Genomic DNA, 550757 nt, shown 5'->3' on the forward strand with positions numbered 1-550757 from the left:
AGAGCCATCTTTCCTAAGTTAGAATTCAGGCCTCTTTTATACTAAAAGGGGAGGGGGTGAAGTCCTGGTTCTGGTCAGACTCCAGAGGGAATGTTAATTTCTTCATTCCTGCAGCCATTCACAGATGGGCCTGGTCAGGATGTTTCCTGTGAGTTAAACAAAGGTATTCTAGCTTAAAGCTCACTGGGAGGCAGGGTTCCCAGAGATGGGCCATTATGTATAATTTAAGCTTATTGGCAATGTCCCTTTAGTGATTAACTTGTAATAGAATACAAAGGTTCTTCCGTATTAAAGTTCCCCACTGTCAATGATCCATTTCCACAATCCTGTGGTAAAAGGGAAAAAAATCTCCCTGGCTACTTCTTGCTGAACGTGGTCCGCGGGGCAGCAAAGGGGTGATTATGGGATGGAACTGATCAGCCTTGGATGGGGACTATTCCTTACAATCTTTAGTCAGTAGTACAATCCTCTTTCCTTGTTTATCAGCAACTACTTGAACCTGATGGAACCCCTTAGCACTGTGTGGTCCAATTTGTAATTGAACTTGGGGTTTTGGTTCCAGGTCCCAATACATATACTCAATTCCTGTGCTATTTACTTGGAAACAAATTGGCTGACTCTTCTCCAGCTGCAATGAAATTCCCATCTCCTTCAGTTGCATAGGCAGACTTGTTGGAGGCAAAGTCACGAGCAGAGGTTAGTAAAGAGCCCCAAGTTTTAACATCATTGGCAACCGTTAGGTCTCTTAGAGCATTTACAGATTCTCCTGCCTGAGCAGACACCTGGAATGGCGTACCATACAATATTCTCAATGGGGCTAAATTTGAGCCTGTTTCTAGGAGCCACCGATCGGTAGCAGGGCAACTGGTAAGGCCTTATCCCAAGCTAAATTAACCTCTTGACATAATCAATGTTTTTTAATGTACGACTCATTTTCTTGGTTTACCCTGTTGATTGTGGTCTCTAGGAGGAATGTAGTTTCAATGCCTTAATCTAAATCAGGGGATCATTTCCCTAAGGAGGGCTTTAACCATCAGAGACTTTCTGTCCAGGTGGGATATGCTTCCACCCATCCTGAAAAAGTGTCCACAGACACTAGCAGGTTATCTGAAACTTCTTGCAGCTCAAGGCATTTGAGTAAAGTCTATTTTCTGGTCCTTGATGGGGCAGGCTCCTCTGTGTTGAGTTCCCATCTGGGGAGGTCTGACAGCAGTCTTTGGGTTATTTTAGCACAAATCTCACGATTCTGAGTGACTCGCTGGATGGTCTTTTGTAGGTTGAGCCCCGTTATATATATTTTTGAATCCACTGTAAGGTGGCATCTCTCCCGTGATGGGCGCTATTATGAATGTGCTGCAGCAAAGTGTCAAAGAGCGCCTCAGGAATCGAAACAATTCCCTGTGCACTACATTTCCAGCCAGGCGAGGTGTGATGCCCAAGTGAAACCCCACTCTTTGGCTCTCTCTTTATCCTTTTCTACAAAGAATCTCGGCCCCAAAGAGGGATTGGACACTGTGGCATATATAAGAAACTATGTTTCAGGTGAGGTCCCCTAGTTAGCATTCTAGAGGTTGTAAGAATGATCAATATTGTTCCCCTACAGAGACTCCCGAGACCGGGATGGATTGAGATGTTTTCTCTGCCACCTTGGTGTTTATCACAGGGTGTGTTGCACCTGTATCTATCAGACAGTTAATCAGCTCATTTCCCCACCATAAATTTTACCCAGGGTTCTCATGGAGATACAGGATTTGGGCACCTCAAGTCCAGGGGAGCCCCTGGGCCTCCTCATTCATCAGTGTTCCTCTCTTCCTATGAGAGGCTCTCGTCTTGTTTTTCTTCTTCTGTTTTAGCCTAGGGCAATCTATTTTCCAATGTTCTTCCTGCTTACAGTAAGTGCATTGTTCCTTTCCCCCATGGCGGCTTCCCTCACTTAGGGTTACTCACCTTCAGGGAATCCAATGTCACTGCCAAAAAATGTGGCATATCGTTTTGCATCTTCTTTCTTCTGTCATTGTTCCCTGCTGTTGAACACTCTAAAATCAACATCCACCACCTGAGAAGGATTTATTCCAAATGCACCATCTAATTTTTGCACATTTCTCCTTGATATCTGAAGGGCTTTGCCCAAAAAGTATCAAATTTACTATCCCAGTATTTTCAGGGGCCTCGGGATCTGCATCATTATAATATCGCTAGGCGTGATAAATCCTTTCTAAAAATTCAGAGGGGTCTTCATTAGGTTTTTGCTCAATTTCTTGAATTTTGTTCGAACTCTTTTCCTTTGCTTCCCCTTTTAAAGCCCTGCCAAGTTGCACTAATGAGTAGTCTTCTAATAAGCACATTCCTCCCTCACTAGCGTCCCAATATGGTTCAGCTGTGGGTCCTGCTAAGTGGGCTTCAGGTGTACCATTTGAGTTTGTTACGTGGAGCTAGTATGCTTCTTCCCTGGCCGTATCAGTGACCATTCTCCTTTCATCTACTGTAAGCATCAGATTGAGAAGAATGTATGTCTGCCCGTGAAGGGTGATGGGTATCAAACATAGAAGTAAACAATTCTGTCATTTGGAAAGGATCCTCCCTATAACGAGGGTTGTGATCTCTCCAATTAAACAAGTCTGAGGTGGACAAAGGACTATACATCCATAGAAACCCAGCTGTCTCGCCTTTGCATTTAGGCCCCCTATGGGATAAAGGCATAAGGGAAATTGCCTGACCCAATCTGGGTGCCCTTTCGGGTCTTAGATGGTGATACTAGACCAGATCCCTGTTCCCCAGGAACTGACACAGGATTTTTTAATTGATCCCTATAAGGAAGGGGAGCCAGTCTGACCACTCTGGAGCCTCCATGTTGGGAACTGGGGCTGAATAGGAATGGGAGGGGGAGGAAAGGTGAAGATAATGGCATAACGACTGAAGCAGCTGGGACAGCCAGCTTGACTGTTCCCTTTTTCTTCCTGTACGATAGATTTTCCTCTGGGTTTCTTTCACTATAAGGTAACAACTGTCTGACTTTTTCCCACCCTGATATACTAGCATAAATGCTTGTGCATATGGAATCTCATCATTCCCCCTGCTCTTTCACAAAAGAATTCCAATTGCAAGATTGCATAGTAACTGAGTGAGGCATGCAGGAGCCATCACTCTTCTGATCCTAGCATATGTTGGGACCACACACTACTACGCTCGAATATCATCTCTTTCCTAGTCGTAGGCTCAACAACTATATTTGCTCATTTATTTAAGATATGCCCCAAAGGGCTTTCCTTAGGGACAGATGGAGTATTTCCCATATTTATAAGTTCAAGAACAACAAAGCACCAAAAGCACAAATTCCAGCACCAAAAGCACAAACATTCCACCATGAATAAACACAGAACAGAAGCAAACAAACCGGTTAACAAATCGGGTAAAAGTCCAGCAACTGTTTCCTCTCTCCAACAGCGTGCTATACTCAATAAGCCAGAACTAGCTTATTCCGGAGGAAAAAAGCCCCAAATGGAGGAAAAAGACTTTCTGGCTGTACATGCCAGAGTGACTTACCCTAGGGTACTGAGTCGGTCGGCTCCCAGACGTTGAGTCTTTGCTCCAACCGCCAAGTGCTGGGGCAGCCAATGTTACTTCGGGGAATTTGGAAGGGAAGATGCTCAAGACAAGTGGTCCCAGCAGTTGCTAGGGCCTTACCTGAAAATTCTCCAATTGGGGGCCAGCTAGCCACGAGCAGCAAGGCTCCTAGCTGGCTTCACCAAAATTTGTTACCGAGTCCAAGCTCATACTGCTCACTACATGACCTTCAGGCAAAGCATAGTGACTTCACTCAGAAAACCAGCAGACCAAGAAGACAGCAGACCAGCACCTTAAAGAGCTATCTCCCCGCGTTAGGGTTCAGGCTTCTTTTATACTAAAAGGGGAGGAAGTAAAGTCAAACACTTCCTGGTTCAGGTCAGCCTCCGTAGGGGCTGTGTTAATTTCTCCCTCCCTGCAGTCATTCACAGGTGGGCCTGGTCAGGATGTTTCCAGAGCTAAATGAAGGTATTTTAGCTTAATGCTCATTACCTGGGAAGCAGGGTTCCCAGAGATGGGCCATTATGTATAATTTAAGCTTAAAGGCAATATCCCTTTAGTGATTAACTTGTAATAGAATCTCAAACTCTAGTCTGTGGACCCTCTATAGTTTTACTAAGATTTACAAAAAATTTTCAGAACTTTGCATTCATCCAAGTTACCTATGGCTCTGAGTGCTGCCTTCCGCTGAATTTTCAAATTTTGTTTTACATTTCTGTCCCTGTGTTTCCCAATTATTCATCCTTCTCCTTAATTCTTCCATCCTTCAGAATGCTACTCAGCAGAGGAGGAGCATGTGTTGGTTTCCCGAAGTTTCAGGCATGTAATAGGGAAAGGCTGTGGTGGGAAGGTGGGATTAGTGTTGAGTTCATTTCAGCATCACATAGTAGAAAACGGAAAGCGTAAGACTGAATGTACCTTCTTATGAAGCCTCAATTCTATCAACTCAGCTACAGCTTCTTACTGAGGGGGACAGCCCTTTTCCTCTCCTGTCCTCTCCTCTTATCACTCATCTCCTGTCCCCATACTCAAATTCCCACTCATTAATAAATATTATTTTTTAAAGTAATTTTGTTGGAGTATAATTGATCTACAATGTTGTATTAGCTTCAGGCATAGAGCAAAGTGAATCAGTTATACATATACATATAACCACTCTTTTTTAGATTCTTTTCCCATATAGGTCATTACAGAGTATTGAGTAGAGTTCCCTGTGCTATACAGTAAGTTCTTATTAGTAATAAATATTAACTGTCACCAAGCACTAACTATGTACTTGGGGCTTTATATGTATTGTATCCATTTAATGCTCTCACAACCCTGTGAGGTAGGTATTATTACCCCCATTTTACAAGTGAGGGTATTGAGCAAGAGTATAGTAAAGAAATACATCTAGAAACTCTACATGTGAGAATATCTCTTCGTTGTTCCCATAAAATTCGGACAATACACTGGCCAAATGTAGAAATATTGTAGATATTACCCTAATATCATTCCTTCATTTTGCATAAAAGTCTGATGACAATTTGAATTTAAAATACTTCCAAATATCACAAAACTACTAATAAAAAATGGAAAATGAGATAGACATCAGATATGAAGAATTAATCAAGGAGTTTATAACTATCCTCCAGAAGAAAATAAAGCAAATTGATCGGAAAGAAAAATGTATTAGACTTGAACAAAAATTTTTTTAGGTTTAAAAAAGACTGAAGATAGTAGAATAAGCCATGTTCCAGAAGAAAATTAACAAGGGGACTACTAGGAAACATCCAGCCTGGAGACCATTCTCTACATGGGGGTGGGGAGATATTGAGTCCACACACTACTTTTTATTTTCAGTTACTTGATGAAGAGAATGGTGGCAAACAGAAGAGCTGGAGATAAAGGAAACAGGAAGTCCATAGTCAACTTTATAGCTACAAAAATAATCTACTGATTATTTTCTAAATTAAAAAAATAATTCATTAAAGAAAAGGCAAAAATGCAGTGGATCAGATATTCCACATGGAGGGATTTGGAACAAAAGGGGGCAATGTTCCTGAGCTATGCTGTTCCTTGTCCCAACCTCCTGCCCACAAACCCACAAGCACCTAAGTGGTTAAACAAAGCACCCAAACCATCAACATCCAGCTCCTACACCACTCATTTTTATTTATTTATATATATATATATTTTACCACTCATTTTGAAAGGGAAAGATTCAATCAGTGCACAGGTAAACAAAGATAGGAGTTAAGAAGGATCCAGCCATTACTACTCTTGGCAAAATCATACGTATGGATGGAACTGGCTCCATTCCAACAAGAAGAAACCAAAAATGATAAAAATCTGTGTGGAACCCACGCACCCATTCTACAAAGATATGTAATAACAAATTTAAAAAATGTAGATTGGCAACCACCTATTAAAAGTACTTTTTTGAAGAAAAAGAAAAGTTAATTTTTGACAGTACTAGTATCTTAAGGAAATTTCAAGGAACATGCATGCTATGAAAGCATCAGAGAATATGAGACAGAACAGTAAGAAGTAAAATGAAACCAGTACAGCTATGAAAAATTGAAGAGATAAACAAAATTCATTGCACTTTTGGTTCTTCTTTCAAACATGTCTTGCAGTAAAAGAACTGTAACAGTTAAAAACAGCTAAAGCCACCCCCATCCCTTTCTAATCCTACCCCCTAACATAATCACACTCTTTAATTTGGTGTGTTTCCCTTCTATGCATGATTTTATACCTTCACTATAAATGAATGTGATTATAAAGAGGGCATATTATTTTATGCTTTTGAAATTCACATGATCCAGATGATACTATATGCATTACTATTTTTTTTAATTTTTGAATTTTACTTTATTTATTTTTTATACAGCAGGTTCTTAATAGTTATCTATTTTATACATATTAGTGAGTACATGTCAATCCCAATCTCCCAATTCATCACACCACCACCACCACCACCCCTGTCACTTTCTCCCCTTGGTGTCCATACATTTGTTCTCTACATCTGTGTCTCTATTTCTGCCTTGCAAACTGGTTCATCTGTACCATTTTTCTAGATTCCACATATATGCATTAATATACGATATTTGTTTTTCTCTTTCTGACTTACTACACTCTGTAGGACAGTCTCTAGATCCATCCAAGTCTCTACAAATGACCCAATTTCATTCCTTTTTATGGCTGAGCAATTTGTATATATGTATTACATCTTCTTTATCCATTCGCCTGTCGATGTGCATTTAACTTGCTTCCATGACCTGGCTATTGTAAATAGTGCTGCAATGAACATTGGGGTGCATGTGTCTTTTTGAATTATGTTTTTCTCTGGGTATATATCCAGTAGTGGGATTGCTGGGTCATACGGTAATTCTATATTTAGTTTTTTAAGGAACCTCCATACTGTTCTCCATAGTGGCTGTACCAATTTACATTCCCACCAACAGTGCAAGAGGGATCCCTTTTCTCCACACCCTCTCCAGCATTTGTTGTTTGTAGATTTTTTGATGAAGCCCATTCTAACTGGTGTGAGGTGATACCTCAATGTAGTTTTGATTTGCATTTCTCTAATGATTAGTGATGTGGAGCAGCTTTTCATGTGCCTCGTGGCCATCTGTATGCCTTCTTTGGAGAGATATCTATTTAGGTCTTCTGCCCATTTTTTGATTGGGTTGTTTTTTTAATATTCAGCTGCATGAGCTATTTATATATTTTGGAGATGAATCCTTTGTCCGTTGATGCGTTTGCAAATATTTTCTCCCATTCTGAGGGTTGTCTTTTCGTCTTATTTATGGTTTCCTTTGCTGTGCAAAAAAAAGCTTTTAAGTTTCATTAGGTCCCATTTATTTTTGTTTTTATTTCCATTTCTCTAGGAGGTGGGTCAAAAAAGTTCTTGCTGTGATTTATGTCATAGAGTGTTCTGCCTGTGTTTGCCTCTAAGAGTTTTATTGTGTCTGGCCTTACATTTAGGTCTTTAATCCATTTTGAGTTTATTTTTCTGTATGGCGTTAGGAAGTGTTCTAATTTCATTCTTTTACATGTCGCTGTCCAGTTTTCCCAGCACCATTTATTGAAGAGGCTGTCTTTTCTCCACTGTATATTCTTGACTCCTTTATCAAAGATAAGGTGACCATATGTGTGTGGGTTTATCTCTGGGTTTTCTATCCTGTTCCATTGATCTATATTTCTGTTTTTGTGCCAGTACCATACAGTCTTGATTACTGTAGCTGTGTAGTATAGTCTGAAGTCCAAGAGCCTGATTCCTCCATCTCCGTTTTTCTTTCTCAAGATTGTTTTGGCTATTTGGGGTCTTTTGTGTTTCCATACAAATTGTGAAATTTTTTTGTTCTAGTTCTGTGAAAATTGCCATTGGAAGTTTGATAGGGATTGCATTGAATCTGTAGCTTGCTTTGGGTAGTAGAGTCATTTTCACAATATTGATTCTTCCAATCCAAGAACATGGTATGTCTCTCCATCTCTTTGTATCACCTTTAATTTCTTTCATCAGTATCTTATAGTTTTCTGCATACAGGTCTTTTGCCTCCTTAGATAGGTTTATTTCTAGGTATTTTATTCTTTTTCTTGCAGTGGTAATTGGGAGTATTTCCTTAATTTCTCTTTCAGATTTTTCATCGTTAGTGTATAGGAATGCAAGAGATTTCTGTGCATTTTCTGTATCCTGCTACTCTATCAAATTCATTGATTAGCTCTAGTAGTTTTCTGGTAACATCTTTAGGATTCTCTATGTAAAGTATCATGTCATCTGCAAACAGTGACAGCTTTACTTCTTCTTTTCCAATTTGGATTCCTTTTATTTCTTTTTCTTCTCTGATCACTGTGGCTAAAACTTCCAAAACTATGTTGAATAATACTGGTAAAAATGGGCAACCTTGTCTTGTTCCTGATCTTAGAGGAAATGGTTTCAGTTTTTCCCCATTGAGAACGATGTTGGCTGTGGTTTGTCATATATGGCGTTTATTATGTTGAGGAAAGTTCCCTCTATACCTACTTTCTGCAGGGTTTTTATCATAAATGGGTGTTGAATTTTGTCGAAAGCTTTCTCTGCATCTATTGAAATGATCATATGGTTTTTCTCCTTCAATTTGTTAATATGGTGTATCACGTTGATTGATTTGCGTATATTGAAGAATCCTTGCATTCCTGGAATAAACCCCACTTGATCATGGTGTATGATCCGTTTAATGTGCTGTTGGATTCTGTTCACTAGTATTTTGTTGAGGATTTTTGCATCTATGTTCATCAGTGATATTGGCCTTTAGTTTTCTTTCTTTGTGACATCCTTGTCTGGTTTTGGTATAATGGTGATGGTGGCCTCGTAGAATGAGTTTGGGAGTGTTCCTCTCTCTGCTATATTTTGGAAGATTTTGAGAAGGATAGGTGTTAGCTCTTCTCTAAATGTTTGAAAGAATTCGCCTGTGAAACCATCTGGGCCTGGGCTTTTGTTTGTTGGAAGATTTTTAATCACAGTTTCAATTTCAGTGCTTGTGATTGGTCTGTTCATATTTTCTATTTCTTCCTGATTCAGTCTTGGCATGTTGTGCATTTCTAAGAATTTGTCCATTTCTTCCAGGTTGTCCATTTTATTGGCATATAGTTACTTGTAGTAATCTCTCATGATCTTTTGTATTTCTGCAGTGTCAGTTGTTACTTCTCCTTTTTCATTTCTAATTCTATTGATTTGAGTCTTCTCCCTTTTTTTCTTGATGAGTCTGGCTAATGGTTTATCAATTTTGTTTATCTTCTCAAAGAACCAGCTTTTAGTTTTATTGATCTTTGCTATCGTTTCCTTCATTTCTTTTTCATTTATTTCTGATCTGATTTTTATGATTTCTTTCCTTCTGCTATCTTTGGGGTATTTTGTTTTTCTTTCTCTAATTGCTTTAGGTGCAAGGTTAGGTTGTTTATTCGAGATGTTTCCTGTTTCTTAAGGTAGGATTGTATTGCTATAAACCTCCTTCTTAGAACTGCTTTTGCTGCATCCCATAGGTTTTGGGTCGTCATGTCTCCATTGTCATTTGTTTCTAGGTATTTTTTTATTTCCTCTTTGATTTCTTCAGTGATCACTTCGTTATTAAGTAGTGTATTGTTTAGCCTCCATGTGTTTGTATTTTTTACAGATCTTTTCCTCTAATTGATATCTAGTCTCATAGCGTTGTGGTCGGAAAAGATACTTGATACAATATCAATTTTCATAAATTTACCAAGGCTTGATTTGTGACCCAAGATATGATCTATCCTGGAGAATGTTCCATGAGCACTTGAGAAAAATGTGTATTCTGTTGTTTTGGATGGAATGTCCTATAAATATCAATTAAGTCCATCTTGTTTAATGTATCATTTAAAGCTTGTGTTTCCTTATTTATTTTCATTTTAGATGATCTGTCCATTGGTGAAAGTGGGGTGTTAAAGTCCCCTACTATGAATGTGTTACTGTCGATTTTCCCTTTTATGGCTGTTAGTATTTACCTTATGTATTGAGGTGCTCCTATGTTGGGTGCATAAATATTTACAATTGTTATATCTTCTTCTTGGATCGATCCCTTGATCATTATGTCGTGTCCTTCTTTGTCTCTTCTAATAGTCTTTATTTTAAAGTCTATTTTGTCTGATATGAGAATTGCTACTCCAGCTTTCTTTTGGTTTCCATTTGCATGGAATATCTTTTTCCATCCCCTTACTTTCAGTCTGTATGTGTCTCTAGGTCTGAAGTGGGTCTCTTGTAGACAGCAAATATATGGGTCTTGTTTTTGTATCCATTCAGCCAATCTGTGTCTTTTGGTGGGAGCATTTAGTCCCTTTATATTTAAGGTAATTATCAATATGTATGTTCCTATTCCCATTTTCTTAATTGTTTTGAGTTCATTATTGTAGGTCTTTTCCTTCTCTTGTGTTTCTTGCCTAGAGAAGTTCCTTTAGCAGTTGTTGTAAAGCTGGTGTGGTTGTGCTGAACTCTCTCAGCTTTTGCTTGTCTGTAAAAGTTTTAATTTCTCCATCAAATCTGAATGAGATCCTTGCTGGGTAGAGTAATCTTGGTTGAAGGTTTTTCTCCTTCATCACTTTAAATATGTCCTGCCAGTCCCTTCTGGCTTGCAGAGTTTCTGCTGAAAGATCAGCTGTTAACCTTATGGGGATTCCCTTGTGTGTTATTTGTTGTTTTTCCCTTGCTGCTTTTAATATGTTTTCTTTGTATTTAATTTTTGACAGTTTGATTAGTATGTGTCTTGGCCTATTTCTCCTTGGATTTATCCTGTATGCGACTTTCTGTGCTTCCTGGACTTGATTAACTATTTCCTTTCCCATATTAGGGAAGCTTTCAACTATAATCTGTTCAAATATTTTCTCAGTCCCTTTCTTTTTCTCTTCTTCTTCTGGAACCCCTATAATTCGAATGTTGGTGCGTTTAATGTTGTCCCAGAGGTCTCTGAGACTGTCCTCAGTTCTTTTCATTCTTTTTGCTTTATTTGGCTCTGCAGTAGTTATTTCCACTATTTTATCTTCCAGGTCACTTATCTGTTCTTCTGCCTCAGTTATTCTGCTATTGATCCCCTCTAGAGTATTTTTAATTTCATTTATTGTGTTGTTCATCATTGTTTGTTTCATCTTTAGTTCTTCTAGGTCCTTGTTAAATGTTTCTTGCATTTTGTCTATTCTATTTCCACAATTTTGGATCATCTTTACTATCATTCTGAATTCTTTTTCAGGTAGGCTGCCTATTTCCTCTTCATTTGTTAGGTCTGGTGGGTTTTTATCTTGCTCCTTCATCTGCTGTGTGTTTTTCTGTCTTCTCATTTTGCTTATCTTACTGTGTTTGGGGTCTCCTTTTTGCAGGCTGCAGGTTCGTAGTTCCTGTTGTTTTTGGTGTCTGTCCCCAGTGCCTAAGGTTGGTTGAGTGGGTTGTGTAGGCTTCCTGGTGGAGGAGACTAGTGCCCGTGTTCTGGTGGATGAGGCTGGATCTTGTCTTTCTGGTGGGCAGGTCCACGTCTGGTGGTGTGTTTTGAGGTGTCTGTGGACTTATTATGATTTTAGGCAGCCTCTCTGCTAATGGGTGGGGTTGTGTTCCTGTCTTGCTAGTTGTTTGGCATAGGGTGTCCAGCACTGTAGCTTGCTGGTCATTGAGTGAAGCTGGGTGCTGGTGTTGAGATGGAGATCTCTGGGAGATTTTCGCCGTTTGATATTATGTGGAGCTGGGAGGTCTCTTGTGGACCAGTGTCCTGAAGTTGGCTCTCCCACCTCAGAGGCACAGCACTGACTCCTGGCTGCAGCACGAAGAGCCTTTCATCCACACGGCTCAGAATAAAAGGGAGAAAAAGTAGAAAGAAATAATTAGTAGAAGTAGAAAGAAAGAAAGAAAGAAGGGAGGGAGGGAGGGACAAAGGAAGGAAGGAAGGAAAAAAAGAAAGAAAGAAGATAAAGTAAAAAAAAATAAAGTAAGATAAAATATAATAAAGTTATTAAAATAAAAGATAATTATTAAGAGAAAAAAAAAAAACGGACGGATAGAACCCTAGGACAAATGGTGGAAGCAAAGCTATACAGACAAAATCTCACACAGAAGCATACACATACACACTCACGAAAAGAGGAAAAGGGGAAAAAAATCATAAATCTTGCTCTCAAAATCCACCTCCTCAATTTGGGATGATTCGTTGTCTATTCATGTATTCCACAGATGCAGGGTACATCAAGTTGATTGTGGAGCTTTAATCCGCTGCTCCTGAGGCTGCTGGGAGAGATTTCCCTTTCTCTTCTTTGTTCTCACAGCTCCCAGGGTCTGAGCTTTGGATTTCGCCCTGCCTCTTCGTGTAGGTCGCCGGAGGGCGTCTGTTCTCCTTTAACAGGACGGGGTTAAAGGAGCCGCTGATTCGGGGGCTCTGGCGCACTCAGGCCGGCGGGGAGGGAGGGGCACGGCGTGCGGGGCGGGCCTGCGGTGGCAGAGGCCTACGTGACGTTGCACGAGCCTGAGGCGCGCCGTGCGTTCTCCCGGAGGAGTCGACCCTGGATCCCGGCACCCTGGCAGTGGCGGGCTGCACAGGCTCCCCGGAAGGGAGGTGTGGAGAGGGACCTGTGCTCGCACACAGGCTTCTTGGTGGCGGCAGCAGCAGCCTTAGCGTCTCATGCCCGTCTCTGGGGTCCGCGCTTTTAGCCGCGGCTCGCGCCCGTCTCTGGAGCTCCTTTAAGCGGCGCTCTTAATCTGCTCTCCTCGCGCACCAGGAAACAAAGAGGGAAGAAAAAGTCTCTTGCCTCTTAGTCAGGTCCTGACTTTTCCCCGGACTCCCTCCCGGCTAGCCGTGGTGCACTAGCCCCCTACAGGCTGTGTTCGCGCCGCCAACCCCAGTCCTCTCCCTGCGCTCCGACCGAAGCCCGAGCCTCAGTTCCCAGCCCCGCCCGCCCCGGCGGGTGAGCAGACAAGCCTCTCGGCTGGTGAGTGCCGGTCAGCCCTGATCCTCTGTGCGGGAATCTCTCCGCTTTGCCCCCCTCACCCTTGTTGCTGTGCTCTCCTCAGCGGCTCCAAAGCTTTCCCCCTCCGCCACCCGCAGTCTCCGCCCGCGAAGGGGCTTCTGGTGTGTGGAAACATTTCCTCCTTCACAGCTCCCTCCCACTGGTGCAGGTCCCGTCCCTATCCTTTTGTCTCTGTTTATTCTTTTTTCTTTTGCTCTACCCAGGTACGTTGGGGGTTTCTTGCCTTTTGGGAGGTCTGAGGTCTTCTGCCAGCGTTCAGTAGGTGTTCTGTAGGAGTTGTTCCATGTGTAGATGTATTTCTGGTGTATCTGTGGGGAGGAAGGTGATCTCCGCGTCTTACTCTTCCGCCATCTTCCCGGAACCTCAAGAGATTCTTCTGTAGTAGTCTTTTATGATGCTTTGTATTTCTGCAGTGGCCATTGTAACTTCTCCTTTTTCATTTCTAATTTTATTGCTTTGAGTCCTCTCTCTCTTTTTCTTGATGAGTCTGGCTAAAGGTTTATCAATTTTGTTTATCTTCTCAAAGAACCAGCTTTTAGTTTTATTGATCTTTGCTATTGTTTTCTTTGTTTCTATTTCATTTATTTCTGCTCTGATCTTTATCATTCTACTAACTTCGGGTTTTGCTTGTTCTTCTTTCTCTAGTTCCTTTAGGTGTAAGGTTAGGTTGTTTATTTGAGATTTTTCTTGTTTCTTGAGGTAGGATTGTATTGCTATATACAATACAATCTTAGAACTGCTTTTGCTGCATCCCATAGGTTTTGGATCATTGTGTTTTCATTGTAATCTGTCTCTAGGTATTTTTTGATTTCCTCTTTGACTTCTTCAGTGATCTCTTGGTTATTAGTAACATATTGTTTAGCCTCCATGTGTTTGTGTTTTTTACTTTTGTTTTTTTTCCTGTAATTGATTTCTAATCCCATGCGTTATGGTTGGAAAAGATGTTTGATATGATGCTTGATATGATAATCACACTCTTTAATTTGGTGTGTTTCCTTTCTATGCATGATTGTATACCTTTACTATAAATGAATATGATTATAAATAGGGCATATTATTTTGTGCTTTTGAAATTCACATGATTCAGATGATACTATATGCATTACTATTGCAACTTGTTTTTCTTGAGTAGCTTTTTTAAAAATAATTAATTTGGCTGTGTCAGGTCTTCGTTGTGGCACGTGGGCTTCTCTCTAGCTGTTGCATGCGTGTTTTTCTCGTCTCTCGTTGTGGTGCGGGTTCCAGAGCTTGTGGGCTCTGTAGCTTACAGCATGGGGGCTCTCTAGTTGAGGCACATGAACTCAATAGTTGTGGTGCACGGGCTTAGTTGCTCCGAGGCATGTGGGATCTTAGTTCCCCTACCAGGGATCAAACCCACATCCCCTGCATTGGAAGGCGGATTCTTTACCACTGGACCATCAGGGAAGTCCTGCAACTTGTTTTTCTTTTTCAACTAAATATTACCCCTAAAAAGTTTTCCACGTTGATCTATTTCATCAGTTAAGCTGTTGTATAGCATTCCATTGTATAAATAAACCTCAATTCATCCATTCTCCTACAGACATTAAGATTTTCTTTATCTGGGCTTCCCTGGTGGCGCAGTGGTTGAGAGTCCGCCTGCCGATGCAGGGGACACGGGTTCGTGCCCCGGTCCGGGAAGATCCCACATGCCGCGGAGCGGCTAAGCCTGGGAGCCATGGCCGCTGAGCCTGCGCGTCCGGAGCCTGTGCTCCGCAACGGGAGAGGCCACAACAGCGAGAGGCCTGTGTACTGCAAAAAAAAAAAAAAAAAAAAAGATTTTCTTTATCTTTTGCTATTGTAAATGGTTATGGAATAAGTATCTGTTTATATGTTTCCTTAAGCACATATGGATGCAAGATTTTCTCTAGAGTAGACTTCTAAAAGAGTATCAAAACTATGCACATCTTCAACTCTACAAAGTATTATCTAATTTTCTCCAAATTATATTCTCATCAGAAGGTAAATAGTTCCAATTTCCTCCCATCCTTGCCTGATTTTTGTTGTAAACTTTCCAATATATAAATTTATTTCCACAGTTGAATATTTTGCTTTATTCTTACAATGTATTTCTTTCATGTTTTTTCCTTTTTTGCTTTCTATTAAATGGATTATACTTTACTGACTTTTGTGTCTCTATTGGTTAAGTCATATTACTGTTTATTAGTTATTACCCATAAAAATTAACATGCATACTTGATATCTAGAGATTGTCAATATTTATACCCTTGTTCTGAATAATAAAAGACTTTTCAATATTTTAACTCCACTGTCCATCCCTCTCATTTTATCAATTATTTCATTTAGTAATTCAATTCCACCTTATTTTTATCCCTCATCCCCTGTTAATATTTTACCATTTTTTCCCTTTTCCTTGCTTATTTAGATTTATTCACATTTACCAGTTTTGTTTTAATATAGGTTTAAAAAAATTATTGTCTTTTTTTTTTTTTTTTGGCTTATCATTGGTTCTTGAATTCTTCAATCTGGGTTCAGTTTTCTTCTTCTCCAAATATACCTTTGAGTAGTTCTTTCAGCAAGAGTTCTCATATATTGGACATATGTTGGACCTCTTTGTTATGCTCCATTTTCTTAAACCTTCTTGAATAATTCTTATCTCTTCTTTTGAGTTCTCCATTGTCTCTTTTTTTATTTTTTAACATCTTTATTGGAGTATAATTGCTTTACAATGGTGTGTCAGTTTCTGCTTTATAACAAAGTGAATCAGCTATACATATACATATATCCCCATATCTCCTCCCTCTTGCATCTCCCACCCTCCCTATCCCACCCCTCTAGGTGGTCACAAAGCACCAAGCTGATCCTCTTGTGCTGTGGGCTGCTTCCCACTAGCTATCTGTTTTACATTTGGTAGTGTATATATGTCCATGCCACTCTGTCACTTTGTCCCAGCTTACCTTTCTCCCTTCCCGTGTCCTCAAGTCCATTAGGGCAGGACAGGAATAAAGTCACCATTGTCTCTTTACTTTACTCTCTTCACTTAAATTCTACTCTTTAGTCTATACATAGAGCTTTGATTTTTAGTTATATTTTTAATTACTAGATGGTCTATTTGACTCTTTCATGCTCTTTTCCCCCCCACTGATTTTCTTCTTTCTTTAAGGTTTAATACTTTCTTTAATTTGTTTAATAATTATAATTTTATCCATTTAATCATTAAAAAATCTAAAGAATGTAAGGTGTTTATCTCCCTATTTATTGTTTCTGATGACTCTTGCTGTTGGTGAACTGTTTTCTCATATATTTTTAGGTTTATTTTTTATTATAAGCTTATCTTTAATTTTTCTTCCCTAGGGGAATTCTATATGGAAAAAATATGACTGTGTCCTCTAGAGCAGTTTTATATTTGCTTCTGTCTGATACCCCAGGTAAGTCATGAGCCTTGGACCAATTTTCATTATGATTACTATGTAAACAAAGAAACAAAAAATAAACTCACACCTAAAACATATACTAGGACTGGGTTTGGGTTTCAACCAGTTGGAGAGATGATCTTCATAAAGGGACTTTATTCTATTTCACATCTATCATTACCTGGAGGTTCAATTCTTGTCCTTACTGGGCATTTAAATCCCAGCTCCTTTTCATTACGAGGCCTAAAAGCCCATCCTCAGTGTTTTTGTGTCAACTTGACAGCTTACTGTGTTGGTTTTCCATTTTCTTTTTACTTCTGTTTCTCATGCATTTCCCTTTCTTTCTGATCAGACCAGTTTTGCCTTTAAACTTGTATTGTTGTTTGATATTATGTTCCATGTGATTGTACTTTCCGGTGTGGTTTGAAGTAGAGATCAGCAGTCAGAATTATCTACCCAATGAAAGTTCCAGAAGTTTGCTGGGACTGGTGCTTCTCCCAGTGGGAGAAACCCTATTCAAACTCTCACATAAATGGGGACCCCCAAGTTTTGCAGGTACTGATACCTAAACTTGGATTTGTATCCTGAAATCCTATAAGATCATGCATGCTTACATGAATAGTAACCATGACAACAGGAAGGGTGCTCTCTCCTGAAACACAGCCCCATAAGTTGTCCAGCTGGGCCTAACCCAACCATGCAGAAAATCATATAGAGGAAAAGAACTAATAGGTTTAAATGATTATATAATAGATGTTAAATATATATAGCAGAGAAAGAAGGTTCAAATAATGCATAATTGATAATAAATAGAACAAAAAATACTCAAAAATAGAATAGATGTAAAATTCCCACAAGTGAAATACTGAATATATTCGTGAAAATGGCTTATCCTGTATCCAAAAAATAAATAGACATTAACAAAGAATAGTTTATTTTACAGACTATTTTACATATACTCTGGGGTAAAATAAGCACGTAATTATGTTAATGTTATTTTTAACCAAAATATTTATCATAAGAGAAAATAGAGACTGAGATAAAGTACAAAATAAAAGAAGTCAAGAAAAATCTCTGATTTTAAATTTTGAATTGGAAATATCATTGTGAACTCATGATTTTTCTCCCTTAAATTTTTTTTCAAGTTTTGATCTCTGAAACAATGTATAATCAGTGGTTCTCAGTACTATTCTTCTCTAAAAAGAACCAAGGAATAGTTTGGGAAATGTACAGGAAGATCCTGGAACATCTTGTTGGCATCAAAGGCTAATGGGATCATGTCAAAAGCATATATAGCCAGCTTGATGGGCTCCCATGGCAAAAGATGTGACAGTTTGAGCACCGATGAGAGTAATGGTTGCAACTGTTTAAAACTCACTGGAAATATAAAAATCTATGAGTTATTAGTGATATTAAAAAAGAAATCAAACATAACTCATTGTACAATATTGGAGGTTGCTAGGGCACAAACTCACTCTGAAAATTGATAACGAAAGGAAGAGAACTGGAAGTGAGAGAATGGCATAGACTTATATACACTACCAAATGTAAAATAGATAGCTAGTGGGAAGCAGCCGCATAGCACAGGGAGATCAGCTCGGTGCTTTGTGACCACCTAGAGGGGTGGGATAGGGAGGGTGGGAGGGAGACGCAAGAGGGAGGAGATATGGGGATATATGTATATGTATAGCTGATTCACTTTGTTATAAAGCAGAAACTAACACACCACTGTAAAGCAATTATACTCCAATAGAGATGTTAATAAATAAATATAAAAGAAAGGAAGAGAACTGAGCCTGCCTTTGCAGTATGAACTGTGTTTCAGAGGAAGCAGATGTCTTCAGTGGATGAGGGCAAGCTTTTCTGTACACAAACTGCTTATAAATACAGAAGGAATTACAGAATTAGAAAAATCACCATTTTTCAACCTCTAAAGAATAACAATTTCAGATAATGGTCATCCATGAGCCATAAAACTATTGATGAAAAGTCATTGGAAACTTTTGCAATGAAGGGAACAGGCTGTCAGCACCTGAACCCTGAACTTTAGTATCTCTAAAAGTGAACCAAGGAATAGTTTGGATCTAAGGATCTAACCAGACTTTAGGTGCCTCCTGATAAAATGTAGTGTGAAACTACAGCACCATGCATGATGAAATTTGAACTTAAATATGGGCAAGCCTCTAGATCTAACTTCTAGTCTTCAGGAGATATAGGAGCTAGAGAAACAAATTTAATCATATCGGGAGAAAACAATCAGCAAAATTCAAAATGTGGAATGGAATCAGTTTCTTCAAACTTTAAAGTTTAAGAAACAGGGACTTCCTTGGTGGTGCAGTGGTTAAGAATCCGCCTGCCAATGCAGGGGACACGGGTTTGAGCCCTGGTCCCGGAAGATCCCACATGCCGCGGAGCAACAAAGCCCGTGCGCCACAACTACTGAACCTGTGCTCTAGAGCCCACGAGCCACAGCTACTAAAGCCTGCGCATCTAGAGCCCGTGCTCCGCAACAAGAAAAGCCACTGCAATGAGAAGCCTGCGCACCATGACCAAGAGTAGCCCCTGCTCACCACGCAGCAACGAAGACCCAACACAGCCAAAAAAATAAAATAAGTGAATAAACAAGTTCTTTAAAAAAAGAAACAAAATGAAGAGGGAATGTCTTATGGTAAGTTTTTTGAGAAACTTAAGCGGTATAAGAAAATATAAACAATGAACCTTATTTGAATCTTAGTTCAACCAAGCAACAGTAAAAACATATTTTTGACAACATGTAAATTTTGAGAGTTTCAATGTGGACTGAATATTATAATATTGAATACTATGATATGAAAAACTATTAACTAATGAATAGTACTAAGTAATAATAATTTAGTGACCTGTGGTCATGTAAGAAAATGTTATTTACTTATATTTTTTTGAAATTCACATTGAAATGTTTGGAGTGAAAGAACATGACATCTGGGATTTACTCTAGAACACTCTAGCCAAGAAAGCAGAGAGGAGGTAATAAAACAAGTTTGGTAGTGAGGGTGGTTGTTGAAGTTGGAGGGTAATTACACAGAGGTTCCTTGTACTCTATTTTTGTGTATTTCTGCAATTTTTCCTAATAAAAAGTAACAAAAGCGAATGATTTGACTCTCAGCAAAGCACCAACTTCAAAGAATAAAGACTAAAACTTCTCAAATATTTAAGCATATGAAGCTGGTCACCCTACAAAAGACTTTTCTTCTGAAATGTTAGATAGAAAGAAATCATGGAGAAATGTCTATAAAGTTGAAGAAAACCTAATGTCACTCATGAACACTTTATCTAACCAAGAATTTATTTACAGTTAAGGTAACAGTAACAGTAATTACAATTACTCAGGATTGTAATAGCCTAAAAATCGTATTTGAAAAAAGAATCCAGCCTACTTAAATATTAATCAAAATCAGGAATCCATGAATGGGGAATTCGTGATATTAAAGAGCTTGAGTGAAAAGCTTGAGTGCATTTTTTGAGTCATGGAATCATTCTAAATAATTGTGCTAATTATTTTTACGAAACATCGTACAATTTAAAAAATTAATGATAGAAAAAGCCTAATATTCTCTCATGTCCCCTTGTCTGTGTCCTTTACAGTCTTTATCAGAATTAGTAATTTAGAAATTTTTTTACAAGTTGATTTGTTTAAGTTTTGATTCCAAGCCTGAGTCTGTAAGCTGACTGAGAGGAGGTACCATATTGTTTTCTGTGTTTAATCTTCATCACAGACTGCACTCAGCATCTAACATATTGCCTTTCTCATAAGCGACATCTAAGAATTTTTTGAATAAATACTTAAATAATAATGTGCCATTATTCATGGGTTTCATTTTTTTTTTTTGTCCAGCACTTCAACTATAGCTTTGCAATTGAATGGATATTTAAGAATTATAGATTTTCATTTTTTTTTGTTCTACACAGATCTGTTTGCCACCTGACATGGGGATTTGGCAGATACAAATGTTCTAACTAGAAAGGGTATTAAAAGCCCAACACCTTCGTTCAGGCCCAGTGTTATGAAGGTGTTAGTGGTAGAGATGGGAATGGGCCCACACAATTATTGCTCCTTTGGGCCCTGCTGTGACGCATGTGGCAGTCACTGAGGACATTCTTGAAGTATTGGTACACAGGTTTGATATGGATCACAGATAACTATTCTGTAGAAAACGTTTAAAGACCTTAATTTAATGATTTTTTTTTGTTTTACAATATTCCTATCCAGGAGGCATTGCATATCTCAGTTTACTCATAGATACAATTATCGTTTCAAGTGGGTTCATCTCTAAGAAATTTTGCTTTAGTTTTTTCCCCAGTTTTTTGAGATAGAATTGACATGCAGCACCGTATAAGTTTAAGGTATACAGCATAATGATTTGACCTACCTATATTGTGAAATGATTACAATAGGTTTAGTTAACATCCATCATCTCGTAGAGATACAAAACAAAAGTAAAAGAAAAAAATGGTTTTTTTCCTTGTGATGAGAAGTCTTAGGATCTACTCTCTTATCATGTTTCATATACACCATACAGCAGGGTTAACTACAGTCAGTATGTTGTACATTATATCTCTAGTACTTATTTAACTCATAACTGGACGTTTGTACCCTTTGACCACCTTCATCCAATTCCCACTCCCATAACCCCCCATCTCCGATAAACACAAATCTAATCTCTTTCTCTATGAATTTGGTTTTTTCTTTCTTTAGATTCTACGTATAAGTGAGATCATACAGTATTTTTCTTTCTGTGTCTGATTTATTTCATTTAGTATAATGCCCCCAAGGTCCATCCACATTGTTGTAAACAGCAGCATTTCCTTCTTTTTATGGCTGAATAATATTCCATTGTACATGGTGTGTGTGTGTGTGTATGTATATATATATTTTCACATTTTCTTTATTTGTTCATCCATTGATGGACACTTAGGTTGTTTTCATATCTTGGTTATTATAAATTATGCTACAATGAACATGAGGATACAGGTATTTCTTCAATATCCTGTTTTCGTTTCCTTCAGATATATTCCCAGGAGTAAAAGTGCTGGATCATACAGTAGTTCTATTTTTAATTTTTGAGGAACCTCCATACTCTTCTCCATAGTGGCTGCACCAGTTTACAATCCCACCAACAGTGTAGGATGGTTCCCTTTTGTCCACATCCTCTCCAGCATCTGTTATCTCTTGTGTTTTAACGATATGATAGTCGGTCCTGACGTGACATCTCATTGTGGTTTTGATTTGCATTTCCCTTAAGATTAGCGATGTTGAGCACCTTTTCATGTACCTGTTAGCCATTCGTATATCTTCTTTGGAAAAGTGTCTATTCAGTTCCTTTGCCCATTTTAAATTGGATTATTCGTTTTTTTGCTATCGAGTTACAGTATTTTAATAACTATTATAAATGCAAAGATTCTCAAAAGACAACCTATGAGATGGGAAAATATTTGCAAATGATAGATCTAGTAAGGGGTTAGTATCCAAAATATATAAAGAACTCTGACAAAAAACAAATAAATATATAAAGTGCTTAGGACAGTACATGGTATATAGTAAATACTCTATTATGTCTGCCATTCTCAAACTTTTTAATCTTAGGACCTCTTGACACTATTATAAAATTGTTTAGTGCCCCCCAAAGCTTCTGGGTTATATTTATCAATATAACCCATATATGCTCATGGGTTATATTTATCAATATTTACTATATTAGAAATTAAAACCAAGAAATTTTTTAATAAAATATTTATTTACTTGGTTGCGCTGGGTCTTTTCAGTTGTGGCACGCAGCCTTTTCAGTTGTGTCAGGCGAACTCCCAGCTGTGGAATTCATGTGGGATCTAGTTCCCTAGCCAGGGATGGAACCCAGGCTCCCTGCATTGGGAGCGTGGAGTCTTTACCACTGTGCCACCATGGAAGTCCCTAAAACCAAGAAACTTTTAAAAAGGTTTATTTATGAAGTCATTTAAAATAACTACATGGTAACATCATTTTTAAATGAAAAATAACTACATTTTCCCACACGCAATTTGTGAGAAGAGCAGCATTGTTTTACATTTTTGCAATTCTTGGTTGTGTCTGGCTTAGTAGAAGATATTGATACTTGGAACCATACCTGCTTCTGCCTTCAATCTGCTATAAATCACACATCAGGAAGACTTGGGAAAATTTCGTCGTACTCTCCTCAGAAAATGAGAGTGAAAAAGGCAAATCTCATTTTATTATTATTTGAAAACGTTTTGACCTCATGGACCTCCTAAAAGGGTCTCAGGGACCCTCAAGAGTCCTCATACTGAATTACACCTTGAGGACCACCCCATGTTTTCTATTATTATTATTGTTATGGCTGTTGAGGATGATGATGATGGAGAAAACCAGGATAGACATGGATTTTCCAGAGTTAGAGCTGTGTGTCAAGTTCTCAATGCAACGGGTTCTATGCAGACACTCATTTAAAGGTGCTTGTCTTTGAAAGAGTGGAACCAGGTTTGGGTCAAAGTGCTGTGAACCTATTGATATTTGGAATAAATGGACAGTGGTATTTGGCTTTTTCAGGCATGTAGAGCTATAGCCATGAAATAAAGAGGAAAGAGTCCCCCTAGTGCACTGCTGCTGTAAGGAAACAGAGTGTGTGTTTGTACCACCACGGGAAATTTTCATGCGAAGTTATGTGTTAGCAGTGGGCTCAGACACCAAAACTGCAGGTAGTACAATGAAACCCAGGAGCATTTTAATGCCTTTTTTCAAGGATGTTCAGGCAGAAGAAATATATTCTGGAAGACCAAAGTGCATAGCTGTAACCAAAGCATTTCATGAAAGGGGAAAATGGAAATTAAGGGACATTTGCTCCCTCAGCTGGATTTTTCTGTTTTTATTGAGGATGGTCACCTGGTAAAAAAAGATGACGATGTTGAAGATCTGATAATACATTAGTATATTCACAGGCTATCCTTGCCCAGAGTCAACAGGGTGTTGAACTTCTCAGCTATTCATTTCAAAGGCAAAATCTTGTCATTGCCTCTCAGGGGAAAAATAATGCTCCCAAACTACGTTGTAAAAGAAAAGTAAATCACGGGTCCTCACAACCAATGGTGTCTGGCTCAGCATTGCCAAACCGCTCTGGATGCTGTAGCCCCTGGGTCTTGTTGTGTAGCAGTTTCTCTCCACTCCCCTGTTTTCTTTTTTAAAAATAATCATTCTGCTTTTGGTACTTTTCCTGTCCTCAATTTCCCCAGAAATATGAAAATAACAACAACAAAAGATCCCAGGGTACAGAGTAGTTATACTACTCAAGGACCCGTGGAAGTAAAATCCATCTAATGTTGGGAATGTTTAGGGAAAATGATCATGGTTGAAAAGACCATTCTAGAGAAATGATCTACAAAACTTTAAAGTGGAGGCAAATGTGATATTGAGGAGGGGGTGCAAATAGAGATGGCAGTGGATTTCATTTGGCTTATGGTGCCAAATGAAATTCCAGGAAAACTTGCCCTTGAAAAAGAAGGTAGGAAATGAACCAAAGGGGAGTGAACTACAGACTGTAGAAAGGGAAGTCCACGAGAAGTCTTGACTGTGTATTTCTACTCCCCCTGTGCTGTCTCTCGTCCACCTGTTATCCTGGTTCCTACATCAGCCTTGAAAATCATGCAGCAGCTACATGGTGAGCTATACTCTAGAGGATGCTCTGCCGTGATTCATAGTCTAGGAAGAAGGCTGAAGTCATGTGTCCATGTAAGAAGAAGAGGGGTTGGGAGATCTGGGGGAAAAAAATAAACTGGTGGAGGAATGGTGAGATTAGTCTTTTAGAGACCAGGAAACAAAGGAATAAAAAGTAGCAGAGAAATGATAAAACCGTAGCAAATGAAGAAACAAACAATTAGCTAGAGATAGAACAAGTGTTAACAGAGAGAAAAGGCAGGTAGTACAGAACTGAAGTAAACGTGCATGTTGTGATGGCGTCGGCCGAAATAGACTAAGTAGAAGTGGCTTCTTCTTGGTGACTTTTTGTTTGTTTGTTTTCTTTGCGGTACGCGGGCCTCTCACTGTTGTGGCCTCTCCCGTTGCGGAGCACAGGCTCCGGACGTGCAGGCTCAGCGGCCATGGCTCACAGGCCCAGCCACTCCGCGGCATGAGGGATCCTCCCGGACCGGGGCACGAACCCGTGTCCCGGTGAATCGGCAGGCAGACTCTCAACCACTGCGCCACCAGGGAAGCCCCTTGGTGACTTTTTGAATGTTTTCTTCTCACGGTTCTTGCGCTTTAGAGGCACCCAGCTATGTTATCTCTTCTCACTTCAAGCACTGCAGAGGATTTATTGAAAAACAGAGATGACCAATACCTCTACTTTATCTTGATTCCCTGTGCAGTATTTCTCTCTCAGTATCCTTAGGGTTTTAGTCATTAGGAAATTAAGGACATCTTGGGAAATAGAGCCAATATTTTATATTAACTATAAATGGAGTATAACCTTTGAAAATTGTGAATCACTCTGTTGTACATCTGGAACTTATATAATATTGTACAGCACCTATACTTCACTAAAAAAAAAAGAAATTAAGGACATCTCTATCTCATTTCCTGAGAAGTTGGGGACTGGGTCTGATCTGTGGTGACCTGTTGCTGTCTTATATACCAGATGGTCAGCTGTTGGGAAATGGCTGATCTGTGATGTCTAGCTGATGTCTAGTTGATCTGTGATGCAAGGAGGGGGTCTTAAAGGATTGGAAAAAAAGCATCATTTTCTGGAAATTGGGTGGGGAGAGGGGAAAGCACAAGAGATGATGGTAATGGTGACTATTTCACTTAAGGAATCTTCTTTCCTAAATTCTTTTGTGAACGTGGGAGTAAAAGTTAGTTGAAATATTTCCTGCCCTTCTCCATTTGTTTTCCATTGCTTTAATCTTAAAAGTGCCTGCCACTCACACTGACAGAGGACCAGATGGTTTTTCTCATGCTCTTCCCTTTGCCCTGAACAGAAAATACCGTCTGTTTGTATCACAAAATTCTTCCACCATCTTCACGGTGGTGAAGGATTCATCTTTCCTGGCTTCCTATTGTCTCTCCATATGGGAAAATAACTAACATATGCTGCATACCTACAGAGTATAACTCAATAAGCTCTCAGAAGACATTATCTCCTTACCTCCTCACAGTACCCTTGAGGAGTTACAAGAGGAGAAACTCACGACACAGAGAAGTGGCCACTTTCTGAAGACCGCACCCAGTCAGAGGTAAGGGCTGGAGGAGATCCTGACCCAAGCCTGTATGTTGTGGTACCTAAAAATGTAATCATCTTCCACCACATAGAATCAAACAATCCCCACAGATAAATTTTTTATGCATTTATTTTTTAAAAGCAATCTGTGCTGTATTTAAGTCATTTACATGTGTCTGTGTTTCCTACTAAATTATGAATCTTTGAATGTCAAGAAGCAGATCTTATTCAAGTCTCTATTACCCAGAGTAACCTACCAGGAGAGATTACTGTTGATGCTAAATAGGGGCTGTTAATTGAATAACTCAAAACTACCTTTGTGTTTTTATCTTTACATTCTTCCTGCCGTTGCCATGCTAGACCTGAACTTCAGTCCTTCCATTTTATTTGGGCAGGGTCTAGGGTCTCAACCAAATTTTACACCAAATATGCCTTAATTCATGTCATCTGGAGACTTATTGTGGGGAATCCTAAGAACAGTTCTGGTCATCAATTTTACCTTGGTTTCCTGGTAGGACAATTTTAATCTACCGGACAACCCAGAACCACCACCTCATTCCAAATCAGTCTAATGCAGGGGTCAAGAACCCGGATTTCCCCTCAGATGAACCTTCCCTGCTGCTACTTGGGCATGGGCGGGTTGCTTCATCCCTGAGATCCCTAGATTTTTCAGAAAAAGGGGGATAATCATTCTCACCCTGAGGATTGTAGTGAAAATAAATCGCAAACTACAATTATGATCCATACTGCCCTTCTCCAAGCTGGTTTTCCTCCTGATTCCCTAGTTCAGAAAATGGCATCACCCACTGTATGTTTCGTGCAATCCAGAAAGTCACCTGCTGTTCCTTCAAGTTCCACCACCCATCAGTCACCAAGTTCTGTGAATTTTATCTCTCAACTTGAAATCATCCAGTTCTGTGCAATACCATCACCACCCCCCTATAACTAATTGGTCTCCCCAAATCCACTTTTACTACCTCCGCCCCAGCCCTAACTTTCCACGCTATAGCCAGAGACATCTTTCAAAATTTAAGTGTGAGACACTGCTAAAGTATTCTCAGTGGCTTCACCATGCTCCTGGCTCAGGTAAAGAATCTTTGATACAACGGAAGAGACCCTATGTGCTCTGGTTTTCACCTCCAGCCTCTCTTTCCCTTCAAGTCTGTGCTCCACACAAGGCAGAAAGCTTTCCTAAGCTTTTCCAGTAAGCCACCCTCCTCCCCGCCTTTTGCACATTTCTTCTGCAGAGAATGTTTACTCCATCATGCCCTTGTCCTTTTCTTCCCTAACATGCTTCCAATTTTAGTTTATTTCAAGTTAATTGCTTAATTCCCCTTTGCTCAACCTACACACCCAAGACCAGGTCAATGCCTTTGATATAGGTTTTGCTTTCCTCCACCGCTCTCAGAATAATTAAAAATCTCACATTTCTGTGATTATTTGACAAGTATCTGTCCAAACACTAGAATGTAAAAACCCTCGAGGAACTATGTTTTGCCGAAACTCAAGCACTTAACACAGCACCTGGCACATAGTACAGGCTCCATAAATATTTATTGAATGAGTCTGTACTGTACAAATGGTAGCCTTTATTCTGAATGTCACCCAACTCAATGGTTTCATAGGAAAAGCTCCGTCTTTGGATTCCGAGCAGGTGTGAATCATGTCCCTGTTAATCTTGAAAAGTTATATATTTTTGGTAGGTCATCGTAAAATGGGAATGACTGTCCCCGCCTCACTGAGTTGTTAAGAGGCTTTCGTGAGGTAACATAATATCAAGCGCCTCAGGGCTCCCCTAGCGTCTATAGTAATTACGGTAATTAACACAGGCCAGAAGGTCATGTAAATAACCCTAGTGTAAGCAAACAATTGTCCCTACGTCAAGCCGGACCACCTGGAGCTTCAAATGGGGGGTCTTTGGCTTCATCTTGCAGCCTGCCCCCCTACCCCCCAAAACTGTCCAGGAAGCTTCGATCGCAGGGGGAGGTTGTGCCTGCAGGGAGGTGGCAGTGAGAGGATCCCCGCGCTTCGCTGCGGAGGTGAGGACGACAGCCCAGCCCCTCCTCCGCAACTTTCCCGGTCCCGCCGCGCTCCCTGTCTGCCTGTCTGTGTGTCTGTGTCTCCCTGTCCCAGGAAGGCGACGCCAGGAGCGCCCGCGCCCCACCTGCCCTCTGCGAGCCCTCAGGCTCTGGGCAACTTTGGCAGAGCCCTCCCGGGTCCCATGGCGACCCCGGCCCAGATTTCCGGCCTGGGGAGGCGGGGGGCTGTCCCCGCCTCCTCTTCCCCGGCCAGAGGTGGCGACCGTCGCGCCAGCAGCGTCCGAAATGGGGTGGCTGCAGAAACACCCGTGTGTGTCCGTGTCTCCAGGGGCAGGGACGGGGTGTCAGTGCTATCTGTTCATTTTAATCATGTCTAGGAGGACCTTTCCCGTCGTCAGTTCTCAGGAGGGCTACACAGTTGGTGCAGTTTCTTTTTTTGTTTGGGGATGCAGATTTAAGGGTGTGTGTGTGTGTGTGTGTGTGTGTGTCTATGTAAATCTTTATATTGTGGGGCAACTCTTAATGAGAAGTCGATGAGATTTCAATCCTTAGTTCTCTCCTCCTAAAGCTTTCTTTAAACATGTTGGAAATTGTTTTTCTTCTTTTCTCTTTTCTTACTTGAAGTTCCTTCTACTTAATTTTCAAGGGATGATACAATACAGTGTTATACATAAGAACATATATTCTGTATTAAACATTTCTCATCACTCCTCTACCTCTCAAGCTTAATGTTAGTTTTGAACCTTGAAAAAAATCCCCATTTTAATATCACAAAGTATTCCTCTGAATTCTTTTTGGAAAAGTTAGAGTACACCAACTGATGAACTTAAGTTTGAAAAGTGGACAAATGCAAACGTTAGTAACTCCACAAAGCCACCAAGTTAATGGATACTATTTATGGTTTTGGATTTTCAAAGAGCAGCTTTGCAGTATCTGTCAGGTTGTTTTGAAAATCAGGTTCTGATGTTAATCCTGAAAGGGTTAAATAACTTATACGTGATATTCATGTCACTCTTACAATAGCTGACTCATAATACATCAACAATCTATCCTAGGGTGTGTGGGATCAAATAGCTTAAATTAAATGAAAAAAAGTTGAAATATTTGTCATCACGTTGCATCAGTTTAGACGAGCTGCAAATAAATCATATCCGAACCTTTTAAACGATAAAAAGTTTACTGACTACTATTTACATACTTTGAATATTTTACATTTGTGTGGTCAACGCAGTTTACACAAATGATTGTGTATATCCGTTTCCAGTTAACAAATAGCAAGGTATCTGTGTTAGTCAATGGTGAACGTTTCATGCTTTTCCATAAAGGTGACATTACATAAACTGAAGAGATTACTGCATATTATCAAAAGGTCATTTAGAGAATCTGAAGATAAAATCATTAGGGACAGGTTAAGAGAAATAAGATAATGAATTATCATTGAAAAAAAATTACATGGTGGCATAGAAATCAAAGTCTCAATTAGTACATGAAATAGTTAATTTTATTTTTGTTTTAAACATAGGTTTCCAGAGCATTAAAAAAAAAAAAATCCTCTGAGGTTTGTTAAACCTTTAGTGGGAGATTACAGCCAATGTTTTGTCTTTGGTGAATAGCTGTTTGTCTCACTTTATTTACTTGGTATTGGATATTTGTCAATGTCATTTCATGTCTACAGAAAATTCTTACCCTCTGTGGAGGTAGTGAATGTGTGTGTGCACGTCTGCCGGAGGTCACATGACAGTTTCATCCTATTTTGTGGAGCAGCTTGACTTTTTTCCCCCCTTGCTTTTGGTGATGGTTGTGAGTGCAGAAGTTGATTGACAGATGCGTGCCAGAAACCCCCATTCTCCTTTTCAAAGACAACATATGATGGATTGCGATCTCTCAGCCCAGCAGGACACGGGGACCATGCGAGCTGTAATTGGTCAGGTATGGAGTCAGCCATTTCTCAACTCCCCTTTTTTCCACAAGGGTCTCACCATATGATTCACATAATTCATATTTACAGTACCATCTTTCTATCTGTATCTTCAGCTACCTGCCAGCGTAGCGCTGAAAGTGTGAAAGGGAAGAGGCACCCATTAAAATCTAGCTAGGAAAGCTCAGCTTCAAACTTCAATGCGATGCTTACAAGCCCAAACTAATACAACCACAAAAAAGAAACCCCAAAGAACAAATTTATTTATCATTTGGCCTGAATGTTTAAAAATATACGTTTTTTAGAATTTATTTTCTGTTGAGATTGTGATCTCTGGAAGAAAGTGTGAGAAGAGAATAAAGTATTATGTTTTCTAGGTAGTTAACAATTTTCTGTTCAGTGTTTTGATTTTGGCTATGTTCTGTCTCTCTCGCTCTCTCTCCCTTGCTCTATGGAAAATATAAATATAGAAATACACGTGCCTTTACTCCCAACCCAGATAATGTGTGATCGAGCCTGGTTAGATGTATGTAGTAGTGGTCTTGGCCGCTGCGGACGGGCAGGCTGCAAATTAAACACTGCCACAGTCTGAAAGGTCCAGGTGGTCTGCCCGCGCCTCCTAATGCAATCCACACAACAGCTTTAATAAACAGCTCTATTTAGTGCCTCCACCGTGTATCTAGGGAGGTGAACTGGTCTGGGGCTGCTGTGATGAAATGCCAGAAGAATATCTCTCAGAGGCCTCACAAGCTGATTTTTAGAGCTTTCCCGTTCTGTTCTGTCGTCTTTGTCTTCCAAATGGGTCAGTGAGTCTTGCTTTTTCTGTTTCTGTGCTTTCTGTGAAATCAGTAGTTTCAGTTTGTGTTTAAATGTTTGCGGCGTGAGCTAAATCAGAAGAGGAAAGGGTCATTGTATTTTCATTTGCCTTCCAATAACTGAAGGGATGAGAGGAATGAGCGTGCCCTGCTGCAAAGGAAGGGTGATTTTTCTGCCTGTGATGGGGGTGGGGTGAGGAAAAAGGGAATATATGTGGTTGCTTTCTGGTTTGCTTTTTTTTTTGTAATGTATTTTTGACCAAAATTTTTCTCAGTTATCTCTGCTTACTTAGGAACTGTTAACTCATAAATCAGAATATGCTTACGAATATTGATGAACTCCTAAAAGTTTTTTTTTTTCCTTTTTTTTCCCCACACTTTCCAATCAAGATAGGCTGGCAAGGTGATGACCTAAAATTTGTTTGCTGTATGTTAATAGCATGGATGGAAATATACCGTCAACAAAATTATAGCAAAGCACTTTAGGGGTCTGAAAGCACATGGTTTATTAATACCAGCATGCTTCATAATGTATTTTTAGATGGAAAATGTCAGATATATAATACAGTGTTTCCACAGGCTCATACTGTTTTAAAAGCTGTAGAAAGCTGCTTCTACAGAACAATATTTTTTAAAACTTTCAAGTTGGTTTTTGTGTTACAGACATATATAAAGTGAAGTCTCTGGGCATATATTTGTCAGGAAAAAAATATGTAAAGACTGATTTTATATACTGTTAGTACCCATTTCAATATAAGTATTCACTGATGAGCAAGCGTGTGAAATATAGCTAAAATAATTGTGCCATGTGGAATGAAATACATACCTGTGAAAATAGATAACTTCTTCATGTAGAAATAAAACTTGAGCTGTGATAACTGTCTTGGCCTGCTAAATAAAACTTTTCTTAGTTGGCAAGCATGTTCTCTCTTCTGTAGACCACAGTACAGCCTTAATACTGTGCAAAATTACTGTGTTTCGGTACCAAATAAGAAAAAGGATTTCCTTTCATACATGTTTCCTTTAGCTGGGAAAAGAAGCTTGGTTAAAAAAAACAGAAGAGATATTTCTAATTTGTTATTCAGTATTGTTTATTGGAAATAATTGCTCATGTATATACTTTTAAAAGGTTCAAGTAGATACTAAAAAAAAAAAAAGGAATTGGCATACATTTTATAAATACCAGACTTAAACTTCTAATTTGTCAGGATTTCATATTGGTTGCTATTATTACATCGCTCTGTATTTTGTGTGTACTTTAAGTGATTTTTAAAGGCTTTTAAGTGTGTCCAGGAACTATATATGTTAATTACTCGTTATGGATGCTTACTATACTTACTAAATAGTTGCATCAAAGTAGCCAGTTTTTTTCCTGAAGATTTCATTTCTCATAAATTATTTGTTAAAAAAAAAACCCAGATACTTATGTCGAGCTTGTAAATTATAAAAGCAGTTGTTCTGAAGGTTGTAAAATTTTCTGTACTAAAAATGTACAAAAACTATTTTGTACATTTTTAGTTCAGAAACTGAAACACTAATACTCCAAAGCAAAGAAAAGAGCATCCTGTCCCATATACATACCATTAAAGTCAGAAAACCTAATAGAACCCATATTTATAGATATAAAAAGAAAGATGACATCCAGATTTGAAATGATTTCCTTTTAACTGTTACAGCACAGCTAGGAATATTGGCTGAAACCACTACTTCTAACAATAAGGACAAGAAAGTGAAAATAATTTTCCTTGCTTTTCAGTCACTCATAACCAGAAAGGTGGTTTATTTTTCAGCTTTTGATTTCAATATCATCTTTTCCCTACTCAGCAGGTGTGAATCAGTCTCAGTTGATGATACAAATGTTTGTGTGTCTTCCTTCTCAAAATACATACTGGAATGATAATTATTTTTGTCCTTTTATTTTTTCTGGTCTGAGTTCCGTTCCTACATGGCTGTAAGTTGGAGGAGCAAATCACTAGTTTTCAGTGATATTTTCCATTCAGAATACTGAAAGATTCCCATGAAATAGGGTCTTCAGGTTTTTTTCATTCATCTCTGGGATTGCATATCTAGATGCTTCCACTGGAGGGGAAGAGGGGACTTCTCTGCATTGCTGGTCATGCATGATCCAGCTCAGGAGAGTGCAGTGGCTTCGTGGAAGAGAGAGAAGAGATGTTGTTGTACCTGCCTTTCCCCCAGGGCCTTCCCTTCCCCAAGTAAGCAATTAAGCAGTCTAGTACTTAAGAACAAACTCCCAGCTTGGTATCTCAAGATAAAGAAACTTGGTTCATTCATATAGTTTCTGGGAAATCAAACCAGATTTTTGATAGTCATCTGTAGCAAGCTTCCTAACCCTTGGAACCATAGGAGGGATTTTACCTTCAGATGATTTTCATATCAATTCAAATTAAATAGTTAAGCAGGTTCTGACCAGTGGGTCTGAATATCATTTTTAAAATGAAGACACATTTCCACCTCTCATGGTCATTCAGTGTTCACTGCATCTTTTTTGCAGACCTGAGCTGGTGGCCTGTGAGTGACAGCTTAGTTTATCGGTATTACAGACCTCTTGGTTTTTGTTTTTGATTTTTTTTCTCATCTCATGCAGACAGGTCATCGTGTCCAATCCTCCTTCTGGCACTGCTGTCCCAGAGGACCCTAGGCTAGCCTGCCATCTTTATGTGCAGGCCTGAGGGTCCGGGCTTGGCTGCGTGTTTCTATACACTGACTTCTGGAAATATGATAGGACAGAGAATATTAAATTAGTTGTTAATAAAAACAACAGATGAGGCAAATTAGATAAAAATATGTATCAGGCACATCTAAGAGTTTGCTGGGAATGGGAGAGACAGCTGGATAAGAGGGCTGTAGTGTGCACTCCCAGTGGACACAGCTGAAGTACTCAGAGAAGAGGGAAGAAACCGTATTTAACAGCATGGGAGGTGCAATCGAAAGCTGTTGCAATTTTCCTTACCAGTAAAATGGGTCTTTTTTTTTTTTCCAAGGTATATTTGGACAATTTAAAGTGTTTGAAAGTGGCACCTTAGAAAGTGAAGGCAGTTGTCTGAGACCATGCTCAGTGAGTGTGCTAAGACCTCAGAAGGGGAGTGAGTGTGGGTAACGGGGTGCATTTCGCTTAACAGTACCTCAGTGCATGTTTTTTCATGTGAAGATTCTAGAACACACAAATACTTGGTTGTTCTAGCATCAAAACAATTTTATATGTCGGTTTGTTTATACCCTCCCTTGTTCCAAAAAGTAATTTAATGATGCTTTAAGAACAATGTGCTTACCTAGAACATAGTCAAGCTGATGTGTGAAACGGAGGTGGCCTAGGGAGAGTGGACCCTGACGGTGTGTAAATTATACACTTGCAGATTGTTCTCAGTCCATGGAGACTGCTTTTCATGCCCTTTCTATAAAAATTAAACTTTGAGGCTAACCTAACCTTGTTTTATGCGTGCCAAGCATAACTCTCATATACTTTAAAGAGTCATTTTTTGTAGGTGTGAATGCCCACCTTTTTTTGAAATTGACCTATTTGCTTCAACAAATTTATATATTTTGGGGATGTGTCATTATTATTGTTTGGATTTAATTGAGAATACTTTTTTCAAGGTATTATTATAGGTAAATGGTCTACTAGAAAAATACAAATTAATTAAGGATTATTCTTTCTGCTGCTAGTATGCCTTTTGTAAGTACGGAACTCACCAAAATTGAATTTGTACTGTGTATTTCTAACTGACCTTAAACACTTCACTCATTATTCTACTTATACTTGGAGGAAAGTTGATGTTAGCTTTTTATATTCTATCAGATGAACTCAGTTTTTATTACCTTTAAAATAGGTTTAAATTGAAGTTTACTATGTTACTTGAGCAGGTGTTTAAATTGTAAAGCCAATTTTGTCCCTTAAAGTAAAATCTGTCAATACAGTAGTAATACTATACAATAATATTAATAATAATACTGAACAACCAGCACATGAAATCTGGTTTTGAAACTAAATTTTCTTTTCTATTTCTAAGGCCAATTAATGAAACTCTATATACTATTCAAGTATTATTTCTATGCTTAAGAATTTAAAGCTTTTGGTTTCATATATCTAGAATACGGAGAGAGGTTGCTGAAACATTTCAAATATGAATGCTTATGAAAGAAAGTTTGAATGTATATGTTTCCTATATGTAAAATCTATAGTACTTGTTCTGTAGGTCATTGAAAGAAGGTATTCCTTCCTTGACCATTTCTTTGCTATGTCAACTGCATTTAATCATACAGTTTAAAGCATCTTTCTCTTTTCAACTTTATTGTTGACCAAAATTACAATTTAACTAACATGTTCACAAATATTGAAAAACTCCACTTTTCAATCTCATTATGATATCATATAAGCTGATCCTTTTTTTTCTAATGCTTGATTGAGTAGAAAATAAAGTTGTGAAATAAAATGCAAATATAAAAGGATCAGACCTGAAGAAACAATGTGCAAGGAGGTAAATATTGACCTGAATTTGAATACTAAAAGAAAATCCAAATTACAAATCTTTTAAATAATTTTGTATTTTATAGCCAAACTTTTACTTGAGAGATAATAGCCGCTCTAAATATAATTTCAAGCCTGCCTTTATATTCTTTTTCCCCTTCCTTCCTTCTTTTTGCTTTTTTGGTAGGTGAAATGTGTGTCCAATAAAGTAAATTACTGAGTGAAGCCTTGTTCTGGGATCACATGTCAATTACTCTGTTGAATCATAATGTCTTGAGCTGATCCAAAGTTGTAATCAAAATTTATAGAAGGGGTTGTGAGAGATTGTCATTACATTTCAGTAAGGTTCATTTTTCTTTCTAGCTATTATTTTCTTGTTCTTCCTAGTTATACGATGTGAACCAATTTTGGTGAAAATTTATTAATTATTATTTGATAAATTCTTTCCTGGTTTGCCCTATGCTTGTATTGTTTTCTTTAGCCCAACTGTAAATGACCGTATTATTGTTATTTCAGGGCTACCACTTCTCCTAAATATAAAACCTTTGTATGTAAGTAGTAGCAAGATAATTGAAAACATCTCTGGTTGTTTATATTAAAGGCAACTCTGTAGATTTTAAGAACACTTTATTTTTCAAGGGGCTGGTTTCAGAAAATAGCTTTTTGTTTTATCACTAGCTTTAAAACTCCCGTGATATGAAGGACTCTTTTTTCCAAAGAGAGAGATTAGCTGTTGATACTTGGTACTGATTCTAGGTGAACTGTCACCCTATTCCCTTAGCAGCGTTTTTCTAACCAGAGAACAAGAAATAAAAATTGAGGATCAACAGAATATTCTAAATTTCACCTATGTTCAGCCCACCCCCTCCCCCAGGGGGGTGGATTATTCCAGTGGGAAGAGATACTCCTACAATTTCCAGCTCCCACCTCCTAAAGTCAAAGATGCAAATCAACGTGTTGACACCTTGAATGAAAAGAACATAGTTACTCAAACTCATTGCTCTGGTATTTTGCTCTCTTCCTTCAGTGTCATTTTTCCATCAGCCTTTCTTCTCTTTTCTACTGTAATCCAGAGTCAGTCAGATGAGTCATAAGTGAAAAGTGAATCCTCGTGGGCTGCCCAGGCAGCAAAGGGCACTGGAAAGAGAGACAAGACCTGGAGCAAAACAAAGCAAAACGCTAGTGGAAAATTCACCAACGCAGTTGCTTCTGTAGGTAGTGTTTTCAGTAAGGTATTCTGTAAGCATCTTTCATCTCGTCTAGCAATAGCAGAGCACATAAATAGGCAGTGAAACAATAGGACAGGACAAATAAACATTTAAAACAAAGCCAAAAGGAAAAAAAATTAGCTTCACAATGCTGGAACACGAATTTTAAAATTAAGAAACACTTTTTTTCTGGAGCTTTTTACAAGAGTGTAACCAGTGCTTGGGTGTTGTGAAATAGCAACCTTATTAATAATACACATGTTTCTGGTGGTTATTAGGATGCTGACTCTGCATATTTTATGACTGATTTCTTATGATTAATTGGAAACTATTTTAAGAAGTGAACATCGATCTCTAACACCTAAAAACTTAAAGAAACACGTATACTTAAAAAAATATTAAATACCTGTTACATGGTGTTTTTATTTTTATTTACTTAATAATTAAATCATTTATTTATTTATTTTTGGCAGCATTGGGTCTTTGCTGTGCCTGGGTTTCTCTAGTTGCAATGAGCAGGGGCTGTTCTTAGTTGCAGTGTGCGGGCTTCTCATTGCGGTGGCATCTCTTGTTGTGGAGCACAGGCTCTAGGCACGCGGGCTTCAGTAGTTGTGGCACTCAGGCTCAATAGTTGTGGCTTGAGGGCTCTAGAGCACAGACTCAGTAGTTGTGGCGCACAGGCTTAGTTGCTCCGTGGCCTGTGGAATCTTCCCTGATCAGGGTTTGAACCCGTGTCCCTTGCATTGGCAGGTGGATTCTTAACCACTCTGCCACCAGGGAAGCCCTATGTAGTGTTTTTAGCTTTGATCGGATGAACTCCGGTAAACTCGTCTTTGAAACAACAAAGTACTTTTTTAAAGTGCAGAATTTATACAGAGATTTTTTTTTTAATGAAAGAAACAATGAGCAGAGAGGTAAATATTGACCTGAATTTGAATACTAAAAGAAAATCCAAATTACAAATCTTTTAAATAATTTTGTATTTGTAGCCAAACTTTTACTTGAGAGATAATGTTGTTGAGAGTGAGAGGCAAATATTGTTTATTTTGAGAGTGAGAGGCAAAGATTGCACCAGCACAGAAGCATGGGCACCAGAAACCCTAATGGATATTGAGGATATATGAAAAGAAAGGTAGATATTTCTTAGATCTTCAGTGGTATTCATCCAAAACTGAAGGGCAGCATGGGTAAGAATGGAGCCAGGCACACAGTATCAGGCTATGGCAGGCCAAATTTGCTTCAGACAGAGCTAGTTAATTCTGTAAGCCTTAAATGATACTCAAAAACAAGGCTCTTTCAACCTTTTGGAGAAAAGGTTGAGAGTTGGGACAAATGTAAAATTCTGCTTAATGTGCACAAATAAAGCCAAGAACATCAGGCTCATTGCACTTCGAGTCAGCCCTGATGATTCATCATGATGGTCAGGGCAAACCGTGGTCTCTGGGTTGAAACAATCTTATCCTTTTTTAAAAAAAAAAACAGAATGTTCCAGCTTGGATCTTATATCCTTAGGGTTCCTATATTGAATTCTGAATCGGGAAACTTAATCTTGCAGCCAGATTTGACAAGATGTTGGCTGAGTGGTAGGCAGAAGTGATGATGGTGGGATGAAAGGCCCCAGGTCAGAATTTGGGAAAATAAAGAGATTTTGAGGAAATTTGGCTGTGATATAAGAACCCCCAGTTTGAAAATTTCTCACTACTCATATTAGCAGATGGTGTTTACGGGTCTGAAAAATAGATCACTGCTGTATTCATTTTCTCTGCTTCAAATCTTTCTTTAACGGGAGTTTTTACACATTCTTAGGTGTATTTCTTAGTGTATTTCTAATGTTGCTAATATAAAAGGTGTTTGTAGTAATAGTCAAAAGGTTTCTGGGAGCAATGAATAACATTATGGCTCAAATCTAAGACAGTCATACTTTGTTCCTGGCAAAATGTTAATACTTAATTTAGGAACTAAAGTTGTTTCTTTTTGGAAGACTTCATCCATTTGTAAACAAACCTATGTCTAGAATTCCAGAGACTAAGGAATTTAAAGTAAAAAGGAAAATGAGGCAATCTAATTAGTGAAAACACATACGCACATCCCTTAGCCATTTTAGGGATACTTGATGATTTAACCTCTAATAACCTAAAAATACTTTAACTCTCTGTTTTCAATTTTAATACATGAAAAATTATGGTTGGTGTTTAGTTAAAATACTCCTCCGCTCAACTAAGTTGTTCAAGACGATGGAAAAATACTTTGCAACTTCTAGAAATCAAGATCATGGTAGAAATTTGAATACATAGTTGATCAGTATACTGCAAAAAGATGATTATTGTAGTTATTTCCTTCCCAAAACAGGGGGTTTGGTGGTGTACTTCTATTTTATAGCTGCTTTCGACAAGTGCTGAAACATGTCAACTGGGATTGTTTTCTCTCCTTCTACCATGATTCATCATATAGAAATTAAACAGCTAGTTCAGGCAGAGAGTGAAGCATCCGAGTAAAACCTGCAGAACATGAATATAATTCTTTTTTTTGGACCAGAGAAAGGTTTATTGTAGGGCCAAGCAAGGAGAGCAGGAGGCTGTTGCTCAAAACACCTGAGCTCTATGAATACAATTTTTATATGCTTATGATAGAGGCCAGTTACAGAATGGAATCCAACAAGTCTTTTAAAATGTTTTATTCGACAAATTATAAAAGTCATGCGTGCTTATGACAAACAATTTCAACAACACAGGAAAGTATAAAGTGAAAGATAAAGTACCCCATCATTTTACTCCTCACAAATAATCATCATCAATAATTTCTTATGTATCCTTCCAGAAATTTTCTCTTCATGTGTAAGCATAGAAAATCTTTATACAACCCAAGTAGATCCATACCGTACAAAGAGTTTTGCAAACTAGTTTCAGATTTTAAAAACGTATATTTAACATGTCATATTACTACCAGTAGATCTGTACCCTTCTCTATAGTATTCCCTTTTATGGATACATTAATTTATTTAACTAGTTCTCTCTTTCTTTAATTTAAAAAATTTTTTAAATTGAAATATAGTTGATTTACAATGTTGTGTTAGTTTCAGGTGTACAACATGATTCAGTTTTATATATATACATATATATATGTATATATATTTTTTATTTACATTGTCTTCCATTATAGGTTATTGCAAGATATTGAGTATAGTTTCCTGGGCTATAGAGTAGGTCCTTGTTGGTTATCTATTTTAGGTACAGTAGTGTGTATATTTTAATTCCAAACTCCTAATTTTAACCAGTTCTCTTTTTTAAAAAAATTGAGCTATAATTGGCATTTAACATTATATTACTTTCAGGTATAGAACATAGGGATTCAAAATTTGTATATATTGTGAAATGATCACAATAGCTAACCAGTTACCTCTTGGTGAGCATCTAGATTTTCAAATATAATTTCGTCTCTGCAATGAGACTAACAGCACAGATGTTTCATTTCTCTTAGCATAAAAAAATTCCAGAATCTTCGAATGGGGTTTTGCCTTACCAAAAGAACTCTAAGTAGTAACTCCTAAAAGAAGGTGAGGTGTAATATTAAAAGTGAAGGATAGCTTATGCCACAAGAATAGATATTTATCACTTATATATTAAAAACTCAAACCGGGCTTCCCTGGTGGCACAGTGCTTGAGAATCTGCCTGCCAATGCAGGGGATACGGGTTCGAGCCCTGGTCTGGGAAGATCCCACATGCCGCGGAGCAACTGGGCCCGTGAGCCACAACTACTGAGCCTGCGCGTCTGGAGCCTGTGCTCCGCAACAAGAGAGGCGGTGACAGTGAGAGGCCCGCGCACCACGATGAAGAGTGGCCCCCGCTTGCCACAGCTAGAGGAAGCCCTCGCACAGAAACGAAGACCCAACACAACCAAAAATAAATAAATAAATTTATTTTAAAAAAACCAAAAATCTCAAACCAATTCAAATAACAATAAATATCACAATATTGTATTTAGGGACAAAGAAGTAAGAATAAGAGATAATAACATAAAGTGACTGTTCTCATTCAGATATACTGTGACTTTAAAACCTCTGTGTTTGTTCCAAGCTGAACAAAATGCATAACTTCTTTTCTTTCATGGGCCTCGATGCTATTTATTAAGATAATTGACAGAGATATATGCTTCCACTGCATTATTCAGTTAGTATACCTAGATTAGTGAAAAGGAGACCAAAGGAGATTCATGGTAATTAATGTCAGTTAAATTCCTGTTTTCTGTATTCCATATTGTCAGACCAATCCTTCAACCATGATTCGTAGGTTAAATAATGCAGTCAGGATAAGGGCTGAATCAAAACTAATCAGACACAGTGTTGAAATCAACTAATTTAGGGTTTTGGTAAAGTAGACAAAATATATGCTACTTAAATATTTAAGAGAATGTGAAAAGCTGTGTTTTACATTTCTTTTAGGATATGGCTCTTATTCATCTTAACCACATCATTTCACATGCAATATACTAAAAAGAGAAGTGGGAAATAACGAAATAGTGTTTGTATAAGAGATGGAAGTGTGGGTTGACTGTGATATCTTCCACTGCACAGATTCCCTGAACTGATTCTAGGAAACTCCCGATTGGGTGGGTATATGCTTCCTCCTTTTCTGTTCTTCCCTACAGATGCTGGGACAAGTAACCTGGATAGAAAATGATTGTGCTTCATTTATAGCCTTAAAAGTAGCTGACTCCCTCACGTGAAGCTCAAAGGAGGCTTTCAAGAACAAATTGCAGAGCAGCTCTCTGATATTAATACTTTCATTTGAAACCCACAACTCTGAGAAGTAGATCCAAGTCATCATTCCCATTTTATGGAAGTGAAAACTGCTCAGAGAGGTTATAGGTCTTATTTATAACCATATTGCTAGTAAGCAGAAGTGAGGTTTGAACCCAGATATTCTTTCTAGGGTTCACTGTTTTCCCTCTACACCAGTTCTTAACTCTGGCTGTCTTTTAGAATCACTTGAGGCAACCGTGAAAAAATTTACTGATATGCAGGACCAGTCCCCAGAAATTCTGATTCACTTTCCCTGGGTAGGATCTGAGTATTAGTTTTTTTTAAAAAAAAAAAAGCGTTACGGGTAATTCTAATGCAGTCCATCACAGTGCCTCTTAAATTGAATGAATGTTATTTTAAATGAAATGAGATAATGAAGATGAAACAGTGTTGACCCACCCTGCCCCCGACACGTACACACACAGAATCATAAAAACACAGGAGAAGAATGGAGGGAATTTAGTGTGGTATTTATTTCGTGTGTGTGTGTGTGTGTGTGTGTGTGTGTTTCAGTGGGAAGCTTGTAAGCTTTGTTGAATAGCCAAAAAAATGTTTGATAACATTTTTTTTTAATTTTTGAATTTTATTTAATATATTTTTTTATACAGCAGGTTCTTATTGGTCATCGATTTTATACACATCAGTGTATACATGTCAATCCCAATCGCCCAATTCATCCCACCACCGTCCCCACCCCACCATGGCTTTCCCCCCTTGGTGTCCATACCTTTGTTCTCTGATAACATTTTTCATCCAGAAAAGAACTAGATATTTAGTCATTTGAAAAATAACATCACTAGTAACAGCCTACCAATTAGTGAGTATTTACTAGGTGCCAGGAACTTTACAAGCGTGGTTGAATCCTCACAGCAACTCTGTGAGGTAGTTACTGCTATTGTTTCCATCTCACTCATTAGGTGACACAGGAGGTGGCAAAAGTTTGCATGGAGAGTAAGTGGCAAGGCTGGAATTTGCCCTAAGGATGTTGGAAGCCAGGGTGTGAATCCTTAAACATACACAGAATCACAGAATTGAACCGTGGCCCTAAATATTACCTGTGGAAAGTATGATTCTTAGTATTATGTCTTGATGAAGGCGTATTTTATCACAGAAATATCTGTTTCTCTCCTCTCCCCCCAACCCTTTTTCCTTCCCTCCTCCTCCCTTTCCTTCTTCCTTTTCCTCTCCCCTCACCTCTTTCCCTCTCTCTTCCTCCTTCTCCCCTTCTTCCTCCTCCTTTTTCTAAGAATCCATGACTCATTCACTTTCTATGTAAGAATTTTATGGTTGACATCATTACCTGTTAAAATTGGGTTCCACATGGCAGTCTGGAAAGTGATTCTTTTATAAAATGTAAAACAATAGAATAGTTTGTGGGTGGAAGGATGGAAGGGCAAGTTGGTGCTCTCTGGTAGGCTTCCATAAAAAGAGTTGCTCCTGACTAAACTAGCAGTCACACTGGCCTTGATTTCCCAGTGCTGCATAGCTATGCCTACAGACACAACAGACATCAGGGTGGCCAGTAGGCACTGCTCTGTGTATGTATGAGGAAAAAAGTTCCCACAGGTAGTTTCAGGGAAGATTTGAAAATGAGTTTATATTTTATAATATATATCTAATATACCTAATATATATAAATATAATATATATTAATATTATTTAAATGTATAAAATAGAAAACAAGTTTATATTTTATAATAGTCCTCACTATTTGATATTGGCCTCAGAAACTCTTTGTCTTTTATCTTTTAATGAATTAACATTCTATCATCTATCAATTTATCTATCTACCTATCTTTTTTTTTTTTTAATCTATCTTTAGTTAACATTCTTGCCTGGATTTGAAATCAAGGTGTAGAATTTGCAAGATGGGCTTGCTTTCTCTATTCATTCTTCATAAAAACTAAATTCCAGCCAAATGTGCATTGGCACTTCTAAACTAATTTTTATGAACTAATTATTGTCATTAGGGATTATAGTGGTGGGAAATCAGTGATTCTACTGAGGATCTTAACTCAAATTTTGGAAAACTTTTTAATAATATTGTGGCATTTCATCTATTTCAATTCCATTTTTGAATCTGAAGTAACTAACGGATATCTTTTATTCTGCTTAACTCTTTTCAATTAAATTTCTTCCTGTCAGTGGCATTTTCAACATTTTCAACCTTAGTGGGGCTGAAAAAGAGAAATCTCTCCCCACCTAGTAGTTGAAAATTTCACAAAACATTCATTCTGTTTACATTTGTGTGTTATGGATGTCGAACCTGTAGAGTTTACTCTCAAATATCTCTTTTAACTTTTACACAAAATTCAGTTATGTCAGAAATCATGGATAGATGATTAGGAAACAATATGATGATATGGGGAAATGAATCACCATGATCTTTCACAAAGTACTTATTGCTTTGGAATACCGGAAGTGAACATAACACTTGGTAAAGACGGTGTTTTTTGCCTGGAGCTTGCAACCCACTGTAGTATAATACATCTTCTATCTTGGCTTATCACCTTTTCCCCACCTACATTGTCTCCTCTCAATGACCACTGTGAATCAAAGGGAGGAGTGATGCTCATTGCTCAGACAGGTGAGCTGAGTCTTGATTACGTCTCCTGCAAGAGCCCAGCAGTGGGGGAGATTGGGCTGAGCCTGTTGAGAGGGAGTAAAAGTGAGGAGTATGCTAGAATTCAAGAAAGTAGACAGGAGTACGAGTCGAAGATTCTGTGCATGGAGATCTTTGAAGGTTTTCTCATCTATTCACATCTCTCTTCCTTTATTATTTCTTGATGGGTTTGTTTCTTTCCAGTTGGATCAAATCTTTATTAGGAACAGAGTTAAACTTTTTTTATTGAAGTATAGTTGATTTACAATGTTGTGTTAATTTCTGCTGTACAGCAAAGTGATTCAGTTATATACACACACACACACACACACACACACACACACTCTTTCTTTAAAATATTCTTTTCCATTATGGTTTATCGTAGGGTATTGAGTATAGTTCTCTGTGCTATACAGTAGGACCTTGTTGTTTATCCATTCTATATATAAAAGCTTACATCTGCCAATACCAACCTACCACTCCACCCCTCCCCCAACCCCCAACGCCTTGGCAACCGTAAGTCTGTTCTCTATATCCGTGAGTCTCTTTCTGTTCCATAGATAAGTTCATTTGTGTCATATTTTAGATTCCACATATAAGTGATATCATATGGTATTTGTCTTTCTCTTTCTGACTTCACTTAGTATGATAATCTCTAGTTTTATCCATGTTACTGCAAATGGCATTATTTTGTTCTTTTTTATGGCTGAGTAGTATTCCATTGTATATATGTACTACATCTTCTTTATCCATTCATCGGTTGATGGACATTTAGGTTGCTTCCATGTTTTGGGTATTGTGAATAGTGCTGCTATGAACATAGGGGTGCATGTATCTTTTTGAATTACGGTTTTGTCTGGATATATGCCCAGGAGTGGGATTGCTGGATCATGTGGTAATTCTATTTTTAGTTTTCTGAGGAACCTGCATACTGTTTTACATAGTGGCTGTACCAACTTACATTTCCACCAGCATTGTAGGAGGGTTCCCTTTTCTCCACACCCTCTCCAGCATTTGTTATTTGTGGAGATTTTAATGATGGCCATTCTGACTGGTGTGAGGTGGTACCTCATTGTAGTTTTGACTTGCATAGAAATAGAATTTTTAAGAAAACATGGAAGTTGTGGGATCATGATGCCTCTTGGTTGTTTGGTTAAAGTCAGCACATGAGTTTGCTAGCACATCATCACTAACACAGGGTCTCAAATTATGTTTATGAGCAAATGAGTGGAAAATACATCCCTGATCCCCTGGCCATTATTTCAGGTTAGGGAAAATTATATTAACTAAAAATAAATTGGTGCTTCATGCACTCAATTTAAAAATTCTATTAGGGTTTCAAGGGGCAATAAAGAAGATCCTTTATTCAATTCCTGAGTTTATTTTCACTTTATTACTTAAGAGCTCATGGAAAAATGTAGCTGTACATCTGTGGCTAGACAGGCTTGCTAATTTCTCATGTCCCTGCACTTTGATCTTGGGACAACATACCAAAGGAAAGTTTGGGTCTCATGAAGAGACTCATTTACCCAGGATTTCTGTTTCCTACTGGGAGTAGGGCAAAAAGGGAAAAAAACCAAATTCCTGTATGGAGGTGGAGGACCATGGATATCAGACTCTTGTCACTCACCAACGTGATACAGAATTGCTGCTCTCATAGGTGAGACATCCATTCCCATGAAAACACGAGGCCAGGGCATCAGAGCCCCCCTCCTTTTTCTGAGCAATTAAATTTGGCCTGTTTTTGCAGGAAATGGGTGATATTGATGTCTTATTGGAGCCATTATCAGACTGAGAATCCAAGCAAAGGGGTTTCAATAAAATAAGGTCCTGAACTTTTTGTATTTTCAATTTAGACTGGTGCAGAAGTGCTTCCCTTCCTTTCTTCTCTCTGTCTCTATCTCTTTCTTTCTCTTCTTTTTCCTTCCTTCCTTCCTCTTTTCCTTCCTTCCTCCCTTCTCCTCCCTTCTTACTTTTTGTGAAATTGGTACGTAATCATCTGAGAAGAGTTGAAGGGTTGAAAGCGTTGTTAGAGGACAAGACAGCTTGTTTTCTTCTCTCTCATCATCTTACTTTCTCCCCTTGTCTCCCGATTTTCCCAAACAATTCTTAAGTCTTTCTAGAGACACATCCTGGCATGTAGCAGGCACTCGGTAATTGCTTTGGAAAGGTTCCTTCATGACAGCTGTCACTCTTCTAATCTATATCTCGGGGGAGGATGCTTTTCTTAGTGGAGGCTTTGTTTTATTTTGTTCGCTCTCAAAATTCCGTATCTGGGATTTTTTGATGTTCTGCTACCAGTCGCATCTCAGAATATGTACATGAGGCTTGAAAATGATTATTTTCCATTTTCATATTGATGTCTACAAGGACAGGGGCTTCCTGAGCTGTAGTTTCTTATTCACTTTCCATATTTCATTTAATTGAAGCATCCACCGCTACGGTATCCAATGCTTATTTATAGCACATCTTTTTTTTTTTTTTTTTTGCGGTATGCGTTCCTCTCAGTGCCGTGGCCTCTCCCGTTGCGTAGCACAGGCTCCGGACGCGCAGGCTCAGTGGCCATGGCTCACGGGACCAGCCGCTCCGCGGCATGAGGGATCTTCCCGGACCGGTGCACGAACCCGTGTCCCCTGCATCGGCAGGCGGACTCTCAACCACTACGCCACCAGGGGAGCCCTATAGCACATCTTAATGTTGAATCTTAAAGCATGAAGGAGGGATACAAAAATTCCTTTCTTCAACAGTGGTTCTTGGGCATTTGTTGGGCAAATTTCTTGGCCCTGGGGATACAAGGTCCCAGCTGTTACGGCACCCACAGCAGGTATGGATACATGTGAGCATATATGATAAAGTCCTCCGTCTCTGCTGAAGTAAGAATTTCCTATAGTTATAGATGTTTTAGAGGAAAGAGGTCATCAAGTCCAACTGACCCAAGCCCCTTGTTATACTCAGAGAGGTGAAGTGATTTGACCAAGGTCAGTAGCCGAACCTGGGTGAGAGAGACCTCATACTCTGGGCATTGTGTCATCACTCTTAGGCCACCTCTGGTCCCTAAGCAGATATCTCGTTGGTTCAGAAAAATGTGCAAAACAGAGATTGTTCTTTGCAGAATTATCTTTATATCCTATTTTCTCTGACCATTTTTATAATAATTCTTTTCTCTTTCCCTTATTCCCTTTCCCTCCCCGCTTCTGCCAGCACTGTGCCCCTCACCCCTCCCTCATCCCAACAACAATCACATGAACAATGTATGCAGTAGCTATGCATTGCTTTACTCCTCATTCCGGTTAATAAATTACCCGTGACATCGCGTAGACCCTGAAACTTCCCGAGGTTAGGAGTGGGGGAAGGGAATCTTTTTCCATATTCTTTTTCAGGTACATTCTGGCTTGAACTGTCTCAAGTGATTAAGGTGTACCAGAGTGAATTTTAACAACTCAAGAAAAGGGGGTTGCAGCCAGCTCCCAATGGGAGAGGGAGTTTACGTAATATACAATATGTCTCATGTTTAAGAAACATACCTCTATCTAGACTTGGGTATATATTGATATTTATTGAGATTTCATGGGATACTTAGCAAGCCATTAGGAGATTGGAACATTTGTAAATAAGCATAGGCACACCCTATAAAATTATTATTTTTTAATACATCTTTATTGGAGTATAATTGCTTTACAGTGCTGTGTTAGTTTCTGTTGTACAACAAAGTGAATCAGCCATATATATACATATATCCCCATATCCCCTCCCTCTTGAGCCTCCCTCCCACCCTCCATATCCTACCCCTCTATGTCATCGCAAAGCACCGAGCTGATCTCCCTGTGCTATGCGGCTGCTTCCCACTAGCTATCTATTTTACATCTGGTAGTGTATATATGCATCCATGCCACTCTCGCACTTCGTCCCAGTTTACCCTTCCCCCTCCCTGTGGCCTCAAGTCCATTCTCTATGTCTGCATTTATTCCTCCCCTGACACTAGGTTCATCAGTACCATTTATTATTTTAGATTCCATGTATATGTGTTTGCATACAGTATTTGTTTTACACTTTCTGACTTACTTCACTCAGACCTAGGTCCATCCACCTCACTACAAATAACTTAATTTCATTTCTTTTTATGGCTCAGTAATATTCCATTGTATATATGTGCCACGTCTTCTTTATCTATTTATCTGTCGATGGACATTTAGGTTGGTTCCATGTCCTGGCTACTGTAAATAGTGCTGCAATGTAGACTTTTTGATGATGGACATTCTGACCGGTGTGAGGTGATACTTCATTTTAGTTTTGACTTGCATTTCTCTGACAATTAATGATATTGAGCATCTTGTCATGTGCTTTTTGGCCATCTGAATGTCTTCTTCAGAGAAATGTCTATTTAGATCTTCTGCCCATTGTTTTGATTGGGTTGTTTGGTTTGTGACATAGAGGTGCATGAGCTATTTGTATATTTTGGAGATTAATCCCTTGTCGGTCACTTCGTTTGCAAATATTTCTCCCATTCTTTGGGTTGTCTTTTCGTCTTGTTTATGGTTTCCTTTGCTGGGCAGGAGTTTTTTTTAATTAGTCCTGATTTGGGGGTAGATTCTAATAATGTTTCTACTTTACAGACTTCTCCTCATGTCATTTGAGGAATATTATGGAAAGTTTCTGCTCTTTGGCCACAGAGGAAGGAATTCCCCATCCGTGTAGATCCATAAGGTCCCAGTGGCTATATCTACTCATGAACTACTTGAGGCAGGGGCCATATTTTCCCACAGCCTCTAACACCACGCTTTACACATAGTAGGCACTCAATAAAGATTTGTCAAGTGTATGAATGCATAGGGTTTCCATAAAGGTGTGATCTAAGGCTGTTCAGGTGGTCCGTACTCCATTTTTATTGCCATTCCGAACTTACAGCTCCCATAGCAACAATAATTTGTACCCCTGGAGCATATGTAGTATTTAGTATTTCTGTATGTGGTGTCAACTTTCATGTCATAATACACTGTATAGGTAACTGGTTAAGTTACAGTTGTTTTGGGAACCACAAGCTTTCTCCTGTCTAAAACAAGCCCTTGCTAGCCATCCTAGTCTATGCAGAGGTAACATTCACTGTATGACCTTTTCCTGCCTAACTCCCTCCCCCGACCCCCAATTTGGTGACACATCCCGTCACAAGCTTACGTCCTGATTGTGATGACAGTTCTGTGCTTAATAGTCTTTTTGCTAGTTACACTATGACATTAATATTTCTAAAGGCCACTTTTATATTTGCTATTGTTTTGTCAGAGTGCTTTTGTATTATAGCTACACTTTGCAAAAGGGGATTGATTCAAGAGTTGGTGTGGCTATGTGAAATATTCCTATAGAGACAATGACATAGAACACAGACATTTCCTCATCCTGTCTCTTGAAACCAAAGAGGAAATGTAATGGCTTTGTTTTCCAAAAGTAGATCCTATAACTTTTTCTTTTCTGTGCATAATTATAGGTTTTTAAAATTGAAATATAGTTAATTTACAATGTTGTGTTAGTTTCAAGTGTACAGCAAAGTAATTCAGTTATACATACATATGTATGTGTGTGTGTGTGTGTGTGTGTGTGTGTATAGTCTTTTCAGATTGTTTTCCATTATAGGTTATTACAAGATATTGAATACAGTTCACTGTGCTCTACAGTAGGTCTTTTTTGCTTACCTATTTTATGTATAGTAGTGTGTATATGTTAATCCCAAACTCCTAATTTACCCCCCCATCCCCTTTGGTAACCACAAGTTTGTTTTCTATGTCTGTGAGTCTATTTCTGTTTTGTAAATACATTCATTTGTGTCTTTTTTTAAAGATCCTACACACAAGTGATATCATATGATATCTGTCTTTTTCTGTCTGATTTACTTCCCTTAATATGATAATCTCTAGGCATAATTACAGATTTATAAAGGGTGTGTCTTGACACTTAGAAAAATAACTAAACCTCATCTTAGCTCTTCCTGTAATTCACCTGTGAATAGAAAGCCAAGGAAAAGGGGCAGTGTGCCAGTGAGGGGGCAGTTAGGTGAAGTCCATGCTCTCTTCTCCAGGTCCCAGCGGCTCATTCTGGAGGATGGTGGACCACACTGTTAAGCAGATTGGTCTTGAGCCAGCAGATATTTCTGTTTGTGTTACTCGAAGTTTAGAGATCTGTGTGTTGTACTCTCTAAGGGAAAACCACAGCATATCTGTGTCTTTCTAAATTTAGAGCACCTTACTGTTAAGACTGATTTACTTATAAGGATTTTACCCTTTTGGTGATCACTTAAACAATTAGTGAAGCAAGTATGATGTTTCACTGATGTTTATTACATCTCAGTAACTCTCATCAGATTCCTCTCCACTGTATTTCTTTGGCTAAAGGTTCTCTTCATCCCTTTTAATCTCTCACCTTTTCCATGTCTCAAAACACGCGCACACACACACACACACACACACACACACACTCCTCCCTCCTCAACTTAACAACCAGTAGATCTTAATCTCCATCTTTTATATTTGGAGCCCTGGCCTCAAGACTGAATGCTTACGATCTTTGTTTCTTCCTTTGTAAGTCATAAATGGGTTCACTCAAACACATTTGTTGAAATGGAATAAAAATGCTCCTGAATTTTACTTATAGAATGTCTGGAAAAACCTGGAGGCATTTCCCACTCTTGTCTGTTGGTGTTTTCTTGGCCCCCGTGCACGGGGTCGCCTGGCCCAGTGTCTGGTCCATCCTTATCAACAAGTGACCTTTCCTTTCCATATATATGCTAACACCTCAGTCCTTCGCAAGTCAAAAACCACCTTTCCAGTGTTCTTTGTTCAAATAATCTAATAAATTAATTCATACCTAAGTGTTTGTGAATGACCGTGTAGTATTCATATTTTCAAGGGAGTTTCTTGACATTACAGTATATTAACCTTACGGATTAATTTAATGGTGAGAATTTCTTGTTGGGCAGGTGAGAGAGATGTTTCTGAGTGTATAGCTCACTCAACGTTTCAACCCATACCACTTAAAAGGCCACTTTCTTTGCCTTTATGTGATGTCTGTTCTTGATAGTGCCTGTAAGGTTTTAGACAGCTTGAAAATGACTTATTATGGGTATGACGGCACTACATTTCCATACTGAGACAAAATACACTAGAAAGATCATTTTGCATCACAGGCAATTTGTATGTGTGTTAGGTTATAGTTGAGGACGGGTGATTCTAATTGACTGATTAAATCATTTGCTTTTTACTGAGTGCCTGCCATGGGCTAGGCACTTTGTAATGTACTGAGAATAGAATGATGACCAAGAAAATTGTGGCCGTTGTCTGAACCTATATTGTAGTGTACATAAGGAAAGAGATGAAAAATAAGTAAAAGAAACAAAGAAAAATCCTAATTTGTGATAAATGCCAAGAAAGAAATAAAAAATATAGCTAAGAGGGTGAATTATGATTGAGGGTGGGAAACCTACTATAGATGGGGAAATGGGAGAAGGCCATATTTCAGCTAAGTCTTGAAGGTTGCGTGGTCAGCCTGTGGGGAATGGGGCTGGTGATGGGATGGGAGAGATGATGATGGTGGTGACGGTGAGGATTCTGATGCAGATGGTGGTGGTGGTGATGGAGGTGGTGGTGGTGAAGGTGATGGTGATGAAGATGGTGGTGGTGGTGGTGGTGGTGATCATTAACCACAATGAGGTTTAAAACTACTCTATGGTAAAAATAACAGAGCTATGTCAAACATAGTCTTCGACATTTTTTCTAAGAAGACCTGGAAATAATAAGTAGGATGATATTAAATAACTTGCTTAATCTTACCTTACTCCTGAAAATACATTTAGTAGCAAAGGAGCCAACAATACTTCTCTAGCGTATGTGTTTTCTTTTGCAGATAATGAATTCTAGAAAAAACAAAGTGACTGCTATTACTCTGTTCTTCTTTAGGCAAAATTCAGGAGTTTTTTAATATCGTACTGGTTTTATCTTGAGGTCAATGATTTACAGATATCAAGGAAAAATAACATTTTAGGGCAATAAACTGATTACTGACCTGCTGTTTTAGTAATTTATTGATTTGATCAGTTTCTTCGAAGCACTAAGCTTGTTTTTCTCTTCAGGTGGAGTTTCTGAATGTTTTCTGATGGTTAATGTCCTTCTTCCCTACCATCCTCTTCTCTCTTTTCCTTCTCTTTCCCCTCCTGCCAAAGCATCCTTATCACAGACGTATGAAGATTTCATTAAGGGTCAGGTATCAATGTTAAGTAATGAGCAGAGATAGTGTTTTAAGATTTTCTGAGTTGCTGTTAATTATATTCAGTCTTATTCATTATCTTTGGGAGAGCACTTGTGGAGAACCAACACAATTTAGTCATTTTTTTGGTTTCTGAATATGAAAGATTTAATGACATAGAAAGAAGGTCAGTTATTTTGTTAACTAGAAAAAGCAAGTTATAAAATATTATGTACTACATGCTTCAATTTTATAAATAATACAAAAGTATAAAATGCATATGTAAGTATTTCATTTATATATGCATATAAAAGCCGTCAAGGGTATACTAAGACATCTATCTCTTACTCGTGGGATATGTGGAGAAAATTTTATGTGTTTTCCTTTCCTAAGTTCTAAAATTTCAGCAATGAAAGGGATACTTTTGAAATAAAACACAGAACAATAGCTTGTTTTGGCCTTTGACCTGGTAATTCTAGTAAAATAACCAGAGATATGGGTGAACAAATTGTGTCCCTTTTGTTGCTTATATTAGCACTCACATATGAAAAGGAAAGATCTGATGTCTTAAAAGAAGGGAGTGGTTAAGCATACGAAGGTAGATCCATAAATCATGTGACATTAAAATTATGTTTTCAAAGAAGTTGAATGACACAGGTGTACGCTTACAATATAATGTGTAATGTTAAGTGAAAAAAATTCGCTTATGTAGTAAGATACTAATTATGTAAAAAAAAAAAAAAAAGGTATGTGTAGGAAAAAAAGACCATAAATAAATAACCGAACATTTAGCAGGGGTAATTTATAGCTTTGGAGAATCATGTTTCTTAGGCATTCCATTTAAAATGAGATATATAAATATTATTGTAATTAAAAAAAATCAGAACAAGATAACTCAGACAAGAATTCATTTAGATGTTTGGGTGAGACTAATTAGGCCTAGAAAATATTACCTTTCTCCATGTTCATCCAGTGGTGTAAGTAAACAATAGCAAATAATAGCCTTGAATTTCTTGGACATTTCTTATAGACTGTCTAAACTCTAGAGAAAGGCAAAGAAATCTCAAGTTTTAGGATTAAATTATTGGATTGTCTAAGCGGTTATAAGATTGGACATGTTATTGTTAATATGATTATTAGAGACATTATCAGCTCTTGTCAATTGATCAGGAGAGTCCAATCAGATTAATAAGCCACAGAAGGGTTTCCTAAAGCTTTTCTTGCATGCTGGACGTATGGAATAAGAATGGACTGTATTAACCTCAGAGTCCCTTTTAAGCTACAGGACAAACCCGGTATATGAACTGACCCAATGGCTCAGGCATCCCTGGACCTCTGGCTCAGGGAAAGAACACCTGTGGATTCGCAGTGCCCTGTGCAGAAGAGACCCTCAATAAACAAATGAATGATCAGAGGGCAACTAAAGCACATTTGATCCTGGCCATATCCCACTCCACAATTTTAACCAGAAAGCAAATACTTTATATATGATATTTACACAAAAGGTACCTATCTGCAGTAAAAAAAAGTCAAAACGGGAGGAGTAATTGTATAAATAGTAATAAAAAGATACTGAAAATTATGTCTGCCAATTATTATGCCCCTGCTATGTGTCAGGCCCTGCAAGAGCTGCTGGCATGTGACATCTTTAATCAGTGATTCCCGCCCCTATTTGCTCTGGGACTTGGCCTTCCCTGATGGTTATAACTGCACAAAGACACAATGACCAGGCTCTCAGTACATAGGGTGTCTAATACCCTTCTCACCCCCTGTCTGCCCATCGGTCTTGGTCTGCGTCCTGTTGGTGTTCCATCTCTGTCCGAGGCAGATGGCGTTCAAGGTGAGAGAAAGAACAAATCCTGTAAGGTAATTCTGTCACTCACCTCATTCTCATAATCTTCCCCGGGCTTCCTCCGTTGCTCACCCTGGTATTGATCGTGTCACAGGCTATAGCCGACCAAGGCAGGGGGCTTGAAAACCTTTCCTCGCCAGCCTCGCCCGTATGCCTGTTTCAGCTCCAAGAAGAAAAGCCTGCTGTGAAAACAATCAGTGCATTTGCTTTAGATCTAAGTGATTCCAGCTAGGTCGATGCTTCATGCTGATGTGTTGAAAACATTTAAAAAATTTCTCAGAGTTTGATTTTCACGGGAACATTGTGGCATGTGTCTGACCGTCTGCCTCTGTTATTTTTCACGGAGGCGGCTGAAAACTGCTTCCTGTCACTGTGTACAAAAGCAATACCGAAACCAAGGCTTTTGTCTGCGTGGGTATTTACCACGAGGGCTTTTTGGAAAAGGGAGGAACATGTGCAGGTTTGGTTGATAGTTGCCTGCTAGCTTGACCTACAGTGATAGGGTTTTGTTTTTGTTTGTTTCACTCCGGAAGTGAATATGATCCAACATTGACTGAGTCGAGATGTCAGAGAATGGACAACCCTCCGGTTTGGTTTTGAGTTTAGAGATTTTCTTTGTTTGGGCACAGACTTTCCCAAGGCCAATCATGTATAACAATACCAAGAGTGGCTTTTCTTCTAAAAGATCCATGAGGTCTCTGCAAGTGTAGGTTTATACCCAGAAACCATTGGAACTCTTCATCGCATCTTGGCATCAAGTGGCAAAACAGGCATATGAAGATTTCATTAAGGGTCTATCCTCATTAAGGAGCTATCCTCACCCAAATTAATACTTACTTAATATCTGTCGCCAGGACATTTATTAATTAAATTAACACTTTAATATAATCTATTAAATTTATTAATATATTATAATTATAGAACGTACAATCACAAATTTCCCCCTGAAAAATAAGCCCTAGAGGAAGGGAATGCTGCACCAGCATTTATGTGGTGGTGGGGGCATGATACAGGGTGGGGGGTCTAATGTAAACAAATGGAAGTCAGGGCATTTATAAATTTATTATACCTGATAACATTTCAAGACTCCCCATCCTCGTTATTTTTTTTAATAAATTTATTTATTTATTTATTTTTGGCTGCGTTGGGCCTTCGTTGCTGCGAGCGGGCTTTCTCTAGTTGCAGTGAGCGGGGGCCACTCTTCGTTGAGGTGCGCGGACTTCTCATTGTTGTGGCTTCTCTTGTTGCAGAGCATGGGCTCTAGGCGCGCGGGCTTCAGTAGCTGTGGCACGTGGGCTCAGTAGTTGTGGCTTGCGGGCTCTAGAGCGCAGGCTCAGAAATTGTGGCGCACGGACTTAGTTGCTCCGCGGCATGTGGGATCTTCCCGGGCCAGGGCTCGAACCCACGTCTCCTGCATTGGCAGGCGGATTCTTAACCACTGAACCACCAGGGAAGGCCCCCCCGCCCCCATGCTGGTTATTAATAGTAGAGCCCAGGGTTTGTTAAAAAGGAAACAAAAGTAATCTACAAGCCACACCTTCAAAATGACTTTTCCTTTTTTTGAGATGGAGTCAGAGGACTGCTATTCGGGTATTTTGTTTTTTCCATATTGTTCCTCGGGAGATCTGTGGCTGAGTTGGAACTAGAACTCAGCTGGTTAGCGTTTCACTAGTCCTAGTGTTTTCTAGGACTTCTGCCAAGTCCTAGAAAAACTGTGTGTGTCAGTTCAGCTGAGTTTTCTTTGCAATACCATCATTTAAATCAAATGTTGGGGTTTTCTTCTAGGCATGAACTCTCTGGGGTTGTGTTACCCTGTTTGCTGTTTACTGTCAAGATGCTGAGAGAATGTTCTTACAAAGATCCACGAGGAAGTGGCAAATAAGTGCTCCTCTTCAGGTATTTTGTTGCTTTTTCAGAATGCCTACCGATAGGAAAATTTCCACAAGACTATAAGCTCTGAGTTTGTTGTATGAAGTCTGAGGGAAAGCACTGTCATAGTCCCTTTAGTCAAATGACTCAGAGCCCCTTTGCTCTGATCTGTTGCTAACCAAAAGGTTAGATTTATTTTATGCCAGAAGTTTTCCTTAATTCATTACCTGTTCCCACCTCTGGTTAGTTCTGTATCCATATTATGGCTTATTTTGCTGAACATCTATATTGAATGCGTGTTGTCTGCACACGTCACTATTAGAGCTTATATTCAAAATACAACCTGCTTACAGATGACTCCTTATGGAATTTTTATTTGCTATTTTTATATCTAATTAAAAATATAAGAGACAGAGGGTGCGGCTTTTATGGGGAAAAATACTATGGGTCTTGGTGTATTACCTTACCCTTTTATTTTGATCTGTCTGTCTATCTGGGAAACCCAAAGTGTTTCCAGGGTGTGTAGTCAGTGATACTCATAGCTTCCTTATGAAGAAGGTGGGAAGGAAATTTCAAACTGAATGTACTCGTCTTGAAGGCATAAAAGACTTGTGTTCGAGGGGAACCTAGGACAGTGCTAATGGATCTGGGAACAGAATTTGTCTCCAGCTTTTTAATTTTCTTCTCTTTCTATCAGATACACGCTTCTCTAAAATGGGACAACTCTTCAGAATGTCTTGGTCTATAGAGCTTTAAGACCTTGGGGATAATATAAGCAAATGATTTAGCCATGACAAAGATATTTCGCAGTGTTCCAAAGCGTAAAGAAGGCAACATTTATGTAAAACCTTGTCCCTCTTCTTTCCAGTGGTAGCATTTGTTTAAAAACATTGAGAGAGTAGAGCTGCTGCAAGTCAACGAGTGGGGAAAATAAATCTAAAATGTCATCTTTCCAGCGTCATTTCATTCCTTTTAAAAATCACTCCTTGGGTGTGCTGTAGAACTATTTGTGCTTTAAATGTACTATCAAGAGCCCTATTTGTAAAGGATTTATGCACTTAATTTATGTATTCAGTTTGCCAAGTTACTTTGCCTCTAGATTTCCCCCCACCCCGCAGAGCAATGGGGAGTCTTTATGAGCTGCAGAAAGAAAAACTATAGGCTTATAATAAGCTTATACTGGCTCATGCATGGAGCTTAGCCTATATAGATTTTCCAGAAAATCAAATATGGATGTGACGGAAATATCTTTTCTTGCCATAGAAGTGACTCGTTATGGGACCGTTAACTGGGTATCTCTTGGGAGTGTCTTTAAGCAATTATTTGAAAGCCGAAGTTTACCAGGAGAACTTTCAGAGAAGCATAACCCAGTGGCGGCAGGTCAGTAAAGCTGCTTTAAATAAACATTTCCCCACAGGAGATTATTTCAGATGGGCCTGTGGAAATGGCAGGTGACATGGAGTTCTCTTCCAGCTAATTGGAAAAGCATGTTTTCATGAGAGTAGGTTCTATAACTATAAAAATTGAAGGTGAACATACTGAAGAAAATGAATAAAATTTGCTTTAAAGAAATAATAAAATTTTAGACATTGTTTAGCAACTTTTGACGTTAAAAAAAATGTTTCCTCTTTCCATGAGTAACGTGAAAACAACATTACTGAATAGTTTTAGGGGAAGTCTTAGGTGTAGGGCAAGTCTTAATTCCCCTGATGAATCCCATTAAGATATTGTGTTGAATCTTACGGCTTCAGACAAAATTGAATTGTAGGGTATTTGTACTTTGACAGTTTACTTTTATTCTGTTGTAACCTTCTACTTGTCACTATTGCTCAGTCCTGGAGAGGAAACTGCAGGCTTCTGGGTTCCTTTTCTTTTTTCCTGATTCTTTTCCTGGCCTCCTCTGAACTTCGAGGGTCATGTGGAACGTCCTCTCACAAACGTTGGAAAGCTCTTTTTCACAGTAGGCTATAAAAATATATCCCTGGTTTAATAAATGACAGGCCCTCCCTGGTTCTTAGTTTCCTTTTGGCAAAAGCTGAATTATTTCCACGAAGTTGTTGCTTTTTTCTTTCTAGTACTATTGACCCTTCTTTTCTGTTAGTGGAGTTCAAAAGCCTTTCGGCGAAAGGATGACATATGAGAATAAATTATTGTCTTTTCTTAGTGCTTCCCATTCAGATGACCACTGAGAATATTTACCTATTTACCTATGGATAAAAAAACAACAACACTGAATTTAAAAAAATCATATTAGTAATGGTGTCAAAATACTCTGTTTTGTTGACAGCAGAATTTTAAAGATACTTGGATGCCTAATCATGTTTTGTTCTTCAAATCTATTTTCTCCTTGTTTTTTTTTTTTAAAAAATATTACGATGACTCAATTATACCTGTAGGTCTGATTATATCCCTTTTCTCATGACATAAAGTGGAAAGAGATTACTTTCAGAAGTGGAAGTTGGTTTTAGGAAAAAGATTCATTTGCTTATTCATTTGTGTGTTCATTCCCTCATTTTATTCATTCATTTAGTTATTCACCAGTGAATCAACAGATATTTGTTCAGCTTTGTTAAATAGTAGGCATTTTGTTGAATGCTGAAGGTAAAGTACCAACATACACAGTTTCTTTTGAGGATTTCTTGCCCTCAAGGAGTTTATGGTTTATTGTAGAAAATATGTCAACAAATAATCACAGTGTAATGAGAATTGCCTTAATTCATCCAGCTAACAAATATTTCTTGAGTCCTTGCTGTAAGCCAAGCAGTCCCAGGAATTGGGATATGATGAGTATGATCCCGGTCTTCTGATAACTCAGTAGACCACATCTCTTACCACATACCCCCCGATCTCCACAGTGTAGCCACACTAGACGTTCTTGTAGTTCCTCGAACATGCCAAGCATGCTCTCAGCTCAGAGAACTTTCTGTTCTCTCTGGCTGGATGCCCTTCCCCCAAATAGTTGCATGACTCCTTCTTTTTATAGGACATTCAAATTTTTTACTACGCTTACACCTAGATATTGCATGCACGTGTGCTTGTGTGTGTGATTTGAATGGATTTTTTTTCAGAATTCTCTTATTAGTTCTCTTAATTTATTAGATAATTATCCTGGATTTTCTTTATATTATTTGTAAATTATCTAATTTGAGAAAATATTTTTTTAATTAATTTATTTATTTTTATTTTTGGCTGTGTTGGGTCTTCGTTTCTGTGCGAGGGCTTTCTCTAGTTGTGGCAAGCGGGGGCCACTCTTCATCGCGGTGCACGGGCCTCTCACTATCGTGGCCTCTCTTGTTGCAGAGCACAGGCTCCAGACGCGCAGGCTCAGTAGTTGTGGCTCACGGGCCTAGTTGCTCTGTGGCATGAGGGATCCTCCCAGACCAGGGCTCAAACCCGTGTCCCCTGCATTAGCAGGCAGATTCTCAACCACTGCACCACCAAAAAAATTGATAATTAGATAAATTTTCAAAAATTTATATTCTCTTTTTTACAGTAGTTATGCTTCTTATTTCTTTTTCATGTCTTGCTGCATTGTCTATTAATTGCATGGCAATGTAAGAAACTTGGGGTAATGGCAGGCATCTTTGTTTTGGTCCCAGCCTGTTGCAAGTCTTTGTGATTTGTAAATATAAAATCAGCCTAAACTCTTTCAGTTGCAAATGACAGAAACCCAAATCAAGCTGTTAAGCAAGCTGGCTAGCCTAACTAATTGCTAAGTCCAGGGATAGGACTGTCTTCAGGGAGAGGCAGACTTCTGAGTTTCAAATAATTCTATCAGAACTATGTCTGTGTCTCCGTCTCTCACCATTATTTTCCTTTGTATTTGTTTATTCTTAGAAATACCTTCTCCCTGAAGTAGGAGATATGGAATGATTCTGATTGGTCTTTCCAAGGTTACAAGCCCACATTTTACTTCAACTTCTGTGTGAGGTGGTAGGTTAACCATGCTTGAGGCAATGGCCTGAATTCACTTGGTCACAAAACATGACTTGAACTGCCATGTCAAATATTTACACATTTTTTTTCCTGCAGAAATGTGTGATGTTCCAGAATGTGCTGTGAATGTTACTTAATATATAGTCTAAGCATTGTATTTTCCTTAAAAAATCTCTAAAATTCTGAGTTCTGATTCATATCTTGCTCCAGTGAAATCATGCAGGGGATTGTGACCCCATATAATTAAATTTTCTATATTTATATGTAAGTTGAATCTAAAAATGGGGAACAATTCCACTATCTGAAATATACATTATAAAACAAAATAGTGTCTCATAGGTTAAGACATATAGTCTTATGTCTTAAAAGCAGTATCACTAAAAGAGGAAATACAATTAGTTTAAGTTGGAAGTGGGGAGGGAAATTTTACTTTTAAATATACTTTTAAAAATTTTATTATTTTATTTTGGGGGCTGCGTTGGGTCTTCATTGCTGTGCATGGGCTTTCTCTAGTTGCAGTGAGCGGGGGCTACTGTTCGTTGTGGTGCATGGGCTTCTCATTGTGGTGGCTTCTCGTTGCGGAGCACGGGCCCTAGGCGCGCAGGCTTCAGTAGTTGCGGCATGTGGGCTCAGTAGTTGTGGCACGTGGGCTCTAGGGCACAGGCTCAGTAGTTGCGGCGCACAGGCTTAGTTGCTGCACGGCATGTGGGATCTTCCTGGACCAGGGTTTGAACCCGTGACCCCTGCATTGGCAGGTGGATTCTTAACCACTGTGCCACCAGGGAAGTCCACTTTTAAATATTTTAATACACTTTTACCTTTTCATCAAGAAGGTTCACTTCCTTCACCAAGAAATTTATTATTTAGAATTCATTTGCTTCTTGGAAACACTCCTTTCAGAATTCCACGACTTCAAGTTCTGTTGCAGCCTGGTTTTCCAGATCCACTGTATGGCCAGCTTCTGGAATGTCCTTTCATTTTGCTGCCTTATTTGGTCTGTGGTTTCTTAAATCTCATATTCTCTTCACTCATGGATTCCATGTTTTGTGGGTGTTATTGCTGGAATATATTTTCAAGTAATTCTTCAAGAACAAATCTGTAGATGGTCATTTTGTGAGTCCCTTGCATCTCTGAAAATGACTATTTTTGTCTTTACTTTTGATTGATAGCTAGAATTCTAGGTTCAAAATAATTTTCACTCAGAATTTTTGAAGGCTTTGCCTCAATGTTTTTTGGCATCCAGCATTGCTTAAGAGATGTCTGAAACCAATTTGGTCCGTCTTCCTTTGAAGATAAATGTTGTAATCTCTGAAGTTTTTAAGGTCTTTAGAATCTTGGTGTTCTGAAATTTTACAGTAATGTACTTAGATTTTTTTTCCCCATTCTTTCTGCTCAGCATCAGATGGAATCTTTCAAAATGAAGACATATTCTTTTTGTTGGTGTGTTTAAGCCTTGGGTAATTTCATTTTTTTATTCCTTTGATAAATTGATCCTGTCCCTTTTTTAAGCTACCTGTTTCTGGAACTACTGCTCAGATATTTATCCTCCTGGATTGACTGTCTGTGTTGAAATATTTTACATTTTCTGTCTATTTGTCTTTTTTTTCTAGATTCTGGAAAGTTTCCTTGACTGTTTCATCTGGTATCCTATCAAGCTTTCAAGTGTCAAGAATTACGTTCTGAATGTTCACAAACCCTTGTTCCTTTTATCATTGTAACCTCTTCTTGTTTTATGCATAAAATAATTTGTCAAATCTCTCATATAACCAATTAAATTATTTTAAGATTCACTTTTCTTCCTTGAATTCTTTCTTTCCTCCAGTATCTGTAGACTGTTCTTTTAAAATTTTTTGGTTATTTGCTATGATTTTTCTCATGCATCTGACAATAGCTGGTTATCCATTTGTATTTATGAATGAAGGAGTAGGATAATGATGACCTATTGCTTTCGTGGCTTTCCTTTGCAGTTTACTTGTGTCAGACTTAGCTCTGTGACATGTGGAACTAGGAGCAGGTGAGCAGGGTGAATGTTGGCCTCCACTCTGAGGTTCCATCCCTCACTCTGGAAGTCAGTGCCTCCATTCTGAAAAGTGTTGGTGAGGATCAGAGGGGATTCCTCATTCAGGCCCTGATTAAATAATATCTTTTTATAAGTCTGTAAGATGAAATATTCAGAACAGTAAGAGAATGGGAGAAAAGATTTTAATCTAGTCAGGATACACAATTTTCTACTCAGGCTATTATTATATAACCATAAGATACCACCATGTTGTTTTCTCAGTCTACTCTTGATATGATTTCTTTCATTTCCAGAGTCTGTGCAGACGTGTTAGTTTCCACAATTACGGCATTGAGAATAAAGTATGGGCTAACTGCTATTTCTGCTTTGAGGAATTTGTTGAGATGGTCTTTATAGTCTCATTCACGCTCCTTTTCATTACTGTCCCATGAAAATTTGAAAAGAGTATGTATTTTACATCTGTAAGATACAATGTTCCTCTCTTACTCTTTCTCCTCAATAAATCAAACTCCTTAATTGTGTTATTCAAGGACTCACTATATTTCTTATCTACTTGATCTGTCACATTCTGAAAGAACTATGTATTATCTCCCTTAAGATTGCAGTTTCTGCCAATTTCTTATTGTATTTCTAAAAGTTCTTCATCTAATATATTTTGAGATTAGATTTTTTTCAATGCGTAAAGTTTCTTGACATATCTGTTTGGTAGAATGTACCTTTTATAAATATGAAATACCCCGTTTAATGCATTTTGCTTGAGCTATACTTCGATAGTAATATTGCCACCTGCTTTCCTTTTGTTTCCATTTGCTTATCATATCTTCAATGATTCTCAACCTTTCCTTACCATTTTATTTAAAATGCTCCTTTAAACAGCCTCTGGCTGGGTTTTGCCTTCATTTTTTAACCACGATTTTAGACATTGTTTCTAATATAGAAATTTAATTCATTCCATTTATTTTGTTAATTGATTTGTTTGGTGTTGGTCTTATTCTTACCTGGTACATTTTATGTTTTGTAGTTTTCTTTTCTTTCTCTTTTTCTTTTTTTTTTTTTTGCATTTTTCCTTGGAGTGATCAATTTTTTTTTTTTCTTTCCGGTTTGGAGGTTCTACATCTTATTTCTCTTTCACTAGCGGCTGCTATTATATTGTGAGAAATATATTTGACCAATTTTTTTTCCTAATGGCAAGATCTAAACTGTATTTGTAGCCTCTCTCCATAATCCCAGGATAAGATAAGAATTTTAGTATTCATTTACTCCACCACAGTTTGCCATATTTTATTGAAAGTATATGAAATTTTGGTTCCAGAATTTATTTTAAAAGTTTTATTTCTCCTTTCAAGAATCCTTTCTTCATAATTGATCTAAACTTCAAAACCATGTTTTTAATTTCTTAGGCTTAATACCTATTTTATTAGTTTTATTCCCCAAATATGTCCTGTATACTACAAATTCCCTTGATTCTGTTACATTTATGTTGATTCATATCTTCCTCCAATAATTTTTTTACAAAGGGCACATATATATCATATTATTTCAGTCCTCACATTAAAAAATGTAAAAATGATGATGTACATAAGAAGAGAATTCCAGGAAAATAGTTCATTTTGCTAAAGATTTCTTATTGCATTCTTAACATTTATTTGGAGACTCTTCTGTGAAAATATTTTGACTTATGTGTAAGGAAATGAGATACAAGAACAGTGTGTATATTTGTGTGTGTCTATGTATATACTGTTTTTGAGGAATGCCTGTCTGTAATTTTGACATATCCTTCCTGTTTTCTTGTGGTGCCGTTAGATGAAGGTGAAGGTAGATGATAAAATTTTAAGTTTTTTACTTGTATAAATAAAATTTGGCAACCATTAAAAAATGTTTATATTGGTACCTAAAGCCAATTTGGGCAACGCACAGTTCCAGCATTTTTTTCTTTCAAAGTAATCTTTCTCTCTCTTTCTTCTTTCTGTACATATTCAGTACCTTATCTTTATCCTCAGAATTCAGAAATTTGTCAGGATATGTCAAGAAATAGGCCCTTAAGAAATAATCCTGCCTTGCTCTTAAGAAGACGTTTGGATGTAAGGCTTGTGGCTTTCTTCAACTTGGGAGAAATTTCTTTTATTATATCTCTCATTAATGCTTGTCTTTCATTTTCTTTGTTCTCTTTCCTTTTATGATATCCTCTGTTTGTTTTTTTCTGTATTCTTTTCTCTGGCCTTCCAGTTTACTAATTTGTCTTTTTTTCTCCTTTGTCAATTGCTCATTTTTCATGCTTGGTTGCTTTTTTTTTTTCTGGATAAAATATTTTCTCAAATTTACTGAAATGACTTGAATATATAGGTATATTTAACATTCACTCTTTTCTGTAGGTGTTATTATTCTGATTGCTCACCAGGTTACACCCTTACCCCTCATTGTTTTTTACAGTAAAACACTCAAATGTGCATTTCTATCAGTTCTGATACACGTGTATAGATGTGTAACCACTACCCCAGCCAAGACATAGAAAGTTCCCTAGCTCCTCAGAGGCAACCGCTATTTTGATTTTCTCATCATAATTTATTTTTGCCTTTTCTAGATCTTATTATAAATAGAATCATTCAGTGTGTACTCTTTTATGTTTTGCTTCTTTCCCTCATAATGTCTATGAGATTCATTCATGTTTTTGAATGTATCAGTCTTCCTTTCGTTCTTCCTTCCTTCCTCCCTCCCACCTCCCTCCTTTGTTTCTTTCCTTGTTTCTTTTCTTCTCTCTTTCTTTTTTTTCTTTCCTTCCTTCCTTCCTTTCTCCCTCCCTCCCTTCCTTCCTTCCTTTCATTCTTTCTTTCTTTTTTTTTCTTTCTTTCTCTTATTTACTTTTTTCCTTTCATACTCCCTCCCTCCCTTCCTTTTTCTTTTTCTTTTTTTCCTTTTGTTCCCTGAAGGAGTATTCCACTGGATGATAAACCAACTTGTTTATCCATTCATCTTTTAGACATTTGGGTTGTTTCCAGTTCTGAGCTACTGTGATTAAGCTGCTGTGAACGTTCCTGTACAAGTCTTTGCACAGACACATGTTTTCGTTTCTTTTGGATAAATACTTAGGAGTGGAATTGCTAAGTGATAGGGTAGGTATCTGTTGGGCATCTTTTCATGTGCCTATTGATCATTTGTGTATCTGCTTTTTGGAAGTATTTGTTCAAGTCTTTTGCCTAGTTTCTAAGATTAATTTAAAAAATAATTGTTTTGCAGGAGTTCTAAAATGCATCATGTGTGCTAGCCTTTATCCAATACATATATTGTGAATTTTTTTTCAGTCTCTAGCTTGCCTTTTCATTTCTAAGCAAAGGCTTTTAAGAGCAGGAACTTAAAATTTTGATAAAGTCCAATTTGCCACGTTTTTCTTTGCAGGTTGGTGCTTTTTGTATCTTGTCTAAAATTCGTTGTCCCCCAGTGGACATTGGCAACTTCTGCAATGTCTGGAGACATTCTTGTTTGTCACAACTTGGGTGGGTGAGGGGCTGCTAGCATCTAGTGGGTAGAGACCAGGGATGCTGCTAAGCCTACTACAATGTACAATACAGCCCCCTCACAACATACAATTAGCCAGTCCCAAATATCAGTAGTGTCGAGGTTGAGAAATCCTGGTTTAAAGTGACACACAACGTCCAAATGAGTTTTCCTTTTTTCTTATTGGAGAGTTCTTCTTAGGAAGGTGTTCCCATCTAATTTATAAATTTATAAGGTCTTATATTCTCCTATATCTCACTAGAGCTACCACTTACTGAGAAGTTACTGTTATGCAGGCTCCGTTCTATGTACTGTATATATTGTCTCACTGAAGTCTGACAAGCAGGCATTCTCCCCACTTTACAGGTGGAGAATCTGAAACCAGGAAGGAAATAGGCCCAGTGGTTAAAGAGCCAAGATTTCTGTTTAGATCCGTGTGAGACTTTAGTCTAAGACTAAACATTCTTTTGTGTTTATTTTCATATAAAACAAATTACCAGTTAAATTGCTTATTTTACTTTACTATTAAAATAATACTGATATTCAAAAATAGATGTACTGTATTTGTACTGTGATGATAGAGCACTTCAGGTTGAAAGGTGGGGCAGTAAGGATATAGGTATTTTCATTTCCATTTTAGAGATTGACAAACTAAGAAACTGAAGCCAAGTGCCTCATCTGATACCCAGGAATGAATTTCAGCAATTGAGTGCACCTCCCTCTGTTTTTGTTTTCCATTTGACTGTCCAACTTTCTGATGATTGAAAGTAGTATTGAGCAGGTTTTGCTTATTAAGAAAAGACATAAGCAATTTCTCCTGACAGCATGGAAAACAATGTAAGTAAAGTACTTATGATGATGATAGTGTACTTCCAGAGTGCTTTGTGCAATCTGAATGAGTAATAGGGAATATATTTGTATGCTTGTGACCTTTGAGGCTTCTTTCAAAAACATTGGGTACCTTTGATATTACACTGCATATCTTTCTAGAAATCCTACCCATACTGGCATTGAGCAGGTGTTCTCTAAAAACACTCATTAGGCTTTCTGCCACCATCCAGTTGCACTGAGGTTCTATGATGCTTCTGTCATGTAAACTAAGAGTGTGGTACTGCAGAGCTCAAAACCCCGTTACCGACAAGACATTTTTTCGGCCTGTGCCCAAGCCTTAGGAACATTACGGTACATCCTCAGGGACGCCGAGGGGAGCAAGGAGGGACTCCCCCAACCCGACCCCGACCAAGTTCCTCCAAATTCAGTTAGAGCAGTTCCGGCAGCGCTGCTATTGTGATTTTTCACATTTTGGAAGTTTGATCTCCAGGGTTGTATGATTAAAGGTGCTTGGAAATTTTTGATCTGCAGGACAAAGTACAAACCTTTAACCCCACAGAAACGGCCCACCATGAGTTGCCTCTTTCCAAAGTTGCTAATCACATCTACTTCCCTTCCCTCTTAAACATACACCTCGTGCTCCATCCATAGAAACTTTGTACAGTTCTCTGAATTTTTCTGAATGTGCCTTATTATTTCATGCCTCCATCTATTGGTACATGTTTTGTTGTTTTGCTTTGAATTCTTTGACATTCTTTCCTACTTGGGGTGTGAAAAAGTTCAAATTTAAAAGATAACAGCAATTTGTATTTCAAATGGATAGACCCATTTATATTCCTAGAAGGCAATATTTAGAAGTCTCCATTGATCCACACCCTCTCCAATACTTGAGGTAATCAAATTTATTAATTTTTCCCAATCTAGGGGGAGTAAAATTGTATCTCATTGTTCTCTAATTGCATTTCCCTGAGTATTAATGAGGTTAAGTATCTTTTCATACTTTTTCATACTTTTATTTGCCGTTCTTATTTTATCTTCTGTGAAAAGTTCGTTCATGATTTTTGCAGATATTTTCTACTGTTTTTCCCATGTTGTAGATTCATTATGTATTCAGAATACCAATATTTTGTCTGTAATATGCATTCTAAAAACAGTCTCCCTATTTCTGCCTTACATTTTTACTTTATGGTGGCTTTAGATGGGCAAAGGTTTTAAATTTTGATGCAGAGGAGATGAATGTTGAAACTATTCTATGTTTGTTTCTTTTAGTGTTGTGCTGAAGAAAGCTTAAATCTCCTCAATGTTTTAAGAATATTCTCTTTCACGTTTTTCAAACAAGTTAAAATTTTGTTTTTCACATTTTAGTTTTCAGTCTACCTGGCATTAATTCTTTTGTTTGCTGAGAACAGGAATCCAATTTCATCTTTTCTCTATACAGATAGCCTGATGTCCCAGCAGTACCAAATACTCAGTCTCTTCCCCAGTTATCTGCAATGTCACCTCTGTCATAGATTAAAATTCTGTATATGTGAAGGTCTGTTTCTTGGCTTTTAATTCATTCACTACCATTCTGTCTTAATTACTAATGCTTCATAAAGGTCTTGATATCTGGTAGGGCAAGAACCTAAACCCTTGTTGAGATTTTAACTTGCATGTCTTTTTTGAAAAAAATTGGAGAGAATTAACATCTTTATGCCATAGAGTTTTGCAATCAATGATCATGGTATATCTCCTCATTTATATAGATTTTCTTTCTATAAAAGTTTACACCTATTTTTAGAAAATTTGTAAAGTACTCTTTGTGCAGATCTTGAGTATCTTTTTAGATTTATTACTAAATACCTTGTAGTTTTGTTGCTTTTCTTTTTAACAGAACTTTTTCAACTATTTGCAACCTTTTTAACTTAGATTTTCTAACTATAGTTGCTGATGTAAAGATCATAAATCAGTCACCTTTTCATAAATTAATCATTTTGTCTGCATTTATGATATTTTGTCATATTCTTTTGGGTTTTCTATGAAACAATTATATAATCAAAAAAATTTGTTTCCTTCTTTTCTATCTTTTATACCTTTGGTTTTATGTCCTATGACACTGGCTAAGATCTTGTCTCCAATATTTAATTAAAATAGTGGTAGTGAGAATGTTTGACTTGCTCTGCATTTTAAAGGGTGCTTGGCATTTCTCATGATTGAGAATAGTGGTTCCCATGAGTTTGTTATAGATATCCTTTAAAACAGTAAGGACATGCTCTTTTATTCCTAGCCTGCTAAAAATTTTATATTATATTTTATATCTATAGTGGAATTTTAATCATATGCTTCTTTTGAATACATTAAAACAATCATATAGTTGTTCACTTTAATCATTTAATATATTGAGTGTCCTTTATAGATTTCAAAATATTAAATCATCTTGCATTTCTCAGGTAAATGTGACTTGGTCATGATGTATTGTTTATATACATCACTAGATTCTGTTTGTGGATATGTTATAGATTTTTGCATCCTTTGTTCGTGAATGAAATTAGCCTGTAAATCTTTATTCTCCTATATCCTAGTCTAGTTCTGGTATTAAATTCTTGCTTTATAGACTGGGGAGTATTCCCTCCTTTTTTCTTCTCTGAAAGAGTTTTTAAAGATCAGATTGACTTTTTAAAATTTCATCTGTAGAATCATCTGAGACAATGTGTGTGTGCATGTGTGTATGTAGACTTAAAATTATGGATTCCGTTTATTTAATAATGATGGGAGATATTCATGCTTTTTATCTCTTCCTGAGTCTTTTGGGAAATTTTCTAGGAAATCGTCCATTTTTGACTAGGAATTTATATTCTTTGATATACATTTTTCATTGAATTCTCTCATCTTTTTAATATCTGTTTCATATGTAGTTATGTTTCCATTTTTATTCCTAATGTGGTTTACTTGTACATTCTCTTTTCTTGTCTAAATCATTCTTGATTGAGATCTGAGCGTTTATTAGCTTTTTCAAAGGAACAGTTTTTGCAGTTCTTCTCTATTTAATCTTTTTTTAATAGTTAACTAAACTTTCTTATCATGTTAGCTCCGTCCTTCTGCTTTCTTGAGCTCATTCTGTTATTTCTTTTCCCACTAACTATTGAGATGGATGTTTAGCTCGTTAATATTTGGTCTTTATTCTTTTCCAGTATGTGCATTTAAATCTATAACTTTCCCTAGAAGAACCACTTTCTCTGTATCCCACAAGTTTTACTATATGGTATATTCATCATAATTCAGGTGTAAGTATTTTAAATTTCCATTATGATTTCTTGAGTTATTTATTAGATTTTGTTAACATTGCCAAATATATGGAGATTTAAAAATATGTATGTTGATATTGACTTCTAAATTAATCATATTTTAGTGAGATGATGTGACATGCTTAAAGTTGATTCTTTGAAGTTTTTTGAGATTTACTTTATGACCTAGTTAGTTTGCATAACTGTTCCATGTTTTTGAGAAGAATATTTATTTTATTATTACTAGGTACAGAATTATAGACAGGTCCACTAGCTCATGTTTCATAATTATATTGTTCACACTTTCTGAATTTTTGTATGTTTTTTTCTAGCAAAAATAGAGATATATTAAAATCTCCCACTCTGGTGGTGGATTTTTTAAAATATCTCTGCAATCCTATGACTTCTCTCTAGATTTTTAAGTTATTTTGAGTACATACATATAAGTTTAATATTGTTTTAGTTTCCAGGTGAATCAACTATTTTATCACTGTCAAGGGTGACAGCAGGGAGACCAGTTAGGAAGCTATTGAAATAATCCTGGTGAGTGGTACTGGCCTGGGCTGGACTGGAAGGGCTGCAGTTGGTGACAAGTGGTTGGATTCTGGATATATTTTGATTTAGTGTTGGATTAGATGTGGGGTGTGGGAAAAAGGAGAGTCAAACACACCCCCAAACGTGACCTGAGCTGCTGGAAGGATGCAATTGCCATTTGCTGAGATGCGCATGCCTAGAGGAGGAGCAGCCTCTGGGGGTGAAAAGCAGCCATTCACTTCTGGACGAAAAGTTTAAGATACTGTTAGATGTTCAAGTGGAAATGCATGGAGGGAGTGGTTGGATGTTTGAGACTTAGGAATCAGGTCTAGGCTGGAATTTAGTCTTTGGCGATGTCAGCTTGTGGCGGGGCTTTAAAGCCAGGAGCTTGGGGAATGGGTCCGAAAGAGAGAGGATAGCTAGAGAAGAGAAAGCCGGGGGACTGGGCTCGAGGGTACGTCAGTGCTCAGAAGGTGGCAAATGAAGAGCCACCTGCAGAGACCATGGAGGCCTGGGAGGTAGAAGGGACATGTGACAAATGTCGTGTCCCGGAAACCAGGAGGGTTTTAAGGAAAAGGGAGTGATGGATTGTGTCAAAGGCTGCTAAAAGGCCAAGACATATGAGAGCTTAGAATTGACTACTGGATTTAGAAACGTGGCGGACCTGGTGTCCTTTAGTAGAGCAGTGTGTCGTAACCAGTCTTCCCTCCGTGGGTTGCTGAGAGGAGAGCCACATCAAGCCCTGGCCCGGTGGAAGCATAAGCATCCTGTAACAAGCGCCAGCTGTCGTTGTTCACTCGACTGCTGGGCTGCGGCTTCTACTTCACTTTGCAGGAAACCGCGGCCAAGAAGGACGCGTGGTGTTTCCACCCACCCATGTGGTGCTGCCTCAGAGACACAGGGCTTTCTAGGCGGGCAGACAGACGCCGCCCCTTATGCTCTCCCAGTGGCTTAATGCCCTGGGGCTGCTGTCCTCCAGGACTGAGGGCATGGCATTCCTCTGCTCTAGTACAGCAGCGCCTACTAGGCAGATGACAGGCAGGCACTGGGATTCAGTTAGGGGCTCTCTACTTCAAGTTGTCCTCGAGATAAGAGGAGAAGGACTTGGAAAGTGGGACAGGGGAAGATGCTGGTGCTGTTGTAGCAGAATTACAAATCTTCATCAAATATAAAACAGTATTGACCCTTCCCCCTTCCAATAATTGGTACTGGCAGAGGATGAATTGAGCTCTCGGAGTATGAAGAAGATGATGCCAGGGTAGAAGCTATGGAAGCAGAGAATATGAACTCAATCTATATATTACTGATATTCCTCAAGAAAGTTCTAGAATGTTCAGAAACAGTGAAGGAAATTGAGAAGCAGTGGCCAGTGAAGTAGGAGAGTCTGGCAAGGGCAGCATCCAAGTGACGTGTGTCCACAATCTCTGTTCTAAAAATCAGAAAATCTCTTTCCTGTGCTAAAGAAAGCCCCAAGTCTGCAGACCAAAGGGCTCATCAAGAAGCATTGTTTAATAGATTATCTATTTTTAAAAGTTAGAACTTCATCTCACGTTGTACACCAGGATAAATTTCAGATGGATTTAATAGTTAAATAGAAGAGAACATTATTTTAAAGAGTAGAATGAAAAAATAGGGGATTCTTATCTGCCACTAGTTTAGGAAGAAATCTTCCCAGGTATAAACAACTCTGGAAGAAGATGCAAGAATGAAAACCAAAAGGATTTGGCGAAATAAAAATGTGAAACTTCTATAGGTCAATAAATACTATAAACAAAATTCAAGGGGAAATGAAAAACAAAAGTATTTGCATATGGTGATCATTTCACAATATATATAAATATTGAGACATTATGTTGTACACCTGAAACTAATATAATGTTCTATGTCAGTCAGATCTCACTTAAAAACTTGCATAAATTTGAAAAGGATTGACACGATTCCTACAAAGAGTTCATAGAACTTGATGAGAGAAATGATACTACAGAGTAGACAATATTCAGAAAAATAATAAACCCATGAAATAAAAAATACAATGCAGAAGCATCTAAGTACACCCAAAATTTAAAGGAAGAAAATTAAACTTATGAAATGCTGTTCTTCATCTGAGAAACTTACAAAAATAAAACAATCTGTAAAGATGTTAAAGGAAAGAGTGTTGAAATGCAAGGTACTTAGACCTTTTTGGAAAACAATTTGACATCATTTGTTTTAGTCAAAACAATTTGACCAAAATCCTTAAGAGTATAACTTTCAGCAAGGTAGTTTTCATTATTAGAAACTCATATGATTATAGTGATGCAGAAAAAATATGTTGCAAAAAGATGCTCATAATCTCCTTAAACATTAAAATATTGTAAATAGTTTAAATATGCAGCCATAACACAGTGATTACCTTAAATATTACATAGCCATTATGGTACAATTGTTGAGGAATATTGAGTTTGGAAAATCTTCAGCTGAGTGAAATAGGATAGGAAATATACCATATGATACCAAATTTGTGTGTGTATGTATTAAAGAAATAGGTCAAGTAGTGTGACTGTGGAAAGTATACATTTTCTAATTCATATGTATATTTTCAAAATTATCTTCAGTAAGCATCTGCTTCTTTACATATTATATTATTATTTTCTTACATATCACATTACTATTAATACTTATAATAATATATATTTTAACACAAAGAGGACAGGAGACGAAAGAGAAAAAAGAAAACCAAGGAGTAATATTGCCAAGAGCTATAGAGCTCATCTAGGGCAATTTAGGGGGCAAACGACACTTGCTAAAGCTGATGCTTTTTCCATTCTTCTTAACTGTCTCCAGAAAGCAGAAAGCGTCGACTCTCCCCAAACTTTGGGGAAGTTGGCCCAGAGAGACCCACGGGATGATTTCCATTTTGCCTAAGGCAATTTGGACCACTGAGGTCATTTCCTCTGATCAAAATATTTCATAGCATAAAGCAAAGTGGACAGAAAGAGCTACTCGATTTACCAGAACCTTGATGCACCAGCTGCACATAAGAAAGTGAGTGAAATGGTCCCCTTTACATGACTGGCACCTTCTCTTGTTGGATAGGCACCTGCCAATCTGCACCACGCTCACCTCGTGATGGTGGCCAAGAAGTGATGCCCTTGGCCAGAACCCACGGTTATATTGATTTTAGAAAAATTATCCATAAGCCATTTTATTAAAAGCTTAGTAAAGTGTGGTTATTAGGATCTGCAAAATAAATTTTTGATACTAATAATACTTTCCGAATATAGACTGCAGGTTGGAACAATATCAGAGGAAACATTCCATTTTAAGGTTTCCCTGTGAATACGAGTATGTAACAAAACACCTACTCTATACCTCTAGCTATTAGTATTTTATTTACTTAGTGGCCCTTATTTCTCCTTTGAAAAGCGGTTGAATTTCCTCCCTCCTATCATTCAGCATCCTTAGAGTGGCCCTTGGCATTTAATAGGTAAGACTCCAGACTCCATGCTATCCACAAGCTTGGAGTTAGAGGAATTTGAGTTTTTGTATTTCAGTAGTTGGTGCCACTGAATCTGAATCAAAAAGGATGCTACTTATTGTTTCTAGATCCATGCTCTATTTTGGATGCTTGAGAGAAGACACATTTCCCCCAAATACTTAGAGATACCAAGAGCTCTTGTTTCATTTGCTACCCCACAGACTTCCCTTCCCCATATGGTTATCTAGTGGGCACTGGGTGATGACTTTATGTAGAAACTTTGACCTGGCGTCTTAGAACTCGTACGCCCTCTGTTCAGGTAACATTACAAAGGCCAGGTGGTGGGAGACAATATAATCATATGAGTCCTTCTTCTTCCAGAAGAAATTATAGTCCCTCTCTATTGTACCTGAATGAGTGTCCATGTAGTATTACTTAATGAATAAAAGAGGAAAAGAGGCATTTAATAAAACTCCGGTACAGCCCCCAGCCCTGAAAAGTTACTAGTAGATGTAATTCCTATAGCATATGTGTACATTCAATGCAATGAGATTTGTATACATTAATTACACCTGTCTGCCAATCCTCTCTCTCCTTTCTTTGCCCAAGGATGCTGTACGTGAACATAGTGCATCCCATGGAAAACCTTTTTATCCCCAAAGGTGCTATCCTGATGTTAATTCTGACATAAACTTGCGTGAAGAACAGAGAAATTCAGGTTTGAGCCTGCCACACTGAGAGTTTGCTTGGTTTTATCCGAGTATTATAGGACACAGGGAATTTAGCATGCTCTGAGGCCCCTGAAATACCTCACTACCACACAGGACATCTTTTTTTAATAACCACTTTTACACAGTGCAGGGGAAATCTCAGCCACACACAGCTCAGGATGCTGTAAGCAGAGAAACTCCTGGAACCCGTCGGTCCGTCCTAGGCTTGCTTTCTCATGACACACATCTGTCTAAATTCTTTAGTGAGGATTCTTGGCTCCAGAGTGGGAAGGAGCATGGACACCCCACTTGTGAAATAAACGGGGAATGTAGAAGTAGGGGGAGAGCTGTAGCCACACCAGTTCAGTGTCATAGAGCGTGTGTGATAAAATCAGTGTCTGAGGTTTCCTTGGTCTTTGCCTGGGGAGAGAAGGAGATATTCCTGGAAAAACGAGTAACACCCCAGGATTCGAAGCATATCACACCCCACGTATTTTTAGGCATTGAGAGAATACACATTTTATATTGGTGAACAGGTACCTAAAAACCGCACAGACATATTTGGGTGAGGAATTCCGAAAGTATATTGTGTGGCTACCCAGAGAACTGATGTGGTTAGAAGCATATATGTGTGTACAGCTATAATGACATTTCCTTGTATCACATCTATCAGGTTACAAGCAGCTTATAATTTTCGTTTTCTAGTCACAGCCAAACATTATAATGGCACAAACCATAAATCAACATTGACATAGAACACTGCTTAGCACATACAAATGTATGTGTGTTGCAGAGTGATCTGAGATTACAAAAATATATCAGAAGTCAAAAGGAGCTGGTGGAGAGATGCTATGTCTTTATTGAGATTGTTTGGAGGATCCTAATGTACTGTCACTGAAAGAATAATTTTTCCTTTACAATCTACTTAGCAAAGATTTATTGATCCTTCCCCCTTCATAGAGAATTACTGATCCATTTTAGAAAATCAGATTTTCACACCTTTCATGAGAATGTACCCAGCGTGGTTCTCAGGGGACCGCCGGGGAAGTTGACTTTGACACTCGGTCCCTTGAAACTTACACACCACAGCCAAGAGTCTCATCACTGATTTGTTGCACCAGGCCATAAAATACTTTCGTACATTTATAGAGAAATGATTGTACTGCAAGGACTTATCTTTCCATGCTCGTGGATGTATTCAGGGTACTGTTATTTGTGTAAATAGCATTTTTCAGATGTGGTACTTTTTCTTTTTCTTTTCTTCCCCTGTCTTCTCAGCTGTGATGTGATGAACAGTAAGGTAAGATAAAAGTTGTTGAAATTCATGCTGCAAAGCCATGAGATGCTGTAGAATTTCTCAGTGTGTGTGTTAATAACTTTCTTAGCGAGGTACACATCTGCTTGCCCCTCATTATGGGAGTATCCGTGGTAGCAAGGTAGCCTGCATGGTATATTGAAGTATGCATCATAATGAAGGTGATTTATTATAATTAAAACAGTGTGGAGAGGAGCTTTGTATCAGACATACCGTTTCACAGAAGAGCTTAATAAAGAGCATTATTATTAGTTATGGATTTGGGTGAAGGATGTTGTTTCCTGGGAGTTAATACGCGTATTAGTCAAAGTCTGAAGTTGCTCTTTCGAGTTGTTCTGGATTGGGAGGGAAGAAACCCTCATTAAACGAAGAATTTTCATACTGATGGGGAGGCTGGCGTGGATGCGTTTGCGTACAGGTAAGAGAGGGACGGGAGAGAAAGAGAGAGAGAGAAGAAAATGACATGCACCTGAACTGCTCTCGGTGAGTGCAGTTCTAGAATCCTTTATTATATATCTGTGGAGACAGTGGCATGGACCGTAAGTAGCTCCTGTCTCTTGATAAAATAATGCACATAAAGTCGGGGTCAGACTGGGTTCGCTCTGGGCTTTGATGCTGTGGAAGGTCACTAGGGGAATCGATGGGCCAAAATGAGCCCTGAGTTTCATGCAGTCAATGCGATTTTTCTATTAAAAGTGGACACTGCTAGGTGTAAGCCTCAAGCTTCCAACGTGGTTTGGCTTGGCTTTTTCAGATCAAGAGTAGATGGCAATGCAAAGAGATGGTTTGTTATCATAACTGAGGTGAGATGTTGAATGCAGTGCAGGAGAGGCTGTGTGCAAACACAGCTTTCAAGTTTGGTGCCCTGTTATTTGAGCAACCAGATTAGTAGCCACTTGACTGCTGCGGGGTTACCTTGTTCTCTGTTTATTTTGTGATGTTCAATGAGTCAAGAATTAAGGGGACCCTATAAAAATGTAAAACGAATTGTTACTAAAATCAGACTATTTCTAGATCTTTTCTACATTCTGTCTATCCACCCACCCACCCATCTATCTACTATCCATCCATAATCTATCTAGCATCATAGCCTATCTATCTATCTGTCATTACCATCCATAATCTTTGCTGATTGGAAAATAGAAGGATTCTCTAATGTATTTTTTCATCAATACCGTTTCTGAAATAAATTTTTTGAAAGTTTGGCCGAGCCAGATGTGAACAGAAGACTTTTTTTTTTTTTTTTTTTTTGCGGTACACGGGCCTCTCACTGTTGTGGCCTCTCCCGTTGCAGAGCACAGGCTCCGGACGCGCAGGCTCCGCGGCCATGGCTCACGGGCCCAGCCGCTCCGCGGCATGTGGGATCCTCCTGGACCGGGGCACGAACCCATGTCCTCTGCATTGGCCGTGATGCCACCAGGGAAGCCCCAGAAGACTTTTGATTGTCCGCAAATCTAGAAGACTTCTGATTTTGCATTGATTCGTCAAGCTCTCGGATTCTCTGCAGGGGCAAGCAGCTTCCCATTTAAAAGGACAAATTATAAATGCAGTTTTACCACCAGAACGAAAGTTCTGGAGCTGCTGAAGGATCTTTTATGGGTTTCTCTTCATCATGTCACATTGCCACTGTGATACGCTGTATGTCATTTAGGGAAACATTACAGAGGGAAGGCAGTGTCGTTTTCTTTTGAGGGAGAAGGTGCATGAGAAAAGAGTGGGATTTATAAAAATATTCTAAGTCTAGGAAGGACACCTCTTTTGCTCTCTCCTACAGGAGGACTGCAGTGACAAAGACAAGTTAAGTGGCACGTTCTGCATTTTACTTAGGGCGAAACTTTACTTCTTCCTGCAAATCAGGCTTCTAATCCACTGAGAGAAATGAGAGAAATGCCAGTCTCCCAGTTACCAAAGGGCCAGGAAGCTGGAGGAATTAAGGAAAATGAACTTTCTATCACATTGAAACACATTTGCCACTGAATGGCTACTTTATGTTTTTCCTTCCACTCTAAAAGATAACATTGCTGCCCGGATTTTAATTTAAACTTAATTTAATTTAAACTTCCGGAGTTTTAATTTAGTAAAAGAATGCGAGAGAGAAAATAGCTGAAACCACTGTTGACCCATGACAGACAGCCAAGTTCCCACTCCCTCACACAGGCCCTGGCCTCCTTCCACGTTCAGATAAACAGTTTTTACAAAGAGCTAATTGAGTATATTTGTAATAGTCCAGGTCAAGTACAAAGAGGTCTGAATTTACTTGCTGAAACTGGAAAAATGTCCCCAGGGAATAAGAGGTGACAAGAATAAGGGGAGAAGAGGTGTGCAGAGAACAAGTGAAGAATTTTGCCTGTAGGATGTTGTCACCGGGTATCTTCGGCTGGGGCGGTGTGCCTTTATGCCTGCAATTATGGGTCTTTGCGTGTAGGGCCCAAATGGAGTAATTAGGTTTTGCATTAGCATCCTTATCCCTCGAAAACCTTCTTTTAATGATCTCTAGAATTGGGTGCAGTAGGAATGATTAGAGTTCTTAGCCAAACCATTTTGAGTTTGTGTATTTAATTATCAGAATCCCAAAACAACTCAGAAAAATACTACTGAAAATGGCATTTTAGAGTGTGTTTCCAATGGCGCAGAACCTCAAATCTTAGGAATCTGCAATATGGACTTTGTAAATACCTGGAAGATATGGAAAGAATGATTTAATCATAATTAATTGTCATGAATGATGCTGTACTGTTCAAGTCTAGTCACTATGTTATTTTCTGAAGTGAGTCTTCAACATTTATTCTACATAATAGTAAATACAAAATCTGACTTATGGGCAGAATGATTTTTTTTCCCCCTTTGTTTTACCAGTGATTCTATAAGATGTGCCCATAAAAGTGAGAGGAAGGGGGGACTTCGAGATTTGTAGTGGTGATTCTTACTTTCCAGAATAAGTTTATTTGTGAAAATAATAGGCTACTTAAATTTTCTGTGCCATAGATTTTTAAAAAATCATATGTTGGGGACTTCCCTGGTGGTCCAGTGGTTAAGACTCCGTGCTTCCGGTGCAGGGGGTGTGGGTTCGATCCCTGACTGCGGAGCTAAGATCCCACATGCCACGTGGCACGGCCAAAAAAAAAAAAAAATCATGTTTTGTGTTCCAGGAAAACTTGGTAAATGTAAGAAAGAAAATATACTTTGCATATGAACTTACAATGTATGCCATTTTATATTTTGCAATATATTTTATGTTATTTATTATTCCACTTATATTTATTATTCCTTAAATTTATTATTTTATTTTTATTATTATATTTATTATTCCATTTAACTCATAGTGTCCTAGTATTTTAACTTATAGGGTCCATGGGAAAATGCAAGAGTACCCCTCATTGATTATGATTTTGAAATCCTTCTTGCATTATAGTCCTTCTTTGAAAATGAATTTGAGTGACTCAGTCACTGCTTAGAGACCCTGAGGCCTTTGGGAGAGGGTGAATTAAGACTGCCACTGAGATGCTTCTTCCTGCAAAATCACTTCCCTTCAGATGAGGATACTGGGATAATGGAAAAATCCTTAATCTCAAAAGCATCCCTGAATGTGCCACCCTGAAAATCAACCTCATTCATCCCTTTCCCCACCTTCATTTTTTTTCTTTTTTGAGATCTCAGAAAAATTGAGCACATAAATTAAAGTGTCCCTTTAGCCACCCTAACTTATGCAACCAGCATTTACTCAACAGAACACCGGGTTTCAGAGACCTTGACAACCACCACAGAGGTCATATTTTCACCCAGATGAACTGCTCATGAAGAATTATTTCAATGTCTTAGAACCAAACAGGCTTTTCTTTGATTTCAGAGACAAAGGCTCCCTTCTTTTCTGTCTTAATTTTTTTTTTTTGAAAAGATGTTTATTGTGGCTATTTCTGGGGAAAATCCCACTTTCCTGTTATGTTTGCGCATCTCTGGCAATATATCAGGTGAATAAAGAGGTATAGGCTCATATCCTGCACTTACATGATTTCTTTTTTCTCTGGTGGCACCCCTTCCCTGTTTCTAGTACCACAGACCAACAAGCCGTGTTATTTATCTTTCTCAAAAAATTGGTCTAGTTCTGGGGAAAGGTTTTGATTGATTATGCTCTCTGGAGAGATCCTTTGCCCCTCACCCTAATTGTTTAGAAGTACCATCAGCAGAGGTTAGGATATCTTTCTAGTTTTCTGAAGACCAAGAGTAAATAAAATATCTCTTCACCATGTACCACCCCAAATTAGAATAGGCAAAGAGGAAACGTGTAATAAGCAGTTTCCCATGAGTCTCCCATAATTCAAATATATAGTAGGTTTATGTTGATGGTCTTGCAGAGGGGGCCCTTCTTAGAATTGTTTGCTCTGCTGGGTAATCCATTGAAGGGACCAGTTGAATGAAAGTGTGTTGTCCACAGACCTGTGACAATAGAAACTGTAGCTAACTGAGCATTCAAAAATTAAGAAAGAAAGTGGCTTAGAAATGTTGGGGAGGAAGAAGTTTTCCTTTACCCTTCTAGGTTCTTCAGGATGGTCAAAGAATTAAACTGACATAAGACAGATTGACAGGAGAAAATCAAACAAAAGTTTCATAACATGTGTACAAGGGAGACACCCAGGAAAACTGAGCAACTCTCCAAAATGGCTGAAACTCATAACATCTTCAGCCAAAGGCAAAAGAGGATATTGGGGGTAGTGGTTTGGTACCTCAAATAGGAGGAAGGCAAGTGACATGGAGATGGAAAAGCAAATGTTTGGTAAACAAATGTTTGCTGGGTCACGCACAGACAATGGGACACAGAGAGGAATTTTAACAAATAGACTTTGCTAGGTTCTTCCCTGTCTAGAGACCTAGTTCATACTATAGTTACCTATGGTGATAGCTCCCTTCCTGGAACAGGTCCTCCATCTACATTCTTTAGGCAGTTAGGGGAAGGTCAAATATTCTTCCTGAGTCTTTGGGGCCTTGATTGTTTTCAGTTTAAAATAATCCATATGCCAAAGAGACATTTTGGCATGGCAAAGTTTGCTCATCAGTTCTGGAGTCCCTCTCTTCTGTAACATAAGATTGTTCCTTTCCCCTTGCAAGAACTGTCTGCAGGCCTTACCCTGTTCCACCAAGATGTAGGTACAATTCACATTTTTTTTTTTTTTTGCCACCTCCACTTCCTCCTTATACTATACTTTTCCTTCCTTCAGATCATCTGGTCCCTTTGGACACTGCAAAATTTGCATTTGTTTCAGGGGAAAATTAAGCTGACTATTTCTAAGGAATTTGAATACTCCTATGAAGGCCTCTAATTTTCACAGTATCTTTATTTTGCCAAGGGTAAATGTATTTGAATCCCCAAAGCCTTAAGTTAGTTTCAAAGAAGATAGTCAATAGCGAAGGCCCTACACAAAAAATTCGCATCTCTAAAATGTAGCCTTAAGGCAATTTGAGTCTTGGAGAAATGTCTTCCCATTTTTCAATACGGCTTGACTTTGTTATAACCTTGGAATTAAGTGCACTGTTTATTCTTTCTGGTAGATCCGTTTAAAAGCCTCTTTAGCAATGTTGCTAAACTCCTAAGAACATTGCCTTATTAACTATACTCACTTTTTTCCCCGTTACCTTAACTAACTTTCAGTTGTCTGTTTAAATTTTGACTGGCATAGAGTGGGCCCCACGAAAATACCACTGCTTAGGCTGACTTTAGTGATACCTTCCTGATTTGTCTTGGGCAAATGAGAGAACTTCTTCTTACCCCAGTCTCACCTTTTGTTGACAGAGACTGTTAGGTCACCATAGAGATATCAGAGGGGAAAATGTGGGTGCTCAATAAGGGTGGAAGACAAAACTCATAAAATGCTTTTAGTTCCTTGGGAAGAGGTAATATATAAATACACGGATTAAGGGCATAGATTCAAGCCAGTTTGAATTCACATAACTTTTGTTGGACAATCGTATCACAATATTGACTCAAGTCCAGATTAGGGCCTCTGGGGTGTCTCTTTCTCTGCTGATTTGCAGTTTATTGGTTCTGCAATTCCATTACTCTCTATCTGATTTCCTCAACATTTCCCTTGCTATTTTACTGTGGTCAGAAGTTCTGTTTGGGAATAGCAGGGTACTCTTGTATGGAATGCTGGCATCACATTTAAGTTCCTTGATTCTGGGACACTCACTTTGTTCTCTATAATTTATTACAAGAAGAAAAAGAATCGATAGTTGAGAAACCTTATTAGTTAATTTCCATTGAAATCTGACTTTTTTTTGGGTCCTGTCTGTCCTCGGATGTCTACATCTTTAATTTTGCGAAGTATAGATGAGCCCCTTTATGGATGCATCAACTAATTGCATTCACTTAAAGCAAAAACGAAGAGACTATTTTTTTTTCTTTATTCACACACAGTAGACATTCTCCATAATTGCAAAATGAAAAGAAAGGTACAGTAGCCATCCCAAGTAATCCTAATTAGTTCAATGGATATTTGAGCTCTATCAATTACTTAAATAACTTAGGGAGTGGGAGGTATGTGGGTAAAGAACCATCAGCATGTGGGTTGATAGTCCCAAGTAAAACAAATGGCTTGAAACCCAGATAATGTCCCAGACTCTGGCCTTGAGATACTTCTGACTATAGCACCTGGTGAAAGACATGTCTAAAAATTTTCATTTCTAGTTTTTGAGCAATGAGGGAAGGTTAGGTGACGGGTGAATTTGGAAATGAGACTGTGAAACCAGAAGTCTGATTGGAGCTGGACTAGGTGAAGTACCGGATTAGGTACAGAGCTCGATTCAATGACATCAAATCCCTGGTGAATGCACGTGTCTGGAATCCTGGGCTTCAAGCAGTTGTACTGAATCCCCTCACCTGCCTTTTATCAGCAGCTGTATTGACAGGATTTTCATTACTTCCTAAATATCTTCACTGGCTTGCTTTATTTTTCTTCTCAAACATTGATATGTATATATATATATAAACCACTGGTAGTGCTATCATGTTAGTCACCACCAATTTCATCATCTTTACCATTTATTAATGGTCCTACTTGCTCTCTAATACCCCTTTTCTTCCTGATACATCTGAGAAACCCTTCTTCTTCCCTTTGAACTCCTTTATCTGGAATTAACCCAGTCAGCTTCCACTGTCTTCTGTTTCTGTGGCAAGCATTACAGGGCCAAAAGTTTTCTTCTTGTAAAATAATGTATATGTAGTAATATATATGTATATATATGTAATTGTGTGTATATATGTATATAAATATAAAACATGTATAGAAGTGTGTATATGTATATATGTACACATGTATATATGTCTATATGTGTATGAATGCTATTAATAATGCTAAAAATGCATTAATGCTAAAAATGCTATTAATTTATTTGTTATATACATGTATGTGTATATGTACATACATGTATATAACAAATAAATTAATAGCATTTTTATCTCTACTACCATAAAAACCTATCTATGTTTTTAGTAAAGTTAAGAAATAAAATTTGGTGACTTGGTATTAGCCTGAATTGCATTTACTAAAATCTAGTCATCCTCTCTTTAAGATATATTTTGTAGTCCTACCTTTAATCAATAATTAATGCCACTTCTAAGATAATAAACAACATTATTTCCTCAGGAAATAATCAGAAATTGACTCAAAATTTATGTATAGTTTGCATTTACTCACAAAATGTAAACTTGTTTGAAAAATCCAAAAGCTAGGTTTTTCTAGGAAAAACAACTGGAAAAAAGAACATCAAAATATGTGGTTATCCTAATGTAGAAGAATTATGGGTATTTATATTTTCTCCTTTATTCTCTTTTATATTTTACAGTTTTTCTACAGTAAAAATGTATTAACTTTGTAATAAAATACTTAAACCTTGATTTAAGAAAACTAATAAAGCAATACATTTTCAATGGAACAAATCCAAACAATAAACCAAGGGCTCTGCTTTTTTATCCCACTGAAGCTCTTTTGTCCCACTGAGGCTCTGCTCCAGTTTCTGTTTACTTTTTCTGATATTTTTTTCTGTGCCTCTACGACCACACATAAATACATGCTTGCATACCTACATACATACTTTTTAAAAAAATGAAAATAGTCCCATATACTGGCCTGTGGAATTCTGTAAGCAGATTGTTAAGCTGTTGGTAGTTTGAATGCAGCTATGACAAGAGTGTTTACCTCATGGAAATCAGCAAACACGAATCAAAGCTTCTTTTTAAAATGAGAGCTGGTTTCCCAGCACACCACGGACCCATACTATGTATTTCATTCTGTAATTTCCTTTTTGCATAGTAATGCAGGCCATATTCCACGTCAGGACTTATAGCTCTTATCTGATTATTTTATGGTTGTGTGATCTATTGCATGGATGTAATGAGCTCTCTATTGATAAACTTTTGTGCTGTTTAAAATTTTTGATATCAAAAAAGAAATATCATGCTTATATCTCTTGATGTATTTGTGCAAGTAATTCTGTAGGACAGATTCCTAAAAGTGGACGTTCCTTGGTCATATAACACAAATTTAAAGTTTGACTATTTAAAGTTTGACTAAAGTTTGACTATTACTGGCAAATTGCTCTCCAAAAATCATTGCTCTAGTTTGCACATCAACCAATTCTTTATCTCTAGTCACTACTTGAGATTATCAGTCTTTTAAAATTTTCTAATTTGATAGGCAAAATAATTGGTACTTTGTTTAATTATCAGTGAAGCTAATCTTATTTTTATAAGTTTATTGTTCATATATATTTCTTCTTAGTCTTTTATTATTGATTTGTAAATGCTCTTTATATATTAAAGATACTACATTTTTGTTACATGTGTAGTAAATAGTTTCTCCCCGTCTATTATTTTCCTTTATCTTATTTAAGGCTTCTTTTGCCTTCTGGGAGTTAAAATCTTGCTTTATGACATCCAGGTTTCATGTAAGAATTATAAAGTGTTCTCTAATCTAAGGCTATGAAATTATTAGGTGATCCTTGGACTTTTTCCACATGCTTTCATGCTTTGGGTAGGTACTTCCATTCCTACCCAAAGATCCAAAGAGTGTTGAAATGATCTGTTCTCTGCTTCTTTACTTTTCTCCATGAGAGGAGGAATTGTTAATTTGATGGTAAGAATTATGAACACTTACTGGGCCAGATTTACAAATGTGTGGCCTGAGTGTTAAAAGTCATAGTTGCCTGTGGCACAGCCTCTTGGCTTCTTGGACATATGTGTTAAAGTATGGATAGAGGGTGGGCAGAAGAGGATGTGGGAGGAACAGAGAGAACAGTTGGTCTTCCTGCATTATTTTTATAGAAGTGCCTTTTCAATGCTTGTTAAGACTATGAAAATAAGACATTAGAGAAAGCAGAAGAAAATGGGCAATTAAAGTGTGAGTGGTCAAGTGGTGAGATACATAGAAAGTAAAATGAATGGAGATTTTAAAATGCTACTTCCTATTGTAGTATATATTCCTAGTGTTTATAGTTTTCTGGTCATGGGAGGAAACTGTACTTTTCTGTCTCTTTGAAGTTAGGAAGAGCCATTTAACAAGTTCTGTCCAGTGGATTGTGGGGAGAAGTGCTGTGTGGTACTGCCCAGCCAGAACATTCAGTTGAGGTTCCTAGGTCCTTAGCTGCAGTGGTCATGAAACCATGGTGTGTTGAGAAGCCACCTCTGTCAGCAGAGACTCTGAATAACTATGATGAGCAGAGCCCTCTTGTCAACCTATGTTTGACATATTGCATGAGCAAGAAAAAAAAATGCTATTTTAAAGTCCCTGAGATTTTGAAGTTGTTTGTTACTGCAGCCTAACCTAGCATATACTGACTGTCACATTCATCAACAAATGGTGTAGGCCCTACCCTTTAACTCATTCCCTTTAATAGCCTAACCTAGCCTATACTGACTGTCACATTCATCAGCAAATGGTGTAGACCCTACCCTTTAACTCATTCCCTTTAACATCAGCCTCTTTAGTGGGGCTTGCCTTGTATCATTTGTCTCCAAGTGGTAAATGGATCTTATCAGCACCTACTGGAGACCCAGTGAGATGCCTGCTCTTTCTTTATTTCAGCTTTTCAGTTCCATGTGGATGGCTAAGTCATGCTTTCAGTGCACACTGACCTGTTTTTAACTGGGGCAGAGGAAATAGAAATCTTTCATCTCAGACTCTCTCCTATGCTGCATCCTCCTATCAAAAGCCCTTTCGGGGTTTGGGGACACCTAGCAGGACATGAATAAAACTGGCATTTTCATCTGCATTGGGCAAGTGGTTCTTGAGTGTGTACGTGTTCTCTGTAGGTTGGAACCCCAAGGGGATAATGGAGAGTGTTAGATTTCCTAATATCCCACAGAAGACATTCTCCTTAATTTTATTCTTGTAGGAATTTATATTTATACCACAGAAGTAAAGTTTTAACAAGTTATATTTTGCATGTTCTTGTATTTACACATGACACATTTAATTTAGGAATGCAATCCTCAACTCCACCACCTTTAAGTGTAAAAACGGCAAGAAAATACATTGGGGAAAAAATGTAACTCTCGGAAATTTCACCGTCTGGCTTAGGAATGGACACCAATACTGCAAAGTAGCAAGGAGTATTTGCGAGAGCAATTTGTTTGACATTATTCTGCTGTCTATAAATATGTCCTATATGCAAGAAGACCAAGGAGGGTAACTCCCCTCTAATACTCACTTAGGGAAGAGAAGGACTGCTTTCCAAACCAAGGCGAGTGCTGTTGTGGTAATGGGGCGTCAAACAGGAAAAATTGTATGTGTTGTCAATGGCTACAATATAATTTTATTGATTTACAATGTTCAGAGTGAAGACATGATTTCTAGCTTATATAAGGTGTCACATTGGAGTAACTGCACACCAACTGGATTTTATGACCAGAAAAGAGCATGGTAATGCCCACACAGATTCCTCAGGCTGCCTTGCTTTTAGGGTTGTTCAGTAATCAGGGAGTTATTATTAGCAATGGTCCTGCTTGAATGCTCATGGAAGGCCCAGATGTTGTGTGGCTTGGGTTTGATTCTAGTATACATATTTGAACCATGCAAAAGAAAGCATCTTCAAGTTGCTTCCGTGGTTTAGTCAAGATCCATTCTGTCCTTTTGGTCTCCAACTGTCCAGATAGTCATGAACTTCTCCCCGTGATGTTCTCCATCATGCACTTTACGTATCTCAGGCTCCTGTACAAATATTTTGGGAAATACTGCTCCCTTTAAGCAGAGCACAGGAGTCTTGAGTGGTGTTGCTCTATGGAAGATTCTCGCACCACCTGCATCAAATCACCAGGTTGCTAGGCCCTGTCTCGGAGGTTCCAAAGCACAACCTCCAGGGGGTAGAGCCTTGAAAAGTGCATTTTGAACAAGCACCCTAGTGGATTCTGATGCACAGAATTCTGGGAACCTGGAAGTGAGGAAACACATACATCAACTATGACTCACATGAAATTTTTAAGGAATGCATGGGTTTTATTTTTATTTTCACTATCATTTTGTTTTACATTTGTGTCTTACCTTTATTCAGAGAAATTCAGAAATCCAGGTTCATATCAGCTTTCCAGATAATTTTCATGTTGCTTTGAGGCATGTCCCATTCAAGATTTGTTGTACATATGAATACATGCCCATATATTTATACTTATACAGGAATTACAGTATATTTTATGTAAAGATCTTGCTCGGAGCTCACCTGTGCTGTTCTTGATAATGAACTGCTTTGAGATATTTTGAGAAAATTGTATCTGGTGAAGAAGCCGACTGTAGCATTTTTATTTGAAATTAAAACATGTTAGTTTTTCTGATCCAAGTTTATAAAGTGATTCTAAAAATCTTGCCACCTCTGCTAGGAAATAACAAATATTTCCTGGAACTGACCACTACTGTGATGTGATTAAATTAGAAAGCCATTTCTGTTCTTACAAGTTGTTGTGGTCAAACACAGGATGTCATTTCTCACAGGCTAAAAATTGCTGACCGAGCCCGTGAATAAGTTGATAAATATGAACATTTTTCTGCAGAAAAAAAAAAATGTGCTTAAGGTAGCATTCAGAAGAAGAAAGAATATCTTTTCATATGATGTTTTATAAGAAGGCTGTGGGCTTCCCTGGTGGCGCAGTGGTTGAGAATCTGTCTGCTAATGCAGAGGACACGAGTTCGAGTCCTGGTCTGGGAAGATCCCACATGCTGCGGAGCAACTGGGCCCGTGTGCCACAACTGCTGAGCCTGCACATGTGGAGCTTGTGCTCCGCAACAAGAGAGGCCGCGGTAGTGAGAGGCCCACGTGCTGCAATGAAGAGTGGCCCCTGCTTGCCACAACTAGAGAAAGCCCTCGCACAGAAACCAAGACCCAACACAGCAAAAATAAATAAATTAATTAATAAACTCCTACCCCCAACATCTTCTAAAAAAAAAAGAAGGCTGTGATATTTTTGCAGTTGTGATTGGTTTAGTTGGAAAACATATCAACCGGTAATTGCTTTCAGTTCTCTTTGAAGGCATAAAAGGTGAATTCCTACTTGTGATCATGCCAGGGACATGGATTTGCCCCTTTCTGAGCTCTCACCAGGTGCAAATCTTACCTGATCTACTTTAAAACGCCTGTATAAAGACAGGCTGGTACAAGGGATATAGGGCCTTCTGTTAGTGATTACTCTGTGGACACATGCACCCCACCCCTTGCAATGACTTCTCTTGAAACCCTTTAAGGTTGACAATCCTATAGTTATGACTCTGGTACACCACTCTATCGGTTTCAATTCCTCAGAGGTAGCATCATGAATTCACAACCTATACCACATCTTGAGCTGAGAAATTGTCAGCACCTTGGTCAGCTCCAGGGCCCAGTGGGTGGAAGGCAGAGGAGGGCCTAGAATTCTCACTCTCCTAAACATAAACATAAACCAGCGGCAACACCAGCCCTTATTCATCCCAGGAGGCAGAAGGAGGAGTTTCCAGGGTAGGTTATAGCTCTTTCTACTCTCCTTGCCAAGATCGCAATTAGCAGGTTGTTATGAAATTTCCAAATATTTGTTTATTTGCCTTAAACCCCTCTCTCTTCTGACTTCCCTTTCATTATTATCTGCATTCTCATATTGGGATTAGGCTCTTTGGAGTGATGACCAGCTTCGATTAAAAAAAAAATCTTTATTGAGGCATAACTTACATACTGTACATTCATCCATTGTAAGTGTACATTTTGATAATTTCTAGTACCTTTGCAGAGTTGTAACTGTCACCACTCATCAGTCTGAGAACATTTCCATTACTCCAAAATGTTTCCTCATGTCAATTTGCATCCAGCATCTACTCCCACCCCTAACCTCAGACAACCACTGATCTGCTTTCTATTACTACAAATTTCCCTTTTCCAGATATTTTATCTTTTAGAATTTTAACTGCCACCGCATTTTACTTATCCATTCACGGTTGTTGGACGCTTGGATTGTTTCTAGCCTTTTGCTATTATGAAGAATGTTTCTGTGACCATTCACATACAAGTCTTTGGACATATATTTTCACTTTTCTTAGGTAGATTCCTAGGAGTGGAATTTCTGGGTTATATTGATATAGTTATGTTTCATGTTTTTAATATAAATTTATTTATTTTTGGCTGCACTGGGTCTTCATTGCTGCGAGCGGGCTTTCTCTAGTTGCGGCGAGCGTGGGCTACTCTTCATTGCAGTGCACGGGCTTCTCACTGCGGTGGCTTCTTTTGTTGCAGAGCACAGGCTCTAGGCACACGGGCTTCAGCAGTTGTGGTGCACAGGCTCAGTAGTTGGGGCTCGCGGGCTCTACAGCGCAGGCTCAGTAGTTGTGGTGTACGGGCTTGGTTGCTCTGTGGCATGTGGGATCTTCCCGGACCAGGGCTCGAACCCATGTCCCCTGCATTGGCAAGTGGATTCTTAACCACTGTGCCACCAGGGAAGTCCCAGTTATGTTTCGTTTTTAAGGAACCTGCCAAACAGTTTTCCAAAATGGCTGCCCCATTTTACTTTGTCACCAGCAGTGTGTGAAGGGTCCAGTTTCTCTAAATTCTTGCCAAAAATTGGTATTATAAGCCTTTAGTAGATGCACACTAAACTTGGCTAATGACTAAAGAAGTTGAACATCTTTTCATATGTTTTTTTAGCTATCTACACATCTCCTTTGGTGAAAGTATCTTTTACCCATTTTTAAATTGAGTTGTCTGTCATATTATTCAAATGAAGTATTGATTATATATTCTTCATGCAAGTACTTTGTTAGAAATATAACTTGCAAATATTTCTTCCCAGTTTATGGCTTTTTAATTTTTATTTATTTATTTTTAAATTGTTATTGGAGTATAGTTGATTTACAATGTTGTGTTAGTTTCAGCTGTACAGCAAGGTGAATCAGTTATACATGTACATATATCCACTCTTTCTTTAGATTGTTTTTTCGTATAAGCCATTACAGAGTATTGAGTAGAGTTCCCTGTGCTGTACAGTAGGTTCTTATTAGTTATCTACTTTATATATAGTAGTGTGTATATGTCAATCCCAATCTCTCAGTTTATCCCTCCCCCCCCACCTTATCCCCTGGTAACCATAAGTTTGTTGTTACATCTATGACTCTACTTCTCTTTTGTGAATAAGTTCATTTGTGAATAAAAGTATCCTTTTATTGGATTCCACATATAAGTGATATCCTATGATATTTGTGTTTCTGTGTCTGTATGACACAGAAGTGTCATGACTGAGTCTGTATGACTCAGTATGATAATCTCTAGTTCCATCCATGTTGCTGCAAATGGCATTATTTTGTTCTTTTTTATGGCTGAGTAATATTCCATTGTATATACGTACCACAATTTCTTTATGCATTCCTCTGTTGATGGACGTTTAGGTTGCTTCCATGTCCTGGCTATTGTAAATAGTGCTGCAATGAACACTGGGGTGCATGTGTCTTTTCTAATTATGGTTTTCTCTGAATATATGTCCAGGAGGGGGATTGCAGGATCATATGGTAGTTTTTCTTCCTCCTTTCTTTATTCACTGTTTCTCTGTCCCTTTTTCCCTACTTTTCTCTTTCTTTCTTAGATATATTTCACTATCTTTTTTAGATATTAAATGTGTATATATACACATTTGTTAACAGTAATACCCTTGTTTTCTCTCAGAAGATCATTGAGGTGAGGATGGATTACTTGAGATATAAAATGTTCTTTTTATGAACCCATGAAATGGATATTCATTTGTGCATTCACATATACATTGGTATGTATGATCTGCAAGCATATATTACAGGAAATTGCCCATTTTTTCCCTGTCCCTTTCCATTTGTTTTACCATTCTTCTGAGGGTATTAGAAACTTTTCAGCAGGCTGAAATGATCTGTAAATGGTTTTGAAATACTCCATGTCTCTGGTCTAAAAGAAATCAGCACTGACAAGTAAAACAAACAAAATGAAATAAAAAGAGTACATCCTTAAACATTTTAAAAAGTTTGTATTTCCTCCTATTCCAATCAAATCTACTACAAGGCACTTTTGGATATCTTACATCCAGATGTATGGCTGGTCAAATAAAGCCACTTGCAAATAATAGTAATTATTATTATTCTATTAATTACACAATTCTTTCTCCATTTTAAGAAACTTTTATATATTTTTTAAATATCTATTTATTTATTGAAAGAAAGATTCTTTAAATTCTATAGTGTATTACAATTTTCAAAAGTTTCATACAGGTGATTTCATATAATCCCATAATAACCCTTTTTTGTCCCCTACCCTTACGTTGCTCCTCCCCTCTTCCCTTCCCCCGCTGGTAACCACTAGTTTGTTCTCTATATCAGTGAGTCTGCTTCTCTTTTGCTTTATTCACTAGTTTGTTGTAATTTTTACATTCCACATATAAGTGATATCCTATAGTGTTTGTCTTTCTCTGTCTGTCTTATTTCAGTTAGTATAATGCCCTCCAAGTCCATCCACGTTGCTGCAGATGGCAAAATTTCATTCTTTTTTATGGCTCAGTAGTACTTCATTATATATATATCACATCTTCTTTATCCATTTGTCTGTCAATGCATACTTTTAGGTTGCTTCCATAACTTGGCAATTGTAAATAATGCTGTTATGAACATTGGGGTACATGTATCTTTTCAAATTTGTGTTTCTGGTTTTTTTGGATATATACCCAAGAGTGGAATTGCTGGGTCATATGGTAGTTCTAATTTTAGTTTTCTGAGAAATCTTCATACTGTGCTCCATGGTGACTGCACCAATTTATATTCCTACCAGCAATGTATGAGGGTTTCCTTTTCTCCATATCCTTGCCAACATTGGTTATTTGTGTTCTTTTGATGATAGCCAGTCTGACAAGTGTAAGGTGGTATATCATTGTAGTTTTTTTTTTTTTTTTTTTTCCGCTACGCGGGCCTCTCACTGCTGTGGCCCCTCCCGTTGCAGAGCACAGGCTCTGGACATGCAGGCTCAGCGGCCATGGCTCACGGGCCCAGCCGCTCCACGGCACGTGGGATCCTCCCGGACTGGGGCACGAACCCGCGCCCCCTGCATTGGCAGGCGGACTCTCAACCACTGCACCACCAGGGAAGCCCTCATTGTAGTTTTGATTCCCTGATGATTAGTGATGCTGAGCATCTTTTCACGTCCCTGTTGACCATCTGCATGTCCTCTTTGGAAAAATGTCTGTTCAGTTCTTCTGCCCATTTTTTAAATTTTTATATTTTTAACATCTTTATTGGAGTATAATTGCTTTACAATTAGTTTTTGCTTTATAACAAAGTGAATCAGCTATACATATACGTATATCCCCATAGCCCTTCCCTCTTACTTCTCCCTCCCACCCTCCCTATCCCACCCCTCTAGGTGGTCACAAAGCACCGAGCTGATCTTCCTGTGCTATGCGGCTGCTTCCCAATAGCTATCTATTTTACATTTGGTAGTGTATGTAAGTCCATGCCACTCTCTCACTTCATCCCAGCTTACACTTCCCCCTCCCTGTGTCCCCAAGTCCATTCTTGACATTTGCATCTTTATTCCTGTCCTGCCCCAGGACCTTCAGAACCTTTTTTTTTTTAGACTCCATGTATATGTGTTAGCATATGGTATTTGTTTTTCTCTTTCTGATTTACTTCACTCTGTATGACAGACTCTAGGTCCATCCACCTCACTACAAATAACTCAATTTTGTTTCTTTTTATGGCTGAGTAATATTCCATTGTATATATGTGCCACATCTTCTTTATCCATTCATCTGTTGATGGATACTTAGGTTGCTTCCATGTCCTGACAATTGTAAATAAAGCTGCAGTGAACATTGTGGTCCACGACTCTTTTTTTTTTTTGCGGTACGCAGGCCTCTTACTGTTGTGGCCCCTCCTGTTGCGGAGCACAGGCTCCGAACGCGCAGGCTCAGTGGCCATGGCTCATGGGACTAGCCACTCCACAGCATGTGGAGGGATCTTCCTGGACCGGGTCACGAACCCATGTCCCCTGCATCGGCAGGTGGACTCTCAACCACTGCGGCACCAGGGAAGCCCACGACTCTTTTTGAATTATGGTTTTCTAATGGTGTATGCCCTGTAGTGGGATTGCTGGGTCATATGGTAGTTCTGTTTTTTTTTTTCAGGAACCTCCATACTGTTCTCCATAGTGGTTGTATCAATTTACATTCCAACCAACAGTGCAAGAGGGTTCGCTTTTCTCCACACCCTCTCCAGCATTTATTGTTGGTAGATTTTTGATGCTGACCATTCTGACTGGTGTGAGGTGATACCTCATTGTAGTTTTGATTTGCATTTCTCTAGTGATTAATTATGTTGAGCATTCTTTCATGTGTTTGTTGGCAATCTGTATATCTTTGGAGAAATGTCTATTTAGGTCTTCTACCCATTTTTGGACTGGGTTTTTGGTTTTTTGATATTGAGCTGCATGAGCTGCTTGTATATTTTGGATATTAATCCTTTGTTAGTTGCTTCATTTGCAAATATTTTCTCCCATTCTGAGGGTTGTCTTTTCATCTTGTTTATGGTTTCCTTTGCTGTGCAAAAGCTTTGAAGTTTCATTAGGTCCCATTTGTTTATTTTTGTTTTATTTCCATTTCTCTAGGAGGTGGGTCAAAAAGGATCTTGCTTTTATATCATGGAGTATTCTGCCTATGTTTTCCTCTAAGAGTTTAATAGTGTCTGGCCTTACATTTAGGTCTTTAATCCATTTTGAGTTTTTTTCTGTGTATGGTGTTAGGGAGTGTTCTAATTTCATTCTTTTACCTGCAGCTGTCCAGTTTTCCTAGCACCACTTATTGAAGAGGCTGTCTTTTCTCCATTGTATATTCTTGCCTCTTTTGTCATAGATTAATTGAGTATTAGTGTGTGGGTTTATTTCTGGGCTCTCTATTCTGTTCCATTGATCTCTTTGTCTGTTTCTGTGCCAGTACCATACTGTTTTGCTATTTCCTGTTTTTTTTTTTTTTATTTCCTGTTTTGATGACTATAGCTTTGTAGTATAGTCTGAAGTCAGGGAGCATGATTCCTCAAGCTCCATTCTTCTTTCTCAAGATTGTTTTGGCTATTTGGGGTCTTTTGTGCTTCCACACAAATTTCGAAATTATTTGTTCTAGTTCTGAGAAAAATGCCACTGGTATTTTGAAACGGATTGCAGATGAAAAGATATACTGTGTTTTTGGAGTGGAAGAATTAATATTGTTAAAATGACCACAATACACAATTATTTATAAAAAGTTATAAAATTCATCATCAACTCTGACTCTCACACCAGTCAGGGAAGATGTAAGTGTTCTTATGTTACGGATAAGACAAATAAGCCACAGGAAGTTTAAGGAACCTACTCAAACCTACAGCACGTTGACAGCATTGAATAAATCGAGTAAATGGATATTAAATAGATTGAGTTTATCTTGGATCTATGATAACTTCAAAATACTGTGTTTTATTTAGTTTTCTGGGATTGAGAGTAGAATGTAAATATGAATTGATACAGGTGATGGTCGTTCAAGCATGGAGATAGAGTTGGAGAAGACAAATATTGAGAGGAAAGGGGAGTAATGGCTCAGGAAGGGCTACCCCGAGGAAGGATGTTGAAACAGGGACACAAAAGTTGAGTAGGAGGTATTTATTTCTAATGTTTAGTAATTTTCAGATGCTTATTTACTGAGTAGAGTTTGAAGATAAGTTAGTCTATCATCATGGAGACCTGGAATTACAAGGAACAGATTTAGATGATTCTAATATTTGCAAAGTCTTGGGGGAATAAGTTATCCTTTATCTTTTTTTTTTTTTTTTGCGGTACACGGGCCTCTCACTGTTGTGGCCTCTCCCGTTGTGGAGCACAGGCTCCGGATGCGCAGGCTCAGTGGCTATGGCTCTCGGGCCCAGCCGCTCCGCGGCATGTGGGATCTTCCCGGACCGGGGCACGAACCCGCGTCCCCTGCATCGGCAGGCGGACTCTCAACCACTGCGCCCCCAGGGAAGCCCCAAGTTATCCTTTAAATGATTAGATATGTATAGGGGTTTACTTGCTTATCAGTTTTGTATTGCAAATATTCATCAGCATTTTTATGTAGTTCAAATGGTGAAGGGAACATCTCCAAAAATTCAAATTGTGGGTGATTTATATTTGGGCAAGGAATTTTATTAATTTGAGTATTCATAGAAACTGACATTAGCCCAACTCCCAGAATCCTCATCTTTTAAAAAATTTATTTTTATGAAAACAATCTAGATTTTATGAAAATACAATGTTTAATTTCCCAAGAAGTTAAAACATAGTCTCAAAAACTTAGGAAAATAAAAATGTAAAAAATACATACCTTTTAGAAAGATGCTGTTACAGCAAATAAAGGTTCTTGGAATGCTTCTGAATAGTACCTTTTTAGTAAGCTAACAAAACAACATGGAAGTAATGAAACAGCATAATTATTACCATAATGACGTCTCAGAAAATATGCCACATCATCTTTAAGTGTTCACATAGTAACTCAATGATAACCTTCAAGAAGAATTTTAGAATATTATATTTAGAAATAATATAAATATTTTAATTAGGAAAGGAAAGGCATTGTTGAGATCTTTCAGTTAAGTTCTTAGATAAATGCACATATGCTTCTAAGAGATTCAAGAGAGAACAAAGAAAACATTCAAGGAAAAGGATTATTCAAAAGCTTCAAAAACTTGCATGCAATATTTTAAATGAGTGACCAGATCTCATTCATAAATGTAATATTTAAAACATGCTCAATTTCTGGAAACCACAATGAGATACTCTTTATACCTACTAGGATGGCTACAATAAAAAAAAAGTGGAAAATAACAAGTGCTAGAAAAGATGTGGAGAAGTTGGAACCCTCATACATTGCTGATGGGAATGTAAAAAATGTGCAGCTGCTGTGGAAAATAGTGGAAGCTCCTAAAAAATTTAAACATATAATCACCATATGATCCAGTAATTATACTCCTGAGTACATTTCCAAGAGAATTTTAAAACATATGTATATATAAAAAAAAAACTTGCCCACAAATGTTTATAATAGCATCATTCATAATAGCTAAAAAAGTGGAAACAACCCAGATACTCATCAATCTATATATCTATATAATGGAATGCTATTCAGCCATAAGAAGGAATGAAGTATTGATACCTGTTACAACATGGATGAACCTTGAAAACAGTGTGCTAAGTGAAAAAAGCCAGATACAAATGTCATATATTGTATGACTCCATTCATATGAGATGTCCAGAGTAGGTAAATCTATAGAAATAGAAAGAGTGTTAGTGGATTCTTAGGGGTGGGGAATGAGGAGATAAGGAGGTAGAGCTAAAGGATTTTTTTGAGGGATTGAAATGTTCTAAAATTTACTGTGGTGATGGTTGTACAACTCTATAAATACAATAAATATCACTGAATTGTATACTTTCAGAATGGTGAATTTTTGGTATGTGAATTATAGCTCAAATTTTTTAAAAAGAGAAAAGTAGTCCTCAATTTTCCACTAAAATATATGAAGGAATTGAATAACATGAAAATTTACAAAATCCCCAAGAAGAACTAATATCCACCTATTTATTTTCCAAATCTGAGAGGAATTTTTACTAACTTCAAGATGGAAGCAATTTGAATGAAAAATGCAGTTTGTGGTCCAGCAATGCTTTATAAGCCAGAAACAAAGTAGAAATTTGTCCCTTTGTATCTGTACAAAATAGAGTGGTGGTTCTCAAACTTTTGAACTCAGGACTTCATTACAGTGTTAAAAATTATTGAGGACTGCAAAGAGCTTTTATTTATATGCATAATATCTACTGATAATTATCAAATTAGAAATACAAATTGGGGAAAATTTGAATTATTACATACTATGGCATTTTAAAATAACAAACTCATATTTTTTGTTAAAAAACTATATTTTCTAAAATAAAATAATTTAGGAGTGATATTGTTTTACATTTTGACAAATTTCTTTAATAAAAATTTCATAGAAGACGGAGTCTAATGTCTACTTCGGCATTTATTCTATTGTGATATATGTTCCTTTGGTTGAAGTATATGAAGAAATCAACTGTCCAGATTTGTGATATGCAGATATGTGATAGGAGGGAGTATTTTAGTTGCCTTTTAGGATAGTTGTGGTTATTCTTTGACATTATACCACTCTGACAAGTGGTAGTTTTATAACATTTCATTGCAATGTAGAAGCAAAGAGCATATTAACATTTTTTTTTGTACTCACACTAAAATCCGTTGATCGGCCTAATCAAAATAGGATCAAATATATTGATTATGTCAATAAACATAAATGTTTTAAATTTCTCCATAAAATACAAACTGCAAGTTTGCATTAAAAAAATCGACGTCTTAGTAACAAGAGACATAACGTAAAACAAAATATTGTAAAAGTGTTAAAATCAAAGAAGCAATTGTTTATCTTTAAACAAAAACCCAAAGCAGAATTCAAGGTAAGAAAGGCTAAGTGAGAAAAAGGTCATTTATAATGATGGAAAATACAACTGACAACTAATTGAGACATTACACATCAAATACCAAATTTAAAATACATAAAGCAGAAACTCTTAGAAATTCAATGCAAAATTGATCAAAGTATAGAATTCTGAGAAATATCAATACAAGTCAATCAACTTTAGCTAGACCAAGGATTTACAAAGTAAATAATGACATAAATTTCTATTTTAATTGTGTTTGATTTATGTATCAGATTCTCATACAAACATAGAACATATTTTGTTTTTATGTATCCATAGAACATTTTGAAAAGCTGATCATAAACTTGACCACACACACAAAATTCTCTCAAAAAGAACTCAAAAATCACATTCTCTTTCATAATATATTAAAATTAAATATTAATAATAAAGACCTAATTTTTTAAACCTTCACTATATTTAAAACATCTCTAAAATAATTGCTGGGTCAAAAAACAAAACAAAATCACAAGATGAACTACTTATTAATTAATGAAAATATAAAGGATAAATATGAGGATTCACAGGATATATCAAACTTATAATCTTCAATTCTCTCATTATTTTTTAAAAGAATGCATGAATTAACTAAGCGTGAAAATTAAGTAACATAGACACATTGGGCAGAAAGATATACTAAAGATAAAAGAAGAAATCAAATAATTTTTTAAAAAGTTGACAAATATAAGAATTAGTTTTCTGAAGAAAAAAGCTAATAAAAAGATTTGATAAATCTAAAGAACAACATAAAATAGGAAAAACACAGCAACATGAATGAAAAGAAACTTAACAATGGCTGTGAAGGATATTCCTCAAAAAACTAAAACTAGAACTACCATATGATTCAGAAATTCCACTCCTGGGTTTATATTAGAAAGCAAAAACAAAAGCACTAATTCAAAAAGACCATGTACCCCAATGTTCATAGCAGCAATTATTTACAGTTGCCAAGATGTGGAAGCAAACTAAATGTCCATCAACAGATGAATGGATAAAGAAGATGTGAGATATATATATATATATATTTATATACCATAGTGCACTACACAGCCATTAAAAAGAATGAAATTTTGCCATTTAACAACATGGATGGACTTGGAAGGTATTATGCTTAGTGAAATAAGACAGAGAGAGAGAAACGAATACTGTGTGTTATTACTTATATGTAGAATTTTAAAAATAAACTACTGAATATAACAAAAAAATAAGCGGACTCTCAGAGAAAACAAATTAGTGGTTGCCAGTGTGGAGAGGGAAGGGGGAGGGGAGGGGGCAAGACAGGGGTAGGGGACTAATAAATAAATAAATAAGGGTATATTGTACAGCACAGGGAATATAGCCAATATTTTATAATAGCTATAAATGGAGTATACTCTTTAAAAATTGTGAATCATTATGTTGTACACCTGAAATTTATATAATACTGTAAATCAACAATATCTCAACACCAAAAAAGAAATTTGCTGAAGAAAAAACTGATAAAAGCATATTATGTACAATTCTATTCAAATATACTTCAAAATCTTGATAAGTATGAATTACCCAAATATCCGGGACATAAGCTGCCACAATTCCAAGAACGGGCCTCAAAGAAATGGGAACAAACAGACCCTGGAACTAAAGACTGTACTTAACCGAGATGCCGCTGGTCAGACCAGCGATGACCGATTTAAAGAAAACTGTCAGAGCTGACTGCTGTTTCTGCATATAGCCCCCTCTCTCCATCCATAAAAGCTATTGCCCACTGATTGTCAGTGGGAGGAGTCGGTCTTTGGACAAGAGTCTGCCTTCTTGTGCCCCCAGTTGCTGGCCTTGGAAATAAAGCAAACTTTCCACCAGTCTTCCCTCTTTATTAGCTTTTGAGCAGCGAGCAGCCCGACCTCCACTTTCAGTAACTGTTTTGGCGCCCAACGTGGGGCTGCGTTCTCGCGAGATCTGACTGCGTGGGGTTTTCTGGAGTGGAGCTACCGGCTGTGGTAACACGCCAAGATGGCTGCGATGAGTCAGCTGTTTGTGGCTAGGGGGCCTCGAGAGGAGGATTTTGGGGGATGTTCCTCGCAGCTGACAAAACCATTTGTTTTGGGAATCGTCCCTGTTTCTTCCCTGCTCGGCACTGGCTGCCAACGCACACTTTTCCTTGGTGGAACGGAAACATGCATCTGGACGAGCTGACAAGCTCCAAGACGGGGTAAGTTCACCGGTGTGCACTGGGCAGACTTCTCTTTTGAGTGCGAAGTGCTATTTGGGAATTTTTATTGGTTCTGACATGTGTCTGACCTCGAGGACTGTTTGTGTTGGGGAAATGTTTGTTTGGGACTCCATATCGATTTTTCTCTGGAAGGATTTGTGACAGTTCTGTCTTCTGGTGTGTGAGTGTACATTCCATTTGCGTGATTGGTATCTTTGTTTTTTGTAAAATGGGAAATTCAGGTTCAATTCATTGGAAATTTTTTTTTTTTTGCGGTACGCGGGCCTCTCACTGTTGCGGCCTCTCCCGTTGCGGAGCACCAGCTCCAGACGCGCAAGCTCAGCGGCCATGGCTCACGGGCCCAGCCGCTCCGCGGCACGTGGGATTCTCCCGGATCGGGGCACGAACCCGCGTCCCCTGCATCGGCAGGCGGACTCTCAACCACTGCGCCACCAGGGAAGCCCGGAAAAAATGTTTTTTAAATTTTTATTTTATATTGGAGTATAGTTGATTAACAATGTGTTAGTTTCGGGTGTACAACAAAGTGATTCAGTTACATACACGTACACGTATCTATTTTTTTTTCAAGTTCTTTTTCCATTTTAGTTATTACAGAGTATTGAGCAGAGTTCCCTGTGCTATGCAGTAGGTCCGTTTTGGTTATCTATTTTAAATATAGTAGTGTGTATATGTCAATCCCAACCTCCCTATCTATCCCTCCTGCCCACCCTTACCCCTGGTAACCAGAAGTTTGTTCTCTAAGTCTGTGAGTCTGTTTCCATTTTGTAAATAATTCATTTGTATTATTGTGTTTTAGATTCCACATATAAGCGATATCATATATTTGTCTTTCTCTGTCTGACCTACTTCACTTAGTATAATAATCTCCAGGTCCATCCATGTTGCTGCAAATGGCATTATTTCATTCTTTTTTATGGCTGAGTAGTCTTCCATTGTATTACAACAATATATATGAACCACATCTTCTTTATCCATTCATCAGTTGATGGACATTTAAGTTGCTTCCATGGCTTGGCTATTGTAAATAGTGCAGCTGTGAACATTGGGGTCCATGTATCTTTTTGAGTTAGAGTTTTCATCTTCTCTGGATATATGCCCAGGAGTAGGATTGCTGGATCATATGGTAACTCTATTTTTAGATTTTAAAGGAAACTCCATACTAAAAAACAGCCATTTCTGATAAAAAACGTCCTTAATGATTTGTGAGTTTCTTACATGATAAAGCTGATCTTTAAACCAACACCAAAATCCTACAAAAACACCAGAAGCATCAAGGCCTCATACCACTATTGTTATGCACTATTTTTCTTATAGTGTTATAAGATATGAAACAGCCATAAATATTACAAAAGAGGAGACATCTATTTTTATTTGTTAAAAATATGAATATATATGTACACTCCTAATAGAATTAACTGAAAACTCAATGGTTTTTCTAAATAAGAGCAATAACCATATATTACTTGATCTTAGAAAGGGAAATTGATTTTATTTACAGTAGGAACAAACCAAAAAATATTTGGAAATTTTAAAGCAAAAATGTCTGCAATAGATATAAAAATAACCACACATCACTGATAACAGTACAAGAAAATTTAAATAAATGAAGAAAAGGACCAAGTTTCCTGATGGTGACACAGAATGTTATAAAGATGACATTTATTTGTTTAATTTTAAAATTAGACAAAATGATTCTAAATTTCACTTGGAAAAAACAGCAGAGAATATGTAAGAAATTTTTTAAAAAGAGTAATGGAATATAAAAAGGATGTTTGCTCTATCATATATATTACATAATATAAAATACATATATAATTATATAAATATATGTTAATATAATTTATACCTATAAATTATATTTATAATAGTCAACATATATATTATATATAACATTTATACACTTAACACATATATATTGCATTATGTATGGTCACACATATATATGCTACAAAAACAGACCTTAGTTTCCATTAGAAATTAGTTTATGATTAAAAAAAAAGCATAATATGTCAATGGGTTATTTAACTACTTGTGCTCTAAAAATTGACTATTTGGGAAACTGTAAGATTTTCAGTTAATGCCATACACCCACATATATTCCAGATAGATTCTAGAATTACATTAGAAATAAAATCATAGAAAAAAACTGGAGACTATTTATGCCTTTTCATGGATGATTTCTCAATAAAAGCAATAGAACAAGACTTAAAGGAGAGGGTTGATAAATATGACTGGATAAGAATTTTTTAAATATATTTTTAACCAACATTAATAAAAATCAAAGGGATAACAAATTCTAAAAAAAAGAAATTCTAACTCTTACAATTTGTAATCAGGAAGACTCTGCCAAATTACGTTACTTAACTTCATTCCTTTCAATTTCATAATCCATGAAATGGGCATAATAACACTCTTGGTTGTTTAGAGGACTAGAAAGAAGGTCTGGTCTATTTCTAGCATAGCCAGCACTCAACACAATAAGTGTCAGCCATTGTTTTTAATAATTATTACTATTTCTATATATCTATACAAAGTTCAGTTAGAAAAATACTTAGATCCCCAGCAGAAAGACAGGCAAAGGATGTGAGTAATTTATGAAAGAAGAAACTTAATTAGCTAATAAAGTTGAAAATTTTAGCTTTGCTAATGAGATGCAAATTAAAACATTAATAAAATGCCAGTTTCTGTCTAATAAATCAGCAAAAAATTTAAATATAATATGAAAGAGAAGCTCTCTCAGACACTGAGAGCATAAATTTTCCACCAACTGACCTAGAAGGCAATTTGGCAATGGTCCATCCTCTTTTATTTGTAATTTCACTCCTGAGAATATGTTTAAAACTGTCAAAATTTTATTTTTGTGTGAATAATTGGACACATCTTAAATCAAAGGACAGCAGAGTTTTGTGATAACCCAGCTTTATCAATGAAACTAATTTTTACCAGGTACTCCTAATACGTGTAATTTATTTACTCGTTTTTTGGTTTTATACTGCTAAAAATCATACACAAAATAGAATTGAAAAAATTGAAATAAAAACAGAAATTCTAATACTTTCTTCCTGTACCTGAATGCACTGCCTTGCACTTCTCCTTGTGTGCATGTAGCCCATTTCAAAGACCACTGCCCAGAATGTTCTACAATTAGAAAAGAGTTCAGTAAGCCATGGCATCAGAGTAAATATTATTCAGCAGTTTGAAATCACAGTTTTAGATACTAATTCATTTGGAGAATATGGTTACAATATAATATAATAATGTCTGTGATGGCAAATATAGTGCTCAGCTGTCGTACCACGTGGTAGCTGGTAGTGCTTTTTAGGTCTCTAACAAATATTTATTAAATGAAAAGTGAATTATAAAAGAAGGATACTGGGGGGGAAGGGATAAATTAGGAGGTTGGGACTAGCATATACACACTGCTACATATAAAATAGATAACCAACAAGGACCTACTGTATAAGCACAGGGAACTATACTCAATTATTTTGTAATAACATATAAGGGAAAAGAATCTGAAAAAGAATATGTGTGTGTGTGTGTGTGTGTGTGTGTGTGTATAAAACTGAATTACTGTGCTGTACACCTGAAACTAACATGACATTGTATATATACTACACTTCAATTTAAAAAAATGCTTTGCTGAAAAAAATACTTTCTTGCTAAAAAATGATAACCATCAAAAAGAAAAGTGGAATACTAACTTGTATATGCAATGTGGATCTGTAAACATTAACAAAGGTAACAAAGATTGTATATAGACATACTACATGTATATATGTGTGTGTACACATATATACATGTATACACACATAGATATATAACTTTCAAAGATTTCTGCAATGAGTTCCATACTTCTAAAGTTCAAGATAGATATGGATTAAAAAAATAGAGCTTAAAATATAGTATGACTGTCAAAATGAATGATGATGTTGAAAGAATGAAAGATAAAATCTGAAATATAGAGAATATGAAATAAATATTTAGTTCAAGACCCCAAATTTTGTGACTCAGAGGACAGAATAAGAGGAAGTTATAAAGCAGTCTCTTACTTAAAAGTTATGAATCTGTGCATTGCTATGGCATGCTTTCTTCTGAAATGTTGAGAAAACTTGGTAACACTTTCCTTCTTATTCTTCAGTATATACCTTTAAGGTAAGGGTTCTCGTACTTTAGTGCTCATAAGAATTTTCTGAGGAACTTGTTACAAGTATGGATTTCTGAGCCCCTCCCTCTGAGATTGTGATTTGACAGGTTTGAGGAAGGAGCCCCTCCACCGCGTTTCCCCCACGTGGTTCTAATCCACAGGACTTGAGCATCGCAGTTAGAGGTTGTAGAGCGGGACCAAGCATTTGCCCTGAATCGTGCAGAACCTCGGGGACCTGACGCACTGCAGGTCAGAATGGATGATAATAGAGAGGTGGGGTAGGATTGAAGTGGAGACTTAGAAAGCACAAGCTTCTTGCCAGGGCCACCCTGGAAGCAAAGACTGCATTAAGAAAAAGGCTCTTAATGCCATTAACAGTTGAAAAGGGGGCTTTTTATCATGTGAAAGTAAGTCAAAAAGCCCAGAATGCAAGTGACCAAAAAGCAAGTGACCAAAGCAAGTGACCCAGAATGCAAGTGACCAAGTGTGTTAGAAGAGATGTGCTTTTACAGGTAGAGCAGAGGCTCCTTCCAAATTGATGCCCAGGTCGGTGCGGGGGGCAGGGGTTTGGGGGGGTTGGGGGAGGTGGAGGGGTGAGATTAATGCCCGGAGAGTCCTGTAGGTAATGTTTTTTGTACAGTCCTTAAGCCCCACTGGGATGTAACACATTTTATTTTAGCCGAAAGAAACATTCAAAGAATTTAAAGTGACTTTTCTAAAACTGCCTTGGGAGCTAGTCAGGTGTCAACAAGAATGGATTTCAGTGATGTTAGGGACCTTCCTCTTTTGGCGCGTGTGACCAGGCGGACTTTGGTAATAATTTAATTCATCCTGAGGAGCAAGAAGGAAGCAGTCAGGGCAGCTTCTGCAGAGACAGGTAGAGCTGAGAGATGATTCATTTAATTAATTTCTCAAAAGAGATTAAGTTGATTTAAAGGCTGTTGGGATAAGATAGCAAGCAAAACAATGTGGCTGCAGTTTGGGTTTTCATAAGATTCAAGCTACTGAAGTGTTTTCTGGTTCTGTAAAAATAATATCTTTTATGTGGTAGACATTTTGTAATCTTTTGTTTGTAATTTAAAATTTATCCAGAAAAAGGGACAGGAGGAAACCTTTAGAGGTGATGGAATGTGTTATTGTGGTGGTGGTTTCACATGTGTCTGTGTACATCCAAACTCACCAAATTGTATACATTAAGTATGTGCTAGTTTTTAATATCATTAAAACTAACTATACTATTGGTTTTGAGTATCAATTATATCTCAGTAAAGCTGTTAACAAATGTTTTGATCTCACGTCCGAACTACAATGTATTTCCCTCTGTGCTTCACTTTCCTCCCACAAAAGCAGCCTTTCGAAAGACAAGTCAGATCCTGTCTCATCTTGCTCAGAACCCTCTGTGGTTTCCTCTCCCAAGTCCCCACAATGGCCCAGAACCCCCCCTCCCTTGATCTTGCTGTTGGCCATTTCTCTGGCACCCAATTCTCTGGCCTCACCAACCACTGACCACTCATTCCCTCTCAGCCATCTCAGCCTCCTGGTCCCCTGAGGGCACTGAACAGGCTCCCAGGCCAGAGTTTTTTTCTCAGTGTCCCCTTGTGGTGCTCACATGCCCCTCACCTTGCTCACGGTGGCCTCTGCTCAAGGGTCCCTTATCTGTGCGACCTCTCTGATCATCTTATATGTGACACACCCACACTCTCCCCACACTTCACTCTGCTTTATTTCTGTTCATAGCCCTCAGCACCACCCAACATCATGATGGTTCCTTATTTATTGATTTGGCTATTGTCAGTCTCCCCAAGGTATTTCAGTTACAGGACTGCCTGCATTGACCTGTCTTACTCAATGATGTGTTCCCATCACCTTGAAGAGTGGGTAGCATGGCACCCAATACTCACTCAATACATATTTGTTGAATAAATAAATAACATTAAAAACCCTCCCAATATCAAAGTTAAATGAAGAGGAAAGAATCTCCAATAATCCGGTGCAACAACAAATCAAACTATTTTCCACTGGATTTAGAAAACTCGATTTTTAAAAATCTGTCATCATCGACTATCTATTTTTATATCAAAAACTCGGGAATGTGTTTCCTAGTTGATTTCAGTGCTAATTTGAATTTACTTTTCTGCTTGTTTTTAATCAAAAAATGATTTCCTCCTGATTTTTTAAACTAAGTACTCTGCAGGTTTGATTAGAGTTTTGCTTGACATGCTAAGGAAATGAGTGCCCACGGGTGGCCCCCTCAAGATCCAGAAGCCAAGGGCGAACCTTGCAGGCAGGGTATAAATCCCACAGAGATTCCCAGCAGGACCCATCTGTTAGTGGGCATGGAGGAAAGAAGAGACACGAACCCTTGTAGCTGAAGTAGTGAGAAAGGAGAATTCAGTGACAGTCCATTTCTCATTTATTTTGTACAGGAAACAGAAAACTTTCCAGGCACAATGCATGTGCATGGGGAGAAAGCGTGCAGACGCTCAGTGGAGTAGAATGAAAGAGGATTGTGTAATGAGGCTGCATTCCACCATGGATGTTTGAGCCTTCTTGGGGCCACTGGTACCTTAATGTCATTGGGATGGACCCAGTTACATAGATTCAGGATAAGTCAGCTGGCCTTTAGTTAAAATTGTGTATTTTTAATCTATGAAACATTTGTCTAAGCAAATTAATAGCAGAAGGGTGGGATGGGGATGGAGGCTTCTAAACCCACTGAAAAGAGCCAGTTGTTTGTAAAGACTTCTGCACATCTGTTTTCTGATGTTTTTTATGCGTGTGCCTTACTGATTTGTTAAAACAGGTCTGTTTTCCTCTTGACAACACATTACCCATTCTCATTACTGTAGGTGCTTGAGGATATTAAGGAAGCAATTCTTTAAAAATACTCCGTGACCAACAGTAGTAACTCAGGTGCTTCATCTGCTCCACTTGGTAGTGCAGCCCTTAAGTGCCAGTGATCCTGCGGATAGCTGTGTTGATACCTTATTTTAGTGTGAGTCAAAAGATAGCCTGTCATCAGTTGCAGATGAGGGTTAGAAAAGCCCAGTTAAAACGCCCTGAGTGGAGCAACATGTTTATTCATTAGCATCTGTAATGATATTAAAACAGTGTGTCAAAGAAAGGGTGTTATGTGCGTGTGTGTGCGCGCGCACGCGCGCGCATGCATGGTCCAAGTGGTTAGTATACATTGGCATTTTACAGAAAGGGAAGATAAAGGATGCCAGGAAAATGTTATATCTGTGACAGAAAGTATACAAGGCTCATAGAAGATGCCGAATACCATCCCTTTACTGATGTCTATAGATGGTGAAATTTTTGATGGTAGCAAGCGTTTCTGGATCCTTACATCCCCCATCGTCCCTTGAATAACACCTCGTACACGATGAACTGTCAGTAAATACCTGTTGAATTGCATCAGCTTTGTCCTAAATAGAACCGGATTCGGAGCCATCCCCAATCATGCAAATGAAAGAGAACATAAATAAATATTAATAAAAACTGGCCTTGCTTTAAAATTGCCCTTGTTTCAAAGGCTAGAGATTTAAAGAAATAGTCAGTTAAGTCTCTTTTTATGGTTGGGGTTAGAAACAAAATATTTTGAACAGAGGTTAATACGAGAGCTGAGGAGGGTCGGGAGAGTCCATAAAAAAAAAAAAAAAAAGGAAAAACCTCCCAGTTCCTGTATTTGTGAGAGCCCAAATCCCTAGGAATGAGAAGATTTAGCTAATCTTTCCAATCACATTCTCCCTCCCTCCCACCCCCGTCTTCTTGGAATTATGTTCTCTCTGCTGTCTTAAAAGCTCAGAAGCCTTTTGAATTGGAGCAGCATTCAAAGGACAGTCAAGGGTCACCCTTGGAATATTAAAGGAGAGTGGATTACAGGAGAGGGAGGAAAAAGGAGCAGCTGGGGCGAGGTGCAGCCCTGTGCAGACCCAAGGCAGAAAAGGAGAGGAAAACTCCTCAGGAGCTGGTGTTGGCCGAGAGAAACCTGCCCAGATTGCTAGGAAGGACAAGAAATAGCAAGGTAGCAACCCGTATTATTAGTCCAGCCCATGTTATTGTGTTTTGAGAGGAGAGGAAAGGAAAACACCTATTAGTGAAATCAATTAGACAATGGCCTTTTGAGCAGGGATAGAATGGCTTTTTTAGAGAACGTGGCTACGTGCTTGGAAGATTAAAAGCCAGATACTGTTATAATTCAGGGATACAACTCTACAGAACTTATAGCCCCCTGACCATTCTTAAAATAATAAGACCTTAGGATTTATAAAGCAAATTCCTTCTCAAAAGACATCAGAGTAACTTAGTTTTTAAAAATCTAACGAATTTTTGGTCTTCCATCATTTATAGATGTCAAGTCTTGTTTTGGTTTTTCAAATAAAATCAGTGAATATTTAGGGAGGGCTTATGATGTGCCAAACACCATCTTAATATTTGGAGTAGGCGGATGCAGTGACAGGCCCTTACTCCTCAGCAATGGTTACTGGGGAGGCGGGGGAGATGAAGAGGTGGATCAGGAATCCCTTTGAAAATCAGATGGCAAAATGCGCACAATGTTCACACTCTGTTAGGCGAGTGGCAGACCTAGAGCAGTATATACAGCGCTTATTACTGCTAGGCACTTGGCCTGTTCTAACCATTCTCTGTCAACTATTTAATCTGCAAAGCTATGCCACGAGGCATATACCATTATTACTCCCATTTCCTCTCAGGGAAATTGAGACTCAGGCCACAGTAAGGCCCTTGCCCCAGGCCCTTCAGTGAGTAGAAAGTGACACCACTGGTGAGGCTGGCCCCAGTTGGCCCACTGTGGACCAAAGGGAGGGCATCTCTCTGCAAATTAGACCAGACAGTCCCCGACACTTTACTGCTACCTGCCGGAAAATGTCTTAGTACAGTCATTATAAAAACGTGAACGGCGCTTTCTCTGGCTGTGCGTTGCCTAGCCATACTCAGCTGGAGAAAAGCTGGACCTGCCGAGTATGGAGGTTGTGGCATGCTCAGTGAGATGTGGACCCAACCTAGAAGGTACTGCTAAACCTTCAGGTTTCAAACTGGATGTTTAGGAATGTTAGTCTGTCAGCAGGGGGCAGAATGGATTTTTCTATTTATTTATGGAACTTTGAAACTATAAGGAACTACAAGGATCCTTTCTGAATAAAAGGTTTTTCTCCTCAACTGTCTGTCTTTTGCTATTCAGAGTGGAAGAATTGAATTAGATGTGTCCACATATTTAATGGATTATTCATTTAATTCATTTCTCGGAATATTTGCTTCCAAGAAAAATGATAGAATTAGAACATTTGTAATAAAATATTTCTAATGTGCTGTGTGTGTTTGATGATACTGCTCCTGAATGACCATGGGGTGCCTGGGAACGAGAGTGAATTGTGTAGGAGCAGCGTCAGAGGGAGAATCTTCTTGGTTGAACAGGAGGCATGGACAGAGCTGAGGCTGAGGCCCATGGTGGGCCGGCCATGGCCTCATCTGCAGCTACCTGAGTCCAGCACTGATGCCTTTGCTTGGTTGAGCTTATCCCCTGGACCAGACATAGCTTTGCTCTCATTCAACCTCCGTCCTAAGCAGAGAAAAAGGACTTTCCTTTTCCCTTCAGTGTTGCTATTAAATTCTTCCATTTTGTCTTATGGTAAAACAAAGTAACACAATCATGCAAAACCAAACTCACATTTCTGGAAGCAGAATATGGGTCAGTGTGTATGTGTGTGCGATGCCAGACAGGTAAGATAGCCAAGTGAGGCCTTAGTTTCATATTGTATAGTTTCAGACGTGATTAAACGTATGATTAAAATATTAAAAATGCCAACCAAGGACAATCCTTGCTTTAACCAACCTTCCTTCCTTCCTTCCTCCTTCTTCACAATCAATCAATCAAAACACATTTCTTGAGAGCCTTTTTTTGTATCACACACAATATTGGCGCCCAGTATTGGGGATTCTGAGACATGTCTGTCTGCAAAGGGCTCAAACATCTCAGCTGTAGAGTCTACTGCTTAAGTCTTTTGGAAAAGTAAGTGATTAACCAACCAAAAAACTGTCCTGATTTTACTGCATCTGTGATGCATGGCAAATATGTAACATGGGCGGACCTGTGAAACCCTTTCTTTAAGTACACTGAAGTCTCCATACAGAATTATCTATTTATCTATTTAATGTCTATATATGTACCTCTCTCTCTCTCCCTCTCTCTCTCTCTCTCTCTCTCTCTCTCTCTCTCTCTCTCTCAAGTACCTCTTAGAATTTTTAAGATGCTAGAAAGTACGTTTTTTAGGATAATGTAGGTTGTTTTTTCTTTGTAACTCCTTAGTAACTGTACATTCAAATCTCTAAATACAAGTCCATTTTAATCTGTGTTGTTTTCTGATTAAATTCTGATACCTATTTGAAGCCGTCAGATGATAAAGAATGTATGAATATAGGGTATATGTATGCAATGTCGATACTGCTGTATAACCCCATTACCAAAAGACCAGATCTAGATGAGCCTGGATTGAACTCCTATTGATGCTTTTTCACAAAGGCAGCAGGAAATTGAATTGATGGTGCTATTAGGTTGTCAATATCAGTGTCTCCCTTTCTTCCCAGATAAGTATATGTGAAGCATCACGCATACAGTCATTTTAACCTCTTGGGGGCAAAGGAGCTATAGAGGTACAAGGTGATGAGCTAGATGATGTGTGTCTATCTGTACACTAGATTCTTTGTAGAAGTCCAGAACTCACTGACTACTGTTTGATTGATTATGTTGTTATTTCATCTTATGTTTTGCTTATTTATTTGCTTGTTTGCGTTTAAATACAGCTGTGTCTGATGCTCTAATCTTTAATTGGAGTTGTCTGTAGACCATTAGCAGAGTTAAGAGGATGTGGCACTCATGGTGGGACTTGGAGAAAGATAGAAACTCTTTCTATAGCAAGTGACGGGAGAAGGAGATCGTATGCTTAACTGAAGTTCAACAAACCTCAACAAAAAGACAAGAGACTCTTAAACTGTGCCCATGTGTACAAAATGAAATACCATCCTCTGACACCAAAGCAAATCAGATATTTTGCAATCTTTTTCTTAATTAATTAATTTATTTACTTTTGGCTGTGTTGGGTCTTTGCTGCTGCGCATGGGCCTTCTCTAGTTGCAGTGAGTGGGGGCCACTCCTCGTTGTGGTGCGCGGACTTCTCATTGTGGTGGCCTCCCTTGTTGCAAAGCAGGGGCTCCAGGCGTGCAGGCTTTAGCAGTTGTGGCTCGTGGGCTCTAGAACGCAGACTCAGTAGTTGTGGCGCACGGGCTTAGGTGCTCCGCGGCATGTGGGATCTTCCCGGACCCGGGCTCGAACCCATGTCCCCTGCATCGGCAGGGGGACCCTTAACCCCTGCGCCACCAGGGAAGCCCAGATATTTTGCAATCTTTTTTTTTTTTTTTTCGGTACGCGGGCCTCTCACTGTCGTGGCCTCTCCCGTTGCGGAGCACAGGCTCCGGACGCGCAGGCTCAGCGGCCATGGCTCACAGGCCCAGCCGTTCCGCGGCATGTGGGATCCTCCCAGACTGGGGCACGAACCCGTCTCCCCCGCATTGGCAGACGGACTCTCAACCACTGCGCCACCAGGGAAGCCCTGCAATCTTATTTTATCCTTCCAAGATGGTTCTGGGCATTCATCTTAACTAACTATCCCCTAGATAAAATGTTGGGGATTGATGAAGGCAATAGTGTAAGTTGCCCAAGGCATCTTCTGAACAGGGGTTCTGGACTCTATTTCACTCTGTAAATGACCATGCCTGCTCCCTAAGACACCGTGGGTCATCACCCAGTGTAGTGGGTTATGTTTCAGTGGCCTAAGCCAGATTTTATTTGCACAATTACTGGGTTCTTTTTAGTGGTTGATGGCAGTCAGTAATGGTTCGAGATGGGGGAGACCTTGCTACATCCCCAAAGCCTTCCTACCTGCTTATAATGAAATCAAGCTCTGAGACCAAAAGCTGCCATACATAACATAGTTATTAAATATCCCCAAATATTATTATCCCCCAAATTATTAATCATCCCCAAATAGTTTGTTCAACCTGTTTGTATGCTTGATAAAGTCATAGCTGTTTGTCGTTTTGGGTGAACAGAGCACATCTGGTATGGAAGGTTCATTAAAGTAGGTGTGGCAAGATTCTAGAAGCAAGATGAGTTTCCCTCACGGTCAGCATTAGGCAACTAGAACTCTCTGACCCAAAGATTGGACATGGGACAGTTTGGGGGTCAAACCTTAGGCCACTAGCCCCAAGAACATAAGCAACAGGACTTTCTGGATTTTTAATATTCTCTGGTTCCACTCAAGGGTGGAGAACGTCTCCAAAATATTTTAGCCAATACATGTATCTTGAATATGACTAATTTAACCAAGTGAGAACTCATTTCTAACCTCCATTAATGCTGATCAACAATTTCACTCAAAATTAATATAAACTGTACTAATTAGCAAAATGTAGAGTGAGGGAGTGGGGACAGTGAACAGAGGTAGCTGTGGAATTTGTGGTGGCCAAGCCTGGAGTAGGGACTTGCTGATTAAACACCAGCCCTGGAGCATGAATACTGTTTAAGGCAGCTGACCGAGCCCAGGGTAGACCTCAGGGGTCTGAAAACCTTTTCTGTAAAGGGGCAGAGAGTTAAGTATTTTGGTCTTTGAAGGCCATAAGACAGAATATAGGCTGCCCTTAAGGAAGGGACATGACCTTGGAAAAGGCAGCTCCTGGGAAGGACTCAGGGGTGAGCCATCCTTAGCCAGCATTCCGGGCAGCTGGGAAATGAGTGCCTTGGTCCTAAAGCAGGGATCTAGGTAGCACATTGCAGCATCCACTATAGTGTACACTTCTGGTCCAATCTGAAGGCATGGAAAGAAAAACAACTCACAGTCCATTGGATGCCTTAATGAGGGAAGAGGTGTGGTGAAAATGGTCTCTGTGTGTAACACTTTCTACCTTTCAAAACATATTCACATGCAGTATCTGTACATGACCTCGCTCAGGTCTCATATTTTTCCCTTGAGATACGTAAAGCCATGTTGTACAGAATCCAAGAAGAAAGAGATGGTGATTCACCGCCAGTCATGCAGATGCTAAATCAGGGGATATCCATGAAGTCTCCTGAAGTTTCCTCAGTACTTCACTACTTCACTCTCGAAACCCAGCATTTATTTTGAGTTTTGAATGCCCTGCTTGATTTTCACAAATATTCATCTTCTTTATTTTGGGATGGGTTAAATAAAATGTTGGCCACGCTAACTAAAAGTGGAGAGACGAGAAAGAAAAAACAGTTGTGAGTACTGGGTTGAAGTAGGCAACCTAGGTTGGGATCAGCATGTTGCTGTGAAAATCTATTGTGGGATTATCAAGGGTATACGTTTGAGTTTTGTAATTAAATTTATTGTAATGCAATTTTTTGTCTGTTGAGTATTTGCTAAAAATGTGGGATTTCCAGCTTTTCTCAAAACAGTTTTTGTTTGCAGTCTAGGAAGTGACATTTAAAATAAAATTATCAGTGGTGGGTAAATTTATGGTGTTTTTAATGTCTTGTGATCTTCATTAATTTTCAGAATTTTCAACTATATTATACATATACATATAAAGAAAAATATGTACACATATAAAGAAAAACATAAAAATAAACTATGGTCTTATTTCCAAAAGTCAAATAGAATATCTTTTTAAAACTTATTGATAGAAGGAGGAAGTATTGCATAATACTTAGAAAAATTAGAAATTCTTTGTAAGTTTTGGGGGAAAACATTCTTTGGTACATTAAATTTCATATTGAGAACTAACTTCCTTAACCTTAATAATATTTGGTAATTGGTTAAAGAAAGAGAAAAATTGCTTTTTCTTTCCATGGCTAAGGTAACAGAATCCACACTTGAAGTTTCCTTTTCCCCAAACCCGCTAAGGTCAACTTTCTTCCTCTTCATTCATTTATGATTTTGATTTTTACTTCTCAGTGGGAGAAATTAAATACAAAATGTGATGCCGTCTTTGCATCTTAAATTGTCTGTAGGTAATTTGTTCTGCTGATTCCTAAATTGAAATGTAGCATTTTAGGGGTGGGGGGAGGGAAACCCAATATACTTTTTTTTCTTTATAATGGATATAATTTTTCTATCGAGTTCTAGAAATAGATCTGTTGAGTGCAACTTTGCCCTACTCTGGCGCTTTGTGACCAAATGAATTGTTCCCTTGGATTTTTGAAGCCTGCCTACCTGCCTATCTTATAAATATTTTCCTCAAAGCTGTTCTGATTGCCTGCTTCATAGTTGGTTTGTATGTACATAAAAATATGCTGGACTGAGTTCAAGCTCAGTTTAGAGGGGCGAGGGTATTTCCATCACGTGGCTGCCACCAGACACGGATGTTTTGCTGAGTTAATAATAATCTCCCTATCTTTAGTTTCCCTTACTATAAAATGAGAATGATTATGCTTACAAAAACTCTGTTGGTTAAATTATTGAAGGCCTTTAGCTGAATTATATCTTTGTTTATCTGGTATTATTTTTAACAGCCTGGTGAAAGCCCAAGTCAAATTCTTTCCTTTGCACAGTGCCCTATATCTGCTCTTCAAGTAAAGGTTTTACAACAGAAATACATGGGGACATCCTTATTTAAGAATTAAAGGGTATCAGAAATTAGCACACAAAGAGAGTATTTACAGTTAGTATATACTAAGCTGTGTATAACTGTATATGAATAAATGGTAAGGAATATTAATTAGGTAAAAGAATGTAAGAAGCACTGGACAGATATGTACTTGTTGAAGACGTCTAGCCTATTATTATAGAATAGTTAAAAATTAGAACTGTAATTTACGTTAGCTGTAATCTAAGCAGGCACAGTCTAAAATGTTTCAAGAAGCACGAGATCCGTTAGATAATATACTAAAGACTAAGGAAAAGGTCTTCCATGGTCAGATAATTGTGGGAAGTGCTACCTTAGGCAGAGTTGAATTGATTTCTTTCCTGGTAGACTTTTCTGCTGTGTTTTCCACGTGGGTATGATTACAAAAATCCTTTATTGTAGAATCTCTTTTAGGACAAGTGTTCTGTGGAATGCACTTTGGAAAATACTGTTTTATTTTGACCCTTTCATTTTCCAGATGAGAAAACCGTGGGTGAGAGTGGTTAAGTGATTGCTAAGATTATGTAGAGCGTGACACTGTCTGATGTCCTCTCTACCATTCCCTGTCACCCCATGGATTTTACCTAAGCAGCGTCAGACAGAGAGGTGTTTTTTTTCTAGAGTCTGAAGAGAAGAAGATAGTATACACAGCATACTGTGGGAATCGGTTATCCAGGGTTTAACACCCTTCCCAGTCCATAATTCAAGTTCTGGGAAACCCCATGGGTTACCTAGTCCATGAGCCTCGGTTATTTTCACGCAGTAGAGGGTGCTGTATAAAAAGCTGCTGATCCTTGGAAATGAAATCTACTGGGGTTCAAAATACAGCCTCACCACTTATTAGCTGTGGGGTAAATCACCTAACCTTTCTGAGTCTCAGTCCTTTTTCCCTAAAATGGGGTTAATACCTTGCATACTTTGAGTGACATTAAGTATATCTGAGGTGCCTATTTGGTAAAGGCATTCAATACATGCAATCTATTTTTATTTTTTAACAATGCACAAAGGAGGTTTAAATAATTGCTGTGTGGTCTGATGCTGACTGCAGTCCTTTCATTGTAGGACATGGTGAAAATTTTTGAGATTTTGCTAATGGAATCTACATCTCTTATTTCTTCTTTTTTTACTGTCTGGCTTCTTGGGTCTCTTATGACCCTTGTGAATTCCTGTATTGGCACATGCATCTCCTATTGCTTATACTTGACACTGTTCCATCTTGGACAAGTCCCTTTCTTCAGTCAGGGCCGATGAACAAACTGCAGAGAAGTCCCAACTTCTACTACTCTAGTTGTGACAATTTCAGATTTCCAAGTAAGAAGTCTTCACCCACTATTTTTTTGCCTGCACTAGCTCTTTCTGTTCCTATCTGCTGCTGCAGAAATCCTTGTACATGTGAAAGTTGTAGCTCTCTGACATTCCTGCAAGCACCCACGTCGGTGCACGTTGGAAATCCTTTCCTTACTCTGGGAGAAAGGATTTCACAGACTGACGTCACGTTTGGCAGGGAGAAAACAACTTCCAAGCCAAGTGCTGCTTGAAAGAGGTACGCCCACCCCAGTCGCTTATAAGACTGTGCTCAGGGGTTACTGCTTGTGACGCAGTTTCAAATGGACCCCCCAGTGGCTATAGCTGTGCTTAAAAGCTGTCTGCTCTCTGCCTCTCTGGGGCTTTGCTCTTTAACCATGTCATGCACATATATATGTGGCCTACAGCTGCATCATGGGAAAATGTAGAGCATTTTGTAGGATGAAAATCAGATGAGTACTTGGATGACAAACTCCTGAATTTTCAAAGCTCAGGTCACTGAGAGGCACTAGTTGGGAACCTAGCCGTGGATGAGGGTACCTAAAAGTAATTTAAAGAAGAAGAGCTAATGGGCAGTGAGTATACGCCATCTGCCAGTACATGCTTTGCACACATCAGCCAGACTGAACATCTTAAAAGATTTAAGTGCACTTGAACTTAGCAGCTGCATTTCAGCTCCTCTATGGGATTTGGGATTCAGTTTGACCATTCACAAATAAAGCAGGAATAGAATATCCTTTTCTTAAGTATGCCCAGGTACTCACTGATACATGCATAACCGTGTTTGGCTTATCACGAGGGTAGTGAATGTCATTGTAAACACAAGTCTACCATTAACACCATCTTCAGGAATGCTCCAATGAGCAGTGTGGCCACAGAGACTGGGTGTCTTAAAGGCATGAGTCACACCCGCTCCTTTAGATCAGAGAGATTGCGGACTCAACCTTTTATAAAGTAAAATAAATGCACTAGAATTTAAACCTGGTCCCTTTCCTTCATGTGAAGCTATGAGGTAAGGCAATGTTTCCTTTTCTACCTCACTCTGCTCTGCTTACCGAATCAGAAGACTCCAAACACGTGATCTTTCTTAGATACATAGGAAAGAAATTGGGGGAAATTTGGAGACTTTTGTGTCTCCTTTCCCCTCTGCCTGCCCCATTCTCCTCCCCCCAACCCCCCATTTTCAAGCGCTCCAAACCTCCACCTCCAAACACAGTAAATGAAATGCTAATCTATCACCAGCAAATTTAGGCTGACAATACTGTGAATCGACCGTATTGATGACATTGATTACATTTCAAATATTTACAGTGAGACAAGCCTAATTTATTCTCTAAAGAGTTCAAGGTAGGGCTCAACCGTTTCCGAGTGGGGGAGACAATGGAGAAATGTTTGTGGTTGCTATCTGCAATAATCTGATGCTGACAGAGAGTAGTATTTTATTTAGTAATTAACAGTGTAAAGGGGAGAGAAGCTGTCATGTTGGTTCTTAAGCTGGAGAATGTGATGAAAGATGATATCTGCGATCTCATCCTTTCTACTTGTTTAGGATTGTCAGGATGAGAAATGTCAGCATTATGAAAGCTCGGCTCTGCTCTTGATATGATAAAACCCTTCAAAAGCCAGTCTTCCTCCATCCCTCGTCCCCCTCCTTTCTTGCTCTCTCTGCACTTGCTTTTTATTTATCCTGTTTTGTTAGATGGCAGAAATATAATTCTTTTCTTTCTTCCTATTATAAGCCACCATTTTTGTTTTATTATATGTTTCACAACCCCTAATGCCCCACTGAAAATTACCTTGTTAAATGACAGTGTTTCAAAGCCATGAATCCTTTCCACCATTCCCTCAGAGGTTTGAAACAGTCAACAGACTGTAAAGAATAAATAATAAAAAAGTATTGATTATTTTGATGACTGTGAGATTCAATTAAGTATTAATTTTGCCCTCCAGTGGACCTATCAAGGTATTCAAAAGGGAGGATTTGGCTCAGCTAAATGCGTGCTGAGTGCTTCAGACTTAAATAGGGAGAAAATGTGTTTACCTACAGTATTTGAAGAAGAAGTGCATTGATGCACAGAGTCCAATATTTAAGTGCTGTGCAAATTAAGCCCTGGTGACAGTGACATTGTTTTCCGTGGTATGAGTATTGACTAAAGAAGTGAATTTGATGACAGCTTAAACTATTTGTATTGATTAACATTTTCATAGATTATCATGTGTCATATCAAATTCACTTTTCAGGCATGAATACATTAAAAAAAAAATAACCCCAGGCTTACCACAACCAATGTAATGATGGGACAAGACAGCATGCGGCCCTACCTGCCCCTGCGCTGGTCACCTGTCTCCTGCTCAGGAGCCATTTAAGCATGAACTTGGCAATAAATAGCTCCCAGAACACGCAAAAGGGGCACTTCCGGCTTTTCTCTCCCTTCTGCCTCTGATACCTGTGCCACCGCAATAGCATGCGTCTTAGTTTGCAAATGGAATAGAAGGCTGCCCTTGGAAAAATATTGCTGATCCTAAAATGCCCTCCTAACGAGCTGAAGATAAAGCAGATTTAAATTATTGGGGGTAAAGTTTGCCTTTTCGGAGGTGATCTTTGACTTCTTTTTCTTTAATGCTCTGGGCATAGGATGCTCTAGGTATCCGAATTATTGAACAGAGTTTGTAAGTATTTTTCCAATTCCTTTCAAAAACTGTAAACCAATTTTCATCTCTTTTATTGTTTGCTTTCAAATGTTCATTTGATTTGGGGTCAGCTGCAGTCCCAAATCTGGGACCAGCGAAGTCAACTTCTAAGGGTGCTGCTAGAATTTACATAAGAAATCTCTTTCATTCCATTGAAAGCCTTTGGACGACTCTTTTCTCCCTGTCTCTTTTTTCTGCTCTCGGGATAGGGTTTAATTGCTTCTCCCCCAGGGAGAGGGCTTCCTAAAATAGCCCTTGGGTCCTCCCTAGGGTGCTCCTTCCTTTTGAGTCTGTTGCCGAAGTACAAACCCCGCACTTTCTTTTTTTTTCCTCTCTCTTCTTGCATTCAAGACAGCACAAGGTGTAAAAACATTTGCACAAAAGCACATCCCACAATTAAAGCTGTGTTGGTTAGGTTGCTTTCAAAGAAGTTTTTTCTTTTCTCTCTCTCTCTCTCTCTTTTTTTCCTCAGAAGCCTCCTGCATCTTTCTCATGCTAGTTGAGCTTTAATAGGGTGGGGAGGAATGGAGAACTCGGATCTGTAATAGCTCTTCACTTGACTGCAGCCAGCAATAACAGCGGGAGCAGTCAGAGATAAGAGAGAGGGGAGAGAGGGAGAGTCTGTGTGTGGAAGAGAGAGAGAAGAGGAGAGGGAGACAGAGGACACGCACACACTCAAGCAGCCACTTTTTTTTTCCTCCCCTTCACTCTTTTCCCCCATCCTAGGATCCAATGATAGCTGGACAAGTCAGTAAGCCCTTGCTGTCAGTGCGGAGTGAGATGAATGCGGAGTTGGGAGGTGAGGACAAGGCTGCTACTTCAGACAGCGAGCTGAATGAGCCCCTGCTTGCGCCCGTGGGATCAAATGACAGCGAGGACACTCCCAGCAAGCTCTTCGGTAAGTCTGTCTAGGTCTTTCATTTCACTCCTACCATGATGTCCGGAAGAGCCATCCACGCCCTCACCCCCTCCTCTTTTTTTTTTTTTTTTTTCCTGTTGTTCATTCAATTTTCTTCTAAGTACCAAAGAGGACCTTGGCATCTTGGAGGGGCTGAACCACCCCAGCTGATGAAGCCAGCTGGCTGGGAGGGTGTCCTCCAAACTTTTCCCAACCAGGAACTTCCTCCTGCCCCTTTGCACTGGTCAGATATTGCTAGCGTCCCCGGGCTAGAGATCATGGGGGAAAAAAGAAGAGGAGAATCATCGTCAGGAAATCAGTTCCATTGTGAGAATTGGTTAACGTTTATTGAATAAATATCGACTCGGTTTCGGGTTGCTTCGCAGCCTTTTGTTAAGGGGAAGGAGAGTAAAGAGTTATTATCTGTAGTCAAAAGACCAGAGAGGGGAACTGAAAAATATCAATACCGGTCATTCTCTGCCAGGTAAACAAAGGTGGCTACGGGAAGGGCACAAAGACATAACATTTTGTGATCACAATTAGAATGAACATCTCTTCTTTTAAAAGGGTGATGAGGGAAGAAGATAGGTCCTTGGCATCCCTCGCCTCGGCCGCTCTCCTTTAACAGAGGTTTATAGCCTCATCCTAATGTAGAGGCAGCCCAGAACCTTTTTAGAAATCTTCGTTTCGTAAACAAAACAAGAACAAACAGAGTGCCACTCCAGCAAAGACATCTGTCATTCAAACAGATGACACTCTGTAAGCCAACTCAAGCAACTGTGATCTCTAATCAGAAAGGGGAGCAGGCTGTGTTGAGGCGCGTGACTGAGTGATGGATGGTGATAGATGTCTCTGCTGGGAAAGCACTTTATGGGATAGAGTGACATTAGGTTTTCAGAACAGTTGTTCCTGAAACACTTGCTTTTAATTATTTCCAAGTGTTTATATACTTCTGACACTAAATGTATATTATCTATACACATATATAATACATACTAACCTGTTCATACATATATATACTAACCTGATATATATATCTCAGAGATACATATGTATTGATCAGGCAGAGAACAGGTTAAAAGCTGTCAAGTGCCTGAACTGTAAAGAAACACAACATCATGGCATAGACTCCTTTATTAAGAAAGTCATTAATTCAGTTAAAAACATGAGCTTAAAAAATAACTATAGAAAAATGCAGCTTAGTTTGGCAACTCTAGGCCAGCTTCAACACAGGAGTGTTCCTCTGATTTTAAATACTCACTCAGTCAAACACTAGAGGAGTATTGCAGAGAAACTTTCTGTATCAAATTTTCTGTTGGTAAAATACTGTTTTGTAGTTAAGAGTATAGGAGATGCCAGTTTCAAGAAATTTTTTCATATGACCCTTTCTTGCAAAAGCGGCAATTCCACTTCCGACATAAATTTTCCATACCTAGGCATTAAGGTTTTAGTATTTTTACTTTAAAGAAATATTTTGTTGTAGTCTGAGTTTTTATCTGTGTAAGAAGAGTTATGTCCTGAAACACTCATTTCATTTCAAGGGGTTAGTGAGAGAAGGCAGATAAAACTGTAAATTGCAGGAAGGCAGAAGCCATGCTCCAGCCTCTTTGATGTTGAATATACTAATACTAAGCACTCTGACTTTTAAAAAGTAATCAATTGTGAATTCAACATAACTGAAGATAATGGATTATGTGTTCCTAAACTTTGCTTGCATTTTTTAAAAGTAAATGCTTTTTGTGGACTTTGACTTAAAACCTCAACTTGTTGTTGTTGGTTTTTTTTTTCAAAGAAACCAACAGAAGGGTAATTAATTTGGCTTCTCAACATTTGTTTAGATTTTCCAAGGTTGAAAATTGTCATAGATTTGTTATGTCACCTCTTACTGATTGGCATGTGTAGAGAAATAAGCTTAAAAAAATCCAAGGTTGGGGGCGGGTCAAAGAAATTTGAATTAAAAGTTCTTTGAAGATATATCTTAAGTGGAATCTTTACGGGGTAACCTAAGGAATCATAGTGTAGTTTAGAAATCTTAGCAGGTTTTAGAAGGTACTCATCTTTACTTTGGAATACTCACCTTCTGAGTTTGTGCGAGAGAATCCAGCAAAATCTACATCTTATATCTACTATTTCTTGTTTATTCACTTTTATTTGGTCTCTAGAGTGCTTTTTAAACACAATGTGAATATTTTCCAGTTTCCTATTAGGTTAAAAGAAATCAGTAGGTGAACAGTTTTGAAAACTTAAGAAAAAAAATTGGAGACAATTTGAGAAAGATAGAATAGAAAGCAGCCCAGAAGGATGCTTTTTTTTTTTTCTTTTTTGCAAAGTAAGCTGTGATTTTATTGTGACATTCTCATCGATGGAAAATTAACTGAATATTTATTCTGTCCATTTCATTTTACAGTAATCTTACCATTTATTATCTCATTGGTCTCTCAGGTTTCCTTAGCTACTGGTTCTATTATGCTCTCACCTTTTAATATTATTGGGACTTAGCATTAGGAACTCTAGTCTATGTAACTGGCTAAAACTTTCTAGTATAATTCTCAGAATTTTACTAGAAAGCAACTAGTTTACTACCAACTTTGGCAACACTTAATGGGTGGTAATTTAATGGATCATTATTTTACTTGACGTATGTTCAAGTTTTTTGTTTCCGTATATAGTTGTGATTATACTCTTCACTTGGTAATGAAGAACTATATTCTTCACGAATAACTGAGAGCGTCCAGGTTTATCTCTAAACAGTGCTTTTCTAACATACTCTCTCAAACCATCACTCTTCCAGCATATTCATTGTATTTTTGAAAACTGAGCTTCTGGAGTGAAAGGAGCAGATTAAGACAAATTTTTTTTGTATATCTTGGTCTGTTTACTTTTGTGGAGAGACATTTACCAGTGAGAGGAGACAAGAAGAGTTCCATTTTTTATTGTACACAAAATTTCAGTATAAATGGATTTCTTTGGAGTATAGTCCCCCTTTTGTGTCTTGTTGAAATTAGCAGTCCAGAGGACGTCTGTTTCTCTCACAGAATGGCACCTTCAGCCCAAAACTACAGGAGGAAGGCTAATACGGATGCCCTCTATGGATAAACAAAGGAAATTCCATTTGTTTATAAACAAATAAAAAGGAACCATTGGGCCTTTTTATGCTTCTCCTTAAATTGCACCTCTGCACTTTACAGCATCCAAAGGGAAACACACTCTGCAGAATGTTTCAGTGTTCTGAGCAGCTCAGAATAACAGAAGAAACCAGAAGCCATATGCCAGCCTAAAGAGAAAGTTCAGAAAAGGGCCCTTGTGTTTTATAAAGTAATTACATCAGAGGTAATGTTTTGCTTAACTTGAACAGCCATGGAAACTAAAGTACACTTAGGAGGGATGAATCCTCATTTCATTGAGAAATGTGTGGTTAGCTTGTTCTCTGTGATATCATTAAGTGGTACATTATTTATTCTTGTAAAGCCTGTGGAATAACTCTTCCTTTTTCAGTTCCTGACTGTATTATGCAAAGCTCTGAGCCGTAGGAAACAGTATGGAGGAGAGTAGACTTGCACGTCGGGAGGTATTATCAGAGAATCTGGTTCTGTGTCTCCCTGTGTTTCAGCTGCGTGGTCAGATGAGTGATACCATGCAGGGCTGGTCATTTAATATGTGATGAGTGATGTACATATCGGAAACCACTCTCAAAACTGGCCTTTGGCAAACAGTCTCAAAGGGATGAGGTTGCTGTGTTTCTCCAGTGACATTTATAGCACTCGTGTCAATGTGGTGCTTCAGTTTTAGTTATGCCCATCAAGAATTCAGTGTTCCACATTCAGTCAAGTTGGATGCTAAAATTCAAATGGTAGCATCAACAGCTTGGTGAGGAAAATGGCCCCGGAAAGGATAAAAATAATATATATCCCTAGAAAAAATATCTGTACTAAAGTTTTCCCATGCAGTCTCAGCAGAAGAAGTGAGATCGTATAAAACATGCACTAAATATTTTCTCTCATATATATTTGAAATTCCAAAGATGATTTATTAACAGTCCTCCTCCTGGGAATATTTTTATTGTTTCAAGTTGAACCTCATGATTGCTTTTCCTCAAGTCCCAACTACCTTGGGTGGCTGGGTTAGTTTCTTAGTGGTACCACACTGCACGGGAACTGGGCACACAGCTCTAAAGCCTTGAGCTGAGACATAAACAAACAAACAAAAAAACCGTTTATAAACCTTGTGCCTGAAATAAAAATTGGTGGTTGGTTTTCTCTTATGATATTGTGTTTCTCTGGGTTAAAAGAAATTGCATGCAATGATACCTGTGAGGGTGGGTATTTTCAACGTCACTTATCTGTGAACTATTGCAAAAGGGTTGAAAGTTGGGTCAGTGATTCTTAGCTAGAAAATGCAGTATCTGTAGGGTTTTTCTTTTCCTTCCCTTTCCGTTATCTTTCTCATAGAAACATGTATTAAAAGATTTTTTTTTTTTAAATTGCCATCCAGTTTGACTTGATTAGAATTTATGGCAGTGGAGTCGTTTCCAATGACAAAAGGATAAAGGACTAAATTGTCTGTCACCCCTTGAGGCAGTGGTCTCTGCAGGTCAGCGTGGAGGTCGTTGGTTGGGCGTTATAAGGACTGCACTCAGTGGTGAACCTGCCTCTTGCCTGTGCATAAGTGGAGGCCTTCATTATAGCATCACTCACTCTCTTTATTACTTTATTTAAACATCTTTCAATGCCTTGATATTTGTAATATTCTGATAAAATATGCTGGGGCCAAGTAATCAGTAATGGGGCTTAAGCCCAAGAGGGTTTTAGCTGGTAGTTGATGAGGAAAATTCCCTAGAGAAATAGATTTACTGAAAATATGAACCATGTTTCTGGATCTTTTAAAGTTTCAATGTTATAGCCATTGAAAATGCATACTATATTTTTCACTGAAGAGAGTGTGTTTTGTTAGAGAAACATTAAAACAGCATCTTTTAAAATCAACTAACTAATCCGAGTAATAGATTTGAGGCTAAACCAGTTATTTAAAAAAAAAAAAAAGAAAGAAACGAGTAGAAACCTGTATTTGTGTAAGTAAATGAGGTGCATGATAAGGTATTTGCCAAAAATCAATTATGGTTTCATACAAGCCCTTGTGGTGCTTCAAACAAGCCCTTGTGGTGCTGTTCTCTGACTACTGAGGGGGAAATGCACATTTAGAGACATTTCTTAACATTTAAGAAAATCTACTGCACCAAGGTATTTCTTTAAAAAGTCCAGTGTGTGTGTTTAGACAAATTTAGTGTCCCCCACTCCCAGAAAACATTGAGATACTGCACTGATAAATAAATCCACTTTAAATAGCATTAATGTGTAATCTTGGAAATAAAAGTAAATTCTTATCAGATGGCAGTGATGTTCAGACTTCACACCATGTTCGTTACATTGAGCTGTGTTCATTTCTATGGGGCACTTTGATGGAGGGAAGTGCACAATACACGATGTAAGATTCAGTGGGGACTTTCTCACTGCCTTCTTTTTTCCATCTCTTTGCCATGCCTGGGGTACTCAGGTTAGACCTCTGTATAGAGAAGAAAGTTCTATATTGCAGTGTCTGAGGATGCTACTACCTGGTAACACATTAGTGAATCAAAATGCTTATACAGATTTACACTTTTTCTTTCATTTTGATTGCTAGGATGCTTATATTTTGTTGTCCTTGTTGTTAAATGGTGCTGTAAAAAATCTGAAAGAAGACAAAGTATTAGAAATGACGCTACTCTGTACCATCATCCCTTAAAATGATCCCATTGTAGTCTTTTTATCATCTGGGATGTTTTAACTTAAAGGTTACGTGGCATCATAGTGTTTTTGTAGTTCGTCCGGCTCAGTTTATGTCATAATTAATAAATAGAGGTGCATTTCGGTTTCAAGCTCCCAAGGCTCAGCCCTTAAGTAGATTGCTTTCTTTCCCAATTACCTGATTTAATGATAGAGTGAGCATTATTCTTTTTCAAGAATTGACCAAATAAATATTTTCCCCCACTTCAAAAATGAGATGTTAAGTGACTGTTGGCAGTGGACTTTGCTGGTTATTAGGCAGTAAACAGATAATTTGTGAGAGAGCAGATATTTTCTTTGATTGGCGACCTTGCTGGTTTATGTTTGGGGATTAATAATACATCAGACATTCACACATTAAAAAGAAAGTAGATGTGAAGGAGGAGGGGTAGAGGATGCAGTTCTGCCATGAGGCTGCTCCAGATTATCCGGGCCTTCCCTGGGAACGGGGGTGGTCAGAGGCGCCGGCATGCTTGCCCAAATATGCACCTGGCTCCACTTCACATGCTTCTTGATTTTCTTATGCTAAAGAAAAAGATAGCAAAGTGTTTATACCAAACTGGCACCCTGTCAGGGGGCAATCTGTGTAAAGTTTCCTGCTGTCAGGTTAATAAATTTTTAAAAAATATCCAAAGGCAGAGGTAGCTAGAGAAAGCTCATAGTAACAGTTGCCATTCTCCAGCAGATGGGTGGATGGGTTTTCTCTTTAACAGCCAACGTGGCTCTGGAATTTTCTCATTTGTTGTCTTCCTAGGTTCTATACTTCACTGGTGTTTTTGTTCAGCTTTCCTTTTATTAAAGCCATTTCAGTCTTACTTTTTAAATGTTTTCCCTTTTAAATTTACAATATCTTTTCTTTGAAAAGGAAATAGGTGAGCATACTTTGTTTCGAGATGGTATTTTACAGTTGCACATATACCTTATGCTATGAGTCTGAATGAGGTTCTAAATCTGTCAACACTGGGCTTTTCTTTGGGAATAGCTTCACGTAATGTTTATATTAAAATTCATTCATAAAGGAGTATTTGGGCTTTGGCAATATGGGGGCTTCTGATGAGGTGTGTTTATTAAGCCTGTTGACCTGACTCAATATTTTAAATGTAAACTCCCACCTTCTGCTTCTTAAAGTCAGAAGAAAATGTATCTAAAAAAATGATACAAGTGAACTTATTTACAAAAGAGAAATAGACTCACAGACATAGAAAACAAATTTATGATCACCAAAGGGGATAGCGGGAGGTGGGGGGGAGATAAATTAGGAGCTTGGGATGAACATATACACACTACTATATATAAAGTAGATAAACAGCAAGGACCTACTGTAGAGCACAGGGAACTATACTCAATATCTTGTAATAACCTATAATGGAAAATAATCTGAAAAATAATATATATATGTACATACATATGTAACTGAATCACTTTGCTATACACTTGAAACTAATACAACATTGTAAATTAACTATACTCCAATAAAAAAAAATAACTGATATAAAAAAAAAGATAGTCCACCTGAAAAATAGTCAGATTTCATACAAATATGAAACAAGGGCACACTAGTTTGGTGACATCTCACTCTATGTTGTGGCAATATTGTGAGCTATGAAACATGGACTGTCTTTAGTGCGAACACAGAGGTCAGGAAAAAATAACACTGAACCGCTTTTGGTTGAAGAAAGTTTGTCATTCTCAGAGAAATGGAAATTAACTTTTTGGGTAAGTGTTCAGAAATCATTCTGAAAAACTACCTAGTCAAGGCACATAGCTGCTAACTAGCTGCTAACATTCCTTTTTAATTGTTAGTAACTGATACTTAAAAAAAAATCCTAGATGTTAGATGAATGTCTGTATTTCATCTGAGGATTTGAAAGAAAATCCGTGCTCCAACTTTTCTTAGTCAAAGAGCTTTTAAGGTCCTAGAGTGGCAAGAACAAACTGGTTTTTATTTTCATTGAAAACTTAGCTACCTGGAACAACATAACTAATACAGTCTGCGTCCCTTTTATTAGAGGACTGTACTGCCATCAAACCTATTTGAAAATATGAGAAAAATGATCAGATTACAATTAGAGAAACTAAGTAACATCATTACATAACTAAATACATTAGATATACTAAATTCTTAAGAGATTTGTCATGCTGAAGACCATTTGAAAATGGGATTCTGTAATGAAACCTGCATTCCTTAAGATGGTGAATAATTAAAATAAAACCTGTTAATTTATCCTGAGAATGAGGTAGAATATTAAGATATTTTTAGGACACTCATCATGTACCAATTATACCCGACATGAAGCAGTTCAACAATTTAATGAATGTATTTGTCCTGCTAGACATTGTTTGGTATTTGTAGTTTTCTGAGCATTTCTTCTTTTGCTGTGAAATAATCATATTTTCCAGATTGGTGTACTTTCCAAATATCTTATGTTATTTTCATTTCATCCTATTAATGAGGAAAAAAAAACAATTGTGATAAAAGTGTGTGAAAGCCAAGAAACCCATATTTAAAGATTAGTATTAATATAGTGTTTTAAAATAACAATGCACATTTTCCATTTTCTTATCATTTTCATACTTTATTTTTGTTTTCCTGTATTTTCTTTCTTAGGCACTGTGAATGCACAGTGAATAAATGTAGCACTACCCATGTAAAACATGTGTGTCTACTGTGTGTTCATATTTTCTCCTGTCTTCATGTGACACTTCAAATTGTCTTGCTAAATTTGTTGTATGAATGTATTTTCTCTATCATAAAATTAAAGAAGTCTAATTTATAATAATAAGCTTTTAGTTCACTCTATCCATACATCACTTAAATATACTTCTCCTCTGTATATTTTAAAAAATAGTTTCCAGATAAACGTAATAAAATTAATAGCTTGCCAATAAAGGACAACTAGTTATATTATAGTATTGCTTCAGGCATAGTTGGGCTTAATCCAAGTTCCAGTATCTTCTTTGAGGCTGCTATTCACTGAGCAGAGGAGACAACAGGATTTCTTAGATATTGTGCAGTTTAATTCAGTAAAGAGATTTGGGGTTTTCTGCACAGTTTGATTTATATGGAATAGATACACATTTTTAAAACATACAAAACTTGCCCATGCTAGAGAAGATGCTAAATTTTGGGAACTTAAATATTTGTCTACTTGTGGGATATGCATACATTACAATATAAACATTTCTTTTTCTTTTTTTAAGTAAAAGGCATTGGTGCAAGAGTTAGTAAGCGTAATTTTGGTTACACATTCCTGTAAGAATTCCATGTGCCTAAATATACATTTACATATACACATATCAAGATAGGATGGATGGTTGATATGATTAAAAAAAATCATTTTTGAAACATTTGCTGTTAAAATAGTGTGGTGTAATTAATCTCCTTTTGCAGTTCTTGATGGCCATATATGTGGTGATTTGTCTTTTACTATCAATATGGCAGGATTTATTTAGATAAATTTAGATAAATTAAAAATAATTATTATTATTAATAATAAATTAATTTAGATAAATTAACATCACTGTTAAGGTAGAAGAGGAGCTAAAGGATTAATTTGATTTAAAAATACAAACATTTGAAGCTACTTAAAAAGCATGAAAAATTATTATTGCAGAGTGGATTTTTGCCAAAACCAACTGAAGGTAGAAGAAAATAAAAAATCAAATAGAAAAACACATTTTCCTGTATTAAAAAATGTATAGACGCAGAAGTGGTCTGTGGGGTGAAATGCCCTTTTACAAACCTGCATTTTTTTCTTTAGTATATCTAATTTCTTTTAGCAAAATAGAAATATGTCCAAAAGGAAATACCCAGTTTTCAAAATGAGAAGCATGAAAGGAATATCAAATAAAGCTAACATTTTAATGGCTCCATTTAATTATATTTATATACTGCACTGTTATGTACGCATGGGTAAATATTCAGAATAGGGATCATCTTGATTATGTGGGAAAACTTTCGCACACTTTTGGGAAGAAACGCACATCATTGTTTTGGGTGTAGATTGGCTCATCTTATTCTGACTTCTAAAATTAAGGCAACTTTTATTTTTAAGAGATACCTAAGGAATTTTTCAAATTTTCAGGTATACTGGTCTATTTCTTTGCTTTAGTTTGGGATCTTTACTTCTCCTATTATATTCCACGCTCATACTAATTCCGTAACAATCCAATAGGAATCTGCAGGCAATCAGAAAAGTGTTAAAACTAAGCATCGCTTTAAAAGGGATTAATGTCTACAGCTGCCTGCTTAAAAAAACAAAAAACTGGTCAGATTGGAGATTGCTGATGGCATTGAGATGGTTGTACTAGCCTAGGATGGTAGCTACCCATCTTGGCATTTGTAATGTATCAATATGTTTTTATAATGATGCAATAATCTGAACCCTGTAACAGTTTATGGTCCTTCTGAGAATTCTTATGGATTCTTAGAGTGACAGAGGTCTGAGAAAAGATCTTGAAAGCTTTCACAAAATCTGGCTTGGTGACAGAAAGCTAGCATGAGTGTGATTTAGCTGCTAAGGAATCCTATTGACTGGGAACATCATTAAACTTTTAAGTTAAAACTAAACCCACAAGACAAATGGTAGATATGAAGGGTGAAGGGTACCCAGAAGGATGGCAGAAATGAAAAAGTGCTGAAGGGTCTGAGATAAAAGGCAAAATTCAGCAAGCTCAATGCTGATCTGCATATCCTACTTAGGAAAAGGATTTTTGTTTGTATACTGTTCTGAGTAGTGCCATGTGCCCTGGAAATTGGCATGAGTGCATTCTGGAATCTTATCAGACTTCGTGGTTGCTTTTTTAATTTTCCCTGGCTATTTTTAGTCCATGATAAATAAGGAACTTGAATTTTGAATCTAGGACCCGTGAGATATAAAACCAGAAGCAGCAGGAAATAACCATGACGAGTAACTTCACATCAGTATATGCCCACAGACACCAATCTACTTAACATTGGTAATACCGCTAATTTCTCTGGGCTTTTTAAAATACACTTCCACAGGAGCTCTCAAAACCCATAAAAGTGTGGCATGTAAAGTAAATTGTTTGTCACTTGCCGACGACCTGCCATATTTATTGTCAGGAGAAATGGACATTCGTTGGGAGAGCAGTTGTTAAAGGCCAAACAATTTTTAAAGATAGCAAAGATATGTGAGGGTTTTCCTTTTTCTAACAATGAGCCACCCCTTCAGACATCAAAAGACAAGATAATAAGACACTTCAAGCACAATTCAAGATTATATTCAACATCTAAAGGCTCATCTCTTGTCAGTTTGCATTTACTCTCTCAGGGATGTGATGCTTCTATCATCTTTCTGTCAAGAGGAGTCTGGCAGAAGAGGCGAGAGCTCTTATTTCACACACTTAGGGTTTTTTATCAAATAGCCCACACTCGTTCTGATTCAGCCAAAATGGGGGGATAATTTGAAGAAGGTCATGCACAAGCACAAAAACCTCATATTGATTTGTGAGATTAGAAGGCATTAAAATTGCACGTTTCTGTTAGTTGTCGAGATGTTTTGTCAGTTTATTTGGTAATACACTTTTGCAGCCTGGAAAAAAAAGATGACTTAAAATTTTCAAATAGATGGCTGAAAGCTAAAATTGTTTCCTTTAATGTGACCATATTTGAACATTTAACAAGTGAACGTAAAAATCATTTAATGCTTTTAGTTTAACAATATTTGAAATTAGCTTATATAATGAAATACTTCATGCAATGTAAAAGCAAAATAGCACAATTGTACCTGTCAGAGGAAAGAAATATATGTATGAAATCAGTTTTTAAACACTTTAAAAATTGATTTCGTATATTTAATATATAGGTAAAAGGTGATGACATTTTCAATATAAATGTAATTATGAGGTTAGTTTACAACGGTTATCAAATTTTTAACATTTTGTACTCTTTGAAATTACAGTGCCATTATATTTCTCATTTTATGCCATTCTTACTATATGTGCCCTTTTCCAGAGAGGGTACTAAAGAATAAATAAAGGAGTTTTAAAGTTATTATTATTATTCCCTGTCAAAATTCATCACATTTCCTCCTTAGCTCTCTGACAGTCACAAAGCCATACAAAGAAACATTCTAGTTTTATTTTTTCCTGGTGAGTGGGACAGGAGCAGGTCTATAGGAGTTAGAAGAACCAGCTTTTCCTCTCAAAATATAACAACTGATGAAAATAAAACCATGATATCCTGGGATCATTTCTATATTGGATCTTTGAAATTACTTTTCCTAGGAATATTCATCAACTCTATGTGTCTCCATTTCTTATGTTTCTCTTCTTTGCAGTAAGTGTTTTGAAGCTGACTTTCTTACTTTTGTGCTACTTTCACATATCAAAACAAAGGAGGTGTACCTATATACCATGTAATTACGGCATGGTGTAATAGAAATGAAATGCATAATTTGTCCTGTTTCTTACATGGGTCTTTTCTATATTATACAGTTTATGCATTTTACATTCAACTGAGTGAATTTATCCACTCAACAAATATTTGTGAGTATCTGTTTTGTGGCAGGAGCTGTCCTCTGAGGACTCAGTGGAGAATACATCAGACAGGATCAATCACCTAGTCTAGCTCACCACTCCAGGTTGGAAAAATGAACAAGACAGGGTTGCCCCACCCTCAAATAGCCCACAACCAACACTATACATTGACATTCTCTTTACTTCCTCATGTCCTAGGACTCTTCAGGAAATCTTAATCTTCAATGTCATGCATTTCAGAAGTTGTTTGTTGGTCATAGCCTAAACATTTAGAAAAACTATGATCTCCAAAAAGTGAGGAAGAAGAGAGGATTATGAAGTGATTTATGACAGATGACATTCATAAGGTTTTCATTAGTTTGGTGCTCGTGATGTAAAACACAAATGCAATTTTTTAGCAATTGTCTCTTAGTCATGTGCAAAGGGAACAAGAAGTGGATTTATCTTTTTCTCTCCTGCCTTTATTCTCCTTCCAAGATTCTTGTTTGTTTATCATACAATAAAATTTAGTAGGGCAAGCTCTGGAGTAGGCTGGTTGGATTTGAGCCTGGCTCTGCTACCTGTCAGCTGGCTGGGCAAGATACATGTTTAAGCCTCAGCTTCCCTGCCTCTAAGTGAGTTACTGATGGTACTTACTTCATAGCAAAGTCTTGAGGTTGAAATGAGGTGTAGAGCCTCATGTGTAGAGCCCTATTGAGTGCCTGGAATGTAACCAACACCTAACAAATACCAGCTGTACTTCACTTTATTAAGAGTTGAAAATGGGCTTCCCTGGTGGCGCAGTGGTTGAGAGTCCGCCTGCCGATGCAGGGGACACGGGTTCGTGCCCAGGTCCGGGAAGATCCCACATGCCGCGGAGCGGCTGGGCCCGTGAGCCATAGCTGCTGAACCTGTGCTCTGCAACGGGAGAGGCTGCACCAGTGAGAGGCCCCCCCCCCCAAAAAAAAAAGAGTTGAAAATGAACTTGCCATTTTTAGAAAGAATTTGATTAATTTTTAGCAACAGATATCAGAAAACCAACAACCAAAATTCTGAGGTATTTGGAATTAGCCATGCTTCTTCCTAAGGAAGCATCAGCATTCAGGGTTCTCTTGGCCAAAGAAAAATTCTGTGCATCTTTCCTCCTGATGACAACACCCCTTCCTTCTTCAGGAATATTAGTCACTGCTTACTCCCAAGTCCATTCAGGGCAGGATTCAGACTTATAAATAGATGACAAGCAGGTTCTAGACGGGGCAGTACTTCACGATCTTTGTCTTGGAGAGCCTGTGGGCAAAGTGGTGAGCAAGGATACAGTTCTGTATCTTACTCTTTTCTAAATTTGAAACGTTGGAGTGTGCAAGTCTTTCAAATCATAGAGATTTTAAAAATAATTTTGGCCGTGGGAAGTGATATGAAACCATATGTCTGTGGGCGACAGCAAATGCGTCTCTAACTTATGGTTCAGTCGGATACCTTGGTGGCGGGCTGCCTTTGGGTGGTGTCCCTCCGAGGTGGACAGCTGTCTCTCTGATGGAATTTGCTAGCTCTCCGACCAAGCACTTATTCCTTTCCACCTTGACCACATTGTTGCCAAAATGAGGAATGTAGCATTGGCCTCCAATTAAGTGCTCAGAGATCTTTCAGAGGATGATTCTGTGACCTCATCCAGGTGAGCTACACAAAATTTCAGAGAGAGAGAAACGTCCCGTTGAAATCACGTGAAGCTAGGGGAAGAAGCATACAGCAGAAGGATTGTAACCAGGGTTTGAATCACTGCTCTTGACCTACACACAGGGGTATGACTTCTTGTGCCTCTATTTCCTCTTCTGTAACATGAGAGTTAGAATAACAATCCAATAGGGTGTTAAAGGTTATAGAAAGGAAAGCAAGTAAGGTGCCTGCATGTGGGGGTGTTTAATAAATGTAATACCAAATGTATCTTTCCGATACACTAAGAAGTGACCCTGTAGAGAATGTGGATCAGATATTAATGATCAGATGAGGCAGGGATTTTGAATGATCAGATCTGCTTCCCTAATCTTTCTCCATAAAAGCCAGAACTCAACCTGGAAGTGGAGAGAATAATCTCTGCTCCAGAAATAAAGTGGATTCAATTAGGCGCTGTGTGTCTTCTCTGCCCTCGCGAGGAGCTCTTTTCTGCCTCAAAAGTAAAGCACTTCTCTCCAGGCGTTAGTTATATGTTAGTTATATGTTGGTGAGGTATTGGAACTTGGCTGCAAGTAGAAGTCCATGGTATCTTCATACCTTTGGGTATTTTTATAGCCAATGTTTAATTAGGATTTTCTAATCTTCAAGAATGAGCCCTTCATATTTTTTTAAAAAAGTAATAAACCAAAAATAAGTCTACAATCTCAAAAATCTTTCAGTGTAATACCTCTAAGAATTGAACATGCTGTGGATATTTGAGTAGACTAAATTGACATTTGAAGTCATATTTGTGGGGAAATGTGTTATTACCTTTATTAAGGATATTTAGAGAATTTTGACTGAGATTACTGAAACCTGCTTCCTTTTATAGATGCCACAGTAGTCAGGACCACCAGTGGAGCGCCTCTCTGTGTTTGTTGCTGTTGTTACTGTGGTAACCCCACATATTTTTAATTATATATTTTTCATGCCTTATGCATATTTATCAGAAATTATTGGCACTTCTAAAACCACGTCGTTAACATGTGTCAATTGATGTCGATAAATATACCATGATATTGAAAAATATAAAATCATGCTTTCAGATTGAATTAACGTACGTTTGTGTTCATATTAAGTAGAAGAGACAAACTCTCCTTGAAGCCAGTGGCACTGATCATCCCCTTCATATATAATGTGTCTATTCGACAGTTTTGACTTTCTTCTCTGAGTGTATAGGATATTCTGCCCCTTGCCTGTACCAACTTTTATTACCATGGCCTCTGTGGATTTCTTACTGGGTAAACAGATCTGTTTCCACTTGGTTGTGCCACTGGGTAATGGCAGCATGGAAAGGATACTGTTGGCGAAACTAATACAAGATTTGGCTCTATTGCGGGGTTTATATTGTACAGAGGGAATAAAACCCGCCTCTTCATGCCGTGCCAGGAGTTGGGTACAGATTTATTTATTGAGCATCTCATCCAGCGCTTATGTGCATCTCCCAGGCCATTCCCTTCTGGCCACCGCCCAGAAGATTCTTTCGTCAAGCACTGCCCTCTACAGCTGAATCTTCCAACTTTTCATCCTTTAATAAAAAGTTGCATTCTTAATCTGTCCTAACTAAAAGTCAGTGCTTAGGAGAAGAATTGCTTCTTCTGTGTAAGACTTGTTTTTTTTATACTGATTTCTCTGCCTGTATGTTCCATGGTGGTTCAGAAATCTTCCATTCCTCAAAATCCTCAAGACTTGAACAGTCTTACACACGCCTAGGAATTTGTAGTTTACCTTCTTGTTTAAATATTGAAATAAACTTGCTTATTATTAGGCTTTCTTTAAGGTGATCTGCCCCAAGAAAATGGCTATGCTTTTATGCTGCCCTCTGAAAGGACATCTTGCTTCTTGGTCTTCTTATCCTTCAGAGGTGCATTTTTTCCTATGAGTTATGAACCTTTTAGAGAAAAATCTATGGACTCTATATAGCAGCACATGTTAACTAATATCACTTCATTTCATTTGGGTTAAAGAGGCCAGGTGCAAATAACCATTTACTATCTTGATGTGTTCTCTAAGTTGCTTATAATGAACTCATTGAGGGGTTAATTTATACAAAAACATTTATTGTGTCCCAGTCTGCTGCCCACCCTTTTTTGTGGTCAAAAATATTTGGGCCAAGCTTCCTGCTTTCCCACATTACAATGAATCTTGCCTTCTCTTGCTTTCTGACTGTTCTCTCATTTTTTACCCCCTTTTGCATCCATTTCCAGTGTTCGCCTAGTATTATAATGACTTGTGCCTTTGTCTGCCTCCCATGTTGGGTAGTAAGCCCCCAGAGGACAGGTAATAGATCTTGCATATATGAAGTGCCAGATAAATGTTTTTTGAATCAAACTGCTTCTGAATTGGATGTTTCTGGACATCATCCACTCTTGGTAAATACTTCCTTGAATAGTAAGGGGAAATAAACTCTACCCACAGGAGTCTACTGTTCAACTAAAGTAAGAATGTGTGTGTGTGTGTGTGTGTGTGTGTGTATGTGTGTATTAACAAAAATGAATAGCAAAACAAAGGTAAAAAGTGTTCACGTATTCAACAAATATTTATTGAGCACCTTTGTGCTAAGTGTTGTACTAGGTGCTGAGAAAACAGTGATGAATTAGACATAATTGAATTTTTTTTTCATGGAGTTTACAGATGATAGGAAACTCAGATATTAAACAATGATGGCCCAGAAATTTAGTAATTTACCGTTGTGAGAAATGCTCTGCAAAAGTATTGTATGCTATAGGAATGAATAATAAGGGGATGTGACTTAGTTTGAAGGTTCAGGTGTGATGGTGGACATTGAGTGGACAGTATTTGGATATTACTTTGGCAAATTACACCTCTCCAATTGGATACAGTCTTGGTGGAACTATCAAACAAGATGTTCCATCTTCTCCTGGAGAAAGGAATTGTATGTGCCCCAAAGTAGACAGTCAGGTGCTCTCTCCTGGGAATATCACTCTTGAACTGAGTGACCCCAGGACTGAAAAACAGCTAGAGCACGTCTAGATGGTGGTGACCCCAGAGACTGTCCTTAGTTTTTAACACCTTGATTCCTGGAAGAGTCTTTGTTATCATCTTTTCAGAGATCTAGATCAATAGCTTTTTCCTTTGACCCTGTGAGCTACCTGCCTAGCCACAACAAGGACTTTTCTCTTCCTTTCTCTGTTTTGCGTAAGTAAGGACCTAGAGATTATCATACTAAGCGAAGTAAGCCAGGCAGAGAAAGACAGATATCATAATGATATCACTTATATGTGGACTCTAAAAAAATGGTACAAATGAACTTATCTGCAGAACAGAAATAGACTCACAGACATAGAAAACAAATTTATGGTTACCAAAGAGGAAAGAGGGGGAGGGAGAAATTAGGAGTTCGGGATTAAAATATACACATTACTATATATGGAGTAGATAACAACAAGGGCCTACTGTATAGCACAGGGAGCTGTACTCAATATCTTGTAATAACCTATAATGGAAAAGAATCTAAAAAAGATAATATGTGTACATATATTTTCTTTCTAAATATATATAAATCTTTATATATATATATATATATATAAATCACTTTGCTGAACTGAATCAATGAATCACTTTGCTGTACGCCTCAAACTAACACAACATTGTAAGTCAACTGTATTTCAATACAAATTTTAAAAAAGACTAAGTTCATGTTACCTGCAACTGAAGAACTCTTATTCTGGTTATGCTCATGATCTCCAGAGATGCATTTAGAGAAGACATTTTTCTAAAATTGATATCTCAGAGTTAGAACAGAGAAGCCATTCCTTGGGCAAACAGCATGGGCAAAGGAACAGAGTGAGAGAGTTTTGTTCAGCTGCAACTTTATAGGATGGGAGTAAAGAATTAGGTGTTCCTGGTAGAGGAAGGGGTAGGGCCAGGTGACCGTTCATCACAGATACTGAAATCTGCCCTCGGAATTAGCAAAGCTGGCAGATCTTGAGGGAAACTATGCAGGCTAACATTCTACAGCTGCCTTCCATTCCTCCTGCCTAGTCTGGGACCCAGTCAGAGCTCCCACCACCAGCCCTAAGTGTCTTCTACTAAAGTTTGATTTAAAGTACCACTGATTCTTTTTTTTTTTTAAACATCTTTATTGGAGTATAATTGCTTTACAATGGTATGTTAGTTTCTGCTTTATAACAAAGTGAATCAGCTATACATATACATATATCCCCATAGCCCCTCCCTCTTGCATCTGGCTCCCACCCTCCCTATCCCACCCCTCTAGGTGGTCACAAAGCACCGAGCTGATCTCCCTGTGCTATGAGGCTGCTTCCCACTAGCTATCTATTTGACATTTGGTAGTGTATAATATGTCCATGCCACTCTCTCACTTTGTCCCAGCTTACACTTCCCCCTCCCTGTGTCCTCAAGTCTATTCTCTACGTCTGTGTCTTTACTCCTATCCTGCCCCTAGGTTCTTCAGAACCTTTTTTTTTTTACATCACATATATATGTGTTAGCATATAGTATTTGTTTTTCTCTTTCTGACTTATTACTTCACTCTGTATGACAGACTCTAGGTCCATCCACCTCACTACAAGTAACTCAATTTTGTTTCATTTTATGGCTGAGTAATTTTCCATTGTATATATGTGCCACATCTTCTTTATCCATTCATCTGTTGATGGACATAAAGTACCACTGATTCTTAAAGTACACATACTCTAGTTACAGTGATACGGTTGTTCTCATTATCTATTGCTGCATTACAACCCACATCAAAACCTCATGGCTTAAACAGTAACATTTATTTTGCTCCCAGATCTTCGGTTCGGTAAGGGATTGGTAGAGGCAGTGCATTTCTCTTCCACATGGTTTCCACTGAGGCTGTTAAAAGGCTGGGGTTTGAAATCGTCTGAAGACTTGTTTTTTCACATGTCTGGTGGTTGATGCTGACTGTTGGCTGGGACCTTATCAGGGGTTGTTGACTGGAATACCTACGTGTTTCTCCATGTGACCTGGGCTCCATGTGACCTGGGCTTCCTCACAGTACGGTGGTTGAGTTCCAAGGGCAAGCAATGAAAGAGAGAGAGAGAGACACCGGGTGGAATCTGGCTTTCATAAACTAGAGTTTTCTAACCTGTCCTTGGAAGTCAACAGCATTACTTCCACCACTTTCTGTTCATTAAAATTGAGTCATTAAGGTTTTCTCATATTTAAGAAGAGGAGAATTAAGCTCTACTTTTTTGATAAGAAGAGTGTCAACAAATTGCGGACAAGTTAAAAAACCACCACAAAGGCAATATTATTTCTGCACATCTATTTCTTTCCTCTCTGATAAATTAAAATAAATAAATGCATTTTGGAGGCACTGTCCTCTTATTTAGTGAACAAATATTCCTAATGAATTAAAAGACCTTGTTTGAGGCAAGGTTAAACAGGGGGTAACTTAACCATTTAATGAGCATAGCTCAATATCTTCTAGATATTTGTGTGTTTATTCCTACTGAAACTTTTATCACTTTCATTTTTCTCATAGAGACTAAGAGGTTTAGTTTAGATTTTGGAAACTGGGTCTTTATAAACATGAAAAAAATAAAGGAAGTCTCATCTTAGGGTGTCAGGGGCAGATGGAAGATAGAATCTGGAAGACCACTATGTCCACACTTATGACAGACCATTGGTTATAGCAAGTGAAAATAGATTTCCCAAACCTAACATATTAAGTTCAATACATTTCTCTTTGGTAATAGCAGATAGAAATTTCAGTTACAGTAAACCATTTCTGAGCCTTTATGTGTACCCCTAGACATTCTAAAGAAGGATGAGCTGGTGAAAGAAAGTTGGTATGTTTGAAGTCATTTCATGTAACTGTTGTCATTTATAAGAAAATTGTCTGTACCACAATTTTCTAACCACATTTAAAAATTAAATAAATTCTACATTTGAGGGCTTTTACCTCAGTTTTTTCTGGTTATGTCTAGGATACTTCCTCTTCAAGCATCTTGAATTCTTATAAAAGTTGATTCCACATTTTCTACTGTCTCATAATTTCTATAAAAAAGGGTCATCAGAAGCAAGAATGAGTATTCTGTGCTTTAGACAGATGGAGCATAAGCTTCTTTCTGATTCTGTTGAGGAAATTGAGGGAGCAAGAAGCTACATTGAAGCTGTGGTTATTTTACATATGGACTCAGCAAATTAAAATGTGCACAACTACTGTATATTGTTTGAATGGTGGCCAGACCAAGAGGTTTTTAGTAACTGAAAAAGTCATGAGCTGAATTCCAAATTCTTTTCAGTATTATAAGAATTCTATCCCAGAATCTTGTTTTCCTTGGATCAATACCCTCCAGCCCTCCTTTCCCCCACGGAATACGTGAGGAGCCAAGATAGAACTCTGCTGCTTGCCAGCCTTTGCACACAGGGCTGTCAGTGAAGGCACCTGGATGGGAAGGGGGAGTAGGGTACCGTGGGAAAATGAGCTTGGTGCTTGTAACCATTCTCTGTAGGTTGTGGCATGTGGCGCAAATACGCAGTAGGAGATACTGGTCTACAGAACTCCTTACAAAAACACTTCCTTTAAATCCAGTTAAAAGAACTTAATGATAAAGTAGATTTCCAGGTGTGTCTACAAGCTAACCCTCTACTACTCCCAGGCTTTCTTTAGTAGTGGCAATGATGGCTGTATAAATTAGCATTTTCAAAGTATTTCTACTTGCAGAAATTCCAGGTAGGTATTTATCAGGATTTGATTCATAGACTCCAAGAAGTACAGCATTTATATGGTTATGAGCATTTTTTCTCCACTACTTAGAGCCTTACAGTGGCTTCCTATTGAACTCAGGTAAATTTCAAACTCCACTAACATGGCTTCCGTGTTCCAGAGGATATACCCCATGTTTACCTGCAGGTCATCTATAATAATGCTGAAATAAAACGCTGTTGTAGTCTGCTTTTTCCTTATTTAGCTTGTGTCTATGGGGACTATATATAGTAAACATTCTTCTATGCAAACAAACATTTTATTTGTGATTCTGTTTTATTATTTTGTATTTATTTATTTATTTACTTTTAAAATAAATTTATTTATTTTATTTATTTATTTTTGGCTGTGTTGGGTCTTCATTGCTGCGTGCAGGCTTTCTCTAGTTGTGGTGAGCAGAGGCTAGTTTTCATTGCAGTGTGCGGGATTCTCATTACAGTGGCTTCTCTTGTTGCAGAGCACAGGCTCTAGGCACGCGGACTTCAGTAAATGTGGCGCACGGGCTCAGTAGTTGTGGCTTGCGGGGTCTAGAGCGCAGGCTCAGTAGTTACAGCGCACGGGCTTAGTTGCTCCACGGCATGTGGGATCTTTCTGGAAAAGGGCTTGAACCCGTGTTCCCTGAATTGGCAGGTGGATTCTTAACCGCTGAGGCGCCAGGGAAGTCCCCTGTTTTATTTTTTAATTTTTAAATTTTTTGGCCGTGTCACACAGCATGTGGGATCTTATAGTTCCCTGACCAGGGATCGAACCTGCGCCCCCCGCATTGGAAGCATGGAGTCTTAACCACTGGACTGCCAGGGAAGTCCAACAAACATTTTTATAGCAACACCTTAAATGGCTTTGAGGTATTTTATCGTATGCGTGTGCCATCATCTGTTGCTGGACAGTTAGATAGATTTCAATCTTTTAAATTGAATACTTTTGTAGATAAGATTTTGTTTACACCTTTAATCATTTCCTTAGGATAAATTAATATTATTAATTTATTAAGTAGAATTACTAGACTAAGAGGTGTGCATATTTTAAGGCTCTCAGAAAGGATATACAAATTTTTATATCTATGAACAGTATTTGAGACTGTCCATTTTCTGATTCCTTAAATAAACCTGATTTTTATCTTTGATAATTTGAAAGGTGAGAAATGATATCTTTTTTACTTTACATTTCTTTGATAACTAATCCAGCTTAAATCTTCTTTTTGTTATTTTTGGTTATTGGTAATTCCTCTGTGAATTGCTTGGTCTTGACCACTACGGGCGAATCCATCATTTTTCTTATTGCTTTTTGTGAGCTCTTTATATAAAAAGACATCAGTATTAAATTTCCCATATTTATAAACTTCCATAGACTTTTCTAGACAGAGCAAATAAAACATGTTAAAAGTATGATGGGAAAATGTTTTCTTTTGAGTTGGCTGGTTATCTAAGGACCAACAATCGTTTATACATGGCAGAATAATATAGTAGCTGTTTTCATCAGGATCCTGGCAGGAAAGAGATGGCAGGGTCAAATTAGGTAAACTGGGGAAAGTTTAGTAATGGTACTACTTACAAAAGTTTGGATAGAATGTAGGGAAATACAAAGGATAGTAGACATGTACTCAGAAATGTACTTAGTAACACGTGCCCTGATCACTCTTGGGCCCTTGGACCTCCTCACCCTTGGACCAATACTCCATCCCTTTCCTGAAAGGGTAAAGTTACCCTGAAAGGGTGAAGGAAAGGACAGATAAAACAACCCTGAAAGAGAGTGTTATTTGGAAAGGACCACCTCTGTTGGGGGATGTAGCCGTTCCAGGACCCCACAAGGGAGGCAAGGTACTAAATATCCCAATTTTAGTCTCTTCCCTCCCTGCATTGACAACACCCAACTGGAAACCAGTCGGAAGGAAAGGTTTTGATGTAGTCCATATAGGGCAGCCTCTCAGAGTACCAAGCAAGATCAAAAGAGTAGAGTATAATCTGTAGGGACAGATGGTTTCAGCACAATGGAATATGACTGTGATTCTGGAACTGGTCTCAAGAAGGCTCAGTTCCCCAGCTTTGCCACTTAGCTGCTATGTAACATTTGTGACCCTCATCTGTAACATGAGGATCGCTGTAGTCCCCGCCTCAGGTGGTGATTGTGATAGTTGAAGGAGTTAAAGCACTTGGTATTATCTTGGCATGTAGCGTATACGTGGTTGAGGGTCTGAGGAACCTGAGATGTTTCCTTTGGTTGTTTTCTTTTCTTTCCCTTTTCCCCCTCCTTTAATAATCCCCACTTCTAGCCCAGCCTGGTTGCTGGTTGAGATTTGGCTGGGCGTCTGGAGTGTCAATCATCAGGGGCCAACCCTATTCGGTTCCTCAGCCAGCAGCTGGATAGCTCATGGCAGTGGGCGCCCACCATCCAGACAGAGCTGCATATCACCCTGTTGATCCTCTGACTACTGATCCAGGGGAAGCTCTGGGTGCCATGTCCCCAGATGTTTTATCATATTCTTCCAGCCTAGGCACTTTCCAGCTGTGGTACACTGAGGAAATCTTTCCCGGAGATGCTTTCACTTGCTTAGAGAAATTATGAAATAAAATAAATACATCCCCCCAAATGAATTTTTTTCTTATTCTCATAGTAACCATATGAGGTGAGTCTTTAGCAGCTATCCACAGACGTTTGTTTCAATGTTTGCTTTCTAGATAAAAATAAAACAAAATCATCAACCCCCCAAAATCTATAAGCGGAGAGGTTTGTGTATTGAATATTCATGAACACATAGAGTTGTATGTACTCCAGATCTTCTAGGCAGTAATTTGCAACAAAGTGTATCTTCTTTTGAAACATTAGTAGAAGAACTTCACAATCAAAACTAGAAGAAAATTTGAAGAATACAATTATATGCAAAAATTACTTCCTGGGAGCTTTTAGTTTTTTTGTGTGTTTGGTTTCCTGATTTTACTGTTGCTTATTACTTTCTGAATGAAGTGACAATAATTCTATATACAATTACTAGCATTTTAATACTCACTAAGAGGTGTGAAATTGCCACATTTATGTTTATTGGTGTTAATCCAGGGCATTAATAGCTGGCCTGATTTGGTATTGGAAAGGAATAAATTCTGCCTGATGAATATGAACAAAATGTGACCATGGATGTGATGAGACAGTCTCTCCATCTGCTCAGAAGCAACCTGAGTTCTTATGGATGAGCTTCCAATATTTTTAGAGGATTGGTAAAAAGAACTGTTAAGTTGGGTAGAGTATACTGTATTTTAATGACTTAGAATAAATATTAGACACATAGTTCTGGCACATCTGTTACACAGTAGGAAATGTAAATCATATAGGTGGCATTACTAATTAAGTTATTTTTAGCTTTAAAATTTAATAATGTTTCCAATTTGAGTCCAATGATTTCAGAACTCAGGAAGAAGTGTAGTAGATCAAGGTAGGCTTTGAAAAATTGAGTATCTGTCCAGATCGGTCTCTAGTGGTGTATTGAAGCCAGCTCATGCTGGCCTGTGAGAGACAACTGTTATATTTTCAGGAATTTTGTGAGCCAGTTGTTAAACAGCCACTGTTAAGAATTAAATTATATAATCCTATAAGTATATAAATTATACTAAAGAATAAAGATAATACATACTCAAAACTTATCACTTCCTAAATATGTTGCTACACTTTTTTTTTTTCTTTTTTTTTTTTTTTTGTGGTGCGCGGGCCTCTCACTGCTGTGGCCTCTCCCGTTGCGGAGCACAGGCTCCGGATGCGCAGGCTCAGCAGCCATGGCTCACGGGCCCAGCCGCTCCGCAGCATGTGGGATCTTCCCGGACCAGGGCACGAACCTGTGTCCCCTGCATCGGCAGGCGGACTCTCAACCACTGCACCACCAGGGAAGCCCTGCTACACTTTTAAAATTACGTTCTTGGGGTTATTTATATCTCTGCTTGGTGGAAATACTATATGATGATATAGTGTATCTTTTCCAAACTCTGCATTCAGTGACATCGTGTTGAAACTGGAGAGAGTATTTATACTGGAGAGAGTATTTATACCACTCAGCAAATGCTAAAAGTCAGGATTTCATTTATTGTCTTGTTGACTGTCTAGACTTGAGAAAGTGATTTTAAGTATAATGTAGATTAAACTTAAAAGTGTGTTGTCTCTATAGGTGTTATATTGTGAATAGTGCAAAGAAATGAAGAAATACTCTTCCAATATTCAAAAAATATTATATGATTCTACAAGGAAATCACTTATGTCATTGACAAACAGGTAAAGTTCCGACTTGCATCTTCATTATTTCACTTTCATCTTACTTGTTAACATAAATGAAAATATCAACCAACATTTAGTCAGCATGTTTGTCAATGGCATGAATGAGTTTTTGGTGAATCAGAGAGTACTGGAACATGTATTTGTAGTCTGATTTTGTAACACCATTTTTGGTAATGGAAACACAGTAGACTTTGTAAGAAATAGTAAATCACAGTTACAGGTTTACAGAATTTTGAATAAATAGTTTTGCATATTTTGTTCTACATATTTGTAAGCCGTGTTACAGTTCTTTCTATCTGTGTATAATAAATATATGTATGCATATATTTGCATACTTTTTTCTCCAGAGAGCTGGTCATTAAGCTTTTACTAGCACACAGTTGATTGGATATTATTAGTTCTAAAAACAAGTCTGAAAAACTCTGCATCTTGGTTCCCAACATATTAGCTTTAGGTGTGTGGGGACCCACAAAGAGGTTAAGAGGTTTTATGAAGAACCATCAGAAGCATCATGAAGACTTTTAGAAAGGATTACTGTAGAAGCATTTTGTATTCAATACCAATTTATTATTGTTTTTCTTAAGAAGCTGTTTATGAATTACTCGTAGTACTTAGATTTCTCTGGATAGTAAAATTAAAGTGAAATTATAGCAAGTTTAGACCAATATAGCCTTTCTACCCAATCATTTAGTGTTTTAGGTTAATGTTTCTCTGCACAAGGAAGTTAAGAAATATTAAAATCATGGATGTTACCTATTAGATTCCATAGCTGCATTATAGCCATATATACTTAAATAGATTAGATATAGGTACAGATTTAAACATAGATGTATAGGTATATGTAGATAGACCAAAATGACATACATGGTATGCTCTTAAAAGTGAAGAACATTCCGTTTTAGATGCCACCCTGTTTAGAAAGTGAAGGACCGCAGCATGTTCAGGTGAGAGTGCCCTGGAAGAGAAAAGGATTCACAATCACATCACACAAGGACTGAATAATGAAACAAAAGTCAACCTGCAGTAATGAAAACTTAGAAGGCCATGGGAGAGGCCTGCACATATCAGAAGGTTTTTATAAAAGGTTGGAGAAAGACTGGGCTTATTCTGGGTGGTTTCAGAAAGTTTAACAAATCCCAGTGGATTTGTAGGGAGGTGGATTTGGCACAGTGTAAGAATAATTACCTAATAACTAGAACTGTCCAAAATTAAAATGTGTCTCCTAAAGAGGTGGTGATGTCCTTCATTAGAAGTCCCCAAGCAGAGCTGAGAGTTGTTACAGATGGGATTCAGATGACCTTTGTGGTCACCTTTCCAATTCTGCAATTCTGTCAGTCACCTGACTTCTCATTTGTGTATTAAACCCAAAGCAGGAGCCAGTCCTTGCAACTGTGCTGGCTCATTTGAAAACTGGCTGAACATGTTGGTTCAGAAAGTTAAAAATTGAAATTAGTCTTTCAAATGTGATAGTTGAAATACACATGTGATCATATACGACTTTTAAGTAAATGAATTCCGGTAAAATCACACTGGAAAAAAATCCCTCTACAAAGACATATTCTCTATAACAAAAATGTTTCTGTGTATTGGGGCTAGTAAATAGCACATAAGCCTTGTCATCTATTAATAGTAGATGACATATTGTATGCTTATTTGATGTCCTATGCTTGATAACAGATTCCTTCTTTGCCCATTCATTTCTCAATACAGTTATTTTACAGCTAAAAAAAAATGGGCAGGGCAGAGAAGAAACATTCAAAAATAATGTTTAAACTGAGTTGCCACTGGTATTTCAAGCTATTTCAATAAGTATCCACATGGAATTGCATAGGGCATGAGAATTGAGTGGGTTTTTTTCTTCTACTTTTAAAATACATTATACCCTCCAGCGGCCAATTATCCCCCCAAATTAGTGTTTTACTTGAAAAAGTTCATAGATCAAATGAACAGAAATGAATCTTGACTGGCACTCTGGAATAATATTTGTCATGTAGCTATATAATAACTAGATATTGAAAGGATCTGTGTTGATTAGCAATGCTAATCAAAATTCTAAAGTTCCTCTTCCCCAGAGAAAAGATACTGCCATCTTAATCTATTATGGATTAGATGTTTATATTTTTAACCCCCTAATTAACTATTCTTGATATTTACAAGACAGTTGAAATTTTAAAATTTTGATTTTATTCTTACAGGGAAAAAAATTATTTCCAGGGATCAGAAAACTCACATGAATATCCTAGTTTTATCCTTGAGCCAGTTTGGGATATAAATTACAAAGAAACACAAGAAATAAAAAGAAACATGGGGAAAACTTTTGAAGTATATCATTGTCTTGAATTTAAATTCAGGAACGTGTCTCTTGGTACCCATTTTACGAAACTTATATCACCATGGTTTGCAAAACAAAGTAGAGAGAATGTGTGCTTGGTTTAGCTTAGATTTAATTTAATTTTTTAAGCATCGGGAATAGAAAAGAGACACAACTTTAAGTGAAATGAATAGGTAACATTTGCTAGAATTAAAAAAAGACACCACCAAATAATCTTTCCCTGGGCTAAGAGTTGCTGTCTCAGAGGTTCATGGCCGCATCAGCCCAGGCTACTCTTTGAGGCAGCCCATTAAGGGGAAAATTTAGCTCATGTTTTCTCCTCAATCAGAATAAAAAGGGAGGGGAGTATTCAAGGAGAGAATAGAAGATTTTTCTTAAAGTTATAGAAAGGAAACAAGAGCTTAAGTGAGTCAAGGTAAAATGACCTGGCTACTTCCCCAGTCAACTCACAAATGAGGTAGAAATTGAGGGCAAACTGGCTGAGATATTATTGCATCTCTCATCCTAGATTTGTTTCTTTTCATTGCAAATTTGCTATTCAGGGACTGGACCTCAGAAACAGTTCATCTCTACTTTCTATAACCTAAGAAAGTGCCTCATTTCAATAAAATCCACCCTAGATCAAAATCATCTGTGAAATAAGCTTATAATGGAGATTCACCAAAACACGTTTGCTTCCAACATGGTGCATTGTGGTTGGTCACAGGCTGACTGAAGGTGACCAAGTGTAGAGAATGGAGCACAAGCACCCATTATCAGGAAAAAAAATTCCAGGAAAATGCCCCTCTGGCTCAGTCCCCAGAATACTTTTGATATGTAGTGGTCAGTGGATTGTACGTCTTAAGAAAAAGTTTAATAAAACGCTAATTTGGGGTCCACCAGGATGCTAGACTATAAGTTCTACAGAAAATGCATGAATGCCTCAGTATGTAGGTAAACATATATTGAATATGGATGTGAAATCGCATAGAAAAATACCTAGATCTCTCCCTCCCTCCCTCCCTCCCTCTCTCTCTCTCTCTCTCTCTCTCTCTCTCTCTCTCTCACATACACACACACACACACACACACACACACACACACAAATAAACATTACAGAAGAAGTGATTGGGTGAAGCCAAATTTCTGTCACTTTTGTCATCATGAACAGCCAAGTGATGGTGATCGTGGCGGTGGTCATGATTATCATCTTTCATCTGATAGTAAAAATCTTATCCATCTTAGAGTGATTTAATTAAATAAGAGGTAAGCTCATTCATCTATTCTGAAGGGTTAGAATGAATATTTGACTGTAGGAATTTATCATGTACCCTTCATGGGTCAATGGATAGGTGAGTCTTAAAGCCTCTTTAGGTGGAGATTATTCTAATAGAAACTTCCTCCAGACCCCTGCCTTTCAAAGGCCCAAAGCAATATTCCGTATTTCTTAGAAGAAATAAGGTCAAATGTGGGGAAAGTGCAGGTAAACAGTATCATTCACATGGAAATCATCACCTCAAGTTACCGAAAAGGTGATTTTTCTTGGAAAAAAAAGGAGATAGAACTGATTTTGATGGTATTAAAGGCAAGGAATTTCATTAAAAAAAATGTTGTTGGCAAGATGCCGAATTACAGTTTTTATGCTATTAAAGTGAAGTTATTAAACCTTACAGCAAATGAAGATTATTGTCCTTGTTTAATAATAATTTTTTTGTGCCATGAATGCTCTGCTGCTAATTGGAGAAATTCCCAATGTATCTTAGCTGAAGAGGAATTTTAAATTTTATAGAAGATATGTAACAAATTACCTAAGTACTTATGTGAGTACATATGCAGATAGCTAGGTAGATAGACGTGTGTGTATTTGTGTTTGAGTTATATGCCTGTACTCCTTTGATTTACCCAGGTATAAATTATAGTGATTTAGGTGGCTAAAATACGTGACATATTAGTAGTTAAAATACATGTAATTAACAGTTTATGTTCCCTGTTGTGAAAAGAGAGAAGAGATACCCCCAGTATCAGGTAGACATGGAAAGCAAACCTTCAGGATTGTTGGCCTTACTCTTCATTCACAGACAAGAACTATGAGACCAGATTGGATCTCATGACTGTGCAGCCACTGAGGGGAAGCCAGACCCAACCGAGGTCTCCTGACTTTCTGTCCAGCATTCTTCAGATCTTAGTTATTATGTGGTGAGGTGTCAGGAGGTGTGATAAGAAACCCTATCTTTCTTCTTGATAAACTTCAACTTCTTTTCATCCTCTTATTAAATCTCAGCTTTCCTCAAAACCTTCAAAGCTTTTTCAATGTGCCTTCAATTTACATTTCTTTTCATTCCTCCTCTGCTCCTTGTTTTCCAATATTTGGGGCCCCAAAGAGGCAGCACCAGTTAGAAGTTTCTCCTTGCACCTCTGTAGAATCTGTTCCTCCACCTCCCACCGAGATTCCGCGTCTGTAACAGCCAGACCAGGGCTTGCTTAATCCACGTGGATATCTTAGAAGTGAGAGGAAAAACTTTTCTGTATTTACCGAGATGGAAATCAAGTTGTGTTTTGAGGACATGTAATTGTTGATCAACTTGAAGCTCCTTGAACTCAGGTGTCAGGCTTGTTTGTTTTCCACATGCCACCATTTTTTTTTTAAATTGAAGTATAGTTGCTTTACAATGTTGTGTTAGTTTCAGGTGTACAGCAAAGTGATTCAGTTATACATATATATATATTTTTTCAGATTCTTTTCCCTTATAGTTTATTACAAAATACTGAGTATAGTTCCCTGTGCTATACAGTAGGTTCTTGCTGGTTATCTATTTTACATGCAGTAGTGTGTTTATGTTAATCCCAAACTCCTAACTTATTCCTCCCCCACTTTTCCTCAGCAGTAACCATAAGTTAGTTTTCTAAGTCTGTGAGTCTGTTTCTGTTTTGTAAATAAGTTCGTTTGTACCATATTTTTAGATTCCACATAAAAGCTATAGCATATGATATTTATCTTTCTCTGTCTGGCTTACTTCACTAAGTATGATAATCTGTAGGTCCATCCATGTTGCTGCAAATGGCACTATTTCATTCTTTTTTATGGCTGAGTAATAGTCCATTGTATATATATACCACATCTTCAGATGCCACAATTTTTAACATGGAGAAGAATGAGAGCATGTGGCAAAAGTATTGAATAAATGAAGAAAGATCTCTTTTCTAAAAAGGTACCTTCTCTTTGTATAATGTAGGTATGTAGCTCTAGCAGTAGCTGTCCTTACCTGGATCATGGAAGCATTTATTTGATTATAGGCCAAATTCAACTCTGAGCACTTGTTCCCCTTGACACATGAGAAAGTAAGAGATTGTTCTGAGGTTAAGTAATTCGTTCACTGTCTTACAGTGAATTGGGGCACATCTACTCAGCAGATCTGCACCTGGGTATTATCTTTGGCACTGAGACACTCAGAGCTAGCTCTAGTTCAATGTGGGAAGCGAGTTATTATTATCATCATCGCTGTCATTTTATTTATTGAGCATTTATTGTTTACTGAGCATTTATGAGGTGCCAGGCACTTTGCTAAGCACTTTACATATATAACCTCATTTAATATCGTGACTCTTTGAAGTGGATGTCATCCCTGTTTTGCAGATGAGAAAATGAAGAGATGGGCTGTTTAATATTACACAACCCGTAAATGAGAACAGAACCTGCTGTGCGGTTAAATTCCAGAGGGCCATAACTGGTGCATCTCTTGCTGATATAATGGCCAGGAGGAATCAGAAACCCAAGCTAGGAAGGCTCAATGAGAACAAACTGTCAGGGCTGCCAAGGAAGCAAAAAGGCTATGCAAGCATCTAAAAAGATGGCAATGGCTGCTGCAAAGTTTCCCACAAAGGCAGCACCTAAGCAAAAGATTGTGAGGCCCGTGAAGATTTCTGCTTCCCAAGTTGGTGGAAAACACTAAGTTGGCAGATTGGATTTTTAAAATAAAGATCTGAGTATAACTAAAAAAACTGAAAACCAAAAAATGAAACAAAACAAACAAACAAAATCAATAAATGAGGAAAGTAGCATTTGAACCCAGGTCACTCTAGTCCCCAAAGCCCTTCTCTTAGCCACTAAACTGCTGATCTGAATAAGCACTCTAACTGGATGTTTGGTGCTTTTCACTCTCCACAGCCCTAAGCCCTTCTCTTCTTCCAGAATATCTTTACCTCTTCCCTCCAGTGTCAGGTACCTTGATAATCTCCCTCCAAATAAAAATCTTCAGATTTTTCATTTACACCCATATTTTTATATGACACCTCCTAAGAGTATTTGCACATCAAGGAGAAAAAGTCTTAGGCCAAAAAAAAAAAAAATTAACAACTAGAAATAGAATTTTAGGAAGGAGTTGTAGAGGTCCAGGGGTGAATTAGGCCCCATTCTGATTTCTCTGAAATGACATTATGCTGTGGTTACCTTCTTATTTGTATGTTGAACTTGAGAAAACTCCCTTTTTTGAAGTGAATTACCGCCAGGAGGCCCATATATTCAGTCACATATCAATTTTGTGCATTTTGAAAGATAGGCTTGTTTCAAGAGAATTCAGCAGTGTGTACCCAGAAAATTACTTAATAGCAAATAAACTATTGTTTCACTTGTTATATAATACATTCTTATGATAATAAATCTGTGTAGTTGCTGGAAGCTTGAGCTTGGGATGTGGAGCAGCAGAGAAATAAACATAAATGACTTACAAGGAAGGACAAACTTGAGTTACCAAATTATCCTCCCCAGGAAACCAAGTCCTAAATTGATACCCCCCAGGGGAGAGATTAAACAAACAAACAAACAAAAGCAAATAAAAACACCATAGCAGACTTTTGGTTAAACACAGGAGATTGAACACATGCATTTCTCTCTACTCACAACCCAAACACAATAATCATAACCACAGAGGAATTTTAAAAGGTATAAAGAGGAGCAGGGAAGAGATGGTCCTGAACAGGATATGTCAACAAGTTTTTAGAAGAGGGGAAATGGATGAGTAATAACTGATGTAACTGAATAGAGAGAGGTGAGCCCTTGCTGCCCGCAGGAGGGCAGCCAGTCCACACACCAGAGCTCCTGGTCCTCTCCGGAACTGGGGATACCTAGTCTCTCTGCACAGGTTGTGTCAGGGAAACAAGAGGATTGGTTGAAATCGTATAAAGAGCAGTTAGAGCTCCAAGACCTTTTCTGCATCCCCATTAGAAGCTGCATGATTCTCCCTGACCCAATGGAGACAGCACTCTCTGGGGAAACTGAAACAGAGAGGTTCCAGTGTCAGGGACACCCAGACCAGCAAGGGGGTAACCCAGAGGTCTGAAGACAAAGGCAAAGACTCAGTGCCTTTGCCGAGATGTACAGAAGTTGGACCCTCAATTCCCATTCCCTGCTCAGCCCCTAGAACACTGGTAGTTTGTCTTACCCGCTTATACCACCATCACCACCACCACATTCTCCCTCAAACAGAAAATTAGAGGAATCTTCTCTAGAGAAATGGTATGGTGCAGTGGAAGAGACCCACATTGAGTGTTCCTCAGCAAATGACTGATTCTCAAGCCTAATAAATCATAAGTCGATAAAATCCACCATTGCATAGAGGGTCCAATCAGAATTTTATTGCCCTACTTTTGAATAACTACTGATAGCCAAGGATTACCTACTATTTGAGGAAAACCTACAATATGAAAGACAGATAATAAAGAAATAGGCTTTGGAGGAGGAACTCTGGAAAAATAGAAGCAATGCACAGAATAAGATAAAACTTGAAGAAAAGAATAATCCCCTCAGCAACCTAAGATACTACAATTATGAAACAAGAGAAGGATGCTACAGAAAAAGGATATTCAGAGATCAAGAGAGAGCTCTTGGAAATTAACAAAAAAATAAGATAGCAGAAATAAAAAATTCAATAGAAGGTTTGGAAGAGATAATTGAAATCTATCAGTCATTTTCAGAAAAATACAGAGATTGAACATAGGATAGAAAAGTTGAAAATTAGAGGGTAGAACTAGGAAATTCACTATCTAACTAATAGGAGTAGTAGAAGAATGATGCAGAAAATGGAAGGGAGGAAATTATCAGAGAAATAGCACAAAACAATTTCCCATAAATGAAGGACATGAGCTTCTAGATAAAAAGATCAAAAAGCCCGCTGCATACCTTGAATATAAAAATGATAAAAGATCATGGAATTATGAAAATTTAGAACATTCTAAACATTTTCAGCAACAACAGAAGGGCACAATCAAAAATTGAGATGGTATTAATTTTCTCAATTTAACTTGAGAAGTTAGAAGACAATAGAGCAATGCTTAGAATTCTATGAGGTAAGTGATAGTTTTCATTCTCTCGTGTTCAACTTTTGAAAAATGCATCTCCCATACATTGCTTCTTGGGAAGTTAGTGGAGGATGTGCTCCATGAAAATGAAAGGATAAACCAAGAAAGAAGAACTGAGAGCCATAAGGGGCTGCAGCGTGGGAGAGAGGTGGAGGGAATTCCAGGAGGATGGTAAACAAGGCCTGGAGAACCGGGCAGTTCTGTTTGGAACAAGAGAATGCTGGGGTGTCCAGGGCTGTCCCTAGAGTTTAAATGCCTGTTAGATGCCTGATATGTTCAGCAGTGTTGAGGGCTTTTTACAGAGTTTGGGAGAGGAAAAAGTGATCCGCAGATAGAGAATTACTAAGTACCTAGTCAAGGCAGTGATTAATTATCAGAAAAGTTTTAAGAAATAATTAAACCTAATAATTGCACACTATCTCAATTATGAACAAGGACATAATAATATAATGTAAACATCAAAGACTGATTTATTCAAAGGCAGTGATGTCATTATTTTGGGAGGGAGGCAAAAAGAAGGATGGGGAGGGGAGGAGAGAAAACGGGAGAGAGAACTAAGTTCTCATGTTCTAAATGAGAAAGCTATAAATAATGGCTAAAATAGGAAAATCAAGAAATAGAATGGTGAGCATATTATTTAGAAATATGGGTGTGGAGGGGAACTAAGGAGTAAAGGAGGGGGCAGGATAAGCAGTTTTTCCTATAAGCTTTGTATTTCTTGACTTAAGAAAATCTGCTGGTATATTACTTTAGTAAAAATTAAAAATGAGTTTAAAAACCTGAAAATCTGATCTACAGAATAAGTACTCTTATTTAAGACCTAAAATAAACTAATGGTGGCTTTTGTTCCTTATGCTATAATTTCTCCATTTGGTAAAAATAAATGTCGTAAATGGTTCAAATACAAGGCAATGTGTTGAAACCAAGGGCTTGAAATTCATAAAAGAGGAAGGAGTCTGTGATGAATTGAAGATCTTAGATGAGGGGAGCAAAAGGCCCTTATTTGATGCTGTTTGAAATGGTGTGAAATAAAAGTTAAGGTGCTGCGTGGTAAGGAGAAATTATAAACCAGCACTTCTCTACAAGAGCTTGACAAGCATCTCACCATTTACTGACCAGAAGCCCATTAATTCCATGGATATGATAATATTTATCAAACAAATTCAGTACTATATGAAACTTCATATATCTGACTTTATAATGCCCTGTATACTTAAAATAATTAATTATAACACAGGAATAAGACCCCAGCCAATGCAACAGACCTCTATCTTTCATGAAAATTCATACTTTTAATAAAAAGCAACACAATATTACACATAATATATTTCTGACCATTATGTTAATCTGTTGAGCAATAAAATATTCTTCTTTTTTGTAGCTATTCATGATAGAAATAGATGGAGAGAAACCCAAATTTTCTAATTTATTGACTCAACTCAGCAAGGTGCCTTTTATATTAAAAATATTTCTATCCCATTCTTTCTATTTCATTTTTAAAATGTTGATTTTCATCCAGAGTCTTGAAATCAATCTACGTGGATTAATGACAGCATTTATTTTAAAAAATGGAATGAAATAGAATATTGCAGAACATTATGGAATGGAGTAGAGTATTTGTGACTCATATTTGAAAAACACTGCACAGTTTCATATTGCTTCCTTAATAGAAACCCTATCCCTTTTACTGTACTTTTCAAAAGCCTCATCCCCAGTAGAATCTGATACAGGAGTGCCAAGAGTGGTGAGGATTACATCAACTAGAGAAATTTTGCTCGACAGAATTTCTAGCCAACTTGCAAGATTCCTCTAGGCTACTTAGCTATTTTTTCAATCCCTTTAAAATGTTTTTTAACCATGATCCATAGTGAAAAAATGTCAGTATGCAAAGAATGTAAGTAAGGGCAGTTACTGTTCTGTAAAACTTTTGTTTCACTGATAGGTAAATAGGTAGGTAGGTAGATAGTTAGATAAACTTGGGCAAGTTACTTATCCTTTGTGAACCTCGATTTCCTCATTTGTTAAATGATAATATCGTCCTCATATGATTCTTCCCAGGATTAAATGTGATGATCCCTGTTATACATTTCCCAGTTCAGTTCATAGCAGAGAGAAAACCCTCAGTAGAGGCTGGCTCTCATTGTCAAAGGTTTTCTCTCACCCAGACTTGTCTGTCTCACCAGAATTCTTTGCTAAGTGGCCTAGTTAAGGCTGGTGATTTATAAATGATTTTCCCAACTGGTTAGGAAAGATTGGTCAATATTTCTCTATCAAAACATGTACTTCTCATTATTCTTCCTCATTCATTACCTTATATTGATAATATGTTTGCTGTTCTCTTATTTAGTTTATGCATTGGGCTAGTGTATCTTTGGTCAAAAGCTTGTACGTCTACCCAAGAGGAAAAGTTTAATGTGCATTAACTTAGCTTATATGGTGCCATATAGATACATATTTAACAGTCAGGTTTAGGTAGTGGTGGTGATCACTGATGATATCCTGAGGGTAAGTGATCTGATTCCATTCCCATTTTCCTGCCTAATTTGTAATGGAATCTTAAGCCTATCATTTGAGCCTTTTGGCAAATACCTGTTTTATGAAATGTGTATAGTACATATATTTTGCAGAAGGATCCTACACTCCCTGAAAGTTGTACTGCAACCTCCTTTTAAGTCACGAACTTCCCTTGTGTGTTTAGAATGTGGCTAATTTATACAATTCATAGGATTTGCAAGTACTGGAACTTGGGCACAGCACGAGGAGCAGCATGACCTAGTGGGAAAAGCGCGTGCCCTGGAGCAGGCAGAGCTCCACTCAGAAGCTAGCTCCGCCGCCCACACTGGGTCCTGGTGCAAGCTAACCTCTAAAGAGACTCAGTTTGCCTGGCACTTGAATGGGCACGTTCATAGTCCACTGTGTGAAAGTTTGTAAAGTATTTAGCACAAGGTCCCCTGCAGAATAAGCAGGCAAAGTAGCTTTAATGAGAGAGCTTGAAATGTACGTTAAACTGGGAGAGGGGAGGGAATCTAAGGAGGCAAAGAGATATTGCCTTTCCTGGAGGCTCTTTTGTTTTTTCTTTATTTTAAACTGACCACTTCTATCTCAACTTGCTTGCTGATTGGGGGTTCAGCTAGAAGCCTAAACTGGGGAGGTCATATATACAGATGCCTCTTAATGTTCCACCAGTACGAGCTGTGTGATCTGGGCAAGTTATATACTTAATTTCTCTAAGTTTCCCCACATGTAAATACTGAACCACGTTCAGTTATTGTGCAGATGAGAGCTGATGTGCATACATCAGCTGTCATGATGACAGACAAACATAGTAGGTCCTCAGTAAGTGCTAAAATTATGCAAATAGATTATCCGGACAATGGAAGCCATCGTTTGGTCGTGCTATATGTAACGTGCACTTGCTCTTTGTCAGCCTGCTTTCCTGTGACAGGGATACATGTTTCCCAGCCCCTGGGGACCACAACTGGATGGTTGGTTCCTTCGTCAGAGAAATAGGAAAATCCCAAACACAGACATAAGTTAATAACCAAGGAATCAAGTGTTCAGAAAGTTGGTAGGAAATAGAACACTTGTTTGATTAGATACTTGTGGGGGGAAAAAAAAAACAACAACCACCTTCAATTTTCTTTGCTTTGGACCTAAATTAAAACATCCCCTCCTAAAAAATGTAGTTCCTTCTGGTTAAGTGCAATTTTCTCAAATATTAGAAAATCAATTGCTTGTGAATTTGGGGGCATTTTCAAAACTTTTGTGGATTTTCCTTTATTGTCCTTTTTGGCTTGACCAGGATTTGAAATACAGTACCATTTCTATTATCTCTTGCTCATTTTCAAAATGTCCTGGGTATTTCTAAGGCATGTATTTTGATTGTACTGCCTCATAGCAATGACTGCTCAATTTCTTGGAGAGTTTTAGCATTCCTTGATGTTTATTTTAGTTTTTATTCTTTTTTAAAATTTATGGTATATATACTGACATTTCAACAACTTCACATATATCAAGAAGAAAAATCAAGTAACTTGTTTTAAAATCTGTAAATTAATAATAAGTATTTCTACACATACCTGTGATATAGATTACATTGCATCTATGCACACCCATGTGACTATACATGGGTAGGAAACCAAAAATGGTCTTCACCCCATATGACCTTACTCTGCCTTCATTTCCTCATCTATAGAGTAGGCTTTTCCTGACTTATGCTTGTGCACATCTGGTGCAGATTAATGAGTTAACATCTATGGCACGTTTTATCTGAACACTTCGGGTAATAAGGGCAGTGGAAAAGAACACTTCAATTCTTGGCTAGTTTGCTACGAAATTGAGTTTGCTAGTAAATTTTCACCAATACGGAAATTCTGTTTATCTTTGCACATTTTCAGAAATGAAAATGAAGATGTAGTGTTTGGTGATCAACAGCTCTACTTTTTATGAAATAACTAGTCTTGAAATAAATAAGAATAACTTCCCAGACAGTGTGAAGACTATTACTGTCATCATTCTGGTGACAACAGTACTAGCTTATGAGACATACTGGAGAGTATAATTCTCAAATGTTCTCCTACACAGTACTAGGGGCTCATTTCACAGAAGTAGATTAAAAATAAATAGCACTGGGCTTCCCTGGTGGCACAGTGGTTAAGAATCCACCTGCCAATGCAGGGGACACAGGTTCGAGACCTGGTCCGGAAAGATCCCACATGCCCCAGAGCAACTAAGCCCATGCGCCACAACTACTGAGGCTGTGCTCTAGAGCCCACGAGCCACAACTACTGAGCCCACGTGCCTAGAGCCTGTGCTCCGCAACAAGAGAAGCCACTGCAGTGAGAAGCCTGTGCACCACAATGAAGAGTAGCCCCTGCTCACCACAACTAGAGAAAGCCTGCACGCAGCAACGAAGACCCAATGCAGCCAAACATAAAAATAATAAATAAATTTTAAAAAAAATATAAAAAAAAGATATATAATAAATAAATAAATAAATAGAACTAACAACCACAATAACCAAAAAGCCCATTGATGACAACTGAGTCTTGTAGCAAAACCACTGCAAAGATGCAGTGGATACAAATCACGTGACTCGTAGAATAACTCAATAGTGGCCAAGATTCATCTAATAAGTTTTCCTGTCTCTCTCTGTAAAGCCAGATATATCTTCAGCAGTTGAATTTACATACATTTTGGTTGAAGTGATTGATAGAGGTATGGATACATCCTTAGGTTTCTGGTCAGGCTTAATTTTTCTTTTTGTCCCTTTATATTTTCTTTGTATGTGTATATGTGCATAGAAGAAAGCAAAGTTGAGATTGCCTATGGAAACACTGATTTACCAAAATAATCCAAGTTCGTGTGAAGCCCTTAATATTAAATGTCTATTAAAACGTCTATGTATTATATAACTCATATAATATTATATAATTTATATAATATTTATAGATCCTGGGCCCTTATATGAAAATACTTATCACAATTCTCATTTTTTCCTTTCCCTTTAATTGCACTTTAACTTCCATAGAAAATACTGTTTATTCACTTCACAAATGAAAAAAATACCATGCCTTTAGACTTGAAATCATGTCCCTACCTTGAAACTTAGGAAGCATATGCATGTGGGGTAGGCACTTTTGTATCTGTGGCAGTGTGTTAGCAGAAGGATTCCTATACAGTTGGAATTCAATGTTAGATGGTATTTTTAAAGCTGAAATTAGATTCTCTGCTTTGATTATTCCATTGTGGGTCCCTAGTTATATTTTAGTGTCCTTCACCCTTTCCTCCTTTATTATTTATAACCCATACTCTTTGAGCAATGACCAGTACTAATCTGTAACCTTCTGTCCTTCTCCCTGATTCGCTGCCTTTTTTGAAACTCCAAGATTGAAGCATATATTCTGAGACTTTCTGTTAAAAAATATATTACATTTTTTTTCATATTTCTGAGCCTGAAATGAGAGTCAGTCCTGTGTTTGCTTGTCTCATTCATTTTCAGCAGGCCAGCTTCAAAAGAGAGAGAGAAAGAAAGAGAGGAGGGTGAGAGAGAGAGAGGGAGAGAGAGAGAGGGGGAGAGAGAGAGCGCAAAAGTATAAAGAAGTCACACTTTTATATTCATTATGTTATAATATCTCTCACATGAACACAGAGATATACTTTTGCATACACGTTTGTTAAAACAATTCTTTGCTATCTTGATTGCTAGATTAATGCATTGGGTCTTCCTTGCTTCCATTGTCTCACTTTTTTTTCTCCATCCACAGTAGCTGGACCTAAATAATAATGAAAACGAAGAATAGCAATTCATTTGTACTTGGTGTGCACTAAAAAGAAGTGGGGCAGAAAGCAGCATTAGTGGCAAATTCCCTGAGGACCCAAGATTCCCACTGGTTCCAGTCTCCTGAATGGTGCCTGTCCCTCCCACGCAGCTAATGACTCAAATGGGATCCATTGCCACCGGGAGCTTTTAATTTCTTTACCTGGTTGAGGTCGCTCTGATGCGATGCAAAGTGACAGCTTCCATTTCAGTCTGGCTCATTATCAGCTCTTACACCAGACAGCCAGGACACACATCTTGATCTGCACGTTGGAACTAATCCTCTTCGCCGTATAAACTGAATTTGGCCTTGGCTAAGGTATGTGGTATAATGTCATGTGGGCGTGTGTACAAACCATGTCATAGCCAAAGAAAAGGAAAGTTGAGGTGAGGCATGGATGCCTTAGGACTCCCAAATGGAAAAACTTCTGTTTGGTTCAAATTCACCACTTAGAGGGCAAGAAAGCTTCTGAGGAAGGTCCAGCTGTGAGACAGTGAAGGCAAACTTAAGATGTGGATCTGGAAATGGATGCAAAGCTCCTAGGCTCTCTCTGGTGTCTACTCTTGACCGTCATATTTGGCCATGAGTGTGCAGACATTAAGTCAGATATTGGGTCAGTCCATGCCAGTTAGTATGTATCTTGAGTTTCTTTTACTTCTCGGAACGGTTGCATGAACTATGGCATGGTTCATGGATTTCTTCCAAGTTCAGTCTTTCTTTAGAAATAAAAGTTATCAAATCTGGCCTTAACTTTTCCTAAGCAGGCCTCAGCCAACAATTCGAACACAGTCCAAATTCTCAGTATTTTGATGATCTAGGCCCTGTCACTTGAAAGCTAACCCTCTCTAACGCTGCATATGAGAAAGCTGAAACCCTTTGTGTGTATAATCTTTCTTAAACTTACACAGAGATATGTACACATAGCTATTTATAATCTATACCAAGGTATACTTATCTGTAAGGTGCTTATTGGTGTTGAGTGTAGATCAGTGGGCTAAAGAAATAGATGAAAGACTAAAACATAGGTGAAATATGTTTCATATATGCTTTCCTAGCACTGTCCAGTAGAAATTAAATGTGAGCCACATATGTAATTTTAAATTTTCTAGTAAGCACACTTAAGAAGTAAAAAGAAACAGGTGAAATGAATTTTAATAATACGTTTTATTTAATCTAATATATATAAAATACTACCATTTCAACATGCACATTAAAATTATTTATGGGATAAGATTACAATTATTGGTATATTTTATAGTCTTCTTTTAGCCTTTGAAATCCAGTATGTCATTTACACTTAACAGCACGTTGCAGTCAGGCTTGGCAGATCTTAAGTGCCCAGTATCCACCTGTGGCTTATGGCTGCTCTAACAGGCAGCACAGCTTTAGACAGACATAGTGGCTCATGACAAGTTAGGGTTCCCTTTACCAAAATGTGGCTATTTGAGAAATAATACAGAGGGATTATCTTGGTCTGTTCTGACTGCTGTAACAAAATATCACAAACTAGTGGCTTTAAAAAAACTACAGATTCCACATATAAGTGATATCATACAGTATTTGTCTTTCTCTGTCTGACTTATTTCACTTAGCACAACGCCCTCCAAGGCCATCCATATTGCCGCAAATGGCCAAATTTCATTCTTTTTTATGGCTGAGTAGTGTTCCACTGTATATATGTACCACATCTTCTTTATCCGTTACTCTGCTGATGGACATTTAGGTTGTTTCCATGTCTTGGCTATCTTGAATAGTGCTGCTATGAACAAAGGGGTGTGTTTATTTTTTCAAATTAGCGTTTTTGTTGTCTTTGGATATATACCCAGGGGTGGAATTGCTGGGTCATATGGTAGTTCTGCTTTTAGTGTTTTGAGAAACCTCCATACTGTTTTCCACGGTGGCTGCGCCAGTTTACAATAAAATAGGGAATGTAACAATAAAGAAGCAGCGTGTAAGCCAGAAAGAGAGTTCTCACCAGACCTAACCATGCTGATACCCTGACCTCGGACTTTCAGCCTCCAGAACTATGAAAAAATAAACGTCTGTTGTTTGAAAAAAAAAAAAAAAAGAAGCAGCAGACTCACAGATACACAGAACAAATTAGTGGTTTCCAGTGGGGGTGGGTGTCGGGGGGGAGAATGGGAGGTGCAAACTATTGGGTGTGAGATAGTCTCAAGGATTGTACAACATATACAACATGGGGAATATAGCCAATATTTTGTAATAACTGAAAATGGAGTATAACCTTTAAAAATTGTGTAAATTTTTTTAAATTAAAAATAAAAAAGCCACCCAGAAATATTATTTCTCACAGTTCTTGGAAGTCCGAGATCAGGGTGCCAGCCTGATTGGGTTCAAGCCCTCTTTTGGGTTGCACAGACAAACTCTCAAGTGCGTCCTGGCATGGTGAAAGGGGTGAGAGAGCTTTGGAGGTCTTTTTTATGAGAACATTAATCACGTTAATGAGGACTCCACCCCCATGACCTAAGCACCTCCCAAATGCCCTGCCTCTTAATACCATCATATTAAGCATTAGGCTGTCAACATAAGACTTTTGGGGGGAAAACAAACATTCAGACCATAGCAGGGATCTTGATAGTATCTTGGTTTAGGCAAGCAATATTCAATCATTTATTGATGATTTTTATTTTCATTTTTTTTTCGTTCACTCAGTATCCAGGGCTTATCATGTACTAGGCATGTAAGGAATGGAAGACACTATCTTGTAGGGATGGGGATGTTGTATAAAAGTGTATAAAGTGTATAAAAGGAGGGCTTCCCTGGTGGCGCAGTAGTTAAGAGTCTGCCTGCCAATGCTGGGGACACGGGTTCAAGCCCTGGTCTGGGAAGATCCTACATACCATGGAGCAACTAAGCCCGTGCGCCACAACTACTGAGCCTGCGCTGTAGAGCCCGTGAGCCACAACTACTGAGCCCACGAGCCACAACTACTGAAGCCCCTGCGCCTAGAGCCTGTGCTCTGCAGCAAGAGAAGCCACCGCAATGAGAAGCCCATGCACCGCAACAAAGAGTAGCCCCCACTCACCACAACTAGAGAAAGCCCGCATGCAGCAAAGAAGACCCAACACAGTCAAAAATAAATAAATTAGAAAAACGAAAAACAAAAAATAGCTCAAAAGACAAGCCAAATGCATGCATGGGAGAGAGAACAAACTAGATAGTGGTTAATTAAATCCAAGACATCCCTACTGCAAGGGTTCCAAGTTACCTTTGTGAGCTGTTAACCAAACCTGGGAAATCTATTAAAAAAAAAAAAAAAAAGCGAAAAGGACAAACAAGGTCACTTCTATCATGGAGCTAACATTCCAGTGAAGGGTACAGGAAGAGAGAGAGAGAGACATATGAATAATCCATCAGATGAACAAAACAAAACACTGGCAAGAACTAGAGAGTGATGGGGTTGCCATGCTGGATTGGAGCAGCTACAAAGGTAAGGGGACATTTGAGCAGAGACCTAAATGAAGGGAGACCTTGAGTCCTGTGGTTCTCTGGGGAAAGACTGTCGCAGGGAGCAGCTGAAAAGGCCCTGCGGCAGGAGGATAAATTTCATGTGGTCCTGTAGGCCACTATAAGGACTCTGGCTTTAATTTAAAGTTTTGAGCCAAGGTATGACAAGATCTATCTGGATTCTCCATGGAGAAGAGACAGATTAGGCATTCTGTTTAAACAGCTTAGTATTATTTATGTGTGTAGACATTTATATTTGTATTTCTTTGTGTTGATCCACTTTTAGGCACATCATTGCTCCAAGATTAAATTCAATAGGTAGCAAAATGATGTTTCTGAATTCTACTCAAACAGTGCTATTATTAATCAAGGAACTAATGATGAGACCCGCCTCCCAAATATAGAGGAGCTGAATGCTGGACATAAATTGCATGTTAGGGCAGAGATCAGGCAGCTAAGCTGAACATAAGCAAAAAATGGATTACTACATATAAATGGGTTATGGTAGGTGTGTGTCTTAATTTGATGATTAGTAATGGGAAATATTCCTGCATAAGGGCTGTATGTTTGGACTTTTTGGTGTATAAATGTAGAATTCTAGTTGCCTGTCAGTCTTTACACAAAATTCTGATTATCAGCTGTGATGAATGTGCACAGGGTGTACTGATGGTAGTTTAGTCTTATTCAAAGTGTGTATCACTAGGAAACAAGAAAGAAAACCAAAGGCATCCAGTTGCTTGAATCTATGATCGCCATGTGTTCTCAGGCAGCCTGGCGGCCGGATATAAGCCATTTCTTATCTCCTATGAGAATAACAAGTTATTCCTGCTCTCTGATTTAAGTTTTCTGCAGAGTGAAAAAAGTACATTTACCTCTGAAAAGGAATTCAGCTGAAGTTCTATGGGAGTATATTGGACTCTAAGAACAAATCTCTTGCCAGCATCCTTATTTAGTAAAAGACTCTCTAAATGCAGTCGGGATGAAATCCAGGATCAGGGAAAGAGTGGTTATTGCTTTTGGAATATATCATGGTGAAAATAAACGTATCTGAAAAGACATGAATGCCCCTCAGGAGTTCAGACTGAATAAAAGGCTGGCGAAGGATTCAAACAGGAGACTCTATCTTGGTAACTGGTTATTTCTTAGGGTGGTCAGAAACATTGTTTTTAAGTTGCACCTGGTCATTATATCTGTGCTTTCTTGGGAGAATAGCTTTCTCCTTGGGAATCTCAAGATGCAGTAACACCAAAGAAGTCAGTTAGAATCCCAAGCTCCATGAGAGCAGAAATTGTGCTTATCTTGTTCAGTATTGCATTCTTACTGTCCAGAAGCGCACTTAGCCTACAATAGATACTCTATAAATACCAGTTATTTGAAATTTGACCAGAATGGACTTAAATATAAAATATTCTTTAGGAAAACCTTTAGAACTACAACCAATTCCCCTCCCCCACCCGCTTGATTTTAGTTTGACAATGGACTTATCATATAATTTGGTTGTGAAGTAACATATTCTTCGGCATTTAACCCTAATGGCTGTTTGTCAATTGTAATATCATACTCAAACTACTAACAAAATGTTTTTCATGTGTCCAGGTGGCTGATAGATTGTTGATAGATAGTCGAACTTCTGGCTTCTTACTTATTATTTTTTTAACATAATTTGAGGAATTTTTTCCATCAGATAACAGTTCAAGTTTAAGCATTATTATCATTATTTAAAATTTTTTCACAGCATAGACTAAATAAATATTGTTTAAAAAACTAAAGAAAGGTTGTGTGCATTTTAATGTCTTTTCCTTTCTGTAGGTTCTGCTTTATTAAATGAGAAAATTATATTTTATATCAGACAAAACAAAATGAAGGAAGGTCATCAAATTCAAGTAACTTCCCACCCCTGAAAGTCAGAGAAACACTGCAAATAGGAGACTTGCATTTTTCTTAAGAATTTTACTCTTTAGAAATAGCATGCCTGATTTAGACCCACAGAGGCCATCCTATTTGACTTGGCTGACAACATATGAAACTGCATCAGGGCTGTAAAAAATTCACGTGAGAGAAGTTATGTAGGTACAACCAACATGCTGAGCTGAGCACACTAGGGCTTGGAATTTTCCGATTGAAAGTGTTTCCTTATCTCCCTCCACAAAAGTAAAATGAAACTACATATAACAAATGAGGGAATCCTTCCTAGATTGTCTTTTAGAAAACTGTTCGCCAAATATATATAGAAAGGGCACCTCATCACAATGAAGTTTATTGCTCAGAAGAACAATAGAAACTATATATCTTTTTCAAATAGGAAGAAAATGATTTGTTTAAAAACGATCTATTCTGGACAACATCCTGAGATACGTCTGAAATTTTAAGATGCTAAGTCGGGTTTGGGTAGGATTGTCAGTCACCCCAAATGAGCAAGTGATACCTTAAAAGGTGCTGTTTAATTAAAAGCGCACACTTGGGATTTCCTTTCTGGGCGTTTGGGAGGCATCCAGGCTGTCAACCCTCCCACCTGCTGCCCTGCGAGCCGCCAACGCTGTCACCGCAGCTCGGATGCAGGTGAAGCTGGTACTGAACCACTTTCACAGTCCAGAAAGCATGACATTCCCTGTTACCAGTGGGAGGAAAGGCTAATTGAGAAGTGTGTATAAAGGCTGTAATGAGTAGCATTTACATGTATTGATTAGAAGTAGGGCCACCGTTTCTCATTTATCACCGCCGGCAGCTGTGAAGTTTTCCCCACGTCGATTGGCACGGCTCATATTCCCGCTCCTCTAGTTCTTTATTGCCTTTTTCTTCCCCTTCCCCTCCTGAACTAGAGTGCTGACCCACCAGCTGGAATGGCCTGGTAATTACTGCAGCTCCTCCACCAGCTGCCACAATTGCCAAACCGCTGGAGTGAAAAATTCCATCCCGCATTTCCGATTTTTTACATTACCATTGCATAATCATATTTGACGAATAATTAACCTGGGTTAATACTTCAGGGAGCCATTTGCAAGTAAATTGATAAGCTGAGTGCTGTAACGGCCCACAAGGGCTGGGAACCGGTGGTGGCATGCTGCCTCTGGGGCCTCGGAGCATCCAGGGGAGCGAGTATGCCTTCTGACCACCTAAACGGACCAGGCAGGTCAGCTTTTAAAAAGATTTCTTAACCGTGACTCAGTTGGATCAGAGGAGCAAAGGCTCTAATTCTAAGGTCACCTTGAATGCGTGGGATCTCCTCTTTCTTAAAGGGCTACTCTCATCATGCATATCCTGGAGGTGGAATGGATATTTTAAGTGCTATAAGCCCAGTTTGAGAAATTGACTAACTCAGGAGATTGTGAGTTAGTATTTAGGAAATCATCAACTTGATTTTGCTTTATCTTCTGATCTTTCATCTAAACAATGGAGAGGCTCCTTTCGCTGGCTGGAAGATGGTATGCTTCACCTTCATACGAGTGGCAGTCATTTTGGAAGTAAAAGAAAGATGTACTCGTATATCTCTCTAAGAGCATGGGTTAATATGTGACAGAGTGAATGCATGGGAGTAGTGAATAGTAACCGCATTTACAGATCAAAAATAATTGGACTGGCCATTTTGGAAAGCTCTTTGTAGGACTAAAGTCACAGAAGAACACCAAAGTCTAACCGTCTGAATTGAAATTTGTTCATAAGCCTGTATTTTGTGACCAACTGGGATACTGAATTTTTTTCAGTTGCCTAATTCTGCTACCTCTTGATTTCTTATCTCTTCGCTTGTTCATATTGGACCATGCTCTCTTTCAAGACTCATCAAGGGGGCAAGGGATAACCCTATGATATCAGAAATATTTGTGTCATGCAGGCTGGGCTTTGAGATGTGAGCTGTATTCTGAAAGTGGAATCGGTGTGTACAAGCCAGATGGAGAGTCAGCACTCAGCATTTGTCACCATGTGAGGCATTGCCAGGAAAAGCAGGTCCTTTCAGACTCAACTGTAGCACTAAGTAAAATCAATGGCCAAACAATCTAACACAATTGGTCACATATTGATAGAATTAAACACTGCTGTTAACGTGACTTGTCATTGATCTGACAAAAATGAAGTTCAGGGTAAAAGTAGCCTGAAGCCTTTCGACTCTGTGTTTATGCGGAAGGGCCAAGAGAAAGAAGAATGATTTTGCGCCATCTGCTTAAACTGTGATTTTTCTTTTTAATATATTGAATTTTCATTGTTTTCTTTTTTAAAATTAATTTAATTTATTTTTGGCTACGTTGGGTCTTCGTTGCTGAGTGTGGGCTTTCTCTAGTCGGGCGAGTGGGGGCTGCTCTTCGTTGCGTTGCGTGGGCTTCTCATTGCGGTGGCTCCTCTTGTTGTGGAGCACGGGCTCTAGGCACGTGGGCTTCAGTAGTTGTGGCTCACGGGCTCAGTAGTTGTGGCACATGGGTTCAGTAGTTGTGGCTCGCAGGCTCTAGAGCGCAGGCTCAGTAGTTGTGGCGCACAGGCTTAGTTGCTCCATGGCATGTGGGATCTTCCTGGAGCAGGGCTCGAACCTGTGTCCCTTGCCTTGGCAGGTAGGTTCTTGACCACTGCGCCACCAGGGAAGACCCTATACTGATTTTTGTTTTCTCCAGCCACTATACTTCACAATGGAATACGCTTTTAGTATCTCAATTTTTTCCATTGGTGGCATGGAAGGGGGGAATTAGAGGTAGCTCATTTAAAGTTCGGATTTGATGTTCCGCTCAAGGAATATCTTCTTGATGGTGTGTGAGATTACTTCTTTGACAGAAGTCCTGTAGGTTCCTATGGACAATGAGACAAATCGACCTGGTTCCTAAAACATCATATTCACTCTATTCCACATCTCTGCCTAGGAAAAGGAATCTTCTTTTCAAATACAAATTTCAGGAGGGTTTTCCATCCTTTTCACGCAGTCAAATCATATTGCAGACTGCTGTGGCTGGGAGAGCCAGCTGCGTCATTACTCGTGGTGCCTCTGAGCGCACTGGGGTCAGCTGTTTCTGGGCTGCACCTGCCACAAGATCACGCATGACTGATAAGAGACTGTCTCCATCAGAGAAAGTCAGCTGCTGCGTGTAGCCCGCGTGTGTGGTTTGAGCCACGAGCAGCCACATCGATTGCTGTGATTTCTGAAGTATTGTGTTGGATTGGCCAAAAAGTCCATTTGGGTTTTTCCGTGACATCTTACAGGGAAGAGGAAGCAGGGTTGTGTCAGTGCCTTGTCTCTGCAATGAATAAAGTCAAGAGATGGGATGCATTTGAAAGGAAGGATGTCTTTCCTTACTGTGTTTCATGATGATTGTGGGTGCACTGGTGAATATATTCAAGGATTTGACTATGAAATCTTTTTCTCCATTATGCAGCCTGTTTAGTTTCTTCGAAGTACTCTCACAGTCTAAAATTATCTTATGCATTTAATTGTTTTCCATTTTATTGTCTTCCCCAGTAGAATGTAGACTCCATGAGTACAGTAACATTGTTTGTCTTGTTCTAGGTAATGTCACCCTGATGCAAAGCCAGGGGCAGAGCAACAGCCTGTGGTTGGCAGATTATGCTGTGCACTGCACAGCTCCAGGGGGCACTGTTAACATAGACTACAGTATACAATCTGCATAAGCTCTACATGGTAGCCCTAAGGGGCTAGAACACAGGAGATAATCTCTTTGAAATGAATGAATGATTTTTTCTTATGTTACTGTGGACCTATGAAGTACCACTTTCTTTCTTGCTAAATAATGAATAGCTCTAAGGCAGTGGTTCTTTAGCATGCATGGGAATCATCTAGAAGGTTTTCTAAAAGACAAATTGCCAAGCCTCAGGCCCAGGGTCCCTGATTCAGCAGGTCTGGAGTGGGGCCCAAGAATTTGCATTTTAGTACTTTCCCAGCTGGTGCTAATGCTGCTGGTCCAGAACCACAGTTTGAGAACCACTGCTATGAGGCCCCCAGATTATGAGGATGCTAAAGGCGATGAGAGGTGATGCCAATGACAATTCCTCTTGCTCCTTCTTCATTCTATTTTTCATGTTGGAATTCCAGTGTTATTATCCCAAAGAACTGATCGAATCTAAGCTTTAACCCTGCTATCAACTTTTGGTGACCCCTTGTATCTGTAGCACAAAGTCCAAATGCTTTCACACAGCGCTTAAAGCCATCTGCCATTGTTGAGGGTCACCAACCCTTCTCCTCTACCCAACCCCAAACCCTGTGTGTGAGCTCCGGACACAGTAGAACCATGTATCTCAATGCTGGCTGTGCATCAGAATCACCCATGGAGCTCTCCCAAATACAGATGCCTGGACCCTGTTCCAGAGATTCTGATTCAGTAGGTCCCAGGTGTGCCCTGCCTTTGAACAAAGCTTCACAGATGATTCTGACATACAGTTGCACTAAACTACCAACCCATGGGATGTGGACAAGGCTGTAGTCAAAGGCCAGTTCATAATTTTATAACCTTTCATACTAAAAGAATGAATTAAAAAATGAAATAGGCAATCATCTCAAATTATGTTGAGAAGAATACATTTATAGGCTGACATAAAAATGAAGACAGAGAATTCAGTAAATTAGAAAACCTAAAAACAAATAGAAAGGAAAATGAAATCCAGGCAACAGATCTTGAAGAAACTAAGATACACAAGCCTCTGATAAATACATGAATAAATGTACCCCAAGAAATTTGAAAAGTGGATGAAATAGATGATTTTATGAGAAAGCAATTGCGGACATAGCTCAAGAACTTTTAAAAATACCAAATGTATTCTATTAGCTCAACAAATATTTATCAGGTACTTACTGTGTATCAGGCACTGTCATAGGCAGAGGGATAAAAAAATCCCAGCTCTTGTGGAGTTTGCTTTTTATGAACCCAAGCATCAAACTCCAGTAACCCATACATAGAGGGAAATAGACCAATTACATACATAAACAAAGATGAAGAAAGTTAAGTGAAAGACCAGGAAACTAAGTTCAACAGCACATTAAAAAGAATACTCATCTATACTCATTCCAGGATTGTAATGATAGTTTAATATTAGCAAATGCGTTAACATAATGCATCAAATAGTAAGTCCACTAATTTTAAGACTGTTGACCTCAGTAGATGCTGAATAGGTATTCAATAAAATTAAATATGTATTCCTGATAAAAATCCCTTGGAACACCAAGAATAGGAGTATATTTCCTTAACCTGATAAAGGGTATCTGAAGCCAGGAGCCAACATCATACTTCCTGTTGAGACAGAGGAGGGATTTCCATTTAAACTGAAGACAAGAGATGAATTCTTACTGTCACCATTGTTATTTATCATTGTCTGAAAGTTCAGGCAAATACAATAAACCATGAAAATAAGAATAACTATAGAAAGGGGAGATAAAATTATGATTATATGATGACAGCATGATAAGACACATCTAGGAAATCCAGGGCAACACCTAAATAATGTTTTGAATTATTAAGCAAGTTCATCAAGAGTGGATGGCAGGGGCTTCCCTGGTGGTGCAGTGGTTAAGAATCCACCTGCCAATGCAGGGGACATGGGTTCGAGCCCTGGTCTGGGAAGATCCCACATGCCGGGGAGCAACTAAGCCTGTGCACCACAACTACTGAGCCTGTGCTCTAGAGCCCGCGAGCCACAATTACTGAAGCCCACACGCCTAGAGTCTGTGCTTCGCAACAAGAGAAGCCACCTCAATGAGAAGCCCATGCACTGCAACGAAGAGTAGCCCACTGCAACTAAAAGAAAGGCCCCGCACAGCAACGAAGACCCAACGCAGCCAAAAATAAATAAATAAACTTATATATAAAAAAAGGAGTGGATGGCTGTAGGATAAATACACAAGAATCAATGACAGTTCTGTATAACAGCAATAAACATGTTAGAAGATACAGTGGCAACTAGAAACTGTTATCAAGGAACGTGTGACACCTATATGAAGAAAACCACAAAATTTTATTGAGCAATATAAAAGCAGATTTGAATAAATGGAAGTGCAGTTGCATTCTTGGATGGAAATACTGTAAAATAAAATGATCTTCCTTTTTCCCTAATTAACGGTTTTCATATAACTCCAATCAAAGTCTGTATGAGATTTTTCAGCTGGCCTGGCAAAACCTAAGTATAAAAAAAATTAAAATTTTAAAAACACAAAGAAACTTTTGAAAAGTAAATGATGGGGAGAGTGGAGTAGAACTTGCGCTACTAGATACTAAAATGTATTATAATGGTATGAACGCTGTGATAGCAAGGTACTGTCCTGAGAATTAAAGGTCAAGTCAAAGAACAGTTACAGATGCCTCTGAGACAGATTCTAGGATGTGTGAATGTTACAGCAGTGTGAATAGAACAGCATGTGCAAAAGTCCGGGGGTAGAAAGGATTGACACGTTGAAGAACTGAAGTCTAATGAGGCTGGGGTGTAAATAAGTTTAGTACACACTGGAACGAACTTTTTAAGAAAGCAATTTTCATATGCTTATAAAATATGCAATTTAAAATACAAGAATAGAGTCTTTGACCCAATGATTCTTCCTCAGAGAATCCCAGAAGTGAATAATAAAGGTGCAGATTAGTTATAAAAACGATTCCTTGCAACATTGTTAATAATAATATTGAAACTCAAAGTAACTTAAATGACTAGGAACAAGGAACATGTCAAATAAATTATGGCACTTCCATAAATTGGAGTGTTTGGAAACTGTTTAAAAACGTGATTTGAATGACCCAAATATATTAAGTGAAAAAGCAAGGTTCAAACTATACTCACTGTACAATCCCAACTTTATTCAATATGCACACGTGAAAAATATCATAAAAATATATTGTTAGCAGTGACTACTTTTGGCATGGTGGGCTTGTAGATTTTTTTAATAGTTATAAAAACTTTTAATTTTTCAGAATTTCCAGGTATCATAAAATAAGCACTAATAAACATAACATAAACACAAAACCCCTTATGTCATTTAACATCCAGCTCAACTATCACTTCTGTGAATTCTTTGCAGATTTCCTAGTCAGAATTAATCTTCCCTCTCCTGAGCTCTCTCATAAACTCCATGTGTCTCTTTGTAATCCTATATATAACACTTCTGGGTGAGTTAAATGTATGCATCTTGTCCATATAATTGATCTCCTCCATTTAATTCTAAGCTGCTTGGGCTTGCCCAACTTAACTAAAGATTTCCTGTGGGAATCATTATAAAACCCTGAAGAGAGGTGTCCACAGCCTATGGTCACATAAAGAGATGCTGCCACTGAAGTGGGGACCAAGGAACATGAGTGCAAAGTTTTGGCTGTCTTCGCAAATAGATGTCATCACATGTGTTACAGGAATTGAGGATCTGAAATATTCTGCTCTTATTTAGGTGCTGGTACTTTTCTTTTTTTTCAGATTTGATCCACTTGATTTATAATTTTTTCAGTTTTAATATTTTTTATTCAAGTATAGTTGATTTACAATGTTGTGTTAATTTCTGCTGTATATCAAAGTGATTAAGTTATATATATATATACACATTCTTTTTTTAAATATTCTTTTACACTGTGGTTTATCATAGCATCATAGGATATTGAATATAGTTCCCTGTGCTGTAGAGTAGGACATCGTTGTGTATCCATTCTCTATATAAAAGCTAACATCTGCTCACCCCAACCTCCCGCTCCATCCCTCCCCCAACCCCCTCCCCCTTGGCAGTAGGTAGTGGTACTTTTCTAGACACTTGTTGAATGTATAGTGTAATGTAGTAATTACAAACAAGACATCTAAACCTTGGGAATATTAACCCCTCTGCATCTCGGTTTCCTCACCTATATATAACATTTGGAGAGCAATGCACTTACTGGTGGGCGGTGGTGAAAATTAAATAAGATGATGCACGCTCACAGGCAAAACGCCTGACCCCACAATGAGTCCTTTACGTAACAAATACATCATCAGGAGAATTCTGTTATGTTCAGTAGTCTGACTGGAATGTCCCCCATCTTCCTCTTTCACTGCATAAAGTCACAGTTTGAGAGTCTTCCTCTCCTACCTCCTCAGGCTTCAACCCAGTAAACTATAATTTATCACCTGTCTGTAGGGGTAGCTATCATTCACTGCAGGGTCAGCTTTGTGGGCATGAACCCTGGGACTTCATGGGCATGATCCCACCTTGGTTTAATGCTCTACTATCACCGTCTTGAAATTTGTAATAATTTTGAATGAGGCCCCGTATTTTTGTTTTGCACCAGGCTCTGCAACTTTTGTAGGCAGCCCCGTTCGGTGAGCTCTCCCATCTTACGGATCCTCCAGTAGTCACTGAAAGGTTATGCTCGCCAGTGGACTGTCACAGTTCCTAGATTATTGAGGCTTTAGGGATATGTGACTTGTCTAACTTCCCTTATATATAATACGAGAAGCAGCCTTTGCTCAAGAGAGGCAGCGTCCTGGGAGACAGGGCTTAGGGGATCACTTCCGTGCTGATATACTGACGTTTTGCTGCTCATCTTAGGAATCCAGGCTTAGGGCTTCTCTGTTCCACTTGTGCTGTCTGCTACCTGAGTTATTTGTAAGAGTGACCACTACTCTTTGGCCATGAAAGCTAACTGCTGTCTGTTTTGCCTTATTTGTATGCATTACTGAAAGCGCATTGCTTCTGCTGTCGGTGGCACTGGCTGCTGTCTAGCCCTGATGCTGTTCTATGAGGTGCACCTGCTCTCATGCTCTTTCTTTCACCAGGAAAGGATTGAGAGCATGCACAAGCTGAACTGACCATTACTGCCAAATCTCACCTTTCTCAGGAACATTTCTAATTTAATGAGCAACAGAGTCTTCATAAAGCAAGTTGGTTGGGATTTCTGGTATCAGGAACCAGTGGGAGGGGTCTTGGGTGAAATGGATTTTCCCTCCCTCTCTGGGCAAAATCCATCCTGTTCTTAGGACTTTTCCAAATCCCAGCTCACACCTAGACATCTGGAACTTTCTTACAGTTTGGGATGTGGGATAAGAAAAGGCAGGGAAGCCCAAGCCTAAAGTGATTTATTTATTCTTCAAGATACTAGTGGCCTCATTTTACTGTGATCTTATCATATTCTTTATACATCTTAAACACAATTCCAGAGATCTTTAGTGTTATTTAGTTCTATCCTTAAAGTTTCTCACAGTCCTGAGTGTAGAATACTTCAAGCAAAAATTAATTACTATGGCCTTAAGTTCCCTGTCTCAATCTCACAATAAATTATCAATAATAATCATAATGAATATTTGTATTATTTTAAAAATATGTTTACAGAGGGAGCTTTGGGAATGCCATGAAAGAAGACTGAAAAAAATATACTTAAAATGTTGTCACACCAAACCAAATACCTTGCTGTCAATAAAATACCAAAGTATCTTCTGGCCTGTGGCTCAGCTGTTTACCCTTTTTCTGTGAAAAGCTAATAGTATGAGCTAAAGCATCAAGGCCAGCCCCGGTGGCTAGCAGCTTGACCTCTGCCTTGGCAGAGAGCTGGTGGTCTTCTCATGGGTCTCAGAACATTATATGACGAGCCAGGAGAAGGGAGTATTCATGTTGTTTGTCACATCTGTCGTCCTGTTGTGTTTATACCTTCTGTAGGGCAGGAAGAGGTGGGAATGAACTGCTGGGAATTTTTACAAGCTTGTAGATGTCCCTCTGCCTTTAGCTTCAAGTCTGTTTTTTAAAGGAAGAGAAAAAATTGACTTCACTTGTAACTAATGAAAAAGAAAAGGTAAGGACTGCTTTCTAGAAACCCATAAAAATATTACTTCCTAAAGTTCACACGATGAAATTAGAATTTCCTTGAAACTTCATATGCCCTTGATTTTGTTTCCTTATTGATGATTTTTGTTGAATTGTAAAACTCTTGGCTCTCAGAAATACAATGAGCCGTGTAGTCCTGGCCCTCAGAGGACTTTGGCTTTTTAGTCAAAGTCCTCAAAATTGATCATCTCTTTCTCCTTGTATAACCCCACCCACCCCCTCTTTCCTCTAAGTGAGCCTGTTTTTTGGTCTTTTTCAAGATGCCTTTATTCATTTACTTTTATATTTATTTATTTATTTTCTTTCTCTTCTTTTTTTTTTGACTGCGTGGGGTCTTAGTTGCAGCATGTGGGATCTTTTGTGCGGTGCACGGGGCTCTTTGTCGCAGTGTGTGGGCTTCTCTCTAGTTGTGGCACATGGGCTCCAGGGCACGTGGGCTCTGTAGTTGTCCTGCGTGGGCTCCAGGGCACGTGGGTTCTGTAGTTTGCAGCACACGGGCTCTCTAGTTGAGGTGCCCAAGCTCGGTAATTGTGGTGCGCAGGCTTAGTTGCCCCACAGCACGTGGGATCTTAGTTCCCCGACCAGGGATGGTACCTGCATCCCCTGCATTGGAAGGCAGAATCTTTATCACCGGATCACCAGGGAAGTCCCTAAGTTAGCCTGTTAAAGCTAATGAACGTTAACAGTTGTCCATGTCATCTTCTATATATCATATGCTTTTGTACACATTTTAAAGCATATGTAAGTACATTTAGATTTACAAGAACCTATATATATATACTTATTTATTTAATGAACATTTATTTAAAATAACAGTTCACTAAACAGATTTTTACTGCATTGTTATGTGTGTCCAGCACTGTTCTAGATGCTGGCAATAGAGCATTGAACAAAACAAATAAAAAACTCCTGCCCTCACTTAACATTCCAGTGGATTTTTTTTTTTTCCTGAAGGAAGTCTCAAGATCTGAAAAAGCTTTGGTTTAGAGAAGTAGTATGCTTTCAAACCAATTTAGGGAGCTCTCTTACTTTTGGTGGTCTCCAACTTGGACCTCACTGTGAGGAAGCTGAGAATCAGAAAAGAGCTGCCAAAGGGGACATGTGGACAAATGAAAGGAAACGACCATCTCAGTATGTGTACACTGTCCTCTTTGTGAGGGGTGGGAAGGCAAGGATGCAAGCTCACCTGCAAAGGATTTGGTCTAATTGAGGAGATGAAATGCTTATGTACAGCTTCTGGAGAACCGCTGAAGGAGCATGCAGAAAAGATTGGCTGAAGTCAGATGCGGCTCATCAGAGAAGGAAGGGAATAGCTGGGAGGGAAGGGTGGAGGGGAGATAAATTAGGAGTTCAGCATTAACAGATACACACTACTGTATATAAAATAGGTAAACAACAAGGACCTACTGTACAGCACGGGGAACTATACTCAATATCTTGTAATAACCTGTAAGGGAAAGGAATCTGAAAAAGAATATGTATACGTGTAACGGAATCACTGCTGTCCGCTGGAAACTAACACACTGTAAATTAACTATACCTCAATAAAATTTTTTTTTAATTAAAAAAACTCTGTTACAAACTTTGAAGATGAAAATTTTAAAAAGTAGTAAAAAGGAAGAGCATTATATGCACAAAAAATAACGAATTTTACCCAAACCATTTCTACTTTGTATAAGCAAGTTGCCTTGACTGAGCAGAGGTTGGCGTTTGGGGGATAAGAGCAGATGAAGGGGTGAGGGGGCCAGAGACTCTGCGGGACTGAGGGTTTTGTATTGGCCATTGAATCCCCAGGACCTAACTCAGGTTTGGGCCCTCAGATTATTGTTGAAATAGAGAGAGATGGGATAGAGGTTGGGGGGAAGGGAGGAACCATACTGAGGGTCTAGACTGTTAGGCTGAAGAGTTGCAACTTGAATTAATTCATTGTATGTGGAAGAATTATTGACCTACTACAGTTATCATGGCCTTTTTAAAGATTCACTGACGGATGGAAGGGTTCCTGAGAAATCTTCAAAAAATTCGAATTGAGGTTTTTGGACAAGCAGGCAAAAGATGTGGGCATGTTTAGGAAGTGTAAAATACAAGGGTTACCATTGCAAGCCCACAGCTCATAACATCAAAATAGTCCTTCCGGGCTTCCCTGGTGGCGCAGTGGTTGAGAGTCCGCCTGCCGATGCAGGGGACGTGGGTTCGTGCCCCGGTCCGGGAGGATCCCACATGCCGCGGAGCGGCTGGGCCCGTGAGCCATGGCCGCTGATGTGCGTCCGGAGCCTGTGCTCCGCGACAGGAGAGGCCACAACAGTGAGAGGCCCGCGTATGGCAAAAAAAAAAAAAAAAAAAAGTCCTTCCTTCTTATTTCCCTGGTTCCCTCTCTCCCTCCTTTCTGTCTTCAGACATTTATTAAGTAGCTGCTAGGTGCCAGGCACTGAGAACATGAAATTGAGCACAACTTGGCCTCTGCCTTTGAAGAATTTGCCCTCTTAACAAGAAAACTACTATACTCTCTTTGCTTCTGAATGAAGTCATAGGATAAATACATAAAACAGATCATTGTCAATAAGGAGTATCCAGATCTTATCATCATAGATGGGAAATTAAACTATTGGGCTGGAAATGTCTGCTCTTTTAAAAAGTTCCTCATATTACACCATGGATTATTTCTGAAAAACTGTAGACCAATCTCATCATTTCAAAAGAAAGTCATATTTCCTTTGATGATATGCATTATAATTTCTTCAGAGTTCTCCCTTAATTGTTGATGGTGTTAGAGGCAACTAGGGCTCCTGTCAGTTTCTTTTAGGGTTATTCCATTACCATTCATCCTCTCTCCACCCCCTAATTGTCATTGTAAGTAAATAAGTAGATTATTTGGGACCTTGTTGTTTGTAAGGTGTTGGAGTGTGAATAATTACTCCATCATTTCCGTATGGTCAGCCACCACCTCTGTGAATTTCTCTCAGGGTTGGTTGGTCTCTGTTTCTAATACCCATGGAAATTACCAACTATCTTTCTAAATACTCACTTTTTACATGGGAGAACTCAGGCAAAACTCTCATGTGGTGTTAATTGTGATGACAAGTCCCTTTAGAATTATCCAAGGCTATATTCTTCATCTGGGGTGTTATAGGCACATTGCAGGGGGGCACACCTTTGAAGATTTGGAGGGTTACCCTGGCCTCTCCTTCCCCGGGGGCTTCTCTGGCTGTCGCAGCCTCCTTCCTCCAGTGGAGGCAGGCATCCTGGACTGTTATTCACACACAGGCAAGATGTTGATGGCTTCTGTAATGAGGGCTTGATTCACATTGCAACATATTAGTTCACGTACGGTGGACATTCCCAGCCAGTTTGCCAGCTGTGCCTTCTTCAGAGTTCTCTCTCTGCTTACATATGATATTTCAGGGGAAAAGAAATAAGAAACGAGCCCATTGTTGGTACTCTATAATATCTTTCAAAAAATTTACAAAATATCAAAACAAATGTTTTATTCCCTCCCCAAGTTGATGGATCAGTATGTTCTTTGAGAAATCTGCGGTGAGACAACATATTAGACTTATATAAAAATACTGAGAACAATTATATTGTCATCTTAGATCGTACTTGGCATCAGTGGGTGTGACATATATGGGAGAGAGCGAGACCATATTACACAGTTTTGACTGGCATAGGTCATTTATTATAAGCAGTCGTGTGAAACCTACCCTAAGAGAGAGTAGTAAGTCTTTGGCACATTTGTTGGACCTATTTGTAAATGTGTAGAGTGGACGTTCCAGCCTTCCTGCTTCTACCTGGCAGTGGTTTTAAGAGGTCGTAACAAAAGTGGATCAACTTTGAAAAGGTCTGTCAAGTGTTTCATTAGCAGAGGGAGATGCAGCAGAGCTGGGGGGAGGAAGGGGCGTGGAGTGCTGCAAGTTCAAGTCATGAACTTTCTCCATGGAGGTGGCGGTGATGGGTTGGTAGAAATTACTTTATCCCTAACTTTCAATCAAAGCACAGGAAACTGAGATCCAGAGAAGTACAATGACTTGCCCGAGGTCACATAGCATGTTAATGGCAGAGCAAACTATCCCCAGGCAAGGGGTCTTGCCACCAGGCAACAACCAATTATTGGTTCACATCATTTAAAATACTTGTATAGGGACTTCCCTGTGGTCCAGTGGCTAAGACTCCGCACTCCCAATGCAGGGCGCCTGGGTTCAATCCCCGGTCGGGGAACTAGATCCCAAATGCTGCAACTAAGAGTTCATATGCCGCAATGAAGATCCCTCATGCTGCAACTAAGACACAGTGTGGCCAAAATAAAAAAATTAAAAAAAAAAAAATTTAGAAAAATACTTGTATAAAGAATTCAATAGCTTGAATATTTCTAAAATTATATAACATTATGTGAAAAAAAGGTTACAAAACACTAGATGCAAATGAGAGTTTAACTATGTAAATACATTTCCATATATTTTAAGTGTATTTGCATATACACACACAGAGAAATGCATGGAAGAATGTATATTAAAACATTATTTTATCTGAGTGGTGGGATTATGGACAGGTTTTATTAACTCCTTTATACATATTTATTTATATTTTTTGAATTTTCTACGATAAGAATGCATTTCTCTTTAAATTATTAAAAATATTTTAGGTTGTAAATATTCTCTCTGATAAAATTTTCAGGAAAACTGAGCACAGCATAATCAAGTAAATCCTGCTGCAAGCGCAGCACACATGTATATGTATAAAATTGTGGGAGACAATATGTGAGCTGTTTGGACCTGAGCATATAGAACACGAACATTCTGGAAAAATAGAAATTTAACCTATGGGTGAATAGAGGTTGCTTGTAAACTAATAAAGACAGAACAAGGGAACAGGTTTTCATTTGTAAAGGTTGATTTTATGAAACAGACTTGAAATGAGCGGGAAAGAGACCCAGACTGGGCTACCAGTGTCTCCACACTATTTAGTTCCCTCCAGTCCCTCGTTCTTCTCCTCCCACTGAAAAATGCTCCAGGGTGTTCGCATTTCTATTTTCCTCTCCATTCTTCACAGAGCAACTTAGATTGGTGAGGACTGAGTTTTGGGGGGAACTTGGGGTGCTCTGGAAATTATAGTGGGAAATAAACTCTCAAACCAGAGTACAGACAACTGAGGCTATAGCTTGTGTACAGTTGCCTAATCTGTACTTCATTTCAGGAAGACCCCCCTTAGCACAGGAGCTTCACATCCCTAGAAAAGCTAGAAATCTGTGCCCCACTCTCACTTTATCCAGCAAATCTCTCTCTCACACACACACACACATCAAATCTTCAGCAGCAGTTTTTAAATATTTCACATGTTTTCCAAAGGAGGCATTGCTTCTTCCCACCCAGACCCCACCTCCAAGCATGCCCTTTTTATTCACTTTCACCATACCATGAACCTGGGAAAGGTCCCTCAGCCATCGACAGAAAGGTTGGCACAGAACAGAGAGGAGTTTTCATCTTGACTAGGGTGTGGTCTGCCTCTTTGCCCACGGGCATTTCCTTCTGGACAGGTGGCTTCAAGGTCAGCTTGGATCCCTTTAAGAACTGAGAGGGTGAGACCAGGGCTCAGGCCTGGGGCATTTAGATTCAGATGCCGGTTCGCCTCCTGACTGTATCCTGATCTCTGACTGCCCTTTGTTCCCTACTCACTGGGTTCAGAGTTTCACTTTTTTCCTCTAAATCTCTGCCACAGCCACTTGCTTGTCACAGCTTCTATTTCTTTGATCAATCCTGGTCTTGGGTACCCGCCCCAAGAAGAGCGTTAACTATGATGATGATGATAATGATCACTTCCTGAGCGCTTTCTATGGACACAGCATGAATGCCGTTAGGGAATACCGCTGTCATCCCCGTTCATTTATGGAAGAGACAGATGAAGAGGTCAGGAACCTTGCGTATTTAGCATAGCTAGTGAAATGTGGCTGCAGCCTTCCAACCCTGCATCTGACTCCAGAGACTCCGCTTTATCAGGGTCATTGGTAGCCCTGAAAGGTGGGGTTAAGTAGTGACGAGGATGATGAAGATGCTGTGAGTGGTAACATCCAGGACTTTAGTCAGTGAAGAGTAGAAGGCATGGGAGGGTCTCCTTGGGAAGGGTGGAGGGCTAGTTTTTTGATGGTAGAGGCCCTTCAGCATATTTATTTGCGGAGGAGAAGTCACTAGTAGAGAAGCTGAGGCTCCAGGAGAGAGAGGATTGTTGATGAAGGGGGACCGTGAAGAAGCAGGGGAGAAGAAGTCTAGGAGGAATCAGACTCTCACAGAAGCATTCTTTTTTTTTAAAATAGTAAACTTATTTTTAACTTTTTTAATTGTGGTAAAATACATAACAAAATTTACCATTTAAACTATTTTTAAGTGTACAACTCAGTGGCATTAATTACATTTACATCATTGTGCAGCCATCACTACTGTCCATCTCACGGAGGTATTCTTGAGTGGGTGTTGTATATGTTGTGATGCATTTGCTTTGTTTGACCCATAACTGTTTCTCTCAGTCCCTCAGTCAAGTCATCACTTGTGCTTGCCATGTATTAATGATGGTGGAACCTCCATTAATTAGCCCATGTAAAATTTGCGTCTATATCCAGCCATATCCTTACCTGCAGGTAATTTTATGGCCAAATCTCATCAGAAGACCTTTGAAACAATATAGGAGGTCATTTATAGAATTGAGGGAAGATTCTTCATTCAGGAAAAAAAGGGCTTTTTCTGATAATGCAGTTTATTCTCTGGGGAATATGTGAAATTGACTTCCTGCTCCCTTTATGTTCCCAGAAATCTTCTGTCCTTTGGGAAGTGGGGAGCTCTACCCTCTGAGGTATTATGATCTCAAATACATGCTGAAGTGGCGTTGTTTTCTTTGCTATTAAGCATGGACTTTTTTTTTTGCATCTTCTAGAAGGCTCTTTTCCTGATGGAGGTCAGCAAGCTGCAAGGTCTAGCCATGATTGATCCAGCCCCATGTGGCATTTTACAAAGCTGAAATAACGATGGCCTGAACCACTGCACAGTAAAAGTGGTTTTATGTTTCCAGTGCCTGTCCTAAAGTAGTTTTAGAGGTTAGCATTAATCAATAAATCATTCTGATCACATGGATCGTCTCTGGAGGCCCATTAGCTGTGGTGATGACTTAGTCATCTCACCATCAGCTTCTTTAGACCAGAAGTCCTTGGGACCACGAGTTCAAATCCCTGTTGAGCTGATGGAGCTTTTCGCTCTTCAGAGGTAAATAAATTGAGCTTCACCTAGTTTGTTGTACAGAGATTTCTGTGATGCATCATCTGCTATCCGGTGGCAGTACAATATCTATGACCTCCCTTTTTTTTTTAAAAAAAAGGAGACAATGCCTGACCCTATCCTTGTATCCTTGTACCTTCTCTGTTCATCTAACTGTCAAATAAGGCATATTTGTGGCTTCTGAAATGGCTGGGTTCACTTGGTTCTTTAAAACAGAATGCCATGACAATAATGGCCTGTTGTTGATAATCTCACACCCTTAACGGTGCACAGATGCTGTGAGGGTTTGGGACCTTAACGGTGCACAGATGCTGTGAGGGTTTAGGACCTTAACGGTGCACGGATGCTGTGAGGGTTTAGGAGAGGGTTTCAAACCCGGTGGTTCCCAAACTACAGCAGAGGATTGGAGGCAGGAATTCATAAAGGATGGGACAGTTGTAAACCCTCTTGAAAGGCAGGAAACTGGCTTTCTACCACATTCTGCCATATGTAATCCCAGGGCAGTGCTGTAAATGATGAGGCAGAGATCCCACTGCCTGGCTGCTCCCTGTCGTGCCGTCACAGAGATTCCTGTATTTTTTTCTCCTGTGCCTTGTGACTGGTGAGGTTATCAGGATGAGAGTAACATTCAGGGTGCCTTAGCTTCCTTCTGTAGCCAGGAGGGCCCATGACAGAGGAAGAAGTGATTCACAGGCACAGAGACATTGTTCACACTGTGTATCTGTATGTGTATATGCATGCAATGTTAGAACATGCAGTGACTGTGAGTTTTAGTTGGGTACAATTATATCTAGCACTGGAGTCCAAAAGCCTCAGGAATATTCCCATAATTGAGATGCTTAGCATCCTTCAATAAAGTCCTAAACAGTCAGTACCTGATTAATCCTCCTTGATGAATCCCTGGGAAATCAACCAAGGGCCAATATTATCTTCTGGGCTTTGGATAGATAAGTGGCCCCCAGCTGGTCGTGAGGAACTGACCGTGGCCGTTGTTTACTTCACTGGCCTGGAAACGGCATGACAACAGTTCTACCCCCAAAGGCCCTGCCTGTCATCCTGGCTGCTGGGGAGAGATGTGAAGAAAGTGAGCCGGCTGCAGTTCTCTTTGGGGTCCAAACCTTGTCTCCCTTGTCCCTGTGCCAAGAGGTTTCCCATTCCTGTTGACACAGCCCCCCAGAAGTGATGGGTGGACAAGCAGTTAGGGGTACGAGCCCAAGAGCTCAAGTCTTTTCTGCAGTCAGGCTGGCTGAGGTTCCCAAGATCACTCAGTGATTTGCTGCCAGAGGGGAAATCAGTTCCTAGGTCCCCAGTCTCTGCATCCTGCTCTCCATCCATTAGACCATATCGCCTCTCCTGCCAGCGAGACACACTCAGGACACTTGAATTTCAGCGTTTGATTCTATGTCTATTTTTCAGCTATTTGCTACAACATTCTAGGAAAGGAAGGTTTAAATTTCCTACAATCCAAATCATTTTCTAGTTTACTTATAAGCGATTCTGAAACAGTTGACCCTGGAAAGCTGACAACTTGATAAAATGTATCTTTCAAATCAACCTAGTGCTGCCTTATATATAGTTAAATCATCCGAATCCAGGGTGCCGAGTTAAGAAACGGAGATCTTCTGTTCTCAGGCTGCCTGTCACTTTGGGTAAGAAAACACACAGAGTTATGCTCACTTACGCTTACTCAAGTGTGGTCTCTTGGGAAAGAAATAAGCACTGGCTTTTGGCAGGTTTATCTGCTTTTAGCCAATAAGAAATGGTTCCTGCAGTGATGTGCATTGGACAAAGGTGGTTTGGGGAGACTTAGTGTCAAAACCAGCAGCTAATACAATGTTGATGGAGAAAAGATTTTATATATATATTTATTATTGTTATTATTATTAAGGTTAGAGAGTTGAAGAGCAATCCTGAGCATTCAGCACCAATGATGGCACTTTCTGTTGCTTTAAAAAAATAGGTTTATCTGTATTTGCACTGATATGTCATCTGTTCATGAGACCACGCTGAGATGGATGTGTACCTGTACCAGTCAAGGCGCCCAGACATGGTGGCTTCTCTTATTTCACTACAACATGGTTGCATACTATCCTTTGGGGAATGCGGCGAGCCGCCTCCGACCAGCAGAATGACGAGTCGCCACACGCAAGATTCTTCTCGTATCACACTTTATTGGAGCACAGCTTGGTTAAAGAAAAGATGGAAGGAAGACACCGCAATCCTATAGCAGTCTGCTTATATAGGGATTAAGAACATGTGTCGCTCTGTGATTGGCTTTCGCCGATGGTGCGATTTGTGAGCCAGCATCGGATAGGTCGCTACTTTAAAACCTCATTAGTATACTTAGCGCAAGCGCAGTGGCCACAGGAAGGATGACTCAGCTTATTTCAGCTTCCTGCCGCGTAGCAGTTAGCTGACCGCGCCCTACAGGGGAAAAGGGGGCCAAGAGCATGAAAAAATTAAGAATAATTTCAAACATCTAAATTTATGAAATTCTGGATTCTGGATTTCAACAAAAGGGTTTTGATGCATTTCTAATTCAGGGTAAATCAGTGAAATGAAATCAGTGAGTCTTCATACCACCACTGTATATGATAATTATTTTAAAAAATTAATTAAAAGAATGGAACAGGTACAGTGATTAAGCAGATAGTCTTTTTTTTCCATTTCTTTACTGAAGTATAGTTACTGTGCATTATTATATGTTACAGGTGTACAATTCACAGTTTTTGAAGGTTTTATGCCATTTATAGTTATTATAAAATATTGGCTATATTCCCTGTGTTGTACAATAATATATCCTTGTAGCTTATTTTATTTATTTTTGGCTGCGTTGGGTCTTCATTGCTGAGCGCGGGCTTTCTCTAGTTGCTGTGAGCAGGGGCTACTCTTTGTTGCAGTGTGTAGGCTTCGGTGGCTTCTCTGTTGTGGAGCACGGGCTCTAGGTGCGCGGGCTTCAGTAGTTGTGCCTCGTGGGCTCTAGAGTGCAGGCTCAGTAGTTGTGGCTCACGGGCTTAGTTGCTCTGCGGCATGTGGGATCTTCCTGGACCAGGGCTCGAACCCATGTCCCCTGCATTGGCAGGTAGATTCTTAACCACTGCACCACCAGGGAAGCCCAACTTATTTTAAACCTAATAGTTTGTACCTATTAATCTCCAACCCCTCTGGTACCCCTCTCCCCTTCCCTCTCCCCACTGGTAACCACTAGTTTGCTGTTTATATCTGTGAGTCAAGAAGAAGTTCTTTAGATTTCAGTAGCTTCAATAAAATTGTGGTGTTACTTGTTCAGTTTCTTTCCTTTTAAGTTTTTATTAAAAGTTTATTGAGATATAATTTGGCTATCATATAGTTGACATGTGTAATGGCTTTTAGTATATTCACAGGTACATGCATCCATCACCACAATCAGTTCTAGAACATTTTTGTGTGATGTCCATTTTATTAAACAGTAAGAATGTAGCAATCAGTAGTTGAGGGCCTGAACATCCTGGCAGGAGACTGCTGTACCATGATTGGCCTTTGGGAAAAGATGCTGCACTTTGCACTTTTTTTTTTTAAACTTTTAATTTTATATTGGAGTATAGGTGATTAACAGTGTTGTGTTAGTTTCAGGTGTACAGCAAAGTGATTCAGTTATACATATACATGTATCTATTCTTTTTCAAATCAAAGATGATGCACTTTGACAAATGCATTCAGCCAGGTTGCTCAGAGGGCAAGAAACCAGACTGATACCCTTGCCACTCTGGTGGTAAGGATAAGTGAAAGCTAATTTAATATCCTGTGACACATAAAATGTTCACAAGTAAGTGGTAAGTACACATAAACATGAACAGTATCCATTAAGAATCTGGCTATTCTGTGCTGATAATTAGCTTCAAGAAATGAAAACAGATTGTTTGGATTTTGAGAAATACTGTTCGGGAACACAATGAATACAACATGTTATTTGCAGGTTCTCTAACCAAAGATTTCAAAGTAGAAACATTAACCCAGTGAAGTTGTTTAAAATAAGATTACAAAGCCTGTGTTTCCCACTCACCCCAAACTCACTCTTGCTCTACCTTCTGATCTGGTAACCCTGTAAGGCATGTAAGATAGTGGTTAGAGCATGGGCTTTGCAGCCTGGGTTTGCTTCCTGCTTCTGCAGTCCTTTCTGGCCTCGGTATATAAGGTCTCTTGGCCCTGGAATAATAACATCCATATAGGGTTTTTGTAGAATTAAATGAGTGAAGGTACATGCAGCTCTTCGCTTAGTTACTGGGGCAATAAGTGCTCACCTAACAGCACCTGTTACTGTTATGTGCTCTTCATGTGTCTGATCATTAAGATCCATAAGGGCAAGACTTATGTATGTCATGGTCTTCTCTAAAGAACTTTGCATATTGCTAATAGTTATATATTTTATTGAAATTAATTGGATTAGAAATTGCAGAAATTGACTCACAGACATAGAAAAATAAAACTTATGGTTCCCAAAGGGGAAAAGAGGGGGAGGGATAAATTTGGAGGCTGGAATTAACATATACACACTACTGTATGTGAAATAGATAACCAAGAAGGACCTACTGTATAGCACAGGGAACTCTACTCAATATTTTGTAATAACCTATAAGGGAAAAGAATCTGAAAAAGAATACATATATATATACATATATAAAACTGTTACATATATTATATATAGATTCAGATATATATATATATGACTGAATCACTGTGCTGTACACCTAAAATGAACACAACATTGTAAATCAACTATATTTCAATAAAAAATAAATTAAAATGGTTAAAGAAATTGCAACCTTGGGCAGAGCCATTTCCAAGTGTTGTTGGACCCTGAGTGAAATATGAATTCATGCCCTTCTTTTGTGTAGAGGTTCTGTGGGTGAGGCTGTGGCCTCCTGGCTGAGTTGAAATGAAAACACTGGGGAAGAGAATGCCTCTACTGAAATGGATGTGCTGAGGAGTGTCATGCTTCAAGGCACGGTAATCATTCCATCTGTTTACTACTAATCTAGGGAGAAGCAGAACAGTGGAGAAGCTGGCTCTGTTTCTATAGTGATCTCAGGGCACAGAAACAGGAAAATCGTTCAACATGCCCCATCCAATTGATGCTATATGATAATTCATGCTCCCAAGTTGTAGGACAGCTGGAATTTTATCCAACAGGTGGATCTGTTGGATAAAATGACTCCAGTGCATAGGTCCAAAAAACAAAGAACAAAAAAAACCCCAAGCAAACCCTACGTGAAGAGTCTTCTTCATACGTCAGAAGGTTGAACAGTGATTTTTCCTAGTTGACCAAGGCAGTACAGAGAATAACAAAGCAACCTCATACCCAAAGCAAGAAAGCAAGAGCAGATTGAAGATAAAGCATTTGGGAGTTTGAAGAGAACTGAGCAACTTTGGAAAGGAATGGTAATTCCAAACCAATATTTCTCTTGCATTTATTGATTTTTCTTTGAGGAGTTCAGTATTAAATATATATATATTTTTTTAGTTGTAAGATAGAGCAACTTTTTGTGAGAGGAAGGGGATGAAGAGGGTGAGATGGAAAGAACATTAAGTATCTCTTTCTGTATAGTCAGGACGCCTTGCTTTCCAAAGGTCTGTGAAAATGGCCAAAAAGTGGTTTTCACTTTCTTAAAGAGTATAATTTCCATTTAGAAAGCCTCAACTTGCAACTTGTAAACTCTGAAGTTGCAAATATCTTCAAAACACTTTGCTGGCAAATTTAAATCACATGTATTCTGTAGTGTTTGTTTCAAACTGGTTTTATGTTTCCTGTTATGCTTTAAATTTGAGGCACCCCCACGTTGTATCAGAGCATGAACTAAATAAAGGGCAAACATCCAGTTTTCTATTCCAGTTCTAATTCCGTGGTCTTAATCTTTGTCCCCTGAGCTTTCAGAAGGGAAGACGGGCTTGAGAGAAGGAAATACGTTTTGAAGGTTAACCTATTATTTAATAATTTCTAGCATGAAAATTTAATGTATATATTTAAGATAAAATGTGTAAATACAGTATGTGAAACACTATTTTATCCAACACTCAGATTAAACAATAAAACGCTATCCATAGTGGAAGCCCCTGAATATCCCTTCTTGAACAAAGTCCCCTCCCTACTTGCAAAATATAACAATGACCGATCCTGCGTTTGGCAAGTCACATTATTGTTTGCATTAAACAGCTGTTAGACGCTTTTACAAAACTACAAATGAAGTACACATTTTGGCTGATGGGAACACAGTGGCCTAAAGAAATGTCCACATATCTTGTTCTAAACCACCAAGTAAAATCCCAGTTATGAGCTTCTTGCCTGGCACAGGCATCAGCACACATAGTGGAGGGGCGTATATGCTGTGACTAAGATTACTGGGTTACGATATGATGGTGAAACATACATTTTGCAAAAGGCCATCTTAGTCTCAGACCCCTGTCAGACCATTTAGTTAGCTGAATGATCAGGAAATAATTGGTGAGTGTTCATTGACTTGAGGCTTTTCCATTATTCAGCAGTGATTTAGCAGTTTCACGTGATTTTTCCCCTTTAGCCTTGTCTGTAGTCTTCATCCCAGACACATAGTTTATATCCAGAACTGTGCTTTAGATTAATTGGGATTATACATAAAAAGTGTTGAGGAAATTGTACAGCGTGAGACACATGTCATTATAATTCCTGTGTTCCTGAGAAAGGAGCCAGAAATTTCAGAAGTACCAGGTGAAGGATAATGGGGAAAAAAATCTCAGTGGGCTTTGCAAATTAGTTATTATACATGAAGGACTTAGTCCTAGATTTTTTAAATTAAAGTATAGTTGATTTACAATGTTATGTTAGTTTCAGGTGTACAGCAAAGTGATTCAGTTATACACATATATGTACACACACATATATATATATATAAATCTATTCTTTTTCAGATTCTTTTCCCTTAGAGGTTATTACAAAATATTGAGTATAGTTCCCTGTGCTGTACAGTAGCACATTATCTATTTTATATATCGTATCTATTTTATATATAGTAGTGTGCATCCGCTAATCCCAAATTCCTACTTTATTCCTCCCCCCCTTCCCCCTTTGGTAAATTAATTTGTATAATTTTTTTTTTAGATTCCACATGTAAGCGATATTATATGGTATTTGTCAACTTAGTCCTAGATTTTTAGAACTTTATAGCTGGAAGGAGTCTTCAAGACAGTCTACCTCATCCCCTTTCTCTAAAGATGAGAAATTTAATAGAGAGTTAGATAACCTGCTCAAAATCATTCAGGACCCTTCAGGAAGATTCAGAACTGAAGCCAGCTCTCTGCACTCCTCACCCAAGGCTCTTCCCTCTTGCCTGCTTTCCTCTTCAGGAAAGGAAAACTGGGATGGATATCTAGATTTTAACTATGAACCATGTAGGTGCAAACACCTCTACCTGATGTCACAATAATGCTTTTGTGTCAACAGGCAGCACCAAACAGAGTAGCTTTCTTCATCAAAACTTTTTAAGGACCTCACCATTTACAAAGTAGAATTTTCTCTTTTTTTCCTGTTAAGAACTTTAAAGTTCTTATGTATCATTTTTATTTAATTACTTTTTTTATTGGAGCATAGTTGATTAACAATATTGTGTTAGTTTCAGGTGTACAGCAAAGTGATTCAGTTATACATATACATATATCTATTCTTTTTCAGATTCTTTTCCCATTTGGGTTATTACAGAATATTGAGCAGAGTTTCCTGTGCTATACAGTAGGTCCCTGTTGTTTATCCATTTTATGTATAGTAGTGTGTATCTGTTAATCCCAAACTCCTAATTTATCCCTCCCCCTGCCCTTTCCCCTTTGGTAACCATAAGTTTGTTTTCTATTTTCTTTTGTTTCTACTATAAAGAAAGTGGTCTCTCTCAGCCTCGTTACCACCAGATATGTCCTTAGAACTTCTTCGTATTTATTGTAATCTGTGAATATTGTGTTTTACAGCTCGTAAATTAGATGTAGAATTGAATACCCAGGCAGAGCACAGAGTGTTAAAAATGTTCAATTCCAGTGGGGGAACCAGGGAGCGGTTAAGGCTTGCTGCATATAATGTTCTTATTACATTAAGTACGATGTTATTGCACGAGATGCTTATTGTTAATGTCTGTGGGGAGGATCCGTTCCAAAGACTTCAATTTCAATAAACAGATTACGCAGTTCCACCATATACAGTTAGGGAGGTGGTAATGAAATGGTTATAAAGTCCCTTGTGAGTCTGTCATCCTTTTTTTAATTTTGTAAATAACATCAGAAGCATTCTAGAGGGAAGTGCTTATGCATTTATTTATTATTGATTTTTTAAAAAATACGTTTAACATTACTAGTTATTACAAATCTAGTCTTAGTGAGTGGAAGAAGATAAGCTGTTTCTACATTATTAAATGCTGAATGTATAGGGAATTATGAAGTGGTACCCTTCATATAAATATATTAAATACTAATGAACGATGATTGCCAGAAATTAATTTACAGCTACATTTACTTGACAAATGAAACCTTTTCACGGTTTTACCCTTTTGTTGCACGTCATGCATGTTTACAATGCATCCCTTTGGTGCATGGTTTCAATGACGATGAGTGATTCTATCCTACGGCCGAATCATGCACAACTGCTGAGAATAAGTTGGATTAAATGTGCATTCTTTCAACAGGCATCTAATTATTGGAGGGGTGACATCAATAAACTGCCAAAGTTTTGAGGTATCCCTAAACAGTTAACTGTTATTCCTTCTGGGGAGTATAATAAAGCAGTAAAAATATATGCTAAATGGCTAGCAGACAATTTATCTCCTTGGAGGAAAATGCTTAATACAGTAGATAAAAATTCAGCATGCCAGCCATCACCAAGGAAGCCCTACTTCAGGGGAGGGTTCGAAGCAGGCTGCCTGGATTCCATTTTTCCAACTTGGGCAAGTTGCATAACTTCTCTGAGCTTCATTATCTTCATCTGTAAAATGGGAGTAATAGTAATGTATTCCTCCTAGAGTGAAATGGAGGCTCAAGGAATAGTATATATTAAGTACTACTATATAAGCTGTGTTGCTCATGGTGCTTGACAATTGTTAGCTGTTTTTAAAAAGTGTTTTTCATTCATTCAGACATTCAGTGAGTAATTATTATATAGACCATTTGGCAGGACTGAGGGTAGAGTGATAAATAGTAGTCCTTGAGTTTCATGGATGTTGCCAAATTTCCGGGCCTGATTGAGGACTATCAGGGAGTTTAAATACCCTTCTCCAGTGCTCTTATAGGATGATGTTCTTGTAGGCATTCTTGTGTCTTTCACTGGCACTTTATAATTACCCAAAAATATAACAACTACTTTTTTCTTTCTCTGTTTCTTCCCCAATTCATCCTTCAAAACTCATCAAAGGAGTGGTATTGAACAGAAAACTCCTCAAAATCTAAGCACTGTAGAGCAACTGAATACAATTAACCCACTCAGAATTTGTTGTCCAGAGACTTACACTTTTATAGCCTTGGCCACCATCTTAAATTGCTCCATATTCTTTCTTGAGGGTTGAAATGAACATACCTTTCCATTTCATAAACACATAAGCATATTTAGCTCAACCTAGATCATTTCTGCATACCTACTCTGTGCATGGCCCCGCAAGAAAAAAATGTATAAAACATATATTAAAATGTATGTCAGAAGGCAGCTATGCTCGCCACTATACCAACTGATTCACTTTGCTGTACACCTGAAACTAACACAACATTGTAAATCAACTATATTCCAATAAAAAAGTAAAATAAAAATAAAATAGCCAAAGAATATGTTTAAAAAATGGGTGTTATATTAGGTACTGTAGTGTGGAAGAGGTAAGAGATAGATAGGTAGATAGGTAGATAGATGATAGATGATAGATAGATAGATAGAGAGGGAGAGAGAAAACAAGGCAAACTATGCTGTTTGTTATGAAGAGAAGTGAAACTGGGAGTTTAGCAATGAGTGAAAAAATGAGAAAGAGAGGGGAAGAAGAGGAAGAGGGGGGAAGGGAAGGGGAGAGGAGGGAAGAGAACCGAAAAGAATTTACATAAACTAGTCAGAAAGGGGAGTCCACCAGACAGACATGTCTTCTCAGAATCTTTGGATGGCGTAGGCAGTTTAAATGAGCCACCCCCCAACTCCTGAGATTCTGAGTAACACGAGAGGACCGCCATTCTATTTCAGTGTCTCTGATGGTGTGTACAGAAGTGGACTCAGGAAGGGAGAATGGGAAGTAGGAGTCAGGAGGCAATCAGGAGATGCAGAAGAGGACAGTGTCCCAGAAGTTGAGAGAGAGATTTTTCAAAAGAGGGCATGGCTGGAATACAGTAGGTGTTGTGGCTCCTAGCACATGGTAGGCACTGAATAAATGCCACTGATTAAAATCACTCATAAATTCTGTATGGAGCATCCAGTAAGATGCAGACTAAGAAAGGCAAGCAGATTTTATAATTTCAGTAAACCAGTGGTGGAAGGCTTATTTCAGAGCTTAGGTGAGAGTAGTTTAAGAGAAAAGTCACTCAAGCCTGTCTCTTACTTTTCTGTCTCACTATCACCCTCCTGTTTCCTTCTGCCTTAGAATCTCCGGTCTCTTGGTTTGCTCAGAAACCTTCATCAATTCCCCAGGTTCCTGTGCATCCATGACAAACTCCTCAGTTATCTACAAAAGAGGGCCAGTCTGTGTTCTCCCTCATGGGATGTTGCTTCTTTGTTTGTACCTTCATATTCATCTAAAACTGCACCTTCTGTCTTCCTCTTCTGGCTCTTTTCTCAAGCCCATCTTCATCTCCATTATTTGAAATCCTGCCTCTATTTTAAGCTCTATTTAAAAACCAGCATTTTGCTTGAAGACTTGACTGATTAATTCTTCAGAATTTGTTTCTTCCTCTTATTTGTCTCAGGGTTCTTAAAACACTTATAGTATTCTAACTTGGGTGATCATTGTAAACTTGTAAAATTCTCCCTGCTAGATTTAAGCCCCTTCAGTGTTGTAAGTACCCAGAGGGTAACTTTGGTCAGAGAATTGTTGAGTAAGAACATTACCTTTTCTGATGCCTCCTCTGGTACCTAAAACAGTGTCTTGCACATAGTAGCTGCTCATTAAACAGATGTTGAATTGACTTCATGGCAGTCACTGATATCTTTCTTTAACCCTTAAGTCTTCACCCCTTGTGCACAAAGTAGGAACACATTCTGATGAAAATTCTGGATTAGACTACCAGAACTGCTAGATCTTGGGAGAAGCAAATACTAAGGGATAAGTACTAGAGAGAAGATTCACCACATCTTAGTTATCTATTCTGGTCTCTCCCCTGTCCTAGTCACCATGTATTCCTAACTACAATCTCTTAGACTGTTTTATCTTTTTTCTTTTCTAAGATTTATCATCACAAATCTTTCTATGGGGAGATAGTTTAATACCTTACAATTAAGTAGTACTTTATCTTTTCAAAAGAACATCACCTGCATCTCATTGAAACTGATACGCTACTTGAGTCATCTCGGTCTGCCTTGAGTATATTTCTTTGTGCCAAGTTGGTCTCATTTCTGCAAAGGTCGGTAGAATCGTAGTAGTAGAATGTAGTATTTCCTCAGTTTTCAATCTGCCAAAGACAGCTGAATGACAGATATGTTGGTATAGGTATTAACCCTGCCAGGCAGATCCATATCGGTGTCTTTGTTTTATGGATGAGAAAATAGGAGCACAGAGAGGTCAAGTGATTTGCTCAAGGTAGCTGGCTTTAGAATGGCCTGTGTAGACTGATGTGGTATCTTTCAAGTTCTGAGAGCAAAGCCATGTGGGTATTGCTTGGCTCATGGCCCCATTGGTTGGTGACAGGTGCCTTGTCTTCCCACAGTTTCATGATGCAAAAGCAGTATCATGGAAATCAGGGAATATCAGGGGAAAAAATGCATGAAAAATAGGGGAAAGATAAATAGATCATGAATGACAGGAGATAGACTGCCCTGCCCCTGCTTCAGTCCATTTTGCTGTGATATTTAGGACCCAGGATTTTGGTGTCTTATGGATCATCATCCTGTGTGGTCTGCTGGTCATCTTCAACGTTCATTTAACCCTCATGGTGTAAGCATGCTGTCCTTGGATCAGAAAATAATGCACCTGACCCACCATTCATCATGACACAGGCTTTGGATGTCTTTTTCTATCTGTGGGGATGCGTTTCTACTGATCCATTTATACCTTTGCATCGAGTTTCCACGGTGACCAGGATGCATTTTTATAAGACACATGGTTAAGGCTTGGGGGTACAGTCTGAGGTTGTAATACATGAAGAAGCTAAGTGCACATCACAGTAGAGAAACTTGGTAAATGCAGCCATGTAATATTATGGAAAAATCATAAGGGGAGGAGGTCAGAAGTGTACAAGTAAGATTTTGCGAACAGCATTTAAAGTCCTTAGGATTTTTTTTTTCAGTTTTGATTTCCAGAAGCTCTTTCAAAGACTGAGACATGTTCACTAAGCAGGCTTTGTTCGTGCAACTTGAGAAGGTTTTATTACTGGTACCCCTCATTTTGTCCAAGATCAGGTAGTGTCCGTTTAGCAAGTCAGATAAATCCCTATGATGCAAGCCGCTATCACTCCTATGACACTGTGTTTCCCAAAGTGTGTCTCATGGGGTACCACTCCAGCAGGATGTGGTATAATGCAAAACTATAGCTCTGTGTCAAGCACGTTTGATGTAAACCAAGTTAAACAGTCTTGACATTCTCAGAGCCATCATGCCATTCTGCTGGTAAATTTCTAAGTCGGGGTGGGGGGAGGGTATTCAGTATTTCCCAAACTTTTCCATAAATAAAATACTTTTCCCTAGAACATACATGAAGATGTCTTGAAAAAGTAAGGTACTGGGTGAATGCTGTTATGGAGTCTGGGTTTTCCAGGCATCTGGGACATCATTTCATCATATCACTACAGGGAAGGTTGGGTCAGGAACAGAGTAGAGCCTAGTAATCGTGTGTCTCTCTACTGCTACCCACTTGCTCTGGAGGATCCATATGCCACTGTGCCAGCCCCTTGCTTAGCTTTTACACAATTGGCTTATGACCTTTTGCCAGTATGAGTTTAACTTATTTTCTCATCAGAGACAATTAAAAATGCAAAGCGTCAGAGAAGGTGTGACCAAATAGAATTTGAGCGAGATGAAGTGAGCACCAAGCCCCTGTCTGCCTCAGGAAATTGTCTGGGCAATTAATTAGATGATTTCTGAAGGGCTCCCAAGAATCATGTCTAAAAACCATCGGTACTGACTTAAAGGAGCTGCTTTGATTTCCCCTGTTTGAATGCAGTATGAAGCTGCCCTTTCGAGCCAACTGAAGTAATGGAGAAGTTTCTAGGGGAACGTGGTGGTGGTGGAAGCAGTAGCACAGAGAATGAGGCATCACACATGAGGCATTATCTGTAGTGGGAAGAGTTCTAGATGCAGATTCAGGGTCTAGTCCCCCTTTGACCCTTTACTTACCAGGGGACCATGGACAAGTCCCTTAAAACCTGTCTTGGCCTCACTTTCATCTTTTAACATATGATGGTTAAACCACTGATGGTTTTTTCACCATCTTTGCCTTCTCATATCCAGGCCTTTTCAAATGAAGTCATTTCTATAAAATGGATAAAAAGCATATATGCTAAGACTGAAGTGGGGCTTAGAGTTCCACTACTCTGCTGCCCTATCATTTCCCAAGGGAAGCCCTTAGTGCACCCACTGGAACCTCCAGTCAGGACTCTGTGGGCCAGGGTAGGGGCATCCTTTCTCCCTAAGGCCCATGTCATCCATCAGGCTCTGTGCCTGCTAAGTCCCGATGAGGGCTGAGTGCCGTGTCGGGTGGGAGGGGCATTTTGGGGGCACTCACTGCCCGAAGCTGCTGCTGGCCTCCAGGTTTGCATGGATACCGACCCAGAGCTCACAAAGAGGGTTATGTGTAGGTGTAGTTTTGTGTAGGGGAAGGGAGAGACAGGGCATGTTGGCCTTACAAAGGAGGCAAACAAAGATGAGAAGGAAAAGCTCGAGTCTACTCCTGAAGTTAAAGGTGTATTTCTACCAAGGATTTTGCGTCTGCCTGTTACAAAGAGATTCTGGTCCTACCGTGAGCCAGGTAAGGCTTTCCACCCTTATTGAGCTCAATTTCCAACTCTGCCTTAGGTACGGTCCCCCTCTTCCTTCTCGTTAATATTAATCACAGTGCCATCCATTATTTCTGTTTATTTAGGTCATCCTTGGCCTATTTATTTAAATTATGCAAAGAGTTTGTATTTCCTAACATTACACCTTCACTAGGATCAATTATTATGTCGCACTCCCCTGGGGGTTACAGCTCGCTCTGACTGGCAGCCCACTCAGTGTTTTTCCAGCCCAACTATAATCAAATGTACTTAATGAAAAGGCAGCCATGCTCCACCCCCCACCCCCAGGCCCTCAGAAAGTGGTGCCCCAGATGGGACTAACCCCTCCTTCACAGGTTAACCCTTTTAAGCCAGGCTTTGGCTGTGTGTTGGTTGTGTTTGATGGGATGAAAACTCATCGCACTTGAGGGCCCGAGGAGATTTTTGAGGTCATATAATCTACCCCATTCCATCCCATTCGTGTGAGAGAATGGAGAGAAGTGACTCGCCAAAGTAGGGGTGAGAATAATGATAATGCAAACAGTTATAAACCTTTGCAATATGCCAAGCACAGTCTAGACGCTGTATGTTATTGTGTTTAATTTCTGTGCACTACCAGGATGGAATTAGTAGCCTTATTCTGCAGATGAGAAAGTTAAGGGCCACAGAGCTTAGGTACGTTGCCTGAGTTTATAAGTGTGCGTCGTCAGTGACTGACTGGGTGGATCTGCCAGAACCCTCTGTTTGGCTCAGAGCATATCCCTCCCCTGCGGCCCCGCCCCTACCACCCTGGGCCCTTTCCATTGCCAGTAGCTGTCACACTCGGCCTTTCTGTTTTTTCCTGTTCCTGCCGCATTTCAGTATACTAGAGTTTTTGGTGGCTCGCCAATTTTAGAAAGGCCATTCCCATTAAAAAGTTTTAAAAAGGACAAAAAACCAAACCGCAAAGAAAACAACCTTCCTATGGTGATCACTCTGTTCCCCCAGTAACTTGTGTTGCTCTCTCACTAGAGCTGCCCTGTGCCCCAAGGGCGCTCTCTCTTCCAGAGGTATCGTTCTTGAACATTCTATTTGACAAGAATCCTGGTTTTACCTTTTATCTGCTGCCCCTTCCTCACAGCTATCCCATTTTACTTTAAATCTCTAAACTTCTCTGCTCAAAATTCTGTCTAACAGACATCATAGTAAATAGCTCTTCAGTTGTAGGACAAATAAGTGATACACATTCATCAACGTTCGGCAGCTCACCCTGCAAGGGTTCGCAGGGCACCCAGAGACCACAGCACACCTGTTGAGAACTGGGTATAGATTAAAGGCCAAGTTCCTGAACGCTGGTCGAGCAGTCTTTGTATTATATTTCTTGTGTGGCATTTTGTGTTATATATTTGTGCTGGAATCCACATACCTTACTAGTTTCACTTCTGTATCAGAAGCATTAATTCTTTTCTTCTTGTACCTCTAGCACTAAGACCATGCTCCTGCATTATTTATTTATTTTGAAAAGCCTTTTATTTATTAGTAACAGTATTTGTGAGCTAGCCACCAATGAAACAATTATGAAATTGCTTTTGGCTGTTTCAAAATTGTATTTCATTTCAATAAGTATTTATCAAGCACTTGAAATGTGTCCAGGACTATTCTAAGCATTATGGAAGAGAGCAAAGAAGTATAACACATGGTCTTAGGCCTCAAGGAACTTATAGTCTGCATGAAGTAAAATCTATTTTGGGATTGGGAGTTTGGGATTAGCAGATGCAAACTATTTTATGTATAGGATGGGTAAACAACAGGGTCCTACTGTATAGCGCAGGGAACTATATTCAACATCCTGTGATAAACCATAATGGAAAAGAATATGAAAAAGAATATATATATGTATAACTGACTCACTTTGCTGTACAGCAGAAATTAACACAACATTGTAAATCAACTATACTTCTATAAAATTTTTTCTTTTTAATCTATTCCCATGAAACAGTTTAACAAGCTGAATGCACAAATAATCATCATGGATATTAATTCTTCCCAGAGTTAAGAGAAAAAAAATCTGTGGGTTTCAGGGGCTTGAATTGGACCTCCAGTTGTGGGCTAGGTGATAACAAATTGAAGGAGGACATTCCAGGTCTGGAGATGGGAGGGACAGAGGCACAAAGCCACAGCTAGCCTATGCAGGTGACTCAGTAAGAAGAAATTGAAAAGACAGTGGTTAACTTCACTCTGCAACTCAAGCAGTCCTGGGAGGGGAGGGTCGCCTTGAAAGATGGGTCCAGAGCCAGGGGTAGGGGACTCAGAAACGACCTGGAAGATGTATAGTTTATCCTGAGGGTGTGAGGACCACTGAAGGGCTGTGAGCCCAGGAAAAGCTTAATGACAGTGATGCTTGATGGACATTAGTGAGAGGACAATGGGTAGGGGACACTGGAGCAAGGAGAGAGTAAAGCCAGCAGGAAGAGCAGTTAGAAGCTTATTACAGTCATTCAGACACGAGGCAATGAAAATCTGGAATAGTTGGTGACTGTGGGAATAGGATGTGAGGTAAGTTGCTAGAAGAGATCAAACAAAAGTTAATGATTACACTACTGTATATAAAATAAACAACAAGGACCTACTATATAGCACAGGGAACTATATGCAGTATCTTGTAATAACCTATAGTGGAAAAGAATATGAAAAAGAATACATATATATACACATATAAGTGAATCACTTTGCTGTACACCTGAAACATTGGAAATCAACTATACTTCAGTTTTTTTTAAAGTGCATGATTAGTTAGACATATGAGAAGAAGGGAATGAGTTGAAACTGACCTCAAGGTTTCAAACGCTGGTGTTGGTAGGGATTCTGTTTTGAGAGAGAAACCCAACATTTATCGAGAATCTGCTTTATAGACACTGTATCACATACTGTAATAAAAGCTTTACATGCATCGGTTTATTCATTCCACAGATTACCTTGAAAGTCAGATATAAATGCAGAACTTTCACTCTGCACACGAGGATTCTCAGATTCAAGGAGGTCTTGTAGCCAGTTCAAGTTCACTCAGCTGACAGAGCTGAGACACCAGCAAAGATGCCTCTAGCTCCAAAGCCCATACTCACCAATCTTTGCCATACTTACCATATTGGGTTACTATGAGATGACCCCCTCTTGCCAAATCCAATGGACCCTTCACCATCTTCTTGTTAGTTCTTGGACTCAGTAGGCTCTCTTGACCATTTTTCAATCCCAGCTCACCACATCCGTGTAAAATGTTGCAGCTTCTGCGTGATAACTCTTGGTCTGTGAAGACCAATCACATTCTCCAGAGAACCTCTTCCTATTCAATCCTTTCCTCCCACCAGAATGTCTTATGTCACCCTCTGCTCTCCTGCCATGTCTCTTTTGTATCTCCATATTGTACCTCACCACCCACCAGTACAAATATCTGTTTGTCTTTATCTTATCCAGGAGTCTATCATATCTCTTGATGTTTTCAATACCCAGCAAATTGTCAAACACAAGGTATTTCATCAATAGCAGTTGGGTTAATAAAAGAATAAATGAGCCTTGATGACAAGACCTAAGACATTTTCTAATTTTAGGTCTGATTTTCCAAACTAGTATTCTGCAGAAAACTTGGTTGTTCCCACAATTTAAAAAAACTTTGAAAGATGCTCTATACTATAACCCCTATAGATATTTACAGTACATTTTACATATTAAAGGTAGTTAGACATTCTCACCAAGTTAAACTTGACATAGAATTTCCCAAACTTATTTGATCGTGGAAACTTTATTTCCCCACTAAATTGTTGTTCCCAGGGAATTCATATTCTGTAAGACACTGATTGGGTAGCAGGTCTTTGGAGAAGGTGGACATGCTTGGGAAGAGGTACAGTGGGCTTCATTTTTGGTAGTGCCCACCATCAGCCTATTGTCTGTGAAAGCTGGATCATATCACACATGACTAGAAAAATCACACTCAAGGCAACCAGGACCTTGTCCCTACCCACTCCCATTCCTGGGCCCGCTGGAGCTTTTTCCTTACCCTATGATCCTTGTTGACTCTAACTGATCCTTGTTTATAACTGTGAACTGTTAAACCTACCTGTGGAATGTACTCTTGGAATGTTGGACTCACCCTAGGAATGCAGATGCCTCTTTTCAAGTGGATTTACTTCTTGGAGGATAAAGGAGACATTTCTTTGACCACTAGTGTCTCAACCTTGAGTGGGGTTTCCGTAGAGACTAATATTAGCTCAGTAAGTTTTATAGAGAGAGAGAAACTTATGATCTTGGGAAATTTTTGTGGTTTTGCTGTTAACTTATGAATAAGACATGTTCTTTGTAGCATATTCAAACCATATAGTATCTTACTTTACTGCCTCATTCCATTCTCCAGTAAACATTTTGAATAGTTTGGTTTAAATTCTTTAAGCCTTTCTGCGTATTCAAACGAACTTGATACATATGAAGGTAAAGAGATAAATAGATAATGTACAGTTGTTTTGTTATCTGATAGGCTCATCCTATGAGTATCATTTAGAACTTTTCTTTTTCTTTTTTTTTTTTTAACCCCACAAAACATGATGAACATATTTCTATGGCAGGGCTTACTTTTTAACATCTGCATAGTATCCTAGTATCTCATGTTACAGATGACCCATAATTTAAGTAGTCTCCTATTGATTGATTTATCTTTGGGTCATTTGTAAAATATTTACCTGTAAAGATAATGTCTCCATGAATAGCCTTCTGTGAAACATCTTTGTATTAGTGTGACTGTTACTATAGGAAGGACATCTAGAAATGGAATTGTATGTATGTTCATGTATGAACATCTTCTACTTTAATAGATACTACCAACTTTCCCTTCAAAATCACTGTACCATTGTACACACTTCTCCAATTACTACTGATGCTAAGCACTTCTTTCCCTTTGTTAGCTATTTGTATTCCTTTCATGAATTGTTTATTCATATTTTTTGGTCATTTTTCTATTCGATTATTTATCTTTTTATTGTTGATCTATAGGCAGTGTTATATTTTATGGATGTTAATGGCCTATTACATTTGTGGAAATATTTTATACCAATTCTTCATTGTCTTCAAAATTTATTTGTGCCTCAGGGAAGTTATATATTTTTATGTAGTCACACATGTTACCCTTTTTCTCTTGGCTTTTAGATTTTGTGTCATGCCAGTAAGGCTTTTTCTAACTCAGGCCTATAAAACTATTCTCATATTTTCATCTAGTACTTTCTCAATCTTATTATTTTTTAATAAATAGTTATTTAATCTATCTGAAATTTGTTTTTGTGGATGGCATGTGTTAGGAATTTTCAAGCTGAGGAGATACCACAGAAAACATATCTATGATTATAACACTATTAATTATATTTTATAAAAGATTTGTTAAAGTCTTAGTAAAAATAAAACTAGATATTTTGGCCAAGCATCAGTTATAAGCTATGTCTATTTTCTCCAGAGTCATAAAATGACAAAATGCTTCATATTTGGGTAGCATCTTAAAATTTTCCAAACGTTTTTGCATCTGCATTCTCTTTATCAGCATCATTACAACCTTGTGAGGGAGATAGAGCAGATGCTAATATCTGTTTTAAATAAATGACTTGTCTAAAGTCTCTAAGATAATTCATGGTTTTATTGATGCTACAAACCAGCTTCCTTTACTTCCCAGTACTCTTTCTACTATTATAACAATTATAACCTGTGCACCAGGCATTACTCTGCATTAGAAAAATATCTCAAGGCAGAAAGTCTTGCCTATAAAAAAAGTGAAAGACTTAAGAAATGTAGATTTGTTAAAACCAATGGTCACAAGCCCTTTCTCCCCATCTCTGGCCTAACATAAATGGTCGTGACTGAGTTACAAACCTGCTGGAAATGGGACTGAGGTGGGTGCCAGGTGCAGGCTTAACTGGAGAGGTGCAAATTGTGCCAGTGTAATTCCTAATACAAGACAGTGGAAAATTGCTAGCACAATTGAGAGTTGTTATCACAATAGAAAGGACTCTGAAGGAAAACCTGATGTGTCTCTCCTGCATCTCTTTTTGTCCCCACTGTCATTTATTTTCCAAGGGGATAAAATGAGATGACATTGGGAAGAAAACTACCACACCAGAGCCGGCAGTGATTGCTGCTTTGAATGCCGTGCAGCTGTGCCAGTGTGGCCAGATTGATCCATTTCAAAGCAATGGTCATTATATTGCGTTTTAGTCTGAAAATGCAGTGCTTTTCTGTTTCCCGAGTTGTCTGTTGGGATGGATGGCGTGATGCTCTACCTCAGTACGTTATTTTATGTTTAACAATCTTGCGTCGTGATATTAACTGAGGTATACGTTTCAATAGTGTCCCCAAAGAAAGTCTGGACTACGAAAAGAATGCAAGTTAGGGGAGAGAAAATTTGAACAGTAGGAAAGAGTTTTATTTTGGTCACATGTTCTTTAGATCAGTTGTTCTTTAGATCTGATTAGATCCAGCATCTAATTTTTACACCATTATCTTAATGCCCACTGATTTTTATTCTCAGATAAAATTCTGAGATGGACTGAAATCCTCTTTAATTTCTCTCCTTTATTACCTTGATTTTTAAAAGCCATGCTGCTTAGAGAATGCTTTGAGGGGAGAATTTTTGGGCTTATGAAGCATATGCATGAGCTGAGACATGGTCATAAAGTGTCAGAGCCCCCCCAAAAATGACCAAACAAACAACAACAAAAACCTGTCTGAACAGAATAGAGTTGACATGTCGTAGGTACATATCCATTGCGATGAGTGAAATGCTATCAAATCATACCATGTTTAGAACTTTTCATGGTGGAAGTATAACTTCTGTGTTCTTCTTGGGCCTATTCTAGGCAAATGGCCAGATTGTAACCAAATACACCTGGACCTTCCACCACACCCACCTGATACCTGACCTGTAATAGCACAGAGAACAGTGTCCAGCACCGTATAACAATTATTTGTTGAATAACTGGATAAATTAATGAAATAAAAGTGAATGCTCAGGACAGAATATTTGTTTTACAATTAAATTATTTTTTATAAAATGTTATGTCACATTCTGTAAATATAAAATTGAGTTAAGATAAAATATCCCTACTGGTTGTTATGATGTTTTTTGCTCAAGCTTTACATATTTCTGCCTCTTACTGTACTTTTAACTTTGCATATTGGCGAGTTGGATTAGTAAAGGAAAAAAATTAAATAAAACTTAAAAGATAGCCAAAATCTTTTGCAAACTACATACTGTATATGGACTGTAGTAATAATTTTATTAAAATAATTAGGTCTGTGTACTATGGATGAGTTCATATAGCCAGGAGAGCTAGAAATTTCCAATATCCTGGCTTTGAACAGCATACCCATGCAATTTCAATGTTGCAATATCCTTATATGTATTTAATCATAAACTAGGAATGATAGAAACAGAAGATATATTAAGACCTTCCTAATCTTCATTCACCTAATCCAAGACCCTACATATTCCCATAAAATGATTAACCATTTTAAATGACTTTTCAGCAAATCAGAATTGAAATGGAGTTCACATGTATCTTAGATGTATTTTATAATACATTTTATCCTATAAAATATTGCTATGAGTTGTTATTAAATTATTAACTAAAAATTAAACAAGTTTCCTTAGTCACATGTTTTAGTAGTTAAATTTAAAGACAGAATATCTGACTTTGGGCCCATTTTAATTTGGGAAACAGTCTGAAAATTATAAGATTTCTATTATTTAGATTTAGATTTTTCTTAGACATTTTTAGCAAGCATCTATCTTTCAGCATTTTTCTTCGTTCCAAAAAAAAAAAAAAAAGGAATAAGAAAGAAAAGGAGACTTGGATTAAAAAAAGATATTCAACTGTAAAAGAAAAATAATCCTTCAATTGGTTAATGGCTGTCCCTAATAGACTCCAACAAGAAATCCAAATTTCCGAGTATTTAGCCCTGGGACACCCATTATTGTTTCTTTTCATGCCGTCTTAGAAAGGAGGAGGTGATACCCTGTCCTTGGCCCTGTCTGAGGCAGCAGCCCCATCTGCCCAATTTTCTCTTTGAAGATGACTTCAGTCTTTTAACACATTCAAGTGTTAGAAACTTTTAAAGTCAGGAAGGACTTCTTATATCTAACTTTCTTTTTTTAAATTTTTCTTTTTTTTTTTTTACACCTTTATTGGAGTATAATTGCTTTACAATGGTGTGTTAGTTCTTCCTTCATGCTCAACAGTTTCATGATTGTTAATTTGCAATTGCTTTTTTGTTTGCTTGTTTATTTGTTTGTTTTCATTGGGAGTGGAGAAGGGAACCAGAAAGAATCTGGAAAAGTAAAGGTGATTGACTTCACGAAAGCATTGTTCTTATCAAAGAAATGCTTGCTCCTTGTAGAGAAACCAGAAAGGTGTAAAGAGATTGGTTTTTAAAAAGAAAAAATGGTCCCAAACCTCACTTTCTCCAAGAGATAGGCATTGTTAACGTTTTGGTGTACTGTCTTCTACTTTTTCTTTGCACGTATGTGTTCACGTATTTCAGATAATACTGGACATTAGATCAAAAACATTTTTCAGTATTATTGTAACCTTTGTAGAAGCAATATTTTTAATATTTTACTTAACATTCCATCTTGAGTATAGTCTATAATTCACATAACCATTCTCTACTGTTGGACATTCAGACCATTACCAGTTGTTTAGGAAACACTGTGTTAGATTTGAACTTCTACATCACTTTAATTCCTCGCTCACATAGCCATAAGCAGCTTACTCCATGGAATGTACTGGATTACTCTTTAGAACTTAATGTACTGAACATGATTCTTAACTAGGATATTATTATTTTCAAGACGTTTGACCCCAGGAAGCATAGGAAAATACTACTTGAGGATCAGTTGCTCCAGAACTCCCTTCCATGTTCCAGAAAATTGAAGATGAGAATTACCAAAGTCTTGTTCTTTCAAGTCTCTTCAAAGCTATAGAGAAATAGAAATATGATATGAGCCACAAATGCAAGCCACAGATATAATTTGAAATTTTCTAGTAGTCACATTAAAAAAGTAAAAAGAATGAAGAACCTAGGGGTAAGACAGGAATAAAGACACAGACTTACTAGAGAATGGACTTGAGGATATGGGTAGGGGGAAGGGTAAGCTGTGACAAAGCGAGAGAGAGGCATGGACACATATACACTACCAAACGTAAAATAGATAGCTAGTGGGAAGCAGCCGCATGGCACAGGGAGACCAGCTTGGTGCTTTGTGACCACCTAGAGAGGTGGGATAGGGAGGGTGGGAGGGAGGGAGATGCAAGAGGGAAGAGATATGGGAATATATGTATATGTATAACTGATTCACTTTGTTATAAAGCAGAAATTAACATACCATTGTAAAGCAATTATACTGCAATAAAGATGTAAAAAAAAAAAAGTAAAAAGAAACAGAGGAAATTAATTTTAATATTATACTTAATCCAGTATACCCCAAATATTATCATTTCAAAAACTTAAGTCAATTTAAAAAATTGAAGGGGATATTTTATGTATTTTCTCATATTAAGTGTTAGAAGTCTGGTTTGTATTTTATACTTAGAGCACACCTCTGTTCAGTCTAGCTACATTTCAAGAGAACTCAACAGTTACAGGTAGCTAGTGGCTACCATATTGGATGACACAACTGTAGAGAGATGTTTTAGGCCAGAGATAAGAAGGTAGATTCCATCTGGAGTTTGAGCTAGCTCTGTCTCTTATTACCTAACCTCAGGCAAATTACTTAATTTCTATGCTTCAATTTGCCTATCTGTAAAATGGGAATAATAATAGTAACTACTGGGTAGAGTTGATGGGAATTCATGAAGAAAGTACTCAACAAATGTTACATATAGCAGGGGTCCCCAACCCACACGCCCCCCACCACCACCGTGGAAAAATTTTCTTCCATGAAACCGGTCCCTGGTGCCAAAAAGGTTGGGGAACACTTCCATATAGGAATGCTGACAGAGTGTGCTAGTAATCCTACTCTAACTTAAATAAGTAGTTTCAGTATCCTATGATCTTGTCCTTTAATCTTATCACTGTCTTCCCTGAGAATGGATTATTTAGAAGATAATCACTGTTCTCATGCTCTGGGAAAGGCACTAGTACTTCACCCATAGTGTAGATGATCAAAGCAACGTGGAGTCATGTGTCTCTTTGCAGGGGAGCGTCGGCACCTCCTGAGAACTCAGGCTGAAGGGTCCTGTAACTTTCCATAAGCTTAAGCTCTCATAGCCTGATACCATCAAATATGAAATTCCTAGTTTTTCCTTCTACTAAGATTTTTAGCATTCTCAGATTAGAAAGTGTCTCACAATCAATTACACTTTCAATATAACATTTTTATTAAGAAGTTATTTCACTGATGCTATGTTTTAAAATCAATGATTTCTCTGAATAGGTGAATCTTATATGAATCTTATTCCCCTGTGAGAGTCTCTCTTCTATCATCTCCATTGAGTAAGAAGAGCTTATAGGGTTTTATCTTCTATGGTTAGATTACAAAAAGTAATTTTTATATTTTATTTTCAAAATCATATTTTATAAATACAGTAAAAATTATATTAAAATTATAATATTAAATATACTTTTAAAATTACCCATGCAGAAACTCTCTCAATGGAGAAGCATAGCCTACTGGGAAAGAATGTGTTGTTTTTAAATTAAACTTAATATGTTGCCATTTTGGTGTCTATAAACCTTGTGAGCTTGGTAAATGTGCGTCTGTCCAGGAAAAAAGCTCCTCCCCAGGAACCAGCAGAACAGTAGTATCCAAGTTCATTGCGGTGACCTCACCAATGGGGCTGCTGGGCAGGAAACCCTCTCGCCTCCTTTCTAGGGGCCTGACATCTACAGAGGTCCTTCTGGGCAGTGCACACACATTTGTGTCCTCCGTCTATGGCTCATTTCCCTTCTCTTCTTGGCTGTGGTAGAAAAAGGCCCTTTTCCAGATGTTTCTATCCCATTGGAGCATTCCTTTCTGTACCCAATGCAAACTGACCAAGTGTGTGTCTAGAGCTTGGCATTCTCAGCTGAGTTTTATTAGGGGAATAAAAACTGGCTTTTCATAATTAAAGAGCTATAGGGTCTGCTCTGAAGGTCTTCTGGAAACCTGAGTTTCTAGGGTTCTGCCTCCAGATATGTGGAGTTACAATTGCATTATGATAGTATGACTATATTCCACTTTATTACAGCATTACTGATCAGTGAAGAAAACCTCAGTCTCTGCTATTGTATCAAGACTGTCGTCTTAGGTGCCGTGGAACAATCCTGAAAAAGACCAGGAAGGGTGCTCTTTTTTCATCAGTGAGGTGGAATGGCGTAATGCATTGAGAATATGCATGTTGGTGCCACACTGCCTGGGTTTAAATCTCAGTTCTATCACTTTTACAAGATTGGGCATTGCTTTGGCTGTTTGTAAAATGTAGATCAGGGTGGAACTCTCCCCTCCCCTAGTTAGGGTTGTGGGGATTGGCAGAGTTAGTGTGACATATTTCGAGGAGAGTCTGGCGTCTGAAATATCCAACGTGAGTCTTTGCTCTTTTATTATTATCCATGGGACACAGAGGGACCACACATACACGCGCGTGCGTGCGCGCGCACACACACACACAAACACACACACACACGACCAACATCAGTAATTCTCAATTTCTGATACACGTAGAAACCACCTGGGCATCTTAAACCATAGATTGGGATCCGCTGGGTCCAGGAGGATCTGAGATTCTGTGGTTGGTACTGGCCTGTAGACCACACTTTCTGTATTAGGGGTCTAGAGCAGATGGAGAACTGTGTTTACAGGAAATATTACTAAGGGTGGAAATTGACATGGCCCCAATTAGAATCACTCCTTGTCTCTTGGACAGTTCCAGACCTGGTGGGGTGTGGGAATGATTCAGTACTGGCTCTGCCACTGCCATTGACCAGCTGCGTGTTTGATCACTTAGGACCTGCCACTTCAGTGCATTGTATTTCATTTTTCCCCATCTTCCAAATGGGGATAATAATCCTGCCTCTAGCTGCTTCACAGGATTGTTGTAAGGGTCAAATGAGAAAATGTATGTGAAAGCTCTTTGAAAAATTAAAAGTGCTACCCCATTGTAAAGGGATCAATAGTAGCAGAAGGAGGGGTGGGCTGGTGATGGGGAGGTCCCCAGAAGAGTAAATCCTGAGCTCTGGCTTGAAGGAGGGAACTAATGGAGGAAACGGCACAAAGGCAGCAGCAGCTAAGTCCAGCGCGTGCGCTCCTGTACAGGAGCCACAATAAGAACGTGCTTCCTCAGCCAGGGCTCTGTCCTGAGGAACTGATGAGACAGTAGCTTCAACGAACAGTCAGAGAAAAGGCATAAAAGGAAAGGTAAAATCTTTGCTCCATACTAGCTTTTTTGCTTTCGAATCCAGAGGACTTCAGACTTTTTGACCTTAATTTACAGTATAAAACCTGTTGCATAGTGGGACTCAGAATACACAGAAATATGATATGCAACTGAAACTAAAATTTCTTGAAATAATATTTGCCCTTAATGTGCGCCAAGCACTCTATTGCAGTCTTATTCTACTCTCTTCTATTACACTCTATATTTTTTTAACGCTGGTTGCAACTCACTAAACATTTCACATCCCACTAATGGACTACAACCCACAGTTTGAAAATCACTGATCTAACCTGTGCTGCACGTTTAAACACATAGTATACGGTACGTCACTTGCTATGTATTCCTCCATTCACTGAAATGCAGCCTCAGTCTCCATTATTCCAATGAAACTGCTCATACTAACATTTCTTCCTCCAGTAATATTTTAATTAGCTGGTATATGTTAACATATTAACAAGTCTAGTGGCTGTCTTTCTCTTATTCTCTTACTCAGTCCTTCTAAAGCCTTTGGAAGACAGCTATGCTCACCACTATACCAGCAACACACACCCCTCTAAAGCATTTGGGGTGACCAATTGTACTATCCTCCTACAAAATCTCTCCTTCCTTGGCCACTAGACAGTTTTGAACTCTGAGTTCTTAACTCACTCATTGAGTGTTTTCTCCTTAGTTAATTCCTGGCCTCCTCTTTTCTGCTGTAACTGTGAACCGTTGCTGCTGCCCAGAATTCTGTCTTTAAGTCATTGCTCTTCCAATGCACTTTTCCTGGGAGTTCATCCACTTTATGGTTTTAAATACCACCTGTTTGTTGATTGTTCCTGAGTCTGTGTCTCCACCTGCCCCCTCTTCCCTGAGCATCTGGCAGTACCAGCATCTCCACTGAAGTCCCAGAGGCACTTTAAATATACTATATCCAAACCGCAAGTTTTTACTACAGGAAAAATACAATGAGGAGAATCATGAGTTCTGTAACCTGGGTTAGCAGTAATTGACAGTATCCTCTAGACCAATAATTTTCACATTTTCTTAGCCCTGGTGATGCCAAGAGTTCTTGTAGACCACCTTCTCCTACAGCTTCCATTTGCTGAAGAGTGAATTTAAAAGTTGCCATTACTATTCATGATCCACAATGATGAATATAATTCCTTTTTTAAAACTTATTTTTATTGAAGAGTAGTTGATTTACAATGTTGTGCTAGTTTCAGGTGTACAGCAAAGTGATTCAGTTATACGTATGTATATATATATATTTTTTCAGATTCTTTGCCCTTATAGTTTATTGCAAAATATTGAGTATAGTTCCCTGTGCTATAGGTCCTTGTTGGTTACTATTTTATATATAATAGTGTGTATGTTTTAATCCTGAACTCCTAATTCAATTCCTTATTATTATTATACAAAAGATGCTATGCAAATCTGAATTATTATTTTGTGTTCCAAACCAAAGTATGAACATTACTATATTCTCAACATCAAACCACTAAGAATCCAGCATTCCACCTACCTGATGGAAAGTCCAGGATTCCCTGTCAATTCTCATAAATGCCAGGGGCCTCCTTTCCCAAGAGTCCCAGTTCTGCTCTGACAGAAAATAGAGGGACAGTTTCATCTATCTAGTCCATGGGAGAGGACAAACTGGTCCATGTGGATGGACCATTAAATCATGGACTTATTTGCACAGCAGTAGAACCATCATGAAGATTAGAGGCACTCAATCTATTAATTTTTCTTTTTCTCAATTTCGGTTATCTTTCCCCCCTCAGGTGTGGAAAATTTGGATCAATGCCAATTTGTTTAATTGGATTTTTTAAATAGGCACCAAAAAATATCAAACTGTTCTTTTAAGCTCTTTTAGTAAGCTCGGCCAAATCAATTAAGCAAATTGCTTTCAAAAATACCTACCAATTCCAAATAAACCTCTTCCCCACTTCAGAGATAGTATATGCTACGGATTATGCAGAGAAAAATTTTCCAGCTGAATTACCCACTTCTCAACACTGGGGATTTAAAAGGGAAATGCCGACACCATCTCAGCCATGGTGGTGAAGGGGTGCAGCTCTAATCCAGCAGGGCTGTTTTGACAGCGGTTAGGGAACCAAGGCAGTGCTGGCCTGGAGATGCTTACCACACCTCTGGTTGTGACCTGATTTGTTCATGCCTTTGGTGGGGCACTCAGGTTAAAAATATCTGCACCCTGACTTATAAAACAAGACATTTTTCTCTCCTCTTTAATTTCCTTAAAAAAATACACGTGAAATGTGAAACACCAACTGGGTGGAAGGTTTCATGGTTTTCTTTTCCCCATTGTTTGCCATTTCCCCTTTTGCCTACAATTTAAGAAACAGAAGCACAAGAGCTGTGCTTTCATGTGAGCAGTAATATGTAACCAGAACAAACAGAGGACATAGGAAAGGTGGAGAAAAGTTAGATATATAAGCAAGAAAAAGTGAGTTATTGATTTTATTGACTGGTCTGTTAACTTCTGACATTGCAATAAAGTCTTATTTATTTGTATACAGAAGACTCAATTACATAGATACATATCATTTTAACAACTGGGTTATTTACAGGAGAATTGCAGCTTCATAAATAATATAGACCTGGGATTTCTCAAGCTGATGTTTATCCATTGTTACCTAAGGAAGTGGTGATGGCTACGCATATCTAATATCCGTGCAGTCATTAGAACAGCATTGCAATTGGCTGGGGGAGAAGAAAGGAGGGGGGGGCAGGAACAAGAGGGAAATAAGGACAAGAGTCTCAGCCCAGCTAAAATATACAGTGAATAGTCCTGGGGTAATCAGATCCAGATAGAGCTGCTTAAGTCTCCTCCTTCCTGCCAGCGCAGAAAAGCTGTCAGTGGAGACCATTGCGTGAAGGGCTCCAGGTCTTTAAACTCCTGTTCATACGGTACAAGCCGTTAAGATGCAATTACAGATTTTGTTTTTTAAACATGAAGGGTATGTCTCAAAGGAAGTTTTATAAGAGTAGGGTCAATTACTCCCAAACATCTTCTCCTGATGGGGCAACTGGTGGAAATGGAGATGGACATCCTGGGGCTGCCCCTGGTCCTCCAGGGGTCCCTGCAGCCTTGTTCAGGGGGTCTCCTGAAACAACTCTTTGTTTAACTATTAGTTTAATGCATAGCCTCCCTGCTAGGCTATAAGCCCCAAAGGCCCAGGAACTGTATCTGGTCATTATTCAGTAAATATTTGTTGGGAATGAGTGAATTAATTAAGTAACGAGGAGAAGTGGGATGACATAGCACTATTTTTATGTGTCCCTAGCATCTTGTAAAATACCTGCCACCTAGCAAGAAGTTAATAATATCGTGAAGAGTCGTTGATCAAAGACTAGGGTTAGGATCCCAATTTTCAGATGAGGTGGCTAGAGCTCACATTTGCTATTGGATTTGGAACTCAGACTCTGATTTTAGGACTCAGAATCCCGCAAGAATAACTCCCCTACAGAGCAAGGACCTGATTTGTCCTGGAAGAAAGTGCAGATAAAGGGCAGCTGCAAGAAAGTACAAACATATTTGGCTACTGTGAATAATGCTGCAGTGAACATGGGAGTGTAGATTCTCTTTGAGATCCTGATTTTGCTTCCTTGGGGTACATACCCCGAAGTGAGGTTGCTGGATCGTATGGTAGTTCTATTTTTAATTTGAGGAACCTCCATAATGTTTTCCATAGCAGTTGCAGCATTTTACATTCCCATCAACAGTGGACGAGGGTTCCATTTTCTCTACATCTTTGCCAACATGTGTTGTCTTTTTTTTTTATTACTTTTTATTTTATAAATTGGAGTATATCGGATTAACAATGTTGTGATAGTTTCAGGTGCACAGCAGAGTGACTCAGACATACATATCCTAACAGGTGTGAGATGATATCTCATTGTCCACAATAGCCAAGATATGGAAACAACCTAAATGTCCATCCAGGGATGAATGCTTAAAGAAGATATGGTGTGTACATACAATGGAATACTATCCAAAAAGAAAGAAATCCTGCCATATGCGACATAGATGGACCTGGAGGACATTATGCTAAGTGATATAAGCCAGACACAGAAGGACAAACACTTCATGATTCCACTTATACAAAGTATCTAAAATGGTCAAACTCATAGAAACAGAGTCGATGGTGGTTGCCAGGAGTTGGGGATGGGGGAGGGGATTTTCTCCTCAGTGGGTAAAACGTTTCAGTTATTCAAGATGAATAAGTTCTATAGGTGCTACATTGTGCCTGTAGTCAACAATAACTTATTGTGTACTTAAAATTTTGTTGAGGGTAGATCTCATGTTAAGTGTTCTTACCACAATAAAGTAAAATAATATAAAATAAAATGAAATAAAACAGAATAAAATAGTAAAATTAATGAAATGAAATAAAATAGAAAATACAAACAGAATCCAGGCTGGGCTCTGAGCAATCGTTTGCTGTTCACTCACCCATAAGGGCTGTCACCATCTCCTTTTTTGCTGTTGTCCATCTGGTCCTTATTTTAAGAGTCCACCTATATATACATCTGTGCTTAGGATCCACTTAGGAGCTAAGCTCTTTTTTGGATTCACATTCAGGTGCGACCCAGCCCATGTATAGATTCTAAGGTATCAATTGCATCATTTTGGCCAAAGCCATGACTGCCAGACATTGCCCTGAAAATCATACCTTCTGCTTGGGAAGTATAATTTCTTTCATTCTTCTCTACCCTAGCTCACACTTGACTGCATGTGCTCCGTCCTGAGCTCTCTCTCCCCTAGGTCTGAGCTGTGAGCAGTGCCTGTCATCCTCCTGCCCACAGAGCCTTCACCAACCTCGAGGGGAGGTTGCTGTTGGATCCTGCGCCATCCTGTCTCTGTGTTCCTCTCCCAACACACCTGCGGGCTCTACCCTGCCCTCGAGGCACTGACGATGTTTGAGGCTAATGTTCAGCATCTTTGTCAGATCAAACAGCTGTGGCCACTGTTACCAGGCCTGCTGCCTGGAGCACTGCCCGCTCTGTGGACTGCAGCCCCGCTGGGCGACACACTTAGCAGTGTGGACCCCAGCATAGGGCTCTGTCTCCCTTGAAATATAATAGTAATAAGAAAGCTCGGGCTTCCCTGGTGGCGCAGTGGTTGAGAGTCCGCCTGCCGATGCAGGGGACACGAGTTCGTGCCCCGGTCCGGGAAGATCCCACATGCCGCGGAGCGGCTGGGCCCATGAGCCATGGCTGCTTAGCCTGCGCGTCCGGAGCCTGTGCTCCGCAACGGGAGAGGCCACAACAGTGAGAGGCCGGCGTACCGCAAAAAATTAAAAAAAAAAAAAAAGAAAGCTCACCTTCATTGAGTGTTTACTATGTGCCAGAAACTTTAATTATATGGATTAATGTACTTAATCCTCACTTTATGAGGGAAGTACCATTTTTATTTCAATTTTACAGATGATGAAACTGAGCAGAGAAAGATTAAGCCACTTGCTTGAGGTCCCACCTCTGGTGTGTGGTGGAGACAACGGGCAATCCAGCTGCAGAGTCTGTGCCCCTCCCCCAAAAGGCTCTGCAGCTCCCTTACTTCTCTCCCTGGGGCCAGCCAGACACTGACAGGTCTCGTGATGGAGGTGTCACCTTGCCCACCTACTCCACCCCAAGCCCTTACCACTCGCATCTGCAAACCCAGCTTTCTCTCAGAGAGGTAGAAGCCAAAGATTGGGGGGGGGGGGAGGTCTCCAGTATTTACAGGTCTCACTGCCATCAGTGTGTAGGATGAGAGACAGGACAGATTGGAGGTATGGCGACTGTGTCCATGGTCTGAGTGACAATGAGGGCAGCTGAAGCAGAGAAGGGGAAGTGGTCAGCAAGGCTGGAGTGCAAGATGTGGGATATGGTGTCTGGCTGTCCCTGGGGGTGAAGCAGAGGGACCAGGCAAAGAGATTTGCTTTTGGAGCAAGTTAGGAGGAACCTGAGCTTTTGAGAGGGGAGATGCTGAGTTTTTTTGGACTTATGGGAAATGTGCGGTTTAGAAACACTGGGCAAGAACTCAGAGTTTTTAGATGTGGCGATTTTGATTCAGTCGTCATCCTCCTTGTCCAGTCTTCCTGCATTTTTTCTTTCCTGTACCTGAATTCATTCGTGGATATTGGTGCACATGTCGGATTTTACAGGCTCCTCTAAAGGGCATCCTCTGTGGTCACATGCTTTCCTCTCTCCTTCTTTATCAAGATCACTTGTGATTGGTTAATCGTATGTCAATGTCATTTGTAATAATGCAGCGGTAATAACTCATAGTGACAACCAACTTTGTTGAGCATTTATTTTGTGCCGGGCACAATGCTGGGCTCTTTTCATTCGGTAATCTGTTTCCCTATCACAAGTATAATACAGGTGCCATGACTATCTCCATTTTACAGCTGAGGACACTTGAGATCAGAGAGGTCAAGTAATTTATCTAGAGTCACACAGATAGCACAGGTGAAGCAAAGATGAAAACGCAAGTCATTCTGACTCCAGGCTGTATTGTCGGAATATTACAGCCTGGCACACACCGGAGGCCTTGGTGTCGTCTTCCTGAACCCAGTTTCACAGACAAATCAGACAAGGCCAATCTGACCAGGATGGATCAGGACAAAACCAAGATCACCCCATAGCCCGTCTGAAGACAGACAAAACGAGAACATTGTCCAGACCACAAAATGACCAACTATTCACCCATCCTGGCTAATATGAGTGAATATTGCTCTTTTCCCAATTATGACTTTAACCCCACTCTCTCTTTCCTATCTTCTCACACAAGAACTATTAGAATATTCAATCATAACATAGCTCTGACTTCCAGATAGGGTCCAATGCAGAGCAATGCAGAGCACTTCTTCAAACCCTCTTCAGAGTCACTCAACACAAGCCCAAATCTATGTCATCTCTTCTTACTGTGATGCCCCATGGTTCCCCAGGGTGTGCATTCTCCCTCCTGTCAATGAGTCTATAAATCAAGTTCGACTACATGGTGGTCTTTGGCTGAAGCATGTAGATATATCTAAACACTCCTCATTCTACACATTCTTAGATTTGCAGACAGTCCATAGATTTGCTAACAGTGCAGCTTGGACCCCAAAACTTGACCACATGAGGGTTTGAATCCCAGCTCCTCTTCCTCCTCCTCCTTTAAAAAAAATCAGCTGTGGATGTATGTCTGTTACTTAAATTTTCTGACCTGAGTTCTAATATCATGGGGCTGGTACGAAGATGAAATCAGGTGACATATGTAGAATATTCTAGTCTGTAGCCAGACTGATGCTCTACAACTGTTAGTTTCTTTCCCCGATCCCTTTTTTTTTTTGCGGTACGTGGGCCTCTCACTGTTGTGGCCTCTCCCGTTGCGGAGCACAGGCTCCAGACGCGCAGGCTCAGCGGCCACGGCTCACAGGCCCAGCCGCTCCGCGGCATGTGGGATCTTCCCGGACCGGGGCACGAACTCGTGTCCCCTGCATCGGCAGGCGGACTCCCAACGACTGCACCACCAGGGAAGCCCTCCCCGATCCCTTCTTGATTGAATCTATTTCTTCTAAATAAGGCATTTTATCATATTCCAGTCATAAAAGTCTGACCCACCCAATCTTGAGGATATTTAGAGACTAAATGTAAAATTTCCAGTTTATGCTATTGCTTGTTCTCTGTGCCATAATTTATAGATATATAAAGGCCAATGAGTACTAAAGTATTTTATTCATTCTGAGATACACAGCTTTCCTCCTCATAATTTAATGTGACACCTTAAAGGGAAAATTTTAGGATAAAAATTGGGATGTGTCTTATAATCAGTGTCATGTCATGGTTTAATCAGCAACTTGTTTTCTTTCTTAGTGCAACATAAAATATTCGTGAATTTTACATCTGTAGCATCCTAGATTTGGTATATATTTTTAACTGACTGGACAGCGCTATTTCCACCATGTCACCTTTTCACTATTGAGTTAGCGGTTGGCTCTGTTTTCTACTTCAATGCGGACGTTACCGTTCTAAAGCCAAATGTAAACTCAAGAAGTAGATTTTTAAAGTATTTGGACTTAGAACCTTACCGTTATAATCTGAGTCCAAGTCATGTTTCGTAGGCATAATTTTTATAATGAGCTCTGACACAGATCCAAAAATAAGTTAATATAACAAATGGAAATTGCTATGCATTTGATCCTATCATATAATGGAGTTAAAATAATGATAAAAAAACAATCTGAACAAGTTCTGTGAAGCTTTTGTTCTATTTGACTTTAAGCGGAACAAAATCTTCTGAACAAGAGGACAACAAAATAATGCTTTGCTAAACGGATAAAAGAATATGACCTAAGTCTATTAGTGATAGAACACTCTATGAATGCACTCAAGTTAATAGCATCTTTTAGCAATAGATACTTTTTCAATTACAGTAATGCTAAGAAATAAATAGGCTAAGTGAGAGAAAAATGGTCAGAGACACATGAATTGGACTAGTTTGGCTGGTTGGTTTTTTATAACCAATTCTCGGCGGGGGTGGGGGGTGCGGAAATCTAACCAGCAATCTATTGATGGGTCATTAGTCTGAGTTTTTATATTCTAGATCTACTTAATCTTATTACAGATGCAGCGTTTCATTACCCCATCTCCAAAGAAGGTTTTGCAGCGCTTGGCATTTTGTACACAGTGAGTTTGTGACATCCTTTTCTTCCTGCACAATCTTGTGCTGTCATGCTGTCATAGAAGCTTCATTACTGTAACGGCTTGCTCACTAGGTGTGATGGTACAGTTTCATGCAATGTAATTCCTCTGGGGGTATTTCCTTCCTGTCCTTTGCCGAGTTCTAAGTGACCCCACTTTCACCAATCTTTAGTTGCATGCAAGAGTGATTGCAAATTCTACCCTTTCAGAGTATCTGTGTAGAAATGCAATTTTATTTCAACTTTAAGGGGTTTAAAATTTTTATCCCCCCTTTTTAAAGTGGCACTCTGGCTACTTTTGCAAAGAATGTGGCACTCTCAGGGTAAATAACTGAAATAGAGAGTCCAGACTCTTATCTTCATGGGCCCTCACCATGGAAAAGCAGAGATATGGGTATGGAAGGAGAAAGTGTCAGGAAAATCATCATATATCACAGAGCAAGGGTATTGGGCTACATTTGGCATCAGTTTTGCTGTGTTTTAAAAAGGATAAATATGCTTCCCTTTAAGAATGTAGGAACAGCACTTCCCACTGTGAACCTCTTCACTGGGAGTCCTCCCACCGGGTTGCACGGGGTGAGACATGCTCCAGGGTTATTACTGTGATTGAGAGTGTGCCTCTTGAACGTTTGCTTTTCCTACATTCTCACCTGCCCCCGCCTGACTTTTGTGAGAAAAGATGTAACAGTCCACTGCCAATGTCTGCTAAAAATTGGGCGTTTTAGGTGCATGTACACTTTAAATGCCACCCAGGGGAGGAAAGGAAGGAAGGGAGGGAGGGAGGGAGGAAAAGAGTTGTAAACTCAAAACCAGTGCTTTTCACACTTTACTGTGAGTATGAATCACCTGGGGATTTTCTTTCAATGCAGATTTTGGTTCCGTGGGTCTGAGACCCAGGTGAGCTGAGACCCGCAGGTCTGCCTTCCTAGCAGGGTCCCAAGTGGTGCTTATGCTGCTGGTCCAGAGATCACATGGAGACCCTAAACTAAATCCGGCTGTCATTCTGCTCTTTATGAGCATTATTTTAAAGGAGACCGGAGTGCTTACTTCTTAGGAACTGGTCAGGATATGGCTGGGGGAAAAGTAGGGCACAGGAGAAGCCTGTCTCCTCCCATCATGTTCCATTTTCCTTTTTCCATCACCCACCTCCCAGACCTGAAAACTAGAGGTCTCCGGAGCCAGGGTTCACTGGGTACAGAAGAAAATATCCCCAAAATACAATTTCTGTCATGGTGTGGGATTTATTGTGTTCTGTCTCCCTGGAACATTTCATTTGATACCTAGGGTAGTGTAAGTGTTGGAGTTGGATGGAATTTGGTTCAAATCCCAGTGCTGTTGTTCGTTAACTGTGTGACTGTCGGTGAGTTGTTTAAGCCATTTAAACATCAGTTTCCACAGCTGTAAAAGGAGAATGATAATCCTGATAACACAGGGCTTCTTTGGAGATTTAATGAGAAAATGTAGACAAAATACTAAACAAAGTGTCTGGCCCATAGTAAGCGTTTGGTGAATGCTTATAAAATATTTGAGCTGTGGAGCAGTCTAGCTGATGCAGATGTGGGCCTTCCATCAATCGTATAGCCTGGGATATAGTCACCTCTGTCACTAACTAGGTATGTGAGTAATAAAGCTTAGTATCCTGTATAAATGGACATAATAATCATAAACACCTTACAGGGTTTTTGTAAGGGTTGATAATATATGCAAAGTAATTAATGTATTACTTGGCACATAGAACTTTATATATAAAGAAAATTATACTGATGTCTCTACAAAAGGATAGGCAAAAGAGGAATTATTTATTCAAAAGAAGAAACATTTTAGGAGTGTTTGGTCAGATATTTCTTATGCCTGGAGGAGTGAAAGGGGAGGGCTGCTGTGATTCCTCAAATCCTACCAGGTTGACCAGAAGCTCCTGAATGCTCTGTGACAGACCAGTGTCCCTCTGCAGACACTGGGCAAAGGGAGAAGGAGAAAAAAAAAAGCAGACACTGGGCAAAGGGAGAAGGAGAAAAAAAAAGTCCGATGCAATGAGTTTTTCATTAGTCTGAATTGCTTCAGTTTAAAGGATTTTCCTTTAAACAGAGAACACATTCTTTGGTATGGGAGAAAGGCTTTAAAATACCTTTGTTGTAGGATCGTGAGAGAGCATGGCAGTTTAAAAAAATGTTTTTACTTGGCAAAATGAAATGCCGAGATCTTTCTATTCGCATGATCATTAACGGTCTTCTTTAACTGGACTGCCCTGTGAAGTCTCAAAGTCTGGGAAAGTTAACAGTCTGTGATGATCTAATCACCTGCTCTTCGCAGTCACCGCGGATCGAGGGCCACACGCTTTCTGCATTGAGGGTCTCCAAGATCTTGTACCGCGTATGTTATCAGAAGCGACTGCACCCAGAGGCCATCATTTCCAATTGAAATAATGATTTCTTCCATTGTGGCTCACGGTTAAATCATATTCTGAACGTCAAATCAGCAGCCTCCTTGCTGCTGAAAGGTTGTGCAGAGTTCAGACCTTTTGAAGGCATGTAGGTCTTGGAGAAGAGGGGAAACATACATCACTGTGGTTTCCAGCTGACTTCAGTCTAAGCCAGGAATTTGAGCTCATGTAACCACGATGCAGCGCTCTCTATTTCACCCTCACCTCCTTCTCAGACTTGGGGTCCAGGTATCTGCAGGCTCACCTTGCTTTATTGTGCTTCACTTTAACATGATTCACAGTTACTGCATTTTTTTTTCTTTTACAATTGAAGGTTTGTGGCTACCTTGTGTTATTAGATGATGGTTAGCATCTTTTAGAAGTATTTTAAAATTACGGTGTGTACACTTTTTTAGATGTAATGCTATTGCACACTTAATAGACTACAGTATAGTGTAAACATAACTTTTATAAGTACTGGGAAACCAAAAAATTTTTGTGACTCACTTTATTTGCTGTGTTGTGGTGGTCTGGAACTGGACCCACAGAGTCTCTGGGGTCTGCCTGCAATGGGGGCTGCTCAGCTAAGAACCTCAATAAACTGAAAACAGTTTAAAAACTCATAATGAGACTTTTGATGGTGCAGCTCTGTAGGTCTGGGGGGCCTCAAAGAGAGCCTTGCAGATATTAGATACAAACTCAAGTGTTGCTATAAGAGGCTGGAGGCTGGGCTATTGCAAAAAGAATCACAGTGACCTCTACCCTACAGCTTGTCACCCCTGTTACTATAACGAAGGTAAGAAAAAATGGACTAGTTCCCCTCCCTTCTGCCTCATCCTCCTACCCCAACACACACACACGCACACACACACACGCACACACACACACACACAATTTTAAAGCAGATTAGTTATCAGCTTTGACCATTTTTCAAGCGTATTTAAAGTCAGTTCTCAGTAATTCTTGCATGTTTTACCATGGGTAGGTAAATTGAGAGGACCTTAAAACTAGGTCCGTTATTCCACCGGAGAGTGTCTTGATCTCATCCCCTTGTTGTCAAACTTGGCAGCTGGTCAGGAGGGAAAAAAATCTGTGTTTATTGTTAGTGAAAGTGTAACATTGTTAGTAAATTAGGTCTACAACTGAAAGAAAAGACATCTTTTCTATGATTTTTCTTTTAAGGAATTTATGCCTTGTCTCCCCATTTTAGAGACAGGTAACTGAGAATGGATAGAAAACAAAACAAAATTTTATCTTACTTTTCCAGCAAATGTGGTCACTGATAATAACATGATGATTTGTAAGTTTGGTTTCTTGTTGGGGAAAACAAGCCATGTCTAAATTCGTCTATAGACATAAACACTCTTATCAGAATTTACACTGATTTGGAAGATGGCTCTCAAAGAGTTGTAGGTTTACGTGCACTTTTTAAAACTTGAGGACCCTTGATGAGAAGGTCCCTTGGGCAGGGCCTGCTTCATGGGCCATCAACCACTGCAGGTACACAGGGCTCGCCACCCAGCAGGGTCCCATGTTTGGAATTTAAGGCTCTGAGGTCACCATCTTGAGATTCTTAATAATTTATCTTTGAAATTGTGTTTTGTGGGTCAAGTCCAATGGGACGACAAGAGTGTGGGGTCAGAGGCAGGGAGGCTTGGAGCCTCTGGCGGTCCAGCCACTACCTCCCTACCTCTCAGGACAGGGCAATTCTCAGCCACCTGCTCTCTGCCCTGGGTGCCCCAGGACCCCCAGAAGCTGGAGTGCAGCTGTCACCTTCTCCCTTCTGCCCTTCTCAGTGTTCTAGACTCAGGTGCAGAGAGAGTCATAGGATCAGCATGCAACTCATCCCAACCAGGTGTCCAGCGCAGCCCAGCAAGGAGGCTGCAATCTCTTGAGTCCACCCATCTGCCGTGGATTAAGGCAGCAGCCCTGGGGAAGGGGGATATTGACTTCCCAGCCCCACGTTAGGGACTTGGACTTGCATTTGGCACTGAGCCCCATAAATTATGTAGCCAGCCCTCATGTAAATTTGAGCAAAGATGAAGCGTAGAATCAAGCTCCCTGCATGGGCATAAAAACACAGGGTCTACACGACCTTTGTGTCCAGGGGCCCGTAGCAGGGTCCTATCAGTAGGCTGACAGCAAGGACTTCATCCCTGGATGCAGTGCAGTGTTGAACGTGGCCCCTAGCAATGACCTTGTCAGAGGAAGTGTCCATTTCCTGGGAGAAGTGTGTTGATATTAGCAAAGCTTCTTAGATCAAGAAGGGCATTTTAAAAATGAGACAAATCATTTTCAGGTGGTTTAAAATCTGTTTCTAAATTGTTTCAGCACACTCTGATACACATCTCCAACATTTTAAGAACAACTTACCTAAACAACAACGTACATACATAATATATACGTACACACATATATGCATACATACACACACGCCAAGGCCCAGAGCTGACCTGCAGGAGATACAAAGTGAGTGAGAAAGAATCTTTGCCCTGAAAGAATTTATACTCTTGTAGACACAGCAGTGCTCAAGCATTGATGCGTACCCCAAAGCTCTCCACATGCCAACAGTGTGTCGTGGAATTTTGCTTAAGTATATTTGATGACTGTCTCTTTTTCATCTCTTTTCTGAGAGGAAGCATTTACAGAAATTGAGAACTTTATTGGCCTGGATATCGCAGGAGTTCAGCTCTGCTTTTATGAGATGGATGTGAAAACAAATGATAAAAAATTGTTGGAGGAAGACTGAAGGGAGATACAGGAAATTTTGAGAGAAAAAAACGTCTTTAAAGGTTTCCAGAGCACACATAGACTAAGTCTACATGGAGGGCTGAAGCAAATACTGAATAATTTTGGTAGATATTACAAAAACACCTTCAGATAATCAAGTCCAAATAAAGGATTTTCGGGGTTTCTTGTTCTGCTTTATCTAGATATCTCGAATCTCCCTTTGACTTTTAATGCTTATGTACAGCCTTTAAATAAAGATCAGCATTTAAAACCACCGAAGAAAAAATAAAATAAAATAAAACCACTGAGGACCTAGACCCCTCACTCAAAGATAACTGGATTTCCCTCCATCAAAGGCCAGATAAGTCACCTGCTAGAAGAATAAAGGAATCCATTCTTCCCATTAATGTCATCAGACACTTACTGTTCTACAGGCCTCAATGGGTGAGGTTACAAGTACTTGACAACAGAACTTGCAAAAATGCACAAACCCTAAGTTAATTAATGAATGTTTAATTTTCAAGTGTGGCTTATCTCTTTAGAGTCTCCAATTCCACCAGGGGTCTGTATAGTGTTCTGGACGTAAATACATGTGTGGCCCGTATCATAAAGAAATCTCAACGGGCAATAAAAAATGGCCGACAGTGGCAATGACTTTGAAAAGATTTTTATGGACACCTCTACTCCCTCCTTGGCATTTAGTAATCTTGAAGAAATTGAAAGAAAGGGAAGTTTAATTTAGAGGGGTCTTCTGCCCCACTTAGCTGGGTTCACATACCCAACATGAAATAATAATGCATTCAACTGTCCATCTTACAATAAGCAACCTCTGCCTCACCTCACTCCCCAGTGAAAACAGCAAACAGTGGGTAGGAAAGGTATAGATACCAGAAAAAGCTGAGGGATCCCTGTGACCTTCTTGTGACCGTTTGTGCTAATGCATAGTGGACAGAAACCCAAACTCTCCCTCTGAAGAATCGATTTGTTAAAAATGCATTGGTCGTTAATGAGGGAATCTCATGCACTGAATATTGGAGGATGGCCAATGGAACTGGTGTATTCTGATGAGCCATTCATATGTGCAAGTCTGTTTTCTCCTCAATCTGCCCCAGCCCTTATATCCTCTTTGCAAAGGCAATGGGGTAAGGATCCAGAAAGGAGTATGCCCTCTCAGGATTAAAAATGTCCTATTTGTTTCTTAAAATGACTTATTTGGAAGAGTCAACTCCAAAAAGACAGGTGTGGGCAAGGGGTAATGGTGGAGGGGGTCGCATTTAAAACTCTATCCTGGAGTGTACATCTGTTTCACTCTTAGAGTTGCTAAGAGGTACTGAGTCTTGTTTGCCTCAGTTAATCCAAAACTCTTATACAAAAATAAAATTGTTTTAATTTGCAAAGGAAAACTAACTTAGTATGAGGAATGCAGTGATGGTCATTCAGGAACTCTGACCTTGACTTGGTGGGGGGCAGGGTGCAACTTCAGAGGCTCCCCCAATCAGGAAGTTACTAAAGAGAGGAGCAGGGGCCTAGGGTATCACTGCCCCCACGCCGGCTACCTAGATAGTTCAGGCTCTCCAGAGCAGAGAGAGCCGCCAGCAGATTTGCAGATTTTGCATACAAGATCAACACTGGAAAGATGGTGTCGAATGAACCAATGCTCTGACAAGCAGGCATTTTAGCAATTAAAATTAAGTTTCATTGCAGTGTACCAGCTGAACTCCTAATCAGTCTTTCAGTGTCTCCAACATTTATGACTTATCCTTTCCTTAGCAGACTTCTATCAGGGGTCCCTGTGTTTACAGAAGTGACTTCTATTATATAGCTACTTTATTTTATTTTATTTATTTTAATTTCTTGGTCATCTTATTATTTACTTTTAAATTAAGCACTCAAAAATTAAAGCCCAGGGCTTCCCTGGTGGCGCAGTGGTTAAGAATCCGCCTGCCAATGCAGGGGACACGGGTTTGAGCCCTGGTCCAGGAAGATCCCACATGCTGTGGAGCAACTAAGCCCATGCACCACAACTACTGAGCCTGCACTCTAGAGCCCGTGAGCCACAACTCCTGAGCCCACGTGCCGCAACGAAGAGTAGCCCCTGCTCGCCACAACTAGAGAAAGCCCACACGTAGCAACGAAGACCCAACACAGCCAAAAATAAATAAATAAATAAATTTATTAAAAAAATTAAAACCCATTAATACATTTTGATAATGGAAAAAAACTGAATGAAGATCCAAAACTGTAAACGTTACAGAAGACTAATACATTTGCTTTTCAGCCAACAACATTCATTAATTGCTACTGATAAAGCGAGGAAAGAAATAAATGTAATGTAGCTATTTTAAATTTTTTAATGATCCCTTTTATTTATTTATTTTTGGCTGCATCGAGCAGCATTTGGAACTTCCCCGATAAGGAATTGAACCCGAGCCCCTGCAGTGGAAGCTCAGAGTCTTAACCACTGGGCCGCCAGGGAAGTCCTTACGATCCCTTTTAAAATCAGTTTTTACTCCTTGAAGTACCTGTGAATATTACAAAATAGATACATCTGACATAGATTGCTAAACTAGAAGGCCACCAGGATTATGATGGAAGAATGCTCCAGGTAGAGGAGCTTGGAGGGCCAAGGGAGTAATGCTGGCTGATGACCCATCTGCTGTCGTAAAACTAATTGTACATGGCATCCTCAGTGCAGAGGAGATTCATACTTGCCTGAGCAGCATGTAAGCCACTGTTTTCTCCCCATGGTCTTCTATCACCAGTGGAGTTTTATAAAACGTACACATGAGCCACCCTCTGGATGCTCTGAAAGTAGCCTCATGAGGGATGTGAACCTCTGTGTGTTCAGGAAGCTCCACAGACCATTCTGATTCATAGGCCTGGGTAAGAGCTGCTGGTCTAAGCTATGGTCTGGGTGAGAACTTGGGAGCAAATTGCCAGTATCTTTGTGCCATATTACCTGGTCATGCTACCGGGGACTAAAGGAAGGATTATCCATGCACATCTCACTTCAGAGGCTCTTTAAAGACCTGACCATTTAGTTCAGATCCAAACATTTATCAGATGGTACAGAGCACACAGTTAGGGTGGTGTGTGAGGAAACACGGACAACACACATCGGCATGGGCGTTTGTGTTGAGTTACTTGGGGCAGGTAAATATGATGGGCAAATCAAATAATGCTAAATATTGTATTAAATAAAATTAAATCTTTTTAACTAATGGTAGTCAAGAGAAAGAACACTTTTGTGACAAGCATGCACTGTTCCAAGACATTTACAAATATATGTGCTCATTTAATCCTCACCATAGCAACCCTATGAATGACATACAGTTATTTTCCCGGGTTTTTACAAGAGGAAGCTAGTGTATATATAAGTAAACTGGAAAACCAGCCCAAGTTCACCCAACTAGTTAAGGGGCAGGGCTAAATCTCAATGCAAGGAAAGTTTCAAATTTAAGAGTGCTTGCTTTTAACCTGTACACCAAGCTGCTTTTAATATCTAAATTGGAATAGATAACTAATAAGGACCTACTATATAGCACAGGGAACTCTACTCAGTACTCTGTAATGACTTATATGGGAAAAGAATCTAAAAAAGAGTGGATATATGTATATGTATAACTGATTCACTTTGCTGTACACCTGAAACTAACACAACATTGGAGTAAATCAACTATACTCCAATAAAAATTTTAAAAACAAAACAAAAAATCAGAATTACAGTCGAATTTGCTAAGAAGCTAATAATTTAGAGATAATTTCCAAAGTTTATGCTAATTAAGAGTAACTAGTGAAGTGGATGCCCATACCTATTTTAAAGGAATTATACCAGCTCCCAATTAAAAGCCCAACCTCTATTTCCATTGAGTGAATATTCAATCAACGTGAATGATGCCTACATTAAGAGCTGGGCATAAAGCAGTAAACCAGTGAACACAGGAGCTCACAGTTGCTGCCAGAAAAGCCTAGACTCTTAAATTCAGAACAGGCCACAGAGAGCTTTCTGGGCTTCCTTGATCTCCTTGATCTCCTAGCATATTTCCTAGGACCCTGATCAGGAGGAACCTGCCCAACCCACTTAAGTTCACATTTTCGTATCTGTGCCTGTACCTAACCTCAAATTCTCTGCTAACTTACGGCTGAGCGCTGCTTCAGAGCTCTCTGAAACTCTTAGCCAATGTCATTTATTCATTCTGATTACTGGATCCCCCTTCTGGCTCTGAGAAGGCCCCTGATTTGGGAGCCGCCTTATGACCCAGACAGATTAGTTTATGGTCTTACAAGGTTAAGTGTGATACATGTGTTTGGGGAAAATGGAGATGTGCATTAAGAAGAAACATCACTTTTTGATCCAGGCAGGAGAGCATACATAATCTCCTCTAGAGCCTGTGAAAGACTTCATTTTACACATGAAATTGTGTGGAATTGCCCTGGACTGCACTGAACATGGTTTTTGAGGATAACCAGCCTCAAAACAAGCTGCTGTGCACTGGTGAGAGCCTCCAGCAACAGAGAATAAAATGTAAGCAAATGTAATCTGTGTCAAGTTACAGGTAACAAAGACACAATCTTGTTGACACAGTGCCTGGATGGGACAGATCCCAAACATTACCATGATGTGTCATTAGGAACAGAATCAAAAAGTGAGCCTGGTATGCATGAAAGAAATATGAGACAGAAGGGCCTGGCATAGTATAGAAAAAGTTTTTGATTAAGATATATGTTTTTTAATTGTGTAAAAAGATTTTTCTTTCTCTGTGCATTGTCAAAGTTTTTCACAGTCAGACATAAAAATCCATGTCTGGCAAGCATAAAGAACAAACCAATTTTTTTAAAACATTTTCATAAACTAAACCAAAGCAGATTTTTAACCATTTGAGAATTTACGTTAATTGACCAAAAGATCACTTTGGGACCTGGTTAGCTCTATAAAAGTAAAACTCTTCTGAGAATTCTAAGGCAAAATAGGACTTGGGTCTGTAAGAACTGAAGTTGTGAGATTTACACTGCATAATGCAGCTCCCAGTTTAAAATGCCCTGCTACTCAAGCATGATAAATAAATCAAATATAAAAAATTTAGAAGAAAGGTCTCCTGCATGTTATGGGGAAATTGTGGGCATCTTATGATGGGCCATCTTACCCTTGTTATTAAATGACAGCGATCATTAAAATGCCAAACGTATTTTGACAGAATTCACTTTATAAAATGTCAGCAAGTCTGTGTTTTTATTAGTTTGTTCCAAATCAATTTAGAAATTTCAATAGAATGCTTGTAAGTATTCCCCAAGCAATGTCCATTCTTGACTTTCGGCACAAAAAAATATTACAAATTAATCAGATTTTCAGATTTCTGCATAATGGCTTTGCACATTTATTGCTTAATCCTATTATAAAATGCTGTTATGATTGACACGCGGCTGTGGAGATAGAAGTCAATTGAATAATATGTAGCAGTCAATTTTATTTGTAGCTTAATGTGCTGAAGTATTTTTCTCCACATTTCCATTATTTATAAGTCTGTCCCTTTGGAGAATATATAGAAGAATTTGTTTTAAATGAGCTAATAATACCTTCTTTAAAATTTATAAGTGTGACAGAATCATATCTTTTTTTTCTTGGTCATCCATGGCACGCCAGTAAACAAGGTTTGAATTGTCTTCCACTTGCTATTCATAGGACAAACATCAGGAAAGAGGATCTTGTTAAGGATGGCTTGGAATTAGATTTCAATCACCAAGAAAACAAAAGCTACCAACTAAGACCCCTCAAAGATGGCTGCTAGCTTTGTTTGCTTCTTATTTATTTATATATTTATTGTTACTGCCACTGTATCACCTTCTATGGTTTGTCCTGAAACAAAGCACATGAGCACACACAGAGAAACAATAATGTTTAAGAAAGTTTGAAAGGTCTGCTGTTTTGGTGGAATTTCATTTTTCACACTTTAGCATCCAACAGGATTCTAGCAAAGGAAGTACGTTATTGTCTATGCTCACCACAGGGGGGATCCCTGGGGGTAGTGTGGGGGTAAGTTAGCACCCAGGAAATTTGCTTAGGGAGATGCATGTGTTTTTTAGGACATAAGGAGCCACCAACAAGGACCTACCGTAGAGCACAGGGAACTCTACTCAGTATTTTGTAATAACCTATAAGGGAAAAAAATCTGAAAAAGAAAGTGTGTATATATATATATATGTATATATATATATATATATATATATATGTATGTATAACTGAATCATTGTGCTGTACACCTGAAACTAACATGACAATGTAAATCAACTATACTTCAATTTTTAACAAAAGAAAAGAAAAAGGCTTTGTTTTTAGGAAAACTCATCCATAGGATTCAGTACCTGAAGTGTGTATGGAGAAAGGGCTTAAGGGTACGAAGCCATATTAAGGGATAATATAGATGTGCTTGGTCATGTCTGAGATCGTGCTTTCTCTGGCTTTGGGAAATTAGATTAGCTGTTGCCCGCCTATGCATAAAGGATGCAGTTTCCCACACCGGGGCCATGTTGGCACACCCCCTGCAAACTGATGTATAATGCAAGCCTATTAGTGCGACTGATGATGGTGTCACTTTCTGTGCTGTCACAGCCTTCTCCCTCCTAGAATGACTTGGTCCATCCCGAACGTCCGTTAGCATAATGTATGCAGTTGACAAGTGATTTGAGCACTGGGGCTATTGGTAAAGCACTCTGGCATATCATCTGTGCCTTAATGCTATGTGACATCACAGGAAAATGGGGTCATGGGCAGTTCCCATTCTGGATCTTATATTAAGGGTGCGTTTCTCTTTTGAATTCCAGGGGCCAGAGGAAACCCGGCGCTGTCAGACCCAGGCACCCCTGAACAACAGCAGGCCAGTCAGACCCACCTCCCGTTCCCGGTTGGGCCACAGGTCAGTATCTCTCAACTGCTGCATGTAGGATGGTTTAACCATATAAATAACCAAATAAATAATAATGAGTTAAAACCAATTAACTCCAACAGAGCAAAGACGGTGATAATTTTTTGTATGGGAAACTATATGGCTACATTATTTATTAAATACCATCAAGAAAAAAAATGTTAGCAGAACTCTTCTCTCTTTTTATTTATTTACTTATTTTTTGCGGTACACGGGCCTCTCACTGCTGTGGCCTCTCCCGTTGCGGAGCACAGGCTCCAGACGTGCAGGCTCAGCGGCCATGGCTCATGGGCCCAGCCGCTCCGCGGCATGTGGGATCTTCCCGGACCTGGGCACGAACCTGTGTCCCCCGCATCGGCAGGCGGACTCTCAACCACTGCGCCACCAGGGAAGCCCCCTCTTCTCTCTTTTTAAAGGGAATGTTGATTTTAATAATTTGGAAACATTTTTTCTTCTTAAAACCCACTATAATTGTGCTTTTGGTTATCATGCAGTTTTCTGGAAAGTAAAACTTTAATGATTGGAGTGTGAAGAAAATTAAGTTATTTCAACCTTACTATAGCCGTTTTTGAAATACAAGATGTGATTTAATACAAAAAAGTTAATACAATTTTAATGCAAGTTCAGCTTATTGGGTTTGACAATACTGTACATCATATATAGCTCCTGCATTAATAAAGAAATAACATTCATTATTTTTTAAAGTCCTATATTTGTTTTTTGCAGCCTGGTATGGTTATATGGAGATGTACAACACAGTTGTAAAAGGCTGGGCTTTTTTTTTGTTTTTTTTAAACCTCTGTCATTTAGTGTGAAGTTCTCAGAGTTCACCCACTTTTATAGAAAAAGAAGCTGATCCTTGAGCCTTTCTCTCTCTTTGGTTGTCATTGTGATTCCAGGAAATTAATCACTTTCAGCACTTTAGGGCTCATCAGTTGCAGGCTTGAAAACGCAAGTTTAGAGCTTGAGTTGGTCTTGACTTTCTTGTTCCAGCCCCCGCCAAGTCTCCCTATGGCCTCAGATTCCAAAGTCCATCTCAGAGCACGAATGCCTCTGTGCTCCAGACAGAAAGCTTGGGTTGATGCCTGATCTCTTATGGAGACTTAGAGGGAGTTTGACTGGGCATCTCAGAAACCAGCTTCTGAAGGCCATGCCCTTTCTAATTTCATGCTCGTGACATTGTGTGTGTGTGTGTGTGTGTGTGTGTGTGAACATAGCAGGGGTGACAAACTCCAATGCCTCCAGGTTAGAAACATAGCACGACAGACCCAGACAGTGAGAAGCAGGGGACACTGGGACAAAGTGGACAGTGGATGCCCTGCTGTAAACCCATGAATTCAATTAAAAAAATGCTGCAGGCCCCACCATCCACATCTGTGGCCTGCATACAGTCTGAAGACTGCCCATTTGCCTTCCCTTTCATCATGGTACCACTACTGGCAGTGATATGATGCCAGCAATCTGAAGCTTATGACTCAGCCATCCCCCATTCTTCAAATAAAGCCACCCCCTTCTCCAAATCTGTTCTGTGTATTGAGAGGGAGTAAAACATGGGCTCTGGAGCAGCCTGGCTGGATCGGAATCCCCCCACCCCTCTGGATATGTGACTTTGGACAAGTAACTAACTCAGTATGTCATTGATAGGACATCGGAGTTCATACACATTAAAATAGTGCCTGGCTATTAAATATTGGGCTTTGTACTATACCTACACTGAGTTACCTCTTAGTTTATAGAATCATTCTGTGTTAAAAACAAAAAGTTGAAACTCCCCAATGAGAGTTTTTTATCGGCTCCTGTAGAAGAAAAATGGGCATGGGATTAGATCTTAAATGGCTCCTGCAGGGGTGCAATGAAAGTCCCGGATGAAGGATGCTAAGATCAGTGACCCTTTCAGTCATCTGGCCTGGTTGGACAAGGAATCCTTCCTACATCATCCTGAAGACCCCCACCTGAGCTCATACCTGAGCTCAGATATATCTAGTGCCCAGAAGTGCACACCTATGTGGCTGCCTTTCCATATCAAACAATGGCTACTGGATAGTGGATGTAAACATGTGTTTTTAATGTCATTTTAACAGGGCAAAGAATGTTAGTGTAATACCAAAAGACATTGTTTAAAGCTTTTCAAATTTATCCATATCAAATATTTCTGTTTTTTTATATTCCTTTTTAGATCTTGTCATTATACATATATAATTTTACCATTTAATAATGATTTGATCATCATCACTTGCTTAATTATTATCCAGTTAATTTTATATATTCTCATAAACATTTTCTATTTTTCTAGAGGTGTCAGAATGATCCATTTTAAAGACTACATAATATCTTACCAAGTTTAGTACTATCAATATAACAAACTGTTTTTCAACATTTATGTATTTTAAAATATAATGCATATTTTCATTCATTTATATTTTTTTAAAAAATGGTGTCTTCAGAAGCATACCCCAGGAGTATATTCTAAGTCAAAAGGGGATGAATATTTCTGTAGCCCTTGATAACGGACTCTGCTTTCCAAAAGGTTTATGCCAGTCCGCCTGTCCTAAATCCATATAATGGTGTCACTACAGACTTACCAGCATTGCATAAGTCTTTTGCATTATTTTTGCTAATTTAATAGATGAAAATAGTATTTCATTGCTCTTTTGAACCAATAAATTCCACTGATTCCAATGAGTTCTTTTTGGAAAAACAGAATAAATTAGCAGAGAGTTTCAAATATATAAGAGTAGGATCAAGTGAAAATCCATGGAAGAATAATATATGTGTAGGGTATTACTTTGAAAGGTATTTGAGCTTTCCAAACCAAATGAAATTTTCCAAAAAGATTAACGAAATACAATTTCAATTTTTTTCCTAGAAGTCAAGCTTTTTTTTCTGGACTAGAACATGTCTCTTTGCTACTTGTACAGGAACTTTCTGATCCAGCTTAAGTAGAAGAAGAATGCTCTAACAACGCATGTCTTGGTTCCACTGGAAAGTGAGCTGGGATTTTGTGTTTCCTTGCAGCCACTTCTGACGGCCCAGCAGTTAGCCTCTGCTGTCACCGGTGTGAGGCCGGGAGGCACGCCGGCTCTCAGCCAGCCTGTCCTCATCCCCTTCAGCATGGCCGGACAGCTAGGAGGGCAGCAAGGGCTGGTCCTCACACTGCCCACTGCGAATCTCACCAACATCCAAGGGCTGGTAGCAGCAGCTGCAGCTGGAGGCATTATGACTCTGCCACTGCAAACTCTACAAGGTAACCCACCGTGTCTCTGTGTCATGTAGGGCTCCATCCACTGGCCCGTGCTCTCTGAAGTGGACAAGTGCCCTGAATGTTGAATGTAGTTCAGAGCTGCTTCCACCATAAAGGCTATGAAAGGCTTATGTAGGAAGCAAAGTTTTCAAGGTGTCTGTGAACCCTGAGTTTGCTCAAGCCATGGGCTTTATCAGTCCTCATGTCTTAATATTGACTTGAAACCTTTCAGGTCTTCTGGAAGCATTTATGAGCAATCATTGCATGACACATCAAAAACTTAGATGTAAAATGATTGTGATGTTACTTGAGGACCTGAATTATAATCTCATGAGTTCTTCACTTTAGCCATCTGCAAAGAAAGGTTAGACATTGCTTGTTTGTGTGTGAAGTGTTTGGAACATTTCAAATACAAGGTATCATTTGGAATAATTATTATTTTTCTTACTAAGTATATTTTAGTTATAATTATTAAACAAAAGTTATGTTATTTGAGGTCATATTTTGTAATAAGAAAAATAGACATATATAGAGCTCTTATCTTATGTAATCATGGGCATATAATAAGAGTTGGACTCTACTCAGGAAGAGTAGTTCTCTTGATATCACGAAGGTTTTAACTTTTCTTTAAAAGATTTGGTAACACTGACTGATAGACTGATTACAAAAGACTGTCAGAGGAAGAACTATTATGATGGAGAAAGAGCTTGAATATGATGAGGGTGCCTAAAAAAAGGGAAGACAAATTTATTTTGGACTGGTCAAAGAGGTTGTTTTCTCCAGTGATATAAATGTTAGCAATTAAATTTTTTTTTTTTTTTTTTTTTACAGAGTGAGAGTTTGGTTGGGCAAGTTTTCATAATAACAATTTAAAGTACTTTTTTAGTTGGTCATAAGTCAGGGCTCCTTATAACCTATTAAAATGGTCAGAGTGTCAGTCCATAGATTAAGGAATAGACCAAGTAAGACCTGGTTAACTCTTGACCCAAACTTCTTTACACGCCCTATGTTTTAATATCCCACCCGTTGTTGCCACTTCTTGACTTTCACTTTAATGTTTAAAACAAAGTCTCTCTTATACCATTAAGTTGTGCCAAGAAACCTGCCATTCATAAATCATGCATGCCTGGGACACGCTAATGCACAAACTTTGCTAGTTTCAAATCTGAGAGTGCCTGGGAAGCCAGGATCTCAAGATTAAGCAAATAAGGCAGGAATAAACAAGGTGAAAGCAAAAGCAACAAAATGTAGGGAGAGGCTTTTTAATGTAGGTGGATGATGAAATCTTAATGAAGAAACGGGCGTTATCAAAATGCAGGCTTCCATTTGGAACATTTGCCCTTATGGGAATATTGAATGTTATAAATAAACATGAGCTCACAGAGCTCCTAGGTCATGAATTAGTCCTGCTTGGTTAAAGTGGATGCCAAAGACAGAGTCCAAAAGTCCAGGCTTGTTATCTCTTTATTAAGGTTTGGTGTTCTTAGGATTTTAGTACCTGATTATTTTTAAGGGTTCAATATGAGTGACTGGTCCAATGTGGACTTCCATCAAAATTTTCTCTCTTTTTTAAAAAAATATCAAATTTAATATTAGTTTATAGTTTGGAATTTGGTTCTTTTTGGCACCTTTGGTTTCAGAAAATGAATCCTAATATTGGTATCCTGAGTAAGTAGTTTCAGTGAGAGTACTAGCTCTTTTTAATCCCCTGGTGCTTCTCACACAATTTCCCTATTGGCCTCATCTTCAGAAGAGTATTGGAATTGATGGTCAAGCTCTTGTCTACTACACAAGCACAAGGGGCTATTTCTCCCTTTGTCTCCATCTTTGAAATTTCAATGATGCTGGAGGCAAGTCAGGAGGTCATTACGAAAACACCTCCCAGCTGCAAGTCAGTCAGTTATAGGAAAAGCTTCCTAGTTATTCTTAACCCTCAAGCTCTTCCTCCAAACACCTTTTTTCTTTGCTATCCTTATGAATGAATCCCAACTCCTAAATTACTGTTACGGTCCAGGAAATTTCTCCCTTCCAGTTTCCTTCAGCTTTTTGTTCCTTTCATATCTTCCCACATAAGTTCTTCACCACCCAGACCTCCTTAGTCCGAAAAGGGACCAGCCATCCTGGTTTGCCAGGGACTGGGGGTTTTCCTGGGGCCTGTAACTTTCACCGTTGAAACCAGCAAAGTCCCAGACAAACCGGAAAGAGATGGTCATCCTGCAAAAATTCCAAGGGCAATAAGGATGGGAATCAGCGAAACGTCTCATCTCTGCAAGGTGTCCAAGATCAGTGTCTGCCACCTGAAGGACAATGCTGATCCGTCATCTTTTTGGCCAGCAGACAACCCAAGGATGATCTCACCGCCTTTCAGAAACCTACTGTGGCCCTTAACAATCCCCTTGGCCACGCCTACAGCTTGTGTAGCTCCCCAGGTTATGTCATGGAAGGTAGTGGGACTCAGGATGGTGGGTGATGGCGGGTGGCCAGAAAGTCATCTGCAGGGGTCCTGATTGACTTTGAGACTGAGCCAGTCCTAGGAGTCCTTGAGTCTCACCCTTTTTCAAGGGTGGTGCTCCTGTAAATGGGTTATAATACCTGAGAAGGAGTCCTTACACAAATTTATACAACCGGCAGGGTAGAATGCTCTACCCGCTCCCCATGGCCTGCTTCTAGACAATGAAAATGGAACCTCGGTCCAAGGCTTTTAAGAATCTTTTAAAACAACCAGTAAGTCTGCCCACCTATATAATAGCTAGCCCACCTTCTCGCGTGATTTTACAAGACAGATTTGATTCGTCAGTGTGAGGGGGAGGGACTGAATGTTCAACACTTCTGAAGTAGGACCTGTTTCCATAGGAGGCACTTAGTTCTGGATGGTTCCCCTTTTCCTCATTGTGAAGCATTAAGATTTTATTCACGAAATAAGTCTGCCAACTGGAATTGTCTTTGATTATTCCCCAACTTTCCTGCCCAGTCCTTCAGCCTATGCATCCTTCTAGCTCAAAAGCCACAATTTTGCTAAGAACAAAAAAAAAAAATGGCATCAGTTTCTTAATGGCTTGGAATCCCAGGAATAAATTTTCAAGTATCTTCCTCTTTACTAAAGGGCTTGAGAGCCGGTTCATTTATGTTCCGTATCAAGTGACATGGAATAGCTCTCAGAGCCTCGGAGGCCGTGATCCCTGGATGTATTTTATTGAGCACTACTGACACGTTACACGAGAGCAGCTCCTTTCTGCTCAGGCAGCGGGGGTCCCATCTCAGTCTCCTTCTCTGTGCATGGTCCCCAGACCAGCGGCATCAGCATCTTATCAAGGCTCCGTGCCAGACACCCTGAACAGAAGGAGGCTCCTATGCACACTCAAGTTTAAGAAAGCCTGCTCCAAGGAGCTTTTTCAAAATTCATTTGGCCCTCCCCCACTATCTCCAGCAGCGTCCTCCAGACTCCCAACATCTGAGGGTCACCAGGAGCCATGTGACTGTGATAAGCACCGTCACTAATTCTCCTGATCTCCCTCACCACCCCAGGCCTCTAAATGATGATAATGACCAAAAGGAATAACTTATTTGAGAACGTGTCTGCTTCTGTCAGGACAAGTATATCCCCAACACCAAGAGGTATTCCCTTGCATAATTAAAACACAGGGAAGCCCTTGTTCTGAGATTTTATCCAGGAAAAACTTTGCATCCTGAAAAAGAGACCACATAGCCCTGCAGGAAACCTGTCTGCACAGCCTGGGGATTGTTTTCCCGTTTTCTTCAGATCCTTGAGAGAGAGAGACAGACAGACAGAGAGAGACAGAGAGAGACAGAGAGACAGAGAGAGAGATGTGCACTGCTGTCTCATCAATTATAGTGTCTTCTTGTAAGGAAACAGACAGGAGTGAGGAGTTAGAAATCTCACCAAATCCTAGAAACAGCCCTGCAGCCCAGCCTCAGGGAGCCTGGGACAGGTTTGGGGATTAGAGAGAGTCCAGCAGAGTCCAGCCAGTGAGCCCACAGGCTGCAGGCTGCATCATTGTCCCCTCTGAGCAGGCAGGCATCTATCCCTGCTCCCAGGTGGCTGATAACCTGTCTCCTCTCTTCCACGCCTCCTCCTGTGACTCTTCTCTACCAAGTTGGTTGACTTTCAGCTAACCCACAATTTTGGTTCACTCACGTTCCATTCTGTCTCCTTGGAGTCCATGCATCTTCCCAACTCGTGAACCTCTCAGGAACTCTCCATTGCTATCTCTCTCCATCATCTCTATCTTTACCCCTATCTCCACGTCTGTCTAAAATTCAAACTCCCCAAAACTCACATTCCTGTCAGGCTGAGCCTTTTCATTTTAGGCTGTCTACCTGGTCGGACTAGAGCTTGACTGCCCATGTTGAAGTCCAATCAGCTTTAATTTGGCCGGGGGGGCGCGGTGGGGCAGAGCCAGGATGACGTGGATCTCCTGTGGTCTGAATTTGGAGGTGCCAAAGCTGGAGTCTTGGTTCTGAATATTTTAAGGGAAATCTTTGGAAGTCCTGGCTGGGGTGCAAGCCTAGAAATGCTCTAAACTCAGATCTAAGACCTAGAAATAACCTACTCCTCAACACCCTGTGTCCTTACCCGAGGTAGGTGTAGTTTTTGTGTTCTCTCCTCTCTTACCTTTGCAAGCCCTTTCCCCTTCCAGGTAACTCCCACCATCACTACTCGGGGTCCCTCCGTTCCTGGGACCTTTGTCTGTCCTGTGCTCACAAGAATTTGGTTTCAGGTGCCTGTCAGTAAACCCATACCTGTAACATAAGATTTATTATGACCATAAACCTCAAAGAAAGAAAATGACTAAGGTTGCTCTGTCACATATTTTATAAACTCCCTTAAATCAGTGTCTCCCATTTTCCTTATTATTTGAAAACACAGATAGCTGTACTAAACGTGTAATTTGCAGTTGTCCTAGCGTGGGAACAAGATTGTTATTTGATGTGGCAAGATAAAATCCCCATTATGGAACTCATGCAAATGTGTTGGAGTTTTGGCCTTTTTTAGATGTAGGCAGAAAATGTAGATAAAAACAACTTCCACACAAGAGACAACAACAGCAAAGGGCTTAGTGGGGCAGCAGAGGTGTGTCAACTTCTAGGACAGAAGATTCAGGTTAGAGGCTTTTTCCCATAGCACAGGCCGAGATAACCCACTTATCACTGCGGGCAGTGTAAATGGCGAATATAAATGTGCTCTGTAGGAGATTTATATCAAAGTGTGAACATTCCAGTTAAGTCAAGCATAACATTTAAATTAATGACCAAAAATACATTAGAAAGTGCTGCTTACCCTGAACGTGGAAAAGCAATTAGGTTCAAGGCAAGTTGGAAAATCAAGGCCAAGGATGATTTTCCTGCCTTTAGCGGTGGCAGGAAACCTGGCCTGGTTTTCTCCGCCTCTCCAAATTAAAGTCTGTAGAGGTTGAAGTATGTAGGGATCGTTTTAGGGGTTAGGAATTTCATGTGCAAGAGACATTACAGTGCCTTTTTGTTTGTGGTGTTGTTGTTGATTTCATGGAGGTATCGTTTACATGCAATAAATATATGGATGTTAAGTGCACAATCCCATGGGTTTCAATAATTGTTTTCACCCATGCAAACTCCACCCACCACAATCAATACAGAAAACAGTTCATTATCCCCAAATGTTCCCTTGTGTCCCTTTGTAGTCAGTGTCCTCCTTCCAGCTAGGCAAGCCCTGATCTACTTTCTGTCATTATCAATTAGTTTTGTCTGTTCTAGAACTGCATATAAATCGGTTCACATGTATGTATTCTTTGGTGTCTGGCTTTTCATGCTCAGCATAATATTTTTGAGATTTATCCACGCTGTGGATTTCAGCAGTTTCTTTTCATTTCCCAGGATTGTTCCATCGTAAGAATGTGCCACAATTTGTCCATAGCCGTCCCCACATCCCAGGAGGCAGACATCGAGAAGTCCCCTCCCCTGGGGGGAGGGAGGGGTCCTCCAGTGGGCGTTTCTTGGAAAACACCCTTGGCCACGGTTCACCTTGGCCCTTGGCTACACCCCTGGGGAGATTCTCCTCTGTCCGTTATCTTTCTTGGCTACATTTGAAGAGAAAGTTGAGGAATATACCTTTCTTTGGGGGCTTCCTCAGTTCATGCACAGCTTATGGAAGCTTGGGGGCTGAAGGTTGCTTGAAGTTTCCAACAGTTAAAGATTTGTGGCTTCTTTGGGAATCTAGTTCCCTCAGAAACCATGAATGCTTCTGACCTTTCTGCTTCCAGTCAGTTCCATGTGCCAAAGTTTCTTCTAAGACATACATCTTCAGTCTAATTTATTTTACTTTCTCAGCCCCACACTTCCCTCTTCCAATTCAGTCAGCCTCTGTGAAGGCCCCGTGACCTCCTTGGTGTTCTTTAAACATACTTCTACCCAAGGGCCTTTGCACAGGCTGTTCTCTAGAAACTCTGTTCCCAGAAAGCATCAAACCTCACTCCCTCCTTGTGCCAGCCCCAATACTCCAGTTCCCCCCTCACCTGCTTTCCTTTATGTCCTTTGTTCATAATACTTATTACCTTCTGCATAACCTTAAAAATCTCAAAAATGGTTGAGTCTTGTTTTTCCTTGCTTTTTAAGCACTTTGTGTCATGCCTACTGTGGCATGCAGAGAGTGGACGCAGCATGGTGATGCTTGGCCCTGGGAGTCTAGAGGAGGTTATCTGCATATAATGTGCTTATAGTATGTATTGTTTGTGCCTGGCAAGCCCTGTAATAGGCATCTTTGTTTGGTTCATCGATGTGGTCCAAGAACTGGAGCAGTGCTGGCTCAATGTAGGTACTCAGTAATGAATGATGGATGGATGGATGAGTGAAGATACATGCACGCTAATGTTTATAGCATCACTGTTTACAATAGGCAAGACATGGAAGCAACCCAATCAACAGATGGTTGAATTAAGAAGAATATGTGTATACATACACACACACACACACACGCGCACACACACACACACACACACACTGGAATATTACTGAGCCAAAAGAAGAATGAAATAATGCCATTTGCAGCAACATGGATAGACCTAGAGAATATTATGCTTAGTGAAATAAGACAGGGAAAGATAAATATCATATGATGCCACTTATATGCAGAATCTAAAAAATAATACAAATAAATGTATATGCAAGACAGAAACAAATTCACAGATATTGAAAACAAACTTGTGGTTACCGAAGGGGACAGTGAACAGGGGAGGAACCAACTAGGGGTATGAGGTTAACAGATACAAACTGCTCTCTCTATAAAATAGATAAGCTGAGTAATGTTCCATTGCATATATGTGCCACATCTTCTTTATCCATTCATCTGTCAATGCACACTTAGGTTGCTTCCATGTCCTGGCTACTGTAAATAGAGCTGCAGTGAACATTGTGATACACAACTCTTTTTGAATTATGGTTTTCTCAGGGTATATGCCCAGTAGTGGGATTGCTGGGTAATGGAATATTACTCAGCCATAAAAAGAAACGAAATTGAGTTATTTGTAGTGAGGTGGATGGACCTAGAGTCTGTCATAGAGAGTGAAGTAAGTCAGAAAGAGAAAAACAAATACCATATGCTGACACATATATATGGAATCTAAAAAAAAACAAAAAAGGTCGTGAAGAACCTAGGGGCAAGACGGCAATAAAGACGCAGACCTACTAGAGAATGGACTTGAGGATACGGGGAGGGGGAAGGGTAAGCTGGGACAAGGTGAGAGAGTGGCATGGACATATATACACTACCAAATGTAAAACAGATAGCTAGTGGGAAGCAGCCGCATAGCACAGGGAGATCAGCTTGGTGCTCTGTGACCACCTAGAGGGGTGGGATAGGGAGGGTGGGAGGGAGGGAGACGCAAGAGGGAGGAGATGTGGGGATATATGTATATGTATAACTGATTCACTTTGTTATAAAGCAGAAAATAGCACACGATTGTAAAGCAATTATACTCCGATAAAGATGTTAAAAAAAATAAAAGTAAAATAAAATAGATAAGCAACAAGGGTATACTGTATAGCACAGGGGATTATAGCCATTATCTTATAATAGCCTGTAATGGAGTATAATTTGCAAAAATACTGAACCGCTATGCTGTATGACTGAAACTAATATAATATTGTAAGTCAACTATATTTTAATAAAAAAAATCAGTAGTTCATTGAGTGAAGAGAAGTACAGAGAACATTCAGTGTAGAGAAGAGGAATGAGGAACACGGATGCTACGGAATTCTGTGGTTGGTTTGGTTGTTGTTGAAGTGAAGATCAGAAGTCTGAGATGGTAAGAAATCAGACTGGAGGGTCTTGTATGCCTTTCCTGTGCACAGTGAGTACATATGCATTGTCTTTAGGTGCATTTGTCTCTAAGGCTTTGATATGTTAGAGACAAATGTTCCTAAAAACAATGCAGTTACACTACAGTATTTGCATGGTTACAGGTTTGTGTTTATTTAGCTGTGCCTGTGTGATTCCAAGGATTCAAAGCAGCTTGTAATGTAAGAAGCATGAAAGACAAAAGCTCTTTATTAGAAAAAGAAGAAACCTAGACAAATGTTTAAAACTAGAGGATAAATCAAAGGGGAGACCCATCACATGACGTAGTTTCCATTATCTGACAGTAAAAAGAATCACACCAGCTCAACTAGAAATGGGCTTATTTATTTTTGTTTTCGGTTTTTTACTAAGTTTATTCATTTACTCAAGAAATATCTATTGAGCTTTCATCGCATTCTAGGACATGATCTTGACTTGGGCTATAGCAGTAAACAAACCAGAGATTCCCTAAAGGCACTTCTGTGCTTGTGTGGGGAGTAAAGCAATGGAAGGATGAAGGATGTCAGGAGTGGGGACATGATGTGTTTATACAGGATCATCAATTTTGGTCCCCCCACTAGACAGAGCCCCAAAGGACGTGGGGCACTAAGCCGTAGAATGTCTGGGGGGAGCACGTCCCAGAGTGAATGCTAGGTGCTTAGAAAAGTTAATGATACAGGTTCTCAGTGAAGAAATGTCCGACAGCTTGATGGACAGGACGTTTATCTTTTAGCTTTCCCTCGGTTATGCTAGAGGAACAAACAGGCACAGAATCTCAGTGAGGGGCACGGAAGGTTTATTTTTTCTGTTTATTTCAGCATACATGGGGGCTGCAGGTGGGCAGTGGTTCTGCTGCACACCTTCGTTCTGGGATCCAGGCTGAAGGGGCAGCCCCTCCCTAGGACGGGGCTTTCTCATCACAACAGGAAGACAGACTAGCAGAACCACAGTGGCTCATAAAGTTTTGGTTCAGAAGTGGTACACTTCACTTCCCCTCACATCCTGTGAGCCAGGCGGGTCACCTGGTCAACCCCCTGCCAGTGTGAATAAAGATGCTCCTGAGGGGCGGGAGGAAGAGTGCGTAATGGAAACTGTACTACAAGGGGCTGTGGTGTCCAGCGGCCATCGCCTTAAAGATCCATTGCATAAGTATTTGACTTAGGTGACCTTTAAGATCCCAACACTGAGATTCTATATTAGATGAACCAATTAGGATAAATGGACCAGCTGTGTAGTAGCTTAGAACACAGCACGTTAACAGTGTCTTAAAGTAGTAGTATTCAAATGATAAATATAAAAGTAGACAGCAAATATATGGAACAATTGGAGATTATTTAATGTAGCAAATGAGCACATATAAAAGTACAACTCTATTTAATGTAGTGAATGAGCACATATAAAAGTACAACTCTATTGAGGTAACATTCAGGGAAAGGCAAAATTATAGGGACAGAAAGGAGATCAGTGGTGATCGGGGACAGGGGGTGGCAGGAGTTGTTGGTAAAGGAGCACAGGGATTTAGGGGCTGATGCAACCGTTCTCTAACTTGATCATGGTGGTGGGTACATGACTCTATGTGTTTGTCAAATTTGGACAACTGTAGACTAGAAAGGGTGAATTGCACAGTACATAAAATATACGTTGATTCTTTTCACAAGAAGAAGTAGGTGGATGCTGTGGTGCTTATGAAATACCAAGAAAATACTAATTTATTTTAAAACATTAAAAAATGTGTGTGGGCTTCCCTGGTGGCACAGTGGTTGAGAGTCCGCCTGCCGATGCAGGGGACACGGGTTCGTGCCCTGGTCCGGGAAGATCCCACATGCCGTGGAGTGGCTGGGCCCGTGAGCCATGGCCGCTGAGCCTGCGCGTCCAGAGCCTGTGCTCCGCAATGGGAGAGGCCACAAGAGTGAGAGGCCCGCGTACCGCAAAAAAAAAAAAAAAAAAAAAGTGTGTGAGTACAAAACTGCTAATGGAATGAAAACTAGAAAAAGCTTCATGAAAACGAGAGACTCCAGTTCTCCCAGTAAAGAAAGCATTAATGGCTCTGTTTCTCAGATGCAGAAGTTAACACTAAAATAATAAAGATTTAAAACATACACAATTTAATCCCAGTCATTTAAAAGAAACCCAAACATACACACCTCACAGAGAGAGGGGAAGAAAAATACTATAAAGTGCTACTGGTCGACTCTAGACAGTGAGAGATTATGGGTGATTGCTTTCTTTCTTAAAGTTTCTCTTGTAAATATTATTTCAAAATTAGAATGCTTTGAATTCATGAAGGTGCAAAGCTTTGAAGTCATACTCCAAACAGCACTCTTAGCATTGACAAGGTTAAGTCTCTGGATCTGTGGTCTTGACCTTCTGACCATCTTTTTTAAAAAGCATCTCTCAACTCAAAGTGGATTAATTCTCAAACTAAAAACAATACAACCACAGAGAAACTCTATGCATTCGTTATGTATGAGCAATATTTAATATTATGAGGTTGCCTTTAAACGTGTAGATCTTATTGATCAAAGGAGAAAGTGTGGGCCAGGAGTGGGTGGGGCATGGGAACGTGTACTAAGTATTCTGGTTTCCTTCCAGAAGGACAAAACAGTTAGGTGGCCACGTGCGCTACCTTTCCTTGTGATTTACTTTTGCGCTAGTCTAGCGATGCCCACACTCAGAAGAAAGTCGCATCCCCAGCAGCATGATGTACATGACAACAGAGGTCTAATACCACTCCCAGAATGAGCAGTGCAGTACCTGCCACAGACACGAGAAGAACGGGCTCTGCCTTTCAGTATGCAGTGATTTCTCAGCCTCTAGTTCGTGGCTTGCTGTCTCAAAGTCCAATATTCAAAATACCTAGAGCATAAATTCATATTTGCAGTGTTATTCAGAAGAGCCCCACATGACACACCATACAATAATACCAAATCCGCCATAAAGAAGTTATGAAAAGTTGTTGCAACATGTCTTACTTTGACAGTTTTTCAAACCTCCATATCTCCAAGGCTTCAGACTTTTTATTTAAAATACCTGAGGAGCTCGTTCTGTAGTACATTATCCTTGAAGCAGGCTTCACTGAGGCACTGGGGCATGGATTAAACTGGGAGCACATGAATGAGAAGTATGACTAATATAGTGTGTATTTAAGAGATACTGTCAGTGGAATAAAGCATTGTCAAAGGATAATGGTTTCCAGCTGCCACATAAATGTCAAAGCAAAGCCAAAGCATTTATTTTCAAAGCAAAAGGCAGGGAAGTAATGTGATCCCCAGTTTGCACGTAATAAGGATGTAAATCCATCAGGGTTCTTGATGGCATCTATCAATGTGTCTACACTAGGATGTGCAAACTGGATTAGATTCCAAGCCAGACTTTAGAGTGCTCTTCCAAGATGGCTGCCACTAGAATGGCGCAGATGCCTGAAAAAGGAAAAGACCACTTGAAATGCTTCTCAGTCTCCATTACCAAGGATGAGAGGGAACTGGGATTGTTTGTTCCAATTTCTTCTGGCACCAAAATAAAGAGGACTTCTGTATCTGAGGGAAGTGTGTGGTCCAGGAATGGGGAGGTATTGAAAATAGGGAAATGGGAGATGGTCTTCCATTCCCCTCTGCCCACTGTCTAGAGAATGGAGAGCTAGTGCTCTCAAAAAAAGTCCTGTCTTCTCTTACGTGTGTAATACGTTCAGGACAGATTCCCAGTGAGAGGGTACAGCTATTATTTCTCAGCTCCCTCTAGGGAAAAGCCAAACCTCATTTCCTCCCGTGAACCATGCACAAAGATTGATTGATCAATTTCACAAAGACTTACTAATTTACCAGGCACTGTGGTAAGCACTCTGGTCTAGTTAGGAAGGAGGCTATGGCAGTAATCCGGAAGAGGAAGGGTCCTGGTAGCAGTGATGAAGAGCAGAGGACTGATTTAGGCAACATTAACAAGATGGGTTTGGTAGGACTTGGGGATGCATTAAATGTGGAGGAATCTGAGGAAAGAGAGGAAGATTGTTAGTTGAGTTTGACGTGACTAGTTCAAGTTTCCTGTGGAAAATTTAAATGGAGATACCAGTAGCCAGTTGGAAATACATGGATCTAAAACTCAGAATGGGATTGGTGCTAGAGATCCTATGTAGAAACCATCAACAAATATGACCCAAGCCGGGAAGGGAAGAAATTTCTGGGGGAGAGGAGATTAGGGAAGGAGCACACTTCGAGCCATTGGAAGAGGAAGAAGGAAGAGTTCCCAGCATGTATGATTGTTCTGCTTCAGGTTTGGCTGGGGCTCCTGTAATTCTCCGTGTTCGGATCCTCTTTCATTGGACATAATCTACACATTCACGCTGGCGCTTTTGATTATTGTTTACCCCTAATATAGCCACAGTGCCACAAGGAGGAGCCAGAAAAATGTATCTGTCAGTTTGCTTTTTACCTTCTAAAGACATGCCAAGTTCCCATGTAGAAAGAAGCTATTTTAAGAGCTTGTACGTGAAAGCTTCAACAGTGTTTGCTCTTTGGCTGAAAAGTTAGTCAATTGATTTAAATCTATTATTTAAAAATGTAGCTGTAGCCTTAAAATCTCAAAGTGAGAATGTTGGAGTCTTTTTTCCTTCCTTTCTTCCTGTTAAGGCACTTTGGGTCATGCCTACTGTAACCACCACGCAGGACAATAGAAGCAGCATGTTGTGCTTAGCCCGGGTGCCAAAGAAGAGGACATCTGAGCTTGGGAAAAACTGTAGTTTAGAGAATGTAGTTTTAATTTTGGGAAATTAATCTTGGAAAATTTTGTCTGATTGTGAGCAAACTTAACCTCCAAAAACATTTTGTTTCCACGTTCACCTTTTCCTTTGGTTTAGTGTCACCTTCTCCCAAATAATATTAATCAACTATGCTCACCAAGTTTATAGCCCAAACTCAAAAAGCAAAGGAAAAAAAACAGAACTGGAGATGGATGCCATTTGTCACTAGGTTAGGATTAGCACGAATATGCAGGTCCGTTAACACACCTTTATGCATCTCTGTTCCTCTGTGTGCCATTATTTTAGAAATCCTTAGCAAAGCATATATATATTCAACATTTGACATAAGATAATTTGTGTTTGCTGTGTTTGGAAAATAATTCACATGGGAGAAAGTTGCATTAAATAAATAATAGAGATAAAATGTATACTTCCATATATTTCAAAGTTAATGTCACTAACTTACAATGGAATGGTAACATGAAGACACAGTGCTATAATTTGATTGATTTGTTTTGACAGCAGCCAAATAATTGAGAGTGAAAGGTGTCAGCACAGATGAAATATTGTATAAGCCATGTTCAGAAGGCAACCCCGGCAGCTGCAGCAACTGGAGTTTTATTTCCTTTGATTCTGAACTGGTACTCATCTCCAGTTTATTATGAAACCATGAAAGGTGCATGACTTCCCCAACTAGGGAGACTTTTATAGAGAGGCTAGAAATAGAAGTTTGTCAAGTAGTTGAACAATAGATGTAGACAAAAGGACAGAAGATGGTTGCAGCGTGCTGAGTTGAATGATAGCCGCTGTTCCCTTTCTTTTGCAAATTGCTGCTCTCCTGCATTTTACCTCATTGGGAAGTGATTCTGAGTCAGAGCAAATATTAGATCCCATTTCCCAGCTCTTTGACAGGAGATGGGTAAAAGACACCGGTGTGCTTAGCACCATTTCTGAGTCTGGTTAAGGGGCATTTACCCAACTGAAAATCCAAATGCCTGGCAAGAGTCAGATTTGAGGTGATTGGTGAATGTAGAAGCGAATGGTCAGGGGAGGATTAATTAGGAGAAAGGCTCTGTCTGTAGGTGATCCCTGAGCACAGTGATTAACAGAGAGTCATGAGTCACATGGGCCTGGTTTAATTCCACCTCTTCAGCTTGCTGGCTGTGTGATCTGACTTCTGAGATTTTCTTTTACTTGCTTACCTCCGATGTTTTATAGGGTTCTTTTAAGGATTAAATGTGATACTGTATGTAACATACCTAGGGTAGTGCATGATACTTAGTAAATGCAAAATGAATGAGAGCCACTTTTATTACTTAGAGCTGCAAAGTTCAATATGGTAGCCATGAGCCACATATGACTACTGGGCCTTTGAAACGTGGCTAGTCCAAATCGATATAAATTTGCTGTAAATGCAAAATCCACATAATTGCCAAGTATATCATTAATATTTTTATCTTGATAACATGTTGAAACTGATATTTTTTATATATTAGGGCAAATATAATATATTATTAGAATTAATTTCACCTGTTCCTTTTTACTTTATTAATGTGGATACTAGAACATTTTAAATTATATATATGTGTGGCTCACATTTGTAGCTCAAGTTATACTTCTTTTGGATTACACTAGCCTGGCCTGGAGTCTCTCTCTAAATCTCTATACATGTGGCATGGGTTAAAAGAAGTGTTCATTAAAAATAAAAATAATTAGCATATAATTAAATTTTGTACCCCCAGGCAGAAAATCACAAAGGATCCTCTTTGGTATCGAAAATTAGAGAGAACATATTTTGTAGATTCTTCGTTGTAGTTTAGGAACTGCTTAGGATTTTTATCTATATAGAGAGAAAAAGGATACAATTTTTATGAGCAACTTTCATTGATCAGAATCTAAAATTCTCTTTCCTTTTCAAAAATTATTATGCTTTGTACTTTGAAATATAGAAGTATATATTTTATATATATATATAATAAAGTGACCTAGGATTAACAGCTATTAACATTTTGTCACATTTGCTTAAGATCTTTTATCTTAAAAAAAATGGAACATTATAGAAACATTACAAATAATGCTAAGATCCTCTCCTCCTCTCTCCAGTCATTCCATGGCATTCTTTCCCTCCTAGAAGTAACCACTACCCATCCAATGCATTCATTTATAAATTTACTGCATATATATATACACATATACATACATGAAATACATAGTATTATTTTGAATGTATTAAAATTTTACATAATGGTAGCACACTCTAGATATATTTTATTATCTTGCCTTTTTCGTTCAGATTTTGCTTTTGAGATTTATCCATGTTGATACATGTAGATAGGGACATATTAGAATTTATTTCAATCATTTTATTTTGTGAGTTTTTTTTAAAACCATATTTTTCTCATTTCTTGCATTCTAATGGATTTATCACATTTTCTTTTTCTTTTTTTATTGACATATGATTGACTTGTAATATTATATTAGTTCCAGCTATACAACATAATGATTTGATATTTTTATACATTAGGAAGTAATCACCATGGTAAGTCTAGCTACCATCTGTCATCATATAAAGTTATTATAATATTATTGGCTGTATTGTGTTTGCTGTATATTACATCCCCATTATCGTGGGTTTTTTTTCCCCCACCTACTGGATTAGAAGTTTAAATATCCATTATTACTCTTTTAGTTGTTACCCACATATTTTAAACATCTGTTTGCCTTAAAGAACCAAATCAGTATTTTCATCTTTCTTCCTAAATGACAGTTGAAACTTTTTGATCATCTCCTACCTTCTATTTATTATTGCCCAGCATTAGTTATTCTTCATATTGTTGTGTTTACAAGCTCACTTAGCTTTCATTGCACTTGCAAATTTTTTCTTCTTTTACTCATCATTATGTCTTGTATCCCATTCCTTCCCTCCAGAGATTTCTGATGCTTTTAATGATTCTTTTGTCTTATTTTTATTATTTAGCTGGACTTAGCATTATAAGTTAACAGTTATTATTTTCAGTGAATGAAGAAATTATGTTCTGTGCTCTATTTTTGCTGTTAATGAATATATTGTCAGTTTAACTGTCATTCTTTCATAGATTAAATGTCTTTTTAAATTATGGTTGATGTTAAGAATTTTCTCTTTTTCTTTGGGATTCACCAATTTTACTATGAAAAACCTTGGTATGAATTTATTTTTATTTATCCTACTTGGAACTTGTGATTCCTGACATTTCAGTTGTTATTCATTCTCCCTGATTCTCTCAGTTCTCTGCTCCAGGAACTCCTACTACATGTACACTGTCTTCCATGTCTCTTAACCTCCTTCACATATTTTCTCTCTTTATATTTTGTGCTGCATTTGTGTGATTTCTTTAGATCTATCATCCAGTTTGCAAATTCTCTCTGCAATTATGTTTAATCTTATGTTTAACCGTAATTTTTTCATTTTAAAGTCTATATTTTTCACTTCTAGAAGATGTATTTGATTTTTTCCCTTATGGTTTCTTTTTTTTTTTTTTTTTAGTTCTCTTTAATCCCTTTAAATATGCTTATTTTATAATCTTCTTCAGACTGCCTTTAAGCTTAAGTGCCTGAGGAGCTAATTAATTATTGCTGTCTCTCTCTTCCTCACAGAAGAATATTTCCTTACGTCGTTAGTAATTTTTGTTTTTATTTTGAACTCACTTTAAGCAGAGAGTTTTTCTATGAAATCCTTTAAACTTTGGGTTTAATACCTGAATATTGCTAATAAGAGGCTTTGCACTTGCTTCTGCCAAATGCCCAATAGACTTCACGAATGATCTCTCTGCTAGGAAATAGCTGCACCAGGTACACAGAATAAATTTAGACTCTAAACTATGATATAATCAGACCAGGGTCTCAATTTCTCACATTTTTCCCTACCCAGAGCCTTTAACAGAAACAAACATCTTTGTTAATTCCCTGGGCTAGTGAATGGGGTTTGTCTCATCTCTTTTCAATGCTGGGGCAGCCCTTTCAGGGTGCTGGATTTTTATGAAGGACTCAGGTCAAACAGCTTTCCTTGCATGGGCCCAAGGTCTCAGATTCCCTCCCTGGGTTGGTGGCCAAACATCAGCCCCAGGTTGGCCAGGCCTGTACCCATGCCTGCTCTCCAGGGAACCAGGGGTCAGTTAGTGATCTCACTGTTCTTGATTTCTGATGCCCGAGAATTTTCCTTTCTGCCTGTATTTTTAAATGTTTGATATATTTTATCCATAATTTCTACATATTGGAGGCAGGAAGTTTGTCTATGTTATGTCAGTCTAATAATATTTTGCCATGAAAAGTCTCTTCCTTTTCCTTTTGTCAGTTTCTCTAGGTAGATCAAGTCTGGATAACTAATCCTTAGCAGATAGATAATTCCTAAAATTTCAAGCATTCAGTTGCATTTGGTAGTGATTTAAATCAATATTTTTCTGGAATTTTCAGAAATTTGCAAATATCCTTTGTGGAACTACTGAAAATTTTTAGTAAGAAAACAACAGGCTCATTACAAATATATCTAATATTGTGCTCTAACATTCCTTCTGGGATATTCTTGAGTAATAGGTATATCTGTGGTTCTTATTAAACAAACCAAATTCTGTGTAGATGCCCAAGGCTACTCAGCTAACCTTTGGTCTTGAAAATAAGTAAACAACAGGGATCACAAATAGGTTAAGGAATTTGTCAATTTCAGAAAAAAGCATACATGATATTTTTGAATTTTAATTAAAATAAAATTTAATTTATTAAATTTATAATTTATTAAGGATGTGGAAATTAATTCTAAATTAACTTCTTCATTTAAAAATTTAAAAAATATTTTTATTTTGAAATACTTAAACCATAAGAGAGGAGTACAGTGAATAACAAAAGAATACCTATGTTCCTACCCCAGTATTCCATCAAATTCTAACATTTTTCCCTTCTTGCTTTGTATTGTTTCTTAAACAAATATTGCAAATACATTTGAAGCACTTTTTGTAACACTCCAGATCCCATTCCCCTCCCTCATTTTTTTTTTGTCTTTTATTTATTATTGTAAAATATACCACTTTAATCCTTTTTTCAGTTTACAATTCAGTGGCATTAAATACATTCATATTGTTGTGCAATCATCACCACCATGATCTCTAGAAATTTTCATCTTTCACAATTGAAACTCTACACCTGTTAAACAATAGCTTCCCATTTACCCCTTCCCCCCCAGCCCCCAGCAACCACCATTATACTTTCTGTTTCTATGAATTTGACTACTCTAGTATTTCATTTAAGTGTAATTATATAGTATTTGTCCCTTTGTGACTGGTTTATTTCACTTTGCATAATGTCTTCAAGATTCATCCATGTTGTAACATTTGACAGAATTTCCTTCCTTTTTAAGACTAAATAATATTCTGTTGTATATATATATTCCACCTTCTGTTTATTCATTCATCTGTTGATAGACACGTGAGTTGCCTCCACCTTTTGACTACTGTTTAATAATGCTGCTATGAATATGAGTGTACAAATAATCTGTGTGCCCCTGGTCTCAATTATTTGGGGTATATACCCAGAAATGGTCTTGCTGGATCATATGGTAATTCTATGCTTATTTGCTTGAGGAGTTGCCATGCCACTTTTCATAACGACAGCACCATTTTACATTCCTACCAACAAAGCACAGGGTTCTAATGTTCTACATACTCTCCAATACTTGTTGTTTTCTGTTTTTGTTTCCTGTGTTTTGATAATAGCCATTCTAACAGGTGTGGTAGCTCATTGTGGTTGAAGGAACATTTTTGAGAGAACAATTAATTACCTAATGACTTTTCCTGATATTACTTAATCACATTTAGGTATAATTCCAAATTTTAAAATAACCCTAAGGAGAGTATACACTTTAGAAGTTGCCTAATTTATGCTTCATGTGCTTAAAATGGTAAATATTATAGTTACAGTATTTATATAATTGCAGTTGGATTTACATTTTCAGGTATATACAGACGTGTATATACACAGGTGAACACTAGCAATATTTACCAGGAAAGAAGTTTCTGTGATGCAAATGTTCTTTTGCTATTGTTAAATATTTCACTGGACAAAAAAAAAAATATTTACCTATAGATAAAATGAAAATTTTCCTTGAAGAAGATTTTCAAGTGGTGGCTTGCTCAGTGAAACATGCTGACTGTTGGAATTCAGTGGAGGTATTCTTTGAAGAGATTCAGGACTTAAGCAATAGTTCTCTTTTTCTTTATAGCATTTTTTTTTCCAATATTGAAATCTTCCCTACCTTTGAGTGCTATCTAAGCTCCTTCCTGAATCATAAGAATTTCTTCCATGCCAGGGTATTACTCCTGCTTTGAATGCCGTGAATGTTTCTACCATACTTGTGCTTTGGTCTGGTGGGGACTACTCTCTAATTAATTGGAGTATGATGTTTACTTTTCTAGTAAATGCTATGCTCTAGTTCTTGTTTTACTGTAGCCTAATTTTTTATCATTCAAGGCTTCAAGTTATATTTTTAAAAGTAAGTTCATCCTCTACGTTAGCATTTCTATCCAATCCTATATTCCTAATAGGTTTTCTAGACATTTCTGGTTCATTTTCATATGTAATTGTTTAAAGTGATAACTACAGTTAGCAGAGCTACACTTTACCAGCAAGGTTTTTTTGGTTTGTGTTTTGCATTTTCATAATATACAGTCTGCTCTATACTCTGGCAGAGAACAGAATGCAGGATAAGGTAGGCAGGTCGCCTCAAAGGAAAGAGCCGGTATACAAAAGCCCCTCAAAATCATAAAGTCGCTGATGCTCATAAAACTATATTGCACACTTTTTTCAGGAGATTAATGAGTGGGTCATAAAATAGCATTAACTTTTGGCCAAATTCCAGGCAGAAAGTTGTGTTTCCCAGGCAATGCTTTTCCAACTGGAAAAGACTTGCTCTGAGAATATTTGCAGTTCAAAAAACACTAATGCTATCACATTTCTTCACTTAAAAAGTAATGAGAGAATCAGTATCTATGGAAATGGCTAACGTATCCAGCCTTCTGCGGCTAAACACCCCATTTCATGGGGATGAAGATGAGGCGCTTGGGGCAGGATGCTATCAAGAGTACACGGGGTTCCTCTGGCCTCTTCCCAGCACACACATCTTAGAGCCACGGATAAGTGTCTTACCTGATCCCAACTAGCAACTTGAAAATATAATTTATGGGTTGTAAGACTGACAATCTTATGAAATGCAAACCAAAAATACAAAAAAATCACTGCTACTGGAAAAACAAGTAACAATTGATCAGCCCCCAGCATCTCTGTAATGACACATTGACTCCCATAGTGAGTACAGAAAAAGGACATGCCCAATCACCATCACAGCTTTTCAGAAATTCTGGGAGTCCCTCAGTAGATGCGACTGAGTCTGTAAGTGCAGTTTTCCCACTGAAACCTGGGACAGACTTCCATGCTGCTCGTTGCCTCCTGAATGTTCCAGAATATTATGTGATCATGTGATTTACGGATTTACAATCATCTGTCAACTGTATTTTAAAAGTGAGAACTAAGAGCCCTCTCACCTGAAATACTTCAATTGTGTTCACATAAAAATACCATTTATGAATTTAAAAAAACTTTAAACCACTTTGAATTTCACACGCTCTTGGAATACATTAGGTGTATTATCAAAGGTAAAAACCTATTCAATTTAGAATACCATTAAAATAATAAACTTTTAATTAAGGAGCTAAAGCTCCAAAAGGGACCTGTTTCATGATGATTTGGGGATCCATAATCTCCCAGCTCTCTTCCATATTATTGGTTTTTTTTAAATTATTTATTTATTTATTTTGGCTGCATTGGGTCTTCGTTGCTGTGCACGGGCTTTCTCTCTAGTTGTGGCGAGCGGGGGCTACTCTTCATTGTGGTGCACAGGCTTCTCATTGTGGTGGCTTTTCTTGTTGTGGAGCACGGGCTCTAGGCACGCAGACTTCAGTAGTTGTGGCTCGCAGGCTTAGTTGCTCCATGGCATGTGAGATCTTCCCGGACCAGGGCTCGAACCTGTGTCCCCTGCATTGGCAGGCAGATTCTTAACCACGGCACCACCACGGAAGTCCCCATATTATTGTTTTAATCAGGATATTTTACATTCTCAAAACAAAAGCAAAAGATGACCTTTTCGGTCTGAATATTTCTGAGAAAATCTCAGTGTATTGAGGTTGAATTCCTTCTTCTCGATCAAGGAGAAACCTGCATTCCCAAAGGGTGTTCCCATCAAGGCAGAATTTCCACATCCAAAACATTCACAGAACTATCAGGTATAAAAGAGACTTGATCCAACACTTGATCTATCATTATATTTTAAAAAACTAGACTGTATGCCCACATGCCTGTGTGCGGAATAGACGTGTGTGCCGGTGTGTGTTCTTTAACAAATGTGCTGTGCTTTTTGCTGGTGTAAAATGTGGCCATATTTGTTAATTTTGTCGTGACCTGTGCTTGACCACATGTGATTGCATGCCTTAAAATTACATCTGAATTTTAGGGGGGGAAATAGGATGTCCCAGGTCTCATGCCAGACTTTAATGTAAAATTAATTCCTTAAGAAAAGATTTTTAAAAACACAACAGTTTTCTAATGTACATTAAGAATCTGGGAGAAGTTCACTGAAGCATATGCCTTGAGCTTTCAGGAGCAATCTGGAGTCAGGCTTTTTAAATGAAAATTGATTTGTGATTTACATGGTCAGTGGAAAGAAAATTAACTTATAGAAGGTTGTAATGAAATATTAGACAAGTAAAAAAGTAGATGGTGATCTAGTGGAACTAAAAGTCCCATCTGGAAGAATTCTGTGACATTTTTACATTTATCTGTGTTCTGCATGAGTTGTAATGTTAGTGGTAATTTTATGGGACTGAACTGAAATGAAAAGGGTGTTATCTCAGATTGCCTACAATATAGGATTGTGTTCAGTGGAGAGTCCTGTATCCTTTTCTCCATTTTCCTATAATATGACTCATTGCACTTTTTTCAGCTACTGTTGTTGAATGCATTCAGCCTTTTACTTGAGGTTATTAAAGAAGAACATCAAACACTCACAAATGCAATCTAACCGCACATTTAAAAGCAACACTGCAGCTTCCCCTAGTTCTGCACTGTTTAGGTAATGTCCAAGAAAGAACCTTCAAAATGTATAAGAAAGAAGCAAGTGCATTGTATGTAAAGCTTTTACCTTAACCTGTTCTCTTTTTTTGTCTCAAAAATATGATTAACACCCCACCAAAACCTAGACTGTATTAGCAGAATGGAGATTTATATCTTTCTAGAAGTAGTAGGCCCTTCACAATTTGTCCATTTTCTCCCTTTTTATTCCCATTTTATAAAAGCAATCACGATTGTTTCTGTGGCCAGAGAAGTATGTTTGAGTAGAGAAAGATGAATACTCTTCTGTTTGATTAGGAATGTCCACCATAGTTCAGTATTAATTAACTGATGTGAACTTTAAAAGGGAGAAAGCGTAGTGGATTTAATTCCATGTGTCATTCCTTTTCCCTTTACATTTACTCTATTTGGCAGATGGTCATGGTTTTTGGAAAGTATACAGTATTGACTTACTGTACCTTAAACATTTGATATAATTTAAATAGTTTGACCCTGTGCTAAAGCATAAGCCATGAAATTATTTGCCTTAGAATTTCAAAATCCATTTTCTGTCTCTTTTCTTTTCTCTCGTTTTCTCTCTTCCTCTGTGAACCACAGCAGAATATAGGTAGAAATTCTGAAAAAATTCTAAAGATTAAGGTCTTTGGCTAATTTGATACTGGTACTATATTTCAACAAATCCACTAAATGTGGGAAATCTACTTTTAGGATTGGGAGTTTGGTTTGTCCTGTTTCATTTTAAATTATTTTCATCAAGTACTCTTCATTTGTGAAGTTTCTCACTTTTACGTTTCTTACGATTTTTTTCTCTAATAAGGAAATAGCTCATTATTTCAATAGATGCAAGTTGTATCATATTTATTTCAGCCAGAATGGTAACTTTTTATCCCTGTAACTACAGTGGTGGCTCTCAAGCAGCGGTGCCCATTAGAATCCCCTGGGAGCTTTGTAGAAAATATCAACTCCTAGGTCCCATCGCAGAGTTCTGATTCAGTGGATCCAGGGTACCTCCTGACATTGGTACATTTTAAAAACTCTCTGGTTGAGTTTAACGTGCAGCCAGAGTTGAGCCTACAGTTCTTGCAAGAACGGGCCATAGAGAACCTCCCTGTGGAGGTGCTGTACGGTAGGCATGGGGGAAGAGGTGGTGAGAACTGGAGGAGGTGCAGCTTGATTCACTCCTGCTTTATCAAGGGACACAGTGCCGCCTTCTCCTTCCTGTATGCAGTCCTTACATTCCAGAAGTCATTATTTGGCCCACAGCATTTGGATTTGTGCACTGGACCCAAATACACATACAACCAGAACGTAAGCGGATTCTGCACTGCTTATTTGATTGCGTCTTCAATTGTACGCTCAAAATACACTGTGGATCTGTTTGCTTGCTGTTGTTTGATGACTTAAATGGAAACTTCCAATTTAAAATGACATTGTAAAAAACTTGAACCTTACTCCTGAGAGCTAGCTGGCAGTGTCTGTCCTTGTAGGCAGAGGATGGCCCACTGCTTCCCTCGTTGAAGCTTGATTTTTCGTTGTTTCCTTCAGAGGGAAAGCAAACAGCACCCTCCTCTACCACCACCGTACCTGCTAACGTCAGAAGCCAAGACTGCAGCTGCGGGTGCTGACGTAGCACCGAAACAGCCATCTGACATCCATCCCTCCTGTCACTTCTGCGGCGTGTTCGGTTCATAACGTTTCTAGGGGAAAGGTCACGGATCCGTCACCAGCAGTGTTTGTGGCACTCAGAAAATAAAACGGGGTGGTTAATGATAGCCGGGGCAGCCCGAGTAATCACAGGATGCTGCCAAGGTCAATATTCGGAATTGGCTTTCCGTCCTGTCCATCCAAAACAATATACCACGGTAAATGTAATCAGTAAGTGGTTGCAAATGAATCTTTCAGGGACATCAGCATTACAGAAACAAGAGATGCAAGAAGAGATGCTAAGTGGATCTTTGGGTTTGTAATTGCAGCTCTGGGAATCGTTACCCTAATTAATAGCTGCTAAACCTGCACCCTTGCTCCGCAGGCACATGGGTGATTTCGAAATTGCTGCCTTGGGAATGTCTTCTGGGCTCCGCAAAAAGTGTCAGTGAGGTAAACGGACCCAGGGGACCAGGCTCAGACACTGGGAAGCCTCCTGGCCCCCATCTTTTCCTAACCACAAGAACATCCTTGGCGATCAGATAACTCTCTCCACAGACCACAAAGTGATGAGTGGTGACGGTGGAATAGGACGAGGAGATCCATTTTCAGCACTAAGTTCCTGTTTAGCCAAGAGAGCCTCAAATGTATGCTGCTCCCGATGGATTGATAGCTTTGGCAGGAAGACAGCAGCCCTCTTGACATTTGCCTGTGACTGTATAAAGAACTTGAGAGAGAGGATATAATAGGATAGCTTTTGTTTGTGTCTCCTCCAGCCCTACTTCAAGTTCACTATCTCTAAAAGATAAACTTGTCTGAAGGGTCAGGCTTAGGCAAAACTGAACAAGGCCAAGTTTGTTTCCCAGCCCTCAGTTTTCCTTTGCCCTCTTCACTGATGCTTACTCTCTCCCCTCCTCACTTGCCATCAACTGTCCAGGCCACTAGGACCCTCTGCCTCCTCTTCTAGCCCAAACCTCTTCTCAGTATAGGTCCCAATGAATTTGCACATTCTGAGGTATAATTTCCCAAGAATGCTTCCGGAAACATTTATAGGAAAGCAAAGGCACAGCCAGGTCTCAGTTAACTGGATTGGGGAATTACTTGGGAAGGGAGAAAAGAAATCTTCCACATTATAGCCTCATCCAGGAGCCTGATTGACTTCACTGAGGAGATACTTGTTACTGTGGAGCTGATTCATCATTGATTCATTGATTTATTCATTGTATAAGCTGATGCGTGCCTGATGCATGAAGAGCCACAGCTGATCGAAGTTTTCTCAGAAATGATCCAAATATGTTCACACAAAAGATGTATCCAAATCCACATTCTCCAAGCTTATGTGTTAGGGAAACAGGTGGGCGTTTTCTAATAGCAAGAAGCATCTCTATTTGCATTGTGATCTTTTCCTTAAACCAGCGGTCCCCAACCTTTTTGGCACCAGGGACCAGTTCCGTGGAAGACAGTTTTTCCCTGGTGGGGTGGGGGATGGTTCGGGCGGTAATGCGAGCGATGGGCAGCTGCAGACGAAGCTCTGCTAGCTCGCCCGCCCACTGCTCACCGCCTGCTGTGCGGCCCGGTTCCTAACAGGCCCTGGACTGGTACCAGTCCGTGGCCGGGGGATTGGGGACCCCTGCCTAAACAACCCGTGTGAGCTTGGACATCGTGAGGGAAGGGGAGATATTAACTCAAACATTTTGGGGATCTTGATGCCGGTATTCTGACTCAGATCAAGCTCGCATTTACTGAGTGTGTACTAAATGCTGTGCACTCAAAACTCATCTCATTTCACTCTCCCAAGCCCTCTGAACCAGGCATGATTCTCCTCACCGTACACACTAGTTAACTGAGGCACAAGTGCGATGCGGAGATTTTCCCTCAATAATACAAGGAGGAAGCAGCAGAGTCTGAGTTTGAACTTGAGCTTTCTGGCTGGGCTCCCTTGTTCCTTCCACTGTAAGGCTACAGTGATTTGGGGAGTCATGTTAACCTGCCTTTAGTTTGGAAGATTTTAAATGGCTCTCCTACAAGCTCTAGTTCAAGGTAGCATGGTTCGATTACGTAATTCTGATATTATGGTAGTAGGTGCTCAATAAAATGATGAATGGAATTGATTTACTAGAGGAACCTCATGCCTCTTAATATAGCACTTCTTCTTCCAACTGTAGTGGAAGAATTTGCAAGTAAATCCAGACAGGGAGAAAATCACCTGGGGTCCGAGAGAAGTATCAGAACTGATTCAAATAGTTTCTGACATTTTTAAAATAAATAAGCAAAGGAAGAATGTCAGTCAGTACTAATCAGTATAGTTAATGTGACTTATTTGTGTCTGGTGAGTATTATTGCTAAAATTTTTAAATTAGCATACAAACCTCCCCCAAATTGGTGTGTGTGCTAATGGGGTAAGAAGATTCCAGAACGAGGGTTATTTGGCAATATCTGGAGGCATTTTTAGTTGTGACAGCTGAGGGTGGTGATCTTACTGGTACTGAAGGGTAGAGGCCAGGGATGCTGCTAAACATCCTATAACGCACAGGACAGCTCCCACAGCAAAGAATTGTCGGGCCCCAAACATTAGTTGTGCTAAGATTGACAAACCCTGGAGAATTAATGTTAGGGGAAAAAATGACAAAGGGTAAAGAAACCTGATTGAATTTATAATCTCAAAGGGCAAGTGTGTTTTGGCTAGAAATTGCAACAAGAAACAAGTCTCAATATTGTTAGTTTGACTGAAAACTTATTTCAGTATCTTTCATAGTTTAACAGAATTAACCTCCTAAGAAATTTCAATCTGAGATGGAGTTGAATTCCTGGAAAACAGTAATGATAATAAGTAGCACTTTTTGACCACCTACTGTATGTTAGGCATTTACTTTATGCTTTATAAACATACAATCATCACAACTCTATGAAGTATGCATAATTATTATACCTTTTTATATATGATAAAGTTTTGGCTATAGGAAATTGAGTGGTGTGGCAGAGATATTTATTTCTGTGTTCGCTAAACCTCATTTCCCTTTCCTCCTGGACACACAAACCATATCTTCCATCCTCTCTTGCAGTTAAGTGAGGCTCTGTGACCAAGGGAATATGGGTGAAGTGAAGGAATACACTCTCAGGAGTGGCTCCTAAAAACCTCTCCCATGCAATCCCTTGCATGTTCATCTTTTCCCTCGACTGCTGGCCAGATACAGAGGATCCAGGGAGTGGCCTGGAGTCCTGAATGAGTGTGTGGAGCAGAGCCACCACTGCCCCTCACGGGATCTCAGTGTGAAAGAAAAAAAAACCTTTTTTGCTTTTAGCCACTAAGAAGTTGGGGGGTTTTTTCTTGGAGTAGTTGGTGTGCCCTGATTAATACAAGCAGCTTGTAAGTCACCTGGAATTTGAACCCAAGTCCCTGTTCATGTCTACTACATTATGCTATAAATAAATGATAATTAACCTGTTCAAAACAAGTATAAATTATTTTCAAGAAATAGATGTAAAAAGATTATAATTTTCTCTGTTTCTTCTGGATAGAAAAGTCAAAGTATACAATTATCGATTCTCATTATGAAGATTTTATAAATTGATCCAAACATGTCCCTGAAGTGGATATATATTCAATAATTTTAGAAGTAGCTGAAAGTATATGACTTTATGATTACCGTATGAATAGACACTATTCTTGACACGTTTTTCAGACGTGAACTAGGTGTCTACTAGCTGTCTACTTTCCAAGCACAAAACAGATAAATAGATTACAAAGATTGCAGAGAAAAAAAATGGAGAGAAGATAGAAAAGGGCTTTTAGACTAGAAGAACCAAGTGATGCTTACTCGTTCCTATTCCAAATCGAATTAAAATGTTGACTTTTGATGAATGGTTGAGGGCATCAACCAGGAAGACGATCATTGCATTTCCAAGCTGGGGAACAAAGGAGAGTGTCTCTAAGGAGACTATGACCCATAGTCACAAGATCGAGAACTCCTTGATAGAAAAGATCCAGTTTTAGAAGACTATGTATAGCTTCCTCCAGCATTTGTTAGGTATTCAAATACCTATTGAATGAATCCTAATAGTATTATATCAGTACAATGATAAGATCGAAACACAATGAACACGTAGTGAATTTGTTGGTAGATTTCCTTTCCCTTCTTGTTACCAAGGATTTCATTGAACTCAACATCTCAAGCAGATATTACTGCTGTGACTCTCATTCTATGTTGCCATGACATGCTAAGATCACAAGTAGTTATAGCTCATGCCATTTGCCTGAAATAAACATGCAATTCCCATAGCATTAATCTAAGGACTTGCCTATGAGGTGAAGTTTCGTGCTGTCTCAAGGACATCTACAAAATGTCTTGACTCTGTGTGTAATATTTTTATTCTTTTGGGAACTGTTTTTTGGTTTCTAAACTTTTAAGTTTATTGTCAATGACGTTTTAGCTTATTGTAGATCACATTATAGCTTACTGTATATTTAAGATGCTTTCTTATGTGCAATTTACTCATTAATTCATTTATTCATCATTTAACTACCTACCTACCCCATGCTGTGCTCAGGAGATACCTGTTATCCGGTACCTCAACCCTATAATACAGTATTCTAACAGGAGTCACAGAGAGCTTATAGTTTACTAGCAGACATATAAACAAGGAATTTACAGAATCATTTGATAGAATATGGACATAAAATGGCTACTAAAGAATTAATGGTCCTTACATGTATATGTATAACTGAGTCACTTTGCTGTACACTGGAAATTAACATATTATAAATTACACTTCAATTTAAAAAAAGAATTGATGGTCTTATTTGTCTTACCAAAAAATTACATATATTAAGTGATATCCAATCTGAATTTAGCATTTTATTTTTCTCAAAATTATCACTATCTTCATTAAGTTGCCAATAATGTAATTAATAATAATTTTAGGAAGCTATTACTGCAAAGTTTCTTGCACTGCTATTTGTTCTCATTCTCTAGGATTGTAGGAAGGGTCTATCCAAGAATGATCTTCCTCCCCCACCTCACTGCCCAGAGGAAGCATGTCCAAAGGGCTAGACAATGAGCTGGGTTCTAGAAAGCCAGGATGAGGACCTGGGTCTCTTCATCCTTTCCCGGGCTCCCCCAGCAGGGCCGCACTGCTAATGCCAATGACTGGGGGTCTGCAAACGCTAGCCATCCCCCAGAAGAAAGAGAGCAAGTGAGAGTCAGTCCACACAATATGGTTACATTACTAAACCTCCCAGTGAGTCATTTTCTCCTGCATACCAAATCTTTAAAAAAAAAACAAAACATAAAACCCAAGAACATTAATTATATCAATCCATCTGCTTAGTTGTCCTCCTCTTGTGTTTTCCAGGCTCCCGGATGTGAAATCATAGCATGTGGATATGTCCTCTGAGACTTTTCATTAAACAGTATTCAGCACAGAGAAAAGCAGTGTTAAATCTTTAACGTTCAGCTCCCCATATATATGTGGGCCTCCGGTCCCGCTTATTTTAGTATAAATTTGATGGAAACTACACTTTTAGTATATGCTAAGCATACGGCACCATGAGACCCCCACTCTCTGGTGGAGAGTAATTCCAGGAGATTGCAATTTCTCTGTTAGAAAAAATGCGTGTTCCCCTTTTAATGACAAATTGGCCCATTCAAATATTAAATAGGATGGCACTCTAAGGATTTCTTATGATTAAAATTAGATGATTGGGGAGTGTGAATGAAAATATTTGGTAGACCTCTGATTAGTGCTTGGGTGCTGTCAACATGGCCCCACTGAGCAACGTCCTCACTATATTCTAGTGAATAGCCCCCCATCCCAGAAAACACAGAATAAGCAGTGCCCCCTCGTGCTGTGCAATGCTGTGGCCTGAGTACTCTTGAGCCTTTGTCTCTATGGGTTCTGATGTGCAAAGGATTATTTCGATCAGTTATTGGATTTACTGATATTTTCTGGTGAATACAAAACGTAGCCACGTTGCTGGGTGTTCATTTCTGGAAAGGAGGCCGACAGTAAGGAAATGAGATCACATTGTTATCCTTTCGGAAACACTTTTCTTTGTGATTTTTGCTTATGTATTGGCTGCCTCAAAGGCAACCTCTCTAGTAGATGCAAAACATCTTTTGTCCCAATGATACCACTCACTCCGTTTTCACGTGAGCAAAACTACTACTTAATCGAGACTTACAAGAAATTTGATCTCTGCTAATGTCAGTTTTCTTGCCAATACATTGAATTTTCCATGCATGATTAATGCCATTGTTCCCGTCTACTTCTATTACACATAACATTTTTCTAGAAGTAAAACTATCCAGATAGGGCATCAGCCAACAAAATAACTTTGCTTTGCCAGACTGCTAACTGAATAGAAGCTGTCTTGTGCATAACTCCCTGGGCTTGGCTTTCTCACTGTGTTCAGAAGCCAGTTCTTTCATGCTCATCCAACAAAATGTCTGTCTTCCTACTTTTAATTCATGCATTTCTAATGCCTTGTAGAGCCCTACTCTGCTGTCCTTTTAAGGCTACACTCTCTACCACGAAGGTGCTGATTGTGGTTCCGCCTCGGACATTCTATGATTGCTACTTTTACCTTCCTAATTATTATTACACCATCTTTTCCTTCCTTCATTGGATAAATACCTGCTGCTCTCCTGCTCGCTTCTCTTAGCAGCTTACCTTTATCTGGCCCAGATCTGTAGCCACTCATTTTTATAAAAGAAAGAGGGAGCAACAGAAGCAGTACAGTAAATAGATGTATCTGGGCAGATCATTATTAAGAGAGCTCCCAAGTGTCAAGTACTGTGCTCAGAACTACCATCCACCATCTCATTTATACACATAATGATCTCGTAAAGTCATTATTATCATCTTCATTTCACTTATTCAAGGCCACACGGCTAGAAGTGGTGATGCTAAGATGAAAACCCAAAGCCTCTCTCTGCCTTAACCACTGTATCTCACTGCCCCTTCTTCCTGTTCCTGGGGCTTTCTTCCCCAGTAGTCAGAGTTCCAGCCTGTCTCCTCTGTGAGGTCCTTGGTGTTGACAAAACCTCGGTCAGATTTCATTTTATCCCTTTATTCCCCATGCATTGTCTCCACTGAGCGTTGTAACATACAGGGAGCCTTTTTTTAGAATAGCTGTCACCCGGGCCTACTGTAGTTTATACCTATTGACACTTGGATGCAGGTAAATTCACCCTTGCAAACTGTCACTTTCCACTGTCACCAGAAATAGCTAGTAAAGGGAAATCGTATGTATGGTGCCTATCAACAGAGGGCCTTGGTGTCCCCTGATGCAAACATATGTGGGGCAAATGAGCGTGTACATCTTGGACCACATAGATGTCCTGTTTCTGAGAAAGACCATCATTTGATGACTTTGAGAAAAACCGTAAGGGAGGATTAGCCCCTAAGATATGATCATTATTGAAATAAAATATTTGACAGGTGCATCTGCATTTTCAGAAACTTTCCTCTAGTAGATTTTTTATTCTGGTGTTCAGTAGCAAAATGTAATTGCGATTTTCTCCCAAGAAACTATGAATATAATATGTGTTGAAAAACAAACGACACTGACCATTTCCTTTTGAGTGCTCCAAGGTAAGAATCAGGGAAGCTTGGAATTTTCTTTAAATGGAAGAGATGTTAGAAATTATTTGTTCCCCACCTTCTATTTAGCAATTAAAGAAACTGAGGTGTACAAATATGAAAGGACTTGCTCAAGGTTAAATGTGGTGAAGTCTCCTCAAGAATATAACTAAAGTGTCTCTCTCTCAAATTAATATCACGGCAGTTCTGTATGTTTCTGGATGCTTTACTTTTCTCTGCTTCAGTGGTGCCTATGATAAAAACCATTTAGACATTCTGTAATCATGGAAACTTATTCCTGCCTCTGGAGTGTGCTTGCGTTTTTTTTCTCATCCTCGTGGTTCGAAACAGTTAAAGCATCAGCTCCAACCAATATGCAGTTGAATTTGAAATTTACTGTATGATGCTTCTGCTTTTCATTTTTTACCATTTCACACCTTGTCCGCATCTTCAGCAAGCTTGTAAGTTTCCAGTGCATCCATTTCTTGTGATGATATATTGTCCTGGTGGAAAATTTCATTTACTGGCTGTGCCCTTTGCTGAACCTGTTGCTAGTCAGGGAACATGATAAGCGTATAAGTAGCATGCTACTTCATTTATCATATATCGTTTTAGACACTCAAATATCTCATATACAATTCTGCATTCTGCGCAGAGGGGAGCTACCTGACTCACACACACATAGAAAGATCTTCAAATAAATTGTCCGTTTATGATATATAAATGTAGCCTCTTGATAAAAATTCATCATAGTTTATACTAAATCCGTAAGTACCTTTTATTATTTTTTTTATAACCCTGTTAACCACATGCTATCAAACCCTAGTAGAAAGGATCTGACTTTGGTGATTTGGTGTATAAGAGAACTGGAAGATATAAAAACGCTGTCTGTTTTCAATAATTGAATTACAGGGTGAAATAAATCAGGGTGTTGGGAATCTCAGCAGTGTTTCCAGTGGTGCCACCCTTCTCATCAGGGGAAGCCCTTTCACATTTCCTTCTGTTACCTTAAGTGAAAACTGCCATTCGTCAGAACCAACAATTTGAGAAGTTTGAATGAGGCTGGAGAGAGAAGATGGGCATCTGTGAAAAGAAAGCAAGAAAAACAAAGCTCGAAGCGTTCACCCTAGAAAGTCTTTTTTTTTTTTAAAGGGTTATTTTCCAAGGCTGCTTCAGGAGGTCAGGCCTACCTAATTTCAATAACTTTTCATGTATTGATTTCTGCTCTTCCCCTGCCTGTCATTACAGTCTTTTACTAGCACCCATGTTTTATGTGTAGCATAAAAAAATCTACATCCTGTCAGAATGGGGCCCTTGAAATTTTGAAAGTGAAGCTTGATTTACATTAAACACTGCTTAGACTAATTAGGCCCTTTCTCAAAGGAATTGTGAACATGAAATACAGCTAACAATTATGCAGTTGCTGTCTCCCTGTTCTTTAGAGTCTAGGAAGTACTTCAGCTGAATAGAACCCATGTGGACAGGCGAGGGTTATAGGCACATATATAAAGATACAAATACAGATCAAGGCCTAGGCTTTCTTGTTTCTATAGGACTGCTGTCCTTCAGAAACGATAGCGGGGGATGGGGAGGGAAAAATCAGGAGTTCGGGATTAATATCCACACATGTCTGTATATAAAACAGATTACCAACAAGGACCTGCTGTAGAGCACAGGGAACTCTACTCAATATCTTGTAATAACCTATAAGGGAAAGGAATCTGTAAAAAAATATATATATGTATGTATAACTAAATCACTTTGCTGTACACCTGAAACTAACACAACATTGTAAATCAACTATACTACAATTAAAAAATTTTTTTTAAAAAAGAGAAAAAGAAGAAACAACAGTGGTGCCTTGGTGTATCCCAGCAGCGAGCTCACTTACCTGCACATAAACATGGCCCAGGTGGGCCTGCCTTGCGGGAGATGCTCCTACAAAAAGGGAGATGCCTTTCAAATGAGAACTCACTTATTGTATTATAAAAAAGAATGTCCCTTTCTGGAACCTAGGATGAGGATGCAGGATTTAAATGTCACATCCCTTCTGGCCACCAAGAGAACACCTTGACTAGGTAATTGGCAACAAAACATTTGATTTTCTCCATTTCTCGTGTTGATAAGACTCTAGGCCTTGGTTCTTCCTGCTCTTTGGATCACAGAGTTTGTGCAGTGCTAATGAAGTCTGGATTTTCTCCACAGAAAACTGCACGCACCCCGGGACACAACAGAGGTTGGCTTATCGTTCACTGGGTACAGGTGCTCTGATGCTCACCCGTGGATCCCTGGTTGTGGCAGAATGAGCACCAGATTCAAATCACTAGCTATTAACCCGAGCAGGTAATTCAGCCTCTCAGAATTCAGTTTGAGCATCTGTAAAAAGAGGATGAAGATAGTACTCACTGAGCAGATTGTCATGGAGAAGGGGAAAAATAGTAAGTGAACGGGGACAAACTCTTCCAGGCGCACGGTAGCTGCTTAGTCAGTGTTGGTTTCCTTTTCTTTCTTCGACTAAGTTACCGGAAGCAATTGTCCACTGGAAAGCAGGACGGGGCCAGATCTGACTGGTCACCTGCTTTTCTAAATAAAATTATTGGAACACAGTCATACCCATTTGTTTACATTGTCTGTGGTTGCTTTTGTGCCACAATGGCAGAGTGGAGTAGCCGTCATAGAGATTATATGACTCTCAAAACCAAGATACTATCAGTTTCTTTACCGAAAAGGTCTGCCAACCCCTGCCCTAGACCCAGCAGTACAAGTCAAGGTCAAGGTCATTCACAGCCGATTCCCTTCATTCTGGTTGGAGCAATCTGTTGATCCCTATCGTGACCTTGCCCTGTTGGAGGTTGGATGTGGGATGACAGTCAGTGGCAATAAGGTCTGAGAGTGAAGACTGTAGTTCCAAACTGGAATCAACTCAAATGTCCATCCAGAGGTCAATGGATGAATCCAGAGAAAGCTACAGTTCAAAGAGATACATGTGCCCAAATGTTCATAACAACACTATTCACAATAGGCAAGACATGGAAACAAAGTAAATGTCCATCAGTAGATTAATGGATAAAGATGTGGTATGTGTATACAATGGAATACTGCTCAGCCATAAAAAGGAATGAAGTAATGCCATTTGCAGCAATGTGGATGGACCTAGAGATTATCATACTAAGCAAAGGAAGTAAACAAAGAGAAAGACAAATACACGTGGAATCTAAAATGTGACACAGATGAACTATCTGCAGAACAGAAACAGACTCAGACATAGAGAACAGACTTGTGGTTGCCAAGACTTGTGTGGAGGGGAGTCGGGGAGGCATGGAATGGGATTAGCTTGGGATTAGCAGATGCAAACTCTTACATATAGAATGGATAAACAACAGGTCCTACTGTATAGCACAGGGAACTATATTCAGTATCCTGTGATAAACCCTAATGGAAAAGAAATTTTAAAAGAATGTATATATATGTATAACTGAATCACTCTGCTGTGCCAGAAACTGGCACAACATTGTAAATCAGCTCTACTTCAATTTTTTAAAAAAGAGGAAAATGGATGAATACATCCTGGTACACTTGTACAGAGAAATAGGACACACCAGTGAGAAGAAACATGGATTCAACAAAGGAAGCTGGGAGTAGAACCTATACTACATGGCTGCATCTAAGTTCTAGAACATGCAAAATTGATTCATGGTGATAAATCAGAGTAGTGCAGGGGAGGGTGGTCCCTGGGAAGGGGTACAAAGGAAACCTTCTGAGCTGCTGGATATTCTATACCTTGATCACTTCGCTCAGGATGATAGTTACATATGTAAAAATTTGTTAAGAAGCATGTTTAAAATTAGTGCACTTTCTCTCCTTGGTATGTTATATCTGAAATGGCATGAGACTAGGGAGAGAGAGAAAGAGAATGGTCTGAGCTGTCAAGTTTTGAATCCTGATTCCATTACCAGCTAGTTTTGGGATTTGGGGCAGCTGTCTTTGTGGTGCCTTGGTCTCCTTAGTGGCAAAATGGCCAAATAGTTGCATAGGTCTAAATTTTCTTATCTACAATTCCAAAGTCCAGACATCTCTGAAAAACAAAAGTGTTTCCATAATTCATTTAGCAGCAGAACTGAGTGTAAATAACATCAGGATATTTCATGTTTTTATCCATCCCACTATAGGTTTTGCTGTAGAAATAGTAATGTGTTTGATTACAGGATGATGCTGTAGATTGTACTGGGTGTTATGTGAGGTATGGTGTATATTTTCCATATTAACTTTCTAAAATACAAAAAATTCTGAATTCACACACATCTGCCACAAGTGTTAAATGTTTCAAAAGAGATTGTGAACTTATGCCTGCCTCATGGAGTTTATGTTAATTAAATAAAGTAACACCTGAAGAGCCCTTAGAACAATGCCTGTCCCATGCAAACACTCAACAAAGATTAATATTATTATTTATTGCGGTCTCTGCTCCCATTCCAAGAAAGCTTGTGACTGTTGTTTTCCATTGGGGCCAGTTGACACCAATTGTGAAAAACCATCATGAGCCTGATCTCTGAGGACCCTAGTCTATAAACTTTCCCTTAAGAAAACTTTATGGAAAGAGGTGAAAAACTCACAGAGGGGCAAAGCCCGGAATTATCACCAGGAAAACTTCACAAATGGGCCTCTTTTTTTTTTTTTTGTATATACTGCAATTTTGTTTCAATCGCACAAACGAAGTTAGCATGTAGGAAATTTAAATAAAACCGTTTGGTAAAAATAGCAGAGAACCAAAAACTCTAAAAAGGAAGTACACCTAAATCATGAGAATTCAACATTCATTAGTGTTTCATCTTCAGTTTTGATTGACACTTGATACTTGCAAATTTTGAAACAAGATGACGATTCTGAAGCGATTTCTGCACCAGCACTAAGATTTGTGCATTCAGTTGGTTTGCAATTGACTTGTTAGCCATTTACATAGCGTATAGTACAGATTTGTCACAGGTCAGATCACCGTGTTGAAGGAAAGAACCTTCCTGTAATTAGGAAGGATCCCCTAAACTGCGCTCAGCTTAAGACATCCAATGTACAACAGCATGAAAACCATCATAATATTGTGGATCCAAGGAACATGGTTTTGATAAGGAAAATAACCTAAGCTTATGTTTCCCATTTTAATTACTGAAATCTCTAACAATGACAAAACTGTCACATAGGACAGTAAATGTATACAGTAATTCAATCAAACTTCTTGGAAAGAACACATTTAGCAATGTGGGATAATGCAGAATGACAGGAAATAAAACTTGATTCAACACTGGTTCTTTTTGTCATTTTACACAAACATGTTAATATTAGACGAAGGCACAAAACGTTTAGTGCATAAACCAGTTTCTTTTTTAAGATCTAGCATTTTTACCGTAGTCTTTTATCTTACTTTGGACCACTTGTATCCAGTACTCTATCCTACTATAGACTGTTTAACTTAATCAACAAAATCAAAAGTGATTTCTGACCAGATTTATGGGGGACTTAAACATTTATATCATCGAAGTGTTTGCATAACCAAAAGTATAATAATAAAGATGAAAATAACTCCTATCACAAATGGGACTCTTAAAAGAGGCTGTTTTCTACCACGTCTCCAAGTGGCTACTTCTTCCACTAAGACAGAAATTGCTAAGTGTCCTTGAAGAGGGCATGAGGGTTTCTCTGAAGGACCAGGAGAGGGGTTTTATCAAGTGCTGATTCTGCCTGAGTTTAAAAACTACACCATTTATAGTGTTCCTACTGGGTCATGTGGATTTGAAGCATTTCACTGAAAGGACTCCACCATCCCATCCCTGACATCTTTGTTTCTGCTTGGATTAAGGTGGCAGTGGGCTGGGAGTTTCTCTCAAATCAGAACAAGGGAAAGAAAATTAACCAAAGAAGCAAATTGCATAACAGATCCTCCAGAAGGATTTTTTAGTAGCTGGAAATCATCCAAAGAAGATGCTCCTGCTTTTGTGAAAAGACTCTGAGTACCAAATTCCAGTCCTCGCTTCTGCTTCTACTAGCTGGACAAGCTTGGATGCGACTCAGTCTCCTCATTTATAAACTGAAGGGATCTCGTAGATTTAAAGTTAATTACTAATATTCCTCCCAATTCTGTGAATTCTGATTGTCTTCATTTTAGAAGACTAGAAACCAGTTCTTATCAATCATTTCAAAATCCTACATATGACATGGCCTGAGGATCTACAGACATGACGAACTTTATATAAGAGCTATTTTTAAAAATGGCTGTTGGGAATTCCCTGGTGGTCCAGTGGTTAGGACTCAGTGCTTTCACAGCTGAGGGACCGGGTTCAATCCCTGGTCAGGGAACTAAGATCCCACAAGCCGTGCGGCACAGCCAAAAAAATGGCTTTGTTTTGTTTACTGTGGCATCCCAGTATCTAAGATACTGCCTGGCACAAAGCAGGTACTCAAAAAGTATTGCTGAATAAATGAGTGAATGATTATTTTAGTGATAGGTCTGATATTAAGGCAATGATAGTTTCTTTGATAAGTAAATACTAGTAAAGGTTATGTTATTTCATGATTCTTGCAAATCATGGTAGGATATTTTCAGGCATACAGAAAACCACAACTCAGCATGACTTACAAGGAAAAAGTCTGATCTCATATAACAAGAATTCAAGAGGTAGACGGGATTTTTTTTTAAATAAATTTATTTATTAATTTATTTTTGGCTGTGCTGGGTCTTCGTTGCTGCGCACGGGCTTTCTCTACTTGCGGCAAGCAGGGACTACTCTTCATTGTGGTGCACAGACTTCTTATTGCAGTGGCTTCTCTTGTTATGGAGCACGGATTCTAGGCTCGCAGGCTCAGTAGTTGTGGCTTGCGGGCTGTAGAGCGCAGGGTCAGTAGTTGTGGTGCACGGGCTTAGTTGCTCCGAGGCATGTGGGATCTTCCCAGAAGAGGGGTCGAACCCATAGGCAGGCAGATTCTTAACCGCTGCGCTACCAGGGAAACCCATAGACTGGATTTTTATTGGCTCATTCGGGGCTCAAAAGGGTCATCAAAGACCCGTGATTCTTCCGTGTTCTGTTCCACTGTCTTTGGCATGCTAGCTTTCTTCCAACTGTCTCACCTCTGGTTACAAAATAGCTGTCGCATTTCCAGGTGCCACCTTTTCCAGAAGATCCCAGCAGACTTCATCTTATTTCTTATTGGCCCAAATCAGGTCAGATATCCACCCTTAATCCATCACTGGCAAGACGGCCGATATTCATTCATGTCTTAGATAATTTAGGGGAGTTGGTTGAACCCTGTATACAATTCTGTCTAGGGTTCTCTTAGACAGAAGGAAGAACAGGAATAGATTTATGTGGTCAACCAGTAGTGATCGCCCCAGTGGTAAATATCTGTTTAGTAAATATCTGATCAATAATAAAAGAATAAGGTGGAACCTAGAAAAACAGTACAGATGAACTGGTTTACAGGGCAGAAATTGAGATATAGATGAAGAGAACAAACGTATGGACACCAAGGGGGGAAAGCGGTGGGGGGATAGTGGTGGTGGTGTGATGAATTGGGCGATTGGGATTGACATGTATACACTGATGTGTATAAAATTGATGACTAATAAAGACCTGCTGTATAAATAAATAAAATTCAATAATTCAAAAAATAAGTGAATGAATGGAGAAGTAAATGGCATCAAGATAAAAAGCCAAATGTTAAAATGCCAAATGAGTGGTCCAAAGCCTAAGTGCTAGGAGACCTCCTGGGGGACTGGTGTGGGCAGTAAGGGGCTGCTCTGGTGATGGCTTGTGGCCTGGACTTGGTTTGGTGAGGCTCAGGGCCTGGTGAGATCACTTCATTTGTGGGGACAGAATCACATCGAACATTGGATGAAGAGAGGGAGGGTCAATAGGGGACAGTAATTAAGGATCAATTTAGAAGAATAGATTTTATCACTCAGCTAATTGGCTAGACTTTATTCAGTTGATAATGGGAAGGATTTCTTTCTCAGTCAGGTTTACTGAGCTGTATGTACTTCACATAAAGTAAAATTCACCCTTTTTAGTATACGGTTCTGGGAGTTTTGACAGACACATACAATCTGTGTAACTACCACCCCAGGCAAGATAGAGAATAGTTAAGGAAAACTTTCCCTCATGTCACTTTGTAATTAACCTCTCCTTGACCTCCAGCCCCTGGCAGCCACCGATCTGTGGTCTGTTTGATAGTTTTGCCTTTTCCTGAAAGTCACATGTGGCCTTTTGAGTCTGGTTCCTTTCATTTAGCACTTACATCTAAGATTCCCACATGCTGTGTGTAGCAGTAGTTAGTTCCTTTCTACTTGAGTGGGGTTTCATTGTATGGATATACCACAGTTTGTTTATCCATTCACCAACTGAAAGATATTTGGATGGTTTCTTGGTTTTTTTGGCAATTATAAATAAAGCCACTGTAAATATTTGCATACAGCTATTTCTGTGAATATAAGTTTTCGTTTCTCTTAGGTAAATACTAGGAGTGGGGTTGCTGGATTGTATGGTAAATGTACGTTCCACTTTATAAGAAACTGCCTAACTGTTTTTAAAGTTGTTTTGCTACTTTACAATCCCACCAGCAGCATATGAATATTCTAGTTACTCCACATCCGCACTGACACTTGGAATTGACAATTTTTTCCTTTCTTTTCTTTTTTTAGTTTAGCCATTCTACTAACAGCTGTATAGGGGTGTCTTGTTTTGGCTTTAATTTTTCATTTCTCTAATAGCATCTCTCATAACAATGATGATGTTGAACTCTTTTCATCTTACTTATTTGCCTTCCATATTTCTTCTTTAGTAAAGTGTCTAATGAGAAAGGTTTTATTATTTTTTTTCTTTGGATCATAACATGGTAAAAGCAAAACTTTAGAAAGATGAATCTGAGTCTGGAAGGAGGGTATTGGTGATAAAGAAATCAGATGGGGGCTATTGCATAAGTCAAATCAGAGGTGATGAATGGGGCAATATATATACCTCTAACTAACTAGTATATTTGCCCCCATCAGTAGATACCAAACATTGAAAGCACTTTGCACTGTGGCTGCCAGTATAGTGAAAATAATGGTGACTACCATTTATGATGCACAGACACATGCAGGCACATGTGTACACCTTACAGGTGTGAACCATTTCATCTTCACACCACCATGGAATTCTAGTTCTCTCCCTTGTTTTACATCTGAGGATACTGAGGTACAGAGAGCAAAATCACTCACTTGAGATCGTACAGCCACTAAGTGGCTGCTGGGGGTTTTGAACCCAGGTCATCTGCCTCTGTACCCACTGCATGGTATTGCCCTCCAAGAAGCACCTCCATTCATGTTTGTTGAATTAACCGAATTAATAAACTGTCAGAAGTCACCAGTCATACCTATTTAGAATGAAAGCTGGTTGACAAAGACAACAACTATAACTCATCTCAGTGATGCACAACTTACATACCATATTGTTTGGACAGTGATAATGACAATATTCTTCCTTATTTATCCAACTGGATCTAGAGTGGTGGTCCCCAAATTTAGCAGACCTTAATAGGGTTCCTTATCATTTTCCTGTGATTCTGTCTCAAATCTGTCGTTCTGCTGATGGAAAGGAGAGACACTCCGCCTTACCTTCTACCCCCACCCACCCCACTTAGCTTGTGCATATTCGAGCCATTTCCTTATTTGGCCAGTTGCACGCCCTCTCCACACCATGCTCCAGTGGAAGACCAGCATCATTTTGGGGGACCATTTATGCCCCTCAAGTACATGGCAGCACCCACGCACCTTTGAAACCACTTCTACAGAGCCTGAAGGATGAGGGAAAACAAAAAACACAACAAACAGCCCTTTTATCCTTTCTCACTTCATGGCTCAGCTCTAGGACAGTTACTTCATTGAGTGCCCCAAGAAGAGATAAGAGGTGCTAATTGTCGTATCAATAATTTAGTCTAGGGACCAGGGCAATTTGTGCTACTAGATCAAAATGGACACATTTTTAGACATTTTATATCGTAAGAGTGCAAAAAGCCCAGTTTGTCAGGATAGTACGTTAAGCCCCAGAAATGAAGTCCCTAGAATCCATCTGATTTGTCTCTCAGTCAATCAGGAAATTGAGAGTTTGCTTTTTTTTACTGGGAACCTTCTTTGAAACAGGTATTTGATCCTGGGCTCTAGCAAAGATTCGTATATGGACAGTGATGGGGTGAGAGGTTATATAGAAGTGTCAGGCCTATTTTTGGTGCCAGAAAGTTTTCAGGCCATTGATAAAACATCAGTCTTCAACATCGTAACATGAGATGCTTGTTGATAAAGGAGACTCAAGGAAATTTTTAATCAAAAAGGCAGTAGCGTTTGATAAATTTCCATTAGTTGACTTAGTCTTTTCACAGTAATGTCCATTGTGAGATCAGAGATAGGTTGTGTCAATGGGGAAAATTTGGGTTACTATATTTCCAGAGACAATAGGACTACAAAGTGGAAAACAGAAATCCGCTTAAATACTAGATTTTTTAAAAACCCAATTTTGTGATGCGATATTATAGTAAGTCTCAACTATTATCATTAACTTTAGGTCGTGCAGTGTCTTTCTGAGGCATAGTCATATTTTGAATTGCTTCTAAAAAGACAGAAAACAACATTTTACCCGCAGTACATGTTTGGACTGCAGAAAATCCCACACTTCCACCTTTTGGTTAAGTGTGGAAAAGTGACAAGTACTACCCTACTCCCTGCCTACGTAGCCATGACAGATTTCATTCTCTGAGACTAAATTTCCTCATCTATAAAGTGGGCATAAGAATATTTAATATTGAGGATCATTGTGAGGATTAAGTACATTAATGTGTGTGAAATACCTGGAACAGGATAGTCACTAAATCATTGAACCCAAGGCTTTTTTACCACCTGCTACCACCCTTCAGAATTGTCTCATTGGATTAACGTTGGTCAGCCTTTAGGAACACAGTCAATGAAATCATGTTTTCGTTTCATCAGCAAGTATGTACTGAGTCCTCCCTATATCCCAGGCATTGAGGCTGGCACTAGGACTATAATAGGGGACCCAAAAGGCTTGGTTTCCCAAGGGACATCCTGCTGGGAGGGCAGTTATTTAGCCACAGAAGTACACAGACAGCACAGTACTTACCAGTAGCGTGAAGAAGGAAAACACTGTCAGGTCAGAGAAAACAAGGGAGAAGTAATTTAAATTGAAATGGTTCAGGTTGACCCCCCTCCTGAAAGTGCCATTTAAGGAACATTAATGGAAGGCAGTGTGATGAAGTGGCTAAGCCTGACTGCCTGGTATTGGGTCTCCACCCCAGCCCTAGCTATTTGACCTTGGAAAAGTTACTTAACCAGTGTGAGCTGTGGTTCCTTCATGTAAAATTGGGATGACAAAATAACCCGTCTCATGAAAATGAGGGGCTGGTTCTCTGAGAATGAGCTAATTCCTATATATGGCTTAATAAACATCAGTCATCACCACCACCACCATCATCAATAGTGTGGTTGCCAGCAGTAATAACAGTAGTAAGCTGAGACCAAAGAATCCCATGAATCAAGACACTCTTTTGCACTCAGTTTTTCCTTAACGATTTGTTCCACGGATATTTCTAGCCAAAAAGAGAGATAAAAAGTCATCTTTCTCCTCAGTTTTGAATACATTCTAGCTTACCTCAAATCCAGGGTGGGTTTTTTTTCAGCCAGTCCTCACTCCAGTTGGGGAACAAGCTAGAGAACAAACATTTACCTCGATGCCTCCTAGTAGCCCAAGCTCTGTGTTAGGTATTTTCTCTTAGAGTGCTACCGTTTATTCACAGCCGCTGTTGGTCCGGGATTATTATTTCTGCTGTACAGATGAGGAAGTGAAGGCTCAAAGCGACTCAGGAAGTTTGCTTAGTGTCACACAGCTAATAAATGGCAGCGGAGGATTTAGATCAAGGTTATCCAACCTCAAGTCCAATGCCCTTTCTACTCTAAGATAGTTACTGAGCATCAGTCTAATCATTGATGGACCAGATACTTATCAACACCTATTTAATGACCAGTCCCACTCCCTAAGAGACCAGGAAGGAATTTCAGAAATCACCCACTTCCCATAGGCTAGCATGTGCTTCAAGCAAAACCAAGAGGTTACAGACTTGCAAGTTCTTGGTCACTTGTGATACAGTATTCCAGGACATCTAGTAGGTGCCAACCCTGTCAGAGCCTGGAAGTCCTCTGCTGTTTTCTGAGCACCTCTAGAATCTTTTTATTTTCCATCACCATTTCTGGGTAGAGGTTAGGTCTTTTCTGGCAGTCTGGCATGGATCCTTTCTCAAGAGATTATAAGGTACATTTAATTCCTTGGTATATATCCCATGTGGAAGCCTCAGAGTACACCCATTATTAAAGATGAATTTAATGTGTTGATTCTGATAGACAGTAAATGTTCTCTTTTCCAAGACAAAAAGCACAGGGGTACTGCCACTCTGGGAGAAGTGGGTATATTGACTTATTAAGAGATATTTTTTATATTTCAAGCCAGAAAGATGCTTAACAGGCTGTGGGATTAAAATAGTATTTCTGGCCATGGAGCTCACTTTCAGACTAAGCATCAACAAGGGAAAAAAATATCTTCCCAATTAAAAAACAAAACAAAACTTAGGAAAGAATCCTTACCCAGGAGCTAAATAGAAAGGTATTTCAAAATGACAAAGCGTGTTCAGGAAAGCACCGAGGATGAAAGATCATCCATGCTGTTTCCCTTGCCTTTCCCGTCCTCAGCCCAACACAGAACTCCAGAGTGAGGACGCTTCTAGGATTGCCAGATGTCTGTCCCTCTCTACTGCGCCGTGGTGATCCAGCAGTCTTGGAAATCCTTTCTGCGTTGTGTTTTAAGCCCCAAAGGCCCTTCTCAATGTATGCATGGATAAAGTTCTTTGGTGGGTCATTTATGTGAAATGCATCCAGAGTTTATGCCACATCCACATTTTAAATCCTTATCACCAGAATAACCATGGTGCTCCCGGCAGTTTTCAGTACTCTGTTGTATATTTTTGGAACACAGACGAAAAGCCACCTTCATACCATTAATTTACAGTCTTAACTCACTTGCCTTGGCTGCCGAGGTGTGGTGGTGTGTCACATGGTGAAAGGGACAGGCTAGCTTTGTTAGTTACCACACGGGAGCTTTCCTATCCCCACTGAGTTGACTGCCTATCTTGCTGGAGGGTTTTCAGAGTTGGAAACAATAGCATTTCCCATCCTCCCTCGGGACAAGACCACATAAGCACAATTTTTCATGGCTCACCAACAAAGCGCTCTCTTCTGCTACGGTTTAACCTCCAGATCCCAGTTAGGATGAGTCATTTTGGTCCATGACTTTGATTTTCTACCTGGTTCCCTGTGCTAGTCTCTGAATTCCACCCGCCCACCCCTCTGGCATCTGGACCCCCATGTAGCTGTAAATTCTTCATTGCAACAGGGCTGAAGGAATAAGAGAAAAATCTTCTCCCTGTTGTTGCTGACTCCTTAACGTGCTGTCACAACATGTCTTTGAGTTCCTTTCCGACTGAATTAATTTCGAGGATTGTTTTTTTGCTTTATCATTAAATTCCAACTTGTAAGCCTTCCTGAGCCTCCACTTAACAGATGCCATTAGCATTTTAAACCAGGGATTGGACCAGGTCTCCTTCTCCATCTTCTGTATCACCCCTGGGGCGTACAATCTGCCAGCGGAACCACAGGTGCTGTGATGTGTCTCTTTCAAAACGTCTGGCACCCACTCCGTTTCCACGCTTTCTAAAATCACGTCTGGGGAAACTGAGAAGCTCCTTTTGAAGGATTACATTACAACTTTGATTTTTATTTATAAAACATAAAGGTCTAATATATATCAGTTAGGACATTTTGCTTCCAAAGTGCATTGTAGCAAAATAATTGGAAGGCAGTTGCGGTGTGAAATAGATGACAGCTTTACAGGACATAAAAAGCAGCTTTTTCTTTGTAATGGTGTAATTGCCTTAAACCCCACAATCATAATTGTTATCAAAAAATAATCCAAAGGAAAGGCTAATATAAGGTGAGCAGACTATTATAAGAGCTCTAATACACTCGATTCCTTGAACAGCAAATGCGGCTCTCAATCTCCCTGTGCTTTTAGTGTCAGTCAGAGAGCACTCAGTCATTTCTGTGCATCAAGCCCACAGTATTGATTTTTCCACTGACTGAAACAGCCATATAAGCATAAATTTTGCATGAGCCTTTCACTTTGTAGACTCTCCTTTGGTCAGATGACACATGATGTGAACATGAAGCCTATATAATAACAATGCATGGTCAACCTGCAGGCATTAAAGCGTGCGCTCTTGCAGCTCTGAAGGACAAAAGCTGGGGTGGGAAGAGTGCCACCTTGCCGCGCAGGGCCAGAGCAAACAAATATCATCTCCATCTTGGCAGTCCGAGTGCAATTGTATTTTCTACTTCCCTCCTGTATTTTCACATCTCCTTTCCTAAAAGCCCCCCGCAACACACACACACACACACACACACTCACTCACTCACTCACTCACTCACTCACTCACTCACAAGCCTCTGATCGTCTCCACCCACTCCAGGTAAGACTGGGCTCTATGGAGAGAGCCACTGGGATAGTCACTAAAACCGCTTCCTGCACCTCCCTCTGGTTTTCTCCACGTTGTTGAGTCGTGTTCCGTCCTTGATGGCATTTGTTTTGTGTCGGCCCTGGAGACTAAACAGTGTGTAACAACATTTGATAAGATCTGGGATCAGGCTGAAAAAAAAAAGCCTTATCTAAAGATGTGGCTCGTTGATACCCAGGGACAAGAAACACCAACCCTCCCTAATAGTCATATTCTATTTAACCCACCTTGGCCCTGTTGGAGATCTCCTTGTTCATTAATAGTTCTCTATCTCACGTTATCTCATTTTATGATTTAAAATGTTCCCTGTGAAGCGCAGTCATTATGTTAGGAGATTTTGCCCGTGGAAACAAGGGGCGAATATAATCCTACCCCTGCGTGTCTTATCCCAAGTGGTATAATAGTTCGTGTAACTCAGACCCAGCTACCCTGCCCAGTCACACGCACTTGGGCCATTTGATGTAACTAATTTATATTCCTATATGAAGAAGTCTCATGATTAAGTTGAATTGGCCTGGAGGGAAAATTATATACTAAAACTAAAAATTCCTGTTGGCCAGAGTCAACCCGAAAGAGGTACCATTTTCTTTTAAATAAAAATCATGGTGCAAACAGGAACTTGCACTAATGAATAATTGCAAATGCATTCACTTTTTCCCTTCATATAACCATTAGGAATAACAGTAGTAGCATTCACCTTGAAGCTTGCTAACCTGGAGGAAGAGAGTTGCTACACCTGGTAGAAACCACTCCAAACTTCCGTATCTTAGGAAGGATGTAAACCTCACATATCAGCAGCATTAGCTTATGGTGAGTGTAAGTGGGATCTGATTTATTTTTAAAGAGAAGCAGATTGCATTCACCTGGAATCTCTCCGTGGCTCATACGGAGATATTGACTCTATCATTTTTTAATTCTTTTGATATTTCCCCTTTCTGGAGGCGGCTGCCTGCTTTTTCTGTGACTGGCTTCATCAATGCTGCTCATTGTTTGAAAAGAGTTTTAAAAATTATTCTTTTTATTTCCAGTTGATGGCATCACAGGAGATATTTCTACTTAAAACCAAAGTTATTATAGTGAACAGTGTTCCCTGAAATGAGTTCTGGCCAAGGCAAATGAGCAAAGTGACACGTGTGAGTCTAAGCTTGTTCTCCAGGCAGGAGTGTGAGGGGAAGGCCTGGTTTGTTTGTTCTCATAGGAAAGGAAGTTCCATGGAGGAAATAGAGCAAACTCTTTTGCTAATGCTTTATTGGATGGCCTCTTCCCCTGCAAATTGGCTCAAATACCAATAGGTCAAAATAAGGATGTTTTCATGTTAAATAAAAAACAATAAAAATGAGACCCTGGCTCCTCAGCTCAGCTGAGCACCCGCTTCTGAAGCTCCTCCCTTAATTTAGGAAATTTAGGAAATGCGCTCTCAGCTCTGGGATCCTGGGAGATGTTATGCAAATACATGGGGCCCGGGGGGATGCGCTAAGATGGTGCCCCCCCAGGAACCAGAATCTGCTTACCAGACACCAGCACGAGGAGGAGGGCTCCTTCTTCTCTTTTTTCTTTATTTTTTTTTGTCCTTTCACTGCACACCCCCACCCCCCATGGCCCCCTAAAATTTGATTATACCCAAGGGGAAAAATAAATAGACTCAAAGACACGGAAGAGCTGATAGAGAGTTTGCAGTGGTCACGTCAGTGCCTGTTGCCTGGAATCCACCACCGCTGTGTCTAAAAATTGTTCCTATCCATTCAATGGCCTGTCTGAAATGTAATGGCCAGATCTACAGTCTTCCAGGCATGTGGCTGTCCTTGTACTTCCTCTCGTTCTCCTCCAGTCTCTGTGGAGAGATCAGCACATATGGGAAAGGAGGCCAGATGACTTGATGGCCAGAGTCTGTCCCATGAGCTCTGGGAGAATTTCTCATTATGGGGCAAATACCCCAATTGTGCTCCCCTTTACCTGATCCTCAGCCTGAATGTGAACCCAGCTCCACTGAGCCAGAGAGGACCCGAGGAGTTTAGGATTATCCTATAGACCAGTTGCAGAGTTTAGATCCATAGGTTGGTTGGTTGGTTGGTTGGTTTAAAGGTTTTTTTTGATGTGGACCATTTTTTAAAGTCTTAATTGAATTTGTTGCAACATTGCTTCTGTTTTATGTTTTGGTTTTTTGGCCCCGAGGCACGTGGGATCCCAGCTCCTTGACCAGGGATCAAACCCTCACCCCCTGCATTGGAAGGCAAAGTCCCAACCACTGGACCACCAGGGAAGTCCCTAGACCCATAGGCTTTATGGGCTCTCCACAGTCACAAGGAACAGACAGATACACACAGATGCACACAGACTTCCGAGCAGCTCCTGTGGGTATTTAGGAATGAGCATTATGGGATGCTAACAAAAAAGCTTCCCAGAACCTCTTTTGATCCCAGATCTGGCTGGATGTAGTATGGTGTGTGTGTGTGTGTGTGTGTGTGTGTGTGTGTGTGTGTGTGTGTGTGTGTGTGTGTGTGTGTGTGTGTGTGTGTGTGTGTGTTAGAGAGAAAAAGAGAGAGAAGGGGTGGGGGAGGAGGAGAAGACTATTGTTTACTAAGTGCCAGGCAGGGAGCTAGATATTTACAAGTGCTACCTGATTTAATCTTCATAACAGTCTTTCCAAGTAAGTAGCATTCTCTTTATTTAAAAATAAAGTTTTATGAAAAACAGATTTGGAGGAAGGGAGGAATTGACTTGGCAAGGTCTCTCGGCTGTTAAACGATGAATGACATACTTGGGGTTTGCATTTTGGCCTCTGTAACTTCAAAACTCATGCTCTTTTCACTCTATCATAGAGAAGCCCTCTTTGCTCTAGCAGCTGCCTCATGACACAAGCATTGGTGTTAACTTAGCAGAGAAATGAGGAAGGGGCTTGTCTGTGCAGGCTGAGCTGAGGGCGTGGTTGGTTAAGTCATCCCTGGTTTGAGTGTAAGTATTGCAGATTGTGGAAAAAAACTATTTACCAACAGCTTGAAATAGAGGCAATTTTACCAGTATGAAATGAAAAGCATTAACCCAAAGCATGTTTCACTGCCATGGAAATGGTTCTTACATCAGGTTATAGATGAGCTTCCTGTGTACTGAGGTTGGACACCTGTGTTTGAAGAAACATACAACCTCTGTTTTCATTCCTACTTGCTCAGAGTCTTTGCACTTGCTGTTCCCTTCCCTTGGAATGCTTTTCCCTCCATCGTCCACATGGTTCTCTTGCTTACTGCTTCTAAGCATCTTATCAGTGAAGCCTTCTTGAATCACCCTATAGAAAATAGCCCCCTCCAACTCCCTCCCTGGCACACGTTATGCACACTTGCTGCTGAATTTTAGCCGTGGCTCTAAAAACCATGTGACGAACCATGTATTTTCCCAAGTATTTGTCCATTTCCTGCCTCCCCCACGGAACGTAAACTCCAGCAGGGCAGTGCCTGTGGGTGCTCGCCGCTGGCCTCCCAGCCCCTGAGACACTGCCCCACTGTGGGCGCATCAACATCCCTACACAGAAGGGAGCCTAAATGGCTCTCTCCGTCTCCCCATCCAACAGAGGAGAGACCGCATCTAGAAGCAGAGACGCCCCTTCGATCCTAGAATGCTGCTCAGGACGAAGTCCCCGGTGTTTGAGCTCAACAGAAAGACCCTGTTAACGGGACCCTCGTACCCACTTGGAGAGGTGGTTTGGAGAATTTCCTACAAGATGCAAGATTCTAAACGTGTGGGTCGTCTTCTTCGCCTCAGGTAGAGGAGACCTGTGTGCTGACAGAGGCAGGAAGCAGGGCAGGTGCAGAGTTTGCCGACTGAGGTGCTGGGGAGCAGCTGGCTAACAGAGCTTCTGTTCTATAAAAGCACACAGTGGCTTGCGATAGACAAGCTTTACAGAATAACAGCAATATAGCCTTTATTTAATTTTGGTATTTCTGTATTTTTTTGCACGTTGCCTTTGGGCACAGTGCAGCTTTAATAAATAAACACACACCTTCTAATGAGAGAATGAAATTACAGAATTGCTACCAACCCCAGAACGGCCAGTCACTACTGCCCGTTGCCTAAATGAGAAGCATGTAATGTAGGTCACAGTGTTGGGAAACCAAGGACCCCAGGGTCATGCAGGGTAGAGGGAGACATAGAGGGAAGGAGGGGGGAGGCACAGAGATGCCTAAAGCAATCACCGAAAATGGGGCACTGCCAAGAAACCTCTATTTCCTTTCTCTTCTAAGTTTGTGATGAAGTTACTTAACTGTTCATTTTCTAGTATGCTTCGCATGGAGATAACCAAACGGTTATTTAGAGTTCTCTTAGAATTCACTCATTATCAAAATTCTGCCTCTCGATGGATGCATTCATCTCCATTGATTTGCTAAAATGTATCTTGCCTAGAATGTTAAGTACCTGACGGGGAGCTACATCGGGCTGCCGTGAGCCCTTTCAAAAGTCAGGACGTACTTCAGTGTCGTCAGAAAATTAGTGCAAGGGAAACGCTCATCAGCCTGTGCTTTCTTTGGCTGTTGCACATGCTACTCTGTGTCATAATTTTCTTCCCAACCCCTTCACAGAGGCTGCACATCTCCAGGGCAGGCAGTGGCTAATTTGTCTCTGGATTTGTGACCTCTGACCAAATATTTGCAAAAAAGATGAAAGACTAAATAATTTGAAAGCCAATGACAATGAGATTTGCTTCTTAGTTTTTTGCTAAACTATTTCCTAATACTCATCAAGCCACGATCTTCTTTGTACCCTTCCTTCAAAACAGAGGGCAGCTCTTGCATTACCAAAAGTTGTCACATGGGAGAATCAAGGTTTGTAAAATGAATGAGCTTCCATGCTAGTCTGGCTCTTTCAGTGTGAGAAACAGAGGCTCACTCGAGTTGCTTCAAGTCAGAGGGACTCTTTCACAAATATATTATAAGTATTCATGAGGATCTCTTGAGAATCTGCTGAACGGTTGGATCTCAGGGAGCCAGCTTTGAGAAGCCATCAGGAACCCATGTTGTGCTCCCAGTGGCTTATTCTCATAGCATCTCGGCTTCTCTCCATGCATCTGCCTCTTCCCCTCCCTCTACAAACTGTAGGACTCTGATTCTTCACAATTCTCCTACGCTTTTGGCTTCTACAGCCGTTTTGACCATCCTCCAGCTGGTTTCTGGCTCCTTTTTGTTACTTTGTTTTTTTAATCTAACATTTTGGGGTTTCTTTTGGTTTCTTAATTTTTATTTTATATTGGAGTATAGTTGATTTACAATGTTGTGTTAGTTTCAGGTGTGTAGGAAAGCGATTCAGTTACACACACACATGTATCTATTATTTTTCCAGATTTGGCTCCTTTTTGTAACTTTAGCTTCAATGCCCATGACTAAAGCTCTCTCAGTCCCTAATTCCACATTTCAAAGAGAAATATGATTGGCCCTGCTCATTTATTTGAGCCACAACACATACATCTTCTAAGAGATAATTAATTGTGAGCTAGAAAACCATGGAGGCTTCCTCAAGAAAGTGGGCTCAGCTCAGGGCCTTGGCAGGGACATAAGCTTTAAACATGGAACATTTCAAAATTTTGTAATTCTACTCTACCCGTTCATGTCATTTTGCAGCCCAAGAACAACTATACAGATTAATCTACAGAGGATGTATATAATATGGTAAATTTATAAAATGTCTAGACAATTTTGAGAGTGTGAACATATCATTTGATTAATAACTGAGTATACAAATAGAAAAGATGGTTTGAAACACTCCTAAAAAAATGAAACTTTGGTTTTAGAGAAATCATTACAACTTTTGAAAATTAACTTGGATTCTTTAAACAGAAGTACAAGTGGCATTCTCAATGATAAATATTTACTGTTGTTACAATTATTTCCACTGGGAATAATATTTTGGGAATCAGTAAGCCACAACTGCTAGATTGAAAAAAATCTTAAAAGGTTTAAATAAAAAAGCTAAATTATAAAAGTATACCTCCGGGCTTCCCTGGTGGCGCAGTGGTTGCGAGTCCACCTGCCGATGCAGGGGACACGGGTTCGTGCCCTGGTCCGGGAGGATCCCACGTGCCGTGGAGCAGCTGGGCCCGTGAGCCATGGCTGCTGAGCCTGTGCGTCCGGAGCCTGTGCTCCGCAACGGAAGAGGCCACAACAGTGAGAGGCCCGTGTACAGCAAAAAAAAAAAAAAAAAAAAAAAGTATACCTTCACAGAGTAGATGGGAATACACTCCACTAAATTATTAGGCATGCCTAACAGAAAGAAGACACTTTATTCCCATGTTATAATTCAGGACAAAGAAGCATACCTTTTTTTCATCTTTGTGTGTTGGGTGTCAAGCTCAGAACCTGACACATATTTGGTGGTCAGTAATGTTTGGGGAATAAATAGTAAATGAATCTGGTCTTAATATTTTGGGAAATGGAGCAGAATGTAAACTACTTTGGGAAGTAAAAAGGTTTTAGGTCAAGTTATTTAAAAATTAAACTAGCTAAATGCCTGGTTTGAATGAACCAATCACCAGATAAATCATTGTTAACCTGTAACTTGTCGAACTTTGAGATCATCTGATGTGCTGTTCTTTCCTGGTTCCAGTAATTTTCTTTTTCATTGTTTTCATCAGTGTGAGCTTATTATTTGCATATATCTACTTCTGTTTCATAAAGCACATGGCTTTGCACCTAGTAGGCCCTCAACAAGTACTTAGTACAGGAAGGATAGAATCTGATGGAGCAAAAGAGCAATGTGCTCAAAGGAAAACATGGATATTGAAATCCCCAAGAGAGGATGCCATAGGACAGAGGGCAAAAAGAGAGAGGTTACTTATTCTTTAGGGGGAAGGGGAGGAGTCAGGAAGACCAGAAGAGAATGTATGCCATATTAAACTCTCCGCATGGAGAGTAGGCAGAGTAATGCCCGCCCAAAGATGTCTATGTCCTAATATCCAGAACCTGTGAATATGTTATGTTACATGGAAAAGAGGAATCAAGGTTGCAGATAGGATTAAGATTGTTATTAATCTGCTGATTTTAACATGGGGAGGTTATCCTGGGTTATTGAATGGACCCAATCAAAATGGTCCTTGAAGAGGGAGGTGGAAAAGGAGTCAGTCAAAGAAGGAGATTTGATGACAGAAACAGGGCAAAGTGATGAGATGTAGGAAAGACAGACCAGCCATTGCTGGCCTTGAAGATGGAGGGAAGGGCCACGAGACAAGGAAGGTGGGGGTCCCTAGAAGCTGGAGAAGGCTAGAAAACAGAGTCTCCCCTAGGAGAGAAGGAGGAATGCCTCCAGAAGGAATGCATCTCTGCCCACACCTTCATTTTAGCCCAGTAATTTAAGACAGCAAATTCATGTTGTTTATACTGCTAAGTTTGTGGTAATTTGTTACAGCAGTGAATAGAAAACTAATAACACACCATGGGGGTCTATCAGGAAACGGCATATGTGTACTTAAAAGTTTACCAGCTTTCTTAGGTGGAACTCCCATCAGACCCTGTAGATGAAGGTTGTCACATCTGTTTGTTTCCACAAGCAAAGCTAAGCTCATCAGCCACATATATTTATATTTTGGGAAACTCAGCCTAGATAACAAAGGAGAATGGGTAGGGAAGGAGCAAGTGGAGATTCTCTGCTTTCTCCTGTCATGACTGACATACTTCCTAACACTTCAGGGAAAATGTATGTGCCTGGAGTCAAGAGTAGTTTAAGTTCTGAAAGACCCAGATCGTCTTAGCCATTGTAAAGCCTACTTAAAATTTCAAATATGCTTAGATATAATTTTCAACTTCTGAAAATCTTACACAGTGAAATTTTACATTCCTATTTGTGTTGGTTTTTCTTTTTCTGCTGCCCCTCTGAAAATCATTATGTGTTAATCCAGTAACGAAAACCATAATCAGCCTTCTTTAAACCATCTACACAGTGTCTCCACACAATTATGCACCCGCAGACCAGCCGTGGGAAGTGTGAAAGGCACAACGTTGGGCTCCATACATAACAATCAAGCTTTGAGAAAAGGCCTACTAGGAAATATAGAGTAAAACTACGAAGGGGAGAGAAATGGGCTTAAAATAGAGACTAAAACTGCAACCCTAAGCCTCAAACACCCAAAATGAAAAGATAATATTTACGCATCTGAATAAAAGTCACACGCAGCATCACAAATTCCACTCGGAAAAGACACGTTACTGAACCTTTGTGTGCCTAGAAGGCAGGGTGAGCACAGGGGGGCTTTATACGTGCTCTGCACCCCGACGCTTATTCTATTTCTGTTCTTTCCCACAGATATGCTTTCATGCGTATAAAAGCTTTCGGACACCTATAACTTCTATGCAAAGGCAACAAAAAATTCTTGAAAGAAAATATTAGTGCTTAATACTATCTACATCCACAGTCTTGAAACTAAATTATTAAGTTTTCCAGTGTATCCCCTTGTTTCCTACCGATGCCAGATTTGCTGGGGAGGAGAAATTTAATGTAAATTGAGACTAAACATAGGTAAAGACATCAAATATTTTTAGCTCTCATATCCTTGGGTAGGGGAATGAACTTTCAGATAATACCACGTAGATGGCTTGTTTATAATTGTAACTCACAATAGAAACAATAGTTCCATAGTTTTATTTTTTTCATTTGTCTCACAAAATAGAAAAAATACCCAGAGGCAACAACACTATACTGTAGTCTGAGGGATATGAAGGAGGCACGTCTGCCTTTTACTTTTTGAAGACATTTGCTGGGTGTAGATGAGAAAAATAGGAAGGAATATTAACGATGTCTGTATTCTGAAGCTTTGGGTTTTATCCAGCAGATTTACATATTGGTTTTACGTGGTGCTTCAAGTTCTGTCCTCATTAGTAGCTGGCATGAGCCCCAAGCTTTACATTTTAAGAATCTCATGCCTAAACCTCATATATAATAAATTCATCAGCCCATCTTTTTCCTGGTCGTTTCATTCCACAGAGACTCTTTGGGGACAGTCTGGAGTGCAGTAACACAGTTGTTGCTTGCTAGTTTCTTACTGGGCTCAAATTATGTTTAACAGCTCTTTGACACCAATAGTTACACACTGTTTTCTGGCTGCTTTGTGTATTTTTACTCTACATGATTAAAAAAAATAAATTTTAAAAAGTGAGGGAGGGGCCAGGATTTGTGATGTAAAGTGGTCCAGGTGGACAGAAAATCACAGTGGCAGCTATAAACCACCTTGCTCATTTCACATGACAAAGAATGTAAAACATAAATGGAAAGGAAGGAAGCCAAAAAGAAAGCAAGTGAATCATAGGGCATTTGTAACTGCTAGGAATGGGTAAACATATTACCCTTCTCTCAGTATAACATACTGTTCTGGGTGAATTGCACCTAATTTTTTTCTTATTATGCCATTTGAAGGACAAACTCATTCTTCACAGAAATTGCTTCAGGGCCTGAGGGCTCATGTAACTTGTTTAATCGTGATTGTTATTTGATAGCATTACCTGGTAATCACGCTATCACAAGTTGGATGGTTATCTTGCAGCCATGTTAAGCAGAGACCTGTAAAGACCACAGCTTGATAAAACAAACCAACCAACAGCTCTGCCTTCCTAACAATATAGGCCCTGAACTTCAGAGCAGCTGCTTTTTGTTTCCACTCTCACTGCTGTGCTGTCAGGAGAAAAAAAATGAAAGCAGTGGACAGCTTTTGAAGCCAATTCACTATTTATCCAGATGTAACCCTCGATGAGGTCGTTAGCCTGATTTGGGGTTGAGAAGCTTCCCGGCCCTTGGAAATAGACCATCCATCTAAAATGTGCACAAACCACCACTTGCCCTTGAGGAGAGAGAAAACAAAATGGCCTTTTAAGCCCCCAGGGAGGTGACAGGGTCGTTCAGATTGTGTGGGGAGGTCAAAGGCAAGGGGCCAGCGAGCCTGCAGGCAGGGAGGGGCCGGTGGAGTGCGGCAAGCTCCAAGCTCTTAGGGCCGAACTCCTCCTTGAGGACTTCCCAAGGGCAGTGTTGCTCTTCTGACGCCAGTAATGACCAGGGCCACGCAAGTAGCCGGGCCTTTATGGTCCCAATTTTCCCACGCGTCGAGAGCGGAAGGGGGGTTTGTAGAAGCCCATTGGAGCACTAATTTAGCTCCCACACATGCCTCTTGTTTCTCTGAATGACTCCTTTCTCTTCTCCAATCGCTGCTAACCATCCCTCCACCTAATCACCAACCCCTTCTCGCCTTTCCTGCCGTGGGTGTACTTGTGTATGCACTAGAAATGTCTGTCTCAAAGCCCTTCACCGTGCTGCTCCAGATTCTCTCTCTCGGTGTATCTCCTTTAACCCTCCAACAGCCTCCCCTAACCCTCAGGGAAATTTGTGGAGTGTTCGTTTCCGTTTCAGCCACGGGCCCACTCCCAGCTCCCAGCTTTGTTATAAACGATGCAGAATCCAGATGCCCAGGGCTTCCCCAGCTTGTGAGCGTAACTGCAGCCTCAGGACCTGTGGGATGCGTGTGGGGCTGGGAGCCTGTGTGCATGGGTGTGCGTGAAAATACAGACCCAGGAAGTCTGTCTCCTGCCTCTTTCTGCCAACAATAAAAGCTACCATGCCGACAATCCCAGGCAAAGGTTCTGGGCTCCTAATTCCACAGCCAAACAAGGCTCAACCAGTTTGTCTGTCCTGCAGGCATCTTGTCTTGTCTTTTGTTTTAGGCCACACCACGAGGCATGCAGGATCCTAGTTCCCCGACCAGGGATCATTGAATCTGTGCCCCCTGCAGTGGAAGCACGGATTCTCTCTGGATTGCCAGAGAGGTTCCCAGGCATCTCATCTTGATGGGAGGCTCTTCCTGCCTCACTAGCTCTTCTCGCATCAGCCAGGCATCTCCAAAACGTCAGCTTCCTCCCTAACACTTTCATCACTTTATTGTTAAAGTATTTACTTGAAATGATTACCTTTTAATACTCATCCAAGCCATAATATGTATTTCTCGATTTGCTTGGAACCAACTTCCCCTTTTTGGCTCTCTTGAAGAATTAGCTTTTCCTTTTTTTTTTTAATTGAAGAATGTTTGATTTACAATGTTATTACAGTAGGTCTCCTACATACAAACGAGTTCCGTTCCAAGAGCGCATCCATAAGTCCACTTTGTAAGTCCAACGAAGTTAGCCCAGGTACCCAACTAACACAATCGGCTGTATAGTACTGTACTGTGATAGGTTTATAATACTTTTCACACAAATGATACATAAAAAACAAACACAAAAAATAAAACATTTTAAATCTTACAGTACCTTGAAAAATACAGTAGTACAGTACAATAGCTGGCATCCAGGGGCTGGCATCAAGTGAGAAGAGTTACTGGGGGAGGGAAAGGAGGTGGGAGATGGTAGAGCTGAAGATCCTCAGCAATAGGAGATGGAGGGCGAGCCACAGTTTCACTCAAGCCTGACCTTGATGGAACGGAACGCATATTTGCCTCTTTGAAAGTTTGTAACTTGAAGGTTCGTATGTAGGGGACTTACTGTAGTTTCAAGTGTACGATATTTTTATAGATTATACTCCATTTAAGGTGTTTGTAAAATGTTAGCTGTATTTCCCTGTGCTGTAAAATATATGCTTGTAGCTGATTTATTTTATACGTAGTAGTTTGTACCCCTTAATCCTCTACTCCTATCTTGCCCCTCACCCCCTTCCCTCTCCACACTGGTAACCACAATTTTTTTCGTCACATCTGTGAGTCTGTGTCTGTTTTGTTATATTCATTCGTTTTCTTTTTTAGATTCCACATATAAGTCATAACATATGGTATTTGTCTCTCTCTGTCGGACTTATCTCACTAAGCATGATACTCTCTAGGTCCATTCACCACGATGCTGCAAATGGCAGAATTTTATTCTTTTTTATGACTGACTAGTATTTTAGTGTGTGTGTGTGTGTGTGTGTGTGTGTGTGTGTGTCTGTGTGTGTCTGTGTGTATGATATCTTTATCCATTCATCTGTTGATGGACACTTTGGTTGCTTCCATATCTTGGCAATTGTAAATAATGCTGCTATGAACCTAGGGATGCATGTACCTTTTCAAATTAATGTTTTCATTTTCTGCAGATACAGGAGTGGAGTTGCTGGATCGTAGGGTAGTCCTAGTTTTAGTTTCTCGAGGATCCTCCATACTGTTTTCCATAGTTGTTACACCAATGTACATTCCTATCAGTAGTATACCAGCGTTCCCTTTTCTCCACATCCTCACATTTGTTATTTGTAGACTTTTTGGTGATAGCCATTTTGACAGGTGTGAAGTGATATCTCATCATGGTTTTGGTTTGCGTTTCACTGATGATCAGCGATACTGAGCATTTTTTCGTGTACCTGTTGGCCATCTGAACATCTTTGTAAAAATGTATATTCAAATCTTTGGCCCATTTTTTAAATTTATTTATTTATTTATTTATGGCTGCATTTATGGCTTCGTTGCTATGTGTGGGCTTTCTCTCTAGTTGCAGTGACCAGGGGCTACTCTTCGTTGCGGCGTGCAGGCTTCTTGTTGCAGTGGCTTCTCTTGTTGTGGAGTATGGGGTCTAGGCACGCAGGCTTCAGTAGTTGTGGCACATGGGCTCAGTAGTTGTGGCACACAGGCTTAGTTGCTCCACGGCACGTGGGATCTTCCTGGACCAGGGATCAAACTTGTGTCCCCTGCATTGGCAGATGAATTCTTAACCACCGCGCCACCAGGGAAGTCCCCCTTCCTCCCATTTTTTAATCAGGTTGGGTTCTTTTTGATATTGCGTTGTATGAGGTGTCTATATATTTTGGATATTAACCCCTTACCAATCATATCATTTAAGAATTAGCTTTTTTGGACGTCACTCTTATAAGGCGTTGTGCTCATCGACTTGCTTGAAGTGTCTCACTGAATCTCCCCTACAGTCCTCAAGTAGGTACTGTTATTAACCCTGTTTTACATATGAGAAGACTTTGGCACAGCATATTTAATTTGTTCAAGACCACTCAGCTAGTAAATGGCAGAGACAGGATTTAAACTTGGGCCAGACCATACTACACTATGCTGTCACTTCCCAGCTAAGAAATTGCAAAATGGAGCTAGTCATCCCAAAGTTCCTCTTCATTTCTATAGATCTGTGATCTGTCTCAAACTCATTCAGGTAAATGAGTTTTTATTTTGTCATATTCAGGCAGATTGGCTTAACCAGGAAATTCACTAGTATTTATGTCTTTAAGAAGTCAGAGTAGATGTAAAAGAAATGAGACAGTAAATCTAAAACACATTCAACATTTTCTCTCGTCTTGATGTTAGGCTTCGTGGAAATTGGTAGGGGAGGGAAAGAGCTTGAAATGTGTTTTCTGCGTTGGCTGCCACCGGAAGTAGCTTAGAAGGATGGAGTAACACTGGAAAGAGGTTCTGGGACACCAGAAACTCACTCAACGGTATCAGTTTGGGGAGAACTCTAAAGGTTCAAAATATTTCACCTTAAATAAGTTTATAGCCAAATATGAACTTCATAAGTTGAAGACAGTGGCTCAGAACATTCCCATTTATGGTTGGAAAACAGGGTTGTTTTTAGGCCTCAGAGGGACATCAAGAGGAAGAGACCCAACTCCAGCAGTCAGGTTAGGGGAAAGGACAGCGTAACAGGACAGGAATGAGAGGCCCTTGAACTGTCCCAAGGCACTTGTGCCCACGGTCACAGCAACTGGAGACCCCAACAATCTCAAGTCTCAATAGATGCTTGTTTGGCCTCAATTTCAGACCCATTTTCTTTCCCCATGTGCCTCAATATTAGTAAAACTTCACTGATGGAATTCATGTTGGATCCTTGTTCAACTCTGCATCCTATAAATGCCAAACCCACACCCAGATGCTATACAGCTGCATAGAGCAATTTTTGTACTTTTAAAAAGAAATAAATAACTAGGTTTTATTTTAATACTTAAGAAAAGCATAATAATATACTGATCAACCCCATACTGGGAAAACTTTCAAGTTATCAGCCCAGAAATGTGTAGAATTCTCCTAACAGAACATGAACTTCTTTGCTTTTCAAGTCTTATAGTATGCATTTTATTTATAGCATAGTTGTAGTTATTTTTTTTCCAACCTACATGAATCATGGAGTCGGACTTTTATTTTAATGTAAAATGCATTGGAATCTATAACATATACTTAACAAAATTACCCAGTGCATTTTCTGTGAATAGTACCTAACTCTCTTCCCCTTCTCTTCTGTCAACAAGTGCTATTGCTCAGAAAATCACCATTTCTCTTCACTTTTATTTAAGTGAAAACAGCCAAGTTTCTATGGGCTTCATAAGGTAGAGTGCTCAGCTCACCTGATATGAAATCACGTTAAAGATGATTGTGGTCATTTGTTTCCTCTTGTTGTGAAACCACACGCTGTCCCCAGAAATTAAATCACAGTTTTAGAGGCCTCTTTTGTGTGCTTTTCATTATTATAAAGACATATATGCGCAGTTTGAGAATTCAAAAAAAATGCAGAAAAGTAGTAAAAAGAAAACTATGATACACCTCTAATTTGTCATGAGATTAAGGAAAATTTCATTTCCCTCTTTCTCTTTTCAATATTATTAACATTAAACATTTTGAAATCACTCAGGATCTTAAAATTCCATTAACAACTGGTAATGTTTTGGTGTTTTTCCTTCCCTAATCTTATAGATTGTGTCTGTATTTTTAAACATTTAAATCTCACTCTCTATAGTAGTCAGGGGTTTTTTAATTTAGCATCCTATTTTGAACGTATTCCTCAAGCTGTGCCTTTAGCTTTGAATTTAAGTGGATCTGTGTAGATCAGGGGATTCATGTATTTGTTTCATTGAGATACATATAGTTATACAATGTGGCTATCTCTTGGATACAATGTACGAATAAAGAAAAGTCAAAAGTGGAGATTCTGATATAATTGATATTGGCCTTTAAATTGGTGAAACTTACTATATACACATCCAATTACATGTGTGCGCACACGCGAGCATACACACACACATACACACAAACGAGTGCTGGTGCCTTAGCACTTGCTATTCCCTCTGCCTGGAAGTTTCTTCCTGTGCAACTTCCCATGGCTCACCCTTCACTGTACTCAGGTCAAGCTTCACCCCCTCAGAAAGGGGTGGAACTAAAAAAATCTCAGTCCATCTGGCAAAATAAAATAAAATAGTAAACTCCCCCACCTGCCACAGTGTCCCCTGCCTGGCTTCACATTCCTAATTGCCCTTATTGCAACTGGACAGGGCACTGCATACCATTGATTAATGCCTATCCCCCACCCCAATCACCACCACCCACACCTGAATGTAACCTCCACAAAGGCAGGGAGGGACTTTGTTTACTTCACCATTGTATCTCCGGTACATAGAATAGTGCCTGGCACATAGTAGGTCCTCAACAAGTGCTGGCGGGTAAAGACGTGCACAGGACCACTTCCTATCCTGCATGCCGCCCCTCAGTCTGGCATCTGGGACCAGTTTGCTGATTTTCTGCTCACTGGCAGGAAGGACTGCCTTGGGAGGTACTTCTGGACAGTCCCATGCTCTCTAGGAGATCAACACTGAAGTCCAGGCTGCTCAAGGGGCTGCAAGGAGTGCGGGCGCCGGAGCTGACTTCTGGGTCTGACTCCAGCTTGCCTACTTCCTAGCTTTGTGGCCGTGGGCAGCTCATCAGCCTCTCAGCTGCTGTGAGCAGTCACTGATTTAATATCCATGAGGCTCTTAGAATAAGTCCTGGCACAGAGTAAATGCTCTACTAGTGTCAGTTGTTATTAAAGGAAATCAGAGAGCCAGGAAGTACGAAGGCAGATGCATTTTCCCAGTGGACTTTGGCACCCAGCTTTTGTCATCACCTTCCCTCACTTTAGCCTGTCTCTTCCAGGAAAATGTCATTGGACTAGAGAGGGGGCTGACGTGTGTGTCCCCCTGGAGTGTCGGTAACAAATGGGAGACCAAGGCCTGGACGTGGGAAACTGGTCATTTTTCAAAGAGAATGAATTGCCTGGTTAGAAAATTCAACCTCTGTGTTATAATGAAAATCTGAGACTACCATTCTGATCCCAAGAGTGGGCTGTGGCCCACAAGCTTATTCCCTGAGTGTGTTGTTTTGGATGTGGTAAGGGTCCCACCTTGTGCCTAAACTGTGCTAAACTCTGTGATTCAGCCAAGTTTGGTCATGTATGGGGGACTGATGGGTGAGGTCATCAGTTATCTTTACCCATCTGGCTCCCCTGTAAGCCTATATCCTTGGTACCTACCTTAGGGCCTGTCAGATGCTTAGAGGTCAGTAAATGTTCAGTGGATGCGTAGATCAATAAATAATAATTCAGTAAATAATCTAGCTGTTCAGAGTGCTCAGGTATATGTATTTATGTGTATATATGTACATGTACGTGTGTATATACATACCCACATATACATATGTGTGTGAGCATATATATATATACACACACACACACACATATTCCCTATGTACCACAAAGAATTGTTCTAAAGAACAAAAGAAGGAGTCTAAATCTGATTGAAAACACTGCAAATGTCTCTACAACAAGAAAGCATTTACTCTTATCATCAGGTGCGTTCAGAGAAGCATTATTAGAGAAGCTTTTAGGCCTCGAGGCGAGCTTTGAAGGAAAGATAAAGTTTGGCCAGGTAGAGAAAGGCTGGCCTGGTGAAGTAAATGGAAAAGGTCAGAATGGAGACCTTACACAATTATTGATTTGCTATTTTATAGAAAAAAATAAAGCCTCCACCCACCTAGCCCAGTGAAAACCCTGGGACCCTCAGGTTCTGAGTATTTGCGATAGCAAGTCCAGCCCTGTGAGGTGTCACTGCCCTTCTACCCTGACTCCCTTCAAGGAGAAAATTAGGGTTCCACAAAATCTCAGACCCAAGGCTTTTCTTCATAACATCTAACCCATGTTGTTAATACTTAGTTTAGCAGTTTAGTTCATTTGAAAGTAAAGGGCATACATTTACACGTGTTTACATGTGCGTTCCAAGAGGAGCAGGCCATTTTAACTAAGTTATCCATATTACAGTTGAAATACTCCCCATTTTAGAACCTATTTTCAAGCTTAAAATAATAACTTATTTTAATCGGCAGTGTTTTTTCTTCGACTCGGTACTCCCAGAGCTGGGCTTTATGTGGTAAGGCTGGCAGGCGAGATTTCCATCTCACTTTGACTCCATTAAAATAAGCTTCTATAAACAGATTTCAATTACAACCAGTTTTAAGGATTTTAAAATGTAATCCAACAGTGCTGCTTAACTAAATGAATCCCAGGAAGTGATCTCCAGTGAATTAAGAGCCGTGTGCTGACGACTCACTGTGGGCCTGAGTTAATGACTGAAGAAGATCAAATTAATTACAAGCGTCTCCAAGGAGTTTCCAGGAAGAATCCTTCCCTTATCAGTTAAACTCTGTTTAAAGCTTCATGTTCAAAGTCTGTATGTCCTCTAATTGTTGAAATATCAAGTAATAACGGGGGGAGAAAGGCTGGTCTGCCGTCTCCTTCTAAGTGTGGGTTTTCAGATGTATCAAAGCATGTCACCCCACTGGGAAGGAAGAATCCCGGCGAAGACACTCTGATTCTCCAGGCCTTTTCATGGATGGGTATCCAGCTGGGTTTGTGTTTGACCCATCAGCTGAGTTCCCTTGGCAAAGATCCAGGGAAGACTTTAATGAAGTTTTTATAGTTAAAAAGTGTCCGAAAGATAACTTTAATTGGAGGCAGAGGATATCCTTGTGAGCAGGGTCAGAGAAAAGCCTGCGCTGGCCAGGAGGAAGCGTTCGAAGTCATCAGACATCATTTTGCACAGACCACAAGGATGTAGTAGGTCATCAGCCAGGAACTCTCGGGTGAGCTGATTGCCCCAGGAAATCACAGAGGGGCAGCCCTCAGGAGCTGCTCATCCACACTGTTTCTGGCCTTCAGGAGGTGTCCTCAACCCAGCTCTGGGTTTTGGCCCTTGCATTTTCCTGTGTAGTGATTTTGGAATGAAGAGTCCATCTTCTGAATACAAGCTGCCTTGTATTTTATTATTATCATGACCAAAGGTTATTTTGGTGGGTGCCAGAGCTGGAGTGCTTGTTTGAATAGCATAACCAGAGAGCAAAATGGCAGAAATATAGAAAACTAAAACACAGGCAGGTTGAAAATGAGAGGTAAATAACAGCGTTTGAGGAGGATGGGGGATAACAACGAGAACACAGGTGCGAAAATTATATTGTACCTGGAAGCAACCAAGACATCCTTCAGCAGGTCACTGGGTAAATAAACTGTGGTACATCAGATGATGGAATATTATTCAGCACTGAAAAGAAATGAGCTATCAAACCATGAAAAGACATAAAGGGAACTTAAATGCACATTACTAAGTGAAAGAAGCCAATCTGAAAGGCTACACACTGTGTGATTCTAACTAATGGCATTCTTGAAAAGGCTAAAGTATAAAAACAGTAAAAAGATTGGTAGTTGACAGGGGCTGGGGGGGGGGGAGGGATGAATAAGTGGAACACAGAGGGTTTTTAGGGCAGTGAGAATACTCTGTACAATACTATAATGGTGGATATATGTTATTATACATTTGTCCAAACCCATAGAAGGTACACCATCAAGAGTGAACTCTAACATAAACTATGAGGTTTGGGTGATGATGATGCGTCCATGTAGGTTCATCAGTTGTAACAAGTGTACCCCTCTGGTGGGGATGTTGGTAATGGGGGTGGCTACACATGCCTGGGGTATATGGGAGCAGGGGTGTATGGGAAATTCCTGTACCTGCTGCTGTGAACTTAAAACTGCTCTGAAAAATCAAGTCTAGTTTAAAAATTATATTGTAGAAAAAAACAAAGGGAGGTGGCCTCCTGGATTCCCCGTTCTTCAGATGTAAGCGTTATTTTCTGTAGTTTTCATGTCCTTCGAGGCACCCCTTACTTTCATTTGTTCATGAATTAATTCATTTATGTCTTTGATACATGTTTACTGAGTGCCTCTTTCAAACAAGGCATGAGCCCAGCCCTGGGGAGACAGCAAGGAGCCCCACATCTGTTGCCTGTCACCCCGTATCCTGCGAAGGTCCGATCTGTGACCAGCCTGACGCAGGGAGAATCCCAGTGACTTTGCATGATTTGGAAAAGGCATGCTTCTGTAATTTGCATGATTTAGAAAAGACATGCTTCTGTAACGTAATATCCCTAACGAGTACTGCCTTTGACTTTTCATAAAATTTTTAAAGTTTCATTGAGCTATATACAATTAACCATCAATAGAGGCTGCTGACACTAATTCCTCTTGTTGGTTTTTTTTTTTCAGTATTTAATTTATTCATATGATGCGGTTTACCCTGCCCAAGCCCTTTGTCCATCTGTCAGGTCTTTAAATAAGGTCACTAAAACACAGTTTGCTTGAACAGAAGTTTTTAGTGAGGTTGATCCTTCAGGGACATAACTACAGCAATGCTCGGATTCTCTTTAAAATATACGAATTCCAGAGAAACATTAGCTCTTGGTGACTTTCTCCATTTCAGCCTCTGAGCTAATATGCCCCGTTTTTATGTGTTGTCTGCATGGGGGGATGTGGCAACAGACTGTGAAAGTCACGGAGTCACGTGCCAGACGGACTGTGATTTTGTGACCCCTGTAAAGTCCATCAAAGATAATGGAAAGTAGATAACATAAAATCACAGGCTCGTTCTGCACCTGCCCAAGCTGGAATTTCAGTGCCGAGACACTAATTGGTGCCAATTTAGCTCTGCCTGATGGTATCTTTATGAGTGTTCGTACTTGCGGGACGATCATAGATGGGAGTCCATAAAATGCTGAGGCAAAAGGTGCGTGATGACTTCTAGTGGATGTTTTTAAGCAAAGAGATAGAACTGTTGTTAAGTTGCTCAAGCAGAAGTATCTACAGGGCACTCCAAATGGCTGTGTTTAAAAACAGCTCCTTTGTCGCCTCATATTTCATAGAATAATAGATGAGAGACAGAGAAGCTGATGTCCTACAACACAGGGGCCAGCCTTGCACAGTGAAGAGTCCCCCTGGCCCGGCACGACTCTCACCTCTCCTTCCAGACATTCACGTTCACGAGAAACCTTTTTATCATGATCCGAGCTGATAAACTTAAATCCATTTGACATCTAAATCCAAATACTTTCTGGTACAGAGTTAATACACATTGAATTTTCCAGGAATGCATCCACTTGATGTTGACATCAATGGAGGACTGAACTTGTTTGTTCAGAGTTGCCACCAAAAGTTTCAAACATTGCTGGTGGTATTTACATTGCTCATCTCACGCTCCTGGATCGTTCTAGTCATAGTGTAAATCTTCATGGGATTTTCCCTAGAGGCACAAAAATCAGACCGCTTCCCTTTGTCTTTAGTATAGTTTTTTTCCTTATAAATCAGCTTCCTTTTCTTTCTCCTTTATAGTTGAGAGAGTATATTGATTTTTTTTTTTTAAGAAATGTTTTGCAAAGGTATGTTATAGTGCTTCATTTCAGGTTACTAAAGGGATGTTATAAAATATTTGATATGAAGAAGTGGGTGTGAGTCTGATGCAATGGCCCAGTGCAAGGGAAGGAAGGACTAAAGTTCATGGTGTGCAACTTTCACAGTGAGCCATGCGTGGTCCTGGCCACCCCAGGGCACCTGGGTTATGTCATTTCCATGTGATGTTGACTTTTCCTGGAAGACTCCTCCCAGTATGGGAATACATATGCTTCAGGGATCCAGAGAGAGGCCTTGACCTTCCCGAGGTTCCTCCCTGGATACCTCCAGCGCCAAGACACAACCGTCCTGTGGCCCAGCCTGGCCAAGACAAGCCAGCATCCAGGGGCAAGCTGTCCCCTCTGATTCATCATGCATCCTCTCCCCCTTGACATGGTTCTCCTTTCTTCATCAGCTCCTTTTAACTCAGGTCACAGGATCTATCTCATACTCTAGAGAGTGAGGCAGGACTTGGTTACCTGGCACATCTTCTCCTTGGGGAGCCCCCTGAGCCTGTTGGAGAACAGCTGGCTCAAGCTTTCTGTCCAGTTCTTGGTGCAGACTTGCAGCTTGTGATGCTCTTTTTCATGTATTGTTTACATAGAAAAATGAGGCAAGAGAGGGTGAGAGTCATATAGTCATGGGCCATATTGATGATATTTTTGTTGCCATTGTAAAGTCCATCAAAGATAAAGGAAAGCAGATAAAATGACATCATACCACCCCATTCCAGGTTCACCAAAGCTGGACTCTCAATGTCAGGACAAAGTCAAGGTGAACTCTCTACATACTTTGAAAAACAGGAAGTAGGCTTATCGCTATTGTAGTTGAAACAGTAATCATTAAGAGAGGAACCACAACAGAGTAGGGGAGAGCACTTGGAATATTCCATGGCAGCCCCTGCTCATTTCTTCCTGTCTTTCCCTTCGGCGGTGGGGGGAGAAAGCAGCATTACAATGAAGAAAATGAGTAGCCCTGGCTTTAAATTCCAGTGAGGGGACCTTGGGCAAGTCATTTTCCCAAGTTGTGGTGTCCTTATATGTGACACATGATTAGCAGCTGCCTTTAACGGTCATTCAGAGGATGATGAGAGAGTATAGACACCTACAGCACCTTGCCAAGGTCCCATAGGGAGCATGTGGTAGAGATGGGACTTGAACCCAGGCAGTCTGACTTTAGAGATCCTACTTTTATCACATACGCTGTGTTGCCTCTAGGAAAGGTGTGTAGTAAGTGGTAGCTATCATTATTGGTACTGTTCTTTTCCTTCTCTTTCCTTCTCCTGTGGGGTGGAGGGAAGCAAAGTGCCGTAAGCCTTTGCAGGTAACGAATGAGGTGTCAGTGGGGCTTTTGCTTCCACAATCCACGCTGCCCAGATCTGAATCTTGTCATGGTAACAAACTAGGCTACGATGCTACATTCATCCATGCCAGTCGCTGGGAGGCTTGGCGGGTCACAGTGCTACTCAAACTTTATTTTCCTATCAGTTATCTTACATCCTCTAAAACATGGAAAAATAGAAAGACTTCTAGATCAGAGAGTCGACACACCAGTATTTTGTTCCCACCTAGTCACTCAACTTCATTCAGGTCAGCTAGTTACCTTTTCTAAGACTTGCTTTCTTCACCTGTAAAATGAGGCTGTTTTATTTCAATGGTCTCCGAGACCCCTTCCCTCTTGAGGATTGAAGGATGCTCTTTCAGAGTCCTGGGTCAAGCCTAGACCATCCCTGCTTTTGTACACCCATGAGCTAAGAATGGTTTTTAACATTTTTTAATGGTTGAAAAAAATCAAAAGATGAATCATCTTTCATGGCACATGAAAATGACATGAAATTCAAATTTGCATCCATAAATCGTTTTATTGGAAGTCAGCCTTGCTCATTCGTTTGCATATTAGATCTGGCTGGTTTTGTAGCCCATGACAGAGTGGAGGGGTTGCAACAGAGACCATATAGCCACAAAGTCTAAAACCTTTACTACCTGGCACTTTACTGAAAAAGTTTGCCGACCCTGGATCTCAGTGAACAACAGGAGGAAATGTTTCCAGGTTTGTCTTTGTTCTGCTTTTTTAGACAAAGGAAATCCAGGTCATGTCCTGTGTTCATTCAGTGAAACAAATAACCCTGATGACCAGGGAGCAGTTCCACAGCCAAGAAATTACAGAAAGCCCTGTGCTGGCAGCGTGCCCTCAGAAGTGGCCGTGGTGGCTGCGTGAGCGGTGGGGAGCGGCAGATTATCTCAGCAGCGGGAGCCTGTCGAAATGCCCCTCTCGTGGCTGCGGAAGCCTGCTTGATGTGCCACAACTTTCCATCAGTAACACGCCTAAACGCTCATTTTCAAACATTATCTCCATCAGGAGGGATAATTTGCTATAATGCAGGGGTAAGAAATCCAGGAGTAGTTCAGCCAGTCATTCGCTTTATTTTACTATTAAAAAAATAAATTAAAAATCCTGGAAATGGAAATGTTTTCAGGAAAACCAGTTTGCTGTGGAAGAAAAAAAAATCCGAGAGATTTGATTATTTCTGATCAGGTAGGAGGCTGGGATGATTTGGTCCATAAGGATATGAAGAGGATGAGGAACTGGTATTTGTGAGCGTGTGTGTGTGTGTGTGTGTGTGTGATTATTAGACCAGATTAAAAAAAAACTAGTGCTTCTGAAAAACATGTAGGTGGTAGACGTGGAGATAAATTTAAATATTATGATGACTACACAGATAATTTGGGGGAGGTCCAGAGATAACCCAGAGTTACAGGGAAGAAACTATTCCACGGTTAATTGAAATACAGTTGATTTACAATGTTGTGTTAGTTTCAGGTGTACAGCAAAGTGATTCAGTTATACATATATATAAATATCTATTCTTTTTCAGATTCTTTTCCATTATAGGTTATTACAAGATATTGAATATATTTCCCTGTGCTATACAGTAGGCCCTTGCTGGTTATCTATTTTATATAAAGTAGTTGCATGGATAAAGATGAGTCATAAATTCCAAATAGAAATTTATTAAGAACTAGTCAACTCATCATCCTCTCAGAGAGATACGGAGTCCAGGCTGGCTCCTACTTTACTTCCATCACAGCCAGCTGCTGGAGTCTTCCCAGCCAGTATCATTCAGGGCCAGGGGACCCTCTCTTGTGCTCCCATATCGCATGGAACACACTCTGTCCAGCACTTGTCAGATTGCATTGAATATCTCTGTTGATATGTCTTCCTTCCCTACCAATCTGGAAGCCCCTGGAAACCAGGGTTTTATCCTTCAGTCAATCCAAGGACTGCCCTCCAGGCCAGAGTCATAGTAGGGACCCAATAAATAAAATGTTTGCTGAACAAAGCCAAGTACCGATGGGGTAGTGGGGGAGGAGTTACTTTTTGTTGAGTTTGCATCTCTCTGAAAATAAATAAAGTATTACAGCACCAAACATTCTTTAAACCTAAATTTCAAGACTGAACTCCTCAAACATTGGTTCTGTGCACCTCAACAAAAAGTCAATTTGCTGTGTTTTACTTTTGGATTTATAATTTTTTGTTTTTAGAAAGATCTATTTTTAAGAAGAAAGGACAAGGCTTACCTAAAGTGATTTATTTAGTGGCAAAATATTTCTCCTTCACAAAATTCTTCCTTTCTAAAACAAGTAGGAGAGGAATTAGTGAGCACATAGATTACAGTACTGAACAAGCAGTTAATGCGACATTCTTCAAAGAACAAGCAGTGAGAAAGTTAGAGCCACTGACTTACTTCTGGAATTCCTTGACAATGAGGATGAAAGACGACTTACAGCAAATTATAAACATTTTAGGGAATGAAAGAATGGGAGATGCAACATGGGTGGACCTAGAGATTATCACACTAAATGAAGTAAGTCAGATGGAGAAAGACAAATATCATACAATATCACTCATATGTGGAATCTAGTTTTTTTAAAAAGATACAAATGAACTTATTTACAAAACAGAAACAGATTTACAGATATTGAAAACAGACTTATGGTTACCAAAGGGGAAACATGGGGTTGGGGAGGGATGAATCACGAGCTTGGGATGAACACACACACACTGCTATATATAAGATAGATAACCAACAAGGACCTACTGTATAGCACAGGGAACTCTACTCAACCTTCTGGGATAACCTATATGAGAAAAGAACCTAAAAAAGAATGAATATATGTATATGTATAACTGAAGCACTTTGCTGTACCCCTGAAACTAACACTACATTGTAAATCAACTATACTCCAGTAAAATTAAAATATTAAAAATTAAAATTAAAATATTAAAAGAAGAATGGGAGATGATGGAGAAAAGTATGAGAACATGGTAGTTTGTAAGATAATAACCAAGAAGCCTTAACAATTCCTCTATGATGCCTGACTAACCGAGGCAAGTCAGAGATAATAAGAAGAGGACAAAAAGGAGTCTTAAATCTTCCTTAAAGAAGAATTCGAAATAATTTATACAGATATGCCCCACCCTCCAGAAGGTGGAGCTTAATTCTGCCTTTTTGCCCACCCCACCCTCCAGTATGGGCTGGACTATGTGACTGGCTGCCATGGAACAGAGTATGAAAAGGGAAAAAGAGAACTTTATGGTGAACAAACCTGGCAAACCCTACCTTAACCAAGTGATGAAGGCTAGCATCCGCAGTAATGCCTGTAGATGTCATGAACCTCCAGATAGGATGTGATGACGAGGGCACTTCATCTCTGTGGAGTTCTCTCCCCAAACCCATAACTGTTGAATCAAGATAAAAACAGCAGGCAAAGCCAAATTGGGGGACAGTCTATGGGATACCTAGCCTGTACTCCTCAGAACTTTACAATCATGAAAAACATGGAAAGAATGAGAAACTTCACAGACCAGAGGAGTCTGGGGAGACATGACAGCTAAATGTAACATGGTACCCTGGACTGGATCCTGAAACAGAAAGACGACATCAGTGGAAAACCTAGTGAAAGCCAAAAAAGTCTAGAGTTTACTTAAAAAAGGAAAAAAAAGAAAAAGGAATGTCAGAATAAGCACTAACTGGTTCTCTTCTTCCTTTATCCCAGTGGATTACAACTTGTCAATGACTTTCTCAATATAACACTTCTGCTTCAGAAAAGTTAAAGGAAATTCCAGTTTTTTAAAGGTCTAAGGATCTAATGTGAAACATGGTGACTACAGTTGATAACACTCTATTGTATAATTGAAGTTTGCTAAGAAAGTAGAACTTAAAGGATCTCACCAAAAAAACAAAAGACGATGGGATGTGTTAATTAACTAGATGGGAGGAATTCTCTCACAATGTATACCAAAAAAAGAGGTCTAGGTTGGCAACAAAACTGTAGCGATAAACAATGAAAAAATATAAATGAGTAAAAGATGATATAGTTAAATCACTTTTTGGAAATTCATTTATAAGATGTAAAGAGTAAAGAAAAAAATAATGAAGAAAAATATGAATAATAACCATATGGATATGACAGCTTTGCATACCTACTCCCAACAAATTTAATTTGCTTAACATAAATAACAGTGGTATTCAGGAATTCGGCAGACCCCTCACTTCACCTTCAAACTACCTACCAGAATATTTATTGTTGCCCACTGGTGTTTAATTTATATAAAATTCTCTTTCAAAACATAGCTGGCAGCATGGTGCTTCTGGAGAAACTGTATTTCAGTTGGAAAAACAATAACTGAGATTTAAGAAACAGTACAATTTCAAGTAAACAAAGGTAGATAGGAAGGTCTTTGTTTTCCAATCCCCTAACTAATAGATCAGCACAATCAGAAAAACACATAGAATTGAGTCTCCAGGCACCAGTGCCCTGATTTCAGCCCTGGAGAAGTATAGAGTCTAGGATCTCAGAATCTTTGTCATCATCAGTTGAGCCAGAGAGACTCAGCGGAAAGGAAAAGATTGATGCACTGGTTGGATTTCCCTTCATAAACTTTTGACGGTGGGGAGGAGGGGAGGGGACCAATATAGTTGGGGGGAAATCTCCATAGGGAAGCTGTTGACATCACGCTGCCTTACAGGACAGGACAGGAGGACCATGGGTAAGGAACAGTTCCTCTAGGTCATGTGCAAGAGGAACTCTTGGAGAAGGGTGTTTCAGAAAAGCACATGAGGTAGGAACCTCTGGACACTTCAGCATTAGAGTGTGGTCAGACACTGCAAGTCAGCTCCATAATGTAGGTCCAGGAAGCACAAGCCAATGACATTGAGCTTGCTTATGGCCGCCTTCTGTGTGGTATTGGGGGGTGAGAGAGGCTTGCTCACCCCATTTTGCTCATTCTCCACAGAGGTCAAACAGGGTCCGCATGGCCCAGGTTGCAATATTCTTCAGTTCCATCTTTCATGGAGAGAAGTTAGTGGAGAACAGCTGAGCCCACATTCTCTGATGAGAATGTTTACAACTTTCCATATATAGGGCGATGCAGCGAACAAAGGCTGTTCAGGGGATTCCGATATTGGTTGCCAGATTTTCGTAAGTGTCGCTAGGTTGCAGGTAGCTCAATCTGGGCACCCACTTTGCACTTGTCTCACTCTGTTCCGGGTGCAGAATCCCCATGACTGCTTGAGGGCCCTTCTTTCTCATCACTGATCATCCTCTCTGCTTGTTCCCTGACTCAGGAAAATTTCTTCACTGTAGGGCACCATATCTATGCCCTTTCTTCACACCAGTATCCAGGGGTGGCTCTATAGGCACGAACGGTGTGCTAAGTGCCTGTCACCAAGTCAAGCATGTGACTCAGCTGAGAAGCACTTTTGTGCATGTCTTCCTGTGTGTTACCTTTCTTAGTCAAGGGATCACCACCCAAGTTCCTTCGTGCTAGAAGACTGTGTCTCAAACCTCCTTCTTCCTCATTACCAACCACTTCCAACTCATGAACCTCCACATTCTAGATTCTGTCTCTGAATTCACTTCCTGTTCCCAAACCCCATGCTCATAGCCTAAATCCCAAACCTCATTGCTTCTAACTGGGAATAGGGACCACCCAGCCTCCCAACTCCTTCCCACTGGCCCTAGTCTCTCCAAACTGCCTGGCATGACATACATAGCCACTCAGAATTGGACTCCAACCCCCTTTTCCAATCTTATCTCATGGCCCTTCGTACCACATGTCCTATATTCTAGTCATCCAGCATTTCTCTTCATCCCCAGCATCCTCTTTCTTCACATCACCTAGAATACACTCCCAGACCCACCAAGCAAATTCTGCTCCTGTTACAAGCCCAGCTCAGATGCCACGAGCCAAGCCTCCCAGGCACGCCAAGCAGCTTCTGCTGGAAGTTCCCTTGACACTCATATGACTTTTGTTCCAGTCCTTACCTTTCTGAGCTTCAGTTTCCACATCTTTAAAATAGAGAAAAACATAACATCTGTCCCATAGTTGTTATGTCCCATACCATAAATGGTTGTAGGAATGAAAGGAAATAACGTATTGGTTTCCTAGGGCTGCCATAACAAAGTACCACAAGCCAGGCAGGCAGGTTGATATTGTAGTCCATATATATATATATATATATATGATGATTTTAAGTTACTGACCTCTTAATTTCAAATGCATCTCAAATATCCTGCATTTGTACTCTCCTCCTGTCATGATTACTGGTTTTGGTATCATATTTGTGTGTGGATATTTCCTGCCTTTACTGTATGTTTGCCTTTACTGGTCAGCTTTTTCTATTTCATAATTTTCTTGTTTCTAGTTATGGCCTTTTCTTTTCCACCTAGAGAAGTTCCTTTAGCATTTGTTGTAAATCTGGTTTGGTGGTGCTGAAGTCTTTTACCTTTTGCTTTTCTGTAAAGCTTTTGATTTCTCCGTCAAAGCTGAGCAAGAGTCTTGCTGGGTAGAGTGTTCTTGGTTGTAGGTTTTTCCCTCTCATCACTTTAAATATGTAGTACCACTCCCTTCTGGCCTGCAGAACAAACCGGGTAGCTCAAAACAACAGAAATTCATTGTCTTACAGTTGTAGAGTCTAGAAGCCCAAAATCAAGTTGTTGGGACGGTGAGTTTTCCTTGCCTTTTCCTTATCTGCCTCTTCCTAGCTTTTGGTGGTTTGCTGGCAATCTTTGGCATCCTTTCCTTATAGATGCATCACCCAAATGCTCCCTCTTCACATGGCCATCTTCCCTCTATGTGCGTCCATGTCTGTGTTCAAATGTCCCCTTTTATTAGGACACCAGTCATATTGGATTAGGGTCCCCTCATGACCTCATTTTAACTTTACTTCTGTAAAGACATTATTTCCAAGTAAGGTCACATTCTGAGGTACTAATGGTTAGGATTTCAACATATCTTTTGAGGGGAACTTAATTCAACCCACGAGAAATAATAGATACAAAATATGGGTATGTGCTAAGCCTGTGCTTTCCCACAGTGTGTTCAGACGGCTCCTTCCCTCCACACTAAGGGAAAATCCCCGGATCCAGAACAGGCAACTAAATGTGCGTCTTTAATTAAAAAAAAAAAAAAAAAAAAGACAACTGGTGCTGCTTCAATTCCCTCCCTCGCCACCAAGTGTTTGTTCACAGCAGACCTTTAGGAACCCCAGAATCTGAAACTATGCCACTAAGTTATGATACCAGCCCCAAGATGAAAATTCATATGGACCGTTTCTCTGGAACTTTCCTTTCAATTGCTCCTGAAAATTGCTGAAGAGGCAATTACAGCCACGTGTTGGTAATGGAAATAATTATGACTACTTTCTGAAATTACATATTTGTTATATTTCTCATAGGTAATTTAAGGGGGCAGTGAAGTGGCATAGGTGGGTTCTTTCACTGAAATCTCACTCTAGATAACTGAACAACACAATGGAAGAAGAAAACTACGTAAGTGAGCATAAGATAATGCAACCAAGAGAAAGTGAGTTAACATGCCGATTGCTTTGGGATTTCACTAGAATCTCGTGTCTGAAGCACTGGGAAAGATCTGAGCTAAGACATCTTCTGCCTACTAAATGATCGTCAGATACCATCTTCAGTCCCCAAAATGCAGTGATCCTCACGAGCTGGCAGACACCAGTGATGTCCCAGAGAGGCACGATCTAGCTAGAATCCAGAGCACCCTGACACAAAATCTCTTAGGGTTGCACTAACAGACACTTCGCAGGATAAACACATCTTCCAAAGTGTTAGTATTTACCGATAGAAAATACCATGGAAATGAACAGAGGAGGCAAGACATATGAAAGCAGATTCACTTACAAAGCATGGCTTTTTCATTTTTAGTTTCGTGCGGTAACATACATAACACAAAATTTACCATTTTAACCACTTTTAAGTGTATAATTCAGTGGCACTAAGTACATTCGTACTTAGTTCCGTGTGGTAACATACATAAAATTTAGCATTTTAACCATTTTTAAGTGTATAATTCAGTGGCACTAACTACATTCACACTGGTATGCAACCATCACCACCATCCATCTCTAGAACTTTATCATGTTTCCCAGACTGAAACTCTGTACCCATTAATCACTAACTTCCCATCTCCCACTCCCCCCAGCCCTTGGCAACCGTCATTCTCTTTGTGTCTCTATGAGTCTGGCCTCTATGAATCTGATTACTCTGGGTACCTCATATAAATGCAGAGTTTGTCCTTTTATGTCTGGCTTATTTCACTGAGCATAGTGTCTCCAAGGTCCATCTATGTTATAACGTGTCAGAACTTCCTTCCTTTTTAAGGCTGAATAATATTCCATTATATGTATATATTACATTTTGTTTATCCATTTATGCATCAGTGGACACTTGGGTTGTTTCCAACTTTTGGCTCTTGTGCCAATCATGACCTTTAAAAATGTGGTACAGTTGATTTATAATATTCTGTTAGTTTCTGGGGTACAGCAAAGTAATTCAGTTTTATATATATTCTTTTTCCATTATGATTTATTACAGGATATTGAGTAGAGTTCCCTGTGCTATACAGTAGGACCTTGTTGTTTTGTATATTTTATATATAATAGTTTGTATCTGCTAATCCCAAACTCCTAATTTATTCCCTCCCTCACCCTCTTTCCCCTTTGGTAACCACAAGCCTGTTCTCTATGTCTGTGGGTCTGTTTCTGTTTCATAAATAAGTTCATTTGTATCATATTTTAGATTCCTCATATAAGTGATATCATATGGTATTTGTCTTTCTCTTTCTGACTTACTTCATTTAGTATGATAATCTCTAGGTCTATCCATGTTGCTATAAATGGCATTATCTCATTCTTTTCTATGGCTGAGTAATATTCCATTGTATATATGTACAACATCTTCTTTATCTATTCACCTGTCCATAGACATTTAAGTTGCTTCCATGTCTTGGCTATTGTAAACAATGCTGCTATGAACATAGAGGTGCATGTGTGTTTTTGAAATATAGTTTTGTCTGGATATATGCCCAGGAATGGGATTGCTGGATCATATGGTAGTTCTATTTTTAGTTTTCTAAGGAACCTCCATACTGTTTTCCACAGTGGCTGCAACAGTTTACATTCCCACCAACAGTGTAGGTGGGTTCCCTTTTCTGCACACCCTCTCCAGCACTTGTTATTTGTAGACTTTTTGATGATGGCCGTTCTGACTGGTGGAAGGTGATACCTCATTGTAGTTTTGCCAGTCATGACTTTTTAAGCTTACTTTTACTCATTCCCAAAACCCACGGATTTTGTCCACTGAACATGGCAGAAGAACACTGTTTCTGAATAGCTCAGCTAAAAGTTAACTCATTTTCCTCCCTAAATTCTGAAAAGTTTAGTACCTAATCCCTCTCAAAAGGTGAGGCATGCATTATTATTGCAGCTGTTGCAGATGAGGATACAAAAATTTAGATGTTGGGCTTCCCTGGTGGCGCAGTGGTTGAGAGTCCGCCTGCCAATGCAGGGGACACGGGTTCGTGCCCCGGTCCGGGAAGATCCCACATGCCGCGGAGCAGCTGGGCCCGTGAGCCATGGCCGCTGAGCCTGTGCATCCGGAGCCTGTGCTCCGCAACGGGAGAGGCCACAACAGTGAGAGGCCCGCGTACCGCAAAAAAAAAAAAAAAAAAAAAAATTTAGATGTTTAAATGACTTGCCCACACACATCTAGCAACTGATGGAACCAGGATGCAGATTCGTCTGTGTACCTCCACGTCTGAGCCTTTTCCCTACACCACCATCGAAGCCCTACCCATATTATCAAGATCGTACAGTCTCAAGAAGCCAGGCAACTTCTTTGTAAAAGAGACTTGGTAGTGAGATCAGTTTTCCCTACATGCACATGATTAAGATAGATCTTTAATTTGGGTGTTGGAGATCTCTTCAATTCCATGCAGGGCTGGTAGAACTCTGTATATATAAATGCGTATTTAACCCAAAGTCTTCACAGTGGGGAGCAAACTACCTGGGAAGGGATACAATCAAGCCTTTTGAGCTCTGGGCTTTCTGTGGGTTTTACAGCTGTGGAGGTAGCTAGTCACAAGAAAAAGAGACCTGGTGGAGTTTTAAAAGGCTACCACACTTACCCATATTTTCTCCAATGAATGTACTGTAGGAAATTTCTCCTGACAGGTTATTATGACTACTTTAACATACATATGACCAGCTCTCTGGAAAACAGTTCAAATTATAAATTGTTCATAAATATACTGACATGCTGGGCGACAGCACATGGTGGCGTTGAACATTTAATTTGATCTTTGTTCTTTAAAATAGTGATATTGCCTTCTGAGTGAGAGTAAGATACTATATCCTTTGCAGAAATACACATCTCTTTTTTGTGTGCTAGCTTTCAAATACTTTCCTGTTTGTGAAGGGCTCAACATTAAAATCATAACAGGTTTGGGTTTCTCCGTGCCACTCAAGGAATAAGAAATGGATTTTTTCCCCCTTAAGTTAAATTCAGTCAGGGTTGGTGAGAATATGATATTAGTCATTTTAGGGGCTCTCACCTCCTCCTCTGACCATATAAGATCCCTGGGGATGTGTAACCCTCAATACCTGGGTGACCTGGGTCCTTAATTGGGGATGTTCTCAGAAGCTGTTGCTTCTTGGCTAGGCTTGTGGGACCCATTCCAAATGAAGGCTGAGGGCTCAGTTCCTCTCTGCCAAGTTCACCCATGGGCACCTCCACGTAGCTCTTGAGCCCACAGTCCTTGGTGGGGGGCCCTCTCAAGGGATAACCTCCCATCTTACAGACGAGGAAACCCCACTGTTTTAGTGGCTTGCCTTCGTCATACAGAACATGGCAAAACCTGGATTTCTCTCCCAGATCTTGAATCAACAATTCTTTTGACTTTGTCACAGCTATTCTTGTTGGATTTTTCCTCCTTCAAGGTTTGTAACTGATCTTCGACCTCCTGTGATGTACCCCGTCACTTCAGATATCCTGTATCCCTCTGAAATCTCTGATGCTGTGGTTGGTTATGTGTATGATGCAGACACTGACAATGAGACAGTATATTTTTCCAGACTATCCCAGAAACCTACATGTGCAGCCACTATGTCCATCATACTTGTGTATTAGTCACCCATGGTTCTTTGACAAACTACAAACTATCAAAAAGGCCTTTCGAATATGAGATTTGTTCCCATAGCCAGTAGCAAAGGTTCAGGAATTCTTGCTTGGCAATATAGGCAGAGTTACCAACTTATTTCAAAAAATGAAATTTGGGCAGGACTCAATTGCTATGCAGTGTTTTAAAAATTTGAATGTCAAGTGTATGGATCCTAACATTTGCAAAACTAAAACACTCCCCTGTTAAGGAACTAAAGCCTTTTTTTTTTAAATCATGTGAGTTAGATTTTGAAAAATATATCTATTTTAATCGGCCATAGAGGAAGAAAATCTGAAATTATATAAAATGCGTTAATAGGACTGGCCCTTGTCTCCAACATGAGATGCACACATTTCTCAGGGCAATCCCAGGACTTCCATGTTTTCCCCTCTATATGGCGCCTCTGACCCTTCCCCCATCCAGAGCCCTCGTCTCCATCCAAGGAGCTAAACCTGGTTTCAGGAAGGCACGAGCTCTCAGCATTTATTCCCTGAGGGCAGGAAGCCTGTGGCTCCATATTCCCAGCACATGGCAGGTGTTGATTCTCATAAACATTGATTGATGGAGTGAATTAGTGAATGAATGAGTAAATAAGAGTCAATGAGTTTCTACTCCCACCAGCATTTAAACTTGAAGCTTCATCTCTACTTGTTGACTGTACAGCTCTTCTCCTTTTTAAGGAATTTGAATGCCCAGGGAATCCTTGAGAGAATTACCTTGGAATTGAGGAGTGAGGGTAAGGACCTCTGAAATCATGGTTTATACGGGCACACATCTATCCTACTTACCTACAAGATGGGTCTCTGTGCCGCATTACACCAGTTCAAAGACTCTAGAGCTGTTACCCAGGGCGAGGATTACCAAAGTCTTTCTGTAAGAGTATGGCTGGGGCACGTATGGGTTATAAGTAGAAAACATCCTGATTCAACAGTGAATGTAAAGTAATTTAATTATTTACAGTCTTTCTATTACATCCTTTCCTAATGTGATGGTTTTAGTACCATAGCATGCATTAATCTTACTATCAAATTACAAGATCAACAAGACCACCCAAAACACAGATGGTGTTATAACACCAACCACATGTTGTGTAAAACGGCATGTCTTTCCAGGAGCGTTCAAGTTTTTCTTCAAGACGGTCTTCTGGACTCTCTTTGAACACTCCTGGTGATGGGACTTTAGTACTTTGGACAGGTCAGATTGTTAGAAAGTTCTCCTTTATTTCCCTCTGACGTTGGCTTCCCTACAACTTTCACTCACCTGCCCTAACTCATTTGTTGACGTCTGCATTTCCCAGAGTGTGTCCTGAGGTAGCATTTTTTAAAGGGAGAAAAGGGTATTATGGTCAAATAAGAATGAAAATCCTAACTTCAAAGATATCAGAAGAGCCTGCTTCCTTGGGGACTTCTCAGAGCCTTGAGAAGACTAATGGATGCTGTGAATCTGAGCAGTGGGTACAAGGCAGTCCTGTGATCCCTGCATCACTTTTTTCTACAGAGCCTTTCTCAAGATTCATAGCCCAGCAAGCAATATTTGCAAATAGTTATCCAAATAAACATAAAATAAATCTACTTTTCCATCCACCTACAGCTCTCCAAATATCTGAAGAAAAGGACAACAAGCCATAAATCCAGGCTAAATATCCTAGTTCCCAAGTCCCAAGACTTTATTTTGATCCCAAATTTCACTTTCGTCCAGCTTGAAAATAGTGACCCGGATCATGCCCTAAACTAGAGATACACTACCTAAACATAATCCCTTTACTCAGGGGAACATCTTATAATATGTTAAGATAGCACTCACACTTCTCTTTTCTGCTCATTATTTCTCCCCATAATCCCTTCCACCTTGGCACCGCCCTCTGGCTGCCTCTGGTTGACAGGTCCCCTCATCCTAGCATCATCCTACACAGTCTATTATTCCCCAGGCCATCCAACCCCAGCACTGGAAACTATAAACAATAAAGCCCAGAGGGCTGGTGTGTCTTTGATTTAGATACCACTCCAGCCATTAAACCACCCACCACATGACCATTTTATAGCCATGTCAAATTTTGGGGTTATAGGGATTTCCCTCGTGGCACAGTGGTTAAGAATCCGCCTGCCAATGCAGGGGACATGAGTTCGATCCCTGGTCTAGGAAGATCCCACATACCGTGGAGCAGCTAAGCCCGTGTGCCACAACTACTGAGCCTGTGCTCTAGAGCCCGCAAGCCACGGCTACTGAGTCCACATGCCACAACTGCTGAAGCTCGCACGCCTAGAGCCTATGCTCTGCAACAAGAGAAGCCACCGCAATGAGAAGCCCATGCACCACAAGGAAGAGTAGCCCCCGCTTGCTGCAACTAGAGAAAGCCCACACGCAGCAACGAAGACCCAACGCAGCCAAAAATAAATAAATAAATTTATTTTTTAAAAGATCGTTGGGTTATAATCAACTAGAACCCTTTGGTTGGTTCCTATGCACTGCTATTAAGCTAAGTTTTTCTGGTCTTACATTTGTAGAGCTGTATCTTTTTACTAGAAATTACTGTATCAAATAAAACACCATCCAAAGTTAAAAAAATATATATGATTTAAGGAAAAGTATATTTTTTTACATACTATGTTAAGTTTATTTTAGATCTTTCTTTGTATATATGGGTTTTGAGGTTTTTTGATCCATTTCATAGTTTGGGTTGTCAGCTTCCTCTTTCATGTTGGTCTGTCTCCTCATGGGAGACCTGCCTGAATTGCTCTTCAAGACTCACTCGCACCCCCAGGGCTGCCCATCCCCCTCTCATCCCCTTTCAGAATCCAGATCTCACTCCCAGGATTCCTGTGGCTGCAGCCTGCTCACCTTCCACCTGGAGCATCTCCCTGGGGCCGGGTTCACAGCTTCAGGTTGCTTGGGCAGGTCTCTCCACCAAGCCGCTCCATCTAGAATTCTTTCCTCTGAACTTTTTGCTCTTATATTCCAGATGCTAAGCATGGCTGTGCCATATTCCTTTTAATCAGTATCTTCAAGCTTAACCTGGAGAATGGCTTTGCAAGAGTCATTTTTCGAGGACCAAACATACCATGCTGCAAACTCAACAGATGCTATATTCAAAGTTAATCATAATTTCTGGTAAACTGAAATTAGCCTAGAATTTCGCTAAAGGTTTTTGTGTGCTGTTATTATTTTTCCTCCCTAAGAAGGAGATTGTGTGTGGATCTTACACAGATCCAGCCCCGTCCTGTCCTTTCGGCCTCCTGAGATCCTCAGCAGGATTTTGTATAGTGACTGCAGATCTGTGATCATGAAATAGAAAGACAGTGAAGCTCATCAGACCATATTAGGACTTTAGTCACACAATCCAGTTGCCAACCAACAGGAATGAGCTGGGCTCAAGGAAATTACAGATAACTGTAGAGACAATTAGAAGATGAGTCCAAATAATGTCACTACTATAAAGCAAATTCTAACATAGATTTTATCAATTCACTTTGATCCGGGTTTCCATAACAATATTAGGCAAAGAGGTTAGAAAATAAAACAGCACAGGTTTACAAAATAAGGAATTCATCATTGCTCAGAGGTTTCAACTTTAAGCTGTTATCTAGCTATGTATAAAAATGTGTGATTCATGAGTTACCTCTCTTCGCTGATAACTCAGCATTTGGCGGATAGGCTTAAAAATTCACAAATGCATCCCCATCCAACTAATCATCATCTTCTTTCACTTTAGGAAAATTAAACATGAGCTAATTAAATGAGTCTTTTAGGGGTGAAGTTATTTGATAGCGTTAACCTACATTCGACCTGCTGTGGATGGCGTGTTAGACTCCCAGCAAAATCAATGCATTATGTTAGGTTTCTCATTATGTCGTTGTGACCAGCCATAATTATAAGAGGAAATTTTTTTCCCTTATATATGACACATCATTTTAGACGGCTTCCAGATATTACATCCCATTTTGGTTTCCTCTTTATGAGATGCAGAGATATTGCCATCATCCAGTTACATTGGCTCACAAGCTTTCCACCTGCTAAGATTTAATTACATTTGTGTTCCTTCAAACATTGATACCTTGCGTGTGTTTTCAAATCATCCTCACTCCAGGGACAATTTCCCCATGTGGCTGTGGAGAAAATGGCCTTTGAAATGGTGCTTTCTCTGGAGTGCTTGAGAAAGGAAAGGCAGCAGGAGAACCTCAGAAGATGAGGGCCACGCTTGAAGCACGCTTTCATTAATACTGGATGGCAGAAAAGGAGCCCAGTCCCAGATAATGAGGAAGGAGTTGCAATTTTTTTTAAAGCTATCTGGTGACAGGGAAAACTAAAATGACATTCAGCTGACGAATGAGCGGAGTTTGACCTAGCCTTTTGACCCTTGACAATCAATCTTACCTGCTACTTCATAAAGAATTATAGCTCTGCCACTCACATTTGACTCAGGATTTTTACTATTCCCTTTACCTTTTTTTTTTTGAATACATGGTTCAAGAAGATAAATGTTTATGTTGTCCGTAGCAGAGAGGAGGACATATGGGATACTCAGAAGGGGGAAAAACAACTGAGAAAGGGAGGAGAGAGCAACAACCAGACCAATAGCCATAAAACGGTTTATACATGCAATTCAGCATTGTCCGGGATGTTTTTTATGTGACTGACTGAAATAGCAACTGGAAATAACGGATGACCCCATCCACCCGGTCTAGATGTGAAACCCAGAAGAGTGGGGGTGAGATCCAAGCCCACCTCCCCTCTGCACCCCAGCTCCACCCGACCCCAGAGTCATCACATGAATTCTGATGAATCCATTCCCCTTCACAGGGCTCTGTTTACGGTGTGTGCTGGGAAGGGTTTCCGTGCCGTCATTGTAGGAAAGAAAAGGCTTTGGGTCCAGGCTATGAGCTGTGTTCATGATGTGTGAACGACACCAGTGCAAGCACTAAACAGCGTGTGCTCTGTCCACCTTGCGTAAATCAGCAGGGGTGGGGAGTATCTCACTGGGGAGGGAAAGGAGACACCTTAGGAATGAGAGATAAGGTCCTCCTTGGCATTGGAAGTGCTTTGTTTTTCTATATAAGCTGATGCAGTTTGTCTCAAGACACTCAAACCCAGGCTTGTCAGCAAAAGCCAACTTTATGGAGCTTGCCCGGTGCATAAGCTGCCCGTGGGGACTTCTTGCCTTTACAGAGTCGAGATGCTTTTTCATGGCTGTACTGGACACTTCAGCACAAACTCGGTCTCCTAGAAGCAGAATGCAATTTCTGACCATTTAATCCATCCTGGATCACTGGGAGCACAGAGCTGTTTTCCGCATCTGGCCTGAAATAAGAGAGCCAGGTTGGGGGCTGGGGAGATGGATGGAGTCTGGCAGAAGCTCTCAAAAACAAAACAGCCGAGTGGGCAGTATACAAATTGGCCCTTTCGGTAGCACGTCTCCAAACCTGAATCTCGGACTCCGGCTACCTCCTGTCTTACCAAAGACAGAAAGCACCCAGGCAAATAAGAACTCCGGTTGTGACGTGAAAAGCCACCAATCTGTCACTGACACCTTTCTCAGTAAACAGGGACTACCCTTTGCCCTTAGCTGCTGCCCAAACCTGGTCCCATGCCCGCCTCTCCCCAGCCACGACCATGCCAGGCGCGTACTTGTAGCCCCATCTTGCTGGTCAGCTGGCCTCCGAGGCATCGCCCTCCCTCTCCTTGGCCTGGACTTGGTTACTTCCAGAATCACCAGGCTGACAAGCTGTTTGTGAGGGGTTTCTGGGCTGTATGTTTGTAAAGAATCCCCCCTCAAAATAGGGCGAGCTCATTAATGGAGGAAGGGAGGTCAGGGCTCTGACAGTCCTGACGAGATGACAGAATTTATGAAGCACTGCGGTAGAGAGATGGAGTTATCTGCAGTCTCTTCATATAATAAGGCCACTGGGGGCCCGTCGATACGCCCCTTGAATTTGCGGTCCTTTCTTCCTTCCTTTTTTGTGGACCCACTCTTCCTTGGCCTCCCTTTCTGGTCCACATAAAACTGTGATTACTTTGGATGACGTCATAGCTGGGGTAAATGGGCCCACCTCCTCACAGGGGTGGGTGGGCTGCTCCCTGGGCTGTGTGTGAACCATGGTGACAAGGGAGAGTGGTGTGAGCCAAGTCCTTGGGTCAAACTTGGTGTAAAATCTAAATGTGGAATCAAATCGGCAGCATCTTAAGCCCAAGTTAAAATTTTCATCTTAAAATAAGAAACTTGTTGCAATTTCTTTTTTTTTCTTAATTTTTATTGGCGTATAGTTGATTTACAACGTTGTTAGTTTCAGGTGTACAGCAAAGTGAATCAGTTCTACATATACACATATCCACTCTTTTTTAGATTCTTTTCCCCTGTAGGCCATTACAGAGTACTGAGTAGAGTTCCCTGTGCTATACAGCAGGTTCTTGTTAGTTATCTATTTTATATATAGTAGTGTGTATATGTCAATCCCAATCTTCCAGTTTATCCCTCCCGCCTTACCCCCTGGTAACCATAAGTTCGTTTTCTACATCTGTAACTCTATTTCTGTTTTGTAGATAAGTTCTGGAATTTCTTTTTTTTTTTTTTTTTTTTGCGGTACGCGGGCCTCTCACTGTTGTGGCCTCTCCTGTTGCGGAGCACAGGCTCCGGATGCGCAGGCTCAGCGGCCATGGCTCACGGGCCCAGCCGCTCCGCGGCATGTGGGATCTTCCCTGACTGGGGCACGAACCCGTGTCCCCTGCATTGGCAGGTGGACTCTCAACCACTGCGCCACCAGGGAAGCCCAGGAAATTCTTTTTAAAGTCCAGTGTCCTTTTAAATCCAATGAATGGCGACATCCTTTTGTCATAACTCTGTGAGGTGGGGGTGCATTTTATTGTTGCTGGTATAGAATTGTCATGGCCTGAATAATCAGAGAAGACTTGATGGAGATGTACGGCTTGGGATAAATAAGAATGGAACGAAGGATTTGAAAAGCAAATGGGAAAAAGGAAAAAAGATAAGCCAAATCATTTTGGGTATTAAAATGAGGAGACAGTTTGCTAATAGAATTTATTACTTGTAAAAACTAGTAACAGGCTAAGTTGATTAGTAACAGGGAATAAAATATTGCCTGTTTTTAAATGTTAAGAATTAGGTCCAATGAGATCATTTCACTGTGAGGAAATCAAAAGTCTGTCCATAAACCCACTACCATGATGGAAGCGACTGTCTCTATTTTCAATCTGACTCAATATTACTTGTCAATCACAAGTACTCAAAGTCGGTTTTCCCAGCCAAATTATTAACAAGATGCATCGTGTATGATTTTTTTTTTTTCTTTTTTTTGTGGTACGTGGGCCTCTCACTGTTGTGGCCTCTCCCGGTGCGGAGCACAGGCTCCGGACACGCAGGCTCAGCGGCCATGGCTCACAGGCCCAGCCGCTCCGCGGCATGTGGGATCTTCCCGGACCAGGGCACGAACCCATGTCCCCTGCATCGGCAGGCGGACTCTCAACCACTGTGCCATCAGGGAAGTCCCACACTGTGTATGTTTTTTCCTGCTAACAGTACTTCACAATTCATTGGAGAAAGGGAAAAATAAAAGGAGTCATCTCAAATAAGAAAAACAACAATAAAGCACACTACTCTTTTCTCTGCCTTTCTAGACCCAAAGAGTTATGAAGTAGCAAGAGGTCCAATTCTGTCTGACTCCAGAACAAAGTTTATGTCAATTTGATTTACAGGAAAAAAAGTCCATCTTACCCTTGAATCTTAAGGACTAAACATGCTGGTTGTTTGACTATTTGCTATACCAGTGGGGTCCACCAGTTGCATCTTGATTCATTCCAGAGCTCAAGAAAGAGACCGGCTAATCTTGGAAAAGCCAGATTGCCAAGACACACGGGCAACTGATATTAATCCTGCCTGCTCAGCATGTGACAGTTGTATCATTTGACCTCCACCCGCTCCAGGCTGACTTGCATTTGACCCCAGTAAAGCTCTCTTGCTGGACACTTGCTGGACTGAGCCCATGACATGAGCACATTCCAGAGTCAGATCTGGGACTTGCATCAGTAAATGCTCCTCAGTGGGATCAGGGGTGGGTCCAGGGAAAGAGAGCCCTTTCAGTCTGGCAGGTGAGTCAGGGCCTTCCCCATCATGGATGCTGATAAAGGATGAACACTTCTCATCTGTGGCTCATTCTCATCTAGGATCAAAAGATTCCATTTCTGGGTTTGAATTCTTGTAGTCCTAAGCAATATTATTTTAAGAGCTTTCTTTTTCTTTTCTCCCAAAACACTTAGTCCAGACTGTCTTCTGCACAGTTCCAGGACAGTACACAGTTGCCAGATTCCTGAATTGAACACCTGGAGGGTATGTGTGATTGAGGTCTCTACGCAGCACAGGAAGTTCAGTCTCACTGCTTTCTTGGTACAAATAGGAAAATTGTGATGCAACAGTAAGAAATTGGGGAAGAAAAGTGGCTGCCCAAGCTTAATATTGAGATAGAGCAGTCTTGTGCATTATTGTTTTGATAAATATTAGGAAGGCTGTATCACTTAAAACGATCTCCAGTCTTTATGCCAGATTGTCTAAAACTCATCCCTTAGAAATTCCTTCCTTTATATAATTAAACACATTTTTTTTTTCTCCAAAACACGAGCAACTTGGGGCAGTTAACTCAGTTTCATTCCACATCAACAACTCTGTCCCAGACACTAGACTAGACCTGAGGGTGTTCAGAGGAATCCACAGATGGCATCTCAGGGTTATCAGCTCTCCAGACCTGGTGGAAACTAACTAGGGGCTAGTGGTGATGTTATCAGCCCTTCACACCTTAATGTGGATTAATTTATCACATGAATGTCTTCTTAATAGTTTAATGAGAACAAAGCCCATCATAGATTTAAGGAAGTTGGAACCTAGAGATATTAAGCTTACAATTTTCTGTTTAGTCATTCCAGAGTGCAGCCCCATTTTCCCATATAAATTCCTGCCAAGAATTCTCTGGATTTTTATCTTTTGTGGGAACGCAAGAAAGCAGAAGAGTTAGTTAAGACTCATTAATTATAAGAACTCTAAAATTAATCATGTTCTCTTTCTTTTCCAAAACTAACTTTTTAGATAAATTTATTTATTTATTTTTGGCTGCATTGGGTCTTCATTGCTGTGCGCGGGCTTCCTCTAGTTGCAGCGAGTGGGGGCTACTCTTTGTTGCAGTGCATGGGCTCTAGGCTCGTGGGCTTCAGTAGTTGTGGCTCGAGGGCTCCAGAGCGCAGGCTCAGTAGTTGTGGCGCACGGGCTTAGTTGCTCCGCGGCATGTGGGATCTTCCCAGACCAGGGCTCAAACCCGTGTCCCCTGCATTGGCAGGTGGATTCTTAACCACTGCGTCACCAGGGAAGCCCTCCAAAACTAACTGTAAATCTTAATTTTTGCCTCTCCTACAAAGCACCCTGGAGAGCCAGATCCCATGTTTAGTCACTTAAATAAGTGACCATCCTCTCTCCTTTCCCCTCCCCAAACCCAACCTGTTCTTCACATTGCAGCTACAGTGATCTTTTCAAAATGCAGATCTAAGCACGTGGCACCCCTATAGCTCTGGGAATAACATCTCAATCCTTAAACACAGTCCCCAAGGCCTCTTTCTCCAGTTTCACTTCCAACTGTGCCCACTCCCTCCTGCTCAGAGTCTTTGCAGGTGCTGTTCCCTCTGCCTGAACTGCCTTCCTCTCCATGTCATTGACCCAGACTTATCCTCAGGGTGGCTTGCCTTCCTGCCTGCACCACTCCCAGAAGAAGACAAGGTGTCATTTTGCATTCATATGTGTAATTACGGGGCTAATGTGTGTTTTGTCCTCTTGAAAGTCAGAGCCGCATAGCTCTGTGACAACAAGCTCTGTGCCTGGTTTTGTCCTCTGTCATTTCCCTGTGCCTGGTCAGTGTCTGGCAATGAATGAATGGAATAGATGAATTAATGAATGAATGAGTTCTACTGCTCAATAAAGTCTCAGTGAATCAATCTGACTGAAGGACATGACAGTATTTTTGCTTTTCCATTATGGTTTATTACAGGATATTGAATATAGTTCCCTGAGCTATACAGTAGACCCTTATTTTTTATCCATTTTATATATAATAGTTTGCATCTGCTAGTCCCAAACTCCCAATCCTTCCCTCCGCCCACCCACCTCCCCCTTGGCATCCAAAAGTCCGCTCTCTATGTCTGTGAGTCTATTTCTGTTTCATAGATAAGTTCATTTGTGTCAAATTTCAGATTCCACATATAAGTGATATCATATGGTATTTTTCTTTCTCTTTCTGACTGACTTCATTTAGTATGATAATCTCTAGGTTCATCCATATTGCTGCAGATGGCATTATTTCATTCTTTTTATGGCTGAGTAGTATTCCATTGTGTATATGTACCACATCTTCTTTATCCATTCATCCGTCGATGGACATTTAGGTTGTTTCCACGTCTTGGCTATTGTAAATAGTGCTGCTATGACATAGGGGTGCATGTACCTTTTTGAATTATAGTTTTGCCCAGATGTATGCCCAGGAGTGGGATTGCTGGGTCATATGGCAACTCTGTTTTTAGTTTTTCAGGGAACCTCCATGCTGTTTTCCATAGTGGCTGCACCAATTTACATTCCTACCAACAGTGCAAGAGGGGTTCCCTTTTCTCCACACCGTCTCCAGCATTTGTTATTTATAGACTTTTTAGTGATGGCCATTCTGACCAGTGTGAGGTGGTACCTCACTGTAGTTTTGATTTGTATTTCTCTAATAATTAACAATGACGAGCATCTTTTTATGGAAGGACACAAGAACTTTTAACACTGACATGCTCTGAAACCCTAAAACAGTATGTAAAACCTAGAGAGTTTTTAATTTTAAAATAATTTTGAGAGCCTAAGTCTGTTTCTACCTGGGAGAGAAATGAATTAAGCTAAAGAGAAATTAAGGAGAATTAATGATTCGAGTAAAATCTCTAATGAAAATCCTCTGTAAATTGTATTCTTTAATATTTGTGCTTACTTATTTTAATAGGGGTTTTTACACACACACACTTACACATTCACACTTTCTCACACACACACACACATACACATACACACACACATACACACACATTCTTTCTTTGGAATGAATGAAGTATGCCTTGTACTAACTCTGGAATTTTGCACCATGACACCAGAACCATCATCAGTTTCCTGTTGTCCTTTTACCTTCACTGTAAGTCAAAAAGTCACTTGAAATTCACATTTAACAAATGTTGCATGGGCCACATTATTATATGGAAAGAAAACGTTGGTTGAGTATATAGTTCTGCCTCAGATTGATCTATTGTCTGACTATCCCTAGAACCAGAAAGTTGGGGGTCCAGAAATCCATGGCTTTAACGTATATGATCATAGCCTGAATTCATTTGGGAGACCCCTGTGATACACGTTTCCCTCTCTGAATTCCACTCTTAAATATAAGTAGGTGTCCTGGCGGATGTTGCTACAGAATAGCCGCAAGGCTGGAGCAGTCCCATTTGTAACATGTCAACGGCAGTGTGGGCTGGGATCCAACACAGTCAAATTAAACTACCTCTCACCTACTTTCTGTGTCTGGCCTGTCAGTTACTTGCAGTTTTATTTTTCGTTGCTTACTTCACATATTTCTTTTCATCTTTTTTGAATAAACAGACAATCTTATCTGCCAACCCTTTTGGCTCCTGCTGTGTATTTCATCTATCTCATAAAGATCTGTTTGGGTTCACTTAGAGAGAGAGCCCAAATAATTAATAAACCCCATGCCCTGAATTGTGCCCACAGCACTGGTACTTCTGAAAGACACTGAAAATAAACAAAACAAAACCAGCCAGAAGTGTGTCAGTTTCACAGCAGGCCATGAAAACGACCCTCCCTGCCCAGCAGACAATTCCTAGTAAATAGGTAATGAGGAGCCGGGATTGTTTTCAGACTTCGTCCAGGCTTCATTCATAATTGAATGTTGAAATCTAGAAATTGTGAGAATTAAGTGCACTGGATTTAAGGGGCATCTGCTTAAAACCTAAATCACACTCAGAGGCTCCCCATCTCATTGGCATTTATGCTGTTTCTGCATGTGGGTCCTCGTTCAAACTCCGAAGGGCCTTGGCAGATGTCAAGGTCCTCCAGGCAGGAAAGACTCCGGTGAATTCGCAGCCCGGGGAAAGGTGCGGAGCAACAGCTTGATTAACTTAGCACGCAGGCATCTGCCCCAGGCAAGTTCCTTCAGGCCATGCCTTCTGCTGCCAGCCACTGTGATTTCATTCCCCAGCCAGCAGGTAAAGGCTCCATCTCAGCATCCTGCCCGCCTCTCCCTGCAGTCCCGAAGAGGCCTGCCTGACTTCAGACTGGAGAGCCAAAGCACTTGGACCCTCCGAATGCAATTCAAACAGGGAGGACCCCTGACCTAGAACATTCCCCAAAACTGATGCTCCTCAGTCACTGAGACCCTCAAACCAAGTGTAGAAAAGTACATCCTTCATTAAGAGGTTGTAAGGAAAAACGGATTTCCCTAGCGGTCCAGTGGTTGAGACTTCGCCTTCCAATGCAGGGGGTGCAGGTTCGACCCCTGGTCGGGGAGCTAAGATCCCACATGCCTCGTGGCCAAAAAAAAAAAAAAAAAAAAACCCAAAACATAAAACAGAAGCAATATTGTAACAAATTCAATAAAGACTTAAAAAATTGTCTACATCAAAAAAATTTTAAAAAATAAATAAATAAAAGGTCGTAAGGAAAAAGAAGAATAAATTTGATTTTGTAAAAGTTTAAGACTTCTACATGGCTCAGCAAAACATTGTAACACATAACCAGAAATAAAGTGGAGGCCAGAATTCAGTGAAGTGTGGAATGGAGGTGTCCCAAATAACAGGGGGCGTGCCAGGATTCCCCAAAGACCACGGAGGGAGCAGAAAGCTGGTAGAGGAGGGACAGGGACCTTAGACTGTGCTTCCAAGTGCCCAGTGCCACAGGAGCAAAGGAAAGTGCTTGGGGGAGGGACTCATGGCTCACAGGCACCCATGGCAGGTGACAAATGCTAGAGCCAGAGGACAGCCACCATCTTCGGCCCTCACTAAGCTTCTGTGTTGGTCTGCTCGGGCTGCTGTAACAGAGCACCACAGACTAAGTGGCTTACACAACAGAAATTTATTTTCTCACAGTTCTGGAGGCTGGAAGTCCAAGATCAAGGTGTTGGCAGGGTTGGTTCCTTCTGAGAGCCGTTTAGGGAGGGATCAGTTCTGGGCCTCTCTCCTCGTTTGTAGGTAGTCGTCTGCTTCCTGTGTCTTCATCTTTTCTCTATGTCTGTATCCAAGTTTCCTCTTCTTATAAGGACACCAGTCATGTTGGATTAGAGCCCACCCTAATGACTTCATTTTAACTGAATGTCCTCTTTAATGACCCTATCTCTAATTAAATTCACATTCTGAGGTGCAAGCAGAAGACTTCAACATGTGAATTTGGGGGGAGACACAGTTCAGGCCACAACAACCTTCTTATTGGAAAGTTTACCTTTCAGTCTTTTGAATAGTCATGTTCGTTGGAATGCTGTCTTTAATTGAAATTTTTTTAATTTTAATGCTATAGGGAAAAGTGTACCCCATTTGTTTCTTGATAAAATGCTGGAGAGTAATTTTGCTTTTTCTGTTCTCAAGAATTTTACGTTTCAGTCCTCTAGGATGGAAAAAGGCCATCTAGAAGTTCAGAAGTGTTTTTCAGTGTTATTTAGTAGTTTTTCCACTTCTCTTGGCCATCCTGTGAAATTAGAATTGACACGTCTCTAGAAGTTTCAGTTTTGTTTATTTCAGGGTCGTCCAGCACCATCAAGGGATGATGGGATTCTTTCCAGTGCCCCTTGTAAATCATGGCATCCAGAACTGAACACAATATTCCCCAGTAGGATCTGCCGGCCCCGCGTGCAGGGGATTTTACAGCTTTTGTTCCAGGCCATGTTCTTTGATTGATCACATGAGCTTTGGGCAGCCACATCATTCAGAAGCTGTTGCTCACTGTCATTCAGAACCTGGAAAGCTTTTCAATGTGTGTTGCGGTTACCCGTGGATCCTCAGTCTAGCACTTCTGCAGAGGCACACGTGTGCGTGTGCATGCCTGTGGGTGTGTGCATGTGCCTGTGTGTATGCAGTGTATATTTATGTGTACTCGTGTATTTTAAACTGCCACATAGATTGTTAGCTTTATCTTCGTGATATTTTATTTTGTCAGGTCTGTTTCATCATTCCAGCCTGTCAGGAACTCTTTGGACCCTCATTCTGTCAGTTATTGCCTTGGCAGTCATTCCCTCTATCCCTTAGTCCAGTAATGAAAATGTTAAACAGGAAAGGGCTAAGGACAGATCTTTGAGGCAGCACATCGGAGAGCTCAGTCTAGGTCGACACCACCCCATTAAAACGGCCTCTGCATTTGCTTGCTCAGTGGTTTATGAACTTTACGAAGCCATGTAGCCTACATTTTTCCAACTTATTCACACAGATATAAGAGCGACTTTGTTGACTATTCTGCCTAAATCCAAATAATAATGGTACTTTGTTTACAGCTTCTTCCAGATCTACAAAGCTAAGGTTTTTTGGAGAAAAGCAAAGAATTATTTCATTTAATTTGTTCATGGTTAACGTGTGCCAGCTTTCAGTTGTCAACACAGCTCCTTTTAAGCAGTTACAAATCATTTTTAAACATTAGCTGTGAGTTTTGCATGAGAATAACATGAGTTTCTCCAGTCGATAGTTTCCAAAAACCACCTTCTTTCCCCTTTTGAAAATGATCACGTTCTCTCAGTTTCACACTCCATTCTCCCATGCGAATTCAAAAGTTATGAGGCAAGTTTTGTCAAATAAGCTTTGAATTATTGTAACCTAAGGACTCACCAAGAAAGGGGATAGAAGGTTTTAGGGGAGATCTGCCCCACCAGGAATGAAGATCGAAACAGATGGACCCAATACCAAAAATACAGGCTTTTAGGGATGGTATTTATTTCTTCTTGTGGATTTTTTTTCTCTAGAGCCAAAATCTTGGGTAAAACAGTCATTTGAAGATTAGTACAGTGGAGAAGGAGAAACTAAGTATTCCAAGTTTGTACCCCTGAATTGAGTATTTAATCCACATCTTATCTTGATCCTGTCTCTTTCCTGCATGTTCAGTTGGTCCCAATGAAATTCTAAGTTCCTTGAGGTCAGGGGTGTGTCTGTTCTTTCCTTTGGAGCCTCCACCATGACTAGCTCAGCACAAGACTTACAGAATTGCAATACATACTCGTTGTCTGGACTTGAAAGAAACAATCAGTGAGCCAAGAAATTGGGGTAGAATCCAAATTATGTTTTTCATGACATGTGCACCTGCATCTTTCCTTCCTTTGTAGCTTCAGCATCCATCATAGAGCTGGTTACAGAAAGAGCATCATAAGTGCTTGCAGAACTGAACACAAAGTAGGCATTTAATTTTTTTGTTTGTTTGTTTTAGCATTGACATAATATACACTACCAAATGTAAAATAGATAGCTAGTGGGAAGCAGCTGCATCGCACAGGGAGGTCAGCTCGGTACTTTGTGACCACCTAGAGGGATGGGATAGGGAGGGTGGAAGGGAGACACAAGAGGCATTTAATATTGATTGAGTGATGCATGACTGTTGGAGATCAAGACCTGAGGACTGATCTAGTCCAGTGGGTCTCAAACTTGAACAGGCAGCAGAGTCACCTGCAGGGCTTGTTAGAAACAGATTGCTGGCTATTTACAATAGCCAGGTCATGGAAGCAACCTAAATGCCCGTTGACAGATGAATGGATAAAGAAGATGTGGTACATATATACAAAGGAATATTACTCAGCCATAAAAAGGAACGAAATTGGGTCATTTGTAGAGACATGGATGGACCTAGAGACTGCCATACTGAGTGAAGTAAGTCAGAAAGAAAAAAACAAATACCATATATTAACACATATATATGGAATCTAGAAAAATGGTACAGATGAACCGGGTTTGCAAGGCAGAAATAGAGACCCAGATGTAGAGAACAAATGTATGGAAACCAAGGGGGGAAAGTGGGGGGAGGGTGGTGGTGCTGGGATGAATTGGGAGATTGGGATTGACATATATACACTAATATGTATAAAATAGATAACTAATAAGAACCTGCTATATTAAAAAAATTAAATTTAAAAAATATTACCCTGTACAAATATTTTTAAAAAATAAAATAAACAATCAAAAAAAAAAAAAACCAGATTGCTGAGCTCCCCCAGGAGTTTTCTACAAGGTGGTCTAGGATGTGGCCTAAGAATGTGCATTTCTTACAAGTTCCTAAGTGATGCTGATGCTGCTGGATGGAGGGCCACACTGGGGGAACCGCTGCTCTTGCCAATGTGCTTGAAAAGGCAACAGTTGTTATAACTCAGTTAGTGCCTTTACTACTGATACTGCTTTTTGTTTTTGTTCCTCTGCTTAGGTATCTTATTTGGATGCATAGAAACACCTCGCATTCTGAGATTATAATGGTCTTTATCCTCTGTCTTTGTACAATTTTCTCTTTCTTGTGACTGTTGCAAGATGCAGAAAGATTTGATCTTGTGGACTGGATGGAGTGGGTGATACTCTGGAGGTACCAGGGACTGACTTCCCTTCCTTCAGTAAAACGTGGAAGCAAAACGCGGGTACCAACTTCGTCCTATACGGCCAGGTCCCATCAAGCTGCAGCTTTCGGAATGACCACGTGGTCTATATGTTCACAGAAAAGGAAAGGAGGGAGGAAGAGAGGAATGCACATAAGTCCTAAGAAATAATCTCATTAATTCCTCTTAGAGAAAAAAAGTAGTTAGGAAATATAATTCATGGAAGACCTAATTCAGATCTTTATTATTTCTTACCAAAAACGTTACACTCAACACTGCCCCTCTTCCTCTTCAATCCACTTCAAACTCTCCCAAACACGGTATCTGACTATTTCAGTAAACCACGGGCCTGATCATGTCACCCCTTTGCTCAGACACCGTTCAGCGATATTTATCTCATCTCACATGGGATTAGGCACTTCCAAAAATAAAAGCAAAGGAAAAAAATCCATAAGGAAAATCTTCAAAGATTCGATATATAAAAATGGAAAAGATCTTTGTATTAAAAAAAACCCCAAAATGAAACAGTGAATGACAACCTGAGGAAAACAAATGGTTATGACATATATGACAGAAGGAAGTGCCTGTAGTATATAAAGATTTTACAAATCAATAATAAAAGACTGGATACATTACAGGAAAAAATGGGCAAGGACACAAAAGAGAAAATGTACAAACTACAGAAATGGTCTTTGAAGAGCTTTAGAGAATTCAAATCAACATCTCTTGAACCAACATTTGGTTGGGTGTCTTGGACATCTGAACAAGCCAGTCACCTCAGTCATGTCACCATGATTAACTCTTAAATGAACTTCTCACTAGTCTCTATATGAGAAATACGTGGATCACATGATCTCCCCAAACTTCTGATCCCAAATTAGAGCCAGGATATTGAGTAAAACAAAGCCAATTAAAGACAGGAGCAAAGAAATCAAGGCACAATCTTCATCCCAATCCTGATGGAAACAGCCAATAAACAGGGTCCCCTGGCATAAGAAATTAAAAGCATCATATCAGGTTTAGGCAGAAGAGTCCCCTTCCAAAGATGACCATAAAACTCATGCTCCCCACAAGCTAAAAATAGACACAAGTTGTGTGCCTTTCTGTTTGGAAAGGAACCTCTAGGTTTGGGGTATTTTGAAGGAAATTCTAAATTCCTGGACAGTTTTACTGGAATTCAGTCAGGTACTTAGATTAGGTAGTGACCGCAGTTGTGAGCCTAGGGCTGAAATCCCTGAGACAATGATTACTATGGATGCCAGAGTGTGATAATAAATTCTAGAAAGTGGGATCATACAGGCCATCATTTAGTTGAAAGGTTCTCAGTCAAGTAAGGTATGTTAAAAGAGGCAAGATTTATACCTTCAGGCCAATCCTTGCCCAGCCAAGTTCATAATCTATCTTTTTTTTTAAAAAAAGAAACCTTTCTTCAACTATGTATAGTACACAAATTCACAAGTTAGCATGCTCAATTCCAAAAATCAATGAGTCTGTAAGCTAAAACAATAATAATTATCATTGTTGAACATTTAGTGCTGAGATAAGCTCTTTAGATACCTTATTTCACTTCATCTTCACAATAACTTTTTAAGAAGGTATTCTTCCCCTATTTTACTCTTGAAGAAGCTAATGCTTAATAAAATCAAATAACTTGCCCAAAGGCATACAATTACTAACAATAACATTACTAATCTTGCACTTCTTACTCTGGAATCAACAAAATGCCTATCTAGTTGTTTTCTAAAATGTGTTCAACTAAAAATGTGTTCAGCTTAAAAGTGCCTTTCTCATAACACTTACAAGTAACAGAAGTCAGAACGGCCCTCTGACTTTATACTGGGTTTATTCACATGGCACCAGTATAAATGAGCTGGTCACAAGTGTTCATGCCACAATCAGGATATTTGTACAGATGCGCGGGAAGGGTTTGTGGTTTTTATTAGCATTTATAGTCCTCAAGGTAGAAATTTTGAGAAGGTTTCTAGGTATCATCTTTACGTGTGGGGATGCCTGTAGAGGTTTTTTCTGCTGTGCAATTACAGTGAGAATATACAAGCTCAACCTGAAGGGGAAAGGCTGGCTTAAATTGGCAGTATTATACCTCTCAGAAAGTGTAAGATGGTAAACAGGACTTTGCTAATGTTCTTCAGTGTGCAAAGAATGTCCTGAAATGTGATACCTTGAATTGTCGTGTACGTGATTCCCATTGAATATTTGTAAAAGAAAATAGAAATGAGCTAAATTTACTCCTGGAAAGCTTCAATAGATAGTTTTCATTGTTAGAATAGTCAATTCTTTAACCACCCTGGAATATGACTCCGTTTCCTTTCCTTTAAGAAAAACCCTCATTACTGTTAATCTCTTTTTTATCTATCTATCTGTATCTTTTTAACTAACTATCTGTAGTTACTTAACTGTAGGGAGAAACATTACATTTGCAAATTTAGTCCGTAAAATCCTAGATACATGAACAACATTGAAAACCTCTGGGCCTCTAACAAATGGAAACCAAGTTCACAAATTAAGAGAATCCAACCCATTAAATCAACCAGAACTGCCAGGCTGTCAGTAGCCAATAAATGAGCATTGTTGAAAATAAAGTCATGCTTGCTTATAAAAGCAGCTATTACCGATGAGACTAAGACTTTGACCTTCGAGCAGGAGCGGCAGCATAAACCCACAAAGGAAATGATAGCTGTCGTCCATTGAGCATCTACCAGTATCCAGACACTGCAGCACCCACAGCACTGTATGCATTCGTTCTAACATCCTTTTGGGGGGACATCATTAAACTAGCAATTATGGATGAGGAAGCTGAGGTTCAGAGAAGTTAAGTAACATAGGGTCAGGGTTAGTTAGTAAGTATTAGAGACTTAAGCCCAGGTCTTCAAAACCCATGCTCCCCTTACATCAGTACAGAAGTGCCAGTTGAGACTGTTCTGTATGAGTCCCCTTTCTAGAACGTATTATTATACTCTGGCATCCGTTATAATCATTGCCTCAGGGTTTTCACTTCCAGCGTTACTTTGGGGGTCACTACCTAATCTGAATATTTAACTGAATTCATAAAAACAGGCCAGGAATTTAGAATTTTCTGCAGAATACCAAAAGCCTACGGGCTTCCTTTCCAAATAGAAAGGCATGCTATTTGGGTATACTCTCAGCGTGCATGGAGCATTGTTTTTTTATGTCAATCCTTGTGCCAGGGACTTCTGTCCAAATAAGAGTTGATGGTTTCTAGTTCCTGTGCCAGAGGGCCCTATTTATTGGTTGTTCCCATCAGAGCTGGGATTTAGATTGTTCCTGAACTTCTTTGTTCCTGTTTTGGTTTTTTGGGGGTTTTTTGGGTTTGTTTTTTTTTTGCGGTACGCGGGCCTCTCACTGTTGTGGCCTCTCCCGTTGTGGAGCACAGGCTCCGGACGCGCAGGCTCAGCGGCCATGGCTCACGGGCCCAGCTGCTCCGCGGCATGTGGGATCTTCCCGGACTGGGGCACGAACCCGTGTCCCCTGCATTGGCAGGTGGACTCTCAACCACTGCACCACCAGGGAAGCCCGTTCCTGTTTTTAATTGGCTTTGACATTAGAAACTTTCAGTTCTGATTTTGGGTCAGGATTTTGGAGGACCCATCAGAAGAGGTTCAGAAGGAGCAGCACAACTGAGGCCTTGGATTGTCCAGATGTCCCAGAGACCCACCAAGTAACGGTTCAGTACTGAGCCATTGGTGTTGATTTGAATTCTACGAAAGTCTCAGAAGACTACATCTGCAGTTACTATTATATATTTAAAATAATTGATAATTAGCCATGTCTTTAAAAAGAAAAAATATCTTTTTTCTAGGCCAATATTTAACAAATCAGAATATTCTTTCTTCAAGGGCAGGTCTCAGGTTGTAGAGCCTGAAGCTCTCTTTAAGAAAAAGTATATAAAATTAAGAATAGGAAGCTATGTATTAAAGTTAACATTTTTAGAATGGGGAAAGAAATCACAATACATTAGAAATAGGAAATTTGGAAAAAAACATAACTATCACAAATCCCCAAATATAATCTGTCATACTCTCTAATATCACGTACATGTTTGATTAATATTTTTTGATTGCCTCATCTGATGACAAGAGTTTTGTAATGTCAGTATCTATAGAGATTATTGAATGATGATGCAGTGCTTCCCTGTCATGGTTAATTAATCTTATTTTTAAAAAATTATTGATACTTTAGAAAAGTTTCTTATAGCATCATTTGTTATCGGTAAATTTTAGGACTGTTGTCCAATCTGAGAAAAGCCTCTATTCAGTTAGCTTTATTATTAGAGATTTGGAAGAATTTTTCACAAACTGGCTTCTAGCTTTGTACATTGCAATTGTTGCGTCTACCATCCACAAACCTCCAAGTGCCAGGTGCTATTGAACAAGTTCCTTGTCTGTGTATATCCATGTCACAAAGATAGGTGGTAAGAATATTGCTTTGAAGTTCTTCCCACACCAAGATATCTGGCAGTAACTTAACTCTTCATAGGAGGAACTGCAAACCACATAAAGACATCCCACTAAACCAATACTAAATACAGCCCCAACTCAACTTCCCCACGAATGCCTACAACCACTCCAAGTACCACCTGATGGAGGGAAGGTGATGGGGGAGGGACAGGGATCAGAGCGGAAAAATCAACAGACTAGCCAGTTGCAGTTAAAGTATCTCAGTAAAGCATGTCCTTGGGTGAACACAGTGCTAAGCTCTCCCCAGGGGTTTTGAAGGGACCTGTGCCATTGAGTCGCCTGGGGCTTAAGCTTCATTTGTGGTAAAAGGGAGATTTCCAGTATTTCTGTGTAGGAACAGCCTTGTAATTCCAGCTGTAATATCAAAACACTTTTCTCAGAAACAGTAAGAGTTTGGGTTCCCTTGCTTTGCTCCCATACCAGGCAGAAGAAGCAGAGCATCACCCAGCTCCAGATTGCTGGTGATGCCTCCCTAGGGCAGCCAAAAAGGGAGCAGCGGTTCTGCGCTGCCAGTCAGGGCTGAGGCATTGTGGGAAGTGGGCACCACGAGCCCAGATACCCTATCCCACCCCAGCAAACACAGCCCAGCTGCCCATCACTTCCTCCTTTCCTTACCCCTGTGAGCCCCAGGAGTGGATCCACCCATTTCCCTGTCCACCTCTCATCATTTCAGCCCAAGTTTTGTTGTTGTTTTTCTTTAATTTTAGTACAGTTGATTTTCAAAGTTGTGTTAGTTTCAGGTGTATAGCAAAGTGATTCAGTTTTATATATATATTCTTTTTCAGATTCTTTTCTAGTACAGGTTATTACAAGATATTAAATATAGTTCCGTGTGCTACACAGTAGGTCCTTGTTGTTTATCTATTTTATGTACAATAGTGTGTACCTGTTAATCCCAAACTCCTAATTTATCTCTCCCCCACTCCCTTCTCCTTAGGTAACCATAAGTTTGTTTTCTATGTCTGTGAGGCTGTTTCTGTTTTGTAAATAAGTTCATTTGTATCATTATTTTTTTAGATTCCACATATAGGTGATATCATATGATATTTGTCTCTTCTTTGTCTGACTTATTTCACTTAGTATGATCATCTCTAGGTCTATCCACGTTGCTGCAAATTTTCAGCCCAAGGTTTTGATAGCTGTTTTGGAAGCTGTCTCGCAGCTTCTCCCCTTGGGTTCAGTAGCTCAGACACACACCTATACACACACTACCTTTATGAGGGCTTTCTAAGAGGACCTTGCCGCTTGCAAGCAGCCTTGAAAAGGCCCCTTCCATGTCACCCACATCCTGTTTGGTTTTCCCCTATGTAGATAAATACAAGGTATTCCTGGGTATAGATAAGAACAAAGAAGGGGGAGAGACGCAGGATAAAGAGAGAATTGAAAAAGACTCAACTGCATTTCTGGAGAGACAGGACTTGGAGAGAGTTCCAAGGAGTTTTTTCTCGAAAAAACAGGACCCTCCATGAATGAGAAGATGGTGTCCACGCTCAGGAGGACCATGGTGGATGGACCAATCTTTGCTGCCTGTCCTCTCCCTTCCCTCCCCAGGCTGCTAGTCGCTAAATAACAGGGGAGGCGGGGGGATAGGGTGAGATGGAAAGTTCTTGGAAGAAATGAGGGGATGGAGATGGTGAAGGAAACCCAAAACAGCAGCCGTGGCCACTGGCTGAACCCAATCCCTGTGGCTGTCCGTAAAGAACACAGGCGAGAAGTAGATTACCTCTCTAGAGATAGTCTACACTTTTTAAAAAGAATTATCCTCAGGTTCACACACTGAAGGACATTGAAAGAAAACCACAGGGCTAGTATAATGTCAAGGTTAACATTTTAATTGCATAAAACAGCGAGAAAGCCTATGCTTGTCATTTTTACAAGGTTACCTTTCCTATGCAATAGAGGCTTTTATCCAACAACTATATATGAGTTGGTGACGTGACACAGAATATGACTTACATAAATGGAAGAGCTCACACTCTTTTTTTGCGCGTAGCTCCTCCAGAAGGCACCATCAAGTAGCAAAATGGTGGCCTTTTAAACCTTTCCTCACAGATAAGAAATGCACATATGTGTCATTTTGTAGTTTTGAATGCACAGGGCCTAATTCTCCTGTGGTATGTATGCCCCCTGCCAATGCCCAGAGCCCCATCGACTTCAAAGAGGGGTTTGCAGGTGGAATAGCAGATAAGCGGTGGAGAATTTAGCTCTTTTGGATGATGTGATCACATAACAAAAGACTGTTGTAACCCCATGAGAAGGCAGTGTTAAGGTTACTGTTGGAGCCTTAACTCTGAATTCTCTGAATCTAGGGCAATCCAGAGTACATAGCCCCACAGCGCAATACTTCACAGTGTTTTACAATGAGCAGAAAAAGAAAAAAAAAATCTTGTAAAAGGTGGGAAGCCTTTCAGATCCGTGCACTGGATCTTTTTCTTTCTTTCTTTCTTTTTTTTTGAAAAATAACTTTCCAAGGTTGAAAAGTAGCTCGAAGTAAGTTTCAACACATTACACACGCTTAGGAAAATAACAGCTTCATATATAAGGTGTGCAAGGGATAAGTGTCCTTACTGGTTGATACACAAATGTCTATCTATGTTTTCATCTCATGAGACTCAGGAACACAAAAGAGGTTGTCGTCCATAAGCACAGACTTATTCATAAAAGACCCTCATTCCCACAACCAGTCTTGAGATAGAAATCCAAATCCTCAAGTGTGGATGAAAAACATCTGTTAAAGCCTTAAATCTCAAAATGAAGATGCAGTCACCTTAAAACAGGACTGATTCTTTTAAAAATTAAGAGAACACAGCCGCTCGTTAGTTTATATGTGGCGATGCTGAAGGATAACGTTCAATGACTTGGGTACGGCACACTAATTTTGTTCTCCCAGCCAGGAGGAAGACAGAACTATTTGTGATCAGCCTGAGCTAAAACACGGATTTGGCTGGATGAAAGCAAAAGAGGAAACACATGAGTCAAGAGCCACCAGAGAGAGGGCCCTGGCGGAAGTCCCCTGCCCCACCGCAGACAGGGGCCCCTCCATCCCCTGCTTTTCCCATCTTCTAGGAGAGGAGTGAGGAGAGCTGCTTGGGAAGGGAGGATGATGGCAGGAAGCAGAGAGATAAACACCTGGTGTAACCTGCTTTGTTCCCAGTGAAAGGGACGTCATCCTGAATTGAGGAACAGTCAGGAGGGTCAGTCCCCAGGGAAGCAGGCTACATCCCTGTTTGGGTAGAGGCATCCTGGTTGTGCAGTTTTTAACAGTGTCTCAGGAAAGAAGGGCAGGCGTTCATGACCAAGTAGCTGTCCAAGGTTCCAGCTGCCCTCTCTCTTCCTCCTCCCTCCCCTCAGCCCACAGAGGAAGCTCGGAGGGACCTCTGGTAGGAACGAGAACGGTTGAGGAGAATCCACCTCACTCAGTAAAAGCTTGTAAAAGCTGGTTTACAGGATCCCACACCTGCTGCTTTCCCTGACCTTTCTAATCTGGTTCCCACGACCTTCCCTCTTGTCCCACCCACTCCAGCCTCACTTGCCTCCTTGCTGATCGGCAAATACATCAGCCGCATTGCTGGTCTTGCACCATGCCCTCTGCCTGGAGGGCTCTTCACCATGTGTCTGAATGTCTTCTTCCCTCACCTATTTGGTGAGGCCTTCCTCACTTCCCTATCTAAAATGTCCATATCCCCACACCCTCTTTTTCTCTCCTCTGCTTGATTTTTCTCCTTAGCAATTACCCCTGAACTCAGGTTACTGAACTCAGGTTCAGCTGCTCGTTGCTCAAGAATCCCATACTGAGAGGCAGGTGCTGGGTCAAAAGAAAGATAGCTTTATTGAGGAAGCCAGCAATCCTGGGGAGAAGATGGATTCGTGTCCCAAAGAACCAGCTCCCAACTCCCCAGGTTTTGCTCGGAGATTATATAAGGAAATGAGGAAGGGGCTTTGTGCTGAGGGGGGAACAGTCTTCTATTTTCAGAGTTGATTGTCTCCATCACGTGGTTCTAAGTAGCCGTCATGTCTCTCCTGTGATGAGAACATTATCTGAGCCATAAATCTCTGGTCAGCATACTCTGTCTACTTTGTTCATATATCTTGTTTCTTATCTGTTTCCCCCACTAGGATGTAAGTTCCCTAAGGACACAAATTGTTATCTGTTTTGTCTATTTCTTTATCCCTAGAACAGTGCCTGGAACATTAAGCATTCAGATATTTATGAATGAATAAATCCCCTGAGGTACAAATCCATCCCTTCCCATCCATCCCCTTAAAATTTTGGATTCAGAGTAAACACGGAAGGTGATGAGCAAGGTGTCTTGTTAGGACAATCTAATGAATACTTAGCCTTTGTGTTAATTGTGTTAGAAGGAATGTCAGAGAAATCTTGTATTGCTTCCATGGTACTGTTGCAGAAGTAGAATTTGGACACTTCCAGAGAGGTAGATCTTGCGTTTTCTAAGAAAATCACCTGACAGTCAGAATTAACAATGGAATTGGCCTCCTGATGAACCCTGAGGAGATTCCCTGGCAACAGAGACTGGGAAATAGGTGTTGGGTGTTTTCTGACCAGAGCCCTGTAGGAGAAGTTCCCACCACGTAAAGGAGTTTAGTCCAACTCTTTTAGGGAGATCTCCCTAGTCCCTCTCCGGCTCTGACATTTCGGGATGCTCTGCACGCATGGTACACACAGTTTCCATTGCTCCGTGGTGCGTGATGGTGTTTTGCAGACATTTACACTTGGGGACTGGAGCTCTACTCCTGACTGCAGGTCCCCCTGGCTGCTTCACCCAGCTCTTCCTGGCTGCGCTTTGAATCACAGCACTGCCAGTGGGCAGGATCCCAGCCAAGTAGGTTGCCTGGCGTTTCTTGAAGAGATTTACTGTTCAGCAGTAATTCCAACAGGAGAAATCTGTTTACTGTAATTGAGTAAGCAGGTCACCTCTTATTTCTTCTGAAAATCGTGACTTCATTAATACGACCTCCAGGCAATTTCTCCAAGCTAGACATAGGCTTTGGTTAAAGCAAGATTCTACCTTTCCCGGCAGTAAAGATAAAAGACCTTATAAGAATGAACTAAAGATTCTAGAGAGAGTTGAGTTAGTTCCAGGGATATCGGGAACATTCTTGCTGGGGATTCAGAAGGAAGAGCATGAAACAAAAGTTCTGCCTGTTTGCATTTCAGTTTTGTTGTTATCATTTTCCTAATAGTCATATTTTGTGTGGCTGTTCCTATTTCTGAATCCAGTTGTCAAAACGTGGGATTCATATTAACATATATCCCAACAGTCTAAACTTAAAACTCTTATTCCTATATAAAAAAAAACTTATTTGAACTGGAAAGTTGGATGCTAAATTAATCATGACTCTATTTTATAGGACAAATGAGCCCAACTGTAGCAAAGACATTAGAAAGATTTGAGGCTCTGCAAAAAAGAAAAGATTATTCCCAATAGTTCTTTAGAAATGCCCATGTTAAGCCCAAATGACGACAGCCTCCTGAGCTTTAGAGTAGGCAACTTTAAAAAAATCTTTGACCGTGGAACCATGACAGTGATAACCTTCCAAAAGATAGTCTGGATGAAGCTTCGGTGATAACATTAAAACGTAACCAAACCCCAAACCTTTGTGGTCTTAAGTAAAACATCTCCCTATGTTTCATCGCACTTCCGTGACTGAGATTTATGGTGCTCTCAGTGTGAGAATCCTGCTTTACAGACACAGAAAGGTTCATGTTCCCCATTCATTGCTGAGTGGGGGAGAGCTGTGTACAGGTTAGGACTTTTGAGACAGGCTCACTGTTCTATTCCTATAAACCATATGAAAGAATCTCCTTTCCATTAACGTAATGTTTCCATAATGATATACAATGTTAATTTTTCATAACGATGTACAATGTTAATTTTTCATAACGATATACAATGTTAATTTTTCATAACGATGTACAATGGTAATTTTCATAACGATGTACAATGTTAATTTTTCTGGCGGTTCATACAGACTCAGATCACTGCCAGAAGGACTTTCCTGGTGTGACTTGCGACTGGCCATTTGCACGGGTCCTTAAGCCATCTGTGCAAGTTAACCATGGGGGCTTTACAAGGGTTATAGGAGGTTGAGTGTGGCACATAGTAAGTCCTTGGTGAAAGATCAGTAAGCTTTTTTATTGTGTTAGTTGGTGTTTTCAGGCTGATTACTCAGTATTGTTGGGAAAATACATGCCCACTAGATCATGGACAGTTTCTGTTCTCCTCCTCTGGCAGGCAGCCTTCCTGTACCAATGGCCTTGCATCACAGCTCCTGGAGCAACACACACCTGCTTTTCTAGGGGAACACTTTCCCTCTAATCCTCTTTATGCCATTCCTCTTTCTTCGTCAAACTCCCAGGTTGGAGTCCAGGTTGGAGCCTCCACAGCAGGAAGAGTGGTGGGTTAGGGAGAAAGGAAAGAATGAACACTTTGGGTGGTCCTACATCATGGATGGCACTGAGCTAAGGGCTTTACATGCACTACAACATTTTAGTTTTGTAACATCCTCGTGGAGTCGCTCATTTTTCTTTTTTTAAAAATTTTTATTGGAGTATAGTTGATTTACAATGTTGTGTTAGTTTCAGGTGTACAGCAAAGTGAATCAGTTACATCTATACATACATTCACTCTTTTTTAGATTCTTTTCCCATATAGGCCATTACAGAGTATTGAGTTGAGTTCCCTGTGCTATACAGTAGGTCCTTATTAGTTATCTACTTTATATATAGTAGTGTGTTTATGTCAATCCCAATCTCCCAATTTATCCCTCCCCCCCTTTCCTCCTGGTAACCACAGGTGGTTGTTTGTTTGTAATATCTGTGACTCTATTTCTGTTTTTTAAATAAGTTCATTTGTGCCATTTTTTTAGATTCCACGTAGACAGAAGACCTAAGATTCGGGTAAACAATTTGCCCCAAATTAGTTATTTCATCCTTTTGCCACACTTGTCCTGTAAGGCAATCCTGCCAGTTAAGGTAGAAGTTGATTGAGAGCAGACTGAGGCAGTCCTCCTTGAATTCAAGTTCTGTTTAACCCTGTGTTCTAATAATAATAGTGGCAACAATGCAAGTAACAGCCATGAGAGTAGTAATTGTAGTAACATAAGGATGGTAGTAACACCAGTAATGATAGTAGTAGAAATATTAGAAGTAGTCTGTCTCTTGATCTACTGACAGGGTTCAATATTCAACTTTGTATCTTTTCAGTATTCCTCTTTTAGATGTTCAAACAGTATCAATCAGGTCCCTGAGTTTATGGATTCTAACTTCTTGTTGTCAGGGACCCTCTGGACACTAGTAGGAACACAGTGTTTTGATTTCCATTTTTTAACTCTAACAAAGCAACTGTGATCTTTTTTTTTTAAAGAAAATATGTATTTGTACAGTTCTTTTTTATTTATTTATTTGGGGCTGCATTGGGTCTTCGTTGCTGCATGCGGGCTTTCTCTAGTTGTGGCAAGTGGGGGCTTGTTACGGAGCACGGGCTCTAGGCGCGGCTTCAGTAGTTGTGGCGCGTGGGCTCAGTAGTTGTGGCACACGGGCTTAGTTGCTCCACGGCATGTGGGACCTTCCCGGACCAGGGCTCGAGCCTGTGTCCCCTGCATTGGCAGGCGGATTCATAACCACTGCGCCACCAGGGAAGTCCCGCGACTCTGATCTTATTCAGGGCTGCGTTTGACACTTACCCTCACCGATCCAGGGACTCACATAAGAAGATGTGACAACAAAAGGTTATGATGTCAGGTGCTGTGGCTGAGAAATACCTGAGAACAGAGCTTGCACCGAGGTCCCTTTGAGCTCCTGGCCAGTGCCTGCTGGTTGTGGTGTGAGTCATGCCACAATGGTGCAGGGAGAGTCAGGCATGGGGGTAAGAATGTGTGTGGAGGCACCAAACGGCCCCCGCCTCTTCAACGTTCTTTGTGTTCTTCTCCATGAAGACTTACAACTTGGGAGAAACTAAGTCAGTTTACACCCAGTACTCTGCATAAGGTGTCATCTGAAAGACTTTCACTTTCTGAGTCACCTTCCCACGTTTGGATCCACATACTTTCCAAGTATATATTTCTGACTGTCAGCAGTTTCCCCCATCCTACTGCTCCCCTTTGCTGGGGTTGAAGGAAAATGAAATGCTGTTGCCATTGACTTTCAGAGTAGAAACTGATTGTATTAACTGACCAGTAATCAAAGAGAAAACACTTAACTAACAGTGGCTTTGAGTCTTTTCAAATATCCGTTCTCTGTTTAAATTCTTTCACTTGGAAAGCGAGGAGCAAAACCAGAGGGCACATGCACAAGCACAGCCCAAGAGTATGAAAGCTTCCGGGTGACGTGGGATTGTCTCAATCTGAGTGGGACGCCTCTGAAATCCTCCCAAGGGAAAGACCAGGAGCTCACTTTCCTTCTCGGGATAAGCAAGCTGCTCTGTTCCAGAGCAGGAATTTCTCTTTCTCGAACCCCCCACTCTCCTCTACAGTAAGCCATCCTTTAGGCTGGAAGGAAGTAAATGTCACCAAGATGCTTTGCCCACCCTTGCATGCATTGGAGGGACGGTAGTTCCTGGAAGACCCCCCTAATTCAGAAGCATGGAAAAGTGACTCCCCATCAGCCAGAACTAGAAACTGACTGCCCATACGGCCGGTACTCGGTGATGGTTTGTAAAAAGCCAGCACACACCCAGAGAAAGCTGCAGTCCTTTCTAATGTGAATTTCTCCTTCTTTAATATTCCAGATTTGCTGGGGAGCAACACTGCCTGGAACACAGCAGGCACTCAGTAAATATGTGTGGTCTGAACAAATAAAGATGTATACACAGTTCAGTTTTTGTACCAATGACATTTTTCAGGTTTAATAATTTATGGTTGAAAGCAAAGAGATAATAATAAATTACCATGGGGATTTTTTTCACTTGCTTGTATTATCTTAGATAAAATAGTTCTTTAAAAAGAAAGTTCTGGAGGCCTAATTATTTTGGTCATTTAATCACATATTTACAAGGAAATTATTAGATGAGAACTGCCTTTAGAATTCGAAGCCAATAAAAGACTCCCCTTGGTATAAGTGGTTATTGGTTTAAGATAGATCCAAAATACACAGATAAGCCATCCTCCCTTCTCCTCTGTGTGCCCTTGAGCCAATCATCGAAGGTCTCTGGGTCTCATTTTCCTTATTTCTCAAGGGTGAGGTTGGGTTTCACGAGAGTTCGAGTTCCAAGGACCCTGCCAGCTCTGATTCTTATGCATTTGGCAGAATCCTGGCAGAAGAATCCTCAAGTTAGAAGTCACACTTTCACTGTGGGTGGTCCCTTAAGGACTTCACCCTTCATTTTTCCTTTCTCGTCAAACCCAACTCTCGCACCAGTAGGAACACCTTTCTTTCTTGCCACTTACAGTGGGTTTTCTCTCTCTTGTCTACACGAATCCTGTTGCTGTTCCATGGTTTGTGTATACCTCCAAAGAAATACATGCTCATGTGTGTCAATAATTTGTAGTCTATCTGCATATGCCACCAAACTTTTAAGATTTATGAGGGTAAGAAATATGCCTCCTTGTTTGTGGCATCATAGGCACCCAGCACAGTGCCTGGAACCCAGTAGAGACCAGACCTACTCAAGTACGGACCAGTTGCCTCCTGCATCAGAAGCAAGTTGAAAAGTTGCCCGTTCCTCAGCCCCCTGGATATCTGTGTCATCAAAATCTCTGGATGTGGAGCCCTGGAATCAGCATTTGAACAAGCATCCTTGGTGATCCCTCTGCACCCTGAAGTTTGACAGCCTCTGCAGTATACAGTCCATAAATATGTGTCAAATGCTGAATGAATATTTCCAAAGAAAGGGAAACTTGCCCTTTCCCCCAACAAAGGTTTTAGACTCACAAGGGCAACATCAAGGCAAAAAGACACAGGAAAAAAATACCCTGCACTTAAAGCAGTAATTACTAAGTATCGGCTGCAAAGTAACGTATATGTACTCTAAGGAAAAAGCAAATCCAGGCTCTGTCCCTCTAAGGTCAGTGTAACCAAACACTGAACAGGTGAGCCTTTGTTCAACTTTACTTTGATCCCACTGTCACTTTAAATTCGTTGACTCAGGCTGGCTCCTCCCCTGCTCCCAAATGACAGCTCAAGGAGATCCCACTGCTTCTGTGGTCGCTCTTAGGTGATACAGACACTGCACTTCAATTAAAAACAATGTACAAGGACTTCCCTGGTGGTCCAGTGGCTAAGGCTCTGCACTCCCAATGCAGGGGGCCTGGGTTCGATTCCTGGTCGGGGAACTAAGATCCCATATGCTGCAACTAGGAGTTTGCATGCCGCAACTAAGACCCGGCACAGCCAAATAAATACATAAATAAAAATATTAAAAACAAACAAACAATGCACAGATGAAGGTCATCGTCAAAACTGCAGCTTGGTTTGAAGTTTCAGTCCTCGGCACCTCCCACATCCTCTGTCTCAGCCAAATGGTGAGCAGAGAGCCTGCGTTTGGGAAACGGAGTCAAAATGTTCTCTCCCTTTGTTCCCACCTCAAGTTTCAGCTCCTCCTTCTCTGTCTTCATTTTCTGACCCCTTCAGAGGTGAGAAAAACGGGTACAGTCCAACTGGCACTCTGCCAGCTGGCTTCATGTTCATTGGACTGGGAGATACTTACAGTTGACTTTTTCTGAGGTTTTTTTGTAGTTTTTTGGAAACCTCCCAATCCTGGCCTCTTAATATAGATCCTTCGGTGCGAGCGATGTACTGCCTTTACAGTCTCTGTGCTCAGATCTGTTCAGCCCTCCATGGGGCTCCGTCAGGCAGGATCTAAGATGGTCCATGCCAGGGCTCTCTCATCCGGCCCCTAGGAAATCCTCACTCATACCAGAAGTCCCAGCCACCAGGTCCGCCATCTCTCATGAGCTTCCGCATTGGTGCAGCTAACCAGCCTGTCTCTCCCCTTTTGCATTTTCCAAGCAAACACCTGACGGAAGTCTGATGTGTCCCCTTACACAAGGGCATAAACAAGCCCCCTGTGTTGCTCCATGGAAACCCCTCCTTATCAACATTAGGTGAAGGGGAAAGAGCCCCTACTCCCTGGAGAGAGTGGGACTCACAGAACTCTAATAACTCTTTCCAAAAATGTGATTTAAAATTGTAAGCGTTTGTAACCTAGGTGAAGAATTAAGAGGTGTCCACTTAATTCTCAGACAGCCTCTTTAAAAATCTGCACCTTGGTTCAGGAATGCACTGCAGTGTCTGATACCTGCCACCATAGGATTACCTTAAGCCCCCTTAACGGAATGAGACGGCACTAGATATTTAAACATAACTTTAGTGGAAGCTCAGAGAGTAATCGAGCTCACTCAGAATGAATCTCCATGTGTCAGAGAGAGCCTTTGATTCTTTCCAACCGGGACGCCCAAAGCACAGCCAACAATAGTCAAGACCTTACTCAAGAGAATAAAAACCATCAAAGGGCCAGAGTTCCCTCAACCACCTGTGGCGCACCTTCCAATTTCCAAATCTCTGTCTGAGGACCTACCTCTCCGCATCAATGGACACCATCAAGGGCCCCGTATTTCAGAGAAAGCCAGTTGCCCTTCAGCCTGATCTGCAGCCTGATCCGCCAGCAGAAGTTCTGAGCCTTTGTAGGGAGGTATGGATAGGCTTTAGAGGGGTGTGAAATCCCCTTAAAAGTTACGTTAAATTTACAAATATAAATACGTCTCTTGGAAAAGGGTAGATATTTTTTATCAGATTCTCAAGGAGGTTCAAGATCAAAAAAAGCTTATCTCAGCCTTCAAATCTCAATGTGGTCTCAACACGGCATGCCTAACAGGTGTAAAAGAGATACATATATACCATAACCAGGTATTTTTTTGCACCTACTACATGCTAAGTGGGAGCAGAAGAGGCCACACAGAAAGATGAGCTGAGTTTTAAGAAAAGAATAGGGTCATGACAGAGAGGAATGAGGGGAAAGGCCATTTCAGGAAGTAGGACAAGCATGGACACAGGAAAGCCAGGCGTGTGTGGGAAATGATACACAGGCTGTCCGATGGGAACGCAGGGTACGCGTAGGAGAACGGTGGAGCCAATGCCAGAAAAGTGAGGGCTGAGGTGTGAATGGTTTTAACGTGAAGGGTAAGGACTTATTTTGGCGCCATAGAGAAATGGTGAAAATCATTAAGTAAGGAGAAATATTAACTTATCACACTGTATCATGATTGGGCATTTGCGTGTCTGTTTTCCCAGATAGAATATGAATGGACTTTGGGAAAGCAGAATCAGAGTCTAATTCATGTTTATACCTCCTGCACAACTCCCGGCCCATGGTAGGTGCTTAATAACTTATTAGAGAAAGGAGGGAAGATGGGTAGAGAGGAAGGAAGGGAAGAAAGTGGGGGAGGAAGAAAGGAGGAAGACGGGAGAGGGAGAAGGAAAGGCAGGTAGGGGAGGGCGGGGCTGGTCTTTAAAATAGATGAACAGAAAGAGAAAACACAAGACTGCTGCACTGGTCCAGGCAAGCAGCAATGAGAGCATTCATGAGGGGAGAGAGTAACATATTTATGAGATGCTTAGCTGCCATAAAATTCAAATTCCCATCTGTCTTTAAACAGCTTTTCTATAACCTGTTTAGGCTTTGTATTTAATGATTTAATTCATTGTAAGCAGAAAGGACCTGTAAGCGTTGTTTTACCAATACTGTTAGTGAATTTGTGCTCATTCCTCCTATGCTTTTGCCCAGTTTCCGGGGTGAACAGAGCACGCGTTTGCTGATGGCACGAGTAGAGGACAGCCGTGGAACTAGGAGATAGTAACTGACCCAGGGGCCCCCCACATCTGCATTGCGATTCTGCCCGCTCCCCTATCAAGGCAACGCTTGTTATGCCTGGCTGACTTTCACATCCTGCTAGCCCAGTCGTACTAAGAACCTGACCTTCAACTCAAACCCTCTTAATCCGTATGCTCTATGATGTTTCTCCCCAGACTGGGTAGAATTTGGATCAGCCTGTGTTGCGATGACATTTTTCACTCTTCTAAGATTATGATTTAATCTGTCCATCTCAGACCCACCTGAAGCTCTCTTCTGTTTTTCCAGATAACCTTTCAGGGCACGCTAAGCCTGTCATTTCCTCTTTGACCACATTTTATATACACGTATTTCATGTCGAATTTCCATAGCACACCTTCAAATCCTGAATCCTGAAATGTTAATTCGCTTCCTTTATGAACTTTCTAGTTCGTAAACAAAATTATTCTCCAGAATTTAGGATGTGGCTCCAGATGTGTCTGAGTGGCTACCTCTGCCTGTATAGCTATAAAAAAAGGAACATAGGAATTTGCCTTAATTTTTTATGTAAATGTATAACATTCTCCAAAGTTAATTGAAGATCATGCTCAGAAGTCACATAACTTACATGTAGTCGCCTAGAAACCCGAGCAGTGGATCTTTGTAACCTCGAGAATTCTGTCATTATATCTTTTTTTGTGAGCCAAGCCAGAGCAAGCATGTGACACAGGGTAAAAAGAATAAGATAAAATTAACAAGTGGCAAATCAAATTACAGTTCCTGCAATTATCATTTCTCAATTATTTAGTGAACATCTACTATATGCAGGTTGCTGAGAGAAGGCAGGAAGATTAAGGGGGAAAAAAAGAACTGACTAAAACCGGGTTCCCTTATGTAGGAAGGGACTTGGTAAAAGAGGCAATCAGGTGCACATTATTCATTGTAATACAGGGCACACCGTGAATGTCCCCTTATGGGAGTGCAGAGGACAGCAAGCCATCCTGGCTCCTGTGGGCACCAGCCCTACCTGGCAGGGCAGCTGCTACTCAGCTCTGGTTCCCATACAGGAACAAGAGTCGAGTGACCACACCTTCCAGATTATTTTTAAGAAAACTGGACAATGCATATTTTATGTAGACGCTCTGACTTTTTAATCTTGTCAACCAATTTGAACTTTTTAAAAGCTCTATTTCTGTATGTGTGGGAATGGGGCACCCCTGTCTTCATGTCCATGTACCACCAGCTTCTACCTCTGAACTAGAAGTGAGGGTTCTCAGAGGGAGTTAGAATGAGTCTAGAAAGGTGGGCTGGAGCCAGAGTCATTCTCCAATACGGGCTGAGCAGTATGATTTCATTCTCTGATGAATGGGAGCTATCATAATTCTCTTTTTAATTTTTTAATTAATGGTATAATCCCATCTATGTTTTAGAAAATTAACTCTGGTGGCGGAGGGGCACTTGACACGTGATTTGATAACATTTGTTGAATTAATGATTGAGAGAAAGAGGGAGCAGGGAAGGTAAGAGTTTAAGAGGCTGGTTAATAAGCTCTTTCAATGATCCAGACAAGGCATAATGAGGTGAAACTTAGGAAAATGAAAATGGCAAGAAAGTAATATATACAGAAACTATCTGGGAGGCAGAGCGATGCCTTTGTGGAGATCATTAACGCTATTCACTGAATTTTTCTGACTCTCCCCCTCTCCAGGACTTGATAGTACGGCACTTCCTGGCTCCCTCGTAGTTTAGGGGTGCCATGTAGCTAGTGCTGGCCATTGCGTTGTGAGAGAAAGTGATGGGATGACTTCTGAGTCAGAGCATTTAATTCCCACCCTAAAAAGCTCTCTATCCTTCTCACATCATAGGCAATGTCCAAGATAGTGACTGCCCCATCAGCTGGGTACCTAAGGTGACTACACTAAGCTAAGACCCCCTGCCAACTTATGATAGCCCGAAAAGAAAAAAAAATCTTTGTTGGGCTAAGCCAGTGAGATTTGGGGGCTGCTTGTTACCACAGTAAAACTATCCTATGCTGACTGACACATTTGTGTTTGCCTCTTTTGTCCAACTGCATTAATGAAGTAAAAAGAATGTCACTTTACTTCCCATAGCAAGATCAACCAGATGGGCAAAAATCCACGAGACCTTTGCAAAAGCATTTGTACCCATGTAGGTGATATGACCACGTTACATTCTAACACCACTGATATTCTAGCATCTATCGCTTTTTATGAAGTTTCCCAGGATTCTTTTTTTGAGGGCTCTTTTCTTCCAGTAGGGTTATCATTAATGTAATTAATTATTTCACTAAAACTCTTACATGCCTTTTCTCCTTTAATTTTTTACATGTGAAAGCCTAAAATAAAACTATGTGAATTGAATGACTAATTTGCACATCAATACAAAATAACCAAATTACCCGTGAAGTATATTAATGATCCAACTAAAGAATTCTACTTGTAGAGATGGAGAGAGAAAATAAGAATGAGAAAAGTAATAATATTTATGATGTAATGTGAGGAACTTTTAAATAGTAAACATTTTGCTACTCAATTAAAGTCAACTGTTACAGTTTTCTTTTCTATGAATCTGGAATAGAATTACAAATCTGGCAAGGGTATATTTTTGATGTCTGTGTCTCGAAATATAAATGTAGCTTAAGGAGAGTTTTATCATTTATTGTGCAGGCCACGAAAAGCTAGGATATGTATGGTCCTAGTATCATGTCTTGAGTTTAGATTTCTTCATCTGTAAAGTGAGGGGAGATATACGCTATTTCCTCTTCTCAAAAAATAAGCAAGAACCGATAAGGTAAGATCTATAAAGCTTTTGGCAACTCAGAAGTTGTCGTATAGGAACAAAATTGAATTGCCTGTTTATGGAGTTTAAAGTTCAGCCTAGATAAGGAAGATTTGTAATGATTGGGGGGAAATTAAAGAGAAGAGAACATAGTCAGATTCTTTAAAAGAAACATGCTGTACAGCCTAGCCTTCTAAAGGAATCAGCCACTGCATCTTTGTCACTTAACATTTTTAATCTGAACTGACAGATCACTGGAGAATAACTGTAGGGAATAATCCCCACACTGGCAGAGGGGATGGATTAAATCAACCATGAAAATAAGCACTGGCCCATGTGTCTATAGCCTAAAAGAAATTTGAGTGAACACAGTGCTGTGTTTAAACCAGGAGCAGTATCCATTGAACTGCCTGTAACATTTTCTCCTGCAAATGCCCATTTGAAGGGAAAGGCAAACACCAATGTTTTGAAAGCCAGGGTACATCTTACTTGCTCTGCTAACTTAAAAAAATTATATTATTTTATTAGCATAGGAATATAAAATAAGCATGTGTCTCCCTTTCCCCCCATATCATGGCTTCATTTTTAGTGAGTATGGCTTCACTTCTACCCTAAAAAATTTTAAATATCCCTGGGAAAACCATGCTCAATAAATGTTAGCTATAATTTTAAACCTTTTAACCTCCAGTGAAAAGGTGGATTGGTCTTCTGAGAAGAGATTATCAAAGATGTAAATAACTGTTTTTCACATTTAAGGAGGAAAAATAATGGGATTGAATGTTACATGAGCGCTTCTTTAAGTTGCTTTCTATTTCACCCAAATGCATTTTCTGTCATTAAACGAATATGGTATTAAGAAGGAAGGGTGGCATAGTCAGTGACATACTCTTAATCTCAGACCTCTAAAAACAAACAAACAAGCAAAACCCCCTTAATTATCCTGAACTGGAGAATTAGCAGAGCAGTGAGAACTGATACCCAAAGCCTTTGCTAAACTCCGTTTAGAAAAGGAAACCAGTTCTTACTGGAGAGTTAGGATTCTTTGATGAATAAATTTGGCCTCATCCGTTGAGCAAAAGGATTTCAAATCAAGAATGAATATTTCTGTATACAGTCTATGATCCCTGCAGGTTATGGAAAAATTAATCAAGCAAAATCAAGGAACAGAATCTAGAATTCTGGACTTTAGTTAAAATGCACACTCAAACCCTACAAGTTCTAATTTGATATGGTATTACCACCTGAAGAAGACTTGACAATCTGATGGCAATAGGCAGGAGGGGGTTATTTAAATCTTTTTTTCTGAAGGAAGATCTTATTTTTAAAAGTTTAGTATCGATGGAGCCGCATTTTCTTGGCTCATGCTATACGCTATTTGAGGAGAGAATATCCACGCCAGGTTCCTCAGAGCTAAAAATCCCTGACACTGATGCTTTTCTAGTGCTTGGGGAGGTTCTGCTAGGCCCCAGGTTGTCCTAGTTAGTCATAGAACGTTCCAGCTCTGGTTTCCCATCTTTGAATCTTTCAAGAACATTTTTTGTATTTCTTTCTCCTCTCCTACTAGACGATCTGAAACACTTGGCCTTCAGGGAATTTGCATTTTTTAAGAAATTCATATGCGTGTACCCTCCCAACACCTATTTACATTTTTAATCATCCAAAGATGTCTCTTATGCTCACCAGAAGTTTCTCTTTGGCACGAATTAACCAATTTCACCACACTGGATAAGCTTGGTTCTAGATTAATCCATGCAGCCTTAGTAAGGGTAAACTTAAGAATTTCATTAGGCTTATTTTATACTGAAGAGATCTCATTACTTCCTCCAGAGACCCTGATATATAACACATATATTGTGTGTGTGTGTGTGTATATATATATATAAATTATATGTGTATGTGTATATACATTAATATATGTGCATTGTGCATATATGTACATTGTATTTACGTATATTGTATGGATATATACATTGTATATATGTACTTATTCATATATATACATTGTACATATGTACGTTATGTGTACATATACATTGCATATATGGACATCATATATATGCATTGTACATATGTACATGGTATATATATGTGTACGTTATATATACACTGTGTGTATATATATATACATCGTATATATGTACATTGTGTATGTACATATATATGTGTGTAAAACACTTCTTCATCTATAAAATGGTCATGTATGACTACATCAGATAGAGACACCTTCAGGTTACTCCTAAGTGGATCCCTCTCAATATTAGTTCCACACACATGCATAAATTTAGGTCAAAGAAAAGCAAGATGATGGGGTTCCAAGGTCGCGTGAGTTTGGTCAGTGTTAGATGAAGAAATGTTAATCAGGTTTCTTTAATGCTGAAATTCGAAGTCATTAATATTCTGATGCTCATTATGGATTTCCAAAAGTAGGATACAACATGCCATGTCTCATAAATCATTTGACCATGGAACAGTTTTCTTTCATGGGACCTATCTGGGGACTAGCATCCTGTGAAATGGTCTCTGAGAACATGTCTCCGACCATCAGGAACAAATGTCTATTGTGGATTTTTCAAAAGAAGTTTCGTGCCTCAATTGGTGTTATCAACAAAGCCCAAGGTGAATTCAGTTCCATTTAAGGTCTAGATCTCAGTGTAAGGAACTCAAGAAACTCAGTCCAAATAGTGTCCTGGGATGGATCTGAATATCACAATATCTCAGCTAGACTCCTCTCCACCCTCAGGATTACTCCCCCAAGGCAATCACGTTGAACCATTTCTGGTTTCAGCCTTATAGGTTTACCTGCACATTTCTAAATACTTTCCATTTACCTCTGACTCGATTTATTAGTTTTATGTACCATCTGTTCATTTCTGCTATGGTGTATTTGGGTTTAGCTCACTTATGACATCTCCCACTTTCTCCTCCTCCCTCCTCCTAATAGAAGTATAGAGTTATTTTTTGTTAACTTTGTAACTTTAAATAGCATATTTAAATCTCCATTTGTTCTGTCAACTATAGAGGTGTCTCTTGATTCCCCACTCAGTGCTCTGGTCCTCACTACCCCTCCTCCCTCCCACCAACCTCTCACTTCTACCTTGTCAAGGATGATAGCATTTGTATTCTCATTAAATCCTTCCTACTTTGTTTACAGGTTGTTTCAAAAAATTGAAGTCTAGTAAACATTCTTAACTTTAATGTGGCTACCTAATTATTTCCTGCAGAGCCAAAATATGTGCTCTGATCAGATGTCCTTCCCAGTCTGGATTTTTGTGCCACTCAAAGAAAATACTCAAATAGACTATCCTTTCATACTCTACAAGTGCTCAAAATTATGCCACATTTTATGCACAATTGAGTCATGTTGTTTGTCTCGTCTTGTTTCTTATAAAACTATGCATTTCTTCTTCTATTGTTTGTTGGTTTTGCCTGAAGTGTCTTACTGCCCATCCCTTTTATGATGATGAGGAGGAGGATGATGAAAAGAATGGTAAACCTTCTGTAGAAAGTAGTTACCATCTTTCAGCTTCTTACTTTTCCTATAGCATTAAATCCATTCAGTGTTTCTTCTTGGAACTCAATGACTTCTTGTTCTAGTTTGGAACAGATGCTTCATTTCTAGATTGTGGCTTTCCCAGGCAGCTTTTGTTTTCCCTGAAGTTTATAGTTTCCTTTCTTTTTCTTTTTTTCATACTCTCAAATTCTTCCAAAAGCACAAATACTTTATCACTTCCATGGAATCCCCCTTTTCTTCTGGACATATTTCACTAGAGCCCTTCCTTTATGCTGCAGTCTGGACTGGGTACTTACTCTTTAGAACTTCCAGACAGCTGTCATAGTGGGGCTCCCTTGTACTGTTCTTGTGGGGGATGCACACTGCTTCTGCATCCTAAATCTTCCTCTTTCTTGGTTCACCCCCTTATTTTGCTGAAGTATGTATTTAACTTCCTAAGAAAAAGGTAAGTAAAGATAAGCTAAGTCCTTGTAAGTTCCAAAATGGGCTTTCTTCCACTTTCACTGTTAACAGTTTAGCCAGCAATAAAATTCTTGGCTGGAGATCATTTTCTTTCAGAAGGTAGAAGGCATTGCTCCACTGATTTTAGCTTTTTATTGTTTTGCTAATGAGAAGTATGGTGCCTATTTGCGTTATGTCTCTTTGTATGTGGCCTTTTATTTGTCTCTCTGAACTCTTATTTAGGATTTAAAAAAATCTTTATCTTTGGTGTTCTGCAATTCCATGGGGGAAGTATCAGTATCATGGGGGGTGTTTTTCCTTTCACCTTGGTTGGCACTCAGTAGGAACCTGGATGGACTTCTCAAGACTCGGAAGAGCCATGAAGAGCTCTGTGTATTGGGGTGAGACTGTGAACTGACTGGTTTCTTCAGGGTGACTGAGAACAGAAGGATGTACTTTGGGGTGCCACATCCACATTGGAAATCCTAATTCTTCCCCAGTTTTTTCAGTTTCTTTAGAGGAGAGCCTTCCCATTATTTTCCTGAGAGTTTAGGCCTAGCTGGGGGCCATTCTGCAGGTGGAGATGTTGGGAGGTCAGCTGTTCCAGAGGAAGGCCTCAGCAAACCCCTGTGGGAATTCAGGGGAACTTGCCACCTTGAGTTCTCAGCCTCCCTGATACATTGCTGGGTGGGTGCAGCTCCCCTTGGGACGGCCCATGCCACCACTTCACCCCTTTGCTTTACAGTGGGCACTTGTCCTCCACTTTTTCCATCTTCCCTATTTAATGGGCATCTAAAAGCAAACAGTATGTCTCGGACTTACGATACTCCAACAAGAGTGTTCCCCTAAATGTCAACAAAGGCAGTAATGGGTGGAAAATTGCTCTTCTATCTCAAAGAAGGTGTTAAGGAATGCTGGAAGATTCCCAGATGTCTGTTTTCTCTTCTTTCCAACCAGTGATTTTTGTTTTGAAATTTTTTGCCAATGGAAGAACAGATTCATTTTTTGAAAAGAAATATCCTCAAAATTATGGAGATGGATAAACAAACTGCTCAGGTTGAAGGCCAAGGGAAGAGCCTTCCCCTCCTGGATGGGCTGCTAGGAGCCCCAAGGCCAATAGCTCCTGATCCCGTTGGGCGGGGGGCGGGCGTTGGTGCTTTAGAATGCAGACTTTGTCCTACCCTCTGGAATCCACTTGTCTAATAAGTTCCCCAGGCGATTCGGTTCCATAATTTGAGATAGAGTTGGGGAAAACACCTGACCGGAGAAAGAAGCTTGTGTGGCTCAGGCAATACATGGAAAATTTGTGGGAATATGTTCAATGGAAGAATTTCTGTCTTTGTTTTCCCCTGACATCTCAAGAGATACTTACATCTCTGCCTTAAATGCAAACAAAGCAAATGACAGATTAAAGATATTAGCAGTATTTCTGGAGCTGAGAACACTGACTGCTTGTGAGATGGTTACACATCATAATCTTTGAGGCAGAACTGATTTTGCTTGTTTGGGGCATTGCTGCCAAAATAAAGGCAAATTTTCCAGAAAGTCTTCACCTTCTGTACTTTTTCAAAGTCCCAAGTCCCCAAAATGCCGTTTCCATGTACCTTACAAAAACTTCTGTCTGCCGGTGCATGCTAGGGATGCTGTTAATGAGGGTACCAGGAAGCGTTCCTGACCTGCATCCTTGCTTCAGCTACCTTGGATGTTATTACCTGGTGGGGGGTTGGAAGGAGGGAAGATGTCCAGTTTTACCGACTCAAATTCTTCTGGTTGAGTTGTTCTAGATTCCATTTCTTTCTTCTTCTAGGGATTTCAGTGGGCAAGAAAAGTGAACAGTAAATACAGAGTTAGGGAGGCAAAGGCTACGTACATCAGGGAGCACGGGATTTCCTTTTCGGTGGCACATGAGTTCACTGATTTGTAAGACTGGGGCTGATCTGGGAGTCACTGTCCCCAATTAAGGGACAAAGCCATTTGGAGAACTCTTAGCTGCCACCTGACTATACTCTAGAGACAACACATCACAGAGTTCCATGGACAACGTAACCTGATACCCTACTTGGTTACTTTCCTTAAAATGTCACCAAGCTGCGCACAGTGTTGGGGCCGCCCAGGGTCTAAGTGTAGAGGAAACATTCTCTCACCACAGAGGCAAACTTGTGACACGAAGCAAGTGTGCTGTGGCCCTTCCCCACCTCCCATCCACTCATACCTCTCACCCCCTTTCCCTCGACCCCATGTCCCTGGTCTTAAAATAACTCATGGCTCACACTCAAATTAGCATCTTTATCCTCAAAATACACATTTATATTTCATATCAGCAGGCTTTAAAAAACATTTTGCCTGCAGCAGGACAGGGCTACAACTGTACACACTTTCTCAGGAGCTGAACGATTCATCACTGAGCAGACACACCTTCAAAGCAGCCTCTGTAAGCTGGGGACCTGTGCCACCTCTTCTCAAGAGCAGGGCCATGGAAGGCATCCCTCTACGAGGGAGTAGTTATCTTCGTTCCAACCCTCAGGGGGAAATAGCTTGCCCCTGATTCTGTTCTGTTAAGAGGATTTGGGAAGTGGCAGACCTAAGACTGAGTCGGCCATAGTGCTCATTAGCTGTGTGAACTCAGGCAGGTCACTTAACCTTTCTGAGCCCAAGTTCTATATGTGTAACATGGCAGTGATATCATCTATCCATATGGTTGTCCTGAAAAGTTAATTCATCCGGGGACTTCCCTGGTGGTCCAGTAGTTAAGGCTCCGTGTTTCCAATGCAGGGGGCACGGGTTCGATCCCTGGTCGGGGAACTAAGATCCCACATGACACATGGTGTGGCCAAAGAAAAAGCTAATTTATCCATTTTAAATGACAGTGCTTTCCACACTGTGAAGCACTGTCTGATTTTGAACCCAAATTGCAGTCACTGTTCTTGGCCTGTTCAGAGACCAGCTTCGGCAGCATTTCTAGAGGGGTGTCTCGTGTGCGCCTCGGACTGAATCCACGGTCCACGTTGATAGCAATCCATTGCTCCCGCTGCCAGACCTGTGCCTCTCCCCCTCCAGTGGACACAGCATTTTCCTCCCGGTGCCGCCCGGCATCCTGCAGCCCTGCCCATGTCTGTCCCTTTGCTCTGCCAGGCACAGCCCTAGCCCTGGGGACTACACAGCCGTGCAGAGTGGAGAAGGATTATTCCCTTCCCTCGTGGGGTCCCAAGGCAGTGCGGCTTGGTCTCCAGTGTGCGAATATGGAGAAACAGCTATTAGCTATTAATAATATTGTTATTATTACTATTATTATAGTAAAATACACATAGCATAAAAGTTGCCATTTTAACCATCTTAAAGCGTACAATTCAGTGGCATTAAGTACATTCACAATGTTGTCCAACACTCCCCACCATGTAGTTCTAGGACTTTTTCATCACCCCCGCCCAGGAGCCCCATACCCACGGGCAGTTACCCGCCAGCCCCTGGCAACCACGAATCTGCTTTCTGTCTCTGTGGATTCGCCTATTCTGTACATTCCATATAAACGCAACTATCCAAGATGTGGTCTTTGGCATCTGACTTCTTGCCCTTAGCAAGAAGTTCAAGGTTGCCCTTTGTGTTTTTACTTGGTGCTCTTTCCCTCCCTAGGACCAGGCTTGCACCAGGGGACTGGGCTAAGGATGGGCTTGAAAAGCCATTACCATCACGCTCTTTGCAGGATTCCTGGTCACTTGCAGTGATAAAACCCGCCCACTTCCCTCCTCCTTAGCACGGGTCCTCTCCCCTCTGTAAGTGTATTGCTATAAGGCAACTCAGGTCCCAGCCAGGCCCAGAGTTTGTAATCCTTCCCAGCAGACTCTCAAACCCAAGCCTCCAGTTTGCCAACCACGCCCACAGATCCCCGAACCTGGAAAGTCCCAGAAAATGCTGACACTGAGCCCCTGACTACACTGATTATAATAGTCTGATGTTGTACTATGCGTTAACAAAGGTGAGTGAGCGTGTTGCTAAGAATCACGCTTCCTTTAGCATTTGAGTCCTATTCGGCTTTCTGTGAATCCCGAGGTGTTTCAGTACCTTGCAAAGTACAAGAAACGTTTGTATTTCTCCAGCGTCATTCACAGCCTTGCCCTTCATGGGCAGGTAGAGAGAATGAGTTTCCTTTCCGTTTCTCTGCCTTGGAAGTAATTGTATGTAAAGCCCATCCCGTATAGTTCTGATACCTCTGTGGTGGAGCTTTATTTATGTGCCTGGTTTCCTGAGAACACCTTTAACAAAGATCCCAAAGAAGAAAATGTTTTTCCTAAATTAGTTGATATATAGAAACTGAACAAATGGAGACATGCAAGCTTCTTGACTTCTCCTTTGTGATATTAAATTATTTATTTGAGAAGTTCCGATCCACTCTAGGAAATTCCAAGTTCGATAGAAAATTGTTTTGTGTTTCTTTTTCAAGATTGTAAGTTTTTAAAATTTCAAACATCCTAATGAAAACTTCTGTGCCTCTCTTTTAGTTCTTTCATGCCTACTGTTAATGTAGTTAAATTTTATATTAAACATTGGCCCATGGAGTGTATAGTAACCAGACATAGAGGAAATAATCATAAAAGGACATAAATACCAGGGAAGAAAGTAAAGTCTTAAATCTTCTGTGAAATAGGGTCAAAGCTTTACCCCCAACAATCATCATTTTATCTGCAAACATACTCTGTAGTTCAAATATGTCCTTGAACCTTCCTAACTTGTATCTGTATCTCAGTATGCTTTATACAATGAGCAATTTAGAGGCTCCATATTTTAGTATTTTTTTGCTTTTGTTTTCATATTATCACGTAGGTGCCTTTGGCATTTTTTAGACCAGAGTGGCATTCTTGTACAGCCCCCTCACGCTTTTCTTTGCATCCAGTACATACCTGAACATATTTTGTTGTCCATCATTTCTTGCTTGCAAATGTCAAATTAGTTCATGTAACTCAAAGAGGTTTAGTTTAGGTTAATGCCTTTCCAGGCAAGATGCAGGTTATGGGAAAGACATAGCCAAGCGATGTGAACTCACCAACATCAAGAAACGAAGACATATTTGGGAGCACGTCTCATTAGTAGGTTAGGCTCTGCTGCACCTACCCGTCTGCCAATGTCCATCTGCCAATATTCCCCAGTCTTTCCTGTTTTCAAATGCTGATTTAGATAAATGCTTTTCTAACCAAAATGGAACAGTATGGTATTTAAGTCAACCATGAAAATAAGCACTGACATACGTGCCCCCCACCTGAAAGAAATCAGGACAGGTTTGATTTGAATCAGGCAGGAGGCCAGATGCAATCAGGTTCCCAAAGTCTATAACTCCACCAAAAGGAGAGCTCAGGCCCCACTCCCCCAGGACCCTCCCTCCAGATTGCAGAAGATCCTGGGGGGTCAGAATTGAGCTGGGTTCCCAGCTGTTCAATAAAATGTGATTTTGTACAATAGGAGCAGGGAGAGGGGAAAATGCAAAGCCAGATCATTCTCTTTAAAGTTCCGATAAATGGGATGCTAACTGGGTATTATTTTTTTTAATATGGACTTTATTTCTTAAAGCAGTTTTAGGTTTGCAGCACAATTGAGCAGAAAGTTCAGAGTCCCCATTGACCGGGTATTTTCCAGCCCTGTCTCTCACAAGCCATCTCAACCTGTAGAGTCCCAGAGCACTCTGGATTTAAATGAAAGGCAGGATGCACACTGGGCTGAGTGTTTGAACAGACCTAGAGTAACTCACTGACCCAGTGAGGACTTGCCATCCCCACTGGTCCAACATGGAAGCTCTACATGGACCTGAGAGCACAGAATTGGTATTTGCTGCTCCTGGGAAAGGTCAAGCTCTCATTTCATCAATACAGCTATGCCTTGCTTTAAACAAACCTGATTATATATTTAAAATCTGACTTATACCAGTGGTGAATTGAGAGTGATCCATCTTCCCACCACTTTCAAAGACAGGCTCCCACCTCTCTCAGGTCTAAAATCAACAAAACGGCCCAAAGTTTCTGTTCCAGGCAGTCCATTCTCCACACTGTCCTTCAGAAACATCACCTAAGCCATACTGTCATCTGAGTGCCTCTCCAGCCTGGAATATCCTCTCCTCCTTCCTTCTGGGTATAGAATTCACTCTCTTGAGCCCTCTCGGTCCTCAGGAACACTGCCTTGGCCTCTCTAGCCCACAGAGAAACCCCTCTCCTCATTTTCCTGGACCTTTTGGTTAGTTTCCACACTGTTGACCATTTAGGCAATTAACTGAGATGTATCAAGCATCTCAGTTAATTAGCAGGACTGTAACAGGCACCCCAAACCTGATTATTTCTTACAAGTTAATCTTATATCCACAAATATACTATAAACTCCTTAAAGTCAGGACTATATCTCCCTGTTAAATCCTACGTACTACCAGACACAGCATTAGTGCGTAGCAGGTGTTTTCATTTCACAAAATGATTCTTAATTTTACAAAAATAGTCCCTGGTTGACTTCCTTACAGAGAAACTTCTTCAGATGTGCTCAACATAAGGTTCAAAATACATATATTTTTTAAGAACGTCTTTGTTGTATGAAGTCAGTTGTATGATATGTCACTTTACAGAACCACTAGATTTTTTTTTTTTAATGGGGACTAGTTTAATGTTGCAAACAGGAGTGACTACTTTTGGGAATCTTGACTAATTCTAAGTAGGGCAGGAACAGGATAGCATTGCAGCCAAGGCCTGTGGGTTCAACATTGGTCCTTATATTTAGTTGTAGGCTTATTAGAAAGCTTTTAGGCTGATATTCAGGCAAAGAAAAAAGTGAACTTGTAGCAGTCTTTTCTCTAGATCATTCTTTGGCCGAACTGTTTTTCTGCTGCAGAAATTGTTCAGGGCTAGATGGGCACATGGGAACAAATATAGTGAGCTCGGTGTTAAGACAACTTATCCCACCAACGCTTACTTTTCACAGAACAAGGAAAAATCTGGAAAGATGACTTCATCCTCTCGGTTCCTGGCTTGTCCTTGAGGTGCCAGTGTGACCAGTCACCACAGTGCACAGTCGCTGACTATAACCCTTCCGGTGTGGGGCTGTGTCTCTCTGATGAGCAGGCAAAAAGTTCAGACTCAAGCTTTTGATTCTGCAAAACTAAGAAGCATGTACTATCTTTAAATTTTTTTTAAAAACGGTAGAAACTTGAAACTCAATGTCTAAGCACATTGGCGGAGGTCTGAAGCAGCGAGTAGAAATGACACCATTAGTGGTATCGATGATGAAAAGGAGATTACGAACACTTTAGCTTTCTGTTCTTAACTCCATTTGAGCGTTTGCCAAAAGAATTAAATGGGTTGAACTTTAAAAATCGAAATCAGATCTTGAAAGTCTAAGTGTATTTCCCAAGCAGCGTGGAAAGGAAGAGAGGGAGAAAGTACTTAAAAATTACCTCTGTTCCTAGTACACCCGCTTGGTTTGCTCCGTCCTGATGGGTTACACTCTGGTCCTCCCTAAATTTTAAAATTTCCCTGAGAAGTGACTCTTGTTCTCGCAGTGCACCGCAACCCTCTGAAATACCACGGAGTTTCAGGGCATGAGGGTAAACTTTTTCTTAGGGGGAGCCGTCTCGGCTCGCGGGGTGCCGGCTGTCAAAGGCACAGCACGCGGTTTGGTCGTGTACGTTTCAGCTCCACGTTGTTTGTTTCAGCTCCACGTTCCTTCTGTCTCCTCGCAGCTACCTCATCCCTCAACTCCCAACTGCAGCAGCTCCAGCAGCTGCAGCAGCTCCAGCAGCCGCCGCCGCCGCCGCCGCCGCCCGCCCCGCCGGGCAGCCAGCACCCGCAGGTGCCACCGCAGTCCCAGCCGCCGCCGCCGCCCGCCTCCCAGCCGCCGCCGGCTCCTCCCGCCCACCCTCACCCCCAGAACCGGAACCAACCGTCTCCAACTCAGCAGAGCTCCAGCTCCCCTCAGAAAGCCAGCCAGTCTCCGGGACACGGCCTCCCGTCGCCGCTCACGCCACCCAATCCTCTGCAGGTACGCGCCCCGCCCAGGGCCCAGGGGACCGGGCCGCCGGGTGGCGCCCTCCCCGGAGGCAGAGGGCAGGCCAAACTTAGCATCCACTTCCGCAGCGTCTAATTCAAATTGATCTCTTAGAAGGAGGGAAGAGGGAGCAGATAGCGGGCAACTGGGGATGCATGTAAACGAAACAAATAGTAGCCCATTGACGTTGCCCTCCGAAGGATAAATGTTATCTGTTTCCTCCTGTGAGAGGCCAGCACAGTAAGTGCGCTTGTAGCCTGTAATAACTCCACTTTATGATACTTTCTGAAGGCAGCAAAGATAGCATCCAATTAAAATTATTACTAGCAGAGCTTTGTAGCCCCGTGGAGAGCTGCATCTCCTGTCCATGAGGCATGGTGGTTATTTCTCTATATTATGAATACAGCAGTGTCTTACCTTAAGTACTTGGTGCTCTTTTGTTTCTATTTTTCCAAAGACTCTCTGGGGTTAGGAAGGTAAAGAAATTTAGCCCCGGTCTTATGTCCCAGATTCCAACCATTACTCCATGGATTAACAAGTACTCTAAATTCATGCCGAGACCCTCCACAAATATGCATCTTTATAAAATAATAAAGCTTCCGTCCATTTACTCTATTGCTGTGAAGCTGAGGGCATCCAAAATAGAATTTGAGGCTAATAGTGAAGGCTCATCTTTAATCTACTGTCATCGAGGAGCAATGAACAGGAGCATTCAGGAATATATAATTCTAACATTCAGAAACTCATTTTTAACTTAGATGCCTTTAAAATAAATGAGCTTTAAAAGATAATGACTCTGATGTCAAAAGATCAGATCCAGACATTAATAGCTCAGTTTTAGACTTAAAAAACGTAATGATGTTTTCTTCCAGGAAGATTTCAGATGATTTAGTACATTTGTAGTGCAGTGACACATTCCCACAGAGTGGAAAGCCTATGCACTCATTTCAAAGGCCAACTCACCTCCCTCCTGGATGGTGGGTGCTCACACTGCAGTCAGTCCAGCCCTGCCCCACCTGAGGACAAGAGTGATGTTATCCTTTGGTCCGAAACAGCAAAGTATGCAGAATCAAGATAAATTGGCCTGCAGGTAGAAAGGCCAGTGGATTAGAGACTTAGTGTTTTAGAACCGATTTAATTTGTTGTCCTGTAACTTTGTTTCTGTGTGTTTGGCTTCTCAGTGGTGGCCCAAATTTTCCTGGAAATGGAAACATTCGGGTGTGATGAGTAATTGTCTTCCTTGGCGCTTGGGTCATGGCTACTTGCAGTTTGAGCATTTTCTCCAGTTGGGCTTGAAGGTGTATTTTTTAAAATCTTACAAGTATGAGACAACACAATACCTTTGACATAAGACTGAAATGAACACAGGCTAAAAAACTCTTGCTTGTACACTTGACATCTATGGGGAGAGTAGGTCTAATCAAATTTACCAGATGCATGATGAGAGCAATCCTAATGTTTTCAGCATTTGGAATTCAACTCTGATTATTCCCAAGAATGAGTTTAATGCTTTTTTAAGAGCAGTTAAATTAGATCTATCTCAACACCCTGTGATTAAACATTTCCTCTACACGAGCCATCAAAATACGTGAAATTACCAAAGAAAACACGTGTCCTTCTCTGAGGGATGAGACTACTTAGTCCTGCCCCTAGTTGGCCTACTTAGTCCATTATTCTGTAGAGTGCAGTGAAAGCTTTGAGTTCTGTGGACATCAGCCTTCTCAGAACACAGTCAACACCTTACAAATCTCTATTGGCCAGTAAAAGGCAAGTGTAGACTACCCATTTGAATAGCTGTTGACAGGACATTAGATGAGAGGACCGCTCAGCCTCATGAAAAACAAATGCTACGAGGAGAATTTCCCAAAGTTCTCCTAATAGTTTCCCATGGAAATCTGGGAGCTGTTTCGTTTTCTGTTTTTGCAAGAAAAGAAGCCTCAGAATCACATTTATTTCTGTATAACCCTGAGAGAATATTCTAATTTTTCACTGTTGGAGTTTTAACTTACAAACTTACTAAGTATATTGATGAGATAATATTCTTCTGTGGGTCTAATGAATGACCACTGAATGGGTGATGTGGTGAAACTTTAAAAAATATTACTGAGTAGATAGAGAACTAATTTTGAATAAGTCTACATCAGTAGGCATAAAAGGATTTTTTTTTTCCTTTCACGATAGGCATGTGTAAAGGAAATTGAGAATGCCATGGTTTTGAAATATCAGTTTTTCTCTACACTAGCTGAAGGGTTTTTGAATTTGTGGAACATGGAATGTTTGAACTTTTGAAAAAGAAAACTATTTAAAAGGAACTAAAAGATATTTAACTCTCAAAGGCAACGATCTTTATGAACTAGAATAAAGTGTTTGTGTTTGAAGGTTTTTAAGAGACTAATGATCAACTAAATTCATATATGACAGCTTAAATTCTACTTTACAGTTCTTTATTTTCATATGGGCCTTGTCTTTTTACGTTATTCAAAATCTGTCTGAGACACGTTAGTTTAGAACATGCAACCTAGATTGTCAGAGGAAGCCAATAATTCAGAAGGATTTTGTTTAAAAAAAACCCCACAAAACTTTGAAGGATAATAATCATTTCTCAAACTGTACAGATGCTGTCATATCTTCAGAAAAAATAATAAATGAAAGTAGCTTGTATAGGTATATTTGGTGAGGTTATTCCTCAAGATGAAAAAAAAAATTAATAGTGCTGGCAGGTAGTAAGACTCTAGACTAAAATTCCCCAAATACTTCTGGTCAGGTTTTTGTCTAATACTGCAATAAAATTTGTTTCACTCTTTTACTCAAGTCCATAAAATGGATTGCATTTCCAAAACCAGGTTGTTGTTTCAAGACGGATATGAGTCTAAAGTATTATCACTTCAGAGAACTAATTTTGATTGCTCAGGGTTATGGGAGGGCTGGTGGTCCAGCATGGATACCAGAAGCTGGCCCCTGGAAGCCTGTCTTTAAACTCTTCACGGAGAATCAAGGCCCACTCACCCACAACTTCATTCTCAGGAGGGATAAGTTCTAAACAGGGATTATAAGTGCAAACGTCTTCAGGGGCCAGGCAGTCCATATAAATAAGTAAAGCAGACTTAAGTATAAAACCCAAAATAAAAATTTGAAAACAGTGTGTGGGACAAACAAAATGCATCTGTGAGTTGAATTTAACCATTAGGTTCCAGGATGGATATCAATCCATACTCCTTATTTTTGTACAACCCACCTGCCACAGGCTGCATCAGAATCTAAAACCAGAAATATAGAGTGTGTTGGGTAGAAGCAGATCAGAAACATAAGTGGAAGCAACTTCCTTTTTTTTTTTTAACATCTTTATTGGAGTACAATTGCTTTACAGTGGTGTGTTAGTTTCTGCTTTATAACAAAGTGAATCAGTTATACATATACATATGTCCCCATATCTCTCCCCTCTTGCGTCTCCCTCCCTCCCACCCCTCTAGGTGGTCACAAAGCACCGAGCTGATCTCCCTGTGGAAGCAACTTCTTGAGGGGAAAGATACGGTCTAATCATTCCTGGGTAGAAAAAACAATACACAGCTTTAATTTCAATATATGATATTGATATGGATAAAGACCCCATAAGCCTAAGAATGGTGAAATACCTCCTTCCTATGACCTCTGAGATGGCTTTTCTTGAGACTTTTCCTTGGGAGTTTTTAACTTGTACTAAGGAAATTCCAAACATTGTGTGGAAGGCCTGGCATTTTCCTTCACGAGTGATCTGGAAATGAGCTGGACATAGTTGGAACCTAGTCATGGTGCCATGCGAAAGGGAGCTTGTTCTAATTCTGACCCCGCTTCCAACTAACTCACAAATGGAACAAGTTCTTTGGACTTCATTTTCCTCATCTGTTAAATGTGTGCTGAATATGATTTTTAAGATCCTTTTCAGGTCCTTGAGTCTATGATCTAAGTGTTGGTAGGCCTCTAGAATTTTCTTGGATACTGAAAACCCAATGGTCCTGAAGATTCTCTGAGTATTCTTCAAGGTCAGGTTAATTTCTTCCCACTCGCTGGGTGGCAGAGTAGAAAGAAAGTAAGGACAAACATAAGTGGGGTAATGATAGCAGAAGCAGATTTTATCTTAGCCAGAGAGTCCAAATTAAAGTCCAGTTTTCATCCTCAGAGAGTCACCGCTGTAAACTCTGGTCCCTGGTTGCTTTTTCATACCTATACATTAGAGAAGCTTAAGAAACCAAATGCTGCGTTGAACCTTGGCCTTCTGCATACCGTCTTGCATGGCAGGAAGCAGGATCATCTTTTCCTTTTCTTGTTGTATTGCACATTTTAATAAAAAAAAAAAAAAACAGAGGGAGAGAGAGACAAATGGAAGCAGTTAGGGGGGAGAAAGCTATCTGTGCTTATATGAGGAATGAGGAGTACGGTCAGCTCCTCGGGGTGAAGTTGCTCGAGAGAGCGTAAAATTGTTCCCGACCACGTGCATTTGCTAATGTAAAGGTCTTGTTACCACTCAGGCATCCAGGAGTAAAACTGCATTCAGATTCCACGTCTGCAATGCAGCAACTCAGCCTCCTGATCTTCTCGTGTGGGATGTTTCCCCCTCCCCCAGCAAACTTTCAGTACTACTTTCCAGAGTGATGGAGAGGGTGGTATATTATCACTTTTTCAAACAAAGAGCCCAAGCCCTCAAGAAGGAGTTAGACCTACATGATTTCCATCCTTTTAAAGCAAATGGTCTCCAAGCATGTCTCCTTCCTATAGAAAAGGCCCAGTGCCTGGGGCCAACCCCCTCTCTCCCCAGCAGTTAGTCTTAATTTAACACAATATTAGTCAAAGCTTGGTGGGTCTAAGTTTTTTTTCATCTATAAATAGAGGAGGTAAAATTAAATACTTTCTGGAACTCTTTCCCTTTTATTTGGAGTTTTATGTTACAAACCTCTAAAACTCACTTGAGTGACCTATGCAGGTACAGGGGAGAAAAAACTCTTTTTTTCCTCTATTCATCCTAGGTTCTCAAGCTAGGGGCCTGTAAAGTAGACTAACAAGGGACAGATTAAGAAGAGAAAAACAAACAAAAGTTTATGACACATGCATCGTGCATACACACGGGAGCACTTAGTGATGAGTAACTCAAAAGGGTGGTTAAAACTCGGGCTTATATAGCATCTTAACAAAAGAACAATACATTTTTAGAGAAGTGACAAGACCGAGGAAAAGGACTGTGAGCTTCTAAGTGTGGCAAACTGTGGGGGGGCAAATATATGGGGAAACTCATAGTAGATGAGCAAGATTTGTTATACAGATTCTTCTGGTGCCATCTCTGGGCTGATAAGGGTCTAGACTTGTCTCCAGTAATTAACTCCTGTCCTTCCTGGTAGAGAGGGGAGGGGAGCCCCCTTTACAAATTTATGTCCTGCTTTTAGGCAAAACAGGAGGTTGGCAGAGAGCTTTTCTTGTATCTACTGATTCTCAGTTCCCTTCAGTGCAAAATAATCCTCATGTCCAAGTGGCATATTTTGGGATGTCATATTCTGGTACCTTTGGCAGGCATATTTATATAACCCCTCTGTGGTCATTATAAATTCTAGTAGAACTCAGTCTACACAGGGCTGGATCAAGTGTAAAATTCTCCTCGCCTGGGCCAAGACTAAGATAAGACAAGTGAGGCGTTCATTCTCAGATGCAGAATCAAAGTGCACCCAAAACTGCAGTCATCAAGAGAGGTCATATTTTAATTCAGTCTTTAAAAAATCAAAATGAATGCCAAAATCCATGATGAACTAAATATCGGATTTTAAAATATAGGATCAGTAACAGTATTGAGCCGTATTGGAGTCTGAGGCAAAAGGAAAAATCAGTAACACTGATTTTGTTGGTCATGAATTTTTTGCATTCATTATGTTTTTTTTTAAATATCGCATTAGATGTTATTCATCTTGATTAGTGTGGGGGGCACACCCTTAAATTTTTTTTTTTAATTGCATATTTATTTATTTATTTATGGCTGCGTCGGGTCTTCGTTGCTGCTCGTGGGCTTTCTCTAGTTGCGGCAAGCGGGCTTCTCATTGCGGTGGCTTCTCTTGTTGTGGAGCACAGGCCCTAGGCGTGCAGCCTTCAAAAGTTGTGGCACACAGGCTCAGTAGTTGTGGCGCATGGGCTTAGTTGCTCCGCGGCATGTGGGATCTTCCCGGACCAGGGTTCGAACCTGTGTCCCCTGCATTGGCAGGCGGATTCTTAACCACTGCGCCACCAGGGAAACCCAACACCCTTAAATTTTGTGCCTGAAATGAGTTTCTCACTTGTCTCAGCTTGGCTACCAGCTGTGTAAGTGATTTACTTAGCAAATACTCTCCAAGGTCAATGGCATTCTGTGCACTGGAAATTTCAACCAGGTGTTGGATGCCACTTTCTAGTTGAACCTGAAAATCGTACCGAATTTTGCACAGTAGAAAAACAAGTGCATGTTGGATAATAGATTGGGACAGGGAGGCGCTGTAGAAGCCCATCCTCCTGTGTATTGTACAGGTCTAATAAACCAATCACTTTTTATTAAATTGAAAGGTTACGACAATCAAAACACTTCTTTGGCTGATATTTTTCACTGAACTAATTTATGGTTTATGAGATTAAGTAAGTTTGGTGAAAATGACAGAAGTATTACTATGTAGACAACATTCTCCCAGAGCAACCCAGGCCATGAGGACCTTTTAAAAACTGGAATTGTCCACACGGAGTGAGAAAGTCTTCCTCTTAGTCAAAGGAAATGTCATTATTATGGATGAGAAAATCCATCCAAGCCCAGAGGGTTCTCATGAATATTAAATATAACATACTAATGAAAATGCTTTGTAGGCTACACATTTGCTAAGCAAATGTTAATTATACCACAGATATGAAAGAGTATGAATTTATTTCTGTTTATTTGACTATCCAGTAAATGGAGGGCTTCATTCGTGATTCCCTCATTCAGCAAGAGGTTGGGTGAGAAACAGGAATCCCTTTATCCAACCGTATTCAGCCCTGAATAAAATAAACAAAACATATTTAGCTACATTCTTGGCAAGGGACAATTTTTCCTTTTATGAAAGAAAGAAAATCTCCTTTAAAAAAAAAAAACCCGCAGTTCAACATTACTGACATTTCAAAGAACTTATTAGAAGCATTTGAGATCCAGGAGGAACAACAAAGTTTATATTGCTTTGAGAGTGGCAGGGGGAAAAATTAGTTTACCAAGTATATACTTATATACTGTGGTACTTCTTTGTCATTGTCTAGATGTACCATTCCTGGCCACTGCTCCATAGATTAGTCAAATCATGTAGAAAGGGGTTTAGCAAAGAAGGTGGTATGTTCACACCACTGACTTTGGAAGCTCACATCAACTAGCAATAGATGGAAAGGATGCCAGACTCAAAAGGGGCCGTGGAAAGATTCCTGCAGCATTTGAACATGGCAAGTTACACCTTCTCAAGTAAACAGCACCAACTCTGATCGCGACAGTGGGGCAGATCCCTGGCTTGTCCGCAGCAAGTTCAGCGGTGAGCGTGGAGCCACACACCCAGCTTGGGTCCCATCACTGACTGTTGGATGTAGCTGATAAGCTAATCCTAAAGTCTAGTTCAGAATGCTTCTGAAACAGTTTTGCCTGCATGTGCATAGATACAGGTGGCAGTGTGAGCTGCCCCAAATGTGCTGGCTGGCATTTCGCTCTGAATAAGCAAGACATAGCCAGTATTTATGTTAACTTAATACAATATTCTTCTGCTTTCATGATCAAGTGTTTCTTCTTGTAGTTTAGCCTCAGTTCATTTCCTATAGGCTTGAGGTAAATTTTCCACAGGCTTTTATTTTCGTAGTTTATTTTATTATTTTTTTACATATACATGTATCTATTCTTTTTCAAATTCTTTTCCCATTTAGGCTTTTATGGAATATTGAGCAGAGTTCCCTGTGCTATACAGTAGGTCCTTGTTGGTTATCTCTTTTAAATATAGCAGTGCACGCATGTCAGTCCCAAACTCTCAGTCTGTCCCTCCTCCCCCTTCCCCCCGGTAACTATAAGTTCATTCTCTAAGTCTGTGAGTCTGTTTCTGTTTTGTAAATAAGTTCATTTGTATCATGTTTTTAGATTCCGCATATAAGTGAAATTATATGATATTTGTCTTTCTCTGTCTGACTTCACTTACTATCACTTCATGATAATCTCCAGGTCCATCCATGTAGCTGCAAATGGCATTATTTCATTCTTTTCAATGGCTGAGTAATATTCCATTGTGTATAGGTACCGCATCTTCCTTACCCATTCATCTGTCGATGGACATTTATGTTGCTTCAGTGTCTTGGCTATTGTAAACAGTGCTGCTCTGAATGTTGGGGTGCGTGTATCCTTTCGATCCATGTTTTTCTCCGGATATATACTAGGATTGCTGGATCATACAGTAGCTCTATTTTTAGTTTTTTAAGGAACTTTCATACTGTTTTGCATAGTAGCTATACCAGTTTACATTCCCACCAACAGTGTAGGAGGGTTCTCTTTTCTCCACACCCTCTCCAGCTTTTATTGTTTATAGATTTTTTGATGATGACCATTCTGACTTGTGTAGGTGACATCTCACTGTAGTTTTTAAAAGTCCACAGGCTTTTAAATTGACTCCCAAAGTATAGGCTTGCAAGTGAATATTCTCCAGATTGTAAAGAAAGCACTTTTGCCATTATCTGCATTTATTAAGCACCTATGAGGTGCACTGTGGCCTTAAACAAGGTTTGCAGAACAGCATAATGCCATAGGGCAAGCATGATCTTTTTTTTTATTTTGAATATTTATTTATTTATTTCTGGCTGCCTTGGGTCTTAGTTGCAGTGCACAGGCTCTTTGTTGTGGCACGGGCTTCTCTCCAGTTGTGGTGCGAGGACTCAGTAGTTGTGGCATGTAGCCTCTCTAGCTGTGGCTTGTGTGCTCAGTAGTTGCGGTGTGTGGGCTCAGCTGCCCCACAGCATGTGGGATCCTAGTTCCCCGACCAAGGATCGAACTTGTGTCCCCCACGTTGCAGGGCGGACTCTTAACCACTGTACCACCAGGGAGGTACCAAGCATGGTCTTTAGAAGCAAGACAGACCTGGGCTCAGATGCTGGTTCTGCTGGGCAGTTAGGTGAGGTCAACCCATCCTTCTGAGCCTCAGTTTCCTCATTGGTTGGAGAGTCGTTGTGAGGATTAAATGAGATGATTTGTATGAGAGTATCTTCAGTTCCTAATAGCTGGCCCACAAAAAATATCAATATCCTGCCTTCCTCTTTGCCTTCCTTGACTATAGATATTATAATCCAAGGAGGACTGTGAGACAAAGAGACCCACTTGAAGTTGAACAAAGAGCAAATAGTCATGGGATTTATAATGCACATGTACACCACAAAATTATGCACGGTACGCTACGTGAAACCCCTTACAAGCTAGAATGCGGCTAATAATGACATGTGAGTTTTGTCACGTCAGAGAGGTTTGGAGGATTTCCGAGGAGGGGGACTTAGCAGAGGGAGGGTAGAGCTCATGCCGTACAGGTCAGGGCTGCACTAAGGCCTAGGAGACGTGTGGAAATTAAAGGATTCTCACTTCAACCCACAGAACCTCGCTTTCTTCATCAATATAAATAAGAACCAAAATCTCCTATTTCCTTCTAAATTCCCAAAGTTGTGCTTTTTAGTGTGTGAGTAAACAGGAAGAACCTTGGTGTTGCTGGCTCTGCCCCTCACTAGCTGTGTGACCTTGGGCAAGTCACCTAATCTCTGGGACTCGGTGTGTCACTTATTACATGGAAAGTTTATAGTAGATAATCTTTAAGTCTGTTCCAGCTTTACAGTCTATTTATGAAATAACACAAATAAGATGGTTTGAATTATGTGGGAAGAAAGAACTATGTATGTAAAACACCGTTACCCACGACACGTATGTGGGACTCAAGAGATACTCCTGATGCTATTTGGCTAATATTTGCAGTGTGTTTTGAAATTTATAAAGTGCATTTTTATATACATTATTTCATGCATTTGGCCTCATAGGTTCACAGTTCTGATAATCATTAGCATTTTTCAGCGGTATCTTATACTCTCTAAGGACTTCAGCCTCTCATTTTCTTCTCCCAACAACCCAGAAGAGGCAAAAATCATCTTCATTCAGATTCAAGGAAATAAGCGTGTTAGAAAGTTGAAACAGCTTCCTCAGCGTCGTTGTCAGACCTCAGAGCACCTCCGTTTATACTTTACCCTCTCTGCAATGTTCATTTGGGCTGTGGGTGAAATTTTTTTTTTTCCTTCTTTGGCTTCCAGCATTTTATAAGGCAACATTTCTCAAAGTGTCTTCTACAAAATTCTAGTCCAAAGAGATTTTATTGAAAATGGATTCCATAGATTTTGGGATTCCAGCTTTTTTATTTTTCCCCTTTTACACAAAACAAAGTAGAAGAAATAATACAGGATTAAAACTGCAAAAGTAGTTAATTGGCAGAACACACATACACACAAAAATCCAGATAGGAAGACAAGCTTATTTACAATGAGGCAACACATGTAAATTACGGTCGTTTGTATACAAAACCTTAAAAAAGAAAAGTCAAACATATGCTACATGAGTGCCACTCTTTACAGCAATACTGAAGGGGAGAAAACAGCACTTATTTAGGAACAGATATACCACAAGGTCCAGGTTTTACAGCATCAGTGCAATAAATTCACAAAACTATATTACAGCTAGTTAATCAGTTTGAGAACTGTTCCCAAATATGTCACACTTCCAGCCCTCAGAGATTCATTCCTACAGACATCAACTACTCCATCTATTGGGACCAAAAGCAGCCAGGGTTACCATAAAGTGAGAATCTTGAGGCTTACCTTTAAAGGCTTATTCTGGTCTTGAAAAACTAGTAGGATTTTCTACTGAAATGGATCTTGACTAAACACAGGATGAGTTTTGTTCTTTATTGGCTGGTCTTGGAGTGAAGGTCATAGACATGACTCTTAACCTATTATGTATGTACTTTAGTTGCAGTTAGCTGAAAATCTGAAATTAAAAAGTATGCTAAAAATCCTAAATACCATCTTGCGTAAGCCTGCTACTAAAAAGCCTTTAAGGATATACTAACTTCAAGTTTAAGTGCACGGGAACAAGAGTTCTAAGCCTGTCAGATTCCCCATTTGGGAGGAAGGATCAATGTTTCCAACAAATTGCTAAATTCTGCACAAGGGAGAAGCCAACACATACTAGGCCATGGAATTCCTTTCATTTTATTCCATGAGGATTCTTCTCCCACAGTATCGAAACAGAATGAGGAGTGAATCTTAATTGGTCTCTTCATCAAAAGCGGTAAACTTGGTTTCTGTATTCATGAAGCCAGACAGTCGTTTAAGCAGAGTGTGGAAGCAGACAGTAGAACCAGCTTCCTGTAGTCACAGACCACTATCTTGTATCCAGCTAAAGCAAAGATCAAGTTGAACAGTTATCCCAATCCACTGTTAACTGTACTAAAGGATGAAGTTCACCACTATATTATTTTAAAAGTAAGAGTTCAGTTAACCCTGGGTGAGAAAAACCAAGACGAGTGGTAATGATGAATGAGTTGTCCATATAAGGCCAGCGGATGAGAGCACACCCATGAAGACACTGGGCATACAGCCTTACTTGGCAAGTCGGAATTTCTACTAACTAAGGGCAGAATGAGGGACAGCAAAGAGCTACATCTGTAATGTTTTAGTATCCAGACAGCATAACAGACACTGTCCCCAAGGACAATGTATATGCCATTAATCACACTGAATAAAGCAGATGCATTATTCATTTTTCTTTTTGTTTGAGAAGCTTTTTTATCTCTCTTTTGGCCATTCCAATGTACTTCGAAATGATTCCATGTTGGTTTAGTCCAGGAAGCAAGAGTAAGAAAGTCACTATCAGGTAGGAGAGACAGATGTTGTGGACTTGCTGTCCCACCCAAGCAACCGCAGCAAGAGAAATGATCATGGCCATGAAGTACATTTTAGGCTTTTCTTCCTTTCATGTAAAAAGGCATTTCCACCAGCCCACAGCTCTGCGTCGCGTTTTTACTAGATTGCTGCAAATTTCATGGAATCACTGCTGTTGCTCAGTGGTCCATTTATTGGAGCCAAAAATTCTAGGCGCTAGAATGGGAACAAGGTAGTCAGCCAAACACAAAAACATAACAAAACAGGAAACTCCTGACAGAACGGATGGATCTAGATAGTAGATAGTCAGAAACACCAAAGAAACCACACCCATGATGGCAGGTGGAAACCAGGCTCTTTCCCATCGGAGGACTTTATCTGCCATTAGCATCACTTCTCCCCATCCTTGAAGCTGCTCTTCCAGACTTGTAGTCTCTGCAGTCAGCAGGTTGGTGCTGGGATTATCTCCTTCTGCCATCGTTCCCGAGGTGCCCCCTCAGCGAGCCCAAGACGCCCCCAGAACTGGCCTTCCTCAGAGCCACTCACGACAACCCTAGCCTCCTGGGTATATCTTGATGAATATTATAATACTAAAAGCTAAAAGACATTCTGTAGTAAAGATGTCTAGTTAACATTATTTAACCAAGAAATTCCCAAACTTATGTAACCACTGAACCATTTTTTTTCAGATAACACTGATTAATATCCCATGGGAAATTCCTTTAGCAACCACTGCTCTAAGGCTTCCTTCTCTATTGTACAATCCGTACAACTAAAATAACCTTGCATTTCCTTACCTAGAACATCATGGAAAAATCCACACATTTAATCCAATGGATTGGACAGTGGAGAAAAGAAAGTATAGAAAGATTGGGGAAAGAAGAGAAGGAAAGACTCAAACCAAAGTAAGAGCAGGGAAAGCCGAAACCAAGGATGGTCCTTACAGTTGGCAACAAGCAAAATCATTGAGTCGAAAAAACGAAGGAGGGTCTGGCTGGGGTGCCCCTCATGGCGGCTGAGGTCTTGGAGACGTTCTCCTTCAGACGGTCCTTCCTCCCTTCTCCTCTTCTTCACTGTCCATCATTTCTCCTGCTCACACACCACTGCACCTGGAATCATGCCTCCCCATGCCAGACGTGGAGAAGTGAGAGCAGGGTACCACTGGACCATATAGGCCCTGGCAAACCCATGGAATCAATAGGCCAGGGAGAGGGCACACCCTCCCCTCCCCTCATCTCCACCCTTCCTGTCTTGTGACTGAGGAATTTCCAGGAGTCAGGAGAGTCCCCAATACCCTGACAACCTCGATCTCCACCCTTGTGTTTTAAGAGGGGTTGGATTCCAAACAACAGGTCAATTCAGTCTAAAATCTGTAGCCAGGACCAAGTCCTCTAGGTTACCAGGCTGTCAAAACCCTTTGTCTGTGAGGCATTGTCATAGTTATAAAGCTCTCATCCTGGCTCTTTTTTCTGTTTCCTATTTAAAAGAAAAATAAAAAAAGACCCTCCAAGGCACTGGTGTTTTCCTTCTCTTTCATCCCCCACTGTTGAGAAGTAAATTGGGCATTCTGGCTTCAAACATGAATGCTGGGGCCCTAAGAGTGCAGAGATAAGATAGAGAAAGGCGCCATATTGAGAAGACCAGTTCCAGAGTCTCTTTTTTCATGCATAAGAGGAACCCATGTGGCAAAAGTTCAGTTGCCCCTCTGAGTGGCCATCCACGGGAAAGGGCAGTTCCGTGTTGCCAGCCACACAGTGGGGATGCCTGCAAGGCCACAGATGAACGCAGTGGTGCATTTGTATGCTGACAGCTCTCTTCTGGGAACTAGTGTCTGAAGGCCCAGTTGGGCTCCAATCAATGCAACCTTTCCAACCCGATGCATTTTGTCTGAACTGTCATTTGACAGGGATCCGCCTGGTGCCACCACTTAGTTTTCTACCCAGCAGATATTTAACTGACATAAAAAGGAAGTAAAGTTAGGGATCTCCTTCTTCTTCTCAGCTGGACTCCGTACCCCCCCAGAGGCTGGCTGCTCTTTGTTGAACTGTTTGTCCTTTGCACTGGGAGGTTATGCATGTGGCATTTAAAGAGAGCAAAGCAATGTTGAAGGCTTCAGAGAGGTTAAGATTTCAGAGAAATCCTCTCACTTCCCCCAAGGAAAGGTCTCCTGAGCCTGGCTGGCTTGGAAATGTCTATATTTTAAATCAGAGGGAAAATAGTCTTGTGCTCTTGTCTAAGGTTCTAAAAAGTAACATTCCTTAGAGTAGGTTATATCACCTGCAGTATTCTGCACCCCATGGAAGGAATTTGAACAATTTAGGGCAAAAACCAAATGGTCCTTGGAACCAACCTGGACAAGGCAGAAAGTTATTAAAGGCAGAAAGCAAAGATGGGGTAGTTTCCAAGCTCCCTGCATGTAACAATCACAGTGGATTCATTTTAAGCATCTTCAAGGTACAACCTGCACACCATTTTCATTCCTAGTGACTCTCCTTAAGTGATGAAGTGGGGGTCTTCATACCAGAAGGACCCCATATAACCAAATATTTTCTAGGCCCCAGGGGCCCATCATCTCCCTGCCTTGCTTGACTCCCTCCCTCGCTTGACTCCCTCCCTCTTTTGGACACACCCAAGCCACACCATCTACAAATAGCTGGGGCCATGCCCACACCACCCACTGTATTTTGTTCCATCCTTTACTTTCTTTCCCAAAAGACAATTTCCAAACTCAGTGTCAATGGCTCTCTGCATTGGATGCACACTGGGATTGCCTGAGGAGTTTTTTAAGAATACCGATGCCTGGGTCCCACCCAGAGATTCTGATTGAACCTGAGTGGGGCGAAGCATGGGTAAGAGCGTTTTTTTTTAAGTTCCCCAGGAGATTCCAGTCTGGGGCCAGGGTTCAGGACAGCTGCCTGTGGTCTTATATCAATAAATAGGCTCCCAATTGTTCATTTCTAAAAGAGCAAATTCCTACCTCTTGTTTATACAAAATGCTTTTTACCAGATCTGTTGGCTGCATGAGTTGGCGCTAACTTTGCTTCTGCGATACAATAAAACTAGGTCTTCATTTCTCAAAAGAATGAAACGTGTTACTTCTGCCCTGCCCCTCCCCAGATTCACAGCCCATCATGGAATGAAAACAACCATATCTGTATATGTGTGTGTGTGTGTGTGTGTGTGTGTGTGTGTGTGTGTATATAGTTATCCACTAGAGCCTCTTTCCAATTCTGAAGTTGGGTTATTAGCCAGTATTTGCAGAAGAATCTCAAACCTGGTGATTCACATCTGATACTCAAATTGTAACAGGGGAAATAGAGAATCCTTTCAGAATGTTTGACATTCTCTCCAAACAAGAACAACTGCTGCTGATTGAGAGCTTGTTAGATGTTCCAACTGCTGTTAAACTGTTGACTCATCTAATCTATACTAGGACTTTTCAAGCTTTCGTTCCATGTGAATCCCCCTGGGACCTTGACAGATGTAGACTCTGATTCGGTAGCTCTGGGGCAAAGAGCCCACCCCAGAGTGTGCATTTCCAGCCAGCTCCCAGGCGATGCCCATGCTGCTGGTCCCTTGCCCATATCTTGAGTAGCAAAGCTCTACTCCATGAACTTTTGAGGCCCCACTAGTGCCATTTCACACATGAGGAAGTTAGGGGGAAGGACCTATGAGAGGCAAGGTTCAAACCGAGGTCTCCCTGACCTGAAACCTTGTCCACTGTGCGAATCTGCCTCTTTGTAGTCTTTTTCTCACTGTGGCATGTCCATCTTTGAAAAGAGGTCTCACTTAAATCACATAATGATTTCTCTCCTTGCAGATGAAGATGGAGGTAGATGCCCTGGTGGCAGAAAGACTCCTACTTTCTTGTCTTGGTCTTTCTTCCTGATCTCAGTCTTGATCTTACATGGCTCAAGAACCAGTAACTCTGAGGTTGGGGGTGAGGACTCAGCCACATCTTCTCTTTATTTAGTAAATACACTAGTTTTGTTGAAAGCATTTCCACCAAATTGAAACTCAAGTACGAAGAGATGAAAGTGGCCTGTGGTCACTAACTACCTTAGAGCTGAGATAGCCGACAGGATCTCTGTGAGAAGTCAGAAGGTCTTATTTCCAGTTTTTAGACCCTAGATCGCCTTGCTACATAACCAGATACAAAGATCACAGCTACCTATTTTCCTGCCACTGCCTTTCACGCAGCCGTGAAAGTGCTCTTGAGACTGTGTGCCTCAGTCTTGAGGGGCAGGGAGTCTCCTCTTCCATCATCATTTCAATACACTTTTTCAAGAGCAAAAGCCAAGCTACATGCAAAACAGGTGGCAAAAATCATTCAGACCCAGAGTCAGAATGTAGTTGCTGGTGAAAAACCCTATAGTGCAACTTGTAAAACTTCTCGACGCTCTTAATCAGGGGTGTGGGAACGTGTACAAAATGACGTTCAAATTCAGCATCTTCACTCCAGCCACGTTTGTTTTCCGAGATGGCCATTCCTGTTAGAATGGAGAATTTGCTTTATGATAATTGGGAGCTGTGCCCTCACGGTGAGGCAGTGTTTTCCTCGTAAATGCGAGAAAAGTTTTCAAAAACATCCACCCTTCTGAAGTTCTTGGCTGTCGTTTTATATTTCCTGTAAGTGTCATCTTGTATTTCCAGTAACTCAGGCACATCCTTGACACCAGCCCAATGTCTGCCTGATCCAACAGGCAGGTCCTGCTCATTAACATCCTCATCTTCAAAGAACAGAGACCTACCTGAACTTGTACAGATATCAGCCACTAGCCTTAGGACGCATATATGAATGCATGGGTTGACCTAAAAGAAAACAAATTGGGAAAATACCCTTAAACCCTGCCAGTGTGCATCCAACACATGGCTGGCTGTGGGCTTGCATTAGACCCTATGTGTGTATGTAGACTTTATATCTTGTTTTTGTTTTGTTTTTCTTTTTGGCTGCACCGCGCGGCATGCCGGATCTGAGCTCCCCAACCAGGGATTGAACGCACACCCTCTGCGGTGGAAGTGAGGAATCTTAACCACTAGACCTCCAGGGAAGTCCCTGTAGACTTTAAATCTTCAGTTATATGTATGCGTGTTCCATATTTGTGTGTAGACATCTCTGTGTTTCTTTGGTACATACATATGCACATATATATTTAAAATCTTTTTCAGAAACACCAACTCAGGGATTCAGTCAAGGGTCCACTTACAGGGTTATCCATGTAGTCTGGGCAAATCAGTGGAGTGTGTGCACAGAGGGAGAAATGACATTGTCTGGGGCTTTCCTTTCTTTCCTTTTCTGCCTGGGACATTTTGAGAGAATGACTAAGCAGTGCTGGAGATTATGAATTTGCTTAAGTGTGAATGGGTGATGGCTGGATGCCGCCCGGCCCTCCCCAAAGGTGATTGACTGGGACGGCAGGTCTTCACACTTGATGCCTGGATTTGACTCGGAAAGTCTGCCAAGTCTTTTACTCGGAAATTTATCTTAATTAGATCTGAAAGACCTGCCACAGCAGAATAGTCACACCGATTAAAATGAAAAACAGGAGAAATTACTGATCAAATTAATCATAATGTCGGGTTACAGCTGTAGGTCTGATGTAATTTGCCACTCCAGTGAGTTACATCGGCGCCGGCCCAGGAAAGGGAGCTGGCTTTGTGCTTATCCGTAACACCCGCCCGCTCTGGGCTGCCCGGCAGGAGGCTGATTCCATTCATTTTCCTGGCTTGCTCTGACCTCCCTGCTGCAACTAGAAACAAATCAGGCACCAGACAAATGGGGGTGGGGGGGGGAGGTAAACGAGAACTAGTCTTTTACCCCAGCGATCCCACTATTTCAAAATGATGAGCTTCTAGAACTGAGCCCGCAGGCTTGGGGCTTTGTGCTTGCTGGGATTTTGGCTTTTGGTTTTTCCACTTAACCTCCTTTTAGTTTTACTTGTGGTGACCTGACATGGATTAGATGCAGAATGGGAATCAAAAGGTCAGAGGACAAAACCTTTGGCTCTAAGCCAGGAGAAAAAAAACCTTTAGAAAAATCTCCTTGCCAACCTTCCTCTATGACTCGGGCGTGGATTGAAATAATCTAAAGTGTCACAACAGAGGAGGAAGAAACCCAGCCTGTAAGAGCTCATTGTTCCCAGGAGGGTATGGTCCTGGTATTCTAATTTTAAAATAAACATCACTTTACCCCATGCCCTGTGTTCTGGGTGGGAATGGAATATACAACTTTTTTTTAACAACTTTGTTGGAGTATAATTGCTTTACAATGGTGTGTTAGTTTCTGCTGTATAACAAAGTGAATCAGTTATACATATACATATGTTTCCATATCTCTTCCCTCTTGCGTCTCCCTCCCTCCCACCCTCCCTATCCCACCCCTCTAGGTGGTCACAAACCACCTAGCAGATCGCCCTGTGCTATGCGGCTACTTCCCACCAGCTATCTATTTTACATTTGGTAGTGTATATATGTCCATGCCACTCTCTCACTTTGTCACAGCTTACCCTTCCCCATCCCCATATCCTCAAGTCCGTGCTCTCGTAGGTCTGTGTCTTTATTCCCATCTTACCCCTAGGTTCTTCATGACCTTTTTTTTTTTTTCTTAGATTCCATATGTAAGTGTTAGCATACGGTATTTGTTTTTCTCTTTCTGACTTACTTCACTCTGTATGACAGACTCTAGGTCCATCCACCTCACTACAAATAACTCAATTTCATTTCTTTTTATGGCTGAGTAATATTCCATTGTATATATGTGCCACATCTTCTTTATCCATTCATCTGTTGATGGACACTTAGAACACTCTATGACATAAATCACAGCAAAATTCTTTTTGACCCACCTCCTAGAGAAATGGAAATAAAAACAAAAATAAACAAACAGGACCTAATGAAACTTAAAAGCTTTTGCACAGCAAAGGAAACCATAAACAAGACCAAAAGGCAACCCTCAGAATGGGAGAAAATATTTGCATATGAAGCAACTGACAAAGGATTAATCTCCAAAATTTACAAGCAGCTCATGCAGCTCAATATCAAAAAAAAAAAACAACCCAATCCAAAAATGGGCAGAAGACCTAAATAGACATTTCTCCAAAGAAGATATACAGATAGCCAACATACACACAAAAGAATGCTCAACATCACTAATCATTAGAGAAATGCAAATCAAAACTACAATGAGATATCATTTCACACCAGTCAGAATGGCCATCATCAAAAACTCTAGAAACAATAAATGCTGGAGAGGGTGTGGAGAAAAGGGAACACTCTTGCACTGCTGGTGGGAATGTGAATTGGTACAGCCACTATGGAAAACAGTATGGAGGTTCCTTAAAAAACTACAAATAGAACTACCATACGACCCAGCAATCCCACTACTGGGCACATACCCTGAGAAAACCATAATTCAAAAAGAGTCATGTACCAAAATGTTCATTGCAGCTCTATTTACAATAGCCAAGATATGGAAGCAACCTGTGTCCATCGACAATGAATACAACTTTTTTTTAAGAAAACATATCAGAGAGTCCAGATTCTTTCCAGTGTCTAGCCCTGACACTGAGCTGTGACTCATGCAGTGCTCACGAAACCCATCTCCCTATCAGCAATACAAAGAAGGGGCCCTAAAGCACACCCCAGTCTAGACACTCCATGGAAATAATCAAAGGTTAGATTTTAGGGGCAGCGTAGGACCTCTCTCCAACCAGTTCTGCTTGATCAGGGAACTAGATCAGCCTACCTGGGGGAAATCATCCTGAAACAGAGGTGACTGGGAAGGAACAGGAGTAGGAGGCCTTCTCCCCAGTCAATAGTTGGCAGGAAGACCTTCCTCTTTGACCTTATGATGGGTTGTCCGAATCCCATTTATTCATCCCTGGACTAGGTGCTTATACCCTTTTATCTCCAGTCTGAAAAGGCCCCCAATCCTTTCTCCATTCCACCAGGAATGAATCTGGTACATTTTGTAAATGAGGGAGATAGGCAGTCATAGAAGACAAGGTGGCCTTGGCACTCAAGAGGCTGCATCTTCTGGACCTTTCTATGGTTCCTAATGAAGATTCAGGTGGGACCACATGCCCAGATTGGGGAAGGATATAATAACTATATTTTGAATGATTATTATATTGGTTTAGTAGTTTGTAACAAGAATTTTGTAAAGAAAAAAAAGGGGGGCTTTTGTTTAAATTATATGCATAGAGACATACATAGAGTTACATACAGACGTAGATATATAGATATAGAGAGATTTATTCGCATATATATTTTTGTATGTATGTATGTATGTGTTGACTTGGGTTGTTAAAAGTATTTCTTACTATGGGGCAAGGTCAGAAGAATTTGAAGAACACTTCTTTGAAAGACCTAGCTCTGCAGGGGGACAGAGGTGGGGATTCTTAGACGTATAATAGCTCAGGAAGCAGATTTACCAGCATCCCAACACACTGGGATGAGCTCCTAAATGCTAAACGTCCTCCCCAACAGTCTAAAAAGACAAAAACACTAATGCCAACCCCCACACTCCCCCCCGGCTGCACCACACACACACGCATTGCAGGGGATTTCAAGATCCAGCATTATACCACTACCCAGGCGGCTGAAAACGCACATCAAATGAAGAGTTTAACACATCGATTAAACTGAGAAACAAAATAATGTATTAAAAGCTGACTAAGTTGTCGCATCCAAAATGGAGAGAGAATTCTGAAGAGAAAGGGAAAGAGGGAGGGAGAAAATGGTTGGAAGGAAGCATGCCCCCCCCCCCCCCCCCCCCTCCCCCGATGAACTGACTGATTGCGGTTCCTGGAGGATTTACCCTGGGAAAAAGCCTTGTCCCCGGGAGCGGCAGGCCAGGAGCCGGGTCCTCGGGGCTCTGGTCAGAGGAATCGTGGGCTGTAGAGCTCCACGTCGGAGGGGCCTGGAACTTTCCTCCATTCTCCCACCTGGTCTGGCCCCGCCTTTTCCCTCATCTGGTCTTCATGATTCTGGTTTCTCCCTGATCCAATCCACTTTGCAAAGCACCAGCAAGCAAACCTCCCTAAGAGAACCCTCTGCTCACATCACCCTCGTGCTCGAGGCCCTCCTTTGGTCTTCTCAGCCTGGGTGCTCTGTCTACCCTTCACCCGTCTCCCTTCTCCCTCCACTGCCCTCAGCCTCTTCCAGTGCCTGGTGCGCCCATGCAGCCACCTGCCTGGCTCTGCGGGTGCTGGGCCCATTGCCAGGAGCGCCCACTCTTCTCACCAGGTCCCTCCTGGTTCCCGTCACCCCCTACTCCTTCCCCGAAGCGCCCATGCTTGCCCAGCGCTCGATACTTGCTCTGTTCTCTGAACTCACATGATGGGCACTTAGCCTGTGCAATTTCAGTGATTTGGTTGTTGTTTTTTTTTTTAATGGACAAATTTGTTATCTTGCTTGAATTACAAGCCCCTTAAGAACAGACACTAAGTCTCACACCTTCGTACATCCCAGGACTGTCAATAATTGTGGTAAGCGATGATTTCTCGTTTAACGGTTACCCATTTCACAAATCTGTAAGTGCCTGTGACCTGGCTATCTTAAATTTATTTGCAGAATGACTCGATGAAGATAACAATTCCGAATGAAAGAAATGTTACCTATTTATTTTTATATTTAGGACAATGCCTGGCACATAGAGTAAGGGCCATAAGTAAATAGATTTTATTATGACTGTGATTCCTTTGCAATTGTTTGCACCCTATATTTCTTTGCACTGTCTTCTCAATGGGCTTTGGGAAATGCAGGCTTCATTTAGACTGCTTGAAATCGGCTTCTTTCATTTGGGAGGAACAAAGCAAGGACCATTTTCTAATTAATCTTTTGTTTCCTTTGCCCCATCATGTCAACAATGCATGATGGTTCTTGATATCCAGAATATAATAGAGGAGAAGGCCTGGGAGCAGCAGGCCGGGAGCCGGGTCCATGGGGCCCTGGTCAGAGGAATCGTGGGCTGTAGAGCTCCACGTCCTTCTTAATATTTTATAGATCCGACTGATCTGTGAGTTAAATCATATTTTTCAAAGCATGGAAGTATTACAAAGCAGATAGACCAAGGACAAAGAAAGTGGATCTCCCACTGTGGGTGCACCTCAGGCCCCCAGCGCTGGACAGAGACTGTCAGGTGACACACTCTGGCTGTCCCGAGCCCCACTGGTAGAGTGGACAAATACATACAGAATCTCCCAGTAGAAAAATGATGACATGATTTACAAAATAAAAACACTGTTGAGGGCTTTCCTGGTGGCGCGGTGGTTGAGAGTCTGCCTGCCAATGCAGGGGACACGGGTTCGTGCCCCAGTCCGGGAAGATCCCACGTGCCGCGGAGTGGCTGCGCCCGTGAGCCATGGCCACTGAGCCTGCGCGTCCGGAGCCTGTGCTCTGCAACGGGAGAGGCCACAACAGTGAGAGGCCCGCGTACCGCAAAAAAAAAAAAAAAAAAAAAAAAACCACTGTTGAGCATTCAACACACTCAAGGCGCAGTGCTAGGTGTTTTGTATGTGTTTTCCTACTTGCCTGGCAATCACTTACAGGCATAAGGAAACCAAGACTCAGAGAAGCTGGGAACTTGTCAGAGATGGAGCTGGGATTTGAGTCTGTCTGGCTTCAACCTGGGGGACCACACATGCTATTTTAACCAAGAGAATTTCTGCATCAATCTGTCTGTCCAGTGCAGTTACTAATAGCGACCATTCCATTCTCAGAACGGTCCTATTTGGGACAGTAAGTTATTTGGGCAACTTAGCCCAAGTCATGCTCACTAGGCCACCTCCAGTGTTTACCCAAGCTGCCTCCCCCCTGACTTTACTCCACTACACACCACAAAAGCCAAGACATTTGGATGTCTTCTTAATTTACTGAGAATATGGAACTAGTAGTTCTTATGAATATATTGTCTTCTTGCCACTTGACAACTTAACTAATAAGTTTTCAAAATGTGATCCTACATGAGACAAGAAAATCCTTGGATGAAGGGCCATAGGAGACACCTTCTTCCTCCAAATGATTTGGAAAAACCTAATGGGATTGTTCTTGGATCCTGGCTGAGGTGCCCAGCGCCATGCTTGCAGAACTATAATTTAGAACAGAGAGACTCCCCATCCCCCAAAAAGATGATGCTCAAGAAGGATAAACACATATATTGTAAGGAGAGGAAAAGAAATCATGCACACATATGAAAGGAGAACTAATTTTTTTTAAATCTCAAGGTGAACAAGAGCATAAAATGCAATGTTATTAAATGGTTTTTGCAGGGGACGTGGAGAAGGAGGGGCACAGGTTCCATAAACAAAGGTGAGGGGTCCAGAGCACTGACTGCTCCAGCGTTTCTCCTTCTGGGTGGCTCCTGAGGCTGCTTCAGAGCAGTCCTGATTCCAGATTGGCCACACATCAAAACCCCATGGGGAGATTCCTTCAACAAATAAATAGTAAGAAAAAGAGAGAGAGAGAGAGGGAGGAAGGTCCGGAGGATTGAACCTGTAGATCAAAAGACACAGAAACCAATTTCATTATGTGGACTTTGTTTAGATTACAATTCAAGCAAATTGTTAAAAGCAAAAAGAATGACATTTATGAGACAATTGGAAATGTGACCACTGACTGGAAATCTAATGATGTTAAGGAATTATTTTTAATATTTAATATTTTTAGGTGTGATGGTGGTATGTAGTCATTTTCTTAAGAATGTCTTTTGAAGATACATACTGAAATACTTACAAATGAAATAATAGGATGTCTGGAATTTCTTCTAAAAGGATATGGGAGCAAAACTAATATATGGGTGGGGTTGTTGGGTGGGTATAGATGAAAGAAGACTGACCATGAGTGGGTCATTATTCAAGCTGGGTGATGTGTCCATGGGAGTTAATTATACTCTTATGTCTTCTTTTATATTGTTTAAATTTTTCCATGAGAAAAAATTAAAGAAAAAAGTTTTAATCACCCAGGGATTCTTTAATAATGGAGATTACCCTCACCCAACCTAAGAACTACAAAATCAGAGTCTTCGGGGGTAGAGCCAGTGGCTTTGATGATCAGCAAAGTTTCCGAACGAACGCCTGCTCTATAGAATCGTGAACAATGTGTTAGATCAAGATAGATTAGTTAAGGCTCAGGGGCAGTACACAGAAAAGGGGTTGATGCGTTAAGACGCAATATCTTAAGAAACAGATTTTCAGCTGAAAGATTAAGTAACTGAAGATAGTTGTTAATATCTGAGGGGTTATAAAGACTACAAAATGTACTAGAAAACCAAAAATAGAAAAGGTCCTTCCAATTCTCAAAAAGAAAAAAAAATGGGGGCTTCCCTGGTGGCGCAGTGGTTGGGAGCCCACCTGCCGATGCAGGGGACACGGGTTCGTGCCCCGGTCTGGGAAGATCCCACATGCCACGGAGCGGCTGGGCCCGTGAGCCATGGCCACTGAGCCTGCGCGTCCGGAGCCTGTGCTCCGCAACGGGAGAGGCCACAACAGTGAGAGGCCCGCGTACCGCAAAAAAAAAAAAAAAAAAGAGGACTTCCTCTTCAATTGGGGTAGATTAAATACTTTGAGTACATTTATCTCTATATGCTCCTGAAACCCCACTACAATGGTACCAAGGGAAAAATGTTTTTAATCGTATAAATCTATAAGGGCAAAGAGAAGTGGAGAAAAAACAGCAGTGGACAAGAAGTGTCAACAAACTTTTGGAAAAGCAGGAGGAGGAGTTAACTAAGCAGAGAAAGCTAAATACCAAGGGCCTGCGAGAAACACGATCAGAAAGGAGCAGGGCAGCTCTGGAGCCCTCAGAAGTCTTGGGGGTTGGAGATACCAGCTGTTGTGAAAGATGAGGGTGGAAGAGCATGTTGGGGAAAACAGAGGGATTGGTTAATGACTGTATGATGAACACTGAGATCCTCAGCTCCCTCCCCAGTTCAAGGAGACAGGCAACTATCTCTCCAGCAGTTTAATGCGTGAGAAACTGAATGAGCCAGTTTAGACGTGGAGACATAGACATGGCTGTATGCTGGGGTGGAGTCCTTACTGATGAGCAGGGTATCAAGGGAAAGTTACATCCTGAATAATGAGACTTGGCCTTGTTGGGCCACTCAGGTCTGTACACAGGTGTTCAAATGTGCAGGTATCTCACCATCTCCCTATGTCACTCCCTCCCAGCCCCGGTAATTGGTGGATTCTTCTTGGGAGAAACTGCATAGCTAATCAGAGAGCAAAGACTCAGTTATCAATACCTCCAAAAACATAGCCAGGTCCCTGCCTTATTCTTATATATGAAAAGACAACAAAGAATGACTCAGTATTTCAGAAATGCCTTTGTCTGAACTCAGAAACCAAACCAAAACAGACTGGGGGGAAAAGGAATTCATAGAAAATAGAGACAACACAGGAAGGAGAAAAACTATATAAAAACTTCAAAATTAGTATCCTAGAGAATATTCATAGAGAACACGGTTTATCTACAAAACACAGAATAGGTGCTACACACAGGAACATTGAGAAAACAATTCAAAGAACATTTAGGTAATAGTTAAAGTAATTATGGCAGAAATTTTAAAGTTCAGAGAAGGTTTCAAAAGTAAAGAAAATCTCTCAGAATGTAGCACAGAAGGACAAAGAAGTGGGGGAAAAAAAAAAGAAAGAACAAGTAAGTAAAACAGGGAGGGAATAGCAGGGAGAGAATAGGAGGTCCAGCTTCTAACCAACAGAAGAGAAAGAAAAAAAAAGAGATGAAATACCAAAAAAAAACAAAAAAAAAAATTCAAGAAAACTTCTCAGATTTGAAGGATGTCATCTCTTTGAAAGTCCCACTGAATGCATAACCTAATAAATGGAAAAGGACCTTTTCAAGCACATCATTATAAACATTCTCCAGAGAGAAAAAAAATATAGATGAAATACAAGGAATCAGGAATGAGAGGAACATTGCGTTTCAGTACGTCAGCTTGATGGTCCTGTCCAACTCTGAGATTCTGTGGTCAACACTGAGAAAAGGATGAAAGGAAATGTACTTCTGTATAAAAACTGGGTATGAGAGGAAGATGCTTTCATCACCAGCTGAGTTAAACCTTGGAATAAATGATGGAGGAAAGTTAAAATATCTTCTTGGCAGTGCTTTATTTTTTTAATAGATTTTAACCAATAGTGGTTTATTCTTTATTTGAATTTTCTATTTAAAACAGCCTTCTCTGCCCCTGTATTTTATTTTTTTTGGCCATGCTGTGCAGCATGCAGGATCTTAGTTCCCCAACCAGGGATCGAACCTGTGCGCCTTGCACTGGAAACGCGGAGTCTTAACCACTGGACTGCCAGGGAAGTCCCTGGCAGTGCTTTAAACACAGACTAAAGTCTAACTGCGTTAGGCTTGGTTTAATGCATCTGTGCATCTTATTCACCTGTGTGTCCTTCATGCCTAATACAGAACCTAGAATATGGTCCATATTTAATGTGGCTATTTGAACGCCATGAAGTTCTCAGATTGGTTTACTCCTAGAGATGACTCCCATAAGGAAATGGATGATTTTTTCCTGGGTTTATTAGGAGAGAGAGAGGGAATCTAATATGGAATAAGTGTCCAGCAATGTGTCAGGAAGTATAGAAAGGATTTTCCCCATCTATGCTGTTTGGTTTTAAAAAGGGAGGTACCACTTCTAAGTCTCATTGATGTTTGGCCTTCTCATTGGCCCCAAGTATTAGGCATGGCGTGTAGAGAGAAACAGCATCTAACCCAACGAGATACTCGTATATTTTTAAACATTCTGTGGAGAAAAATCTTTGATTATAAAATTTGCACTTTGTTGTTTTCCCTACTAGAACTTCAGAAAGATTTTGTATTAAAATATTTTTATGTAAAACATCCTCTCTCAGCCCTAATTTATGGAAATGGGAAAATGGGCATATTGCAGGCTCTAACTGCTTAAATTATCTCATTCCTAGAGCAAAGAGACAGAGAGAAACAGGAAAAAATCCTACAGGAATGAAGTCTTGCTTTCTCTTTCGATATACCCAGTACTTTCTATAACAGCTGATGAGAGTGCTGTCAAATGCACTGATGAGAGGTTTCCCGAAGTTAATTCTTCTCATAATACGATAACTAAATTTGCTTTAACACTTGAGAAGGCCCATCCATACTAAAAAGAATCAGTTGCTTAATCCTAAAATTAAAGGTTATTGCATGCAAGAGAAAATAATTACACGCTCAAAGTATGGAAAAAAGAAAACTTTTTTTAATATGTAGGTATTTGTATAATTAAAGACTAATCAAGCATGGAAGGCTGCTGACTAAACCAGAAAATGAGATTGTTGGCAAGCAATATTGTAATGTAAATGCCATTTTTGTTTAACTACTAAGAAGCTGCAGAAATGATATCCTGAATAGATTAAAAGCAAACAACATTGATAATAAATATTTATCAGATTCCAAATGCAACACAGAGGATTTCTACATTTTTACGTGCAAGGTTTGTTCGCAGTGGAGTATTGAGGTGTTTTTCAAGGGGTTAGTTAACATCCTTATTTAGAGTTGCTTTTTTAGATAGTATCTTCCTACTGTTAAAGTACATGTGAAATATTAAACAAGGGGAAGTGTCTCTTTTGAGATATACCGCCCCTATTAATTAGGATTTTGTTAATTAATATTAGTTACCTAGTATTAGGTAAAGACTTTCTAATGAATACAGACATACCTTGGAGATATTGTGGGCTTGGTTCTAGACCACCACAGAAAGCAAATATCTCAATAAAGCAAGTCACACAAATATTTTGGTTTCCCAGTGTATGTAAAAGTTATATTTACACTATACTGTAGTCTATTAAGTGTGCAACAGCAAATGTCTAAAAAGTCAATGTATATACCTTAATTAAATGTTGCTAAAAAAATGCTAACCATCATCTGAGCCTTCAGTAAGTCATAGTAGTAACACCAAAGATCACTGATCACAGATCACTCATAACAAATATAATAATAAGGAAAAAGTTCTACATATTGTGAAAATCACCAAAATGTGACACACAGACACAAAGTGAGTAGATGCTATTGGAAAAAAAAATTGGCGTGGATAGACTTGCTTGAAGCGGGGTTGCCACAAACCTTCAATTTGTAAAAAAACACGATATCTGCAAAGCACAATGAAACAAGGTATGCCTGTATACTTGTTGAATTCTTATAGAGAAAGAGAGATGAGATACAAGCCACACACAGTTATTAAAACAAAGAAAATAGAAGCATCAAATGTAAACAGTTTCTGTAAACTTCAGGCGTACAGTTTAAAGTAGAAAGAGAAGAAACTCGGAAGTCACGTGTAAACATTCTGAGACTTTGTGCGACTGTACATATTACATGGCGTACTCGTTTGTCTTAAATGAGACTTACTTGATTAAATAATATAGATAAAGCACCTTTCAGCACCTAGGAAGTAATAGTCACTCACGGAATCTCAGTTCTGTCATTTTCTCCCTCTCCTTTGCTGATTGAGCTCAGTGGACACTCACAGGTCTGTTCTCATGACGACAATGTTGCCTTTGGAGACCCTGCTAAGGCATCCAATTCTGCATTCTGGGTAAGCACGAGAGCCCGACCAGATCTGACCCCTCAGGATTTCTCAGATGCAAGAAGAGTCTGAGGGGTAGAAAGAGTCTGGATTTTTCTCTTGGCCTTGAGAGAACTGAGAAATTCAAGAGGAACGAACATCCCACAAAGAAGCCAAAGATTTTAATCCAATGAAGCCCTCACTGTAAAACTTGCTGTTTGTATGTGGTGATTTCCCTGTGCTCAGCCCTGATGTGTCTTATAAAACAAGATTTGCTGCATAAATGTGGATGCAAGCTCTGAAAAGCAGACTTCCTGACCTACTGATAAAAAATATGAATGAATTAATCAAAAGTAGCTTTCAAAACTCAAGTGTTGTGCACAACAAGTATGATATTTTCTTTCCACCACGAAGCATAATTATAGATAAGTTTTCAGGAGAAGCTGCAAAACTGTCATTTTTTTACCTTCAAAAACAATAGAAGATTTACTTTTCGGTGTCTAAATTAGAATGTGTGTCAGTTTGACTGTTTCTTTGGGGTGTACTGCATGTGGTATGTGATCCAGAAAGTTGAAAGCTTGCAGACCTACTAAAATGCATTTGGATTTTTCAGAAACAGATTACTGAGTGACAATATGATAGCCTTCAGGCTCGCTGCTGGAATTTTTATTTAACTTATTTTCTCCCTAACGTGGTTGTAACGTACCTATTTTCTGAAGATGACAGAACACATCATCAAATGACAGTTCAGAAAACATTTTAAAGTTTGTTCTTTCCCTTTTTGGTGTAACTTATTTTGAGAACCAGGAAACAGCATGAAAAGCTGTGTTTCTCTCCCACCTTCACCCCACTAACAGTTTGAAGAGGTCATGGGAAAACTGCAAGTTCTGGAGTCTGAAGAAAGAACACCCACAAAGTTTTGAGCTCTGGTTTTAGAGAAGACCTGAGGTTATTTGCAGAAGCGAGTGGGTCAGATACTGGGGAGGAGCCTGCAGCACACCTAGAGACAGTGTGTCCTTCACATGCTGCCAGTGGACAAAGCAGCCGGCCACGCAGGACAGGTGCCAGACCCCCTTTTGGTGTCAACGCCTGCTGGCAATGTCTGAGATTGTGGTTCAGTTCATTCAGCCTACATTTCTACAGAAGTCTTTGCTGTCCCTTGTCTGGAAGTACGGAGCTGCTCTTTCTGTAAATCCAAACCAAATTATAATCTAGCCTTAAATTGCTCAAAAAACACCCTCCACTAAAATACATCTTGCAGTTTCCAGTCCAGACCAAAACTTAGAGAGCATACATTTAGACAATGCCTTTTGATTTCCTATTGAAAGCTAGGCAACTTCCAGGGAAAACAAGGGAGCGGGGAGAGGAAGAAATGAAAACATTGATTCCAATGCATATAAGGGTTGAGGGGCCCCAGAGTAAACCTGCCAGGGTGCCTTTGCCAGGCCCCTCTTTTCTGGGCCCATCTGCTTAGAGGGGGAGCAAAATCAGAAGCATTCATGGGCTCCTGAGATTCACAGAGGAGTCTGTGGCAAACTGGCCCGGACCTTCTCATCTGGGGACTTCTTTTTTTCAGGTTCCATGTTAGATTTCTGATGCCGTTTTAATCCTTTGAGTCACGCATTCATTTGTTCAACAACTATGTATGTCTGCGTACAACATGTGTGTATGTCTCTGTGAGTATGTATGTATGTATGTCTGCAGATGTATGTCTACAGATGTCAAGCACCATTCTTAGAGCTACAGCAGGAATCAGTGGTACGTACAAATAAAAAAATAGTATAGACACTTATACAGCATATCAAACATTGATAACTGCTTTGGGGGAATAATAAATGGGGTTGAAGGGAAAGAAAGTGCTAGAGAGGGGGTATTATTTGACATAGGTTGATCAGAGAAGGCATCTCTATTGGCACAGAGACTTGTCAGGGAGATAACTTGCCAACAAATGGAGAGAGCACCCTCCAGGGGTGGGATGGGGGAACAAGTGCAGAGCCCTGAGGTAGGAGGATGCTGGGCAAATTCAGGGATGAACAGAATGGGCAGCAAGGCTCAAGCCAGATCGGCAAAGGGGGCATAGAAGAAGCAGGAGCCAGACCATCTTGGGTCATGTAGGTCACTGTCAGGAATTGAGCTATCCCTCTGAGAAGGACAGGAAGCCCAACTGATGCAATGAAGAGAATTGACTTTGGGCATCAAAGAGCAGAAATATGTTGGAGGTGGTGGCGATGGTGCGGAGTAATCAGATTCTGCATATGTTTTGAAGGAAGAGCTGACAAGATTTGCTGATGGATTGGTTTTGGGGCATAAGAAAAACATAAGAGGGGACTTCCCTGGAGGTCCAGTGGTTAAGACTCTGTGCTTCCAGTGCAGGGGGCACAGGCTCGATCCCTGGTCAGGGAACTAAGATCCCACATGCCGTGCAGTGTAGCCAAAAAATTTTAAAAAGAAATTAAAGACAAGAATCTAAGTCGTCTCCACTAATTTTGACCGGAGGTATGACATTCCCCATTTCTTGAGATGCAAAGGCTATGCAAAGAGTAGGTTTGGGTACACGTTTTGTCTTTAGCATGTCAGTTTTGGACAGGTAATATCTCAGAGACCACTAAATGTTTGAGAGGAAATGTTGAGGAAGCAGCTGGGTTATCAAGTTCTGGAGAGAGGTCCATGCTGGAGATGTAAAGTTGGGAGTTCATTGTCTACTGCTGGTATTAAAGCCTGGTAAGATCACCCAGAGAGTGATCAGAGATTGGAAAGAGGTTCAAGCCCTGGGCCCTGGAGCACCCCAACATTAAGAGTTCCTGTGGAGAAAGAGAAATTGGCATGGACACTAGGAAGAGGGGCCAGTGAGGGAGGAAAAGGGGGTGCCTGGAAGCCAAAGTAAATCAGGTGCTTCAAGAAGGGAGTGATCTCTGTGTCCACTAGTTTTGATAGATCATGTCAGAGGAGAGCTGAGAATTAACATGAGCGCAGCTCCTGGAGGTAAGGAGTGCCCTTGGCAAGAGCTTCAGTGGAGTGGTGCCCATGAACTGGAGTGATTAAAGTAGATGTAAAAGAAGAAGAATTGGAGACATCAAGAATAGACAACCCAGGGACTTCCCTGGCAGTCCAGTGGTTAAGACTTTGCCTTCCAGTGCAGGGGGTGTGGGTTCAATCCCTGGTCGGGGAGCTAAGATCCCACGTGCCTCGTGGCCAAAAAAACCAAAACATAAAAGAGAAGCAATATTGTAACAAATTCAATAAAGACTTTAAAATGGTCCACATTAAAAAAAAAATAGACAACCCATTACACTTAGGCTGTGAAGTATTAAATATTATTTTTAAAAGACAGATTCTTAAACTCAAGGATTAACAAATGCTTGCAAAGTGATCACCAAAGTCTTTGCGTATTTGTTAACAAAATCGTAAATCCAGAATACAAAATCTACCTGAAATAATCTAACCAAACACCAAATTACTTAAATGAGACTCGGTTTCTGAGATGGTATCAAGAGACAATTAAAATCTTATTTACGTACAAGGTTGTGGACACAAATAGGTTTTTCACAGCCTAACTTAAAGTGTAATGGAGGTCACTGTTTTAAGTCTAGGAAATAATCGTAATATATCTAAAGATGAATAATTTAAACAAGCTGATTAGGTTTTTATTATTACTTTTTCATTTGAAATGTTTTATGGACTGGCTTAATTCTGTTTAAATTTTATTTTTATCTGTTGTGTTTATGGTTTATTTTGTATAAATTTTTGTAATAAAATAATTTAAATTAAAAAAAAAAGAATAGACAATCCTTTCCGGGCATTTTGCTCAGAAAGGAAGCAAGCAAAGGTTCACTACCTGGAGGGGATGTGGGGTCAATATAGGTTGGTTTTTGTAAGATGGAAACGGAAACTCCATATTTTTATGCAGATGGTAGTGATCCAGGAGAGGGGGACGTTTTGATGGAACAAATCAGAGATGTTCTTGACTGGGCCAGAGGCAAAGGCTCTATTGCATTAGTGGAGGGTTATCTTTGGAAAGGAGCTTAGTGTGCTGGTTCGTACAAACAAAACACAGGTAGATAAAACAGTCATAGATGCTATGGGTGAGTATATGCAGCAATGAAAAGGTGTAGACGTTCTCTCCTGATTGATTTTCTTGTCAGTGAAATAAAGATGAAGGTCAACAGCTGAGAATGAGAATGGAGAAGCAAGTGCTGGAGGGCTGAAGAGAAATGAGAAGATGGAAGATGGTCCTTTTAGGGGGTGGGAGAGTGATCTGATAGGGAAATGCCGTAGGGTTGCTAGGTGGTACCCAGGCTCTGTCTACTTGAGGTTCATTGTTTTGTATTTAGAGTGAGGCCGGTCAGCACAGTCATGAGGTTTTCTCCAGTTAAGTTCAGCTGTGTGGGCATTGGCATAGAGTAGGTAGAGAGTTGGATCATGAAATCTAAGCTCAATGAAAAAGGAAGGACTTTAGGTGGGGAAGTGAGGGACAATAGAACAGTGATAGGATTCATGGATTACTGATTCCAGGGAGACTAAAGAGCTGTTAAAATTTGAAGTACTAGGGGCTTCCCTGGTGGCGCAGTGGTTGAGAGTCCGCCTGCCAATGCAGGGGACACGGGTTCGTGCCCCAGTCCGGGAAGATCCCACATACCGTGGGGCGGCTAGGCCCGTGAGCCATGGCCGCTGAGCCTGCGCATCCGGAGCCTGTGCTCTGCAACGGGAGAGGCCACAACAGTGAGAGGCCCGCATACTGCAAAAAAAAAAAAAAAAAAGTGAAGTACTAGAAACCTCTGAGGGAGAAGCTAGAGAGTAAGATGCTTATAATGGGGATGATGGAAGAGGTGTGGTTATTGAAAATCGTAGAGCATGACTTTCAGGGGGATGGCTGGGGTGGGATGAAGAACATGCTCATTAGAGGAGAGCAAGTCTAACAGCTAAGAGGCTGGGGTATCAGAGGATATAAAAAGAGGATATAAAAGTTACACACACACACACACACACACCCCACAGCAGTTTTAATTCCACAGAGAGTAACAAAGATCCAGGAGCAAAAATTTGAAGGAATGAGGTGGGGTTACTTATAGATTATTGCAACAAAGAGTAGCAAGTGGGATAGTGTGAGGACATGAGCTTCAAACCTGGGATTTTCAAGGAGATGGGAGGGAGACCACCAATGACAAGCAAGCATCCACCCCATTGCAGGCCCAGAGACACTCACAATGGGTAGATAACAGCCACCACATAAGAGGTCTTCAGGGAAGCAGTGTCCTCAGGGGAGAGGCAGATTTCTGCTGGCCCAAAAAGATGCAGAGAATATTCCAAGAAGAGGAAATAGGCAATTTGGCTGATGAAGGACCACAGTGGAAGGGTCTCCAGAGTAGGAAAGGTGAGTGAAATGGGGTTTGCAGAGCCATATAAGGAAAATGGTGCACATGAGGACTGGCTGGGATTCTTGGATTTCCTGGGTGACTAACAAAAATAGGGATACAGGATATGATGGCTTACTCGTGGTGACCTCCAAGGTAGACCATGGCAGGAGCTTTGAAAACCCGGAAGACAAAGAGGTGGGGATTTTTCCAGAAGTATGAAAAATACTTCTGGAAAATACTTTTTCCAGAAGTATTCTGGGGACTCATCTTCACTCCTAAAGATAGAGATGGAAACCAGGAGAGGGGCAATATTTTGAGAATCACAAGGAGTCTTTCAGGTCCTCTTCACTCATGGCAAACTCTTATTTTCTCGAAGTCATTTATTTTCAAATATTGATGAATTAGAAAACTCAGATACATTTAAATATGAATCTTTAACTTTAAATTTAAACATTCAGATATATAATGAACCTGGTAATCTATTTATCTAATAGACACCCATGCCATGAAAGTAAATGTAATTTTAAAATCTGAGAAAGAATGTACTTTCAAAAACACAGAATGGAAGAATATCAGAATAGCTCAGGAAAATCTTGGCTATCCATCACCCTCAAAGAAATAAGTTTCTCTTGAGAGCTGAGTTTCCCCAGAGGAGTGAAGGGTTAAACCTTTTAAAGTAGAACTATAAAACTTGTAAAATGTAAATCATTTAAAAGCATTTTACTCCCATCTCCTGCCTTCTTAAACAGAGTATCATAGTAATAAAAATCTTCTATGCCTTGTGGATGACAAAGTACTTTCACAAACATTATCTCATATTATCCTCCAACATCCTAGTAAAGTAGGTACTTCAAAGATTTGACATATTGGTGAGATGGTCAGTCACAGGGGTGTGAATCGCCCAGTGTAGATGAAAGGGAATATAATTGCAACTTCCTGATTACTTTGGGTCATTATTGTTGGTATAGATCAAAAGGATGTTCCCAGAAGGCAAGACTAACATGCAATATAAGAGAACATAATGAAGGATCCAACTGTGTGGGCAGACAGCACGTGCGCTCAGAAACCCAAAGAGCAGTCAGCTGAGGACTGGAATGCCTGAGAGGATTTCCTGGAGGTGGTGGAACTTGAGCAGGGCTCTAAAGTTCCAGCAGAATCTAGGAGGGCGAGAAGAGCCAAAGGAAGACATATCGAGTATGCACTTGGATGTTGGAGCACCCATAGTAGTTACTCACTTGGGACGATTTCTGTTTTGCTGCAGATGAATACCACTGCCCTGGGCATGCTCACCACCACTCCCCCTACCACCTAAATTACTCCCTGTGATGGTTGACTTTATGTGTCACTTTGACTGGGCCATGATGCCCAGATGTGCGTTCAAACATTATTTTGCGTGTTTCTATGAGGATGTTTTTGGATGAGATTTACATTTAAATCAGTGGACTTTGAGTAAAGCAGATTGCCCTCCATAATGTAGGTGGGCTGCATTCAATCAGTTGAAGGTCTGAGTAGAACAGAAGGTGGACCTCCCCTGAACAAGAGAAAATTCTGCAGCAGACTGCCTTCAGACGTGAACTTCAACATCAGCTCTTCCCTGAGTCTCCAGCTTGCCAGCCCACCCTGCAGACTTTGGACTTGCCAGCCTCTGTATTCACATGAACCAATTCCTTAAAATAAATATGTATATAAAACCAACATCCTATTGGTTCTGTTATTCTGGAGAACCCTAACTAATACTGTCCTTTCTCATAAATTGTATGAATTTCCAGAATGACAAAAGGGGTGCATTCTCCTCTGTTGCGGAGTATGGACGTGTGCAGTGGGTAAAAGGCAGAGCGCTTCCCTTATGGACGCATAAGTCCATAGGATCAAGGATGTTCTTGGGTTTATCAGGGCAAAAGAAGCCAGACTCTGGGAAGTAGTTCTTAAAGTTCATTCTGGGGGAAACCCAGACCCAGAGCATTACAAGCCCTCACTGCTCTACTCAGAGCCAGTTCGCCAGTTATCATATTACCTACAGGTTTTCCTCTTGAGCCAGCTCTGGCTTTTCCCGACACCACCCAAGGGAGAATTGTGCTAGACGGTATGGTTACTCTGTCATTTGATTCCACTGATAATTCTGCCAAACACTCAAATCAAGATAGACAATCGATCAAACTAACTAGCTAGTTCAGAGTCAACCACGGGCTCATCGCCATAGTGCAGGAGTTCAGAAACATTTTATGTAAAGAGCCAAATAGTAAATATTTTGGGCTTTGAGGGTTGAGACAAAATTGAGAATATTCTTTATGCACTTATATAACAAGAGAGAACAAATTTCCATGCATTTCTTATTGATGAAATTCAAAATATAATAATAGTAGGTGAGGGGCTTCCCTGGTGGTGCAGTGGTTAAGAATCCGCCTGCCAATGCAGGGGACACGGGTTTGAGCCCTGGTACGAGAAGATCCCACATGGCCGCGGACCAACTAAGTCCGTGCGCCACAACTGCTGAGCCCACATGCCACATCTCTTGAAGCCCACGCGCCTAGAGCCCGTGCTCTGCAACAAGAGAAGCCATGACAGTGAGAAGCTCCCGCACCGCAACGAAGAGCATTCCCCCTCACTGCAACTAGAGAAAGCCCGTGTGCAGCAATGAAGACCCAATGCAGCCAAAACTAAAAATAAATAAATTTATAAAAAAAATAATAGTAGGTGAGTAGAAATTTTTGTTATGCAAGTTACTAATGAGAAAAATGGAATTCTTTTTTTTGTCAGGGGATGTATTAGTCAGGGTTCTGCAGAGAAACAGAACCAGTAGTTTCAATGCACATACATATGTGGAGGTAGGTGATAGATAGATAGATAGATAGATAGATAGATATAGATATGTATAACCCTTGACAACACAGGTTTGAATTTTGCAGGCCCATTTATACATGGATTATTTTTCAATAAATACATAAAATGCATGAATATAGTACAACACAGCCTGTGGTTGTTTGAACGCACGGATACAGAACCAAGGATACAGAGGATCAATAAGTGGATTTTCAAGTGCCCCCCACCCCACATTGCATTGTTCAAAGGTCAACACAGAGAGAAAGCGAGAGAGATTTATCATTAATTATAAGGAATTGGCTCATGCCGTCATGGAAGCTGAGAAGTCCAAAATCTGCAGAGCTAATGTCCCAGTTTGAATCCAAAGATGTACAGGCAAGAGAATTCCCTCTTACAGATACATCCAGAATAAAGTTTAACCAACTATCTGGGCTCCCCTTGGCCTAGTCAAGTTGACATATAAGATTAGTCATCACACAGGGATAACATTTTACTTTATTAGAGTTCAAAATTAGTGGTCCCCATCATCCAATCAAGTGCAAATATTCATCTGTAAAAACCATTCTTAGCTTGTGGCCTGTAAAAAACAAGCCATGGGCCAGATTGGGCCTGTGAGAAGTAGTTTGCCACTCCTGCTATAGAATAATGTTTTAATGATAATAATGATAGTAATGCCCTCTAAAAATAAAGATAATGAGGACTTCCCTGGTGGCGCAGTGGTTAAGAATCCGCCTGCCAAGGCAGGGGACATGGATTCGAGCCCTGGTCCGGGAAGATCCCACAAGCCTCGGAGCAACTAAGCCCATGCGCCACAACTACTGAGCCTGTGAGCCACAACTACTGAAGCCCGCGCGCCTAGAGCCCGTGCTGTACAACAAGAGAAGCCACCACAATGAGAAGCTCGCACACCGGGACAAAGAGTAGCCCCCGCTCGCCGCAATTAGAGAAAGCCCGTGCGCAGCAACAAAGACCCAACGCAGCCAAAAATTAATTAATTAATTTAAAAGAAATAAAGATAATGAGAGTCAGTATAGTGTATAGTTAGGAGAGGAGGCTGAAGCCTGCCTGCCTGGGTTGGAACCCTGACTTCCTCACTTAGTAGCTGCATGATCTTAGGCCTGTGGTTTAGCCCTTCTGTTTGTCAATTTCCTTCTTTTTAAAATGCAAATAAAAGCGTCAACCTCATAATCTTCCCGTGGAGATTAAATTAGTATCTGTAAGGTTCTGAGAAAAATGTCTGATGTATAGTGAGTGTTATATAAATAGTAGATGTGATGATGGTATGATGCTGATGAGAGAAGGGAAAGAAGAGAGAGAAGCACAAAGAAAATGGGAAGTAAATCCTTCTGATGCTAGGCGACTGAGTGGTTGCTACAGGCTGAAGGTGCTACTAGAAATCTGACCGATCCTATTTAACAGCTCAAACGTGGGACATACTCCTGTATTCCAAGCACCAAGAGTCATGGCCTTGTGTTATAATCCAACCTTCAAGGTTATTAATGTTTATTTCACTCTGAAGACCCGACAGCCTAGGAGGAGTACGGGCTGGGGAGAATGGGGGGTGGGAGAATTTTTGGTACTTACCTTCAGAAATTATTCTAGAACTCAGCACACAGGAGATGGAGACCTACCTACTCAGTCCGAGCTAGCCATGAGTTTACTGGAGAAGCAATAATTTTACAAAGAGGCTGGGAATTGGTGTCTGTATCGAATAAAGAATAAGCTCCCAGATTTACATTCATTGATTTTCTATCTAGTTTCTATCTATGTTCATCATGTTGAATTTCTTAGAATCCAAAAATCAAACCATTGAGAAAGCAAAGATGTCTCACCCCTATAACACCCACAACCTTTGTAATGTGGTCAACTTTTATAGATCTTAACTCTTTAATTGTACTCATTCCAAAGAAGGTTTTTTTTAGAAAAGGAATAATGGATCCTTAAAAAAAATAAAAAGATCTAGCCTTATTGCTTTGATGAAGATTCGCCACCCGTGACCCTTTAAATATTGAACTTGGACTATAAAAATAGCACTTCTTATTGATCACATGGTTATTAAAGTCAGTCAAATGCTGGATTTATATGTCAAACACTTGTAATATTTCCTGTAAATATTAGGGCAAAGGGGAAAGATGGTAATGCCACTTGTGAAGAGTCACATCAGATTTGTTCAACTTTACGTAACTGAGAAATAATAAAAGTGTCGTCAAGAATTTCATTACATATGCCAAGCACTTGTCAAAAACCACTGCACATCATTTTTGCATGTATATGTGTCCACGTATGAGCCCAGAAAACACACACAGGGATGTGACACACATGAAGCAGAGTGAAGAGCGATCTGTGTGCCTCTCCCCCTGCACAGGCTCTATAGCACACCACAAATGACAGCTGTTAGGGTTATTCAGGAGCCTCTGTACACACACGCATTCAAGTTCGCTTTTTCCTGAACTCCAAACCACTAGGGGATGTTGACCAATGATCTAAGTCTGGGGGAAAGCCTTGGAACTCAGTAAATCAACGAATCCTTATTAAGGGTTTAAGTCAGATTCTTAATCCCCTCAGATTCAAGTCCCTACCTAATGATATTCAAGGATGCTTTGGGGGAGAGGTCAGCATGGAGATCCTTATATCTCCTGTTTTCGCCAAGACAACTTTTCATCTAAGCAAATGCTTTCAGATGAGTAACAGAAAGGAACCATTAGACAATCCTGGGCATCTTGACTGGAAACTGGGATCCAAGGCCCAGGGCAGGCCTGTGAACAGAGCAATGTGTAGGCATTTCTAATGGCATTTTGATGTACACGCGCAAAATTGATGTCGTAAGGATCATTGTAAAGTCCCAAACAGTGGAATATTGAGGACATTTTCAGGTGGCACTCAGATTCTGGCTGGGTGAGCCCAGTATATTTTCTCATGTCACAGTTGATTAGGTTCACGGGGAAGTGGAAAGAGTAAAAAATTCTCTTATTACTGCAGCAATGCCATCTCAGCCTCTTTTCCCTTTGAATGCAACATTAGTTTTTGTCCAGAAGTCTAACTGCTTTCTACAGTTTGGGGAATTGTAAAGCAGAAACAATTTTCCCAGCCAGGCTGACCTTCACAGTAATGAGAAATGACTGGAATTTCTCCCTATTTCTCTAACATTTGGGGAGGTTTGGGAAGGTGGGGGGAAAGGAAGAACATGCTTGTTTTACCTGATGTTATGTTGTGGGCGTCCGTTTGGTACTTAGAGCCTAATTTTTTTGCATTCAGGGGATTACATGGACTGTTGCTCCCTATGACCCAGGAGTTAGACCACAAGTGTGTTGAGAAATGACAGTGAGGCACTTGAAACTTTTTGTTATCACAACAGGGATGGCATTTTGTTTCAGCCACTAAATGAATAAATATTTTTCTCCAGGGGATGGCTATTTTCATTTACTCTCCAGCCCTTACTAGGTGATGAACAGGAGGGTGAGGAAATTCAGCCTTCATTTAGGCTGTGCCTCCCGAGTCTCTGGTGCCCTTGGAGTTCCCCAGCCTCTGGGACCTCCCAGTGGGGCTCCCACATGAGCCAGCCAATGGCACTCCTTTCTGGTTACTTCTACCCAGCCTGTTGTTCAGCACTTGCCTTGAACTTTACTAAGATGGTGGGACAGATGAGCTCTCTGGCCAAAGCCGATGCTTCCTCTTACGCTGCGGAAGCATAAAAACTCCCTAGGATGGAATGCAGAAGATAAAGTTTAACATAGCCTCCACCCCCATCCCCAGAGGAAGCAGTTAACCCTAAAAGAGAAACTTTATCCCAAGAGACATACCCTGAGCTGTCTTCTGTCTAAGTGTTCAGGGCAGCATTCATCCTCCAGAGACACTTTGGCAGAGAGAGTAACTTTTTTTTTTAATTGAATTATAGTTGATTTACAATGTTGTGTTAATTTCTGCTGTACAGCAAAGTGATTCAGTTATATATATATATACATTCCTTCTTACATTCTTTTCCATTATGGTTTATTACAGGAGATTGAATATACTTCTCTGCGCTATACAGTAGGACCTTGTTGTTCATCTATTCTATTGGGTTGGCCCAAAAGTTCATTTGGGTTTTTCCATAAGGTCTTATGGAACCAACCCAATATACATAATAGTTTGCATCTGCTAATCCCAAACTCCCACTCCATCCCTCCCCCACCCCTTGGCAACCACAAGTCTGTTCTCTTATGTCTGTGAGTCTGTTTCTGTTTCATAGAAAAGTTCATTCGTGCCTTATTTTAGATTCCACATATAAGTGATATCATATGGGATTTGTCTTTCTCTGTCTCACTTACTTCACTTAGCATGATAATCTGTAGGTCCATCCATGAAGCTGCAAATGGCATTATTTCATTCTTTTTTATGGCTGAGTAGTATTCCATTGTACATATATATACCACATCTTCTTTATCCATTCATCTGTCGATGGACATTTAGGTTGTTTCCATGTATTGGCTATTGTGAATAGTGCTGCTATGAACATAGGGGTGCATATCTTTTTGAATTATAGTCTTGTCTGGATATATGCCCAGGAGTGGGATTGAAGGGTCATATGGCAACTCTATTTTTAGTCTTTTAAGGAAGCTCCATACTGTTTTCCATAGTGGCTGCACCAGCTTACATTCCCACCAACAGTGTATGAGGGTTCCTTTTGGCAGAGAGAGTAATTTATTGTGAGGGTGATATTTTGTAGCTCCTCTCACCTGGCCTCAGACTCTATCCCTGCCCCCTTTCAGGTAGGCAGTAGAACATCATCATGACTATACTGAATTTTAATCCTACTCTGCCACTCACTAGCTGTGTGACCTTGGGCAAGCCACTTAAACTCTCTGAACCTCAGTTTCCTCATCTGTAAAATGGGGCTATAATAGTACCTCCATCATAAAGTTTTTCATTTGAAGGAGAAAAAAAAAAAAGCACATTTCCTGCTGTGTGCCCTCACTAAACTGTAGCTTGTGTTATTCACTCGATTCTGTCCTTTTCAAGTATAGTGTAAATTGATTAATTTGCTGTATGGTATCATAGAAGCCTCCACTGTTAATCTATTTGGTGGTGTGTGCTATAGCAAGATGTTGTTGGATGCCTGCTTTAGGATGGCAAATGACGAGATCCATGGTTTGGGACAGAAACTTTCTTTTCCTCTGGACGGCAGTAGTGCCTGAACCTTACATGAGATGTAGCAGTGAGGGCTAAAACTAAGTGTTAAAACAAACAAACGGATTAAGGCATTGGAGGAGTGGGTGGTCGAGAAGGGAATTCACAGGAGGAGACACCAAGGAGAAGAGCACCTCAGCTAGCAAGTTGTGGTTGATGGTTGCAGCTCAGTCTTGGAGTCTCGGGAGCATTTTAGTGACAGTGATCTGTCACCAACTCAATAATGAACTTTCTGCTGAAGGGCCTTGATCTCGCCTGGAAACTATACCTGGATAACATTCTCAAGCTCTCTCATTTCACATATTAAGAAAGTAAGACCCAGGGCTTCCCTGGTGGCACCGTGGTTAGGAATCCGCCTGCCAGTGCAGGGGACATGGGTTCGAGCCCTGGTCCGGGAAGATCCCACATGCCACAGAGCAGCTAAGCCCGTGCACCACAACTACTGAGCCTGTGCTCTAGAGCCCGCAAGCCATAACTACTGAGCCCGTGTGCCACAACTACTGAGCCTGCACACCAGGAGCCCGTGCTCCACAACAAGAGAAGCCACCGCAATGAGAAGCCCGTGCACCACAACAAAGAGTAGCCCCTGCTCACCGCAACTAGAGAAAGCCCACATGCAGCAACGAAGATCCAACGCAGCCATAAATAAATAAGTAAATTTATTTAAAAAAAAAAAAAAAAAGAAGGACCCAGGGTGTTTAAGAAGCATTGCTAAGGCCACATACGCCTAGTAAATAGATGATCCTAAGGACTCTTCCAACTCCAAATTTATGATCTACTTGAATTTTATTTGCTATTTAAAATAGTTCCAATCACAGTACTAGAAGCCTCCAGTGCCTAGAATAGATGTACAGATCTCAAAACGACACTTTAAATATGTGATTATCTATAGTGGACGTAGCTTTTTAATTTATTTTTAAAGTGTTTTGTTTTTTTTTTACTTTAATAGTATTTTAGTATATTTTAATATTAGTATAGTTTAACATTTAGTCTATTTCTTGTGTATATATATATATACTTATATTTCTAATTATATATAAATTCCTGTATACTTACACCTTGTATATAAATATATGTATACTTATTATTTAATTATATGTAAATTTATAATTTTATTAGTAAATTTAAATGTTTGCCAAACTTAAGAGATCAACTTGATGGTTCTCTTTGTGGGCTCATATCCCCGAGATTCGCCGAGGCACATAAGCATTGGCAAGCTTTACAGGAGAGACTTTCAGAGCTTCATTTAATGGTTCAAATGACAGTAACCAGCTCTCTATCCCCACCTTGCTTTATCAACTTTGAGGCAAAAGGATTCAAATATACTTGCGTCCAAAGATGCAAGTATATATTTCCACACGCGTCCAAAGATGGCTTCAGGATCTAAAAACTGTAGGTGTGATCCCAGCAATTCCCCGAAGAACTGGGGTAGGCTTGGGAGGAGGGCTTAGTAGAAAGGTGGAGGTTTGAAAAACAAAACAAAACAAACAAAGATACAAAAACCGTATTAATTTAGAACATGAGTTAATTTTTTTAACCTGCGTTAAAGCTGTGAAAAGTTTTTGCCTCTAAGAAGAGATGGTTTAGGAAAGGGACTTTCCTCTCCTCAAATGCTTCCTTCTCCCTCTTGCGTGTAGTCAAATCTCTTGGCTAAATTTCTGCCAGCAATACGTCCTTCAAGGAATCTGAATCCCTCTAGATATTTTGTGCCACTCATTGGTCCAATGATAGAAATGAGTTTGCTTGTGGAGTCCATCCCCTGAGCCAGGGTTGCTGGCATCTCACAAGTGACTCACTCACTACTGCCTTGGAAGACAGTCACCTCTCATAATGATGAGAACGCGTTTCAAGACAATCTCTGTCCCAGGAACATCTTCGAGCAAAAACAGGGGATTCTGAGTACAGAGTCATGTTCTCTTTCTCAAGTTCCTTCCCTTGTCTCTGTCGCTACTACCACCATCCTAGGTTATATCTAGGATATGAGAGCCCTGGACCTCCTTCCCAGTCTCCCTGACTCCGTGCTTCTGCCAGGCCCCTCCCAACCCATCTACGGACCAGCCAACCTTCCTAAAACTTGGGGGATGATCAGTTCATGTTGGTGGCATGACGTGCAATGGTGTGGCCTGGAAGAGCACGAACCCAAAGAGTCAGAAGACACAGTTCAAGCAAGTGCTGACTCTGCCTCTCACCCTCTGCCCTGAAAATCTTTTGCTATCACTGAGCTTTGGTTTCCACTTCTGAAAAATAAGCCCATTCATTGCTCATCTGTAAGATCCCTTCTTTCTTCGACATTGTAACATTTATCCAAGGGAACATGGGTTCTCCTCCTTGCAACTTGGGTCCTTCAGAAAGTGGCAGAGGGACTTCCCTGGTGGTCCAGTCATTAAGACTCCACGCTCCCAATGCCGGGGGCACAGATTCGATCCCTGGTCAGGGAACTAAGATCCTGCATGCCACACGGCGTGGCCAAAAAAAAAGTGGCAGAAACTCTTCGAATTCTTGGAGGACCAATGTGAGATCCTTATGAGATTATTTCTGATAATTGGAAAGACTAAATAAGCCATTCTTGGCAAGTCATGTGAGCACGGAAATGTCTGATGTTCACATTGTGACTGAATTATGTAGTTATTCAAGGTTTTCTCCTGTGGGGAAGATTAATTAAACATAGAAAATGTTAGAGGTAGATCCAGGAGGATGATCATGCCATCCTCCAAATGAGAAGAGAAGGGGACCTTACCGAGGCCATAGCAGTGGGAAAGAGGAGGAGAATCGGACTATCTTCAAAGTCAAGATGATAAGATTTTGTCATTGATGAACCTTAGTAGTGAGGAAGGCGGGGAGCTGGGGAAGAATGACCAGGGATTGAGGAAGAGGGGCTCTGGTGGAGGAAATTGAGTACCATTTTGAACCAGCTGAGTTTTAAGTGCTGTGCATCATTTCATGGAAATACACAACATACCGTTGGAGGCAGGTTGTACTTGGAGCTAGAACCACATCTCACATGGAGTCATAGCTACTACAATCTCTCTTCGAGTGAACATGGCCTTTGATCCCCTGCTCTTCCTCCAGAAATCACTCCCCTGCTTTTAATACTCTTGGCTTGATAGTCAGTGTTGCATTTTGAAAGTGATGTAGCCACTAAGCCACTTTCCTCTACTGCCCCTCAAACAACCATCCCTCGTCACCCTGCACCCATTTGCTTTCAGTGTCATTTAAGCTCCTTCCCTTAAATTCCACCCCTCCTAACCTAGATGTCAAGGAACATGCATACATTATTTTTTCTTTTGCATCACCATTACTAAATGCTCTTCAGGTAAAATTCTACCAAGTTCCTATAATCCTGCAGTGGAACCAGACAACTTACAAGCTCTGCTGTTTCCCACAAGGGTTACTATTACTCTCCTTTTATCGTTCAAAACTTTTTAAACAAAAAAAATGCAGAGCCACTTTCTCCTCCTATAGTTCTACCATCCTGTTTCCCCTTCGTATCACCGGCACCAACTTCTTTGGTTTTCAGAGCAAACTGTTCAACTTGGGTCAACGCATGAGAGGATATTCCTTCTCAAAATGAAAGCCCTCGTCGTTTTGAGGTAAAATGCCCTTCTAGACAGAGCTGTATGACTTTCTGAAAGAGGGCATTTATAGAACCTCAAATAGATGAATCGTTTTCTTTCAAGCAGGGAAATGTATTTTACTCTTCTTGCTTCAACCGGGATCGAGTCCATTCATTTCATTTTTTTATGCTCTCCTGTTTTATTTAGAAATGATCTATTCATCCCAACCCAATTGAAGAAATATAGATAACTCAGAAAAACATTGCTATATTATTCACATGAGGAGCAAAGATGCTCCCACCGAATATTTTCACGGCTCCGTTTAATTTGCGCTGTATAAACCTGGCCTACAAAATTCTCTTTTATTTGTTATACTCGAGGAAGGCAGCAGCATCCCCAGAGTCAGTGAGACCCAGATTCTAATTGCAGCTGCTTTCCGACCCCTTGGACAAGTTCTTTGACTTCGAGGATAATAGAATATTTTTCAGGATGCTGCGCGATTAAGTGAGATGTTGAGTATCTAACATATACTATGTTATGCGGTAAATATTCTCACAGGTGTAAAGCCGTATTTTGCAGGAATCTTTTTGCCTCTCCAGTATCGTTGATGCACACGACTCTGCTAGCCTAGTGGGGAGTTCTGTTTCACACCTTTATTCTCACCTCAGCGCTGCTTGTATTGCACATTGCAGGGGATTTTTAAATTATACTAAAATAAGAACATTATAAGTGTGAGAGTGCTCTAGATGCTGGCACTAAAAAACAAATTACTTCATTATACTAAATTGAAGCCTCTTTTACGTAACTTTTTTGATGATCGTATTCGCATTTGTCTGCCTCTGTGATAACTATCTGTACAGCGGCCAAGCAGTTAGAAGTTACTGAAGTCCTGTCTCTTATCCTTTTGCTTCTAGAAGTCTTCTTTCTTGGGCTCCCCTTACTGTGAAATTTAGTAACATCTTTGGTCGGATAGATTTCACAGCAGATCCCCAAATCCTGCTTCGTGGTGCCAGGTCCATCAGAAATTCTACTCATTTTCAGACCACTGCTGTCTCCAGTGGTCCCCGGTAGAAGCTCTGTGTGACATTCAAGGGGAAAGTAGTATGTCCTCCAATTACTCATCCTCCAGGTGAGGGAGAGGTTCTCCCATGCAGGAGCCCATGGCACGTATGTAATGGAGGAGAAACGTGATCGGCAAACTATCCTCCCACCTCTTCCATCTTTACGAACTTGGTGGGCTCTCTGTTCCCCTTCCCTAAGCCCATGACATTTCACCGTGAGTCACCTCTCACCAGCCCATCCAAAGCTACTTTCCAGAAAACCCCAATAAAGTCTTTGTTATGGGCTGCAAAAGACCAATTTGTATGTACAGATGTTTCTCTTTCTCAGGATATTTGCATGATTGCAGGCGACCAGGCGCCTGTTCCAATTTAAACAGAAAAATGACCTAATTAGGAAATGGATTCTCATAATCAGTTGATTAGATTCCTGATTTCCCTTTATTAACCCAGTTTGTGTCTTTAGGAAGGTTATACACACTCTTCTAGAACCTGTTTACCTTTTTAAGAAATCTTTGCACTAACAGCTATGTAATTTCAGTCGAAGTGTAAAATGTGTTCTGGACGATAACTCTCCTATTGGAAACTCCTCTATGCAGCTACTTGCCTCTGAAACGGTTGAGAACCAAGAGATTAACTAGTAACAATTATATATAAATTGTAAACTCTTTGTCAAGATATCCAAGCGTATTATTTAGAGGAGAGAAAAGACACTTGAGCTCTCACTCTAATCCAACCAGACTGGCTAGTTTTTAAATTTTTTAATTCAAAAAATGTGAATAAAAAGGATCATAAAAGTCACAGCAGATTATAAGCCACAAGTCACAAGGGAAAGAGCTGCTTTTAGAAGCAGGCCCAAAGACAGCTGAGAAAAATGGTCCTGTCTCTCAGGACAGGAAGATGCAGAAACATACAGCTCAAAAAGCACAGCCCTCTGGGCCTGTGTGGGATGAAAGCAGAGGGTCCAGTAGCCAAGAGGGCAACCCCGGCTCCGAGCCCCAGGTCTGGGCCAGCAGGGGGAACCAAGGCGGGAGAGGAAACTGGAACAGATCCCAGCCACAGACCCCAGGCAGAGGGGAGAGACCCCGGCACATAGGAAATCCCTGACAGACACCCGGGCCCTGCAGGACAAGGCGGGAGTTCAGGACAAATCTCCCTTAGGATGCTGGGAAGAGCAAAGCTGGCCCAGACTGGAAGGAACAGCACCGCGCAGGTCTCGGGAAGAACTGAAACAAGAGAGCACGTGATCATGACCTACCTGGTACGAGAGCTTGGAATAGGGCCCAAGTCAGAGCTGCTCCAAGTGAACAGTGGTTCTGCAGGGGCTGAGTTCCCCCAGCCAATATCCTTAAACTGCCTGTGAGGACAAGACAGCCAGGTAGGGCATGCGATACTAATGGATTTTCATAATAGTGCCCTGGAGTCATCGACAAGGAGAAATTCCACCACTCAGCCATAAAAAGAATAGAATTTTACCATTTGCAGCAACATGGATGGACTTGGAGGGCATTATGCTTAGTGAAATAAGACCGAGAAAGACAAATATTGTATGATATCACTTATATGTGGAATCTAAAAAGCACAACAAACTAATGAATATAACAAAAAAGAAGCAGACTCAACAGATACAGAGAACGAACTCGTTGTTACCAGTGTGGAGAGGGAAGAGGGGAGGGGCAGTACAGGGGTAGAGGATTGAGAGGTACAAACTCTTAGGTATAAAATAAGCTACAGGGGTATATTGTACAACACAGGGAATATAGCCAATATTTTATAATAACTGTAAATGGAATATAACCTTTAAAAATTGTGAATCACTGCATTGTATACCTGTAATTTATATAAACTTACACAGCAACCATACTTCAATTTAAAAAATAAAAATAAACTACTGAAAATAAAAGAAAAATTATATTAAGCTTAGAGAGGCACAAAAAATATATTGGTATGGAAAGATATGAACTATATATAATGCAGTTTTTTTAAAGTGAATAAAAAGGATTACCTTCACCCAAAAAGTACCCATATTGTGCTATTATTGTTAATATGTCCATCACCAGACAAGTACAAGAGGACAGACACCAAAGTGTTGGCACTGTTATCTCTGGGATTGGGGTAGTTTTAATTTTTGTCTTATTTGCTTATCTCTATTTTACAATTTTCTACAACAACATGTACCTTGTACGTAATAAAAGTGATAAAGGGTAAAAGAAGGTAGTGACATTGGCAGTGCATTTTAAGTATTTCCATGTAAAAGATTAAAACTGTTTCTAAAAACCCTCATCTAGAAATCCTGGTGATCTGATGTGACTCATGCTTCTAGGAACCCCAGAAGCTGAGGTTTTCCTTTACCTATGAAATGAGAGCCTCGATCTGAACCACCAGGTGACAGAAACTTTCTATGCTGCTGTCTCCTGCAATATTTTAGCTTGTTCTTATAGGAGAATGTTAAATTTCCTTTGATCAGGAGCTCAAAGAGCCCTAATTAGATTTACTCCAATGGTGTGGACTCTTCAGCATTAAGAGCTGTCTGTGACCTCTTTTCTCTTTACCAATAGGGTATCGAAATCAGCAGAGTCCATAGACGTCACTCAGGGATGTTTATCCTTTGACCAAAACCCAGAAGGGTTACATGAAGCCACAGCAATGATCCAAGAGCAGGGAAAGCTGCACATGTTTTAAAAAGTCCGGGGTTTCTGCACCTACACAAATCTGGGCAACTTCTCTGAGCTTCAGTTTCTTCTTCCTTTCCTGTTGCGTGAGGCCGCATGGAGATACAGCTTCAATTTTTCTGTCCTCTCTCACCCACTTCTTCAAAGGCAGAGTGTTTTAATTCTGTCATCCTCTCCAAAAATGCTAAATTTAAATATAGCAAATGGGCCCCCCAGATAAGGGTCTTAAAATATGCGGTAAATGACAAATCTTTCAAACATAAGGAACTCAAAGAGTTTTTTTAATAGATCTTTATCGGAGTATAATTGCTTCACAGTACTGTGTTAGTTTCTATTGTACAACAGAGTGAATCAGCCATATGCATACATATATCCCCATTTCCCCTCCCTGTTTAGCCTCCCTCCCACCCTCCCTATCCCATCCCTCTAGGTCGTCACAAAGCACGGAGCTGATCTCCCTGTGCTATGAGGCTGCTTCCCACTAGCTATCTATTTTACATTTGGTAGTGTATATGTGTCGATGTGGCACATATATACAATGGAATATTCCTCAGCCATAAAAAGAAATGAAATTGAGTTATTTGTAGTGAGGTGGGTGGACCTAGAGTCTGTCATACAGAGTGAAGTAAGTCGGAAAGAGAAAAACAAATACTGTATGCTAATGCATATACTTGGAATCTAAAAAAAAAAAAAAAAAAAAAAAAAAGTGGTACTGATGAACCTGGTGACAGGGCAGGAATAAAGATGTAGACATAGAGAATGGACTTGAGGACTCTGGGAGGGGGGAAGGGGAACCTGGGGCAAAGTGAAAGGAACTCAAAGATTTTTGATCCAAAGGCCGATTCAATAATCTAAAACACTGCCCAGTCAGAGGTCAGAGAGTTGGGGATAAATCCAAACTAGCCCCAGTGGTTCTTATTTGTTCCACTGAACATCTAGAGAAAGGAATTTTACTGGCTGTGGCTCATAAAATAACAGATACTCCATCCTTAGAAATACTTGCAGTTGGTTCAGATCAAATACTCCAGGGCTTGGACCCGACACCATGGCTGGGCTGTTTCCTTTTTGCAATAGCAGTGACAGATCACCATGTTAAAAACCTTGTAAAGTTTTTAAAGTTTTAGCAAAATACACTGCAACTCAAAGTGTGCTTATAGTGGTGATTGTGTCTGAGGTCTGTAGACATGTAGGGTAACAAAGGAGTTGAACACTGAAGAGTCAGTTGCTGTGTGCAGTTATTTGATGATTCTTTTTTTTAAATTTTTATTGTATATTTCAGTATAGTTGATTAACAATGTTGTGTTAGTTTCAGGTGTACAGCAAAGTGATTCAGTTATACATATACATGTGTCTATTCTTTTTCAAATTCTTTTCCCATTCAGGTTATTACAGAGTATTAAGCAGAGTACCCTGTGTTATACAGCAGGTATTTTGTGATTCTTTACCAAAAAAATCTGCCATGTGTATAAACTAAAATAACCAATATTCAAATAATTACAAATGTTTTTCAAACCTGGGCTTGTAAACAGCCTTGCTTGTTTCTGCCTCAGGACCTTTGCACATGTTTTCCTCCCTCTGCCCAACTCAGTGTCCAGTTATTTACATGCTGGCTTTCTCTTGTCTGTAAACTCTCACCTCAAGTCTCACCTTCTCAGAGAGATGTCTCTTGACCACATTATCTAAAGTATCTGTTCCCTCTGCCCCCACCAGTCCCTCTATCACATTTTCCTGTTTTAGTTTCTTCCTAGCTCTTCCTGCTGCCTAAAATTATCTTGTCCATTGCTTACTCATTGACTTCTGTCTCCCCCCACCAGACTGCAGGCACCTTGTCCCGCATGTCAGTCTTGCTCCCTGCTGTACCTGTGGTACCTGGAATAGCGCCAGGCATGTGACAGGCCCTCAGTAAATATATGCTGAATGAATGATTCAACTTACCTTTCCCTTTGTTCCAGCATCTGTATTGCTGCCATATGGACCACATTCAGGCAAGGTCCCTCACCTCCCACGTCTTAGCTATATCCCTGTAAACACAGAATGGGAGCAAACTATACTGGGTCAGGCTGATTCAGAACACAATTGGAAGCTTTGCAATATAAATAAATCCTTCTAAGCAGAGGGGTGAATTCTGATCAGATAGTAATACCTAAGTGTTTTTGAAGGCCAGAATTTATGTAATTTACAACCTGCCAACTCCCAAAAGTGATCTGGGTGGGCTTATGATCAAAAACATATAATAATACTCGTAAGCAGAGTTGATAAAACACCCAAATCCATGCAGAGCGAAAGACACCGAATGCCTAGGCTAATATTTCTACAATTTCTCATTAAACTTAACCCTGGACTTCCTTAGGTCGAAGGTAGAAAAGGGAACAATGGGTTCTGTAAGTCTCAAATCCTTGCTATGGGAAGAGTATCAATGCGTCACAAATGACCCCTCCTCTCTTTCTTGTATTCATTCAACAAACACACAGTGCCTGCCTCACAAGGCACTGTGCTCAGTGCCAGGGGTGCAGGAAGGGAAGCCTCTGCTCTTGAGTTGCTCAGGGTCCTGGAGGTGGGGCACGGCTACAATTAGTTACACTATGACAGACTATTGATACACTAGAATCACACACAAAGTTCTACAGGAGTCTCAGACCAGAGCGCTTCATTCTGCCCTGGGGTAGGCCTTAGAAGGCAGATCTTGTTGGTTCTGGGCTGGGCAGAAGCTCACCAGTGAGAGAGAAATATTCTAGTCAGAGGCTGGGGAGGTAAGAGACCCTTGGGTTCTAGAAGCAGCAAGTTACTCAGAGTGGCTGGAGTGTTAAGAGCCCAGTGATAAGCATATAATAACATGTCTTTTGAGCATTTACTGTGTGTCTGGGCATTGAACTTCAGACAGACGCCACAAGGTGAATGCTTTTCTCACTCCCCAGGGACACTGTTGGAAACAGCGGCCTGGGGAGGCTAGGTGTGCTGGACACTGGGGTGCCCCCAGATCTCCCTCTTTGGAACTTCGGGTAGAGCCAAACCAACATCTTTGCATATCCTGCCTTTTTCATAACTGTGAGCAAAGCAACAAATCTGTAGGTGCAAATAAATTTAACCATGAATATTTTATATTTTTTGTTTTTTTAATTTTTATTGGAGTCTAGTTGCTTTACAATATTGTGTTAGTTTCTACTGTACAGCAAAGTGAATCAGCTATATGTATACCTATATCCCCTCTTTTCTGGATTTCCTTCCCATTTAGGTCACTGCAGCGTGAATATTTTTAAGGTTAACAAAAAATGCTATGGTTGCCGAAACTAAGGAAACTAGAGAACTAAATGTAACTTGGTAAATTTGCTTCTTAATACAAACATTTTTTTCCTAACTGCAATATCTTAGATATATGAAAATATGTGTTTCTTGGTTTTGTTAACATTGAGGATTTAAAAACAAAATGAAAGCCTTAGTGGCCATTTTTTCTCTCTGTTTAGCAATTATCTACTATGGTACATTCAATAAAAAATAAAAGAGTATTATTCTCAAGCTAGACTTAGGCAAGTCAGCCACAGGTCGAGTTCGAAACCTATAGCCTTTAAAATAGACACACACGGACACACGTGGCCCTCTTCCAAATCCCCACATACCGGTACGGAGAACCATCTTCCAATTTTCCACTCTTGAGGGTTTCATTTCTAACACGTGAGCTTGCTTTCTGACTCCGTTCCATTCCATTCTGAATTCTTTCTGGGATATAAAAGGTGCTGTGTTGGGTGGTAACAATGAGGTCACCATCAGATACCCTTGTGCTCATTTCATGGTGATATTTCACCTAACAGTAATTCAGAAATATTGCCATCCTACTCACTGAATGGTAATGCAGCTGTGTTTGTGAACGCTCAAAGTTCGTGCGGTCTGCAGGGTTCTTTTGCAGTCAATAAATTTTATCTTCGCCAATTTGCATAAATATTAAAAAAGCACCAGGGCTTCCCTGTGGCGCAGTGGTTGCGAGTCCGCCTGCCGATGCAGGGGACACGGGTTCGTGCCCCGGTCCGGGAAGATCCCACATGCCGCGGAGCGGCTGCGCCCGTGAGCCAATGGCCGCTGAGCCTGCGCGTCCGGAGCCTGTGCTCCGCAACGGGAGAGACCACAGCAGTGAGAGGCCCGCGTACCGAGAAAAAAAAAAAAAAAAAGCACCAGAGGGAATTTTGTTCAGACCTAGATGGTTCCTGGAGCACCTAGGTTCGAAATATAAAGTCCTTCCTTTAAAAATAGTTGATGAGAATAGCCGAAGTGGATCACAAGTTTATTCCATTGGCCTATTTGTTAACTCTATGGATAACAAAGTAATACATCGTCCAGCTTTTCTCAGCACGTATAACATAGAATGCATGCATTAGGGATGTTCGTGGTATCACATGCAAAGGGGGCACCATGATCAAATATTATTGGGAAATGCAGAGTTAAACAAGCTGAATGGGTTTTCTTTTGTAAATCACCAAGAGGTAGATGCTTCACACAGTTTCCCAAACCTTTTATTCCAGAAACAATCCAGGACCAGGGTTTCACTAAACACACTTTAGAATTGCTGTAATTTTCAAGTGTTCTACCAGAATATCATTGCTTGCTAGCATGTAGAGCTAAAGCTAAAAATACATTGTTCTAAAGACATTACGAACTTCCAATTTATTTCACAAATTCTAAGAAATTACATTTCCCCTTGTTACTTGATGGCGTTTTCTTTAAAAGCCATGTGACTCTCTTGCTCAATTTGTCCAAGTTCTTGAAACCAAAATTTTGGAAAAGTAAACTTGTTTATTTAATATGGTTTTTTTTCATTCTCTGCTTCTATAATTTATTTTATTTAAGTGATGTTTTCTATACAGTGATTATACAATCACCTCTAAAGTTATATATTGTCTTTTCTTCCTTTTTTTACACTTGGCCATTTTGCTTTATTTTTTCCTTCCATTACTGCAATGGAAACGCATAAAGGCATAAGGAATTTTAAAATGTGCTCTTATTTTTTTAAGTAATATACCAAACACATAGTAAACAGTGTACATGATCATCTGAAAAATCAAATAAAGCATGAATAAAACTTTCTGCTATCCAGACACAGGAATATATCCCCCAAAAAGCCCAACTGATTCTGGAATTCCATGCTGAAGCTATACGGGTACAAAGCTTCAGCAGCTGTATCTCTGCCCAAGTTTCATGGTGAAGACCGGACCCCTTTTCTCCCTTCTGCAGTGGTTTTCTTCCGTATTTGGACAAACTGGGATATGGCAGTTCTAACTCTTTGCTTTCATCCTTGAAAGCCTTTGCCTGGTTGATGTGCAGTTATTTATCTTTTAACATCAGATAATTCGTTTTTTATTAAAAATCTATTACAGATTTCAAATTCTATTGCTGTTCCCTGTGATAGAACAGTGTGCTAGGTCTGATCACATGGGAAAAGCATGGAGCCCCAGTCTCAGCCCAGGATGTGCAGGTACCAAGCTGCTGCCCACTGGCTGCTGGGCACCAGCCCCAAAGTCAGTGAACAGCACGGTCGTTTTACAAAACTTGCTGTAAGACCTGACAGCCTTATATCCCCGCAGGCTAAAGCAGATTTAGAAAACTTTTTTTTTTGCAATACGCAGGCCTCTCACTGCCGCAGCTTCTCCCGTTGCGGAGCACAGGCTCCAGACGTGCAGGCTCAGCGGCCATGGCTCACGGGCCCAGCCGCTCCGCAGCATGTGGGATCCTCCCGGACCGGGGGACACGAACCCGTGTCCCCTTCATCGGCAGGCAGACTCCCAACCACTGCGCCACCAGGGAAGCCCTAGAAAACATTTTTTATTTAATATATTTATTTAGTAACTCTTACAGGAATAGAACTCAAAAAATTACAGCACCATTTTAAGTTTTATTCCACCATTTGAGCATCATCATGGAATTTTACTCTTCGAAGGAGCTTTAGAGATCACCCAGTTGAGGGTTCTCAGGCTTTAGTGTGCATCCGCCTCACCAGAATTGCTGTTAAAACCCAGAATGCCACTCCTGGCCCAGAGTTTCTGATTCAGCAGGTCGGGGGTGAAGGCTGAGAATTTGCATTTTCAGCTCCCAGGTGATGCTGATGTTGCTGGTCCCTGGGCCCCATGTTGAGAACCACTTTGGTAGAAAGCCCGTTGTTCCAGCCCTCTCCAGAGGACCTGAACATTCCTGGAGCTGGCCTGCAGCCCAGACCCTGCAGAGCTATCAGAGAGGGGAGGAGGGAAATCGTGATTTCTCCAGGCCTTGGAGCAGCACCAAGGATGATGGTGGACCTCAGTGTTTACTGGGGATATTCATCAGGGGAGGCTAACTCCGTAACACACGTCCCTGAAACCACTGTGGCTTAACTGCCCATCAGGGACCATATTTTGAAAACCACTGACCTAGTTCCACTTTCTGATTTTACAGACAAGGGAATGGAGCAGGGGCAGGGCAAGACACCACGCCCACTTAGCAGCTGACTCAGGAAGAGAACCCGGCTGCCCTGACTTTCAGCAATTTCACATTCTCTCCTCCATCACTAGTTTACCTAGTTTCTGCCTATAAATGCACATCCAGGCTTTTCTCAGCAGTTACCAGTATTGCCAAGAACATTTTAAACATTTTTCTCTGTGCTGATTGGGTAGATTGGTTTCTTCAGTTAGTGATGTCTTGCTCTTTTCTCCCTAAATGTGGAAAATTCTGACAGAGCCTTGCTTTTGCTCTTGGTGAGATTAAGCTTTATGATTTTCAACCTATGTTCGGTTTTATTAATGGAAACTTCCCCAGTGATCTCTACAACAACTTTTTATATTTTCTTGGCTTACGGATCCTACAGGTAGTGGTTCTACTGTTAGCTTAATGTTTTTAGAACAACCTATAACCAATATTTTTTGTGAACGCAGAAGGATTTTATTTACCTCTGAGCGTCTGGTCATGTTTTTTTGCTTTCTCTTTCTTGTACTTATCTTTCCCCTTCTACAGAGTCATATTTTCTCTAATAATTTAGACCATTTGTTTTTCCTAATGGCAAAGTTCTCTTCTGGGCACTGAGGCTGCAGCACGTCTGACATGGGTGTGGAGCTGTATTCTGTACCCCTGTACTCTTTTTTTTTTTTGCGGTACAGGGGCCTCTCACTGTTGTGGCCTCTCCTGTTGCAGAGCACAGGCTCCGGATGCACAGGCTCAGCGGCCATGGCTCACGGGCCCAGCCGCTCCGCGGCATGTGGGATCTTCCTGGACTGGGGCACGAACCCATGTCCCCTGCATCGGCAGGTGGACTCTCAACCACTGCGCCACCAGGGAAGTCCCCCCTGTACTCTTGACCGTAAAGGAACCATCATAAATGCTTAAGGATGTCACTTAAATATGTATGTGACATGACCAGAAATGCATTGTCTTCTCCCTATAGTGGAATCAAATGGTTAATTTGATCCCACTGTAAATTCAAGAAAGTAGACGTTTGAAAGGTTACACACCAACAGTAAATAGGTTGATTTCTGCTGGTCCTTGGGAGAAAATAATGCATGACCCAAATGTAGTATTGTTTTGTGGGAAGAATAGCATATCTTCTGACTAGCTTTCTTCTACAATAGCTGTTCAGTGAGTAGATTTTATGAGGCAAGCAAACCATTATGCATAAAAGTAAAATTCAGTAACAGCTTAGACAAGGCTCTACACTGCCCATGCGTGAATAAAACCAAGATATTATGTGTAACATTTGTTACAAGCATATTTTAATAACCAATGTGTTTATTGGGATGGAAGAAAGAGGAAGCATATGTTTTGTTCTGTATAAGTGATAGATTGAACTAGTTTGGACTTCTAAAAAGTTTCTTGAGTTTCAATGGTAAAATTAATATCTATAGAAAATATACATATTCAGGAGTAAAATAGCCCCAAAGTAAATAAAAGACCTCCATCTTCTCTGGGCAGATTCTCAGAGACTTCAAATCTTGTCATAAACTAATACAACCCTTATAATTAATTTATAAAATTAAAGTTTTTTGTTTGTTTTGTTTTGTTTTTAATTGGGGTATAGTTGCTTCACAATGTTGTGCCAGTTTCTGCTGACAGTGAAGTGAATCAGCCATATGTATACACACATCCCCAGTTTACAAAATCACAGCTCAATCTCCACACGTGTACCCAGCCATGGATATGACGGTTGGATACACAGATAGAATTTATCACTTATAATCCATCTTTGTAATTTTTTGTAACAGAGAACAGCCTGCATTTTAAAAGATGATGGCTTTGTTTTTATTATTCAAAAATTCAATTGTTGGTTTTTGGTTTGGTTTTTTCTTTGGTCAGTCATCAGTTGTTTAGATTTCCCTTTATATAAAATAAACGAAAATATTTTGTGATTTAATGGCTATCAATCAGTGTTGCTTCCCGAGCTACAAAGCTGTTAAGGCTATCTCCATTATATTGCAAAAGATGGGAATAGTTAGGTGCTTTCAAAGCAACAGCTTGCAAGGAATCTCTCAGGAGATGCTCTATTCCATATGAGCACACGCATGCCATTCATACATGTGCTTCCTAATTTCTATTTTCCTACCTTCCTTCTCTGCCTTCAGAACCCATCTCAGAATTTTCCCAGCCCCATCTGCTGCCCCAACTCTGGCCATTCCAAGCACACCAGGCATACTGATGTTCCCATAATTTTGTACTTGTTCTTTCTTTGGCTCCAACTGCCCCTCTTCTCCTGTCTGCTTAGTTGATCTGCCTCCTAGCAATTATTTTGTGAAGCTTCCCTCACATGCCTCTCTTCCCCTAGTGAGCTAGCCAGTTCCCCAGTGTTCCCCCAGGTCACCGATCACACTGCTACCCCAACGCTTGTGGCTCGTTTTATATTTTACTGAGACATAATTTACATACCACATTATATTAGTATCAAGTGTACAACAAAATGATTTGACGTTTGTATGTATTGGGAAATGATCACCACAGTAAGTCCAGTTAACATCCATCCCCACACATAGTTAGAAATCTTTTTTCTCATGATGAGAACTTTTAAGATCTACTCTTTTATCAACTTGCGAATACCCAATACAGTATTATTAACTGTAGTCCCCATGCTGTACGTTACTTCTCCATGACATATATTTCATTACTGGGCACTTGTACCTCTTGACCCCCTTCATCCATTTAGCCTACCCCAACCTCTGGCGACCACCAGTCTGTTCTCTGTATCTGTGAGCTTGGGCCGTTGGTGTTGCTGCTGTTAACATATAAGTGGCGTCACACAGTATTTGTCTTCCTCTGTCTGACTCATGTCACTTAGCATAATGCCCTGCGGTCCATCCATGTTGTGCAAATGGCAAGATTTTATTCCTTTTTATGGCTGAATGGTATTCCATTCTGTATATAATGATATATAATGTATATTTATATGTACACCACATTTTCTTTATGCATCCATTAATGGTTGCTTAGGTTGCTTCCTTGTCTTGCCTATTGTAAATAATGCTGCAGTGAATGGGGGCGCAGATATATTTGCAAGTTAGCGTTTTTGTTTCCTTCAAATAAATATACAGAAGTGGAATTGCTGGATCATAGGGTAGCTCTATTTTTAATTTTTTGAGGACCTACCATACTGTTTCCCATAATAGCTGCACCAATTTCCATTCCCCCCAACAGTGCATGATCCCTTTTCTTTACATCCTCACCAACACCTCTTATTTCTTGTGTGTTTGATGATAGTCATTCTGACAGGTGTGAGGTAATCTCCGATTGTGATTTGGATTTGCACCATTGGCTCTTAATTTATTTATCTACAGACGTGTCTTCCCACACCCTGGAAGCTCTTTGGGGGAGAGACATATAGTCAATGGTCAATGTTTGTTGAATCAATGGATAACAAACTAGTCTGTATTCCAAGTGCAAAGTTACCCCAAGCCACACCCTTTCTCCCACTGAAAGACGGCCCCTGGTCTTTGCCTCCTGATCTTCTCTGCCTCCAGGCTGACCCACCCCCCACCCTAGTCCAGCTCAGTCACCAGAGTGACCATTCTAAACCTCAGATCTGATCATGTCCCTCCACCCTCCCGCACAGAATGAAGGTGACACACCAAGTGCTCCCTCCATAATCTCACACCTCACCCCATCATCTGCCACTCCCCTCCCTCACTTCATGGTCCCAAAATATCCAAGTACCAATGCAGTGGCTTCACACCCATGAAATGCTTTCTCTGCCCTCCATTCTATTATTCCCTTCTTTCTCCCATTCCCAACTCTTCCCCAGTCAACTCCTAATCATCCTTCTTGATTCTAAGATCCTAAATGGTTTGCACGCCTGAGGTCTAGCGACGGCCCCTCATCTGGGCTCCGGGCACCCCTTTCTTACAGCACTGGCTACATGGGGTGGAAGTCAGCAATTCATCAATTAGGGAGCACATCAAGGCAAAAGACTCTTGCCTCGTTCACCTCTGTATCCCTGGGGCCTGGCTCAGCGCCTGCCCGACGTTTATGGGAAGTATCTGATGAACAGAATTGTCCTGAGGCTCCGCAGGGCAGACCATGCCGTGTCTTTCTTTGAGTGCCTCATCCTTTCTTGTCTTTCTTCGGCCCTCAATAGCACCTATTTTCCCTGCAGGGGCTCAACCAGTGTTGGGGAGTAATTTAAGTAAATTAGACGTGGGCGGGGCAAAAGTGTGCCCTGCTTTCCCGTAGCTAGAAACTGGAATAATACCAATTGCTGTACCAGGGAAGCAATTTATTCTTTAAAAAAATTAGCCTTTTTTCTTTCATCACAGGAGTGCTCCCAATCACTTATTTAAACTGGATGATAGAATGAAAGATACAGAAAGAGTAATTTTGAAATATCAACAAATTCACCTAACTAATGTGCCATGACAATAGGCAATTGGTGAGAGGAGCGCTATTGTATGTAAGTAGGAAAATAGCATGAAACTCAATAAAAAGATAGATTTTCAGGTTATTAAATGGAGGACTAGACAGAAAAGGAAATGAGATGTGTAAGCTGGTGGTAACACAGTATTGGCCTGCATATAACTTAGATAAAGTCTGATTTAGTGTTGGTGAGTTTCCATAATACTGACCTCTCTGCTTCCAAATCAAATGTATTGGGGTAAGTTAAACACTAGTTTTTCCCCCTCAGTGCTGGGCTTGACAATTTTATCAGTAAATTTAAAAATAAAAAAGAAATGCCCCCCATCGGAGAGCTTTCTATAGTTTGCAGCCAATCAGTGTGCTGGCCAGACTTATTTCCTTCCCCTCCCTCAAGGGGTCCCTGTTCCCTCGGTGCAGATCTCATCAATCATCCTGCAGAACCTGGACCCGGGCCCTCTGCAGAATCCACCTCTCTCTCCAGTGTCCTTCTAGACCACTCTCCAGGGCATCTACATGTGCTCATAGTCTCCCCTCTGTTCACCTGCGTTGATGTGCAGGGTTTGCAAAGCCATCTGAATAGAACCTCACTTCTGACACTGCCCCCAGTGACCTCCAGGAACCACAGACCATGTAAATGCCCAAGTGGTCGACACCTCCTGAAGTCCCACCGCAGTGAGGCTGCACGAAGGGAGAGCATGCCCCTCCTACACTGATGTCACACTCTGCCACCCAGCCTCAAAGGGACACAGGGATCCATCCTTATCTGGGGAAAACAGCCCTTTCTGCTCCTGCCCGTGCTGCTGTCTGCAAAAGCTTTGCTCTAGTCCATGGGGCTGGGCTGGGGATGCAAACCCCATAGTCCAACTCCATCTCCACCAACACAGCCCAAGGATAAAAAAATAAATAAAAGCCCTCATTCACTGCCTCCTTATGCTTCAGCTCCCAGGTAACATCAAACCTGGAGCTTAAGCCCTCCACACAGCCCCATCCCCACTTGATTCTCAGCCTGCAGTTTCCAGGGATGCTTTTGGTCCAAGAGGTCCAGGGAAGAGCCTTCATCCTTAGATGCTGCCGTTGTTTTTATATCCTGGGATATTCCCAGAATTCCTTGGGGGAGTCTGCCTGGGCAGCTGAGAGGAATGCTGTAAGTGCAGGCGGTGACTCACACTAGGAACTGACCCATCAGGGATTATTCACGAACCCTCAGGACTGAGTCACCCATATTCAAGGCTCTGGTCAGTCAGTCCAGTGGGTGTGAGAGACTCTAAAGTGTGGTGCTGTGTTTTTAAAAAGATGAGGTTAGACAAATTTCCTCCAAAATTTTCACTCTTTTCTGTAAATTGAAGGGTCCAACTCCCACCAAGATCCCAGTCAGGCCTAGATATCTTTGACTCACTCCTTCATATGTTCATTCAATCCATGTTGACTGAGGGCCTGCTGGGTGCCTGGTGTTGTTGAAGAGCTGAAGATACAGCAGTGAACCAAAATCTGTATTCTAGAGAGAGGGATGAAGAGAATATACAAATGACTAATGTAATATTAGACTCTACAAGTGCTGTGAAATACATGAGAAAACTAGATGGAGAGTGAAAGGGAATTTTTTTTAAACTTTGTATTACGGAAAATTGCAAGCACATGTAAAAGTAGAAAAAATAGCATAATGAGGGGCTTCCCTGGTGGCGCAGTGGTTGAGAGTCTGCCTGCCGATGCAGGGGACACGGGTTCGTGCCCCAGTCCGGGAAGATCCCATATGCTGCGGAGCGGCTGGGCCCGTGAGCCATGGCCGCTGAGCCTGTGCATCCGGAGCCTGTGCTCCGCAACGGGAGAGGCCACAACAGTGAGAGGCCCGCGTACCGCAAAAAAATAAATAAATAAAAATAAAAAATAGCATAATGAACCATATATATCCACCACCTAGGTTCTACAGTGATCAACACCAGACGCTCTTCTATATCCCCACCCTTCTCTCCACTGCGTAGATTATTTCAGAATGAATCCCTGACATTGTATCATTTCCTTGTACATGTTTTGGCATGAATCTTTAAAAGAAAGGGAGTGCTTTTTAGATAAAGTAGTCAAGAAACGTGTCTCTATGGAGGTGACCTGGGAGAAGAGAGATGTGAATGAGAAAGGGTTGCAGATGTAGAAACAGCAAGTGCAAACACCCCAGGGTAGTTGAGGATCTGCAAAAAGTCCCATTGTGACTCCCCTCAAGGGAGTGAGGGGCAGAGGGGATGCAAACCTAAACAATAGTGTGGCCAGAAGTTCCTGGAAGGAATAAAAATTATTATAGCAAAATTTGCATAGTGCTTACCATATGCCAGGAACTCTTCTAGTATTTTGCATATATTAACTCATGTATTTTTCACAGCATCCCCATTACATCATTACTCCTATTATTATCTCCAGTTTACGAACATTGAAAAAACTGAGACACAGAAAGTGTTTTAGTCCTTTCAGGCTGCTATAACAAAACACCACAGACTGCGTGGCTTAATAAACCAAAAATTTATTTCTCACAGTTCTGGAAGCTGGGAAGTCCAAGAGGAAGGCACCAGCATGGTTGAGTTCTGTTGAGAGCCCTCTCCTGATTCACAGTGCTTTCTCACTGTGTCCTCATGTGGTGAAAGGGGCTAAAGATCTCTATGGGGTCTCTTTTCATAAGGGCACTAATCCCATCCGTGAGGGCTCCACCCCTGTGACTTAAGCACCTCCCAGAGGCCCCATCTCCTAATACCATCATCTTTGGGGGTTAAGGTTTCAACATATGAATTGGAGGGAGCAGGTGCACAAACATTCAGACCTTAGCAGAAAGGTACAGCAAGTTACTGGCAGCTTCATGATTGGAACCCAGGCAATCTAGTTCCAGAATGCAAGCTCTTAATTCTTATACTGTGCTGCTCCCCTTTCCCTTTTCAGATAGAATGGTTCATTCATTGCCAGTCACATTTCTGTGCAACTCTGAGCGAGCACAAGGTAGACAGAGACAGAATCAGAGATGCCCTTCCAGGTCTCTTTGAACCCACCACCTCTTCTCTCACTGACCCCACACCAGACTGCCACCCCCTCCAGGTCTGGATACTGCTCCCTGGACAGCTCATCTTTTCCTACCTCCCATCTCTTCCTACCAGATCTCTTTCCCTCTTTGACTATAAGTCCCCAGAGGGTAGGGAACATGTCACTCTGTCATTCACACCATCTTTCTCACACTGTGCCCAAAACATAGTGGGTCCTAAATAAAGGTTTGCAGGGTTAAGACTTTAATGAGTGAAAGGGAGTGACATTTGCCTTGTAGCCATAATTGTTCAAGTTCCACCCAGATCCCTTGGAATTCTTCTTTTCTGTAAGTTGCCCCCATCTTGGGGGGCTTTCAAAAACCAGCACGAGCAGCTCTTCTTCCAAACACTCCACTTTGTCCCAAGAGCAAAGAGCCAACAGTACCCAGGGATTTGAGTCCCAAGCCTCTCCTCCACCCCACAGATGTGAACTGGGACTGTCAGGTGTTGAGTGTGGACACCCAGCCTCCTTGCCTCGGGAGTGGGAACTCACACTCCAGAGCCCCTGCTAGATTGGAATTCCTCCCTTCCCCCTCCATCCTGTTTCTGGGAAACTCAACCTCAGACTTTAGGTCATTTACAAAATTCCTCTGTTAGCCAGTGTAGCTGGGTGTTGATAGAAAGTTACTGGAGCATTAATAGAAAATTACTATACTACAGTTGGCCAGAAAATTAAAATAAATTAAATATAATTCATTTTGAGACTAGACTGAAATCCATGTGACTTTACGTTGATGACTCGAAGGTATTTTAGGACGTTGCAGTATCTGAGAGTCATCACGGCACATCTCATGCACTCCAGGCTGAGACGTCTCAGCCATGGAAATGGAGACTTTTGGTTGGTAGAGAGTTGGACGGGCAGCATGTAGCACATTGCCATCTCTTCAGGGAAGTGGGCAGAGAGCAAGCAGCAAAGCTTGACTCAATATTAAAACTCACAAAACTGAGACTTCTCCAGAGGTCCAGCGGTTAAGACTCCACGATCCCACTGCAGGGGGCACAGGTTTGATCCCTGGTCAAGGAACTAAGATCCCGCATGCCACGTAGTGAGGCCAAAAATAAACATTAAAATTAAAAAATAAAATAAAACTCACAAAACTGATTGCTGTGATGAGGGTTTCATAACACATAATAATCATGAGATCAAAGGGAAAAACCTGGTAGGATAGAACACACATCGGGTGGGTCATTGAGATGAATATGGCCGCCCTTCCAGAATTTGTCTACCGGTATTTCCTTGACCTTTAAGAGAAGCCTTGAGGGTAAGAAGTGGAAATACTGATTTGGTTAAAAGAGTCCCAAGGAACCAAGAAACACGTTTTGCAGTATGAGAAAAGTCAAGGACCTAGTGTATGGAAATGAAGAGCCACATTTGCCCTCCTGTTTCTAGGCAGCCACTGCAAGTCATTTCAGACCTTAAATGGGGAATGAATTGTGATGAATGTGTTCATGAACATCCTCATTTAAAAACAAATGATACCACAGTTTCAGAGTTTTAAATTGAAAAGTTAGTAGCAAAAAGAGCTGCTCCAAAATCCATATTCTATAAAACTCACATAGCTCATGAGGAGAATGATAAAACTATAGATCATGAGCAATTATGCTCCAAAGAAAGGTTTGAGCCGGCTGCATTCATAAGGTCCTCCTGGTACAAAGACATAGACATAGAATATAACACTACAGCCACAGTGCTGCGTTATGCTGCCGTAGTTTTGTAAATAAGATTTATACTAATAGAATAATGTAATCAGCAAATTTTCATGAACAATATTGTGACTACTAAGGCTCAGATTCAAGAAACCTGAATTCTTTAGCAGGCTGTAGAATGTGAGTCTTTCAGAGAAAGAGAAGACGGGGCTAGATTTGGATACCCCGCCACATTATCTCTGGTGACGTTTATGTGACGTCACACAGATGACACCATCTAAGAGTCCTCCTTGAAGAAACTGTATCAGAGTTTTTCTTTCCATCACCATTTAGTGTCCACAGATAATAAGGATGTGCATAGAGCCCTATGGATTTGGGAATATGGATTTATTCTCATTATGAGATGACTACCCAATATCCCTATCAATACGTGAATGGAGAAATCAACCATTGCAAATCCCAAGGGAAATGTTTTTTATGAATCTACTTCCTGCATGCCTTCACTATCAAATTAACAACTGTGGGATAGCCTCATTCACCATAGTTTGACATGAGGCAGGAATTAAACTGCAAAATGGGTGTCCTTCTGGAACCCTAACAAATGTTGTAAACTAAGCGTGAGATAAAACAGACCAGAAAAAAAAAAAGATCTTCTCTTGCTGTTCTGCCACCTACCTACCCTGGCCTCAGAATCAAAACACTGCTTTCTCTATACATTTCTCTATACGTGATCAAATATGAGAGGCCAGCAGGTGATGTCATGCTTTAACTACTTCTTTCAGATGTCCTCCAGTCTGAAATATCTTTAAACCCCATATTTATCTTTTCAATTATACAACTCATCTCATCTAACAATCACATTACTTAGCTAATCGCTTTCTTCAAGCTACTGTTTTAAAATAAGCAAAATAAAATTAGAAAGTACAATTTAAAGTATAAAAATGGAGACTACAGTTACTGTGTTCACATTACTTCCAGAGTAAAAAGATATTTGTGGAGGTGAGTTCTAATTCTGATAACTTAGTTCAGAATCCTGCTGCACACTATGAACTCCGAGGATAATAGCTGTAGCACTGTTTTAGAACACGATATGTGCCAAGTATCATTCCAAAACTTTTTCGCATATGTTATCTCATCTAATTCTCATCATAACTCTGTGAACAGGGGTGCCCTGTTTACACCCATTTAACCTATGAGAGTAGGAAGCATGGTTTACTTAAAGTCACAAGCCAAGGCAGTCTGGTTTCAGAGCGGATGCCCTCAACTGCATGAATGGATAGACCAGGCTCTGTGAGGCTTGAAGCCTTTGCTTACCGGTACAAAACTATTTTTGTTTTATTATCCTGTTATTTTTATTCTCAAAAATTCAGGGGGCTGTCTTAAGGAATTAGTGTTTCTATTAGTAGGTTTTTAGACTATCTGAGACTTATAGAACTATAGCTTGATGTATTCAGGGCCCAGAATCCATTTGGATGTGACATGAGGACTCTCTATGCAAATCCTGCTTTGAGAGCTACCACATTTATAAACAAGCGTGCACCAGAATGCAGCATGTCTTTCGAACTGGTCTATTGCAAACACAAGTATGTAGCACAGTCAGACCTCATTTGGGCCATCCTTTGCTGGTTAGGTACATTGGCAATGAAAGATCTGAAGGCATACGCTTGGCAGTGCCTTCAAAATATCCAGTTGGTCCTAGAACGTTAACATGCTCATTATACGCATTTATTGTGCCTGGGCTCCCCACTGTCCAAATCTCCCCCGAGTCTCCAATCAAGAAGGAGTATTGAGAGGAACACTGCTAATAGGACATGACTGGGGACAATACAGAGTGACATGACCCAAGGTGATGAAGAGAACACTTATGGTTTCCTGACCGTTCCTGCCACGTATCTTAATGCATATTACATCCCTGCCTTGGCAGTTCCAGACAGAAAAGCCAAAAGATATTTAGGAAGCTGCATCCATCGACAACACCAACGGTCCATCTGAAATGCTGTCAGCTTACAGATTGACTTGTACCTGGTCTTTGTATATACCACTCACTCCCCTGCCTTCACTTCCAACTCTGCTTCCAGAGGCCAGCAAGGCATCTCCCCAGAGCCCTGCACCCTTCACAAAGACCTAGGGATGCAAGTAAGAGAGCCATCGAGTTGGCATTTGCTTCATTAAGAGAGAAAGGCTGCAAAAACAGGAACAGATTGGATTTCAATCTAGGACCGGGATATAGAGAAAGTAAACGTTAAAAAAATAAAATCTGTACATCCATGGTCGCTGAAGCAATCTTCCAAAACAGTAGAAGTATTCCCATTCCTGGCCCCATAACACAAAGGCCCAGAGGCTGATTTTAAGTAGGTGCTTTGTTTCATATTCAGAACAACAGTTTATCCTTTATATAATACCTGAATTTATTGTGACTACATGGGACTATTGCTGAACAACACACTAGTGTCCTAAATGTTGGGAATTCTCATCTACACTATTGTATTGTATCCAGAGAGTAATTCCAAAATTTCCTATGTGAATTTTTGATTGACCTAGATGTCAAGGAAATGTCTTCCAATTTTTAAAAATATTTTCTCTTCATTAAATAGGAAGCATTGTCTCATCTTCTTTAGAAAGCATTCTGTAGGTGCTGATTTAAATGTTTCACTCAAAATTCGTGGACAAAATTGCATATTCAACATTAGAACCAAATTGCACATAATTTAATCTTTCTTTGAGATTAAGAAGCTTAGTTTGAGAGCTCCCTGAAATTCAGGAATTTCATTGTGATTTCAGCTCGTATTGCATGAAAAGAAATGTAAACATAGCAACCGGCACGTGACCTGAGAATTGTGTACCACTGGGCAGTGTCCATCCTGGCCATTTGGGGAAGGTATTCCTCAAGTGGTCTTCTCACTTTGGAAGTGAAAAAAAAAAAGAACACACTATAAACTCTTCCACTTTAGGGAGTCAAGCCAAAAACAAGGAGAGTTTCCATTCAACATATACCATTACTTGCCTCCTATACACTGTACAAATATCCTCAGAAAACCAAGATCAAGGCCAACCTGAATTTTAAATCCCATGGTGGTAATCTGGGATAAGACAGGGTTTCTCTTTAGGCTAATGAACGAGAATTTTTTTTTCTCCTTAAAAAGAAAATCATTATCTTTTAGGAGAGAGATAAAGGCAAAAGACACATAATGTAATGAGCTGAAAGTGGATTTTCATTGCTAAAAAAATGTGCTGGGTCAATGGAATGACTGTAGAACTAGTGCTGTGAAATTTTGTTATAAAAGAATAAAGAAACCAATAAGATAAGGATATCACATTAATGGGGGGGAGAATTATTAAATTCTTGACAATTAGTATTTCCATCCTCATCAGATGACATAAACTCTAGGCAAATTTCCAAAGGAATTAAGTAATAAAATATGTTTTGAGAGGAAGAGGGGGGAAAAAAGGAAAAGAAAGAAAAAGACAAGAAACTGAGACAGTAAAGAGAAAGTAAAGAGGAAAGTTAAAAAAAAAAAAAGAGGCATCTTTAAAAGAGCTTCTAGGACTTGAATTAAGTATGGCATTAAATTTTTTCTACCAAGTCTTAGTCTTGGCAGGTTTCTGCTAAATGCAGGAATTTCATGGATGTGGGAACTGGTGATGGAAAATGCATTATTATACACAACAATTGCTGTACTTGAGAGGAACTATATGGGAAAAAATAACACCCTGGAATAAATACAAATGAAATTCATGTATCAAAACCATTACTGTGAAAATAGTTTAAATGTTTCTTGCATTTATATCTAGTCATTAACCTAAATGCAGATTTTAGTTCAAGCTACACTTCTGCCTCATGGTCAGAAGGCCTGAAAACCTGTGACGTGGAAAATTGGCAGGATAAAGAATATTGAATTGGCCTCCACAGAAAAACAAAATTTGGCAGCCATAACCTCCTCCTTGGGTGGCTCTCTCCACCCCCCATTCCCCCCACCCCGCCCCGCCACTATTCCCCTGTCAAATTCCTCCCTAGCTCACTCTTGTCCCAGCAAAGAGGCCAAGGGAAGGCCGTATATGAGCTAAAACAGCAAGCTGATGTCAACCTGACCATTCACCAGGGGACCTTTGTCCTTGACCTTGAATTCCATGGTTCAAGTGAGCCCCCCCAAAAGTCCCAACCCTAGACTTAGCCTCTGAGAGCACAGAGGCTGGAGATTTCTATTTCTCCTGACTTTGATTTCCTTAATCCTTGGAGAAGGACGTGGGGTGAGGCGTCTGCCTTACCAGATATGAAACTGCAATTCACAAATGAAAATGATAAACTCATTTGCATAAATCCCTAAAATCTCTTCCTCTCCTCCACCCCTACTCCCATCCTGTTTTAATCCCACATTCAGTCTGGTTGCCTCAAGCAAAGAAGACCTTTTCTCCAAGTTTTATTTAGTCTAGCAAACAAAACCCAGGGACTTCTCCAAAATTATTTCTCCACCTGGGAAGATCCTAAGGTCCCACCTCGCCCCTGGGGCCCACCTCCCTCCCTCCTGGGGCGACTCCCAAACCCAGGCTCCATTAAGCAGCCCAGTGTTGATGGAGAATATTTCCCTTCCAACCTCATTTCCAACCTTTCCCAAACCCTACAGCTTCAGAGGGAATGTTCCCCAGGCCCTTTGCATGAGCCATTTGGAGCGATAACTTCCCCCCCACAAGTGAATGTTGTTTCCGTGTGCTGTGCGTGTCTTGGTGGTTTCACCCTGATCTTTTCTCTCTTTGCAGCTGGTTAATAATCCACTAGCAAGTCAGGCTGCAGCGGCTGCAGCAGCAGCAGCCATGGGCTCCATAGCAAGTTCACAGGCCTTTGGCAATGCCCTCTCCAGTCTGCAGGGGGTCACGGGTCAACTAGTTACTAATGCACAAGGACAGGTGAGTGGGAGATGGGAACAAGAGTGAATTTTTATGGCAGATTGAACTTGGAAAAGAAATGAATTTCTTTTGCATGACAGTGATACGTAACCGCAGCTGTACAAGGCAAATAAATAATGTTGACCAGCAACGTCAAGAAGAGAAGGGTTGGGAGGTGTTTCTCTAATTTAGAGGCAAGATTTTTTTCCTTCCCCTGGAATGTCTACTAAGTTTTATTTTGGTTTTATTTCTATACGATGACTCATGTTATGACCTTAATTGAAGAAATTACTTTTCAGGATTGGGAGACTCTTTCTAAGAAAAATCAGTTACATTTTACAAGTAAGATTTCCATTTTGCTTTTTTTTATTTTTTCATTTTTTGGAAATTTGGGTATTGGAGGAGACTGGTAAGTTTCCTTCCCTAATTGCTCTAAGATTTTTAAATTAACCTTAAGAAAGCTATTTCTGGATGTATGCGGAGGTGATGGGAAACAATTCAGGATGTCCTGTAAAGGTAAAAAAGAAAAGGCGCGAGTTAGAGTTATCCCAAAACCGCCAGTCGCCGACGTGCCCAGCCACTTGCTGATTCTCACTAGCCCTCAGCGGTCTCTCGTGTGCTTGTAGATTTACTTCAGCCTGCTAGGGCCATTGAACCTTGCTCATGTCACCATCAGGCACGTCTGTTCCCTCACACTGCTCTTGTGCCCGCATCGCGACCACCAAGATGCTGATGGGGCTTCTTGATGAAGGTGGTCCCTCTTCAAGACCCCAGTAAACCTGAAAGCTGCGTGCAGAGCCAAAGAGGTTGAAGCTGATGGTGTCAGGGGTGCCCTCCATTCAAAGGCCTGACACAGAGCCCAGCCTCGCTGGGTAGGGCACCTGGTTCTCAAATGTTGCTGTTTCTGATGATGAAACACAAGAGAGAAGGAGCTTGCAACCTTGCCGAGATTTCTCCTCCCAGGTTACTTACCCAGCAGTGAGGTTACTCCTCTATGCTTGGCCTGCTCTGGGGGAACAGGAATTGAGGTATCTTGAACCTTGCTTTATTTTACATAAAGAGTAAATAGAGATGCATTATAAGCTAAACCGGCTCCATCCACATCCCAGGGGGGAAAAAAAAGTGGATCTTGTTGTATTTCCTGGGCGGGTGCAGGATTGTCCCATCAGAACCCCTGAGGCCTGAACGATGGAGCTTGTCAAAGAGCGGACCCAGGTAATGAATCATCTTATCACAGGTGCACACCACACATATTAAAGGAGGGATGTATGAATACCGTGCCCTCCACGGTCACCTTTCAATGTCGACTTTAACCCTTGTTCCAATCCCTTTTCATCAAAGGATCATTTTATGCAGCCGGCTCTAAATGGAGGCTCTCAAAAGCCTATTAAGATTTCTGGAGGGATGGGGTATTGATGTGGAGGAAATGTTGGTTCTAATATCTATAAGCCATACTCAGATCAGGTCTGTCCTGGTAGCTGTTTCCTGGAGTTGTGCCCCAAATAGAACACGCTGTTTCCTTCCTGCCAGGCGCCGACCCTTGAAATGTACATTTTAAGAGTTCAGGATAGACAGCATAACATTGATGTGTATTTCCCTCTGGTTTTTCTTGTTTCCATGTCCAAGTAAAATATACTACTGTGCCCCACCTCTTGAGTATTTGTGATGAAGAAAATCCTTTATTGTTTAGAAGGAATTATTAGTTTATTCTTCTGATGATTTAATGGCTGATCATTTTTGCCGGTTACAAATCCACCTCCTTCTCAGGGGCTAGAGTTACAACCTCTGCTTTGTGTGGCCTTGGCCAGCCCCCATCCCAGGGGCTCCCAGCCCACAAGTACCCCTAAGGAAATGGGCTTCAAAGTTGAAGCTTGATTGGCACTCTGCATACATTAAGAGTTGATTTTAACCTTAATTTTTCTATTTTTGAAAATGTGTTACAATAGTTGATTTGATATGGTACACAAACCTCCTAAAGTAAAACAAACTTAACAGAGAAATCAATCATGGCCACTTATAAAGTCTTGTCTGAGAGTTTTAGACACATCCCAATGGCATTGTGTCCCCTTCCTAGTGCAAGAAGAGACCAAGATGCTCCCATTTCCAAAGTAGAGGAATTGGCCACATTGATGCAGCACTATAGGTTTTTTTAAATCTTTGTAATATAAACACCATCATCTTCCCAGAAGAAGGTGCATGCCCTGCACCTCTTGGCACAAAGATACCTATCTGAGCCTTACAAAGTAGTCAAATTATATCCCCCAAAAGGCAAATATTATTTGGGCTGTGTGTGTGTGTGTGTGTGTGTGTGTGTGTGTGTGTGTCTGTGTGTGTGTGTGTATATACTCCTTTGGCTTGTGTTAATGTGGTACAAAAGGTAAGAATACATTGGAATCAGGTTAATGCAATCGCCATGTTCAAAATACCATGTAAACTAAGATTACTACATGCAGCCCATTTTCAATTCCTTAGAAATCTCTATGGAGCTTTCCCAGAAAGGATACAAAGAGAAAACTCTAAATATATTTAGAGATTCTTTCATTTGAGTTCTTGACATCAACTATTTTTTTTTTAATTTGCAAGTTCACCTGGGAGTAGTAACATTAAAATCTAAACCTAAGTTAGAAAAGCATGTTTCACTCCACTGATAATTTGCTACGGTAGGTCTGATGATTGCAAGCAGGGGCATTGTGTTATCAGTAAGGCCCTGATCCTTGCTTCCCCCTGCTAAGATTCTCTTTGCTCCCTGGAAACCTAAGTGGGATTACTCAGTAGTTAAGAGCCCTGGCCGATTTCAGACCTGCCTGGGAGTGGGTTTAGGCTCCACCTCTTTTTGGTCTTACGACATTAGGGCAATGACTTAACCTTCCTAAACCAGAGCCTCATCTTCAAAACTCTAACTCAACCCCTATGAGGCAGACTGAGCTAGTGGGCCGCGCTCGGAGGGCAGGTGGTCCTCGGTCTGCCTTCTTGGCTGGGCAGATGCCCGCACAGGGAGACGTGCCCAGATCTTCCTTCAAGCTCTAGGGCCTTAGACTCTCAAGAAATCCTACCACCTGGGACTGTAGTTTTGCTTCCTTGTCTTGGAATCTGACTATGTTTCCATTTACTGGATCTCAGTAAATTTCGATATAGTTAAGGAATTTTTATGTTCCTTTTTTCCAACTAGTAGTTATGAGCAAATATGGAGGAACAACTTCAGACATTTTATACCCTTCTAACCCTGCCATTCATTTGCAATTAATTCAGAAGTCAGACACTGGTCCGAAGAGTGAATAATTCTAACAAAATAATACATTCCGAAGTCACAAAGCACATATCTTACCCAGGGATGTTAAAGTATTTTAAAATTATATCACACGCAGCTTCACTCTGATGTGGGAAGGTACCAAGTGTTCTAATGGTAATTAGTGATAATGAAATTGATAATGGCTATCGCAGTGCTGAGAAGAACATTTTGGTTCTCTTTGCTCACTGAATCAGGAACTCACGCAGGTGTGGAAGCTAGGCAATGGCATGAGCGCTAGCTATAGACTCATTTGAATCCAAAGTCAGACAATAACTAGTTCTGTGACCTTAGGCAAATTACCTGAGCTCTCTGAGCCTTGGTTTCATTATAAAATAAAAATAATCAAAACTAAGCCCCTAGATTATGAAGATTATATGAGATGTGTGGGGAAAAAAACCTACCATAGCGCCTGAGTACAAAGACTCAATAAATGATTATCCTAATTAGCATCATTGTCGTCATCATGGTTTAGAGTCTGTCTAGTATTTTCTGGAAACCTTTCTTTGGTTTGGATATACAGCAGAGGCAGTACAGTCTACAGGCAAAGAGAATGAGCTCTGGAACCAGACTGCCATTCACCAGTTGTGAGACCTTGGGCAATTGACTTATGTTCTCTGTGCCCCAGTTTCTGCATCCGAACAATGGGGATTGTTATGGCGCCAGCTTCTAGGCTAAAGGGCTTAGAACAGGGTCAGGCACATAGTCATCATTCAATAATACCATCACTCAATAAATGGTACCTGTTATTATTAATTAAGAAGCTGTGTGTTTTCGGTTTGTAACTGTGCACACAAACCTGCTGTGTGTGAGGAGTTTGAGAACGTGAGAATCTTAATAGTAAGACATTAATTTCCATTAGGGAAATCTCATCCTTACCCTGAGTGGTTCAATAGGGGTGTGTGTGTGTGTGTGTGTGTGTGTTCCTAACACTTATTCAGTGGGTATGTTCAGGATTTGGCAAGTAGATTTACCATCGATTTGTTTAGCTATAGAATTGGCTTCCCTCGAGCCCCTGGCAATATCTCCTTGTTGGCGTTATTGCAGAAAAGTAAAAGAAATTTTATTTTAACCTGGGGCTAAAGAAAGCATTTTACATTTTAACTGAAGCTCAGAATGTTTCCTGATGAAATTAGTTCTCAACCACTGTGAAATTTTCGTAAGTGGCAGCAAGGCAAGCCCAAAACCCTTCCTTCAGTCTTTAAAGAGCCAGTCGAGTGAAAAAAAAGAATCAACTAAACAACATTACTCTTTTATATATAAAAAGAAGAAAAATAATTAAAAGGACTTACCCACTCAGGTTACCCAAGAATACACACAGCGTGATATGAATAAACGATGGCTGAGGACAACTGGTTTGGCCAGAAGGAAGGACGTGCTGTAGGATAGGGGCTGTTTCCTAAATGACCATAAGGCCACGATTAAAGTAAAACAATCTGCTGATCCTAGCAGTAGCCTAGGCTGGAGAGGTGGATGGAGACGTAGGACCACCACCAGTGCCAAGTGGAAGACCATTCCAATATCATAACTTTCCAAAGTGGTGAGAAATACATGTCTTAGAATGGAAGGAACTTGATGCTGACATTGGGATGTCCCTCAGAATTATAATCATAATGAGCTCAATAGCATCTCTAGAAGGCAATAGAGTAGCTAAGAATATAGGCTTTAAGGGACACAGGTCTGATGGGAACACATTTCTAGCCCAGTGGCCTTGGATAAGTTCTAGAACTTTCCTGGGCCTCCGTTTCCTCATCAGCAAAGTGGGAGTGATAAGACTTCTCACATACTTTTCGTGTGGGGTTAGACGTGATAATAGCAGAAAGAGTGCTTAGCACAGTGCCTGATAGCTCTTAAGCATTTAGTAAATTACATTAATTGATCCATAAATTAATGCCATAGCTATTTTTTTAGGATGAAGAAGCAATTGACCTTGAACTCTGGCTTGCTAAAGTCACTCAACACATAATTTTAAATAGAAAGATGAGAATCTTTTAGAGAGAATCACTACAAGATGAAGGGAGATAAAGTTATAATAAATGCAAATCTTAGCCAAAAGATTGAGATATAATGAACATATGTGTCCATTGAGACCCTCTGTGGCTTGATTAGGTCTGTCTGTGTAGGAGAACTAACAGAAGCCACAGCTGCCCACATTAGTAAAACTAATTTTAAACTTTATGCAAAGGAGATCAAGTGTGGAGCTTTGACAGTGGGACTAGAACCAACGCATTAGACATATGCAGCTAAAGCCAGTTGATTGGAAATTTAGGGAGTTTCACAGGTACTCTTGCATTTCATATTTTATAATGAAACACATTAAATGTATAGACAAAAGATAATTTTTTACATAAAAAATAACACAGGGCTTCCCTGGTGGCGCAGTGGTTGAGAGTCCGCCTGCCGATGCAGGGGATACGGGTTTGTGCTCCGGTCCAGGAAGATCCCACATGCCGCGGAGCGCCTGGGCCCGTGAGCCATGGCCGCTGAGGCTACGCGTCCGGAGCCTGTGCTCCACAACAGGAGTAGGCCACAACAGTGAGAGGCCCGAGTACTGCAAAAAAAAAAAAAAAAAAAATAGCACAAAAGACATCCTTGTTCAGCCACCTAGATACTAACTTTTTTCCATACAAGCTTCAGTTCTTTTGCTTATTTTTACTTTATTTTATTTTATTTTATTTATGGCCGCGCCGCACAGCATAGGGGAACTTAGTTCCCTGACCAGGGATCGAACCCACAGACCCTGCAATGGAAGCACGGAGTCTTAACCACTGGACCTCAAGGGAAGTCCCTATTGCTTATTTTTAAAAGAAATGAAACATTACTGATAACAGTTAAGACCTTAAAACACCTTCCATTCCTCTCTTTCCCTTTCCCAGGTGATTACTGTGATAAAGTGGTGATTCCTTTTGTGCAAGTTTTGCATTTTTACTACAAAATATTGATTTTTTAAAAAGCTACAAGATCATATTACAGAATACCATTTTAATACAAAAATAGAATATATTATTTAGATATTTTGCATAAATAAGAATCAATTTGTTGAAAATTCAGTGTCGGTATCTAAAAATTCAGAGTTGGCATCTGTATATACCCCACCCCCCGAGATACTATGAACAGAGCAATCTATGTATGTAATAAGCTCAACTAATGGGTGTGGCCATATTTTCTAAACCAAAATCCAAAATGGTCTGACAAAAGATTTTATTTTCTCATATCCAATCACTATGTTGTGCACCTGGAACTTAACAGTGTTGTAGGCAATTATACTTCAATTAAAAAAAAGATTTTACTTTCTCATTGGCACATATTATATGAAGTTTTCTAAAGGTGTAAAAATTCAATCATATTAGTGAAATACATATCAACTAGCATTGTTTAATAGAATAACATTTTTTCAATCCGCTCATTCTAGAGATTGGGAAATCTATGTTTATGGAGTTAGTAACATTATACGAATTTTACCCTGGCTTTACCCAAGTAATAAAGATGAAACAGTGACCACAATAAACCACCTCAGTCTTTCCACTAACATATCAGATTTCCCCTTTGAGCCCAGTTAAGAGCTCTATCTCCTCATTTCAGGAGAGGCCGTTGCATTAAAGCAGTGTGTCCCTCAAGACTCCAAGCAAAAGGGGGTTCCCGGTGCGGCGCGGGGAGGTGCAGCAGCTGATGAATATGCATGAGGCCGGGCAGGGGGCCCGCCCCACCGACCAGACGCGCCCCAAACCCCTTTAACGTTTTTAACCCCGTTTTTCCCAAACTCCCTGTCCACCCGCCATCTCGTAGAATTTACACTTTGGGAAATGCTGCAGGAGGGAACTTACACGCATCCCTATCCACGTCTTTGAATGTGAAACAATGACTTCAATCAAAAAGGAACCGCCTCCAAGGAAGCTTCTGCTCCGCCACGGGGGCTTCGCGGTGATTTCTGCGCTGCTGTTTTGAGTGCACACACCTGCATTGCACGTTTGCGGAAAGAAGGGATCACACACCGCTCGGAAGAACTCCCAGGGGCTGCAATCCGAGCACCGAGGGCAGACAGAGAAACGTGAGGCGGCCCCCAGACCCCCCGCTGCGGTACGCTGTCTGGAGTTTTGTCACCTGCAGTGACCGGGCAGGGGGAAGGGGGAAGGGGTCCTCGCAGGAGATGGGTTTGATGGGAGGCCTTGCTTCTGCAGTGGCTCAGCTGCTGACACGCGGGACCTAATCAGGTCTCAGAGCCGGTCAGGGCCATCTGCACAAGCGCGGCTCTGTCCCTCCTTGTGACAGTGAATTTGTTCAGCCCAACCTTTTGCCGGATGAAGGGTAGGCCCTCTCTCCCTCTCTGGTCCCCTCCTTACCGCCTGCATTTCTGAAATAAAAGGGTTAATCCCATTAGTGTCATCAGTCCAAACAGCTTGCCAGCTTAAGAGGGGATATGTGTATATGTAGAGCTGAATCACTTTGCTATACAGTAGAAATTAACACAACATTGTAAAGCAACTATACTCCAATAAAAACTAATTTTAAAAAAAAGAGCTGGAAAATTAAGTACCCTCAGAAATCTTTCTTTCTGCCTCCCCCCCACCCCCAGCAAAACTCAGCAGGGCAGTCTGTCCTGTACAGTTAAAGGGGTGGGCAGAAAGAGAATGAAAAATCCAGTTTGGGGGATTCACCTCTGAGGACTGAGCCAGAGAGAACCAAGTTCTCTCTCATCTAAAGCAGAGCTTTGGATTGTTGTGCTGACACATTTTTTTTTCTGGCCACTGCGTTTTTTAAGAAAATTCTTCCTCCAGGAGCATTTCGCTTTCCTGGAAATAGGGAAATGTGTTCTTGTGTAGACATCTGGCTCCAGACAGTTGGACAACCCTTCTGGCTAAAAATGGGAAAGGAGCCAATTAACTAAGGAAGTAACCTAATTAACAGTTGCAACTCTGGACAGCCCATAAGTTATAAGACTCCAAGCTCCCTCAAAGCTAGTCTGACTTCTTGAATCTTTGTTTCACTAGCATAGTTTACATTCCAACTAGTGCAAACTTATGGCAAAATAATATCACTAACGTTCATGGAATTTATTTCAGTGTGCAGAACTCTTCAACCATCTTACGTCTTAGAGCAGTGCTAGGTTTAAGCTGAATGTTCCTTTAGGCTAAGTGACTTCTAGAAAAGAATAATGGAAATAATAGCTCCCACGCACTGAGGCTTCACCATGGGGCAGGTGTCATCTGTGGTGCCACTGGGCACTTAACCACCGGTTTGATGATCCCAGCTATGCAGATGAGCAAACTTTTGGGAGAGTTAAGGCAGCTCCCTGGGATGGTACTATTTTTTTTTGGCCATGCCACTCGGCGTGCGCCTCCTGCAGGGCAAGCGGAGTCCCAACCACTGGACTGCCAGGGAAGTGCCCCTGGGATACCTTTTAGTAAGTGGCAGAACTGAAATGCGAGCCCAAAGTCCACACCCATCCTCCCGCACCTCCGTCACTTTCTGAGGTTCGTTTTCTAGATGCTCCATAGGTTTGTCACAAATCCAGAAGCTTCACCGTTCCATCTACAAACGGGAACTGTAATTCTTGCCCTGTCAGCCTCAGAAATTTCTCTTGAAGATATATAAATCCTCACACACTGGAAAACTGTAAAGAGCTATAAATCTTGCCAAAATAAATATAGAGTATTGTAATCGATATTCTCACCATTATTATTTTTGCTGATCAGAGGAACTAGAGAAGTACTTGCAAGGAAGTGTCTAAAGCAATGAGAAGATCTTGAAAAGTTGACCTCAGATCTCTGCTTCATCTTGCCAGAGAAAATCAGCCTCAAGGAGTTAGGATCTGAGGGACTGTAGGACCCCTGCCTTCCAGCAAGGCATCCTAGCCATGAGGACAACTATGAAGTATGAAGAAAGAAGTCTGTGCTTTATATGGGCGCTCACCAAAGTGAGCCTTTCAGAGCTAAGGAGGAAACGCTATCCCAGGGAATCCTTGACTGGTGCTTTTTGTGGTATGACACAGCAAGATGATTTTAGAATTGATTAAGCTCCCAAAGTGGCAAGGCCCTATACATTGTTAGATGTTTCCCTTTGGAAGCTGCCCCTCTAAGGAGGTAAACCCTTGATAAGAAAAAGAAAAATATCTAATTCTGTATTGTGAGTCTAAGAAACGACTGATCTTAAGTTACACTATCAATAACAGCTTTTTTTTGTAATGGAAGAAAATATTAGCACATTAAACAGATATATCAGTTGTTAGGGGCAGCCTAATTTCACAAATATTACAAATGCAAACTATGTGGGGGTCTTATAATTGAGGAAATGTTATTTATTTGATAAATCACTTTAACCAAATCCAGTATCACAAAGACTATGCAACGGGCTATTTTTTTTTTCATTTTAACATCTTTATTGAAGTATAATTGCTTTACAATGGTGTGTTAGTTTCTGCTGTATAACAAAGTGAATCAGTTATACATATACATATGTTCCCATCTCTCTTCCCGCTTGCGTCTCCCCCCCTCTCCCCTCCCTATCCCACCCCTCCAGGCGGTCACAGCACCGAGTTGCTCTCCCTGTGCTATGCGGCTGCTTCCCACTAGCTTCTACCTTGATGATGGCTCTCTTTTTAGTAAAAAGTCAGGGGAGGAAGTAGAAGCTATTTATGTCTCAGTTTTTCCAACTAAAGAATGAAAATTAAACTTGATTTGGGTCAGGGGCAAGGAAAGAGCGGAAGTGCTGAATTTTGACTTAGCATCTCTAGAGCAATATCAGCTTTTTCTGCAGACAATTTTTATGGTTAAGCAGAGAGGTGAACACATCAAATTCACACACGAGATGCAGTCAACTTCCCAATAAATGCTCGTTGTACCATTTACTACGCCATAAGCCCAGTAATGCACCCAACTTTCTTGTTGGCCCACAAGTTGTTGACATGATGCATTCTTCTTAAAGGTGTAGGCATCACATCATGAATTTACAGGCCAATAAGAGAGAAATGAGAAATAGATCAGAGATAGGTAGCAATGGAAAAGTCCCAACTCAGAAAAGTGAGAGGAGCCAGGTTCAAGTTCAAATGTACAGAAGTAAGCCTTCGCACTATCCAGTTGAATATAATGCATTATCCATAGAACATTGCTCCAAATTGCTGTTCATCTCACCACCTAACACTTTCCACCTTGTAAAAAGAACAATCTAAGTAGATGCCGAGAAGACGTCACAAGGTGAAGGGTTTAGAATACAACAGTAAACTGAAGATGTGATACAGCTTTATATGTGCAAGTAAATGGCATCGCTCAAGCAGAACACAGACACACAAAGGAAAACACACTACACACCCCTGATCTGACACTTGTCAATAGATGGTCACAATAATCCAGTCTCAGGGTAACAGAGACAGAACAAGCAAATGTCTATGTGCTCACATGGAAGCCAGCCCACGGTAAAGAGCACAGGCTTTCAAATTAGACTCCATCCCCAAGCAGCTCTGCAACCCCAGGCAAGGCACCTAGTCTCACTCAGCCTCAGTTTTCTCTTCCTTGCAATGACAGCAACGTCATCTGCTCAGGGTTGTTGGGGTATTTAGCAACAATAAATTTAATCAGTTGCTTCCATTTATTGAGCACTTTCTACACGCCAAAGAGTGATTAGTATTCAATATTTTTTTCTTTTTTTTAAATTCAACTATAGTTGATTTACAATGTTGTGTTAGTTTCAGGTGTACAGCAAAGTGATTCAGTTATACATATATGCATTCTTTTTCAGATTCTTTTCCCTTATAGGTATCACTAGATATTGAGTAGAGTTCCCTGTGCTACAGTAGCTCCTTGTTGGTTATCTATTTTATATATAGTAATGTGTATCTGTTAATCGCAACCTCCTAACTTATCCCTCACCCTCCCCTTTCCCCTTTGGTAACCATAAGTTTGTTTTCTATGTCTGTGGGTCTATTTCTGGTTTTTTAAAATTTGTGTTTATTTATTTAATGTCTTAGGCGGTGCCATACACAGCTTGAGGGATCTTAGTTCCCCGACCAGAGATTGAACCTGTGCCCCCTGCATTGGGAGCTCGGAGTCTTAACCACTAGACTGCTAGGGAAGTCCCTGTTTTGTATATAAGTTAATTGGTATCTTTTTTTTTTAACATTCAGTATATTGTTTCATTTCATTATGACCACAACCACGGAATTTGGTTTATCCCCATTGTACAGATTAAGAAACTTCCAAGATCACCCAGCTGGAAATGTCAGGATTCAAACCCAGTGTTGTCTGATAACAGAGCTCACTCTTATTCACTGTGCTCTAATAATAATTGAAATTTTTTGTTTTGTTCCCTGATGTATCCCAGTGGCTAAAAGAGCACACAGTAAGCATAAACATAGTAATATAATCTGTGGACTGAATGAATATAGAGTATTTCGTATAAGCTAATACACTATTCATAAGCATGGTGCATAAGTTCATCATTTCATTCCCACAGTGATCTTGCACTATTATGTCTAATTTACAGCTGAGGAAATAGAGGTTCAGAAAAGTTAACCAGCTTCCCAGGGCCACAGAGTTAGAAAAAAAGTGAAAGAGCCTGGATTTGAGCCCAGATCTGGCTGCTTCAAAGCACTGCTTTCCTCTGAGGGCAGCTGCTTTCAGCATCACACGTCTAAGTGCCCGCTCTCCTCCCTGCCGCATAGTGGTCATTCCATAAATATCATGCTCCCCCACCTGGATATATTTTAATCTACTTAGGGTGTCTGATCCAAAGTAGGGTCTATTTAGTATATCGAAGTTTTATATGGAAATGCTTTTAAGCATAATGCCATCTAGCATTACTGTATCTGATGAAAACAGCCTTGGTCTCTTTTACTTTCTTCAGTTTTTTTTTACATCTTTATTGGAGTATAATTGCTTTACAATGGTGTGTTAGTTTCTGCTTTATAACAAAGTGAATCAGCTATACATATACATATATCCCCATATCTTTTCCCTCTTACGTCTCCCTCCCACCCTCCCTATCCCACCCCTCCAGGCGGTCACAAAGCACCGAGCTGATCTCCCCGTGCTATGCGGCTGCTTCCCACTAGCTATCTACCTTACGTTTGGTAGTAGTATATACATGTCCATGCCTCTCTCTCGCTTTGTCACAGCTTACCCTTCCCCCTCCCCATATCCTCAAGTCCATTCTCTAGTAGGTCTGTGTCTTTATTCCTGTCTTACCCCTAGGTTCTTCATGACATTTTTTTTTCTTAAATTCCATATATATGTGTTAGCATAGGGTATTTGTCTTTCTCTTTCTGACTTACTTCACACTGTATGACAGACTCTAGGTCTATCCACCTCATTACAAATAGCTCAGTTTCATTTCTTTTTATGGTTGAGTAATAGTCCATTGTATATATGTGCCACATCTTCTTTATCCATTCATCCGATGATGGACACTTAGGTTGTTTCCATCTCCGGTACTTTCTTCAGTTTTTGAAACTACTGTACTAGCATTTCAGGCTTGTTGTCAGGAGTAAAAGCAATAAAGGGTGTGGAATCTTGGCGCAGTGCCAGGTACATAGCATGTACCAGGCGAACCCTGCTTCTCCCTTGCTCTTTTGACCACCTGGGTTCTGAAACCCGTGGTCGCCTCAGCATGCAGAGAGGGCCAGTTTGATGATTTTCAGTCCACTGCTCACACTGTTAGTAACAGGGTAAGCAGACTACCTTGTTTTCTCAAGATTATCAGCACAGAAGGCTAAGTGATGTCTAGCTTGCCTCTATATCATGACTACGTGGCTGAGGACGTGACAGCATCCACTTTTCCTTATAACAAAGTGTTGTACTTTATTTAATCAAAAAGCAGGGCCACAGGGGTTTTACCTGCAAGGTTCATTCAACTACTGTTGATTTCCTCTGATGCTCTAGAATAAAAACATTTCAATCTACCTTCAGTAAATCTCCAGGTGACGTTAGCAAGCTCTCCCAGGCAACCGTAAGGAAGAGATTTAGTGATACATGTACAGCTAGGAAAACAAAACTCTGTTTTAAATTCACACAGAATTTGAGGATTTCATTGCAAGTTGAAATTTGGATTTTAATGTGAGGATCCTCTCAGTATCATTGGTTATGAAAGACAGACTTAAGTTTTTTTAATATAATAGTTGACATCCTTAAGAAAAAAGATACTTAAATCATTTACATTTAAAAGGTAATATACAGCGAATTCCCTGGTGATACAGTGGTTAGGACTTGGAGCTTTCACTGCCAAGGGCACGAGTTCGATCCCTGGTCGGGCAGCTAAGATCCTGCAAGCTGCTCGACGTGGCCAAAAAATAAAAGGTCTCTTATTTTTAAAAAAGAGAAGGTGATATACAAGTTACTTAGGTGAACACAGAAGGGAGGAACATGGCATGCTACTCAGAATTCTGAGAACTCATTTTGATCTTTTTGAGATCACAAAATCATATACATTTTAAAATATTAAAAAGTAGAGTTTCTGTTCCTTCTCAGCTCACATGAAGATAACACATTAGAAATGGGGATAATGTAGACTTGTTCCTGCAGTCCAAACCTAGAGGAATCAGAAAGTGTTAAGAAGGAACCTGCTCGGTGCTTTGTGACCATCGAGAGGGGTGGGAGGGAGATGCAAGAGGGAGGAGATACATATATGGGGATATATGTATGTGTATAGCTGACTCACTTTGTTATACAGCAGAAACTAACATACCATTGTAAAGCAGTTATACTCCAATAAAGATGTGGGGGAAAAAAAAAAAGAAAGAAAGAATCTGTCTCAGAAACCAAATCTGGTACCATAAACATTGCTAGAAATGTCCCAAATTTTTTAGAGAAGTTAAGCAGATTATTTTTTAATTCTGAGTTGTGGATTAAGTTAATTGTTTTATGACTTAAATATCTCCATTGTTCTTCAATGTAAGTATCCTTATGCCAGCTTCTACATGATTTAACAATATATATGAATGAATTCATCTGGCATGACTGTGAAACATATTCCTGATAAGGCTGTACTTCAAAAATAGCTTTGAGGGACTTCCCTGGCAGTCCAGTGGTTAAGACTTCGCCTTCCAATGCAGGGGGTGTGGGTTTGATCCCTGATCGGGGAGCTAAGATCCCACAAGACCTGTGGCCAAAAAACCAAAACATAAAAAAAACAGAAGCAATATTGTAACAAATTTAATAAAGACTTTAAAAATGGTCCACATCAAAAAAAAATGCTTTGTAATTAAAAATTCCAAACTTCATACTATTGGCATGAATTTTGAGTTGTTGATCTTAGAACAGGACAGTTGGAAAATCATTATATTAGTGGTTTGTTTGTCATGATAAATTGACATTTTCCCCGTACCAAATTTGAAGTACTAGATAAATATAAGTACATGTCACACATATTATACGTGTATATTTATATATTATATATATATTGTTATATATACATATTATATATATATAATATGCATATACTTTGAGGGACATTTAAAATAGGAACCAGAAAACTATGAGAAACCACAACTGGAAGAGTACAGTGGCCCTCTATGCTAACATCTATCAAAACCTGCCTGATGGGGCTTCCCTCATGGCGTAGTGGTTAAGAATCCGCCTGCCAATGCAGGGGACACAGTTCGACCCCTGGTCCAGGAAGATCGCACATGCCACGGAGCAGCTAAGCCCGTGCGCCACAACTACTGAGCCCGCGAGCCACAACTACTGAAGCCCACGTGCCTAGAGCCCATGCTCCTCAACAAGAGAAGCCACCGCAATGAGAAGCCCGCGCACCACAACGAAGAGTAGCCCCCCGCTCGCTGCAACTAGAGAAAGCCCACGCGCAGCAATGAAGACCCAGCACAGCCAAAAATAAATAAAATAAAATAAATTAATTTTTTAAAAAAAGCTTAAAAAAACCCTGCCTGATGGTTGGGGTAAGAGTGCAGATTGGTCACCATGAAAATGAGGATGCAATTTTATGAGAAAGACTCATCAGCATAATTCTAATGAGTTATGGTCTTTGTCGTGACAAATGAGAAATTCAGTGGTCTCACCCTAAAGAACATTAAAAAACAACATTACTAAGAGGAAATTGAAAAAGTAATACATGGTAGAGTGATGAGGACAACTTTTTTTCTGATTGCAGGTAGATAAATATTGCATGCAAGTATCAAAATACATTTAATTTTGCCACAACACATATTCTCTTCACAAAAAGCCTATGAATCATCCTGGACTCGTGAGACTGGGTGGTGATAAACAGATGCCTCTTTAATGACACCTGGTGTGGCTTCATTCCCTCACCCCCCCTTTTCTTAGAGGCTTGTTGTTTATACTAATTTAAATTCAGCTTTACAGCCTGAATGCACTCACAGCACCAGGTGATGCTAAATGCATGCTGCACTTTCTTTTTGCTTTTTGCTTTTTCTTTTCCCGAGCAGAAAAAGGTTTATTGCTGGGCCAAGCAAGGAGAACAATGGCTTGTGCTCAAAAACCCCGAATTCCATGCAGCGCTTTCTTTTTTCTTTTTTTTTTTTTGGCCACACCCTGTGGCATGTGGGATCTTAGTTCCCTGACCAGGGATTGAACCTGTGCCCCCTGCATTGGGAACACAGAGTCTTAACTTCACCACCTCCCACTGCTCCAAAGAATTGGGGATAGTGGAGATCACTGGTCCCTGATTTAGGTTTTTTGCTGTCATTGCTGTAGCTCTTTTTTCTCTCATTTGGGAAGAAATATATAATAAACAGTTCATAGGTCCAGGGCTTCATTTAGGAACGTTTACTAAAGCTTCTAAGGACCAAAGCTGAGTCAAACTAAAAGGTGTGCTCCCAAGCAATAAATAACTTTAATCTGATTTAGTCACTTAATCTGGCATCAACAGGCAAAAGCAGAAATACTTCCCCACATTCTAGGTATGTTTTTGCTGGCATCAAAACTTAAAGTCTTAGGCAAAGCCTTGTAAAGGCTTATAATGTTTGTCTCTCTGCAAAATGATGGCTTCACCACAGTTGTGATTCTCTCTTGCAGGGAAAAAAAAATGTTTTAGCAATTCCACAGTGTTGGCAGCTGCAAAGAAAATGAAAAAGAACTCAGTTTAATTTGTAGTCATTGGGGAATAGAGAAGAGGGATGATGAAAAGAAATGTTTCCAGTTCATCCTTAAGAATTTGTTTTCTGACACATGGAACATCCTACTGGACAAACATAATGAATATTATAACGACAATGTAAAATCTCTGAATAGATTTGGAAATTGAAGCATTAGATCATATTTATAAGCACTTTCATTTCTTCCCATTGAAAATAACAAGTTGAAACCAAAGCCGTGATGGTTTGAAGGCATTTGCTTTTGTGTGAGATGTCACAGTTGTTCCTGTTATAAATAATTACAGACTGAAATATACATTTGTTTTTATTCCAATTAGGACTCAAGAGATAGGAAAATCATAATATAGTCACAGATAAAGTGGGGGACTTTGAGAGCATGGTGGAACCCTGCAGTGAATTCACGTGCATCCTTGTGGCAGAATCAAGATGGCAGAGGTTGGTTGTGATGTGGTGCTGAGGAGGAACATTGTCCTGTGAAAACTGAAGGGCATTCCCCACTGTGTGCCTGTCATTCCTACTCTGCCGTGGGAAGCGAGCAGTTTCAGTTGTGTTCTTGGGGACCAGATGTCCCGAGGGATTTTCTTCCCCCCTACCTCCCTCCACCGTAAATAACCCAGCCCTTATTAGGCCTTTTAGCTATCTTCTTTTTCTTTTTTTAAAATTTTATTTATTTATTTATTTTGGGCTGTGTTGGGTCTTCGTTTCTGTGCGAGGGCTTTCTCTAGTTGCGGCGAGTGGAGGCCACTCTTCATCGGGGTGCGCGGGCCTCTCATTGTCACAGCCTCTCGTTGTGGAACATGGGTTCCAGACGCGCAGGCTCAGTAGTTGTGGCTCATGGGCCTAGTTGCTCCGCGGCATGTGGGATCTTCCCAGCCAGGGCTCGAACCTGTGTGCCCTGCATTGGCAGGCAGATTCTCAACCACTGCGCCACCAGGGAAGCCCCTTAGCTATCTTCTTTTTCACGATCAAAGTTATTTAAAAACAAAATTTAGGATTGTCAGATATTTCTCAGACTCCCCAAATCTAGAACAGTGCCTGGCACATAATGGGCCCTCAGTAAATAGAATGTAGCGATCAAATGTTCATAATATTTGTCTTCTTCAAAAATCATTTTTAAAAACTAACACTTTTCAGGAGAATATAAGAACCTATTTCAATGAAGGGTGAATTCAGCCGTCCAATAACACATCTGAGTATGCAGTCAGTCCTCAGAAGGAGGGACCTCGGGAGATTCCCTCAAGTCATTGACAATTACAGAAAAGAGCAGACAGGACTCCTGTCAACAGCAGGGGTTTTAGTGGTGTGTAAACGTCTGCTGTCTTGACCGTCTTCACTACTGGGAGCCTAGGCTTTCGTTTTCATTAGCAGGTTGCAGGTGCCATATTTGACGAGATATACAGAATGCTCCTATTAATCCAAAAGACAGGATCTTCATGGGTTCAGATAGCTGGATAATTCCCCAGTCTTCTACAGTGGGAATGAGAGCAGCGTGGTGTGGCCCAGTGCTGGGCACTGGGATTTGCTGAGTGAGTGGTGGGTGAGTGAGCATGTAAGTGATCAATTTGTACATGAGTAAATGCACAAATAACACGCCTAATTTTAAACCATTCAGAATAAAGCAGATAGAGACAGATAGGTTTGCCTACCTTTTCCAGGCAAAGTTGGAGGTGGGTTTTTTCCCCCTTTTGCTAGAAAATTGCATCGAAAATTCTGCCAATATGTCTGTATTATCCATTCACACAGGCATACTTTTAATATGCAAAGTATTAATATTTGTATAAACAACCAAACTCACATACTCCAAGCCTTTGGGTATATGCTAACCATATGCAATACATTTCCAAGGAGAAGACAGGCATAGAAGAAAGTGGCAAGCTCTCTGTCCATTTCCAAAAAGATCTCTCCAAATTCCACTTGCTTTGCCCAAGGAGAATTGCATTCGCGGTGAGAGTCTTGCTTACTTGCGTTTTGCTGGAAGAACCTCTTTTCATCACTGAGTATTTCTTTCCAGTCACAGATGAAGCCAGTCAACCTTTGGTTCCAACATCATGCCCAGTGAAACCTTGAGCTAATGTCTAGCTAAATTTAGTCTCCCCTCTTCTGTCTTCCTCATCCCACCTTCTAGCTGCATAAAAAGTAAGCAGAGCAGTAAAGGAAAAACAATGCCATAGAGAAATCAAGAACCCCTAGATAATCCAAAGCTTGCCAATATGCTGTTCAGTGTAGTAAATACATAACTCAGGTATAATTTTAAAATTTGTGTTGATGGTGGGTCCCTATACTGTGTTTAAGAAAAGGATTCATTTCCTGGGCACCGATCCCCGTCCACCAGCAACTCCAGGAAAAAGCCATGCGGGCAGTTACGATGCCTCCTCACTTCTTTCTCATTTCCATGTAATATCAACTTGTATAAATTTAACTTAATCTTTTGATTATACTCTGGATCAAAGCTTTTGTTAACACTTGAGTGGGAACCCAAACAAAAGAGAAACTAGCAAATCTCACACATACAGTAAAATATTTAAGAACAGATATGATGCATCTTAAAATTTTTAATTAAAACAAACAAAACAAATGAAAAGCACTCCCCTCTAGAGTGTTGAGTTTGCCAGATTCAGTTGTAGTATTGTTGTAGTAGGAACTGTCCACTCTTCAGAACAGGGCTACAGCTGCTAACTTCATTTTGTCAAAGGACTCAAGAAAGATTCAGGTCCAGTAAGAATGATCATTGTATCGTTGAGTTGATCCTTGCCTGGGAGGCCTGTCAGTTCCCTGAGATGTGGAGTTCCTTCCACGATGTTTACTGCTAATGGGCTGCATAACTAGGGTTCATCCTGTGCTCCATAAGCAAACTGTTCCTGTAAAACACCTTTGGAATTGACATTATTCGTCCCATCTTACATCACTGAGATCTACTAGAATCCTTTCACCCCTGCCTCGTCATTTGTAAGTGGAAAACAAAGGCATACACATTAGATTTTTTTTCTTTCTCAACAATTAAACAAAAGACTGTTTTTGCAGTGTGTTTGGGAATTTGGGGTGAGTCTTGGGTTTCATTAAAGATGAGAGAGGAAATGGAGACCCATAAAAGCACATCATTACTATACCTTGGAAATACTGCTGATTACTAATGAGGATAATCTTGCTAACATAGCTGTCAAATGACCATGTTGAAGTGGTCCTGACCCTTCTGACCTACCTTCTCCTAGGTATCGTTCACTATTTTCTCCTTTGGCGTGCACCGGCTTTCCCTGTTAGATTTGTCAGGTGTTCAAAAGCTTCAGAAGAACTTCAGCGACTAAGGCGTTTCAATAGTATCCATTTTTAAGTCTGGAAACGTCAACAATCAGTGCTATAAATAGCAGCAGCTCCTACTTCTCAGAAATAAGCCAAATTCATAGTTTATGGGAAAATGTATATTCTGCTCACAGTTTTGAATTCTCCACCTCTGGTAGCTTGTTAAATTCTCTCCTCTTTCCTCTGTGTCCTCCTCTTGCTTCCGTTTCTCCTCTATTTTTCAAGCATCCTTAGCTAACAAAGTTGTGACACTGTGATGCAGAAGATCTCCTTTTTCAGTGTTATTGATTGACCTTAATAATTAAGGTCAAGATGGTCCCCATTTGTACCTGCTTTTAAAATCAACAGATAGCAGTGGCTTAGAAAATACTCGCTGATATTCATGAATGAGGTCACGTTTAATTTAGCCAAGTTACTTAAATATAGGCCCAAAATGTTTAAATTTAAAAATGTAAAGGTCACATTTGACTTCCCTTGCACATGCAATGGTGAGTTAGCCCAGAGGAGTGGGAGACTGGGAGACATAAGTTTAAATTCCTTTATGCAGTAATTTATGATTATCAACCCCCTTCCCATATAAGTGGGGAAAGAGGGCAGAACTGTTACTTGGGGGACCTCAGCAGAGGCTCCCACTGTCCCTTTCAACCTTCCTGGTGGCCATAGGCCCTCCCCTCCTCCTGGATGAGAGCGAGGGATCTTGCCCCATGACTGCTTTTCAAGGAATACAGTCTCCTGTGGTCACTTTAAATTGCAAATAAGATGTCCAGTCCCCTGACAAAAATTAAAACTTGGAAACTAACAAATTTCGCCACCACCAGCGGTGCCAACTGGGCCTCCTTCCTGCTATTGCCACCGTGGAAAAGGGTAACCCAGTCCCTCTTTCTTCCCCTATTGGAATGTCTCTCCTTTCCTCAGCCTGCAGACTCTGTTTCTGACAGGTCAGGTTGAGGTGGGGAGAGGACAGATGCGGGGAGTAAGAATGGCCCCATTTTGCTGAGCACGATGGCTTCTGCTCTCTGGGCCGACAGGTGACTCAAGCCAACTCTCGGGGGCACGCTCATGAGGTCTTCCCAGGCCCCGCTGGGACCTTCCAAGGGCACATCTTCCAGCTGCCCACTCCCCTCTCAGGGCTTGGTTTTCTCCAAGTCCACTCCTCAGGGCTGTCTCCGTGATGCTGTCCCAGTACCCATGGCTCAGGGGGTCCTCTGGGACAAGGATTTTAAACGGCTCCTACCCATGACAGTGAGTCCAGGGAAACACATGCATCTCACTTATCATTAGGAGCGTAGCTGGTGCCAATGCACTGAAGCTCCGTTTCCTCTCTCTCTCTTCTTCCCCTGCTTCCTCTCCCTGCCTTTTTCTCTCCTCCCCTGTCAGCTCTTAAAGCCACTGCTTCTCACCTCTAGATTCTTCGGGTGTGTATACCCCAAATTGAGGAGACAGTACTTATTCAAGCGCTTTTATTAATGTTGAGGATAGGAGAAAGCATCCCATGCCCCATCCCTGAGAGGGAGGAGGACGCGCAGAATTTCAAAAGTTCTCTTTATCTACCCTCGCCATGAGTGCCTGAGTTCTGGGATTATCTGACCGGTTTTCAGAAATGTCTTCTGTAAAAGCATGAAGATCTAGTCCCTCCTTGGGAGCGAAGCACCTATTGAATCTTGATGCCTCCACCAAAATTCCCAACTTTGCATTCTGTGACAAGACAAGAAAGATGCCACTGGTAAAGTCTTTTCATAGTGAAATTATAACATCCAGAAAAATTCAAAAAAAGCTTTTTTTCAACTTAGTGCAAAAGCCCAGGAATTACCACAAAAGCATGTAAGAAAAATGAAGGTATGAACAAACATTTATGGAATACCTCTTTGATTGTTAGAGCACCGTGTTGGGTGCTTTGCATATGTTAACTTAATTAGTCAGCACAATAACCTTATAAAGTGTACATTATTATTTCCATTTTATTGATGAGCAGACTGAGGTTCTAAGAGGTGAAATAATTCACCAACAGTTTCCCACTAGTTAGTGGCAAAGCCTAGACTTGAACCCAACCAGTGGGGAGATTTTTTCCTCTCTCTCTCTGTATATTTCTCTCTTAAACATTATTAAGAAAAACTACCTTTAATGGCTTTTAAGAAGCTTTTAGGGGAGAGGATTTTTTACTGTCGTTATTGCTGTTTTTACAACATCAGTTTTCATGCAGATTATCCTTCTCATAATGTGAGTCAAAGTGACATTTTAAAGATCATGACACCTCCAATTCTTTACTCTTGTCTGTAAGTGTGTTTCTAAAGTTGAAGCCAAACAGTAGAGGGATCTTAATTCTAACTGACAGTGAGAAACATTGAGCAGGTGGTTATTCTCAGAGGTGGAATACTTATCTATACCCATAAAATAAGCATTAAAGCATACGCTGTAAAAAGCTCTTTCTCACAGTTACTCATTAAGAAATTGTGAGTCATCCATTTCTTGCCAGTAGGTCTAAGATAATTTGTCTCATGTCCTGGCCTTTAGTTATGCCACCTTCAGACACACCACCATTTCCTATGCCCATACCCTTGCCAGATATTAATCAATCAAGGCACTGTTTCTTCCTGAACCTGGAACCGCCAGAGCTCCAGAAAGCCATGGCCAGTTGATTGGTGTTGCCTGCAAGATTAAATCTGTTTGTCCTTTGTTGAGTGTCTTCCTCTAATTCAACTCTTTCATCTGCTTATCCTCATGCCTTTACTATCTCTGGTTCGGGTTCTCCAATAGAAACCCTCTAAATATTCACACTTCCATCTTGGACGCAGCTATGTGCAAGAAGGCACTAGATTGCATGTCACAAAAATAAATTTTGTTTGGGAAATGGTTGCATTCTCCTACTCTTCCTGGATCAACATCCTAATCAGAGCTGCCAACATAACTCTAAGTGAGTTTAACCTTAAACCTGGGAGCCCATGAGACTGAAATGAACGTATTATATAAAGGAGACAAAAATCACCCCTTGGAGGAGGAGAGAACAGTGACTGTGACCAGACCAGAAAGCGAGGGGAAGGAGACTGGTGATGGCTCACTGCCAGCTCCTCGGCTCTCAGATGCTAGAAGCTCTGTGTTCGAGAATGGACACAGTAATGCCCCGTGTGAACAAAAGCCTCTTGACCAGAAACTGTTGAGCTTACACAAATATTGGGCAAAGAATCGCCTCTGCTGATGGACTGAAAGCCCTGCAAAGTCACCGATTTCCAGCATTGACAGGTTTCGTCTTAAAGATATGTGCAACAGAATTACTTGTCACATTGACATCTGTAATCACATTCTCCGTGGCAGAGTTTAACAGCATGTCATAGACTATTATGACATGTGGTGCATCAGACAACTTGTCTGGTTGCCCTGGGCTTCTGTGATACCACCCTCAACTGCTGCTGATGACACCTACATGCCAGCAGTGAATAAATTCAGCACCGTTCACCTCCATCAGTCATAATTCGTCCCTACTGAATACCTCAATTAGACTGAGGTCCACACGGGCATCGTAACGATCACATGGTAACCCAAGGCGTTACGTGGCTCTGAATCGCTGGGGGTTGCCACAATCACAAGGTAGTCTTTATGGTGGGTTAAATTATAACTACTCCTGAATAACGATAGCACACTGATAATAACATAAGCCACCTTCATTCTTATGGAAATAGGGAGACGTGCTAATGAACACTAGTAATCGTTTTAGTGATTGTTTTTAGTTGCTCTTACAACACGGACTTTATTCTCCATTGCAGTTTATGCTCTTAACCCCTATAAGCAAAGAGACAAGTGAACAGGAACTGCAACAACCAAATAAGTCCCCTGTCAGAGAGGCTGGAACTCTTTTAGGTCACAGATTATCATTACAATACCATCTTCCTGGTTAAAGCGTTCATCAGAGATGAATCATTACCCTCGGAGTCGGGGCAAAGACAGAGGGGATCATTGCAAACGATGCCTGTGCTATTTGCTGTGGGATTGATGGGGCAGTAACTTGACTCAAAATTTTCTAATGTTGCAACCTAGGCATAAAATAGGCCATGCTTTTTGAACTGAAGTGGAAGGCAACGAATCAAGCAACCCCTGTATGAAGGATTCATTGAAGCCTTTTGCTTCACACTTGGATGACTACAGTAGCATCCTAGCGACTGATCTCCTGGTCTGTAGTCTCTCGACACTCTAGTCCATTCTCGCCACATGGTCACATTCCCAGCTGAAAGAGCTCCATTTCAGTACCCTTCCCCACGGCCCCCCTCAAAAACCATTCATCGGAATCTCTTGCCTGGAGGGAATTTGACCCTTCCAGGCCGACCTGTCACTTGCCCAATGTCTGAACCCTCTTTTGCCTGCAAACGAGTTAACTCGCCACCGCCATGTTTCTCACCTCTTGTTTGGAATGGATTCTCTGTCTTGCCAAATCCTCACCTAACCTCCAAGACCCATGTTCTGCCCCCATCTCTTCTATGAAGTCTTCCAAGCCATCCATCTTCATCTTTCTTCCTCTGAACTCACTCATTCAGACCCAGTATTTTTCTGAGCACTGACCACATGAGTAGAGAGATTTTTATCAGATAGTCCTTGCCACGCGTTTGGTGTATATCATTTCTCCGTTGGATTGTTAGAATATTTGCATGTGACGTGCCTGTCTCATTGCCCCCTCCCCTGCCCCAGTTGGATCTTCCTGGTGCCTTACATAGAGAAGGGTCTGCAGGTACCAGACTGCTCTGCCAGAGTCCTCAGCATCTCAGGAGAGCTGGAATTTGTCTTGTGTGTCCAGTGCCTGCATCCGGAGTCCCAGCGTAGTGGCCTTGTTTGCTCAGTGACATGCCCTTCCATCAGGACGTCTCCTTGCAGTAAACCCCTAGCTCCGGGAACCAGAAAATCAAACTCCAAAAGCTAGTCCCAGAACTACAAGTGTTTTAAAAGCGTCCTCTTTCTATCTTTGCCCTCAAATCGCCTTTTCAAACCTCAGTTTTGATTTCCTGATTTAGTCGCAACATGTGTAGATGCAAATATTTCCCTTGAATAGCGAAAGGCCTTTCATATAAAATCTGAGTTTCCCAGGTCAAAGAGCCTCCCGTCTTGCTGCCTGGATTCCTCTCATTTCCTTGTTGGAAGTCAGAGTCCGAGGAGGAGTTTCCGTGCGACCTGTGGAAGCGCTGAAAGGAATCGGAGCCGCCTAAGCAAAATTGGCACATCTGACAAGTTTTCAACAACACAGTGTGTGACCGTCTCCACACTTGGATACATGGGAGCAAATGAAAATGGGCGAGTTGTAAGGCATTGGGGAATATTAGAAAATTCCCCACAGAGCACTGCCACGTGTTTGACGTGCTGAGATGATGATCCCAACTCCCCTGAGAGAGGAACAAAAATGAAAAATGCTCAACTTCACGGAAGCCTTCCTGACTTTAGAATCACCCTTCCTGCCCTGCCACCTCGCAGGCACAACCTTCCTATGAAAGTGTTCCTTCCGTCAGGCCGTTGCAGGTCCCTCTGGCTCTGACACTAGCACTGTCCTGCCCTCTGTAAGTGATGCTAGGGCCCAGGAAAGAAGAGAGGAACGAAGGGGGGGGGACACAAAAAGTGGCGCCATGTTTTAATGTCACCGTGCAGTATTGGCAAGTGAGGCTGCACCTGGGGAAGAGGCTGGTGAGACGTTCGCGTTTGCCTTTCTTCTTCTCTCCACCCAGAACGCAGGCAGAGCCTCTCATTACCGCCAGGTGAGCACCGACTCGTGTCAATCTCGGGAGCAGGAAGCCTCGCCTGCATCACAGTGTGTTCGGTAGCTGTCAGGCGCCTTGCCTCCCTCTGAAGCCTTCTCCCAGGCTAAACACGCTGACATCCTGCCTAAAATAGAACCCGCAACCCTGCCACCTAAATGAATCCAGCTTCCTTCCGTAGGCTTTCAACTGGGCCCAATCAGGTGGAGCAGGGCTTCCCAGGCCCAAGATATGAGGAAGCCAGAGGCGATGGGTCAGCCTCTGAGCTTTCACAGTGCACTGGGGGCAAGGGGGGTTGTACCTTTCATGGTGCAAGTGAGGAACGCGGAAGTAGCCAGCATCAGAGTAGGACAAGGAGGCTGCTCCCCGGCCTCCCTGCCATTGCCTGTGGGGTCACAGGAACAGCCTTTGCATCCTGGGATGCCTAATGCGAGACCAGTCATCAGTAAAGTACTTACGTGCCCTGACCTATTGACGTGGATGCCTCCTGTCCTTGTGGCACGGATGGGACACGCTCGTGGCCAGTGCTGCTGGGGGGACAGCGCAGGCCTGCTCAGTGAGGCTGCGGAGCTGCACACTCCCTGCGGGACCGCTGACCACTCTCACCTAATTACTTGACCTCTATCGGCAGCCATTGACAGCTGCCGTGGAGACTAGATATTCGCGCAGCTCCTTCATTAGCGCCTTCCCACAGGGGCTTTTGTGGTAGAAACATGGCCTGCCAAGTGAGGAGGGGGGCGTCTCTCCATCCTGATCTTTGGCACTGAATCCTGTGGTCTCGCAGGTCCTCTGCAGTGCCAGCTGTATCTGGAATCCAAGGGACAGCTGAGTCCAGAAACCATTCCTTCCAAAGACAGTTATTGAGAAGCTGCGTTCAAAGCCCTGCTTGGGGTACTGTGGGCATAGAAAACGGTATCGTTTATAAACTTAGTCTACAATTTCCCATCTGGTGGGAAATTGCGAACAGGATGCAGGGCCTTTCCTAAGAGCAGGTGCCCTCCTGTGTCCTCCCTGTGGTAGGAGCCAGGTGACATTTAGAAAGTGAGCACATGGGGGGCCAGACCTGGACTCCAGCTCTGCCACTTGCAAACTCCTCCCTGACCCTCCACTGTCTCATCAAGTAACAAGGGGCAGGACTAGGGCCCACAGGACTGAGCTGTTGTGAGAATGTGGAATGAATGGAAACCGTATCCACGAAAGCACTTCCTAAGGCAGTATTATTAATGTGTCGCGGTGGCCCCTAGGCCGAGTCACCACAGTTCACATCTGGGAAGCGGCCCTGGAAGACGACCAGCAGAGCAGAGCTGCGTAACCACCCTGTGGTACCTGGAGGGAAAGCGTGCAACCCAAGCTCCACAGCTTTCCCCAGGAGAGTCCATGACATTGGGAAACGGAGATCACATTTTCTTTATTTACAGATCAGATTTTTGTTTTTCTCCCTAACCCAAAGCAAGCTTACAGATTAGATTTGTCCGTGTCAGTGGACAGGGACAAACGTGGTCCACAAATGTGTTCAGTGTTTCCAGATCTTATAAATGCCTCAGCTCATGCTCCCTTTCTCCGTAACATGGTGCTCGGATCCAGCCAGGCCTCTCCGCACCATCCCTTCACGGAAGACAGAGGCTATCAGATGCAAAGGACAGCCTTCCCCTACCTGCCACAGAAGCCTTGGCCTGCTAACCTTTAGGACCACTTTAAAACACATCATTTAAAATGCACTTTTAGGACTTCCCTGGTGGTGCAGCAGTTAAGAATCCGCCTGCCAATGCAGGGGACATGGGTTCAATCCCTGGTCCGGGAAGATCCCATATGCCACAGAGCAGCTAAGCCTGTGTGCCACAACTACTGAGCCTGTGCTCTAGAGCCCACGAGCCACAACTACTGAGCCCGCACGCCACAACTACTGAAGACCATGCACCTAGGGCCCATGCTCTGCGACAAGAGAAACCATTGCAATGGGAAGCCCACACACCACAACGAAGAGTAGCCCCCGCTTGCCGCAACTAGAGAAAGCCTGCATGCAGCAATGAAGATCCAACGCAGCCAAACATTAATTAATTAATTAATTTAATTAAATCTATTTTAAAAACTAAATGAAAAATAAAATGCACTTTTAAAACATTTTCAGCCCTCAGTAGTCATTTCACCTCTATTTTGAGTTTCAAATATTCGTTTATGACCCCAGTTCTCTCCAGCCTTCAGAAAGCTTAGGCTCCTTGACAATGCTGTAGAGGAGGTGGCAGCGCTGGGAATGGACTCCTGTGTCCCTGACTCCAGGACCCAGGCTCTCAACCACTGTGAGCACCAGGGTGCTGCTGGGGCACCGTCGTCCCGCTGGGGTGTCAGGGAGCTGGCCCCCGACCTTGAGAGAGTTACAGAATGTAGGGGAAGGCAAGGAGCGATGGAAACTGCAGGGGAGACCCGAGCAAAGGAGAGGATGGAAGGGAGCACACTGTGTGTGAGGGGCCCTGTGGGGAAGGGGTGCGGCTCCCCAGCCAGACGAGGGCCTGCAGTGCGTGAGGAGTCTATCCCTTGCTTCGGAGACAGAGCAGGTATCTGTGCTACCCTGGCAGAGTTCACATGCTTCTGCCCTCACTGATGCTTGATTTTTTTTTTTTTTAATTTTTATTTTATATTGGAGTAAAGTTGATTTGCAGTGTTGTGCTAGATTCAAGTGTACAGCAAAGTGGTTCATATACATACACATGTATCTGTTCTTTTTCAGATTCTTTTCCCACATAGGTTATTACACAGTGTTGAGTAGAGTTCCCTGTGGTGTACAGCAGGTCCTTGTCAATTATTTTATATATAGTAGTGTGTATCTGTTCGCCCATGATTTTATTTTTATATAAGATATTTTCCCCTTCCCTCCATGCACTCGGTCCATGTGTGTTTCTCCTTCAGATGCTCATATCCTCTGCCACTTTCTTCCACACCCGCATCTCCGGATCTGTTCAAGGATTATGAACCGGCTCTCAGGGAGCCTCTGATAGAGGCCGGGGCATGAGTGGTCTTCAGGTGCATGTGCAGACCCTGAACAGAGCCCAGAACCTCACCTGTGGGCCTGTCTCTTGCAGATTATTGGGACCATTCCTCTGATGCCGAATCCGGGGCCGTCAAGTCAAGCAGCAAGCGGCGCTCAGGGCCTTCAGGTGCAGCCGATCACCCCCCAGCTCCTGACCAACGCCCAGGGCCAGATCATCGCCACGGTCATCGGGAACCAGATCCTGCCAGTGATCAACACCCAGGGCATCACGCTCTCCCCCATCAAGCCCGGTCAGCAGGTAAAGGCTCCGTGTCCAGGCAGCTGTGGCTACCTGGACACCTCTCCTGGCCGCCCTTCTTCTGTTTCTTTTCAATGAAAAGTCATTTTTAAATTAGAAGATATTTAATCCCACTAATCCTAACATATCTATACTTACAAAAAGGCAAGTAGCTTTATTCTTCATTATTAGTGAATATGGGTGATAACTATTAAATAGCTGCTAATCTACAAATATGAATATATTCAATTATAACAGAGACAATGGCCTAAAATTCAACAGATATGTGTTCTTATGTATCTCTGCTTAGCTGACACTTAACTTTCAATTTTCAAAGTGGTCAAGAAGAAACCAAGACCACTTATGTCTTAACTGTAAAGGGAAAAAAAAAAAAGTATTAAACACCAAGCAATCCCAACCTGATGCTTCTGAGAATGCTGCCTACACATTAGGGAGTGGGGGCTTCCCTGGTGGCGCAGTGGTTAAAAAAATCTGCCTGCCAATGCAGGGGACACGGGTTCGATCCCTGGTCCAGGAGGATCCCACATGTCGCGGAGCAACTAAGCTTGTGCACCACAACTACTGAGCCTGTGCTCTAGAGCCCACAGGCCACAACTGCTGAGCCCACGTGCCACAGCTATGGAAGCCTAGAGCCCGTGCTCTGGAACAAGAGAAGCCACTGCAATGAGAAGCCCGCGCACCACAATGAAGACTAGCCCCCGCTCGCTGCAACTAGAGAAAGCCCGCGTGCAGCGGTGAAGGCCCAACACAGCCAAAAATAAATTAATTAATTAATTTTAAAAAAGTAATTATCTTTAAAAAAAAATTAGGGAAAGAAAAATAGGAAGTTCCAACTGGTAGAATTTCATTAAAACCATGACAATCCAGTTCATTTTTTCCATTCAAATATCAATCAAGCACTTTCCTGTATGTTATGTTATGTATGTATGCTAGAGGCTGTATGTTATGCTAGAGGCTGGGTACACAGCTCTGAATAAGAGAGACGTGGTCCCTGACCTCATGGAACTTCTGATTAATTCAACAAACCTTTTTTGATAACCCACTCTACAGCAGGCCCCTGCTTAATAAGAAACAGGGGTAAAAGAGTGACGCTTTCTGGTCTTAAAGGAGCTTGTAGAGGACACAGATACATGAGCACAGTCCCTCTGTGCAATAAAACAATGTCCTGGGACCTCCCTGGCGGTCCAGTGGTTAGGACTCTGTGCTTCCACTGCAGGGGGCCCAGGTTCGATCCACTGCAGGGGGCCCGGTAAGGGGATTAAGATCCCATAAGCCATGCAGTATGGCCATAAATAAGTAAGTAAATAAATAAATAAACAAGCAAATAAATAAATAAACCAGAATGTGCTGTAACAGGACAGATGCGCACAAAGTTTAGTATCATCACAGAGATGGGAGTGACCAACTTTGTCTAGCGAGTTTTGAGTCCTCACAGAGAAAATGGTTTGGAACTGAGTCTTGATGGTTGAGTAGGAGTCAACCAGGTAAATGATGGGTCAACAACATTCCAGGCAGTGGAACCAGCAGGCACAGAAGCAGGGAAACGTGAAGGAGGACGGAGTGTTGAGAAACAGAAGGAAGGTTCCTGTGATTGGAATGTAGAGGAAGTCTGAGGACAGGCATGGAAGGGGCTTCATATTCAAACTGAAAAGGATGGGCTTTGTCCCTGTGTGATTTGAACACATTACACATCATCTTTGTGCCTTGGTTTTCTCATCTGTAAAATGGGGAAATGCCAGCACCTACCTCACACAGCAGTTGGGAGGCCTCTCTTACTCCTGCTGGTTCTCGCTCTGAATCTAAACCACTGCCTGGGGAGCCAAGGTCCCCACCACCCTCTTCTTCCTCAGCTTCCTCTCAGGCAGTGGGACGACAGTCCCTGACGAATGTATCGTGAGGACTTCCACCCTCACGCCTTGCCCCCGTCTCTCAGCTGTTTTCTTTCTTTTACTATTTACAAGATTCCATTGTATTCTCTACCTTCTAAATAGTTCCCCCAAGGGACTTCCCTGGCGGTCCAGTGGTTAAGACTCTGCGCTCCCAATGCAGGGGCTGCAGGTTCGATCCCCGGTTGGGGAACTAAGATCCCGCATGTCACGTGGTCAATAAATAAATAAATAAATAGTTCCCCCAAATAAGGCAAGATTCTCCATGTTTCACTGGCTTTTTAATGCCTAGTTCCGTCTGTTCAAACTTATGTTCAAAATTATCTCTGGGGGCGGAAATGAGAAGATCAACCTTTTTTCATACAATCTGCTAAGAACTGTTTTCTGTCAGCAAAGCCAAGTTGTAAATTGCCAAGAAGATGAGGATTATTTAGATATCCACAACATTTAATACAAAGTAGCTCTCACTCTCACCTTGAATTTCTAAGGAGGGTGTGTGGGTGATAGACCATCGCTGTTACATAAGATGACAGCTCTAGATTTGGGGTAGTACAGTTTCCATCCAGAAGGACCTAACCAAGAAACGGCAAGTAAGAGGTGGGTGTGGTGTCACTCCTCAAATCGTCGCCCACAATCAACATCATGAATCCATTTCCACAGTCTCTCCCGTGAACACAGATGCACCTCAGAAGCTTCCTCACAGCACCTGTTGGCCCCTGGAACGAAACCTCATTACCATGGTGGGAACGTCTCATCCTCTGAAGGTCTAATCACCATCGTCCTTGTCACTGTAGAATCAGACATCTAGCAACTGGGAAGAAACAGCCAGCCTCTAGGGGATGTGCCTTGCACCTCCAACTCGTGTCACTTACAACCAGCCTCCCAGAGAGCAAGACTCAACTTGCACGTATAGAAGCGTGCATCTCTCATATATGTACGTGCTGAGAGGAAACGTGTGCACGGCTGAAAAGAGTGACATGCAGACCTTCCTGAATCCTCAAGTCGCGGCAGAGGCCCATGGGCCCATCCCGTTGTTCAAGGCATGTGCCAGTGGTCTATCCAAGTACCAGAAAGATCAAGGGAACCGTTGAGGAAGCTGGTGAGAAATGTCAGGAAAATTGCAGCAATTAGATGAATGACTATTACTGTTTCTTGGCATCAGCTCTGATTGAAACACCTTGGAATGTGTAGTAAAGTTAACAAGTTGGGTGAATCGACAGGAAATGCTCAAGTCTGAGTCCCAGATATAAAAGTGGGGGTTCTGAGGAGAATGGATCATAAAATGCCCAGAGTCCAAAAGTAAAAAGCTCACAACTGGAGGTATAAGGATAGTGGTCTTCAATTTTTTTCTTTAAATATTACCCTTTACATTGAAGAAGTATAATATGGACAGCCACTAAAAAATAAAGGATTTCTATCGTACAGTAGAGAAGTTTCTCAGTTTATTTTTTTCATGTGATTTATGACAAATGCTTGATCTCACAAGAGCATAGCTCCAACAGTAAAATATGTCATAAATTACAGGAGCAGAGAGTTCCCTAACTCATACTCAGAGGTCCAGTTTTATGGAGTGAAGTACAGAGCTCTTGGGCCAGACGACATGGGGTGATTTGTTTTAATTTAATAAAAGTAATTGCATCTTTAATTTTTACACCTGCCTGCCACTAATTAGAAGAGCCTGAATAAAATCTGAGTGAAGAGTCAACCAGTCTTGATGATGACTTATTCCAGTGATGAAAGATTGAGAACCTGCAACGTTATCATCTGAAATACAAACAGTGTTTTTTTTTTAATATATACCAGGATCTGATAGCCCTAGATATCACATCAGAGATCCTTGGTGAGCAATGCAAGACAATAAGAGTGAGAAAAGGACTAGATAAAAATGAGAGACAGAGAGAGAGAGGGGAGTATCTTTCTGTGCATGAAACAAATTACTTAATACAGAATAGTTGGCGGGAGCTCAACTATTCCCTCCATGGGACTCTGCAGCTTCAAAAGTCAGAGTCACCCAGGTGCCCGGGGTTTGCTCTTACTATCCTGTGACTGTGAATTAATGATTTCTTCATGAGCAGCACAGACATCATTTTGTGTATATTTATTCTTCCTCTGACTAAATCCCAACAAAAGTTAATGGGAGGGGTTTTTTTTTTTAGTGTCATTAAGGAAATAGAGACATTTGAAAGGGAAAATGTTCTAATTTGTAAAATCAAAGCATTGAAATTTTTCAAAAATTAAATACCGTAGCTGTAATGCTTGGAGACTACCACCCATGAAGGCACTCAATTGTTCTTCAAACTGTAATCTTGATGCCAATAGGAAGACAAAGCAAAGTGGTTTATTTCACTTAGCTCTCTAAAATGCCATATGATTCTCCAAATCCATCCATTTTTTTCAAGTAAAAAAAATGTACTCACTTCCCTGTTTTTCCCCAGCCCTTACCTGAATCAGTAGTCCCCAGTTTTTTTTTGGAGCCACCCAGAATGAGACACACACGAGGCATTTCCACCCACAAGGGATCTAAAATAGCGTAGGGGTTTTCTGGACGGATGAAACGTGTGTCAGTGACCCCAATACAAAACAGATCTTTGACCTTCCAGCCACATATCTGGGCATCTCACCTCTATGGTCTCCCCTTATCCCCCCCCCTGCTGAGCTCAGCTGACACGGGGCAGGCTCCCTGCACACCCTGTGCCCCTGGCCTGGAATGCCTCTCCCACCTCCTGTGTCTGGGAAGCTCCCGCCACTGTCCCTCTGCCCAGGATCCCTCCTTCGTGAAGCTTGCCTGTGTCATTCCCTCACCTCTGACTTCCCCTTGCTCCGTTCACTGTCATCAACCTGTACTGTCACTATGAGTCTGTACCTGAAAGGAGGCTGAGACCAGACTGATTCAGCCTTGCTCAGGACCCCGCCCACGCTGGGTGCTCCGTCCGTCATGTTCAAATTTAATTGTTGCCAAACCATAGTGTTTCCTTGTCCGGGACGCCGGATCCCAGAGCCACGCTCCCAGGAGAGCCCAGCCCAGGCCCTTCTGTGGCTTTCCAATTCTGTGTCTTCTGCATTTTCCAGTATGTTCCAAATGAGCACCTGCCGGCAGCCTGGGGATACCTTCCACACAGCGCTGTCTTCTCTAGTTCTCTTTTCTCTCTGTCAGGCCCTTCCTCTGCACTAAGATCTGACTCCTGTCCCATCCCCGTCCCTGCTGAGCCCTGCTCGTGTGTCCCAAGCTTGCGTGATGACTGCCTTGGCCTTTGCTGCCTGTGTCTGGGCATCGGCCCCGAATGCTGCTCAGGTTCTGATTCTCCTCACTTCCTCACATCCTCATGGTGGCTGGAGGAGTGACACTGTTCTCAGTTCTCTTTCCTGAGACCATTAGAGCTTCTGCCATACCTACTCCCCTGCAGGCAGGAGGGGCCTATGATGGAGCCTTACACCTGGGGCTCTGCTTCCTGCTTATAGCCTCAAGAGATGCTTCAGAGCCATGGAACTGAGCCAGAGGAAACCCAGTAGGTCTCCTAAACTCTGCCAGAAGGATAACTCCCTCCGTACTTTTCTAAACTTCCTGCAGAGATAACTAAAATCTCCCTTGGGTATCATGTCTAGAAAATTTTTGATAACTGAAATCTCTAGATTTAAATGTCTAGAACATGATACCCAAGGGAGATGGTAGTTATCAAAATCTTTCAAAATTTTAGTCCTCAAAATTTTTCAAGTTAGATTGTCCTGAGGTCAGCCCTGAATCTTTCAGCAAATGTAACACCTGTGCAGTTGTCCTGTCCATGGTAGAATGAACTCCTCAATGACACTCAGGTATTCTTTATGCCCTCCTAATTAGTAAAGGTTCTTATTAAACTCGGGCTCGGGCTTCTCTTGTCTAGACATAGTAAGTCCACTTTCTTTACCTTTTGTGTAGGAGAAGCTCCATCCAAAACCTTGGGTGGTCCCTCAACCAGCAACATTATCTTCACCTGGGAACTTGTTAGAAACGCAAATTCTTGAGGGCCACCCTGGACCTACTGCACCAGACACTGTGGGGATGGGGCCCAGGGCTCTGTATTTTAACAGCCCTCCAGGTGATTCTGAAAGCCCTGAATCTTGAGAACCACTGATTTCATTTCTCTGCCAGCTATTATAAGGGACCCAGTACACAGAAAAATGCCAGCCATTGCAGAGAAGGAGGGAGAATCATGATGTCTTCCTGCACACTCTGGCTTCTTCTGCTAGAGCCCTCGGGGTTATACTCATTTTCTCCATAGCACCACAAGGGGGCTTTAGCTGGGGGTTCTTTATGCCTCCCTGAGATATTTATAAAAGCCCAGGTCTCCTCCATTTTGCCTCTGTGTGTTTGGACAGTTTCTCCTCCCTCCCCCATCAAATGAATTTCTCTATATTTAATCCCATTTGAATTTTACTGTTTATGTGGACTGACTTTTCCGTCTCCTCTATCACATTCTGGTTCTGCATTTTATCCCATTTTCCACCCCCACTTGTTTTTATGTCAATCGTGAATTTAATTAGAAGATGCTTTATTCCAGAAACTAAAATATTATTAAGGATATAGTGTGTTACACATAGAAGGTATATGAGGAGCAGTGGCACAGACGATCAAGAAGGACTTCAAAGTGTGCCTGTATCTATTTTTGTTGAATATGTTAAACATCTGCAGCAGTACCAACTAACACAAACAAAGCATCGAAGGCAGCCTGTGAGAGGCAGCAGAAGTATAAAGCTTTTCAGACTCAATCCTGTGCCTCCCTGTTTCTCATTGACTGTGTGGGATGGGCATCGTCCTCTCCTTCCTTCTCTGGATAAAGCAAAGCCCCAGGCTAACATGAACTGCCCCTTCACTTTCCTCTTTTGTGGACTCTCCGTGCTCTCAGCCAGTATTAATCTGCTAGAAATGCCATAACCATAAAATCTTGATTTTTGACAACTAAGAAGCTTTCAGAATTTTTATTGGTTCTGAAGTGTCTGGTTGAATTCTGGAGGGTAAGCAGGACCCCAGTGTCCTAAAACATGCTTATTTTCTTTGGAAGAAATACATCTTTCCTAGATTCTTAGATATCTTAGATTCATCTCTCTAACTATGTAGACATAGAACAAACCCCTAAAAGATCTATTTTACTTTCTTCTAGAATTCCTTCTCCTGCGTAGCTTAATGCATAAGCCATAGCTTGCTTGAGTGACTCCTCAATGAGATTGCAGCCTAGTCATTTTACTGAGTTGTGTCTGAGGAAGAAAAATTTTAATTGATTATTGTCTTTTCCAGTTCCTTGATGGTACTTTGCCACACCCAGGGCCAGTTTTTATTGATGAAATGGTAAAACCGAAGACTGGCTCATTCAGTAACTCCAAACTGTACAAAGCTTTTGTCAAGTAACAATATTTAGAAGGACAACTCAATAGGCTAGAGGGGGTAGACTGACATGCAAATATCCATCACAATTTATTAAGCAAATTAAAAATAGATTTCATCTTCAGTGTGCATTCCTACAGAATAAAACTTACTGGATTCAGTTGTTGATTATGTGCTCAGCAGACTGGCTAATTACTTTAGGCAGATGCTTGATGCATATTAAATTGGGTTCCGTGTCAATTACAACTGTCTTCAGTTCACAGTCTTTGCACAGTGGAGTAATAATAAGGCTGTTCACTTGAGATGTAACTGCAGACAATTCTGGAGCGGGACACCCTGGCATCCTGGAAAGAGCCCTGAACTGTGAGGCGGGAGCCTGGATCCTAATGTTCAGCAGACTCGTGGCCTAGGGACAACCATTTACTTCCTGTAATCACGCCAAGTGTCTCTGCCACATAGAGATACCACGTGAATGGGAGAAGCAAAAGCATCACCACGGGGAACCAGAGGGGAAATAGCTCCTGAAGCACATTTCCAAAGTAGCACTTGACTAACAGTTGTTTGAAAGTAAGATGTTAACTGATGGTTAAAAACACTTTAGGGAATTAGAAAGACTGACAATCCCAGGTGTTGGTGCCGATGTGGAGCAACTGGAATTCTCATACGTTGCTGGTGATACTGTCAAAGGCTACCACCACTTTGGACATCAGCTTGGTAGTTTCTTTAAAAGGTAAATAGGCATTTATGGTATGACCCAGTCATTTCCACAATTCCACTCCTAGGTATTTACATATAAGAAATGAAAACACAAGGTACACACAGAGACTTGTACATCAGTGTTTATCACAGTTTTCTTCATAACAGCACCAAACTGGAAATAACCCAAATGTCCATCAACAGATGAATGGATAAACAACCTGTGGCATATGTATACATACAGGTATATGCTATATATAGTATTCAGCAATAAAAAGGAATGAGCTACTGATACATGCAACAAAACAGGCGAATCTCAACAACGGTATCTGAGCAAAAGAAGCCAGATGCAGAAAGAGGACATGCCATACAATTCCATTTTTAGAGCCATGCCAAATGGGTCCATTATGGCAGAAAGCCAGGAGGTGAGGGAAAATTGATCGCAAAGGGGCTTAGGGAATTTCATAGAATGATAGGAAGGTTCTGTATCTTGATTATGTGGTGGTTTCACAGACGTATACATTCGACAAAACTCATCAAAATGTTTGCATTAAATGGGTGTATTTTATTATGTGTAAATTATATCTCGGTAAAGTTGAATGAGAAATTGAACACACACTGGGAAAGCAGGGACAAGTGTGAAGTTGAAACCTCCCGGGCTGACTCTTAGATCCCGAGGAGGTGGTCAAAGGTCAGCGCCTGATTTTGTGTAGTGGCTCTTCCACCAAAGTTCAGGGCTTGGCCTGATTCTGCCCCCAGTCTGACTACCTTTTATAAAAACCTTTTATAAAGACCTTCCTACACCTCTGGGAGTGTGATGATGGCTATGACAGCACTTTGTAAAGTACTCTGTCCAACCAACAAAGGTGGCCACTGCTGAAGGCTACCTGTGCACCTGTGCTGGGTCCTGGGCTGCCCTTTGTGTCAGCTTCCTAGAGGGTCAATACATGGGTGAGACCCCTCCCGGGCATCTAAGTGGACCCGGCACCTGCAAGCGTTTCCCTTTTCTCTCTTCTTCCTCCCCTCAGCTGAGCTTCTCAGCTCTCAGAACAACAGCACTTTGATGACCTGTAAAGGAGTCATGAGCACATGGACATAAAGACCACCTTCCTTACGGCACACAGAATTTTTCAAAAAGTGAATTCTTTCTTGAGGCGCTATGACTAAGAGCTCAAGCCCTGGGGTCAGACTTCACGGGCCCAGAGACCAGATCCTCCCCACCTGCCAAAGGAACTGACCAAATCCTTTAAACTCTCTGTGCCTCATCTTCCTTGTTGGTAAAAAAGGGGTCAAAATCATACCCACTTCTCAGGCTGACGTAGGAGTGAAATGAGAGGGCATAAAAGTCCCGAACAAAGTGCTGGCACAGAGTAAGACAGTGACAACAGAGAGCTACAAGTATTAATCAGTACTTTTGTCCTGACTGCCCCAATTTCTTTCTTAATTTCCAAAGGATCTTACAGAGCATTTTTTCCGACTCCACAGTAATACACCCAGACTCTTGGGTCTGGGAGAGCAGGAAGTTCCCATATACACTCAGCCTAAATTGGAACTTTCCTAAAAACACCAGTTACCTAAGACAAAATGGCTGGGCACAGCCTGCCTTTGATATTGCGGTTTGCATTCCAAGTTGATGGTAGGTGTTATATTTTATCTATACGTTCTGGAGAAGCCTGTCAAGCGCGCTGTAATTGCGTGAACAGGCACAGAGTCCAATGGCACACCGCGGTCAGGAAATGTAGAAAATTGGGTGCTCCAGCAAGCTAAGTAAGAAATTAATAATATATTTAGAATTACTAATAAAATGCCTGTCAAGACAGCAGCAACGTATTATATACCAAAAAAAAAAAAAAAAAAAATCCTCCCTGTTGTGTAGGGTGTGCACTCTTCCAGAGAAGCGTATATTCTTGGAAATGATTCAACCCCAGATGACACTTCTGTTCCCTGGCATTTCCCTCCTAGTTTTTCATGCCTTTGTGTATTTTTCACATCCCCCATTGTAGCTCCACCAGCCCTCCCAGACGTCGGTGGGTCAAGCGGCCTCCCAAAGCAGCCTTCTGCACCTGGCTCACAGCCAAGCAGCCATGTCTCAGAGCCCCGCCCGGCAGCCTTCCTCTGCTTCCTCCTCATCTTCCTCCTCCTCGGCTTTGAGCGTGGGCCAGTTAGTCAGCAGTAAGTATCCCTCCTGGCTCCGTTAAGCCATGGTGGCCTTCTCGTTGCCTAATTGCAATGTCTCTCTCTCTCTCTCTCCTCCCACCCCACCCGTGCATCCCTACATCCCTTCCTCCCTCCCTCTCTTTCTGCTTCTTTCAAGTTGAACAGGAATTTCCTGGCCCCGCTGGGCCAGTATCCGGATGAGGTCCGTGCCCAGGGCCAGACGGTTCCTTGGGGAAGCAGGCCCCCCAACCCCCTCAAACGTGTACGTGGAGGGGCCGTTTCCACCTCAGGCGCCTTCTGATGTGCTGAGTCAGTCCGGCCGCTTCAGAAGCGAGAAACTGACCAGTTTTCAGGGCACGAGCCACAGAGCTCAGAACTGAGATAGCCAGCAGCTGGCACTCGGCCGGCAGGTCAGGCTGCCTTTCTGTGTGTGTGAGGTCCCCTCCATACCATTTGCAGGTGTCAGAGGAAATAAGAGAGAGCACCTGTGGGCGGGGAGGGGGGATGTGCGCCATGAGCCGCCTCCAGTGGTGCGAGGGGAAGCTGCATGGGCGGAATCCAGTGAGAAACCTCTGAACAACCGTTCACAAAAGAACCGAAGGCTGCAAGTCGGCTTCCCTGAGCGGGCGGCACATACACATTTTAGAAATGGTATTTGGCCCTAGGTGAAGACAGCATCTGTATCACATGCAAATAGAAACACATAGAGATGAACGTGACAGTGGTCTAATTTAATGTTGTTCACCTTTAGTGCAATTTTTACTTATATATAAAAATGACAGAATATGTGCATAGATTATAATTCTCCAGGCACCATATATCCAACAGTTACGGGTTTAAAGGCTAAAGCACTGCAGAGGCATCTGTGCCATAAAACAAGGACACATGTAAGTATCTGTGTTTGGTCAGGTGTCATGAATGACCTGTTATAACAGGAACAGTAGGGACTCTCCATATCATAGGGCAAGTCTGGAAATGCAAGGCAAACCGGAGGGTCGCTGTGTCTTCCCCCGACAAGCGACACCCCCGCCAAAAATATATATGTACATATACACATGTGCGTACATATATGTGTGCATATATACATAGATATTCAATTATATGGATAACTCAGGCAAGAAAGATGCTTGTGGAATGGAGAAGAAAATGAGAGATTATGGAAAGATTAAAATGCCCAAGTACTTCAGTACACTAGCCTGGATGCTCTTGATTTTAAAAATGGGTCAATACCAAACAGTTTCAGGATTTGATGGAGTTTGCCATCAGCCTGTTGTTTTAAGTTGTTTAGATATATAACTCCTCTCATTTGGGCCAAAAAAGTCTAGTCTTACTCGAATAAACTCATAAAAAATTAATTTAATTATAACCAGATTTTTTTCCCCAACAAAGAAACTCCTCATAGGGTTGTTGTGAGAAGAGATTCAAACTTTGTTCCAGTTTGCTCTTCTGCAAAAGCTTCTGTAAAACACTCTATTTCTAAATAGCAGCGAGGTCATAAATTTACAATAGACTGTTAAGCTTTGGGCCTGAAAGAAAAGGAACGGATATCAAACATCTTATAGAGAAGAAATAAATTAAATGTGAAATGTTTAAATATGAAAAGTACAAAATACCCCACGAATACAGTATTTTACGCAAGGTAAACATTCAATACATTTTGGATGGACAGAGAGGTGAATGAACGGATAGACGGACAGACAGACGGATGGATGGCACTGGATTCTATCTTGCCATTTGTCTCAAGCTGGGCAGGAAAGGACTAGCCTTTTCCAGAGCTACTTAATGGGCCAAATGAAAGTTCAATTGCACAGTGGCCAATGGGATATCTAGGTTCTACGTGCAGAATGAGTGAACCTTGCACATTGCATATCCTTGATGAGAAATATACAGAACTGGGGAAAAGAGACTCCTTTACCACATGCACTTGAAGCAAGAACCTGCAAACTCATACGCAGAAGCTGAAAGAGGAGCCTTCTCTGGCAGATATGAGAGGGTCCAGGAGTACCACTGCCGGGCGTCACACTTTACACAAACCCATTGCTGGGCTTACAACTGCTACAGATTTTGAGCATGTTGTTTAGTTAATTCCCTTCTGTCTCAAGACCCTACTAGAGAATGAATAGCACCTGGAGCATTTTCTGATGCTGATTACCACACCCTCAACAAACCTCTGTTTAAGCCTCCTTTTGCAAAGTAGGGTTTTCAAAGCACTTTCATTATTTTTCTGATTTGAATACTCACAACAAGGTAATATAAATTCTCATTTTCAGATATTGAAGCTGGCATCAAATAGATCCTGAAAAGTACAACCCATCTCGACCATCTTATGTCAGAGAGGCCAGATTCAGTCTTAGTTGAGAGACAGTGTGTGATCAATCTCCTGGGTGACAAAGCCAGAGGATAACCCAGACATCCGGACTCAATGGGTCACACACGTTCTACACAGCACCGCTGCCTTAAAAGACAGGGTGCTTTCGCATAAATTTTATCCAGTGCGATTTGAACGATAAACTCTATCAAATCACCTAAATATTCTTCAAATAATTTTTAAATGCCTGAAGCCATGTCTTACAATTAAAGCACAAGCTTTTTCTCTGAGCCAATATGAGAAAAACTAGACATCTTGCATATTTTGAAATTTATATTCAAGCATGAACTATGCATTTAAAATTACTTTTTTCTGAGATTAAACTTTACCAAATTTGCAAATAAGCTAATGTAGGGAGACCCGACCCCATACTTCAGCTGGAGTTGATACACGGATTAAATTACAGGAGGGAAAAGCATGTTTTAGTCAGAGGATGTCAACTTAAAAATAAAAAATAAGCTTTTTGAGCACCATGTATATGCAGGCACAGGGATAGATATTAAGAAAGCAGAAATAAGCTAGATGTGGTCCCTGCCCGGGTGCAGGTCATGAACTGATAACAAAGAAACACAGTTACAATAAAGGGAAACAAATGCTATGGTCAGTGTACCAATAAAGACTATGGCAATACAGGAGAGAGTGAACTCAGTTTTGGAGACTGAGACAGAACAGAAGGACTGGCTGGAGTAAATAATCCTTGAATTAAGTGGGATGGTGAATGGGTCAGCAAATCCCTCCACTAGGCCAAGGCCATAGTTCAAAACAGGTCAAAATGGATTTGAACCTGTGGTCAAAACCTTGGTGAATGGACCCTCACAGGTCATGGGCAAGGTTGCCTAGTGCTGGGCCATCTGCCATTGCTCCAGATCAACTGGAGTGGGTGGATCGTCCATAACCTGCCCTACTCCAGGCAAAAGAACTCAGGGTTAACACCAAATAGGCACACTCCTTAAGACGTCTGCACATCTGTTCACGGCACCTGCACAGCCTGCCCTGTGTCAAACCTTGCCTGGTCTCCTCAGTCACCAGGGCTAACTGTAGTTTCCATAGCAGGGCTTTTGGAAAGCCTAGAAGAATCAAACAAAAAACAAAGTCCCAAAATGACTTAAGATTTACACAGTTACTGTTTAAAAACAGGTAGACGTGGGACTTTTTTATTCTTGGATGGATTTGGTTTGGTTTTTCAGGACACTTTTGTTTTTTAACCCCTGGCCTGTAAACTTAATTCTTAGACAGCAAAGGGACTGAGAGTTAATATCAGAAAAACCCAAACTATAAAGTGAACGTAAAGATGCCTGGTGATAGCTTATGGCACAGTGGAACCCCTGATTCACTTGATCAGTTTCACACCATTTTCCACAACTCAATGAAGTCACCGTATTGCGAGCAAGCTGTTCTCCCAAATTGCATTGCACATTCCCAAATGGTTTCTTATTTCTCAGAAATATTTGGTAAATATGCCCATTATTTGCTGTGAGAGAAGCACTAAAAAGCAGATGGATGTTCAGAAGGCAGTTAAGTCATACTTGGCACCTTCTTTATAGATGCATGTTTCTCCTGTAACAGTCCCACAAGCAGAGGTTGTAGAAGGAAGATGTGGATGGATGGCAACTGTTCGACCCATTTAGCAAAAACCCTTTACACTGATGTCCAGGTGAGCAGTTGGAAGGAGCTAAATTTTAAAAATTAAACAAAACAAATATCTGTCCTGGTCCATCCTGAGTGCTCAATTCAGTATGGGCCCAGTGGCCATGCAACCAGATTCTACAGAACAGGTTTGTGTTCATGCAATTTGCATTTAGCTCCCAAAGAACTCTTATTTTTCAGCCCATGCACTCCGGATTTGATTTGGGAAAAACGTCATCATTATACTTATGAATCACTGCCAACATTCAATGCCAGTGTATTATAGATCTCCAGGCCAGTCAGTCCCTACGTAGGCTGATCTTCTGGCTCCTTTAGCAAGGCTCAGATTCAGGGAGAACTGTGGAAGTTGTTGCTTCCTGACTTTGTTAACATACTGGGCCGACTTAATCTGGAGCAAACTTCTATAAGAGGTGCACTTCTTCCTCAGTGCAGAGAAGTCCCAGACTGGGTTTCCCTAGAGCTGGTTAAAGATGCTGGATCCACCTTGTGGGGGACCTGAGGGTTCCCTCTGAAGTCCCCATCAAGGTGGCCTGAGATTTATCCTTAAAATGAACCCAACCTCCCCAGAGCCAGAAGGAATGACATGATGGAAATAGAAAAAGGATATAACCCTTAATGAAGGGGAACTGTCCAACAGTGGAGAAGAAAACCTCAAGAGTTTAAGACAGAAACTTTGGCACCAAAAAAAAAAAAAAGCATTAGTTTTTTTGTTAATTCGAAACATCTTACAGACACCATCTAAGGCGTTCTCCCAATGTGGGAAGACATGTCCCACATGTTGTAATCAGGGTAAGACTAATATTTGTCCATGGGTGGACCCCTTCTTTGGATGTGGAGATTTCTGTAGTCCTGCGATCCATGGAAGGAAACCATAATAATACATGGCGCCGTCTGGTTTTTACGGATGAGAACAATAATATAAAGAAAGCCAAGCAGCTCGTCTCCAGCAATCAACAAATTGAACAAACAATGAGACACTGGTTTCCTCTACCCAGACCTTTGTCCAATAGACTGTCACCCTGTCTAAATTTCACCAGAATTCCTAACTTATCAGCTCTAGAGGTAGAACCAGGAAGAAGACAAGAGTGGGAAATGTACGAGAGGAGAAAGAAGGAATTCAGCTTCCTGGTGTGATGAGTGTTTGGGGCCTCACAGATGTCCAAGGGCTCAGGGGGCAAGGCTCCCACCTCTCTGAGCTTCAGAGTAAAACTGTTGATGATCCGCACAGCTGCTCAGGGCAAGGGGATAAGAGACCACAGCTTTCTTTTTGACTCTGGTTATTATCAGAGATCTGGCCAAAAGCCACTTGCACAATCACACACAATGGATTTAGTCGCTGGTCTCAAGGAACTAGGAAGGAGATAAACAAAGGCAGCAGAAGGCAAGGCAGAAACTAGAATAGACTTACACAAAATTGTATCCCAGGCATAAACCTGCCCGGTGCTGCGCTGCCAACTCTGGTGGCAGCACAGACCCTGGGACTGGAGTAGACCTTGGAGATCCTTCCAGATCACCTGAATCCTTCAGTTGATTCCTGTTGATCTAGAGATGGGACTAATGGAAGGCAACAGATTTACTTCCCACAGGAGCTACTTAGCTTGGCTCAGAGAAAAAATCTCCCCCCCAACTCCAGACTCCAACGGCCACCCCAGCCCACTGGTCCCAGTTGTTTGCCAGTTGCCATAAACAGTGAGGCCAGGGGTGGAGAAAGGCAAGGACGGGGCACCTGCCCAGCAGTCTTTCTGGCCCATCATCTTACCCAAGGTGGTAGAGCAAGTTCTCTGTGTAGTGGAACCTGGTGAATAATGATGGTAAAGGGTCGAGTGCAGGCAGGTAAAGGGTCGACATGCAGAGGATGCCACACCCAGACTCGGTCAGGCCAGAGCCGCAGCGAAAGCCTCTGTCTGCGGGGTCAGTGGGTCCTCTGCCTCAGGATCGCCTGTAGTACTTGTTAAAAATGCACATCCAGGGTCCCATCAGGTGACTCCTAGACCTACCTAATTAAGAAAACCACTGTCCCAAAAGCCATATCGTTACAAGGAAAGTCTCCGGCTTCCATTTTTTCACCCTCAGTTTTGAACCTGTGCTGCCCACGTTTGCAAAGCCATGAGTTCCTCTTCCTTCTCTCTTGGAGAGAGGCCAGGCCCCACTCCCTATGCTGTGCTATACCAAGTGTCCCTCTGTGTTCTACACCAGACCTTCTCAACTCTTAGTTTATTATTGCGTCCCCGGCCTACGAGGAGCCCATTTAGACTTTCCTATCCTTGCTGCCCGCCTTCCCCTATGAAATGTTAATATCACAGGGATACCGCACATCGGTTCTGTTTATGTACCTCGGTCCTGGGGGGACCACATCCAGAACCAACTTCCGCCCCCTCGGGAATGCGTGCTGTAAACGCAGGGTCACCACACAGGTTCAGCAAGGCCGCAGGTCCGGCGAGGGCTGGGGAGTAGGAACTGAAGGGGCGGCCTGGACCAGTGCCAGCTGACTGACTGCTCCCGAGGGCAGATGCGGACCTGGCGCCACCAAAGCTTCTAACGTTTCAGAAGAACATGACAAATCTAAATGTTTCTTTAGAAATCTCCCAGTGTTTACTGTCGGCCAGGAATTCCCCCAAATTGTACGCACTCGAAAAGCTGAGTTTTATTTGCAAGCTGCTCATTTGCAACTTCTGCTCTAGGAATTTTTTTTTTTTTTTTTTTTTTGCGGTACGTGGGCCTCTCACTGTTGTGGCCTCTCCCGTTGCGGAGCACAGGCTCCGGACGCGCAGGCTCAGTGGCCATGGCTCACGGGCCCAGCCGCTCCGCGGCATGTGGGATCTTCCCGGACCGGGGCACGAACCCGTGTCCCCTGCATCGGCAGGCGGACTCGCAACCACTGCGCCACCAGGGAAGCCCCTGCTCTAGGAATTTTTAAACGAAGAAATGGATGAGGGGCTCAAAGCTGCTGTGTGCGTGGATGGGACCTCCCGGAATCCTTAGCAAACCCTCCGAGCTGCTCCACGCTGGTGGGAATTAAGATGCAGAGGGCAGCTCCCACCAGGCACAACCCAAACAAGTCTGTTAATCAAGTGATGCCAGCCTTCTGGGGTGAAGTTGGGGAGAAAAAGCAGGGTTTTAATTAATCTTAACAGCCAAATTAGTTTTATTGTCACCCTCTGCCCCCGTCCATGGACATGGATTCTTAATGTCCTAAACTGAAATATTCACCACTCCCAGCACGGGCTACCCCTCGCTCCCTACCAGCCCCGCGCCCCCCCCCCCCCCCCCCCCCCCCCCCCCCCCCCCCCCCCCCCCCCCCGCCGCAGGCCTCCACCACGCTCTGCCCCTCCCCTGCATCTGTGCCCGTCTGCACCCTGCCCCCACTGACCAGAATATTCTCTGAAAGCTGCTCACTGGGTAAGACCCAGATGAATCCTCCCTCCTGTCACCTTACCTTCTCTGTAAATTCCAGTGTGGGTGCGACACTACTACTCCTTGACTATACGCAACCTGGTATTTTTCTCTGTTTCTCATTCGTAACGTTGAGCCCCAAATCCCTGTAGACAGCAAACTCCACAGAGGCTGGAACTGCCCCTTCTCTTTCTCTTGTTCCTTCTCTCCACTCATTAGGGCTCCTAGGAGTCACTTAAGAAATACTCAGAGACTAACTGCAGTTATTATACCACTTTCCACCCATCTTTCCTCCATGAAATTATGCTTCATGATGTGTAAAAATTCTACAGGACTTTGTTTTTATTGAAAAGATACGGGTACAGCGTACACCTCCATGGCTGATTCTGTCGACAGAGTCCATTTCCCCTATAATGAGAGAATCTATACAGGAAGCTCCAAGGCCCCTGCCACAGATATTAACATCTTTATTTAAAAGTCCTTGAAAAATTGGTCCTTGGTGTACCAATGTATTTCTTTTCATGATAACAGGAGTTTCTATAGCCCAAGGCCCAGAAGACTAATACGGTATACCCCAGTTCCTTAGACAAGTCCTGTAATTGACTGAAATTGTTGGGTGATTGTGCAGAAAGAGGAAGAGAGAAACTTTTCACCTAAGTCCGGGGAATGAGGTGAAGAACAATAGAGTCAGCTTGCAGGGAGAATGGCTTCGCTCCAGGCAGGATGGAACAGTCTTTTGAAATCTTCCACCATCCTCAAACCATGCTGTCTCCAGCTTGGTGTGTGCTTTCATTTATCCAGAGATCAGTAGCCGGAGGTGGGGTGGGGGGGGATAGTTTCATTCTCCGGCTGTTGTGTCATTTCCCTTGATAAGTCCTAAATTGACCGAGTTATGTGGCACCAAAGGAGCCTTACTGCAGTAGGCATTTTTTATTCTGTGCCCTTTCAGGGGACAAAGGTGTCTGTGTCAGGAGATTGTTATGCGGGGTGGGGGGAGACTGTTAGTCTCACGGCTTCATAAGCATGCTCTTCTGAGGGGCTAATGTGAACATAATAAATTAGGCAACGTTACCATCTGTTAGCCTGGCTGCAGCGGTGATCGGGTACAGGAAAATACAGAATACTATATTTTTTCAAGGGCAATTCTTAGCACTAAAGCGTCCAGCTAAGACATTTCAAATGGAAAGCTTTCCATCTTTATATTTTTACATGATATCTGAACATATTTATGGGCCAAATGGAGTCGCACCCCCCCATAGCTGGTGCCCCCCTGCCCTGGCTGCTGTCTGTTAAGCGGGAAGGAGCTCGCTCTTGCATTGTGGAAGTGGCAGGGTAGGCTTGCCGTGGTCTTATCTGGGACAGGACTACCTTGAAGGATGATCTGTGCAGGTGGAATGAGTTGAGGATGGGGGCTTGAGTGCCTCAGCTGGCAGACAAAGAAGGTTCTGCGGTGTGGCTTCCCACCGCTCTGCTATTAGGAACCGAGCCACTTTCTCCTCGGCCGTCAAGAACGCGTAGCCCTGAGATGTGCGTTGACGCATTGATCCTATTTTTTGCAAACATCTCCACAGATCCTCAGACGGCAGCGGGTGAGGTGGATGGGGTTAATCTGGAGGAGATCCGAGAATTTGCCAAAGCTTTTAAAATCCGGCGCCTGTCCCTTGGCCTGACCCAGACTCAGGTGGGCCAGGCTCTCAGTGCCACAGAGGGCCCCGCGTACAGCCAGTCGGCCATCTGCAGGTAACCCGTGCCCACGCGCTGTCACCCCTGCTGGCTGGCCCGGGCCTCGTCTGTCCTCTCGGCTCAGCTTTTCTTCTTCGGGTGGGCCGAGCTGGAGGGGTGGAGTGTGGGAACGGAGTCTGGGGTAGCTGTGTGTTGGGATTGGTGATATTGACAGAAGTGGAGTTGCTAAAGCAGACTTGGGGGCCTGGCTTGATAACTCCTGTCAACTCACAAAGAACTTCCAAGGCGGTTTCATTGGAAATACACACCTTCCCCCCACCGGGGGGCCAGAGGCTTCTGAACCCACCGTCCTACGCAGCTGAGATCCACGGTCTCCTGTCTGTGGATTGATGTCGTGAAGCTGCCAGTCCCAGATGGTGTTAATGCTCCCACCATTTCTGCTCAGGGATGGCTATCCGGATTTTCCAAGAAAACACACCTTAAAAAAAACATATATTAACCATCCTGTGACCACAAAGGAATTTTTAACCTTGCCTTGCTAGACATAAGTCTAAAAGCACATTTTTAAAAAAGAAGCAGCTGCTTTCCATAGCTCAGAAAAGGGTAGTGAGGGTTTGGCCTAACCTCACCCTATCCTTCCCGAAATTAAATACATAAATGACAGAAGCCAGCCTTGGCTGTGTTTGAGTTGATCTGGGTCAAGCCGCCAGAAGCAGACCCTGCGCATGCATGTGTGTGTTGCACTAATCCCATGTTTATGCATGAGGTGACAAAGGCACTTCGGTAAGAGCTTTTTCCTCTTGGGCAATGTCTTATGAGTCCTCCTACATCAGGAAAAGCCAAGAAACCAACTCTAAACTCATTTAAGTGGATTTTGTTCTTGGTGATCCATGAAATGCTGTCTTTTTATCTGCTCTTTATACTTTTAATGTATTCCCCAAAGGACAGAAGTGTACTTTTCCTGCAGTTTAAGACTAAGGTTATAAATAACATCAGTATGGGGTAGGAGTTTGCAGCTCACATTTTGCTCAATGATTTTCCATAAAACCCATTGATTGTTGTTAAATACAAAAAGCGCCGTAGGATCCTCTCACTTCTCTGGCCTCCCCTACTGTTTTTTCTTATAAGATACCTCCCTGTAGAAAATAACCTTTATTCAGTCTATACAAGGATACTACTGCTGGGAAATTTGTTTCAAGGCTTGTATATGTTATTCCAGACAACATGTACCGAAGCATCAGCACTAACGAGCAGCATCAAATGATATGAATACCGTTGCTCCCTGTTGGGAAACATTAACTTTGTTTCATCTCAACAGCCTTGGGATAAAGGCACGCCACAGGTTTTGAGGTTGTTGCCCATGTGCTATGTTGCTGAAGTCCTCTTTGGCTTATTTCTTTGTCCTAAAGTGTGATCTCCTTTTTGTGGCTTAAGTGCTATCTAAGGTTTTCACTAACACACGTAATGTTTCTTGGGCATTCCCAGTCAAATATGTTGATTTCTAAAATCTTCCCCTGGGGAAGCCAAAAACGCTACGGCCAAAATGAAAAGCAGCTTTGGGAATTCACTGTCTAATAGAAGATGGCAGATGCCCTGACTTCTCGGCCTCTCTCTAGCTTCTAGTGTTTCAGCGGGGTAGTTTTCGGAGCTAACTACCAACAACAAAAAAAATGGAAGTCTTGAAAGAGACCAAGATCTGACAGTGGAACCACTCCAGTTAATTTACATGGTGGTGAAGAATCTGCATTTGCACACACTCTGGTGTCACTCCTCCCTTATGAGCTGCAGTGACTCGAAATGCTTTAACAAGTGTGTCTGCATCAGAGACCCAGAGGAAAACACACCAGCAATACACTGGACATCCCTATCACAAGCTCTGTCCCCCATGCCATGGTGCTGTAAAGCCTGTTGCCATGCTACCAAGACTTCAGTTTTGGGGCTTTTATAGTGAATGATGGTAAGTGAACACAACAATGAAGGCTTTAGGGGAGCCTGCCATAAGTGAGCAGCTCATTAAATGGCATTAAATAATTAATTCATTTTATATTGAAAGCAAAATGTACTTCTTTCCTCTTTGACCAGCTGAAAGTTGGGGTTTTAAAAAGTAAATAAATAAATAACTCCTTGAACTATACATGGAAGGGAATGCTATCGGAATCCCATTAAAATTTGATACTATTGGCGCTGCTTATCACAACATAAGATATCTAAAATGCAGTGCCAAAAATAAGATTAAGGCACATAAAGGAAGCCTATCCTTTTGTGTCCTTTTGCAAGCATCCTTATAAAACATACTGCGGCCAAAGCGGGTTCATTTTCGCTCCATGAAAACAGTCTATTGTAATAAGATGCACTCTGCAGTCAGAGGGTTGTTTTTCAACAGCACTGAACTTGAAAAGATAGAGGAGAATGCCACGGATCCAAAGTTGTCATCCTGGAGGGTTGTGAATTTGGATTTAGAACAAACAAACAAACAAATAAAAGGAATTGGTACTATTTTGTATTTCATTGAGAGTGCATATGAATTTGATACCAGGATGACCTCTTAAAGCACTGTAGATAGTTTTGTCCAAGATGCTTCATAGTTTTTTTAAGTCAGTGTAGCAAAGAATTGCAGATGGCAACTGATATATAGAAGACCTCATTTACAGAAAATGATATCATTCAAGTACAGTTTGCAGATATAGCACGTTAAACACAGCTTGATACTCTGATGCAAAAGTACACCATTACACTGGACGGTGTTGGAAGGCATGAGGTAGCCCTAGCACATCGGGGGTGGGGGGGTGTTCATAGCAATTACAGTGTGTCCAGCTGTTTGAGTCCAGCAGTAAAGTAGCAAGAGGCTACGTTTTACCAGAAAAGGGAGCATGTTGTTAACTTACATCTGGTGAAAAGTGTTTGTTACCAGAGACAGAGACAGGAGAGGGCTGGGGGCCGGGGGAGAGAGAGAGATTAAAATGAGACACAAAACAGAGATGAAAAGAGAACCATAAAAGAAACTTGTCCCGGTTGCCATCACTGACGATTAGCATAGATAGAACATTTTTATCACCAAGTCAGTGGGGGGGAATTCAAGGAAACCAAAAGGAAAACATAAAAAGAATCATTTTAAACGAAAGAACATGACAGCTGTTGTCTTTGATGTCACTTCCTGGTGTTAATTTTTGCCTTAAGGATTCTGAAGTTCAGGGGAGATGGTGCTGGGTGGATTCAAATCAAAGCTCAGATCTCAAGCATTTCCAGGAAAAAGATCTGCGAGTGGCTTTTGTTTCCATCGTGATGGCTGCTGTGTTGTGCTGTCTCCACCCGTGCTCACCTGGCCCGCTTGCGGGTGTGCGGGCTGCATGCAGGGGCATGAAGCATGCGCGAGGGCGGGTGCTGGCTTGAGCGGGGAGGGCGACCTTGCAGCTGGCTGCTTATCTGGAGTGAATTTGCTCTGCCAGTCAGTCAGGCAGACAGGCAGGAGGCCCACCCTGGCAGAGGACTCAGTGTAAGACTGTTCTTTTTCAATTCTCCCCCCAGACACACCATCCTGAGAAGCCACTTTTTCCTACCACAGGAAGCCCAAGAGAACACTATAGCTAGCAGTCTGACAGCCAAACTGAACCCTGGCCTTTTGTATCCTGCCAGGTTTGAAAAGCTGGACATCACCCCTAAAAGTGCCCAGAAGATCAAGCCGGTGCTTGAGCGGTGGATGGCTGAGGCTGAGGCCCGCCATCGGGCAGGTATGCAGAACCTGACCGAGTTTATCGGGAGTGAACCGTCCAAAAAGCGCAAGAGGCGCACCTCCTTCACGCCCCAGGCCCTTGAGATCCTCAATGCCCACTTTGAGAAGAACACGCACCCCTCTGGGCAGGAAATGACCGAAATTGCCGAGAAGCTGAACTATGACCGGGAGGTAGTTAGAGTTTGGTTCTGCAATAAGAGGCAAGCCCTGAAGAACACAATTAAACGCTTAAAACAGCACGAGCCGGCCACGGCAGTCCCTCTGGAACCCTTAACAGACTCACTGGAAGAAAATTCCTAAAGAGACGCCCACCCGGAATCAGAAAAAAAAAAATCCACAGAAACTAAACTCCACCCTTGGGGCTTCATCCCCTAAACCCCCAAAAAAGAAAAAAATAAAAACAAATTTTAAGGTAGCCCCAGTCATCACCCTTGTAAGTAAAAGACTAAGAAAACCACCAAGTGGACAGGATGGTTTATACGTGTCCATGGGATTTTCCAAAAAAGAAAAAAAAGGTTTTTTGAAAATTTTTAAACAAGGACTACACCACAGTGCAGGTGTATGCAGGAAGGCTCGTTCCCTCCCCGACCTGTCTCCCCAAAGCCAGTTTTATAAGGGACTTAAAGCAAACCAAATAACCACATACTTTTTTCTGTGTATTATGAAAATGTGAACACATTTTAAGAAAAACGACTAAACCAAAAAAAACACAAAAAACAAAATACCAACAACACACAAAGGAAACTTTTCTCTGTTCAAAGCGAATACAAGCCTACCACCTGGAGGAGGGGCTGCGGACGGCATCCTTCAGGTTCTAAGTGCTGATTCACTATGAACCTATTAACCAAAGTCAGAAACACGACATTGCCAACGCGACCATTAGTCTGCTCCTCTCTGCGTGTGAAGTTGTGTTCCAAGTTTTCACATTTGTACTTTGCGGAAAAATAGCAAGCCTGACTTCTCTCATCTTTCCCATCTACTGTCACCCCCTGTGGGGCGGGGGGTGCCACTGCTGAAGCCATTTTGTGAGGCTCACTATTGGTTTTTATTTGGGGGGAGGGAGTTCTCTTTTTTTTTTCTCTTTGTTTTCAGCGGGGGGCATCCTGGATCGTGTGCCAAAGCATCTGTTGCTTTCTTCTCACTATGACCTGTGGGTTTGAGAAAAGAAAATGGAGCTCGCATTTCTCATTTTCCTCCATCTCTCCATCCCCCCGGCGTGTGGCTCCCAGTGTCTGCTGGAAGGCCACAGAGTGGGCATGGTGTCTTTTCCACTCAGACCCCAGTGAAACGCAGGAGAGACTCCAAAATAACTAGGGCTTTGCTCGATGAACTGTCAACACTGGCATAAGCTGTAATTGTGCCCACTATCCACACCAGAGCTTGGGATTTTTCTCAGTCTGTTGGCCACGTACATGGAGAGCTGACCAAAACTAATTTTGTAATATAAACATAAGCTGCACATTTGGTTCAATACTTACATCTATGTTATGCTTCTGTGCAAAGCAATTTCTCTCAGAAGTCTGATAGCCAAAGAAATGTCTCGAGATTTCAGTCAAAATACACACATAGCATGCACACACCCATATACACACAGGCCAAAAAGAGAGAGAGAGAGAGAGAGAGAGAGTGACTGGACTGTTAAAGGCCTTCATGCATCCTGTAAATTCCATCTTTTCTGCTACCACTTTCATTCAAATAGTGATGGCAGACTTTTTTCGGGGCGGGGGGAGGGCAATTCTTTTGGGGATGTATAAACGGAGCAGAAGGTTGGCAGACGAATTAAACGATGGGAATTGCAGCTGGACTCTTGAGGGGAAAGGAAGTGTTAACAAGGAAATGCCTCCACTAAAGGGAAACATACAGAAGTGGCTGATCGAGCGCATCAGAGTAGCCTTCCCTCTTAGAACTAAGGGATTATTTCACTTTTCAAAATAACTTACTCCAAAGATCTGTGGGCCAAAATAACCTAATAAGCCAGAGGCAAAAAGTAAGATGTGAGGATTTCTGTGCAGGTAAACACTTGGGACCTGTGGTTGATGTTTTCCGCAGGGAGAGGCAAAAAGTGTTCCATTATAGGATCGGGCAAAAGAGAGTGTCAGTTTCCTTGCTGTCGAGATGGAAATATTCCCGAATAATTAATTCATAATTAATGCTATCTAGAAGTAAATTGTGGGAGAGAAAAAAACTCAAGTTGCCCAACTGATTAGAAATACCATCTTCTTCCCCTAACACATACCCTCCCCCGTACGGGTTTGGGTTTCTTCTTCTGTTGGCCCCTGTGCCGGTGGTATCAGTGCAATGGTATAACTGTCCGCACCCTACGCCCCCTTCCCAGATGATGCATGCAGGAACCAGGGGACCAGCAGCAAGGAAACGCTACATGAAATCCTGGAGGTGGAACCAGTTGCTTGTACAGGTGTTTCCTTCTCCAGTCTGATGCTAATTGCACCACAGCTAACTTCATCTTCAGTGCCAACGATATCATGGTACCCATTTGGCCACCTCAAAAACTGCACAGATACCAACGACCCAGAAATCCAAAAACGTATCAATTAAACAGATTTTGTATTCTCCTAGGACCCGCTCCAAGTTCCATCAAGAAAATCTCCCCCAAGAAGAGAAGTTAACAAGATAACATATGATGGATGCTAAATGTTGAAACATATGCCAGCAGCACTTACATAGGGCCTGCTCACTTCGGAAATCTATAATTGGGAGGGTATAACTAGGACAGTGAAAATATAAAATAAAAGAAATCTTCCAGAGTGGAATAAAAAAGAAATATATTCATCCCACAGTCGTATACCCATTCATGTGCAGTGATTTTTTTTATAGTTTTATAATTTTGTATTGTTTTATAAATTATTTATAAGGTGTTGTAATGCTTCTTATATTAATTTTTTACAGATAAATTTTTTGCTACAAGGCATAAAAAGGTGCCTGAACAGATTCTTAGGAATATAAATTATACTGTGTAACTTGTAAGTCTTGGGGACCACACTTACTGCTTAATTTTCTTACGACATTTCTTATTTCCACTTGTAAACAACTTCACATGCCAGTGGCATTTAAGTGTCTTTTAGGTTTCCATGAACTGAAGGTTAAGGTTGCCACTAACAAAAAATAAAAGCCGCTTCAGGCACATGTGATTGTATTTCAAGCTTCAGTATTTTTCTTACATATTTTTAAATTACTGTTGTCTTCATTTTCTTCATCATTTAATGAAAAAGAAAAAAACGACTGATGTTATACTTGACACTTGTTTGTGGGGCTATTTTTTCTTTTTCAGTCAAAAAAACATTGTGAACAGTTGAGAGTTTTAATTGCATTGCAAGGTTTTTGGTTTCTTTTTGTTGTAATCACACAATACACACACACATACACACACGCACACACACACACTCCACAAAAGAGAGAACAAAAAAGCAAAAGGAGCTAGGAAAAAAAAAACAAAAAACAAGTAGAGGCGTATCAAAGAACTCAAGCTATAACCAAAAAGAAATTGTAAAATGCCTTTGCTCGTCTTCTACGCTGGACCAAAGCTCAATATTTGTAGGTATATGCACATTGTATAGATATGGCTAAATGTTGCTGACAATCTTGCAATACTAAACTGTTCCTATTTTAAGAAAAAAAAAAAGAAATACAAACTGTTCATCAATGTTTTACCTCAGCACTCTACTTGTACCCAGTTAATGACCAAGCTTAAAAAAAAAAAAAAAATGGAGAAAAAGGAAATTGATTTTCATTTCAATGTTTGACTGCAAAATCTGTTTGAATAACATTTTGTAATGAGCTTTTTGTCACGTGATTTGCTTGTCTTCAACTTGAAATTCTGTGAGGCACATTTGTCTATTCGTTGTTAAGGAAGTGATTTTTTTTGTCCTACGTGCTGTGATCCAGACTGGTTACCAGAGTCACTGATGAGACATGGCAAAGAGAGCTGCTTCTCCGCGCCTGGAGCGGGCAGCAGGAAAACAGACTGGGTTGTTTTGAAAAAAGCATCATGACGAGATGTTGACATGATGGACTTGTGACCAAGAAGCCAAACTGGATATTTAAAAGCTCCTTACTTGCTCTGACATTGAAACCAAAGCTGATTTATCTGCACAGGTTGCTTAATGTTTAAAAAAAAAAAAAACTGACAAAACTGTACTTAATCTAGAGCAATATCTGTATGGTCAGTAAAGCTGCACTTTGTGTATTTCTTAACAGCTTCAGATCTGTCACTTTTAATTTGTACCATAAAAAATAAAGAATGGTTTGACATGAGCTTCTAGGCGAAACGTGTCTTGAACTCAGATAGGTCATTTAAATTGTAAGCATGGAAATAAGCCTATGTTACAACCCCAAATGTTACAAAAAGGAGGAGTTTCATGACAGACTAGTTAATATCATGATTATTTTAACTGTTCAAATGAAATACTATATGAATTAGGATTCCTTTGATTGCAAATTACAGAAATCCAACTCAAACTTATTTAAACAAAGTCTGGGAAGTCTGGTTGGGGATGTCATCAGCCTGTCCTCTTAGACTTCCTTCTCAGGTGGAGCGCCCAGATGCTGAGTCACATGCCTGTCTCTAAACTAGGCACTGTGCTGGGGATGATGTGCTTGAATCAGCCACGCAGGGTCCCAGACCCACCCCTGTCTGTGGTACTGGGGATGGGGCCTCATGATAACAACACCGAAGGACCACAGGGATGAAGGAGGAGGTCTTCATGGATCAGAAGACAGAAGATGAGAAACCATAACAGGCAGACAAAACCCAGAGACATCAGAATCTATTACTGACAGCCAGCTGTGTGCCAGGTGTTGTAGTGAATCCTACTGGGAAGGAGTTTTTGCTGCTCTTAAGCAATGCCTGTAATTGCGTGTTCTGGAAAATGTAGGCATTGAGAATACGCTCCCGCTCGAAGTTTATGTGGGTAGGAGGGATGAGTTAATGTTGCTGTATAATTTACTAATTCAAAGGGAAAATGGAAAATCTTGCTAAAAATACCAGTAAAATTTTGTTTATTAGAATCACTATCTCCATACTTTTCATAACCCTTAGCAAACATTTCTTATGCTACATAGAGATCCATACATCAATTTTATGTTATGACTGACAAGAAGTGCTTTGGAGAAAGCAACAGAACCAAAAATCCAAGTGCCCATACATTATGAATGGACATTCCTGGAAAGTCCAAGACTGACTTTAAGACGAGCAAAAAAATGCTGATTCTTCTGCCCTCGTGGTGGGGAAAGACAAAATAGTCATTTTCAAGCTTTGTTTCCATCTAAAATACGCTAAAAGTATTCTAGGCTGAGGTCCTACCTATTGATTATACCTATTTTTATGAAATATGTTTGACTTAGGAAATTCTCTTTATTTTTTATAAATTTATTTATTTATTTATTTATTTATTTTTGGCTGTGTTGGGTCTTTGTTGCTGCGCGTGGGCTTTCTCTAGTTGCGGCGAGCGGAGGCTACTCTTTGTTGCTGTACGCGGTCTTCTCATTGTTGTGGCTTCTGTTGTTGCAGAGCACGGGCTCTAGGCGCGCAGGCTTCAGTAGTTGCGGCACGTGGGCTCAGTAGTTGCGGCACGTGGGCTCAGTAGTTGTGGTTCGTGGGCTCTAGAGCTCAGGCTCAGTAGTTGTGGCGCAAGGGCTTAGTTGCTCCGCGGCATGTGGGATCTTCCCGGTCCAGGGCTCGAACCCGTGTCCCCTGTATTGGCAGGCAGATTCTTAACCACTGCGCCACCAGGGAAGCCCGACTTAGGAAATTCTTGAATGTCTTCTTTAAAAAGATAACCATCATTTAAATTCAGTCATTACATATTCCACAGGTATCTGCTAAGCACTTTGTATGTGCCAGAAATTTTATGTGCTGGGGACTTAGAAAGAAATAAACAAAATGAATCCTTGCCTTCAAGAAACTCACATTCATTCTGCAAAAACAGTACTATTTCTCCAGAAATGAAGATCTTGTACCATGCTTCCTGTACTACAATATTTTACAAATAAAATAAATTTCAGAATTAAAATGATGAAAAGCGGTTCTGAAACTGACTTTGAACCAGTAAATGAATGGATAGAAATAGCCTCGGCTTACAAGACAATCACCAGTGTCTGTTTTAAACGATTTCAAAAGCTGTTCCAATAAGAATTTTCCACTAAACCAACCATATACACATAATCTATTCAGTGTCAAGTGCAGCAGGTTGATGAGTTTCATCAAAAATCCATAGTTGGAAAGAATTCAGAAGCAGACTGTCACAGAGTAGTTGAAACCAGCCCCCAACTAATACACACAGGTCCAGACCCCTTACCCATTGTGCCGCCCTTTGAAAGGAGTCCAAGCAAGCAGCACGTCTGACCCCTTTGGCTGATCTACTGAGCCACGTGGAAAGCCATGGTCAGGGGAAGACAATGACACCTAAGGAGGGTTTCAGGATATTGGATGAAACTTTATCTAAAACATATGTGTTTTCTTAGTCAGATTATGGATGTAAGTTACCCTCTTCTTGATGGACTGTCTCCTTCTGTTTGCTTTATCCTTGTTAATGGCTCCATCTGTCTGTCAGCCATCCAAAGCAGAAGTCTGGGAGTCATCCCGAGCCCTGTACACACACACACACACACACACACACACACACACACACACACGCACACGCACACGCACACGCACGCGCACGCACACGCACACACACGCACACACACGCGCGCGCGCCAAATTGCTGAAAGTCTGGCAATTCTGCTTCATGAATTCCTTCGGACTCTGTCTCCTGGTCTCCATCAGCCCCCTGGCCCCCAGTTGCCCATACTTAGTTCAAACCCGCCCACCTCTCACCTGCACCGTCATGATAGGCTCCTCCCGGCCTCTCTACCCATCACGTACTTGCCACCAGAGACATCATTCTAAAAGGCCAATATGAACATATCTCTCCTTGACTTAAGATCTTTCCAATGTCTACCATTACCCTCAGAATGAAAAACAAACTCCAGCGTTAACATACGGTGCCTTTCACGATCCGGCCCTTGTTCACTTCTAAAGCCTCATCTCTCATCGATTCCCAGTTCATCCTAGCCTCACTAAACTTCCTAAAATTTCTCCAATGCCCAAAGCACTTTTGGCACTGTACCTTCTGCTCAGAAAATCATCCACTGCACCGTTGACCTATCCAATTTCTACTCACTCTTTAAGAGTCAGTTCTGTTCAATTCCACAAATAGTTATGGGACTTCCGCTATGTGTCAGCCATTGCGCTGCATTCGTCACAGCACGTACCTAGTTTGCATATTTATCAGCCACCACTTACGTGTTTCAAAAGCACTGCCGGACACCGCTGAATGACCTATGGACTTGGCTTACAGATAAGTGTTGTATGGAAATATATTTTTTTAGCAAGTTGTCACTTGTATGTGACAGATCCTCCTTGTCCAATAAGAGTAACAATAATCTCTTATTTGTATAGTTTTCAAAGGTCTTTCATGTACATTGTTTTATTTGCTCCTAACATAAGCCCTTGGAAGTGTGATGATTTCTATTTTATAGACGGGAGCTAAGAATCATAAAATTCAATAGGCTTGACCAAGACCCCAAAGTACAAGAGTAGAGCTGGCATTTGAATACATTAGGAATTAGAGTATTCGCCACGATGAATACACACTAAACCCCAGTGAAATGGTGTCTGACACCCCCGTCTTTGAATCACCAGTGTAGAGTACAGTAGCTGATGTATGGTAAAGTTCAGTAAAGGCTTACTGCTTTTGATGATAAATTCCAATTATCTAATTACCAAGTTCACTATGATTTAGGTGAACATAGCCTGAATGATTAGTACTTGGCAGAAATAGAAAAAAAAAGAAAAAACATGAAAGGGACTTCCCTGACGGTCCAGTGGTTAAGACTCCACACTTCCACAGCAGGGGGCACGGGTTTGATCCCTGGTCAGGGAATTAGGATCCCGCATGCTGCAAGGCATGGCCAAAAAAATAAATAAAATACATGAAAGAAAATTAGAAATGCCCACACGTGTTAACGCAGCTTTACTGTCACTGAGAGTTAGGGGCTCCAGACAAGAACACAGAGCATTCTAATCATGAAACCAGTAGAAAAGTGAAGAAGAAAGTCAATGAATCCTACAGGGTATTTTGACTAATCCCATCAGCAAATGAAGAGCATGCAGTGTGTGTAGAAACAGGAAGCTGGGCCAGGACCTAGACTGGTAGGTCTACTCCAGAACCTTCTTTGATACTGTCACGTCACTTTTAAGATTTTAGCTGTGCTCCGTACTAGACCTGCTGGGGTGTCATTCAGGAGAAAGTCATACTCTCCCCATTGCTTTATTTGTACCACTCAAGTCTGGTATCTGCATGGCAGCCTCGGTACGTGTTAATGGGCTTTATTGTTGAGGTCATTGGGGCATCATCTCTGAAAGTGGGAATGCTCCTAGGGTGTTTGGCTATGTGTAGATATGCAACGGTTGGACAGCCAATACAACCACACAGATCCAGAACTGGAGTTGCTCCAAAAACTGAACTTCAGTCAAAGAGCAAGGGGCCCATATGCAATGACAACATTTGTGGTGACCTGTAACATTGACGTCTTTCGCAGATGCTTTATTAAGATGCTGGATAAAAGCAGAAAAGAGGCCAGAATTTCTTAGATTCCTACCATATATAGGTATTACTGTCCTCATCTCCAAATCTTGCACCCTCATCTGAGATTTGAGGCCTGCTTAGATGTACTCAATGCTACTGATAAATGTTCTCATAGAGGAAGATCCACTAAGAATTACTTGCATTGAGACTGACTAAACTCCTTAACTAACCCATCATTGACGTAGATCGCTGGGCCTCATATGAGTCCACTTTGGATGCCACGGTTCTGGTCACCACTTGGGCCACGTCTGTGACTATACATGAGGGAAAAGATATAAATTGGGAAATATTTTTGCTTATTTTTCCTTCCAGTTTTTGTTGTTGATGATATTTTTTACTATACAAGTAATCTATGTTTGTTGTAGAAAAACTAGAAAATACAAAGAAACAAAGCTATTTCCACTGTAAGAATATCAGAGTTCAACTGTGTTTCTTATATTGTAACATTTGTAGGATATTTTTTGTTGTTGTTTTTGTTTTCTATATAAAATATTAATTTTATTGGAGTATGGTTGATTTATAATGTTGTGTTAGTTTCAGGTATATAGCAAAGTGAATCACTTATACATATATCCACTCTTTTTAAGATTCTTTGCTATGGGTATTTTAAATGATTGTCTTGAATTGCAGAGACAGAGGGTAAATCAGGAGATCAAAAATGGAACCCATGCATCCTGAAATGCCATCTCTGTGAAACACCACAGCTGCACGAGTTGCCCAAACTCAGTAATTATTAACCCAGACTCCTAACTAGACCCATCACACAGCTCATCTTGGAGGGAAACACAACAGCCCCTGATGGTCTGGGAGGAGATGTGATTCCTGAGACTATTTCCACACAGGCTTTGCTAACCAATCAAGAGGCACTAGTGGAGAAAAGTAGGTTTCAGTCATGGAGACATGCATTCCCAGGGATTGGTAGGACTATGGGGTCTGACATCATGAACTCTTTCTTAAAAGTGAGACCCTCCCCCCTTACATTAAAAGGGAAGCTGGGACGAAGTGAGGGAGTGGCATGGACGTATATACACTACCGAATGTAAAATAGATAGCTAGTGGGAAGCAGCTGCATGGCACAGGGAGATCAGCTCAGTGCTTTGTGACCACATAGAGGGGTGGGATAGGGAGGGTGGGAGGGAGACACAAGAGGGAGGGGATATGGGGATACATGTATATGTATAGCTGATTCACTTTGTTATACAGCAGAAACTAACACACCACTGTAAAGCAGTTATACTCCAGATGTATAAAAAGATGTAAGAAAAAAGAGAATGATTTTGTCTTCCAAACACGTCCTCTATGTCTTCCAAGCCATATCGACACCTTCTATGACCATATCATGTGCACCCTAAGCGTTATACACATGCACCTGATGGGGGCACTGTAACATGATGGGAATTCCTCCAATAGAGCAAGCTAGGACTGGACACTGGAAATTCAAAAAATATCAAATTTCACCATATGTGGGGTATTTTTATTTTTAAAAATGTTTTAGAATATCGTAAAGCAGAACTAATATTCAGAGGATACATATCACTAGAGGTATAACTGTTGGGTATAAATAGCATCTGTTCTGATTAGCCTGTGCTGTCAAATATTTTTAATATCATCCTGTAAATAAAGCCATATGAAGCAGATTTGATTAAGTAAGATGGGTGACAATGCTAGGTAATGTAAATTTAGGTCAAATAATAAGGTGTGATTCATAAGCAATAAGACCAATTTTCTGGTGTGATTTATAGATGAGCTCAAAGAGGGGACCAGAAGCATTTTAACCTTTGGCAGCGGCACTGGAAGAAGAAGGCTATGGTAAGGGATAGTTTTTTGGTTTTGTTTTTTATGTTTTTGCATGCAAATGCTGGTGTATTTCTTTGGGAATCAGTTTTTTCATCTCACAGTCCCAGGATAAATGTACCCACACGTAGGAAATCACCCATATGTACAAAGACAATATGACTGACCCGCTGCCTTAGTCATGAGCTTTACAAAGGGCAGCAATAGGCAACTTGGGCTAAGAAAGTGAGCAAAGAGAAAGCTTTCTTTAAAGGGTAGTTATTGTGTTCAGATAACCTGGCATCCACACCAGCGAGACAGAGTTGCAAGGAAAAACATCAGAATGAATAACGTAGGCATGCTTTCAATAAACCAAAAGGCTCAGCGCAGAGGCAAGCAAACTGGACTCACAAGATAAAATTTTAAAAAGAGACAACCACGGGCACAGGAGGGCAAAGGGGAGGGAAGAAATGGAGGAATCGAAATGAGCCAACACAAAATCTACAAAGAAAAACAAAATTATACATCTTAGGGCTGAAAAAAACAAACCACTAGGGCCACGTAAAGCCCTGGGGAAGGTCGTGCTCTCCACTGCACTAAAACCCCTTCGTTTTTCATCTGCTTGGCTCTGAGCATCCAGAGAGGGGCCTCGGTCTTCAAACCTCTCCCCACTCCGCATTGCTGGAAAGTTGGATCCTTATAGCTGAAAAGTTTCCCGCATTCTGATGAGTGCCTCTCTCTCTGCAGTTCTGCTGACCAAGGTGATGTATCTCTATTCCAGGAGGGTGTCTTGCCTCCTTCCTCAGCCCAGGGCAGCCGCTGTTCACCACCAGCCCTTCTTGTTTTGGTCGCATTGTCCTTCCTGGATGCCTTAACGACAGGGCTCAGGACTGCCCCACATTAGTGACAACTGCTTCCTCACCAATGACAACCCCGGCCCTGTTTTGTTCCCCCATCTCCTAGATACAAAATAGGGAGATTCCCAATCATGGAATGGCCCCAGCTCCTGAAAGCACCCACTCTAGAATGAGCCTTCTCTTCCTTAAACCCTCCCTGACGTCACCCAGCACAAGCCAAGTCCTATGGCAGGTCTCTCCTGATGCCTTTCCCCAAGACATCCACCCATGGTTCCCCTAGTGCACAATTTCCTTTGCTGCAGCAAGTTGGAAATTCAGGAATTTGTAGGCTGAAAGAAGAAAGCTCTTTAACCCCAACTGGGAAAAGACAAAACTGAGAAGGCCACTGAGCAACGAGGGCCAAATAAAACTCAGCCTTGAGATAAAGGTAGACAGCCCTCAAAGTATCCTTCAAGGCTCCACGACCCCTGCTGATGCGGTCCCTGACTACCTCTCAACCTCATCCCTCACGACTCCCCTGCAGACCTCCACGCCCCCTGCCGGCCGGCACTGGTCTTGCCATCCTCCTCCTTCACCCAAGCCGGCCTTTCTGCCTGGGAGCAGGCTTTCCTCTCTCTCCTCCTGGCTAACTCCTTCTCGTCTACCAGGCCATCCCATGTCTTGGAAGCCAGTCTTAGCTACTTAGCTACCTCTCCAACTAGCCCATAAACTTCCCAGAACCTGTGCCTGTACCTGCGTGGCACATAGTCAGTGATCAATAAATGCTCGCTAAACAAATGACTCCATCACTCGCCAGGTTCCCCTTCCTTCTCTGCTCCACCCAACTGAGCTTCCCAATAAATATTCCACCAACAATTTTACAAACTTGTTTTCAATCCCCTCACACTCTATTACCGTGCCCTACGAGCCCTTCTCATCCTCCATTCTGACTCAACTCACCTCTCTTTCCTTCCTAGACTGCTCAATACTGCTGGAAAAACAACAGACAGATGCTGGATGGTGCCATTTCAATCAAAGGTCTCTGGTCTCCATGGAGCGGTGAGTGAAATTCAGCACTTTTGTAACTTTTCCTAGTCTGGTACATTTTCCATCCCCTTGGTAGCCGTTCTAAAACTTTTCTAGCATGGAGTTGAACTTAAGTCTTAGTTTGCTGCTGTCATATTCTGGCCAGTCTGGATCTGTTGGAGGAGTTATGAAGAGAGGTTTCTTTGGGGGACTTCCCTGGCGGTCCAGTGGTTAAGACTCCGCGCTTCCACTGCAGGGGGCACGGGTTCCATCCCCGGTCCGGGTACTAAGATCCCACATGCTGCGAGGTGAGGCCAAAAAAAAAAGAGAGACAGAGTGTTTTCTGGAGTCTGCTGACATGGGGACTTGGGTTGCATCCATGGCTGGGTTTTAGACTGTGTGGTGAGGACACGCAGTCCTCTGCTGATGCCTTCATGACCGTGATGCTGTTCTAGCCACAGAGCCTTAGTCACTGGAGCACAGCAGGGTTTCTGAGAACAGCAAGGTGGCTATTATTCAGATAATTGCCTGAGCCAGCCCTCGGGCACTTGTCTGTGTACGAGGGAGAAAGAAGTAAAAACTACAAGAACTGTTTCTCTTCGTATTGAAGCCCATGAAGCCATGGGTAACGCAGCTTGGGAGCGTGATAACAGAGAACGCTCAGAGGGGCCAACAGCAGGACACTGCCGGATCAGAAGAGACAGGACAGGACCACAGCCCAGAGGAGTGGTGGAGGGTCAAAGGAGCATGGCCATTTAGTGGCAGCCCCCTTCTGGGGCCACTGGCAGGAAACCCAGTGAGTATTATGGAGACCCTGACACAGCAGGAGTCCCTGAGTGGATGTGTCCCTGAGCATATGAAAGACACTCTGGTAACTCCTGAAATACTTAAGGGGCTCATTCAGGGGTTGCTGGACCTGCTGGAAAAGGAGATAAAGAGCCAGGGTGACCCAGGTTACACTTGACTACTCTTCCTATTCTTCAGCCTGCTTCTGGGCACTGAATTTGCCTCCCATTTCACAGAGAAAACAAAGGCCATGAGATATAGTCTTCCTTGATTGCTTACCTCATCTTCAATTACTAAAGCCAGATCCTTGACCTTCATTCCTGTGGCAGGAATGACAGGAATGAGAGAGAGAGAGAACATGCTAGGGCACCCAGCAGGGGTTGGAGGGTTGGGTTTTTTTCTTTCTAAAACTTTATTTCAACGTTAACTATGCTTACAGTAATACACTCATATTGGTTAATAGAATGCAATTTAACTTATCCTACACAATTTGGACCAAAAAACTTGGTACATGGTTTGCTCTGAAAAAGAAAGAAAAAGGATTTGCAATCTGGTTTATTTTTCATCTATTACAAATGAGAAGGAGCAAAGGTAGAGTGAGTAAGTCAGAGTCTAAGGGGCATGAACTCAGGGCCTTAGGGAAACTGAAAAGAATCTAAACCTCATTCTACAGCACCGCCGTCCTCCTTTAGCAATAGTTCCTTCTTAATTATCTTTGTATTTTCAGTGGCAGTACAGAGCCTGGCACCCGGTAAAAAGCAAAATGAATAAATAAATGAAGAAGTACGTGAATGAATGAATATCCTATCTATGATGGCTTGATGTCTCCTAGAAAAAAGAGATTTGAGAGAGAGAGATTTAATATGTAGTTGAAATACTATTGGCCCAGGGACCTCATTTAGATCCGTGAATATGGATCCCGGGGTTGCTGCCCCTCTTCAGTACAAAGGCTCAGACTCTGGGGAAGGAGGAGAAACTCACTCAAATCCAGACCATGTCTACATCCATACTTGACAATATTTTTTAATTGCATGACCCATCTGGGAAAGCCTTACCTGCGGTGGTCCTCCAGTGCGAGTCTTGAGGGCTGGGAGGGAGCGGTCTGCAAAGGGCAGTGAACGGGGCTATAAAAGGACATTTACAAAGCTAGCGAAGTGAGAAGAAGGAGTAAGGAAAACAGAAGCAGCAGCAGGCTTCATAAACACAAAATCAAGCCACTGTGGCAGCTTTAGTCTGGGAGGGACAGATGCATTCATCTGAGAAGGGGTCCGACTCAGGAAGGGAGAGGGCATTCCACCTGCTGTGACCTTGTCTGAATCCCTTTACAAGTGAGCTACTGGATCAAAATGACCTCCCAGGTCATTTGGGGAGATGCCTATAGGTAAGATGAACCAGGCTTTTTCTTCAGCCTTGGCCAAAAAAAAAAAAAAATTGGCTTGGTATGGAAATGCAATAAACTTAAAAGCAGTAGGTCCATTATTTTTTCTCTCAAGATTGACATTTATCAATAAATATCAGCTTATGCCTGGCCTAGACATGTGCTATTTAGTCACATGTGTCACATTTGCAGTAAAAAAAAGTTCACTGACCAAAAAATAAAATAAAATAAAAAATAAAGCAAATCATTTTAATTAAATATTTTCTTTGTTTGATTTCATTTTCCAGCTGTTTTAACTTAATAGAATTTTTTTTCCTTGATTTCAAACTGTATAATGCCTTTTTGCTGAACGATGATTATCTTTCCAGCCCAGTGGCCTTTTTCTGTCAATGGCAATTAAATCCACAAAGATGATTTGCTTTCTAACTGTCTGAGATTCTTGTTTTCCCATTGCACATCAGAAATTTTGCTCAAGTCAACCAAATTTTGTTAGGAAAATTTTATTTGATAAGACAGGATCCAAAATCCCCAAATTAAAAGGCAAACATCTTCGGGAGATGGCAACTGCAAGGTGTTTTATTATGTATTTATTAGAGGGCTTTGGACGTATTGATAAGCTGCAAACCAGATCTACTGGTCTTTTTGCTTTCTTAAAGTGTATTTTCTGGAATCACACCCCTCCTTGTTCCAATATAAACCTCCACAAAATTTTTTTAGTGGTCTTTACTATTGAGTGGCTACATATTTTTTATGTGGGATTTTAAGTCTCTTTATTTCAGATGATCATTATCTACTACTCAGTGAGCACAGGTGAATCTATTAGATAAAAGTGAACAAAATAGACCCCAAGGCTATTTTTTAACCTGCATTTTAAAGTTCTTTTCAAACCATAAAAATAAATAACCAAATCAGAAACAAATACAGAATTTTGATTCTTCCTTTTTTCCCCGTTTCCAAACCATGCAAATCAATTCTATGTGTTAATGCACTTTTTAAAATGGCTTTTAAGGTCTTGAAACGCAAACTTAAACCCTTCACTCATTTCTCTGAAGATGTGATTATACTCACTGAAACACACACAATCTGACTGACCCCAAACTTTCATACAGAACGTCATTGTTTTCTACCTGGTTTTATTCAACAATCTAAATGCAGCTGGATTCTACCAATGACCAGTGAGTACTTAATGCAGATGTTCAGAAAGAAAAAATATATAGTAATAAAACTCTATTTTAGAGTCAGGTCTCAAAGTAGGGGGAGAAAATTATTCCCAAGTTGTCTCTGTCTTAAACACCCAGATAGGAAAGACAAACCAGCCTGCACTCCATTATACCCACAGAAGGTACCTGGCTAAGAAAATCTGAAACAGTGTTTCTCTCCATTTCACTTTAGCTGAGGACTAGACCTCAGACAATCTTATTTCTCTGGATTTTTGTATTTTATCTGAGTGTAACACATGTTTCTGTGTGCCACCATAGAAGTGTAGACAAAGCTATTTAACTGTAATAAGAATAACAACTGCTACTTATTAAATTCTTCCTGCCAGGAACTGAACTAAGTGCTTCACCAAAAAATTGTGTGTGTGGTGTGTGTGCGCGTGCGTGCACGCACACGCATGGGTGAACTTGGACATGCATGTACCTCTGTGTATTTAATTTTCACAACAACCCCATGAAGGAGGTCTTATTACCTCCATTATAAGCATGAAGAAATAAAGCTTGGGAAGTTTAAGTAACTTACCCAGGAAAATTCCAGAGGTGGAAATTAAATCCATGCCTATCTGATTAATAGTCCATGACCTGAGTCTCTCCCCCAAAGGCCCATGTTGTATTTGTTGTACACTCATTTCTCAAGTGCTTCTCATCCAAAAACATGGGTCTCCAGCCCCAGAATCACTGGTGTAAGGTCTCCATTCTACTAGAAACCCAGAGCAAAGCTTCAACTTTTGAGCTCTCAGGGGCTTCTAGAATTTCCCAGCATGGAGGGCTGCATGGCAATCAGAATGACACGTCGCATGTATTCTCTGACAATCACGTATATCTGGGAGTCAGGGGGAAAGAAATAAAATAATGATAACCAGTGTTTACCTCCCTGCAAACTTCCCCCACCTTGCAGGCTCAGAGGAATAATTAGTTGCTCTCCCTACTTTGAAGACTGGTTCCAGAACACAGCTCAAACCACAAATATGATTAAATGTTAGCATCTTCTGAGAATCAGAAAGTGGTTTCACGCAAATCTAAAGATCTTTCTTGCAGTAAAAATCACTGATATGTTTTCAAAAGGGATAAAGTTGGAAATTTACAATTGTGAAAAGTGCTATTTCCCTCCAGGGCACTTGCATATAATAGAGCACTTTGCGATCATGCACAGGGTCGTTAAAGTGCTTTGCTAATGTACAGACCCACTTTGATTTAAAAAAAAAAAACTTTAAAGGAACAAAAAAGGTGGCAGTTTTTCAACTGAGCAGAAGTTTTCTTTAATTTGTAGGAAAGAAAAAGAGCTCTCTAAAACAACATCTGTGTAATGCCATTGTGATGGGCTATCTCAATCACTGTTTCAAACACAAGGGATTTTGTGTGACTATTTCTTACAACCTGTAGTTTAACCCCCGCAAAACTCATTCTATACTGTTCACTTGTTCAAAGGACATTTGATCTATTTTTCTTAATTTAACATTTGTTACTAAAGTGAAATTTTAAAAGGCAGGAGAGGGAATTCCCTGGCGGTCCAGTGGTTAGGACTCAGTGCTTTCACTGCCGAGGGCCCGGGTTCAATCCCTGGTCGGGGAACTAAGGTCCTGCAAGCCATGTGGCACAGCCAAAAGTAAATAAATAAATGAGAATCAGGCGTAATTGCAGCTTTCCCCTATCGTACAAAAAGCAGGGGTGAAAGAGCTGGACAATCTCCCACCCTGAAGGCACTAAGACAGGAAGATGGAGTCTCTGAGAATTTCCAAAATAGTACTTGATGTCTTTTGCCCATTTTGGAAAGTTCACAATTTCCAAGAAGTTATTAAAAAACGGAATTAGTAAATTCATTTCTCATTTGCAGACCACATGGAAACAACTTCCTTACTTTGATGATCGAAGAAAGGAAAAAGCAAAGAAAGTAAATTGTTAAAAGCCATAAATATTAGTAATGGTTTTGTTCTCAACAGTCTGGAACTTTGGATTTCCAACAGGGCAAATAAACATGACCTGAAATCGTTTAAGACAAAGTGAAATTTCATTTTTTACCACCACCCAGAAGAGCTTTCTCTGTGATCACAAATGCATTCTGATTTAATGATGAAAATAATAGATTGGTAATAGTAATGTTATCAATAACCAAGAATCTACCGTATGCAGGTGCTATATTACTGCATTACATAAATTATCTCATTTAATTTAATTCTCGCTTTACGTATAAAGAAACTAATGCTTATGAGGGTCACAGCACCAGGAAGCAATGCAATGTATTGGTCAGGCTATGGTTTGTTGAAAATGGGTAGTTGGTCTAATGGAGTAATTTTATGGCTGTCACAGGCAATAACAACCTGATGTATAACCGATGGAGGGAAAGAAAGAAGGTTCAACCTAAACGGCAGGATAATCACTGTCCAAAATGCAGCATGGTCATGGCCAACCGTGTGTCACGTTTCATAAGATCTCCAGGTCAGCGAGAAACAGCTAATACTAGGAAAACATTGGGAGGGAGAGTTCCTCACTCTTCCCTTACTTAGATCCACTCCTTCCTCTTTGATGAGGACATTTGACATTGCTTTCACACAAACTCTCCATGAGTTCTTTCCATCAGCCGTTCAGTCCCTTACTCACTCCAGTGGGACTATGTGCTCACCTCCTGTCCAGCAATCTATAACTCTCACTTCCCCTGGACCAGCTCTCAGCTTCCAGAAAGCCTTCTCTGATCTGCTGATCACTCCTCTGTTCCTTATTTCATCATTCTCTACAGTGCTTGGAATTGTGCTTTCCCGACCAAACTATAAGTTCTTCGAGGGCCAGGATTCCGCTTCTGCTTTACCTGTCTCTCCAAGTGCCTATTAAATTAATGCACGAATGATAATTTTATTCTTCTTTAGGTTAAAGATGTTGAATGCAGAAGATATGACCTCCAAACCACACTAATCGATCAAGATACCTATGACTCAGGGACTCCTTAAAAGTCCTTAATGCATTATTCAGCCAGTTTATTGATTCTATTTTCCATCTGTAATAAATGTACACGCCTTCTTCCCAAACAATATCTCAGTAAGTAGAAGATAATTCGTCTTCACTTAAAACCTGCCACTGGTTTCTATGAGCTACTAAAGCACTTAGTTTTTATGAGCTCGGAGCTCCTGGGTCCATCAAAATTTTTGTCTAGGAACCTTCGTAACTACATCACTCTAGATGTTTACATCACTTCTCATTAAGTAATTCTACTCATCTGTATTATTTTGGCTAGCCTATGCTGTGATGTCAAACAAACCCAGATTTCTTGGTGGTTTAAATATAACATAAAAGTTTAGGTTTGGCTCATACAAGTCCTTGCTTTGGAAAGCAAGGTTCTCATCCATCCAATCACTATGCCAGGGGAAAAAAAAGGAGGAGAATCAATTGCTTCCACCTAAAAGGGACTCATGTCTCTTTCACTTTTAGTCCATTGGTCAGAAACGGTCACATGGTCTCAAGTCACTTGCAAAGGAAGCTGGAAAACGTAAGGAAGCACACAGCCATTCAGTGAGTATTTACTAAGAGTCTGTGACACACCATCCTTCAAGGCCCAACTCAAATGCCTTTTCCTCCACAAAGTTCTCTCCAAGCTTCCCCAAACAGGTGTGGTCTCATCTTTGCTCCAACTTCCCAACACCCCATTGGCCCCTGTCCATACTTGCCATAGTTTATATTCTCTGTCACAGATGGAATATGCTCGTTTTATCCACATTTTTCAAACCCTAAGCTCCACATTTTTCAAACCCTAAGCTCCTTGAAGGCTGTGTCATATTCAGCTCTTTAAGGCCCCTTTTAAAACCAAGCACAGCTCAAGGATCTTTGCTGAGTTCCCAAGAATCAGATAGGGACCCAGGAAGTAGGAATCCAAGAGCACCTTTGAGAAAACAGAAGGGGAAAAAGTGCAGCAAAGTTTATTGAAATTCAAAAGAAAAAGTGTCCCTTTGGAAAATGCTTTCTCATTTTCTCATGTTTGTCGGGCACAGAAAGATGGCATCATTTGAAAACACCGGCCATGACCGAACCATATATTAGAGATTTGTTTAATATTGGCAGTTTAAAAAAAAAAATGTTCCTTTGAACAGTCTCCTGCCAAGGCAAAGCTCACTCTCCCAGCACTACCTTAAAAGTTAGAAGGCAGCTCTCTGCCCATTCCGAATCACCAGAAGTGAAGTATCAGGTCATAAATACCCCCCAGTGACTGACCGGGCTAGCTGGTGTGGGTTTTTTCCCTTCTACTTTGCAGAAAGAAGAGACAGTAAAAGTTCCTTCAGCGAGCTGCCAAGGTGCTCCCAGGCCATTGTGCAGAATCATTGTCAGGTTAAATTAGGGAGTACAGACTCTATGAGTGTAAAAAAATCAATACTTGATGGAAGATTGCTCCCCAGAAAATCTGTTTTGATTCCAGGATTAATTCGCGACCAAAGGCTTCTGCAAAATGACATGCCATTAGTCAGAAAATGAACACATTCTATCCTTGAAATTGGATGGAAATATGTCAGCTGATTGACCCATTCATTCTCCTCGCTCTCTGGGCAGAAAGAGTGGGTGTGGTAGCTACGTGAACTAGTGCCCCAAACCTGGTCCATTTTCAAAACAGGATAAAAAAGTATTTTTTTAAAGTCCAGTGTGAATTGGGAGTAGTCTCCAGGCCACTGTTGGAAAGCTATTGCAAATGTGTTTCATCAAGGCAAATGCATTTGTCTCGAAGGCCCGACTCTCCTGAGTTTTCTAAGCCTCAGAATAAACCCTACTAAAAATCTTAAAATAAAACAAGGATTTTGCCCCCAAAGCAGTGACCTGCAATATCAATGACAATGTAATGTCTTTGTCATATATAAAGTCACACTCTTCCCACTCCTGTCTCTTAGGTTTCTTCAACTAAAAACTTTTGCACGAAAAAAAAAAAAAGCTCTTGCAAGAAGCAAGCGCCCGTTCTTCGTATGTGCTAATGTCATCGGTCTGCAGGGCCTTTCCCAACTGACGCAGCTAGATCTGCAGCAGGGTGAATTTCACGCCACAGACGCACATACACATAAATATCACTTGCTTTATTTCCTTTATATCAAATTAAGTCTGATTCTGAGGTCATCAGTCATCATGAGGAATGTTAGTCTATTTCCCAGGGTGATGGAAGGGCCTAAGAGCTTTGGCAGATGTTCAAACATACCCTTCTGTTCTTCCGTTCAACTGGTAACCACCGACAGCCTCAGAGTCCAAGCCGGCACGGTCCCTTGAAGGTGGTTCTTTTTCTGTCAACCTTGTTGTTCCGGTGCCAAGAATCAGGCTTCCCTTTCCTTTCTGATTTCTGCCATCTTCCCTAAAAGACACGCACCTTTCTCTCCTCCTCCCAGAGTCTCCTTGATAAGCTCATCGTTGCCAAAACCAACACTAGGAAAAGGGGTTGTTTTCAAACAACCAAGCTTTCCATTGTGCTTGGCAAAAGACAGCACAGATTCCTGGTTAGCTTGTGGGAATGGGAGAGGGAAGTCAAAGGAAGACAAAACCCACTGAATATGTCAATAATTCACACATCCACAGACGCACCCTGAAGCATGCTTCTGCCACATCTCCGCCAAAGGTTCCTGCCCCTGCCCGGCAAGACACAGGCTTCATCTCCCAGTGCAAAAGGACATTCTAATCTACTTGCTGATGTGCTCTGGGCCCGCACGATGGCTGCTAACAGTGTCAAACGTGCTGAATGTGTGGAACAGGAGGGGGGTCATGACATTAGATGTTTGTATTCATTTCGCTGGGAGAGGAATCGCCATGGTGAAGCTCACCTCCTTCTCTGAGTGCCTTTCCCTGAAGATACCAAAGATAAAAGCAGCAGTTGCACGGCTAACAACCAGGCAGCAGAAACAGTCCCTGCCGGCGAGGACCGTGGGGCTGAACCTCGTCATCCATGGTGACTTCATGAGAATCCTCTTACTCGGGGGTAAATGGAGATGGCAGGAGATTGTCTTGAAACTCACATTGAAAAAGAAGAGCTTCAGAATTGCTGTGTAGGCGCGGGGGCTCCAGAGGCTCCTGAGAGCTCCTTGTCGTGCCAGTTTCACAGCTCACCCTTCGGACTATATAGCTCATGTTGACAGTATCCGACGTTCAGAGAGAAAAAGGACCTCAGAGAAAAAAACAGACGCCAGCACCCAACGGATAGCACGCCAGCCTGCAGTCCAACAAAAGCATCTCATTCCCATAGTTCAGTTTGCTTGAGCAGTCCCAGCTCCTTAGGCACCTGAATTAGTGTCCCCAGGGGACAATTACGAGAGCGTGAATCTTCACTCTTTAAAAAACATGTGGATTATTGTAAAACTAAATAAATAAACTAGATGACTAAACAAAGTTATACGAGGCTTCCTCACCCTTGCTTGCAACTGGGGAGAGAAAAGTCACATCAAACACCCATATGTTCCAGTAACACATAATAATCCTGTTTATTTCTTTTTGAACAGTAGCAGATATGCTAGGACTATCCTAAAATAAAAGGAAGATTTCTGAGCAAATGGAAAGAGAACTGTCAAAATCCAGTCCCCATTAGACATGAAAGAACAGTTTCAACTGAAATTAAGACCACAACTTCTGAAATCTTTCTCCAAGTAGGTAAAGATTGAAGAAGTTGGCATCATAATTGATTACACCAAAATATTTCCACCTTCACTTAAGGATCTTAAATATCAGGGCTCAGTTACTGAAAGTCTCTCTTTTATTTCTACTTTAGAACATCAGCCTCCAGGGACTTCCCTGGTGGTCCAGCGGGTAAGACTCCATGCTCCCAATGCAGGGGGCCCGGGTTCAATCACTGGTCTGGGAACTAGGTCCCGCATGCATGCTGCAACTAAGAGTCTGCGTGCCACAACTAAGACCCAGTGCAGCTTAAATAAATAAACATTTAAAAAAAAAAAAAAAAAGAGCATCACCCTCCAAACACTAGAAATATATCCAGCCTTGTCACAGCATAACGCAGGGACTGGAACCCTGAATAAGGAACCTGGAAATGTGGACCCTTTGGCCAAGTCATCCACTAGCTCCAGAATTCTAGGGTCTTCTACAAAGTACAGGACTTTTCTAAACCACAGATAACAAGAAAGATTTTGAGATTGTGTCCTCAGAACTCTTGGTATCCCCTTTTTACAGACACATTGAAGAAGAGGTGTTTCCATACACAATGCATTGAAGATGTGGTATTTGAATATGCATTGAGGAAGAGGTATTTGAATTAAGTTCTGTTGAGTCTCCAAATGTGATCAGTCTTGAATGGCACATGATGACCCAAAACATTGATTCCCTCTGATTCTGCCAGCTCTAAAGCAGCTTAATGCCAAAATTCTCAGTTGACTAATAATGTTTGTTGACAGAGCTTAAATAACAGTGCCTAGGGCTTCCCTGGTGGCGCAGTGGTTGAGAGTCCGCCTGCCGATGCGGGGGACACGGGTTCGTGCCCCGGTCCGGGAAGATCCCACATGGCACAGAGCGGCTGGGCCCATGAGCCATGGCCGCTGAGCCTGCGCGTCTGGAGCCTGTGCTCCGCAGCGGGAGAGGCCACAGCAGTGAGAGGCCCGCGTACCGCAAAAAAAAAAAAAGAAAAAATTGACTGGGAAGGAGGTACAAATGAACTTATTTACAAAGCAGAAGTAGAGTCATGGGTATAGAAAACAAACTTATGGTTACCAGGGGATAAGAGGGGGAGGGATAAATTGGGAAATTGGGACTGACGTATACACACTACTACATAATATAATAGGTAACTAATAAGAACCTATTGTATAGCACAGGGAACTCTACTCAGTGCTCTGTAATGGCCTACATGGGAAAAGAATCTTTAAAAAAAAGAGTGGATATATGTATATGTATAACTGATTCACTTTGCTGTATACCTGAAACTAACACAACATTGTAAATCAACTGTACCCCAATAAAAATTTAAAAATAAATTAATTAATTAAATAAAGATCTGATTGGGAGACCCTTAGGGAAATTAGTTAAGCTTGCTTAGCCTAACTTCCCAGGCCATTAGCTATCTGAGAGGTCTTGAGTCAAAAGAATGGACTTGAGCACTGGTTCATGGTAGATGCTCAAAACATCTTTACCCTCCCCTGCTCCTTGAGCTCTTCTCCACCTGCATATTCCTTGTCTTTCCAACTATACTGTGAGCTCCTGAAATGGAATGACCGCTTCTCTTTCTAGGCGCCTCTAAGGTAGCATGCTGTGATTTGACGTTAAAGACAATGGGTTCAAATCCAAGTTCCCCCCACCCACCATTCCCCTCCCTAATTGTGAAAGTTTGAACAAGTTATTGGGTCTCTTGAAATCCTAACTTCCTCATCAGGTGGGGCGGAAGTAATAATCATCTCATAGGGTTGATGTGAGAACCAATGACATGTGACCTAGCACGTCACGGGCACTTGGTAAGTGTTCCATTAAAGGACCGACCATCTCTTTCCTAATTAATGTTCTTTCATCTTGACAGGCTGTATCTAGATCATTCATCTGCCTGGCACTCAACACCAAGAGGGATGGGATTCAGTCTTCCAGTTTTGGGTCAAAAATTCTCCCATAGCATCATGTCTCCTCATTCACTGAACGCCAAAGGTCCCTGACCCGGAGGAGAGCAACTTGGCAAGGTGTGCAGTGGCCCCAACCAAACTGCTAGAGCAACTCACTGAGTCAAAAGACAGTTAATTTCAGGATTTAGCATTAACCCGAGTTTCTCTCTTTCTCTTCTCCCCACACCCATCCTTCTTAGAGGATGCAGCAAGAAAGTCAAGCTTAAGAAAAACTTCGCAGAAAGATCATTCATTTATTCCCTGTCCTAGGTATTGAGAGGGTTATAGTGATAAATTGACACAGGCAAAAAAAAAATTGGCTGGATTATGAAATCCCATAAAGAAGAACTTGAGAAAGACCTTACCTCCAAACTAAATTTCCCTGCAGAAGTTTCATTTTCGAAGTTCATTTAGGCATTTCTTAAAAGAATTCATTTGTGGGCTTTTCTACTTTGATAAAGGACAATGAACTTTACATGTGACTTTCCATCAGAGTTTGCAGATGTAGTTCACAGGAGTTAATGGCTTTTTTTCTCTTCTATTTCATGTAGCAAGATAAAACCGAGCTGCACTAGTGTTTAGTCAACTAGTCATTGACTAGTGACTAGTCAGTACACTGCTACTTGCTCTGTCAGTGCCATCAGAATATTGTTTAATAATTTAGGAGCAACCATGTAATTTTCTTCCCTAGCAAGAGCAAATTTGGCACTTACTAAATAATTGACAAAAATACTTAATTCTAGGGACGTCTTGAGGATGTGCTATTATTGTAAAATATTTAAAATAAAATTTTCCTCCAAGTTTTCAACATGTTACTTTTATTTTCATGTTGTTTTCGTGCCTGGTCATGAAAACTATCAGAGTTTGTCCCCTCCAGTCCAGATTCCTGACTCACAAGTGGTCTACATGTGTCTGTACAGGCTATGCATGTGCTGCCCCTGGCCAAAATCACTCGGAAAGGTGGGCTGGGGCTTGAGTGGTTGGACAAAGCCCCGCTTGTTTAGGCCTGTCTCAACCAGGGACGCAGATGCGGACACCAAGAAGGTTCGGTTTTTAGAGTTTTAATCTCAAATAATGAGATGCTGTGATCAAGGACACTCAGCCCTGGAACCCTTTCCACCTGGTCTTCTGCCTAAGCAAGTGGCTCTCATGGGCTGAGATCTATCTACTCTGTCAGGCCCTCTCTTAAATATCCCATGTGCAGGCCATCGAGACATTTTCCTTAACACTTAACTTCTGTTTTTTGTTTTTTTTTTTTTTGCAGTTCGCGGGCCTCTCACTGCTGTGGCCTCTCCTGCTGCGGAGCACAGGCTCCGGACGCGCAGGCTCAGCGGCCATGGCTCACGGGCCCAGCCGCTCCGTGGCATGTGGGACCTTCCCGGACTGGGGCACGAACCCGCGTCCCCTGCATCGGCAGGCGGACTCCCAACCACTGCACCACCAGGGAAGCCCCAACACTTAACTTCTGAAATGCCCTGGGTAGACTCACAATTCATGGGTCAGCATATTAACCCATGACTTTATGAGTTAAAAAGGTAAGGGGGAGGGCCTTCCTTTTCTTGACTCTCTCAAGGAACATCAGTACCCCATAGCACTTCTTCAGTCTGTAAACCTCCTTCTCTCAACTCTGTCCCCGGTCTCCTTGGCACCCCTCGCCCCCCAACCTGTGAAGGCTTTGGCCTTTGTTCCCTTTTCCTTTTCCTTCTACCACTAGTCCAATCTTTTTCTACCCCATCATAAAAGCGTGTGAACTTAGCTGGCAAAAACAGCATAGGGTAATAAATAAGAAGTTTGTGTTCTGGTGAGGGAATACAGACAATAAATAAATAAGCAGTAAACCGAAATTATCAGGTAGAGTGTGTTTTCTGATTGACACAGTCCCGCAAAGAAAGTAGAAGATGGTGAAGTGAAAAGGAGAGCTGGTAGGGGAGGACCAGGGTCACATAGATTAGACCATCAAGAAAGACATTTCTGAGGAAGTGACTTTAAAGCTGATATCTAAATGACAACAGAAAGCTAGCATTGCAAACATCTGAGAGAAGAGTTTTCTAGGAATACGGAACAGCTAGAACAGCATCCCTAAAGCGAAAGTACGCTTAGCGTAATAGTACTAACGTAGCAGAGGGAGAGAGAAATGCCTGGAACTAATTTGGAGAACTGCCTCCTTTTACCTCCTCATATCAATGCCCTGAAGCCTGAACGCCGCTGAGGTGGACCCCCCAAAGCAGGGGATGTAGTAGACCTTATTACTCTTTATCGATGTTCTCTGCACCCTAAGGGACTAGACCACCCACCCCATTGGACTCAGGTGCAGTCCCCTGACTTGTTTTGGCCAATGATGTGTGATGTGCATCACTTCCAGGCAAAAGCTTTTATAGTCAAATGCACCTCACTGGGTCCTTCCTCTTTCCCCTCTGCCAGGTCACCAGCAGTGTTCTAGAAAATGACCACCCTATGAGACGGGGTCCTGGAATGAAGAGGCAGTGATGCGGAACGAAGCCCTTAGCCAGCCCACTATGAAAGCACCGTGAGCAAGAAGTAAACTTTTGTTGTTTTAACCACTGTGTTTAGGGCTTATTTGTTACTGTAGCATAACTTTGCCCAGCTTAACTGGCACAGAGTCCTTGAGCAATCCCTGTTCTTCTTCTCTCCTCTCTTCTCAATCTCTCTCTTCCTTCCTTCCTTCTCCTGATCCAACAGGATCCCTCTGTCTGAAGGATGGGCAACACTGCAGCTTCCTACCTCCATGATCACTTCCCACAAGGTCCTGCATATTAGCTTTTGTTTAGGATTTTGAGACACAGGTTGGAAGAATACCTCTCCTCTTTTTGTGTGTTAAGTTCTAGCAGAGAAAAGAGAGAAGAGTGCTACCTGTATCCTTCCGAAATTTTAGTTGAACCGGCTATTTGGTTGTTACTTGCAGCTTTCCACCCTTCTTGCTTCTCCATGGGACTGAGCCAGGAGGCAGAAGCAAGAGCTAGGCAGGAGGCCCTGCTCAGAATTATTCCCTTATCACACGGAAAGTTTTGTGTCTGTGCTCAGCTCACTGGACCTGATCATCTCTTCCTTTAGGATGAGTTCTTCTCCACAAGGCTCTTCAGCCCCTCCTACAAACGGTATTTTCACAAGCCCACTCCACTAGAAAAGAACTCCCTTTGGTGAAGAGAGCTTAGGCACAAGTCCAGAGGTACCTTACGGTCTTCAACTACAGGGAGCATAGCTACCCAAGGACCCTAACTGCTGTGCTCTGAAATCCATCATGGTGTTTGCCAAAGCCATGCTTCCTGTGGGTGCTCCCAGCCCACAACTTAGCACAGCAGGAATACTAAGGCAGGTCTACTCCTGGGAGATGCAGGGCTCCCCTTCCAAACGGCTTTGGCTCAAGGACACCCAAACAGCCATGTTAAACTTTGCTTAGACTGCAAGGCCGTCTAGGACATTTCCTTCCAGTCTTCCTTTCTTCTCTTCTTCACCCAAGATCAGACTTGTTTTGTGATCTCATGGTTTTCCCATCTTTATCCAGATTCTTTCCTGTTCTTTTCTCTCACAGGTGTTTCCCCTTAAGGAGTTATTATACTTCTAATTCCGTCTGGACATCTGCTTCTCATAGGACCTTAGACCAACACACACTGATACACTACTAAATATTTAGTGACAGAAGTGGAATATCTGTCAGTCAGGGGAAGCATCACAATGTCGTGATTTTGAAACTCTCTAACTGATGAAAAATAAACCAGCAATCATTATTCTGGAGAAACAGATATTAGCAAGTAAGCTCATAGCAACTGAAAGGAGACTTTAGTAATAGAATAGATGCAGATTAAAACAATACACAGATACCCTTTTCCTCCTCTCAAATTGGCAAAAATGAAAGAAAAAAAGTATGATTCAGGGTTTGTGTGGTTTCAGGGAAATAGTACCCTCGTACACTGCTGCCAGGAGTGTAAATTGATACAACCACCAACACTTTTTAAAACTGTACAATTCAACTTTCAGAAATTTATCTTAAGAAAATAATTAAGGGTAGGTGCAAAAGGAATCATAAGGTTGTGTAGTTTTTAGTGTGATCATGTATATATCTGTTGTATACTAACTAGTCATGTCCTTTGACCATATTTTATTGTTCCCTCGTCAATTGTGTCCCCCCCAAAATTTTGTATTGAAACTTCAATCCCCAGTGTGACTGTACTTGGAGATGGGTCTATGACGAAGTAATTAAAGTTAACTGGGGTCATAAGGTTGGGGCCCTGATTAAATCAGATTAGCGCCTTATAAGGAGAGATGCTAGAGAGCTCGCTCTCTTTCTTTCTCCACTACATGAGGATGCATCAAGACGGTAATCGTCTACAGGCTAGGAAGCAGGCCCTCATCAGGAACCAAGTCAGCCAGCACCTTCACCTTGGACTTCCCAGCCTCCAGAACTATGAGAAATAAGTGTCTGTTGTTTAAGACACCCAGTGCATAATATTGTGCTAAATCCTCTCTGGCGTTTAATCCTCACAGCCCTGTGAGTTAGGAGACATTTGCCGCATTTTATAAAGGGGAAAATAAGTCTTGGAAAAGTTCACCTGGATTATCTCAACAGAGAGCATCATAAGCATGCCAGCCACCTTTCAGGGTCTACACATAAGAATCATATTCAATTTGGACCACTATTTTACCTAAAGGAGGGTGAAGGGATCCTGGATGGTAAAAAATAGTAGAGGTCCTCTACTTTGAACTAAAAAAAAAAAAAATCATGCACGTGTTTGACCAGTTTGTGTATGATTCCCCAGTCCCCAGGAGATGTCCCAAACACATTTTTATTTGCTTTTAAAACTTTAGTAATGGGAGGAGGACAGTGAAAGTTAAAGTGGAAAGAAGACACATAAGGTTTCTTTCTTCCCTACCTCCTATCTTATCCAGAAAAAAAAAAATTCAATTACTAGCCTAACACAGAGAATAAGACACGTGGCTCTGAAAAGGCATCTGGGGCATGTAGAGTCTCATGTCTTAATGAAACAATCCAGCACAGGGGGCCGCAGTGAGGTTGAAGGCTTGGAGACTCTTACCTTCTGGCTGGTGTCTGAGCTGCAGAAAAAAAAATCTGTGTATCTCCGAAAAGTCAAAAAAATGATAAAAATAAAGTCACCATTTCAAGAGGGCTGAACAAAAGATCCTAGCTAGGTAGGCTGCCTTTGGCTCTGAATAAAAGGATGCAATGTATCTCCCAGAGGTATAAATGACTCCATGGTGCTACTCAAGCCCTCTGTCCCATCACACAAGATTATTATGACCCTCCACCTGGCCCGCCACACACACACACTCATACACACACACTCTCACACACACTCACATTTATATTTCGTATTCCAATAGACCTGGGCAGGGCAGCCATTACACCAAGCAACATTCAAAATAACTTCAAAATCAACTTTCATATTTTTTTTCCTTGGAATTCCTTGGCATGGCTATGAAACTTCTTATGATATAGAAATGCCTGGAGAGAGCAGAGCCTTCGTATTTGGGTGATAGGTACAGTATTAAGTAAAACAACAACAACAGTCCAGATGGTTCAGCTAATAGAGTCACAGCAGTAAGCCTATATTATACCAGGGGGGACTGAGATTACTAAGAGAGAAGTAAAATGCCTCAGGATTAAGCAAGGCTCTGGCTGTTTTCTACTAGGAAAGCCTTAATGGAGCTGAATGTTCTTAACTTCAAAAATTACTCAACAAAAACAAGTGAAGACGAGAAGAGAGACAGGGAGCGGGGAGAATTCGGTCAAGAAAGAGTTGGAAAGTAATTGAAGATAGTTGACACAGACTTAGAGACACTGAATCCATCTTTCTACCCATTAAGGAGGCACTCTTGTTACCCACACATATTGTGCAATGCAGTGGAATTTGCCGATATTTTGGATAAATCAGAAAGGGTGTTCCATCCTTCATACTCTCTATCATGGTGAAAATTGGAAAGCTTATGAGATGTTATAAATCCCCACTTAATTTTTAATTGAGATATAGTCATAACACAAAGTTTATTCATAAGCTATATAGATGGGGTTTGATTCTCAGAAAGAGAAACAGGAAGTAATAGTCAAGTCTCTTTTGCCACATAGGTGTGAACTAATAGCGACGTATGCAGTTGGCGTGCCAACCTCACACCTCACTTTTCATGGTTTCTCCCACTCTCATTTCCTAAGCCCTAATCCGAATTGTTTTTCTGATATTGTATTTCATATCTATTATTGTTGACCATATTTAAATTATTTTTAAAGGTTTAAACCATACTGCTCATATTTATTTGTCTCTTAAAACACAGTTAGGGACTTCCCTGGTGGTCCAGTGGTTAAGACTCCACGCTTCCACTACAGGGGGTATAGGTTCGATCCCTGGTCAGGGAACTAAGATCCCTCATGCCATGCAGCATGGCCAAAAAAAAAAAAAAAAATCCCTTCTGGCTATCTCTGTCACAGTCCAGAAGTGTACACATGAGCATCTACTCGTGACATAATTAATCAGTCAACTGCCAGGGGAAGCTGAATGATAACAGTGGCTCTCAAAGAGTGTCTCCTGGGGCCACTGGGAATCACCTGACAATTGATTACAAATGAAAATTCTCAGCTGTCTCCCCTCCCCTCTCCCGGAACTACTGTTTAAGTTTCCTAGCTCTGCATAACAAGTTGCCACGGACTCAGCAGCTCAGAACAGCACACGTGTATTTATCTCATGGGCCAAGAGTCTTCGTGGGCCAGAAGTCAAGGACAGGGTAGTGGGGACCTCTGTTCACAGTGTCGGCAGGCTGAAAATCAAGGTGTTATCAAGGGCTGTGATCTCACCTGAAGCTTGGAGTCCTCTTCGAAGTTCACTAGTTGTTGGAAAAATTCAGTTCCTTAGAGTTGTAGGACTGTGTTTGCTTTTGTGCTGGCTGATGGCGGGGGTGGAGGGGTGGGGGGGGAGACATTCCAGCTCCTAGAGGCTGCCCACTGTACCCTGCCACATAGCCTTCTCCACAGTCTGACAATTTGTTTCTTTGAAGCCAGCAGGGTATCTCTTGCTTTGAATCTCTCCAGTCTGCTAACACGAAGCCATAGATAACGTATTATAAAGTAATATAATGTAATGATGATTATCTCATCACCTTTGCCATATAACATAAACTAGTCAAAGGAGTGAAATCCCATCATATCCAAAGCCCCTGCCCACACTCAAGGGCAGGGGATGCTACCAGGGGTAGGAATTCGGGGGCCATCTCAGGATTCTATCTGCCATACCTGTTGAATCAGAATAAACAATGTGAGATCCAAGACTGTTTCCCCATACCTCCCAACTCTTCAGCATAAATTGAGAAATTTAAGAAGATGGAATAATTTCAGGATTCTGTTGAATGAATGCTTGCTTAGTCCTTCAAAAGAAACTTTCCCCCACAAAAATATTCAGCTACCTTGAGCCTCACAGGTACATCCCGCTCTATGTGGGAAATCAGACTTTCCCTGGCAGCCAAAAGACCAGATCAATCAAGGGGTTAATTACACAACTCATTTTCCTGGCCCCCATGAGCATAAAGGTTATAGATGGCCATATATTTATGCTGCCATGGTTAAAAATTCAACTGTAGCATTTATTTCAATGAACTCTTTTGACTACATGTTAAACAGATGCACTAAGGGAATACATAAAACATTATCTCTATTAGTTCAAATTTTCTCTTTAAAAGCTTCCAATGACTGAAGGAAAAATGCATCTGTAATATACACCCCTGCCATTACAAATACATTCATTAAACTACAAGCAGCTTGACAATAAGTGGGCATTAAGCACATACATGCACACACACACATACACACAGAGTAGCTTGAATGTGGAGATTTTCTCACAGCACCTTATGTTTAAGACTTCATAGTTATTAATAGACCAGGATAGTACATACAAGCTACCAAAGGGCTGCTTTAAGTTGTAATGATCTCTTCGATGTCTTAGATGTTTTCTAAGTACCCTCTAGTCCTAAATGCACAGTGCTGCCTGGTGCTGTCCACCATGGACAGTGTGGCTTCTGCTCTGTTGGACTCTGAGTGGACAGAAGGGAAGCTGACATTCCTGGGGGTCTTTGTTTTGTCCCTGCCCAATTTCCAGCCCCAAATCTCCTCCTGGGTAGAGGTGGTTTTGTAGTGCAATACTAACTCATATGGTGGGTCCTACATCTTGACCAAAATCTACCCAGGGAGAAGCCCCCCAAATCATCCAAGCTTTTGTCAAAGTTTACTGATACAGAGGCCACTTGCCTTTGAAAGGAGAATAAAAGACATTCCCTCCAGTGCCGTCTGCAGTGGCTTTGCCCAGGCGCCACACCAGTCTGAATCAAGTCACCTTTCCTGGTGGACAGCATGGCGTACCTATGCCCACACCTTGCTTATGCAGCCAGGTACACTTAGAGAAGGCGGCTGATCGGAACCACCTTGGGATAACACACACCCAGTGCTGCTTCTGCCCTGCTCCCTAGTGGAATGGTGTCTTTTTGTAATTGCCAAACAGTAAGTCGCACCAACAGAAACCACGGTGCAGAAGCATGATAGGACTAACTCTGCTAAAAATGACAACCTGAGGTAGCACGGCCACCATGAGAGAAGTGGCTTGACCTATTGCCACAGCAGTTAGGAAAGGATGCCTTTCCAGGTTCAGGCCCCACCAGTGCTGAGAATTACTGTTTGTCCTTGAAAAGTCACCCCAAGAGGAGACCCACGAGCTCCTCTGTGCAGGGCCTGGAGAGCCCCAGACACTCTTGTTGGAGAAACAGGGAATCTATTGTGGAGAACAGAATAATTAGACAATACCAGCCCTGGTAAGTTAGGGTAACACATCCCAAATGGTGAGTGGAACGTCTCCTTGTCTTAGATTGAGGCTAGATTGAGGACAAGGAAATAAGGGGCTGTCATTAAGAAGGGAGTTACCCCTCATTCCCAGTACTGACTAGGGTAGGGGGACACCTCCCTTGAATGACATGCATTTTGCAGATGAGAAATTGACACCTAAAGGGTTGCACCACAGCAAGTTATTGATGATGCCAAGACTCAGACTTTGGTCTACAAACACTGTGTTCGTTTTTCAATATGATTTTTCCATCTTAAACCCATCATTAACGAAACTTAGTGCAGTCATCATTCGCAACATATGCATACATCAAATCTTTACGTTGTAATACACCTTTTTTTCCACATCTTTATTGGAGTATAAATGTTTTACAATGTTGTGTTAATTTCTGCTGTATAACAAAGTGAATCAGCTATATGTATACATATATCCCCATATCCCCTCCCTCTTGAGACTCCCTCCCACCCTCCCTATCCCATTTCTCTAGGGGATAAAAAATGGAATAAAGCACCGAGCTGATCTCGCTGTGCTATGCAGCAGCTTCCCACTAGCCAATCATTTTACATTTGGTAGTGTATATACATCAGTGCTACTCTCCCACTTCATTCAAGCTTCCCCTTCCCGCCATGTGCCCTCAAGTCTTCCCTATGTCTGCGTCTTTATTCCTGCCCTGCCACTAGGTTCATCAGTACCGCTTTTTAAAATTCCATATATATGCGTTAGCATACAGTATTTGTTTTCCTTTCTCTGACTTACTTCACTCTGTATGACAGATTCTAGGTCCATCCACCTCACTACAAATGACCCAATTTCATTCCTTTTTATGGCTGAGTAATATTCCATTGTATATATGTGCCACATCTTCTTTATCCATTCATCTGTCAATGGACACTTAGGTTGCTTCCATGTCATGACTATTGTAAATAGTGCTGCAATGAACATTGGGGTACATATATCTTTTTGAATTATAGTTTTCTCAGGGTATATTCCCAGTAGTGGGATTACTGGGTCATATGGTAGTTCTATTTGTAGTTTTTTAAGAAACCTCCATACTCTTCTCCATAGTGGTTGTATCAATTTACATTCCCACCAACAGTGCAGGAGGGTTCTCTTTTCTCCACACCCTCTCCAGCATTTATTGTTTGTAGATTTTTTGATGATGGCCATTCTGACTGGTGTGAGGTGATACCTCATTGTGATTTTTGATTTGCATTTCTCTAATGATTAGTGATGTTGAGCATTCTTTCATGTGTTTGTTGGCAATCTGTATGTCTTCTTCGGAGAAATGTCTATTTAGGTCTTCTGCCCATTTTTGGACTGGGTTGTTTGTTTTTTTGATATTGAGCTGCATGAGCTGTTTGTATATTTTGCAGATTAATCCTTTGTCAGCTGCTTCATTTGCAAATATTTTCTCCCATTCTGAGGGCTGTCTTTTGGTCTTGTTTATGGTTTCCTCTGCTGTGCAAAAGCTTTGAAGTTTCGTTAGGTCCCATTTGTTTATTTTTGTTTTTATTTCCATTTCTCTAGCAGGTGGGTCAAAAAGGATCTTGCTGTGATTTATGTCATAGAGTGTTCTGTCTATGTTTTCCTCTAAGAGTTTGATAGTGCCTGGCCTTACATTTAGGTCTTTAATCCATTTTGAGTTTATTTTTGTGTATGGTGTTAGGGTGTGTTTGAAAATGACTATAGTACCCAAAGCAATCTACGGGTTCGAAGCAATCCCTATCAAATTACCAATGGCATTTTTCACAGAACTAGAACGAGAAATTTTGCAATTTGTACGGAAACACAAAAGACCCTGAATAGCCAAAGGAATCTTGAGAAAGAAAAACAGAGCCAAAGAATCAGGTTCCCTGGCTTCAGACTATACTATAAAGCTACAGTAATCAAGACAGTATGGTACTGGCACAAAAACAGAAATATAGATCAATGGAACAAGATAGAAAGCCCAGAGATAAACCCACACACATATGGTCACCTTATCTTTGATAAAGGAGGCAAGAATATACAATGGAGAAAAGACAGCCTCTTCAATAAGTGGTGCTGGGAAAAATGGACAGCTACGTGGTATACCTTAAGCTTATACAATGTTATCTGTTGATTATATCTCAATAAAACTGGGGAGGAAAACCCTGTCTTATGCCTCAGCCAACAGAGCACATGTTTCTAGAAGCCTTTGGGGGCCTTAAATGGAAGACATCGGAGAAGTATGGAATAATGTATGTTTTCCTATAGAATCATTGGCTATCTGTGGTAAGAGAAGATTACCTTGATCACATTCTAACCTTAGATTCAACTCTTGAAAAAGCTAATAATATCCCTTCTTTGGTCCCACTGCTCTCAGGGGCTGAATGAGGGTAAATTAGCAGCAAAGTGTCGAAATAACAGTTCCAAAAGAAAACGTTGAAATAAATGGAACAAACACAGAAGACCTAGAAGAAGAGGTTGTTCCCTGTTGACCAAGGAATGACCTGCTGTCCAGATTATACCGAGCAAAAAGATTAGAACCGAGCTAAAGACAACAGGACAGTTAACCCTCCCCACCATGTCCTCCCCTCCCTCATGTCGGGCAAGACCTTGAAACAGCGAGGGGGTGGAGTGGGGACTGAGGAATAAATCATTTCACTTTATGTCAGCAACCCAATTCCTGGTGCTGCTGTATTTGGGGTTGACCCCACTCAGGAGGCTCCAGGCTCAGGCTCTCTGACAGCAGGAGAAAAACGTGAACAAGGAATGACAGTGACAACACATTTCGTGGGGATGCCAGGGTCAGATCAGGTTACACAAGATGGTGAATTATCCATATAGAGGGATTTACTTCGTTCAAAACTTGTCCCCCGAATGTCCCTTGGTGATGTGCCCTGTTCCTCTGAAGGAGGGCTCACAACCAACCTGAGAGAGGTTCATGTAAATCAAGGCTAGCTCTCGGCCTGCTTTTTCAGTGAACTTGACTTCAGAAAAGAAAAAAGCTGATGGTGGGAAATTTCATTTTAAAAACATCCCTGTTTCCCTATCCCACCCCCAAAGTCACTCCCACAGTCCCTCCCTCTCAGTGTCCCAGCACCTGTGCCAGAGGAAGCGCCTTCCCCATGCCTGACTCCCTCCAGGAGTATCTGTCATTCTTTAATTTGGTAGCCTCCCTTCTTCAGGCTCCTTGTAGCAGACCTTTTCACTTCACCTCCCTCTCTTCCCCCTTCTGTCCTCTTGGAGACCCAGTGGAAGGAGGTTTTTTTAATTTTTAAATCTACGATCTCATTTTTTTTTTTTGAGATTTTATTTTCGTGGCCCTAGAGAAAAACACTTCTGAGCACATTGGAGACTTCTAGGAAGGGGCGGATTGGGTTAAATAATAAAAGTGAGCTGGTGGGAATTGTGGCCCCATCACCCTACGGTGTTTGGGCCTGGAGTGATGAAAGCTGCTTTTGCACAACTACTGGAGAAGGAATTTCAGGACATGTTATTTTCTTCTCTTGCTACCCTTGTCCAGTCTACATTCCTGGGTACCTACAATGGTGAGAGCAAGACAGTCCACTCCTAAAAGCAACTTCACATGAGATTTGTTTTCATTTTCCTTTAGAAAAACCGTGAGTATTTTTGGGCCACTTGAGACCTCAGTAAAGCTATGGTGTGATCCATACCTTTAAGAGCGTCACCGCATATATACACGACTATGTATAAAATAGATAACTAATTAGAACCTACTGTATAGCACAGGGAACTCTACTTAATGCTCTGTGGTGACCTAAATGGGAAGGAAATCCAACAAAGAAGAGATATATGTATACGTATAGCTGATTTGCTTTGCTGTATAGTAGAAACTAACAGCATTGTAAAGCAACTCTACGCCAATAAAAATGAAGTTTAAAAAAAAAAAAGAGTGTCACCTTTCCAGGGAAGTGACTTAGAGAATTCGACAGCGGCTATCCTTAGTGTCGTCTGGTAAAAGGGCACAGCAAGAGCAATGGTTGCCCTTCTTTCTTTTAACCCACCCACTAAATAACGAGCATCCTCATGCCTGTTCCAGTCCACAGGTAAGAGCACCAAATGGTCCATTTCCAAGTTCAGTCCTTTAGCGCCACCTGGTGCTAACTATTCTAATCACCCCTTTGGCCGATAAAATGAAAAATACCTTTACAAATTTCTTTTTGAAAGTCCCAACTACATATAGGTTTCAATTAACACAGTGCCAAGCTCACATAGGAAGGCAACGTTCAGATTAAAGGGCAACATTAGCATTGCCGTTCATTCAGTGACTCACAGGGCATGGTTGTTTTTACTGTCATCGTTGCTGTTGTCAACAGAATTCCGAAGAGGGGAATTTAACAGAATTTGGAGTGTCTGAGATATGGTAGCTTTTTTAAAATTATCAATGAATTGCACTTTATGAGGCACAAATAATAGTTAATTGAAAATCTGACAAGTATAGTGTTCATTGTTAAAGAGATAGTACCTTGAGTAATTAAAATGCTTAAGGAAAGGCAAGCTCGCCATAACTGAACATTATCCATAACAAAGGGTTATATTTCTTTTTTGTTTATTTTCACATTTTAGAATATTCCTATAAAATAGGGATTTTTGTCTTATGGCTACCGGGGATAAGGTGGAGAGGGAGAAATTGGGAGATTGGGATTGACATATACATACGAATATAAAATAGATAACTAATAAGGACCTACTGTGTAGCACAGGGAACTCTACTCGATATTCTGTAATGACCTATATGGGAAAAGAATCTAAAAAAGAGTGGCTCTGTGTATAACTGATTCACTTCACTGTACACCTGAAACTAACACAACATTGTATATCTACTATACGCCAATAAAAATTTTTTTTAAAAATAGGGATGTTTGTGCCCATCCCTCCCTGAGAAAAGCGAAATACAAGAAATAATAGAAGCTTTGATGGTTTCAGAATTACCTCAGGGGCCTTGAGGTTACCATTCTGAAAATAAAAGTGTATATACAAAAGGCAAACACCTATTCAGAGCTCAAGGTGTACCTCAAAAGTCAATGTACGTATTTTATTATAATACTTTTTCCTAAAATTGAGTTTAGCAAAACATTTCTATTAATTAAAGCCAGTCTACACTACACATGAATGCACTTTATAAATTAATACATATTTGCAAATTCTCACATATAAGCTGTCCCAAGGACTCAAGGCCTGAAAGAAATTAGTGACGGCTCTGAGCTACTGGATGATCAGAATCATGTCAGTCGAAAAATAAATTCATCACTGGCGTATTGTTCTAAACAGAGCCTGGAGACTAAGAGGGAATCGGTTAAACAAATACAGATATAATCAAAATAACTAAATTTTGAGCATTTACTATCTGCCCAGCACTGTTCTTAGTGTTTAATATGCATCATCTCACGTAATCCACACAACAACGGGTACATGAATGTTCTAGCAGATTTATTCATGTTAGCCAAGAAGCAAAAACAGTTCAATTGTTCATCAACTGATGAATGAATAAATAAAAGGTTATCCTTACAATAGAATATTATCAAGCAATAGAAAGGAAGTACTGATAGATATTCCAACATGGAAAATCCTTGAAAAGATTATGCTAAATAAAAGAGGCCAGACACAAAAGGCCACAAATCGCATGACTGCACTTATATGAAGTGTCCAGATTAGGCAAATTTATAGAAACATAAAGTATATTGCCAGGTGTTTGCCAGGAGGTGGAAGGAGGAGGCAATGGGGAGTGACTGCTTTTCATTTGGAGTAAAAGTTCTGGAACTAGATAGAGGGGATGGTTGCACAACCCAGTAAATATACTAAAGAAACACTGAGTTGTAGAGTTTAAAAGGGTGAATGGTATGGTATGTGAATCATGTCTCAAAAAGCTGTCTAAAAAAAAAAAGACAATGTGGCTTCTGCCTCGTCGGCCTCTGTCCTGAACCACTCTCTCTCGGGGAGGCCAGCTGTCTTGTCAGAAGTGGCGGGGAACCGAGGCCTCCAGTCTACAGCCCTGTGAGTGAGTCACCTTGAAAGCAGGTCCTTCCTTCCTGGCCAAGCCTTCAGATGACTGCAGCCCAGCCCACATCTTGACGGTAACCTCACAAGATGCCCAGCTAAGCCATTCCTGGGGTCTCCTGACCCTCAGACCATGTGAGGTGATAAACGTTTGTAGCTCTAAGCTGCTAAGTTTGGGGACAATTTGTTACACAGCAATAGACATATTCTTAAGTAAAAAAGCAAGTGGCAAAACATGACGCACACTCTGATTCCTTTTTTGTTTAAAATATATCAATACATAAGTAGAAAAAAAATCACAGTTACTGCTACCTCTAGGTGGAGAGACTATTTGTATTTTTTTCCTTCTAACTTATCATTAGTTTCCTACTTTTCTACAATGAATCTCTTTGTTTCTATAATCAAAAGCAATTACGTTACTTTTCATTTCTTTTATGGGTGAAATGTAGGGCAAGGTAGGGAAAGGCTTTGATAATAAGAAAGCTTGGGAAAGAGCAACAGCAGTGTCAAAAAAAAAGAAAATACAAGCAATGTTTGAAAGAAGAAAGAAGAGGCAGAACTTGCTGAATGACCTAATGCAGGAGATGAAAGAGCAGCACAAAAAACAGTCTACACAGATCTCAGTGACTGTGCATTTACTCATCCTGCTCTGTGGTTTAAAAGTCTTTCTGTGTGTCACCTACTACCCCAGCAGCACCGCCCTCTCTCCACCACTGAGATGTTAATGCAACTACCTTCAGCGCCACTACGAGCCTCTTCAGCCACCAGGCACTAACCTCGGAGAAAGTTCTCTCATTCCTCAAGGAAGATAAAAGACTACAATCATAGGAACACTTGCCTTCTCTCATATTATTACAGCCCAGGGCTGGGTATAGGCTGTGGTTCAAATACATTCCATGTGTCGCATAGCTGCTATCTAGTAAACATTTTCTGGGTGCCGGCCCTGAGCTCCACACTTTTTTTTTCTTTCTTTTTTAAATCGAAGTATAGCTGATTTACAATGCTGTGTTAGTTTCAGGTGTACTGCAAAGTGATTCAGTTATATAAACATATTCTTTTTTCAGATTCTTTTCCATTACAGGTTATTATAAGATATTGAATATAGTCCCCTGTGCTATACGATAGGACCTTATGTTTACCTTATAGTAGTGTGTATCTGTTAACCCCAAGCTCCTAATTTAACCTCCGCCCCTTTCCCCCTGGGTAACCATAAGATTGTTTCCTATGTCTGTGAGTCTGTTTCTGTTTTGTAAATAAGTTCATTTGTATCATTTCTTACACATGATGTCTCAGTTATTCCTCACAACTTTTCCTGTTAGTAGTTTAAGTATTCTTTCCGTGTTTTAGAGAAGAGGAAACTCTGTGTTGAGAGAGGTTAAGTGACTTGCCCAAGGCGTCCCTGCTAGTTAATGGCAAAGCTCAGTGTGAACCCACTTCTGTCAAAAGAAACAGAGTAACCCTCTGGCAGTGTGTGTTTGGCTGACCCAGCGCCTCTCACAGGAAAGACCCGTGTTGCAGGCAGCACGATGCTGCACACACGCACACGCACACGCACACACACACACACACAACCACCTCCCGGACCCCCGGTGCCAGAAAGTTTTAGGATCTAGACCAAGCCAGCCTTGAGTGCCCCAGCTGCTACCAGTGCAGGTGAGGACTTTGCGTCAGCCATTTGTAACTATCACAGCATCAATCATTCAAAGCCACAGGCACAAACAGGCCATAAATAATTTTAAAGGTACAATACGTGTCCATCCTCATTACTGGAATCACTTGAACTCTAATGCCTCTTGTATTTATTAAAATGGAGACATGAGTTCATACAAAGGCTATGACTAACAAGAATACAAATAATACCTCAGGTAGCATATTGTTTAAATTTTAAAACCACTCTTGCACCGTGACCATTGAGGTATAAGCGCAAAGCCAGGGGGCTGTGGGTGTGGTGTGGGTTTGCCGTGGGTTTGTCGTGTTGGTATTCCCCGTTTTTGCTAAGTGAAGGAAGCTGACAATTATTTGGTGATAGAAGAGAAGGAAACAACAGTGCCTCTAAACAGCAGGCTCTGAAATCCTGCCTGTGGGGATGTTCACAGACGACGAGGAGCTTCATTAAGCCATAAAAAAAGAAGAAAAAAATTAAATAAATCATGGTTTCCAGAAAAAGGAGACCAAGAAACAGACGTTTCTCAGCGCTCACTGGGATGTTGATCAGTAATATGAGGAAAAGGAAAACAGAGGTGTGTTATCGCAAGCGTCCCTCACTCTGGATGAAAAGCAAAGGAGAAACCCGAGAAGGAAGGAGAGAAAGGAGAAGGTCACTGAAAGGAAAAAGAAGCCAGAGAAGGGATGTGCAGGGAGGGAATCAGGATGGGGGTGGGAGCGAGAGGCTGGAGAAAGTGAGAGAACCAAGATCAAGGGACTGAAGTATAGAGAGGAAGGACCGAGGGGAGGAGTGGCGATGAGCTGAGCGTCCTGGGGTTCCTGCCGGAACTCCCCCGGGAGCCCCTTCACAAGGAAGAAAGAGGGCCTTTCTCAAAGAAGCCTTTACATCTTTTCTCTTATATTCTTATTTCCCAAAAGGGATTTCTGAGAGGGAAAAAGCCTGCCGTCTTCGATGAACTCCAAAAGTTTAAGGAGTCTCTTAATTAGTTTCTTAAACTCGAGTGGATAGCAAGTTTTGCGCTATAGACAGACCTCTCCCTCTGATCTCGTGTGCGCGCGCGCACACACACTCACACGCTCACATGCACACCCACACAACATGCAAACACTCACACTCAGGTATACACATGTATGCACAGCCACAACGGCACACTCACACACATATACCCACACCAGTGCTCACTTATACACACAAACACACACACACTGCCATACACACACACACTCATACCTCTCCATTGGGCACCCCCCAGCCCACCCCTTTTAGCATCTCTAGCCCTGTGCTTTGCCCTACAGTGGTCCACCTGGGGCCTTCTATTCCCTAGGAACTGTGCCCCGTGCCTTGGAATTCTAATACCATTCCCCTGCAAAAAGTTTTTTTGTCGTGTATACTCTCCTAGGAAAGCAGTTTAAGATCTGACCAATTCTAAGAGAAAAATCAAATTGATTACATTACTTTTCAGAAAAAAACTTGAGGAAAGAAAGATGGGAGGAAAAACAGAAGGAGGGAGGGAAGGAGGGAAATATATATATAACCCTCATTAAGAGCCTGCAAGTGCTACATACACTAAGTGTCTAAATCCGTTCGGGCTGCTGTAATAGAGTTACCATGAGCTGGGTGGCTTACAAACAACAGAAATTTGTTTCTCACGGTTCTGGAGGCTGAGAAGGGATGAGGGATCTCTCTGGGGTCCCTTTCATAAGGGCACTAAGCCCATTAGTAAGCGCTCCACCCTCGTGACCTAATCACCTCCCAAAGGCCCCTGCTTCCTAATGCCATCACCTTGGGGGTTAGGGATTCAATCTATGAATTGTGGGGGAACACAAACATTCAGTCCACTGCACTGTGTTCTACATGTGTCCTCTCATTTATTTCTCAAGACAATCTAAGGAGGTGGATTTATTATCCTGTTTTGCAGATAAGGAAACAGAGGCTCGGAAATGTTAGATCACTTGTCCGAAGGCACAGAGTTAACTCCAAACCAGATTTGAACCCTACCTGCCTGGCTCTGAGTGTGGAATTGAGAAATCTGTGTGTGTTACGGGGAGAGGGAAGGAGTGGGGGGTCACTCCGGCATCTCCCCGCCTCACCCGTGTTTGGCTTTGCCTCATTGCAACTCCTTTTGTTCCCTACCCTCGTTTCACTTATTTCTTATGCTCCTAAGCTATCCAGTCATATTTTGAGTATTCTTTGAAGTCTCTGTAAATCTGTTAAAAAAAAAAAAAACTCTTAAAGAAACAAACAACATATAAACCAATTAATTAAAAAAAAAATGTGCAGACAGCATAGATTCCAAATCCCCTAAGACCGCGGTGGCCCAATGGCGATGACACTGATGGAGGACTGGTTTGGGTCTGGGCTGTGAGAGGAGCCTAAGCCTGGCCCCTTTTCTCCAAATCAGACTTGCCCTGCCGTTGGTTTCCTGAATGAGTCTGGTCAGTTGTTACTCTGCAACGTGTGATAACAGGATTTCCCACGAAGGGTTTTAGAAAGGTTTTGAAGTGCTTGGGTGAAAAGAGTCATAATACAGTCTCTCTCTCTCTCTCTTTCTCTCTCTCTCTCTCTCTCTCTCTTTTTGAATGTCAATACCTCACACCTACTTTTCAGTTACCTTTTTTTTTTTTGAAACATCTTTATTGGAGTATAATTGCTTTACAATGGTGTGTTAGTTTCTGCTTTACAACAAAGTGAATCAGTTATACATATACATATGTTCCCGTATCTCTTTCCTCTTGCCTCTCCCTCCCTCTCACCCTCCCTATCCCACCCCTCTAGGTGGTCACAAAGCACCTAGGTGATCTCCCTGTGCTATGCGGCTGCTTCCCACTAGCTATCTATTTTACGTTTGGTAGTGTATATATGTCCATGCCACTCTCTCACTTCGTCACAGCTTACCCTTCCCCCTCCCCATATCTTCAAGTCCATGCTCTAGTAGGTCTGGGTGTGGATGACCCCACAGGCATGAGTCTCAGGTCTCCTGGGGAATCTGATCAACCCCACAGAACAGTAGAGGGTGGGAGAATGCCCTAAAAGGGAGGAAGGAACACCAGGGCCAACATGGGTCCTGGTACAGGGCCAAGGAGTCCCATCTGGATGGCATGGCTAACTCTGGCCTGTCCCCAGTGCCAGGGTGGAAATGAGAAAAGTTCGAGGCAGGCAGTCCAAAAGGCAGAGTCCCCTGAGGGGCAGGGCTGGGCCAAGGGTCCCATCTGTCCAGGTCTCAGGACAGATCTGCATTTGATTCCAAAGCCTCTGTGAAAATTTCCCTCTCTGAGTCAGGCCCAGAAGGAACACTGCCTCCCTCCTCTCATAGAGTGGACATCATGACGTTCCCCTAAACTCTAGGACAGTCTTCTCCTTTTTAAGTTACTCCAGTATCACAAGGACCATAGCTATGGGTCAGGAGGTCCTAATGCTACGACCATGCACTATTTGTCAAATAAGTGACATGGCAGATCGAGGTAAAACCAGGGATGGATCTAGGACAAGCCAGTTTAATTCCATCAGGAGCGATTTGCAAATTCAGTGTTTCTGCTTGAAAAGTTATAGACCTGGACTGCAGTGCAGGCCTGCCACCAACATTTGCAGACCTAGGGTAATGATACGAATGGAAGCCCCTGGCCCACAGCCTGCTCCTTTCCCTCATTCCTCCTTTGGTTCTGCCCAGATCATGAAAGACCTTTTCCACGTGCACACAAGCATCCCGGCTCACCCAGCCAACTTCTATCTCCCCCACCCCTGCCAAACAGCCACTCCTTGGCCACTCTTTGGGTACATAGATGGCAGGCACCATTAGGCCTCAAAAGAACAGACCCGAGAAAGAAACTCATGCAAGCCTTTGTGTTCAGGCAGGGAATTCCAGTGTCCCTGGTATTTAGAGGATGGTCTAGAAGTAGGGGGGCATGGGCTCTGGGTGGGCACATCCCTTAGCCTCCATCTCATCCCACAGGAAAGTTACAGCTGGAGGACGGCCAGAGCTGGTAAGCATGGGACCAGAGCAGAGGCCCATCTGCCTGGGCCTAAGGGTAATACACCCAGCCGTATGATTTCCAAACCCATATGCCAAGCCCTACTTCACTTTTCAGTTTCTACTTCCTCAATCCCCTTCAGCCTACTCCCCAACTGCTCCTTTTCTCTCCTGTATAAGAATTCCTAGTTCCTATTTTTGAGTCATCCCAAATCTGACCTTGAAGCTAGTGTTACACAAAAAAAGGAGATATTATATCTTTTTCGAAGTCTACAGAACCTGAATATTTATATGCCACATCAAGATGTCCTGGCAAATAAATGTGATCTTTGTCACCTATGGCTACTGAAAAATGACTTTCTGGATACACTAGTGGCACTTTTTATCTTTCATAGGCTGGCAGATAATAGGATTGCAAGTTTCAAGCAGTAATCTCCCCATCTTATTGTGGTTTCTTGGGAAAAAAAAAAAAAAGCAACACAGCTCTGTAGAGGACTGAAGAGACAAGCAAACAGTATAACACTCTAGGCAAGAAGTCCCTGTCCCGTAAGAGATCTGAGGTTACTCACACTCTTGTCAGGGGAATTGACATTGCTCAATTTTGTGATGAAGAGGTAGAAGAGAAGCTATGAGATTTGCCCCAGAAGTCAAACCCAGGGCTGACAGACTCCAGAATCCAAGTTCTTTCATATTACGTGATATCCTGATATCACAACATGAGGTCCTAAAATTAGATCTGATCTTTATTGTAAGTCATGAAACACTTTACTTGTAATTTCCTTATAGTGGTTGTGATGTAATAAAAAATAAATATTTGGTTTTGTTCCCAGTTCCTGGGCATAAATTTCCTAAAACTCTTGGAATCTCCAGAGTGATTAGAGTGTCTTTTGTATGCTAATGAGATCCCCCCTCCCCCCTCTCTAGACCACCTCTGGATGGTGGCTGGTCTCTAGAAAAACCAGGCCTCGATTAAAAGCTTGGAACTTTCAGTCCCACCCTCCAACCTCCCGGAAGAGGACAGGGGCTAGAGACAGAGTCCAGTCACCAAGGGCCAATGCTTTAATCAATCATTCACGTGTGACGAAATCCTTAAACAACAGGGTTCAGAGGTCTTCTGGGTTGGTGAATGTATCCATGTGCTGGGAGGGTGGTGATCCCCAACTCAACGGGACAGAAACTCCTGTGCTTGAGACCTCTCCCGACCTCATCACGTGTACCTCTTCAGACCTCATCACGTGTACCTCTTCAGCTGGTATTCATTTGTATCCTTCATAATATCCTTCATAATAAACTGGTAAATATAAGTAAAGTGGGTTCCTGAGTTCTGTGAGCCATTCTAGCAAATTACCAAACCTAAAGGGGAAGTTATGGGAACACCCAGTTTATAGCCAGTAGGTCAGAAGTATGGGAGGCCCAGGATTTGTGACTGACATCTGAAGCAGGGGATAGTCTTGTGAGACTGAACCCTTAAACTGGGAGGCCTGCGCGAACTGCAAGTAGTGTCAGAATTGAATTGAATCATTGAACACCAAGATGATGTCTGAAGAATCAGAGAATTGGTTGTTGGTGTGAAAAACACCCCAGAGCGGTTATCTGGCCCTGCCCTATATTACGGTCATTTGTGCTGTTTCTTTCCTCCTATTGGTTGTATTTTCTTTGAGGGCACAACCTAGGTCGTACTCATCTTTGTAACTCTTATGACACCTAACACAGGACCTGGCCCACAACAAAAGATGAATAAGTAGTGTTGAACAGGTTCAAATTTGTTCTGTTGACAGCTCCTTGGGTCTTCTTTACGATTGTGCCTGTTGAGGAAGGCTGGGCTGGGCCAGGCTGGGCTATGGCTTGTAGTCACAAGGCATTTAAGAATCACAGCATTCACCAAGGATGTCTCCAAACCTTCTCACACAGAACAATGAAGAAAATGGAAAGGGCCGCTGTAAGAGGTAGAGACTGGGCAATGAGCTGTTTCCACTCACTAGATAACTGACTCTCAGCCACAACTACTTTGCAGTTCAGTGACTGAAATTCACGCCTCAGCAAAACTTTGCACTCTGCCTCATAGAATGGACTTCTGGATCACGCTGAAGAGGCTTAGACTGTAAGTGTTACACCCATAGATGGCCAGAGTCTACTGTGTGGAAAAAATTGCTACACATTCCAATCAACTGAGAAAGTGTGGAATAAACTGAGTTGGAAAACACCCCAGGAACTGACTTACAAGTCCTTCTCAGTCTCTCTTTTTTTTTTTAATTTAGATATAATTGACATATAACATTATACTAGTTTCAGGTATACAACATAATGATTTGATATTTGTATATATTGTAAAATGATCATGACAATAATTTAGTTACCCATCACTACACAGTTATAAATTTCTTTCCTTGTGATGAAAAATTCTAAACTTAGCAACTTTCTAATACACAATACAGTATTAACTGTAGTCTCCATGCTGTACATTAAATCAACATGACATTTATTTTACAGCTGGAAGTTTGTACTTTTTAGCCCCCTTCACCCATGTGCCCACCCCCCGACCTCTGGCGACCACCAACCTGTTCTCTGTATCCATAAGCTTAGGGTTTTTGTTTGTTTGTTTGGTTGGTTGGTTGGTTGGTTGGGTTTTTGTGGGGTTGTTTTTTTTTTTTTTAAGATTTCACAAATAAGCAAGATCATAAAATATTTGTCTTTATCTGACTTACTTCACTCAGCATAATGTCCTCAAGGTCCATCTATGTTGTTGCAAATGGCAGGATTTCATTCTTTTTCATGGCTGAATAATATTCCATTGTGTGTGTATGTGTATCATACTTCATATATATCATGTATATATATATAAAATGTATACATATCACATTTTCTTTATCCATTCATACATCCATGGACACTTAGATTGCTTCCATATCTTGGCTATTGTAAATAATGCTGCAATGAACATGGAGTTGCATATATCTTTTTGAATTAGTGTTTTCACTTTCTTCAGATAAATACCCAGAAATGGAATTCCTGGTTATTTCATATGGTAGTTCTACTTTTAATTTGGGGGGAACCTCGTACTGTTTTCCGTACTGGCTGCACCAATTTACATTCCCAATAAGAGTGAACAAGGGTTCCCTTTTCTCCACATTCTTGCCAACACTTGTTATTTTGAGTCTTGTTGATAATAGCCATTCTGACAGGTGTGAGGTAATATCTCATTGTGGTTTTGATTTGCATTTCCCTGATGATTAGTGATGTTGAGCACTTTTCAGGTACCTGTTGGCCATCTGTACGTCCTCTTTGGAAAAATATCTATTCAAATCTTTTGTCCATTTTTTAATCAGATTGTTTATTTTTTCTACTGAGTTGTATGAGTTGTATGTTAATCAGATATATGATTTACAAATGTTTTCTCCCATTCAGTAGGTTGCCTTTTCCTTTTGTTGATGGTTTCCTTTGCTGTGCAGAAGCTTTTGAGTTTTATGTAGTCCCACTTGATTTTTGCGTTTGTTGCCTTTGCATATGGTGTCAAATTCAGTAATCACTGCCAAGACCAGTGTCAAGGAAGTTTACAGCCTATGTTTTCTTCTAGGAGTTTTATGGTTTCAGGTCTTACGTTCAAGTCGTTGATCCATTTTGAGTTAACTTTTGTGTGTGGTGTAAGATAGTGGTCCAGTTTCATTCTTTTACATGTGGCTGTCCTGTTTTCCCAACATCGTTTATTGAAGAGACTATCTTTCCTCACTGTGTATTCTTGACTGCTTTGTTGTAAATTAATTGATGATATGTGCATGGGCTGTCTATTCTGTTTCAGTGATCTATGTGTCTGTTTTTAGGACAATTCCATACTGCTTTGATTACTATAATATAGTTTTTTGTAATATAGTCTGAAATCAGGGACCATAATGTCTCCACCTTTGTTCTTCTTTCTCAAGAGTGCTTTGGCTATTCAAGGTCTTTCATGGTTCCATACAAATTTTAAGATTGTTCTACCTTTGTGAAAAATGCCTTCTCAGCCTTTTTTTTTTTTTTTTTTTTTTCGCGGTACGCGGGCCTCTCACTGTTGTGGCCTCTCCCGTTGCGGAGCACAGGCTCCGGACGCGCAGGCTCAGCAGCCATGGCTCACGGGCCCAGCCGCTCCGCGGCACGTGGGATCCTCCCGGACCGGGGCACGAACCCGCGTCCCCTGCACTGGCAGGCGTACTCTCAACCACTGCGCCACCAGGGAAGCCCTTTTGACTTGCCTATGCTCCTGTGCTTGCCTCAGATCCAGTTCTGTGACCATATCAGCAACTTGATCCCGCTCCAGCTTCAGAGACTTCCCCCAAATATAAGTATTTTGGGATCAATTGCAATTAATTAGGAGAGGAAAGAAGAATGAGCAGCTGGCCTTCAACATTTTCACTCTAGAGTCTCTTAGAGCTGAACTTGACTACAGGTTTGGTCTATCCTCAGGGAATTAAAACTTTCCTCCTCTCCCTTCCGTCCCCCTACCCCACCCCCCACATCAAATCATTAACAATAGCTGTAAAACAGAAAAGACCCAGAACCCCGAGCAGATCTCTGGGGCAGGAGCAGGGAGAAGATTTTAATGGCAACTCTACAAGCTTTGCAGGCCTTGTCCACTGCGGAATGGCCAGCAGACCTCAGCAGTTCCCATGTCTCACGTTGGCTCTGGTGAGACCCACATTCTCCTCCAAATGCCAAACCGCAGTGCAGTGTGCAGCAGAGAGCAGGCATCCAACAGGCATACCAGGATGACTCATTGCAGAGGAGTGGTTTCCAAGCTTTTGCCACCCCACATCTGTTTCCTTTACTGAGGAGAAGAGAGGAAGGGAAGGGAGGGAAGGGGGTGGGAACCACACCACCAATCAGTGCAACATGTAAGACAGATGCCACACGGAATAAGCTCTTAACTGGCCAGGCCATGGGCACAAGTGCCCGCCAAGGCTCAAGTTCTAAGATGCTTCAACTCTTCAATTCAGCCTGGGGAAATTCACACTGGTTGTAGCAAAGGATTCAATAAAGCAAGACCTGACTGGACTCCCAGAATCTTGACCACAAAAGATGATTTTGTGGGGTTTGTGGCTATTTTAGTTTACTCCCTGGACCAGAGGACATTTGACTCCCTGCAGGATAATGTCCAGTACATCACCCCATCTATTCTCAAATGCCTCAGGTAGTGGGATTTTCACAGCTTCCCTTGGGAAGTTATTTTTAAAGTTGAACGGCCAGGGTATTTTTCCTGATATTGAACATTGATCTTTCCTTTTCTTAACTTCATCCCTGTTATCCTGTGGAATAAACTTCTGCCCTCGGCACTGTCTTCTCTTTTAGTGTTTACCGATGCATTTCCCGGGCGTACTTACTGTATCACTTCAGCGTCTCTGCGCTCGAGCCTCAGAGATCAAGAAACGGCTGAGAAATGCAATAACAAATAAAGGCTCTTCCATCTGGCAGGCATAAGCATAAACGAGATGTGAGCCCAGAGTCTCAATAAAGAAGGGATCATCATCAATCCACGCTCCACGCAGAGCCCCAAGACAACAGCAGAATTGCTCTGTGGTGAGTGATCCTCTGCCAGTGGGACCTTGTTCTCACCGTGATTCATTTTCACAACCTAATGAGTTCTACCTCCCCCAAAATGATTTTATGAAACACCAAATTTATCTTTCCATATGTATCTTTAATTGCATTCACCCCGCTTGTTATACTTTTTATCTTACTGTACTATCGTGCAGAAACAGGTGCCTGGTGCATAAACTCTCACTATACAAAGTTTTGAGAGTTAAGAGCTTCTCAGCTCCCTTCCTTTAGGTAGAGGAGTCCAAGTGGGCTCTAAGAGGGGGCTGCCCAAGTGGACATTAGCCTTGTTGTTATTCTGATCAATGTGGGGGACTTGGCTGCTTTCTCCCTGCATTTAGAATTGTATTTCACAATCCAGAAAAACACCAATAATTTAAAATGGCTGTTGAACCACCTCCCTCGGTCAAGTGAGTCTCTCTTTGCCTCCCATTCACACAACGTCTCCGGCACATACACACCCTTTCATCCCACTCACCTTCAGACCTCTTACCGCGATGCCTCATCAAAAATGCCCCTTCTCCGGGGGCTTCCCTGGTGGCCCCAGTCAGAAAGCCTGAGAATCATGGGGCTGATGGGGTTGGTCCAATCTAAGTCAGAAAGACCGGGAGCCAGGAGCATCAATGTCCAAGGACAGGAGAAGATGGATGTCCCAGCTCAAGCAGTGAGAGAGAATTCCTCCACCTTTTTGTTCTACTTAGGCCCTCAACAGATTGAAGGATGCCCACCCACCCACATTGGGGAAGATGATCTTCTTGACTCAGTCTACTGATTCAAATGCTAATCTCCTCCTGAGACACCCTCACAGGCACACCCAAAAACAATGTTTCACCAGCTATCTGGACATCCCTTAAGCCCAGTCAAGTCGACACATAAAATTAACCATCACCAGTGTTCATGGGGAAGTCAAACCTGTTTGGCGGTGTTTATGACTCAATTTATTTTTTGTACAGCATCCTGGTTTACGGAACCATAGAAACTTTTGAATCTGAATCAACCTACAAAGAATAAAAGAAACAGCTGAAGTCTGTCCTCCTAAAAAGATGACTATTGCTTAATTCTGCTTTTCTGTCATTTACTCCCACACCTCAGAAGCTTCTGAGAGCAGTTTTGAAGTGCTTTTTTGAACCTGCAGACCACAAACCAACGTCTGTGGCTAGGCAACACCCACTATCCATTATCTGATGATTTGGGAAGAAGTGAAAACTTTGCCAACATTTGGTGATTTATACTTTCCAAGAGGAGTTGAAAATAGAAAATGTAGACATTTTCAAACCGTAGAACTTGGCAAATTCCACTCACACTGATCATCTCTGAAGATTGAATGTGATCCCTGCCCCTCTCCACGTGGAGAACTGTCACAGCTCCGGGGCAACGATTTTCGCCTGAATTCAACAGCTTTGCGAAGCTCTAGAGAAGAGAAACAAGAAAGGAACCAAAAGGACGTCCTGAACCCTGATCTACATTAAGCTGACTCAACGAAATAAATAGCAAGGCTCAACTGCTACACTTCACGATGTAGGGGGATGCGTCCGTTTTATTGCTATGATAAATTCCGACCGGAAAGTGACAGAATATTGGCATTTCAATCAAGGCAGCTTCATATAGACACACATGTACACATGCACACACATGCAAGCACACACTCTCACATACACGTTTCCTGCCCAGCCCACTCAGCTCTGTGTGTTGAAAGCTTTATGATAGGAAAGCCTGGAGGATGTCCACAGACCACTGACAAGATTCAAAGGGTTGGAATTTTACAAATCTTTATAAAAGAACCAGGAGCCCTTGCCAATGGGAATTTGAAATATGTCCCTCCACTCCTCTGGCTGTACAGAAGAAAAAAATCATAAACAACTTGCAGAGAATATAATTCCCACGGAACACATCACCCTCAAGCTAAACACTCACTGTCCTTTCTTCTTCTTTAAGAACTAGGAATCAGTGACATTACTGTGGTAATACAGATCTGCCTGGCACCTTCAATCACTTGGTAAATTATAAAACAGGGCTTTGTCACTTCAACTACTGAAATAAGGAGGCAAGCCAGCATTACCAAATAAGCACGTGCAGTGCAGGGGTATATGAAATGGGGCAATATTTCAAGCGCTTGGGAAGTGACAAATTTTATGTTGAGCCGCATCCACTGCAGGGCATTATATGATATTTCTTCAGGTGCAGACATTGCATGAGGGTAAACCATTCTGTGCACATTTGTAAAGTATTTCTATTCCGTCAGCTTTCCTGCCTGTAGGAAAATAATAGTGGTTCTATGCACTTATGCCAGATGAGTTTTGTAATGGAAGCCACAGCCTGTTTCTAAGTAAATTATTAAATCACCAGCTCTTTAATGAAATGGAATTGTCTGCACTGATCTTCCAGATAAAAAATGCTCTTTTGTAGAAAAAGACTGTCCCAGAATAGAAGAATTAATTCATCCACATGCTTCAGAAGATTGTGGAAAGTGAAGTAAAAACCAACATTTATTGAGCAAAATGCCAGACACTGAGGCACTTACTATGTGATTTCACTAAATCCTAATATTAACTTACAAGGAAAGAAAAACCACCCCCATACCAGACATGAGATAGTCAAAGAGGCTAAAACATTTGTACAGAAACACAATGCTCATCTTGCCCTGGCTTTTCAAACCAAAATTAAATATAGTCTTAATAAGTAAGTCACCGGTCAACTAATGTGTGCTACTGTCAATATGTATTCGTTCATATGGACTATTTGCTCTCATATAATTGCTGTCAGTGATCACAAGTATGGTCAGAACAAATTTTTTAAAAGAGTTGAGTAGAGTGAGAAGCTAAGGATCTCTAATTCATCCTTCCATTTGTTCCTTTATTCATTCAACAAACATTTATTGAGTGCCTATGAATCATGTACTGTTCTAGACATTGAGGATATAGCAGTAAACAAAACATACAGCATCTGTAGTCTCATAGATCTATATTTTAATCGTATTAAATCATATATTTACCATGGTGAAACCTGCAAAACACTACGTTAAACAACTGATGATGGTTAACATTACCAGTATGTCATGTGGGTGTCATTTACCCCCTGAAACGATGCGATGAAAAGGGTACTTCACCTCTCTGGTATTCTTTCTAAAAAAAACATAACTCCAGTCTAATTACAGGAAAAATAGCAGGCAAGCTCATATTGGGGACATTCTACAGGAGAGCTTGCCAGTACTCAACAGGGCTGTCAAGGTCATGAAAAACAAGTACATTTATAAACACGTGGAAACTAAACAACATACTCCTTAACAACCAAAAGGTAAAAGAATAAATCAAAAGGGAAATTTTAAAATATCTCAAAACTGATGAAGATAGAAATACAACATACCAAAACCTATGGGATGCTGCAAAAGTAATTCTTAGAGGGAAGTTTATAGCAATAAATGCACATCTTAAGAAAAAAGGCAATTCAAAAACAACCTAGCTTTACACCTCAAGGAACTAGAAAAAGAAGAACTAAGCCCAAGGTAACCAGAAAAAGGAAACAATAAAAATCAAAGTAGAAATAAGTGAAATAGAGGCAGAAAAACAACAGAAAAAATCTAAGTGTTGGTTTTTTTTGCAAAGATTAAAAAATTGACAAATCTTTGCCTAAACTAACTAAGAAAAAAAGAGAATACTCAAATAAATAAAATCAGATGAAAGAGGAGAAATTATAACTGATACTATAGAAATACATAGACTCATAAGAGACTATCATGAGCAATTATATGCCAACAGATTGGATAACCTAGAAGAAATGGATAAATTCCCAGAAACACATGACTTATCAAGACTGAATCATGAAGAAGTAGAAAATCTAAACAGACCAGTGATGAGTAAGGAGATTGAATCAGCAATCAAAAACTTCCCAACAGATGTAAATAAATAAATAAATTTTTTTAATTAAATTAAATTTAAAAAAAAAATTAAAAAACCTCCCAACACGGAAAAGCCCAGAACCACATGCGTTCACTGGCAAATTCAACCAAACATTTTAAAAGAACTAATGCCAATCCGTCTCAAACTTTCCCCAAAAGATTGAAAAGGAGGAAAAACTCCAAACTCATTTTACAAAGCCAGCATTAATTACCCTGATACCAAAGCTAGATAAGGACTCTACAAGAAAAGAAAATCATAGACGAATATCCCTGATGAATATAGATACAAAATATCCTCAACAAGATATTAGCAAACCAGATGCAACAGCACACTAAAAGGATCATACGCCAGACTCCCCTTGTGGCACAGTGGTTAAGAATCCCCTTGCCAATGCAGGGGACATGGGTTCGAGCCCTGGTCTGGGAAGATCCCACGTGCCGTGGAGCAACTAAGCCCGTGCACCACAACTACTGAGCCTGCGCTCTAAAGCCCTCAAGCCACAACTACTGAGCCCATGTGCCACAGCTACTGAAGCCCACACACCCAGAGCCCGTGCTCCACAACAAGAGGACCCACCACAATGAGAAGCCCATGCACGCAACAAAGAACAGCCCCTGCTCGCCGCAACTAGAGAAAGCCCACGTGTATCAATGAAGACCCAATGCAGCCAAAAATAAATAGTAAATAAATAATTTTTTTTTAATTTATATTTTAAAAAAAGGATCATACGCCATGACCAAGAGGGATTTATCTCTGGGATGCAAGAATAGATCAACATATGAAATCAACAAATATGATACACCACATTAATAAAATAAAAGATAAAAATTGTATGAGCATCTAAATAGACGCAAAAAAAGCATTTGACAAAATACAACATTCTTTCATAATAAAAATCCCCAACAAAGTGTGTATAGAAGCGACATACCTCAACATAATAGAGACCGTATACAATAAACTCACAACTAACATCATACTCCATGATGAAAGGTTGAAAGGTTTTCCTCTCACATCAGGAACAAAACATGGGTGCCCGCGATGACCACTCTTATTCAACACAGTATTGGACTTAGTCCTAAATATTTAATTATTTGATCCTATCATAAATATTTTTTATTTTATTTTTTCTATTTGTTACTAGATGTGCACTTTTTTGAAGTGTACAATTTGATAAACTTTGACATATATGCCTGTGAAGCCATCACCACAATCGAGATAATGAACATATCCATATAACCCTTTCATTCTGCCTCTCCTCACCCCTCCACCTGCCCATCCCTAGGCAACCATTGATCTGCTTGCTGTCACTAGAGGTTAATTTTCATTTCCTAGAGTTTTATACAAATTGATTTACTGAGTATATATTCTTTTTTGTATGGCTTCTTTCACTCCACATAATTATCTTGAAATTTATCTATGTCGTTGGATGTATCAATAGCCATTCTTTTTTATCGCTGAGTAGTGGTATCCATGGGATAGATAAACTACAATTTGACTATTACAAAAAAGCAACAACAACAAAACAAAAGAACCTGCTATGACCATTCATGTACAAGTCTTTGTATGGACATGGGCTTTAATTCCTCTTGGGCAAATATGTAAGAATGGAATAGCTGGGTTTCATGGTAGTTTTGTAAGAAACTGTCAGACTGTTTTACTAGGTGGCTGTAACCTTTTTTAGCATGTAATATCATGAGGGCGGTATTTGAGAGTTCCAGTTCCTTCATATCCTCAGGAGCAATTGTTATGGTCAGTGTTTTTAATACTGGTCATTCCAATAGGTGTGTAATGGTGTCTTATTGTGGTTTTGATTTGCATTTCCCTAATGACTAATGATGTTGAATTTCTTTTCACCTCTATATCTTCTTTGATGAAATGTCTGTTCTAATCTTCTGTACCACATGTTTTTATAAGGGCCAGCAAAAGTTGAGGCATAGGGTCATATCAGGAGCAAAAGTTTTTACCTCTTTTTTTCTCCCTGCAGCCGCCCTTCCCACTCTCTTACAAAATTCAACCTTTTTTTTTTTTTTTTTGCGGTACGTGGGCCTCCCACTGTTGTGGCCTCTCCCGTTGCGCAGCACAGGATCTGGACGCGCAGGCTCAGCGGCCATGGCTCACGGGCCCAGCCGCTCCACGGCATGTGGGATCCTCCCGGACCGGGGCACGAACCCGTGTCCCCTGCATCGGCAGACGGACTCTCAACCTCTACGCCACCAGGGAAGCCTAATTCAACCTTTTTATAAGAAGTTGCTCAGCATTTTTTAAATAATACTTTACTTTTTAGAGCAGCTTTAGGTTCCCACCAAAATTGAACAGAAGGTAGATATTTCCCATATAACTCCTGCCCCTCCCCTGGCCTCCCTGATCTATAGCAGTACATTTCTTACAACTGATGAGCCTCGTGGACACATCATTATCAGAGTCCATAGTTTACTTTAGGGTTCACTCTTGGTGTTGTACATTCTGCAGTTTGGACAAATTTATCCGTGTTGTGTAATCACCATGACAAAATATCATACAGGGTAGTTTCACTGCCCTAAAAATCCTGTTTCACTTATTCTTACCTCTCCTCCCGCTAAACCACTGATCTTTTTACTGTCTCCTCATTTTGCCTTCCTAGAATGTCATTGACTGAAATCATACAGTAATGTAGCTTTTCAGACTGGCTTCTTTCACTTAATAATGTGCATGTAAGTTCCCTCCATGTCCTTTCATGGCTTGGTAATTCATTTCTTTTCGTTGCTGTATATTATTCCATTGTTTGGACGCACCACAGTTTATTCACCAATTCACCTACTGAAGGACATCTTGGTTGCTTCTAAGTGGGGGTCTTCTTATTACTGGGTCCCCCTGGGCCTCCAGGAATTTGTCAATTGCAGTTCAGGTCTTCCTACCCTGGCACTGGTGTCCACAGAGGTTTCTGCTTTTGATTTTGTGCTCTAGTAAGTTGTGATTCTCTGTATCAACTTTCTGTCTCTCCAGTTTGGGAGACAGCAGCTTGACCTGTGACTTCACCTCTCTAATGGATCTAAGAAGAATTGTTGATTTTTCCATTTGTTCAGTGTTTTAATTGTTATTGGGAAAGAGTGTCAACTTCTAAACTCCAATGAGCCAGTCCAAAAATCAAAGTCTCTCAGTTACTTTTTGTTTAAAGACACCTAGTGAGTATGAAGTGGTATCTCACTGTGGTTCAGATTGCAGCATTTGTTTTTGGTTTTTGTTTTTTTTGTGGTACGCGGGCCTCTCACTTTTGTGGCCTCTCCCGTTGTGGACCACAGGCTCCAGACACGCAGGCTCAGCGGCCATGGCTCACGGGCCCAGCCGCTCCACGGCATGTGGGATCTTCCCGGACCGGGGCACGAACTCGTGTCCCCTGCATCGGCAGGCGGACTCTCAACCACTGCGCCACCAGGGAAGCCCCTGCCTTGTATTCTTTAAATGAAATCTGTGCAGTAAAATAACAGACTGCCTTCAAAACTAGTCTTCAGTCTTCTGTCCAGAAGTATAAGCTATTGATTTTTTAAAATTTCATTCTTCTCTACTGGTAAGTTTTAAAAACTGAGATATAATTCTCATGCCGTAAAACTCACCTTTTAAAGTATATAATTCAGCGGGTTTTAGGATATTCACAATGTTGTGTGACTATCAACATTATCTAATTCCAGAATCTTTTCAATATTCCATAAAAAGAACCTTGTACCCATTTAGCAGTCAGTCACTCTCCACTTCACCCCCTCCTCACCCTCGACAAGTAATGTATTTTCTGCTCTGTGGATCTGCCTATTGTGGACACTTCATATAATGGAATCGCACAATATGTAGCCTTTTGTGACTGGCTTCTTTCACCTAGCATAATGTTTTCGAGGTTCACCCATGTTGTAGCAGGTATCAGTCTTCCTTCTTTTCATGGCTGAATGATATTCCATTGTAGAGATGTATACAACCTATTTTGTTTGAGTATGGGTAGACAACCCTTACTCAATCAACTTCTCCGCCATACTACCTGTCTAAACACGGAGGGCGCAGTCATTCTATTGTCTGATATTGAAAATGCAGGAAGAAGACCAGGTTTGGGGCAGAAAGGCAATGAGTTCAGTTTTACACGTATTGAGTCTGAGGTTCCTATGTTAGCTCTTTGTGCAATGCCCAATTTATAGCTAATTCTGCAAGTCTAAAGCAGAGATGAGGCCTGGCGCGAAGATACTGACGACGAGGGGAGACCTGAATTACCTGGGTGCTAATCTGAAACCATGCGAGTGTAAGCAAACACCCAGAAAGGTCAGACCGAGCACATACAGTGCTTGCATTTGTCGGGCTCTGCTAGATAACACATGTACTCTACGAGTTTAACAAATTAAAAGTTCACTTCGACCTTAGGCTTTGGCCCCCCGGGGAAATTTCCTCCGAGTGGTAACTCAGAAATCCAGGCTGGCTACATCTTGAGGCCCTACCATCCCAATTCATGACCACTATGATTACTGGGAAATGGGAAGAGAGAGCTGGAGCTCAAGCAGGAGTTTTAAGGGACTAAGCTGGGGAGTGAAGGGTATCAGTGCCACTTACTAGCCACTGACCAGAATAAGCCATGTTCGGACCCACCTATGCACCAACAGGTTAGAAAACCTAGTACTGTGGGTAACTGGAAACAGGAGAAGGACCAGGGAATGGTGAGCACTAGCAATGTCTACCACATTTCCAATGGGGAGCAGTCTCCAACTCTCATTCCAAATGCAGTCTTTCCATTAACATCAAAGGGGATGGAGGACTTCGCTGGTGGCGCAGTGGTTAAGAATCCACCTGCCGATGCAGGGGAAATGGGTTCGAGCCCTAGTCCAGGAAGATCCCACACGCCGTGGAGCAACTAAGCCCATGCACCACAACTACTGAGCCTGCATGCCTTGAGCCCGTGCTCCGCAACAAGAGAAGCCACCGCAACAAGAAGCCCGCGCACCTCAACAAAGAGTAGCCCCCACTCGCCGCAACTAGAGAAAGCCTGCACGCAGCAACAGAGACCCAATGCAGCCAAAAATAAATAAATGAATAAATAAATTTATTTTAAAAAGGGGGGGCGGGATGGACAGTGGGAAAGACCAAGAAGCATAAGATTCACTGTACATGCTAAGAACAATTAAATATTTATACCTTGGAATAAATAACTTCTGAAAACATAGTTACAAAATTGAAAGGAAAAGTTTTTTAAAATCCATGAAATGTGATTTTTTATTATAACTTTCTGTGTCTTGCCTAGAGTACCTTACCTTCCCCTGTAACATCCTAATGTTAGTAAATTCTTACTTAATTTAATCTGGATTTATAGACAGTTTATTACTACATAATTATAACTGGAACATGGAATTGCTTAGAATACAGTGTTCAAAGATGTTTTAATGAAATTCATTCACTTATTTAATAAATATTTATTGAGGATTATACTAGGCAATAAAGATAAAGTAGTTAACTAGGACACACAGTTCCTGCCTCAAAGATCTTGTAGTCTAGCAGGGAGTGAAGACAATTAGGTATTTATAATATAAGGTGGTAAAGACACACATAAAAGGAACAACTCATTCAGACTTGGGAGATCAGAGAAAGCTTCCAAATGAAAGTGACATCTAAGTTAAGACCTGACATATAAGTAGCCTTTGGTAGAGGGAGAGGCTACACTACTAGGCAGAAGAAAAATTATGCGGCAAAGGCCTGAAAATGGACATAGCGAGTAAAAGGTAGCAAGAAGTGAGGCCAGAAAGCTGATCAGAAAGCTAATGAGGAATTTATCTTGAGAACCATCAGAAAGTATTGAAGAAAATTAAGCAAGGGAAGGCCCTATCAGATTTTGCTTTAGGAATCATGTTCCAGCTGAGTAGGGGAAATGGACTGGAAGGGAGACCGGACGTGAGGCAGGGGGACCAGTTAGGAAGCTGTTATAACATCCAGGTAAAGCAGGATGGTAGCCTGAACCAGGGAAGGGGCAGTGAGAATGGAGAAAATACTGGAAAATGTGAGAAATACTTAGAACGTGGAGAATGAGCTGATGTGGTGACCATTCAGTGAGTTGCAATGCTTCTCAAACTTGACTGTGCCTGTGAGTTACCTGAGGATGCGGATTCCGATTCAATAGGTCTGGGATGGGACCAGGAACTCTGCATTTCTAACAAGCTCCCACGTGATGCTGATGCTACAAGTGCCTGCTCCACAGTTTGAGCATCGAGGAGCTAGAGAACATAAGAGGAGGAAGAGCATTGAAAGTAAAAAGGCAAATTCAGATGCGATGCATTAAAATCCATATGGTAAATCTAAGCGGTGACATCCTGTAGACACTTGGATACATGAGTCTGATGTGCAGAGAAGACCTGGGCTGGAGAGAGAGATGTGAGAGTCATCGGCGAAAATTTTGTGGAACTTTCCCCCCACCCCTCCCTCCCATTTCGAGTGGAATAGTGGAGTTGGAAGCTGGATTGCAGTGGGTTGAAAAGTGAGAGGTGGAGAAGTGGAGACACTGACTCGTCCGAGAAGTTCAGCTGCAAAGAGAAAGAGAGGCAGAGAGCAATAGCTAGAGGAGAGCTTGGGTTGAGGAAGGATTTGTTTTTAAGATTAGACAGACTTGAACATGCTTAAATGCTATTAGACACAGCCGTCCATCAGTAGGCCGTTAGAAAGATCAATCAGGCTTCCTGTCTGAAATGGCTACCTCATCCTTTCATTAGAAACATTCTATATTGGACTAATACTTTTCCTCTTAGCTTTGACGGCTATATTATAGCTAGGACCTTCTATAGACACAATACTTTAAAATAAAGGAGGCAAAACTGCCCAAGATCTACCTATTATCTACTGCCTTTATTCTAAGGCCTTCTCTTTAGAAGCCATATTTTTAATGCTCTCCTATCATTTTCACCAATAACAACAATTTTATTATTCCAATACATATTTTACAGTCTTAGAGAACATCTGATATAAGCAATTAAAAGACAGAGCCCAAAGGCTTAGTCACTGGATACCAGAGATGTTCAGAGAACATATGAAAGTTTAGGAGGGACAAGGAAAAGTCCCTTCCCTTGACATATAGAAATCCGGAGTTCTGTTGGCTGGTTGCTACAGACTTCATGATTAAAGCCAGTATGCTAGAAACCGAAGAGGAATCGAGAAAAGGTCTGTGCCCTCTTAAGAGTTTATTATACCAACTACAAAATAGCAGTTTGCAAAAGGCACAAATAAAGTGTGGAAGACTGAGATACAGGATGAAACTTAGCAGAAGATGGGAAATAGAAGGACATAAAAAAGAATTGTTGAGGCTTTGAAAGAAAAGACAGGGATGATCGATAAGCAGAAGAACAGGAAAAGAACAGAGTGAATCCTAAAGGTTGACCTCATCATAGAGTATTTATATGAGATATTGAACTGCGAGATAAGTTTACTAAATACTTTGAGTAAGTTCACACTGTGACACCAAAATGTATGCAGGAGATGTCGTTATTATTTACAGCTCATTTAAAAAAAAAAAAAAAAGGAAAGCTCTTTTGGAAAAACTAGAATCACAAACTCAAAAGGACCTTGAAAGATCATCAGGGTCTTGACAAAGAAGTATAGCTGTCAGCCTCTGTCTGTAAGCACCTACAGGGTGCCCCTCAGATTTCTAGCCAAGGCCACACTCTTTCAGGGCATCCCCTGAGCATGGCCATGTGTGCCTAATGCAGGACACCTCTTTGCCCTTTGTTTCAGAGCCCCCTTTTATGTTGGCCAAGACTTTGCAGATCTACACACCAATCTGAAGGCCCCTCTGCCCTACCCCACTCCCTCCTCCCTTCCTACCCTATCACAGGGATCAGATCAGCACCCTTTACATAGGCTTTCTGTGCCTATCATGCTCTCTCCTCCTTTTATCTTCTGCAGGCATTATGCTCCCTCTCTACCCAAAAACTTCATGAACTCCTAACCCTATCTCCACAACTGTCTGATGAATACAACTAATGCAAAGAACTTATTTGTAATTCATGTATCTGACAAAAGACCTATACCCAGAAAATATAAAGAAAATTTAAAATACAAAAATAAGACAACCCTATTTTATTTTATTTTATTTTATTTATTTGTTTATTTATTTTGGCTGCACCGCATGGCATGTGAGATCTTAATTCCCCAACCAAGGGTTAAACCTGTACCCCCTGAAGTAAAATTGCAGAGTCTTAACCACTCGACCACCATGAAAGTCCCAACCCAATTTTTTTAAATGGGCAAAAACTTCATTTTTTAAAATATGCAAATGACAAATAAGCACATGAAAAGATTTTCAATATCATAAATCATCTGGAAAATGAACATTAAAACCACAGTAAGGTATCACCACACAAGTATCAGAATAGCTAATATTCAAAAGACTGACATGGTATATGTATGTATACACACACACACACATATACACAATGGAATACTACTCAGCCATGAAAAAGAATGAAAGAATGCCATTTGCAGCAACATGGATGGATATAGAGATTATCATACTAAGTGAAGTAAGCCAGACAGAGAAAGACAAGTATCATATGATATCACTTATATGTGGAATAAAAAAAAAAGATACAAAAGAACTTATATACAAAACAGAAATAGACCCACATAGAAAACAAACTAATGGTTACCAAAGGGGAAAATGGGGAGAGGGATAAATTAGGAGTTTGGGATTAACATATACACACTATTATACGTAAAATAGGTAAACAGCAAGGACCTACTGTATAGCACAGGGAACTCTACTTAATAGAGTGTCTAGCAGGAGCCTTTTTGGGTTTTTTTTCTTTATTGTTTGGGTTAACCCCTTGTCTTCCTGTATCCAGAAAAGCCCCCTTTTTTCTAGGGGCTTTGTTTGTATGTATGAGGCTGAGAGAAAGCTACAGCCCCCTAGGATGGGCCACAGCCATACTCCTCCCTGCCCTAGGAGTCAGCACTGTACCCCAGGCCCTCGACAGCACTCCTGAGTGTGTGCGCCATGTTCCCCTTTCTCTTTCCCTCTTTCCTGTCCCTCTATATGAACCTCCAGCACAGACATGAACTCTTACTCTTTCCTGTTTCAGTGTTATCTGTAGGCTTGATTTGTCTTTTTTTTTTCTTTTTGCCCATCTCAGGATAGTCACAGGCTAAGGTTTAGGTTCCCCCGTCCAGTTGGGGTTAAAGACTCAAACTTTCGTAACCCACTTGGCCCTGGCTCCTGTTGCCTCAGAAAGGGATGTTATTATCTGCGGAGGCCCTTGGGTGAGGGCTAAGGCCTGCATCCTGAGGCCACTGGAAGCCCAGCCCTCACTGCTGTGAACCCTGGGGCCTGAACCATGTCAGAACTTGCTGCTGTCTTGTCATGGATGGACAGATGGACGAACGAAAGAGTGGATGGATGGATGGATGGATGGCCATGGATGCACAATGCCTTGTCCACAAACAGCTGAGTTGAAAGTGTCTCAGTGAGTGTGACAACCTGCAGCAGGAGTATACGTGTGTCTGTCTGTGTGGACAAAATCTTTACACTTTAAGGTTTGGAGATATTCAAAAGGAAATGTCATGGAAGCAGTTAAACCAGGGCCAGCCACCTCTGGATTCTGAATCTCAGGAAATGGGCAGGGCTTCTTGAAGGCCCTGATGAGTCATCTGCTAGGGTCTTGGTTCAGTAAAGCACTGAGCAAGTTTGTACACCAACCAGGGGTTTAATATAAATAAAACCAGCATAGAAAAACTCAAAGCTACGCATACCACCAAAACCAGAATGCCAAGTCGTGTGGGCAAAGGCAGATTTCTGACCCTTTGGTTCAGCCAGCCCCCAAATAAAAACATCAACAAAGACAAATCAAGAAAATAAGAAGCAAAGATTCATGCTAAACTGTGGGAGGAGGAGAGAGGTGCGTGTGTGTGTGTGTGTGTGTGTGTGTGTGTGTGAGTGTGTGTCAGAGAACAACCCTGGGGTCGGGTTAAACCCCAGACTGGGAGGGGAAAGGAAACTTCCTCACCACAACTTAGCCAAACCTGAGCTGCCCCGAGGTGCTGCGGGCCCTGCCCCAGCTGGGAGGCTGTGTCACGCCTAGGGCAGGGCCCATGTTCCTCCCCTTCTTGGGATCAGATAGCAGCTGCCCAGGCCTGCTGGGCCAGGGACTGACACAGGCTCCGCCTACTCGTTCAGGCTGCCTGTGGAGAGAATTAGGTCACTGCTGAACCGTGGTACCTCCTGCCTCAGCCCCAGCAGACAGCAGGAGGCTGGCCCCAGACTCACTCAGTGCCTCCAGCAGCCGTGCAGACACAGCATCCTTGGCCACCCACCTCATGCCCATCCTGCCCACTGGGGGCCAGCACAACCCAGATGAGGCCACTGAAGGGCACTGGAGGGGGTTATAATTTAAATAAATTGCTGAGGTATAAGCCGCAAGTCTGGTCATGGACGCAAGTAGAGTGCCATTCTTCAGTGATGAGTCCAGAGCAATACTGGCACATTGTCCCCACGACAAGATTCCACAAGTCAGCAAACACCTGAGCTCACCTGCTGATTAACCTGCCGATTATGCGGATAGTTGCTCTTGGGGCATCGAGCTGCTTTCTGTGAAAAAAGTTATGTGCCAAGGATGACGTAGGCAACGTGGAGAGGCCTTTCACAGAATGCAAACGCCATTCAGGTAACTTAAGGATGAATGCTTGGTGAAAGCAACTCTGTTGTTTACACTGCTGGGTATTGTGGCCCCGTCTCACTGGGCACTCAACAAATATCTATTAAATGAAAGTAAGGATAAAAGAATAAGCTGTAGCAATTGCCTTGGTGCCCATCTGTTGTCAGGATGGGGCTTTAAGTTATGAGCTTTATGGACATACTTATAATAAACTATAATGGAAAAAAATCTAAAAAACAATATATATACATACATATATATATGTGTATATATATATATATATATATAAAAAATGGAATCACTTTGCTGTACACCTAAAACTAACACAACATTGTAAATCAACTATAATTTTTTTAATTTTATAGTTTTTTTAGGTTAATTTTTTTAAAGATTAAAAAAAAATAAGACTGACAGTTCTTTCCAAGTGAGGAACAACAAGATGTAGGGCAACTGACACTCGTATACGATGCTGGTGGAGGTGTAAAGTGGTACAATCACTTTGGAAAACAGGTTGGCAGTCTCTTATAAAGTTAAATTTATACTTACCACCTGGCTCAACAATTCCACCTCTAGATATTTACCCTAGAGAAAACATGTGTACACAAAATGACCCGTACAAGGATGTTCATAGCAGCTTTATTCACGACAGCCAGTCCAAATGTCCAACAACAAGTGAATGGACAAACCATGCTATGTCCATACAATGAAAAGAGCACTTAGCAAAAACAAAGAACAAACCTTTGTTCTTTGCATGGTACATGCAATCACATGAATGAATCTCAAAAACGTTATTTTGAGTCAAAGAAGCCAAATACATAAAAGGACATATGTGATCCCATTTTTATGAAGTTCTAAAACTGGCAAAACTAATCTTGAGTGGTAGAAATTAGATTGGGGTTGCCTCTGTGAGGCATTGATGATTGACTGCAAAGAAGTATGAGGGAATTTTCTAGGGTGATGGAAATTTCTATATCTTGATTGGGTGATGGTTATACAGGTATATATGTTTGTCAAAACTCATCAAACTGCACACTCAAAATGTATGCATATTACCACATGTAAATTATACCTCAATAAAATTGAGTTTTTAAAATGTATTCCCAACATTTATAAATACTATACTAAATAAATACCGAATACTGAATATATAAAGACTATATCTAATAGTATTCGTTGGTATTGCAAGTGGAATATTTATCTCATCTACATTTCTAGATGGTTACTGTTAGAAAATAAAGAGACTATTGGTCTGTTTATGTTTCTTATATCCAGAGACCTTATCAAATTCCCTTATTCAGTTGTTTTTAACCAAAATCCTTTGGATTTTCTAGGCATACAATCACATCAACAGCAAATAAATAAATAACTTCATCTCTTATTATCCAACATTTATACAGATTACTTCCCTCTTGCATTCACTAGTCTCCAAAAGAATCTTGAATAATCATGGTGATCACCAGATGTCTTCTCTTTTCCCTACTTTAAAGGAAATAGCTTAATATCTCAGTGTTTAGAATAGTACTTGCTGTTGGACTTTTTTATAAAATCCTTATCAATTTGTAATTTCTTTCTATTTTGTTTTGCTAAGATTGATTTTTTTAATTTTTCAAATGACTTTTCCACTTTTATTAGTACAACATATGGATTTTCTCAGATTTCCTAATATTGCACAGTTTGCTTTCATGAAATAAAACCTCTTGAATTATTCCTTTGATAAGGTACTGAATTCTCTTTTGAATATATATTCATAAGCTAACTTGAACTTTGAGGTTTTTTCACATTAGCTTTAGCAGGTAACAGTAAAGCTGTTTCATGAAATGATTTAGTGACTTTCTATCTTTTTCTGTGCCCTAGAAGAGTAAAAAATAACATTTAATTATCCATCATTCTTTAAAGATTAAAAAGGATTTCAAGCATTTAACTGTGAAATTGTCAAGTCTCCATGCTATTTTTTATAGTAGATATTTAATCTCCAATTTTTCTATGGTAATTAGTTTCTTCAGGTTTTCTACTTGTTGGATCAATTTTATTAGGAAGTTACTCATATCAGCTAAGTTTTCAAATGTGTTACTCTTGAGTTTTAGTTAGTGATTTATAATATTTGAATTTTTTCTCTATTATTACCTTCTTTCTCATTTCTATCTTGTATAATTTTGTTCTCTTTTTCTTTAATCAGGGTCAAAAAAGGATTGTCTGTTTTATTGGTATTTCCAAAGAACCAGCTTTTGGATTTACTTATGAGGTTTGAGGGTTTTTTCTATTTTATTAATTTCGATTGTTTTCTTTATTGCTTCCCTTACTACCATTTTGCTTCTAATTAAGATGTATAATAATTTTGTCTCTTTTTTCTTTCTTCTTTAATAATAAAGACATCAAAGCCTACAGAATTGCCTCATAGGGTAGCTTTCATTTGTTCCCAAGTTATTTTGGTAGGAAGTATCTGATTTCAATTGTTTGTTGAATATGTTGTTTTAATTTTTATTTCCTTTTTGATCCAAATGTTATTTAGGAAGGTGCTTATAATGTCCAATATTATATTTAAATTACAGTTAAAATTATTGGGGTCATTTTTATTGTTCATTACCAATTTTGTTGTATTATGATCAGAGAATATGACCTGTAAAAATCTTTATTCTTTTTAGTTTATTAAGGTATTTTTTGTGGCAAAGTATACAATGTTTTTATACATATTCCATGAACCTACCAAATATATCATATATTTTTTCATATATTAAAAATATATATACAAAAAAGTTCTCTCTGGATACTTAAAATTATAACCTGTACCACCCGACTGCTCTCACTCACACACATACTCATATAGCTCTCTTTACTTTGCTTGCTTTAAAATTTTTTTCATAGCATTATTATGATCTTGTAAAAAACTGTATAATTTACTTATATAGTGCTTATTGTTTATCCTCTGTCAACTCTACATGAATGTCAAGCCCAAGAACTGGGACTTTTGTCTGTGTTGTTCACTGATGTATCCCAAAAACCTGTAATGGTGCCTGGCACAAGGTAGTTATTCAAGAAAATATGTTAGCTAAATAAGTCATCATTACCACATGAGCACGCAAAGGGCAAAACAGGAATACTGCTGGTGTCCATTCATTCACTAACATGTTTCAACGTCTACTATGGGTCATAACAGTGCTGGTGCTGAGCACATACAGATAAACAAGTCCCCGTCCTCACGAATAGCCTTTTCTGTTATTTGAGAAGGAACTGGAGTCAGCACAAGATACTGTGAATCAATGAGAAATACAATTCGTTTTATAAATGCACTCTTTATTTATTGATCTCAAAATGGCCACACTATCTAACTTTTTGATCTTATTGTACTTCATTCCACACTCCTACAATTTAAAAAGTTGGGCTGGGGCTTCCCTGGTGGCGCAGTGGTTGAGGGTCCGCCTGCCGATGCAGGGGACACGGGTTCGTGCCCCGGTCCGGGAAGATCCCACATGCTGCGGAGCGGCTGGGCCTGTGAGCCATGGCCGCTGAGCCAGCGCGTCCGGAGCCTGTGCTCCGCAACGGGAGAGGCCACAACAGTGAGAGGCCCGCGTACCGAAAGAAAAAAAAAAAAGTTGGGCTGTCCAAACCTTTAAATGTACTGAGGGGGATTTTATTTTTATTTATTTATTTTTTAAATAAATTTATTTATTTTTGGCTGAGTTGGGTCTTTGTTGCTGCACGCGGGCTTTCTCTAGTTGCGGCTCTTCGTTGCTGTGCGTAGGCTTCTCATCACGGTGGCTTCTCTTGTTGAGGAGCACTAGCTTTGGGTGCACAAGCTTCAGAAGTTGCGGCGCGCAGGCTCAGTAGTTGTGGCTCTTGGGGTCTAGAGCGCAGGCTCAGTAGTTGTGACACGTGGGCTTAACTGCGCTGAGGCATGTGGGATCTTCCCAGACCAGGTCTCGAGCCGGTGTCCCCTGCAATGGCAGGCGGATTCTTAACCACTGCACCACCAGAGAAGCCCTGAGGGGGATTTTAAGACAGAATCCCTCAAAAGAACTACCTTGAAAGGTTTTGCCAATGCGCCCGTCTCCAAAACCCGACCCCTGTAGAGACCTTGGTGGGAAGGGACAGGGTTTCTCTGAGGGTAGGCACCGCCTTCTGCAGAGGTCAAGGTCGGACAAGCCCCACTTGGGAGGAATCTGCCTCGCCCACAATAAGTGCACGCCCACACTTCGAGTCAAGTGAGAGAGCTGCCACAACACCAGGTAGCAAAAAGGTTCGGGCGGGAGGCAAGACCCTACCGGGATTCAAAACCCTCCCGGGACGTCCTCCCAACAGCGAAACACCGCGCACACCCACGCGCAGTTCAACGCGCACGCGCACGCATCCCGCGAGGCAACCCACCCTCCTCAGTCTTCGCCCCGCCCCGCGGACCGGAAGGAATTGCCGGCATTTCCGGCGCCGGCGCTTCTGAGGTTTCCTCAGTGATGTCGTGGTTACGAGCCGCTTCCTTGGTCCAGGGTCCTGGAGAGGAGAGGGACGTTTTTGACGAGGAAGCTGACGAGTCGGTCCTGGTGCAGCGGGAATGGCGGAACCACATGCAGAGACGAGTCAAAGTAAAGCTGCGTGGAGGGGGTGGGCGTCCCTTGCTGTACCGGGTTGTGAGGAGAGGCGCACGACGTTGTGAAGAGGCGGGGACCCGAGAGGAGAGGGCCGAGTGGTCCGGGCCCGACCCGGCGCTGCCCTCCCTACCCCCTCATTATGCAGTCCTGCCCGCGTCCTGCTAGGGTTTCCCAATGGGTTACTTGAAAGCGCGCGACACCACAGGACGCGTTCCTAGAGCGCCCGCGGGGCGCGTTGGACACTGGGGGGGCGGCGAACAAAATAAACTTTGTCTTAGGCTTTGAAGAGATTTGAGTTTGATGAGGACCAGAGGGAAGGGGATGGGGGAGAAACGTATACACTGACTGTATGTGTCTAATTATGGCTGTCAGAGGACATGTACGCACTGGACATGGGTTGATTGAAGAGCTCGGGAGCCTAAAGTTAGGAGTGGTGGTAATCAGGACAGCTGGAAAAAGTGCACTTAAGAATGTTGTCGAGGGCTTCCCTGGTGGCGCAGTGGTTGGGGGTCCGCCTGCCGATGCAGGGGACACGGGTTCGTGCCCCGGTCCGGGAAGATCCCACATGCCGCGGAGCGGCTGGGCCCGTGAGCCATGGCCGCTGAGGCTGCGCGTCCGGAGCCTGTGCTCCACAACGGGAGAGGCCAC

The 550757-nt window shown here is 40.7% G+C and overlaps 2 protein-coding genes, 2 long non-coding RNA genes and 1 pseudogene across 5 annotated transcripts in view; 3 read left to right on the forward strand and 2 right to left on the reverse strand.

Annotated features, from left to right (window-relative positions):
- Window positions 1-118783: 118783 nt before the first annotated feature.
- On the forward strand, window positions 118784-481808 carry POU6F2 (POU class 6 homeobox 2). 2 transcript variants are annotated; one of them, XM_027123965.1, is made up of 9 exons: window positions 118784-118949; window positions 228581-228672; window positions 231697-231925; window positions 359375-359673; window positions 429078-429224; window positions 457647-457853; window positions 467795-467963; window positions 476928-477096; window positions 480565-481808. In XM_027123965.1, exons 1-9 carry the CDS (start codon window positions 118784-118786, stop codon window positions 481067-481069), a joined length of 1983 nt encoding a protein of 660 aa, XP_026979766.1. In that variant the 3' UTR covers window positions 481070-481808. The 2 variants fall into 2 exon arrangements, with proteins under 2 accessions (XP_026979766.1, XP_026979767.1); XM_027123966.1 differs by having other exon boundaries at window positions 480673-481808.
- LOC113629495 (uncharacterized) lies at window positions 358609-359732 on the reverse strand. Its single transcript, XR_003436564.1, has 2 exons — window positions 359576-359732; window positions 358609-358794 (listed from the first exon to the last, which is right to left on the reverse strand). It is a non-coding gene; the product is annotated as an uncharacterized LOC113629495 (long non-coding RNA).
- On the reverse strand, window positions 371477-372098 carry LOC113629494 (ADP-ribosylation factor-like protein 6-interacting protein 1 pseudogene; annotated as a pseudogene).
- A 45485-nt stretch (window positions 481809-527293) lies between the features above and the next one.
- LOC113629496 (uncharacterized) lies at window positions 527294-532513 on the forward strand. The gene is made up of 3 exons (XR_003436565.1): window positions 527294-527535; window positions 530754-530981; window positions 531953-532513. It is a non-coding gene; the product is annotated as an uncharacterized LOC113629496 (long non-coding RNA).
- Window positions 532514-549866: 17353 nt separating this feature from the next.
- YAE1 (YAE1 maturation factor of ABCE1) overlaps window positions 549867-550757 on the forward strand; it is a 4497-nt gene continuing 3606 nt past the window's right edge. The window contains exon 1 of the mRNA XM_027123967.1: window positions 549867-550103. Within this exon, the coding sequence (XP_026979768.1) occupies window positions 549975-550103 (129 nt within the window). The 5' untranslated portion in view covers window positions 549867-549974. The remainder of the gene's footprint in view (window positions 550104-550757) is intronic.

This window comes from Aethalodelphis obliquidens, unplaced genomic scaffold (genome assembly GCF_003676395.1).
Source record: "Aethalodelphis obliquidens isolate GAN/ISIS:26980383/991018 unplaced genomic scaffold, ASM367639v1 scaffold27, whole genome shotgun sequence".
Taxonomy (NCBI): Eukaryota; Metazoa; Chordata; class Mammalia; order Artiodactyla; family Delphinidae; genus Aethalodelphis; species Aethalodelphis obliquidens.

Excerpts from the sequence above, each read along its gene's own strand:
- POU6F2 (XM_027123965.1), top strand. The coding sequence starts at position 118,784 with ATGATAGCTGGACAAGTCAGTAAGCCCTTGCTGTCAGTGCGGAGTGAG. Across the intron at positions 118,950-228,580 it reads CACTCCCAGCAAGCTCTTCG|GGGCCAGAGGAAACCCGGCG; the intron begins GTAAGTCTGTCT and ends TTTGAATTCCAG. Across the intron at positions 228,673-231,696 it reads CGTTCCCGGTTGGGCCACAG|CCACTTCTGACGGCCCAGCA; the intron begins GTCAGTATCTCT and ends GTTTCCTTGCAG.